General features: G+C 44.5%; 13 protein-coding genes, 2 long non-coding RNA genes, 1 other non-coding gene and 2 pseudogenes across 42 annotated transcripts; 9 read left to right on the top strand and 9 right to left on the bottom strand.

The window, feature by feature from the left end:
• Positions 1 to 4,587: 4,587 nt before the first annotated feature.
• On the bottom strand, positions 4,588 to 70,799 carry KNTC1 (kinetochore associated 1). Its single transcript, XM_060121113.1, has 63 exons — positions 70,671 to 70,799; positions 65,674 to 65,794; positions 63,827 to 63,942; positions 62,858 to 62,936; positions 62,192 to 62,269; positions 61,048 to 61,082; positions 60,693 to 60,803; positions 59,787 to 59,880; positions 59,381 to 59,433; positions 59,052 to 59,167; positions 58,647 to 58,701; positions 58,019 to 58,117; positions 56,237 to 56,280; positions 56,068 to 56,133; positions 55,588 to 55,663; positions 51,623 to 51,748; positions 51,443 to 51,532; positions 50,980 to 51,033; positions 49,514 to 49,575; positions 47,168 to 47,279; positions 45,935 to 46,082; positions 45,698 to 45,750; positions 45,503 to 45,604; positions 43,916 to 44,032; positions 43,680 to 43,823; positions 43,144 to 43,242; positions 42,420 to 42,523; positions 42,169 to 42,268; positions 41,587 to 41,721; positions 40,936 to 41,055; positions 39,251 to 39,323; positions 38,572 to 38,639; positions 35,691 to 35,971; positions 34,302 to 34,474; positions 33,759 to 33,856; positions 33,053 to 33,191; positions 32,522 to 32,578; positions 31,853 to 32,016; positions 30,335 to 30,439; positions 29,810 to 29,938; positions 29,063 to 29,179; positions 28,138 to 28,247; positions 25,844 to 26,051; positions 23,990 to 24,079; positions 22,778 to 22,949; positions 22,633 to 22,691; positions 22,281 to 22,497; positions 21,220 to 21,293; positions 19,986 to 20,196; positions 19,757 to 19,866; positions 17,332 to 17,378; positions 15,874 to 15,952; positions 14,543 to 14,661; positions 13,693 to 13,828; positions 12,939 to 13,034; positions 12,511 to 12,567; positions 9,564 to 9,618; positions 9,411 to 9,474; positions 8,712 to 8,841; positions 7,568 to 7,657; positions 6,957 to 7,102; positions 6,058 to 6,148; positions 4,588 to 4,783 (listed from the first exon to the last, which is right to left on the bottom strand). Exons 1-63 carry the CDS (start codon positions 70,797 to 70,799, stop codon positions 4,763 to 4,765), a joined length of 6,624 nt encoding a protein of 2,207 aa, XP_059977096.1. The 3' UTR covers positions 4,588 to 4,762.
• Positions 70,800 to 73,292: 2,493 nt separating this feature from the next.
• On the top strand, positions 73,293 to 91,790 carry RSRC2 (arginine and serine rich coiled-coil 2). 6 transcript variants are annotated; one of them, XM_060120848.1, is made up of 11 exons: positions 73,310 to 73,451; positions 76,921 to 77,025; positions 77,576 to 77,732; positions 79,292 to 79,335; positions 81,788 to 82,000; positions 82,563 to 82,766; positions 84,154 to 84,276; positions 86,585 to 86,664; positions 87,601 to 87,833; positions 88,226 to 88,315; positions 90,810 to 91,790. In XM_060120848.1, exons 3-11 carry the CDS (start codon positions 77,652 to 77,654, stop codon positions 90,987 to 90,989), a joined length of 1,248 nt encoding a protein of 415 aa, XP_059976831.1. In that variant the 5' UTR covers positions 73,310 to 73,451; positions 76,921 to 77,025; positions 77,576 to 77,651; the 3' UTR covers positions 90,990 to 91,790. The 6 variants fall into 6 exon arrangements, with proteins under 6 accessions (XP_059976829.1, XP_059976828.1, XP_059976832.1 ...); XM_060120846.1 differs by lacking the exon at positions 76,921 to 77,025 and having other exon boundaries at positions 73,293 to 73,451; positions 81,810 to 82,000; positions 87,604 to 87,833; XM_060120845.1 differs by lacking the exon at positions 76,921 to 77,025 and having other exon boundaries at positions 73,293 to 73,451; positions 81,810 to 82,000.
• A 3,159-nt stretch (positions 91,791 to 94,949) lies between these two features.
• On the top strand, positions 94,950 to 118,584 carry ZCCHC8 (zinc finger CCHC-type containing 8). Of its 5 annotated transcripts, none has more exons than XM_060170634.1 (14): positions 94,950 to 95,184; positions 96,364 to 96,404; positions 98,934 to 99,008; positions 100,576 to 100,681; positions 101,888 to 101,962; positions 104,246 to 104,349; positions 104,472 to 104,537; positions 105,102 to 105,162; positions 105,638 to 105,780; positions 106,070 to 106,212; positions 109,127 to 109,248; positions 110,577 to 110,663; positions 110,957 to 111,074; positions 116,351 to 118,584. In XM_060170634.1, exons 1-14 carry the CDS (start codon positions 94,984 to 94,986, stop codon positions 117,127 to 117,129), a joined length of 2,121 nt encoding a protein of 706 aa, XP_060026617.1. In that variant the 5' UTR covers positions 94,950 to 94,983; the 3' UTR covers positions 117,130 to 118,584. The 5 variants fall into 5 exon arrangements, with proteins under 5 accessions (XP_060026617.1, XP_060026618.1, XP_060026619.1 ...); XM_060170635.1 differs by having other exon boundaries at positions 94,969 to 95,182; positions 96,367 to 96,404; XM_060170636.1 differs by having other exon boundaries at positions 95,088 to 95,184; positions 98,980 to 99,008.
• LOC132504614 (small nucleolar RNA SNORA9) lies at positions 99,472 to 99,606 on the top strand. Its single transcript, XR_009534996.1, has one exon. It is a non-coding gene; the product is annotated as a small nucleolar RNA SNORA9 (small nucleolar RNA).
• Positions 118,585 to 144,766: 26,182 nt separating the features above from the next.
• CLIP1 (CAP-Gly domain containing linker protein 1) lies at positions 144,767 to 266,484 on the top strand. Its single transcript, XM_060170421.1, is given in 26 exon segments — positions 144,767 to 144,904; positions 178,456 to 178,650; positions 182,163 to 182,734; positions 197,510 to 197,634; positions 199,699 to 199,921; positions 203,560 to 203,757; positions 204,386 to 204,489; positions 206,577 to 206,637; positions 215,069 to 216,013; positions 217,567 to 217,683; positions 220,040 to 220,097; positions 220,621 to 220,704; positions 221,614 to 221,770; positions 223,647 to 223,812; positions 223,911 to 224,126; positions 226,577 to 228,635; positions 228,638 to 228,843; positions 229,963 to 230,079; positions 232,193 to 232,299; positions 236,913 to 237,033; positions 254,900 to 254,952; positions 260,862 to 260,979; positions 261,057 to 261,207; positions 261,747 to 261,796; positions 263,891 to 264,015; positions 264,806 to 266,484. Coding segments are annotated over 25 exon segments (6,444 nt in total). The 5' UTR covers positions 144,767 to 144,904; positions 178,456 to 178,565; the 3' UTR covers positions 265,032 to 266,484.
• A 1,911-nt stretch (positions 266,485 to 268,395) lies between these two features.
• VPS33A (VPS33A core subunit of CORVET and HOPS complexes) lies at positions 268,396 to 297,162 on the top strand. 6 transcript variants are annotated; one of them, XM_060170774.1, is made up of 14 exons: positions 268,396 to 268,568; positions 271,036 to 271,101; positions 271,715 to 271,842; positions 272,721 to 272,907; positions 279,649 to 279,765; positions 280,694 to 280,868; positions 284,459 to 284,652; positions 286,084 to 286,210; positions 287,126 to 287,193; positions 288,514 to 288,651; positions 291,294 to 291,431; positions 293,308 to 293,476; positions 293,871 to 293,972; positions 294,053 to 297,162. In XM_060170774.1, exons 1-14 carry the CDS (start codon positions 268,467 to 268,469, stop codon positions 294,076 to 294,078), a joined length of 1,737 nt encoding a protein of 578 aa, XP_060026757.1. In that variant the 5' UTR covers positions 268,396 to 268,466; the 3' UTR covers positions 294,079 to 297,162. The 6 variants fall into 6 exon arrangements, with proteins under 6 accessions (XP_060026757.1, XP_060026756.1, XP_060026758.1 ...); XM_060170773.1 differs by having other exon boundaries at positions 293,871 to 297,162; XM_060170775.1 differs by lacking the exon at positions 271,036 to 271,101 and having other exon boundaries at positions 293,871 to 297,162.
• Positions 297,163 to 298,918: 1,756 nt separating this feature from the next.
• LOC132504252 (uncharacterized) lies at positions 298,919 to 299,053 on the top strand. Its single transcript, XM_060121450.1, has one exon. It carries the CDS (start codon positions 298,919 to 298,921, stop codon positions 299,051 to 299,053), a length of 135 nt encoding a protein of 44 aa, XP_059977433.1.
• Positions 299,054 to 299,453: 400 nt separating this feature from the next.
• On the top strand, positions 299,454 to 315,236 carry DIABLO (diablo IAP-binding mitochondrial protein). 2 transcript variants are annotated; one of them, XM_060121226.1, is made up of 6 exons: positions 299,454 to 299,549; positions 300,399 to 300,525; positions 303,559 to 303,690; positions 305,456 to 305,566; positions 305,751 to 305,847; positions 314,625 to 315,236. In XM_060121226.1, exons 1-6 carry the CDS (start codon positions 299,500 to 299,502, stop codon positions 314,819 to 314,821), a joined length of 714 nt encoding a protein of 237 aa, XP_059977209.1. In that variant the 5' UTR covers positions 299,454 to 299,499; the 3' UTR covers positions 314,822 to 315,236. The 2 variants fall into 2 exon arrangements, with proteins under 2 accessions (XP_059977209.1, XP_059977210.1); XM_060121227.1 differs by having other exon boundaries at positions 299,500 to 299,549; positions 305,522 to 305,566.
• On the top strand, positions 305,863 to 307,519 carry LOC132504141 (uncharacterized). The gene is made up of 2 exons (XR_009534753.1): positions 305,863 to 306,306; positions 307,286 to 307,519. It is a non-coding gene; the product is annotated as an uncharacterized LOC132504141 (long non-coding RNA).
• A 429-nt stretch (positions 315,237 to 315,665) lies between the features above and the next one.
• B3GNT4 (UDP-GlcNAc:betaGal beta-1,3-N-acetylglucosaminyltransferase 4) lies at positions 315,666 to 319,551 on the bottom strand. Of its 3 annotated transcripts, none has more exons than XM_060121014.1 (2): positions 318,068 to 319,551; positions 315,666 to 316,876 (listed from the first exon to the last, which is right to left on the bottom strand). In XM_060121014.1, the coding sequence occupies exon 2, from the start codon at positions 316,866 to 316,868 to the stop codon at positions 315,795 to 315,797; it is 1,074 nt and encodes a 357-aa protein (XP_059976997.1). In that variant the 5' UTR covers positions 316,869 to 316,876; positions 318,068 to 319,551; the 3' UTR covers positions 315,666 to 315,794. The 3 variants fall into 3 exon arrangements, with proteins under 3 accessions (XP_059976997.1, XP_059976998.1, XP_059976996.1); XM_060121015.1 differs by having other exon boundaries at positions 319,386 to 319,551; XM_060121013.1 differs by lacking the exon at positions 318,068 to 319,551 and adding an exon at positions 317,388 to 317,426.
• Positions 319,552 to 319,912: 361 nt separating this feature from the next.
• LRRC43 (leucine rich repeat containing 43) lies at positions 319,913 to 335,435 on the bottom strand. Of its 3 annotated transcripts, none has more exons than XM_060121011.1 (13): positions 335,323 to 335,435; positions 334,020 to 334,280; positions 333,294 to 333,404; positions 329,579 to 329,718; positions 327,299 to 327,537; positions 326,420 to 326,607; positions 325,481 to 325,704; positions 325,127 to 325,268; positions 324,794 to 324,961; positions 324,523 to 324,708; positions 324,185 to 324,221; positions 324,017 to 324,064; positions 319,913 to 320,220 (listed from the first exon to the last, which is right to left on the bottom strand). In XM_060121011.1, the coding sequence occupies exons 1-13, from the start codon at positions 335,413 to 335,415 to the stop codon at positions 320,138 to 320,140; spliced, it is 1,920 nt and encodes a 639-aa protein (XP_059976994.1). In that variant the 5' UTR covers positions 335,416 to 335,435; the 3' UTR covers positions 319,913 to 320,137. The 3 variants fall into 3 exon arrangements, with proteins under 3 accessions (XP_059976994.1, XP_059976993.1, XP_059976995.1); XM_060121010.1 differs by having other exon boundaries at positions 319,913 to 320,043; XM_060121012.1 differs by lacking the exon at positions 324,794 to 324,961 and having other exon boundaries at positions 319,925 to 320,043.
• Positions 335,436 to 351,809: 16,374 nt separating this feature from the next.
• On the bottom strand, positions 351,810 to 357,908 carry LOC132504117 (uncharacterized). 2 transcript variants are annotated; one of them, XR_009534742.1, is made up of 5 exons: positions 357,759 to 357,908; positions 357,170 to 357,260; positions 355,558 to 355,616; positions 353,204 to 353,286; positions 351,810 to 351,997 (listed from the first exon to the last, which is right to left on the bottom strand). It is a non-coding gene; the product is annotated as an uncharacterized LOC132504117 (long non-coding RNA). The 2 variants fall into 2 exon arrangements; XR_009534743.1 differs by lacking the exon at positions 353,204 to 353,286.
• Positions 357,909 to 358,994: 1,086 nt separating this feature from the next.
• MLXIP (MLX interacting protein) lies at positions 358,995 to 419,302 on the bottom strand. 4 transcript variants are annotated; one of them, XR_009534934.1, is made up of 18 exons: positions 418,816 to 419,302; positions 376,579 to 376,685; positions 375,832 to 375,917; positions 373,973 to 374,062; positions 373,505 to 373,546; positions 372,982 to 373,153; positions 372,233 to 372,322; positions 371,568 to 371,659; positions 369,917 to 370,571; positions 369,366 to 369,487; positions 369,048 to 369,264; positions 367,036 to 367,163; positions 366,366 to 366,467; positions 366,144 to 366,271; positions 365,824 to 365,947; positions 364,302 to 364,431; positions 363,445 to 363,714; positions 358,995 to 363,124 (listed from the first exon to the last, which is right to left on the bottom strand). XR_009534934.1 is itself a non-coding variant. In XM_060122077.1 (17 exons), exons 1-17 carry the CDS (start codon positions 419,226 to 419,228, stop codon positions 363,593 to 363,595), a joined length of 2,820 nt encoding a protein of 939 aa, XP_059978060.1. In that variant the 5' UTR covers positions 419,229 to 419,302; the 3' UTR covers positions 358,995 to 363,592. The 4 variants fall into 4 exon arrangements, 3 of the variants coding, with proteins under 3 accessions (XP_059978060.1, XP_059978062.1, XP_059978061.1); XM_060122077.1 differs by having other exon boundaries at positions 358,995 to 363,714; XM_060122079.1 differs by having other exon boundaries at positions 358,995 to 363,714; positions 369,084 to 369,264.
• A 13,619-nt stretch (positions 419,303 to 432,921) lies between these two features.
• BCL7A (BAF chromatin remodeling complex subunit BCL7A) lies at positions 432,922 to 461,701 on the bottom strand. Of its 2 annotated transcripts, none has more exons than XM_060121515.1 (6): positions 461,610 to 461,701; positions 454,607 to 454,688; positions 451,044 to 451,140; positions 446,392 to 446,559; positions 439,092 to 439,276; positions 432,922 to 435,807 (listed from the first exon to the last, which is right to left on the bottom strand). In XM_060121515.1, the coding sequence occupies exons 1-6, from the start codon at positions 461,699 to 461,701 to the stop codon at positions 435,736 to 435,738; spliced, it is 696 nt and encodes a 231-aa protein (XP_059977498.1). In that variant the 3' UTR covers positions 432,922 to 435,735. The 2 variants fall into 2 exon arrangements, with proteins under 2 accessions (XP_059977498.1, XP_059977499.1); XM_060121516.1 differs by having other exon boundaries at positions 439,155 to 439,276.
• On the bottom strand, positions 448,102 to 448,304 carry LOC132504592 (U2 spliceosomal RNA; annotated as a pseudogene).
• Positions 461,702 to 465,365: 3,664 nt separating the features above from the next.
• Positions 465,366 to 545,773, bottom strand: CFAP251 (cilia and flagella associated protein 251). 2 transcript variants are annotated; one of them, XM_060121514.1, is made up of 24 exons: positions 545,646 to 545,773; positions 542,521 to 542,921; positions 541,458 to 541,868; positions 535,874 to 536,014; positions 533,388 to 533,497; positions 528,228 to 528,339; positions 527,828 to 527,908; positions 519,404 to 519,481; positions 518,069 to 518,119; positions 514,926 to 515,140; positions 511,990 to 512,184; positions 511,015 to 511,265; positions 510,528 to 510,679; positions 509,288 to 509,461; positions 508,091 to 508,275; positions 500,548 to 500,662; positions 499,755 to 499,918; positions 493,929 to 494,019; positions 493,575 to 493,718; positions 478,599 to 478,827; positions 477,393 to 477,494; positions 476,094 to 476,203; positions 471,906 to 472,056; positions 465,366 to 465,850 (listed from the first exon to the last, which is right to left on the bottom strand). In XM_060121514.1, exons 2-24 carry the CDS (start codon positions 542,899 to 542,901, stop codon positions 465,807 to 465,809), a joined length of 3,687 nt encoding a protein of 1,228 aa, XP_059977497.1. In that variant the 5' UTR covers positions 542,902 to 542,921; positions 545,646 to 545,773; the 3' UTR covers positions 465,366 to 465,806. The 2 variants fall into 2 exon arrangements, with proteins under 2 accessions (XP_059977497.1, XP_059977496.1); XM_060121513.1 differs by lacking the exon at positions 545,646 to 545,773 and adding an exon at positions 545,271 to 545,405.
• On the bottom strand, positions 545,555 to 568,159 carry PSMD9 (proteasome 26S subunit, non-ATPase 9). 2 transcript variants are annotated; one of them, XM_060121517.1, is made up of 6 exons: positions 567,960 to 568,159; positions 564,020 to 564,122; positions 559,931 to 560,142; positions 557,762 to 557,863; positions 546,255 to 546,343; positions 545,555 to 545,934 (listed from the first exon to the last, which is right to left on the bottom strand). In XM_060121517.1, exons 1-6 carry the CDS (start codon positions 568,095 to 568,097, stop codon positions 545,907 to 545,909), a joined length of 672 nt encoding a protein of 223 aa, XP_059977500.1. In that variant the 5' UTR covers positions 568,098 to 568,159; the 3' UTR covers positions 545,555 to 545,906. The 2 variants fall into 2 exon arrangements, with proteins under 2 accessions (XP_059977500.1, XP_059977501.1); XM_060121518.1 differs by having other exon boundaries at positions 564,020 to 564,119; positions 567,960 to 568,157.
• Positions 554,179 to 555,033, top strand: LOC132503903 (large ribosomal subunit protein eL6-like; annotated as a pseudogene).
• Positions 568,160 to 574,300: the final 6,141 nt, after the last annotated feature.

Raw genomic sequence — 574,300 nt, 5'->3', positions numbered from 1 at the left:
CGGACCAGGGCTCGAACCCATGTCCCCTGCATTGGAAGGCAGATTCTTAACCACTGTGCCACAAGGGAGGCCCTGGTAATCTTTTTTTTTTTTTTTTTTGCAGTACGCGGGCCTCTCACTGCCGTGGCCTCTCCCGTCGAGGAGCACAGGCTCCAGACGCGCAGGCTCAGCGGCCATGGCTCATGGGCCCAGCCACTCCACGGCATGTGGGATCCTCCCAGACCGGGGCACGAACCCGTGTCCCCTGCATCGGCAGGCGGACTGTCAACCACTGTGCCACCAGGGAAGCCCGGTAATCATTAATTTTATCTGAGGTCCAGTCACACATTTGGTAATGCAAGAAACAATAATCTTGTAAAATAGGCAGAATACAAGAAATATAGCTAGGGCTTCCCTGGTGGCGCAGTGGTTAAGAATCCGCCTGCCAATGCAGGGGACACAGGTTCGAGCCCTGGTCTGGGAAGATCCCACATGCCACGGAGCAACTAAGCCCGTGTGCCACAACTACTGAGCCTGCGCTCTAGAGTCCGTGAGCCACAACTACTGAGCCCACGTGCTGCAACTACTGTGCCCACGTGCCGCAACTACTGAAGCCCGTGCACCTAGAGCCCGTGCTCCGCAACGAGAAGCCACCGCAGTGAAAAGCCCATGCATCGCAATGAAGAGTAGCCCCCGCTCGCCACAACTAGAGAAAGCCGTGTGCAGCAATGAAGACCCAGCACAGCCAATAAATAAATAAATAAGTAAATAAAAGATTAAGGGAAAAAAAGAGAAAGAAATATAGCTAGTAACATTAGTAATCATAAGTATTTTAGCTAAGAACTTTCATTACGTGCAGCCCAGTATCTCCCCAGGTTGTCTGACCAGTCTGTTCTGCACCAACCTTCTTTTTTCTTTTTAAAAAATATTTATTTATTTGGCCGCAACGGGTCTTAGTTGCAGCACAAGGGATCTCTAGTTGCAGCACACAAGCCCTGAGGCATGTGGAATTTTAGTTCCCCTACCAGGGATTGAACCTGCGTCCCCTGCATCGGAAGGCAGATTGTTAACTGGACCACCAGGGAAGTCCCTGCACCAATCTTTATACGGGAACCAATATATTGGTAAGGCGAGTGGTAGCTCATTGTGACCTGTTATAGAATTGCGAAAGGAATGGCATCTTCTAAGGCAGTGGTCCTCAACCTTTGTGACACCAAGGACTGGTTTTGTGGAAGACAATTTTTCTACGGATGGGAGGGGATGGTTCAGGAGGTAATGTGAGCGATGGGGAGAGGAAGATGAAGCTTCACTCGCTCGTCTGCCACTCACCTCCTGCCATGCAGCCCTGTTCCTAACAGGCTGTGGGCCGCTATCGGTCCACGGCCCAGGGCTTGGGGACCCCTGTTAAGGAGTTTCATGGCTGGTGCTAGAAGAAGAGAAATTGAGCTTTATGGTTGTGCAGGTATTTCTACCACAGGGGAGGTCTGGTTGTGCATAATGCAGACGCACAATGCACACTAAAGAGGCCAAAACAAGCAGAGAAAAAGTTTTAAGTTTTTCTAGTCTTAAAATGCAAAATTTTCTTTTTTTTGGCCATGCCGCGCTGCATGCGGGATCTTAGTTCCCCGACCAGGAATCGAACCTGCGCCCCATGAAGTGGAAGCGCGGAGTCTTAAGCACTGGACTGCCAGGGAAGTCCTATAATGTGAACTTTTATTTCATCAAGATCTTTGTTTCTAATTTGAGCAAAGGTGCCAGTGTGCCTCAGTTGGCGACTTGGATTTTATGTTAAGTGACAATGGTGAGCCGGTAAAAGTGTGAAGCAGGACAAGATGAGATCGGGCTTATGTTTTAAGAATATACTTAGGGAAGGGGACGGAGAATGGCTGTATGGAGACAAGAGTGGAAAGATAAAAACGATCATGGCTAATAAAAATATAATAAATATAACAACAAAAAGTATCCTGGCTAATTATGTATCTGAACTTAAATTCAAATATATTTATATTCCATAAAGCTACTTCTTTGGCATATCAAAAGCTAACCCGTTACCTATCAGAACTGTGCATGTCTGTTAATCTTCCATCAATTTATTTGATAAATTTTCCTAATCTAGAATTATTTTATTTTGAGGGATAATTGACATATAACATTAGTTTCAGGTGTACAACATAATGAGTCAATATTTGTATATACAATGAAATGGTCACCACAATAAATCTAGTTAACATCCAGAGCTTTATTCTGAACAATGAAACCAGTTAAGACTGGGAAAGAACTCCTTTTTTAGCGCAGCTTGAGTCCATGAAGCCGGAACGTTCATTTCCATTTGTTACGTTCTAGTGCCACCACTTGACCCTTTCATTCCTTGCACATTTATGCCCAAGAATACCATCACAGGCTCTACTCGTGATCTCAGGCTTATAATTACAGTTTTCTTAAGGTTCAATCACATAGATATTAAATACAAATGTAAATACTGAGACACTATTTTCACCTATCAAATTAGCAAAAAGTTTTAAAAAGTATGATTGCCAGGATTTCCCTGGTGATGCAGTGGTTAAGAAGAATCCACCTGCCAATGCAGGGGACACGGGTTCGATCCCTGGTCCGGGAAGACCCCACATGCCGCAGAGCAACTAAGCCCATGTGCCACAACTGCTGAAGCCCATGCGCCTAGAGCCTGTGCTCTGCAAGAAGGGAAATCACCACAGTGAGAAGCCCATGCACTGCAACGAAGAGTAGACCCTGCTCGCCGCAACTAGAGAAAGCCTGTGTGCAGCAACGAAGACCCAACGCAGCCAAAAGTAAATAAATGAAAAAAAAAAAAAAAAAAAGAGTATGATCACCCAACGTTGGGGAGGATACAGTAAAGCAGACATTCATGTTTCTGGTAGGAATAGGCTTTTGTGAATAAGACCTTTTGAAATGCATGCAGTTTGGCAATTTGCATCTAGTCTTTAAAATGTCCTTCTGAGAGTTCCCTGGCAGTCCAGTGGTTAGGGCTCTGAGCTTCCACTGCAAGGGGCACGGGTTCAATCACAGGTTAGGGAACTAAGAGCCCGCAAGCCACTCGGCATGGTCAAAAAAAAAAAAAATCCTTTATTCCCTTTGATCTGGTGAATCTGTTCCTGGGAATGTATCTTAAGGAAATAACTCCAAATAAGGAAGAAGGTTTGTGGAAAATATTGATGTAAATTTCCAGAAGAGAGCAAGTGGATGACCATCTAAACCTACTGCAAGTAGCAGGTTTACAAACGAGGCGATTAAGGCTTTGAGACGTTATATAACTTGTCCAGGATCACACAGCTAGTAGGTGATAGAGCCAGAGGTCAAACCCAGACTTGTTTTTTATCCAAAACCCATGTTTTTAGTCATATCACGTTGTTTCCTGTACAGAAATAATATTTTTCTCAACAGGCAAAGGCAAACAAATTCTAGTATTATCAAATTCAGTTTATTCACAAGTAGAGCAAAAGACTACACAGGCAGGATAGAGGTGTGAGTGACGTTTCTGTGTGCTGGGTCCCCGCTGCAGGCTCTCAACTCCATGCCGCCCTTGCAGGCCAGCTTCCATCCTGCCCTGTCCTGCCGGGGGCTTACAGCCTGCAGACTGCGTCTCCCAGACCCCTTGCCAGATGGCTTCTGTTCATTCCTGCTATTTCTTGGCACTGGCACGAGAATCAGGAGGCTGGAGAAAGCAAAACCCTGCCTCTTTTCCCTTCTGGAGGCGGCAGCACTATAGCCAAGGGTGACCAAGCACTGCGTGGGCAGCAGTGCCGGCGGGAGGAGGCTCAGCCTCCGGAACAGCAGCGCCTGAGCTCCGAGGCAAAGCAGCTTCCTTTTCTCTTTTTTTAATTAATTAATTGTTTATTTAATTTAATTTTTATTTTTGGCCGCGTCGGGTCTTAGTTGCGGCACACAGGATCTTCGTTGAGGCGTGCAGGAACTTTTCGTTGCGGTGCGCTGGCTCTTTGCTGCAGCTCGCGGGCTTCTAATTGTGGCGTGCGGGTTTTCTCTTCTCTAGTTTTGGCACACAGGCTCCAGAGCACATGGGCTCTGTAGTTGTGGCACTCAGGCTCTGTAGTTGCGGCACACAGCCTTAGTTGCCCTGCGGCATGTGGGATCTTAGTCCCCTGACCAGGGATTGAACCTGCATCCCCTGCATTGGAAGACGGATTCTTTACCACTGGACCACCAGGGAAGTCTCAAAGCAGCTTCTGATGTTAGGCGAACAGCCCCTTCCCTTTAGTTTCTCCAGCACCCCCTCTTCATCTCCCTTTTGCCTTTCAGTCCTCTTGACAGCTTTGTAACCAATTCCTGACACTCAGTCCTTCTCTGCTTCAACTAGCTAGAGTGGTTTCTGTATTTCTGGCTGGCCACTGACGGACACGCTCTGCAGCAAAGATTATATACATATTTACTAGAATGACGTTAAAAAGACTGACATTCTTATTTATATAGATGGAAGAAACAGAATATAAGTAGTTGCTTTTCTTATGGGGGGAGCAAAAAACTTTCCTTCATATAGAGTGCAAAAAACTAGTAGTCTTTACAAGTTATACACGTAACTGGCAAAGAAAATATTTATTAATTTGTGACATGAGTTCTTTACGAGACAGTTATGCTATTATTAAGCATCTTAGTTATTACTTCTCGAGGAACATCTGACAATAGCTACTGTACACAGATTGCGCAATTTAAAAACTGTAATAAATAGGGTCATTTGATAACAGATTCCAAACTTCCTCTTATTCTTCTTGAAAAAAGTTTTGATGATCTACTATGATCCATTAAGAAACACCTAAATGGGAAGAAACACAGAAGCATTTTTATGAGTGTCACTTAGTTTTTTAAATAGAAAATGGTTTGATAAACTATAGAACTTAAGCCCTTGACTATATTGCTAAAAATCTACGTATGAGATTATTTTGCATTTTAGACAGATATGATTGGAGAAAAACAGATACATTTTAAGGGCCTGTCTCCTGAATCAATATTCTCCCTTTTTGAAAAAAGTAATCTTATGTCATTGAGCACAACAGACTGGAAGTGGAGAAGGGAAGTTATTAATGGATGTTAACAAAATGCAGGCTTATTTTAATGTGATTGATCTGGACCAAGGGAAGAAAAAAACCGCTAATAACTTAATTATGTCCATAAAACTACCAAAACATGATCAAAATTAAAATTTTTACCTTATATTTAAGTTCAGAACAGGAATAAAAGTGATTTACGTGCATATTTTATACACAAAAACATTTGGAAGCACATACACCAAATTGTTAACAATGATCTTATCTCTGGTTTCTGAGATTTCAAGTTATCAGTTTTCTTGTTATTATTATTTTTGCTCTTCCAGATTTCTTTTTTTAAAAAAACTATCTATCTATCTAACTATTTATTTATTTGACTGCATTGGGCCTTAGTTGTGGCATGCAGGATCTTTCGTCATGGCGCACAGGCTTCTCTGTAGTTGTGGCACACGAGCTGCAGAGCGCACAGGCTCCATAGCTGTGGTGTGGCCTTAGTTGCCCCGTGGTATGTGGGATCTTAGTTCCCCAACCAGGGATCCAACTGGCATCCCCTGCATTGGAAGGCGGATTCTCAACCGCTGGACCACCAGGGAAGTTCCGCTCTTCCAGATTTCCTTGTTTTTCTATAGTGAATGTATATGTCTTAGCTAATTAAAGAAGAAGTAATAAAAGCAATGGATACTCCAGCACAACATTAATCAATGCCCTTTAAAATTTAGTTTGTCGGGGAGTTCCCTGGCAGTCCAGTGGTTAGGACTCTGCCCTTTCACTGCCGTGGGCCAGGGTTCAATCCCTGGTTGGGGAACTAAGATCCCTCAAGCCGCACGGTGCGGCCAAAAAATTAAATAAATAAACCCGAGAGTGGAACCTAGGCCTCTTGATTCCCGGTCTGGGACTCTCTCATACAAAAAGTGAAATATAAAAATACATGCAGTCACGCATAAAAAATCCATTTATCTCCAGAACAGGTTGGCTCAATTTTAAGACCCTAGAAATAAAAATCGTGTCAGGTTAGAACCCAGTAACTCTGGGCCAGATTTACCTTCAGAGTTTCACAGGGAGTGGCTCCTGGTGGCACAGGTTTCCCACAGTGCTTGTAATATTCAGTTATAAAGATGGAAGCTTCATCTAAACTATGGAATCAACAAGAAGAGGGGCATGAGGAAAATGTGGGAGTGATAAATACGTTTGCCCTGTCCACTGTGGTGATGGCTTCACAGGTGTATACAAATATCAAAATTTATCAAGTGGCATACTTGAAGTATGTGCAGTTGATTATATATATCAATTTTACCTCAAAAAATACTACTTGTTCATAAATGACAACCTGTAATTATGGTTGGATCACAAGTGGTAAACAAGCAGAAAGAAATCCATGGCATGGCACTGAGAACGTGACACCTCCAGGGATCAGCACAGTTAGACCAAACGTAGGGATGGACCCAGAAACATTTCAATCCTGACTAAGCTTTCCCTTTCTTCTGTGCCAGCCCATTTCTCCCTTCTCTTTACTTTCCAAATCCCCTCCGAACCCTATGCCAAGAAGCTTACTATTTCTAAACTTGTGGGTGCTGGAAAATTAGATAACCAAGCTTAGCAAAAATTATGTTACATATAGCTACTGATTCTTTGGTCAAGTGTCTAAGGAGTAAAGTTGTCATGTAGGGTTTTAGAGCAGGACTATTTTGGGAGGTCAGGCAGCTTGATTAATTGTCTGATTCCAAGTTCATGTTCCAAGAGATTGGATTACAAGACAACTAACCTCTTAGTATGTGTTAGTAGCAAGGTAGGTGTAACGTAGTGATGCTACAGCTTAATTATTTGGAGCCTTTAATTACAATCAAATAGCTTTACGATTATTTGATATTTTCCTCCAAAATAAAGATAAATTTTAAGGAAATTCTACATTAAGTTGTTTTTTAAAAAATTTTATTAACTTACCTTAGCTCATTTGCCAAATAGTTTACTAGTTCAGTGACGTTGTTGGTATTCATCATGTGTGATTTCAACACTGGGAAGTATTTTGTCTTTGCCAAAATCCCAAACTCCTTCTTATCTATGATATTATTCAGGACCAGACTTCTAACCTGTAGAATGACAGGTATCATCACACGCAAAATGTGTTAGATGCCATGTCATCTTATTCAATACCAAAACATTTCTGACAATTAGGAGTTAAATTATCATCGTATCGTGACTAAGCCTCCTCTTTGAGGGTGGGCAGGGGGGACTGCTTTGGTCCATTTCAATATACAGTGAATAAATAAAAAGTTGTTGTTAAGCACTTTGGGACCTTTTGCAAGGAAAACTGTTCACAATGACAAATATTGAAGGCTACAGATTTTCCACTGAGTAGAGCACTAAATAAACAAGACAGCCAGGGTCCCTGCCTTTTAAAAATTTAATGAGGCTTTAATGAAAGCCAAATAATTGTATATATTAACAAACAGATCGAGATGGTAGGTTTTCAGCTTAATCTTGGTTTGGGGAAAATTTATTACCTTCTAATATCAAGTTTTTCATAACAAAAGGGAGAGGAAATTGCCTCTTACTTGATGTGAAAACCCTGCCAGCTGGCCAGTATTCATATGTTCCTCTAACTGCTGTAAAATGATCTGAGGGTCACAGGAGCCCAGAAAATTCTAGAGAAAAAAAATCAAAACATAATTAATGGAAAAGTATAATTACTACTAATTTCTGTCAAACCTGGAAGGTTTTCATTTTTAAATTTGAAATATCATAAAGCATATCTACTACAGGAAAAAAACCACCTCTATCAACAACAACAAAATTATTGAAATAAGGAAAAAAAGCATTTTACAAATAACTATTCCAACAGCAAAGAGTTGCTTAATAAGCATTTTGTCATTCTAAGTGCCAAAAGGAATCTATTTAAATACTAAAACTCTGAAAAGCATCAATGGATGAGTTTAAGAAGTCAAAAAGGAACAAAGTCAAAGACAGGCACAGATGGCTCTGAAGAAATGCAACGAATAGAGCAAGTGAGAAATAAAAATTATGCTCACTTATATAGATCTCTACGTACTGGCTTCTCTACCCGTGGGGAAATAATTGTAAAACGTTTCCAAATGCTTTGTTCTATTTATTCTATAGTATAAAGGGGATGGGAGTTATTTTTAAAAGTTCTATCCTCAGAATGCTCGTGGTGCCTTTGTTAGACACCCACACACAACCTGACTCTTCTCTCCTTTATCTCCCACATCTAATCACCAAGTAAAGCTGTATCTTTCCCACCTAGCTCATTTTCGTTGCCACCACCCTACTTTGGGTACTTATCCGCTCAGGCTTCCCCTGCCTAGCCACAAGATTGTTGGATAATTCCTATTCAAATGCAATGATTCCCGAGAGTTTCACTTCTCGCCCCCTCTCTCCTCTGATCAGGCCCACGTGGATTATTCCTTCAAAAATACTGCCTGATCATTTCACTTTATTCTGGCAGGAAAATTCACTGTTCCCCACTGATAAAGAATAAGGTGCAAACTCCTCTTCGGGCATCCGTCAGACAAACCTTCATCTGTCTCTCAGTCTTGCCTCCCACCAGACCCCCACACAAACCTTCCACCCCACTCATGCTTTACAGGTTTAGTGAAAAGAAAGTGGAACCTTTTGCAGGGGACATGCAGCATGAGACCTTCCACACCCTTGGCAGCCCCGGAGGAACATTTTGCAAAATACCTTTATTTCCTGGTGCCTTTTTTCCGAGTGGGGCATGAGCATTAGACAGGCTAATGCAAAAGCTGGAAGCTCTAATTGGACATACTGCCTGGCCACTCTGATCAGGTCAAGATCATCTGAAACTGGACATCTTCAAGAGAGCACGGTAATTAGTTAATAACCTGTCATATTCACTAGATTATACTGGCCTTCCTAGTTTTCCACAGTGGTTACCTGTTTACGGTTTCAGTAATTTTAAACATTAAAATGCTGGTGCATAACGTATGCCTAGTAATGAGTAGTTTGGGCCTTTTATGACATCCTTCGTGGAATAAAAGACTTGATCTACAGGAACACAGACTCCTGACTGCAGCTATAATTGTGGCTGAAAGTCTATACATGGCTAAAGACGAATACTTACAAGACTCAAAATCCATGAGACAACAACTGTATGATTTACGGTAGTCACAAAAGGTGCTCTATACTCACATTAAAACTGGGTACAAAGTTTAGGGAATGCAGGTTGAATATAAGTTCACTAGTTGCACTGCATGTGGAAAGTAGACATTGTAAAAATAATAGAGATATTTTATTTTCAAATCAAGTGGTATGCTTAACTTCCCCCCAAAAAGGAATTACTCACAGGAACGTTTATTAGAAAGGAATTTTATAGGCAACAAATCTGATTTTGGGGGGTAGGAAAACAAATATTTTACTTACTCTAGGACAGCGATGAGACTCTCACAACAATCTGACAGCTGACTGGGGCTTAAAGGACAAGAGGCTGAAAATTAAAAGCAACAATAATGTGTCTATATGCATAAGTATAAAAGGCTACTGTCAGTGTGTCGGGGAGAGGGGAGAGAAAGATACCTGAAAGTAGCGGTATCTGAACCACGCGCTGCCAGGCTCTGCTGAAGTAGGGAACCTGCGGAAACAAGTTTATTAAAGAATTCATGTCTGGGATCTTATGAACCTCTCTTTATTTTGCAGTCACAGAACTATATACACTTAGAGCTTATATTCTTGATGTTAAGACCAAAATTATAAGTTGATATCTCCCAGTTCTAGATCATTAAGATTCTAGGAGAATTTTCTTCATAACTGTATATTTCAGGATATTAACATATAATCCTGGCTGATTCATTATTATTAATTTTGCTCTGCAAAATACCTTATTTATTTATATTTGAAAAAACTGAAGTATAGTTGATTTACAATATTATATGCAAGTGATTCAGTATTTTCAGAGATTATACTCCACTAAAAGTTATTATAAGATAATGGCTATAATTCCTTGTGCTATATACTATATCCTTGTTGCTTATCTGTTTCAATATGTAGTAGTTTGTATCTCTTCATCCCATACCCCTAATTTGCCACTCCCCGCTTCCCTCTGGTAACCACTTGTTTGTTTTCTCTGAGTCTGTTTCTGTTTTACATACACACTCATTTGTATTATTTGTTTAGATTCCGCATATAAGTGATATCTTACAGTATTTGTCTTTCTCTATCTGATTTACTTCATTAAGCATGTTACTGCAAATTGTATTCTTTTTTTATGGCTGGGTAGTATTCCATTGTATCTATCTATCTACACCATAGCTTCTTTATCCACTCATCTGTTGATGGGCATTTAGATTGCTTCTGTATCTTTGCTACTGTAAACATATAGTGTTGCTATGAACATTGGGGTCCGTGTATCTTTCCACGATTCATTATTGTTGCATTTGGGAAAAAAGTGTCAGAACTCAATTCAGAAAACAAAATTTATACTAAGTCTATGTATGTGCCAGACATTGTGCTAGGACCATAGGAAAGGCGGAAGGAGAGAAAGAATTTCAAAAAATAAATAAGGCAACACATAAATTTCCATCAACAGGAGGAGTGGTTAAATAACTTATGATACACTTTATTCCACATTTTGGAGAACAATTAAGAGTTAAAAATCATGAAATAGGGCTTCCCTGGTGGCGCAGTGGTTGGGAGTCCGCCTGCCGATGCAGGGGACACGGGTTCATGCCCCGATCCGGGAAGATCCCACATGCTGTGGAGCGGCTGGGCCCGTGAGCCATGGCCGCTGAGCCTACGCATCCGGAGCCTGTGCTCCGCAACGGGAGAGGCCACAGCAGTGAGAGGCCCGCGTACCAAAAAAAAAAAAAAAAAAAAAAGAAATACCTCAAAAGATTAAACATAGTCATTGTAAGACCCAATAATTCCACTCCTAGGTACACACTCAAAAGAAACAAAAACATATGTTCACTTATACACAAATGTTCACAGAGTAGCATTATTCATAATAATCAAAAAGTGGAACCAACCCAAATATCCATCAACTGATGAATGGATAAATAAAATGTGGTCTATCCATATGATGAAACATTATTCAGCAATAAAAAGGAAAGATATGGGATTTCCTTGGTGGCTCAGTGGTTGAGAATCTGCCTGCCAATTCAGGGGACATGGGTTGGAGCCCTGGTCTGGGAAGATCCCACATGCCGCAGAGCACCTAAGCCTGTGCGCCACAATTACTGAGCCCGTGCTCTAGAGCCCGCGAGCCACAACTACTGAGCCAGTGTGCCACAACTACTAAAGCTCGTGTGCCTAGAGCCCGTACTCCGCAGCAAGAGAAGCCACTGCAATGAGAAGCCCACGCACCACAACAAAGAGTAGCCCCCGCTCGTTGCAACTAGAGAAAGCCCGTGTGAAGCAACAAAGACCCAATGAAGCCAAAAATAAATAAATTAATTAATTTTTTTTAAAAAAAGGTATGATACATGCGATTATGTAGCTGAACCTTGAAAACATTATGGTAAGTGAAAGAAGCACAAAGGCCACATATTGTATGACTCCATTGATATGAAATGCCCAGAAGAGATAAATCCATAGAGACAGTAAGTAGACTAGTGGTTACCAGCGGCTAGAGGGAGGGGGGAAGAAGGAATGAATGATCCGTGATGGATATGGGGTATATTTTCAGGGTGAAGAAAATGTTCTAGAATTAGATAGTGGTGTTGGTAACACACTTTGTGAATATACTAAAAGCCACCTAACTGTACACTTTAAAAGGGTAAATTTTATGTGTGAATTATATCAAAAAAAAAAAAAGATCTGTACGTGCTGATGTGAAACAATCTCCAAGATACATTGTTATGTGGAAAAAAACACTTTGTCTAGAATGTAATTGCATTTATATGTACCAAAATGAATACATACACACACAACACCCACACCCACACATATATGCGCCCACACCCCTGCTTATATATAATAGGAAAGCTCTAGAAGAAAACATACGAAATTGTCAACAGTAGTCACTTCGGGGGAGATAATTATGAAGGGAAATGGTAAAGAAAAATTTTCATGTTTTACTCAGCATATGTTCTAATTTATTAAACTAAGAATAAATTATATATTTCTATTATATATATATATATATATATATTATGTGTGTGAACAACACATGAAATTTAGAAAAGATGAATAAGACATGGTCTTTGACTTTAAGGGTCCTCAAAGTCCAAGAGGGGCAGTCGAATGTGTGATTTAAATAAATTATACCGTGACCGATGTTATAGTTGAGCCAAAGTGTTTTGAAGGCATAAATGAAGATGTGATTCCTGAGGCCTGAAGAACTGGGAGAAGTGATGTCGTGGATGAGACAATGTCCAAGCTGAGTTTTCTGGGTCCAGGCACCACTTTAATGGAACAGCATCCTGCAGCTTCACTGAGGAGCTGACTACTTAATCCAGGGTATCCAGCACTAGCCGGTGAGTATAAAGATTAAATTCTGTAAAATTTACTTTAGAAAACTACATACCTGCCATAAAGAATAGATGCTAGAAATGGCTGTTAAAACCTTCCTTAGATAAGGAATCTGAAAAAATAAAACACAAAAGTTCTGAAGACCACCCAAACAGAACATTCCAATGTGAAAATTAAACTTTCACAAGAATATCAGTAAAATTTATCTTCCATGAGGACCACCAGAGAAGGTCACTTACAAATTCACAAACATCAAAAGAGGCCAGGGAAACTTCCATTTGTTTCCAATGAAATTTATGTCAGTTTTGAGTTTGCACTTTCTCTGGCCTAACGCCAAGTTCTTTAAGTTGGGCATGAAGCCAGTGAGAGTGAATGTTTTCAGCATCCATCTGTTCAATAACAAGTATCAGTGCAAAATGTTTAGGAGATGCTGTGCAAAATCTTTAAAATATACTGCAGTCTAGGGCACTGAGTCTTACTTACCATTCTGAAGCCAAGAAGCTTTTGCAAGAGTCCATTCCAAAGCTGCAGGTCATAGATTTTGTATTCTAAACAAAGCTCAGTCACCAACCTTACGGCCTGAAGCAGACAAAAAAAAAAATTCATACTGTTTCAAGACACTAGTAAATCAAACCACCTTTGGAAAAGGTAGGGCAGCTAAAGACAAAACATGCTTATAGTCTAAGTGTGTCTATTGCCTAATTTCAGTGAAGGCCCTCATCTCTCTAGGGAAAGAAAAAAAAAATTATTCTTTTTCTTTCTTGCCGTTATGGACTCACAGCATCTCAGACTCCCCTTCCTCCCCGCTTTGTTTCATCTGTCCTAGAACAGTTTGCCTGTTGGCCTTATACCCTTCCTGCCCTGGGCTCCAACTGCCTCAGAGACTACATTCCCACCAGTAACTAGAAAGAAGAGAAACAATACTCCCTACACAGGGAAGTCTGTCTAGATGAGGACAGGCAGGACTTGGGGAGGGATTATAAAAGTGTTCCCTCGGGTAGGTGGGATGGCTTCAGGCCTTAGGCTTTCAGGGAGAGAGGTAAGGGGACTTCCAAGTTGCCTTGTCACCTGCCAGGATAGGAAAGTCAGGAAGCCCTCAGAGCAGTAGACCTGTTCAGGAACCAAGAGTTTCTCTGGTTCTGTCTTTCAGAACTCTGAGTGGTGGCAGGCAGCTGAGTGAACACAAGAGCATCTGAGAAGACGGAGGCCCCGCTGCCGGATGACTCTGTGTACATACCATGGATTCGTGGCTGTGGTTTTTCCATAGACCTTTAATCATTCCTTCTTTAGGACTGTTGCAAAATAATTCATATGTGATGGGGATATTCAGAGCCTCAAATGATGCCAGAAAAGTTATACATTTCAAATAAGATCTGGAAAACAGAGGCATGTATGGGAATCATCCTCACTGACCATATTTACATTTAAAATAATTTCCCTTGGAAATATCGGACAGTTTGTTGTTAAATGTCTATTTTAAGCTTCTAAATATAGTCATGGAATATTAGAAAGAAATCAATTTGAGGGGCTTCCCTGGCGGCGCAGTGGTTAAGAATCTGCCTGCCAATCCAGGGCACACAGGTTTGAGCCCTGATCCGGGAAGATTCCACATGCCGCGGAGCAACAAAACCTATGTGCCACAACTACTGAGCCTGTGAGCCATAACTACTGAAGTCCACGCACCTAGAGTCCATGCTCCACAATAAGAGAAGCCACTGCAATGAGAAGCCTGCACACTGCAACGAAGAGTAGCCTTCGCTCGCTGCAACTAGAGAAAGCCCGTGCACAGCAACAAAGACCCAACGCAGCCAAAAATAAATAAATAAAATAAATTTATATATATATAAAAAGAAATCAATCTGAGCAAGATGAAGAAAACACTCAGTTTCTAAATGTCTCAAAGACTCGAGGGAAACAAGATGTTCTTAAAGGCCTGTTTCCCCTTTGCCAGAACGTCAAGGACACCCGAGACAACAGAACCACGTTGACACGACCCCTCTAACGCGCTCTTCTGAACTATGGGGCTTAAAAGTTATGCTTCCAAAGAATCTGTTTTCTATTAATACGATTTTTAAACTTCCACTTACTTCACTTCTTCAATGGGTTTTTTGAAGAGAGATTCTACAGTTTCCTTGTCAGCCAAATAGAGGAGACACTGCAGGGCTCGCGTTCTGTGGGCGAAAGTGAGCTGGTGCACACCTAACGTCTGTAAGACCAAAAGAGGTTTGTAGAGCTGTGCCGCGTGTTGTAGTTGGATAACTGAGTTTCCATCTAGGTAACATGAGACGCATCAGTTTTTAAAACATTAAAGTCTATGTCTGCCCTTAGGGAGTCAGTGGTTCTTAAAGTGTGTTCCATGGACCCCTGCATGGGGGTTGGAGGGTTTCTTACACTCTTTGAGAAGGAAAATAGTTAGAACCATTTTTGTAATAATACTATAATGGTATACCTGCCTTTTACACTGTGTTAATATTTGCACTGATGGTGCAAAAGCACTGGTGGGTGAACGGTAGGAACACCCAACTGCTGTGGCAGCCACCACATTCTTCACATTTGCAGTATTGCAAACAAGAGACGTCCACTTAAGAAGGTTCTTGAAGCAATAAGAATTAATTTTATTAAACCTCAACTCCTGAATATAGTACTATGAGTTCACACTTGAATACGTGTTACTATTAATTAATCAAAACATTCATTAATGTTCTACATGACTGAACAGGAGGTACTCGTAAAGCACACCGCGAGGCCATGGGTTTTTTCAGGGAAAAGCCCTTGTATGACTGAGCTGTGAGCTGAACCAGGCACTTTTCATGGAACACCATTTTTACTTGAAAGAATGACTATCAGATAAACTAATATGCAAGAAGGGATTTTTCCCCCCTTGCGGTCAAAGACATACAATCAGCATCTCAGCCTTTTCCCCATTCTTCCTTCTATCTACACCTTTACTCTCCCTCTGCTCCAACTGCCCCAGAGAACATTTCTATATGTAAAAGCCTGAAGGCCAGAGATCGAGTTGCCTTTAGGGATAAGGGAAAGTTATCCCTAGAGTTTAGTGGGGAGGGGGTGTGACAGCTCAGGCAGGGCCTGGAGACCAGGGTGGAGACTTCTCTCAGGCTGGCTCGTTGGGGCCTCTGGTATTAGGGATGCAGCTGGACCAGGGCGTTAAAACAGTGAATGTGGATAACCCATGGGAATTGTCAACAGCTGCACCACTCAGTTTGCCAAGCAGGATGTTTCAGAAGCCAGCACTAAATGGAGCTCGGCAGATACTACAATCCTCATCTGTAGAGTAAGACGTACTTTGAGTAAGTACAGAAGTGAGCATTATCTTAATCATTTGTAAATGGTAAATATGCAGGAAAAAATGTTAAGCTTAGATGTAAAGATGAGCTTTGACTAAGTTCGTAGAGCTTACAGTTGTAGCTGATGTTGCAAAAATGAACAGCATTCTTGAACTATAATCAACCGGACGAGACAGAAGGAGATACAGGACTCTGAAAAAAAATTGTTAATTACATTTAGACTTTAACTTAGTGAGAGGTTATCAAAACAAGAGACCTGTTTTACTCTCCATAGAAAAAGTCATTAGACATCCCAAACACAGCCCTGAAGGGCTATCTCCTTTAAAGGGTGCTTAATTTTTTCTTGAGTTCCTTCACAGCTAAAGAAGATAATAAAGACAATAAATGTCAAGCGTCAGTCCGCTCATCTATGAAATGGCTAGTCAACCTCCCAAAACGTATATTCTTTCTAGTTAAGGAATTAATACAAATCATACTAACCATAGCTGCAAAGTACATTGAACACTACACATGGAAACTTCAGGTTTAGTTCACAGGACCTTGTTAGTGGCACGTTTTAACCTCTGGACTCAGGGCTGACTGGCCCCCTCCAGAGAAGGGCAAGACAATCAGGTGTACTGGAAGGGGAGGGGGATGGAGATTCCAGGGGGAAAAGGCAGGAAGTTATGAAATTGGCATGAAGTACCCTTTGGGATCTCCTTCTTGGGGTTCTCTCTCTCGCTCTCTCTCTCCCTGAACTGTTTCCCTCTAAGCCTGTCCAGGTGGCTGGTTCAGTCAGATGCTCCAGGAGCTACCTCTTGCTTAGACAAAGGTGTCCCTGCCCTTAAAGGACTAAGCAAGGACGAAGGGGTGACCAGAGGAAAGAAGGGCATGGAGGGGATACTAGGCCAGTTCTCCCCAAACCAGGAAAAATTCTTTTCCAGTGTTTATCTTTCCACATCCTCTCTCACCATCAGATCTCCAGGGCCAATGCAGGGTGTAGGGCTTCATGAGTGAGCTGAGCTACTTGGGTCCAGACCAGAATGGCAAAAAGCTGGGATGCATGCTACCACTCCCTTTCCCATGCCTATGCCAAGCATCATTAATAGATTACCACATTTTCTGATTTGAGCACAGATATATTCTTCTCAAGAGAGCAAGCCATGACTAGTCAGACTTAGCACAGAACGTAACACCAATGTGCCTTTCTAGGTCTCAGTCTTAGGTTAGAAGGGAAAAAGAAATCCTGGTTGCCTATATCTGAACCAGCCTAGCTCCCCAGGGAGAGAGAATACACAGGGGTCTGGGGCAGAGTCCTAGCTACAGAAGAGTTTTCCTTTGCTCAATGTACATTCTCTGCTAAAGGTGTGCTAGTAGGAACTCACTGAGGGTTCAGAAACTCTGGATCTTGGTTGTTTTTTATTTATTCCACTGGAGATACTTAACACACTCACAGCCATATATCAATGAACTGATTCTTCTCAGAGGTTCTGATCCGAGTTATACCAAGAAAGTCCAATGTCTAACACATTCATTGGTAAGATTCCTACTAGGCAACAGGATGTAGACAAACATAAGTACAGGAAGAATACCTTCGTAGTGCTTCATCTTCCTGAAGTTCAAATAATTCTGATGGTGTCTTTGAAAAAGTGAAAGAAAAAAAAGTTAAAAATTGAAGAAAGTTGGTTGACTGTATAAGCTTATGAAAGTCTATTAGATGAAAAAACCCAATATACAAAATTATATTTAGAGGAGGAGGTGTAGCTCAGTGGTAGAGTGCACGCTGAGCATACATGAGGCCCTGGGTTCAACTCCCAGCACCTCCATGTTTGATGACAGCAAAAAAAAAAAAAAAAAGATTTATAAAAAAATTTTTATTTACAGACAGGGAATTACAGTGTAATTCATTACTTTATGAGAAGATTCTTGCTTTAAAAAATGGAATTACTCACATTCATTCAGTCAACAAATATGTACTGAGCACTTACCATGCACCAGGCATTTGCCTGAGTGAATAAAACAAATATTCCTGTCCTCCTGGAGCTTACATTCATTGGATAATTTTTAAAAAGAAAGGACTCCATGAATTTTATGAGTTATCTCTTAATTCAGTATATATTTATGGGGACTTACAAAGAAATGTATTAGGTGCTATATGTATAAACACAGTTCCTGGTCTCAAGGGGCTTTCAGTTTAGTGCTCCAGGTTTATGCATAAGTTAAAACATGTGGGTTTGAGTCAAACACAGATTCTACGTGGCCTGGATATGCTTCTTAGTCCTCTGTTTCCACTGATACACAGTCCTTGCTCTTGGTAAATACTCAAAAAATACTTGTTAAAGTGAACGCCAAGTAATATAAAAACCACTAGTTGAAAATCTAATGTCATGTTAGTTATACTATTTGTTTAAAAATGGATTTTTTTCCCCAAGGATATCTGCCTAGGTGGATAGAGGAATTATAGAATCTCCCTCATTAAATTCTGCCTGAAAACTCAGAAGAAACAATTCCGAAGATTCTGCGTTTGGATTGCCGAATCCCATCATAAATTCAGATGTTAATATTATTTCTAAAAAACTGATGCTATGTATTCTCATATCTGAAGAGAACACACCCCCTATAGAGTACGCTGCTAAGACTCCATAACCTCAATCTAATCATGAGAAACATCAGTAAACCCAGAACGAGACATTTTATAAACCAAATGGCCTGCACCCTTCGAAAATGTCCAGGTCCCGCCACAGATAAAACAGATTCAGGTAAGAATCATCAGTAGAGTCTAAATCAAGGCACATGTGTGGTGCAGGGGGGAATCTGAAGCACAGAATATTTCACTGTCTCAAAACGTCTCCCCTAATAATTATAAAAGGAGACGTAGTAATTATGTGGTACAGAAATGGACAACAGCATTACCAAATTAGCTAAATTAACATCCCTATTAGGGCAAAGAGACATCGTGTGCCCCCAGATGTCAGACCCTGGGCAAGACACACAATCACTCAGGTAATACTCTATCCAAAATGCGTAACTCCAATCTTATCATGAGGACACAGACAAGCCCAAGTTGAGGGGCAAAATAACGGGCCTAAACTGTTCAAAAATGTCAGTGTCATGAAAGACAGAAAAGTTATGGAGCTGTTCTAGAGTAAAAGAGATTAGAGACATGACAAATAAATGCAACACATAATCCTGGATTAGATTCTGGTCCCAGAGGAGAAAACTGCTGTAAGGAACATTGTTGGCAAAACTGGTTAAATTAAAAAAAACAAAAACAAAAACAAAAAAACTGGTTAACCTGTAACATGGACCATAAATTCAGGTGTACATAATATATATATGTATTTTCCAATATTGTATCAATACTAAATTATCTGATTTTGATAATTATACTGTGGTTAAGAGAAAATCCTTGTTCTTCGAACTACAAACTTAATTCTTAAGGGGTAAAGGGGCATGACACATGTAATTTACTCTCAAATGGTTCAGAAAAATGTTATGTGTAAATATATTATAGGGAGAGTGATGAAGCAGATGTGGCAAAATGTTAAAAACTGATAGATCTGGGCGAAGGGTATACAGGGAATTCTTTTATACTATTCTTGCAACTTTTCTGTACCTTTAAAATTATTTCAAAATAAAAAAATAAAATAATCACATGAATCTGAGTCTAAGAATAGGCCACTTCTTTTATACAAGAATTCATCTGAAATTCATCTGAAATTAATTTAATTCATCAATTAAAAGGTAGAATGTATCAACTATACTTCAATTAAAAAAACATTGGCAAGTTAAAAAAAAAGGTAGAATAGCAGCAAAACAACATTTAAAGGAAAAGAAAATGTAAACAACCCCACTGAAACTCATCGGACAACAGAAGACATTAAAATGCTCGAATGCTCCTTCTAACATTCCGTGCTCCTAATTAGAAGTCGTATCATTGCAAGACAAATAATTAGCCTTTGAGAAGGAGCCATCAGCTCATACTCAACAACAGACATGCTCAGAACAAGCACTTACTTCACCAGGTTTCGCAGACGGGCACAGCCATTTTTCCAACAACATGTCCCAGACTTTCTCCAAATTAATTTCATTGACTTCAGCTATTTCTTTGGCAGCCGCGTGAATATCTAAGATATTAAAGGCAAAGAATTAAAGAAAGAAAACCTCAGGTTTTCAATGCAAGATACCTGGGAATCAAAAGGATAGGTCTCCTTGGACAAAAAGATAAAAAGGGTTTTGCCCTCACCAGGATAATCTTTGCCAGATGAATTCTGAATTCTTTGATTTATGCTGGGATGTTCGTACAGACTGACAATGAGATGTGCTGGTTTCCCGATCATTCGTAAGTACTCTGCAGTGTTCAGCTTGTGGGCTATGAGCACAGCTTCCGTGCCTGATCGCCGGTACTGAATATGAAGCTTCTTCAACAGAGCTTCAGCTTTTTCACGTGTTTCATCCTTTTAAAAAAATTCCAAGCAAAAAGAAACTCTTGTTTTCTAAATCGCAAGTGAGCCTAAGAATCCAGCTTTATCAGTCAAGGTCCCTCTCTGCCTTAGTTGCACCTCTAAGTGTCTACACCAAGCCTCATCTTCTTTTTCCAGTTTAGGCATCCAACCCTTGAAAACACCTATCACCGGGGCAGGATGAGAAGGGATGCTAGGGGAGCACAATTTAAATTAAAAAGAGGGCTTCCCTGGTGGCGCAGTGGTTCAGAGTTCGTCTGCCTATGCAGGGGACGTGGGTTCATGGCCCGGTCTGGGAAGATCCCACACGCCACGGAGCGGCTGGGCCCGTGAGCCATGGCCGCTGAGCCTGCGCTCCGCAACGGGAGAGGCCACAATAGTGAGAGGCCCGCGTACTGCAAAAAAAAAAAAAAAAAAAAAAAAAAGAAAGCAGAGCCTGTACCCCAAGGTTCATAGCTGCACTTACAGTAGCCAAGATATGGAAGCAACTTAAGTGTTCATTGACAGATGAATGGAAAAAGAAGATACGGTATATACATATATATAAAGGAATATTACTCAGTCATGAGAAAGAATGAAATTTGCAACAACATGGATAGACCTGTAGGGTATGTATTATGCTTAGTGAAATAAGTCAGACAGAGAAAGACAAACACTGTATGTTACCACTTACATGTGGAATCTAAAAAATAAAACAAACAGATGCATATAACAAAACAGACTCACAGATAGAGAAGAAACTAGTGGTTACCAGTGGGGAGAGGGAAGGCGAGAGGGGCAATATAGGGATAGGGGAATAAGTACAAACTACTATGTATAAAATAAACAAGCTGCAAGGATATATTTTACAGCACACGGAGTATAGCCAATATTTTATAATAACTATAAATGAAGTATAACCTATAAATATTTTGAATCACTATGTTGTACACCTGAAACTAATATAATATTGTAAATCAGCTACCCTTTCATTTAAAAAAAAAAAGAGGCGCCTTCAATCTTACAGTTCAGACACACCTGAGATGGGATATTCTGAAGCCACCTCTCAGCTAAATACAGGCAGAATTTCAAACTGGACATCTTGAAGGAACCTAGAGAGATAAAAGATTTATAAGCAAATCGTAGTCCTTTCAAGACAATGTATTTCAGTCAAATTAGCCAGTTTTTTAAAACAATGACAGGAAGCATACTCATAGTAAAAAACAATTTAAACAGGCCAGAGGATACAAAGTAGGAAGTGCAAGTCCACAGAGGCCTTCAGTTTCTATTCCTATCCCCTAGATCCTTACATTCCTCCAGAAGTTTTCTGTGTATGTTTGTGTATGCACGCACATGTGCTCAAGCACGTTAAAATGGGATAAGATCATACATGTAGTACAGTTTGCTGTTCTCACTTAATATATATCTTGGATATATTTCCAAATCAACCACATAGAATTCCATTCTATGAATACACTATTTTTTTAACCAGTTCCTGACAAACGAGCATTTAAAAAAATCAGTTATTTTCTTTTTTTTTTGCGATACGCGGTCCTCTCACTGTTGTGGCCTCTCCCGTTGCGGAGCACAGGTTCCGGATGCGCAGGCTCAGCGGCCATGGCTCTTGGGCGCAGCCGCTCTGCGGCATGTGGGATCTTCCCGGACCGGGGCACGAACCCGTGTCCCCTGCATTGGCAGGCGGACTCTCAACCACTGTGCCACCAGGGAAGCCCAGTTATTTTCAACTTTTGTTACAACCAAAAACATGGCAATAAGTGCCTGTGTTTGTGTATTTTTTTGATCATGCAACAATGTCTAAGGATTCATTACTGGAAGTATGTATGATTGGATATGAGGAAGTATTAATCTATATTCAAGCTGAGCAATGCCTATGTCTCTGCGGCCTGGGCAAGCAGCATGGTGTCTTGCTTGGTTCCTCTCTAATGTACAGCAGTGCCGCAAGTGAGGAGAGGGGGCACATACATTTCTAAGCTATCATACTGTTTCTCCTTAAAGATGAGAAAGGAGTACATTTTTTTACGAGTTCCAAAAACAACACAGCCGACCATTTTAAGCCCAATTAAAGGAAGAATCCATACCTTCTGGGACATCCTGGGCTAGACTGATGGCAATGGCTACAGCCCACTCCGGGTTAACGATAGATAACAAGTAGGATTCGATGGTTTGAGTGATCTTAGTTATCTCCTTGTTAATCAGTGTCGAGGATTTAGCTTGTGTTAACTGCAGGAGCTTAGGCTTCAGTTTTTTTTCAAAAACGTGTTTGGCCGTAGACACGTACAGAGTGTCCAAAGAGAACTTCAAAGACAGGAAAAATTAAGGCTGACTTACATGCTCCCCTTTAAATGCTGAAAACAGCATAAAATCTTTCTACACAGGGTCTGAATGAATTACAGAATAAAGATAAGACTTTTATGAGTTTTAACCCATTACCTTCATTAACTTAGAAATTAAGAGCAATGTTGGGAAGGATTCTTCACTGAGTTCCGTAGCTAGAAAGGAAACAAAGATAGTATGATTTACCTAAGAAAAGGGTTTTGGCTATTCGGTACAATTCATAAGAAGTTAATGAACATACAGAGAATTTTCCAGAAGCTCTGTGCTGTGCCGAAGAATATTAGGTGAAAAGGCAGTCTAGTTTGGGCAGCTGATGGCAAAGTTATTACGTGCTCCAACATATACTGATATTCTAGGTCCACTGGAGGAGAAATTCTTCTGTATGACTTCAAATGTTTCAGAAGACTCAATGCCTACATTAAATTAAAAAAGTATTTTCCTGTGAGGTTAAACCCATCATTAAGTGTTTTAAAATCATCTAATTCTATACTATCATAGGGTTCCATTCCTGGGACAGTCTCATATTCATAAAGATGATCAAAACCTTTCATAGTTTTACCTTCAAAACTATTATGCTATTCTTCTAAACCATAACTTTTGTGATCATTAAAGAAATTATACTAGGAGAAACCGGCGGAACCCTGTTGTTGGTGGGATGTTTTATAAACCAGAGTTTGGAAGTTCTCTACTCTCTTCAAATAGTTTTAGATATACCTCAAAAATACTTGATTTCACTTTAAATACATAGGCAGTAGATCTAAAATTAATCCTCTATATTCTCTCTTAAGTTTACATCTTATATTCTGGGGGCTTGTACAACTTTTTTTTTTTTGGCCGTGCCACACGACTTGCATGTGGGCAATCTTAATTCCCTGATCAGGGATTGAACCCAGGCCCTCGGCAATGAAATAGACACATCCTAACCACTGGACCGCCAGGGAAGTCCCTGGGGCTTATATAACTTTTTGAATCAACCCATTTTCTTTTAATTTTTAAAATCCAATTTTAAAATATATGTAAGCTCCTATGACCATATTTGTAAAACACTAGAAGTTACTGAGTACTAAAATAGAATTTAGTCCAGGACCTACCTACTAATATAGAAAGCTAAATTTGACTCCGGGTCTTACATGCTTTGATTTTTTTTTTTTTTTTTTTTTGCCAGATGACAAATATTTTTGCCTTAATTCTTCTAAATCAGTCTTTTCGTGACTTTGTACTCTTGGCCAGATTTAAATTGCCTCAGTAGGGCAAAAACTGGATTAAGATAAAACATGGAGAGCACAAAAACTCTTTCTACTTCTGTATCCCTTTTAAAGAAAAGGAAATAGAGTAAAAACTACAGTTTAAAGGGAGCTCAGAGGACAGTCCAGAAAGACACTAGATAACAGTAATTTTTTTAAATGGTCCAAATAAAAACATAATTTTAAAATCTATAATATATTTGTTATACCTGATTAATATTAATGTTGGTTATCTTTTCATCAGCTCTTTCTATGACTTTCAGGACGACTTCAATCATCTCATAGTCATAGGGATCCAACTGTATAAAAACAAAAATATGTCAAAACTGGAGAAGACGTTGCCAGGCTCGTTGATGGTTTTATGCAGTTATGTTCATCAGCAGAGATTACAAATATAACAGCTCAGTGCACTACAATATTAAGTTAGATTATTCTTTAAAAAATGAACATTTTCTCATCTCTAAAATTAACTATTAGAATAAACATACATCTTTAGAATGTCTCAAAAGCTGTTTTTTAAGAAACCTGTATGAGGCAATGTCATTTCAATACAGAGAAATGTTCTTAAGGTACTAAAAACCTAGAAAGATAAACATATTAAAATTTTATAAGACTTAAAAAAAATTTATTTATTTATTTATTTTTGGCTGTGTTGGGTCTTCATTGCCGTGCACGGGCTTTCTCTAATTGTGGTGAGCAGGGGCTACTCTTTGTTGCGGTGCGGGGGCTTCTCATCGTGGTGGTTTCGCTTGTTGCAGAGCATGGGCTCTAGGTGTGCAGGCTTCAGTAGTTGTGGCACATGGGCTCAGAAGTTGTGGCTCGTGGGCTCTAGAGCACAGACTCAGTAGTTGTGGTGCACGGGCTTAGCTGCTCTGCGGCATGTGGGATCTTCCCAGACCAGGGCTCGAACCTGTGTCTCCAGCATTGGCAGGCAGATTCTTAACCACTGCGCCACCAGGGAAGTCCGAATAATTTTATAAGGTTTTTAAATTAAAATTCTTTCTTCCATTTATGATGGGAAAATTAGAACAGGAGAAATTTGACCTTTTCTTGGAAATGACATAACTAAAAGTGTGGGCCTCCAAGCAAAACCTTTTCAAAGGATTTCATTCCAGCTATAACCATATATTAAGATACAAGAAATAGCTGGGTGGCATCTATATATGTTTATAAAAAGAAAGGAAATATTCTCTTTGTTCTGTTTCTGCCCACATACCATTACTTTAAAAAAAAAATTTTAAATGCCAACTAAATTCACGTGAATAATAACATCGAACAAAGTGGGAAGATGATCTCTTTAGTACCTAGAAATTTTGAGCAAGTCTATTATAATTTTTGGCTGAATTACAAGCAAAACATAAAACTGAAGTATTATAATTTTAGTCTTATAAGTTTATTTCCCCTTCTATCCACCTTCACTCCCCCATCAAACTACCCCTTGACCTAAAAGTTCCAATTCTCAGAAGATCTCCTAAAAAATAATCAAAGAGGGCAAATGTGTGTTTGAAGATATTCATTTTAACAACTTATAATAATGAAATTTACAAAAAATTTAAATGTCCTTTCATAAAGGCCTGGTTAAATACAGGATGTTTCATCCACATAGTGGAATAATAAATATGTATCTGTCAAAAATGAGAGAGACGTCTATGCATTGACATGTAACGACAATATGTTAAATGAAAAAAGAGAGTGACAGGATAGTATATTTAGTCTAAGATATTTACCAAATTATTAACATTTTCATCTGTGGGAGTGGGGTTGTAGGGAAATTTCACTTTTTGATTTATACCTTTCTCTCTAGTTTGATCTTTTTCAAAGAATGTGTGCTATTTTTAAAAATCTGGGGAAAAGGGCTATTTTTATTTTGGAGGAAAAAAAGACAGGAAACGTGCCGTATTAAAGTATAATAAAAATACAGAAATCTAAAATTTTTTGAAAATTAATAGTTTACAAAAAATATAGGACTTACATTTTCAATTTGTTACTATAGATATCTGATTAATTAAGGGTAGGAGGGATGCTTGAAACGACCCAATGCATTCATTTCACCATTCATCTACCTTATGCAGTATTCCACTAAGACTGATGACCAAATCTTTTGTGCTTGTCAGTAAAGGAACCATTTCGATGGCTTTGGCCAGGAGTTTGGAACGCTGCTCCTTTGTGGATTCCGTGCTTGTGTCTCCCTGGCTCTGGCTGGCATTAGTGTTGTGGAGGAGTGTTTCAATGAACAGCTGAAGAGCTGCATCCGAGTCCAACTGAAATGTGCTGAAATAAATATTCAATTACACATGAATGTCCCAAAATGCATGCATTTCTACAGAAATTTCTCACAGAAATTTCTCACAGAAGTTTCTCACAGAAAACTTAGGTATGAGCTCCCACCACTGAAATCTAACCCTTCCATTGTCAAGTGTCATAGCCAGACCATCTACTTGTTTTCAAAGTTAATTCTTGCTTTTAAAAATATCAGATATTCTTGGTGGGCATATAAACAGGCACAATCTTGGAGGGAAATTTGTAATAAAGTTGAAAATATATATTTATGTCCTTTAATAGAGAAATTCCACTTTCATACACTTCACAAAAGTAGCAAAGATACACATATAGGATGTCCTGTAACAACTGCTTGTAATATTTAAAAATTGGAAACAAATACTCATCAATAGGAGGCTGGTTAAATAACTTATTCAAAGGAATACCATAGGATTCAACAGATATGAGGAAGAGCTATATGTCCTAATCTGAGAAGACATTATTTTGTTAAGTGAAGGATACATGCTATAAGATAATGTACAATTCTATTTTTCATAAACTTTTAAAAATGCATGTTAGTAAATGCATACGGAAAAAAAAAAAAAAGAACAATATAGGCCAAACTCTTAACAGTGATTATCCCTGATGGATGGAATTATGTGGGACTTTGATTTTAATATGTTCCACCTGAATTGGAAAAAGTAGTACATTTAAAAATTAAGAATCAGGTTAGTATAGACAAATCGACAACTGAAATGCCTTCTAAGCCCTATTAATAAGATAGGGATAGTTTAATCTGTTATACAGAATAACTGAAATCTCAAGAAGAGCTTTACATACAATAATTTTAAAGTCATTCCCTGAAATTGTAAAGGTCACCTAAATTTATTCAGTGGGACTGCCTGAGGCAAGACGGTCACTATCACACAAGTAAAAATCAACAATGCCATATGTAAGCACAACGATTGTGAAATGAGCCTGACATAATTATAGCTATTTCAATTTCAGAAAAGGGGTCACGCCATAAAACAACAGACAAAAATCTACCAGGAGTTCAAATTAATAAAGAAGACGGAGTGTGCGTACCTCATTCTGGATTTGTAGCACTCCAAACTGAAGAATGGCATAGTTTTGTTATATCAGAGTGCAGGTAGGTCACAGCTAGTTAGAGCTACGAGCAGCCTATGGTCCCTGACTTGCAGGTTCAGGATGGTGACAGCCAGGGACATTACTCCCCACCATCCACAAGGACAAAGAACTAGATCCCTGTCTGGTGAGGAAATGCACTAAGCAGCCTCATTATCGAGAACTGAGATTCCACCCATCTGTCACAAACTGCATAAGGATTACAGCACCCTTGGTATTTTAGGAGCAGTACTTATTATCTGACCTTGAGCAGGGCACCTAATATGGGTTTGTTTTCTCATACATAAATTGGTTATAATATACAATAAAAAGTAAACGTGATGATGTGTGGGAAACCACTTTGAAACTAATAATGGGCCAGCAAATTTAATATCTAAATTTATCAGATAAAAACAACTGAGATATAAATTATAAATCATTTGATCCTCCTCATCACAGTAAGCTGTATCTATAAATAACATTTGGTCTCAGTTTTTTAAAGTTATTAAAAAAAAATTCTCCCTAAATCATACTTTTCACCAATTTTTAATTTAAGATCAACTTGCCCCTAACTTGACCTGATTTAGAAGTTTACTTGCTCAGAATATTCCCAAACTTCCCTTATCATGTGAATCGTCTGGAGATTCTATTAAGACCAGTTTCCTGGGCCTCAGCCCAGACCTGCCGAGTCAGAACCAATATAGAGGGACCCAGGAATCTGTATTTTTAATCAAGTGCCCCACGTGATGCTTATCATGAGGCAAGTTGAGGAAACACCAAAGAGTGAATTAAAAAGGTGATATCATAAGAGAATTTAATCTGGTTTGGACTTATTCAGTTTGAGGTTGAGCAAAAGAAAACATCAGAGGTCACGGGCCACATGTAATAATCACTGTTATCACTGTGTTCTCACATTAGCATTACCGGTTTGTTAAGCTAACAGCAAAAATACCAATGAAATTTAAAGAATTACCTGCAATATTCCAGAATGAGGCTTGTATCCATATCTATATTCTCCACAAGAGCTTTAATGAGGTCTTTCTTGGTGAGAAAATGTTGCCTAAAAACTGGCTGGAAAGAAATCTAGAAATAAAAAGAGCAAAACAAAAACCCTGCTAAACTGAAATGTATCAGACTAAGGGCACTGTTGTGACCTGCCCTTTTACTATCCATTTTTTTAGAGAAGCATTTTTCTATAGCTTCTTCAACTTTTATTTTTATCATACTACCCAACTCGACCATCACTCTGAAATTTCAGGTATATTTGGCTAGAGGTCCAAAATCTCTCTTAGTCACACTAACCCCTGGCTCTTCAGTAAAGTTTGGTAGTTAGCAACAAACAGTCCCATTACTGCATAGGAACGAGGCGTCAAAACATATACCATTTCTACAATGGTTACATTCCTGATATGTCAACTATTTGCAAATAAAATAAAATGTTTTACATTCATGGTAAAGAAAACAGGATTTTGTTGGTTTGTTTTTGCAAAGTGAAAAATAAGGGCCACTTACTTCTCCCTGGTAGGAGTTGCTGAAGCTTAGTACAATGTATATACATTTTAATATTATCTTTAAACAAATAGCACACAAAAAAGTATGAGGCTAAAGGGTAGGCCTGGAATACCTTAAATGTTAATTAGTACTAGATACATTCCTATAATGAGAAGGCTAAGCAGATGAAATGTCAAGCCTCTTCTAATTTCTTTAAAAATATAGCAAAAAGAAAATGAGGCAAAAGGTCCTTATTTCTTTGAAAGCACCAATGCGTGTAATAACTAACTAAAACTTATAAGTCAGTTTATATATAGCCTCTCCAAAAGTAAAGGATAATGAGTTCTTTGTTTTAAATTTTCCAACTGGAAATAGATGAAACTTCATGGCACTTGAAGAATACTCACACCAAGTTTACTAAGACGAATGCCCCACCGGGAATCAGTACTGAGTTCACAGAACTTAAGCTCCATTTCTATTTCCTGATAGAGACTGGCCAGCTGAGAGCCCACCAGAGATATTGCCTAAAAAATTAAAATAGAATTAAAATTGAATTGCAAATAGAAAATGTTCTAATACCCTTTATACGAAACCCAACAATAAAAACCATAATCTTTCTTTATGATAACAGCTGGAATGTTACATGTTGCTTCATACACCGTCATTACTTGTATTAATAATAATACTTAGGTAATTCGGCTTTTAGTGTGATGCCATAAATTTAGTCTGGATTTCTTTCATAAGAAAAGGTCAAATTTGAGCTATCCTGCACATAAAATGCCCACAAAGGGCAAATTTTGAAACAAACAATATCAAAGACAAGTTTTGCATCCGTTAAACTTGTCCTACAAAGAAGAACTGGCTCATGGGTCTAAGATTTCCAGTACACTAGAGTAAGCATAAGCAGTGAGGTTCTCTGGCTGAATACAGATTTAAGAAATAAAAAATGTAATCCTCTGGGTTGAGCAATGCTTAGGACCTGCATATACATTCCCTGGTGTGTTGCCAGTTAAGGAAAAGCTGGTAGAAACCATGTGTGTTAGCTTGACGTTTCTTTTGCTAAATCTTTAAGATCTGGTGGCAAAGCCAATTTTACTTCTTCCCTTAAATCTTCAATATTTCAAGAACTGAAGGTGTGCTTCCTTAGGTCATACCAATATTTTGTCGTAATTCTGCCATGCTTTATCTATGAGCTTCCATATATTTTCAAAGACTTCTTTTTGTGGTAAGAGAGTGCAGTACCCCAATGCCAAGTTGAGGTCCACCAGGCGACAATTAAATACCTGTGGGAAGAAAGCATCCAGAGAAGCAAATTCCTCACAGTCAAAACAGAATTCAGTCTCTAAAGGCTGATTTGTCACTAAATTTAGTTTTAGGTCCTACGAAAGAACAAGCATTTCATGAAAAGTTATTTATAGTAAAATAGTTCCAACTTGTTTGCTTAGTTTTAATGTCTTTTATCACTATTATAAATTTAAGGAAAGAAACTCTAACAAGTTCTATATGACACAGAACCCTTATCTTCTCTGTATTACTTCTTTTCAAGTCCCCAACATCCCCTCCCCCTCCTCACTCTTATCCTTACTGAAAAATCAGAAGCAGAAGAGAGGGGAGAGAGAGAGAGAGAGAGAGAGAGGGAGAGAGAGAGAGAGAAGAGCTTACCACAAACTAATACTCACTTTGTACAAAAGTGTTGCGGCGTTTCCCCTGATAAACATAATGGCTTTCTCTTTCAATTCCATAACAACATGCTTGGATTTAACTAATGTGGCCTCTCCACACAACTTTTAGAAAAGAACAAAAGAATTCTCAGGTCCACGTCTGTGCATAGTTTTGAAAACTTTTCTTAAATATTAAGGAACTTTGAAAATTCATCATTATATGCAAAAAGTATTGTCATTTAATCTATAATGACAGAAAGCTGGGGCTTGCAGGGGAATTGACTGGGAAAGGGCAAAAAGGAACCTTATAAAATACCCTGTACCTTGATTATGGTGTTGGTGACAAGGTGAATACATTGGTTGATATACTTAAAATACGTGCATTTTAATTTTGAAAGCTATACTTCAATAAAGCTGATTTTTAAAAATATTGGCATTTAGTAAATATGAGTAGAGTAGTAGTAATGAATACAAGACCAGCTTCATCAGCAAGTTATCAACAGATAGTTTGTCTTCTAGAATCTTTTTAATGACGCCGTCGGGTAATAATTATAATTTGGGCCACAGTAAAACAAATAGCAGATCGATAGCAGATTGAACCAATGTGGTCACTGGGCTTGGAGTAAGAGGACTTAACACTGCAACCAAAAGCCTCAGATTATTTACTTTACCTCCCTGAATCTGAGTTTCTTCCTTTGCAAAGTGGAGTCTCTCAGGTTTGTCGTAAAGATTAGGTATGAAAATGTGTGCAAGGGCTTCCCTGGTGGCACAGTGGTTAAGAATCCGCCTGCCAATGCAGGGGACACAGGTTCGAGCCCTGGTCCGGAAAGATCCCACATGCCACGGAGCAACTAAGCCCGTGCACCACAACTACTGAGCCTGCACTCTAGAGCTCGCGTGCCACAACTACTGAGCCCGCGTGCCACAACTACTGAAGACCGCACACCCAGAGCCTATGTTCCACAACAAGAGAAGCCACCACAATGAGAAGCCCACGCACCGCAACAAAGAGTAGCCCCCTGTCACCGCAACCAGAGAAAGCCCACACACAGCAACGAAGACCCAACGCAGCCAAAAATAAAGAAATACAATAAAATAAAATAAAATAAAAAAATAATTTTTTTAAAAAAAGAAAATGTGTGCAAGCACCTTGAACTATACCTGACTTTGTAGATGTTCAACAGACGTTTCCTAAATCTGACAAATTACCAATTTCCTTACAACAAAGCCAAATAGGAAAATGTGGGTTCCAAATTCCTTTGTTTGGCAGTGCTTTTTTTTTTTGCGGTACGCGGGCCTCTCACTGCTGTGGCCTCTTCCGTTGCGGAGCACAGGCTCCGGACGCGCAGGCTCAGCGGTCATGGCTCACAGGCCCAGCCGCTCTGCGGCATGTGGGATCTTCCCAGACCAGGGCACGAACCCGTGTCTCCTGCATCGGCAGGCGGACTCTCAACCACTGCATCACCAGGGAAGCCCTGGCAGTGCTTTTGTATCTGTATTTGCGCAAAGTGAAAGTAGTTGTTCTCGAAACTGTACCTTGTCACTCAAACTGGCATTCATGAAGTTTGACACAGAGTGCTGAAGACAGGTACCAAATGAACCAACTACAAATTTTAGGGCCAGCTCCCATTGGCTAGATTCCTGAAGGTTCTGAAGCAAGGCAGAGATGGAATTGATAATACGTAACATAAGGCTGTCTCCTGTGAAATGATAAAAGTATTTTACTCGAGTACAAGTATTTTAATATTTAGATTTTTTTTAAACAAAGAAATACCATATTTGGAAATTGTTTTCAGGGACGGTCTACTTCTTCAATGCAGGTAATGGTCATAGAATTTATTCTCAAAGTTAGTAAATAAAAGAGTTAACATGAGGCTTGATCTAAACCAGAAAATAGCTAGGTACGTGGATACTGAGGTACTTTGATTGTAACTTGCCTATTTTGAGATGCTTAAATCATTAGCTGAAGAAAACCATTTCTCTACTTGGAAGACCAAATTTATGAACAGATTCATAAAAGTTAACACTATAAGCCAAATGACCCATTTTCCTGACAGTTTGGAAGAGTAACAATGTAACAGTAATAATTAAGAAACTATATTAAGGACATTACATCAGATTCATATTCAGGATTTCAAGGAATTTCTATGTTGGCCTATTTACAAAATCGTAATTCAATGGTTATACGTTTCTGATGTCAAATACCTTCACTGATGGAGCAGTATGGTAAACTTGTAGAATCGAAGGGATATCTCTTGCTTTCTACAAAAGAGAATAAATTCAATAACAATAAGTAAAATAACTCTCTTTTAGAGCACATAGTCCCAGAGATACTTTAATATTGTGCTCGTATCAAATAATGTTCTAAAGCAACCTGTTACTTAAAAAAAAACAAAACCTTTACAGGTCTGGATGTATAGATAAGTGTACATCCAGACCAAGACGCAGAACACTACTAGCATCCAGAAACCGTCCCCTTGCCCACTTCCAGTCTACCCTCCAAGGGTAAACACTACCTTGACTTCCAATAGCATGGCCTCCTTATAGTCCGTCCTTGTACTTTACATAAATGAAATCATACAATACATATTCTTTTGTTCCTCACTTCATTTGTTCAGCATTATGCCTACAAGATTCATCCACGTTACTATGTGTAGTTTCAGTTCCAAACCTCTACCATTTAAACTTGCATGAAGCAGAAGTACACAGAAAAAAGATGACACAAATGAGATTTACCAGCCAGAGGCACAAGTGATGAAATCAATTCATAGATGGCAGGGAGCACCATCTGGGACTCGAGAACTATCCCATCTTCACTGAAGAAGTCACAGTAAGACCACTCCTCATATGGATCTTTATGAGTTCCAAAGGAAGTCTAAATATCAAGTCATACAGAAAAGACACAGATAAGGACACTCCAGGACACAGATTCCTTCTTCACCAAGCAGAATCCAGAATCAGATCTATCAGAGCCAAACACAATGTTGATGGTCAAATACAACCATGTAGTCTGTTTCTTCTGGTCTATGGCTTAAAATAATGCTGCTTTAAGTTAAATTGTTACTCAGGGAACTCCCCGGTGGTCCACTGGTTAGGACTTGGCACTTTCACTGCGGGGGCCAGGTTTGATCCCTGGCAGGGGAAGATCCTGCAAGCCACATGGCCAAAAAACAAAAAAAAAAAACCAAACTGTTACTCTGGACAATGTCCAGAGATGCCTTGTTTGAGGCCCAATGTTTCAAAAGATACTGCAAATTAAAGCCAATAAATATTACTAGAAAAGAGAAGTGGTCTCATGCCCTTAAGTAGTTCTCTGGTCTAGAGTAAGAAAATATGAGAGGTACATTCAGTATTTTTATAAACTATGCAAGTGATTTAAAAGTGGTGTGTAATGGATTGGGTAGGGGTTTTGTTTAAGGAAAAGAAATTCAAAGCAATTTACTTTCATGAGAATTCCGCAGTCATCCATTTGGCACTGTCTGGAAAGCTCTACTGCCATTAAAGTATATTTACAGAGTTCTAAGGCATCTAGCAAAAAATCTGAAAGAAAATGGAGAAAAAAATCATTAAACTAGTATTTCATGTGTTTAGAACAACATAAACAACCTTTAAATAATTACCATTCAAAATTCTAAGGTAGGCCACAAAGCAGAGAGAAAGGTTTCCACATAGCTTTGACTACCCTAAATAATACAGGTCAACATTCTTTTTAAGCTTGACTTGAAAGTAAGATCAGATATGGGGAGGCAAGGAATTTCACAATCTTCTGAAAGCGAATATTGTCAATAGTCAGAAATGACATTGTTAATTTTGGAAATACTTTAAAATAGTAACCCCCATAGAGATTCAATTATAAGTGTCCCCTTTGTGAAAGAAGGATAATGATCGCTTCTCTACCTCAGTGTCCAACTGTAAGGAGACAGCATTAGACAAGTACGAAATGAAGCAGAGAATATAAAACCACGTAGATTATAAATCTTGTCACCTGGACTGCAGATGGTGGCAGCCTGGCATGCTAGATCATGTATCTCAGAAGGAAGATTTAGTCCCTCAGGGATTGCCATTGGAAAGCCATTAGCCAACATCTGACAAAGCTTCTGACACGTCAGGAACAGCAATTTTCCAGTGTTGGTGTTGCAGTGATACTTAAACAAGTCTCTTTGGAAGAAAGGAAGTGTCAGAAGTTAGAGCACTCATATGGAAAGCAGATGGATTTGCCTTTCTTGGATTAATATATAACCACTGGAGCTTCCCTGGTGGCGCAGTAGTTGAGAGTCCACCTGTCGATGCAGGGGACACGGGTTCGTACCCCGGTTCGGGAAGATCCCACATGCCACGGAGTGGCTGGGCCGGTGAGCCATGGCCGCTGAGCCTGCGCGTCCGGAGCCTGTGCTCCGCAACAGGAGAGGCCACAATTGTGAGAGGCCCGCGTACCGCAAAAAAAAAAAAAAAAAAAAAAGTATATATATATATATATATATATATATATATATATAACCACTAACAACATTTACAATGCCTTTAAATGTTTTCAGTGTGCTTCGTTTTTTAACTTGCTTGGGATACCACTAACTATTGCACTGCAAGGTGACCTAAACTCAATGGTTTGGTTACCTAACTACACACGGTTAGTCACACCTCTTGTATGCCATCACTTTCTTTCTTTAAATAAATTTATTTATTTTATTTATTTATTTTTGGCTGTGTTGGGTCTTCGTTGCTGCGTGCGGGCTTTCTCTAGTTGCAGCGTGTGGGGGCTCCTCTTTGTTGCGGTGCACGAGCTTCTCATCACGGTGGCTTCTCTTGTTGTCAAGCACGGGCTCTAGGTGCGCAGGCTTCAGTAGTCGTGGCACGTGGGCTCTAGAGCACAGGCTCAGTAGTCGTGGCGCACGGGCTTAGTCACTCCATGGCATGTGGGATCCTCCCAGACCAGGGCTTGAACCTGTGTCCCCTACGTTGGCAGGCAGATTCTTAACCACAAGTCCCTACGCCACCACTTTCTGACCCAGGCATCCAAAACAGGCTCTCAGGGCGAGAAACCAAGAATCACGTCTGTGGAAGTGAAAGGGTCACCATCCCTATCCTCGTCACCGAAGAAGTAAATGAAGGGCTTCCCTGGTGGCACAGTGGTTGAGAGTCTGCTTGCCAATGCAGGGGACACAGGTTCGTGTCCCGGTCCGGGAAGATCCCACATGCCGCGGAGCGGCTGGGCCCGTGAGCCATGGCTGCTGAGCCTGCATGTCCGGAGCCTGTGCTCCGCAACAGGACAGGCCACAGCAGTGAGAGGCCCACGTACAGCAAAAAAAAAAAAAGAGGTAAATGAAACCAGGGTTCCTTTCTGATGAGCTGCGTGATTTGGGGACCCGGAACTCACCTGCATTTTCTCAGTGCCCCTTCCACGTTCCAGTCGTTCAAGGCCCTCAAGATCATCTTGGCCTCCAGCTCTTGCTGGGACACCTGCAGGGCCAGCACCTGTCGGTGCAGCTTGGACTCGGCGCTCAGCCTGTCCTCCTCGGCAGCCGCAGGCTCTGCTGGCCTCCAGGGTTTGTGTTTAGCCTGTGCGACTTGCTGAGCTTTAATGTGCTGTTCCCGGAGCTCTGCTACCAGGGAACTACTGCTGTAATCTTCAAATGAAAGAAAGACCTCGAAGTTCTCCTATAGCAAGGCAAGCAAGACAAAGCTCCACGTCTGTCCAGTTCATCTGCGGTTGAAAACCATTGGAGTGTCTCGAAACTCTATTTTACCTCTCTCTCTCTCCCTTGTAAATCAAGAATTTAAGACTCTATATTTCAAAAGTAACTTATTATATAAAGGTTGGAAAAGGGGAAAATATCACTTAACCCAGGGCTTTCTCAACTTTGGCACTGCTGACGTCTTTGGGTCTGGTAATTCTGTTGTGGTAATTCTGCCCTAATCCTAACCCTAACCCTAACCCTAACCCTAACCCTAACCCTGAACAGAAGGAGGGAGGGATTAAGTATTAGGTTTGTGCGATTCTACCCTGGTGGCTTGAAGAAGCTAGTTTTGCTCTTTTCTGTAATAACTTCTGGTTAGCTGCTAACACCAGACCTAGAATTAATTTTTCCAACCCAATAAAAGGATCCTGCTGAAGCCCAGGGAAGGACACCAAGAGGTAGTGGGAGTGAGTGAGACCTTCTTCTTTGACGCCACACTTCAGAACAGGGTTTCTCAATCTGCCAGATGATTCTGTGCCGCAGGGGCTGCCTTTGCACAGGAGGATGTTTAGCAGCATCCCTGGCCTCTCCCACTAGACCTGGCACAAGGATTGTTCCATAAATGGTAGCACCATAACTAAACATGACTTTGCTTAGATCTAAACCATTGCTTTAAAGTACCTGTAATTTTCAAATTTAAGAAGACCGCGGAGAAGTTAACTTATGCTGACTCCTGGGTGCTTCACACGAAGACATCTATTGTTTAACACAGAAGATCGCAAACTTTTGGGGTGCAGCACCTCTTTACACTCTTAAAAATTATAGAGGACACCAAAAAACTTTTTAAGGAGATATCTATCAATATTTACCATATCAGAAATTAAACAGAAAAGTTTAAAATACAAGAGCATATAAAAGTGCACATACCATCAGCCTTTAGAGCGATGATGTTACCACATCATGAAGCCTCTGAAAACCCAGTATACTCTCATGCGAGAATATGGATGGAAAGAACAATTTCTTATTTTTGCTATAAATAGAGTTTTAATCTCATGGACTCCCTGAAAGGGTCTCAAGAGACCCTTGGGAGTCCATGGGCCATACTTTGAGAAACAGCAGTACAATAAACTGTGATAAATTATTTCTTCTTTACACACTTTGAGATAATACAGTTGCGAGTTAAATCTGCCGGTGTGTTAATTTCAAGTTTTCACAAAGAGATCCTCACATCTACCCAATATCCTATTTGATGAAACTTATCAGTTAGCCCTGACAGCCCTTCTATTTATAAAATCTTTTCACGTTAGGAAGGCCCTAGAGCCAAAATAAAATAATTAATTTCAAATTTCAAATCTGAAGACAATCAGTTCAAAGTTAACAGCAATTAATTTTCAAGAAAAAGTGAACTGCCTAGAATGAAACTATATAGAAAAAAAAATTAAGACATTAAGAAGTAGACAGTAATCTTCTGGGCCAGTTTCTATAGACAATTTGCTGTCTTTTGCAATATTTTGAGACACTGTGGTGCCTCAGTTTCCTCATCTGTAAAGGAGAATTATAACAGTACCCTCCCTGTGAGGGATCTACTGTGACAAATAACACATGCAAAGCCCCATGTCTAGTACATAGTAAGTACTGAGTAAATGACAGCTACTGTTAGCCATCATTCCGGGCCACCAGAGTTAAATAAATAATCTATAAAGATACCGTAAACCAAAATGGTTTTTTAAAAAGGCATAAACTAGAATACAATTAAAAAACAGAGAACAGTTCCTTAAAAAGTTAAACATAGAATTACCATATGACTCAGCAATTCCTCTCCTGGGTATATACCCAAAGGAATTGAAAGCAGGAAGTTAACAGATATTTGTACATCCATGTTCAATGCAGCATTATTCACAGTAGCCCCAAAGTGGAAACAACCCAAGTGTCCATCAAGAGATAAATAAACAAAAATGTGGTAGAGCCATACAGTGGAATATTATTCAGCCAGAGACAGGAAGGAAGTGCTATACATCCTACAACATGGATGAACATTATACTAAGTAAAAAAAGCTAGACACAAAAGGACAAATGTTTTTATGATTCCACTTTATATGAAATAGGAAAATTCATAGAGATAAAAAGTAGATTTAGAGGTTACGAGTGGCTGCGGGGAGAGAGGAATGGGGAGTTATTGCTTAACAGGTGCCAAGTTTCTGCCTGAAGGGATGAAAAGTAGATACTGGTGATGGTGATGGTTGTACTGCACTGTGAATGGAGTCAATACCACTGAATTGTAAATAGAAAAATGGTTAAAATGGCAAATTCTACATTGTATGTACTTTACCACGATTTAAACAATCAATAATGCAATACACCCAAAACCATTGAATTATACACTTCAAATAGATGAAATGTATGGTATGTGAATTTTATTACATTAAAGCTGCTTTAAAAAAGAGAGACAGAAAGAGGAAAAACCAGTATATCTGAAGTCTCTGAAGGCTAGTGCAGAAGGTTTTAAGAAGGAGGAACTGATCTATGTCAAATGCACTGATGAGTCAAGTAATAATGTTCAACATGGCTTAACATCTTTACCTGTAAGCTAGCAACAGTTTTAAATTGTTTCAAGGTTTCTTCCCATTCATCCTTCTTCTGCAGATTGTCTGTAATTAAATTTTTAAAAGTTATAGCATACATCCAAATTCTGATATCAGAATTTTTAAAAGCTAAAATTTTAATTCGCTTTGTTTTTCCCAAGTCTTCAGTAGTTCTTTTCAGATTCTGATAGAAGACAATTTAAGTACAAAAAGAAATCTAATTATTCTTTCTGAAGGTAGAAAAGAGAAGTTTGTTGGTTACAAAACAAATGGCAATTTTTGTGAAATAAATTCCAGATTTTTTTTTCCCCAAGAGAATTACTTTGTTAATTGTTTTAAATTCAAGGTTAAATGGGTTTTTTCCCAATCATAACCAAGTGGTAAGTGAGCAATGTGAGTAAAAAGTGCAAGGCACCAAAGAAATCTAGTCCAGCATTAAACAGTCACTGAAGCATAGGCACAAATGATGAGTTGATCTTACATGCTTCTGCTCTTACACTACTAATCAAAAGAATAAGGCAAGAAAGCCTTTTCATGAAGTAAAGTGTGCGAGATCAAAAAAGACAATCAGAGGCAGGAAAACTGTGGGTCAGGATGGGAGATGTCACTGATGTCCTCTTCTGAAAAGGATCAGCTTTAGAACTAAACCAAGAGGAGCGAACAGAGATGGAAACTACCTTTCTGAATGTCACACAGTAATTTAAGAATGTCTACTGATGTCTTCGCTACAGACAGTCTCCAGGCCTTGTCCTAAAAAGAAAAATGCAAAATGAAGTCCCTTTCTTGTATTTGCCATTGTATATGTAGTGCATATATAGACAAATAAATAAAAAGCACAGAATCAGAATAAACAATAGATATGGCTTAAGAGTTGAGAGGTCTGTGTTACAGGGAGTTGGGCAGCCAAAGAATGATCATAATTGAATAATATATAATCTAAACATGAAAAATACCCATACGGACTCTTGGATATATGATTTAGAAATACTATAGAATATGCAAATCTCCCAAATCACCTTTCAGATACACCATAATTAACAGGCATTTGGGTTTTGTTTTTTTTAACAGCTTTTACTTATTATTTGAGAAAAAATCTGGAAAGGATCTCTGGAAAAGTTAAAGAGAACTGAACTTGTTTAGTATAGAAATCAGAAGTCTAAGAAAGAATCATCCTTAAGACTAAAAAAAAAAAAAAAATCTTTTTTTTTTTTTTAAAGATAAGAAAAACCAAAGAGGGAAAAGCTTTAATTGAAAGACATGGTATGTGTAAAATGCTTAGCAAGGGCCGGGTCCGTACAAAGTACTCAAACATTTTGACTACGGGCTGCAGTTGAAGCTGGTGGTTGAGAACACAGACAGTTTGAAATGAGACTCTGCCACTTTCCAAATACCCTTGGGAAAGCCACTAATTTTAAAATTTTAGTTTCTAAACTCAATCAAAAGGAGCTAACAATAGGGTCTCCTTCACAATTTTGTTCACAGTTTTATTGTGAGGAAGAAATGGACAATCTATGTGAAGTATTTAACCTAATGCCTAGTGGACAATAAGAGGATAATAAATTTTAGGTGTTAAAAAAAAATCATTTCCCTAAAGGTAAAAAATGATTGAAGTGCACCACTGAGAGAGGCTGGGAGGTAAGTATCTTCAAAGGTTTAAAAAACTCAACTACCCTGGATAAACTAGGTTTTCGGTCCCTTATCTCTCTACCGTGAATTGGCTCTCTGGAAACCGTTTCTAAGTTTCAACGTTCTGTTCTCAGATTAGATTTACTTTGGTTCTGTGGCTGACATTACTCGAGAGTAATGACTATGTCCCATACAATGCAAAACACTGTATATACTTTAAGGCATTACGGAAAATTCTTTATGTATAACAGATACTTCAGTTAATCCTTTTGATCTGCAGATCCTAGATTATTCAGTGTGGGCTCAAAGCCACTGCTCCAAAGCAGCTGTATTTGTTTGTTTTTCTATATGATAAATTTTCTATATAGTAAATGGGAATTTTAATATTAGGCCATTCTATGGGCTTCCCTGGTGGTGCAGTGGTTGAGAGTCCGCCTGCAGATGCAGGGGACACGGGTTCGTGCCCCGGTTTGGGAAGATCCCACATGCCGCGGAGCGGCTGGGCCAGTGAGCCATGGCCGCTGAGCCTGCCCGTCCAGAGCCTGTGCTCCGCAACGGGAGAGGCCACAACAGTGAGAGGCCCATGTACAGAAAAATAAAAAAAATAAAAAAAAATTAGGCCATTCTAGCAGTGAGAAGAGCAAATACTCATATTTGTAATTCTGTCTTTTCTATCCTGTTGATAAATATCCATAAAAATTGCATTTATCTGCATTTTATTTAGTGAAAATCTCACCTCATTAGAATTATCTGGTTCTTCCTGTAATGCCAGTCGTGCCCATATGATTACTCTTCCTGCAGTTTTCTGAGCTTCAGCAGGAGGCAAAGACCTCAACAGAAGGATACAGTCTTCACCCTGTAAACAGAGTTTGAAAGGAAGAAAAAACAGCTGCTACCTGCAAAGGATGATTTGGCTTTACCTCTTACTTTTCTATTTAAAGATGAAAAGACATCATTTTGAAAAAGACATTATGGTTCCATGGTTTAAAAATCTGAAAATTCTGTTTTGGATGACAGCAAACAGAAAAAGTAAATTAAAATACTACCCTTTGTATTTTGTAATTCTTAGGTACGCCTGTAGTTTTAGAATTATATAAAAATAAAGACACTTAAAAACACAAAAAGAAAACCCACCTCCTATTCTGGAAACAAAGGGTCCTACACATATGTAAAACATGAGTCTGAGTTTTGTTAACTACCAAAGACTATGAAAGCTCATTAGGTATTCACAAAATACTTAAAACAAAACTATACATATAGGCCAATCTAACGTCTAATGTTGGTATAACTTTATTTTGTGCTTGTCTGTTTGGATAATTTGATAGTTAAATCTTTAAAAACTCAAAACAAACCAACCATATAAAAGTACGATATAAAACTTTCACACCTTTTCTCTATCAATCAGGTCAATAATCCTTAGACTGTAGATTTCGTCTTTAGGCAACATATATGCTTCGGCCACCTTTAAAGCATCTTCTAAAGAAGATGGGACATCTTGTTTGAGAATGTGTCTTACCACCCTCTGAAATAGAGACAATACACATTTCTTTGTTACGAAATCTCACAGAGAGCCCAGAAATCATTTGTTCATATAATTAAAACAATGCAGCAAACTCTAAACTGTATGAAAAATTAAAACATGATTTGCATTCTGAATTTAATGACAGTCCTTTCACCCTTCTTTTTTTCCCCTTAGCTTTACTGAGGTTTAATTGACAAATAAAAATTACATATATTTAAGGCGTACAACATGATGGTATAATATATTCCTTCAGCTTCTTAATTTACTGTCTGTTGTCTTTACTACTCTAACAACCAATCAAACACTCTCTTAACATTCTATCTAACAAAACGGAAGCGGTGAAGAACCTAGCTCTATTAATCTTAAAGAATATAAAATCTGGTTAAATTTCCCGTGTTGCTCTGGAAGTGGAGCAAAGGCGTTAAAAGATTCAATTATTGTACTTACCATTATTTCCTTGCTTAAGAGATTCACCTCCCTTATTCCATAGCCTCGTAAAAGTTTCTTCATCTCCATTAGTTTGTAACTTTCCTGTAATAACTTGACTCTAAAAGTAAATTTATTGATATTAACAGACTGTCTTTTTTTTATGAAATACTAAGGGACACAGTAAAGGATAGAAAAACATATATGAATTTCAACTCAAACATGAAGTCTATCCAACAGCAAAAAAGCTGTTTGGGACACTGTAATCTTACTTGGGATGGTCCATCTCCAAGTGCTGTTTCACCAGCTGCTCCACAGCTGCACTCCAGGGGACCACTGCTGCATACATTATCTTGAGCACAGCATCAAATATGAGCTATAAAGACACACACGCTGACAGTGAAGAGCCCTCGGATTTACTTTTCATGCAAATTAATGACACAGCCTGATCTACAGCAGGGATCTTGCATCTATTGGATAGAAGCTTGAGAATATTTCATCTTCTGACTGCAAAAGCATATGTCTTCCAATATTCACACATAAAGGGCAATGTTATTATTTAGAAAAATTCAGAAGAGTATTTTCTCTGCTGAAAGTTAAATCATATAGCTCTATTAACTTTCTATAGACTCTGTGTTTAAAAATATTCTCCATGGTTTTATTCACATTTTACAATGGTGACTAATAACAGTGTGAAGTCAAAATAAAGGCATATGATAAACATATTTTAAAATGTCTCTATGTTTGTAAGACCATAGAAATGCCTGAAAATATATGCATCCAACTGTCCATGTGGGTTTTTCTGGGGGTGGGAATGAGAAGACTTTTTATTTTCATAAGAAAAAAGGATTGAGTGGTTTTTATTTTCTTTTTATTCTTTTTCCTATTACAAAAATTCTCCCTAACAAATATATATTGCTTTTGTGACCAGACGAAAAGTTTTAAGAAAGGATGCACTGCTCAAAAGGAAAATCTATATGATCACTATTTACTTACATCTGTGTCAGATAAACATCCTATTACTGCTATAGCTTTTGCTTCCCATGCTGTATCAAAGAGTGAGGTGAACTTTGAGCTACATCTCTTCAATAAATCCTAAAATGGGATAAACATTTTTTTAAGTTTAAAACTCTCACTAAAACATCCCCACACACATATATAAACATAGATAAATAGCTTTTATGGATGCGTAAAAAACCAAAAACTTCTACTTAGCCATGAATGCTGAACAATGGTCAACAAGTGCAAAATTGCCAAAACCTTGGCCTTCAGTTTTATTTACATGGTACAGAAAACTTTGTTCACGCTCCTATTATTTCACAACAACCATTTGGAGAAAGTCCTAACATTATCTCACTGTGCTCAAGGCGACCAGTCAGTTAGTAGCAGAGTTAACCCACATTCTTAACCAATACAATATGCTGCGTCAATCCTGATGGTAAAGCATGACATTCCGTAAAGAGTTAAACATTTAATACAATGATGCACTGCACAGATCCAGAAAAAAAGACTAGAGCTAAAGAAGAAGTTACCTCTATGTACAGAAGGAGAAGTTCCTCCTCCTGTAAGTCATGTTCCCTCACGTAAACTCTTATAAACTTCTCGAAGACGGAAGGGATAAGCTCGGGGGCCAGTACTTTATCAAACATTCGGAATACAATGGTGGTTGTATCCTCCTGGATGTTGAAATAAAGATGGCATAAATGCAAACTCTAGCTGTGCTGGCTATGATAAAATAGTAATCATTCTGATAAATCTAGACTTCTACCTTCTCAAAATCAGAGAGGGCCAATTTGCAGTTGTATTTCCTATGCAGTGTGATTAACTCTCGTAGGTTATTTACCAAAGTCCTTAACTGACAAACTTCCTCCGTGTTTTGATGATCCTTATAAAACGAAAGTGTTGAAGTTGTTAAGGATATGAAATAAAAGTGTGAGAGGGAAATACAAATAAGAGGAAACTGCAACTTATGCCTTTAAGTTTTGTAGACGTTTAAGCAAAATTAACTAGTACAAATTAACAGATCAGAATCCAATAGAAATCTAAAAGAAATTTTCTTTCTTAAAAAAATAGAAAAAACTATTAATATTAGTGTAATATTTTTTCAGAACCCCAATATACTTAGGTACACAAACATCATTTAGATAATCCTCAGTGTTCCATCCATATAGATCATGACCAGATACAAAGTGATGACATTTCCTAAAGTTATATACAAGGAACAGAATTTTCAATTGATAAAAGGCAATTAGGGAAAAGACAAAGTAGTGTTTTATAGCAAGAGGAAAAGCTCTTCTGTGGAAAAACATATAAAATGATCAATATACATTCTACATTATAACATGTATTGATTATATAACATCAATATACTGCTTGAAACTTACAGAAAAAATTCCCATCTTATTCTTAGCAGCACATAATCAGTAAGTATAATTAATAACAAGAATCTGCTATATCAGAAAGTAGGAGGAAATTTATTATTTATTTTTGGGCTCCAGAAACTTAAGGAATAAATGTAATTTCATAATGTATGTATGATGTTACAAAAGGTCATACCTTCCAGTCCTTAAGTACTTTAAACTTCAGAGTTGAGGTTATACTGAGATGTCTCAACATGTTAGTTTATAAACTAAATTATGGTACCCCAACAAACTTTTTCAAAATATAAGAATGCATTTTTTTCCAATATAATGAATGCTTTCTGGTTTTAGAAATATGAAGGGAAAAATAAATGAACTTAAGAAATTTAGAAGCCAAATAATAAATTCAGTTCATTAACCTCAAATTAATGTCATATGTAACATCAATATTCCTGATCTTAGTTCTCTTTCTAGCATTGCTATTTTATTCAGTCAGTCAGAAAGTCCCAGATTTTTTTCAATTTGATCTTTTAAAAAATTCTTTGGTACTTAAGCCATTATGACTATTGGAATGCCAAAGAAATGCAATCAAAACTAGAAGTAGTTTACTACTTTAAATAAAAGAAGTAAACCTGATTGATACAGCCTTTGAAAACTAATTTTAATATGTTATTAAGTTTTGCCCTTTTAAAGGACTGTGAAATGTTACTAATGCATAAAATCCCAATTAGACTACTTAGGAGTATGTTTATATATTGTTTCCCTTTTGGTTGGCTCAATAGAGAAAAACAGTGCATTAAGACAGGTTCAAGTTGTAACAGAAACGTAAGGAAGAAAAAAACCTAATTTTCCTTTTTGTGGATTTTAAAAGTACACAACAGAAGAACATACAAAAAGAATATTTAAGAAGTGAATATGTGTCTAAATACACATAGACAAACCCTTCAATATAAATTAAATGTTTTATTACTAAACATTTGTTTTTCATATCATACCAAGGAACTCCAATGCCAAGAGGACGCCAATCCTAACTCATCTGGTTTTTCTGCTGTAAAAAATACCTCTGCCAGTTGAAGCCCATTTTCTGGCCAGTTTGCCTTTAAAAAAATATTAGAGACCATTAAAAATAATGTTTTATGCCACGGGGAGTACTGGAAATGCCTTTTCAGTGCTAATTATACTGGTATTACCTTATCAGTTAGTTCAAGGTTCCTGGCTGCTTGTTCCAACCATTTTGCAAGAACTTTCTGAAATAGATATATCATAAAATGTATTGATATGAATAAATAATCACTGAAATAATTTAAAACCTCCATCGTAGTCTTTCAAGAGACACTAAAATGAACTAACTGGTGTTAGCACGACTTAATCTTCAACGATATAATGTAAAAAATAGAATCATCAAGAGTGAAAACACTGAAGGCAACTTACCTGTCCTTCAGGTACAGTCCTTCTCACAAATGGGATCACATCATTTTTAAGCCATGGACAAAGCTTTTGCAAAGAGACTGGTGTAGAAACTGAGTTGAGCAAGTTCTCAAGCATTTTCACATCAAATCTGCTTTCAAAGTTTGCCTAAATCGTACAGAGTGAGAAACTAAGATTTATCCAACAAATTTAAACCGATAGCCTCCCAAGAGGTAAAGACCTATTAGAAAGTCATTTCAAGAAATATTTTACTGTGTTTCCCTGGTGGTGCAGTGGTTAAGAATCCGCCTGCCAATGCAGGAGACAGGGGTTCGAGCCCTGGTCCGGGAAGATCCCACGTGCCTTGGAGCAACTAAGCCCGTGTGCCACAACTACTGAGCCTGCACTCTAGAGCCCACGAACCACAACTACTGAGCCTACGCACCACATCTACTGAAGCCCGTGCGCTCCAGAGCCCGTGCTCTGCAACAAGAGAAGCCCGTGCACCGCGACGAAGAGTAGCCCCGGCTCGCCGCAACTAGAGAAAGCCTGTGCGCAGTGACGAAGACCCAACATAGCCAAAAATAATAAATAAATAAAAATAAAATAAATTTATTAAAAAAAAATTTTACTGATGTAACGACCCTTAAAGGTGATTTACTCTGTGCAAATGATTCAAGTTGGTAGCCACAAATTCCGTGAAACCTCATGGCAGTGAGTACTAGCTAATAAATTAGAGGCAGAGGAACAGGCAGAGATGGCATTCTAAGGAAAACTTAACTGGAGGTGATAGTACAAACCCTAACAAGCATGTGTCTTTAATAGCATCACACCCAGATACTGAGCTTTGGACCTAATGTTCTATATCAACATTAAGGAGATCCGGAGCAGCAATTATAATGGCAATCCTTTTCCACAATCTGAGCTGCAACAGGACTACCCTCTCCACCATTCCTACCTAAGAAAGCCCATCAATAAACCACTTAATAAAATGTTACCTCTTGACCTAAGTTTAGGAGCTAACTAGACTCTGAATGATGAGATAACATAAGTTTATATTTTATGTATAATATTTCTTCTAAGTTAACATCATCAGAGGATAGTTTTCTCTGGGACAGGTCATATTTTATCAAACTGTCTGAAAACACACCATTGCCCAGTCACTCCTGCCACCCTATTAGTTTCCAACACTGATTCAATCACCTCTCACAGGAGCTATAAAGCCATTAAGAAAAAAATGCAAAACAAATTACCCGATGTCTCAGCCAAAGGTACTGTGCACAAACAAGGTTTCCTTCTCTTAGCTGTAAAAAAATATCCTTAAGGTCATCTTCATTATTCAGAAATTCAATCCAAGAACTACCCCTGCAAAGTCAAAGAGAGGAAATAAGTTAGTAGTCAAAAAATATATATTAAGGTTATATGTTACAAGTAGATATCATTATGCATTTTAATTAGGTTTTTTTCCCCTCAGAGTTAAAAAAAGAATCAAAAGATTATACAGTGAAAAGTTTCCTTCTTATCCCAGACCTATAGAACTCCTGTATCTTCCCCAGAAGTTATAGCTCTCCTTGTAGGTCCTTCCTGAGATAATCATTACATATACAAGCAACCATTTTTAACTTTAAAATGAATGAGAATTTTTTATGTATACTATTTGTACTTAAAAAAATTCATTTTATATTATCTTGGCAGCTTGTACCAACGAGCACATATAGATATTATTCTTTTTAAGGACTACATATTATTCCATGGCATGGATTTACTATAATTTTTTTTTTTTTTTTTTTTTTTTTGCGGTACGCGGGCCTCTCACTGTTGTGGCCTCTCCCGTTGCGGAGCACAGGCTCCGGACACGCAGGCTCAGCGGCCATGGCTCGCGGGCCCAGCCGCTCCGCGGCATGTGGGATCTTCCCGGACTGGGGCACGAACCCATGTCCCCTGCATCAGCAGGTGGACTCTCAACCACTGCGCCACCAGGGAAGCCCGGATTTACTATAATTTAACTGGACACCCACAGTTGAACATTAGGGTTACTTCCAGTCTTTTGCTATAACCAACAAAGCTATAGTGACTACCCAGTCCTAGTTAAAGCTCAGAAATAGATGATGAATACTTCCTTAAAATGATAAAAAGACAAAACCCTATAAGCCTGTATCATGCTTAAATGATAAAATAAGCATTTTCACTAATATCAGGAACAAGAGAAAGATGTCTATTTACCACCATTATTTAATAATGTTCTACATGGGACTTCCCTGGCGGTCCAGTGGTTAAGACTTCACCTTCCAATGCATGGGGTGTGGGTTCGATCCCTGGTTTGGGAGCTAAGATCCCACATGCCTCATGGGCAGAAAACCAAAACATAAAACAGAAGCAATATTGTAACAAATTCAATAAAGACTTAAAAAAAAAAGGTCTACATCAAAAAAAAACAAAACAAAAATGTTCTACAAGTACCAGTCAATGAAATTAGGCAAGGAAAAAAAATGAGGAAAAAAATGAAGCAAAATTATAATTATTTGCATATATAATTATATACTTGGAAAAAACAAGACCAATTGAAATATTACTACAAGTGAAAAAGGAATTCAATAAGGTAGCTGGTTTAAAAGTAATTTAAAAAAATCAATAGCTTCTATATCCTTTTGAAAATACAACGGAGAAAAGTCCCATTTATAAAAGTAGCAAGAAAGACAAAATTAACAAAAAAATGTAAAAAATCTATATGAAGACAACTGAGTAGATACCACTCAGGAATATAAAAAAAAGGATAGAATGAGTAGGAAGACACATACTGCCCTTAAATAGTGATATGAAGACTTGATATTGTAAAGATACTGATTCTCCCCAAACTGATTTTAGGTTCAGCACATTCCCAATAAAAATAAATAATAAAAAATCCAATATAAATAAGATTTTTAAAAAAACTGGATAAGCTGATTCTGACTCCAAGTGTCATACAGAAAAGAGTAGCTGCCCAAATTCTGAAAAATAAGAAAAGTACAGTAGAACTAGTCTACCAGTTAATAGGACACTTTAAAGCTACATTAATTAAAACTATTTGATACTGGTGAATGAACAGAGAGATGAGATCAAGCGAATACAATTATATTGCAGAAACTTAAATACACGTGAGAATTTTAACATGTGATTAAGGTAACATTTCAATGAGCAGTGAAAAGATAGAATGTTTAATGATAGTATCAGGATAACTGAATAGCTATAAGGAGAAAAAATAAAGCTTCCTTCATTGTTAGTTTATCATGATAAATAAATTTGTCTTAGCTTTAAGGTAACTAGATCTCATATTTGTCAATAACAATATTCTTGGTGCACATGTTAGTATATCTAACAGGATTAATTTCCAGAAGTGGATTGTTAGGGCAAAAGGTATGTTTATTTAAATCTGCCTTCCAAATGTATCAGTTCCAATGGATGATGTAGGAAGTGCCTAAAGCTTAGCAGGAAAGATAACATTGTCTATCACTGAAGCCCCCAGAAACACAAATTCACTCAAAGCAATGCTATATCTTTTATAACATTCCAAACTTAAATCTAATTCATAATCCAGAATTCAAAATGGGGAATGCACATACCTGAATTTTTCTGGTCCAAATGCTCCATAAAAAGTAGTCAACTTTGCATGAGCCCTTAGTACCTAAAAAGAAATAACTTGACAGTCTGAATGTTGTGTGCAATAACATTAAAATAAAAAACACCAAAAATTAGGCTTTCTGTTTCAGAAGTCTTGTACATATTCTCATTTTATCCCATACGACAAGTCAATTCCCATAAATATGACTGCCTTTACTTAGCACAAAACAAAAAAACTTGAAATAACGGAAATATTTCCAATCACACTCAATGCAATAAACCTGCAAAGAAGAGGAAGGTATTTGTACATTAATTGTAGGTGCCTTTCGAAATCAATTAGTTTTCCCACTGATTTATAAATATGCCCTTATGGTAAAACCTAGCTGGATTATACTAAACATTTACTTTGAGATAAGAGTTAAAAAATATATAGATGGTCCCTGACATGCAACGGTTCAACTTAAGATTTTTCGACTTTATGATGGTGGAAAGGCAAAACGCATTCAGTAGAAACCATACTTAGAATTTTGATCTTTTCCTGGGTTAGCAATAATATATAGGATGATTCTCCCTCGTGATACTGGCGGCAGCAAGGAGCCGCAGCTCCCAGTCAGCTACATAATCACAAACAACCGATATACTTACAACCATTTTGTTTTTTCACTTTCAGTACAGTATTCAATACATTACATGAGCTATTTGACAGTTTATTATAAAACAGGCTTTGAGTCAGATGACTTTGCCCAACTCTAGGCTAATATAAGTGCTCTGAGCACATTTAAAGTAGGTGAGGCCAAGCTATCATGTTCAGTAGGTTAGGTGTATTAAGTGCATTTTTCTTTTTAAAACATTTTTTATTGATGTATAGTTGATGTACAATATAGTGATTCAGCAATTTTTAGAGGTTATACTCCAATTATGGTTACTATAAGATATTGGCTATATTCCCTGTGTTGTACAATATATCCTTGTAGCTTATTTTTTTATTTTATTTTTTAAATTTATTTTTTATACAGCAGGTTCTTATTAGTTATCTAGTTTATACATATTAGTGTATACATGTCAATCCCAGTCTCCCAATTCATCCCACCACCACCACCCCACCTTGAGTGAATTTTTGACTTGCGGTATTTTCAACTTAACAATGGGTTGGTCAGGATGTAACCCCATCATAAGCTGAGGAAGATCTGTATGTACATGTGCACACACATATATCTTTGGCACCATCATAGCTATCATCAGTTTACAATTATTTGAAATAGCAGGCACTATGCAAAATGATTTATAGGAAATATTTCATTTGACCTCAAAATAACCCATAAGTACTACTATTATTCCCATTTTGCAATAAGGAAAAAATGTATTAAAATAATTTGCTCTTGAAAAAATACAGACCTATCTTGAATTCAAAAGTATATTGTAACAGTATATTCACTCCCAAATTGACCTATAAACCCAATGTAATTACCTCTTTTAAGCCATCAGAATAGATAGGAACAGCTTTATCTTCTTTCTTCAAAAGCTAAGATGAATAAGAAACACGGTTAGAATATCAGCTATACTAGGTTTTTCATGAAAGATGGATTTCCTGTGAATTAAAGGAAAAAATCATCTTTAAAAATTAAATTGCACTCAACTCTGAGATGAACAATGAACAATAAAGAAGTTACATATCTTAAAAATAATGCATTTTATGAAAACAGCTCACATTTTGCCCATCTGTTACACCTTGATTTTAAGGAATATAACTAGCAATGGTATTCATTTACAGGTGAGTGAGGGGAACAACCTATAGCAAAAATGGCATCATTTGGAAGAGCAAAAAAAAAATGCACTTTAAAAAAGGTCTATGGGAAAAATCATTCAGTTTTTTGCAAAATACTTCTTTTGCATAAGACAAACTAACATGCACAAAGGTCAGAAACACTTACCCTGGTTTTGGCATAATTTAGCATTTCCTGGGTTGTTTCATAGGTTATCCATTGAGCCTCCAAGCAGTAATTCACCACAAATTCATCGTCCTGTTTCATAAATGCCAGACATGGTAAGGCAACATAATACTGATCAATCCATTGACCTGGATATTCTAGTATACAACAGGGAAAACATACCTGGATTTTATGCAGATTTTCCTTAGCTTCATCTACAAGTTTTTGCCATTCAGTCTGCTCACTGGTGTTCAGAGAACTCAAAGCTAGTTTCTCCAATATATCATTTGATTTTACTTTGTAAACAAGCTGTAATATAAACATGCAACATCAAGAAACTTGAAGCAAAATAATGCCTGTGGATGAAATCTTACACTGTATGCTAAATAAAAAATGTGAATATTCATGTGGTTCAAGAATAAGCATAAAAGAAGGTAACACTTAGATAACAGAAAGGTAACCCAGATTACAAAGTGTTATGGAAACCATTTCTACCGAGTCCTCCCTAAATGTGACCAGCAGTGTACTAAGAGCTTTATGTGAATTATCTCAGTTAACTCTCATAAAAACCTAAGTAAGCATTTGCACCTCCTCAAAACCCTATGGGGTAAATACTAAGATTCCTATTTTACAATCAAGAAAACTGAAGCTCAAGAGAGGGTAAGTAATGTGTCTGAAATTTTGCTGTTCAGAAGTGAATGGAGGGCTTCCCTGGTGGCGCAGTGGTTAAGAATCCGCTTGCCAATGCAGGGGACATGGATTTGATCCCTGGCCGGGGAAGATCCCACATGCCGCAGAGCAACGAAGTCCATGCGCCACAACTACTGAGCCTGCGCTCTACAGCCCATGAGCCACAACTACTGAGCCTGCGTGCCACAACTACTGAAGCCCGTGCGCCTAGAGCCCGTGCTCCGCAACAAGAGAAGCCACCGCAATGAGAAGCCCACGCACCGCATCGAAGAGTAGCCCCCGCTCACCGCAACTAGAGAAAGCCCGTGCGCAGCAACGAAGACCCAATGCAGCCAAAAATAAAAATAAATAAATAAATTTTTTAAAAAAACAGGAAATTAATACTGATATATTAAAAAAAAGTGAATGGAGCTGGTTTTTAGAATACCACACAATTATGTTCCACGTCTACTTTTCTAAGTTTATCAAAGGTTCTTTTTTCTAAATTTTATTTAATTAATTATTTTATTCAAGGTTCTCACTACTTCTTTGCTAAGTGATTTGCTAAATTGATATAGTTTAACTCAGGTTAGTGAGGCATACCATTTTATTTTATTTTTATTTATTTATTTATTAAACATCTTTATTGGAGTATAATTGCTCCACGATGGTGTGTTTCTGCTTTATAACAAAGTGAATCAGCCATACATATACATATATCCCCATATCCCCTCCCTCTTGCGTCTCCCTCCCACCCTCCCTTATCCCACCCCTCCAAGTGGTCACAAAGCACCGAGCTGATCTCCCTGAGGCACACAGATTCTTAACCACTGTGCCACCAGGGAATTCCCAGTCTATCAAAGGTTCTTTAGCAGCTGGAAACAGCTTGAGTTAGACAAAGTCAAAATTTCAGGTTCCTTTTTTATAAACAAAATACCAACTTTAACATGGGTTCTCTGGCTCCGAAAGCTAAAAGTGATACGAAAGAGCAGTTTCTCTAGTTCTGTGTCTCCACTCCCTGAAAACATCTTTCACTGGTTTTGATTTTTTTGCTTCATTTGCTCTGTTTAAAAATTAGTTATTATGAAACTTTCAGATATTCAAAAAGGTAATAATATAACAAATACTCATGTACTTATCACCTAAATTAAAATTTTTTAATAATATAGTTTATATTAATATCTATAATAAATAATTTTATATTATATAAATTTATAATATTTAATAACATAATAATTTACATATTTAATGTAAATATAATTTATAATATTTATATTATAGTTTAATATTACTTTCTCTTCTTCCAAATAAATCATTCTCCTTCCCTGAATCAGAAGTATCCATTATGCTGATTTTGGTGCTTGTTATGCCATTAATTCATATACTGCTTTACTCATATACACTTCTAAATATACAAAATTGTTTTGCATGTTTTAAAATGCTACTTTCTTTAAACTTTTTATTTTATATTGGAGTATAGTTGATTAACAATGCTGTGTTACCTTCAGGTGTATAGCAAAGTGATTCAGTTATGCATATACAGGTACCTATTCTCTTTCAAATTCTTTTCCCATTTAGATTGTTACATAATATAAAATGCTACCTTTTTAAAGCAACAAACACATGGGTACCCACCACCCACTTAGCAAATGTTAGTTCTTCACTACCATCAGGCTTCATCCTTCATTACTTCCCAGGACGTTTCAAGGGATATCAATGAATTCCTAATCACCAAATCCAACAGACAACTTTCAGTTTTTATACCTGATTTTATTGGTAGTATTTGCAACTGCTGATCACTCCCCACTAAACTGTTTGTTTGTTTTTTGGTCACACCTCACGCCTTGTGGGATCTTAGTTCCCCAACCAGGGATTGAACCCGTGCCCTCAGCAGTGAAAGCAAGGAGTCCTAACCACTGGACTGCCAGGGAAGTCTCCCTTGGCTTCTTTAATCATACATTTGTGTGGTTTTCTTCCCAAATATGTTTATAGCCCTTCTTTCTCTATCCCCCGTGTGCTGGTGCCCCTGTAGCTCATCCTCAGATCTCTTCTTACTCCACACATTCTCCTTGAGTGGTCTGAGCCATTCCTCCGGTGTTACCTATGTCTAGATTCAGCTCAGATCACTCTCCAACTTCCTATCAGACAGCCTCATTTTATAAGATCCCTTACATGCAATTTTTATAAAGCAGAATCCTTCATATTTTACCCCTAATCTGTTCTTCCACACATATTCCTCATTTTAAGTAATGCCATCACATTCCAACTACAGTAAGTCCCCTACATACGAATCTTCAAGTTGCGAACTTTCCAACACGTGAACGTGCGTTCACATGTCCAATCACGTAAGTTAGTTCACGTGTCTGGTGTACATTGTCACATGCGTGCATCCTCTACAAGTGGTTGTGCTTTTGTGTACTTTACTGTACAGTACTGTATAGAGTACAGTAGTACAGTACCTTTATTTCAAGCCCAGGATGTCCAGAAGCAAGCGTAAAAGCAGCGGTGATGTACCTGGTACTGCTAAGAAGCACCAGCTCTTGTACTGTACTGCTGTATTTTTCAAGGTACGGTACTGTAAGATTAAAAATGTTTTATTTCTTGTGCATGTTTGTTTTTTATGTATTATTTGTGTGAAAAGTATTATAAACCTATTACAGTAGAGTACTATGTAGCTGACTGTGTTAGTTGGGTACCTAGGCTAACTTTGTTGGACTTCTGAACAAACTGGATTTATGAATGTGCTCTTGGAATGGAACTCGTTTATATGTAAGGGACTTACTTGCAGTACGCTGAGCCAGAGTCCTGCTAGTCTGCTCCTGACATTTGTACCCCCCACTATGTTTGATCGCTGAGCCCCACTGCTTCTACCTCCTATACACCTCTCTCCCTCCTGTGTGTTTCCACCTCACTGCATTGGGTCAGTTTTTCAACTGGTCTTTGCATCTCTAGATTTACCCTTTTCCAAACAATTTCCCATGTTTACAAAATGACAACCTAATCAAGACATTCTCCAGCTTAAAAATCTCAGTAGCTCCCCATCACCTGCAGAATAAGATCTAAATCCTTTGCAGTACATACAAAGCCCTCCAGGCTCTGACCCTCTCATTTCCCACCATCTCCTTTCCCTTCTATGTACATATAACCTACAACCTAGTCCTATCTAATTACTAGGAGTTCCCGGAAGCACCATAAGCCTCCCTCACTTTCTTCATGTGTCTTAACACCTAGAATTCCCTTCCTCTCCCAGGACTATCTGGAACATTTTCAAGATCTGACATAAAATCACCTCCTCCACGAAGTCTTCCCACCCTACTTTAAGGGTCACTATCTCCTTTGAATCCCTACTTTACTTTGGTCGTATCTTAATTATAGGCCTGATCACACTAAATTCCCATTATGTCTTACATATTTGTCTCCACAGCCTCTAGCACACGAAGAAATGCTTTCAATGAATGAATGAATACATGAATAATTACCTCAACATCTAGTCCAAACTGAATGGCAAAGCTCTCGGCTTCAGCAAATCTGTGTTTGTGAAGTAACCGACTCAATCTGATAAATTGAAAGAAATTTCAGTAAGATTTTTATTAATCAGGGAATTCAAGCTTTTCATCAAGGAGTAAGGCTTAGAAGAACACAAGAGGGCTTCCCTCGTGGCACAGTGGTCAAGAATCCGCCTGCCAATGCAGGGGACACAGGTTCGAGCCCTGGTCCAGGAAGATCCCACATGCCACAGAGCAACTAAGCCCGTGCGCCACAACTACTGAGCCTGCGCTCTACAGCCTGTGCTCCACAATAAGAGAAGCCACCGCAGTGAGAAGCCCGCACACCTCAGTGAAGAGTAGCCCCCGCTCTCCGCAACTAGAGAAAGCCCGCGCACAGCAACGAAAACCCAGTACAGCCAAAAATAGATAAATAAATTATAAAAAAAAAACAAAAACAACACAAGTAGTTACCTGTTTTCTGGCAAAGCTTCTGTAAGACATCTGAGTACTAAAACAGAAACTGAGTCTTCAGATAGTCTGAGAAAAGTTTTAATATTGACATTTGTCATTTAACATCAGTAAGTAAATTTTAACTTTGCTATTATTTAACAACTTATCTGATAAACAAAACAGGACTTACTTTGGATCATTTTTGCAAATTCCTTCCAGAAGGTATATGGTATCCTACAATAGCAAAAAACATGTTTAAAATTGAAATACAGAATTAATTCACTTTATAGAGTAACAACTGGTTTAGGCAGAAATTATCCATCAATGGATTCTAAAATTACTGGGAAAAACTGGTGAGGAAAAGGATATTCCCATAGTCTCAAAATAACACCACGGAAATTACTTACTAATTATACAGGGGAAAATGTACCTTTACAATGGAGAAATATGGCAGAACTGCTTTAACTAAGTGATCAAATTTAACAGCACCAATAACAGGACAAGTGGACATAAGTCCTTTAATGTGATGCAGTTAGGACACAGTATCACTTATGCAGGATGCTTGCCAAAAATCTTAGCACGAATCTAATCATGACGAGACACAGATCCAAATAGAGGGACATTCTACCACACAACCGGCTAGGACTCGAAAAATGTCAATGTCCGAAAAGACAAAAACAGACTAGGGAAGTTTTAGAGATTAAAGTAGACTACCATGTGACCACGACAACAAAATTCAATTCATGATGTTTGATTGAATCCTGGGTCAGGAACAAAAAAAGTTCTCAAGTAATTGGCACAATTGGTAAAATTTGAATTTGGATGGCATATTTCATAATAGTATTGCATTAATGTTAAATTTTGTGGGCCTCATTCTTAGGAGATACCCGCTGAAATTAGGAGTGAGAGGTCATGATGTCTGCAAGTAATTTCCAAATGGTTTGGAAAAATACAATGTGTGTATATAAAAAGAGATAAAACAGGGGCTTCCCTGGTGGTGCAGTGGTTGAGAATCCACCTACAAATGCAGGGGACACGGGTTCAAGCCCTGGTCCAGGAAGATCCCACATGCTGCGGAGCAACTAAGCCTGTGTGCCACAACTACTGAGCCTGCGCTCTAGAGCCCGTGCGCCACAACTACTGAAGCCCACGCGCCTAGAGCCCGAGCTCTAAACAAGAGAAGCCACCGCAAGGAGAAGTCCATGCATCGCAGCAAGGAGTAGCCCCCGCTCACCACAAATGGAGAAAGTCCGCGCGCAGCAACGAAGACCCAATGCAGCCGAAAATAAATTAAAAAAAAAAAAAAATCCGCCTGCCAATGCAGGGGACAGGGGTTCGATACCTAGTCTGGAAAGATCCTACATGCCGCGAAGCAACTTAGCCTGTGCGCCACAACTATTGAGCCTGTGCTCTAGAGCCCACGAGCCACAACTACTGAAGCCTGTGTGCCCTAGAGCCCACACTGCAACTACTGAAGCCTGAGCGCTCTAGGGCCTGTGTGCTGCAACTACTGAGCCTGAGTGCTGCAACTACCGAAGCCCATGTGTCTAGAGCCTGTGCTCTGCGACAAGAGAAGCCACCGCAACGAGAATCCCGCGCACTGCAACGAAGAGTAGCCCCCTCTTGCAGCAACTAGAGAAAGCCCGCGCGCAGCAACGAAGACCCAAAGCGGCCAAAAAAAACCCAAAAAAGCAAGGAATAACCTCCCCCAAATTAACAATCATCTGTATTTCCTGTAGAGACAAGAAAATTGAATGTGCAGTTGACTGATGTTTTATTTGATTAATTTCCTTCTTTTTAAATGAAGACTGACCTCCTGTAAATATATTCGAGGACCTCTGATAACAATAAATATGGTTTACCTGAGATCTATCCAGGTATTCCACTAGGCTCCACTCATGCTTAGCTTAGTTATTCTTTTTTTTTTTCAATTATAAAAAAATACATTAGTTCAAAATACACATCAACTTACTGAGCTAATTCCTGTTTGGACCAGAGAAGAAACACCAGATACTTCCAAAGAATATAGTATTTCCATCATAGGTAATGAATAGACCATGAGGTTTCTCATCTAAGAAAAACAGGACAGCAATTAATGTCTTAGGTCAATATAAACCTATGAGCACAAGACAGCACTTCACAATCCAGGGCATAGATTAAAACACCTGATACGAAGTTAAGTGCAAAAAATAAGTAAATCTGTTACTGTATTATTTAAATGTTACATAGAAAATTATGTTCTATCCTACCTTTTAAATCTGTTAAATGAAAATCCACGTACCTGGAGTCCATTCTACAATTTGTTTTTAAGGCAAATGTAATTCCTCAGTGCCAGAACTACATTAAGTATCACTATAATAAACATTTTCTTATAGACATTTTTATTCCTGAAATGCTCCAATTACAATGTGGAGCTGAGATTTATACCTTTTTTTTTTTTAATGAGAAAAAAGGGCTCTGCAGGGTTATTTCTGATCTGTCAAGTACCTGTGTGAACTAAGAGCTAATACACTGTGAGTACTACTTAACAACTAGTACTCCTATGTTAATGCTATTTCTAACACATAATATGGACGAATGTGATATAAATTTTCCAATACCTTCTTATTAGTAGCAGTTGTCAGAGCTACTAACTTGAGATTTGTAATCCCTTGCCTGAAAGAGAAAAGAAGGTTTAAGTGAATCAAAGAAGCCAACTGCTAGACATAAGCTAAGTCAAAGTGATATCCTTGTATAAAAGTTAAAATTAATTCACACAGAAGATACTGAACTTGACTTCTGAATGTTTATGGCCCAGACTCACACTCTTTCTAACACATTCACATGGAGGTTTTTGTGTTGCCTATTTGTTCTCAATGAATTTGGCTAACAATGAAATGGTCTTTACCCTGTCAGTCTGTTCACAGTGTTATCTAGAATGTAACACATAAGAAATGATCTGAACAGAACCAGGCAAGAAACCTGGTTCTAACAGAAGGGAAATCAATATGAGCGTCATAATGTACCACGTGACTGATGAAGGTGAATCTGCTTCTGTGGTGAGAAGAAAGTCTTCTATGTGAAGGGAGGGCCAGTTCCATATGGGAGTTAGGGTGTAAATATCCCATAAGCTCAGCACGTTCTGCAAAAGAGACATTTCATTGATACGTCCTCTTAACGACTAAAAATTTACATTTTGGAATCTATCTTTTGATACGTAACTGAAATAAAGCACATTACACAAGGTAGTAATCTACCCTGGCTAAAGTCCTTGTCTTTGTTAAGTTCGACAAAATTTCTGTTGTTAAACTTAACACCAAGTGAAAATACTTAAGGGGAAGTATCAGAAACATACATTGGTATCAAGAACAAAAAGTAGATTGTCTATCAGCTGGAACTTCTTTGCACCTACAAAAGAGAAAACAAGGTGTGTAAGGACTATGTTTCTGGGTTACATATAGCCATATTTAAAATAGTAAACTAACATATTTATAGAAAGGCAGAACTACCCTTAAAAAAGAAGTTCCCATTCCCATTTATTCCTGTTTCTCTACTTTTTTGTAGGATCACTAAAACGTAAAACCTCCCAAAATGAAGGGTAACAATTGCAACACGTTAAGAAGCCAAATACACGGACAATCATCAGACTAAGCTGGCTTGTTTCCAAGGTTTGGTAAAACGGCTCATATGCCAGACTTAGTGTACTGGCATGAAAACGACAACTCACAAGTACCAAAAGTAGTTTCATTAACTGATTTTACCTTCAATAATCTCTGCATCAATAACACTCTTAACGGTCATCCCTTTCCTAGAAGAATCTGGTTCCCATTTTGAGAATGCACAATTACCAGTTCCCTACAGAAGTGAAAATAGTATGTCAATTACAAACTTGGGTCTAGATCTGAATTCTCCTCCAAGTAGAAACATCTAAGTTGTACATGTGACTAATTTCAAAATATATTTATATATTCAAGCCCAGCTAGCTCTTATCATCTAGTTCCTCTCTTAGTTTGTTTTCAACAGAACAGAATGGAAAAAACAGCAAAGTCCTGCTGTACACTGTTACCACATGAACATTTAATAAGGAGGAGGCATATTCAGCAACTCACTCTAGAGACATCAGGTAAGCTTCAAGACCTCCTCCAGCATTACAAGATAAAGATAACCTTTGATGAAGTATTTTCATGAAAATAACTACTAATATTTGAAAACAATTCATAAGTATTCGTTTCAAATTATTTGAAACCCTCATGAAATACTGAACTAGATACACAAAACGGGGAAAAGTGACTGCTTCTTAACATATTATATAAATTTGGCAAGTAAAAATGTTGTAAATGCTGTAATAATATAATTCAATATAGAATTTCTGCCTACTCCTTGAATATAATATTAGATGTTTTGTTTGCTGCTGTTGTTTTTGCCTACACTCATAATTGAAAGACATGCTAAATGTCAGGTAGAGATTAGTGAAAATAAAGATGCAATATTTTTTCCAACACAGAGACTTAGTTATACTTGTTGAGTTAATTTTATGACCTTCATTTTATAATTTCCCTGTTTCTGTTATACAGTACAAATTAATACGTAACTTTACCAAAACTATGTTTTAATGAAGAAACATTTCAGAAAAAAAGCCCAAAATTTTATTAAAAAAAGAGAATTACCCCAATTATCACAGGGATTTCGCTTGCTAAATCACCAGCCACAAGATTGAGACAACCAAGGGTATGACAATTTTCAGTAGAAATAAAACTGGACTTGATTTGTCCTTGTAACTGCAAGATTTAAAAAATAAGAATGTTATATATATGCTCCATAGTCCAAATTCCTTGGAAAGACTGATAAAAAATCAGTTTAAATCAACAGCTATAAATGTATTTTTTAAAATAGGAATGTTATTAAAATGCTTTATCATGCTAATTCCCAAAATATCAACCATTAGACAATTATGCAGAAACACTTCCCTAAACTGACATTAAATCTAAGTTTCAAGAAGACAATGTGGTTTTGTCTTCTTACCTTTTTTGCCGTATGGAAGTCTACCTTTTCAATCGCTGCATGAAAAAGAGAAAGTAGGCTAAATTTACACTATAACCTATAAAATACGTATGAATCTTCCCTTTTGTGTCAAGGTTAAATTACATATAATCTAGTAAGAGGAATACTGGTCAGAAATTCATAAGGTGCTGGTGACTTTTCAGTTTTGCCCTTGACCAATGAAATAAACTGTGATGACATGTCATACTCAGGGCACCAGACAGGCTGCCTTACGGTCCCTACAGTGTCTGTCCACACCTTCCCTTAAAAGGTTCTTCCTACTAAGATGGTCTTCTCCCTGCTCCAACTCTCCTATTCAAGCTCTGAAGTCCTACCTGTGAAGTCTTCATCACTTTGCACTCCCTTTTGTAAGAGCTGTTTCACTTGTCTGGCTCCTTCATTAAACTACAGAGAACCTTGTATCTTAAATCTCATTGTATCCCCAGAACTTGGCACATTCTTAGCACAGAGTAGATCTTTAAAAAGTATTTGTTGGGGCTTCCCTGGTGGCACAGTGGTTCAGAGTCCACCTGCCGATGCAGGGGACACGGGTTCGTGCCCCGGTCCGGGAAGATCCCACTTGCCGCGGAGCGGCTGGGCCTGTGAGCCATGGCCGCTGAGCCTGCGCATCTGGAGCCTGTGCTCCGCAACAGGAGAGGCCACAACAGCGAGAGGCCCGCGTATCGCAAAAAAAAAAAAAAAATTTGTTGAATACGTGCCCGGAATCAATTCCTCAATCTCTGCCGGCTCAGAGGGATGTATGGTCCACACCACTCACTTAGTACACACTCTAGATTATTGCCTTGTATTGTTAACACTTACAAAATCATTTCAGTTTCCAGGTTCATTCATTCCATCAAAAAGTATTTATTACTATGCTAGCGTAACTCCTGTCTCCCCAACTAAGTTGTAAAGTCCTTGAAGACTATAAATAAATATGTCTTCAGATTCTGTTGTAGCCCTAACTGTGGAGAATAAGTATATTATGAATACTTTAAAGTATACCCAATATCATAGAATGTAGTTAAACTAAAATATTCTTAAAGAGTCTATTTTAAAATTTACCTGGAAAACTAATAAGAAATATTGCTGCAAATCAGTAATAAGAAAATAATACATTACTTACCTTGTTGAATTTTTACAAGCTGAAGGTTTGTAATACAAAAAAATCCATTGTTTGTAAGAAGCAGCATATAATAGGTACCTATTAAAATAAAATCAAGCCAGCTTCTTTAAAAGGCACATGATATAAAATTTAAACCAGGGTCCGGATCTAGCTTAAAAGTATGTCCATTTGCTCATTTAAAGTCTAATAATAAAATAACACAGTAACAATACAAAGCTTATTTACAAAGAATTGGTAAGTTATTTGCAAAAACAATGTTAACTTCTTTGAAACTTCTATAAACCAAATTTCATTTGCCAGAAAAAAAGAAACTCAGATATATGAAAATAAATTAAGGACCAGTTAACATTTGTTAAAAAGAAATATGATAAATACACTGAAACCCATAAGAACATATTAAAAGAATATTAGGTCTCCCTGATAATCTATAGAACTCTCAAAACTGTAAAAAGTTTAGGATATTATACTTAAGAAGAGTACATTTAAGCCTCTGAAAAGAGCTAAAATCGAAAACTTGTTTTTTAAAATAATATTAATTGCATCCCTGGAAAGTTTAACATTTTGTAGGTAACACCAATTAATTTACATAATATATTAACTATAAATCTGATTTTTTGACTGGGTATTAATAAGAAGACATTAAAAAAAGAAATTAAAATCACTTACCTTCATTTGAACTATCTTTCTCAATAACAAGATTCCGGTAAGTACACTGATTTTCATCATTAGCTTTCTGAACAAAAGCCTAATTGCAAATTAATTTCAAATGATAAGATTAAACCCAGAAAATTACAGTCAAGGATTATATTCTTTAAACTCTAGGGATATCAATTATCATTAGCAATAATTCTGCCTATATTCCAAACATTTTAGTTTTCAAATGGAAAACTATTTACAAGCTTCCTGCAAAAATGTTTATTTTCAATACAAAACTGTTTTGGGCAAGTATACTATCTTCAAATCATACTTTTTCAATTTTGCATTTATTTCATATGTTTTGTGGATGAAAAATGTTGCCTGCCATATTAGCAAACAAAGGATGCTGCGACCATCAAGCCAAGAGGGAACTCAGGATGGAGATAAACAGGCTGCCCACTGTCAAGCCATCAGCCATTGCAGCAACTCCCAACTGTGCATCCTGAGGGGACTCAGGATGGAAAAGCACAGGATACTGGCCCTAAGACAGCAAAGGTGTATATCAAAGGAATAATTTCAATGAGCCCAGACTCTTGCATCTTCCATACATAGAAAACGCTAAATTTATTAACCCGATATACCTGCTTTTCTTTAACAGTAATCTTTTGATGTTCTGACTACCTGGTCTCCCTTGCAAAACTCCTATGTATCCTGGCTCCTCCCTCACCTCTTCAGAGCTGTCCCTCAGAGCATCTGAGAGGCTGCCTCCTGGGCTTGAAGTTCTCAGAAAGTCTGCCCAATAAAACATAATTCTCAACTTTTAGGTTGTGCACTTTTTTTTCAGACAGTTTCTAAGGTATGATTCTTAAATTCAATGTAAAGAAACATTATTATTTTAATTTAGGCCACAAATCAAGTAATGCTTTGCTAGAGCTTTAGCTTTCTAAAAGATAATTTAGAATTTAGATAATGAAGATGAAAAACATAACAGGGTCTTACATTGGTGAGTAATGTTTGCTTTGATGTTACATGAATAAGATGTAAGTTGCCACTTCTCTCCCCAACCAGAAGAAACTTTCCTTCTTGACATAGGCCAACCACATCCACTTCAGTATCTGAAAATTTCAAGTCAAAGTTACAAGCTTCCTCTGAAAATGTTCATTTTCAACACAAAATATTGCAAGTTTTGTTATTAAAAGTCAACTCTTTTAAGCTTCTTTTAAATATTTCATGAAAGTAGTGACTAATGTAAAAATGAATGCTACTGACTCTTTGTCAACAAATATTTGCTGAGCACTTAGTATACGCTAAGCACTGTTCTAGGTCTTTGGCATATATCTGAGAATAATAACAAGAGTCCCACCTTCATAGAGCTCAAATTCTAAGGCAGAAATAGATGATAAACAGTCAGCATAGTAATCAAATTGTATGACATACACAAAGGTGATACATTCTCTGGAAAAAAGAAAAAGTAGAGCAGCGAAAGAGAACTCAGAAGAGCCATGCAGTATCAGGTGGAGTGCTCAGGAGAACCCCCTTTGATAAGGTGAGATTTGAACAAAGACTTGAAGGAGGTAAGGAAGTTATTGCTTGCACACAGCAAGAAGGCCAGGGGGAATGACATGGAGATCGGGAGGGAAAGACTAAGAGATAAAAGCAGTAACATGTAAATTGCTTATAACTAAAATTATTCAGCAGCAATATCTTTATACAAAAGTATTATATGTAGGGACTTCCCTGGTGGCACAGTAGTTAAGAATCCGCCTGCCAATGCAGGGGACAACAGGTTTGATCCCTGCTCTGGGAAGATCCCACATGCCGTGAAGTAACTAAGCCCATGCGCCACAACTACTGAGCCTGTGCTCTACAGCGCATGAGCCACAACTACTGAAGCCCACGTGCTGCAACTACTGAAGCCCACGTGCCTAGAGCCCATGCTCCGCAACAAGAGAAGCCACTGCAATGAGAAGCCTGCGCACCGCAACGAAGAGTAGCCCCCGCTTGCTGCAACAACAGAAAGCCCATGCACAGCAACAAAGACCCAACGCAGCCAAAAATAAATAAACAAACAAATTTATTTTAAAAAAAGTATTATATGTAAAACACAGCCTCACTTTTAATTGGTGAAATTGGTGAAACTGTGAATCTTGGGGACCCATCAGGGTAGATGCGTTAAGATTCCACAAAATATCGGTTTCTCTCCTGCAAACTGTGATCAAGATTTTGTTCTTATGTGCATACCTTCTAATTCCTTTTCATCTACGTTCTTTTTAAAAATAATTAATTAATTTTCAGCTGTTCTTACGCAAACACTTCAATAACCATCTGTCTCTCAAAATTTCAGAAAAAAATTCATAATACTATCACCTATTTTCCAGCATAATCACTGACTGTCTGTCCCTTAATTTACTCTGAAGCCCATACTTGCATATACACACTTAAAGCCCTTTAACTCAATAAAGAATTAATTCATGAGTACTTTTAAAAAACTTTTTATAGTGCTAAAAGTATTCAAATTATCTGTTGATGGTATTGAAATTATGTACAAGATTCAGGAACTTAAACATAATTGGGCTCAGCTGTTTTCTACAGTATTCTAACACAAAAACCACGCAAATAAATTGCTGCTTTCCATGTATGTTTTCCCTTAGATTTATTGAGAGAAGGGATCATCTCAGTACCCGTTCCGTCTGGTACTCAGCACAAGGCACTCAAGATTAATTTCTTGAAATTAGTGTAATTTTGAATCTTATAAATAATGGAGTAAAGAAAAGGCAATACTGTAGAAATTGGTAGCAAGATATAGATGACTTCCAATTTACTTTACTGAATTACATTAGACTTACCAAATATAAGATGCAATTGAAGCAATCTACAAATACTGTCCAACAGTATCACTGATTGGTCCGCTACAATAATAAACCCATCACTTAAGCTGCATGCTTGTAGTTTTGGATTTAATGAGGCCTGTGGGAGGGAAAAGCAGGACTAAAATAAAACATTTTTATACATGTTTAACAATACCTATCAATAGTATCACCACAGTCACAATCACCCAAGTTTAAAACTTCACCTAGGGCTTCCCTGGTGGTGCGGTGGTTGAGAGTCCGCCTGCCAATGCAGGGGACACGGGTTCATGCCCTGGTCTGGGAGGATCCCACATGCCGCGGAGCGGCTGGGCCCGTGAGCCATGGCCGCTGAGCCTGCGCGTCCGGAGCCTGTGCTCGGCAACGGGAGAGGCCACGGCGGTGAGAGGCCCGCGTACCGCAAAAAAAAAAAAAACAAAAAAACTTCACCTAATAGGCCTTCTTTCTTTAGCCCATATATCTAATTAGTCAAGCTTTTCTTTGTATGATATATATATCTAATTAGTCAAGCTTTTCTTTGTATGATATATCCTGAATCCATTCAGAGCCAAGAACAGGGAAATAGTCCAGGGTTGCTAGAACAGGGCAAAGGATTCGAAAGTACAAGTCTTTGTTTCCTAAGGGCCGAGCTTATGCCCGGAGAAGCCAGCAGGCATTAACGTAAATGAATGAACCAATACTGGCATAAAGTCTCAGGGTCTGGGAAACAACAGGGAGCAGGACTGTGAACTGGAGGGCACGAGGCCCCACATAAACTAAAGAGAGCAGAGTCAGCCAGATGAATGCCCTGTGGAAATGCGATCCTGGCATGGCCACAGCTTCCAATTTACCAAGAAAATCTGGATCTTTATGTGAAATATTCTAATTTTTAAATATTGGCAACTAAGTCAACATTTTAAAAAACACAATGCAAGCCAAATATGAGTCTCCTGTTTGTAGCTTCTATTGATTAGAACTTCCCACATATAATCTTTTTTTAAATTAATTAATTAATTTTTAGTTGCACTGTGTCTTTGTTGCTGTGTACGGGCTTTCTCTAGTTGTGGTGAGTGGCGGCTGCTCTTTGTTGCGGTGCAAGGGCTTCTCATTGCAGTCTTCTCTTGTGAAGCACAGGCTCTAGGTACATGGGCTTCAGTAGTCGTGGCACACGGGCTCATTAGCTGCAGCTCGCAGGCTCCAGAGCACAGGTTCAGCAGTTGTGGTGCACAGGCTTACTTGATCCATGACATGTGGGATCTTCCTGGACCAGGGCTTGAACCCGTGTCCCCTGCATTGGCAGGTGGGTGCTTAACCACTGCGCCACCAGGGAAGCCCTCCACACATAATCTTGAAGCCGTCAGATAGCTCAGTAGTTGAGAAGGCTGTCACTTACTAGCTGAGTAATCTCAAGCAAATGCCTCAACTGACTCTCTGGTAAAGCTGGAATAATAATAATAATAATAATGCCTACAACGCTGGCTGGTATGGAGATTCAATGAATTAATTCATGTAAAGGGCTTAGAAGGGAACCTTGCCTGTAGCATATGCTGGGATAAATGTTAATTACTCTTAATCTTCTCTGACAAACTAAGCCAATCAACTCATTTTATACCTGTTTCAATGGTCACCTTCTGCAGGTGTAACTTTTGAAAACTACATTCTGATCCCTCTTATATATATATTTTTTAATAAATTTTATTTATTTATTTATTTGTTTATGGCTACATTGGGTCTTCGTTGCTGCATGCAGGCTTTCTCTAGTTGCGGCAAGCAGGGGCTACTCTTTGTTGTGGTGCACAGGCTTCTCATTGAGGTGACTTCTCTTGTTGCAGAGCACGGGCTCTAGGTGTGCGGGCTTCCATAGTTGTGGCATGCAGCCTCAGCAGTTATGGCTTGCGGGCTCTAGAGCGCAGGCTCAGTAGTTGTGGCACACAAGCTTAGTTGCTCTGCAGCACGTGGGATCTTCCCAGATCCGGGCTCGAACCCGTATCTCCTGCATTGGCAGGCGGATTCTTAACCACTGCGCCACCAGGGAAGCCCCTGATCCCACTTATACTCTTAACTTGCTTCTTCAACTAGTGAAAAGTTACACCAAAGTGTCGCAAAGAAGAAACTGTGCCACATGTCCTAGGGGTCTATCCAGGCTGTATTCTTTGCCTGGACTGCTCTTCCCCCTCTTCTTTTTAAGACTTTTTTTGGCCGTGCCGGGAGGCTTGTGGGATTTTAATTTCCCAACTGAGGATTGAACCCGGTCCCTTGGCAGTGAGAGTGCAGAGTCCTCACCACTGGACCACCAGGCAATTCCCAAGACTTTAATTTTTAAGAGCAGTTTTACGTTCATAGCAAAATTGAAGGGGAACTATAGAGATGTCCCACATAGCCCTGTGTTCCACACATGCATAGCCTCCCACATTGTCAATGTTCCTCGCAATTGATGAACCTACATTGACACATTATAATCACCCAAAGTCCACGGTTTACATTACAGTTCACTCTTGGTGTTGTACATTCTGTGGTACACACATCTAGCATTATGGTCTCATACAGAATATTTTCTCTACCCGAAAATCCTCTGGGCTCTGCCTAGTCAACCTTCCCTCCAACCCCCAAACCCTGGCAACCGCTGATCTTTTTTTCACTGTCTTTTCATTTTCCAGAATGTTATAGAGTTGGAATCAAACAGTATTGTTTGATCAAACAGGTTGTTTACTCCTTGTGTGAGTTTTAGCAGATTGTGTTTTTCAAGGACTTGGTCCAGTTCATTAGGCTATCAAATTTGTGGGCATTGAGATGTTCATAATATTCCTTGATTATCCTTTTAATGTCCACAGAATCTGTGGTGATGCCCCCTCTTTTATTCCTGATATTAGTAATTTATGTCTTCCCTCTTTTTTCTTAGTTATCCTGGCTGGTGGCTTATAGATTTTATTCATGTTTTCAAAGAACCAGCTTTTGGTTTCATTGATTTTCTCCATTGATTTCTTATTTTCAATTTCATTAATTTTTGCTCTCTTGTTATTTCTTTCTTTCTTTTAAAAAAGATTTTATTTATTTATTTATTTGGCTGCAGTGGGTCTTAGTTGCGGCATGTTGGATCTAGTTCCCTGACCAGGGATCGAACCCGTGCCCCCTGAATTGGAAGCATGGAGTCTTAACCACTGGACCACCAGGGAAAGTCCATCTTCTTTTTCAGGTTTCCTAACTTGAAACTTAGATTATTGATTTTAGATTTTTCTTTTTTTCTAATATATGCATTCAATTTCCCTCTAAGCACTTTTGCTGCATTCCACATATTTTGGTAAGCTGTGCTTTCATTTTCCCTGTTTTTTCTTAAGGCCCAAGTCAGGTGCTAGTTTATGAAATGCTCCTTAAATTGTCCCAACCCACAGTGAGCTCTCCATCCTCTGAATTCCTACTGCATTTACTGTCTGTACCATTCATTTGGTAGTTCTCATATACTGACTTGCACATCTAGATAGATATCTTTTATTGCTTGTGTCCTGTCTGCCTAACTTTAAGGAAAGATCCTAAAGAGAAGAGATAATGTTACCTTACCAAGGGCCTAGCATGGGTTGTGAACATAGCATTTGCTACAAGTAATGCCCCAAGCTAATAACAAATGGAATTTTAGTTGTTAACTGAATTCAAAGCTCAATACACACTATTACTTTTCAACAGTAGCCCTCAGAGATCAAGTGGCCTGGGCCACTTCCATCTTTTAAGGCTGCTGGTAATATTAAAAAAATAAAGAAATACCACTTTCTCATTACAGAACTTATGGTATTCTTTACCCTTTTGCCTTAACAAATAAACAATTTAATGCCAAAGAACATAATTTATCTGTATTACTCATAAAAATTATAAATCCTGTGACTTTTAAATGCCACAAAGCAGTAAAGGCTGACAACAGGATACAAGCTGAATAAAGAATGATTTTTTTAAAAATCCCTATTGGCCAGTGTCTCTGAATGCTCATTTGAAGAAAAGTCAAAAGCCTACACTTGAGGCCATTTGTGAATAAGGTTCCCCAGAGGAGGCCCTGCCTTTCTAGCCCTAGAAAATACAAATCTTGTCTGGTCTCTTCTCCTTTCTTTTACACTTTTTTTTCTTAATTAGAGAACTAAACATTACGTTAACTTACTATGGGAAGTAGAGGAATCCTGGGCTATAATACTGTGACAGAAGATCATTTGCACTTTCTCTAAAAGAAACTTTTGTTTATCACGACCATCAAAATTTTAACAAAAGCAAATTACTAAGAAAGCAAATCAAAGATAAAAAACTAAGAGCAGGGCTTCCCTGGTGGCCCAGTGGTTGAGAGTCTGCCTTCCGATGCAGGGGACACGGGTTCGTGCCCCGGTCCGGGAAGATCCCACAAGCCGCAGAGTGGCTGGGCGCGTGAGCCAAGGCTGCTGAGCCTGCACGTCCGGAGCCTGTGCTCCGCGACGGGAGAGGCCACAACAGTGAGAGGCCCGCGTACCAGCAAAAAAACAAAAACTAAGAGCAATATTTTCTGTAAAAGGCAGAGAATACGGTTTCAAGCCTGGTGTGAGAATGGTGGAATAGTTATTAAAAGAAGAAAGTTAAAATATAGAAAGAAATTCATGGAAAGGATAATCTCAACCTCAGTAGAGTGCTTAACTCAGGGGTGGAGTATGAGAAGAGCCCGGGATCAGGAACGGCCTCCAGGGCTTGCTTCGATTCTATTGGTAATGTTTTACTTCCTAAGCTGGTGGTGGATATTCTTTGTATCATTTTATATACATCTGTATGTCTAAAATGTCAAGAGGAGCTATGAAAAATTCAGGTTTGGAATACTGACCATAAGGTGATGCAGGGGGAATTCAGATGGAAATTTCCAGTGATCTGATACTGAACTTTGATTCCCTGAGAAAGGACTATACTCATTTATAAAACATTTACCACGTGGCTACTAGTCTTACTAAACACTCAGTAAAAATTTTGTGAATGAAAACAGTCCGCGTCATAACCATTACCTTTTCGGAGGAGATCTTCACTAGTAAATCTACTTGATATAAAGCAGTTCCATGTTCTTTTCTTGAACCAACACTTAGGTACCCACTTCCTGTATCATCATTTGTTAGCAGCTCAATATCATTCCACATATTTCTGAAATTGTTTTCCTGAGACAGGAACCACTGCCTTCCCTGTGACAACATGTAAAATTAGGCCAAATTTTATTGTTGCATAGACTCCAGTTCCTTGGGAAATGAAAATGCTTTATCCCCCCCCTCAAATATACATATGCACACACACATCAATAAGTAAAGACTTCTCTGTCTTTGTGTTATTTCTGTGGTCACTAGACACTTTGGATCAATAAGATACATGGAACTAGTGCTATGGTTATCTCTAGAGAAGAACATATTTGTTTAGGGACACAAGGAAACAATTCCAATCTTACCAATCTGTCCTAGAGCTTCTAGTGTTTTGTGTGCCTAGCTGAAATTATAACAAGTTTTCATTTGGAAAAAACCTTTAACCAATATAGCAATAAATAGTGAAGGCTCTGAAGTCAGACTGTCTGGGATATCTTAGAATGGTAAGGTTCCAGATGAACTTAAAAAAAAAAATGACCATTCATGTTTCCAGTATTGTTATTCAATAAATGAAAATGTTAAGGAGAGGAAGAAAAAATTGCACTAGGCTTCTGACTGGACCAAAGAGTATATTTGTAACCTTTCGAGTCACTTAACTATCTCATCAGCAAGGACTTATATAACTCATTTCATTGGATATGGGTAGGCATAGAATACGAAAATGAAAAACAATCCTTGGATCAAGACTAGTGGGGAACAATAACCAAATAATTACAGTTGCTTTGGTAAGTGCTCGCAGAAATATGTTTTTAAATCTTTGGAAGGTACAGTACAGGGAAGAAATGATTTTTGACTTGGTGTTCTTTCACATTTACTAAGCTGCTTGTACGTAGCTGGAAAGGTCACTATGAGTTTCAAACATTCACAAAACAATGCTTCATTCATGGCAAGCACTCAATTTAAGTGTTATCTAATTCACTACTGTTATTCGTGGAAGCAGGTAACATTTTGGTGAGAAACTTAAGGTCACAGGAGCTTTTTTTTTTTAACTTTTTTTTTTCCCCCCACAGGAGCTTTTTAAATATAGGAAAAGAGTTCTTACTAGGAGTGTAAGCAAGGGCACAAAAACAAAGTATGTTAGAATACACGATTTTAGTGGCTGTGTTTGGGTGGGAGTTGGGAGAAGATTAAGACAGGTTGGAGTGAATACTTTTATGGGGCTCAGAGTCCCATATCTGTAAAAATAGAGAAATATCATCAGCCTCCCAGGTCTGTCACACTCACTCATTTGACAAACGTTTATTGAATGCCTACTACGTGTCAGGCACTGTTCTAGGAGCTGGGAATACAGCTGTGAAGAAGACAGAAAAGGTCTTTGTCATTATGAAATTTATATTCTCGTACGAAGGATAGAGAAAAATAAAATAAAGACGGTATTGAGTAGGCAAGATAGTTTGAATGCATCACTCATTTAATCTGCACAACAACCCATTTTACAGCTGAGAAACATGAGTCAGGGACTAAGTAAACGGCCAAGGTCACCTCAAGCGAGTTAATGATGTAGCTAGACAAGACTCAAATTCAGGCCAGTTATTAACTGTTATACTGCCTCCCTACGAAAAACTAAGTAAACGCAGAATTACAAATAGTGCTCAAATGAATGGGGGGGGAGGGGCGCATAAGAAAGACCTGTTTGGTAAGTGAAAGAGATGACATCTGAGCTGAGACCCGAATATCAAGAAGCCGACTATGTAAAGCTCGTGGGGACAAAGATGCAGGCCGAGTACCAAAGGCTCAGAGGGTAGAATGAGTTTGGGGCTGCTGCCCGGACACAGCAAGAATGGAAAAGTGCAGGCGTTAAACGAACAGGTGGAGCCAATGAATCCTTGATTACAAGACTGAGTTTCATCCTCAGTGCTAGGGAGGGAAAGATACTAAGCAGACCAGTGACATGATGTGATTAACGATTTGAGATTCCTCTGGGTGCCGGGTGAACAGATTAACGAATTAAACGAAATGAAACAGTTTCAGTTAGGCCTCCACGCGTAAATGCTCTCAGCTGGACACCGGGGCCAGCAAGAACCGACTCCAACCTCTCTCCTGCCAGCGTCTTGAGGGGAAAACACATCGAACTGAGCTGAGGCCTCTGCTCCTTCGACCTGAATCCACCCCCAGCTCCCTACAGCAGCGCGGCTCACCCTCCTCACCTGTAATTGAAGAAACTAAAGAGGAGCACTCAAGTGTATCGTCCCCCCCACCTTCCGAGCTCCAACAGACGTTCCCAGTCTCTTTAGGGTCTATGCCACAAATTTAAATTGGCGGGAGAACACCAAGCCCAACCCCTTTTACGGCGGCCAGCGGAGGCCAAGTTTGCTTTAGAATCGAAATAGGAAGTCGCCCCACCCTAAATTCCACCCATTCCGATATCCAGGCTGCGCATTCTAGGGTGTGTTCTGGGCCCCGCCCCCCTCCCCGACCTCACAACCCCCCTTCCAAAGAACAACCAATCACCGTCGAACCGCGTTGCTACAGAAACTCTTATCACCACCCCTTTTCCTCCCAGCAAGCTGTGCGACGCGCCGGGTCTTAGCCCTTTTGTGCCATCCGGGTCTCTCGCGGGAGCGATTTCAGTCTGTTGCGAAGCGTTTAGGCGGCCGGTACTGTGGAGAGCGGCAAGTGGAGGTGCCGCCGTAGCGGCCAGGACTCTGGACTATGGCGGTAGGTGCCGAATCTGAGTTTAAAGTCAGGCATATTTTTTTGCTGCTCTGCAAAGAAGGGATGAACGGCTCCCAGAGCTGTTGTCGGGGCTAGTGTGTGGACAAGATGGCGCCGCGGCCTTCTTCTGCGCCCGCCATCATGGCTGGCTGCCGTAGGGAGGGGGAAAGAAGGCGGTGTCGATGGGGGTGGGGAGCCGCAGGGAGTGTCTTTTCTTCCAGAACTTTCGTCGTGTCTTTCCCAGTTTTATGTTCCTTTTGTCCCACAGAACTGACTCCAGTTTTGCTTACTCACTCTGGTTGGTGATTAATATTGAGTTTCGTTAGGGCTTGGGCATTTATGTTCGCGGTGGGAAAGGGCTGGGGAAGAGAGAAAAGGGATCAGGGGTCGTCTCTGAAAAGTATGGGGTCAAAAAGGAGGTGCCTGTAAGAGGTAGAACGTGAGAAGAGAGCAAGCGGTCTTGTAGCGATTATTTTGCCTACGCTCAGTGAGATGATTCTAGCTGCATAATTTCGGTTAGGGTGAACGTCCGTGTAAACCTTAGTTTATTCCTTAGTAAGCATCTAGGGAACGTGTTTCTCGAAGGGAGTAAAAATTCGACTTAATGAAGAGAAGTCTTTGGAGCTACGAATTCTGACAGATGCTCCGTTTCCGAAGTGCCTCCTGATGTAATCATTTTGAAGGTTTCGAGAAACATAATCAAAGCCCTAACATTGGCATTATTACTTTAAATTTAAGAGTCCTTCATAGGCCCGTTTAATTTTAAGTGAAAGCTACAGTTCTTAAATTACGTTTTCTGAGAAATTAACCCTGCTTTGGTTATAAGATGCCCAATCCTGATGGATCGCATTATTGTGTGATTACTTCATTTTACTTATCCGGTTACAAGAAAAATGCAAACATTTTGCATTCTTTTCCATTGACTAAAAAGTTGTGTTTTCTCGTGTTCGAAGATAAATAGGACTAAAATAAATAGGATTGTTAAGAATAACGAAAAACTCGTACTCATCCGATCATTGGGGGTATCTGGAAGTAGAAATCGTCTGCCTCTCCCCCCCGCGCCCCCATACCTAATTGATTTGATTTAGAACCGGGTTTTTGATAACCAATTTAGAATCGTTGTTCAAACAGTTGGGCACATAATCCATTTAAATATTTTTTTGTTTAACTAGTGTTTTGGACCTCTTAATCTACTTGAAAGAACAGTATTATTTTACTTGGGCTCAAATATTCAAAAAAAAATTCAGAAATTCGTTTCTGCAGCGCCTTGTTCAATAAAAAGACACGATCCCCTTGAGATGTGGCCTAGTATTAAGTCCAATGTGCCGTCTTTGCACTAGAAAAAATTCTTACACTATGTCTTGAGTGCCATTGGGGTTTTAAAGAAGATGTGAATTTTAAGAAACTGTGGTGTTTTTCTAATAGAGCAAATGGTAGAGTGAAGGGAATTTTTGCAGTTAGCATTTAAGATTTACACATAGGTCTGTACTAAATTGAAATCTTAGATATTTTCAGAGAAGTTTTAATACTTGATTTTATTTGGACATTTTTGTTATTCTACTATAATATATTCTCAAGGAAATAAAAGCTTCGGGTGAGCTAAGTGGCCCCCTATTATTCACATCTGTTTAGTGATACGATGGTTTTTGTTTTTGTCCTGTAGTGTGTTTTACAGATGAAAATGGCTGTTCGGTGTGAGCTATTAGCCCGTTTTACAGAGTGCCTTCCCTTAAGGGCATTTTACTAAGTGTAAGTTTACCAACACAGCACATCACAGACCTGTCAGAAATAATCCTTAAGAATAGTGATGAGGGGATTGACATACATACACTAAGATGTATAAAATGGATAACTAATAATCTGCTGTATAAAAAAATAAAATTAAAATTAAAAAAAAAGAATAGTGATGAGGACTTCCCTGGTGGTCCAGTGGTTAAGACTCCACGCTTCCATTGCAGGGGGCACGGGCTACATCCATGGTCGGGGAACTAAGATCCACGTGCCGCACGGTGAGACCCCAAAAGAAAAAAGAATAGTGATGAGAACAAGAGTAAAAGAAAATGACCAATGTTAGTTGTGAAAATCAGAATCATCTTTAGTTGTGTGATATAGTGTCATGTATTAATATTAGACAGCAAAGAGAGTACCATCTTAAGTGAGTCAGCTAATGTTGCTGGATCTCATCTGTGAAATGAGAAAGTTGAGCTTGATTCTAAGAGATGAGAGCCTTTCTGCACAAAAATTTTATGATTCCAGAAATCACCCATACATAGAGAAGCAAGTGTGCTGGAATGGGCCTCCCCAGTAATTAGGTGTTTCATCCTATTTGTTACTGGGTTTTTTGGTAACATTGTTAGAGGCGTAACACATAATATGTCTTTCATCCTAACTAACCTGTAAATCCTTCCCTTTTAATTTATTATTTTATTCCTGAAGTCTAACATCGAGTTAGGTGCATTTTTGACCATCAGAAAATAGTTGTTAAAATAATGTGATATCTCACACTTCATTTGTTAAAGTACTCCCCATTTAGTTTACTTGGTGTTTGTTTTCTGGACTAATCTTCCTAAAGGAAGAAGTTCATTATCATGTGATTATTTCTCCTGCTGAAAATGTATAGTATATTCACTATTTACCCAATCCAGATCTTTTTTCTGTAAAGAGCAAGTTAGTAGATATTTTAGGCATTGTGGACCACGTGCAACATACAGTCTCTGTCACATTCCTTGCTTGCTTGTTTTAACAACCCTTTTAAAAATGTAAAAGTCATTCTTAGCTCAAGGGCGATATTTTGCTAACTCATGTGGTAAGTAATCAACTCCCTGGGCTTATTGACTATTTTCGTATTTCCTCTCTGGTTAGATGGGTCACCAACGTCCACCTTCCATATTACGGAAACTGTTTTCCCTGCCTTTTATCAGAATCTCACTCAGGAGAACATTTAGGTTCTAGTTTCTCCTTGAAGCTTTTTTTCTATGACTCTTTTTTTTTTTAATAAACTTATTATTGATTGATTGATGCTTCGGGTCTTTGGTGCTGCGCAAGGGCTTTCTCTAGTTGCGGAGAGTGGGGGCTACTCTTCGTTGCAGTGCGCAGGCTTCTCATTGCGGTGGGTTCTCTTGTTCCGGAGCACCGGATTTAGGCCCGCGGGCTCAGTAGTTGTGACTCACGGGCTGTAGAGCACAGGCTTAGTAGTTGTGGTGCATGGGCTTAGTTGTTCGTTGCATGTTTGATCTTCCTGAACCAGGGCTCGAACCCATGTCCCTGCATTGGCAGGCAGATTCTTAACCACTGCGCCACCAGGTAAGTCCCTCTGACTCATTTAAATCAATTTAATGAAGGAACCTACTCTCCTAGGTAAATCAGGTCTTTGGGAAAGAGTGTGTACTCTTGACTATTTTAATTTTCTTTAATTTATATTGTGATAACTTATAAAATGCTTTAAAGCAGAAACACCTTAATGTTTCCATAGCCCAGAGCATATGTGAGGAGAGGCAGACCATATTTTGCAGCAGCACTGTGCCAAGGGGCTTTCATTAAAGAGGGTTAATGAAATTAAGATTGGGTTCTCAGATAGGTAAGTTAATTTTCTGTTTTTTTTTTAATAATATTCTAGAAGCATTCTCTTTGCTTTTTAAGATTTTACAGTCTTCGGTCTTTTTAACCTTTAACAGCTCATTTTTAAATGCCTCTTTATGCTAATTTAAAATACAAGTATTGGTAAAGTCAACTAAATGAATTCATAGATCTAAAATGGACTCTATTTTCTCTGCTTGAATACTTAATGGAGATACTTGGAGCCCTATTTTCCCCTTCCCCCAGTGTTTTGAAAGTTATACAACTAATGATTTAAAAAAATAAAGATATATCCATTCAGTTACATGTGTCTCTGGTATTGGGTTAGTCAGTTTATTTATTGTTATTTCAATTTATTCAGGCCTACTTAGCAAGTACAAAGCATATTTAGCTACTTGAAAATCAGTTCTTCTGATTTCTTGATTTTCTTTATTTTTTAATTTTGTAAAACTCAAGGATAACTATCTTTCCTCCCTTCTCACTCTTTTAAGTTATTGGAAACATTTTAAATGCAGTTAAGAATTTATAACCATTTTTCTTTAAACTTTTAGGCTAGTGATACAGAACGAGATGGACTAGCCCCAGAAAAGACATCCCCAGATAGAGATAAGAAAAAAGAGCAGTCCGATGTATCTGTTTCTCCCAGAGCCTCAAAACATCATTATTCAAGATCACGATCAAGGTCAAGAGAAAGAAAACGAAAGTCAGGTATGTGTAAGACATAAGTTTACTGATGTAATTAATATGTGTTCTTCCCATTGAGAAATGAATAGTGAAAAGTGCGTTGGGAATTTCCTGGAGAATTTTTCAATTATGAGGAATACAAATGTCCTAATACAGGAATTTTATAACTTGTCAAAGACAAAATGTATGCTTAAATTTGTGTCACAATAACTTATCCCTCAGATGTTCAAATTTTATCCTTTCAACATAGGCAAAACAATATTTTGAAAGATGTAGTCTGGGCAGTGGTATATTCTGAACTTATTTAACATCTTTGACGTAAGTTACAAGAACTTTTTTTTTTTTTTTTTTTTTTGCACCAGTGGGCCTCTCACTGTTGTGGCCTCTCCCGTTGCGGAGCATAGGCTCCGGACGCGCAGGCTCAGCGGCCATGGCTCACGGGCCCAGCCGCTCCGCGGCATGTGGGATCTTCCCGGACCGGGGCACGAACCCGTGTCCCCCGCATGGGCAGGCGGACTCTCAACCACTGCGCCACCAGGGAAGCCCACAAGAACATTTTTAACCTTGGTTTTCTTTTTAACTTAATGTTAAAATATTTCTGAAAGCAAGAGTTTTTAGTGTTTTGAAATGCTCCTTATTTGGAGCATTTTTTTAACTAGACTGATGTGGTATAGAAAGCATGATGTATTGTTAATGAATCAATACTTAAGTAGTTAAAAGAGAGAGAGAATAGAAATGAGTTTAAAAGTTTCAAGACCTGGGCTCTGGTTATTTATCCTTTGCACCCGCAGATAGTCCATCTACAAAATGGTTCAAGTGTAATTTTTATGTATATGTTTGAAACTGTACAGTATCATAACTACTTTTTAATGGGAATTTTTCTAAATTGTAACATCTTTTTGACTATTTAAAAGACACCAAATATAATTCAACCTGTTTGTTTTCTCTTGCATTCTTTGTTCCTTTTGTTCTTAATTGTTTTCCTCTAGTAAGACCCTTTATAAGTTAGCTATGTAATAGGAAGCAAGATGAACTGGACAGAATGTTTTGTGAAATATAGAAAATCTGTGATAGGGGCTTCCCTGGTGGCGCAGTGGTTGAGAGTCTGCCTGCTGATGCAGGGGACACAGGTTCATGCCCTGGTCTGGGAGGATCCCTCGTGCCGTGGAGCGGCTAGGCCCGTGAGCCATGGCCGCTGAGCCTGTGCGTCTGGAGCCTGTGCTCCGCAACGGGAGAGGCCACAACAGTGAGAGGCCCGCGTACCGCAAAAAAAAAGAATCTGTGACCACCTGAAAGACAAACTCTGTTTGTTATGTGTCATGGAACATGGACTTGTGGGACTTTTTTGCTTACTTACTTGATTATATTCTGGTTTGCTCAGATTGCTTGATTTATTTCAGATACGTGAAGTATTACTGTAGTAGAATAATCCCACCCCTGCCATAAAAAAATAGTCTTTAGAGTATGACTAGTAAATAGATTAGTTAGGTAAGTGGCCAGAAATGTTCTTTGTATTAGTTTTGGAATTTGTGTTTGAGGTGTTTCTGTACCATTATTTATGGTGAATTTTTGTGTGTTCACAGATAATGAAGGAAGAAAACACAGGAGCCGGAGCAGAAGCAAAGAGGTAATTAACACTTTGTAGTGAATAGGCACTTTAGAATACTTGTAAAGTATCTGGTAGAAATGTTTGTGTGAATATATGATATTGTCAAGGTAAGTACCAAAACTTGAAATTTAAAAGGTTTAATTCAGTTATAAAATAAGCATGATTTGGATTCATCATTTTTCAAGAAGATAGATGTTTATATGAAAAGTTCATTCAAAAACTATTAATGTTATGTTGTGAAAATATTCACAATAAAAATTTCATATGAAGAATATAACTGGTTTTTTAGGCCTGTCACACAGAGCTTCCATTAATCTGAGGTCCCGAGTCTCTTTATGCCTGACAACTGCTCAGGACTTTTAAATAGCAATCATCTTTAAGTAGCAATACTTTTAGATATCTACGGGCTTTTTCTTTATGGAAGATAATGAGAGTCCTTTTCATTAGTAAACTAGTTTGATTCCCTAAGAATAGTATTGAATTTTGAAATAAAAGTGTCAGTGAGGGACTGCTGGAAAGATGGCGGTGACACAAAACTTGAGGATAAAGAAAGACAGCAGCTGTATTGCAGAGGAGTTAACTTGCCCACCTGAGAAGACAAGGAATGAGCCAACAAAGGAAGAGCAGAAGTAGAAGCCAAAAAGGGAGGAGAAGAGTCTCATGGGGGCTGGGCAAGGGACTCCTTAAACAACTGTGGGCAGGGACTTCACCTCTTCCCCTAATGGAAGCTCTGTTAAATTTTAATTTAGGAGAGTTTTTGTGAAAATGACTATTTTGTTTAGCTCACATGATAACATTTCTATAATAAATCATACTCAGCGTGCTAATGCGCGAAGAGACTGAACTGAAGACGCTGCAGACTCAGATAGCAAAATAATAAGCCTACTTCATGATAAGGTAACTATTAGTCATTCAAACTCCTATTTCCCTTAAGTATATCTTAAATCAGTTAAGGGTTTTAATGGTTTTTTTAAAAAATAATAATAGTAATGTTATGTTTGGAAAACTGGTTTGAAATAAACTGAAACTTTTGCAAGCTTAATAACCACTTAAAGATTTTCCAGTTTGCCACCATATGGCAAAATCAAGGAAATAGTCTTTTTTATAAGCTCATATGGAGAACTGGCATTGAAACTAAAATTTAGCTGTGTCTCCAGGTCTCTTATTTTTCTGCAAAATAATAAATTACAGACTATGATCCTTTTCTGATGTATCACCATGCATGTTCTAAAATGTTTGACTAAGTTTTTTGTTTTTAAGAAAAGTTAATCTTGAGCGGAAGGAAATATGTGCTAAGGTCTATTCTGGGAAGCATGAGTTAAGTGTCCTGTTGTGGTGGAAAACGGTGCCCTGGGTGTCAGAAGAATATGGGGTCTGGGTTCAACTCTCCTAATATGTAGCTTTGTGACTTTAGATCTTAATTTAGTCATATATAAAGTAAGGGGAATTAGAAGATCTGAGTTTCCTTCCAGCTTTAAAATTGTGATTCTGAAATGTCCAGGATTTTAAGCTTTAGCTACAAGATGGATTTGACAAATCTTAATGGGGGGAAATCGAATGTTTAGCACTTCCTAATTCAGTATGTGAGTGTAGGATGGAGACTTGATCATGCAATTAATTTAGCTCAGTCTCTGAATGCATATGTTGTGAAAGCAAAAGCCTTGGTTTTTATAATCTTTCAGAATATGGGGGAAGTATGTATTATATAATGGTAGAGGGATTAATTGTGTTACACCTAGTTTGATTTCATAAAAATTAAAACAGATATGGTTGCCATTTTCTACCCTAGGTACATGAAGTGTAATAGAACTCCAAGCCTGTTGGGATATTGCAAGATGAAAAGTGATTGCTTCACAGTTTAGGATTGGGAGAAAAATCAAGAGCCGTCTTTAAGAAAGGATGTGGCAGTATAGCTATAAAAAGGACACTTAACTTTGCGTAAAGTAATTTGAAGTTGCTAGAAGATATTAATAGGTTAATTTTACTTAGTTACCTAATTGGAAGTGCATTTTTCTGGTGCATTTCTTTGTGTCCTTATCTTCGTTATTGTTAACTTTTAAAACTTAATACTGTGTACTCTGGATTTAGAAGTTGTTGTATATACATGTCTGTTTCTCTAAAAGGTTTGTTGGAAAATTGAAAAAACTTTGATACATGTGTACTTCCCTCTTAGATAAAAGAAACATCAGGGATTCCTCTTTTTCTGAAATAGTGGTTTTTCGATATTATTGACATTGAAAGTTATTGTTTTGATTGTGGTATTGAAAGTATTTGGGGGTGGAAACTGCATTTGGGGGGGTTTATAAAGAAAAAGTAAAATTAGTAATATACATCTGCAACATTTGGGTGATGTGAAACTAGATCTTTTTTTAAATTTGCCACACACTCCTAAGGTTACTAATGTTGCATCACAACATTTTTGCTACTGATACCCATACTAACTTTCTTTGTTGCACTATTTTCCTGAAAGAACCAACTTCTTCTTAAAACAGGCAAGAAGACATGAATCCAAAGATAAATCCTCTAAGAAACACAAGTCTGAGGAACATAATGACAAAGAGCATTCTTCTGATAAAGGAAGAGAGCGGCTAAATTCATCTGAAAATGGTGAGGACAGACACAAACGCAAAGAAAGAAAGTCATCAAGAGGCAGAAGTCATTCAAGGTCTAGGTCTCGTGAAAGGTAAGTAGTTTCTCCTAAGTTAATGCCTTCTAAAGAACTCCTAAATTACATAAAGGTTTGCATTAATGGAGCAACACCCCAAAAAATCTTAGCTAGAAAATTGGTATTTTTAACTTTCTGAGTTGTCTGTCACAGTGAAAAAATTTTTGCTGAACTATTTTTATATAGTTTGCCAATATCATAATCCTTTTACATTGCTGGTGCAGGATTCATTTGCTGCTGAACTCTAATCTGGGTTTTATTTAGGTATGGGTTAAAAGATTTTTAAGAAACTGGGTCATGGTTCAAATTTTTGTGGCTTTTTTGTTGTGTTTTAAGAAACCAGTGTCCGCAACATATTTTGTGGATTTCTATGGGGAATATGTGTGTGGTATCAGATTTGGTCAAAATTTTTCAGTAGTAGAATAACTTGATTGTTACTCTTAGAAATAGTTTGGTTCAGAAGTAGACTTCAAGCTATTAAACAGAATCTTAAATTGGGGTAGGAAACATTGCTTTTTTGACATTATCAGTTTATTGTGTTCCCTGTAAGTAACTACAAATTTATGTACTTGAATTTCAGGCGTCATCGTAGTAGGAGCAGAGAGCGGAAGAAGTCAAGATCCAGGAGTAGGGAGCGGAAAAAGTCAAGATCCAGAAGCAGAGAGAGGAAGAAATCACGATCCAGAAGCAGGGAGAGAAAACGTCGGATCCGATCTCGTTCCCGCTCAAGATCAAGACACAGACATAGGAGTAGAAGCAGGAGTAGGACAAGGAGTAGAAGTCGGTAGGTATTCATCATCTTGAATAAAATCAAACAGGCCCCTCACAGGGTCTGTTCAGTCAGGCTTAGAAAGGTTAAGTAACTTGCTCAAGAAGCCCAATATCATACAGTTCTTAAATGGTAAAGCTGGGACCTGGTCCCAAATGCATCTGAAAGCAAAGTCAGTATGTGTGCTTAATCCACCGTACTGGTTATACTCTCTCAGATACTCAGAAGGATGAGCTTATAAATTCACACTTGTCTTGATTGGAAGGAAATTTTAATTTGTTTAGGCAGGAAATACAATAAAGAGCATTTAATTATAAATATTCAGAGAATATGTTTATTCTCTACTAATATTAGTTACTAATAGTGTGATATATCTGTATTTACAGATACTGGTAATAAAGTTAATGTGAAAGCTTCTTTGTTAATTTATTGTTCATTAAGTCAAATAGTCTAAAAGAATGAAATATGGATAAAAGTGTACTTTGGCTTGTAATAACTTGGTTTGTCACTTGTTTGATCATTTTTTCAGTTTTTAATCAGTGGTTTTAGTATGTAATAGTTGCCTAAATTGAACTTTACCAGTTAGGAGATATAGTCAATCTAAAGTGGTAATTTCACCATTAATTACCATTGTTTTTTTGTTTTTGTTTTTTGGGGTTTTTTGCGGTACGCGGGCCTCTCAGTGTTGTGGCCTCTCCCGTTGCGGAGCACAGGCTTCGGACACACAGGCTCAGCGGCCATGGCTCACGGGCCCAGCCGCTCCACGGCATGTGGGATCTTCCTGGACCGGGGCACGAACCCCGTGTCTCCTGCATCTGCAGGCGGACTATCAACCACTGCGCCACCAGGGAAGCCCTGTTTTTGTTTTTTTTAAATCACCATTTGGGCAATTCAGGTCATTATTTATGGCATTTCTAGTTTTAACCACTGATACCTTTTATTCTAATCAATGACTATTTTTAATTCTAATTTTGTTTTAGTGATTTATATTTTTGAAAACATTTACAAGTTAATTCATTGTACATTAGAATACTAGGACCATTTAACTTATCAATCCCACCTAGTAGGAATTTATCCTACCTATTGACCTACACAAGTGTAAAATGACTAACGTACAAGTCTAGCCTTTGCAACATTGGGTGTAATAGCAAAAGATTGGAAACAACCTAAATGTCCATCTGAAACAGGGATGGTTAAGTGAATTTATAGAAACTAGTCTTACACACAAGGAACTTGGTGTGCCTATGGAAGGTGTACAACAGAGGTGGAAAGGAAGGGGTTCAAAATATATTTCCTAGACCAGTTTAATTTTTATTGAACTATGTAACTATAATTTATTTTGATTCAATAAGATAATTATTACTTGGCCATACTGAGACATGTAAAATATGATTTATTAAAGAGATAGAAAGAAGAGAATTGAAAAACCGAGAAGATTTAGCAGAAGTTTAAGCCGAACTCCTAGCCCACCTCCCTTCCGAGGCAGAAACACAGCAATGGATGCACAAGAAGCTTTAGCTAGGAGGTGCGTGTATTTTTTATTCAATACATTTTTTTCTCCTTTTCATCTTGAGGTAGATATTCAATTGTGTGGACCAAATGAATGCTTTCAGAGGATAATTCAAATAATTAAATCTAGCCATGACTACTGTGGCAGTTTTGTGATACAGAATTGTATTAAGTGGTTTGTTAATTCTCATCTTTAATTTGCTTATTTGCACAACTGGAAAGAGTATTTCTTCAACAGTTTCTCTTTTTTCTTCATGATTAACTAATTCATTTTTCTCAAGTCTAGACTCAAATATTTTCAGTTGGCCATTGGAACTTTTTAAAAAATCTTAAATGTGATCTAATAACTGTTAATTTTGCATCTAAAACTGCTTTGTTTTTACCTTCTTTGTTCTTCCTTAAGAAAAGTCTCTGAAACAATAAGTAGAATTCTGTCAGTAGTTTTCCTATTTTGAAGGTGGTGAATAATAAGCCAGTTCATTTGATCTTAAAGTTTTTACTGCTGTGATAGCATAGGAAGATCACTGTATTTTTAAATTTTCTAATGTTTCAAAGATGGGTGCTGCAAAACCATTGAAAGAACTGCCTCATAGAGGCAAGAAGTAAAGTAAAATCCAAGCCCTTGTTTGCAGGTTTTCCCATATTCTAAAAAACTAAAATCTTTTGATTTTGATTTTTTTTTTCTTTATGAAATTGAGTTTGTATTTTTTTTTTCATTACAAAAATACAGTTATCACAATGTAACCTGATGGGCTGCTGCCCTGTGAACCCAGCCTGGCAGAAACTCCAGCTGAACAGCAGCAGCAGCAAAGGTGTGAGCTCACCCCTTCTTCATTCCATTCACCTTAGTGAATGGTATTGATTCCAGACCTGCAGTGGCCACTTAAAATATACAGCCAGTAGCTGTCAGTTACTTTCTTACTGAAACTAAAATCAACAGAATTAGGAAATAATTTTCTACAATATCTGAACTAATTTATAAAGAATGGTCCATTAACTTTGATCATGAATTTTTTTAAGCCCTAAAGTTTGTTCTTGTTTACTCTTAAGTTTCTTGTATTTAAAATTTTGGATTATACTAAAGTTGAATCTATAACTAGCATCTAAAACTTTAATTTAGTCTACTTAGTGATTTTCAGATGACAATTTTTAAAACTGCTTTGGAAATACTTTTATTTATGAACCTATGTTTTAACATTAATCCTAATCAGAATTCTTTCTGATTAGGACAAATTCAAGGCTGTACTACTTGTCTTTCTTTCATGTGTGCTCAACAGAAGGGAACAAAATTACAGATTGTTATCCTTTTATGTGAATTATGGCAATTGTTAAAGCAAATGTCAATTTTCTACTACTGTATTTTACCTGTAGTGCCCACTGCTCCCCTCCCCCAAGAAACTTTTTCCCCAATCCTTGCCCCTTTATACTATAAAGGAGGGAGAGGGTGGTGTTTAACTTATGATTGGTAAATCAAGGAATCTTTGGAAGAAAAGGGCTTTCTCTTTCAGGAACTCTCTGTGAAGAGAAGACTTACCATTTGTGATATACCAGATAGATACCTACTTGACAGCACATTTTGTTTAGTGTGTGTATTCAGTGGTGAATTTAGTGTGAATCAGAATTCGTTTTTGTTTGGGGATGAATTTGTGTTTCACGTTTTCAGTTCCTTTGCTAATAATTTCTTTACCTCCTAAAAGTAATTTTCTAATATTTAGGTTTTTTCCCCCGTTTTATTAGATTATAGAGAATGGCAGGGTTTGCTTGCCCTTTTTTAAATTTTATTTTTGGCTTTTTAATTTTCACTGATTTAGAGACTAATAAAGTCTGTTTATATAAAAATCATTTGCATGCTTTGATTGGCCTTAATCCTGTATCAGCCTCCCTTAAGAAGCATTTAGGTAATTCTATAAATTATTGCATGTACCCTAAGATTTACTCAGCTTTCAATATGTTTTCTCAATGTCTCAATTTGCAAGATTTAATTTTATCCTTCTCCTGTAACCAGCACTGATGAAGATTGAATAACTTTTATCTCATAACCATTTTAATGACTCTGTGGGAATTGTATATAAAAGCTACTAGAGTTGTTGGCTATTCAGTGAAATTAAAAATGTTTAAAACCAGTAGTGAAATATTATTTAATTGTGATTGATACCATCTTAAGAATGATTGCTTTTTTTCCCACATGCAGATATCAATTTGGGGAAGGTATTAAATTTATTTAAAATTCTATATAAAGTGTTTTATGCCTACATATGTATACATAAAGAGGTAAATGTTGGCTTTATATTGATATTTTTATTTATTTAAATTGTCTTTGACAGGTTGGAAAGGGCAAAGAAATTACAGGAACAGCGAGAAAAGGAAATGGTTGAAAAACAAAAACAACAGGAAATAGCTGCAGGTAATTTTTGTTTTCTTTATTATGGAAGTATGGCAGTATTTGTAGAACATTTGAAAAGTTCAGGAAAACTAATAGGAAGAGAATCACGTGTGATCCCTTCTACCCGTCAGTATGCTGTAGATCAGTATGCTGTAAATTACTAATTGAATTGGGAACATGTTATTTTTAGTGTTACTTTTGTACCTCATAAAACTTTTTTTGCACTGTATTTCTGATTTGGTCAATGTAGATAATTTTGAAAAGTGAATAGTGACTATTCTTGTTCATGCAGCAGTTTAGCCATCACTGCATATGTCTTTTAGTTATGATTTTGGAAATGCAGTTTATTAAAGGTGATGAACTGAACTGGAGTATGTATTATGTCTTACTATTAAAAATCAAGTTTTTAGACAGACACACTGCCTGTGGATGATTTAAAGGTGATCAGAGAGAGCCTCTATGAAATGTAATCTGGAAGGTAGAAGTAACAGACTGGCACTTAACTTTTATAGGACTTGGGCTTAGTATGTTAAGTGTGTATAATACCTGTTTAGTAGTTTTAAATGTTTCTTGTGAGTTTCAAATTAGATGTTGTGAGATTGTTTTGTGAGCTATAAAGAACCATACAAAGAAAAGTCAATTTATTAAAAGTTTAGCGACAGTCACTAGTTCATTTCCATTGAAATCATACACCTTTATCCTATTTGTAGGATTCTCTTTATCCTCAGAAGTAAGTGAAGTTTAAGTATATATAAGGGATCATATACAGAAATGTCTAGCGATGAATACATTAATGTTTGCTAAAATGTTATTGCTTTATAAGCTTAACACAGTTATTTTCTATTTGGTGAAAATATTCTGCCTTTTTGCAGATTAGTAGCTCTTATATATAAATAATGTATTACTGTAAATTAGGAGGTTTGTTCTGGTTAAAATCCGTACTTATTTCCTCTTCAGCAGCTGCAGCTACCGGAGGTTCTGTTCTCAATGTTGCTGCCCTATTGGCATCAGGAACACAAGTAACTCCTCAGATAGCTATGGCAGCTCAGATGGCAGCCTTGCAGGCTAAAGCTTTGGCAGAGACCGGAATAGCTGTACCTAGCTATTACAACCCAGCAGCTGTGAATCCAATGAAATTTGCTGAACAAGAGAAAAAAAGGAAAATGCTTTGGCAAGGCAAGAAAGAAGGAGTAAGTTCTCTTATTCTCCTTTTTTGTCATTGATTCCTCAGCTTAGAAAAACAAACTTGGATTGGAAAAGATTAGTTTGGGTTTATCTTTCTTCTGAGAGCCTGACTGGAATAATTTAATTTGCTACAATTATTAATTCTGGGGGGGAAAATGCACGATCTAAGTCAGGCTTTCAAAGAAAACCAATATTGCCCTACATTTATTAAGGGGAAAGAGTTGGTTCCTTAGCTTAGATTTTTTTTTCATATTATTAAGGTGATTATAAATTCCATTGGTGGAATGCCATAAATGCTATTGTTTTTCTACTAAGACTATATTATGGAAAGATCTAGTATCATAATACAAGGTATTTAAATTTTACATATGTTAAAAATTCATTGTTTTTTTAACAGGACAAATCCCAGTCTGCTGAAATATGGGAGAAATTGAATTTCGGAAACAAGGACCAAAATGTCAAATTTAGGAAATTAATGGGTATTAAGGTGAGTTATACACTTTGTAATAAAGTTCATGTTATTTTATATTTTTAGGGTAACATTGGTTCTCAGCTTAAACATTATTTCAGTGATGTGTCATCTCTGGGTACTTTCTAGTGCTCTTTCATTTGTGTTCTCCAGATTAACTTCCCAGAATTAACCAATAAATTATCATCACTAGTCAACAATACAAATTGTTAAAAAAAATTTTTTTTTTAAGAAGATGTTGGGGGTAGGAGTTTATTTATTTATTTGTTTTTGCTGTGTTGGGTCTTCATTTCTGTGCGAGGGCTTTCTCTAGTTGTGGCAAGCGGGGGCGACTCTTCATCACAGTGCGCGGGGCCTCTCACTGTTGCGGCCTCTCATTGCAGAGCACAGGCTCCAGACGCGCAGTCTCAGTAGTTGTGGCTCACGGGCCTAGTTGCTCCGCAGCATGTGGGATCCTCCCAGACCAGGGCTCGAACCCGTGTTCCCTGCATTAGGCAGATTCTCAACCACTGCGCCACCAGGGAAGCCCCAAATTGTTAAATTTGATTAAAACATTTGTTGAGGGACTTCCCTGAAGGTCCAGTGGTTAAGACTCCACACTTCCATTGCAGGGATGTGGGTTCAATCCCTGGTCGGGGAACAAGGATCCCACATGCTGTGTGGCATGGCCAAAACAAAAGAAATAAAACAGTTGTTGATTGTTACTGCATGTTTATGCCTTAAGCAAACCTTGTTCAAAATCATAAGCTTTTCTTAGTAAATTTAAAAAAAAATTGTAAAAAGGAATTAATTTGCTTTTAAAAATACCCGTTTAGGGCTTCCCTGGTAGCACAATGGATAAGAATCTGCCTGCCAATGCAGGGGACGGGTTCAATCCCTGGTCCAGGAAGATCCCACATGCCGCAGAGCAACTAAGCCCGTGCGCCACAACTACTGAAGCCCATGCACTGTGCTCCACAACAAGAGAAGCCTGCGCACCACAAGGAAGAGTAGCCCCCGCTCACTGCAACTAGAGAAAGCCTGCATGCAGTAACAGCGACCCAACACGCCCCCCCAAAAAATTAATTAATTAAATTGCCCATTTAAATGGAATATTAGCCATAAAAGGGAATGAAACAGTTATTTGTAGTGAGGTGGATGGAACTAGAGTCTGTCATACAGAGTGAAGTAAGTCAGAAAAAGAAAAACAAATACCATATGCTAACGCATATATATGAAATCTAAAAATTGGTACTGATGAACCTAGTGGTAGGGCAGGAATAAAGATGTAGACACTGCGAACGGACTTGAGGACACGGGGTGGGTGGGGGAGGGGAGGCTGGGACATAGTGAGAGAGTGGCATTAACATACATACACTACCAAATGTAAAATGGATGGCTAGTGAGAAGCTGCTGCAAAGCACAGGGAGATAAGTTTGGTGCTTTGTGATGCCCTAGAGGAGTGGGATAGGGAGGGTGGGAGGGAGGCTCAGGAAGGAGGGAATATGGGGATATATATATGCATATGGATGATTCACTTTGTTATACAGCAGAAACTAACACAACATCGTAAAGCAGTTATACTCCAATAAAGATGTATAAAAAGAAAAAATGCCCATTTAAGGTTAACTATACTTGGTGTGGGGTTGGACTTTCTTAATTTTTTTCAAGGAAGTTTTTTGTTTGAGTTTTTTTGTGGGTTTTTTTTTTCAATAATTAGTTAATTTGGCTGTGCCAGGTCTTAGTTGCAGCAGGCGGGATCTTTTAGTTGCGGCATGCGAACTCTTAGTTGCAGCATGTGGGATTTAGTTCCCTGACCAGGGGCTGAACCCAGGTCCCCTGCATTGGGAGCACAGAGTCTTAGCCACTGGACTACCAGGGAAGTCCCAAGGAAGGTTTTAGGTTTTACACAACAACCTGGTATGGTTGACAAATGTTCAGATATTGGTTATTACTAAGGGAGTTGGTTTTTCCTTGAAGGGATATTTGGTTTAAACTCCACCCCCATTTTCTCCTTCACTTTTCCCTAGATGCTTTATTTATTTTTGGCTGCGTTGGGTCTTCATTGCTGCGCGCGGGCTTTCTCTAGTTGCAACGAGTGGGGGCTACTCTTCGTAGCGGTATGCAGGCTTCTCATTGCAGTGGCTTCTCGTTGTGGAGCGCGGGCTTCAGTAGTCGTGTCGCACGGGCTCAGTTGCTCCATGGCACGTGGGATCTTCCCGGATCAGGGCTTGAACCCGTGTCCCCTGCATTGGCACGTGGATTCTTAACCACTGCACCACCAGGGAAGTCCCTGGCCTGTTCTACATGTTCTTCCTTGGGCCCACTGAATGATTTTTGTTATGTCCTGCTCTATCCCAGTACCTAGAATGAACATTGCCTTGAATTCCATAGGTGCTGAATGAATGAATGGAAGCTAAGTGAGGTCAAATATGTACTGCAAAAATGTGATCTAGTAGTACTTAAGGGAGAGAAGCACTTTTTATTCCTGGGTGAATTCATTTTAATAGTATATTTTGTATCTGTTATTTAGAGTGAAGATGAAGCTGGATGTAGCTCCGTTGATGAAGAAAGTTACAAGACATTGAAACAGCAGGAAGAAGTATTCAGAAATCTAGACGCTCAGTATGAAATGGCAAGATCACAAACCCACACACAAAGAGGAATGGGATTGGGTTTTACATCATCGATGCGAGGAATGGACACAGTTTGAAGAAAATCACACTTTATACTTGGGACTTTTATAGACTTCTGGTTCTGATGTCAGGTCCTTGTTCACCAAACAGCTGGCATTCTAGCTTGCATGGGTGTTGCATTGACTTTAATTTATTGAAAAATATGATTTTTTGTAAATATCAGATCAGTGATACTGGTGTTAGTGTTGTAATCAGGTTAAACCCGCTTCCATTAAACTTGACAGGACTATAGAAGGACAATATTTTTTAGTTAATGAATTCTACTTTTCAAATATATAAAAGCTGCAGATGGGATAAAATCTCATACATGGATTTTTGGTGTCCACTGTCTTGTGTACTTTTGTACTTAACCTTGTACAGTTATTTTCATCTCTTGAAACATGAAAGAAATGTTATGTAGATGTTCTTTAGAAGATCTGGCCATTTGGTACATAATCCAGCACAAATAGGCTGGGTGGTGATGATAATAAAAATGGTTTTCTCAAAACTCGTGTTAATTTAAGTTACCTGGAATTCTTATTTGAATTTGTCTTATGGTTTCTGTAGCATTTTGCAATTTCTAGTGGAAGACACTGGCTAGAAATTCCTTTTTTTTTTTTTTAAAGAATTATGCTATAGGCAATACCATGGTGGGCAAAAATGTAAAAGGAAGTTGGGAGGAGTGAAAAAACTTACTAAAATAATACTGTTTTCCTACTATTATAAGGGACAGAACTGGTGTACAGTATTTGTTAAATATTCCATATGTTATTCAGGAAATAGATTAATACATTAAAGGGATGTAAGCACTTTTATTTTAATAAAGTGCCTTATAACAAGTTCTTTGTATGCCCTTTCCTCATTATCCCTTTTGAATTGTCTAACCTGAAGTACTAAAACAGAAAACAATTTTGTCACTAAATTGATTAAATTTAGGGCATAGTTCTGGTGGAAGGAGGGGACTACAGAACTTGTACTTCATTTGCTTTCATTACAACAAATTCATAATTTTTAGCTTTCACTGGAAAAATCCTTTGAAAAACATCTCCACAATGTAGTAGCACAAGGGAAGACTGCTTAATGTGTTTTGGTAAATGTTTGGTTTTCCCAGAGCACAATTATTTTGGAGAGAGATGGCTCTTCATGCTTCAGTGACAAAGTCAAGTTTCTGGGGAAATAACACCATGGTTTTTCACTTTGGAGTGATCCCAAATTCACATTTTCCTGGTGAGCTGTACCTTCTGAAATCTGTTTCATTAAGAGTGTCTGTGGGGGGAAAAAAAGAATGATTGGGGGCCTGTAATGCAGTGTGGATATGAAAAGCACACATTGAACTGCTTCTGTGTTTTTCTATGGTATTTTAGGAGCTGGCCATACACGATGAATGATATGGTCCATCCTGTACTCATTTAGTAATTTAAAGAATTTTTATAGCTAATTTTAAACAGGAAACTAATTTTGATTCATTTAGTATGGATTCATTTAGTATGTCTAAAATAATTGAGTTAGGTAATCAGTATTCTTAGTAGAGATTTTACATTCTTACTTGCATGCTTGTTTTTGAAATCCAGGGGGTATTTTACATTTTAACATCCCAATTGGGACCAGTCATATTTAAAGTTATTAATAGCTACATACAGCCAGGGGAAACCATCCTGGACAATGCAGATTTAGAGGGAGGCATATAGGTAATTGCAATTTGCATAATTAAATTTTACGAAGCAATTATTGGAATCCTGGGGGTGGGGGACAGTTAACTGCTTGGCTCAATTTGAAATGAGTTTGTAGGGAAGCGTTTATATGCTTAAACTTTTTTTCCCCTTTTCTCTGGCTGTTACTGTGCTTTCCGTGTCCAAAGCCTGGTACTCCACGATGGATGTTTTGGGCTTTACTCTTGTATGCGACGGGAACATAAGTTGCTGTCCAGGAGATTCTTTCAAGACATGGTAGTAAGACAAGAAGACCACACTATTTGAGGCAAGGTTTTGATGAGCTTTGTGAGAGCAACTGGCTTGGAGGATAAGAAAATTCAAAGGTGATGTTTCCAATTTGGGTGATCATTGATTGTGATTAAATTAGAAAACTTAAATACTATAGTAGGTTGGTAGAAGGAGATAGAAGCAGAAATTAAGTTGTATTATATATCATTCCAAGTTAATTTCATGGCCAAAAGATGATTTAAGTATATACTTAAATATAATTTCTTGGGGGTCCTCTCCTAGTTCTCCCACTGCCTGTGCATCAGTTTCTGTAGTTGTCTCTTCCTAAATCCCAGCCCTCTAGGGCTCAGTCCTAGACTTCCTTCCCACTCTGTTCTTCACTATGCAGTCTCATTCTCTATCATCTTTGTATTTACTTTCCATAAAAATTTGAACCAGCCAAATGCTAATCTTTAGTTCAATCCTCTTCGGAGCTTAGCCAAATATCTGTGTAATATACACCTCCACTGAGCCCGAAAATTTTACCTTCAATATACTAGTGCTTCAAAAATTTCTTCCACTAGTCTAGTTACTTACCTAACTAGAGTTATATAAGGATAAAATTGTTTATAAGGATAAAATTGCCTCAAGGTACCACATAGCCAAAATGGAACTCGCCCTTTACTCCCAAACCTGGTCAACATCAAATGATTTTTTTCTCTATCTCAAATGATCACTTATTTAACCAGTTTCTTAAGTCAGAATCCTGGCAAATAATTCACCACCCTTTTCTCTCATTCCCTATATACAACCCTTCAGTTATCGCTGTTGCTTTAATTTTATCTTTTAAATATTCTCTATTAAATATCAACTCTTCAGCACTATTGCCTCTACCCTAATCCAAGCTAACATTTGTTGATCTTATTACAAAAATCAGTCTACTAGATTTGGAATTCTACGTTTGCTCCATCGCCAGTCCTTTTCCTATCATGCCATCAGGACCATCTTACCAAAATGAAAATTTGTGGGTCATAGACCCACCACTTGTTTAAAATGTTGAAATGACTTGCCAATTTGGGGGTGGAGACAATGTCCCTAATGTGGTGAGTACTTGCCTAATGTTCCAGCCTCATATTTCTCCACTCTGCCTTTTCGTTCTACACGCCATTTCTTCAGACTAGGACCCTTAATTCCACCCCCCATACTCACCACCAACTTTGCCCTCCTAACACTTCATAATTCAGTTCAAACCTCAGTTCTTCGATCCACTGACTCCCACAGAAATGTCAAATTTTTTACATATCCATTCCTGTTTTTATTTCACATATCTATTAATATGATGAATACCCATCAACATCCACTTTGACCCAAGAGCGGGAACATGTATGTTTATTTTTTGTTTTTTCTTTTGCTAGCCTGTACCCTCTATGAAAGCAGGAACTTCTCTAGTTTGCTCACTCTTATACCCTCAGCTCCTATGACAGTGCCTGGCACATAGAACTCGGTAAATAAATGTTATTGAATGAGTGATTGAAGGAGAGAAATCACCAAAAGCTGCAACAGACAAGTCTAAAGTAATCTAAGGTCAAGCTAGTTCTTCATGACAAAGTGAAACAAGCCCAGTAAACTGAAGTAGCTTCTCCAAGATGACAACGGTAGTCAGTGGCAAAACTGGAGTTCCTTATTCACCAGGATCTGTGATAAGCCGTACATCGTGCTCTGATTTTTTGCAGCCTTAAATGCGTAAGAGACAACTCATATTGTTGTAACACGTTCTGATGTAGTTTGGCTTTCTTCACGTTAAAAAGGACCAATCCCAGTATGCAATGCAAACAATGAGTTAACAGTCGATTAGAAACCCATATCCAGCATGCCTTGCTCCCGAGCAACCTCAGAAGTGGGTATGAGAGACACCACTGCATTCTGGGAGTTGTAGTCTCACAGGACTGGCCCGCCTATTATGCAGCTTCAGCGGCCTACGTTTGGAGGAAACCGTACTGGGTGGCTTAGGGCGGCCGGAGCCCTAGAGAGCGGTGCCGCCCAACAACCTTTGCCTTCGACCGGTGGGGGGGGGCCAGCTCCGCCTCTTCTCGTATCTTTCCCATAGCCCAAAATGGCGGCGGAGGTGGATTTTGGCGACCTAGAGCTGTTCGAGGCGTTTGACCACCTAGAGGAGTCGACTCCGAAACCAGTTCACACTCTCTTCAAGGACGACGACGGAGACGAGGAGGACGAGAATGGGGTCGGCGACGCAGAGCTGCGGGAGCGGCTTCGGCAGTACGAGGAAACCATCGAGCAGCTCCGCGCCGAGAATATCCTTCCCGCTCGCTGGGCCCTGTCACTGGGGAGTGTGGTGTGTGCCGTCCCCGGGAGGGTGCGGGCGGAAATTCCACGAGGCTGAGAATCGCGGGTTCGGGTTGCATAAGCCGTCCCCGAGGCCTCGGCGCGGACATCTCCCCTTCTGGGATCCGTATCCTGGACTTTATTCACTCCTCCCGCCCCCCAGTCTGGGGCAGGTTTTTAGCGTTATTCCGGACTCTTTCAACTGTTCAGTTGTAGACTCTTCACTTCTCTTCCCCTATTCGGAGTCACTATCCGATCTCCTTTTTTGGAGCCAAGCTAAAGTTATTGCAGTCACGCTGTAGTTATGTTAGGAGATACCGGATGCTTAGACCTAGGCGCAGATGTGTCTTTAGGGCGGTGCAAAAGTTAGTGGTGCTAGGATGGGCAGTTGGGGGCGTTAAGGAGTCGAGGCATGCAGAGAGAAATGGTTAATTGCTTGATGAACTTCGGGGATTCATTTTAAAGTTCTTCCACTTTGAAGTAGCTTCCGTGGTTAAGGGCCATTGCAAACCCCTAGGGAAAACGCTCAAATAAGTTTCCGTTTGCCTTTAGTTACATGTTTACAACCTTTCTAGCAAGAAGTGTTACTATGTTTATTTCCATTCTTAGAGAATTTTTGGTATTTTTTTGTTTGTAATATACATGCAAGTAATTTTGGCTCAGGTAGTTTTTCTAGTGTAAAAACCCCTGAAAGTGGTTGGTAAATCATCTTTTAAGGTTTTCGAAGTCATTTTTTCATAATGCCGTTTTCCTCGACATTTTATTATGAAAAATTGCAAAATACAGAAAAGTTGAAAGGATTTTACAGTGAACATTCATAGATTCCATCCTAGATTCTTCAGGTCTTAACAGTCTGTTACGCTGCATAACATTTTTGGTTTAGTCTGTTAGTCTCTTTGAACTACGTGCCCCTGCCTTAGAAATACCGTGTTGGAAGGGATGAAAACTCTATTTTAGTTTTTAGATCCACATACCTAGCCCTGCAACAAAACAGGAGGTCAGTAAGTGTGTCATCCTCAAAATATTTGTCTTTTAACGTATATAACATATGTTTATAACAGTGACACCAAAAGTGAGGTTAGTAGTTGAATTTTATGATCTTTGTATTTCTATTTAATGAGGGCTTATACTCCTTAACAAGTAATAACATCAAGAACTTAAAAGAAAATTGAACATTCTGACTCGACCAAGGTATGAGATCTTGAATTTGCACCATAATGTCCTTTATTTTTTATCCTGACATTAATGTTTAATCACAGGTGTGGTTTTTTTTTGCAAAAAGGGTGTTTAGGATTTTTGTACCATTTTGTACTCAAGAAATCATAGTAATGATCCTTTATTTTTAATTTGTGAGGGTAAAATTTGAATTCTCACAACTGTATTAAACTTTGAAAACTGACTTATTGGGTGAAAATACGTGTGAAAGACAATTCAGAAGTTTTTGACTTAATGTTCAGAACAGGCAAGTTATCAACCTAGCTGTTGCTATTCAGCGAACATTTCTGGTAAGTTAGAATTCAGATTACGGTATTAATCTAGCTGAAGATTTATTTATACAATTAAAATGTGTTCATAAATAGAAATAATGCAAGATGCAGCATTTTAGAAGAAGAGATGGTAGTTGCTTTTGAAAAAAGTACAGTGAGTAAATTTGCATTCAGGCATCTGATTTTAATAGAAGATTAAATGTTGATATTTTGTAATTAAATTTACTCAGTAGTCACTAAATTAAAATATTTCCTAAAGTACAAATTTATTACACGGAATGGTATGTTAAGGCTTTCAGAATATGGGGTACACTGATGCAGTTTCACGTGGAATTTTTTGTCCCTGGTACCAGCTGAATTAACTGGCTACACTGGTGACTAAAACTTTAAAATTTTAGAATTTAACATATTTAGAATTTAGACATATTTCAGAATATGTAAGAATAACTTCTCTATGCCCTACTTTCCTTCCTCTATGTGAGCACACTTTGTAGATCTACACTTATTTTTTGGTTAGGTAGTAAACATATTGAATGTAACTAGGATTCTTAAAAAAAATCACAATTTTTATATATGTAAAAATATTTAGACAAGCATATGCTTTGTAATAGAGTTGTTCATTTAAACATTAAATATTTATTTATAAGGGGGTTATAATCACCTGAATTCAAATGATTACAGCATCATAGGCTTTGCCAGTTTATAAGAAGCATTAGTATCCTGAAAAAGGAAAATATATATATATTTTTTTTTTTAATTGGTGCCCTCCACATTGTCAGACTGACAAAGTTTTCTACAGAACACCAAGGAAGAAAAAAATAAAATTATTTAGATAAAACTGTACCCTACATCTCTTGATTTAACCCTTATTTTTGGAACTTTCATGATCAGAAGTGTCTCTTCTTTTTATCCAGTAAACATTGTGGGGCGTTTTTTTTTTTTTCTGTTTTTTCTTTATATGATGAAATTTTTCAAACGTACAGAAAGTGGAAAGAATAGTACAGTTAATACCCATATTTTCATCACTTAGATTTAACAATATTTTGCCATATTTCCTTCTTCTAATTCCATATACATATTTTACCCCAGATATTTCAGCATGTATTTTTTTTTCTAAAGACTTTCATGTTACCACAACACCATGATCACGCCTAATAACTGTCACGATTTCCTTAATAACATTCCCAACCAGATTCAGATTTCCCCAATTGAATGTCTTTATTGCTGATTTCTCAAACTGAACTCCAGTCAAGGGTCATGCAATTGCATGTAGTTTTTAGAAACATGATGTATTTTTTAAAACTGAAGTTTGTGCCAATTGAAGCAAGTTTCTGGGTGTCTTCATATTTAATTTTATTTCTCTACTTGATGTGGGCAATTCCACATACAGATTGATTTGTTTCACGTGCTGTACAGGTAGAAGGATTTGAGGCAGGTGTGGAGGAATCAGATTCAGCTGCTCCCAGGTTACCAAAGGGATATATAGCAGATTTCCAGGCTGCAGTCTAGTTCTGTTTTTTGCAGTATTTGAAAGTCAAATTCAGGAATGAGATACTTTTTACATCTCTACTTTAAAATTTTGGATTTGAGCTACTTAGTGCAGTGTGCTCTGCCCTCCAGAAAGGGTCTACCCATTTATTTATAGTGTTTCAATTTCCCATATATTTCCAAGCCAAATTCACTGATTCTTTCAGAAATATATTCTTGTAACCTGCTTTATTCAATTCCTCCCTCTCCTCAATTTGTAAACAAACAGCCATTGGGTAAAGAAGGTTTTCGGTTGAAAGATTAACTGTAGCTTTTAATTTTTTTTTGCGGTACGTGGGCCTCTGACCGCTGCGGCCTCTCCCATTGCGGAGCAACAGGCTCCGGACGCGCAGGCTCAGCGGCCATGGCTCATGGGCGCAGCCGCTCCGCGGCATGTGGGATCTTCCCGGACCGGGGCACGAACCCGTGTCCCCTGCATCGGCAGGCGGACTCTCAACCACTGCGCCACCAGGGAAGCCCAGTTTTTAATTTTTTTATGAAATATTTTTAAAAATATGTAATGTAAAAGATACCCCTAAAAACTGTTAAAGTGGGTAAAACTGGAGTTCTTTGTGGTTCTTGATCTTATTTGTAAAATATTCTATGATCTTTGGTACTTAAGAATTATAAAGAGTCAGTGTTTATATATACATATGCAAGTTTTACTTTAATGTCTTCTAAGAATATGTTTTAACTTCTGTTTTAGTGGAATATTGGTGAACAATACTAAATTAGATGGACCTTTATTTCAGATTCTATTTATGAACAATGTTATTTCAAAGTAAGTAATTTTCCCTTTCCTAAATATTATGAGCTGATGTATTTATGATACAATGTCTTCTATAAATACGCTGTTCTCATTTTTACTTTATATACCATCTTTATTCTTTTACTTGAAATTTATGGAATCATGATAAAAGTGAGGACATTAGAGTCATATAAACCTGAATTTGAAGCTGGACTCCTCTACGTTCTATATCTGTGAACCTGAACAGGTCACTGACCCTCTCTGCATATCAGTTTCATCACTGGAAAACAGGACACTAATAGTAACTACCTCTTAAGTAGCTAAATGAGCACCTGTAAGAGCCCAATAAATAGCCTCAAATAAAAGTCACCGCTACCACCATAAATAATCTTAACCATTTCTCTGCCACAGTCAGGGAACTAAGTTTTCCCTGTTGGCTATCTTCAAAGCTTACCCACGTGATTTTTTTTTTCTTTTTAATAGCAAAACTAGACCTTTGCAAGCCTTCCAGCATGCTTGGGTCTAGGATGACTCAGTGCATTCCTGCAGTGCTTGCTAGAATGTTCTGACATGGTTTGAGGCCTTGACCTGTCCCTTCCTCAGAGCATGGTCATAGACATTTCAGACACCTGCTTGCCCCCTTCGGTGTCACTTAATCATATTGTTATCTTAGGTGCCGGGCAAGGGAAAGGGACCGTACATAGGGTGTTACCTGTGTGGCAGGTCCGTTGGCTACTTCAGCTCAGCAGAAGCAGAACCTGAGGCTCTGGGAGGGTGGAGCAGCCTGTGGTGAGCACAGGAGCAGCACGGTGCTGGGCACGCGGGGCTCCAGCGCCGCTGTCAGCGTCCGAATCGGCCTCTAGCTCAAGCCCTTGGCAGTCTTAATGTCTGCACTGCTCACCTGGTGTTGTGCCTGCAGAAATCTTACAATGTCAGAGCTAATGGGACCTGATGGATCAAGTCTGTAAAGAGGAGGTTGGCTCTTTTGGCCCCTCCTGAACCGAGCACTGAAGAATATTTGATGAACGTAGTTCTTGACCTGGAAAGCTGGGGAAAATAGACCTCAGTCGTTTTTCTTGCATTGCATTTTGGTCTTTTTTTCTCCAGTGTAATATTTACATAGGTGTTTCCTTATATGTGCAGAGAGGGTGTCTGGGACGAGGATGTGGGATAGCTGAATGCACTGATTATCTCTGTGTTGCAGAAATAAGGGGCTGAGAGACAGGGTAGGAAGGGAGCTTTTCATTATGTAACTCACCCTTTTAGTTCTTTTGAATTTTGAACTATTTACTATATATTCAAAAATTAAGTATGTAAAATTTATAAATAAAATCCATTTAGTGTTTGCATAAGTATTTGCCAGCTGTTACAGCCTAGGCACTGTGTTAGGTTATTGTAATCATTTTATTAACTTGACAACAATGTATATATTTTTCCTAAGGAATAGATTCCTGAGTGTTACAAAGAGTCAGCGATTTGATAAACTCTGAAAAACAAAATAACAAAATTTACACATGACATCTTCTAAAAATGCATAAAACTCAATCAAGTCAATGTTTTACTCTGTCTGGGTTCTGACCATTTTGTCCTCTTTATGCAGGCAATATCATCAAGAAATAGAGGAATTTGTATCAAATTTAGTAAAAAGATTTGAGGAACAGCAGAAAAATGATGTGGAAAAGACTTCCTTTAATCTTTTGCCCCAGGTATTTCAAACTTAAGAGACTTTAAGATTAGTAGGTTATGCTTTTCACTGCCAGTTGTTAGGCTCCAGGGATCCTCTTGAATCAAAACCAGAATGACTGTTGAGATTGACTCTTCACCTCCCATCCTGCAGCCAGGCTTCCTTCTCCACAGTCTGACCAGCGCAGCCACAGGGTTTTCTTTTGGATCACGGGTGCTTTTCTCGGAGTCATATTCACTCCTGGCTGCACTCAAAACTGAAGCCTTTTTATTTTCCATTCCCTGACTTGGACACGTGGTTTGGGGCAGAAATTTAATTTTAGGTCAGAAAAAAAAATCTCTGTTTCTGGGGTTTATAAAAGATGGATTCTTTTTATCTAAAATGAACAGGTTCATATGCCATCCTTTCTTTCCCTTCTACTTGTTTTAAAAATCAACAGCATGCCCAAAGAAATCTGAGAGATTCCACTCTGAATATTAGGGCATGAGTTTACCTTAAGAAAATCAGAATTATGATTTCTGGGCTTTTTTTTTTTTAATTAAAAATTAAGGTAAGTAGGTCTCTCAAATAAGGATCTTCAGCTGTTTATCCTCAGAGGTTGGAGAATGGAGTATTCTAATTAATTAAATTTTTTGTTTATCACCTTTAGTTTTCACCTATCAGATATAATTTTTAAAGATTCACGGAACAAAATACATTTAACAATAAAAACCATACTAAAAAAAACCCAAAACATATTGAATATTATTTAATATTTGATTCAGGAAACACTTCAGAATTTTGTAGTGGCTTGAGGTCTGTAAGGGTTGTAATACAGTATTGACCAGTAATATCAAATTATATATTATTTTAATCTTTGATTATCTGATTTCAAGGTAAAGTCTGTCTTGTCAGTTTAAGTGTTGAAAGTTCCATAATTAATATTTGTTAACACAAAAGTCATAGTGTAAAAATAATTTTAAAAAAGTCATAGTGTATGTTAATGTTCCAGAAGATACTATCTTTTATATATCTTTTTAACTTTCCCACTTGGGAGATTTCTTTCATAAACATTCCTACCTAGCTTAACTTCTCAACTCACCCTAATTATGACAACAATGAATTCAACATTTTATATACCTTAATGGTATGTATTAGAAAATAAAGTGTGTTCAGATGGCTAATACTTGAAATTGAAAGTTGTTAAAAATTGGTTACCTTTTGTAACATGTGTTTCTCTTTGTGTTAGCCTTCCAGTGTTATGCTAGAAGAGGACCATAAAGTAGAAGAATCCAGTGCTGTTAACAATAAGGAAGCTTTTAGTGTAAGTTTGGACATTTAAGTTTTGAATTCTGCAGATGTGTTTCCTATCCTATGTCCATTGGGTGACATTTAAATGATAAAGTGGTATAGGCATATGTCGTCAGACGATCACACATTCTTTCATTAAATTTGTTGTAAACAATAATGTAGGCTTCAGCCTCTAAATACCATAGTTTGCTTCTTAATAACTATTTCATTGTGGCCTGGGGGCACAATATATATACTTTGGAGGACTTTATTTTTCTCTTGACTATCCTCTCTGTTCATCTTCTTTCCTTTCTTTCTTTTTCTTTTTTTAATAGATTGGGTTTTTTTAGAGCAGTTTTATGTTCACTGAAAAATGGAGTGGAAGGTACAGAGATTTGCCATGTATCCTCTGCCCCCAGACATTCATAGCCTCCCCCACTATCCACAGCCCCTACCAGGTGGTACATTTGTTACAATTGATGAACCTACATTGGCCCATCATTATCACCCAGAGTCCATGGTTTACATTAAGGCTCATTCTTGGTGGTGTACATTCTGTGAATTCGCACAAATTTATAATGATATGCATCTACCATGAGACTGTCATACAGAGTAGTTTCACTGCCCTAAAAATTCTCTTTATTCCACCTATTCATCCCTCTCTCCCACCTCTACTCATTTTTAAGAACTTGGATGAAGATATAGAAAGCATGCTTATGGAACTTCGAGATGGGTGAAGCTGAGAGGGATATATAGCTAATATAACAGGTGGCAGATAGGAAGTGTTAAATGTGGACAGACTACAATAGTGGGTGAAAAACAGAAGACGATTTACAGGGATGAACCTACATTTAGCCCTTTCAGTACCTATGCAAAATTCAGCAGTGTCAGTGCAGTGTAGTGGTGTGATTTTGCAACTTAAAAATTTTTAAAGAAGATGATGTAATCCTGGATTCCATTAAAGGAAGACTAGTTTTCATGTTCATGGAGTATTGTGTCCCATTGATGTACCACAATTTAGACTAAATTAATAAGTGCAGAATCCCCCATTTCCAGGCAGGTGCCACTTTAAATCCCAGAACCTTAGAGTTTAAAAGGGAAATGAAGTTATCTAATTCAAATTCAGGAATCTTTCTTTAAAGTGCCCTTAGAGCATTTTGCTCTTTTTTTGAGTCTTTCCAGTAACTTGGAATTCACTTTTTTAAAAAATGAGACAAACCACTTCATTCTTCACACCTGTGATAGATTTTTCCACTCTCTAAAAGTTGGGCTGAAATGTGCTTCTTGTACTCAATCCAATCACTGGTCCTAGTTCTTCCACTTGACATTTATAGGGTGATCTAAAACGATACCTTTGCAAATATCAGCCTTTATCACATTTGTAGAGATGTGTACATACCTTGTAAATCTTTTCAGTAAGATCTGTGGGCTCTTCATCATCCCAGCACCCCCATGTCTTTAAAATTGTGGAAAACTGAAAATAGATTGGATATAGATGATTTTAAGGTGTTAGTAATTTTCTTAAGCATGACAGTGGTATTGTGATTTGTAGAATGTTCTTATTCTTAGAAGGCTCATACTGAAGTATTTAGGGGTGCAGTGTCATGAATAGAGTCTGTAGCTGGTTATGTGTGGAAGCTAGAACCTGGGAAGGAAGTTATCGTATTAATCTCGAGCTGGAGAAAATAGTGACTTAGACTAAGATGATAGTGGTGTCGACTTACTTTTTAAAAATGGCTCAGTAAAAAGTGTGTGTGTGTGTGTGTGTGTGTGTGTGTGTGTGTGTGTGTGTGTAGAGATGTGCACACAAAAATGTCAGTTAACAATTGTTGAATCTAGTTGGAGGGTACATGGGTGTTCCTTGTACCATTTTTTTCAACTTTTCTGTAGGAAATTGTTCGCAAAAATTGGAAGGAAAGGAAAAGAGTGATTGGGAGGAAAGGAAGTGGAAACAATGACTATATAGATATAGACAACTGTCTGAGAATCTTGCTGCAAAAGGAAGCAAAGAAATGGGAAATTGGAGGGAATATAAGAGTTGTTGAAAAGTTTTTGTTTTTTAAGTCTGGAGAAAGTGCAACTGATAGTAGTGATCCAACAGGAAAAATTCAGTGATCTAGGCAACAGAGGGGAATTCAGTGATGGAGATCTTACTTACACATCAGAATGTGGCTCCTTTAACTAGGGAGTTGATTATTATATCTAATAATTTCATCCAGAAATAAATTGTTAAAACAATTAATCATAGTCTTACATTATTTAATGTCTTTTTTTTTTTCTGCTTAAATAGCAATATTTTTTGACTTGTTTTCTGCAGGTTGTAGGAAGTGTCCTGTATTTTACTAATTTTTGCCTTGATAAATTGGGGCAACCGCTACTAAATGAAAACCCTCAGCTTACGGAAGGATGGGAAATACCCAAGTATCCTACATAGTGAATGAAGATCTTTATGCATCTTGCCATTAAGTTCACCTTTTAAAAAAAAAAAAAAAAACCAAATTTTGCAGACTATGATAACTATTCCTTAATAAAACTCACTAAAGGTACCAGCAAGTCTTCAGCCACATTGTTTCTCTAGAAGGGCAAGAAATACAAGTAAAGGCAAAAAGGTTTGTGTGGGGAGTTGCTTTTGTTTTCTTCTTCTTTTTTAACCAAAACCATGAACTCTTTTAGCTTGAAAAGTTAATATTCTTTATTGCTGGCTTATGATAAATAAACAGATTAAACTAGAATTTCAATATATAGACATGTTAAATGTTTAAGTCAGTTATATATTCATTGGTTCACTCCTGATGTGCCTGGGTGGGTGGAAAGGTATATTACTGCTGTCAGTTTGATTGCTGTCTTATAACCATCTACCCCTTTCCAAGTTACCTAAAGGAAAATATGATAATCTGTTTGCCTTGGTTCTTCTATTATTAGCCACTGACAAAACTCAGAGGTAACAGATCAGTCGGGAACACAAGGGTTCTTGGTTAAAAGACTTGGTCAAAAGTACTGTTTGTTTAAATCACTAAGCACAAGAAGTGAAAGTGTACTCATTTTTGCAGATAATAATTGGCGATCTACATGCTTTCTTGTCTCTGATACACGTTGCTGTCATACAGAATTTTGTTGATTTGCTTTTATATTTCTATTTACATTATGAAAATCTTTGTTTTTTGACCAAATAGGCCAAAGCCTCACTGTTTCAATTGTGGTTCTGAAGAGCATCAAATGAAAGATTGCCCAATGGTAAATTTTTCTCATATAAAAAAAAATCTTTGAACCAGAGCTTTCTAATGTTTTCAATACATCTGTGGCATTGTGTGATGTGAAGAAACTTCCTGTCTTTCCCATAGTCCTTGATTTTGAAATCTTTCCAAATTTATACATAAGTTTTAAAGATATTAGATTTAAAAAAATAATAATTTATTACAGTACTCTGTATTTGAGATGAATAAAACATTATGAGGGTTCATTTTTAGACACCTTATTTTCAGAACTTTATTTTATGTTATGATAGTACCAAGGTAATACGAAATTAAGGGACTGCTTCTCTTCTTTGCTTATTTTCCTAAAGTATCCACTCTCTTTTATACCTGTCCCTTATGCATTAAAACTGAAATAATCTGTGTGCTTGACCTAGAAAAAGTGCTTATATTTATTCAATTTCTGAAGTATTTCTAAACTGCTCGATACCATTCTTTCCAAACACATTACGATTTAGCCTCGGAATGCTGCTCGAATAAGTGAGAAGAGAAAAGAGTATATGGATGCCTGTGGTGAGACAAGCAGTCAGAATTTTCAGCAGCGATACCATGCAGAAGAAGTAGAAGAAAGATTTGGAAGATTCAAGCCAGGAGTTATCAGGTACCTCTGTCATTTTACCATAGAATGTCATTTCTGCTTCCCCGCTGTTTGGAACGTTCTGTGGATCTTCAGGGTAATAATCAAGATATAAGTGTTCTCTAGCAAGGCTCTCTATAATGTACATCAATTAATCCAAAAAGATGTATTGGAATTTTAACTATGTGTTTGATAGGCACCGTGCCACAGGCGTGTAATATAAGACACAGAAGAGTTTTAAAATATCAGACCAGTATGTATTTTCATCCAAACAAGAATTCAGTATTTTTCTTCCTCTTTTATTTTTACTCAGTGAGGAACTTCAGGATGCGCTGGGTGTGACGGACAAGAGTCTTCCACCTTTTATATATCGAATGCGCCAGCTAGGATACCCACCAGGCTGGCTCAAAGAGGCCGAACTAGAGACCTCAGGGCTTGCACTCTATGATGGAAAAGGTATAGTATGTTCAGTTAGATAAGTCAGCTTAAGTGTTGTATCTTTTTCTTTTTTAATTAAAGAATCACAGTAAAATAGGGTGGGAATGGCTGGCTTATTTAGTGTGTGCTGAGTTAACTAAAAAATATCTTGATGGTGTTTCCCTTGTTTTACAAAGAAGGAGCTAAAACTTCAGTGAGAGTTATCAGATGGTTATCTGGACTTGCCCAGTGACTACCTAGCAAGGTATTGGTTCTCCAGCTAGACCTCATAAGCTCTTGCCTTTCTCAGTAATGGCAACAGAAATATATCCATCTCTGCCAGGAGACCTATAAAAATTAGAGTAAATAAACCCTCCTATGATCTAGAACTTCTCTTAGGTACCTCCTCTAGAAAAATATTCACACGTGCGCACAAGGAAATGTATGTATATAAAGATACTTTTTAACATTGACTATGATAGTGAAAAATTAAAAACAACATTAAGGCCCTAAAGGAGAATGGCTATGTAAACCGTGGTAGATCTGGGGGGTGGAATCCCTGCGGTATTTTTAAAAATGGAGTAAATCCATGGAGCTAACGTGGCCAAATCCCTATGCAATCCTGAGTTTAAAAGGCAAGTTTCTGGATGACTTATATTATGATACCATTGATCTTAAATTAAAAAAAAAAACCCACACGGATGAAACAATGCTCTATATTTTCTATGAGGAGTTATGTTTGTAAAAGATATTTTTGAAAGATCTTAACCAAGAACCACCTAGATTTCAGGGTTTGGACTCATAGAGGCCTTCCCTGACCACTTTATTTAAAGGTATCTCTCCCGGGCTTCCCTGGCGGCGCAGTGGTTGAGAGTCCGCCTGCCGATGCAGGGGACACGGGTTCGTGCCCCAGTCCGGAAAGATCCCACATGCCACGGAGCGGCTGGGCCCGTGAGCCATGGCCGCTGAGCCTGCGTGGCCGGAACCTGTGCTCCGCAACAGGAGAGGCCACAACAGTGAGAGGCCCGCGTACCACAAAAATAAATAAATAAATAAATAAATAAATAGATGTGTCTCTCCCATGTTTACCCACCTGTTCTGCCAGTCTTTATCACTTCACCCTGTTTGTTTTCTTCATGCCCTGTCACAATTTGTATCTATTTATTTATCATGTAGCACAGTGCCTGGCATCTGGTGGATAGTAAATAACTTTTTATATAAAAATTTATAAAGTCCTAACCAATATACAGCAAACTCAACAGTGGTTATCCCTGAGAACGAAAACAGGATTGGGCTTAAGATTTTAGTATTATCTCTAATGCTGTACATTTTTAAAAAATGAGAGTGTTTCTAGATATTACTTAGGTAATTAAAAATAAAAAATTTAGGGACTTCCCCGGCAGTCCAGTGGTTACGACTCTGCACTTCCACTGCAGTGGGTGCAGATTCGATCCCTGGTCAGGGAACTAAGATCCCACATGCCACGTAGCACAGCCAAAATAAATAAATTAATTAATTAAATAAAAGCTAAATAAAAAATTTACCAACCCCCCCCCACCTCAAGTGGTACCAAAGAATATTTAGCACAGCCTTTTTTAAAAATTTTTTATTTAAATTTTATTTTTTTATTTTTGGCTGCGTTGGGTCTTTGTTGCTGTGTGCGGGCTTTCTCTAGTTGTGGCGAGTGGGGGCTACTCTTCGTTGCGGTGCGCGGGCTTCTCATTGCAATGGCTTCTCTTGTTGCGGAGCACAGGCTCTAGGCACACAGGCTTCAGTAGTTGTGGCTCGCGGTCTCAGCAGTTGTGGCTCGCGGACTCTAGAACACAGGCTCAGTAGTTGTGGTACACGGGCTTAGTTGCTCTGCGGCATGTGGGATCTTCCCGGACCAGGGCTCAAACCCTTGTCCCCTGCATTGGCAGGTGGATTCTTAACCACTGTGCCACCAGGGAAGCCCCAGCACAGCCTTTTAATATATCCCCAGGTCATGCTGACATTCAAATTATCATTGCTCCTGCCACTCTGTAGGTGCTTGCATTTGTTTTCTCTCTCTCTCTCTCTTTCTCTTTCTCTCATTATTTGTTTGAATAGAGATTCTTTGGACAAAAGATTGTAGATCATTGAGAGCCTCTTAAATCTCTTTTAATCTGTAAGTTCCCTTTCTTGTTTTTAACAAAACTCTGTATTTTGTCCTTTTGAGTTTTCGAGATTTTGCTGGTGCATCCCCATGGTGTTATTTTATCATGTTTCTCTGTCCCTCTGTTTCCTGTGAATTGTAGTGGAATCAGTCATTGGTGATCATTGCCTATATCTATCTGTTAATGATGGGTGACATACTGGTTATATTCTCATTCTTTCATTACTTGGCTTCTTATCCTGAAAACTTATATAAAGAGAAACTTCTCATCAACTATTTGTTTTCCTTAGGTATATAGACAAGGCAAAATAAAATGTTCGATTTATTTAGTACTTTTCAAAATAATGAAGTGGTTCCTAAGTATCCTTCAAAAACTATTCTCATCTGTAAAGTGGTTTTAATAGTATGTACCTCTTAGTGTTGTTATGAAGATTAAGCAAATGAATACTTGTAAACTGTTTAAAGCACTATCTGAAAAGAAAATACTAGCTTATACACAGTGACCATTATATAAATGTTTATTAAATAAAGAATTGGAATAGAGGATTAGGCAAATCAAAGACCAGTGCAAAACAGACTTTTCAAATAACTCATGGAAGAACTAAAGTTTCCAAGATTTTAAATGTTTATTTTTATCAAAATAATATGTCCATGTTGTTTAAAAATTCTAATCTAATGGTTCAGACAAATTATAATTAAAGCTATTCTCGGAATAATTCTGTGGTCATGAATCTAAGCACTTTCCAGGTCTGCTTTTGGTCTGGAGAGGGATTTATATGGGCATCTAGCAATATTAAGCTTTTTGATGGTCTGTAATAGATGGTGCTGATGGAGAAACAGAAGCTGGAGAAGTACAACAAAATAAAAGTGTCACTTACGATCTCTCGAAATTGGTAAACTATCCAGGTTTTAATATATCTACTCCCAGAGGAATTCCAGATGTAAGTGTGCTGTTTTTTTATTCTTCTGGGATGTGACATTATTTATGTAGATTGTTCAAAATGTTAGCTTATGTAGCAATTACTGTTCCATAAAGAAGTAAATGTGTTACTTTTGTGTTTAATTTTTTAATTTCCTTTATGTTGATTAGAATATTAAGTGAAATCTTGAATTCATCAAAAAGAAAACCCACAGTTTTTTCCAATTTTATGCCCTAAGAAAAGGAGCTAAAATAGAATGGTGAGATTCTATAAATCTAAAACTATTCTAAAATTAAAAGATTCTTTTTTTAAAATATGGGATGGTTTGAAGCAGTGTTAAAAGTTTTACAGAATTAATTGGGAAGTAAATTTCTGCCTTTAATAAATCTAAGTATTACTATAACTTTTTCCTACTCTTCCCTCTTCACCCACTCCCCAAAGTAAAATTTCTCCTATACAAGAAAGGTTTGCTACACTTAATCTTTTCCAACTTTCATCTTAGGTTTCAGGCTTTAACAACTAACTATAGTAGTGGTGATGGTGGTGGTGGTATTTTAATAAAAATGCATTCTAGGTGTTCTTAGGGACTGGGCTTCAGAGAAACAGCCAAAGGTCTGAACTTACACTCTAGTGAACAGATACGAAGACGTGTGTAATTAATCAAGGGCTGAGTTGCATGTACAGACCATCAGTCCCTCTGGAAGTGGGTCCAAGTACCAGCCCACATCAGAATCTCCTTGGGGTGTGCATTAGAAATGTACATTCTTGAGCACCGCCCCTGCCCCCCCTTAGACTTAACTTAGTCCCGGAATCTATAGGTTTCACAAGAGCCCAAAGTGATTTCTATTGAGAACCACTGTTGAATGTGTTACTGGCCATAAGAGAGAAACGAGTGATGTTGAACCTTAAAGATTATTGCTCAGTTTGGAAAGGGAAAGAACAGAAGATAGAAAAATCAGCATGAGTGAGCGAGTTAGGAAAAGGGAACAGTTAACAGTCCTGTGAACAGCGCTGGTGCGTCAGGAGCGGGGCGGGAGCCAGCCAGGCCGAATGAGAGTCTGTGTCATTAATGCCTGTAACTTCTTCTTGTAGTAGGTAGAACCTTTTTGGGCCAAGCGATTTTGTCAAGTAGTCTTTTAGTGTTCGGTCCTGATCATTTTGCAGGCAGAGTTGGGTTTTTTTTCCCCTTCAATGCTCCATTATTTTCATTAATTTCCCCAAAAAGGAAAAGTCACATATGAAGCAGAAATGTAATTTGAGACCTCCACCTTACCTCCTGTCAGCAGACTATTCAAAGCATGACATTTTCCAAATACATACTTATTTTTCTCTTCTCTTTTCATCATTAGGAATGGAGGATGTTTGGTTCCATACCAATGCAGGCATGTCAGCAGAAAGACGTGTTTGCCAATTACCTAACTTCTAACTTCCAAGCGGTAAATAGATTTTCAGAGTGTGGTTTATAAACATGTATCGAAAAAAAAAAAAAAAACATGTATCGCGTCTATCTGAGGAATTTTGTAACTCATTAGGCATCTTATTGCCTTTTCTCGCTTTGGATATAAAGCACTCTGTGTTTTCTGATGAATCCAAAGGAAAAAGGTAACTGCCTTCACCAGTTACCTGGACTTAGCTCCAGATTGGTTTTCTACATCATATTTAAGTGAAGGGATGGGGTTCAATTCTTTGTGGACCCGCCTAACTTGTGTTCAGTTTGGTTCTCCGTTAGCCGAGCGTGAGGTCCAGCAGCAAGAGGTCTTCGTCTCTGCCCAGGCCTAGTAGCCCAAAGAAGCAGAAGAAGGAAGGCAGCTTGGCAGCCTCGCCCGCTGACATGGAGCTTGACTCGGGTAGGTTTCATCCCGTGGTTTTGATTTCTTTAGAAAGTAGGGTGAATTTGTACGCTCCTGAGTTCCATAAGAAAGAGGAAGCTCTTTATGAGCACTAACTTTTCTTTTATCCTCGGATATCAGAGCATCTCCACTCTTGCTGATCAAAGCTTGGTGTGAGAGCCAGCTGGGCAGCCGACTGGGTACCTGAGCTAGACAGACCTACCCACCCAGTCCCAGTGGTTCTGGACCTGGACCGGCCCCTCTGGTGGGCAGTGCTTTGAGACAAGCAGTGGAACATGCTCCCCTTTGGCAACTCCCGAGAGGAAGAAGGGCAGAGCTAAGTCAAGCTTTCTCAGATACTCTTCCCAAGTGTGTAAATCCACTAAGTCCCTCCTCCCTCCAGGAAAGAGAAACCAGGAGGAAAGTCCGTCCTCTCAGAAACCCAGGAGGGAACAAAGGCCTTGCCCTCTGATACTCCCCCAGCCTTTTGTTCTCTGAACCCTCTGGGTTTACCGTGGAACCTGTGGTCAAGCAGGGTTGTGACGGTCCTTTTCAGCAGATCAGTAGTTACCAGGACAGTCATGCTCCCACCTTTCTGAGTCCCCGCTTACCCCACTACCAACCACCACTCCTTTGGGTTTCCCCTTGGGACTACTGATGAGTAGTTTAGATTTTGCCCCCAGAAGGCTCTGGAATGGATCAGAATGTTGTGTTAATTGAATAAACTCCAAGTCCACTCTGAACCTAAGATGAAAACTCACCCCTTGTTCTGTTGCCCGTCACAAACCACGCCCCTCTACTCTGGTCCCATGTAGCATGTCGGATGTTCTGAAAGTGAAATGAAATGGCAACATTGGGGTAAAATGCATACAGATGCTCTAGTAATAAGAGGCCAGCAATGTAAATTGCCTCAAATTTGAATGGAGACCTCCCCACCCCGAGTACCCATTTTCAGATTCCCGGGGAGATTTTATTTTACTTTATTTTTTTGGCCATGCCACACGGCACGTGGGATCTTAGTTCCCCGACCAGAGGTTGAACATGTGCCCCCTGCAGTGGAAGCACGGAGTCCTAACCACTGGACTGCCGGGAAGCCGCACCCAGGGAGAATTTAAAGGTTGCAGATAAATTACCTTAAATCCCCAAATTGAATGATTTTGCACTAGCAACTTCAAAGTCCAAAATTAAAGCCTCCAAACCATTTTCCCCAATTTTTTATTCTGCTTGTTCTCACCATAGGAGTCTTGATACCTGAGTAAAGTTCACAACCTGGACGTTTAGCACCTACAGCCCTACTTCAATATCTAGTCTCACTTTTAACAAGGCCAAAGAGTTCATAGGAAACAGAATTACAGCCTTTGCCACATACCTATGAAATTTTGAAAGCAAGCAATTCCCCAAAATCCATAAGCAGTTGTCCCAGACAATTACATTTCCAGAGCCCAGCACTTCCCAGTGTTATCAAAGGCCACAGCCAAGATTTCTGAGTAAGGGCAAAAATCTTGGTTTCTCTCTCTCTCTTAGTGCCAGTCATCTGACTCCACCACCTGGGAACTTAGGTTGGAAGAAATTTCCCCATAAGAAGAATTTTGGTTTTAGGCACTTAGAGTACCTCTGAGGAAAAGACACCGAGCTTGGTATTTTGAACCCTTTGGGATGTAGTTGCTTTCTCTCGAGGTTTGGGAATTTGCGGTGGTGGCAGGTCCGTAACTAGGTCCACACACTACATGCAGGCACTTTCAGCCCTGTGCTGGGAGCTGCTGCTTCTGTTTCTTGTGAGGGAATTTCTGAGGCCTAGGAAACCTTCCTCTTAAGGGAAGTTTCTCTCTGTTTGTCTGTCTGTCTCTTTCTTTCTCTTTCATATATAATTAACCAATCAAGAGCCAGCCTGAGCCCATGTGATGAAGTGAGACTCAAGAATACAAGTTTAGGGGCTTCCCTGGTGGTGCAGTGGTTGAGAGTCCACCTGCCGATGCAGGGGACACAGGTTTGTGCCCCGGTGCGGGAGGATCCCACATACCGCGGAGCGGCTGGGCCCGTGAGCCATGGCCGCTGAGCCTGCACGTCCGGAGCCTGTGCTCCGCAACGGGAGAGGTCGCAACAGTGAGAGGCCCGCGTACCGCAAAAAAAAAGAAAAAAAAAAAAAAAAAGAATCCAAGTTTAGTGCCTCCACATTTCTTCCGTGGCTCTCAGTCCACAGTGGAATTTGGGGCAGAAGATCTAGTGCTAGTTTTTGCCTAACTCACCCTGGGATAAACAGTTTAATTAGAACCTCTTTAGTTCTCTGTAAGACAGACAGAACCTTTGCAGAACAAAGATTATTTACCCTGGGTGCCTAAAAGACCTGAAATGCCTTCTTTCCACACTATGTATCTGGTCTCTGCCTCGGCCACACTTCCTGAGGACTCAGCTGGGCCCCTACCCCAAAGCCTGTGCCTTAGTTCGCTAGATCCCCCTTGCCCTGCAGTCTGTAAGTGAATTATTTCGTCAGTTGTGCCTGCTTCCAAGCCTCTGCTGCCATCTGCTGAGGCTTCTGCCTGCCCGCACACATTTGTTAAATGTAGTTCAAGGTCCCAGACCACCTGCTAAAGGCTCCTCTGGTCGCAGCCATCAGCAGAGGCAACTGGTTTTGTTTACAAGCGCCTGCCTCTGTGCAGAAGCTTAAGTAAGCCTCTGCCTTTTTAGAAACAGCAGCACCTCTAAAAGAAGCCACCATAACGTGCACTCACCTGCTGAGGACAAAGAACCCCGTGACAAGAGCTTTCTTGCCCAAGCCACAGACTTAAAAGATGGGCCAGTGCCAGGATCAGAACACTCTGACCACGTGTAAAGCTCAAGGCCTCGAGCCACATGTCTTGACCTCCATGTGTCTTCCCACCCCCAGTCCATCCTTCTGTTTGTTAAAACATGTTGTTTTCCATGTTCCCTCTCAGCACAATGAATGTCAGGGTCTTTGAGGGGGTGAATAGCAACCCCCTTCCCTACCCTCGTTCTGAACAACTTAAGTGATCATTCAGTGAGTAGTAACAGATCAAATTATCGAGGCCAGTTATAGGGCTGCTTCGTGAAAGGGCCGAGAGGGTCTGCTAACTGAACTGGGTTGGTTTATGGACACCCTGGTAAATGGTCCTAAAGGCAGGCCCTTCCCACCCCAGAACCACCGCAAATCCCCCTGTCACCAGCTTCTTCCTGCCCTGCAGGGGCGGAACTCTGTAAGGCGTAGTAATTCGAGTGACTTTTGTCGGCAGTTCATTCCCAAGAAGAAACAGTGAGTCAGTCTAATTGCCATTTTCCTGTGGAAAATTTTATTAGCAAATCATGTGTTAAAAGTGAAATGGATTCCATATTGCAAACCTGTGGGTAGAGTGATTCAGCTGGGAACTGTGAAGTATAACTACCTGAACGTCCTGTTCCCATTTAGCATTCTTATGTTAATAGTGTTTATTGTGATATTTTGTGCAAAATGAAACTTGGGTTAAACTGTTTAGTTATGTTTTATTCTTAAAAGCACAAAATACATACGTTTTCAAGTAGTTCACTAGCTTTGCCATCCCTTCTCCCTGCCAGCTGCTCCTCTGTGCTCTCTGCTGTAGCCGGCAGCACCCGTGCTCTCGCAGCTCCTGAGACTGAGAGATGCCATTCGTCTGCAGCCGCATCCACCCGTAATCGTGGCTTTCCGTTTCTAGCCAGTTACCGAAATCTAAACACTGTCTCAGAAATTGCCTCTTCGTTCAGGCTTTTTTCTCTCACCTGATTGCTCTTGACGCCCTTATAACTGATTTTTTTTTTAATCCTTCCTTTCAGCTTTTTTATCCATTCTTTGCTCTTCTGATTGAGTTAACGTCTTAAACTCTGAGTGACAGTGTATTACCCTCCTCACAGATCTTATTGCCTGTACAATAAAGTTCAGGCTGGTTTTGCATAGGCTTTAGGATTCTGTGTTATGCAGTTGACTTTTCCAAAGTTTTTAAACACATAGTGTGTTTCAGACTCCTCTGCTAGACCCCGAGGCCAGGAAGATTAATAAGACACAACTGCTACCCTTAGTTACGGCTCTCTGTCGCCTAGGATTGCAGATGTGTAAACATCATTTTAAAATAAATGTGGTGGCCTGTAGTGATACATACAGAGGTTAGTATCACAGAGCTGGTCACCAACTGTAATAGTGGCACCAAGGAAAAACTGAGCAGCCGTGCTGGATAAAGTCATAGCCTCTTCCCAAGAATGCCTTCGAGCTGCATCTTGAGGGATGGATTCAGAGATTTACCAGGGCCATGAGAAGGGTTAGGACATTTGAGACAGTGAGAAATGCAAATACAGAAGCACGAAGCATTGGTCCAACAACAGTGTGACAGCTGGAGTCTTGTAAACCAGGCAGTAGGAAATGACATGGTGGAAATAGGCAAATTCTTGGTTGTGAGAGCCTCTAAGGCCCAGAGGAGATCGGACGTCTTCCTGTAGGTGATGGGAAGGCACTAAAGAGTTTCTCATGAGATGGAAGTGTTATTAGGACCAGATTTGTGTTTTAGAAAGACTGATAGTTTGGAGGATGAATATAAGGAAGAAGAGTCCAGAGGCAAGAAGGACTCATATTCCTGACAAATGGTAGTGGCCTCAAATAACGCAGCACCTATGACAGGCTGCAGGAAAGGGTGGGCCCCAGAGAGCCAAGGACCTGGCGTGGGCAGAAGGAAAGGGGGAGGACTGTCTGATGACGAGCAGGTTTCAGTTTTGGAGACTTCAGCAAGATGCCACCGGTGGTGCTATTAGCGAGCTTAGCAAATAGGGGAAGAGTGTGACTTTTAGGGAAAGATCCTCTGTTTTGGACAGGTCAGATCTGTTGTGTCTGTGGGACGTACAGGTAGTGAAGGCCAGTGACCAGTTGGCTGCATGAACGCACAGTTCAGGCGAGCAGACTAGACTGAGGGTACAGAATTGGGAGATAAGCCAGGGACCTTCCCACCCTGCCAGCTCCACTTCGTATCCTTCTGCCTCCACCCACTCTGGAGTGTAGGCAGCTGAAGTGCCAGCCCAGTTTCCTGCTGTGTTCAAGTTTTCCCTCCGTTAAAGTTCCCGGCGCCAGAGACCCCGACCTTTCCCCTGCAGATGTTCTTTTCAGGTGGATTGAGGACATTAAGTGATGGTCATGGTATCTGAGGATCCAGTTTGCCCCTCTTAAGCCAGTAATTTTGGCCAGTGAACCTCTGGATTCACCTGAGTTCAAATAATAAGTGTTCGTAAAACCAAATAAATGCTATATGACAACTCAAAGTTTCTCAACGTCCTCATTTCAGATGCAGAGGTCCCGCACGGGTCCCCGAGCAGTGAAACTTTTCAGTTTCAGCCCCCGCTGCCCCCTGGCACTCCTCCGCTCCCCCAGAGCACCCCTCCACCCATCTTCACGCCTCCGCTGCCCAAGGGCACCCCGCCACTCACTCCCAGTGACTCACCCCAGACCAGAACGGCATCTGTGACTATGGACGAGGACGCACTGACTCTGGAGGAACTTGAAGAACAGCAGAGGCGGATCTGGGCGGCCCTCGAGCAGGCCGAGAGCGTAAACAGTGATTCTGATATTCCTGTTGACACACCTTTAACCGGGAATTCGGTTGCCTCTTCACCTTGCCCGAATGAGCCTGACCTCCCTGTCCCAGAGGGAAAAACATCTGAAAAGCAGATGTCAGATGAGGCTGAGGTACCAGACACCAGTACAGAGAAGTCGGAAGTTGAACAAACCTCGAGTCCAGATTCTGAGGCTGCCTTGCCTGGCCAGAAAGAAGAGGAAGAGCCAGCTCAGGTAGACTCTAAAGGTGCTCTTGACAGCGGCAGGGTCGAGTCAGACTGTGAGGTCAAGAATGGAGGCAGCAGCCCGAAGCTCCTTCAGGCGGATGCCAGTCCTGGAACAGCCACTAAAATCCATAGCCCTGTCCCTGACATGAGCAAGTTTGCAACCGGAATAACGCCATTTGAATTCGAGAACATGGCGGAATCTACTGGAATGTACCTCAGGATAAGAAACTTGTTAAAGAACTCGCCCCGAAACCAGCAAAAAAACAAGAAGGCTTCTGAATAAACTGCTTTTGACATAGCACCAAGAGCTATTTAATTATAACTGTGCATTCTGGTAATTAGTACTAAGTGGACAGGTAAAATTATTTTCCTGTTTGTCCCTCCCATGTTAAAAGAAGTCTATCTAGGGCTTCCCTGGTGGCACAGCGGTTGAGAGTCCGCCTGCCGATGCAGGGGACGTGGGTTCGTGTCCCGGTCCGGGAAGATCCCACATGCCGCGGAGCGGCTGGGCCCGTGAGCCTTGGCCGCTGAGCCTGCGCGTCCAGAGCCTGTGCTCCGCAGCGGGAGAGGCCGCAACAGTGAGAGAGGCCCGCATACCGCAAAAAAAAAAAAAAAAAAAAAAAAAAGTCTATCTAAGGCTTAATTGTGGTCTGAAGTCAGGCCTCTTTTAAAGAACAGAAAGACTGAGCTTGCTGGTTTACTATATTTTATTCTTGCTGATAAAACCGTGGGGGGTGGGACGTAGGTAGGAGCTGGTTTAGAGATAGTCTGTTAAGGTTTATACTATTTTTGGATTGTGTCTGTCAAGAGTGATGGTTTTTATCTGTCTTTTGTACATTGTTTTCCCTTTCTACATTTTGCTAATTATCCTGTATGTAAGTTTAATATATCACTTTTTAAAAGAAAAAATTCTAACCATTTAAAGTTCCTATTTCAACTGTGTGAACCAAACGAGAAAATCAGGGATGAGCAGCTTTATCCCATTTCGGGTACTTTTGTAAGTGATTTACATGCATCAGTTTTAATAACACTTTTACTTTTTTGTAACTTCATTCTTCATATAAGCTTGCTATACAGGTATGTTCATCTTTGTGTACAAAGGTTTAATAAATTAGCTTTCATATACATAATCTGAGACTTTGAATACAAAAAAATGATTCACAGTTAAATAAGTATATACAACCTTGTAAGTTTGGAAGTAAATTTTGTGGTTGCAAAAATTAGTGGCAGCAAAGGAAATAAAGAAATTACAAGTTTGGGTATTTTCGGTGGATTTCAGCCTTAAATATAGAAACAGCAGGACCTTTTAAAGTAATCATTTTGAAAAAGATAAATGGAGGGCAGCTAGCCTTTGTACAAAAATAATTTTCTAGATTTGAATCCTATGATAATTGTTAAAAACAAAAAGTAGACGTAAAAAATTGTGTTTAATTGTCAGATATATCAGATAGAGCTGAAACTATGTTTTTTGTCTTTATGTGGAATGCCATTACATCTTTATACTCAAGTCCATGAAAATAAACATTTAGATGATCTTGAATGATTCCTGTTAGGTAGTGTTATTCTCCTCACAGGCCAGCAGAGGGAGCAAAATATAACCATTTCAGATTCGGTTTTCATTTTGGGAACTTGAGAAACCAAATTAACTGGGAAGAAAAATTATATGAAAGAGAGAAATTTATTTTCAAGGCCCTCACAGAATGTGCTAGAAATTGAATAAAATGTTTAATACTTTTGGCTTTTTTCTCTGAGTCGAAGTCCATAATAACACTGATCTTTTTCAATAGTTTACGTAGTGCTTTTACGTACATTATCTCACTCAACGTTTCTGTCAGGTAAATGTCTTACCACCACATTATGTACATAACCTAAGGAAACTTCAGCGGCATAGAGAGGTCAAAAGGACTTGTCAGCAATTAAGAAGTGGTTATTGGGATTTCCCTGGCGGTCCAGTGGGTTAGATCCCTGGTCGGGGAACTAATATCCTACGTGTCACATGACACGGCCAAAAAAAAAAAAAAAAGTGGTTGTTGAGAGGCCAGTCCAACTAAAGACTTGACTGTTCCCTAAATCACAGAAGTAGTTGTTTCAGTGCCCCTTAAACACCACATTGTGCAGTCTCCTATGACACCAGAGATAATCTAACAGTTATCTCTCTAGCATGTCCCACAGACAATCATGTTGAGGTTCTTCGTGCTTTATTACCCCATGGTCACAATCGCCATATTAGGTAGGGATCATTAACTTCATTTTTAGAGGAAATGCCTGAGACACACAGTGGCTGAGTAACCTGGTGAACCTAAATCCAGATCACTCTGACCCCCATATCCATGCTCTTAACCATTAAACTGCCTCTCTGTCAAAAGCTCTATAAATCACTAGTTTCTCAAAAAATTGTCTCCTATTTCTCTGTTTATCCAGTTACTTATTGAGGGCCCACTTGAGTTGTTCTATGTGCTTTGGGGCGTTAAAAGAAGAAAATGATAGAATCTGTTTTAAGAGGAGCTTGGCTACTAGCAGGAGAAAATGGATGGTTTCCTCTTAGGAGATTGATCATGTGGCCATGTGAAGCGAGCAAGGTACCTGGGCTATTTTGGGGTGGTGGGAGAGGCACCTAGGAAGGACTTTCTTTAAATTCACAGGGCCAGGGGTTTCAGTATTCGATTGGAGGGTATCTGAAGACTTCTGAAAAGAGAACCTTTGAGCTAATCCTTTAAAAAGGTAGGTAGAACTACAGATTTCCGTAGACAAAATGAGCGTTGAAATACACAAGAAATGGCATGAGTAAAACCAAGCAGGATCACTCAAGAAATGTAGGATGGTAGGAAAAAAAAAGACCTAAAAGTATTGTTTATTCATTGATGCTAAGAACTCTTGATTGCTTTGCTATGGGGTTTGAATTTTATTAAGACAAAGGATTTGCTAAAGATCTTGCAATGTGAAATGACCTCATCCAAGTGGTATTTTAGGAAGTGAAATCCTAAAGCAGAATTCAGAATAATTTGAGAGGAGATATTTTATAGAATTGAACCCAGAAAAATGGAAAGTGGTTGCCTTAAGAAGGTGCCCCCATTTTTTAAATGCATTCTGTTTGGTGTATTTGAATATTAGGAAGAGAGTGTTGGGTGGAGGAGTGAGTTGTTGTTTGGACTTGGCCATGCTGTGACAGGTCTCCAGGTGTAGAGAGGTGAGGTCATAACCAAACACTTGCACTTCAGGATGGACTGGTGGGAGCCGGGTGGGGACCTGTTTCTATCTTTGCCTTCGTGAAAAGGAATGTGAATTGTCATACAGCCTGCTAAAACGAGGCCAGCTCTTTGTCATCTCCTTGAGCATGTAAGTGGAAAGAAGTCACCGTCCTTACTAAAATACTGAAGAACTGATTTCTTTTTTCAAACGTGGCATGTCCTTACATGGTCAAAATACAGTCTACTTTGTGCCAATAAGAGGCTTCCTCCTAGTTGGTTCTGTTCTTCAGCGTCTGATGGAATCATTTTGCCCTTCTGTCTCATACTTTGTAGGTTATCATTAGCACATAAAACCAGCAAAGGTATTGTAACAATCGTGAATTTGTAAGGTAGGACTCAGTTCCCAAGAACTCGTGTCTACACAGGCTGTGTTTTTCTTTAGCATTTAAGAAAATTATTTTTTCTTCAACTTAATATATTCGTTTGATTTACTGGTATAAACTCACTTTTAAATGTTTAGGATTAAATTATTTGGTTAAAGGGTTTCTAAATAGTTCTTAATTACAGAGCCGTTTCTATAGTCTTAATAATGTGGAAGTCTCTGAACCAAGCATGTTTTGAAAATCAGAAATCTAGCTAGAATATTTATATTGAAATATTGGAGTGGAGGGGTAAAAGTGAAAGCTGTCTTAAAGGAAATATCTTTTTTTGTCTCCTAAAGAAATAGCTGCATTGGAGAGGAACCAAGATGGCGGAGTAGAAGGACGTGCTCTCGCTCCCTCTTGCGAGAACACCAGAATCACAACTAGCTGCTGGACAATCATCGACAGGAAGACACTGGAACTTACCAAAAAAGATACCCCACATCCTAAGACAAAGGAGAAGCCACAATGAGACGGTAGGAGGGGCGCAATCACAGTAAAATCAAATCCCATAACTGGTGGGTGGGTGACTCACAGACTGGAGAACACTTATACCACAGAAGTCCACCCACTGGAGTGAAGGTTCTGAGCCCCAGGTCAGGCTTCCCAACCTGGGGGTCCGGCAATGGGAGGAGGAATTCCTAGAGAATTAGACTTTGAAGCCTAGTGGGAATTGATTGCAGGACTTCAACAGGAATAGGGGAAACAGAGGCTCCACTCTTGGAGGGCACACACAAAGTAGTGTGCGCATTGGGACCCAGGGGAAGGAGCAGTGACCCCAGGGGAGACTGAACCAGACCTACCTGCTAGTGTTTGAGTGTCTCCTGCAGAGGCGGGGTGGGGGTGGCTGTGGCTGTGGCTCACCGTGGGGACAAGGACACTGGCAGCAGAAGTTCTGGGAAGTAATCCTTGGCATGAGCCCTCCCAGAGTCTGTCATTAGCCCCACCAAAGAGCTGAGGTAGGCTCCAGTGTTGGGTTGCCTCAGGCCAAACAACCAACAGGGAGGGAACCCAGCCCCACCCATCAACAGTCAAGTGGATTAAAGTTTTCCTGAGCTCTGCCCACCAGAGCAACAGTCAGCTCTACCCACCACAGTCCCTCCCATCAAGCCTCTTAGATAGCCTCATCCACCAGAGGGCAGACAGCAGAAGCAAGAAGAACTACAATCCTGCAGCCTGTGGAACAAAAACCACATTCACAGAAAGATAGACAAGATGAAAAGGCAGAGGGCTGGCTATGTACCAGATGAAGGAACAAGATAAAACCCCAGAAAAACAACTAAATGAAGTGGAGATAGGCAACCTTCCAGAAAAAGAATTCAGAATGATAGTGAAGATGATCCAGGACCTCGGAAAAAGAATGGAGGCAAAGATCGAGAAGATGCGAGAAATGTTTAACAAAGACCTAGAAGAATTAAAGAACAAACAAACAGATGAACAAACGATACAATAACTGAAATGAAAACTACACTAGAAGGAATCAATAGCAGAATAACTGAGGCAGAAGAATGGATATGTGACCTGGAAGACAGTATGGTGGAATTCACTGCTGCAGAACAGAATAAAGAAAAAAGAATGAAAAGAAATGAAGACAGCCTAAGAGACCTCTGGGACAACATTAAACGCCACAACATTCGCATTATAGGGGTCCCAGAAGGAGGAGAAAGAGAGAAAGGACCAGAGAAAATATTTGAAGAGATTATAGTTGAAAACTTCCCTAACATGGGAAAGGAAATAGCCACCCAAGTCCAGGAAGTGCAGCGAGTCCCATACAGGATAAACCCAAGGAGAAACAGGCTGACACACATAGTAATCAAATTGGCAAAAATTAAAGACAGAGAAAAAGTATTGAAAGCAGCAAGGGAAAAATGACAGATAACATACAAGGGAACTCCTATAAGGTTAACAGCTGATTTCTCAGCAGAAACTCTACAAGCCAGAAGGGAGTGGCGTGATATACTTAAAGTGATGAAAGGGAAGCACCTACAACCAAGATTACTCTACCCGGCAAGGATCTCATTCAGATTCGATGGAGAACTCAAAAGCTTTACAGACAAGCAAAAGCTAAGAGAATTCAGCACCACCAAACCAGCTCTACAACAAATGCTAAAGGGACTTCTCTAAGTGGGAAACACAAGAGAAGAAAAGGACCTACAAAAACAAACCCAAAACAATTAAGAAAACGGTCATAGGAACATACATATCGATAATTACCTTAAATGTGAATGGATTAAATGCTCCAACCAAAAGACACGGCTTGCTGAATGGATACAAAAACAAGACCCATATATATGCTGTCTACAAGCGACCCACTTCAGACCTAGGGACATATACAGACTGAAAGTGAGGGGATGGAAAAAGATATTCCATGCAAATGGAAATCTAAAGAAAGCTGGAGTAGCAATACTCACATCAGATGAAATAGACTCTAAAATAAAGAGTGTTACAAGAGACAAGGAAGGACACTACATAATGATCAAGGGATCAATCCAAGAAGAAGATATAACAATTATAAATATATATGCACCCAACATAGGAGCACCTCAATACATAAGGCAACTGCTAACAGCTATAAAAGTGGAAATCGACAGTAACACAGTAATAGTGGGGGACTTTATTTTTTATTTTATTGTATTTTTAAATTTTATTTATTTATTTATTAATGACTGTGTTGGGTCTGTGTGTTGCTGCACACGGGCTTTCTCTAGTTGCGGCGAGCAGGGGCCACTCTTCATTGTGGTGCATGGGTTTCTCATTGCAGTGGCTTCTCTCATTGTGAAGCACGGGCTCTAGGCGCGCGGGCTTCAGTAGTTGCGGCACGTGGGCTCAGTAGTTGTGACTCACAGTCTCTAGAGCACAGGCTCAGTAGTTGTGGCACACGAGCTTAGTTGCTCCACGGCATGTGGGATCTTCCCGAGCCAGGGATCGAACCCATATCCCCTGCATCGGCAGGCGGATTCTCAACCACTGTGCCACCGGGGAAGCCCTACTGGGGGACTTTAACACCTTACTTACACCAATGGACAGATCATCCAAAATGAAAATAAATAAGGAAACAGAAGCTTTAAATGACACAATAGACCAGATAGATTTAACTGATATTTATAGGACATTCCATCCAAAAACAGCAGATTACACTTTCTTCTCAAGTGTGCACGGAACATTCTCCAGGATAGATCACATCTTGGGTCACAAATCAAGCCTCAGTAAATTTAAGAAAATTGAAATCATATCAAGCATCTTTTCTGACCGCAACGCTATGAGATTAGAAATGAATTACAGGGAAAAAAATGTAAAAAACACAAACACATGGAGGCTAAACAATACGTTACTAAATAACCAAGAGATCACTGAAGAAATCAAAGAGGAAATCAACAAATGCCTAGAGACAAATGACAATGAAAACACGACCATCCAAAACCTATGGGATGCAGCAAAAGCAGTTCTAAGAGGGTAGTTTATAGCTATACAAGCTTACCTCAAGAAACAAGAAAAATCTCAAGTAAACAATCTAACCTTACACCTAAAGGAACTAGAGAAAGAAGAACAAACAAAACCCAAAGTTAGCAGAAGGAAAGAAATCATAAAGATCAGAGCAGAAATAAATGAAATAGAAACAAACAAAACAATAACAAAGATCAAAAAAACTGAAAGCTGGTTCTTTGAGAAGATAAACAAAATTGATAAACCATTAACCAGACTCATCAAGAAAAAGAGGGAGAGGACTCAAATCAATAAAATTAGAAATGAAAAAGGAGAAGTTACAACAGACACTGCAGAAATACAAAGCATCCTAAGAGACTACCTCAAGCAACTCTATGCCAATAAAATGGACAACCTGGAAGAAATGGACAAATTCTTAGAAAGGTATGACCTTCCAAGACTGAACCAGGAAGAAACAGAAAATATGAACAGACCAATCACAAGTAATGGAATTGAAACTGTGATTAAAAATCTTCCAACAAACAAAAGTCCAGGACCAGATGGCTTCACAGGTGAATTCTATCAGACATTTAGAGAAGAGCTAACACCCATCCTTCTCAAACTCTTCCAAAAAATTGCAGAGGAAGGAACACTCCCAAACTCATTCTATGTGGCCACCATCACCCTGATACCAAAACCAGAGAAAGATACTACAAAAAATGAAAATTACAGACCAATATCACTGATGAATATAGATGCAAAAATCCTCAACAAAATACTAGCAAACAGAATCCAACAACACATTAAAAGGATCATACACCATGATCAAGTGGGATTTATCCCAGGGATGCAAGGATTCTTCAATATACACAAATCAATCCATGTGGTACATCATATTAACAAATTGAAGAATAAAAACCATATGATCATCTCAATAGATGCAGAAAAAGCTTTTGACAAAATTCAACACCCATTTATGATAAAAGCTCTCCAGAAAGTGGGCATAGAGGGAACCTACCTCAACATAATAAAGGCCATATATGACAAACCCACAGCAAACATCATTCTCAATGGTGAAAAACTGAAAGCATTTCCTCTAAGATCAGGACAAGACAAGGATGTCCACTCTCACCACTATTATTCAGCATAGTTTTGGAAGTCCTAGCCACAGCAATCAGAGAAGAAAAAGAAATAAAAGGAATACAAATTGGAAAAGAAGTAAAACTGTCACTGTTTGCAGATGACATGGTACTATACATAGAGAATCCTAAAAATGCCACCAGAAAACTACTAGAGCTAATCAGTGAATTTGGTAAAGTTGTAGGATACAAAATTAATGCACAGAAATCTCTTGCATTCCTATGCACTAATGATGAAAAATCTGAAAGAGAAATTATGGAAACACTCCCATTTACCATTGCAACAAAAAGAATAAAATACCTAGGAATAAACCTACTTAGGGAAACAAAAGACCTGTATGCAGAAAACGATAAGACACTGATGAAAGAAATTAAAGATGATACCAACAGATGGAGAGATATACCATGTTCTTGGATTGGAAGAATCAATATTGTGAAAATGACTATACTACCCAAAGCAATCTACAGATTCAATGCAATCCCATCAAATTACCAATGGCATTTTTTACAGAACTAGAGCTAATCATCTTAAAATTTGTATGGAGATACAAAAGACCCCAAATAGCCAAAGCAGTCTTGAGGGAAAAAACGGAGCTGGAGGAATCAGACTCCTTGACTTCAGACTATACTACAAAGCTACAGTAATCAAGACAATATGGTACTGGCACAAAAACAGAAATATAGATCAATGGAACAAGATAGAAAGCCCAGAGATAAACCCATGCACCTATGGTCAACTAATCTATGACAAAGGAGGCAAAGATATACAATGGAGAAAAGACAGTCTCTTCAGTAAGTGGTGCTGGGAAAACTGGACAGCTACATGTAAAAGAATGAAATTAGAACACTCTGTAACACCATACACAAAAATAAACTCAAAATGGATTTGAGACCTAAATGTAAGACTGGACACTATAAAACTCTTAGAGGAAAACATAGGAAGAACACTCTTTGACATAAATCACAGCAAGATCTTTTTTGATCCACCTCCTAGAGTAATGGAAATAAAAACAAAAATAAACAAATGGGACCTAATGAAACTTAAAAGCTTTTGCACAGCAAAGGAAACCATAAACAAGACCAAAAGACAACCCTCAGAATGGGAGAAAATATTCGCAAAGGAATCAATGGACAAAGGATTAATCTCCAAAATATATAAACAGCTCATGCAGTTCAATATTAAAGAAACAAAAAACCCAATCCAAAAATGGGCAGAAGACCTAAATAGACATTTCTCCAAAGAAGACATACAGATGGCCAAGAAGCACATGAAAAGCGACTCAACATCACTCATTATTAGAGAAATGCAAATCAAAACTACAATGAGGTATCATCTCACACCAGTTAGAATGGGCATCATCAGAAAATCTACAAATGACAAATGCTGGAGAGGGTGTGGAGAAAAGGGAACCCTCTTGCACTGTTGGTGGGAATGTAAATTGATACAGCCACTATGGAGAACAGTATGGAGGTTCCTTAAAAAACTAAAAATAGAATTACCATATGATCCAGCAATCCCACTACTGGGCATATACCCAGAGAAAACCATAATTCAAAAAGACACATGCACCCCAGTGTTCATTGCAGCACTATTTACAATAGCCAGGTCATGGAAGCAACCTAAATGCCCATCGACAGACGAATGGATTAAGAAGATGTGGTACATATGTAAAATGGAATATTACTCAGCCATAAAAAGGAGCGAAATTGAGTCATTTTTTGAGACATGGATGGATCTAGAGACTGTCATACAGAGTGAAGCCAGAAAGAGAAAAACAAATATCGTATATTAACGCATGTATGTGGAACCTAGAAAAATGGTACAGATGAACCAGTTTGCAGGGCAGAAGTTGAGACACAGATGTGGAGAACAAATGTATGGACACCAAGGGGGAAAAACCGTGGTGGGGTGGGGATGGTGGTGTGATGAATTGGGCGGTTGGGATTGACATGTATACAGTGATGTGTATAAAAGTGATGACTAATAAGAACCTGCAGTATAAACAAACAAACAAACAAAAAAAACCAACTAATACTAAGGTTTCTTTGGGTTATTTGTATGGAAATATGTTAATATAAATGTTTCAGACATTACATGAAATTTCTAAAAATCTTATATGTTCTGGTGTAATGTTATAAGTCATAATTCTAGTTATTACTTTAAAATGTATATCTCAGAAATAACTAAATTTCCTTGTCAATTGCATTATTATGAACTTTCATCAAATCTTTATCTGTGGTCATTTTTAAGTCTTTTGTCATTTACAGACAGTTCTGGGTGTACTCTGATGCTTTCGCAAAAATGTTCCTATAAAAGGGTTTCATCTTCAAGGAATTCATGGAAAAGACTCTGACAAGTACAGGTTTCTGGTAACTGACTATACTGCTGAACTGAATGAATAAGCATTTTCAGAACTCGAATGGAAAACTGATGAATTCATAAAAGTGCTAACAAAAGATCAAGATGAAAAAAATTAATTACATGGGACTGAGTGAACTGATGAAGATGATTATAATTTTTGTGACTTTCTGTTTGAATAAAAAAAAAATCCCACAAGGACTCAGAGGCAAAAAATATGCAAATCGGGGCTTCCCTGGTGGCACAGTGGTTGAGAGTCCGCCTGCCGATGCAGGGGACACGGGTTCGTGCCCCGGTCCTGGAGGATCCCACATGCCGTGGAGTGGCTGGGCCCGTGAGCCATGGCCGCTGAATCTGCGCGTCCGGAGCCTGTGCTCCTCGATGGGAGAGGCCACAGCAGTGAGAGGCCCACGTACTGCCAAAAAATATGTATACACAAATCAACTTTCACTGCAGAGTAAAGGAGCTGTTACAGTGGAGGATCACTGGACTGAATGTCAATATTATGACATGTATGAGTGTGTTTCGTGTTTGGTAATTGCAATCATTGTTGCTTTCGTTGTGGTCATCCATTTACAATGCTTGGTGTCAGTTTATTTATCTCTTGTAAAAATAAAATACAGTGTGTGTGAAAAAAAATTACATTTATTGTGGGAAAATACGTCACATAAAATTTACATCTTAACCATTAAAAAAAAAAAGAAATAACTGCATTTTGTGGGAGGGAGCTGGCGGAAATGGAGTGAGGCCGTAAAATGAGATTTAGCTAAAAGTTCTCCCTCTTATCGATGAAAAAAGTAATCAGTAGTCAATCTAAGAAAGAAATGGAATGTTTTATCCAAGCCAACCTGAGGACTGTAACCTGGGAGACAGTCTTTCAGAAAAGCTCTGAGGACTGTTCTAAAGAGGTAAGGGGAGAGGTCAGAATGCATGTGATTTTGGTGAAGGGGTATGTGCACACATCTTAGTAGAAGTTTCCTGCTATTCGAAAGGCACAGATACCTTAGTTAATGGTTTTAGTGCTTTTCTAAGTATGGGAAGATGCAAGAAACTGGGTTCATAAAATTTTCTCCTGAAAATCCCTATCCAAGAGCCAGTTCGGCCAGTTTTCCCAGAGCACAAAGTGTCTCATCCTGATCTTTGCCCTGAATTCCTTTCAGGGTATATTGTAGCTCGGTGACTGCAGTGGCCAATGACTTGGTCCTTGTAGAACTGAATGGTGGGCAACATTCTTTATTTTACAATCCCCTCCCTTTTGGTCTTAATTTTGACTAAGGTTTTGGGGGGCATTTTTTGACCACTTTGTCCCATGGCACTAGGAATGCTCATTTCCAAGTCAGGTGAGGTATTCGTTGATAAGCCACTCAATGTGCTATTGCTGACCTAGGCCCCTGTTAACAGTGACCAAAGGCCTCTGGACCACCTGTCTTACTGGTCTGTTATGGTCCAAGAAATGGTTCCTTCCTGTTGCTTCTTCCTGTATCTAGAGCTACACTATTACAGTCTGATCTTATCAAACTATATATTTGATTAATCGTTTCAAGTCACCTAGTCATTATTTTTATCAGGGGCTCAGTCACACATTTGGTAAGGCAAGAAACAATAATCTTATAAAATAGGCAGAATATAAATAATACAGCTAATAACATTAATAAGGTCTTCAATAAGTAAAGTGATCTAAGGAGTTACATGTTTGGAGCCAGAAGAAGAAAAACTGATCTTTGTAGTCGAGCAGGTATTTTTTGTCATTGTGAAGGCCTGGTTAATACACAATACGGATACACAATACACACGAGAGGGGAGGGAGGAGACCCAAACCAGCAGAGAAAAATTTTATGTTTAAATTTTTCTTGTCTTGCCTTAAAATATGAATTTTATTTCATCACTCCCTATTCATACTCTGGCTGAGCATGTCTTTGTCATCCACCCTTGGAATTAGAATTTGTAGATTTTATAATTTAGAAAACAGCCTCTCTGTAAAATTCACCTCCCATACCCTTCTATTAGCTGGCCTTCAGTGTCTGTGCATTAGATCCAACTTCTAAGACATTTTTACTTGCAATTAAATTAGATCCTTTCATACCCAGTTAAAGAATAAAATAAAATACTTGATTTCTCTGTTTAAAATGTTTACTTTTGGAAATTCCGTGGCAGTCCAGTGGTTAAGACTCCACGCTTCCACTGCAGGGGGCATGGGTTCGATCCCTGGTCGGGGAATAAGATCCCACATGCCATGCAGCAGGGCCAAAAAAACAGTTTACTTTTAGAATGGTAAGCAGAAGGAATAATAAAGCCATAAATTTGAAGGAAAATAACCCGTAGAGAAAGCATACAACATTTTTTCTTCATACTGCATAGTAATGTATCTTCTCACCAGATAATTTTCTAAACCCCCCAGTTTTTTTCTTTCCCAAAATGGAAATTCTTGATTTTGTTGTGGATTATAAATATAATACATATTTGTTTTATAAATTCAAACAAAACAGGATATTATAAAGTGAAAGTCCTTTATAATCACCACTTTCAGAGAAAACTGTGTTCAGAGTTTGGTATATCTTCTTCCTGAGCAAATACATGTAACTAAGAATTTTTTATTAATGTGTTGTATATATAAATGTGTGTTTTAACAAAAGTGAGATTATACTATACTTTCCTTGTCAGTATTTAAAATCTAAATTTTTATTATTAATGGATGTGTAGTAGTATACCATATTTTATTAAATACTGTTTACAATATTAACAATGCTGCAGTGAACACTTTTAGAGGTAAATCTTTGAATATTTATGGAAATATATGCATAGGATGCATTATTTCTAGATTATAAATCTGATTTATTCTCAGTTTTTATTTCTTCTGTGAAATGTCTATATCTTTTATTCATCGTTCTTTTTTTTTTTTTTTTGTTAGTGTTGGGTCTTCATTGCTGCACACAGGCTTTCTCTAGTTGCGGTGTGCGGGGGCTACTCTTTGTTGCGGTGCGCGGGCTTCTCATTGCAGTGGCTTCTCTTGTTGCAGAGCACGGGCTCTAGGCACGCGGACTTCAGTAGTTGTGGCTCGCAGGCTCTAGAGCGCAGGCTCAATAGTTGTGGCGCACGGGCTTAGTTGCTCTGGGGCATGTGGGATCTTCCCAGACTAGGGATCGAACCCGTGTCCCCTGTATTGGCAGGTGGATTCTTAACCACTGCATCACCAGGGAAGTCCCGTGATTTTTTTTTTTTTTTTTTTTTGCGGTACGCGGGCCTCTCACCGCTGCGGCCGCTCCCGTCGCGGAGCACAGGCTCCGGACGCGCAGGCCCAGCGGCCATGGCTAACGGGCCCAGCCGCTCCGCGGCACGCGGGATCCTCCCGGACCGGGGCGCAAACCCGTGTCGCCTGCATGAGCAGGCGGACTCTCAACCACTGCGCCACCAGGGAAGCTCCCGTGATTTTTATAATATAAGGAATTACTGAAAAAGCAAGGGTTTAACCCTGACTCAGGTTTCTATCACTGTGGACAGCTGAGATTGCTCCTCCAGAGTGGTGACATCATGCTAGAGTGAGTCCTTAAAGTTTTTGGTGGAGGCTAGTTCATGAGTCATAAGTGAGAATGACAAATGAAACTGGATTACGACAGGTTGTGAGATTAGACCTGGGGCAAATTTCTCACAGGCTTCTAACAAGTGTACTTTGGTTCCTACCTCGAGCCTTTTATGCCTGTCCTGATCTTTGACTTTCTGCACCAAGTACAATTCTGTTTCTTGTACTGGTTCAGTTTACTTTAATGTTTTTTGTTTTGGTGGGGAGTGCACCGTGTGGCTTGCGGGATCTTAGTTCCCTGAGGAGGGATCCAACCCATGCCCCCTGCAGTGAAAGCATAGAGTCTTTTTTTATTATTATTATTTTGAATAAACTTTACTAAGGTATAATTTACATGCAGTAAAACACAGCCATTTTGAGTATACCACTCTGTGAGTTTTGACAAATGTATACACTGGTGTAATCAAGACATGGGACATTTTCAACTCCCAAAAGTTTCCTCATGCCTTTCTGCAGCTGCTCCAGCCCCTGCCCCAGGCAATCGCTGACCAGCTTTCTGTCACCACAGATTAATTTTGACTGTTCTAGAATTTCCAACATAAAGCATAGAGTCTTAAACACTGTACAGCCAGGGAAGTCCCTCTGTTGATTTTTTATTTTATTTTTTGAAGTATAGTTGATTTACAATGTTGTGTTAATTTCTGTGGTACAGCAAAGTGACTCAGTTATACATATGTATATATTTTTTTCATATTCTTTTCCATTATGGTTTATCACAGGATATTGAATATAGTTCCCTGTCCTATACAGTAAGACCTTGTTGTTTATCCTCCTTTAATGTTTTTATATGAGAACATACGGCACAATCCTGAGGCCCTACTATGTTAGGGTGGTTGAAACGTAACGTGCTTTCATGACTTAGAGAATCAAAGATCAGGACAGGCACAGCAGGCACTGGTAGGAGCAGAAAGTGTTGCCAGCATTCATAATCGAAAGAAATGTTAAGTTTCCCTGAATTCTATCCAACAGGTGTGCAGACTCACAGTTAAGAACCTCACGTTAGAGCAATCAGAGGAGAGGTGTCTCAGGCCTGCCTTAGGGAATTTGTTCTGGCTGTTTCCTCTGCCTGGAGTGCTTTTCCCCTGAAATGCAATTGGCTACGTTCCTCAGCTCCTTCAAGTCTGTGCTTAAATTTCACCTTCTCAGTGAGGCCACCCTGACCACCGATTTAAAAGTCTACACCCACTCACACACACACCACCCAACTGTTCCCAATTTCCCTTGATTTACTCTCTTCTCTGTAAGCATTTTTCACTTTCTAACGTATTATACAATTACTTTGGTTATTGTTTACTTTTTATACATTTATTTATTTTATTTATTTATTTTTGGCTGCGTTGGGTCTTTATTGCTGCGCACAGGCTTTCTCTAGTTGTGGTGAGAGGGGGCTACTCTTCATTGAGGTGCGCGGGCTTCTCATTTCGGTGGCTTCTCTTGTTGTGGAGAACAGGCTCCAGGCACACAGGCTTCAGTAGTTGTGGCTCATGGGCTCTATAGCTCAGGCTCGGTAGTTGTGGCACATGGGCTTAGGGCTCGAACCTGTGTTCCCTGCATTGGCAGGGGGATTCTTAAGCACTGCGCCACCAGGGAAGCCCTTGGTTATTGTTTATTGACTTCCATCTCCTATTAGAATTTAAGTTCCACAGGCGCAGGGATCTTTTTTCCACTGATATGTCCCAAGTGCCTAGAACATTGCCTGGCACATTAGTAAATGCTCAATAAATTCTTGTTGGTTAAGTGACTAGATTTGGAAGTTGAAATATCCTACCTGTTTATTACCTTTTAGAGATTGGCTGGCATCTTGGCAGAGAAGTGGATTCATGCACAAGGTAAGAGTTTAAACTCTGATCTCTAAGGTCCCTTCCGACTCGTGAATGTCTGTGTTTTGTCCTCACTTAGGCTTCCTTCACCATGAACTGCGTTTCATTTTTGAGGAACCAAAGCAATCTCCTAAGCTCATTCTTTATTTAGAGCAAAATTACACTCATGTTTAATATGCTTTGTGTGAATGATTCACTCTCAGTTGTATGTAGGGTGTGTAGGCAAAGATAGACCTTATTGTGCTTTGAAGAAGTTGCAACCAAGTGTATTTTACAAAGGAATACGTGAAAAACTGCAGGCACAAAACAAATGATCTACTGAAAATTCATCAGTTATGGTGGGATGGGTTATGTTGATTTCCTTGTTCGTTGAATATTTTCTCATGAAGCAGTATTGAATTTTGTCAGATACCTTTTCTGCATTGAGATTGTGTGGGGTTTTGTCCTTTATTCTATTGATACAGTGTATTCCATTAACTGATTTTCAGATGTTAAACCAACTTTGCATTCTTGGGATAAATCCCACCTGAACGTGATGTATAATCCTTTCAGTGTATTGATAGATTCAATTTGCTAGTATTTTGTTGAGAATTTTACATCTATATTTATAAAAATATTGGGATGTAGCTTTCTCTTTTTGTTGTACTGATTTTTAAAGTACAGTGAAGATTAATGAGTCTGTGGGTAGTAATCCAATCGTCTAAGAACTTGCATCCTTGAATTATTATTATTTTTTTTAATGTCTGAAACATTTATATTAACATATTTCCATACAAATAACCCAAAGAAAGTTTAGTATTAGTTGTTTTTTTGGTTTGTTTGTTTTTTTATGCAGCAGGTTCTTATTAGTCATCAATTTTATACACATCAGTCTATACATGTCAATCCCAATCGCCCAGTTCATCACACCACCACTCCCACCCCCCGTGGCTTTCCCCCCTTGGTGTCCATACGTTTGTTCTCTATATCTGTCTCAAATTGAATAATTTTTTTTTTTTTTTTTGCGGTATGCGGGCCTCTCACTGTTGTGGCCTCTTCCGTTGCGGAGCACAGGCTCCGGACACACAGGCCCAGCGGCCATGGCTCACGGGCCCAGCCGCTCCTCGGCATGTGGGATCTTCCCGGACCGGGACACGAACCCGTGTCCCCTGCATCGGCAGGCGGACTCTCAACCACTGCGCGACCAGGGAAGCCCCCAACTTTGTTCTTTTTCAAGATTGTTTTGGCTATTCAGAGTCCTTTGCAATTCCATATGAATTTTAGGAACAGTTTTTTCATTTCTGAAAAAAATCCAGTTTGGATTTTGACAGGAACTGTGTTGAATCTGGGGAAATTTGGAGAGTTTTGCCATCTTAACAATATTGTCTTCTGATGCATGAATATGGAACATCTTTTCACTTATTAGGTCTTCTTTAATTTCTTTTAACAATGTTTTGTAGTTATTTAGTGTATAAAAGTCCCCCTTCCTTTTTTTTTTTGGCCAAGTCATGTGGCATGTGGGATCTTAGTTTCCCGACCAGGGATCACCCCCTGCATTGGAAACATGGAGTCTTAACCACTGGACCACCAAGGAAGTCCTCCCTCTTGTTTCTTTTTTTAAAATGCCATTGACTAGTTGAAAAAACTGGGCCAGTTGTCCTATAGAATGTTCCACCTTCTGAATTTGTTATTTAACTTTTCCTCTATCTCCTAGATTTCTTGGAAACTAGAAGATAGCCCTAAAGGCCAGATTAGATCCAGGTTCAATTATTTGGGCGAGACTACTTCATAGATGGTGCTGTGTGCTTTGTGTTGCATCACATTTAGATACACATAAAGGCTTGTTGTCCCATGGAAAAGTTTTAAGTAAGAGTTATATTGACTTTGCCTTAGAAAAAGACCTCTCTGGGGTCTTCTCTTGTGGTCCAGTAATTAGGACTCTGAACTTCCAATGCAGGGGTTGTGGGTTCGATCCCTGGCCGGGGAACTAAGATCCCACATGCCGTGCAGCGTGGCAAAAAAACACAAAAAACAAAAAGCAAAAAACCTCTGTGATAACAAGGCAGGGATGGGATTGCAGAGCAGTAACACAGAATCAGGAAGACCAATAATCATATGTATTATTTTATCCAGAGGAAAGGGCATCATTTTTTGTGTTGCAACAATCCGAAATTGATGGTGGTTTAGACTAGAGTGGCAGTAAGTATAGAGAAGGCTAGATGGATTTACAACAAATTTGATAGAATTGGCAGAACTTGGTGACTAACTGCATGGAGACAAGAGATAAGGAAATAAGGAACCTAGAGGAGGAATTAGCAGTTCAGTATTGAGTACATGCAGTTCGTACCCATGACACAAGCAATAAATAATTATTGAATAAATTGAAGTGGAGATGTCTAATATTCATTTGTATATACTAATTTGAAAGTCAAGAATTCTGGGCTGGAGATGTAGATTTGGGAATTATTTGTATATAGGTAGTAACTGAAGACTAGTGAACTGGTGAGATTATCCCAAGGAAAATGATGGGTGAGAAGAAAAGAGGGAACTCAAACAGATCCCTAAGGAACATCAATATTAAGGGGTAGATAGAGAAAGGCCTGCCAACGAGATTGAGAAGCAACAGCCAGAGAGGAAGGACTGAGAAGCAACAGCCAGAGAGGAAGGAGGAGCGTAAGAAAAGTGTGATGTTATAGAAAAGAAAGGATGAGAAGGGGATATGGAAAGAGGATGTACCAGTTAGCTGTTGCTGAGTAACAAACCACCCCAAAACTTAGTGGATTAAAACTTCAGCCATTTATTTAGCTCATAATTCTGTAGACTTAGACTGTGCTTAGTTATGTAGCTCTTCTTGTCTCAACTGGCTCCCTGATGAGTCTGAAATCAGTTGCAGGTTATTTAGGTAGCTCTTCTAATCGAGTTTGGCATGAGTAATTGTAGCCACTTTTTGCAATATACCACAGAGGGAATAGACAACAGTGAAAATGCTAAAATGTTGAGTAGGTCAAATTCTTGCTTCCACTGCTCAGTTGAAATGACTGTTGCCAAAGTCATCCATGAGAGCCATTTCACTAAGTTCACTAAATGACATGGCTGTCATGGATGATGTTGGCAGTAACAGTTTCCCAGATCGAAGTGGGAAAACAGAGACCTCGGGCATAGAGAACTTGTTCAAAAGCTTGGCTGGGAAAGTGAAGATGTGTAAAGGGAGTCCTGCTGCTCTGGGTCTTCGCTGCAGCGTGCAGGCTCCAGAGCACGCGGGTTCAGTAGTTGCAGCCTGCGGGTTTAGTTGCCCTGCCGCATGTGGGATCTTAGTTCCTATATCAGGGATAGAACCTGCGTCCCCTGCATTGGAAGGTGGATTCTTAACCACTGGACCACAAGGGAAGTCCCTGTTTCATTTTGTTTTTAAGAGAAGCTTGAACATATTTACATGATAATGAGGAACTGGTAGAGAGAGACAGGTTGAAGATGCTGAGGAAAAAAGTGGATAATTGGTGGGGGAGGGCAATATGAGGGGAGAGTGAGAGGTACAAACTATTGGGTGTAAGATAGGCTCAAGGATGCATTGTACAACATGGGGAATATAGCCAATATTTTGTAATAACTGTAAATGGAAAGTAACCTTTAGAAATTGTATAAAAATTGGGGAATTCCCTGGCCGTCCAGTGGTTAGGACTCTGCACGTCCACTGCCAGGGACCTGGATTTGACCCCTGGTCAGGTAACTAAGATCCCACAAGCTGTGTGGCATGGCCAAAAAAACCACCGTATAAAAATTAAAAAATTGGGCTTCCCTGATGGCGCAGTGGTTGAGAGTCCACCTGCCGATGCAGGGGACACGGGTTCGTGCCCCGGTCCAGGAAGATCCCACATGCCGCGGAGCGGCTGGGCCCGTGAGCCATGGCCGCTGAGCCTGTGCGTCCGGAGCCTGTGCTCCGCAACAGGAGAGGCCACAACAGTGAGAGTCCTGCGTACCGCAAGATATAAATAAATAAATAATAAAAAAAATAAATTATTTTAAAATGGATAATTCATGGACTTCCCTGGTGGCGCAATCGTTAGGAATCCGCCTCCCAATGCAGGGGACATGGGTTCAATCCCTGGTCTAGAAAGATCCCACATGCCGCGGAGCAACTAAGCCTGTGTGCCACAACTACTGAGCCTGCACTCTAGAGCCTGCGAGCCACAACTACTGAGCCTGCATGCCACAACTACTGAAGCCTGTGTGCCTAGAGCCCATGCTCCGCAACAGAAGACACCGCAGTGAGAAGCCCACGCACCGCAATGAAGAGCAACTCCTGCTCACTGCAACTAGAGAAAGCTCGTGCACAGCAGCAAAGACCCAACACAGCCATAAATAAATAAATAAATAAATAAATAAAAATGGATAATTCATACACTTGGCATCAGTGTTCAACCTGAGATCTACCTAGGTATGCAGAAAGTTAAATAAAAATATGGTAAACTACCTTATCTGGCAAAGTCCAGACTAATGAGAGGATTTATATGTGAAAATACTATTTGTGCTTGTATCCATATATGGATGATATACATTACAGACCATGCAAGTGTCATCTGAGGACTCTTCACTGAGGAAAAACTCCTATACGTAAATTTTGGTTTCCCCTGAACCCACGTCTACATTGGAGAACGACTCAGGACTACATGGCTTTTCCCTAAAAGCAAATTCAAACTCATAGAGACATACATTTTCTTAAAAAATTGGAGTAATACACAGCTACACACAACATATAGTAAGACAATAAAAATCCTCAGTAGCCATTTCTGTTTTCTTCACAAAGTTCCTTTTCAACAAGTCTGTTAGCCCTCAAGTATTTATTTTATCATTCTAAGCAGTTCTATTTTTTTTTTTTTTTTTTTTTTGCGGTACACGGGCCTCTCACTGTTGTGGCCTCTCCCCTTGCGGAGCACAGGCTCCGGACGCGCAGGCTCAGTGGCCAAGGCTCACGGGCCTAGACTCTCCGTGGCATGTGTGATCTTCCCGGACTGGGGCACTAACCTGTGTCCCCTGCATCGGCAGGCGGACTTTCAACCACTGCGCCACCAGGGAAGCCCGAAGAAGCTCTATTTTTGTTCTTATCAAATATTTGCCCCAGATAAACAGTTCTTTTTCTAGGAGAGGAATTCTGTTCTTTCAGTCTTTCTTCTCTGTCACCTTGGCCTGTTGGTTTTTGTCTCCATGTTCACTACCTCGGCATGACAACATAGCTGCTTTGGCTCCAGACAGTACATCTGTGTCTGTCTCCATTTATCAGAGAAGCAAAAGCTTTCCCAGAACCACCTCTAGCCGAATTTCCTAGGAAAAGCCTGAGTAAGTGAACATAAATTGTTGGGCACATTGTCATGTCAAGTATAACTGGGGTTTGTTAAGTCAAAGGAAGGGAGAGGATCTCAGGGTGGTAATCAGCAATGTCAGACACAGCTGAGTCCTTTGAAGGCAGCCGTCCTGATTCGGTGTCTCAGTGTTTGTTTGGAGTCTGTCCCTAACGCATGCTCTTTCTTGGCTCAGGGCCTCCTCCTGCTGACTCAGCCTTCCCTCCTCTTTCTGACACAGCTGGCACCTCTGAGTCTCCGCCATGATGCTGCCACAGTGGGTCCCAGAGCAGGTGCACAAAACTCCCAACCAGCCGTTCATGTCTAAGGGAGGCTCAGAAGTGCAAACTAGATCTTACCTATGCCTGACCTTGCCACCCATCTTCCTAACAACGTTGGCATAGAACCACCACCCTGGCTAAGGGTTTTCTTCCAGACTCTAAATGTGGAGTAGGGACAAAGAGTCTAGTTCTGGGGGCCACCCCCCTTCCCTGCCCCAGATCTCAACCTGTAGATCTGCCTTCCTTATCTGCTCTCTTTTTTTTTTTTTTTTCTTGCGGTACGCGGGCCTCTCACTGTTGTGGCCTCTCCCGTTGCGGAGCACAGGCTCCGGACGCGCAGGCTCAGCGGCCATGGCTCACGGGCCCAGCCGCTCCACGGCATGTGGGATCTTCCCGGACCGGGGCACGAACCTGTGTCCCCTGCATCGGCAGGCGGACGCTCAACCACTGCGCCACTGGGGAAGCACCACTTACCTGCTCTCTTGATCTTTTCCCTCCATCAACTGCCAGGCCTGGAAGTACAGCATTTTCTCTTATTTCTTTGATGCCATCTTTCTTCCCATGTCCAGCCTCCTAAGTCTTAATGTTGGACAGGAGTTTCTTCTGTACCTCATAGCAGAAACTCTGGTCTTCCAGGACCTTGGTCTGACAAATGGGAGCTAAACAAATTTTTAATAATCCTTTCTTGCTTGACAATGTTGGAATACCAAGCCATTTTTTTTTCTCTACAAAATTCTATTTTAGGTTGCATGACATTGTGAATGCAACTAATGCCACTGAATTGTACACTTAAAAATGGTTAGAGTGGCAAATTTTGTTATATATTTTTTACTACAATTTTAAAAAGTTAGTCATGTAACATACCAAAAACCATTGATTTGTACACTTTAATGAGTATGTGAATTTTCAAGACATCTCAACAAAGCTATTAAAAAGATCTTATTTTTTAAAAAATATTTATTTATATATTTATTTATTTGGTTGCATCGGGTCTTAGTTGTGGCATGCAAGCAAAGATCCTATTTTGAACATCAAAACCTGCATATAAACTTCTTTTCCTTTTCTCTTCTTGGGCAACAACCCAACCTCACTTTCTCTCCCGCCTCCCAGTCATGGCAAGTGGATGCCTTGCGCTGTTTAGGGTCAAGGTCAGGTGTGAGGAACATGACAAGAAATGTGCCTTAATATTTTATTTAAAATGAATACTTCCAGAGACTTCTCTGGTGGGCCAGTGGTTGAGACTCTGCACTTCCAATGCAGGGGGCGTGGGTTGGATCCCTGGTCGGGGAACTAAGATCCCGCATGCCAGCGCGGCCAAAAAAAAAAAAAAAGACAACTTCTATTAAACAAGTATGTATGTATCTCTCCCTTGCTTATTTAAGGAAAAAACATAGCATATTATGCACACTGTTTTGTACCTTCCTTTTTTTATAATGATAAAATATTAATTTATATTAATATTAATATATTTTCCACAGGAAATCCTGAGTCTCATTGACAACCATTAAACCCAAGTGTATCCAATCGACCTCTTCACATGTAATAAATGTATACTCAGAAAGACATACACACATACCCACACAGACTGTGAGGCATGAAATCAATTATGTTAATTTAGTACTAATGAGTTAAACTAGTTAATCTAGTATTAATTTTTTATTTGTTTTTTAAAAATTAATTAGTTTATTTTTGGCTGTGCTGGATCTTCATTGCTGCTTCTCTAGTTGCAGCGAGCGGGGGCTACTCTTCATTGCAGTGCGCGGGCTTCTCATTGTGGTGGCTTCTCTTGTTGCGGAGCACGTGGTCTAGGCGCACGGGCTTCAGTAGTTGTGGCACGTGGGCTCAGTAGTTGTGGTGCACGGGCTTAGCTGCTCCGCAGCATGAGAGGGACCAGGGCTTGAATCCGTGTCCCCTTCATTGGCAGGCGGATTCTTCACCACTGCGCCACAAGGGAAGTCCCTTAATTTTTTATTTGAAATCAATTAAAAACTATTTATTATTTCCATGATGTAAGATTGAGGATAGTATTAAATCTGCCTATTTAGTTTGAGCCTTTCGTTCTAGAAGGTGTCTAAATGAGATGTAGTCATTTTATTTGAATACAAGCCCTGGCAGAAGCTGACAATTTCCTGTACACATTTCCTTAATTTATAGTTCAAATTTAATTTTTATCTCTTTTGTACAGTTAGACTTTTTAGAGCTAATATGGTTGTGATTAAACACTAAGGAAGAGCTCAGTCTGTGAAATAATAGACTCTTAGAGTTGGGAAGGACTTTAGTCCAAACAGCCTCCCAATTAAAAAATCTCTTTTCCAAAATCTCCCACCTACCTGGTTATCATCCATTCTCTACTTGCCTTTTTTTTTTTTGAGTGTTTATTACTTTCATTTATTTATGTATTTATTTTTATTGAGATAATATTCACATAATATAAAATTAATCATTTTAAAGTACACAATTCAGTAGCATTTAGTATGCCACAACTGCCTCTATCTAGTTCCAAACTTTTTTTTTTTTTTTTTTTTTCCGGTACGCGGGCCTCTCACTGTTGTGGCCTCTCCCGTTGAGGAGCACAGGCTCCGGATGCGCAGGCTCAGCGGCCATGGCTCACGGGCCCAGCTGCTCCGTGGCATGTGGGATCTTCCCGGACTGGGGCACGAACCCGTGTCCCCTGCATCGGCAGGCGGACTCTCAACCACTGCGCCACCAGGGAAGCCCCAGTTCCAAACATTTTTTCACCCCAAAAGGAGACCTGTTGATTCCAACTTCCCTCTCATTAAACTGTTGATTCCAACTTCCCTCTCCCCCGTGTCACTGGCAACCACTATCTATGTTCTGTTGCTATGGCTTTAGATATCTCTGGCTAGCTCATATAAATATCCTTTCTGGATATTTCGTATAAGTGGAATCAGACAATACATGACCTCTTGTGTCTGGCTTCTTTCACTCAGCATAACATTTTCGATGTTCATCCAGGTTGTAGCAGGTAGCAGTACTTCATTTTTTTTTTGACTAATATTGCATTGTATGTATATACCATTATTTGTTTATCCATTCATCTATTCTTGGGAATTTGGCTTGCTTCCACCTTTTGGCTGTGAATAGTGCTGCTGTGAACATGTATATACGTGTATTTGTTTGAGTCTGCTTGATTTTTTGCTGAAGGTAGAATCAACTTTTCATGCACTCAACAAATATTTGTTGCATTAGATTAAAACTGCTGCAACAACCACTGATTTCACAAATGTTTTGCTTCACCGGATAAAAGTCACAGAATCTTAAAAATGTTTGTGGTAGGAACTTCATAAGTCATCTTGTTCAACCCCCTCATCATGAAAGTACACGCACTCAAAGCAGTAGTGTATTTAGAAGTCCTTAAATACAGTTTACATCATGATGTGTGGTGCCCTACTGATATTGTTCTTTGTTAACTGAATGTGTACAATACGGCTTTTGTTGTCATAAGATGGTTCTCCTTGAGAAGTGATCTATGCATTTAAATTTAGTAGCTTGTCATTCTTTCATTGTTTTGCTTCTTGAAAGATTCCACAAAACCACCACCGTCAGCATTGTTTTTATAAAGTAGATATGGCAGACAGTCTTAATTGGTTTCAGTGATAAAATTAATTTTTGGTCCAAAATAGTCTGAATGCTTCATCCTGTGTTGTGGGATTTATTTTTGGGTTTCCTTTCTTTGCATTTTAAGACACTGTCTTGCTCTGGGTTAGTCACTTGTTGATTAAATGAACCAGCACTAGCTCCTTACCTTTGTAAGGAAATGTTAGTATCTCCTTAAACACCAGAGTTAACTTAAAACATTTTTCTTGTATCTGACTTTATAAATCTCTCTCTCAATTTTTAGCAGAGTTGAATGAAATTGACAAGGAGTATGGTCTGGTGCATTATATCCACCGTGGGCATAAAACCAGTGGAATTCACAGAACAGTGATTATCCCACCTTGATTTAGTAAAGCACATAGCAGTAAAAGTCAAGGTTGGAGGATAAGTACTTGATCTCCACTGCGTGCTCTCTTAATACCTGGAACAGTGCCTGGGACACAGCAGGGGGCCAGTAAATATTTGATGGATGAGTGAATGAAATTAATTTGACTCTAGTTTCTGAAACAATGCTAATAAAAGTAGATGTAATTTAAAAAATAACAGTGAAAATGAATTCCTATGTCTTCTTTATAAAGATTATTTTAATTATGGACTATCTCTTAGGAGTTACATTAAACATTTTTATTGAGGTATAATTGACATATAACATTATATTAGTTTCAAGTGTGAAACATGATTCAATATTTGTTTGTTTGTTTGTTTGTTTTTTGCCGTATGCGGGCCTCTCACTGTTGTGGCCGCTCCCATTGCAGAGCACAGGCTCCGGATGCGCAGGACGCGCAGGCTCAGCAGCCATGGCTCATGGGCCCAGCTGCTCTGCGGCATGCGAGATCTTCCCCGCCCAGGGCACGAACCCGTGTCCCCTGCAACGGCATGCGGACTCTCAACCACTGGGCCACCAGGGAAGCCCCAGTAAACCTTTTTTTTCTAGCAAAAAAAAAAAAGTATTTAATGACTTCCCCACTTTGTAAAATGAAGATTTGGAACCTCTACTGGCTTTCAATTTCTGTCACTTCCCTCCGTCTTCCAAAGTTTTCTCCATTGAGCTGTTCCAATACTTTTACAGCAGATATACATTTTAAAAAGCTCAGTGGCTCAGCTCTAAAAACGGAATGTGAATGCTTATTTTGAAATAGGACTGAGCAACTTCTTTAGTCCTAACACCAGCCACACCGTGGGACTGAACACAGTCAATGCCCTGGTTGTAGGACAGGGACTAGGCCTTGGTCACAAAATTTAAGTGGGCGCTAAAAACTCAGTAGTCAAGAAGAATACTATTTTAATATAATATTCTAAAAATCAAAAATAATGCAAAAAAGTCCATAAGGAACAAAATATAATTTAGAAATAAAAATAGGCTCGGCAGAATCAGTAGAAAAGAGAAAATCGGAAGTGTTTATATTTGCACCACACGTTTAACAGTGGTCTTTGCCTCTTTCTACGGCATCTGTGATTACACAGGTTGTGTACGAGAGCTGAAAAGTGTTTCAGATGAGAGGGTGAGGTGTGCCTTTCAGATTAGGAATATCGATACTGGATGTCCGGGTGCCACCACACTTTGACCTCGCAACTTGCAAGCTAAAGCGATGTTGAATTAGGAAACAGAATTTTTGTGACTTAAAAGGTGAATCGAGGGGAGGGGCCGGCAGATAACGTTACTTATTTGTTCAGAATTCCATGCATTTTCAATGTCGTTTGCTCCCCCTGCTCTGTGCACGCCTGTTGGTCCGGGCAGCACGGTGCTTTGAATAAAGGTCAGCAAAGGGGTCACCCTCCTGATTATTCCCTTCTACCGGAGAGGAGGAGGAAGCCCTGGGCCCCTTATCCACCCCTGAGTCGCTGCAAAATCCTGGGCATCCCTGACAGCTGCAAATTCCTCCCAGGAGCTGCCAAGCTTCTGGGGTTGCCATGGTCCATGGGAGTGAAATGCTGGCCGCCCTCGCTGCACCAGCCCGGAGCAGGCTGTTGCTGCCTTCCCTTCAGTCCCTTTCAAAAGCTTTTAAAGGAGATCCCTGGGGGGAGGTGGGAGGACGGGACATCAACCAGGGCTTCCGTCCAAGCGGCTGGGGCGAATAAAAGAGGCTTTTCTCAAACTAACGGTGCAAGTGCTGGGCTTGTTTCACGGGATTTTTAACCCTCGTTCTTTCCCTGGTGGGAAAGGGAGAGCAGAGATGGTTCTTCCCAAGCTTCACTTGCTGTAGGCAGCGCCTTTCAGCGTTTCCCCCAGGGATTCCTCACTCTGGAGGGCGAGGAGGGCAGAGAGGATGCTCCCTAAACTTAACCAGCTGTGAGTAGCTCCTCCTAGCTTGTTTCAAAGGGTTTCTCACCCTGGGGATTTGCGGGGGGGGAATCGGCTCCAAACTAACAGGCTGTGTGGTCAAGACTGAATGGAGCTATCGGGTGTGACTTGCAAATTTGGGGAACACTTTCAGAAAATGGGGAACTAACCGTGATGATGAGAAGCCCCTTAGTCCAGGCCTCTCGGGTTTCCCTAGCACCTTCCTCCCCATCCCGGTCCTCGTTAGGGTCTGAGGGCCGGACGGCGGGCGTGCCGGCGGTCTGGGGTTCGCCTCCTCCGAGCCGCGGCGGGTGCAGACAAAGAGGCGGCGGTGCGGGGCTCGGGCCCGACGCCGGCCGCGGGGTGCGGGCCGCGAGGTTCGGGGCGCGGGGCCGACCGGGTTGGGCGCGGCGGCCGAGCGCACGGGGAGGAGCCGCCGCGGCGTCTTCTCCAGGCGGCGCGTGCCCGCCCGGCCCCGCGGCGGCGCGTCACGCTCTCCCCCGCCCGGAGCCGACGAGCCGGGAGGCGGGAGGCGGTGGCCGCGCGGCTGCTGTTACTGCTACTGCTGCTGCTGCTGCTGCTGCAGTGGGGCAGGTGGCGGTGACTGGCGGCGACCGAGGCGGCGGCGGCGAGCGGTGAGCGGGGCGCGGCGCGGGCCCTCTCCCCTTCCTCGTCCCTCCTCACCTTTCCCCTCCCGCTCCGCCCGGCCAGCTCCTGCCCGCCCGGCTCGGGGCCGGGGGCCGGGCCCGGCGTCCGAGAGGGGGACCGAGTCCCGCGCGCCGGGGCGACCCCGAGGGGCCGCAGGGAACCCCAGGGCGATGGCCGTGGAGGCCGGCGGTCCCTGGGGTGCTCCGCCCGGAGCCGGAAAAGTGGCCGGCCCTGTCAGCGCCGAGCCCGGCCTTCCCTTCCTCCGCCCGCCTCAAGATGGAGCTTGGACTCCTTGCCCCTGCGCCGCCCCAGGCGCCGCTCCCTCCCCGGCACCCTTCTCCGCTCTCCTCGGCCCCGGAAGGGGGTTGTGGGGGGCGGACGCCCGGGGGGCCGAGGCCCGGCGGGACCTGTTGCCCCGGCGGGCACCTGAGTGTGCCTCGGGCCCTTGGCCGCGGTGCCCGCGAGCCGGAATGGAGGGCAACCTGGCCGTGGCCTCCGTGGCGGGCGCCGGCCGGCGGGCTGGCCTTGCTGGCCTGGGGCCTGGGCGGCCGTGGCTTTTGTCCCCCAGCCCCACCCCCCCCTCCGAGTGGGACTGTGATTCTTGGAGAAGGTGGATGACAAGAGGTGACAGGGATTTCTGAAATAACACCGCTGCCCCGTAACCCGAACCTTCTGCCTCGGCGGGGCATTGGCTCGGAAGACAGATGACACTTGTTCAGAGGTTATTTTAAAAGCAGAGCCTTCTGATTCCCCTCCTTTGGAGGTCCTGTGCTTCAGAAATCTGATTTTGATCTGGGGAGAAACCTTGAACTCGGCTGTTTCTCCACTTCATGTGGCTTTTCCATCTGGCAGGAGCCGAGCACCACTCCCTCCCTCCTCCCTTCCCAGCCCCACCTCTTTGATGTGAAGAAATTGCACGTTAAGTCTGTAATCTTCAGTTACCTGCTTTTAGCAAAACCTGGGCGCCAATGACCGTTTTTAAGAAGGAGGGTGGAGAAAATGCTGCTTTTTGTTGTTATTTTTGTTGGATTCAGCGGCCTTGCCTTCTTCCTGTTTCAGGTTAGGACAGTGCCTGGCCAGTAAGAGCTCAGCATTAGTGTTACTGCTGCTGCTCTTATGGTTCTGGTTCTGGTGGGTGTTACTGGTTTTTATTTTATTTTATTTATTTAATTACTACCGTTACCTATAGTATGCACAAGTCCGGAGACCAAATGTGGTAGAATTTTGGGTTTAATGATAATCTTTTGCAAGAATCCTCAGGTATGTGGCTCCTCAGCTTTGGGGCATTTTTCTCTGGAAATATTAACATTTATTGAGGGCTTCCTGTGCTCATGCCCTGGGCAAGTCTCTTATATGTTTTATCTCATTAATTAACCTAATCCAGTGATGGTGCTGTTATTATCCCCATTTTACAGAGGAGGCATAGAAAGGTCAGGAACCTTGCTCAGGGTCACACAGCTGATAAGTGGTGGTGTCAGGATTTGAGCTCAGGTATTCTGACTCCAGGTGCTGAGTAATTAAATTAGTATAGTGCCTCTCTGGCAAGGAGCAAGGCTGGCCCTTTTTATAGGGTCTTTTTAAAAAAAACTTGCATATTTTTGGTTGCCTTGGGTCTTCATTGCTGCGCGGTGTGCGGGCTTCTCACTGCGGTGGCTTCTAGTTGTGGCATGCGGGCTCAGTAGTTGTGGCGCACAGGCTTAGTTGCTCCGCGGCATGTGGGATCTTCCCGGACCAGGGCTCGAACCCGTGTCTCCTATGTTGGCAGGGGGATTCTTAACCACTGCGCCACCAGGGAAGCCCAAGGCTGGCCCTTTTAATTTTTATTTATTTATTTACTTTTTTGCGGTACGCGGGCCTCTCACGGCTGTGGCCTCTCCCGTTGCGGAGCACGGGCTCCGGATGCACAGGCTCGATGGCCATGGCTCACGGGCCCAGCCGCTCCTCGGCATGTGGGATCTTCCCGGACCAGGGCACGAACCCGTGTCCCCTGCATCGGCAGGCGGACTCTCAACCACTGCGCCACCAGGGAAGCCTGTGGCTGGCCCTTTTTAAAGCAAAGAAAGTGGGTGATTGCTTGGCCAAGAGCTTATCCTAGGTTTTTGAGGTTCAGAGAAAGTGGTAAAGTACAGCTTAGGCTTCCCACTAGGCATTGTTTAAAAGGGTAAAAAATGGAACTGGGTGGACCTTGCAAAGGTATTTTGTCTAAAGATAAAGATCGGCCCTTCCCTCTTTTTTTCAGCAATTGCTTAAGCTCCTAATTGTGCTTCAGTATGACGTAGGCAGATCTGGTTTCTGTTCTTTAGGAGTTTAGAATTTGGTGCTTCTCTTACTTACTTTAAATTTTTTTTTTTTTAGCCTAGTGTCTAACGTTGAGTCTGTCGCGTGCTATGTGACTCATTAAGTCAGTCATGTTTGACTCTTGCTTTTACGTGCTGTCTCTTTTGGGATTCCAAACCCAACTCATGGTGTGTAAGAGATGACTTGGGTCTCTTATACTCCATACAAAGGTAGGCACATTTGAATTTGTCACATGTTGGCTGCCAGATGTTCTTCATTGTTTTTTACAGATGTATTTTCTGTTCTTCCCAATGTGTGTGTGTGTGTGTGTGTGTGTGTGTATATCTCAATGATATGTGTGTGTATATCTATCTATCTATCAAGGACCTTGTATTTCACTTTATAGCACCCTCTACAGAATTCTGCAGAGTCCCATGTACTCAGTAAATATTTATTATTTAGTTAATTGAAAATATGAGGTCCATAAGTTTCAGGACTGGCTTTATAGAAGTTAAAGCTAAAGAAAAAAACTGAAAGTAGTGTAGTAAAGTCACAGGAAGATGGCTTAATATTCGTTAACATTAAAAGAAAACTTCGTGCAGTGTTAACTAAAGTGAGACTTTTCACCTCATATAATTTTCCACTTTATCTGAATTATCAGCTTCTTTCCCTCTCTTCCTTGTACAAATGAGGTGAGAGGTTGAGTGTTTTTCTCTGATATAAAGAATGGACACTGTTGTTTACTAATCATTGCAAACCAGTAGTTCTTTTCAGTAATTTTGAAATCTGTGGGAGTCTTCCCAAAGGGAGCTTGTGGGGCTATGGTGTACTTATATGTGGGCAGTACTTAGGGTCTCATTTGGTATTCACTCAACAAATATTTATTGAGTACCTACTGTGTGCCGGGTGCTGGTGATACAACAGTAAATAAAACAGACAGAAATCCCTGCTCTCTTGAAACTCCTCTTCAAGTAGGGGAGGCAGACAATAACCATATTAAAAATGTTGGAGAGTGGTACATGGTAAGGAAAAATAAATCAGGAAAGGGGGAATATGAAGTTTGGGGGACAAGAGTTAGGGTAATGGAAATTTTAGATAGGGTGATAAGAAGAGACCTAGCTGAGAAAATGACTTTTAAATAAAGATCTAGAATAAGTGAGGGAATGTAGATCCCAGAGGGAAGAGCATGCTAAGAAGGGGTAACAGCAAGGACAAGGGTCCTGAGGTGGGAGCTTGGGAGGAGACAGATAATTTAAGGCCATGCAGGTTGTAGCCCTTAAAATATGTATTAAAATATTTTAAAATAGTGAAAGATAAAGAATTTTGTGCCATGTTATTAGTGATTTTGATGAAGAAAAAGTTAAAGATGGGGGAAGTAAGGCTTAAAGAATTTCACTAACTTCCCTAAAAGGCCGCACAGCCAGTGAATACAGAGCTAGAAATTGAACATAGTTTATATTATTTTAAGCAATGCACAGAATATGTTGGCAGTGGAACCTTGAGTAAGTGGCTGGCAGAAAGGCCAGACCAGTACTTGATGTTCAGACTTGCTGTTAAGTGTATACTTTCCTGTTTGTGTGCAGGATTTTTGCTCAACCCTGGGAGGCCTTGTAACTGACATTTGCAAATATAGCTTTTTCCTGGAATTGTGCTCCTGGCAGTAAAGCCTTCCTTTTTAGTCTTAAAAGCTTCATGGTTCAAAATCTGTGTTTAATATAAACTTTTATTTAAGTCTCTTCAGTCTTAATTGGAAGGCAGTGACAGTATTACTCTGAATATGAATTTTTTAGAGAACTGTTTAGGCAGGCTTTAAACTAATATAGCATCTTATATATTTTTAATATGCATAGTATATGTTTCCCATGTAGATGGAACTCAAGGAATCCATATGCTTTAAGTCAGCATTTGAATTACAATGCACTTTTAAGGGAAAACATATTGATGGTGCTGTACAAGAATTTCAAGAGTGACTTCTTCAGATTTCAAATCAGGGGAACAGAGGAGTTGTTTTTTTTTTTTTTTTTTGGGGTGGGTTGGCAGACTGTAATTAACCAACCTTGAATTTGGCTAGGACATCTGGGTTAATATCCTGGCCCTGGCACCAAGTACCAAGGAATCTTGGCCACAATTAGTAAAGAGCTTTTTTTTTTTTTAATCTCCATCTGGCACTTCCAGAAGGACAGATTCCACTAGCACTAACTCAGTGGGTGAGTCTGTTTTTTAATTGTCTGTCTTATGGTGGTTCAGCAACAAAATCTTAAAAGTGTTCTTTGCAAAATCTTAGAAAAGAAGTACTCCTATTACAGAATCCCTGTTGGGAACCCTTTCTGCTATCTCTTTCCTCGGGGAGTTGTATTCTCATTTGCCTCTTAGGAATTCCAGTGAGACTACAGACAGACATTTTGCTGCCCTAATGTTTTATATAAGCATAAGGTCTAATATATTATTCTTCTAACTTGAATTAAGTAGTTTGATATTTGTATTCTCCTTTGCTTACTTATGTCTAAGTATAGCTTGGGTTAGATCCCAGTTTTAACTCTGCCCATTTTTTACTCTTAAAATTGCCAAGTCCTTGATTTACTGTATCTTCTCTGAAGTTAAAGGCCTGAAGATCCGGATGTTCAGGAGGTGCAAATCATCCAAAATTTGTGCTTGTTGTAAAAGGGAAGACAACTTTAATGAGATTTTTTTTTTCCTGATTCTACAGATCCCTGGTCAAGTAGTGCGCTGAAATATTTGGCATAATTTTTCCCTGTCTTCTCAGGAAAAATAAGAGATATTAGGGAAATTTCCCTAAAAATCTTTCAATGAAATCATTTTATCTCCTGCCTTCTCTCTTTATCTGGTTTCCTCAATAGAATGATTTCTTACTGGAGACATTGCCTTCTAATATCGTAAGGCAGGAAGTAACCTATTTAGACTTCTCTTTTCCACACTATAGAAAAATAAACTTTATAGGCAGGGTAATTTTTTTTTCTTTTACAGCTTAAGTGAAAGAAAACTTTTATCACTAAGTTTCTTTCACACATGGGTGACTGGAAAAAAGTATTGCTAATTTCTGTTGTAAGGCACACGTGGCTTGCTTCGGTTGTGACACTGAGAATCTAGTATCAGAGTCAGATTCAGATTTTAGAAAATTTTTTCTAGTGAAGTTGTTACTTTTTTAGGTTCTCAGGTTTATTTTCCCCTTATGTACCAGTTTTACAAGGGCTCTTACATTTTAATAACATATATTGGTTATCCTATAATATGTGGTTTCAATGTGTAAGATATAAAGCACACATATTAAAAAACACAGAAAAAAGCAAATTATCCATAATCCTACTGCTCAGAGAAGATTATTTCAGTGTTCTAGAGTATGTCCTTCTAATCTTTTTTTCTTTATACTTAAAAAAATATATTTATGGCTGGATCTATATTTCTATTTTGAAGTAATTAAAAGTGTAATATTTTCACTGGAAATATTCTGGGTAAACCAACATGGGGAATCAGAACTACTGTTAAGAAGTTTGAGGGACTTCCCTGGCGGTCCAGTGGTAAAGACTCCACGATTCCAATGCAGGGGGGCCATCCCTGGTCCGGGAACTGAGATTCCGCATGCCACGCAGCTCGGCCAAAAGAGAAAAAAAAAGAGAAGTTTGAGGTCCTGGATTTGCTTCAGCCTCAACTCCATGAGTCATGTGAAGTTGGGCAAGTTGCTTGACCTCTCTCAGTCTGCTTCTCACTCTGTCAAGTGGGGTAACACCTGCCCTGTCCACCTGCTGGGGTTACTCTGTTAATGTAGGGATTCGTTGACAGTCATAGTGCTAAGGGAGTCGGCGCTTTCAAATACCAAAGAGACCGAGGAGACAGAGGAAAGACTAGTCCAGGATCACTAGTTGCCTGTGAGTCACCTGGCTTATTTTGCGAATGGTTACATTTTTAGTAAAGCTTTTCAGATGAATGTGACCAATAGAGAGTGTCCCGTGGGGTGGGCGAAAACCCCAGAAATACCGATTTATCAAACATTTGTTGAGTGCTGCAAAGACTCTGTCTCACTAGGTGAGACAGCTAACTGTGGGCGAGGTGGAGGCTAAGGCGGAGACGTGCTGGGACCCTGGAAGAGGGTCCGTTCTCTTGGCATGGGTGTGTGTGTATGAGAGGGGATTAAGGAAGCTTCCGAAGTGGGAATTAGCTCTTGTGTTTGGCATTGATGGAGACGGAGGGTGTCTAGGCAGGGGTGGGTTAGAGAAGACATTCTAGGCCGGATTGGGCAAAGGCATAAAGGTAGTGTGTTGAGATGATAGCAGACAGTCTACCGCTCTGAAGTTTGAGGGCAGGTAACAGGAAATAGAGCTAAGATGTCTGGGTTTATATCAGGCAAAGGCTTCCCTGTCCTGAGAAGGAGTCCCTCTTACTGGTCTCTAGCACTTTATAATCATTAAGTTTTTTGGCAAGTTTTTTTTTTATGTTTGGTCAAAAATATCTGGTTGTAGGTGGTAAATAGGAAAACTTCTGGGTATACCAATTATCTTTTTTTCCCCCAGTTATCTTTTTTGCATAGAGTTGTGCAGCCATCACCACACTCAGTTTTAGAATATTTTCTTCACACCAAAAAGGAGCCCTGTACCCACTAATAGTCACTCCTCATTTCCTCTTACTCTCCCAACCCCTACTCTCTATCTCTAGAGATTTGCCTATTCGGGACATTTCATATAAATGGAATCATACAGTGTGACTGACTTCACTTAGCAAAATGTTTTCAAGCTTCATCCATGTTTTAGCATATATCAATGCTGCTTCATTCCTTTTTATGGTTGAATCACATTCCACTGTGTGGATATACCACATTTTGTTTGTTCATCAGCTGATAGACATTTGGGTTGTCTCTACTTTTTCCTGTTACGAATAATGCAGCTGTGAACATGTGTGTATTAGTTTTTGTGTGGACATATGTTTTCATTCATCTTAGGTACACACCTAGGAATAGAATTGCTGGATCATGTGGGAACCCTACCTTTTGAGGAACTGAAAAACTGTTTTCCAAAGTGGTTGTACTGCCAGCAGTGAGCGAGATTCCAGTTTTCCCACATCGTCATCAACACTTGTTATTATCTTTTTGATTACAGGCGTCCTAGTGAGGATGAAGTGTGATATCTCATTGTGATGTGATTTGCATTTACCTGATGGCTAGTGATGTTGAGTACCTTTTCATGTGCTTAGTTGTCATTGTACGGCTTCTTTGGAAAATATCCCAGTTATCATTTTTTTTTCCCTTTAAAATATTAAGTATAAAAGCAAACTGCAGAAAAATAGTATGTTACCATTTAGGATAAAAAGGGCATACAAAGGCATACCGGTTATCTTTTTTTTTTTTAATTTATTTATTTTTCGGCTGCGTTGGGTCTTCGTTGCTGTGCGCGAGCTTTCTTTAGTTGCAGTGAGCGGGGCCTACTCTTCGCTGTGGTGTGTGGGCTTCTCATTGTGGTGGTTTCTCTTATTGTGGAGCATGGGCTCCAGGCATGCAGGCTTCAGTAGTTGTGGTCCATGGGCTTAGTTGCTCTGCGGCATGTGGGATCTTCCCGGACCAGGACTTGAACCCATGTCCCCTGCATTGGCAGGTGGATTCTTAACCACTGAGCCACCAGGGAAGTCCCCAGTTATTTTCTTTAAAATTGTTTTTATTGTGGTAAAACATACATAACATAAAATTTACCATCTTAACCATTTTTAAGTGTACCGTTCAGTGGCATTAAGGACATTCACGTTGTTGTGCAGCCATCACCACCCTCCATCTCCAGAATTCTTTTTATCTTACAAAACTGAAGTTCTTTACCCATAAAACAGTAACTCCTCATTCCTCCCTCCTTCAGCCCCTGGCAGCCACCATTCTACTTTCTGTCTCTATGATTTTGACTACTCTTAAATACCTGATATAAATGGAATCATACGGTATTTGGCTTTTTGTAACTGGCTTATTTCACTTAACATAATGTCGTCAAGGTTCATCCTTGTTGTAGCATGTGTCAGAATTTCCTTCCTTTTTAAGGCTGCATAATACTCCATTTGTATGGTTACACCACATCTTGCTTATCCATTCATCTCTCAGTGGACACTTGGGTTGCTTCCACATGTTAGCTATTGTGAATAGTGACGCTGTGAACATGAGTGTATAACTATTGCTTCGAGACCCTGGTTTCAGTTCTTTTGGGTATATACCCAGAAGTGGAATTACTGGATCATATGGTAATTCATAATTTTTTGAAGAACCACTAGAGTGTTTTCCACAGAGGCTGTACCATTTTATATTCCTATCAACAGTGTACAAGGGTTCCAGTTTCTCCATATCATTGCCAACACTTTTTCTTTTCTTTTTTATAGTAGCCATCTTAATGGGTGTGAGGTCTTATTTCAGTGTAGTTTTTTTTTTTTTTTTTTCCGGTATGCGGGCCTCTCACTGCTGTGGCCTCTCCTGTTGCGGAGCACAGGCTCCGGACGCGCAGGCTCAGCGGCCACGGCTCACGGGCTCAGCCACTCCGCGGCATGTGGGATCTTCCCGGACTGGGGCACGAACCCGTGTCCCCTGCATTGGCAGGCGGATTCTCAACCACTGCGCCACCAGGGAAGCCCTGAAGGGCACATTTTTAATGAACAGCTTTCCCTGAAGAACTTGAATTTATGAGGAGCTAAATATCCAGCATGGAAAAGGAACTCTCGCTCCCCATGTCAGAACTTGTACCTTGCTAAACCCCAGGCCCTTCGGTATATTTGTCAGTTTTATTTCCCACAGTTTAATTAAAAGGGGTTTCTTTCTTTCTAAGGTCTGATAGAACTAGCTGTGTGTCTGTGTAGAAGATTACCTAACAGGTAAAAAATAACCAACAATGAAGTTGGGTGTTAAGATCCAAATGAAACAATTCCTAGTTTCCTTTGACAGCATCTAGGGTGGTTGTACGGAAAACTGTCGTAGGGACTTATGAATAAATTCGAAGTAGCCGAGTATCCTTCAGTATTGTGAAAACAGAAATGTGGTTATTTTTTCCATTTGCTCTAAAGACCTGCAACTATTTTATTTTTCTTTTTTGGCCACACTATGTGGCTTGTGGGGTGTTAGTCCCCTAACCAGGGATTGAACTCAGGCCCTGGCATTGAGAGGGCCGAGCCCTAGTCACTGGATCGCCAGGGAATTCCCGACCTGCAACTATTAAACTTGCTCATTTGCAAAGTAAAAGCAAGAAAATTTTTATAAAGAGGCAAAAAAACCCAGTAAGGAAGTCATTGATTCTTCTTTGTGTTGTCTTTGTGCCCTCCCCCCCCCCCCATCAGAACAAACAGTTGCGAAGTGTTTGCTTTTGGTATGGGCAATGTGTGGCTGTTTCAGGGCAAGCGAAAATATGCTTACTTTTATTCCTTTGTGAAGACTGGAAAGGGAAACGAGTTTTAACTTGCCTTGAGATTGACTCATCTCACTGCTGTTTATAACAGATCAGAAACTTTTATTCATCAGTATTGTTTAGGGTCAGGAGTCTTTAAACTGGGGACTGGGGTTTAAGTCCTAGACTCTTAAGTAACTGACCTTAACAAGTGATTTCACTTTTTAGAATCAGTTTCCTCAGTGGTAAAATGAGGAAGTTGAACTAGATTGCAGGTCTCTTCTGATTCTAAAATTTTATGATGCTATATTAAGCACATTTGCTCCTTTTTACATATTAGTATAATTGACTGCTGCTGACCTATTAAGTTCTTCTGGGAGATACTAACCAGGCCTAGTGATTTCAGTTCCTTTCAAGATCCCGTCTCTAAGCTGGTGGTATTAGAGTTACACAGTCACAGGAATTTTGTCAAAACTTGTGTAAATGAGCAGAATAGCTCAGCTTGACATTCCCCTCCTTTTTTTTTTTTTTTTTTTTTTGCGGTACGCGGGCCTCTCACTGTTGTGGCCTCTCCCGGTGCGGAGCACAGGCTCCGGACGCGCAGGCTCAGCGGCCATGGCTCACGGGCCCGGCCGCTCCGCGGCATGTGGGATCATCCCGGACCGGGGCACGAACCCGTTTCCCCTGCATCGGCAGGCGGACTCTCAACTACTGCGCCACCAGCGAAGCCCTCTCACATTGATCCTTTTAAACAAACGGTGACTACATTATTTATTTTCATCTTATGTACTTTATCCTTGCTAGAGATATGTAGTTTGTGTTTTTAATCTTTGTGTTAATTTTAAAGCTATTTGAGCCTGGCCTGTTTAAAAAGTTGTATATTGTGTGTGAAATATATAAATACTTATGTAGATAAGTATCAGTGAAAACAGATCTTAGTGGTCCTCTAGTACAATAAGGTGACAAAAGGCTAAAGAAGACCCAGAATTATGCCTTCTGGACTCTTTCTAAACACCAGTATTTCCTCAAAGCTTTCCAACCCCTGAGTAACCCGTCAAGAGCTCTTTGACATTTGGGTTGTCCTGTTGCTGTCATCAGTCTGGGTAGCAAGGGCTACTCAGGGGTCGGAAATCTTTGAGGAAATACTGGTGTTTAGCAATATTGTTGACAATGGAATTTTTTTAAAAAGGACATGGCTTTAATATTGGATAAATATTTGTTAAGGAATCTACCATATGAAAGGCACATTGATCCAATGTCAACAAGGAATAGTTCCTTGTTGCAAGTGAAGACAGTGAGGACTATGGTTTTGAAGGATAAATGCTAGTACTCTTACTCTGACATGTGTCTCTTGGGAGTTAGTATAAGTAAATCCTGTAAACAAGGTAGTAAATTTGGTACATGTGGGCCTGAATGGAAGTACTGACAAGTGGCACCACAGTTAAGTTGGTGTTTTTACATTTTAATTTTACTTGTGTCTCCATGTCTCCTTTTCCCTCCCTTTAACTTACGTTATTGTTTTGTGTCATGCTTTTTTTTTCTTTTTTTTCCGGTACGCGGGCCTCTCACTGTCATGGCCGCTCCCACAGGCTCCGGACGCGCAGGCTCAGCGGCCATGGCTCACGGGCCCAGCCGCTCCGCGGTATGTGGGATCCTCCCGGACCGGGGCACAAACCCGGGTCCCCTGCATTGGCAGGCAGACTCTCAACCACTGCGCCACCAGGGAAGCCCTTGTGTCATGCTTTGTAATGATTTCTGAAAAGTATAAACTTAGCACTCCACGAATATCAATTATTGCTAGCTCTGTCTTCAGCTTGTGGATTAACTGTAAATTTATCAAAAGCAGTACCAAAATAACGTGAATGAGTTGTGAGAGAGATATCAGGCAACTTTCAGTCGTTAGAAGGTTCTGTTTCTTTAGGCAGGTGATTGTTGGAGAATGCTAGTAATCTTTAGGCTAGACTGAGATGCTGCTTTTTCCAGTGTATACAAGAAATTAAGTAATGAACAGTGGTTTTCTTAATTTCATTTTTCACCTTGTATAGGGCTTCTTAGTTTGTCTTAGTCTTCCGCTGCTATGGATACATTTAGATGTTTTAGACTTTGTACTGTATCTCAGTATTTCATGGTATTCTCTTAAGAACACCACTGTTTCCAGATGCCCTGGCCTCCTGAACAAATTTGAGACACTGGCCCACCCTTTTAGGCATAGCACGCGGAAGGACAGTCACCTCTCTGGAAGATGGAGTCTCTCATTTTCTCCCTTTCACTTCTTGTGTATGTTTATTTCTGAGAGGGCTGTATGACCTTTTCCCCTGGCTAATCTCTCCGTTATTCCTGAGTATTGGAATGCTCTGCTGAAGATGGTGGAATAAAGAAACAGAGGGGCCGTCTGGATTTTCCCTCTCTGTCATCAGCCAGCCTCAGCAGACTTACCTCTCGCTTTACCCTTTAAGCCAACCACTTAGTTGCTGCTAAAACCAAATGGCTCCAATTCCCTGCTCACTCTTCACTTTAGTTTATCTCACTTGCTATCACACTAACGTGAAGCAGTGGCTCTTTGGTGGCCTGTGCCCTAAACTGTGTTTGTGACATCACACACATTTTCTGTGTTCAAGGGGCAAGCTTCTGGGAGGCCGGGACCTTAGGCTGACCTTAGGTGGCTTCATGTCACTCATCATCGTTCCCTCACATTAAGCCCTCGCCCTGGAGGAGATGCTCCCCTCTTCATCCCCCAAGGAGTGTTCTGTGTCTCCATTAAGTAGACTGACATGTATCCCAGATGTTCAAACTTGGGACATTGCTTTTCTTCCCTGGGTCTTATATTTTAAACTCTAGCCATTAGACTGTTTCTAAGTCAAAGCCAATTTACTAAAGTTTGGGGGGAAAAAATAACAGATTAGTAAGAAATGAATAACTGACAGTGCGGTTTCATCCTGAGCCCCTCCTTCTCTCCTATAGTTTTCCCCCCAGTCTCCAGGCCTGTCTTTCCACATGTTCTTATTTCCACCCTTCCTTGACTCTATGTTGGTTTTCTGCAATCAGAAAGCCAGAAGTAGCTGAGCGTGATGCCACTGCAGTAGAACGATGCTTTCATGCCCCTCTTCGTGCTTGAAACGCTGCCTCCTGCTACATCGCCCTTAAATCTGCCAGTCACTACCTCTCAGGTTCCTTTCTTGTGTCTTGAGACACACTTATTAAATTTTCATCTGTAATTTAATCTCTGTACTTTGCTTTGAGTTTTGTGTGGGTGTGTTTTCAAACTGTTTGCATTGAGCTATCAGTTTTACTGGGCAGTGCCTTGTGCTATAAGCAGGGCTTCTTTGTACATCATGTATCCCTGTCAAATAGATATTTTAAAGGTCCTCTTACAAAAAAAAAAAATTAAAAAAAAAACAGGTCCTCTTACTAGAAATGTTATTTTTTCTTTATCTTAAGAACAATTAAATTATTCAGTTTTACATTCAAGAGTTTACACATTTTGGGCTTCCCTGGTGGCGCAGTGGTTGAGAGTCTGCCTGCCGATGCAGGGGACACGGGCTCGTGCCCCGGTCCGGGAAGATCCCACATGCCGCGGAGCGGCTAGGCCCGTGAGCCATGGCTGCGGAGCATGTGCTCCGCAACGGGAGAGGCCACAACAGTGAGAGGCCCACGTACCGGAAAAAAAAAAAAAAAAAAAAAAAGAGTTTACACATTTGTTCCTTTCCCTCACATGTGTGTTGTAATGAGATAGGAAAGACGAATGTTGCATACCCACGGGGACTTGGGGTATCTGATTGGCAAGTTCATTATCGATGTCAAGAGGAGAGCTACCTTATAATCTACCTTAAGCGTATGTTCTAGAGCTGCACTGTCCAGTACAGTAGCCATAAGCCACATATGGCTGTTGGCAAGTCCAAGTTGAGATCTGAGTATAAAATACACAATTGCATTTCAAAAACCTGATAGGAAAAAAAATGTAAAAATAGCTTATTAATAATTTTATATTGATTACATTTGAAGTAACATTTTGCATATATCAATATTTGGTTAACAAAAATAGTTTATTAATTTCACCTGGTTTTAAAAAATTTTTAAATATGGTTATTAGAAAATTCAAAATTACACATTTGCCTCGCATTGTATTTCTGTTGGACAGAGCAAGTATCTCTGTGTCAACAAAGGTAATCTAATTTTAGAGACTTACAGCTCTTACATAGCATTCACTGGAGGTGGTAATTGAACAGTTTGCCCATAGCCTCATTGGCCTACTTTTTAAAGGAGGTTCCAGGGTTGGGAAACCTTATAATACTGTCATCTTCACCAAATGCGTAGAAGATGATGCTTTAGTTTGGAAATTGCATCATTTTGGGGGTTCTTGTTTTGTTGAGTCAGTTCAGGACTTTTTTGAACTCTTGCTGAGTATCAGATACTTTTTTTACGCCCGTTGGATTCAGAGGCAAATTTCATCCCCGACCAGGAGAAACTTAGTCATAGGGTGATGTGCAAACCAAACAGGAGTGAGTATGATTCATCATTCAATTATAGCCGACTGCACGGTGTCTAGAGCAGTCCTGAGGAGGAGATAGGGCAGGAAGCGCGGTCAGAAAAGACCTCTGAGGAGGCAATGTGTCTGCTTGTATTCTAGAGTCATTCATTTCCTGTGTCCCCCAGAAGCCCTTACACGTGGGGGGGGGGTGCCGCGTGGAGCAGTGGAATGTGGGCTTTGGGTGTATAAATAGGCATGACTGTACAGTTCCCACACGAGGACTGTCAGCTCTGTTCACCTAGGAGATGAGTTATGTTTAACTTGGCCCCAGGCAAGCCTGCCAGCTTATTGATTGTGCTTTGCTATCCTGTGAAGTTGAAATACTTGACCTTCCTTGTTTTACTCAGAAATTGAAGAAAATACGAAAATGATCTTCAACTTTGTGTTTTACGTGTGTACAGAAATATCAATGTGAATGAAACTTGAAAGATGGGAAAAAATGGAATAACTTGGCTTTCCTTAGTAAAAGTACAAGTCGGTTTGGAAAGCGACCAGGGTGTTGTGTAAGTGTTTTCAGTGACTGAAGCAGAGGAGCTCAGGTTACAAGGCGTCTCCTGGATTGGGGGTGGGGGACAGCAAGTGACACAGCAGGCAACAGACACTTATGTAACCGTGACTTCAGGGGAGGGGATTAAGCTGTGAATGAACTTCCCAAATTCAGGAACATGATATTAGAACACAGCCTTTGAGTTTTTCTCTCTAGCTTGACTCGAAAATCAGCTTCAGAAATATCTTTCTCTCAACTAGACTTTCCATTAAACCAGAACTTCTTTCCCCCTTCCTTTCTATTATAAAGTGCGTGGACTTTTAACATTTTAGAAATAGACAGGAGCTCAGAAGTCTCAGAGTGCAGCTGTCTACAGGTAAGTCACTTAACCTGTCTGATGCCCTGTCTCCTCGCGGGCACCCAGCAGGGTCGAGCAGAAACCTGAGCATCCAGGTAGGTGCTCACTCTGCAGTCGGGGGCAGCTTGTTTTTGGAGGCTCACTGTTAAACTCCCTCTCCTGGCAGATTAAATTCATTGCAAATTCTTCAACTCTCCTTTGCCTCCAGATAGAATTTCCAGATTTAGTAAATAGAGGAGTATTTTCATTTAGCTGATGGGGCAAAATGGACTGTGAAGGGACTGAGGGGGAATGTGGAGATGTGATTTGCCTCGGAAGATGCGGTCCCGAGCTGGAGAGCAGCAGGAAACTCTGCGCTTGTTAGAGGCCGATCTTATCAGGTGTGGTTCTTCCTTCCCTCATGGCAGAGTACTCTTACTTTGGCAAAGTTTGAGCCACAAGTCCTTTCACTTGTGAATCCTTGCCCTTTCACTTAGGGAGTTTGGATTTGAAATCTGAAACAGTGGAACTACGAAAGGACGGAGTTAGAAACCGATCTTATGTAATGAGTATCCTTAGGTTATATAGATGAGAGTGCCGAGTTCCAGGAAGGGGTTAAATACTAGTTTAAGGTCATCCGGCTGAGACAGAATCCAAGTGTTTCATTTCCTAATCTAACCCTCTTCCTACTTTTTAAAAAAACCACATTTTTTATAACAGTAAACAAAACCCACAAAACAACCAAAGTAAACAAAACCTTAGGAAATCAGAGAAGAATTATGAAGACTATTATTTCTTTTCATTTGGATGTAATTTATACCATGCTTGTTGTGGGGAACTGCTTATTTTGAGGAACCTCTCATTTCTGTAAACTGCTTAAGCTTTTTTTAGGTTACAAGGGGTGAGGAAGAAGGTGGAGTTTGGATTTTACTAAAATATCTTCTATAATAGAAACTTTTTATTATGGGAAATTTCAGACATTTACATAAGTAAAGTGAGTAGTACCATCACCTAACTCTTGAACACTTATCAACTCATCATCAGTCTTATCTTACATACAGTCAGACTTATGTGATGTTTAAACATATTTTGCTCTTGCCAGTAAAATGTCTAGGTTTTTTTTGGCCGCACCACGCGGCAGGTAGGATCTTAGCTCCCCGACCAGGGATCGAACCCTCGCCCCCTGCAGTGGAAGCACGGAGTCTGAACTGCTGGACCTCTAGGGAAGTCCCAGTAAAATGTCTTTTTGCTTTAAAAAAAAAATACAGTACATTTATTTATTTATTTTTAATAAATTTATTTATTTATTTATTTTTGGCTGTGTTGGGTCTGCATTGCTGTGCGCAGGCTTTCTCTAGTTGTGGTGAGCAGGGGCTACTCTTCCTCGCAGTGCGTGGGCTTCTCATTGTGGTGGCTTCTCTTGTTGCAGAGCACAGGCTCTAGGCACGTAGGCTTCAGTAGTTGTGGCACACGGGCTTAGTTGCTCCGTGGCATATGGGATCTCACCAGACCAGGGCTTGAACCCGTGTCCCCTGTATTGGCAGGTGGATTCTTTTTTTTTTTTTTTTTTTGCTGTATGCGGGCCTCTCACTGTTGTGGCCTCTCCCGTTGCGGAGCACAGGCTCCGGACGCGCAGGCTCAGCGGCCATGGCTCACGGGCCCAGCCGCTCTGCGGCATGTGGGATCTTCCCGGACCGGGGCACGAACCCGTGTCCCCTGCATTAGCAGGCGGACTCTCAACCACTGTGCCACCAGGGAAGCCCGGCAGGTGGATTCTTAACCACTGCGTTTATTTATCTTTCATATAATTATGCTTTTTGTGATGTGAAGCATTTCTGTCTCAGGTGCTTATCCTAAAATATTCTTTGAGTTTACTTAGCTGAGATGATTCCAAAGCTCTTAGCAAGAGTTTTTATCTCATTGCCACTGTATTAGGTAAGAAAAGCTAGCTGCTGTAGCAAACTCCATTAATTTTAATGACTTAAATGGATGAAAGTTTATTTTCAGTTATGGAAAAGTCCAGGGTAGGTATTTTCTGATGGGGGAATGAAGAGAAGTGATACAGGGATTCAAGCTTCTTCCGAGTTGTGATCACATTGTCTTCCATCCATGCTTTTGAGGTTGCCCTGCTCATCTCCATCAAGCCACCGGAAGGGCCAAGAATAGGAAGATATTATGGGGGAGGCCTAGAAGTGCACACAGCCCAGGCACTGCTCTCATTCCATTGGCTAGGACTCAAGTCACGTGGTCACCCTGAACTGCAAAGGGAGCTGGGAAACGAGGTCTGTGACTCCTGGAAGAGAAAGAAGTCGGCTTGGTGAACACCTAGCCTCTCCCCATGGGTACCCACTTCTCACTGCTGACACTGGCCTGTTGGTTTCATGTTCCTGTGCACATAGCACAGTAGAGTCTGCTTCCTCACTCCCTGGTTGCAGCCCATTTTACTGTGGCTCCAAAAAAGTCATTAAAATTTTTTTTCCTGCTTCAGAAACAAAGATTAAAAGCTGCCAGTAATCCCATCACCTAGAGATAATTACTGTTAATCCTTTATTACATTTCCTTCCAATTTAAGAATGTTTAACCTCTTAGAAGTAATAATAAAATGTCACTAATTCTTACTGTGTGCTGGCTTGAAAATTCCAGAACTCATGGGGGTGGGGGGAGGGAACCACAGCAATGACAACAATCTGGCGATTTTGACTTTCTTAGCAAAGATACACTATTGTGGAGCTGTGGTGAGGCTTTGTACTTGTGGCTTTGTACTTTGTACTTGTGTACTTGTGAACCTCTAGCTTACACATTATAATCCTTATTCCTCTTAGTCAGTAAATGTTGGGATCGGTGAAGTTAGCGATGTGGTAGAGTGGCAAGACCAAGGTGATATCTTAAGTTTATGATTTACATCCTACTCAGTTTTCAGAATTCTTAAATATAGCTTAATTTTCCAGGACAGAATACTAAGGAAAGGTGTTTGAAACTGAACTGAAATAAAAACTTGCAAACTTGAAGTATATAAAAAATACCTTCCTGGTGGTGAACTGGATACTTAACTTTAGGTGGATGAGCTTTTCTCTGCTCACCTGCATTGCCTGTGCTGGTCAGTAGTGGAGAATGATGCTGCTTAATTTTACATGGGAGGATACTTCCTTGGGAGAAGGTGCATGTTTGGGGTCATCAGCTCCAGGTTCAGGATTATGGAACCTTCTGGTTTTTCTTTAACGTGGTGAGGTTGCATCCTAGAGGCGGACAGGCATCAGAATCGCTGTTTGTGATGCCGGCATTGTGACCTCACAGCCAGGATTGCTCACAGCGTTTGCCCAACTTCTGCCCGGATATGAGGTGAGGGCTGGCAGACAGTCTGCAATTCTGCAGACGCCACGAGGTACCGGTTTGTTCCATTTTGCTAGATTTGTGTCGACTTTTCTGCAACTTCACTAGATAAAAAGTAAAGATATGGACATTGGGCTCTCTGTAATTTATTGAAAAATAATGTATAATGATAAGAATATCACTGTTTTAAAGTATCCTCTGGCAGGAGATTTGAAAATAGAAAACTCAGCAGTAGAGCAGAAGTATTTTGCTGTGTGAATAGGTATGTAGATAACCAGTGGCTCAATCAGCTATGAAATTTGCTGTCAATTTTCCCGTTCCCTGCAAATAAACATAATATTTTTGCTCTGTGAAAATGTATATATAGCACTAGACAAGTAACAATTTGGAATGATTAGACTTGGTTTGTCAGTGGTATAAATTAATCACCCAGAGGCCTAAATTCTGATATATCATAATTGAGAGGTTGTCACCATTTGGTTTTGAATATATTGTTTTGCTCTTTTTTTTTTTAACTTTTAATTTTTATTTATTTATTTATGTTTGGCTGTGTTCGGTCTTCGTTTCTGTGCGAGGGCTTTCTCTAGTTGCGGCAAGCAGGGGCCACTCTTCGTCGCGGTGCGCAGGCCTCTCACTGTTGTGGCCTCTCGTTGTGGAGCACAGGCTCCAGACGCGCAGGCTCGGTAGTTGTGGCTCACGGGCCTAGTTGCTCCACGGCATATGGGATCTTCCCAGACCAGGGCTCAAACCCATGTCCCCTGCATTGGCAGGCAGATTCTCAACCACTGCGCCACCACAGAAGCCCCTGCTTTGCTCTTTGTACTTGTTTTAGTGGAAGTTGGAAGAAGAGGTGTTGGTTCACACAGATATACAGAAATCTAGTCTCTGAGGGTTAATACATAATATAATTTTCTTAAGGATTGTCCTCCTTTAAACAAATTTCAAGGACCTCTGTGTTCCTGTGTGCTGGGTGCAAGCACTTGATAAATTATTCCCTCCTTTTTTTTTTTTTTTTTGGCTGCACGACATGTGGGAATCTTAGCTCTCCGACTAGGGATTGAACCCGTGCACCCTGCATTAGAAGCATGGAGTCTTTAACCACTGGACCGCCAGGGAGGGCCCCCTCCTAGTTTTTTATTTAAGTAGATATTGGACCCTTTTCCTAAGTTTGATTCCCATGAGTTGAGAGATGAAGTGGGCAAAATCTTTTTGTTGTTGTTACTGCTTTTTTCCCCGAAAAGCATGTCAGTATTCGAGAGACTCAACATCCCAGTTTCTGAAGTAGACCTCTTTTTTAAAGCATTGTCCTATGTATTCCCTATTTTTTCCCCTCTGTAACAGTCACATGTTCCTATTTTCCTAAACACACATGACCTAGAGTCTTAAAACATTTACTTTCTTTGAGACTAGGAGGCTTTTTTAGATTTGCTTGGTGTGTTCCCTTCCAGATGTGTCGGATAAGTCTCTTTCAATTGGCTTTTCAGAAATGAGTCGTCCTGTACACGTAGGTCATAGACACTCAAAATTGCCAATTTAAAGTCAGTTTTATCTATGGGGACAATATTTAACTGCTTTAGATCAGTTTTCAATATTGAAAGCATTTCTGTGCTTTCAGCATATTTTTTAAAAATAAATTTATATATTTTTGGCTGCATTGGGTCTTCGTTGCTGTGCGCGGCTTTCTCTAGTTGCGGCGAGCGGGGCTACTCTTCGTTGCGGCACGTGGGCTTCTCATTGCGGTGGCTTCTCTTGCTGTGGAGCACGGGCTCTAGGTGTGTGGGCTTCAGTAACTGTGGCATGTGGGCTCAGTAGTTGTGGCTCGCGGGCTCTAGAGTGCAGGCTCAGTAGTTGTGGCGCACGGGCTTAGTTGCTCTGCGGCACGTGGGATCTTCCCGGACCAGGGCTCGAACCCGTGTCCCCTGCATTGGCAGGCAGATTCTTAACCGCTGTGCCACCAGGGAAGCCTTCAGCATATATTCTTATGCAGGGAGAATAGAACTGAATCTTTAACCTTTGAATTTTCATTCACTTTGCAAGACCTCTTCATGGAAGGGTTATCAGGATGGGGTCTGAATGGTGGTGGGTGTTAGCAGACGGGGAGTGATCCCAGAGGCATCTTGAAATGACACTGTGGCAGTTTCCTGAGGTGGCTGGAGCAGTACCTGCTCTCTGTGTCTTGCATAAAGTGTTAGGTGGCAGTAGCGTCACCTCCAAACTGGGGCTTCATTAGTAGGGTCTTTTCTCCCTACTAACTAACTAACATCCTAACTAACTAACATCCAGTTAAACTAACAAGCAGATAAAGTAAAATTTTTCTTTATCTGGATGTTTTCAATGTTCTTACCTTTATGAGGCAGATGATAGGTGATTGCTTATTAAACTGCTTATTAAAAGGGATAACCGCAGTAAGCATATATTCTGTGTTTTGAGAAGGTTATAGTCTTGAACAGTATCTTTGACCTCTGAAAATTTGTTTGTTTAGAATGGGAGAGTGATTTGTATGTAATTTCCTGTCCAGTGATGTGTCGTGAGAGAGGTTCTTTCTGAGAGGAAAGTGGGGTGCTTGGACTCAGAAATAGTAATAGCTAGTATCTGTGGCGTTTTCTGTGTCGCGGCATTGTTTTAATCTCATGAAACCTCCCCAGATGCCTGTATTTTCTAACACACTAGACAAATGTGTACCTGTCCTTGACTTCATAGAGGGTAGAAGAGGTTTTTTTTGGCCACACCCCTTGTGACCTGCGGGATCTTAGTTCCCGGACTAGGGATCAAACCCGTGTCCCCTGCAGTGGAAGCTCAGAGTCCTAACCACTGGACCGCCAGGGAAGTCCCAGAAGACAATTTGTTTGTTGGGTGGAAGAATAGTCCTACTTCCTGAAATCCCAACTGTGAGTAAAGCTGACATTCTCAAGAAATACAACGCACATTTCTTTTTAAGAAATACCAAAGAGGATAGGTCTTTTAAGGTTATTTGCTTCCCTGAAATAAATATCTTGCCCTTTTATATTTGTTACTTAGATCAGATCTCTGAGTTAAATCACAAACAGAGGCTGTTAATCTAGTTCAAAATTTTTGCTTATTCCAGGCTTGGCTTTATTGTCTTCTTAAAATAAACCTGTAAGTTACACAGAAACAAACAAACAAACAAAACTGTTCCTCTGGTGTTGATGTTTGGCAACAAAGCTTCCTGTTTTTAGGTGGAAATGTAACCCTTTCACTGAGAGGGGAGGGAGGCAGAAGGGACTGTGTAGCTGAGCTGCCAGTGGCCTGGGGCTCTTCTCCCTGCTACATAGTTGGCTCTTGGAAGTAGGTCTCTCTCTGTCTCCCATTTGAGAATGTACAGAGCAAAACAGTAGCTATTGTTGACTATTCAGAAATGAGTTGTTAAGTTCTAGAGATGAACATTTTACAAACGGTTTTTGGCTTGAAAAATATTAGAACTATGGCATCAGTCAGTGGTGTAGATAAAGGATTCTGGGGGTTCGTGTGTGTGGTATATGTTGCAATCTTATAGTTTGGAAGGTGGGATAATAAAGTGCTGTGACTGACTTAAAAATAGAAGAAAAAAATACACCAGAACTTAGTTTTTTCATTTAGGGAGGTGTTGTTCATTAATTATAGTGATAAGCCATTCATGAATCCTTTTTCGAACTGTTGGAATTGGCCCGTATGCCTTGGATGAATTTTTGCTGTGTTCAGTAGCTGCACATCATTATATTTTTGAGGTTTTTGGATTCAAGTTTTGGAAACAGCTAGTAGTGTTTTAAGAGCCAAGTCCAAAGAAGAGTATTGAGATGGTCACTGTCGCCTTGGTTCACTAATAAAGTGAAACTTATAAACTGTCTCTGAAGTTATTTCTAAAAGAAGAGTTAAGGGGGCTTCCTTGGTGGTGCAGTGGTTAAGAATCCGCCTGCCAATGCAGGGGACACGGGTTCGAGCCCTGGTCTGGGAAGATCCCACGTTGCCGCGGAGCAACTAAGCCCGTGCACCACAACTACTGAGACTGCGCTCTAGAGCCCGCGAGCCACAACTACTGAAGCCCGCGAGCCTAGAGCCCATGCTCCGCAACGAGAGAAGCCACTGCAGTGAGAAACCCGTGCACCACAACAGAGTAGCCCCCACTCGCCGCAACTAGAGAAAGCCCGCCCGCAGGAACAAAGACCCAATGCAGCCAAAAATAAATAAAATTAATTTTTAAAAAATTAAAAAATAAAAAAAATAAAAGAAGAGTTAAAAATATTTTGACCAAAGCAGTATTATTCAAATAAACTTACCATTTCCTCAGGTGGTCACTTTGAAGGACACTGTTCATTTGGCAGTAGAGGGTTCCTGGAGGTTCTAGCACAGTGCTATCCATTAGAACTTTCTGTGATGGTGGAAATTATTCTATACGTTGCATTGTGGCTCTTGAGCACTTGAAGTGTGGCTGGTGTGACTGAGGAACTGAATTTTTAACTTGATTACATTTTAAAAGAATTTAAAGTGGCTAGTGGCTCCCATATTGGAGAGTGCAGACCTAGAATATTTAGCTTTCAGCCTGACTTGTAAACTGGGGTGAGCAGCTTATGCTAAGATACCAAAAGTTATCGAGGCAAAGTAGGCTGTGGAATATCTGATCCCCCTCCCCTCCCGCAGTGCGAAGAGTAGTAGAGAAGTCTGCAATTTGTCATTTGTGTTCAGTGGTATCCAATCTTTACAGCCTCTCCAAGTTTATCCTTGCTAAGGTGTTATCCGAAGGGTTTTAGATGAGAACCTTTCTTTGTATTTGCAATTTAATTATCGTCTTCTGATGCTCATGGTTCTTCCCTGAAATTTAAGACCTACCCCCGCAGCCAGCCCCCGGCCGTTACAAACAGCCATGGTTGGAGTGAATAAAGACTCGGCATGCCACTGGAAAAGGGGCTGCCAACCTTAGGTTTAAATCTTTGCTTGGTAATGGTGGTTAGGTTAAGATAACTGAAATGGACAAATGGAATACATATAGGGCCTAAAGGGAAACTGTAGACATCTTTTATCTTGTACCAGTGGAGTCTTAAAGGTTTGTTTTGGTTTTTTTTTGGCTACACCTCGTGGCTTGTGGGATCTTATTCCCCAACCAGGGATTGAACCCCGGCAACGGCAGTGAAATCTCAGAGTCCTAGCCAGTGGACTGCCAGGGAATTCCCTCTAAGGCTCTTTATTTATTTATTTTATTGGAGTATACTTGCTTTACAACGTCGTGTGCATAGTGAAGCAACCCAGCCATATGCATACACACATCCGCTCCCTCCCCACCCCCCCAACCCACCCGACTAGACCATCACCCTCTAAGGCTCTTTAAAGTCTCCTTTTCATTTAACTTTCTAAATTGATTTCTTACAAGAATCTAATGTTAGCCATGCTGAGCGTCTCATTGTCTTATTCACATGCTTTATACCTTTCCTCTCCCTTCCTCGGTCTTTTCTGAAATTTTTCTCTCTGCCTTTTAAAAATTCCTGACTGCCAACAGCTGTTGCTTTCCTTTGACACAAAAGTTGCATTGTGTTCTTAGTTATTTTTCATATATGTGGGTCTTTTCTCTCCAACTGCATCATAAATTCTTGAGCTTATGCCTGTGTCATATATTTTTCTGTCACCTGTAGCAAGCACCAAGAATAACTTTTTAAAATATTGGGGAAGACATATGGGAACATATGTATATGTATAACTGATTCACTTTGTTATAAAGCAGAAACTAACACACCATTGTAAAGCAATTATACCCCAATAAAGATGTTAAAAATATATATATATATATTGGGTATATCCCAACTGGTTTGTAAACTCATTTAAACAATTGAGACTATTTTTCTCATTTTTTTTGTAGTGAGCATAGTTTATAAAGTGTCATGAGGGATATAATGACTAAAATACAGTTTCTCCCCCGAGGGCATTTGTAACCTGTAGAATCGATAGGCCGTGTACAGCCAGCTCAATGTGCTAGGTGATAGGAAAGAGATACAGACTCAGCTCTATGGGAAATTGAAGGAGGAACACATTTTCATTGGAGAAGGTTTTGTGGGCTGGCTGTATCCCTGAATTTGCCCTTGAGTAAAGTTTCAGCAGATGAAAATAACTAGGCTTGGAAAGGGCATTCAAGGCTGAGTGAAAAACCTGAAACAAAAGCATAGAGTGAAAGCACCAGGGCTTCTGTAGGGGTATTTGCCAAATCGATCATGTGGGTGATTCATGTGCATGTAATTGAGAAAATGAACCTCTGATCTTATCAGTTGTTCAGCAGTGTTTCTCCAACGTTAGCCTCAGAATTACCAGAAGGGCTTAAAATGCAGATAGCTGGCCCCCCCTCCAGAGTTCGTTTCAGTAGGTTTGGGGAGGGTCCCCAATTATTTGCATTTTTAGTAAGTTCCCAGGTGACACTGCTGCACATTTTGAAAAGTGCTGATTCAGAGCTCCGGTCCATCTGATATCTGCCTTAGAGAAATGTCTGTCTTACGTATGCAAATACCCCAGTGTCAGTGCATCATCGTGTTCATGTTGCTTATGTACACACATCTGGTCTTCCTGTAGATTGTAAGTTCAGGCTCCTTACATCACTTAACCCCTAGCACAGTGCTGTATCAGTGGTAATACAGTAGTAAATCCTGTGCTTGCTAACTTGGCATCCAGATCTAAAATTATCCGAACAAGAAGCACATGCTTTTGGGAGGCCTTATAAACTGGGAAGCCCTTTGTGACTCAAAATGTAAAGCAAAAATGCCTATAGCAGCAGTTCTCAAACTTTTTTCCTTAGGACCCCTTTACATCCTTAAAAATTATTGAGGTCTCCAAAGAGTTTTTATTTGTAGGTTTTATCTATTGATATTTACCATACTAGGAAGTAAAACTGAAAATATTTTAAAATATTTATTAATTCATTAGACATAAACCCATACATGTTACATTTCTTTAATGAAGAATAACTATTTTCTAAAGTAAAAAATTTAATGAGAAGATGGCATTGTTTTACATTTTTGCAAATCTCTCTAAATGTCTGGCTTTAACAGAAGAAAAGCTTAATAGAAGTGAACTCCTGCATTTAATCTATAGTGATACTTTTTTTAAAAAATAAATTTATTTATTTATTTTTGGCTGTGTTGGGTCTTTGTTGCTGCACGCAGGCTTTCTCTAGTTGAGGCGAGCAGGGGCTACTCTTCCTTGTGGTGGGCGGACTTCTCATTGAGGTGGCTTCTCTTGTTGTGGAGCACGGTCTCTAGGTGCGTGGGCTTCAGTAGTTGTGGCGCACGGGTTTAGTTGCTCCGCAGCATGTGGGATCTTCCCGGACCAGGGCTCGAACCCGTTTTCCCTGCATTGGTAGGCCGATTCTTAACCACTGTGCCACCAGGGAAGTCCCTATACATTGTTTTTGTTTTTTAATATATTTTTTTAATATATTTTTTTTATACATTGTTTTGATTGAAGTACATGAAGAAAATTGGCCTCACAGATTTATAGGAAAGGAAGAGCATTTTCAGATAATTATGGATTTTCTTCTTTAATACTACTCCAGGGCTTCCCTGGTGGCACAGTGGTTAAGAATCCGCCTGCCAATGCAGGGGACACAGGTGGGATCTTCCTGGAACAGGAAGATCCCACATGCTGCAGAGCAACTAAGCCCGTGCGCCACAAGTACTGAGGCCCACATGCCACAACTACTGAAGCCAGCACACCTAGAGCCTGTTGTCTGCAACAAGAGAAGCCACCGCAATGAAGAGTAGCCCCTGCTCGCGGCAACTAGAGAAAAGCCTGTGCCCAACAACGAAGACCCAACACACCAAAAATAAATAAATGAAATAAACTTATGTATAAAAAAATACTACTCCAAAAACTTGATAGTCTGTAGTTTCTTAAAGGTGGCATCTCAAACTATATGAATGAACTTTTATTGTTACGTAAAAATCCATTGGTCTAATTTGTGCTTTGAATGAACCCTTAACCCATATGGAATTTTGTAACATTATACATTTCTGGTTGGAAAATATTGATTTACTGAGTTATGAGATCTTCCAAACATTGGCACATTAAAAATTATGTTTATTAACACCATCGATCTCATCAGAAAAATCTGTAGTATTGCGAAGCTCTCAAGCTCACAGCAGAGGATAGGTTTTCAAAAATTCTTTCTCTTGAAAGCTTAAATTTTATCATTGTCAACAAATAGTTGTTTTCCTTGAAGTGACAGGCTCACATAGTTCATTTTCAAGAAAATGTCTGCTGGAGATACCGAGTCTGAGTAACCACAGCTTGTCAGGGATTCTTTCAGGTGGAAATGGTGTTCCGTGAACAGAGTGGCTGTTGAGCTTGCCCCTCAGTTGCACGTGTGCTTTTTATTGAGACGATCATTGTGCAGGGGTGTGCAGCAGAAGGGGTTCACGTGGACTTCCCATTTTGTTACTCAGAATATTAAAAAGGCACATATTCAAGGTTGAAATTTAATAAAATTATTCATTTTTATGCTTTATCAAGTGCTTTATCACATTCTTAAGTGAAAGTAGTTTTTTTTTTTTCCTGGAAGCACTGAATACAGAAAAGAATAGTACAGTGTGCCTCTACTGCCTTGCTTATGGCATCTACACTTTTTACCCACTATTGCTTCTGTAAATGTCAACATTGCAGGAGAAGGCAAGTCACGTCTTAGCAATATTATGAAAATAGTTTTGACTCCCTGAACGGGTCGCTGGGTGCCCTAGGCATGCAGGGCTCACACTTAGAGAACTGCTGCGTTAAAGTAACAAAAATCAGGGTTGGCAGGACCGCCTGTCTCTGTGTCACTCCTGTCTTAGAGATCTTACCCTCCACTTTGTAAGCTCAGAAACTCTTTTTTTTAAATCCATATACTCAGAGATTAGACTCATACTAACAAATTCAGAGATTGAAGTTTATAAAATATAACTTTGTGTATTTATAATGAGTGAAATGCCAAAAGGCACAATTCCCTTTGGTCGCTCTTAGAAACCCAACCCACACGTGAGCAGAGGATTTTGGAGCACTGTCTCAAATGTCCTTCAATGCTGATTTTCACCCAGCTTTTCCAAGTCTGCTCCATAGACGCCCTATGTTTATTTTCCAGAGAACCTTTTCCCAGGGTGAGTAAAATACACATTTTCTTTTTAACTCTTTCTCTAGACTTCTTGGGCCGTGCCTCTTTTTAATTTGGCAATGCACAGTCACCTTTATTCCTCCTTCTGGTGTATTTCACGTTATGTTCAATTACTCAACATGAAGTGTATGTGTATACGTATATAAGAATCTGCAGTTCAGCAAGATCCCCAGGAGATCTGTGTGCACATAATGAACAATGGAGTGAATACCCATGTACACCCCACCCAGTCTAAGACATTGAACATTACCATTATGTTGACTTTCGATGTTGTTTTTATAACTGATTATTAGAAAACATAGCATCATTTTTTTGTTAAATTTTAGGTTCATCATGTTTAGGTTGCTTTCTTCACAAATCCACTTTTTTTTTTTTTTAAGTACACTGCCTCTTAACTACAATGTAAGACAGATAATTTTATACTTAACTATTCATCTCTGTACTGCTGGGTTCATCTGCTAATTGAGCCCAATTCCAAACTCTTTAACTTGGCCTTCTATAGGTCATGTTTGTGATTATCAGTCTTCTCTCTCTGTCACCAGCCTCTTCTCTGAACAGTCTCTTTCGCTCCTTGCCTTGTGTAGAACTTGGCTGGTCTCTGAAGACGTTGTTTCCCCTGCAGCCCTCTCAAGGGCCTACCTCAGACTTGACCGTGTTGTTTGATGCTGTAAATGGCTGCTTCTCAGGCCTTCAAAAACCGCAGCCCCTTCGAGGCTCTACCATGCTGATATCCACTGGCCTCCGCCTCTTCCCTTCACGCCTTATAGCTTCTGCCTCCTTGCTATCCACATCTCCTCCTCCAGTCCCTGTATTTTAGACTCCCACAGTCCTACCAGTAATCCCTTCAGCGCTCAGGCCTCTGAGTTCCATCCCCACGGTCAGAGCCTTCAAGCTTCTCACTCTAAACACCACCTCTGATCCACTGACCCCTTGCTACTCAAAGGGGAGGGGGTGTCCTCAAAATGGCAGGATTAATATCCTCTGGGAGTGTTGGAAAGCAGAATCTGAGGCCCCGCCCCAGAGTTACCAAGTCAGAATCTGCAGTTTAACAAGATCCCCAGGAATTCCCTGGTGGTGCAGTGATTCAGAATCCGCCTGCCAACGCAGGGGACATGGGTTTGAGCCCTGGTCCGGGAAGATCCCACATGCCGCGGAGCAGCTAAGCCCGTGCGCCACAACTACTGAGCCTGCACACCTGGAGCCTGTGCTCCGCAACAAGAGATGCCACCGCAATGAGAAGCCCGAGCACTGCAACGAAGAGTAGCTCCCGCTTGCCACAACTAGAGAAAGCCCTCGCGCAGCAGTGAAGACCCAACGCAGCCAAAAATAAATAAAATAAATACATTAAAAGAAAAAAAAAAGATCCCCAGATTTGTATGCACATTTGAGTATCCAGTGTCTTCATTGTGACAATCCTTCATCCTCTCTGAGACCTCTGATCCAATTTTTCACTCTGACCCCACGCTGTCTTCACTTCCCTTTTTACTCATCTCAGATTCCCAGTGCCATTTTAATCACTCCTATAAAACACTCCTTTAAAATCACCATCACCTCCCTTGCTTTTCCCTTCTAATTTAACTGGCAGAATTTTGATTGTAGTTGAACTTAGCTATCTATCTTCCTCATATCTGTGCCTGAGCAGAAGCTTGTTATTAGAGAAAAAATAACGGGAGACTGGTTTCACTTTAAATTCATGACCACGAGCCTCACGTGTACTTGGGCTGCTTGGCGTTCCTTCTACATTTCCCTAGTAAGCTCCTGTTTCTCTGCTCAAAGACAAATATTTTTGTGTGTTCAGCACTCTCTCTGAGCCTCCCAGTGGTTTCTCCTTTCCTGCTTACCCCACCGGCCAGTGAGAAAATGGAAGAGTACCTTTTACATTGTAGTTTCTCAGGAAATATTTGTTGAATGAATGGATGACCATCTTGTGGGAAGATTTCCTTCAGAGAGTGAATCTGTTCAGCAAAGTACCAGGTCCCAAAAGCGCCAGCACTAATTTGATTGACCTTGGGAAAGTCACTTACCTTCTCAGACCTTAATTCTCTTTGTCTGTGAATGGGCATAAAGATATTTGTTCACCTACCTTCGCAGCTATTTTGAGACACAAATAAGGCAGGGTTTTTTTTTTTTTTTTTTTTTTGCAGTACGCGGGCCTCTTACTGCTGTGGCCTCTCCCGTTCCGGAGCACAGGCTCCGGACGCACAGGCTCAGCGGCCATGGCTCACGGGCCCAGCCGCTCTGCGGCATGTGGGATCCTCCTGCACCGGGGCACGAACCCGTGTCCCCTGCATCGGCAGGCGGACTCTCAACCACTGCGCCACCAGGGAAGCTCCAGTGAATTGATTTTTTAAAGCAAGCCTGACTTGGCATTCATTAATAATGCATGAAGAAGAAACTTAAATTGGAAGATTTAAAAACCAACATTGTTGGGTTTTAGTTTTATTTATTTTTTAAATGAAGAATTTTTATTCATCAAAAAACCATGAGGAGAAAGAAAAATAATCAGAGGAGAGGATATTTACAACAGATGTAACTCAATAATGATTAGTACCAAGAATATATACAAATCAATGAGTAAAAGACAGCTGGCATGAACACAACAGAGACAAGTTTTGAATGGGCACTTTTCAAAAGAAGAATTGCAGTGACCAATGAACGCAGGCACATGCTCAAATTTGTTCCTAATTAGAGAAATGCAAAATAAACCCACAGTGAATGTCTCAGCATCACACTGGCCAAAGTTAAAGTCTGGCAATATCAAGTGTTGGTGAACTGGAACTCATACACAGCAGGGGAAAAGGAGAGGGATATTAAATGTTAAAGATGTGCCTACCTCATAATCCAGCAGTTAAACTCCTAGGTAAATGCCCTACAGAAATGTGTTTATGTGCACAAAGATGCTCGTTGCAGCATTGCTTACAGTAGCCAAAAACTGAAATCACTGTAGAAGTATCCGTCGCAGTAAAATAAAGTGGTACTAAGGAAATGGCACATCATACAGTAATGAAAATGAATAAATCACACCAACACGCAAATTGTATAAGCAATGTTGAGTGAAAGATACCAGACACAACGTACAGTGTGATTCCATTTTTATACGTCAAAAGTAGGCAGAACAAACTAATCATATTGTTGCACAGCGGTAAAACTATTTTCTAAAAGGGGAGTATTGCCATAAAGTCAGAATAGTAGTTACCTCTGGGAGACAAAGGTGAGGCTGGAGGGGACACACAGGGAGATTTTGGAGTGCTGGCAGTGGCTTTTCTGCATCTGGTTTGTGATTACATAGCTGTTTGCTTCACCCATTAAACTGCGTATCTGTTTTATGTACATATCTGTTTTATGTACTTTTCTGTATATTTTACAAAATTTAAAAGAATGAGAGAGAACTTGTACTATGAAATATTAACAGTGATTAGAGCCATAATTATTAAAATAGTGTGGAAAACTAGAAGGCCCAGAAATAGGTCCAAGACACAAAAAACACAGAGTGTTTTTTTAAATTGCTCCTAATTCTCTTATTGAGACAGACCAGATTTTTCTCCTTCATTAGATCTTGGTCACAGTTCCCTGCTTTGGGATTCAAGTGGCTCAGATGGACCAAGAGCTAGAGGCATGAAGATTAGACGACAGAAGACATAAGACTTTGGGTTTATGACCGTTCTTGGGTTCCTGATAGCCACACACGCCTCTGTTTCTTAGGCCGAGGCTTTAGGTTGGCCAGTGTTTTGTGAGCTTAGCATGTTGAGCTGCAAGGTTTGAAACTGGCTGAGGCTGGCCTAGTCGCTAGTGGCAGTTTTCAGAATTTCTCTTTAGGGAGGCGTGCTTGACCTGAGCCCAAGAATTCACTGTTTAGCCCGAGTGAAATATTTTAAGGAGTACTTCATCCTCTCTTCTCACCGCTGTAGTAGCTTTTCCAGGACGATCGTGCTTCCTTTGTTCTGTCCTTAACTACCTGATCCTTGTCACTTTATGATATTGGACCAGGGTGAAGAGTAGCCAACACGCAAGACCCCATGGTAATCTCTGCACTTAGCTTGTCCCCAGCCTCCTCAGATAGTTTTGCACGAGTAAATAGCCTAGAGGAGACTCAGTGAAACCCTCCACCTGTCTAAGGCAGTAGCAGGAGCGGGTAGCTCTGCTTGCGGCTTACACACTGTATAGTGAGGGTCTGGCAGTAAGGCATGTGGTTTCAAATCCGACTCTGAGTTAGAACCACCCGGCCTGGCACACAGACTCCCAGCACACTGCCACCATCCTGGCAGTGAGGGTGATGGTGGTGACAGGAGCCCGGGAATTTTGTATTAATACCCAGGATCGGCAACCCCTGTCTTCAGGCACACAGCAGTGCTTTCTCTGTTAATCCCAGTCTTCCCCCAAGCCACACGACTTACCTTTGACTTTGTAAAAAACACTTTATGCTGTTTTGGACCCTCCTGAGAACCATGGGGAGTCTTCAGAGTGAGCCTCATGGGGCTACTGTCGTGGTTTGATTTCCGTTCAGTCTGATTATCTTTGGGTTTTTTTTTGTTTGTTTGTTTGTTTGAAGATATTTTGATGTGGACCATTTGTAAAATCTTTATTGAGTTTGTTACAGTATTGCTTCTGTTTTTATGTTTTGGTTTTTTGGTTTTTTGGCCTCGAGGCATGTGGGAATCTTAGCTCCCTGACCAGGGATCGAACCTGTACCCCGCTATTGGAAGGCAAAGTCTTAACCACTGGACCACCAGGGAAGTCCCAGTCTGATTATCTTTGAATAGAAAAACTTAGATGGCTATATTAGTTTCCTGGGGCCGCCATAACAAGTGACCACCACAAACCAGGTGGCTTAGGACAACAGATTTGTTCTCTTACAGATCTGGAGGCCATAAGTCAGAGATCAAAGTATCACCAGGGTTGGTTCCTTCTGGAGGCTCTGAGGGAGAATCCGTCTCATGCTTCTGTCTTAGCTTCTGGTGGCTGCTGGCCATCCTTGGCTTGTAGTCACATGGCTGCAATCTCTGCCTGGGTCTTCACCTGGCTGTCTCCTCTGTGATCTCCTCTTCTAATTAGGACACTTGTCATCAGATTTAGGGCCCAGGCAGGTGATCCAGGACGAGCTAGCTCATCTCAAGATACGTAACTGAATTAACGTCTGCAAAGACTTTTCTTTCAAATAAGGTCACATGCATAGGTTCCAGATGGACATAGCTTTTGGGGAGGCCACCATTCACCTCACTACAGGGACCATAGCAGCTCCTCTGTTAGCCTTGGCCAGATTGTTTACTGATGCTTGGCATTGCTTGTAAGAGAGCCAGAGAGTGAGGTCTGTGCGTCATCATCCAAGCTCGACTACCAGAAAAAAATGCAAAATGCAGCCGTTTGAGAGAGTCAGTAAATAGCATTTTTCTCTTTGAATTTTGTTTTATTGGGTATTATGTCTAGAAATATTTTTCTGTATTCCAAAATCCCAAGGTCTTCCTCCTCTCTTAAAGAGCAAATGGCAAGGTACTGTTTTGCCTGAGCCAGAAGTTGTAGATTCATACTTGGTCTTGAGTAAATCAGAAGTTCATTGTGTTTCTGTAGATAAAACAAAGATAACTTCCTTTTAGTACTTTCCAGATACGGCTTTTTCTTACAGAGTTTGATTTGAACCTTTCTCTTGTTTAACGTATACTTGGCTTTATACTGAGTTATTGTATAATTCTGTGGATTAAACAGTATATACAGTTAATACGGGCTTGTGGTCATAAAACTTAAGCAACATAGAAGTCAATGAAGTGAAAACTCCCTTCTCTTTGCCCCATTTAGTTTGGTGCACATTTTTCTGAACCCTCTTCTATGGATTGTGTGGTTTTTAGGCACTGTACTGATCTGGTATTATTAGATACTATAAAGAAAAGTGAATATATTGCCAGCATTAGCTACTTGTCTTTAGGATAGTAAATTGCTTTTAAATCTATTTCAGCAGCATCTTCATATTTTGATATTTGGAGTTTTCTAGGTTCCTAGGTTCATTGTGGAGATGGTTATCATAAGGAAAAGTTTAGGCTGTGAAAGCTACTTTCGTTAACTCTTTCTACTTTGTTTCTCCTATAGATTCTAAACTCTTTTTATATTTTTCTCTTTGCAGATTTAACCCAGAGACTGACTCCACTATAGAAACACCCACAGTTCTATCAATGACTGGGGAAAGATAGTGGCAACAGGCAAAGGAAAAACAGCTCTGATATACTAAGGACAATGAGTATGCTAAAACCAAGCGGGCTTAAGGCCCCTACGAAAATCCTTAAGCCTGGAAGCACAGCCTTGAAGACACCTGCTTCTGGTAATGCTTTATGTTTCTCATTAACAGCAAGTTTTTCATCATATGTGAAGACTTCTATTTGAAAAATTTAAAAAGACAATCTTATAAAACTTCATATTGTTGAAAATACTTGAAAAGTTTCAATTAAAAGACATAGAATTTTATATTTAGTAGTCTTAATCAGTGAAGAGTCTATTTCGTTGATTCAGTGTAAGGTTCTGAAATAGTTGTCAAGTTAATTTCAGTGTTTGATCCTTACAGTGTTAAAGTGTTTCTTCAGTTTTTCTGCCCATGTGTCTTCCTGAACTCATCAGAACCTTTCTCTTGGGGTTTAGGGATATATAGAGAAAACAAAGACTAATCTGACTTAAAAGATATGATGACAGTCACTGACCTGAAATTGGCCATCATCATCAAGGGAGCAGGTAGTACAGTAGCTCAAGTCTGGCTCATGAGGGAAAACCTTCCCCATTTTATAGATGAACTTGTGTCTTTTATTATCGTTAACAACCTGTTCCTCATCTGTTCTCCATCTCCTCCTTCAGCATTTCCATTTCCATCCCGTAACGATCACCTAAGGTCTTTAGTAAGAGAGGCAGGAGAGAAGCATCTGATGCTTGCTTTTACCATCTTTTTATGTGATTTGTATACTATTAGATCTTATGTTTTCAGCCTTTCCAGACAGGTGCCCACCATAATCTATTAAGTACAACATTGTTTCCTCAAGTTCTTCCATAAAGACATTCATAGGTCTTCCTTGAGGGAAGGCATCTCTGGGTTTGCTTTTTTTCCCTTTTTTTTTCACTGCTGTATTCCATCCACACACCTAGAAAATTGCCTGGCACGAAACAGGAGCTCAGTAAATATGTGTTGACTCATTGGAGATCCTGAGTTATTTACATTTTATGTATCAGGATAAAACCTTTTCAGAGAGGCCATAAAACATCGTAATAGGGAAGAACCTTTTGTATTCTATTACAAGTTACTCACTAAAGGGATGTTGCCTATAAGTTTAAATTATACATAATGGCCCATCTCTTGGAACCCTGCTTCCCAGGTAATGAGCATTAAGCTAAAATACCTTTGTGTTCAGCTCACGGGAAACATCCTGACCAGGCCCACCTGTGAATGACTGCAGGGAGGAAGAAATTAACCCATGCCCTCTGGAGGCTGATGGGAACCAGGAAGTGTTTGAATTTACCCCCCCTCCCCTTTTAGTATAAAAGGAGCCCGAATTCTAACTCAGGCAGGATGGTTCTTTGGGGTCCGAGCCCGTCATCTTGTCGGTCTGCTGGCTTTCCGAATAAAGTCGTTATTCTTTGCCCCAACAGTTCGTCTCTTGGTTATCTGCCTGTTGTGTGGTGAGTAGTACGAGCTTAGACTTGGTAACAACATCTTAGAGGAAAGCTTTACTGATAAAGCAAAGGACTGTGAAGAAATGGGTTTATTTAGCCTTGGGGAAGTCAGTCAAAATTGGCATCCCCTTCTCCTCAAAATCCTTCCTCTTTTAAGACCCCTCCAAATGCCAACCCTTCTATAAGGCCTTCCACTGTTATATTTACCCCTGTTAGAATTGTCTTTTTCACTTTTAGTATTTTTCGTGCTTACCTTTTAGCACTTGAAGTCCTTGAGTCCAGGGATCATGAGTAATTCAACTTGGTTTCTCCAGTATTACTCGGCACACGTTAGGTTTTTTTAAATTAAGATTAAAGCAGCTTATTAATACTAAAACTTACACGCTTAAAAGGAAGTGATTGCCAAGGAATTCAAGACACTTTTATGAACATTGTTTTTCAGAAATTCATGCTTGCAGCACTCTGGGAAGAGTAACTGTTGATGTGCAAAGCCAGAACTGATGCTAAAAAAAAAACTGGCCCCTGTTTTTGGCAGATTATCTGTTCTATCTGAGAGCATCCACTGTCTTCGAAACAAACAAACAAGCAAAAAAACCCTCCACAAATGGAAACTCCACAGTCCCCCTTTCTATGTAGGGTAAAGAGATGTTCAGCACGCACTCTCGCTCCACTGGGCCACTCTGCTCCCCAGTCTGTGTGAGTCACTCCTGTCAGTCAGGCCTCAGACTAGATATCACCTCCTCCAGGAGGCCTTCCCTGACTGCTCTGCCCAGAGGCACTGTCTCCTTCACAGCACTTAGACCACCTGAAGTTACCTGGTGTGTGCCTTGACTGTCTGCTTTTCCACCGCTAGACTCTGAGCTCTATGAAGGCATGGACTGTGCTGTCTTGCTTTGTCCCTGGTGAAGAACGATGCCTGGGACTAGTTCCGGAGTGGTAGGAACTCAAGAAAGATGCGTAACTTGGATAAATACATTATTTCATTTAATCCTCATTCAAAGAAAAAAATCCCTCAAGATAGATATTACTACTTTCCCCTTTTACAGATGAAAAAACTAAACTAAGAGAGGTCATGGAACATCCTGAGATCACGATATGCCCAGTAAATGGCAGACATTAAGAATTCAGGCTCTCTTTGCCAGTTCACGCTAAATATTTAATAAACGCTTGCTGGGTGAATGCGTGAGTGTATTTCCAGTGTAAATATCACATTCCTGGCAGAATTTAACTCTGTCTTTACCGTAGGGTAGAGTTTGCCAAGTCGTCTTGCCTTTACAGGGAGTCAGGCCATATGCTCTCTTTTCTTCCCTGCTGTGATTTCCATTTCTGCTAGCAAAGGAATAGTCTTGGAATAATGATGGTAGGGACTGTGGCGCTGAATCCCCTCCTGCATCAAGTTAATTGCGAATGTGTGTGGTTAAATGGGCCTAGTCCTGTCAGCTTTAACTGACCACTCAAATGGGGGAATAGAGCCCGTCTCAGTGGGTCTGAATGGGCATTTGCTCATCATGTGCAGGATACAGAGTGAAGAATGAAATCGGACCTATATTATGAATTCTGGGAAAAGGACTCCTTTTTTCCCCAGTTTTGACTTCTTCCAATCTTAATTGCAGATAAGGACTAAGTCTTATCAGCTCATTGAGTTTTGACAGCATTGAAAATGGTAGTGATGCGGGACTTCCCTGGTGCTACAGTGGTTAAGGATCTGCCTGTCAATGCAGGGGACACGGGTTCGAGCCCTGGTCCAGGAAGATCCCACATGCCACGGAGCAACTAAGCCTGTGCACCGCAAGTACTGAAGCCGGCGTGCCTAGAGTTCATACTCTGCAACAACAGAAGCCACCGCAATGAGAAGCCTGCACACTGCAATGAAGAGTAGCCCCTGCTTGCCGCAACTAGAGAAAGCCCGCGTGCAGCAATGAAGACCCAACGCAGCCAAAATAAATAAATAAATAAGTTTATTTAAAAAAAAAGAAAATGGTAGTGATGGGTCAAGTACTTTTTGCCTCCTTGCTAAAAAAAAAAGAAAAAGAAAAAAGATAAACAGAGTACCTCTTGAAGAGTTGTGGCTACTTCTGCTGCTTTTGGCCCTTTCTCTAGTTTATTTTCCTTTTAACTTAGGGGTTGTCTGCTTAAATATGAAATTGAATCTTTTCTGATCCTTTCTTCTGTTTTCAGTTGCAGCTCCAATAGAAAAAACAGTATCCAGTGAAAAAGCATCAAGCGCTCCGTCTGCTGAGACACAAGAGGAGTTTGTGGATGATTTTCGAGTTGGGGAGCGAGTTTGGGTGAATGGGAATAAGCCTGGATTTATCCAGTTCCTGGGAGAAACCCAGTTTGCACCAGGCCAATGGGCCGGGATCGTTTTAGATGAACCCATAGGCAAGAATGATGGTTCAGTGGCAGGAATTCGGTATTTCCAGTGTGAGCCTTTAAAAGGCATATTCACCCGACCTTCAAAGTTGACGAGGAAGGTGCAGGCAGAAGATGAAGCCGACGGCCTGCAGACAACTCATGCTTCCAGAACGACTTCGCCTCTGTCCGCTTCGACAGCCAGCATGGTGTCCTCTTCCCCAGCCACCCCCTCAAATATTCCCCATAAATCGCCCCAGCCAACCGCAAAGGAACCTTCAGCTACGTCTCAGATCAGCAACCTTACAAAAACCACCAGTGAATCTATTTCCAACCTTTCGGAGGCCGGCTCAGTCAAGAAAGGAGAAAGAGAGCTCAAAATCGGAGACCGAGTATTGGTGAGTCCATGAACCTTCCAAGGTCGTTATGTTGACCTGAGTGACGGGTTGAACTACACACATGCGGGCTCAGAATCTGTTCTGTAGGGATGACCATTCATTTATAGAGTAAGTAATCAGCTTTTCTGGTTCCTTTTATGTGTAAATATACAACAGATTAGAAACTGGCTACGCAGTTTGTGCGTAGTATAGGCGTAGGTTTGCAGGGATCGACTCTAGTTTTATCTTCGTTTAGTCAAAAGAATATTGAGTTTTTAGCTTGTAAATATTAAGGTAACTTTACTTGACAAAACAAGCTGAGAGGTGGACTTAGATATTTTTAACAAAGGGTTTTTTTTCTTTCTGGTTTTTAATTTTTGCTTTAAGGATAGTGTGTGGGTAAATATGAGATCCTGTTTCTTTGAGTGTCTTGGAAAACTCAGAGATCACAGGATGTTATTTCAGAATTTCTTTGCCTTTTAAATGATCAGGTTTAGGTCTAGGAAAAGAAAGGAGGGACTTCCCTGGTGGTCCAGTGGTTAAGAATCCACCTTCCAATGCAGGAGATGTGGGTTTGATCCCTGGTCCGGGAACTGAGGTCCTACGTGCCGAGGGGCAACCAAGTCCGTGCGCTCTGGAACCTGTGCGCCACAACTAGAGAGAAGAGTGTGTGGCAGCTAAGACCCGATGCAGCCAAATAAATAAATAAATAAAAAGAAAAAAGAAATGTACTGTAGTTTCTTTTTTTTTTGGCTAATAAGCAGGAAACAATGTATAAGGTCTACATGCTGTACATTCTAGAACCCCTGAATGACAGTGACCGATTTATTTTTTGTTTGTTTGTGTTAAACGAGAGGCAGTGTAGCAGTGCTAAAAACACAAGCTGAGTCCAGCTCTGCCATTGTGACCGTAGCAAGTTATTTAACTTCTTAGTTTTCTCATCTATGAAAATGAGGTTGAATAATAGTGCTAACATCTAGCATTGTTGTGAGGATTAAATTAGCTGATGCATATGACATTCTTAGCAGTGCCTGGTATCCAGTCAACACTCAAGACATGGTAGCTTTTTTTTTTTTTAAACAGCAGAACCTTATTTATTTATTTATTTATTGGCCACACCATGTGGCTTGTGGAATCTTAGTTCCCTGACCAGGGATTAAACCTAGGCCCTCGGTAGTGAAAGCACCGAGTCCTAACCACTGGACTGCCAGAGAATTCCCAAGAAATGGTAGCTGTTTTTCTCATTGATGAAAATTTAAAGCTATTTTCTGACTTTTTCAACACTTTAGTCAGTTCAGTTCAAGGTATGACGTTTGTCTGAAGTCTTTGACCCTGTGCTCTTCAGTTTCCTTTGTATCCGTAAAAATTCCATCAGTCTTGGAGGCTTACAGTAATATAATGGGAAGAAAAGAATGGCTGTTAGCCTTTAGAATGTCCCGTGCATCTCGTTGAATGTGTCAGCAGTATATGGAGTAGCCCCCATAGAATTGGTGAGGAAACTGAGGTCCTAAGAAGTACAATCACTTGCCCAAGGTCATATAACCTGAAGAGTGGTGCTTCTGCAATTAAAATTTAGGTATTTTTACTCCAGAACCTGTCATGGAGAGCTGATGATTGATAGTATAATTTTGAAATTGGAAGTTTTTGTGACTTTTTTGTCCTACAGACAAGAAAACTTAAGCCCCGAAAAAGGCAGTGACTCCCTGTAGTCATATAGTACGTTCACTATAGGTTTTAGATTTAGAACTTGGGACTTCTGTCTCCCAGTCCTGTAGCATCATGAATCTAGAAGGCCCCATGCACCTGTGGGAACCCTTTAATACCTGTTACCTTCAACGGGGTCCTTCTGGATCTTAGTTTCAAGGTCAGTAGGTTCCTTCTTCTGGTTATAATAGTCATGAGTTTTAGCAGTTGATGCTTCAGAACTTAGAGCATCATTTCAGTACGTCAGTGCTCTGCGGCTCAATCTGTAACTCGTTTGTTTAGCTCATACTCACTTGCTATACCAATTTTATTTTATTTTTATTTTATTTTTTAACCACGCTGAGCGGCTTGTGGGATTTTAGTTCCACCACCAAGGATTGAACCCGGGCCCTCGGCAGTGAGAGCATGTATCCTAACCACTGTTGCAGTGAAGGTTTTTTTTTTTTTTTTTTTGCGGTACGCGGGCCTCTCACTGTCGTGGCCTCTCCCGTTGCGGAGCACGGGCTCCGGATGCGCAGGCTCAGTGGCCATGGCTTACGGGCCCAGCCGCTCCACGGCATGTGGGATCTTCCCGGACCGGGACACGAACCTGTGTCCCCTGCATCGGCAGGCGGACTCTCACCCACTGCGCCACCAGGGAAGTCCAACAGTGAAGGTTTTCTGATGCTTGCTCTTCTTTTCATTTTTACTGATGTTTACTTCCCCTCCCCTCTCCTCCACTTTTTTTTTTGTTGTTGTTCCTCCACTTTTTACTGTATAGATATTGCTGCCATGAATGCCATTTAAAATTTTTTGTGTGTATCTCTCTTACTTTCCTAGGATAAATTTATAGTGGTGGAATTACTAGGTCAAAGGGCCTAAAAATATTTAAGACTTATGGTACCTATTTATCTAGTAAGCTTTGGTTAAATCAGAAGCCTGTTACCTTAGCACAGGACAGCTTTGTAGGTTAGACTGCAGGTTGTATGCAATTCCATTCTAAGTGCTTAGCTGTAAATGAAATGGGGTAGCGTATGGCACACTTTCAAAACAATTAACTCTCCTGTTCCACCAGAGTAAGAAACAGTTGATTAAATTTCTAGTCAAGTATTGTGCTGCTTGGCTGATAAAACAGACAAAATGATAAGGTCCGGATGGTTTAGCTTACAACAAAAGGCTTCCATGAGGATGTAAGGATTAAAGTGGACCTGAAGGAGAGTAGGAATTGGCCAGGCAGAGGAATGGTAGTGGCAAGAGGGACCATTCTAGCAGAGGGATTGGCAAACTCCCCAGATGGGAGGGAGTTGGCACGTTTGGGGAAGTGGCCAGTGTCATTCCGCACAGGCGGAGGAGCCCCTAGGGGTAGGAGATGAGACTCATTCACTAGGTGGTGTCTGCGGGGACTGGTGACATAGGGCCTGTAAGTTTAGGCCGTGTTAAGGATTTTGATTTTGACCTTAAGAGCAACAAGAGTGATAAGTGATGTGATTAGATTTGTAGTTCGGAAAGATCGCTCCAGCTGCTTCGTAAAGAATAGATCAGAGGTGGTTGAAAGTGGATTTGGGGTGACCGTTCTTTGAAGAAGTTGGATGTTGAAGGAGAGTAGAGTTGTCAGGCTGATGCTGGAGGAGTATTGGATCTGGGGAAGATGTTTTCTAAAGACGGCAGAGTCCGGGGTGTTTACATCCTGACTAAACTGATCTGGATTAGAGGAACAGGGTGCAGATACAGTGGTGGTGGTGGGGAATCAGTGTTGGGATGAGGTTCCTGGGAAGAGGTGGCACCCTGAGCACACACGGGGATTGCTTTGCCTTCGATTGAGACGGACGGAGATTTCCTCCATTTTTATAGTAAGGAAGGAGAATCTGCAGATGCAGGTTGGTTTGTAGAGGCTTGAATGGTGTATTTGTAGGAAAATTTTAATTACATGTTCAAACCTAGCATACTTGGAACAGAATTTGAATCTCTAAGAGTCTTAAGTCTAATGAGAGTGTTGTTAGAGGCAGTAAAATTATTTACTGTTTTGGTTAGTATTTCTAGGAGAAATTAAAGGAGTACCTTAGAATCACAGTATTTTAGATCTGGAAAGGCTCTTTTGAGATCAACAAATGCCTCTTTTTGCTTAGAATACTGAAGCCCAGAGAAGAAATGCAGCTGGCCTCAGGTCATGTGTGATGTACGTGTATACGTATCATTATGGCCTCTTGTTCCCAGTTAATATGTTTTTTCTACTTTTTTTTTTTTTTTTGCGGTACGCGGGCCTCTCACTGTTGTGGCCTCTCCCATTGCGGTGCACAGGCTTCGGACGCGCAGGCTCAGCGGTCATGGTGCACGGGCCCGGCCGCTCCGCGGCATGTGGGATCTTCCCGGACTGGGGCACGAACCCGCGTCCCCTGCATCGGCAGGCGGACTCTCAACCACTGCACCACCAGGGAAGCCCTGTTTTTTCTACTTTAATGTGCTGCCTTGTTTAATAGAAATCTTTGATTTAGGAATGTAAAACATTTTTACTTCAAAATTCATGTATAAAGGGAATTAGATTTAGAAATCTGAAATATTTGATTGGAATTCCCCTAATTAAAGAAAACTTCTGTTGGCAACCTAAATGTACATCAGTGGATCAGTGGATAAAGATGTGGTATATATATATACAATGGAATATTACTCAGCCATAAAAAAGAATGAAATCTTGCCAGTGGCAACAACATGGATGGACCTAGAGGGTATTATGCTAAGTGAAATAAGTCAGAGGAAAGACAGATATCATATGATTTTCCTTGTATATGTGGAATCTAAAAAAATGAAACAAACCAATACACATAATGAAACAGAAACACTCATTCATGGATACAGTGAACAAACTGGTTCTGCCAGAGGGGGTTGGGGGGGGAGTGGGCGAATTAGGTGAAGGGGGTTAAGAGGTACAAGCCTCCAGTCATAAAATAAGTAAATCACAGGGATGTCATGTACAGCCTAGGGAAGGTAGTCAGTAATATTGTAATAACTTTGTATGGTGATAGACAGTTACTAGAATTTTCCTGGTGATCATTTCGTAACATATGAGAGTATCAGGTCCCCACGTTGCACTCCTGAACTAATGTGACATTGTAAGTCAGTTATGCTTCAGTAAAAAAAATTCCAATAGAACTAAGTTCGTTAGGTCACTGTTACGTGAGGAGCGGTATAGAATATTCCCAGTCCCGCCCCCAGTGCCCTCGTGGAGCCTTCCACTTGGAACGAGCGCAGAGAGGGCAGGAGTGGAGGCTGCCTTCTCCACGCAGCTCTCTCCAGTTCTTGCTCTCATCGCGGGAAGAGCAGGAAGGGGGATTTCTGCATCAGGTGTGAGGTTTAGCCCAATGACCTCTTGAAGATCCAGGTGGGAGCTCCTGAGCTATGACTGTATTGGGCACTCCCATCTTGGGGGAGGCAGTCCGGGCCTGGGGAAGCCTGTCCTTGCCCCCCTCCACGCTGGTGGGCCTCAGTGGGGTAGATGAGCTGGGTCAAGGAGGGTCAGTTGGAGCTGCTTGTAACAAACCCATCTGCCTCCTTCCCATCTCCCTCTGGCCCCTCTGTTTTCCCATTTGTCCTCACGAATATTCCACAGATCTCCTTAGTTGAAGATGGCTTTCATCTGTCTTGTGGCATGAGCTGCTTTGGGCTGATGCTGCGGTCCAGCTGACTCTCAGACTCACCTCTTTCCAGACTGGGAATCCCTGGGATGACCAATTACTCGGAATATTTTGGAGATGGTCTTGCTGCATTTTCGGGTGTAGGCACTATTTCAGGGATGTGATGTCAGGTTCTCGAGAACTTGACTGACTTCCAGCCGTTCTGTTTCAGGATGGTTGTCTCCATGTCCGGTACTGTATGTTCTATGCTGAATTCTTAGCTTATGACCAAGTATGAGAAGGAGACTTTTTACGCTTTTGTTTTTAAAGTGACAAGCTTTATCTTTCTACGAGCTGCTCGCAGGGCTCTTAAACTTATATAAGAATCCTATAGTGTAAATCTGTAGGTCTTTTGGATACTGTGAAAGGGAAAAACATCTTCCTGAGATTAAAAAAAAATCTTATTTATAAGTTATTTTGCTTGTGTTTGAGCCTAAATAACTACAGTTCATTTAGTATGTACTTTTCTGTGTGTCTTCATTTGTTCAGCATTATTTGTGAGACTTATAACATGTAAATTTAAAACACACATATAGTGGGGTCATATTATATACACACCATTTTACAGTATACTTTGATAGATTTGGGGCATTTCTATGCTAGTAAATAAATACAACTCTTCATTTAAAATAATAAGCTGCTGTTTGATATCACACTGTTTGGGGCACCTAATTTAATCATAGACATTTAGATTGCTCCCCGCCTTTTTTCCCTAGAAATGAAATTTCTGAGTCAAAAAATACATAAATATTTTAAATCATAATAAATATTGCCAAAGTACAGTCCAAAAAGCCGTTAGCATTTTATGTTCCCACAAAGTGTGTACAAGTGTGCCCTTTGTAATAATTTGATTTCTTCTGTTTTTCTCAGTCTTCTTACCAGTGACTTATAACCCCCAAATCTACAAGTCTCGTTGTGATATTGCACTTATATTGGGCGTTTGTTCATCATCTACCTGGGGGGTTCTTGGGCTCTTTTTGGGTGGGGCGTTTGAGCTCTAGGGAAGCTGTTCTTTACACAGTGACCTCTCCTTCCCTTGATTGCTGATAGAGTAGTTGTTAGTAGAAGGATCTGCTATTTTGTATGGCCCAAGGTTGAGAAGACTCCAGATGTTCACATTATGTTAACTCTTTCTGGACACCTTGGCTGAATGTTGAGATCTTTTCCAGCACCACAGTCTTAGCCTAATTCCTTTGCAGTGAGGATTGCTGCAGATTTGAATCATTTTTTCTGATTTTAGTTTTCCTTTTTTTTTTTTTTCTCCATTTTCAATTTCCATAAGCCTTAAATCTTAGTCAGCACAGCCTTGTAGGGTTGTCTGGGAAGGAGCGCAGAGAATCACACTGTTGATGAGAAGCTAGATCCGGCAGCTTCCTCCTCTCTGTGCACAGCCGGGCGCAGGAGAGCCGCTTCTTAGTTCATAGTTGATAGCGGGGCTCCTCTCCCTGCTCGTTGCTTTCAGCTGTGAGAGGGTAGGATTCGTGTGCTTTTGCCATTTTCACTTTTGAGGCTTGGGAATGCATAAACTCATCCACCTGCCCGCTGGATTTCATGTCTTTGGTTTTACTATCCGTTCTCCTCTCTGCAGCCCCATTGTCCTGCGCTGCCTTGCATTAAGCCATCATCCTCTTCACCTGGACCCCCAGACGGCTGTCCATGCTGCTAGCCCCGTCTCTCCTCGGTTCTGGTCTTCACACAATTACGGAGTGATGAGCCTGACGCGTGGATCTCATCACGCTGTTCTCCTGCGCGGTGGCGCCCTGTCTGCCTACACCAGTGCTGTTTTCACAGTGCTGGGGGTTTTCTGCGGGGCTCAGTACCTGGGCACTGGCTGGTCGGTGTGAAATTAGGTTCTCTTTGCAAACCTAAGCCGGTATCTTTACGCCAAACATGTCAAAGCTGGTACCTCTGCCTTGAGGACTCTGTGTAGGCTCTTGGGGCTTGGGAGTTTCTGGGTTGAGGAGGCACCTTATGCTGTCTAGCTTTGGGACTTGAAGAGAGGAAAGTTGGACCACTGCCCGGGCCAGAGTCTAATGTTGAAATGCCTGTTGCTAGATCACATCTTCTAACTTTTAATACTGCTTCTGTGAATTCTTTAAGCATACTTACAAAAATATCTTGAGGCTGAGCCTCTTTGTAGCTTCTGACACATATAGATTAGAAAAGGAAACTTGGCTAATACCGTTGTGGTCAAGTGGGGTACTTTTTGATCTCAGTGCTTTAAGAGAGTGTGACTGGCAACTAAATATTCTGCTCTTTTATAAGCCTCAGGGATAGTAGGGGTTTTTTTTTTTTTGGTTCCTATTAAATGTTTAAACAGTTACAAATGGATTCTTTTAAAGATTCATTTATTATTTATTTTTCTTTTATGGCTGTGTCAGGTCTTTTGTTTTAATAGCAATAGTTTAATTAATTAATTGTTGGCTGTGTTGGCTCTTCATTGCTGCGAGCGGGGGCTACTCTTTGTTGCGGTGCGTGGGCTTCTCATGTGGTGGCTTCTCTTGTTGCAGAGCACGGGCTCTAGGCACACAGGCTTCAGTAGATGTGGTGTACAGGCTCAGTAGTTGTGGCTTGCGGGCTTAGTTGCTCCACAGCATGTGGGATCTTCCCGGACTAGGGCTCAAATCTGTGTCCAGGTTCTTAACCACTTAACATTCTTAACCACTGCGCCACCAGGGAAGTCCCCCTCTATGTATTTAAAATGATCTTTTCATTTATTTATTTGTTCATTGCCCATCTCCCTCTGACCAGAATTTAGGCTCCATGAGAGTCTGGAAACTTTCTGTCTCATTCACTGTCCTTTCCCAAGCACTTAGAACAGTGCCTGGCACACAGTAGGTGTTCATAAAATATTGTCAAAAGAATCAAAGGGTTTTAAATACTGTTGTCACATTATACCCTTAAAGGGGAGGAGTAACATTGTAAAGTATGACAAGAGATGCAATTAGGACCAGTGGATAAAAACCGGGCCAGGCGAATCTTACCTTTCTTGCAGGAGTTGCCCAGTGGAGCTGCCCTAAGCTGGATTGCTCTCTAGTTGAGGTAATATGAAATATGGACGTCATCATCTCACAGGTGATTAAGTTTTAAGTCAGGGCTAAATCTGTATGGGTAAATACCAATTAGCCATAGTTACCTTTTTAAATTAAGCTGCTTAACCTACAATATGGCAGATAAGAAGCCACCTCACGAAATTCAGTTGCTCACGAAATCCCAGTGGAACAGTCCCTCATTACCACCCACTGGACATTTTATAGCTTTATAAATTGAGGCACGGTGAGGTTAAATGGCTTGTTTGAGATTTGATGAATAGATGGGAGAGTTGAGAGAGGATGAAAGGTTTCCTGTTTCCTGTTTGTGGACCCATTCATCAGCCCAGCAGAATGTTTTCTTTTTAAATATTTATTTATTTATCTATTTGGCTGCGCCAGGTCTTAGTTGCAGCACACAGGATCTTTTTTAGTTGTAGCACAGGGAGTCCTTAGTTGTGGCACACGGGCTCTTAGTTGTGACATGTGGGATCCAGTTCCCTGACCAGGGATGGAACCCGGGCCCCCTGCATTGGGAGCATGAAGCCTTAGCCATTGGACCACCAGGGAAGTCCCCAGCAGAATTTATCAGTGTTCTTATTTTTCAAAAGAGTTTACAAGAAGGGTGTTTGTCTCTGTTCCCACAGCATTTTGTAGAAACCTCTTAAAGTGCTTATCACTTTTCACTAGAAATATTTGCTTGAATTTTTCTGTCAGTGACCAACACTGTATTCTGTTTATATTTGTATCCTCAGGGCCCAAGCACTCAGGAAATATATATTGAATGAATGAATGAGAGCTGAAAAACCTGAGATTTGCTAAAGCCTGACCACAGCTAGGTTTTCCTTTAGCTGAGTTTCTAATTTAAATTAATTTGGTCTCCAGCAAGTGACTTCTAATTTTGACTTAGGTTGACCACAGTGTTATGAGTTATACGTATATATTCTGAAAGTAAAGAGAATGAATGGTAGTTACTGGTGTTTGCCGTAGGGATCCACTTTTTTGTTTTTTGTTTCAATGTTGTAAAATTTATCTTTAATAATCTTGATATCTGGGACTTCCCTGGTGGTGTAGTGGTTAAGACTCCGTGCTCCCAATGCAGGGGGCCTGGGTTCGATCCCTGGTCAGGGAACTAGATCCCATATGCATGCCGCTACTAAGAGTTCCCATGCCACAGCTAAGGAGCCAGCGAGCTGCAACCAAGGAGCCCACCTGCCACAACTAAGGAGCCCGCCTGCCACAACTAAGACCCAGTGCAACCAAATGAATAATAAATAAATAAATATTTTTAAAAAATCCTGTTATCTACTCCTAAAACATAGATTTGAAAATTATGGCTTATACTTAATGTAAGTGCACATGCTATAATACTCTGGGTTCTCTGGAACACATGAGAAGTAAAACTTAACTTTATAAAACCGTGTTTAAATGCTTAGAAAAAAATTTGACTGTAAAATGATTAAGTAGAAAAGTGAGTGATTTTGGATGTGCCTTTCTGTCTGTGTTAAAGATATTTTGAATAATTACTAAGGATCTTTCACAGGGGAAAGGAAAGCATATTATGTTATATGAGTCAAGAATTTCAAGTTAGGTGAGAGAAAAAGTATAAGAAAACTGCCCATTCTAGGAACTAGTAGTCATCCATTTGAAACAAACTTTATGGCTTTTTTTTTGGCGGGGGGTAGATGTATGTTCTGTTACCTGCATTTAGAGAAAAAGTCGCTGATCTGTTTGTGGTAATTTGTTATAAAGCTTCTGATCTGAGTGAAGCCACGGTTTGTTTGGAGAATTTACTGCCCACAGCCTGTTAGACGCCTCTTGGAAAAACAGTTGTCATGACAGTAACTTAGACTCACCCCCAAAGAATTCAACAGATTATCTGGAAAGATTGCATCATCTTTAGCTAATGTGCTGTGTTCTGCTCATGTGATGCTGGTTAGTCTGCTGCTCTGAAAGGTGTGTAAGAGGACAGAGAAAACAGAGGCCAATTTTATATAGGTTACTATTCATACATTCCATGGTTACCAATAAGAGTGCTAAAAAGTCCCATTTGCCAGATCTAGAACTAGTACTTTCCTTAGCATGGACACACTGGCTGCTAACATAGCAGACTCTCACACTATCTGTCAGACACTGACTAAACAGTTCTATGTGGATTATTTTATTTAATCTTCACAGCAGTCCTGTAATTATCACCATTTTACTTATGAGGAAGCTAAGATTGATTGATTTATTTATGGCTGCATTGGATCTTAGCTGCAGCACGTAGGCTCTTTGTTGTGGCGCAAGGGCTTCTTTCTAGTTGTGGCACGCAGGTTTAGTTGCCCTGCGTCATGTGGGATCTTAATTCCCCAACCAGGGATCGAACCTGTGTCCCCTGCATTGAAAGGCAGATTCTTAACCGCTGGATCACCAGGGAAGTTCCGAAACTAAGATTTAGAAACTAAGCAACTTGACTAATTCCTAGACAGAGCTGGCATTTGAATTTGTTCAACTTGGAGCCCATGCTTACTTAGTCTGTGTTAGCATATTTCTTCCTTTGCTCTCTTCTGAGCCATCAAATTCAGCCTCAGCCTGAATATCCAGCCTCAACTGGATATCTTTTTCCTTTTGTTGGTTTACATGGAAAAGTGGCCTTTTCTGTGTAGTTCCCTACGGAGAAGGTCACCTTTCATTTCTTCAGCAACTGTTTGTTGAGTGTCTCCTGCTGTGCACTGTGGATTGCGGTGCTGGACACAACGGTTCCTGCGTGGAGTTTTCTCCAGCCTCCAACTCCATCTTTCCTCAGTGACACCTGTCATGACACCAGGATGTTTCTGAACTGTCTGGGGACTGCCTGCCCTCTGTCACCCTTCACATGCTCTCCTGCCTAGAGTACCTTAAACTGTAACTGCTTTGGTTCCTTAAATCAGTTTCACAAAGAGTTTGTCTTTCAGAGAAAAAGTATATAGCTTTGAGACTTTAACATTTTCCATTTTCAACAAAGCTTAAATAGAGGGGCTTCCCTGGTGGTGCAGTGGTTGAGAGTCCGCCTGCCGATGCAGGGGACACAGGTTTGTGCCCCGGTCCGGGAAGATCCCACATGCCACGGAGTGGCTGGGCCCGTGAGCCATGGCTACTGAGCCTGCGTGTCTGGAGCCTGTGCTCCACAACGGGAGAGGCCACAACAGTGAGAGGCCCGCGTACTGCAAAAAAAAAAAAAAAAAAAAGCTTAAATACAGCTGGAAAAAAATGTGTATCATCCCAAACTCATAGAAAACTATATTCAGAGAAAAATTAGAACAAAATAGCTTTGGTATTAAAAAGCAAATTAGTATTGGTCTTAAGAAGTTAGGAAGGAAAGAGTAATAAACAACAAGGAAGTGGGAAAAAAGGAAATAGTGAGATAAAAAGTGAATTAAATAAAATAGAGAGCATTAAAAACAAAAAGGAAAAACTTAAAAGCTGGTTCCTTGTGAAGATCGATAAAATAAGTTACCTTCCCAAGGTAAGTCTACATTTAACACAATCCCATTGGACTTTTTTTTTAAATTAACCAAAATGATTTTTAAATTTATTAAATCAGTAAACCTACATAACCTAAATGTCTCCCAGTGGGGGCTGATTTAATAAACTGGAGTGAATCCGTATAGTGGAATGACGTGCGATTGTAAACACAAGGAGGACGTTCTCTGTCTTGATGTGGAATAAAGCGAGGTGCAGGACAGCTCATGTAGTACAGGTGCAAGACAGCTCATCTTTTGTATGTGAAAATGAAAGGGAGGAGTAAAAACATGAATTAACTTTTCCTTTTTAAAAAGAAATTATTTATTTTTGGCTGTGTTGGGTCTTTGTTGCTGCACGTGGACTTCCTCTAGTTGCGGCGAGCGGGGGCTACTCTTCATTGCAATGTGCGGGCTTCTCATTGCGGTGGCTTCTCTTGTTGCGGAGCACGGGCTCTAGGTGCGCGGGCTCAGTAGTTGTGGCACGTGGGCTCAGTAGTTGTGGCTCATGGGCTCTAGAGTGCAGGCACAGTAGTTGTGGCACACGGGCTCAGTAGTTGTGGCTCGCAGGCTCTAGAGTGCAGGCTCAGTAGTTGTGGCGCACAGGCTTAGTTGCTCCACGGCACGTGGGATCTTCCCAGACCAGGGCTCGAACCCGTGTCCCCTGAATTGGCAGGCGGATTCTTAACCACTGCACCACCAGGGAAGCCCCAACATTTGCTTTTATATGCACAAAGAAATGCTGGGAGGAGGATACACTCTACATCAATAGCGGTAGCTACCTGTGATGGGGAGGGTGGGATAGTTAGGGACAGGAGTTTAGTAAGAGAGGCTTTTCCCTGGATACATATATTTAAAAGTTTTTGAACCATGAGAATGCATTGGCTATTCAAGAATTAATTCATGGGCTTCCCTGGTGGCGCAGTGGTTGAGAGTCCGCCTGCCGATGCAGGGGACGTGGGTTCGTGCCCTGGTCTGGGAAGATCCCACATGCCGCGGAGCGACTGGGCCTGTGAGCCATGGCCGCTGAGCCTGCGCATCTGGAGCCTGTGCTCCGCAACGGGAGAGGCCACAACAGTGAGAGGCCCGCGTACCGCAAAAAAAAAAAGAAAAGAATTCATTATAAAGAGTTACCTTTTTAATCAGTAAGAAAAAGGTGAACATCCCAAATGAAAAATGAGTAAAGTACATATTGTGATACATCTGTACTGTGGATACTAAACAGCTGCCATAAAAGAGCAGGGAAAATGGACCAAAATGTCAGCAGTGAGTGTCCCTGGGTGTTGAGATTACAGGAATAACATTTATTTTTTGTTCATAATGTTCTTAATTGCCTGCGGTGACTCGCCTCTTGTATAATTGGGGAATTTTTTTTAATTAAGGAAAGAGAGGGAATTCCCTGGTGGTCCAGTGGTTAGGACTCTGTGCTTTCACTGCTGGGGCCCAGGTTCGAGCCCTGGTTGGGGAACTAAGACCCCGCGAGCCCTGAGGCTCAGCCAAAAAATTTTAAAAAAAGAAAAAAGAAGCTTAGCTAAAAGTAAGAAAATCAGTATTCTGAAGAATAATAGTAATAAGGGAAAGCCAGCCCCAGGAAATATCATGCAGGTTGTGAAGTAGTAGTAATCAAAATGCCATGGCAGTAGCACAGATACTGAACTTTTGAAACTGTAAAAAGACTCAGATCTGTTCTTATGTGCATGTGAGAGAGAATATGATAAAATGAGTATTTGAAATAGAAAAATAATGGCAAAGGAAGAAATAATAAATGCTGATGGGATAATTTTGGAAATAATTAATGTTTGCATGTTATGTCAAACAACAGCTGGGACAAAGAGACATTTAAAAAGATTCACAGCTTTGAACAGTTCACGGAAAATGTGAAGAACAGTCATTTTAATAGTTGTGAAGAAATGGAGAGCCTCACAGTGGAAAATATCAATATTTAAAATATTTTAAAGGGGACTTCCCTGGTGGCGCAGTGGTTGGGAGTCCGCCTGCCGATGCAGGGGACGCGGGTTCGTGCCCCGGTCCGGGAGGATCCCACATGCCGCGGAGCGGCTGGGCCCGTGAGCCGTGGCCGCTGAGCCTGCGCGTCCGTAGTCTGTGCTCCGCAGCGGGAGAGGCCACAACAGTGAGAGACCCGCATACCGCAAAAAAAAAAAAAAAAAAAAAATATATATATATATATATATATATATATTTTAAAGAATTTACATTTCATGTGTGTGGATGTGTGAATATTTGTCTTTAACATGTACATGTTATTGCTTTACCTGGATAATGATGTAAAGGACATTTGGGAACATAAACACAGCAATTGTTACAGTGGATTATGCATGAATTTTGTTTTTTTTAAGGACGTAGGGGTTTTATTTTTGTAGCAAATATTTATTTTGAAGCAGAAACCTCCCTCTGGAGTAATAAGGTATTTTTTTAATTGGACTAAATGTTGATGACTGCGCATCACCTAGGCGATTTCATTATTGGACTATATCAGGTATCGGATCACTCTGGCGACTGAAGTCACCCAGGTGAACTTTGCTAACCTTTGGAGAGAACTCTTTGAAGAGTTGGAGAGGAGGTTAAGAGAAGAGCTGCTTGGGGCTTCCCTGGTGGCGCAGTGGTTGAGAGTCCACCTGCCGATGCAGGGGACACGGGTTCGTGCCCCGGTCTGGGAAGATCCCACATGCCGCGGAGCGGCCGGGCCCGTGAGCCATGGCCGCTGAGCCTGCGCGTCTGGAGCCTGTGCTCCGCACCGGGAGAGGCCACAACAGTGAGAGAGGCCCGCGTACCGCAAAAAAAAAAAAAAAAAAAAAAAAAGAGAAGAGCTGCTTGGAGAAATGATGGAACACAGTATTGGCTGCAGCTGCAAAGGATTAAGCTGTGAAATTGTAATTATGTTCATCTCTTCCTTTTAACGTTCTCTTCCTCCAGGTTGGTGGCACGAAGGCTGGCGTCGTCCGGTTTCTTGGGGAGACAGACTTCGCCAAGGGGGAGTGGTGTGGTGTGGAGTTGGATGAGCCTCTTGGGAAGAATGATGGGGCTGTCGCTGGAACAAGGTTTGTTTGCAGTTGGAATCTCGTCTCCCTCTTGCATGTAAAGGTGCTCAAGCCGATCCCACCAACCGTGTATGATAAAATGGACGTGAGTGTTTTGAAGAGCTGCACTTTTATTTCCTAAGACTCATGTACAGGTTTTTCCCCCCAGTAGAATCAGAGTCTTTCGACTGTCTGTTTTAGTAATATGTGCAGTGCGTCTGAGTAGATTCTGAGCAAGTATTTGGTTTATTTATCTATTTATTTTATTTAAAAACTTTATTAACTTTATTTATTTTTGGCTGTGTTAGGTCTTCGTTGCTGTGCGTGGGCTGTCCTAGTGGATCCTTAGCCACTGCACCACCAGGGAAGCCCTATCTATTTATTTTTAAGGCTTTTTTTTTTTAGAGCAGTTTTAGGTTCACAGCAGAATTGAGAGAAAGGTACAGAGATATCCCTCCTCTACCCCCTGCCCCACACATGCACAGCCTCCCCCATTATCAACATCCTGCACCCAAGTGGTCCATTTATGACAGCTGGTGAACCTATATTGACACATCATTATCCCCCAAAGTCTGTAGTTTATATTACAGTTTATTCTTGGTATACATTCTATGGATTTAGACAAATGTGTAATGACATGTTTCTACAATTATAGTATCATCTATAGTGTTTTCATTTCATTTTTCAAAATAGAAAGGAAATACTATGTCATCCTTTTGGCTGCTCTCCCTTTGATAGCAGTCAACGTCTGAAAGAGTTTCTGGGCGTTGGAGGGTAGGGGGAGTGAGGAGAAGGAAGCTGCTTTTGTTAGGACGAGAACGCAAAATGTGTCTTTATATCTGGTGACAAGGATTCCATCCTGTGGCAAGAGGACTGACGGCAAGCACACCTATTCCACTGTGAGGATAACCCCACTCTCACCTCACAGGGATAGGGTGGGAGTTGAGTCATGCAGACGAATGCAAGAGGCGTTTCCCACATTTCAGATGCTTTGAAGGCCTTGGGCACAGTTGTGGTCTCTGATGCATTATTGTTAGTAGTATAAAGTGTTGTAGTTAACATTTTACTTATAAAATGTTTACAGACTGATTATAAGCATATAGGTCTTACGTACCAAATACAATAATAATGCCTCGAGGAGATTAAAAAAATCTCTTGGTGCTGCAACGATTATGAAGCCATATCATTGATATCCTTCATATTAAGTTGTTATAATTCGCTAGAGTCGTGAGATCTCCAAGTGTCAGTACTACTCCACCTTTACTTGAGTGAATCTGCCAGAATTAGGTGCTTGTTTGATTTCTCTTGCCCTTTGTTTGGCAAGGTTTTATTAAGTGGGATCACTCCTCTGCTGTGTGTTTATCAGATAGTAGAAATACCTTCCCTTTGCGTAAAATCTTAGTAACAGATGAGTGATTCCATCTCTGTGTATCATACTGTTATTTCCTAGTGTGTTTTCTAAAACATTATTGTGGGGCTTTCCTGGTGGTGCAGTGGTTAAGAATTCGCCTGCCAATGCAGGGGACACAGGTTCAAGCCCTGGTCTGGGAAGATCCCACATGCTGCGGAGCAACTAAGCCCGTGAGCCACAGCTAGTGAGCCTGCGCTCTAGAGCCCGTGAGCCACAACTACTGAGCCCACACGCCACAGCTACTGAGCCTGCACTCTAGAGCCTGTGAGCCACAACTACTGAGCCCGTGTGCCGCAACTACTGAAGCCCACGTGCCTAGAGCCCTTGCTGTGCAACAAGCGAAGACACCACAATGAGAAGCCCGCGCACTGCAATGAAAAGTAGTCCCTGGTCACCGCAACTAGAGAAAGCCTGCGTGCAGCAACGAAGACCCACTGCAGCCAAAAATAAATAAATAATTTTTAAAAATAATAAATTAAAAAAAAACTATTATTATGGTTATTTATCAGCTTGCACACCAGTGAGTGCCACGGGCTGGTGCACCACCCCAGCTGGTTGGTAAAATTCACAGCAAACCAGTCACGAGTTATGAGTCAGGAGAGCTTTTTGGTTATAGTTGTATTTCTTGTAATTAACTTGCTTCTTGTTACTATTCCTGTTGTTGTCCCCTAAAGGTATTTTCAGTGTCAACCCAAATATGGCCTGTTTGCTCCTGTCCACAAAGTGACCAAGATTGGCTTCCCTTCCACCACACCAGCCAAAGCCAAGGCCGCTGCCGTGAGGCGGGTGATGGCGACCACACCCGCCAGCCTGACGCGCAGCCCTTCTGCCTCTTCTCTCAGCTCCATGAGCTCTGTGGCCTCCTCTGTAAGCAGCAAGCCCAGTCGGACAGGATTGGTAAGCCTCCTGCTGCGTGTTTCTGCGTCCCAGGCACTGTAAATGCCCCCCAACCCCACCCCGTCAGTGTGCCTGCTTTGCTTTAGGAGATGTTAAGTCTTCTCTTGCCCTTGTACTAAATGTTCTCTGTAGCTTGTGAATGTCCTTACAAATTTTGCAACAAAACAAAAACCTCTAGCAAGAATACAAGTTTGAAATAAAGAATTTTTTAACAGCCCTTTTCAGGTTCCTTAGACTTTAAGATATAACAGTTCTTGGTGAATCTATAGTAACTACTACTTAGTCTAACATATGGGATGATTGAGTATTCTGAAATTATTTTGGCATCAGAAGGACAGGAGAATTGGAGGGATCCTTTTCCTCAAGGACCTGGGTCTCTTTCTCTTTGACATCAAACAATTTTAGGAACTACAGTCGTTTGAGAAAAGGCATGTTCTTAGAATTTTAGTGTTATGTTCATAGTCTAACCCACTGAAAGCAGTTGGTGTGTGGAGCGTTCCTGACTCAGGCCAGAGGATGCAGAGGGGAACTTAGGGAACTTGAAAGGAGGCTAGGAAAAGCCATGTTTTGTTTTGTCTCCATCTCCTCCTTCCCCCACTCCCTCTTACTTTCTCCCTCTCTTTCCCATTTAGATCAGCAAGAGAAAATCATCAGAATCAAAATAGGCAGCATCTCATTCTGTTTGTTAATGTCATGCTTTTTTTTTTTAGCGTCAAAGCAATGACTTTTTGGCTTTGCTCCCTCCCACCCCCCACCCTTTAGTTTATTCACTGGAAGTGAGGCAAATACTGTTTAAATTTGAAGTGGCAGTATGAGGTTGTACCCCAGACTGAATTCAGGATCTTGCTTTATGACAATGAACGACAGACAGGAGTTAGAACGTGAAGTGTCATGATCGGGCAGTAAGGCTGCTGGCCCTTGATCTCGTTTTGCCTTCTCTCCATTGACCTTGGGCAGGGAAGGCAACAGTGGAAGCGTCTTTCTTTAAAGTAGGGGTTATGCTTCTCAGGACTTTGTTCCTCTTATGTTCAAGTAAAATAAATACCTGTTTGGACTATGTCATTTTGCATATAAAAGTCTGCATCTTCAACAGAAAAATTACAAATGGACTTATGAGAAAAGCTTGTCAAGAACTTTTTGAATGTTTGAGTGAAATGGATGAAGAAAACCCTCTGTTTGGATGAAGGCTTGTTCAGAGTGGGTCAGCAAACTCTAAAGTGGAAATCGAGTTTACTAATCCAGGAACAATTCCGTGAAAGTACCTACCCTGGATTAGGAATTATTTCTTGTGTAATTTTTACTACGTTGTAATTAAGTGTCCGTTTCTTTGGAGATGCCCAAGCGCCCCCGCTGCTCCCCCAACCAGTCCTCTTACTTTTTAGAACAGTTCTGATTCCTCTTAGTTCACCTCATTTTCTTTTGAAGAAAACTAGCAAAAGAGAAATGAGTCTCCTTGCCTTGTAAAACAGCTTGTTTTTGTACCTCTTTATTTAGAGTGGCTATAGTTTCTAAACCAAAAATCACCATAAAAGAATATACCAAAAATACAGAGTAATTGAAAGCGTGACTTCTTAAAAAAAGTGGGGACATTCCTTAATGCACAGCGATCTTCTGAAAGAATTGAGTACAGAGGTGCCCAGCCTTTCTGGTTCCACAGAACCTTTAGTCTCAGTTATTTTTTCACAGTGCCCGTAGGCCTAAAGAAATAGCTAACAGTTCTGTTTATTAAGTAGTTAGGTCCAAACAACTTAATATTTATGTCCTAACAATTCAATAGCTCTTCAAAAAAAAAAAAAGGTTCACATTAATTGAAAGGAAAAAGAATATTTTTAATTCATTCTTGAATAACCACAGTGAACTAGTATTAGTTTGCATGCTCTTCTTGGGCACTGCATATCCTGTCAGACCTTGGACTCTTCCTGGACACTGCCACCCTCACTTCCTGTGCCACATTGGTTTTTGCACAGTACTTGCTTTTGGTCTGGCAGTAGCCAAAACCCGGCTTCGGAAAGACATGACGTTATGGAAAGGAATGTAGTACAATCCAAGGTTGAAACTGAATCCCCTCCAGCTCGTAGTTTGCATGGTATCCAACGGGTGTCGCTCTGTTTCCTTGTGTTTCCCTGTGAGTTTGCTGCAGTACCCTGGGGTGTACCTCTGCGCGGGGTTTGGGAACCTCAGATTTAGTGTATTCAGGAAGAAACGTTAGTACGAGAAAGTATAACCACATAGTAAAATTGGAAGATCAAGGTCAGATGGTTAAAAGAGAGACTAGGAATTCCCTGCCCCCCCATATACTTAAGTAATTCAAGAAATCTCACTAAATAGAAATAGCGAAGGACAGTTTGGGTGTACTTTACTCTCATAGCTGTCAAACTGCCTAACTCTGAACTGACGGCAGATCCTCACTGTCAGGCTGCGTCCTGGCCGGGGGCTCAGCTAGACGGAGGACGAGGAGAGCCTTCAAGCAGCAAGCGAGGCTTTGACTGCAGAGGGTGAAGTCGAGCGGCGTCGACCCGGAGCCAGTGATTGCCAAGTAAATGGCCGTGGACAGACGCTCGCCAAGGGATGTGGCCTCTTCTGGACTACCTCCCAGCCCCCGGAGCCCAGCTTGGAAGAGTGTTACTCAGCTTGCTCACATTACCTATGCACATTTAATGGAAGGTTACGTCCTCTGTGTTTTTACATGACGATTAGCCATCTTGAGGAGGTATCGGGTGTGTGAAGCAGCAAAGATGAACGGATGACAGCGCTGAAACGTTTTCTCCACGCCTCAGCCCACCACTCTTCCCCCCTCCCCTCTTGTTCCCCCCCCTTCCCTCTCCAGTCCCCATTTTTTCCCCTCCTTCCTTCCCCTGCTTCTCTTTCTCCACAGGTTTATCTCCCCGCCTATCCTCTCCCCTATGCCCTTTTTCCTCCTTTCTCTTACGTGTACTTGCACTCTCATTCACCCACTCACACATGCTTTGGAAGGCACGTACAGGTTTCCTTTTAATCTTGTGTCTTTATAAGTCTTTCTGGTGACTGGGATTCAGGTCCTCATGGCTGGATTCCTGGGTGAAATCACCTCTGCCTTTCATCTTGAAAGAAAGATGAAGAAAATCCTGACAGAGATCCAGCTACGTAATCAATTGAAAGAAGGTTTGTGACTCCAAGCGTGACCTCTTGGTCACGTAATGGTATTTAGAAGCTTGAGAAGTTGAAAAACAGGTCTAATCCCGAACTCTAAGGATCAAAAGATTGGCCAGACTGTCATAACAAGAAGATAACTATTCATGAAGCTCAGGCCGAAACGGAGTCTAGAGAAGCTTGGTACCTGGGTTCTGAGGAATTTTTTAGATTCCTACCCGGCCCCGTCAGCCGAGCTCAGGGCACCTTTGCTTTTGAGCCACTTCTTCTAAGCATCTTCCCGGTTGTTCCATGGCTTCTTTACATTGCTGGGTTCTTTGTGAAATTGGCAGACAGGAGGCACACGCTGTCTTGTTTCCTCGATGAAAAGCCTTTCCTAAGCCTCGGCAAGCCTGCGAGCTGGGGCGGTGCTTTTGCTTTGCTGAGGAGACACCTGCCTGCATGCATCGCTCCCTCCTTGCATCCCTGATAGCATCATCGCCCTTCACTTCTTTAACTTTCCTTTGCAGTTGACCGAAACCTCCTCCCGTTACGCCAGGAAGATCTCCGGCACCACTGCCCTCCAGGAGGCCCTGAAGGAGAAGCAGCAGCACATTGAGCAGCTGCTGGCTGAACGGGATCTAGAGAGGGCGGAGGTGGCCAAGGCCACGAGCCACGTGGGGGAGATAGAGCAGGAGCTAGCTCTGGCCCGGGACGGACACGACCAGGTGAAGTCTGACACTGACCTTGTTGCAGAGATGGTGACAGGTTCTAAGCTGATCTTGTTGCAGAGACTGTGATGGTTTCTAAATTGAGGGAGGAGGTTGAACAGTGTACTTGGTGCTTGGAGCCGGGGAGCTGGTCTCGAGCGCACTGGAAAGGAGCATAGATGTCTTTGCTGGGCTTGTTTGAAAGCTGTGCCCTGGGGTACCAGTTTGCATCATCATAAAGATGAAGTTCTGTTCTTCTCGAGTCTGTTGCACTCTTTTGGTCTTTACGTCCAGGTCTCTTGGCCTGTCTGTGTCAGGTGAGCGTGTGTACTAGGACCTTACCAGTGGCGACGGCTCCTGTTTTGTACATTATGCTTTGTACGAGTTTCAGCTCAAAAAAGATGAGCGTTGTTTTAACATTGCCCCCTTATTTCTTTAATGGTGTGGTTTTTCATCATTTAGCTCCCAGGAGTGCTGCCGAGAATAACCTATCATAAGAGATCATAGAAAGCATTTTAATGCGAAAAGGTTTTTTGAGTAATGCCGACCCACAGTGGTACCATTTAGCCGTAGCTCTTTGGAGGCATCCCTGGGCATGCATCTGGGTCAGAAGGAGGCCACTCACCGACACCCTTGCCTTCCCCAGCATGTCCTGGAATTGGAGGCCAAGATGGACCAGCTGCGAGCAATGGTGGAAGCTGCTGACAGGGAGAAGGTGGAGCTTCTCAACCAACTTGAAGAGGAGAGAAGGTGATCCTGAACTGTTCTCCTTTTAAACAGCCTTCGGGAGAACCCCCCCATCAACAGCCTTGTTGGTGTCAAACCCTTAGAACCAAAGGACTCTCTCTGTGTTCAGTGGAGATTGAACTCCTCGTGCTGTGTGAGGAGGGTTTGCTTTGATTTGACTTTTTTGAGAAGTTTGGAACCAGCTAAATGTGCCCTGGTTAATTTAACAACTATTTATTGAGCACCTACTGTGTGCCAAACATCCTCTAGAGGATGGCCTGAGTCAGTTAATTCAAACCCAGCTTCTACCTAGAGCCACTCCTGGAAAAAGGATTTTCTAGGCCCAGTTACCTGGTATTTATGAAACGCCTTCTGCATATCTAATGAAATCGTATTGTGTCTGGGGGGTGACAGAGGGGCCCTGACCTCAGGAAACTCATTACCTTTATAGGAAAACAAAACTCTCAATTAGAGAATTATCCAGGTCAGGATGAAATCAGGTGCTAAACTGCGTGAGACAGAGAAAGCAAGTTTGATTCTTATAAAAGGTCTTTTGAGACCATTAGTGAACAAGATCTCTGGGAAAAGTGTCTGCGTGGAAACGATTTGACTTGTCTCTGGGCTATGGGACGTTGCTTGTCCTCGGTTGCACTTAATGCCATCTCCTGTCATTTCTGATCGCAGCGATGTAATGCAGGGCTCTTTAGGATGGTCACGAGCACTACTGTGCTGGGGGATACAGGGGGATAGTAACAGTGCCTTACTAGGGAAATGGCTGTCCCACTGGAGAGAGAAGCACTATACACAGGAAGTTCTCCTTGCATCCTAAAAATGGCTACGAGTGAACGAGACATAGTGACAGGCCCTTCTGAAGGCCAAGGCATCTGTACCACTTGCTTCTGTTTTTTTTTTTTTTTTTTTTGCGGTACGCGGGCCTCTCACTGTTGTGGTCTCTCCCGTTGCGGAGCACAGGCTCCGGACACGCAGGCTCAGCGGCCATGGCTCACGGGCCCAGCCGCTCCGCGGCATGTGGGATCTTCCCGGACCGGGGCACGAACCCATGTCCCCTGCATCGGCAGGCGGACTCTCAACCGCTGCACCACCAGGGAAGCCCTTCTTCTGTTTTTAAACCGGCTGTTGCTCTGCTGACTTCTGGGCAGTAGAAATGTCCCCCAGCTCTCCAGTAAGCTTGAGGGCTTTAACCTATGATTGTATTTCTGACTTAACCAAGTAGAATTTTTTTATTCTTAATTTTGTTAGAAATGCTAGTGAATTTGAAAGATTTTTTTTTTTTTGCATGTAGATTTGTCCTCCTTTTCTTCCTTCTCTTACATCCAATTTTGTAAAGATTCACAATGTGGGTGTTACCCAGATTTTGTAGATCTTCCTACTATCATATTTCATTGACTTTGTGATGGCATTAATTGAAACCCACGTGCCATATCAGAGATTTTTAAATGTGAAAAAGAAATGTGCATTTTAGAAGCAGAGAAATAGGATCCTTGATTGCCTCTCTCCCAAACTATTCACAGCCTTATTCTCCCGCTCTTGGAACAGGCACTCGTGTTGTCCTGGGGATCTCTGCATGGGTAGCATCTCTGCTAACCTCACGCTAGAATGCCTGATGTGGGGTGGTATAAAGAGAGATTTGTTTTCTGTACCATTTTCCCCTATGTTCTGTTATTGGAAAGTAGAAATTATAGACTTCCATTCTCAAACCGGTTTCTGTGGTAATCAAACCTTTTCCTTTCAGGCTGATCTTGTCTTTTTTTGTTTTTTTTCTTTTTTCTGGGAGGAGGGGGTGGAGGAGGAGAAGAGATCTTGCCTTGATTAGATCCATTTCTGGCGGCTGTGACCTGGGGAACCAGTTGCTTTATCTCAACTCTACCTCATCCCTTCTGGAATCCATACCTGGATAAAACTTTAGAGTTTCCCTATAAACTAGAGGCTTAAAGATGCATTTCTTTATTTCCTATGTCTCTAAGGCATTTCTTTCCATCATCATCTGCTACATTCATCAGGACATTGATTATATATATATAATTTTGGGATAAGGCAGAGGTGTTTCTTAGTTACTTTCTTACGTGTTTTGTTTTGATTTTATTCCACAGGAAGGTTGAGGACCTTCAGTTCCGGGTTGAAGAAGAATCAATTACTAAGGGCGATCTTGAGGTAAAACCCCACCAGCTCTCTAAAGCCTTTATGGGTACAGTATTCAGAAATGCGGATAAAATCGTTGTGGTCAGAACAGGCAGCAGAGGGGGGCGGCAGGAACCCCGGCCTCTGGCCTCTGGGCTGTGGCTGCCCTCGAGCCTGTCACTGTGCCGTCCCAACTCCAGTGGCCGAGTAAAATTTTTACTACCCTTTTCTCATGCTTCAGAATTCAAAACCTTGAATTGGAGTTAATCAAGTCATAAATCTGGCAGTGTGTCCTATGTGAGACTCTACACCTTCCTCCGACGATCAGAAATGGCATTTTAAAGAACATTTTTTATTTCATCATGATAGTTCAGAACAATCTCAGCTTTGCTTTTCAGTTGAGCGGGATAAATCCTTTATAACCCTATAGACAATAAATGTATGTTCTAGTAATCGATTTTTTTTTTTTTTTTTTTTCTGTACGCGGGCCTCTCACTGTTGTGGCCTCTCCCGTTGCGGAGCACAGGCTCCGGACGCGCAGGCTCAGCCGCCATGGCTCACGAGCGCAGCCGCTCCGCGGCATGTGGGATCTTCCCGGACCAGGGCACGAACCCGTGTCCCCTGCATCGGCAGGCGGACTCTCAACCACTGCGCCACCAGGGAAGCCCTGATTTTTTTTTTCTAGTCATTACCAGAAAAAGAACAATTTTATTTCAACTTCTTTATTCCATGGCGTATTTTAAATTCACAGAGATTTTCCTTTAGCATCAAGTTTCTCTCTCTTAACAGTCATTCGTATTAGTTTTTTAATAAGACACCAGAATTAAATGGTTCTGATGCTTTTCAAACCACTACTAGATGTATGACAAATATAAAGTTAAAATTTTTCAAATTTGCAGATTTTTGGTACTTTAAGCTGTAATATTTTAGTAGAAGTTTCACTTGTCTGTGCAGTTCTCAGAATACACATTTTTGCTACTGTTGCAATTTTAGTCTATTGATTGCCCACACCATGCTTCAATTTCAAGAGCCCTTCCAAATAAGACTGATTTCTTTGGGAATAAATGTATCTTTACAGTCAATGAAGAATAAGGGAAACATATTCTGAGTTCTAGCTTTATAAGGCCCAGAATTTATTGGATTATTAGTAATTTGATGGGTATCTTCCTCCCTCATTTCATGTAGAGTCGCAGTCCTTTAGCTGACTTTTGTGTTGTTCTCATCCATTTAAAAACACCCCAAAATCTCATTAGAAGTTTCATATCATCATCTAATTCATGTCAAATACAGCCTATGATGTTTTGAGGAGGGGCAGTTAAAATATTTACATCAGCACTAGGCTAGGATAGTCTGTCTGGTAAACTTGTAATTTATCAGTTATTTTGAAACCCTAACACATATTGAAACTTTAGTTGAATCTCTCTTTTGTTGTTAATTATTTTATTTTTTTACTGATAGCAAAAGAGCCAGATTTCTGAAGATCCTGAGAATGTAAGAGGGCACTTAACTGTGTGGATATTTCCCTTGTTAACACAGATTGATTACAGATTAAAATGCTTATTGATATACTCAAATACTAACTGCATAATCTGATCTTGAGACATTGTCCTTAATATTTCTGTGCATGTGGGCTTTCAAAGCAGTTACATTTGAATCCTGAAGAAATTGTATGTAATGACTAAGTTCTGTAAACCCATTTGTTTAACACACAGGCACACGTTTCTTTAAAGAATTTCGGCAAAAAGAAAGAAAAGAATTTTGTATGGGGCCCGGCCTTCTTCCCTGAATTCATAATGCCTTCTAGTTTTAATAGAATTATTACAAAATAGATGATACCTGACTGAAACATAAAACATATTAGATGAAGTTGTTACAGAAATTTTGGGGGAAAGTTTCCCCAAGTTTAATTTATTCCCATAAAAATAAAGGAATGGAGTCCCAGACTGATTGCCTTTTGTGTGAGCTCCCACTGCTGGCCAATGGCTGCCAGTGCAGCTGACGAGAAATTCAAACTTCAGTTTGTTGGGGCCGTGTTTTCCCTAGTTTGAGGCTAGAGGCAGGCATTCTTCAGTGAAGACGTTGTGTGTTTTAAATTTATTATTCTCGAAGAGAGATTTTTCCAGTAGCAGTGCCACTAGGCACGGAGGTGTATTTTTTTTCCTTCCCCCCTCTGTTTAGGATCAAACACCCAATTCAGATCGTACCAGAGTGGCCCCCAAAGCACGGCTTCTCGGCGTATCCTGCCAGCTGAGATGCCAGTTGAAAAAAACCTAAAAACTTCTTCCTTTGAGGTACCACCACAAGAAAACAAGATTAAAACAATTTTTCTTCCCACCACCTCCCGGCAGCTGAACTAGACAACTCGAGACTGAACTTTTTAAAAAGCCTCCGTTCTGAAGGTCTCCTTTTTGTGAAAGCTCCTTCAGTGATCTGGGTCTCTTCTCTGCTTCCAAAACAGGCTCCTGCTACCTCCGGAGCCAGTCTGCATGGGACTCCCTCCCGCCTCTCCTGTGCGCTTCTCGCGGAGCCTTGGCTTTCTCTCTCAATCCCCTGCCCCAGGGCTCTCCTCTTGGGATACTCTGTCCTATTCTAAGAAAGGAATAATTTTAATGGGAGGGTTGTCCTGTTCAGCATAACGTTTTTACCACATACCGTGGAAGGGAAGCGGATCACTAGCTTCCTTGCTGGTAGTTGACCAAGTACAGCTGTGGAGCCCAGATCATTCGTGTGCACTCTCACCAGTCAGGAGGCACCTGGAGGATCTCGGAATGGGGAGAAGATCACATTCAGTGGGTATTTGCTTTTTATCTGGAAGTAGTGACCTTTCACCCAGAGGACACTGAACTCAGTGTCAAGGGAAGAAAGGTTCTGTTGCCTTTGGTTTCTTCCTGTTAATTTTGGATTTCTGTTCTTGAGGCTGTGACCCCAACTGTGCAGATCTGGATTAGATTCTTTTCTTGTAAAAGCAGGTAACTTGAACAACCTCTGTCTAAGGTACATATGGACGAAGGGGACTACCCAGACAATTAGGTTTTGAATTTTATTTCATTATTTTTCTTGAATGTAAAGAGCTGAAGCAGGTGAAGAATTTTTACAAAAAAAAATTTTATTTACTTTTTAAATATTCTATGATGGTTTTTTATACCTGGTTCACAAGCAAACTGACCTCTCGAATGCACTGAAATCCCCAGAGTACCACTGGAGTGAGCAAAGATATTTATAATGTAAAACATTCCACCTTAAGCTTTGCACTCCTTTCTGTCACTTTAGAGTTTGTTGTCATTTCCTTGTTGCCCTTAATTGTCCAGACTGATAGATCCTACGGGTTGGAACCACAAAATAACTAGAAGCTGCTGGGAGCAGCTCTGTCAACAGGTTTTATCAGTTGATTATGTTGATAACCTCTTGGATGGGAGAGGTGAGCGGGGGGAAAGAGGTCCGTTCAGACTGATCTAGGTTATTTCAAATTGATTAAGATTCTGATGCACTTAAGCCCGTTAGAAAGAGGTCGCCCTCTGGCTCCTCCATCAGCTTCCATGTAAGTAAGTGATGATGGGCAGTCTGAGGTTTTGAAACATGTGAAGACCTTACTGGCTCCTTTTGCATGGAGTTGAAACTCATGCCTTTCTGTTGAGTCACCGTTTCTTACCTCTGAACTGAGAAGAATGAGTTGTCTTAGGATCAAGATTATGAGCCCCTTACCAGTTGCAGTTCAACTTTGCTCCTGCTTTGAACCTCAGGGATGGAGGCCCTCAAGCATAATTATTACTGAATTTTCTCTTTTAAATCTGATCCCCCGCCCCCCCCCCCCCCGCTTTGTTTTCTGGCAACAGTCTTTGGAAAGTCCACCCTTGGAAGGAAATGAGAGCTTTAGTGACTCCTCACCTGCCATATACGGGAATGTTGCTGAGAATCTCAGACCCTTCTCACTCATCTCAGCAAAAAGGCCACTGGTGTGATTTCCTTAGCTCTAGGTCCTAGATTTCCTTCGTTAGGTTTAATACTTGACCCTCGCTCACGTCAAATTGTACGCCAAAGTGCAAAGATCTGCTCTAGGGACTAACTGAACACTTAGAGACTTACGACATTATCTTTTCCATATTTGGGTGATAATGATCATTTTGAGGGTCAATTCACTTTTTAAGTCACCGAGTCAGTTACATACACATTAATGTCAAGTAGCTGTTGTGGGGAGGAGGGAAAATGATAGATTAGGGGAATATTAACTATTCTAATTTGTGCTGATAAACTTCACTTATCAATATAACATATTTGGCTGCATGCATCTGACACCTTTCACCTTGCCTCATGTGTTTTCCATTTTTTCTTTCTCAGTAGACTAGCCCATGTCCCCTGCCCACCTCATCCTCTTGTCCATAGTGTTCATCCTCACCCCCAGCCTCTTCATCTCGGTCCACCCTCATCCCTCCTCCATCACCCTTTCTGTTCATCCTCTGGCGGAAGGTACTGCCGGCTCAGCCTGCATGCCGCGCCCTCTCCTCCTGTGCTGGCATGTCACGGTGGCACTGTTGTGTTTCTTCCTCTTCCTTTTTACTGACAGACGCAGACCAAACTGGAGCATGCCCGCATTAAGGAGCTTGAACAGAGCCTGCTCTTTGAAAAGACCAAAGCTGACAAACTCCAGAGGGAGTTAGAAGACACTAGGGTAATGGTTTTCACTATTTAATGAAGCAGACCCATGTTTGCGAACGGTGGACACCGCGGGTGACGGGCCCTGCAGTTGGCCTAAGCCTTGACCCAGTGGTTCGACTTGAGTTTGGCCTTGGCACCGCCCAGGTGCTCGTGAGTGTAGGCTGATGGGTGGGCACAGGTGTTTTATGTGGAACCTTTGGTCCAAGGTGAAGATTCATTCCTTTGGTTGACTCAACCAAGATCAAGATCCAAAACTCAGCGACTGTGTAGACTGCGTGGACGTCCACAGATGCATTTGAGGTTCTTTGTATTAATACCGGGAAATACCTTTCTCCAGTTTGCACCAGCAGTCAGTGGTCCTCTTGTTCTCATATTCCTAGTGGGTTTTCTAAATAATTTTTTGTTGTTTCACTTTAGCTCTCTTTTCCTGCCTTCTTCCCTGGCCTCTTAGGCAAAGGGAATTGAAACGTTGGCTCTTTTTTAATGAGAGTTAGGGACTTTCACCCCAGCTATCTTTTTTTCTTCGCACCTGATCTCTTTGAATTTCTGTTACCCAGTAGGTTAGAATCTCAGTGGTCAGGAGGAAAAAGTGTGTTGGGAACAGAATGGCTTCTTACAACCCCCAGCTCACTGCGTTTGGCTCTCGGAGCCAGTGCCTTAGTCATGTTCTCACTTACTTATGTATTTAAGCACCCATATAGTGCTTACTTTATGCCAGGCACTATTCCAAGCACTTTACAAGTATTAACTTATTCAGTCTTACCACAACCCCAGGGGAGAGGTAGTAGTATTGTCCCCATTTTACAGGTGAGGAAACCGAGGCATGGAGAGGTTAAATAATATGTCCAAGGTCACACAGCTGATAGAGATAGGGGGGCCAGGATTTCTATTTGGGCCATTTGACCCCAGAGTCTGTGCTCTTAACCACTACAGGATGGAGTCTGTCTATTATGGAAGTAGTTTTGTGGTAAAAGATTTAAGAGCTAATCTGAGTCACATATAAGAAAACATGTATGTATTATATACCTCTTAAATCACGAATTTGACTGTTAACAGCTAAATCAGACAGATCCTTAATTTTAAAATTTCAGAAATGATTCTGTCTCTGATCAAATTTGGTATCCTGATTTTTTTCCTTTTGAATTATTAGTATTTGTAGATATTTCTCTTCTTGAGAAATCATTGATCTAAAAAATCTAGAAAATCGAGTAATATTTCTTCCTCTAAGTCATGAGTTCTTATTTTTTAAGAGAAAGAAAATGTTCTCAGTCGGCCTCAAAACTAAAGATATCGTCTGTGTGTTTGGTAAGAAAAAAAAAATCCTGGTAGTTTGGTGCCGTTTCTTTGTTACCCGAGAGCCAAAGACTTGATCTGGGAAATACAAGGGACTCATAGTAAGACTGAGCTCCCGTGGTGTGGCTGGCTATTGAAGTAAGGATGTATTTTTTTACTTCTGAACAAATCTCCGTTACAGCTTTGTCAGCAAACAGTGTTGATTTGTTTTTGTTTTTGTTTTGTTTTCTGTGGAAAAGAAGGCATCCATTGACAGCATGGTTTATTTAAGTATTTCAGATTCAAGCAAGCTGTCATCTTCCTGTAACAAGCCTTGTCTCCTGTTGATCCTCGTTCTTGGTTTGCCAAGTGTGAAACTAACCACTGACCCATCTAAGTTTCCCATCACCTACATTCCTTTTTGGGAAGTGCTTCAGAATTCCTCTAAGCCAGTAAGCCCAGTTTATAAACAGTGTGCTTGGCGCTGTAGAAACATTAGCAAGAATAAGAAATGATACCTGACTTTTATGGTGGGAAAGGCAGACACATAGATAGTTTTGCCTGAGGGCAGATTTTGGGAAATAAAATTAAAAAATGGAACTGCTGTGAAAATGCTGCATAACCACACTATTATTTTCCCTTATTTTTTACTTGGTATTTCCTCAGTTTGATGGTTTTGTTGTGACTGATTAAGAATTAGTGCCCTGTTGGATTAAATTTATTTACGTTATGGACCTTGTAGCAATGGGGTTTAATAATGCACCTTATCTGTGGACTCCCCACCTCCCCACCTCCCCCCCAGAAAAAAAGTATGTAAATGAATTAACATCTTGGAAGCACCTATAGCCCTGAAACAACAATTATAGCCAGCTCTGAAATACTTAATGATTTGATCATGCAGTTTGGGAGCCCCAAGTGCTTTATTTTCTTGTTCTTCGTGGACACTTCAGTCCTTATCCATCTCACAGCCTGTAGGTGGACAGAGGGGCTGAAGGAAAAACATACCCATTACCTTCTGTCCCGATAAAGGCAGTGAGGGAGGAGAGCCTTCACTCCGGAGGACTTTTGATCCATGAAATTTGGGATTCACTGATGTCTTTAAATCATTCAAGTTCCCTTCTATTTCCCAGGTTAGTCCAATAATTAGTTTTTATGCCCAAAGCTACCATTTCCCACATATTTTGTGTACTAAACTTACTGCGTAACAGCAGAGGGAAATAACTTCCTAAGAACAAAAGGACGCAGGTTAGGAAAGTGTTTTTCCTCGTCCTGGGGGTATGAGTTTAAATAGCAGCGTATTCCCGGGTTCTGTCCCAGAGCTCAGGTAGAATCAGCACACGTGGGAGGAACTGGGCCTGCACTGTAGACACACGTCCCAGGCAACTCACACGCACACTAAGGTCGGAGAACCACTGGGTTAGGGGAGCGAGACATGTACGTCAAGATGGTGAAGGAATTACAAAATCTAAAAGCGGGGAGGGACTCTGTATAAGATTCTTAGGTATCATTGCAGGTAAGTAATCATTCTTTCTTTGTCCTTTTTTAAAAAAGGTTAGTAAATTAGTCCTTTATCCACTTGAGGCTTTTATTCTACAGTTGTCGTGGTATTCACTGAAACATTTCATAGATATTTTTACACCTTTAACACCAGTGCTATCCAACAGAATTATGACATGAGCCACATATATATAATTAAAAATTTTCTGGTACCCACAGTAACATACTTTTTTAATACGTAAAAAGGAGCAGGTGAAATTAATTTAGTCATATATTTTATTTATTTAAACCAATATATCCAAACTATTATCACTTCATCATGTAATCAGTATAAGAAATTATTGGGAATTCCCTGGCGGTCCAGTGGTTAGGACTCTGCACTCTCACTGCTAAGGGCCCAGGTTTGACCCCTGGTCAGGAAACTAAAATCCCATAAGGCACGTGGTGTGGCCAAAAAAAAAAAAGAGAAAGAAATTATTAACAAGATGTGTTCTGTTTTTCCCGAGTCTTCATTATTTGATGTATATTTGATACTTGGAGCCACGTTTCAAGTGCCGAGTAGCCATGTGTGGTTAATGGCTGCTGTACGGGACAGCACGCTTCCGTAAAGTCACTTCCATCAGATAGACAAACGTTCATACACCTTGGTTGAAGTAGGGAACATAAGGATTCTTCTTCCAAAAGGCAGATGTAGGGGAACCTTGAAAGGTACTGTTTCTATTAACTTACTACAGTTAGTGGGTACTTTCCTGATTAAGGTTCTTTAAAGGGAAAAGAAATATTTTGGGGGTGAGTCAAACTCAATATCAATTTTATTTTCCTTTAGCATCTCAAAATGGTGAAAAGTTTGCCAAGGACTCTAAATTTGATTTGGGGCTCCCGGAACTGGGCTTAAGCCATTATCACAACTAGATTCACACATAGAAATTCTTGGTGGCTTGACTGCTCCCTGAGCTGGGGTAGTTACTGAAGATCTTCAAGGTTAAAGAAAATCATCAGTGATTTGTTATTTAAATGATCTCTCTCTCTCTGCTGATACTAGGTGGCCACAGTGTCAGAAAAGTCCCGCATAATGGAACTAGAAAAAGACCTAGCGTTCAGAATACAGGAAGTAGCTGAGCTGCGAAGGAGGCTGGAGTCCAGTAAGCCTGCTGGGGATGTTGACATGTCACTCTCCCTTTTACAAGAGATAAGCGCTTTGCAAGAAAAGTTAGAAGCCACCCATACTGACCATCAGAAAGAAATCACTTCTCTGAAGGAGCATTTTGGAGCCCGGGAAGAAACGCATCAGAAGGAGATAAAGGCTCTTCAGGCCACCACAGAGAAGCTTTCCAAAGAGAACGAGTCATTGAAAAGCAAGCTTGATCACGCCAACAAGGAGAATTCGGACGTGATAGCTCTGTGGAAATCCAAGCTGGAGACCGCCATCGCATCCCACCAGCAGGCGATGGAGGGGCTGAAGGTGTCCTTCAGCAAGGGGGTCGGCGCGGAGACGGCAGAATTTGCCGAGCTAAAAACGCAAATAGAGAAAATGAGACTAGATTACCAGCGCGAAATAGAAAATTTGCAGAATAAACAAGACTTGGAAAGGTCTGCTCACACTAAAGAGCTCGAAGCCCTAAGGGCTAAACTGATGAAAGTCATTAAAGAGAAAGAGAACAGTCTGGAAGCCGTCAAGTCGAAGCTGGACAAAGCGGAAGACCAGCATCTGGTAGAAATGGAGGACACCTTAAACAAATTGCAGGACGCTGAGCTAAAGGTAAAGGAGCTAGAGGTACTACAAGCCAAATGCAATGAACAAACCAAGGTTATTGATAATTTTACATCACAGCTCAAGGCTGCCGAAGAAAAGCTCTTGGATCTTGATGCTCTTCAGAAAGCCAGTTCCGAAGGTAAATCGGAAATCGGGAACCTTAGACAGCAGCTTGAGGCAGCTGAGAAACAGATTAAAAATTTAGAGCTCGAAAAGAATGCTGAAAGTGGCAAGGTTTGTATCAACATCCTCCATCTTTTTCTTTTCCATTTCTTGTTCTTATTTTGCATTGTATCTTATTTTTCAGTTGAGGTAGTTCACCCTCCAGATTCTTGACTTAGTTAAAACTGGTGCTGACGAATTTCCCAGTTGAGTGTAGTATCTTCTGAGTATTTTGAGTATGGTTTCATCTGAGGAGATTAGAGAAAATAATGGCTCAACTATGTGGCTTGATCCTGGTTTCCTAGTATCTGATTACTTTAACTCTGGGCTTGCTGTGATCTCCTGTTTAAGCTTGGTTCCAGTCTATAAACTTTTTAAAATAGAGAACTCCCCAAAAATGATGGCATTGAGGTGAATGAATTGAAAGAATAAGATAGAAACTTGTAAGATCCTCTCCTCCTTTCCCACCTACATGACTGCCTTGTCCGTAAGGTTACATGTAAAACAGAATGTGAACTCCGAGAGCACTTGACTCGTGCGAATTAACATGCTATGATAAATGACGTTCACAGCAAAATGAAGGTGAAGAGCCTGGAGCCCTTTGCGTTGCTACTTATGTCTCATTGGAGTTTTTTCTGTGTTGCAATGAGAACGTGATCTAGTCCCTGTTTTTTTGAGGAAAGACTGGACAAGTGTGCTTTTGATCAAGGCATAGGAAATGATGTGAGACATTGGCTGGCTACCTTTCTTACTAACTAGCCTTGCTAAATGTCATCTTCATGTTTAAGGATTGTTCAAGGAAGGAGCCCTTTTTCCCAGTCCTCCTGACACTAATGGAGGTGCTGGTATTGATGCTGAATGTTCTGAGCTTTTGGCGGGAGAAGCTGCTTTATTGGCAAAGAAGGAAGGGTTGTGATGGTTAAATGGGGAGAGGTGAAGACAGACAAACGGCAAAAATTGCTAAGTAACATTAGTTGAAGATGACAGTCATAGGAGATTTTTCTCAGATCTCCTCACTTGGTTCTGAAAAACCAATCAAAACACAAAAATTAAATTAATATGGGATATGCAGCTAATGTGTTGGTCTACTTTTTTTACATTAAGATTTAATGAAAGCCAATTTCTGACGACTGTTGTGTAGTACATTTTTAAAATTTTATTTTTTATTTTAAATGTTGAAATACTTTAAGCGTGTACAAAAATACAGAAAATGAAACACAGTCCACATGAATCCACCATTCCTGTCTTAAGGTTTTCCAAAGTCCAGAAGATGAAATTGCTCAACTGTCTCATTTAGAAAGTAAGCATCTGTACTTTCTGCTTTAGAGCATGCTGACAGTCCAAATTCAGGTATAGAAAAATACTCTTTTGATTATTTAAAATTAGCCATTGGACAATCTTATCTAGAACTGATTGTATGAAAAGTCATTGGCTTCTTAGAATTAAAGACAAAAAACCAAAAAAACACCAAAACGACTTTTTACCCATGCCTTTATTCCTTTCAGTTTTGTTTGGTTATGTTTGTATCTCATACATTTTTTTATATTTGTTTTATGTTTTCTTTCTCATTCTTTTTTGTTTCCTTTTGTTCACTGGTTTCTGTACCATGTAACTCTGTATGGTAGGCTAGTAACATCACCAAAGAGCTGCAGGGAAAAGAGCTAATGCTTAATAAACTTCAGGAAAACCTGAGTGAAGTCAGTCAAGTCAAAGAGGCTTTGGAAAAAGAACTTCAGATTTTGGTAAGTACCTGTTGGGAATCTGAATCTCAGGGTCTCTGGCCATTCAAAAATTGTTCCTGTTTAAAAAACAAAAACTTCTATAAAGAAAGACGTATTGCACCTATTTCCTTTCTCTTGCAAAGTATTGATTGGTTGATGAATAACTTGAGAGGAACTGGATCAAACCCAAACTAGCAATAAAGGTAAGTATTACTTTTTTTTTTTTTTTAATCTGTCCTTTGCCTTTGGTAATGCATTGCTTTGGCACGTTATTGACTATTTAGTTTCACCAAACACAGGAACCTTCCAAGTTATATACCCAGCACATTAGGTTTCATATATAGTGAGGTCTTGCCCTATGCCTTGTCCTACCTGCCCTGTGACAGCAAGCCAGCAAGCTCTCCTGGACCATCAGCACCCTCTGTTAGCAAGGCAGGGTGCTGTCTAATTAACAAGTTCACAGAATTCCCTCTTACATCTCAGTTTATTCCTCCTCAGGAAATTACTTTTCCTTTCATATATATCCTCTTTGCTTAATCCCAGGTTGTAGGACATTTTTTGTCTTTTTCTCAACTGTTCTCCCTTCTGCCTTGCCTCCTACATCAAAAACACAAGCTTAGTCAAGGCTGATGACCACGGGCAGGTGCCGGTGATGCCCACATGTCATGGGAAAGGAGAGGCATAGGCTCATGGAGAAAACTTGATAAGAGAAACATTAGCTATGAAGGGTCAGTTGTCTTGGGCCTTACATGCACCTTCCTGTTCTCCACGTTTTACACTTCTCTGCTAATACCAGTGGTGAATAAAACTGTTTGATTTTTGGACTTCCCTGCTGGTCCAGTAGTTGAGACTCCGTGCTTCTAATTTGGGGACATGGGTTTGATCCCTGGTTGTGGAGCTAGGATCCCACATGACACACAGCCAAAAAAAAAAAAAAAGTGTTTGATTTTTTTTTTCTTATTTAAATGCCAATATTACATATTTCTATTTTTTAAAATGTTAACTATATAGCCGCACTCTTCATTATGGTAGCTACTGTCTATATATATGGCTCTATAAATTTAAATTAATTAAAATTAAATAAAATACAAAATTCAGTTCCTCAGTTGCACTAGCCGCGTTTTAAATGCTTATAGGCCCCACGTGGCCGGTGGCTGCCAATTGAACAGCACAGTTTCATCGTAGAGAGTTTTATCAGACAGTTATGATACAGCATATTTCAGCTACATATTGAGAAAAGTTGACCTGGAAATTACCATTTTTCACTATGGTGTCCTTTAAGAAAATGTGTTTTGAGTTTCATGTCGTTTCTCTACCCTCCTCCCCAAACTTTCAGGATGCCTTACTTTTTTTTTCTAAGTTAGAGCATTCCTCTACGTCCTCTGAAAACATGCTGCCTGAGGTCTGGCTTTGGGAGTAACACAGGTGGACAGCTTGTGGGCTTTGATGGACTTGTGGCTTGTGAGCCCATTTTTAAACTAAAATATTAATTAATTAGAAAGACTCATTTAAAAATTTACTTGGTGTATCTACCTCAAAGTTCGTCGCAGGAAAATCAGGAGAGTGGTTTTATCGTGCCCTCCTGTCATGTTTAGAAAAGATAGTGAGTGAGCGATGGACTTTTTGGTTTAAGGTAGTTGACACAGATCCGGTTTTAAGATACTAGGTTCTGACTATTCTTAGATGTAAAACATTTCAGAACTCAGACCCACAGACATAGAAAACAAACTATGGTTACCAAAGGGGGAAGGCTGGGGGGAGGGATAAATTAGGAGTTTGGGATTAACGTGTACACAGTGCTATGTACAAAATAGATAACCAACAGGGGCCTACTGTGTAGCACAGGGAACTATACTCAATATTTTGTAATAACTTATTAGGGAAAAGAAGCTGAAAAAATATATATGTATAACTGAATTACTTTGCTGTACACCTGAAACTAACCCAACGTTGTAAACCAATTATACTTCAATGAGAAAAAGAAATATTAAAAAACAAATTTCGGAACTCTGTTCACTGTCTCAGGCAGATTTCTGAAGAGAGGTTCTGCTACTTGAGGGCAGCAACATGAAAAAAAAGCATACATGTGGCACCACATGTGTATCCACACATGCATATACTGACATAAGTGTGCACATCCACACGTGTACAGACATACGTGCACACCCACGCATGCAGCACACATGCAAACCTCACTCGTGTGTACACGTGCACAGTATGCATATGGTTGTAATTGATGCCTACATGTTTTAAGCGTAAGTTAGCTTTAATGAAACAAAGCTAGCAACAAAAAATAGATAATGTTGTAGTCATAGAAACTTTTTATTTTTGTAATCTGAAATCTTTCTATTCTGAATGTCCACTTCTTTTTCTTTAGAAAGAAAATTTTGCTGATGCTTCAGAGCAGGCAGTCTCTGTTCAGAGAAGTATGCAAGGTATGTCTTAGCAGAACATGAGCAGCTCACTTGTTCTCAAGCTGGAGCTGGCCTTGGGTGCATAACAATAGATGCTGCCTGTAGCCTGATTTCACCACCCTGGAAGTTCCTGCAGCGCACAGTAATACTGGGTTCCCTTGGCTTCCTGAGGCCTCAAGCTCCCATTCTTTCTTCTTTTTGACTTAAAGCTTGTTCCGTATTAAAATGTAGGTGTACTTGGGAAAAGTATTGTCTTACTGAAGCTTCAGTCATTGATAGCTCTATTGAGTTTTAAGTGGAAGGAGGATGCCTGGAAAAGGGATGCCCGGTGCCTGCCAAATTTACAGATTTGGGGAGACAAGAAAGAGTTGCTTGCTTGTTTCTTTAGGTTCGTTATTCAGTGGTTTGATTTGTAATGGGACTCTTGAGTATTCCCGTGATCCCACATCGCAAGCTTTTGATTCGATTTGGTTTTGAGACAGTCAGGCTTTAGATGGCTTATTAACTATGAAATGTATTAAACTTTTAACTTCATCCCAAATAGAAACTGTAAATAAATTACACCAAAAAGAGGAACAGTTTAATGTGCTGTCTTCTGAATTGGAGAAGTTGAGAGAAAATTTAACAGGTAAGAAGACGTCTCTACACGTTAAATGTAGTAGGCTTCCTAAGATTTGAGATAATTTTAGTGTGTTGTCACAGCATATCTACTATTCAGGCATAAATTCTTCACTCGTGTTATATTGTGATAAAATACTTGTTTGAGGTCTGTAAACCTTAGCGAATTCTCTCTGCCTCGTTTTCAAACGAGTCAGAATCCACCCCATCTCACTACTCCCCCTGCTATCCTTGATCCGAGTCAACCAGCATCTTTAATCGAAGCTGTAGTAACAGCTGGTCACCTGGGCTGCCTGCTTCTGCTCTTGACCCCTGCAGTCTGTTCTCAGCCCAGCAGCCAGGGGGATCCCTTCAACATCAAGTCAGATCAGGTCGCTTCTCTGCTCAGAACGGCCCAGTGGCTCGCGTCTCGCTCACATTAAAAGCTGTGGCCCTTACTGTCATCAGGTCCTCTTATCTCTGCTCTCGTCCTGTACTATTCTTCCCCTTGTTCCTTCCACTGCGACCATATTGGCCTCCTTGGTGATACTTGATTGTCAAGCATGTTCCTGCCCTGGGGCCTTTGCACTTGCTTTCCCCTCTGCCTGCATTCCTCTTCCCTCACTTCCCTCAGGGTTTTACGTAAATGTCACCATCTCAGAGAGGCTCTGTCTAAGGTTTTAACCTCCCCGACTCCTTCCTGACTCCTTTCTCCGCTTGTATTTTTTTCCCTCTTGGCACTTACCACTATCTATTGTACCATTTATTCTCTTTATTTATCTTGTTTATTGTCTGTCTTCTTTGCTAGAATGTAATTTTCATGAGGGCAGGGATTGCTCTATGCAAATATTCCCAGAGCAAGGCTTGGCATACAGGGTGTAGTTAATACATTTTTGTTGATTATAACACAACAGTGCTATTTTTTTCTATATATATTCAGATATGGAGGCAAAATTCAGAGAGAGAGACGAAAGGGAAGAGCAGTTGATAAAGGCGAAGGAAAAGCTGGAAAACGACATTGCAGTAATAATGAAAATGTCAGGAGACAGTTCTTCTCAGCTGACAAAAATGAATGGTGAATTACGTCTGAAAGAAAGGTACGTATGAGTATTAATAAGAGCGCCTGCTTTGGGTTAGGCCCTCGAGCAAGGTCTGGGTGGGAGGGGAGCCTAAATCTTCGGGACTGTTAGGTTTTAAAGTTGCCTGAATCTCATTCTTTCTCTGTTATCGCAGTGTATTGCAGACTGTCTGGTGACTTGTAAAGAAAAGGTAGTAGTTTACCAATGGCAATAACATCTTTTACAGGCAGTTAAAAATATTTTTAACCTATTTCAGTGTAATGATAGATAACACGTGTGAAGGGCTGACCACGTGTCACACACTATGCTGACATCTTTGTGTAGAGTATATTTTCTGGTTCTCCTAATAATCCTCTCAGGTGAGTGTATCATTGTTCCTATTTTGTTTTTTTAATTTATTTTTACTTATTTATTTTTGGCTGCGTTGGATCTTCGTTGCGGTGGGCGGGCTTCTCACTGCAGTGGCCTCTCGTTGTGGAGCACGGGCTCTAGGCGTGCAGGCTTCAGTAGTTGTGGCACACAGGCTCAGTAGCTGTGGCACACAGGCTCAGTAGCTGTGGCGCATGGGCTTAGTTGCTCCGCGGCATGTGGGATCTTCCTGGACCAGGGCTGGACCCCGTGTCCCCTGCATTGACAGGAGGATTCTTAACCACTGCATCACCAGGAAAGCCCCTATTGTTCCTATTTTAAAGAAAAGGAAATTGAGGCTTAATGAGGTTAAGGAACTTTCCTGAGGTTTCAGATCTAAGTGGTCTGGTCCCAGAGTCCTTGCTGCTCTTCATCACTACACCCTGCTTCCTCAGCGCTAAAGCTTCTGTTACCGTAATCTCTCTTCTCGTCTTTATCCTGAGGCTCTCGTTGCTTTGATTTCTTTTTTCTTTTAATGGCTGCCATATAAAAATCAAATGTTTATTTTATAAGGCAAAAACTTTTAGAAGACATATTAGCCCCGGTAGACTTCTGATTCTGAAAGCATTAATACTTGGCAGAGGGCTTCCCTGGTGGCGCAGTGGTTGAGAGTCCGCCTGCCGATGCAGGGGACACGGGTTCGTGCGCCTGTTTGGGAAGATCCCACATGCCGCGGAGCGGCTGGGCCCGTGAGCCATGGCTGCTGAGCCTGCGCGTCCGGAGCCTGTGCTCCGCAACGGGAGAGGCCACAACAGTGAGAGGCCCGCGTACTGCAAAAAAAAAAAAAAAGAATACTTGGCAGAGTTAGTTTACGTCCAGCCGTGCACTCACGCACGGCCCAGCGTTGGTGGGTGATGGGCAGATGGGCCTTGGTTGGCCGACTGTGGCAGTCCTGCTGTGAGGTGGGCACAGCTGCCCAGGCGGTTGTGGCACAGAGCCTTGGAGAAGTTCCATTTCTATCGCTGCTTATCCAGAGGCACCGTCCAAGTTTCCTTCCTGTTCTCCGGTCCATGAGCCAGCCTTTTCTCCAGGTTGATGGCCCTCTTACATCTTTGTGGGACCACGTGGTTCTCCTTGAGCTAGAACATCACATTACTGTTATTTTCGTATCTTCTGTTCTCAAGCGACCCCAAAATGAGTCTTTGATAATCTAGTCTGCTAAAATTTGGAAACCTCGAAATACTTACCTCCTCTAATGTGCTTACTTTTCACTCATTTTTCCTTATTGATCTTCTGACATAAAATAATAAATGTTCACAGTTAGAGGAGTAGTTACTCTAAGGTATTTGTAACCATCACAATTGTTAAAATTATTCTTCAGGACAAGTCAGTTTTTGTTTTTGTTTTTTGCTTATTTCAGATGTTATTAATTGCTCATAACATTTATAATCATTAAGACAATTATTATTAATATTTTAAAGTACAACTCTAGAATTTAAAGTACTCTTTTGAAAAATCTGACGCCTTGTATTGAAACTTGTTCTAGAAATGTAGAAGAATTACAGCTTAAACTCACCAAGGCTAATGAAAATGCAAGTCTTCTGCAGAAAAGTATTGGGGAAGTAACTCTCAAAGCTGAACAGAGCCAGCAAGAAGCAGCTAAAAAGCATGAGGAAGAAAAGAAAGAACTGCTGACAAAATTGTCAGACCTGGTAAGGAGAGAATCAGTGGGACTGTTGGCTGGCAGGGGAGGTTGAGGGGCAGAACGGACATGACCAAATGACTCACTCCTGACTCGGGGTGTCTGCAGGAAAAGAAGATGCAAATGAGCCACAACGAGTGTCAAGAGCTGAAAGCCAGGTATGAAGAAGCCAGTTCTGAGACACAGGCCAAGCATGAAGAAGTTCTGCAGAACCTCCAGAAGATGCTGTTGGACGCAGGGGAGCGGCTGAAGGCCGCACAAAAGGAGAACAGCGACTTGCTGCAGGAGACGGAGGAGCTGAGAAGGCAAGCCGACAAAGCCAGAGTACGTGGTGGGGAGAATCGTGTTGTCGAATTACGGTTTGCTTGCGTTCCGCGTCAGGGCTGCAAGGGGGCTTGGAAAGCAGCAGCACGTGGTATGGGTTCAGTGGCCGTTACCAGTGTCGGCCCTCAGGGTGCGTGGCAGGAGGGCGAATTACATTTCCTGTATCTTTAAATGCTTTGTACCAGCCGCTGTTCCTTCTCAGGGAGGGTGATGGCTACAGGTCTTTCCCCCGAATGTACTGTGTGGCCACCGCCCCCTGCACTGCTTGCTCCCCAGCTGTCACGAAGAGTCTGCTGTTGCCTGACCTCTGTCTGCCTGCCTGTAGTAGACTCTTTGTTGCGGGAAGGCATGTTCCTCTAATCTTGGCCATCTTGCTGCCACCTTGCACGAGGGTTAGGAGAGACATGTTGCAGAAAAGCAAGAGGCAGAGGCCACATGAGGCAGGTGGGCAGGGAATGGAGCCTGCTTGGAGGAACAGAGCTCTTAGAGGATAGAGTAGAAGGGAGAGCTCTAGAGAGGGCTCTCGCATGTCCCCAGGAAGGCACTACGAGCTCATTAACAAGGAAGCTGGATTTAAGCGCTGTGAGAAAACATCCTACTGCTAAGTAGAGTAGAACTTGATACACTGAATTTCATTTTATGGTGTCAGGATCGTATCAGTGACCCAATATGTTTTTTTGACTCTGGTAACGTAATGAAGTTCAACCCTCCTACTCCCATCTAAATTGCTCAAAGAACAGCAAATACTTGTCTTTAATTGTTTTAATGTGTCAGAGAAATGTTTATTTTTATATATATATATATATATATGTATGAGTTTAGTAGAAAGAAAATAGAAAAGAGCATACATAGGACTTGAAACAGAGCCCATTTAAAACTTATAAATTGTGTAGCATGACATGTAATATATGTCATGTATAAGATGCCTAAATTTTCTTTCTTCTACATGCTGTCCATCAAAGCTTTCTCTTTTCCCTGTGATGTGTCTCCAGGTTTATGAACCATTTAACAACTGGATATAATTTCCAGAGTTTTTGTCTTTGTGGTTCCCTTTATCTGGACAGACTCTAGTTTTTTAGTGTTTCCCTTAAAATGTTGCAGCCTGACCAAACCACAGCATTCTAGTGGTTTGTGTAAAGGCTCATTAATTTTGTTTGTTGTTGTTGTTGTTTTTATAAGGATCATTTGGTTAAAATGCCGGGATCGTTCCCCCTCCAAAGTTGTCTGGATATCCGATTTCTGTGAATCTCAATGTTGTCAACAGCAGGGGCTCAACAGACTCTTTTGAGAATCTGATGAAACCTTAAGATATTTTCCCCAGGAAAGCTGATATATACACTCAACAAGTTTTAGATGAAATCTCAGGAGATTCATGGAGCCCACAATGCTCCCATGTTCCCTAGTTTAAGAGCCAATGAACTATAGCTGTGCCGTCCAGTACAGTAGCCACTAGCTACGTGTGGCCATTTAAATCTAAATTAGTTCAAGTTATAAATTCATCCTCTCAGTCGCAAGCACCGCACGTGTGGTTAGTGGCTACCACAATGGACAGCGCAGATAAAGTCCATTTGTATCTTGCAGAAAGTTCTGGACAGCGCTGGTAGAGACATTGTGGTCAATTTACTTTATAAACCAATACACTTTTTTTTTTTTTTTTTTTTTTTTTTGTACGCGGGCCTCTCACTGTTGTGGCCTCGGAGCACAGGCTCCGGACGCGCAGGCTCAGCGGCCATGGCTCACGGGCCCAGCCGCTCCACGGCAGGTGGGATCTTCCTGGACCGGGGTACGAACCCGTGTCCCCTGCATCGGCAGGCGGACTCTCAACCACTGTATCACCAGGGAAGCCCCCAATACACTTTTTTAAAGCCCATTTATTTGGTCACCAAAGACTAGCAAATTAGTCTGTATTTTTACTAAGTTATATGTAATATTGAAGCTAAATCAGTCTCAGGCCAGGTCCTTTAGTAAGTAAGGTTCTGCATTTAGTTTGAAAAGCAACAGTTTATAATACCTTGCCCTTCCTCCTCTTTTTTGGTTAAAGTATACTCACTTTTTGTAGTTCTTTGGATTGTGTTTTAAAAAATTCTATGAATCCCTTCTACAATAGAAACAATTGGATAATTGGAATGGCAGGAAAGAATTTCATGCCCTGACGTCAAAGTCAAACTACTGTTTGTATCTTCTAGGTGTCTATCAGGAATACTTCAAAAGTTTTTTCAAAGAGAAGCCAGTAGATACATCAGCACTTTGCGAAGCTAAACTTGCTTTGCATTATCCTTTTATGGGCTCTGTTCATCGAGTTTCTTCCCCCTGTTATCCAGATAGTTTCTATGACAGTTATTGTAAAATTTTTTAACTTTTATGGTTTAGGTTACATTAAGTTATTCGGGCTTGCATTTGTCTGCTTGATTTCATTTTGTTTCCATTCTTTCCGTCTTTTGTTTCTGTAGTCGCTAACTTACTTATTAACATCAGCCAAAAAAGAAATTGAACTAATGTCAGAAGAGCTGAGGGGTCTGAAATCAGAGAAGCAGCTTCTTGCACAGGAGGGAAATGCCTTAAAGTTAGAAAAAGGTTCACTTTTGTCAGAGCTTGTAGAGGTGGAGGCCAAACTAACTTTACTTCAGGAAGACCAACAGAAGCTATGGTCAGTAAACGAAACTCTTAATTTAGCAAAGGAGAAAGTCTTAGAGGAAAAGCAAGATGCTGAAAAGCTTTATCAGCAGGAACAGCTCAATAAAGCAGCTTTGGCTGTTGAGAGAGAGAAATTACTTAAAGAAATCAATAACGCACAGGAAGAACTCTTGAAGATGAATATGGAAAATGAGTCTTTGCAGGTTTCCAAAGCAAGCTTGCAGGCACTCACAGTGGAACTCCAGTTCAGCCAAGATATTCTGATGGCTGAGTCTAAGAAGAATCTGGAAGAAAAAGGTCACCTGGAGGATCATATCAAGAAGCTTGTAACTGAAAACCTTGCGTTGGCTGAAGATAAAGATGAAATTATTCAGAAGCTTCAGAACGCCTATGAGGAGCTAGTGAAAGATCAGAAAAGCTTGGTGCAGGAGATGGAAAATCTCACAACTGAGAAAAAGTCAGCTTTGGAGAAACAGTCAGGTCTTGATAACATGTGCATAGCCTTAAAGGTCGAAAGAGACCATCTCCTCCAAAACGGCAGAGATCTGCAGTTTGAGAAGGACATGCTGCTTCAAGATCAGGAAAAGCTGAATGCCAGCCTGGAGGCTGCCCTCCAGGTCAAACATCTGCTCAGCACGGAAGCCAGTGGGCTCCGCGCGCAGCTGCAGGAGGCCAGCAAAGCTCTGAGGGAGGCCGAGCTGGAGACTCTGCAACTTCAGGCCACAAACACAAGCCTTACCAAGCTGCTGGAAGAAATTAAGACCAGTCGGGAGATCACAGACTCCGAGTGCATCCAGCTTCTGCATGGAAAAGAAACCTTGGCCTCGTCTGAGAGAAGGCTCTTGGCCAAAAAAGAAGAACCTGTAAATGAAAATAGGCTCATCACTGAAAAACTCAACAAATGCTCAGAAGAGGCTGCCCACATCGAGATGAACCTGAACGAGAAGATCACTTACCTAACTTCTGAGAAGGAGATGGTTTGTCAGAAAATCACTAAGCTCAAAAAGCAGCAGGATCGTCTCTTGAAAGAAAAATCTGTACTGGAAACGCAAAATACAGATTTACTTGCAGAAAGAGAGAATTCCATCAAAGCCATAGAAGACCTTAAAAAGAAATACGATCAAGAATCTGCAAACAGAAGAATCATTGTGCACGAGAAGATGAAACTGCTCCGTAATCTTGATGCTCTGAAGAAAGAGCTTCAAGAGAGAAAAAACGAAAACCAAGAACTCGCAGCCACCAAGTGTGATCTCGCTTTGATGCTGAAAGAGGCTCAAAATGCCAAAAAGACTCTAGAAAAAGAACACGCTAGCATACTGCAAGCAAAGGAGAGTCTGAACGCTGAACTCAAGGCTTGCTGTTGCGAAAAGAACATCTTGCTGAAGGATGGGTTGAACCTGCAAGAAGAGTGTCAGAAGTTAAATGAGAAGATCCACATGATGCAGCAGTCCCTAATCCTGGAGAAAGAAGCCAGGACCCAGGACAAAGAGTCATCCTTGTATGAAAACAACAGACTCCACGGGAGAGTGGCGCTCCTGGAGCAGGAGTTGGAGGCTCTGAGAGTGCGCACCAAGGAGCTCCAGTCCGAGAACTCTGTGCTAATCCAAGACAAGACCAACTCAGAGCAGAAAGTGGCGGAGATTGTTAAGGAGAAGGAACTCTTGAGTGCAGAGACGGCTCAACTGGCCACCAACATAGAGACTCTGAAGAACGATTTTGCTGCCTTATCCAAATCCAAGCTGGAACTGCAGGAGCTGCGCAGCTACCTCACCAAAATGCTGGATGACCTGCGGCTGAACCACGAGGTGACCCTGGCCGAGCAGGCCAGGGTGATGCAGGACAACAAGAACCTCCTGGCTGAGAAAAGAGAGATGATGCTGAAAAAGACGAGCTCCTGAAGGAGAAGGAGAAGCTGGCCGAAAGCTACTTCATCCTTCAGAAAGAGATCAGCCAGTTGGCCAAAACCAACAGCCATATCTCAGTCAACCTCCTAGAATCTCAAAATGAAAACCGTATTTTGAGGAAAGACAAGAGCAAGCTCGCTCTTAAAATTAGAGAGCTCGAGACTCTGCAGTCCTTTACGGTAAACTGGGAGGTTCAAGTGTTGCGCACCTGGCCTAACCCTGTGCACTAACCCTGCAGTGGCTGAGGGATTTGTCTTCATTTCTGCAGAAGGAAACCCACCCCATTTAATCATTGGCTTAGATATCTCAAGCTCTTTGTCACCACCTGAAAGGGCAACTCTTTCCTAAATGTCTAATTGCAGTTGTCCCTCTCCATTAGAAAAAATTCCAAACTGTGAATAAAAAGGATAGATTTTTTTTAATGTAGGGAGAACTTTTTGTGAAAAAGGCAACTGTGATTCTTAAAGGCTTAAGAACAATAGTAAAATGGGCACATGTTAAAACAAAGTATCTTCTATGTGACTTTTAATTGTTTCATTGTGTCTATTCCTTCCGAATTGGAAGATTCCAGGGAAACCTCCACAGTTGGTAACAGGGAAGGTATAAAGGCAGAATTCCCATAAACTTTATTAGACCACATGAAATTGTAAGCAAGTGCCTAAAAAGATTTTAATTCACTTAGGTGATTTTCTTCAGTATCTTATCAGCTAAGGCTTTGTTTCCATATGCATGTTATCTTTTTTATTCACAGCCATGCTTCTGTTCATTACCTACAGTTTCTCATCGACTTTGTCATTCAGTACTTCTCATTTTTGAGAAGTTCCCAACCTAAATTCCAAGTGATCTCAAAAGCCCCAAATTTGAGATAGCAAGAATAGTATTTTAAATTTTTAACAATAAATATGATGAAGAGGAAAATTCGGCCACATAAGGATGTTACTCTTTATTATTGCTAAGCATTTCTCTCCAACATGAGTCAGAATAGTGAGCACTGTTGTTAGTGGAACTTGGAACTTAGAAAATGTAGGTTTAGAGGGGTCTGAAAATACACAAATTGCATATTACAGTTGGCCTGTTGAAAACATGGCACAAAAAGGGTCTATAACTTTGTTCTGCTTCAGAGTAAAGACCTTTGATGTCTTGGTCTGTCTGCTTCGGCATGGGATCAGTGACTGGCTCACCGTCTCTGTGTGATTCCCTTCACCACACAGACCCTGAGCTCTATGGCCTGAGTGTTAGTCACCTCCCCAGGTTGGTGAGGGGTGCCCTCATTTCTCACAGTGCTTTCTCGTATTTAGGCTGCTCAAACAGCAGAAGATGCCATGCAGATAATGGAACAGATGACCAAAGAGAAGACGGAAACTCTGGCCTCCTTGGAGGATTCCAAGCAAACAAATGAAAAACTGCAGAACGAAGTAATCAGATTTAAATGGCTTTTTGTACAAAGGACAGCTTATCGACTTCATGGAGTGTTTGATCACTAACTCAGGATTGTTTATTTTTTGAAGTGTGGCCTTACACAGATTTGATCTATGTTAGTGGAGTCGAACGTACACCCGGATGATAATATTAAATACAGTGTATTACTTCATTACTTATTTAGTAGGATCAACCTTTAAAAAAGGAGGGGAAAACCCTAACAGTGTGGCTTTCTGTGATAACTGTTCAGTGATAGAACTAATGAGAGGAGGTACCGATAACATTCTCTAGCTTTTGTATTTTTTATCTTAAATCACATATGCTTTTTTCCTCAACTGTCTCCCAACTTTGAGCCACTGAATTCCATCCCGCAGCCCTGAGTTTGACATAGGCCTTTTTCTTGGCCTAATTCAGTACTGGTTCCCTTTTGTCTCATTTTGAATCAGTCACCTCTGGGTCTTGGATAGATTTGCGGCCTCAAGATAATTTTGATTCTGTCCAGAAGTAGCACTTCTTATTCTTGCACCTTCCTTTGATTCCCAGTACCCCCACCCCCAGCTCATACCAACCCTTTCTTTCTTTGGAAAGCTGTTACATAAATCTCAAGCAGATTGCTTCGCCGAAATAGTTATGTGAAGTTCTGTAGAACTTGAAATGCTTTTTAAAGCGAGAGTCAGGTAAGAGGTTAAGAAATTAAAGCCAGGGAAAATCCGGATAGCCGCATTGAATAGCTACTGTAAAGATCAGGCCTTCTCACGATGGAAGGTCAATGATTGAAATCCATAAAGACATGAACATTTTGAGATAATTATAGGGTAAATACGACTTGACATAGAAAAGGGTATGTTTATAAACTTGATGACTAATAAGAACCTGCTGTATAAAAAAAAAATCTAAAAAAATTAAAAAAAAAATTTTAAAGAAGAGTACGTTTAGGAATTGACAGTCCTAATAGAAGAGGACTTAAGCTGAAAATATAAAAGCATCAAAAATAATAGATGATAACCAAAATTAGAAGCTAAAATAAATGAGAAGATTTTAGGGAATGTCTCTAACCTTTGAAGATAGATTCAGGGAGAATTGTGTGCTTCTAAACCATACCCCTTGTTACAGCCAGAATACAGACTGGAGGAATCAGTTTTTGGACCCACTGAACATTCCATGAATCTGGAATGTTAGGGAGCATTAAAAGGGAGATGGTGGTGTTAAAACTAGCAAGACACTTTCTAGGGCTCCTGACTGGTAGCAGGTGACAGGACAGAAGTACCTTTGGCTGTAGGAGATAACTATACAAGTCCTAGAAAGCCAGCGCGGTGCCAGAAGCACACCCTGTGTAATGGATTGCCTGTGACGAGCTCCCTATCCTTGGGGGATGCACACCTCGAACTCCAGCCACCTGCCAGAGCCTGTGGTTGGACATCCCCGCTCATTCTAGTAATGTGTCTGGCTTTCCCACCAGGGCCCAGGACCTAGGCTGGCTGTGTCCCCCATGGGCAGGTGATAGGGCTGAATGTGAGTGAGTGGTTTTCAGTCTCACTACGTGGCCTTTTCCTTTTTAGATTGAAGTTGAGATGAATAACTAAATCTTTTCCCATCTAAAAATATCCCAATAATTTTTATAATGAGGACCATAGAAGTTTGGTACTGACATTGAAAAATATCTTATCCTAAATGGCTAGTCTTTGGGGAAGAAAGGGGTTTATTTTCATTACAGAGAATTAATCCTTGCTGATGGCATGCCTTTGCAATTTCCTTTTGTTTTTTTTTAAGATGGATTATACATGAATAGCAAGTTCAATGATAAATTTTGAGAATTGTATACAAGGTGAAAGAAAACTTTTGCTTTAATTTATGTAGCAATTTAGTTTGACGTTTTGGCCAGGTGTACAGGACATGTCTGACTAACGTAAGGGGGAGGTTGCAGTTTATAATAGACTTGATGATTTATAATCTCTTCACCCAGGTAATCTTTTTGTTTGTTTGTTTGTTTGTTTTGCAAATGACTAATTTCACCTTTCTAATGCACCTTTTCATGAATGATTTGTCTGTCCAGTCATGTGATTGGAAAATGAAATAATTTCATCAAGTTTTTTTCTCTTGGTGTTTAAGTTGGATACACTTAAAGAAAACAACTTGAAAAATATGGAGGAGCTGAACAAATCAAAAGAACTTCTGACTGTAGAGAACCAAAAAATGGAAGAATTCAAGAAAGAAATGTAAGTTCACCTCCTCTAAGGGAAATTACGGCACTTACTTAAAATTGCAAAAGGGAAAACAATGCTAATTATTTTTAGAATACTTGACAAGTACGTAGTCAAAAGCAATGGTCTCCCTCCTGCCCCCCAAACGCTGTTGCAAACCCTAGAAGTCACCCCTGTAACGTTACACTGTGAAGTCAGAACTATAGCTAAGTTACAGGATCAAAATGAAATGTGTGCTGGCTGATGAGTTAGGGCAGCTGGAATTCAAATGTGACTTGGTAAAGCCTTATGAAAATCCAAGGGGAATCAGAGCTTTTTAAAGTAGTATGCTTACATGGTAGCTAATCTCAACACTAGGAAACATCAGACCCTTTATTAATCAATCCCTCAAAACTCTTTCTATAGGGGAAAAAAAAAGCATGCACTTTTGAGATGATCAGTAGTCTTGATTTTAAGAGTAATCTAATCTTCTGGCGTGGAAATTAAAAGAGCAGAATTTTGGGAGGCTCTTTCCAATCAAGGTTTACCCATCAGTCTGCTGCCTAGATTTCAGGCAGACAGGCTGCCCATGTTTCCTTTGTCAATACCACCTTTTGAGTTTGGTTCTTATAATCATTGCAGGTGGTTATTTATCTGGCATTGTAAGTGACAGTTACAGAGTAGATTTCATTTTGCTTATCTGTTCTGAGAACTACACTGTATCAGCCATGTGAACCTAAAATTTAAAGCCAACAATCTGGTGAACATTTGAGTATGTCCTTTGTTCTAGGTACAGTTAAGCTAGGAAGGATACAAAGGTGAATTGTTTGTGGACCCTGCCCTCCAAGGGTTTGTATTATTTATTTCCAGTTTTGATCAAACGAATAGATGAGATTCAAACACAAACAAAAGCACCAGTTCCAAACTGCTGTTCCCAAGTCACCATCCTCAGTACTATGTGTTGATTAAATCAGTATACTATGTCTAGTTCTTCTGAGAGTTCTTAAAATCCTCCTAGAAATGATCTCATCTGAGCTGCTCATCTGAGGGGATGGACAGCTCATGACGCTGGTGATGGATCCTTTTGTCAGTCTTAGTTTTAGTGATGTTTCTCTAGGTGGTGTTTAAACAGCTCCCAACAGTTCCTTTTGCACGGATGTGTACATGCACAGTTGTGGTGATTGGCCACCAGGAGAGGCTTGAATCTCCTGGTCTGCCAAAGGCAAAGAGCACAAATAGAAACGGTCACTGTGATAGGAAAAACGAATTCAAATCAGTTCAGAGAGGGTGGGTTCAGCTACAGTTCAGGGTCACCCCCCCCTACCGTGACAAAGTAGCTCTGCTCACCTGAGTGTCTGGAGCCCATCATCTGCATCACAAAGGCAGCTGTTGAGGGAGGATCTGAGCGTAGGGAGAAGATACCCTCACCACGCCCCCCGTCTGCCATCACCCGCCTCTGAGCTCTCTGGGCCGTGCTGGGTAGTGGAGGGGCGGAGCCAGAGGGGACCCAGCCGAGGGTGGAATTCCTGTTTCCTGCAGGGCTGAGAGTCTCCCGTAAGGGTCGTCGCACTGGTCTAGCGTTAAGTGTCACCCTCCTCAGTCTCTCTGTCATGTCCCCCATCCCCTCTCAGTGTGCGGTGATCTCACCTCTGCCAAGAGGGAAACTCTTTCTGCGTGCCCTTTGAACGACCCCATTGAATAAGGAAAGCTCAGCCTTGTGCCCGCGGCCGCAAGGGAGCTGGAGCAAAAGCCTGTGGGCTGCGCTGCCGTCCACGTCGCCTGCACCTTCCTCCCCGGGCCCAGTTCCCGGGTCTCTGATCCCTGAGGGAGGAGTTCGGGCCAGGGGGAGCCAGACCACAGGGCAGACAGTGCCTGTGCTGGTTCTGATTGTCCTGGCCCAGCAGGGCTGCGAGAATTGTGCCTTGTGCCAGTAACTTGGCCGGTCAAGGCCGGGACTCTTAGCAGGACGGAGGGGCAGTGGGAGACACAGCAGTGACGTACGTGGGAGGCTGCTGGAGGGAGGTGTGAGGAGTGGGTTGAAAGCGCCCCCCACCCCCAGTGACTCATTGTTCCCTGCCTGAGACTTGGCCGCATTTCAAGGACCAGCTGATATAAATGTACTGTGTCATGAGAACAGTGCTTCTTAAAAAGAAAAAAGCAGTCATTTTACTGTTCCTTAGTCTGTTCCCCAGTGCTCCGAGCTAGGGAAGGAGCAGCTGTTTGTTTTTCGAGGTTTAGCACATACTTGGGGTCTTCATGGCCTCTAGAGCTTTTCAGGTGTTTCTCTTCACCTGCCAGGACACCGATGCAGACCCAGGAGTTCTAACGAGAACCACTTCCTACAGAAACTTGCCCTCGGCCCTGAAATCCCAGCATTTGCAGCTAAATGTTCCTTTTCCTCTATGTCACTTACTCAGCTGGTTTTAGGAAAACTTGATTTTGGTGAGCCAGCTCCTATTTTTAGTTGGAGAGAGAGAATAAAATGGTTTCTCTCTGGTGTGTAATTTTTGACTCTCAGGGAAAACGATATAAGCCATCTAATTTTTGCCTTTAATTACTCACCGGGCACAGTAATAAATCTAGAATATATTTAGCATGGTAATTAATAGGTTTATGATAGATTCCTAAGTAGAATGTCTGCAAGTCAATATTAGCAATGTTTGCCTCTCAGTTTTAAAACTGTGACAGTCTCCTTTTCTGTTGCAAGATATCTATCTTATAATGTAGAAAGAAAAGCATCTTTAAAAATTGGGAGAATTATATTTGTAGGTATTTTTAGAATTATTCCTTAGAGTATGTCCAGAAGCTAGGCTGTTAGAGCCTCCTTCTTCTATGGAATGTACATATCCCCTCTGGTCTGAAGAAAACTTGAAAGAAGTGTTTCTATATTCAAATCACAACTGAGGTCTGTCTGCCAGTTTTAACTCCAGTTCTCTTGGTTCTACAGCTTACTTGATTTGGGGCAAATCTTTTCACTTACCTGAGCTTCCATTTTGTCATCTTTAAAATATAAATAATAACATTAACTTCCTTGGGCTTTGAGGATTAAATGTACATGAAATCGTTTTGCAGGTTTTAAAACATTGAACCAATATCATTTTTATAAATCTTAGGGCATCTTGATATTTCTTTGACTCCTTGTTTTAATTTTCTTTACTGTGGGCTCTTAACAGAAACCAAGGATTTAAAAAATTTTAAAGCATGAAAATCTTTAAAAGAGAACAGGACCTTGAACTTATCACTGACAGGCCACACAAATGCTGAAACCAAATAGCCCCTAATGAAGGTGGTGACCACTTGGGAATAAAAGGTTTGGCTTATGATGATTTCATCATAAGTAAAATCTTCTGATTTGTCAAGAGCTGATGGATTTTGGCCAGAAGATGAACTTTAGCTGCAGTGCGCGTGTGTTTTGATCCATAATTAAAATCAGGCCTCCCAGCTTTTGAATGACTAATTACCTGAGGCTAAAATTCCTTCTCAGTTTTTCTTCACTTGCTAAATAAACATCTCTGTAAAATGCCAAATTTAATGTGCTAAGAGGATTTTTGTGTAGACATCTTCCCCTGTATCTTCATGAGGTCAGCCCCATAGGTATGTTATAGGTACATGGAGAATTAAAAATCAAGAAAACTGAAGATGCCAAGCACTGCCACCCATTAGACAACTGAAGTTAAAAATAGATGTGTTCATGCATCAGCAGATGGATTCATACCCAGATGACTTGATTCAGAATTCAGCCACGTATGATAGCTCCCTAAATGGAATGTAGCCAGCACAGACTTAAAATTCATAATTGCATCAGAACCTTCTATGGTATAAAAGTAAAATCCAACAATCAAATAAACTATTTTCAATGTCCACGTATAAAGGATAATTTAGGATGTATATTTGCAATTAAACTTAATAATGGGAAGATGTTTAATAAATACATTTACCCTGTTCACATTTTATATGCTGATATTCATGGTATAATATGGTTAGCAAGCTGTATTTTTATTTGCTTCTTTTAATTTCAAGTTAGCAGTATGGAAAGAATACAATCAAAATAAAACACTTGTTATGTAATTAGAAAACTGCATTTCCTTTGGGCATTTCACCTCTAATTGTCCTGAAAATATACCCAGATTCCCGCCAGCACTTGATTCTGACAGATACTGGCAAATGGAACCATCAGATGTGCCTTTCTGCCAGAAAAAAAAAACAAAAACAGATTACAGATTTGTACAGTTAGAACAGTGCCGTGGCAGCAAAGTAAATCACTTTATCAACATGATAGGTTTAAGTATAATTTTCTAATGGAAGTAAGGGGAATAATGACCATTTCATCTGTCATTTATTTTAGAGTGACCCTGCTTTTTTGTATGGGGAGTATTTAGAAGTGGGGTAAGTGTGGGTGATGAGAGAGTGGATGTAGTGTTTATCAGGTTTGAAAAAAAATGGAACACATGCGAGCAGCAGTCCTCCTCCTGAGAGGTTAAAGCCACTTGGCCCCTCCTGCACGTAGAGAATGCTGCCTTCTGTTGTTATAGAGCCTATCAGGCACGTGACCCAGATATATTTTCCTTGGTGCTGTGAAGCTGGTCGTCTCCCACAGTTTCCTTGCCTGTCTTGTTTCTATGGTAACCCTGCACTCACTGTCCTTGCAGAGAAACCCTAAAGCAGGCAGCAGCTCAGAAGTCCCAGCAGCTTTCAGCCCTGCAAGAAGAGAACGTGAAACTTGCCGAGGAGCTGGGGAGAAGCAGGGACGAAGTCACAAGTCATCAAAAGGTCAGTGGGCGTTGGGTGGGCATTCCCAGCCCGGCCACGCTGGTGTCTGCTGCTGTGGGCAGGGCGCTCGGAGGCTCCTCAGAGAACGTGCTCCATGTGGTGGGGTGGTGCAAATGGGATTTCAAGTCACCTGTGTTCTGTGTCTCCTGGTTTTCAAGCGTGCTGCTGTAGGACTTGGGTAGGAGTGAGTTGACAGGTCCTTTAAAAACAAAACCAAAAAAAGCGCTGGGAACTTGCAGGCAAGTAGAAAATAAGATCTTTATCAGATGATCTTATGGCAAAAATGTATTTAAATGGATAGGGACAGTATCTCTTCCCTACTGCTTGGGTTTCAAAATTTTTTTTTCTCGAAGGTTTTTTTTTTCTTTCATCAAAATTGATTTTAAGAAAAAGGTTTCAAGAAGACAGATTTGGTGTGAGGGTTGGCAGCTGTTTTTAAATAGGACTCTGCTTTTCTTTAAATTAAAAAAAATGTTTAAGCATCTCCTAATGGAACTGTGTCTACATGTGCACTTGTGTGCATTGGTGTACGGGACGTGTGTTACACCTGGAATGAACGATAAGCTAACCACAACCCACTTGTTTCCGTATTTAAATTACAAAGGCTTCTGACAAGTTTATTAAACAGTGAAGCAAAACTGATTTTAAAGAATGCTGTATTCTGCTTTTTATTCTTGAATCAAAACGCTAGACTGTTAGTCACGTCTGACCTCAGAGCAGAAGTTCCCAAAAATGACATTTTTAAGAGAATTCTACTGTGTGGTCATTATTTCTTGCTTTGCGCGTCAAGGGGACAAGAATTTTTTCTTCCCAAGCATACTTTGCAAATACTGATTCTCATTTGGATGGAGTAGGTTGAGTGTCCATTGACGTGGTGCCATTTGTAGTGAAAGCGCTCTTCAGAGAGTTGATTTCATACTTGAAAGTCTTCGTTAGAGCTTTCCACAGCTGCCTCACTTCACTGGAGAAATGGCCCGTGTCTGCAGACTCCAGGCCAACAACGACGCTCCTGGTGGTGGCAGCTCACATGCAGTGGCTCTTATTTTACTGTGTGACAGGCACGAATACACGGTAGCTGTCCTCTCAGTCCTCACAGTAGTTCCATGAGATGGCACTGTCCTTACCCCCACGTGTAAAAGAGGAAACGGAAGCCCAAAGAAGGTAGCAATGTGCTCAACCTCGTTCAGCCAATAGCATCGGGAGACGTGTGTCATTTTCTGATTTGGGTCAGGAAAAGGATCAAAGGGGGTTGACGTAAATAGGGTTGCTGCACTCTGCTTTGGTCACTGTGTGAGAAAGCGGGGTTCATGGAAAACAGAAGCCCTTTGACCAGATGAGGTTCTTTTTTTCCTGGCACAAACCAGAGCGTCTGAAACTCTGTGGGTACCTCTGACATCAGGGTGTCTGTAAGGACTTGCAAGGGAAGGATCTCGGCCAAGTGCTGAGTCTGTTCGTCTCCTTTTATCTCATCTCACTGAACGTCTTGGACGGACAGCGTGGAATCCACCAATGGGAAGAACACACAGAGGTCAGCCTCCTGTCTCACGTTTTGACCTTAACCGGACTGTTGATTACATTTCTTGTTTCCGTCACTCAGAACCGGAAAGACTAAACGGGAAGCATCACGATTCCTTGGGCAGAGGTTTTCAAGGTTCCTCTCCATCCACCAGCCCTTTCTCTTTTGCCTTGGTATTTGAATTACCTTCTTTTTGAAAAGGTCTTAGGACTAAACATTTGAAGCTCAGTGACTCTGAAGAATGTTAGAAAACAGCACCTGCAAGAAACAACCAGGGCAGTGACTTCCCTTAAAAGCAGGGGTTGTTTGGCCCTTTGTAGGGCCCTGTGTTTACTCTGGAGAGAGAAGCAAGTGGCTGTGAACTAAACCATGATAGGCTGCGACACTAGAGATTGTGAACAGTGACGGTGGACACCAAGGAAGACTGCAGATACTGCTTCCCTTGACGTGTACACGTTTCAAAAGAGTGGAGAGAATTCCCCCACTTAAAATAACTTAGAAGCAGCCTTAGGCTAAAGAAGACTGATTAATTCATTGGCTTTTATTACTCTTCCTACATAATCTCCAAGAGTCTAGGGTGCTGCTTACTTATGTAAGATCACGAATTTCCACTTTGTTACTTGCTGCAGTTGAGCCGAACTATTGATCAACTTTGTTCAGAAATATACTACAGAGTTTGGCAGAAACCCGATTTAAAAAAAAAAAAAAGAATTTTAATTGTAGTACTATAGACATAGTCAGTGTTTCATTTCTAAAGTGAAGACAGTGGAGGACTGTGGTCCAGTGGGTGAGACTCCGCGCTCCCAACGCAGGGGGCCCGGGTTTGATCCCTGGTTGGAGAACTAGATCCCGCGTGCTGCAGCTGAGACTTGGCGCAGCCAAAATAAGTAAATAAATAAATATTTAAAAAAATAATAAAGTGAAGACAGTAGAGACTAGATTGACGTGGGACAGACCCGGGACCCGAGTTCCATCCCGGTCCCTTTGCTCAGCACCACATTCGCTGACCGTGTACTGAGCGGATTGCTCTGCCGCTGTTTCACAGAATCGTCACCACATACCTGAGACAGTAAGGTTATCTTGTAAGACGAAAGGAAGCTGAGGCTGAAAACTGAAGCAGTTCACCAAGGACACAGAGCTAGGCAGGGGAGGAGCGGAGATCAGAACTCGTGTCTGACTAACTCGTAAGCCTGTTTGCCTGCTCCTGTCCCTTACTGAGAATAAAACTTATTTCTATGTACTTCGTAATTATTGTTAAAATTAAAAGAAAAAAACCTTCTGAGCTAGGAGTGGGGTAGGTGGGGTCAAACAGTACTATAAAAATATACTTTCAGTTCTACTGTTACTTTTTTCTGCCTCAAATATTTATTTTGCTTAGAAAACCCACGAGATTCCAGAATCTGTTCTGCATCTTTTTTTTTTTTTTTTTGGCCTCGCCGCGTGGCATGTGGGATCCTAGTTCCCCGACCAGGGATCGAACCCACGCCCCCTGCAGTGGAAGCACAGAGTCTTAACCACTAGAGTGCAAGGGACATCCTATCCTGCATCTTAAGACTCTCACTGGGAATATGGGCTAAGGATTTTGATTTCCTTGAGAAGCCATCTTCATGAAGAGGGCTATTTCATTTCCTGTATGTCATTTGGAAGTCAGATTATTTGTTGAAATAAAAGAATCCCTGCTCCCCTGTGACAGTGGTTTTGTAGAGCATTCTCTCTATCACCTTAAAAGGTGATGAAGGAGTCCCGAAATTAAGAGGGCTAACAGTGAGCAGGACAGGTTGGTCAAAGGCGTGGAGAGTGATGATAGCTTCTGTGCTTTCTTAGAAACCCTCGTCTGCCTTGATTGGCAAGCGGGTGCCATGTCCCCCGGGAGGAAGTGTTTGAACAGTTGTGGGGCTTACCTGCTCGCTGGCAGCCCTCCAGGGTGGAGCTGGCTAAGCCAGAAGCAGAGCCCCGTGTGCACACTCCTCGTTGCCTGCCCCATCAGACCCTCTCCTTTCCTCTCTAAGTCCCCTTTACCCAGGAGGGTTTTTCATTTTAAGAGGGGAGGGGAGTGACAACCAGGGTCAGTTAGGGTTGTGAGAAGCAGAAGTGTTGGAGTTAATCTGGCATCGCCTGTGACAGAAATCTTCATAAAATGTCGCGTAGGGTGTCTCGTCTTTTGAAAGAGTCTGTATGAGACTGAACGTATGAAGTAGCTGTTGTTCTGCAGTTTCATATGGTTCAACCTAATAGCTCACGTAATTTAGCCTTTCTTATGACTGGTGGTTTTGAAGATTGTCATTATAATTGCTGTTGACGGTTTGCTCTCACACTGTTTCCTTCCTGATGTCCTGACTGGTTTCATGCTGCTTTGGGTTGGTTTTGGGGATGTGTGTGTGTGTGTGTGTGCATGCACGCGGTGTGTGTGTGTGTGTTCAAATACACGTAACATAAAATGTACTGTCTTACTCATTTTACAGTGTACAATTCAGTGGCACTTAGTCCATTCACAGTGTTGTGCGACCATCACCTCTGTCTAGTTGCGGAACATCTTCATCACCCCAAAAGGAAACTCCACTTAAGCAGCCACTCCCCATCCCTCCCTCCTCCCAGCCCTTGGCAACACTAATCTGTTTTTTTTGCGCCTGTGGATTTGCTCATTCTGGGTATTTCACGTAAATGACATCGTACAGCACGTGTCCATCTGCATCTGGCTTCCTTCACTGAGGATAATGTTTTCGAGGCTCGTCCACATTGCAGCCTGTGTCAGAACTTCATCTTTTCGTGGCCGAGTCGCATTTTATTGAAGGGATCGACCACGTTTCATGTATCCGTTTGCTTCAGGTGTCTCAGTCTCTTTCTCCACTCAGACTGCCCCCCGTCCCTCCTGAAGCCTCCACCCCTGCCTGGAGCCGCTGCGTCTCATTGCACCTTCCGGTCTTCCGCTGGGTTGGGAGATCCTCCTCATTTCTGCATCTCGCCACACCCTTCACGCTTGCAGCCCTATCTTCTCAGCTTATCTTTACTTCCAAACTTTTTAAGTTTGTTTTCTGCCTTATTTCTCACTCCCCTTTCCTTCCCCGTCCCTTGCAGTCGGCTTCCTGCCTCCCCAGTGCACGCCGGCAAGGACTCTGGCTTGAGCGGTCGCTTCCCTGCGGCTGCGCGCGCATGGCTCCTTGCACGCTCTGTAGACGGTGCGCACCACCATCCACGCTCCGACGCTCCTCCCCTGGCTTCCTCCACACCTCACGTGTCTCCTGCATCTCCCACCGCACCCCGTCCCTGGCCGTTTGCGTGTCTGCTTGTCCGTCTCTCCCCCTCCCCCCGACTCGTGCCCTGTCCCTCACCGCTGGAGGCCCGTGCCGCGTCGTCACCTCTCGTCTGCAGGTGGCTGCTTCCTTCCCCGGTCCGGGTCGCAGTCTCCTCGGCTCTCTGCGCGTGACCCTCGGAGCCGGGTGTGTGGTCCACTCAGGCTCTCTCCCCTCACAGCTCGGGCCTCCTAGAGCAGGACATGCAGGTTTAACGAATGAGTGAGTGAACGGGTGATGAAATGACTATCTCATCTTTAGCCAGGCCCTCAGGTCCCGTTTTACAGCGTAAGATATGGAGACTGTGTGACTGCTCTTTCTGCTTTCTTCCAGTCCACTTACTTCCAGTTTCCTGGCTCCATTGCAGAGCTGTGGTTGCTAAAAGCCAGTCACCACAGGAGCAGGACATTTGCTCTATGTGTGGATGGTGGACTGTACAGTGAATTCGGGCAGGGTCACGTGGTGTCAAGATTAATGGAAACCGTGCAGAGCATTACTTTTTCTCATAGAGAATACTAAAAATAATCAGAATGATGTGAGTTCTTCTATAGAAACAGTCACCTTGGGGAGTCAGTTTTGAAATGTCTGATGTATCATTCCCAAACCTCACATGTATTCTCCTCTGTGAGGTTGCAGATACACTGAAGTATCACTATGGGAATAGTGCTGGTTTTTCCCCTGGTTATTTGCAAAATGAGGTCATAGTTGGCTTATGGAAACTGGACAGATATGAGATGACTCAGTAACTGTATTTCATCAACACCTCTTCCTAACAGAGGTTATAACAGATACAGTATACAAAAAACTGGGGTTATCATCTAAATTGATCCATGAATCACTGCCTGCCTTTTAAGTAAACCTGCATTCCCAGACCTGAATGTTTAGAAAGGAAACGCTGTTTTTAGCTTGTCATGTTTTGTTTTGGAAAAGTAGTGTCGTGGGCCATCAGATTTTAATCTGGAGTTGAGGTGGGGCGGCCTCCGGGCGAGCAGGGCCGAGTGAAGCTGGGCCACAGAATCCCTCCCGCTGCCACACCTCGTGAAGTGAACACACTTCTTCACCTGTTAAAAACACCGTCAGGAAAATCCAGCAGAGCCAATCAGGTTCACGCTGTAAACGTGGAAACTGACAACCAAGAAAAGAAACAAAATTGTCCTGTGACTCTGTTTGAAACTGTTCACAGTGGTGAGGGAAAGGAAAACCAATAGCAGAATCCCCAGAAATTTCCCTCTGATTCTCCCCATCCCCTTGCCCAACCCAGTTTGGAGGAAATTAGGCTGAAGAAGTGAGTAGGCAGTCAGGGAAAAATCTTTGAGGCCAGCGCTGCTTCTGTCACCCAGCCCTCTACCAGAGCAGGACAAACGGCTAGTTGTCATTTTCCATAGCCCGTCTAGCCGACAGGGTGGCTTAAGTAAACAGGGGTGGGTGGGAATGGGTGGGTTTTTGCTCAAATGATGATAAGTTCACAGGTAGGTAGTCCCCGTGGGTCCAGCCACTCAAGAATGTCCTCAGGGAACCCTGCCCCCGCTCTCTGCTCTCCTCAGCAGATAGTTTTCATCCTCTCGGTCTCAGTGGCTCTTACACCCCCAGGCACTGCAAAACTTTCCGGGAGGAAGCAGGCGGAAGGACAAGTGGGGAAAGGCAGAGGGCTCCTCTTCACCTGGTTTATCTTTTCACTTGGAGAGGACAGTCCAGATCTCTGTAATAGTGTCACCTCCAACCACGAGTGAGGCTGGATTCCTCCAGGAAGGGAAGGAAACAGAGGAGGTGAGAGTAGACGTTGAAAGAGCCAACTTGTAATATCTGCCTGGAGCTGAAGCTGAGCACACACTCCTTCAGGCATAGAGTTGCCTCTTTTCTGATGCAGTAACTGAGATGCAGGACACTAAAGGGAAAAGCTCAGAGAGACACCTCCAGCAGATCATATAGTCACCCAGACAGCACTCTCCCCACCCTTGCCCCAGGGCCCTCTGGCTACAGAAATATATAGACTGCAATGCCCGATTTTTCAGTTGTAGCTTGGAGGTCTCAGATAAAGTAGGAGGGGCATAAAGGAAAATTCATTTACATTACATGTGAGCAAATAGAAGGTCTAGGTAGAGCAGCTCAGGGTAAGATGAACAAGTGACTCCATACTGTACCAAAAGAGGAAAGAAGAAAAGAAAAGAACCTAGGAATCCAAAGAGAGATGAGGGATTCAGGTCATGAGAAAACATTACCCAGAGTAAAATATTGCTTTGTGTTATATAAAAGCTTAAGTGATGTAAATAAAACAACTGTTCAGAGAGAAGATGGTAAAATGACACAAGCTGAACAGAGAGAGGAAAGAGTTAAGGAAACAAATTGAAGACCCAAACCACACCATATCAGAACTGGTAAATACATCAGAAACAGGGACCTAATGAACGTTTCTGAAAATATACAGAGAATTCTTCAGGTCCCCAGGCAGAAAAAGCAGATTCCTTATAAAAAGGAGAAAAAATAGCCCACTGCAGCCGCATTCAAGGCCAGAAAACAAAAAACAAAAAAACCCATAGTGCACTGTTTCCAGAGTCCTAAGGGACAGAAAATATGATCAGGAACATCATATCCAAGCGATTATTATTCAGGTAAGAAGACAGGTGCTTCCAAACTTGAAAGAACTTAGAAGCTATAGCATCTATGAGTCCTTCTGGAAAGTAGCTGCTACTTGCTGGTCAAATTTGGCCAAGCAGGACATGACTCAATATACAGGACTTACTAGCTCAGGAGAAGCCTGGCAAAGGGACTGGAGGTGAGCACTAAATCCAGGTTAATAGACAGCTAAGCTAGCAGTTTAGGGAATCACAGATGAGGAACAGAGTTGTGATTTTAACTTTTTGTTTGGAAATCATTTCAAGCTTTGCAAAAAGTTGTAAAAATAAAACACAGAATGCTCATGTAGGCTAAGGATTTGTTTTTACCTAACCACAGTGCAGCTGTCAAATTCAGGAAGTTGAACACTATTATCTAATGTATGGGTCCTATTCCTGTGTAGGCAGTTGTCGGTGATATCCTTTGTATCGATAGTTTTTGTGGGGGTTTTTTTCCCCCCAATTCAGGATCTAGTCCAGGATCATGCGTTCCATTCATTGACTCGGGTCTCTTTAGTTGTCTTTATCTGGAATGGTTCTTCTGCCTTTGTCTTTTATGACTTGACTTTTTTGAAAACAGGCCAGTTATGTTGTATAAAATCCTTCATTTTGGGTTTGTCAGGTGTTTCCTCATGATGGTATTTAGGTTATCCATCTTTAGCAGGAAGACTATATAAGTGATTACCATTTCCTGGCCAGAGGCAGGTGATGTTGCTTTATCCTATTATTGGTGATGTCAATTTTGATCATTTAGTGAAGGTAAGCTTAAAGCATTTGCAAGACAAAAAGAAAACAAATCAAAGACAAAGGAGAAAAAAGAAAAATATACAGAGAGAATATAACTAACAAAATTTGAGGTGACAGAGTTAAAAGAACGTGGAAGTATGCAAGCCTTCTCATTTTTATATCAGGGTGATGTTTGATATTATTTAAAATTAACTTATATCTAAGAAAATGATACTAACATCTATGTTTTTAAAAAAATATATTCTACTTAAAAATTTTACAAAATAAATGTATAAGCCTAGTGGGAGTTCTTAGAAAGGAATATATCTTCGTGGTAAAGAACATTTTTCTGCCCTCAGCCATTTTCTTTTATTTACTTTGATTTTTCTTTCTCCTGTTAAATTCAAGTCAAATTAAATTTGCTTCTTTCTCCCCTCTCTGTCCTTCTTGCTCTGTGTACATGAGAAGTGTGTCTGGGTGTGCGAGGCAAGACAGCTAACGTTCATTGTTTCTTCTCTGAAAGGGCTTGTCCACAGAATTGACCAAATCCTCCTCTCCTCCCTCCCCGTTACCTTCGCCACTTCCAAGAGCAGGAGTCTGTGTGGGAGGCGAGACTAGAAATCCGCAGACACGGGATGGGGATGTGTCTTGTGCTGTCAAGGTAGCGCCGCTATTTTGGACCTCAGAACACTTGCTCAGAGAAGAGGCTGAAGTCGCCCACACATGAACCACTTCCCTGGGGAAGTCGGCGAGAAAAGCAGCAGCTGAGTGCCAGCTCGCTCAGACTGGCCGAGCAGAGAGTTCCTCCTGTGAGAACCCTGGTTCCTCGGTGTCACTGCCAACCCACACCCGAGGAGAGCACCAGCTTACCGGCTCTCTGACCCAGTCGTTTACGCGACACGTGGTTACTGAGTGCCTACTGTGTGCCTGCCCGTGCTCCAGAAATGGAGGAGACAGTGGTGAACAAAACAGAAAACTGCCCGTCCTCCCTCCGTCGAGTGGTCTGACTGTGTAATGGTTCCGAACTTCAGCACATCCTTCACTTCACACAAGCTAGTATTTTTCTTAAGTGATAGATTGAAAACAAATTACCCACCATGTTTATTGTATTATAAAACAGTTTTGTGGCTAGATCAGCTGTTTGAGATTTTCTGGTCCTGTGTTCCCCAAATCACGGTCACTTGTATACTGTCTTCACCGTAATGTTATCTTCTTAATATTTTTCTGTAAAATAACCCTCGCTTTTCTTCAGCCTTTTATTACAGAAAGTTTCAAACACGCACAGAAGCAGAGTGAGCAGAACAGTGAATCCCCATGTACCCCACTCCAAAGGCAGTCGACTCTTGGTCACTCTTGTTTCTTTCTGGTTTTTTTTGTTTTCTTGGCCGCGCAGCCTGAGGGATCTTAGTTCCCAGACCAGGGATTGAACCCGCACCCCCTGCTGTGGAAGCGAGGAGTCTTAACCACTGGGGCGCCAGGGAAGTCCCAGTCACTCTTGCTTCAATTCTACTCTCACTCACCCGCCACCCCATCATAGATTAATTTGAAGCAAATCCTAGAATACTGTCATTTTATCTGTAAATATCTTTGTACCTCTAAAAAATAAAACTCGCCCCCCCCATTTTTTTTTTTTTTTTGGCCATGCTGCGTGGTTTGCGGGATCTTTGTTCCCAACAAGGGATTGAACCCGGGGCCCACGGCAGTGAAAGCGCCGAGTCCTAACCACTGGACCGCCAGGGAATTCCCTATTCCTTTTAAATTGTAATGTTATTTTATAGTGTTTGTTTATTTTTACTTGTTGACAGTTTGCTTTATTTATTTACTTATGGCTGAGTTGGGTCTTTGTTTCTGTGCGAGGGCTTTCTCTAGTTGTGGCAAGCGGGGGCCACCCTTCATCGCGGTGCGCGGGCCTCTCACCATCACGGCCTCTCTTGTTGCGGAGCACGGGCTCCAGACGCGCAGGCTCAGTAATTGTGGCTCACGGGCCCAGTTGCTCCGCGGCACGTGGGATCCTCCCAGACCAGCGCTCGAACCCGTGTCCCCTGCATTGGCAGGCAGATTCTCAACCACTGCGCCACCAGGGAAGCCCTGTAATGTTATTTTAAAATTAAAAATAATCGTACGTGTTTGTAACATGAAACAATACAAATACATACCATTTCAAAGTTATTACTCCTCCCATTGTTGTTTCATGGAGGCAACATTATAAATGGTTGGGTGTACCTTTCCATACTTCTCTTAATGTGTGTAACAGCATATACATATAGTTTGTTTTTTACAAAAGCAATATTGTATACACTACTCAAACTCGCCTTTTCCCCTGAAGTTATATTTATTAAGGTATAATTTATGGGCCTCCCTGGTGGTGCAGTGGTTAAGAATCCGCCAGCCAATGCAGGGGACACGGGTTCGAGTCCTGGTCCGGGAAGATCCCACATGCCGTGGAGCAACTAAGCCTGTGCGCCACAACTACTGAGCCTGCACTCTAGAGCCCAGGAGCCACAACTACTGAAGCCCGCGTGCCACAACTACTGAAGCCCGCGTGCCTAGAGCCTGTGCTCTGCAACAAGAGAAGCCACCGCAATGAGAAGCCCGCACACTGCAGCAAAGAGTAGCCCCCGCTCGCTGCAAGTAGAGAAAGCCTGCGCACAGCAACAAAGACCCAACGCTGCCAAAACATAAATAATAAATTTATAAAAAAGAAAAAGGTATTAAAAAAAGGTATAGTTTACATAAAATTCACCCTTCATAGGTATATGGTGTGATGAGTTTTGACATATATGTATATAGTCATATAATTTACCCCAAAATCAAGATTTCCTTCACCCGCAGAATTTCTCTCATGCTCCTTTTATAGTCAATCACTTCCCAATCCCTGAAAACCATTTCTCTCTTTTATGGTGCTATAGTTTTGCCTTTTCTAGTAGGTAACGTAAGTGGAATCAAAATAGTATGTAACAACAAAATATTAGCAAATTAAACCCAACAATGTTTAAAAGGAGGAATGATAGATTTAAAACAAATTGCTAGCTTGTGTGAAGAAAAATACTAGCTTGTGTGAAGTGAAGGATGTGCTGATGTTTGGAACCGTTACACATACTCCTGCTTTTGTAGGCTCAGTCAGACCACTTGACTGAGGGAGGAGCAGCAGTTTTCTGTTTTGTTCACCGCTGTCTCCTCCATTTCTGGAGCACAGTATACAATTCCACGACCAAGTAGGATTTATCCCAGAGATGCAAGGCTGGGTTCAGCACTTGAAAATCAAATAATGTAATCTATCACATCAACAGACTGAGGAAGAGAAGCCACAAGATCATATCAGTAGATACAGAAGAAGCATTTGAAAAAGCTAACACCCATTGTGATAAAATCTGTCGGCCAACTAGGAATAGAGGGGAACTTCATCAACCTCATAAATAATACCTACAAAAACTACTGCTGACATCGTACTTAATGGTGAGAAGCTCAAAGCTTTCTTTCTAAGATAAGAAACAAAGCAAGGATGTCCCCTCTCACCACTGCTTTTCAACATTGTACTCCTAGTCCTTGCCAATGCAGTAAGAAAAGGAAATAAAAGGTATACATATTGGGGAGGAAAAAGTAAAACTCTTTGTTTACAGATCACGTGACATAGAAAATCCAAAAGAATGACAGACTCCTGGAACTAGTAAGTGATTATAGCAAGGCTGCAGGATACAAGGTTCAGTGTACAAGAGTCAGTCATTTTCTTATGTCAAAGCAATGAACAAGTGAAATTTGAAATTGAAAACATAATACCATTTACGTAAGCAGCCCCCAAAATGAAATACGTAGGTAAAAATCTCACAAAGTATGTACCAGGTCCATCTGAGGAAAACTACAAAACTTTAATGAACAAAAGCAAAGAGCTAAATAAATGGAGAGATATTCCATGTTCACAGATAGACTCAATATTGTCAAGGTGTTGGTTCTTACCAACACGATCTGTAGATTTAACACAATCCCAATCAAAATCCCAGCAAGTTATTTTATGGATATCGACAAACTGATTCTAAAGTTTGTATGGAGAGGCAAAAAGACCCCAAATAACTCAGTATTAAAGAAGAGCGAAGTTGAAGGATTGACACTACCCAACCTCCAGACGTAGTATAAAGCTGCGATAATCAAGTACAGCAAGAGGGTAGACAAGTGGATCAGTGGAACAGAATCGAGCGCTCAGAACTAGACCCACATAAATATAGACAGTTGATCTTTGACAAAGGAGGAAGGGAAATACAGTGGAGCAAAGATCACCTTTTCAGCAAATGGTGCTGGAGCAGGTGGATACCCACATCCCAAAAGACACAGGTGTTATGCCCTTTATAAAAATTAAGTCAAGATGGATCATAGACCTAAATGTTAAGTGAATAACTATAAAACTCTTAGAAAATAACGGGAAAACCTAGATGGCCTTGAGTATGGAGGCGACTTTTTAGATACAACCCCAAAGACATGATCGTGAAAGAAAGAATTGATAAACTGAACTTTCTTAAAATTAAAAACTTCTACTCTGTGAAAAACAACGTGAAAAGAATGAGAAGACAAGCTGCTGACCGGGAGAAAATTTTTACAAAAGACACATGTAATGAAGGACGGTCGGCCAAAATATACAAAGAACTTGTAAGACTAAAGAACAAGAAAATGAAGAGCGCAATTAAAAAATGGACAAAAGACCTTGACAGACACCTCACCAGATAAGACATGTAGATGGCAAGTAAGCATATGAAAAGGTGCTCAGTATCAGATGTCATTAGGGAATTATCAGTAAACAGTGAGATCATACTACACACCTGTTAGAATGGCCAGAATCCAAAACTCTGGTAACACCAAATGCTGATGAAGACGTGGCGCAACAGAAATTCTCATCCCCGGCTGGGAATGCAGAACGGTGCAGCTGCTTTGGAAGACAGCTCAGCAGTTTCTTACAACACTAAACATACTCTAACCATATGATCCAGTAATTGGGCTCCTTGGTATTTACCCAAATGAACTGAAAATCTATGTCCACACAAAATCCTGTGCATGGATGTTTACAGCAGAGTTAATCACAATTGCCAAAAACTTGGAAGCAACCAAGATGTCCTTCAATAGGTGAGTGGATAAATAAACTGAAGTACATCCAGATGATGGAATATTACTCAGCACCAAAATGAAATGACCTATCAAGCCATGAAAATAGATGGAGGAACTTTAAATGCATATTACAGAGTGAAAGAAGCCAATTTGTAAAGGCAACATACTGTATGGTTCCAAAGATATGGCATTCTGGAAAAGACAAAACTATGGGGACAAAAATATAGTGGTTGTGAGGGGCAAAAGGGGGAGGGAGTGATGAATAGGCAGAGTACCAAGGGTCTTTAGGGCAGTGAAACTATTCTGTACAATACTACAATGGTGGATACATGTCTTTCTCCATTTGTCAAAACTCGTAGGATATACAACACCAAGAGTGAACCTAATGTAAACTATGGAAATTTGGGTGGTAATGATGTGTCACTGATTGTAACATGCACCGCTGTCCTGTGGGATGTTGATAGTGGAGAAGGTTGTACATGTGTGCGGACACGGAGTTATGGGAAATCTCTGTACCTTTTGTTTGATTTTGCTGTGAACCTGAAACTTCTTTAAAAAAATAAACTATTAATTGAAAAAAAAAGTATGTAACCTTATGCATAATAACATTAAATGTAAGTGAGTTAAACACTGATTAAAATGCAGACATCGGCAGAATTAATTTTTAAAAAGCATCATCGGGGCTTCCCTGGTGGCGCAGTGGTTGAGAGTCCGCCTGCCGATGCAGGGGACACGGGTTCGTGTCCCGGTCTGGGAAGATCCCACATGCCACGGAGCTGCTAGGCCCATGAGCTGTCGCCGCTGAGCCTGCGCGTCCGGAGCCTGTGCTCCGCAACGGGAGAGGCCGCAACAGAGAGAGGCCCGCGTACCGAAAAAAAAAAAATTGTTACTAGAAACAGAGGAAGAAATTTTATAATGGTAAAAAGATCAATCCCTCAAGAATATACAATTACAAATATATATGCAACTAATGGCAGAGCCCTAAAATACAGAAAGCAAAAACTGACAGAATTAAAGGATGAAATAGATAATTCAGCAATAATAGTTGGAGATTTCAGTATTCTATTTGAGTAATGGATAGAACAACTAGACAGAAGATCCACAAGGAAGTAGAAGACTTGAACATCAGCTAAGCCTAACAGTCATCTTTAGATCACTCCATTCAACAATAGTAGAAGACACATTCTCCTCAAGTGCACGTGTAACGTTCTCCAGGGTAGACCATATGCTAGGCCATAAAACAAGTCTCATCATATCCTGCAAAGTACGTTCTCTGACCACAATGACATGAAACTAGAAGTGATAACCCAAGTATCTCAGGTGTAGTTTTAATTTGCGTTTCCTTGATGGCTAATGATTTTGAGCTGCTTCTTTGGTCAAGTGTCTGTTCAGATCTTTTGCCCATTTTAAGGTTTGGTTTGTAGTCTGTGTATTATTAAGTTGTAAGAGCTCTTAATATGTTCTGGATACAAGTCCTTGATCAGATTGAGTTTTGCAGGTGTTTTCTCTCAGTCTGTATTCTCATTACACTTTCTTAACAGTGTCTTTTGAAGAGCAGAAGTTTCAAATTTTGGTCAAGTCCACTGACAGGGCTTAGAAGTAGTAACACTCCAATATCAATGAGCATACCTAACTACCTAGATTTTGGTTTCTAAATACTCTTCCCTACTAAAAGGTCCTCAGAGAAATGGCTGATTCCAGGGCTGAGACAGAAAGACTACAAGATGAGCCTGGAATATCTTGTGTACCAAGAAGCAAGGAAGTGCTTAAAGAACTGGGGATTAGTCAGAAACCTATCAGAACCATGTTGGAGGGGCTTCCTCTGGCCAAATCTGAGATAATTTGAGCATCAAAAGAAATAATGAATGAAAAAAAAGAAATAATGATAGTAATGGATTATAGCCTATTGAATAAAATAAGAAACCATGATATATAAATATGCCATGGAAACAGATATAAATAAGTAAATGAGGGAAAAATGAAAGCCCTTCCTGGGACTTCTCTGGTGGTGCAGTAATTAAGAATCCGCCTGCCAGTGCAGAGAACACGGTTCAATCCCTGGTCTGGGAAGGTCCCACATGCCGCGGAGCAGGTAAGCCAATGCGCCACAACTACTGAGGCTGCGCTCTAGAGCCCGCGAGCCACAACTACTGAAGCCCGTGCGCCTAGAGCCCGTGCTGCACAACAAGAGAAGCCACTGCAATGAGAAGCCCACGCACCACAACGAAGAGTAGCCTCTGCTCGCCGCAACTAGAGAAAGCCCGTGGGCAGCAACGAATACCCGACACAGCCATAAATAGATAGATAGATAGACAGAAAGATAGATAGATAGGAATGCCTTTCTAAAAAAAAAAAGGAAAGCTCTTCCTTATGGTAAAATGCCAACTGGTAAGAATGTGAAATGATGGAATTAGAAAATCACTGTTTGGTATCCATCGTGGTAATTATTTCGGCAAGAGTCATCAGTTGGTGCTAAAACCAGTGGGTGAAATTTTGTTAAGGAACAGAATGTTTACATAGTTTCAGAGTATCTCTCCACAAAATAGTAGTATTTTTACAGTGGAGAAACATGGAAGATTCTTCTTTAGCCAAGTGATTGAAGTTATCCTCACCGAAAATCGACATTGTGTGCCTCTTAATATCACACACTGAGAAGGACATGGGATCACTTCTGTGGTGTTTCTGCCAAAAAGTGCACAGTCTGACTCTACTCACGTGGGAATATCAGGTGAATCCAAATTGACGGACATTCTACTCGCCTCTGTGCTCTTCAAAAATGTCAAGGTCAAAAAAAACTATCAAGGTCAGGGAATTCCCTGGCGGTCCAGTGGTTAGGACTCCGAGCTCTCATTGCTGAAGGCCCTTGTTTAATCCCTGGTCAGGGAACTAAAATCCCACAAGCTGCAGCCGAAAAAAAAAAAAAAAAAAAGTCAAGGTCACAAAAGACAAGGAAAGAATGAGGAACTAGACAGGCTAAAGAAATTTGACTACTAAATGAAGCTTGTTATCCTGGATTGGATCCTGGACCAGAAACAGAAAAAAACATTATTTCCTATGAAGAATCAGTACAATAAGTATCCTAAACATCTGTTCTGTGGAAATTCAGGAACAAGAAATTCAGCCTCCAAGAAATGGGGAGCATCTCTGCATACTTATTCTTTGCAGTGTTGAATGATTTTCCAAGTGTTTATTAATTATTTGTATTTTCCCTGTTGTGAATTATCTGCCATGTCATTTATCCATTTATATCTTTTTTTTTTTTTTTTTTTTTTGCGGTACGCGGGCCTCTCACTGTTGTGGCCTCTCCCGTTGCGGAGCACAGGCTCCGGACGCGCAGGCTCAGCGGCCATGGCTCACGGGCCCAGCCGCTCCGCGGCATGTGGGATCTTCCCGGACCGGGGCACGAACCTGCGTTCCCTGCATCGGCGGGCGGACGCTCAACCGCTGCGCCACCAGGGAAGCCCCATTTATATCTTCATTGTAGTCATTTCCCAGTCTTGTTTATTTCTTTTAAAATTTTTTTAACTATAAAAGTTAAACAGCTTCCTTGTTTAAAAAATAAATATAAACCATATAAAAGGGTACAAAAGAAAAAAATGAGAGCCCCTCTCGTCTCCACATCCCACTCTCCAGATGTTCTCCCTCTTGTTTCATTCCTTTAAAGTTTGCCTCCCACTGTTTTTCCTTCCTTTTACTCTTTACAAATTTCTAAATATATCTGTGAATTACTCATGCAGCAAAAGCATTTATCTTAATGGACTAGGAAAGGAGAGAGTCTACAGTGGAAAAAAACTGTGTGTTAACCTCTATAGATTTCTTGATAAACTTATGTTCAAAACATACATGTTTATATTTAAGAACTTTTAAAGTATAAAAGACCTTTATAGCGAAGCATGTACATAACTGACACATAATCAGAAACGAGACCACGACTACTTATTGTGAATTAGTGACTTAAATTCTGCCACTCCCAAATGGTTGGAAACCATTACGTAGTCTTTGGTGTTATCCTTTGATTCCAAAAAACCATGTAAGAGCTTTTGTCACCTCTTTGTTTTATTAACAGTGTGAGTTAAAATTGGTACTGTATGTGGCTAAACTGTATGTGGTACAGATTGTGGGTAGAGGTGAATCTTTTCTCACAAGATTGACTAGCTGAATCTCTTGTTTTTTATCCTTAATAGAATAACAGAATTTTAGAACTAAAGGGCCACTGGAAATTCTTCTGTAACTTTCTTATTTTATAGGTGAGAAAGAAATGCCTGGATATAGCAGGCATAAGATAAGGCCCGTGTAGAATAAATTACCTGTTCCTAGCCCTACACAAGTTAGTGACCTTTGACTCCTTTTGTTTCAGTAAAGGAACCAGAATGTTAATAGTGAAGTTTTCACTCATTCGTCTAACAAATGAAGGAAACATTTATTGAATGTCTAAGATATGGCATGTACATGGTATTGTTTAATAGTTTAACTCTCAGGTCCCTGATGTACACTTGGTCCTTTTTCACTGCCTCTGAGGAAAGCCCTTTGCTTTAGCGGTCCTGGAGCATGGGAATGTGACCTGGGGGATGAGAAACTGGCCTGTCTGTTATGAACTGACCTTTTTGTTGTGTGTGTGTTTTTTTTCCCAGCTGGAAGAAGAGAGATCTGTGCTCAATAATCAGTTGTTAGAAATGAAAAAGAGGTAGGCTCTCTTTTCTTATATATTGTTTTGTGTGTGTGTGTGTGTGTGTGTGTGTGTTTAATAAGGAAAATGTTAGAACACGCTGTGTACAGTGACTTGTAGAAAACATACGACCTTCTTATATTCAGAAAATTGCATCGTGATCGTTTGGTACTCATAATTGACAAATTTGTAAGAGTTTCAGTATGAATTACTGAAAGAATAGTTCGATTTTTAAGCCACGTTCAGTTGCGTTTGTCCAGAAATGTTCTAAATTAGGTTGTCTCGTATTACACTGTTTGCCTCCTAGTTTCAGTAACTAAAGTGCTATAATGTTACCTAATCTGCAAATAAATTCAGTTATATAAAACTTTCATTTTCTCAGTAATAATGGGAAACATTTTAAATGTTTCTACTAACTTTCTTAAAAAGAGCTTTGTTATTTGTTATTCTTTGATGATGATCGAATGCTGTTCACATGGAAGCTTCCAGTACTTTGGAGTAAGGATAAACGGGCCCCCAGGAGTCATCACGTAGAAGCCTGGTGCTTATGCTTTCTGACGGTCTCTGTCTGCTTTTATAAAATGTGTAGTTTGTGTCTAGAGAAATTCTCTGCTTTACTCTGCATGCCAAGTAGGCATAGTGTATACTGTTGCTAAGAGCCACAGCCTGTACCGTGGTTTGCTGTAGAGTACATCCCAACAGTGACAGGCGTTTTTTGTCTTATTAATTACAAAAAGAAAAATAAACCTTTAGGAATAGTATAATCAAGAATTCTTCTATACCTCAATTAAAAAATAATAAGAAAATGAAATAGAAAAGAAAAAGAATTCCTTCATGGTCTTGCAGAGCATTTTATTCTTACTTGTCAGAGCAGAGGAAGTCTCCCTTACTGACCACTGACGCATGCGTTTATGCTGACATTTGTCCCTCCTGCCAGCATGGCGGCTGCTTCAGAGTCGAGGGCTTTATTTAGCCCACAAAGATATTTGGGTTCCATAAGCTACCTTCTAAAGGAAATTAGGCCTCAGTTCAGGGGTGCCTTCCTCCTTTCTGTTTTTAAGACATCCTTAGACTCATTGTTCTTTAAAGTTTCACATCAGAATGCATGTGTGTTTCATGACTGCCACATCCCCGGTCCAGCCAGGTGTTCGCCCAGTGCCTATGAGCTGCGGTGACTGGCCTGCCGTGCCTTAACCTGGGGCCCAGGTACAAGCACAGCTCCCCCCCCCGCCCCCCATGGGGGCCTTGGGATATTTAATTTTCCATGAATAAGGCTTTGTTTCTTTAAAAAGAACCCCATGTATGCAGTTGTCAAGGGTGTGTGAACAAATTGATAGCACTTATTCCTGAGGCATTCTGACAAGGGAATGAATAGAAACAGGCTGGTGTGAGTACTGATGTAATCCCTTTGCATTTATGTAGCCCTTGAAATTCACAAATTTCTCATATCTCTAAACAAACCACTGAAATATATGGTGGGGCTTGCATTGAAAAATGATGAAACTAAAACCCCCCAAGTTAGGCAACTTGGCCAAGAGCTCAGATGCAGACACAGGCCCAGGACTTCAGATGTTTACAAGGGCTCTTTTCTCACTGTACATCTATTTATGTTTACTTCTTAATCTCTTTTAAAAATAAAGATGCTATTGCTTTGTCAGTCCTTTTCATGTGACTTTGACTAAATTACATGCCTCTCAAAATGTGATTAGACATGTGACTTTTTTCACGGCTTAAAAAGATAGAACAAATTTGGGTACTTGTCCATTCCTCTCTTCTTATCTCACCCTGCTCCCATTTTAGGTCCTGGATAATTATTACTCTTAATCAATAAACGCAGATAAAGATGATAATTTTTCTGGGAGTGAAAAATGTTAAAACTTAGTTTCTTATATTTAGAACTGTTTTTTAATCAAATTGTTAATTAATCCTCATGGAAAGTTATGTCTCTTTCAGAACTCTGAATGTAAAGATATTTTAGCTAATATTTTGGGGGCCTTAAATAGCTTCTGAAGGTCAGTTTGGTAAAGGATTCGTATGTAGGTCTATGTGTGTAATAGTTAAGTACCTGTAGCATAGAGTACTAAAAAGAATTGGATACTTTCTTAATTTAAGAATCTGGAAAGTACTTAAATCATGAAGATATTTGAAATGTAGTGGTTCATGCAAGAACCGAGATCTTAGCCAACAGTTTAATTTAGAGGTGAGAACTGAACATACACAGTCAACATAGTATATGATTGCTTCATTCAAACTGTTGTTCATTCTGTTGAAGTGCAGTACTTACTCCTGATGTAGGGTGAAACTACTTATCGTTAAGAAATTAGTATCACCCTTTTGTACTTTGTCTTTTTGCTATCTAGCATCGAATTGCAAGCAACACGTAGTATAAATTTTTCTCTTAGCTTAAAAATGTAATTATTTCTTTGGGAAAGTGGTCTCCAAGTTAGGGAAACCTCTTTCAGAACAGGTTCCAACACGTCTGGTAGATAAAGCAGAGCCAACCTTGACCGCTGTAATGGATGGAAGTAGAGACGTGTGTCCCTCTGGCCAGAGAGCCTACAGCAGATTTGGGAACCTGTTTGGCTCCCCTCCCTTCTCTAGGCTTTTTGATGTCCTAGAAGGAACTCCAGAGCCATCATCTTAGCTGTGGACTTGTAGAGTCAGGATTAATTCTGTGTGTGTCAAGGCAAGATTCCTGTCAGGAAGGAAAACTGGCCGATGGTCCCTGTCCACCAGTCCTGAAGAGGTCACTGCCACTCCAGCTCATTCAGCTCACTGTGGGTTGCTAACTGTCTGACTGTCTCCAAGCTTGCGCTACTGATCGATGCTCATTTCACCCCTCTCTTTTCCCTTTCCTACTCTTGCTTCCTTTGCTATATCTGTGTGTCTTTAATGGTAAGACTAAAGAAAGTCTATCCACGTTATAATAAATAAATTTCATATATTTTTAGTAAACAAAATTGTTGTATATATTTTTTGGCTGCCTTTGTCCCTCTGTGTCTTGCTTTTGTTTTGTAAAATATTCTCAGCAGTATATACATACACACACACGCACACATATCTTTTTTATATCTATATACAGCACAGAACTTCAGTGCAAATTGAGTTCTCCTTAACTGCATTTGCAGTTCTCTTCATGTTCCTAATATTTGGTTCTTGTTATCTTGCATTTTTAAAGCTTGCCCAGTAACACTTTAAGGTATTTGCTTCATTACTGGAATTTCTTTCTTATGTAAGTAGTAAGGAAAGAATCTGGGTAATATGTTCCCTTGGGGGAAAGATTTCTGGCCCCTATAACCCTTCTTTCATGTTACGTTTATCTTCCCTTCTTGATACTTTTAGTAACGCCAAGTCACTGGGGCCAGCATGGCTTTAAAGTAACACAGGCCTTACTGTCAATGCGATGTGTGACTCAGGTGTCAGTGATGCTGGCATAAATGGTTTAATTTAGCCCCTCTTGGTTTGCACGGTGGGATTTGGGCTTAGAAATCACCTAAGATGCTAACATTGAAGACCTGTCACAAAGATGAGCTGCCAGGGTCTATTTGTCCCTTCAGTTGGTGTACACATCACAAGTCAGATCCCTTTTTTAACCACGCATCTTTTGACAACTTTTGTATGAGAAACATCTGCTTGCCATCTTCTTAGAAAGCAGCCTCACTTAGAGGGTGGACGTGTGTGGCGATAAGCAAAGATACCTGCTCCTTTTTCCTTCTGCCGGCTGATGACGGCCTCATCCCTCCCTAACACGAAGAACCTGTGAGAGCTTGACTAACTAGAGTCCTGATTACAGAAGAATCTAAATCCGTTAACCCCCAAATCCTGGTATTTCTCAGTAAAAGCATTTAAAATCGCATCTTTCAAATTTGAGTTGGATTTACAGTGAATCTCTTGAAATGGTTTTTATAATAGAGTGAACTACCAAATAAGTTTAATAGAAACGTAAAGAGCCCAAGAGTTATTGAATCTTTGGATAAAATCAGATATTTACTTCCCAGGTGGAAAAAATGCCTGTGTACATTCCTTTCACTTAAATCTTTGGGGTTTTGTTTGTTTGTTGTTGTTGTTGTTTTTACTTAAACAGGATCCTATTTCCTAGCGAGGTGTTATGCAGTTAGTAATTTAACAGCACCAAGTGTTCATATAATGCTTGGGTGTTGAATTCAAGACATTTTCTGTAAGTCTCAGATTCTTTTCTTACTACTTATTCTGGGGTGGAAGTGTAAGCCACACAATGAGATAAATACAACACTTATATTTTTCATCTTTGTGTAGAATAGAATTTCAGTTTACCATAAACCATGAGAATTCTGTAATTCGTGTGCCGGATATCTTGGGTCTCACTAACCAGACAGACATTCTGCCATTTCTAACCTGGGCCTCAGTTTCCAATCCCTCCAGTTGGTTCGAAGACATACTGAACCACTACATGCTCTGCATTCACCCAGTTACTTCTAATAGAACCGGGAGTAATTTGGTTTGTTGTGGTTTAAGCCATGAACTCTCACTGATGATTATCTACGTGGATGCAAATGAGTAGGTTGTATGGCCTGAGGGCTGGCCAGGAAATTTTTCTCCAGCTGTGTTTTCCCCAAATATTTTTGTGATACAAGGTCTTTTTTCCTCTTGTTTCACACTGCATGTCATTTTTTAAAAACTTATTATTTCAAAATCTGAGGTTTCCAGAAGAGCTGCAAAGGTCGTACCTGGAGGTCCCACATTCCCTTCACCCAGCTTCCCCTCACGGGCACATCTTACATCCCCTGGTCCTTTGATCCAAACTAAGAGAATAACATTGGTCCAGTACTCTTAGCCAGCCTCTAGACGTTGTTCATATTTCCCCAATTTTTCCATTCATGTCTTTTTTTCTCTCCCAGGATCCAGTCTAGGGGACCACAGTGCATTTAGTTGTCCCATCTGTGACAGCTCCTCAGTCTTTCCTTGGCTTTCGTGACCTTGGCACGTTTGAATTTTCACCACAAAAATTTAAATACACTCACACATTTATAAACACATAGTAGCCTGCCCTCTGGGGTTGTCTCCATTGTGTCTTGCCCTCTTCCCCTGTCTTCCCTTCATCTTTCCCTTTCTTTTCCCACTCCCCTGACTCCAAGATAAATGTTCTCGTCTCCTGGAAAGCCCGGTCCCCATCCCTGTGCTGATAACCAAATGCTGGGTCGGCCTGAGAACATACATCCCGTGTGCTGACCTTCTCCCTCCAGATGCCCCTTGGCTTCCATTCTACACCTGGAAATCCATCTTCACATTTCCGTTCTAGCCTTTATGTCATTACCTTTGATTTCTATGAGCAACTTAATGTCTGTCCTCTTCAGAGTCTATGGACGAAAAGTAATAATCCTTCCGTTTGAATAGTGGTAATAATCTCTGCTACTGTTTTGGCCCAGAAGATCTCCAAAACACACTCTTGGAACTTGCTGAAAGTTACTGAAATTAGTGAGAACCAATCGATACTTCCAGCATAAAACTGCTCTGCATGACATCTGTATAATCGCTTTGCATGTGTGTATTTTAATTGTTGGTATTGCTTGGTAATGATTTATTCAAGAAGTAACAGAATTCATCTGGGGGGGTTAGATTTTTAAAGTAATTCTTTGGGGGTGCAACAGTCTTGTTTTTTAATTCTGCGTCTTCCAAAGTTATTAACTTGTTTCTTTAAATTCATACGGATACAATGATATGCAGATTCTGGCATGTCTCTGCATAGGTAAACTTTTTCTCCCCTCACAGTAAGTAAAATTTCAAGTAACATTCTGCAAGCGTAATAGCCTTAACCCCCTGTAAAACTTCCCCGTGATACTTTATCCCTGTAAATTAGCTAAAGTTAATTGCGCGTTTGTTCTAGGACAGTTGTCCACTGACCGCTCTCTCGGTTGATTTCTGGAATTTTTAACTCTTTGGTCTTTTAGAGAATCCAAGCTAATAAAAGACGCAGATGAAGAAAAGGCTTCCTTGCAGAAATCCATCAGTATTACTAGTGCCTTACTCACAGAAAAGGATGCAGAGCTGGAAAAGCTGAGGAATGAGGTAGAGTACCACCTCGGGGACCCTGGCGGTACCCGTCCGTGTTCCGACCGGAAGCTAAGCCAAGCCGTGTGTTGCAGGTCACAGCGCTCAGGGGAGAGAACGCCTCCGCCAAGTCCTTGCGCGCAGTCGTTCAGTCTCTAGAGTCCGACAAGGCGAAGCTTGAGCTCAAGGTAAAGAACTTGGAGCTTCAACTCAAAGAACACAAGAGGCAGCTCAGCAGCTCGTCAGGTAAAATGGCCACGTGCTTCCTCCCGACACCGCTGCTTCCCGCAGACGCGGGGTTCGTGGCGGGCGCACCCTTTGTAGGCGGCTGCTGCGCCGCGCCGACGGGGCCGCTCTGTGCCGGGCCCGCCCGCCTGTAGTCGGATGAGGCCCCACGCAGAGGGGCGCGCCTGCCGGTCCCCACTTCCGGACCTTCCCGTGGTCCTGAGCATCGGCAGAAGTTTGTATAAGACAGTGGGTGATAACTGCCACTCCAGCAGCAGCCGCGGCTTCTGCAGGTGCCCTGCCGGGGAGGAGGAAATGACGGCCGTGACCGTGACCGGCGTTCCTCCCCGCAGCGGGCCGGCCTGAGAGAGGACGACCGTGTCCGAGGGGTCCAGAGAGGAGACAGGAACTTCAAACGTGTTCTCAGAGAGGCGCATGTGCGGATTCCACATGAGAATGTGTTTCTAACACTGGCCCTTTCAATGCAGTAACAAGGAAATAAGATTGCAATTTTTAAAAAATCCCCCCTCCACTTTTTTTTTCTTTTTTTTAAATATAAGGTAATACTGATACTCAGGCAGAAGAGGATGAAAGAGCCCAGGAGAGCCAGGTAATATTCCTTCCTTTTGCTTTGCTTACTTGCTATTTTTAAAATATAATTTAATCTTTTGAATAGGTAATGTATTCATATGTTCTAAACATTAAACAACGTTAAAAATACGTACAGTAAAAATAAAAAAAAAATCTCCCTCCAAACACCATCTCCTGCTCAGTTCCCAGCCCCCCAAACAGGTAATCAGGGTTATTAATGTCTTTTTTATTTTTTCAGAGATTTTTAAAATGTACATACAAGCCAAGATTAATAGTCTTTCCACCTCCTTTTTTTTACACATATGGGGGCATATTACATAAACTGATCTGCACTTCGCTTTTTATAGCTGTATAGTATTCCGTTATGTGGGTGTACCGTAATTTAATCAGGCCTTATTGGTTGACATGACATTTGGGATGTTTTCTGATCTTTTAGGTGTATTATAAACAATGCTATAATGAACTGTCTTGAACACCTATCATTTTACAGATATACTAATATTTCTTTAGGATAAATTCATAGAAGTAGAATTGCTCCATAAAAGGTTCCTTCCTCATCTTTACCTTAAAAAGACAGGGCTCTTGAAAACTGTTTCCTAAAGCCAAAATTATCAAAACAGCCTTAGTTTTAAAAATGGTATTATATGGAGGCAAACTATTCTGTTTTTGGAAATGCATAGCCCACAAGCAACAAACATCTATTTTCAATTTTTATTATATATTTTGGACATACTTGTCTCATTCAAAATTCAAAGGTACAAAAGCCTTCTTTCACTTGTAAATAAAAGAGAAACTCAGTGCATTAGTGATTTGTTTTAGTTATGACATCTCCTTTGAAAGGCATGTAAGGATTCAACGCACAGCCTAATTTACCCTGAATAGCATTGTCTCTGCTTAGTTTGTATGTCTGATGAGCACAAACTTAATTCACAATGTTTTCTCTTTCCCCCTTCCTTTCCGCTTCCGTTTGTTTCATCTGCCATTGCCAACGCTTTTCTTCCAATCAGCAAATGGTTTGTTTTATGTTTCCTAATTTGTGAGCACGTGTGTGTGTGTGTGGTTTCCCACTGTACTTACATCCATTTTGTGGCTTTTTCCCCCCTTTCTGATATGTATCTGCTAACAGGGTAAAGTCTTTAGAAAATACAGTTTGAGAAGTGAGATGAGATTCAGTGGGTCTTGCCTTCAATGGCAGAAGGGAGATTCTGCAGAGAATCACAAAGCTAGTGATTTCTAGCTTTGTTTCATAACTGCCCCAGCAGGAGAAAAAGGCCAGACATTTCCTTAAAATGTGGATGTGTATGTATGAGTATATACACACACACAGATGTATTTTTTAATACTGTAAAATGGGATTTTTTTCCCCAATGGACATTTAGAGAAATGAGACCTTTGTATCTGTGGAAGAAGGAAGAAACTTACTGATTTTTTTCTTTTCTTGGCTGCACCATGCGGCATGTGGGATCTAGTTCCCTGACTGGGGATCGAACCCTCGCTCCTTGCCTTGGAAGCACAGAGTCTTAACCGCTGGACCGTCAGGGAAGTCCCGAAACTTACTGATTTTAAATTAAAGTGCCCTTGCTTTGCCAGGTTAGGACAAGAGCGTTTCCTCCTGGTGGGCAGTCATCTCGTTATCCCACTGCCCCAATTCTGGGCCCAGGTGGCCTGAATGCTGCCCCTTCAGTGTGTGGCCACACCTCCTCAGGTGAAAGAGAGCTTAAGCCTTCTCTTTAAAACGCCTTCCTTTTTCTCTGAAGACCCATGTACCATCCCACCATGACTAATAAGTGAGTGTTAAATTGTAGTTGGAGGAGAACTTCCATGAGCTTTTTGAAATCTACAGAACATGAAAGTCCTGGCTTAGTTGTAGTTTAGTGTAATAAGTAACGGGTTACGCTTTCTGTGCAGTGTGTGTGTGTGTGTGTGTGTGTGTGTGTGTGTGTGTGTGAACATAATCTAAAACACGGCTGCGTCGCGGCTGCTGTGGGGCCCTGCGACTCCAGCATATACTCTGCAGCCACAGCCTGAGAGTGTACTTGTAGCTGCTTGATGCTCCAGCGGACACATTTCAGACATTTTACACGTCTGCTTTTGTTTTTTCCTAAAAAATCAGATTGATTTCCTAAATTCAGTAATAGTGGACCTTCAGAGGAAGAATCAGGATCTCAAGATGAAGGTGGAGATGATGTCGGAAGCAGCCCTGAATGGGAACGGTGACGACATGAACAATTATGACAGGTATTTCACGTCCAGCGATACTGAGCAGAACCTTAGTTCCATCTAAATAAATGTGTGTTTTTAAAGTTAGGTTCTCCAGACAGAGGACAAATATCGCATGATATCGCTTCTAGGTGGAATCTAAAAAAATGGTACAAACAGAAACAGAGTTACAGATGTAGAAAACAAACTTACAGTTACCAGGGGGTAAAGCGGGGGGAGGGATAAATTGGGAGATTGGGATTGACATATACACAGTACTGTATTTAAAATAGATAACTAATAAGGACCTACAGTATAGCACAGGGAACTCTACTCAATACTCTGTGGTGACCTATATGGGAAAAGAATCTAAAAAAGAGTGGAATTATATACATGTATGGCTGATTCACTTTGTGTACAGCAGAAGGTAACACAACATTGTAAATCAACTATACTCCAATACAAAATTTTTAAAAAGAATATATATATGTATAACTGAGTCACTCTGCTATACAGCAGAAATTAACAAAACGTTGTAAATCAACTATACGTCATCAGTAAAATTAAAAAAAAAAAAAGGCTCTCCAGTGGATTGGAGAAACAGTTGCTTTGTGGTCATTTGGCCATAAATTGACTTCCACAAATCTGGCAGGAGAGTGAAAATGGTTTGATGTGAAAATTTAAAACGTGGACCGTAGTACTTAAACACTTGAGGCTCCCAGACTTGGCCGTAATTCTTGCTTATTTTTTGTTCATTACAAGTGATAACTGTCTCTTGAATTTCTTCTGATGGAGATGAGTTTCTGATTATGCACATTAACATTTGTAGTGATGACCAGGAGAAACAGTCCAAGAAGAAACCTCGCCTCTTCTGTGACATATGTGACTGCTTTGATCTCCACGACACAGAGGATTGTCCTACCCAGGCACAGATGTCTGAGGACCCCCCCCATTCCACACACCACGGCAGTCGGAGCGAGGAACGCCCCTACTGTGAAATCTGTGAGATGTTCGGGCACTGGGCAACCAACTGCAATGACGACGAGACTTTCTGATGAAGCCTCACATCCAGAACTGGGCTTTCTCAGATGCACTAGCTTAGGCAACTGACCACCAGCATTGTGTGTGCAGACTTCAGGAGAACTCATGTTCTTTTTGACCCCCCATCAACAAATCTAAGAAAATAATTTGATCTTCAACAAATCTCCCTTTTAGTCTCCCCTTATAAGTTTATCAGTTAGAATAATCAATAGGTGAGTTTTCACCTCTGATTTTGTCTTCTTGAATTTAAAAAGTATTAACAAGACATTGCACCAGATGCCATTACATTAATTGTCCCTAGGGAGACCTCAGAGAACGACTCCTACCCTCACAATACCTTATTTAAGTAACTTTAAATTATGCTGTTACTTTTCATATTTGCACTAAAATATTTCCAGGCTGCGTTTGTATATTTAGATGTTTTGGTTAAACTTTGACACTGGAATGAGTTGAGAAAATGTGCCACTTTGCATATTCATCTACTCATTTAAAATATTTTATACTTAAAGAAATATCTGAGCTCTTTGCACTACCTGATATCAGTAGTGCCTTTATTTCAGGCTTGATGATACTTAGGTGTGATTATAAAATCATGAAACAGGTAAAGGGAGGGGGAAGCCCCCAGACTGCTGTGGGGACATTTTATAATCTCTATGCTGCACCCACTTACTCTTCTATGGTGTTTTTTGTTTATTGGTTTTGCATAATTTCAGCTTCTATATATTATATGTATATATTTTTGTAAAATCTCTATTTTGGGAAAAAACATATACAATGTGTCTTTCTTTTCAGATTTTTACCTTTATGAAAAAGAAAACACTTAAAATGTTCATCAGGACCTAACGGACTAGGCCAGAAATAGCATCATGTGGCTTTGCAGCTCCTTGTTCTTTGTGTTTTCATTCTATTTCTTTATCAGATATAAATAACTGGGAGAATTCTCTCCAGATTTTTTTTCCTTCTCCAGCAGATAGCCCCAGCAGTCAGTTAATTAGATAATAAGCCACTATAAAACACCTAAATTAACCAATCTACAATCTTTACACGTTTTTTTTTTACTGTGTTTTTAGATGAATGTACGATGAGAAATTCAACATTAATAATTTTGGATTTTCTTATCACAAAAAATAAACTGAAGGACCTCAACCACAAGAAGTTTATCAACCAGTTTGAATCTATTTATCTTCATTTGAATGTCTCCTAGAATGTGTAAAAAGTAATAAATAAATGTATCTTCCATGAGACATGTATAATAAGAACTTCTATAATTGTATATATGCCTTTGATGTATTTTCCTCTCAAGATTATCAACTATGTGTTTGACAAGTGAAAAATCTGTAGTCAGTTGAAATTTGGGGTTATAAACATATTAGGAACTGTTTCACAAACACAATATGTAAAGCAATATTAAAATCTGAGCAAACAAGTGTTCTGTATCTACTTTAATAAATGGTTATTCTTTTTGGCCAGTGTAGTAAACTGGTATTATTCTCAGGTTTATTTGTCATAATGGTTTTTCTTTAAGTGAGCGAGCACTAGAGACCCAAATAGCAATTTCTACTGCAGTCTGTTGATAAACTGCTTTTAAGAAATTATCTCAAAGCATTCTATGACCCATTCAGCATAAGATCAATACCCAAGGTGGTTACCCGTTGCTATGTCTCACTACGTTACCTGACAGAAATGTAAGTGGCACCAGGTAGTACCCACTACCTATTACAGCATGAAGTTTTGGAAGGAAACTCTGTGAAAGCTGTTGTGGTATTTTCCAAAATGATAACTGAACCAAGCAATCTGTTTTATGAGCTCTGACCCCCCCACACACACACAGGTAGATATTTCCAAAGCAGAGTTACCAGCTGAACATTATTTTGACCTAAAAATAACCCCAACAGTGGTCCTTGACTTCAGCTTTGACCGAATTGATGAAAAGACTCAAAACTATGAACTACATTTGTTGTGGTGACCATTTCACAACATATACGTATATCAAATCATTATGTTGTACACCTAAAATTAATATTAAATATCCATTATATCAATTAAAATACATTTTAAAAGGAAAAAAACTCGCACACTAAACAAGTCTGTGATATTTATAGGGCAACTGCGGTAGTACTGCAGTATCACCAGTTGGGTCTTTACACAAATAAAACACCTCTGTTGATCGTTTAGAATCCTGGTCCTGTTTGCAGAGGATCGTTTATCATCCGAGTCTTGCTCGTTTGCACCCACGCATGCCTGAGAGTTCGCTAACCGTGGGCACCTTTACCTCTTACGTGGGTGTGCCCTCATTTACCAGTTCAGGACATGGCCTGCTGAGCTCAACATTTATTCTCCCAGATGGTGCTAAAATAATACATGTTCTCAGTTGAGCAAAAAGCCTGCGCACGTGAGAAGAGTTTGTGATACAGGTTGAGAAGAATCCCTGTGAACTAGGGCATGGAACAGTCTACACGTGTGGAAACATGTTATTTTAAAATTAAATGTCTTTGAAAGAGTCAAGAAGTTGAGAGTGGAAGTATGTAAATATGTATAGTTGATTACTGTATCATCCCCAAATTCCACTCTTTGCTTATTCATACTCCATGGTAATTGCTTAGCGAGTCCTTTCTTAGTAACAGTGTATAAAGGGTTGAAGGGAGCCAGGCAAGACCAGACATTTTCAAGCCCCTTTCAGCAGATCCCAAATAGCCAATTTTACACCTCAAAGTACTGAAACGGATATATCTTCCAAATAAGTTATTTATTTAGCCATTATTAAATAACAGGCACCCTGCTAAGCCTTTTACATTAAATCACACGATGTAAATTACATCCTGTTTCACCCTCGCAACTCACGAGGTAACATGCAAATTTTACCTAGATTCCACATCGAAAAGTATTTGTGTGAAATACCATGTCCCGTGAATGTCTACTAGGAAGAGCTGAACAGACAAGTCACTCAAGGTTCCCTCAGCCCTTAGCCATCTTTGTAGATTTTAGCCGACAAACCAAAAGGGCAAAGCGCAGGACCTTTTTGATTGCTATAATTTAAAAGATTTCCATTCAAGTTTAGCTTCGTTACCACCTTACAGCGAGTATGCTTGCTGCTAAGATGAAAGTCTCGATTTTTAAACGGGACGAGTAGGATCCGGTCTCTGCCCTTAAACCCAATTCTCAGCGCCCAACTGAGGTGCCCTGGACTGAGGCGGGGTCTGGACGGGTCTGTCGCTCACGGGGAGCCTCGGAACCCACGCAGCGGAAGGAAGAGGCGGGCGCTAGGGCCTGGGGAGAGAGCAGCAGACACCCGCCGATTCCGGTTTCCGGGTTTGGCTTGCTGTCAGCGGCCCTCGTCACGTGAACATGCCGTCACGTGAACATGCCGTCACGTGACAGCGTCTGTGGGCCTCGCGTCGGGGTAAAGCCGATCCGGTTGGATTGCAGGGAAAAGAGAGCGGTGGGGCAAGATGGCGGCGCACCTGTCCTACGGGCGAGTGAACCTGAACGTGCTGCGCGAGGCGGTGCGTCGCGAGCTGCGCGAGTTCCTGGACAAGTGCGCGGGAAGCAAGGTGAGGGACAGTGCGCGGCGACACCGTCCTCCGGCGCCGTCCGGCCTGGCCTGATCAGGTCCCTGACCGCCTGGGCTTCAGGTGTACGAAGTTTCCTAGGGCTTCCAGGAGGAGAGCTGGCGGGAATGCTAAGTCGGGGAGAGGGGCCCGCTGCAGGGGCCTGGGGCGTCCAGCCCGCAGTCCGCGTGGCATCGTGATTGTTTCATGGCAGCAGAATAAGCCACCGTGCTGTCTCAGCCTCTAGTGAACCAGCTTGTGGTCAGGTCGAGGGGCGGATCTGGTGTCCCCGAGCTCCCACCCCAGACACGGGAACTGGTGATGCGGACCCGGCCCAGGGACGTAGCTGGTCCGGTGTCCATTCATTACAAAGATCATATGTGTCGTTACAAATCATACCCTCAAAAGTATGAAGCACCAGCACCTTACAATCTGCTGCTCCCTCGGATTATGAGAAGTTGTAGCTATTTGAGGTTTTAACGTCGGCTTCCTTAAATAGTATTGTTCCTCCTGTTAGACGTTTATTAGCACCCAGCTCACAATGGAATCAGAAACCGTAGATTAGAGACTTCATAGGATTTCTTTTAAGTGGTATTACCTCTCCTCTCTCCCCTTAGGATTTATCAGTCCCTCTAAGTAACTGGCAATACAACTCTGAAGAGAAAAGGAAAATTGGGGAAACTCAGGAATCAGTATTAGAAAAAAATAGGACCTCAAGAGGTAGAGTGGATGCTAGAAACAATTGAAAGAAAACAAAAGCAGGCTAAGTCCTACGTGCCCAGTTCAAGCTCAGGAAATAAATGTGAAATCTGAATGAGATCATGGATTGTATCAATGTAATATCCTGGTTGTAATACTTATTGTACTATAGTTTTGCAAAATGTTTCCACTGGGGGAAACTGGGCAAAGTGTACTAGGGGGTCTCTGTGTTGTTTCTTACAACTGAATATTAATCTACAGTTATCTCAATAAAAATTTCAATTAAAAATGAAAGAAAAAGAAATCACACTGGAGTTTAGCAGTGGTAGGGCCCCAGAGCACTACCCTGTGGGGTCATTAAGTCCTAGGTTGGAGTCCTGACTCCCTTATACTGTGTACGTCCAAGTTCCCTATATGGCCTTGGACGTTACTTAAACTTTCTGAGCCTTTAAAAATTTCCTCTTCTGGGACTTCCCTGGTGGCGCAGTGGTTAAGAATCCTCCTGCCAATGTAGGGGACACGGGTTTGAGCCCTGGTCCGGGAAGATCCCACGTGCTGTGGAGCAACTAAGCCCATGCACCACAACTACTGAGCCCACGTGCCACATCTACTGAAGCCGGTGCGCCTAGAGCCCGTGCTCCACAACAAGAGAAGCAGCCACAATGAGAAGCCCCCGCACTGCAACGAAGAGTAGCCCCTGCTCGCCGCAACTAGAGAAAGCCCGCATGCAACAAGACCCAAAACAGCCAAAAATAAAACTTAGTTTAAAAAATAAAGTATACAATTCAATTTTAAAAAATTTCCTCTTCTGTCAAAATAAGATTTGTAATACCTATATCAGAGGTTTTAATTTTTATAATTCGATTATATGATACTTATATATAAAATACAAGTTGAGGACTTCCCTGGTAGTGCCATGGTTAGGAATCCGCCTGCCAATGCAGGGGACACGGGTTCGAGCCCTGGTTCATGCCGCAGAGCAACTAAGCCCTTGTGCCACAACTACCGAGCCTGCGCTCTAGAGCCCGTGAGCCACAACTACTGAGCCCGAGTGCCACAACTCCTGAAGCCTGTGCACCTAGAGCCTGTGCTCCGCAACAAGAGAAGCCACCGCGATGAGAAGCTGTAGCCCCCGCTCGGGAGAAAAAGCCTGCGTGCAGCAAGAAAGACCCAATGCAGCCGAAAATAAATAAATTAATTAATTAAAAAATAAGATAGGGCTTCCCTGGTGGCGCAGTGGTTGAGAGTCCGCCTGCCGATGCAGGGGACACGGGTTCATGCCCCGGTCCGGGAAGATCCCACATGCTGTGGAGCGGCTGGGCCCGTGAGCCATGGCCGCTGAGCCTGCGCGTCCGGAGCCTGTGCTCCGCAACGGGAGAGGCCACAACAGTGAGAGGCCCGTGTACCACAAAATAAATAAATAAATAAATAAAAAATAAAATAAAAGTTGAGTTGTTGCAATTGGCAGTTTCCATATGGTTCAGTCTAATAATAATACCATGACACAGATACACAGCAAAGTACCGTCCTTGTTTCCTTTGAGGACAGTGACTAGGTCTTAACTTTCCCATTTATCACCAGTAACATCACTTACCCTGATGCTATTTTTTTAAGACCTGTAGGATATGAATGTGGCCAGAGCCAGTTATAATCTTTGTTAATTCAGACTTTGAGACCAATAGTCCTACTACGTATGACTGCTATTTTCTGTTGGTATTGTTGAAATTCCTGATATTAACTGTAATGAGAGAATGTTTCTCCCCTCTTATAGGCAATAGTTTGGGATGAGTACCTCACAGGACCATTTGGCCTGATTGCACAGTATTCACTACTGAAGGTAAATGAGCTATTTGGGTTTTGTTCAGGGATTGATAATTCTGTACTTTAGGGACCTCCTTGGCAGTCCAGCTATTAAGACTCTGCGCTTCCACTGCAGGGGGGGCGAGGCTTCGATCCCTGATCTGGGAACTAAGATCCCGAATGCCGCGAGTTGCGGCCATAAATTTAAAAATTAAATTTAATTTAATTTTAAAAAAATAATAATTCTGTACTTTAGTAATAATAATAAGTTTACATTTCCTCCTGAGTAGGTGGCTTGCAAGGCTGTTTGGTTTTTATAAACACCGATACCAATGCCTGGCTAACATTTTGTATACAGCAGTCCTTCAGCTGATGATTCTATACTGATCCTAATTACTAGCATTGTATTATGTGACTGTTACCTGGTGTCTTTGATAGTGCATCACGTGAGAGTCATTTAAATTCAGATACAGTAGCAGTGACTTCGTCCTGAAACCTTGTCCTTTACACAGCTGGCTTTGGGAAATCTAAATTTTGATAACAAAGTATTGATGTACATTTGACTGGGAGTGTTTATGATGTCTGAGTCTGGATACCATACGTAAATTTCAGGGGTTTTGTTAACCTTTTGTGTGTGTGTGTTTTCCTAGGAACATGAAGTGGAAAAAATGTTCACGCTTAAAGGAAGTCGTTTGCCAGCAGCTGATGTCAAGAATATTATTTTTGTTGTCAGACCCAGGCTAGAATTGATGGATATAATCGCTGAAAATGTGCTCAGGTATCTCTCAGAGCTCTTGTTTGGGCCAAAAGAAGTTAATCCTTCTCGTGGTTTTAATGTCCTGAGCTTTTCATTGTGAACCCCTTCTCTTGCCAGTACCTTGGAAAGTGGTCTTTTGGAAAAACTGGGACAGGCACGGAAGAATACAATGAAGAAAAGTGGGAAACTTGTGACATTGTTCAAACAGTTTGAGAGGGCGGTTATCATAAATCCCCATTCTTTCAGGACAGCTAAAAGTTTGGACGTGTATCAGTAGAAAGGACACTGATTTGAAAAACAAAAAACAAACAAAACACCTCTAATGGTTATACTGAATATAAGGTGCTTGAATTTCATAAGCAAAGTTAGAGCTGATTAAAATTTTATTTAGCGTCCAGTCTAGAGAGAGGAAGTTCTCTCAGCCCAGTCTGTACTCTGTGGTATAATCGATTGATGTGGCCCCTAAAATCTTAAAAGCATATGGGCTATTTTGAGAAGTCCAGTGTCGAGGAGAGATAGGAGTCAAGAGTGATGTTTCGTTTTAATATGAGACGCTGTGGCTGCATTGGTTTGGTTAAAGAACAATTTGTTTTCAACAAGACACAGATATCCTGCTTCAATAAACCTGAGAGCTTTAATGCCCCCATAAATAGTTTAAGAGAAAGCTAGAAAATGCAAATACCGGCTATGAATCAACGCTTTCCTGTCAGGGAAAAAAAGAGAGAGAGAGAGCGAGAAAGCGACTGTTAACAGTTTGGGTCTGAAAGTCAATGTTCATTTGTTTATCTAGCCAGCATTTATTTAGTGCCTCCTGTGTGCCCGGCAGTTTGAATAAAGTAAGTGAAAGAGTCTGTGACTCTAAAGAGCTTGTAAGCTAACAAATGTTCCTTCTTTTGCAGTGAAGACAGACGTGGCCCAGCAAGAGATTTCCACATTTTGTTTGTGCCACGACGTAGCTTATTGTGCGAACAGCGGTTGAAGGATCTGGGTGTTTTGGGATCCTTTATTCATAGGGAGGAGTACAGCCTAGATCTCATTCCATTTGATGGGGATCTCTTATCCATGGAATCAGAGGGTGCTTTCAAAGTAAGTTTGGCCTTTTCTTTTTTAACGTCAGGCTTTAATTTTTGCCAAATTTGTGAACATGATGGTCATGTTAATCTCAGGTGTACAAGCAGAGTGATTCAGTATTTTTTGCAGATTATATTCCATTATAGGTTATTACAAGATATTAGGTGTAATTCCCTGTGCTATACAGTAAATCCTTGTTGCTTATCTATTTTATGTATTCTAGTTTGTATCTGTTGATCCCATACCCCTAATTTGTCCCTCCCCCCTTCCACTCCCCACCGGTAACCGCTAGTTTGTTTTCTATGTTTCTGTGCGTCGGTCTCTGTTTTGTGTATACATTCATTTGTATTATTTTTTTAGATTCCACATATGAGTGATGTTATGTAGTATTTGTCTTACTTCACTAAGCATAATATTCTCTAGGTCCATCCATGTTGCTGCAAATGGCAATATTTCATTCTTTTTAGTTTTTTAAGGAACCTCCATACTGTTTTCCAGTGGCTGCACCAATTTACATTCCCACCAACAGTGTAGGAGGGTTCCCTTTTCTCCACACCCTCTCCAGCATTTATTATTTGTAGACTATTTTTTTAAATTAATTTTTATTGGAGTATAGTTGCTTTACAATGTTGTGTTAGTTTCTGTTGTGTAGCAAGGTGAATCAGCTATACGTATACATATATCCCCTCTTTTTGGGATTTCCTTGTAGGTTCTCATTAGCTATCTATTTTATACATAGTGGTGTATATATGTCAGTCCCAATCTCCTAATTCATCCCACCCTCCCTCCCCCTGCCTTGGTATCCATATGTTTGTTCTCTACATCTGTGTCTCTGTTTCTGCTTTGCAAATAACTGATGGCCATTCTGACCAGTGTGAGGTGATACCTCATTGCAGTTTTGATTTGCATTTCTCTAATAATTAACGATGTTGAGCATCTTTTCATGCGCCTATTGGCCATCTGTGTGTCTTCTTTGGAGAAATGTCTATTTAGACCTTCTGCCTATTTTTTGATTGAGTTGTTTAGTTTTTTGTTATGGAGTTGTAGGAGCTGTCTGTATATTTTGGGAATTAAGCCCACGTCGGTCACATCATTTGCAAATATTTTCTCCCAGTCCATAGGTTGTCTTTTCATTTTGTTTATGGTTTCCTTTGTTGTGCAAAAGCTTATAAGTTTGATTAGGTCCAATTTGTTTATTTTTGCTTTTATTTCTATTGCCTTGGGAGACCGACCTAAGAAAACATTGGTATAATTTATGTCAGAGAATGTCTTGCCTATGTTCTCTTCTAGGAGTTTTATGGTATCATATATTATATTTAAGTCTTTAAGCATGGCACGTTTTTAGAACTGGGCATTTATCTTTTCGTTATAAGAGTTTTAAGAATTCTTAATATATTCTGGATGCAAGTCTCTTACCAGATATTTGATTTGCAAATATTTTCTCCCATTCTGTGGGTTCTTTTCACTTTTTGGTGAAAGGGATATCTCAATGCACCAAAGATTTTAACTCTGATGAAGTTCGATTTATCTTTTTTTCTCTTGTTGCTTATGCTTTTGGTGTCGTATCTGATCTAAGGTCACGAATTTACTCCTATGTTTTCTTCAAAGAATTTTATGATTTTGGTCCTACATCTAGGTCTTTGATGGGTTTTGAGTTTATTTTTATCTGATGTGAGGTCGGGGTCCAACTTCCTTCTGCATGTGCAGATATGCATGTGGATATCCATGTGTTCCAGCACCATTTGCTGAAAGAGTATATTTTCCTCAGTTAATTGTCTTGGTACCCTTGTCGAAAATCAGTTGTCCCTAAATGTGTTTATTTCTGGTGTCTCAGCTCTACCCCATTGATCAGTATGTCTGTCCTTAATGCCAGTAACAAACTGTCTTGATAAATGTAACTTTGTAGTAAGCTGTGAAATTTGGAGGTATGAGCCCTTCAAAGTAGTATATCACTTTTTTTCTTTCAGTTTGTGTTGTTTTAGTCTTAATAAATCCTTCTCTACCTGAAGACATAGAAAATCTTGTATTTTCCTTTAAAAGTTTTAAAGTTTTGCTTTTCACGTTCAGGTCTTTAATTCAGCTTGAACCATGTGTTTGGAGTGTGTGGTGTGAAGTAGGGACTAATTTATTTTTATCTGTATTTTTCTATATGAGGCTTATTTATTTTTTCCATATAGTGCCAGTTGTTCCAGCGCAGTTTTTCCCCACTGATTATGTTCGACGCATGTTTGTTAGCGAATATGCATATCTTTGTTCCCCAGTTCTGGATGGTTTTTCCAAATGTAATTTTATATATTGGTTTTGTTTACAACTTTATTTCAAAGAATGCTTTCTCTCATAAGAATATTACTTTATGTTGAAAAAAGTAATTTGAAAATCTTTCATAAACATAATCTGTGTACATGAAAATTTCTTTGAGTAAGAAAGGGTACAGAATGGAAAGTAAGCCACTCTCCACCCAATTCTCAAAATGCCATACCTCCCAGAAGCAATCACTATTACTCGTTCTTTTTTAATTTGTCTTTGGAAGTGCTTTAGGCAGCTACAGCTCATAGTATATATGAGCTTTTATTCAAATGGTAGCATATCCTATGTAACTTCGGTAACTTACGTTATTCTCTTAATAATATATCTTGGAGTCATTTTCTACCATCTATGAAAATACTTTTTTATTCTTAGCTGAAGCTGCATACTGTTCCATTGTTTGGATGTACAATGATTTAAGTCAGTCCCCTTTTGAAGGACATTTTGTTGTTTCTCATCTTATGCTTTTAGAGGCAGTGCTACAGTGAATTACCTCATGCACAGATCACTGTACACGTGTAGGCTCTTTTTTTTTTTTTTTTTTTTGCGGTACGCGGGCCTCTCATTGTTGTGGCCTCTCCTGTTGCGGAGCACAGGCTCCGGACGCGCAGGCTTAGCGGCCATGGCTCACAGGCCCAGCTGCTCCGTGGCATGTGGGATCTTCCTCGGCAGGAGGACTCTCAACCACTGCGCCACCAGGGAAGCCCTGTATCTGTAGGCTCTTTACCTGCCTTTGACATTTGTCTATTGACTTAGCTTATGGTAGTTTTTGCTATGCGTACTTTCTTAGTGTAATCATATTTATCTGTATTTCCTTCTTTGAGTTATGCGTATGTGACGTTGATGCTGCTGGTCTGGAGACTAGAACTTTTGAGAACCACTGGTGTTGTGCAAAAAATTATTTGAAACTCTTTCTTCCCTAGTATGTTGTTACAGTGACCACTGCTTTCAAAGAGTGAACCTGAGGAAAAGCTCAGTGGCACCACTGATGAATTTTATAACCAGGAGAGTTTCATGGCTCTTCTTTTCAGCCATGTTCCCCACTGATTTGCTTACAGTAAATCTCTTCCAATGATGGTACAGATTTCCTGTCCCCCAACATTTTATATGAAAATTTTCAAATATACAGAAAAGTTGAAAGAATGGTACAGCGAACACCCGTATGCTCATCACCTAGGTTCTGAAATTAACATTTTGCTATATTTGCTTTGTCAGGTAGCTATAATGGTATACCCTCATGTAATTAATTCACATCCGTGTAATTAATGTGAATTGGTAGCAGCTGAGGAAAACCAGTCCTGGCATGACAAAACCTGTACAGAGGAGAGATTTCCTGTTTATTTAACCGCTGGTTTGCAAAAAAGAACAGAATTCTTTTCTGCTGAGAATTTCAAGCCCTTGGCTTATATATGTTCACTTAAGATTCTATTTTAGAAGTCAGAGATTTCGCCTGGATAATAAAGCTGAGAGTTCTACCTAATGTTAAATTCAAGCCCGATTTCTGATAGAGTTGAGGTCATTTTACTTATTTATGTGATTTTAAACAGTGAGCATAATTTAGCTTTTCGTGGCATCAGGAGGCACGTGTAGATCTCTCTGTGCTTTGGGGCTGTGATAATGACCGTATTGCACTGCACAAAACGTGGGAATTAGAGTTCAGCTCATTGAGCTCTAATGCTCAGTCACAGGGCTTAAACTGTTGGGGCCTTCATATGTATATATAGAAATCAGTATACATAAAATCTACCTACCTCCTTTGTAAAAACTGCAAGGTAGGGCTTCCCTGGTGGCTCAGTGGTTGAGAGTCCACCTGCCGATGCAGGGGACACGGGTTCGTACCCCGGTCCGGGAAGATCCCACATGCCACGGAGCGGCTGGGCCCGTGAGCCATGGCCGCTGAGTCTGCGCGTCCGGAGCATGCGCTCCGCAACGGGAGAGGCCAGAACAGTGAGAGGCCTGCGTACCGCAACAAAAACAAAAACAAAAACAAAAAAACTGCAAGGTAGCGGACGGTAGTGGCCTCCCTTCTGAGGCGGCGGTGCGGGCGCTACCCGCTGGGGCTCTGCTCCCCCGCACGAGCCCGCGCATCCTTCCCGTCGAGGTCCCCGCGTGGCGCGACCAGGCCCGGTGGCACGGATGTTTCCATGCAGGCGATTTTGACAGCAGTCATCATACCAAGCTATTATGAAATGTGATGTCGGTCTGGAGGACGGATAATATATAAGCCAGTTCTTGACACGCTGTCTACACGGAAACATCTGAGACCATCAGTCCACTTCACTTTGCCATTGAACATGATCCCTATAAGCATATAATACATAATTGTTGAAATGTAACTAAAATGTGAAAAACATGTATATCTTCTTCTGGCTCAAGGAATATTATTATAAAAGAGTTAAAAACTGTGGCCTTTCATTTATACAAATGGAAAATTGTATTGACTTCTCTCAAGTAGTAAGGTAAGGGAAGAAAAATAAAGTTTTCTCCAGCCCGTGCCCTAGTCACAGTACCATATTTTTTTCTCCTTAAGACTTTCAAAGCAAAGTTTAAAGGACCTGCATGATTGAATGAGTTTATGTTGTCCTTTTAATAATTTTAGAATGTCAAGTTTTCCTTGAAAGGTCTTACTTCTTATATGGTGTGCTAGACTGGCTGGTGTTACGTGAGTGAAGCGCTATAATTTTAGTTAAAATCAAAACCGCCTACCCTTTTTTTCCCCAACCTGAAGTAAGAATTGCCTACAATTAAGTCACGAAAACAAACACATTCCAAGTAGTTACAAGTACACCTGTTTAAAATTCATTTTCATTGGTTTGATAAACATAGAAAAACGAAACAACCAACAAACAAAAAAACTGCCAGGTATTCTATCGTGTAGGCATGTGGGACTTTGGGGTCAAAAAATATGTGAATTTGAATGTTAATGGGTATTAGCATTTGTCCCTCCAAAAATGTCCTCATGGCTTGAAATACCAGGTGATTCCACAAGCACAGAATACAGGGATATTAGTACAAATAATCATCCCACCACCAATTATAATAGAGCAAAAAATTCAAGATTAATATGTCATCAACTTTTAAATTTTTTTAAAAAGAATTACAAAAAGAATGTCTATAGTAATACAACTTTTTAAGTTTAAAAAAATGAATACGATTTTGAGAGATATTCCCTAATTTTTTTTTCTTGAATTTTTAGTTTAACTCTGCTCTGATAGGGAGTTTTAGGTAATTTTTCAAGAAAGTATGTCTTCAGACATTCTTGAGTTGGACATGTCATATGCAGTGAAATGTTAAAACCATCAGACTCGGAAGAGCCCCCAAGCACTCTCCCCAGGCTCTTTCCAGGCACAGCCCTCCTTCCTCCCTGGGTGGAGCACATGAGTCCCACCCCCTTGTGCTTAATGCCTCCAGTGTCCCCTCCCTCCTGGCTTTGGAAGCTGGAAGCACGTTGGGAGGGTCGGTGAGGGGTGTCTGGTACCGTGTTCCATTTTGACTTATGAGTGGATGATGATTGTAAAAAAAAAAATAATAATCCAAACAATTTCTAATAATAAAAGCTAACATTTGTTAAGGACTTACTATATGTTTCAGGTACTGGGATGAAATGTTTTACATGCAATTACCTCATTTAATCCATATACTATGTTGAATATACTCCCTTCTGCAGACAATAAATAAGGCACAGAGAGGTTACCTAAGTGGCCGAGGGCACCAGTTGGGAAGTGACACAGCCAAGGTTCAGATCAAGACAACCAGAGTCAAGAACCTGTGCTCTTACCCATGTCAGAACTGCTAGAGTCTCTCTTCTCACTTCCTAGCTGGTTTTGTGTATATTTTTTTGGTCCCTTTTTCTATGCAGAAAAGTATAATTTTGTCTACTTTACAAAATATACCCTGTATATTTTATAAGGTAAAATATATTTTCTGAAAATGAGATCACTCTCTAAAGATTCTTCAGCTACCTCTTTCTCATTTCTCAAGATGTTATGGCCTTCATTTGCTGTCAGTACATATGAAATTGGAGTCATGTTTGTAAAAACTGCCAGGTATTCTGTTGTGAGGTCATCTGGGACTTTGGGGGGGTCAAAGAATATGTGCGCTTATGTGGCCCTCCCACGGTGTCCTCCTAGCCTTTACACTCACAACGGTGAATGAGAAAGCCCAGTCCCTGTGTCAGTCTTTCTTAATCAGTAGCTTATTCAAGAGCTGATAAACTAAGAGGAGTGCCTTCCAGAAGGCTCTGCCACGGGAGAATTGCTGCCATAGCTGCCCCCGACGGCAGAGCTGTTGGCCTCATGGCCTGGGCTGGACCCGAGTCTGCAGCTTCCTGGCAAAGTGGGGAATTAGTGGAAACGGTCTTACCCAGTGGCTGTGTAGTCCCAGCGCCAGACAGAGGTGGGTGCCTCATGCACCCAGATGACCATGACCGTAACTGGCCCTTCCCCCCCGCAGGAGTGCTACCTGGAGAGCGACCAGACCAGCCTGTACCACGCAGCCAAGGGGCTCATGACCCTGCAAGCTCTGTACGGGACGATTCCCCAGATCTTTGGGAAAGGAGAGTGCGCCCGGGTGAGAAACGGCAGGTGCTTCTGGTGGTGGAGGAAGGGTCCCCTGGTCCCCAGGAAGGGAAGGAGTGGGAATCTGTTTACAAATACAGTCAATCCTTTTTATTTGGCAATTCACCTATTTACTGAAATTTATTTGTAGCCCCCAAATCAGTATTCACAGTGTTTTGTGGACATGCTCAGAGCGGCAGTAATTTGAGTTGTCCAGTATGCATGTTCCCAGCTGAGGTCACTCAGAGCAGCCCTGTGCCTTCAGCTCATACCATAAACAAGTGTCCTTTTTGCCGCTATATAATGCCATGCGCTGCTCAGTGCCACTTTTTTTTTTTTTTGCATTTTTGTGCTCTTTTTGATGGTGATTTTGCTGTTTAAAATGGCCCCCAAAGGTGGTGCAGAAGCACTGTCTAGTGCTCAGAGCGCAGGGAGGCTGTGATGGGCCTTAGGGAGAAATCTCGTGTTAGATGAGCTGCGTTCAGGCCTGAGTGATGGCGTTAGAGAATCAACGTCATATATTTAATGTGTCTTTAAACAGAAACACACATAAGACAAGGTTATAATTGATCAGATGACAAAAATGTTATAACCAGAGGTTCGCGGCACCCTAACCCTGATTGCCCCTCGGGGCAGTGGTTCGGTATTTGCTGGTTCAGTATTCACAGCAACTTTATAGAACAGAGCTACTGTGAATAACAGAAATAGACTCTCTGAACTAGGCCCCATTGAGAAATAGCTGCTGCCACTGGCTAAAGTGTAAGTGTTGGGACAGGCAGCCAACAGCGAATGCTTTTCTGTAGCTGCTTATTTCTTATCCATCTCACTCTTCCACCGTTTTTCTCCTTTTTTCACTTTTTTGATTCTTTCCATTTTTAGCCAAATTTTTTAATCTGCTTATTCCCAGGAGGGTCCCACCTGATCCCATGTTTTGTTTCCAGCAAGTGGCCAATATGATGATCAGGATGAAGAGAGAGTTTACAGGGAGCCAGAACTCAATATTCCCTGTTTTTGATAATCTCTTGTTGCTCGATCGGAATGTGGATTTGTTAACGCCTCTTGCCACTCAGCTTACGTATGAAGGACTCATTGATGAAATTTATGGCATTCAGAACAGTGAGTAAAGTAACACCTACTTTTACTAATAGGTAATCTGATAAAAATATCCAGAAGGCTGTTTTTTTAGAAGGTGCTTCCTTTTCAAGTAAATCAGAGAATATTTGAAAAAAATAAAAATGCTGACTTTAGACCTGCAGACGCTAGGATTAAACAACATCTGAGGGACTTCCCCAGCAGTCCAGTGGTTAAGACTTCACTCTTCCAATGCAGGGGGCATGGGTTCAATCCCTGGTCAGGAAACTAAGATCTTGCATGCCACACGGTGTGGCTAAAAAAAAAAAAAAAAATTAAACGACATCTGAGCAAACTACCATTGTCCGTCACACAAGGGCTGGCTGATGTTTACTGCACAGGACTGTGCTTGCCCGCTGTGAGCAGAGGCCAAGGGCTAAATAAACAGATGGCTCTGCAGTTGGAGAACATAGATGCCGTGGCAGGCAGTTGTTCAGGAAAGCTTCTGGAAGAGATGGCCTTGGTACTGGGTTTGGAAAAAGGGGTAGAGTTTAGGGGGGTTGCTGGCGAGGGGCAGGTGGCATAATACCTGCAGGGAACCATGGGACGACCAGCTTGCTGAGGCAGAGAGCACAGCTGGGACATTCTGGGGAAAAGGCTGATACGGGAGGTTGGGACACTCGACGAAAGATTTGAAGGCCTGCTAGAGTTTAGGCCTGACAAACTGTTGGGGTCAGAGGTCACAAATGTTTTATTTGGTTTTGGTCCACATGATGTTTGTCTGTTTGTTTCTGTCAGCATTTAAAATTGGAGAGAATTTTTAATAATAATCCTGATGGATGCCATGTCTTTTTTTGTTTGTTTTGTTTTTGTTTTTGTGTTTGCGGTACACGGGCCCCTCACTGTTGTGGCCTCTCCCGTTGTGGAGCACAGGCTCCGGACGCGCAGGCTCAGCGGCCATGGCTCACGGGCCCAGCCGCTCCGCAGCATGTGGGATCTTCCTGGACCGGGGCACGAACCCATGTCCCCTGCATCGGCAGGCAGACTCTCAACCACTGCGCCACCAGGGAAGCCCTGCCATGTCTTTTTTTAAATTTATTTTTATTTTTTTGGCCATGCCACATGGCTTGCAGGATCTTAGCTGCAGGGATCAAACCCAGGCCCTCAGAAATGAAAGCACAGAGCCCTAACCACTGGACCGCCAGGAAATTCCCATATATGCCATGTCTTTAAAAACATCTGAAGCTCTGGCGACCCCGAGGTCACATTCCCACATTGCAGCTGGTGCCCAGCGGAGATCCCGCTTTAGACATGCCCCTGTCTCCGGTTTACGACAGGTCCCACCACTCCCGCTGTCCCATCCAGGCCCCCTTCTCTGGTTTCCATCACCCCTGACCTCTATTGCCATCCTGAATTACATCACAGGGAGCCAAGGAACAGCCTAGAAGGAGAAAACACAGAGACAGAAAACAGAGTAGTGGTGGCCAGGACTCGAAGAGGTTGGGGAATGACTGCTTATTGCGTGTGGGGTTTCCTTTTGGGATAAAAAGGTTCTGGAACTAGGTACTAGCTGTGGTTGTACAAAGTTGTGTATGTACTAAATGCTACTGCACTGTTCACTGTAAAATGGTTAAAATGGTAAATTTTATGTTATGCGTATTTTAACCATAAGGATGGATAGATAGCCGAGGGAATGGGTGAAGACACAGCCATGAAGAGGGGTTTCCACAAAACAAAGAGTCTTTAGTGCTAAAGTTATAAAAAGTCTTATTTTTAAATTATTTGTTCCAAAAGATGACATCTTAAATACTTTTTAAAACTCCATTTCATTGACAGAGGAGTTCTGTGCTGGATAGTAGGTGGGAGTCAAAGAAATGAGGTAGCAGGGCTGTTGGGAAAAAAAAAAAAACCAGAAGGAAACAAGGGTGCCTCTCCTCTCATGGTCCCAGAGAGTGAAACACCCAGGAGACCATTAAAGGGAGCTAGAGTTTAGAGCAGGGAGATGACCTGTGAGGCAGCCTCAGGGGGCTCTGTCTAAGACAGGTGAGAGGTAGGAGGGGATTCTCCAAGAAGAGAAGGAATATGTATAAATTCCCAGTTTCTCTGCAGCAAGTTTTTTCCATAATATGAGTCAAATATCAGTTAAGGGAAAATTGGAAAAATAAAGAAGGAAAACATAGATCTCCCATTATCCCTGAAGCCCTACCCCCCAAACCTTGGGACAGCCAATGTTAATATTTTGGTGTATTTCCTTACAGTCTTTTTCTATGCAGAGTTTATTTTAGTTAACAAAAAATAAATAGCATCAGCTTGTCCAAATTATTCTGAACCTCTTTTTTTGTCGTTTTTTTTTCACCTCGCGGCTTGCGGGGTTCCCCAACCAGGGATTGAACCCTGGCCCTCGGCAGTGAAAGCATGGAGTCCTAACCACTGGACCGCCAGGGAATTCCCTGAATCTCTTTTTTGATTTGGTATAATATGAGCATTTTCTCAGCATATGCATAATTTTAACAGCTTAATTAAAATCCATAATATATATTATACCATGATTTGCATAATCCTTCCCCTAATGTTGGGCATTTTAGGTTGTTTGGGGGTTTTTTATGGTTATAAAAACATCTGTATACAAAAATTTTTTTCATATAGCATGTTACTTTCTTTCGCTACATTCTCTGATGCGGGATTTTGGGGTCAAAGGTGTTAACGTTATAAGGCCCTTGATTCATATTGCCAAGCTTCTTAGAGTTAAACCGGTTTATAGGCAACTCATAAGGGCGTGTGGGGTGTTCTCGGAAATGGTGACTAAGTTGGTTTGGGAGGAACAGAGACGGGAGAAGAGGGTTAAGGCTACTTAGTGGAGGGACTGGATGCTGTGCTGAGGAATTTGGGAGCTTGTTCTAGAGCGGGGTGGACAACTTCTGTAAGGAGCCAGATAGCAAATATTTTAGGTCATGCAGTGCCTCTGTGGAATCTCACTTCTCCTTTATAATGTGAAAGCAGCCCCAAATGAGACATAATGAAAAGGCATGGCTTTGTGCCAATAAAACTTTATTTATAAAAACAGGAAGTGGGCTTTCAAACTATTTTCGACAACAACCTATAGTAAGAAATATATTTTATATCATGACCTAGTACATGCACACATATGTGTGTGTGAAACTGAAGTAACATTTTATTTAAAAGAAAAACCACCCTACTTCATGTGATGCACTATGGTATTTAATGTTTTGTTTGTTTATAATGCTAACTGCAACCCACCAACTTGATTTCATGATCTACTAATAGGACATGACTTACAGTTTGAAAAATGTCGGAAGATAATGGGGAGAGCCTTGTAATTTTTTTTAAGTGAAAAAGTAACCTGATCCCTGAATAAGTTCAGGAACTGGTCATTGCTGCAATGCTTCAGATAGGTGCCCCCAAAGAAAAGTGGAACCATGATATGAGTATTAAAGAGTCACTACATTCTGTACTTTGATCGTGGAAAAATCAAAACCTCAGTGCTATACTCCAGTTTTTTCTAAAGCCGGCTTCCATCCTCTCCTAAGTTGGAAGATTCTGTTTTGTGCCTGAGCACTTGACTGGTTCTTCCATTAAATGCACGCAGAGCCTTGTTCCCTTCCACTGTTGTTCAGGTTACGTGAAATTACCTCCGGAGAAATTTGCACCTAAGAAACAGGGCGATGGTGGTAAGGACCTTCCCACGGAAGCAAAGAAGCTTCAGCTGAATTCTGCGGAGGAGCTGTATGCTGAGATCCGAGATAAAAACTTCAATGCAGTGGGCTCCGTGCTTAGCAAGAAAGCAAAGGTGATCTCTGCAGCGTTTGAGGTGAGACGGTTTGGTTGTCATCCTGATTCTGGCTAGACTGCCCACCCCACGAAGGAAGGAAGAGCTGCCAGAAGTGCAGCCGCTAAGCAGAGCTGCAGTTCTCATCCTAAGAAACTGCGGACTCAGCCATTGGAGGACCCAAGATTTTCTTTTTAAACTTCTTCCCAGATCCATGAGAAAAGGTGTTAAGTTTTTCTTCTCCTTTTGGGGGAGAAAAGGGTAGTGTTTGCAGTTTACAAGCTTTCACCATAAATATTTGTTTTACCTTCCTTTTAATTATTTCCTATCTCACTTAAGAGGAAGGCAGCTGTAAAAAAAAAAAAAAAAAAGAGGAAGCCAGCTGTACTCTAAATAAAATATCCTCTATAATAGAACTTGCAATTTGGGCCAAAAGCTCCCAGTTTAGCCAACATGCAGGGGAACCCTGCAGATAAGATAGGTGATAATAAGAGTGAAATCCCAGCAGCCCAGAGCTTTTAAATTGGTGGCTTCATTATCACCTTGCTGCCTCCTCTTGTCCCACCACTGATTTATTCTTGGTTAAAGCTCATTTTTGAAACATGCGAATTCAGTAAGATGCTGAACTCTGTGTATTTAATCTTTGGAAACATAAATTGGGAGAATTTTTGAAGGCTGATTTTTTTTTACTGAGTGTGTATTCCAGGTTTCATCTTTCTTAGGAATTGTGTTTGCTAATTGATTTTCTTCAAATTTCTGAAGTTACTTTTGGCTTAAATTACTAAACTTTGCAAAAAAAAAATTTTTCTCATCACCCAGGAAAGTTCTCTTTATTCATGGACAGTATTCAAGATTGAGTTCAGCAGTAAGAATGGATTTTTTTCTATTATGGAGGAAATGTTTTGCCATTTATGTTCCCCTGTTAACATGTCTTTGTTTTAATTTTTTTACTCAGAAATGTTTGTGGACAACCTAGTACTGTCCCCCACAAATACTAATCACAATATGATCTGATGCCTGGAAAGAAAAAACATTAGACATTTGCTCCCTTAAAAAGTACTAATGCGGGCTTTCCTGGTGGCACAGTGGTTGAGAGTCCGCCTGCTGATGCAGGGGACACGGGTTCGTGCCCCGGTCCAAGAAGATCCCACATGCCGCGGAGCGGCTGGGCCTGTGAGCCATGGCCGCTGAGCCTGCGCGTCCAGAGCCTGTGCTCCGCAACAGGAGAAGCCACGACAGTGAGAGGCCCGCGTACCGCAAAAAAAAAAAAAAAAAAGTACTAATGCAGTGAATGCGAACAACGAGCCTATCTTTTCTGTTTTTCTGGGTCATGCTGGAGGTGGGTTTGGCCTGATTTATTTGTATTCTGTTCTTTCTCATTAGTATAAACTAAATGTCCTCTAAGCAATACAAAGAACAGAGCACTTAAAATATTTTCCCCGCTCAACGGTTCTGCTGTTTTCCGTGTTTCAGGAGAGGCACAACGCCAAGACCGTTGGGGAGATCAAGCAGTTCGTTTCGCAACTGCCCCACATGCAGGCAGCAAGGGCCTCCCTCGCAAACCACACCTCGATTGCAGAGCTAATCAAAGATGTAACTAGTGAGTATCCTTGGGAATGATCGTGCTCACCTGGGGCTGACTTGCACGCACTATGACTGACACCGTGATCATTGGCACCACAGTACTCCCTTGGGAAGGTCAGCTCTGTTTTAACACTGTATGTTATTCTCAGTGTTAAGTATTCGAATGTTTATAGTCAAAAATGTTCCCTTTGTGGTTAACTCAATTTTTTTCATTATTAAAATCACGTAATCATATGATAAAATATTTGGAATGTCAAAAAGAGAAAAAAATTCTTCCCGTAACATGAGGCGGTTAATTTTTTCAGTCTGGTTTTTTTCCTGTTGTTAAGGATTACTTAATTAGAGCAGCATCATGTTTCTGTTTTAGTTCTTGTTTTTCTCTTGAAGACTCTCTGTAGAATTGGTAGAGAGCATATGTTAAGTATTTTGAAAGAGCTTGGAAGATGTGTTTACTCATTAAAACACAGGCTGTAAAAGCTGAGCTGGAGATTGTTCCATGCCCTGTTTTATAAAGTATACTTTGAATCTTATATAAAAGTGTTGGAAAATCAGTCCATTGTTTTCATATTAATAGAAGTGGAAATCAAGTGAGACTGGGTTGGATCTGATGATGCAAGTAAAATGCTCTTTCAAAATTAGCTTTCATTGATACTGAGAAAAAATTCTTGAGTCCTTATTAGCATCCTAAGGATAGCAAAGGGGTGCAGTGGTCGACTGTTTCTAGATGTCATTTAGGAGCTCAGGGTTGAAGGGGTTTCCATGTTTCTTAGAAGATTCTTTTCAGGTGACGATTTGAACTTTTTGCTTTCTTTTGTGTGTGTCTTGTTTCTTTTTTGTGTGTGTGTGTGTGTGTCTTGTTTCTTAATCATGCTCTGTGTATAAAAGGGTTAACATTAATTTCTTAGTTACAAATTTGCTAATTCCATTTTAGCTTCTGAAGACTTCTTTGATAAATTAACAGTGGAGCAGGAGTTTATGTCTGGAATAGACACTGATAAGGTATGTGTACAATAAAACTGTTCTCACATAATTGATACCTTATCAAACGTAAGATTATAGCTAGAAAAGCAATTGCTTTGATTCCCATGCCTTGTCTACATTTTTTTTTTTTTTTAAGATGTTGGGGGGCGTTTCCCTGGTGGCGCAGTGGTCGAGAACCTGCCTGCCAATGCAGGGGACATGGCATGAGCTACTGAGCCTGCGCGTCTGGAGCCTGTGCTCCACAACAAGAGAGGCCGCGATAGTGAGAGGCCCATGCACTGCGGTGAAGAGTGCCCCCCGCTCGCCACAACTAGAGAAAGCCCTCGCATAGAAATGAAGACCCAACCCAGCCAAAAATAGATAAATAAATAAATTTGTAAGATGTTGGGGGTAGGAGTTTATTAATTAATTAATTTATTTTGGTTCACGGGCCTAGTTGCTCCACGGCATGTGGGATCCTCCCAGACCAGGGCTCGAACCCGTGTCCCCTGCATTAGCAGGCAGATTCTCGACCACTGCGCCACCAGGGAAGCCCCTTGTCTACTTATTTTGAAGAGCAAATGCAAAATGTGAAAACAGAGATTTTATCAAGTATCATATATTTAACATTATCCTATGCAAGGCACTTTCTGCAGTGCACGGAGAGGTGAGACCCAACCCCTAAAATCAAAGACCTTTAAGGACTATAATAGATAAATGAATAGATTTGCTTTCTGAGAGGATTGATCATATAATTTCCCTTAAATATTCACTTCTATTACTAAATTTAAAATTATTCGATTTATGAAAATTCCCATCTTCTAAAAAGATTCCTGTCACTTTATGCTGATAAATTGCTGCTGTTATGGTCACACACTCGGGACATGCAGCAGCCTCTCCCGAGGTTGTCCATGGAGACAGGTGAGTCCAGACAGGCCGCTGGATTGCCTGCGTGTGCCCTCACTGCCCTGCACTCCCCATCGCTGGTGTGTCTCCATGGTGACGGGGATGCGTGTAGCAGGGGCAGAGGAGCTACTTCGGAGGGGGCTTAGGGACAGTGAACAAAAGAATGAACCGTTCTCCCGCTCATCTCCGTTTTTTTTTTTTTCATTTTTTATTTTATGTTGGAGTATAGTTGATTAACAATGTTGTGTTAGCTTCAGGTGCACAGCAAAGTGATTCAGATATGTATATACATACATATACACACACATATATAGGAATAGATTATGGTATCTTTTCAAATTCTCTTCCCATCCAGGTCACCACACAATATTTGACTTTGAAAAATAATAGTAAATATCAAGTTCTTTAGGTCCCCAAACCAGATGCTGGTACCGGTATATATTTTGTTTCCAGGTCAACAGTTACATTGAGGATTGTATTGCCCAAAAGCATCCGCTGATCAAGGTGTTAAGACTAGTTTGCCTCCAATCCGTGTGCAATAGTGGACTCAAACAAAAAGTTTTGGATTATTACAAAAGAGAAATCCTGCAGGTCAGTATAGTTTTAAATTACTAATTTGCCAGGGGAGAAAACATCTTTTTAAAAAAATACTTCCCAAAGCTGCTATTTTGGTATAGTGTTTCCACTGTCTTTTAAATTTTTTAATATATGGAGGGATTGTCCTTGGTATTCATTGTTTACTGTGTTTGCATAATAATAACAATAGTTAATGTTTAGTGAGCTTTCACTATGTGCCAGGCTCAATTGGAAGAGCTTTATGTGTATTCATTTGTTTAATCCTTACAACAGCGCTGAGTTGTATACTCTTAACCATCCCCATTTTATGGATGAGAAAACTAAGGCACAGAGCAGTGCTATAACTTGCCCAAGGTCACCAGCTAGTATGTGGCAGAGCCAGGGATAAAACCCAGGTAGCCAGGGTCTAGTGCTCTTGTTGTTAACCCAACTATTCGATGGAGGAAGGGAACTTTTTGCACATTTCTGATGATGATTTTTTTTTTTTTTTTTTTGCGGTATGTGGGCCTCTCACTGTTGTGGCCTCTCCCATTGCGGAGCACAGGCTCCGGACATGCAGGCTCAGTGGCCATGGCTCATGGGCCCAGCCACTCCGCGGCATGTGGGATCTTCCTGGACTGGGGCACGAACCCGCATCCCCTGCATTAGCAGGCAGACTCTCAACCACTGCGCCACCAGGGAAGCCCCCTGATGATGATTCTTTAGCCAACTTACTTAAATCAAGCCTGTTACTTTATAATAAGGAAAAGCCCACCATTGTTTTTAAAATTCTCCCTTCTGTTTAAAAATGTCTCAGGCACTGTTTATTTGCTATTACTAGTCACAGTTAAGTATGTTAGTGTTAAAACTAAATACTCATTCAGGTTGGGTTTTGGGGGGTTTTTGTTTGTTTGTTTTTTGCCTTTTAAAAAGTTACACAAATGGCACGTGCATTCTCATCATATAACGTTCAAACAAAGCAGAAGTACATGGTGCAAACCATGACCCTCCCCCGCCTCCCCCCATTTCCCTCCCTGGAAGGGACCAATGTCAGCAGTTTGGTTTGTGTACTTCCAGATTCCTGTCTTTGCATCTGTGTACAAAGAATGTTTACATACACAGACCATGGGGCGAGACCAGCTGGATCCACGTCCCAGCTCTGTCACTCATTAGCTGTGTGACCTTGGGCAAGTTATTTAAACTTCTCTATAAAATGGAGATAATAGTGGCTACCTCATGGGGTTATAATAAGAATGACTGAGTTAACATATGTAAAGCACTTAGAACACACCAGTGCCCCCCGCCATAGAAAGTATTATATAAGTGTTAGCTATTATTATTACTTACTATATCTTTTTTGACAAAAATAAAATCCTACTATACGTAATAGTCTTCTTATATTTTTTTGTCCTTAAGAATAAATCCAGAAGGTCTTTCTTATCAGGATGTATAGATCTGCCTCTTTCTTTTTTTAATAGCTAATTATATCCCATATAAAAATATACTATAACTTATTTGATGCTCACTTAAGTTGGGTCCATAAATTGTGACTTTAAAGTAAAAAAATTTACATCATTCTTTGAGTGATCCAGTGAGCTGGATTTGCTGTAATGGCAAGCAGTTTTGGGGCAGGCTTCATCCCTGCCCTGCACCTGTGCCCATGGATGGTCATTGCCCGGACTTCAGTAACATGCCCCAGAGTACAAACCAGTGGATTTGTTGCAAGTGCTCTTTTTTTTTTAATTGAAGTAGAGTTGATTTACAATGTCATACCAATCTCTGCTGTACAGCACAGTGACTCAGTTATACACATAGAGACATTCTTTTTTTTCATATTCTTTTCCATTATGGTTTATCACAGGATATTGACTATAGTTCCCTGTGCTCTACAGTAGGGCCTTGTTGTTTATCCATCCTATATATAATAGTTTACATCTGCTAACCCCAAACTCCCAGTCCTTCCCTCCTCACCCCCCTTTCCCCTTGGCAACCACAAGTCTGTTCTCTATGTCTGTGACTCTGTTTCTGTTTTGTAGATGGGTTCATCTGTGCCATATTTTAGATTCCACATGTATGTGATATCACATGGTATTTGTCTTTCTGACTTCACTTGGTATGATAATCTCTAGTTGCATCCATGTTGCTGCAAATGGCATTATTTCATTCTTTCTTATGGCTGAGTAATATTCCATTGTATATATGTACCAGATCTTCTTTATCCTTTCATCTGTCGATGGACATTTAGGTTGTTTCCATGTCTTGGCTATTGTAAATAGAGCTGCTATGAACATAGGGATGCATGTATTTTTCGAATTATAGTTTTGTCTGGATATATGCCCAGAAGTGGGATTGCTGGATCATATGGCAACTCTATTTTTAGTTTTCTGAGGAACCTCCATACAGATTTCCATAGTGGCTGCACCAACTTACATTCCCACCAACCGTGTAGGAGGGTTCCCTTTTCTCCACACCTCCTCCAGCATTTGTTATTTGTAGACTTTTTAATGATGGCCATTCTGACCCGTGTGAGGTGGTACCTCGTTGTGGTTTTGACTTGCATTTCTCTAATAATTAGTGATGTTGAGCAGCTTTTCATGTGCCTACTGGCCATGTGTACGTGGAAGTGCTCTTTTTTGAAAGTCGCAGAAACCGTTTTCCTGATTCGACTTCTCTTGCAGACATATGGCTATGAGCACATATTGACCTTATACAACCTAGAGAAGGCTGGCCTGCTGAAACCACAGACAGGGGGCAGAAATACTTACCCAACCGTCCGGAAAACGTTACGCCTCTGGATGGATGATGTAAACGAGCAAGTAAGACGCTCCTGCTCCTCACCTCATTTGAGTTCCCAGTTAACAGGTTATTGCAGCGACATACGCTACTTGATCTCCGCATCCACCTTGTTTTCTAACGACAGTTTTCTAATGCTTTGGAGAAAGTCGTGCATTCGTGTGGATCCCAGCAGGAAGCACAGGGTGCTCTGGTACTGGGTAGTTTGAGGGAGTTTCATAAAGACGGGGTGGACCAGAGAGAGGCAATGCAGTGGGGAACCCTCCCCAGCTGAGGCCTGAGGGCAGGGGAAGGGGGCTGTTCCAGAACTGGGAGAGAAGAGCTGTGTGGCCAGGCCGTCTGACAAGCCGAGGGACACAGCCAACCTCTGGCAGCACCACAGTGGGGAAGTCAGGGCAACAACTCACGCTGCCGTCCTCTCTCCAGTTTCCAGCTGGTGCAGAGCCCACGGGGCCGCCTCTGGGGCACAGAGCACCAGGGAGAAATGCGGGAGGGTCAGGCAAAGATCCAGTACAGGGAAAGCAAACAGTGAGAAGCAAGGCTCCTCCCACTTCCAACCTCAGTTTCCTCTCAGAGGCGAGCACTGTAACCAGTTTGTAATCTATCCTTCCAGAAAGATTCTGTGTACAGACAAACATTTTTACATAAATGGTGCATATTCTATACCACTGGTCTCCAAAGTAGGGTGCGCTTTGCTTTATGTTTATTGTTTACTCCAATCTTTCTAAGTTTCATTTTTCTTATTTTCTTTTTTGGTTTTTCATAAGGGACTTTATTAGGCTGTGTCTTGCTGCAAAAGCTAACAGCCTCCTGCCTCAGTAGCAAAATTGGATTGTTTTTGTCCAGTGGGAATATAGATAATCTTAATTCCTGTGTTGTACAACATAAGTCATAGATTAGTTCAGCTCTTCACAACGCTGACCTCTTTCCCCACCCCACCCACCACTTAACACTGTATCTTGAAGAGCCTTCTGTGATCTCCTCATTCTTTTAAGTTCTTTTTAATTGCTACATAGGGACTTCCCTGGCGGTCCAGTGGTTAGGACTCTGAGCTTCCACTGCACGGGGCCTGGGTTCGATCCCTGGTCGGGGAACTAAGATCCCTCAGGCTGAGTGCCAAGGCCAAGAATAAAATAATTTTTTTTTTTTTTTTTGCGGTACGCGGGCCTCTCACTGTTGTGGACTCTCCCATTGCGGAGCACAGGCTCTGGACGCACAGGCTCAGCGGCCATGGCTCACGGGCCCAGCCGCTCCGCGGTATGTGGGATCTTCCCGGACCGGGGCACGAACCGGCGTTCTCTGCATCGGCAGGCGGACTCTCAACCACTGCACCACCAGGGAAGCCCTAAAATAATTTTTTTAATTAATTGCTACCTAGTGGTTTTTCAGATACATCTTATTTTATGATTTATCAGATTTCTACTGATAGAAATTCATGTCGTTTGCAGTCCTTTGCTAGTTCGCACAGTGTTGCAGTTAATATCTTTGTGCTTTGGTCTTTTGTCCTCTAGAGTACAAGTCCCTCTGTGGGATAAGTGTCTGAAAGTGGAATTGCCGTGTTCAAGGGTTATATTCTCGCCTAGGGAGTTCCACTTTACCGTCCAAGAAGTTTCTTGGCAAACCAAGTAACAATTTTTCATCTTCAGTACCTATAGATGCTTTGAGTGGCTGTTGAAGATTTGAGTCAAAAGTGAACCTTTGGCTGCTAAGAACAGAGCCCAGCAGGGGTGGATTGGAACAGGATATTTCAATATTGGAGCAGGCTATTTCGGGGGTTTGTGTTTCTGCCTTCAAAGCCAAATCAAATAATTTTGGGTTACCCCACAAGCCACAGTTAGGCGGCTATATGTCTCTCTCTCGCCCTCTCTACAGGCCTTTTTTCCTTTAATTATTTAACAGAATCCCACGGACATATCGTATGTGTACAGTGGTTATGCCCCTCTCAGTGTGCGCCTGGCCCAGCTGCTTTCCCGGCCCGGCTGGCGGAGTATTGAGGAAGTTCTGCGCATCCTCCCAGGGCCCCACTTTGAGGAACGGCAGCCGTTGCCCACAGGGCTACAAAAGAAACGTAAGTCCACGGCCCGTATCCACAGATGATTATGTAGTGTTAGTGTGCTTTTCACATATTATGCAATTGCTTTGTAAAATACATTTGTAAAGTACTTAGGAGTCAGAGTCCGATATATATACCTCTTTTGTTAGTTGTGAATTATATTGTAAGCGTTAGAACCCATTACTCCCTCAGGAGAAGCCGCTTTCAACCTCTGAACTGAGGATCTCAGAAGTTAGAAAAAACATAGAGATCAAAATCATGGTCCTGAGTTTCAAATGAATTGTCTGTACCAAGACATATATGACTACTTTTCCTTAGGAATGGTGTAATTTTTTTAAGAGGTGGGGAGAGGAGCATCAATAATAATTCTGTAAACATCAATAAACATTCTGAAATGTTTATATCTTAGGTCAACCAGGAGAAAACCGCGTCACTCTGATATTTTTCCTCGGGGGTGTAACCTTTGCTGAAATTGCTGCCCTGCGATTTCTTTCCCAGCTGGAAGATGGAGGTACAGAATATGTCATCGCCACCACTAAGCTAATAAACGGGGCCAGCTGGATAGAGTCGCTAATGGAAAAACCTTTCTAGGGCGTTCAAAGGAGACTTACCGGTGAACTGCAGAATAAACGGCTCCTTTGAAGAAGTTGCTGGAAGGAAGTACAACCCCATGGAGGAATAATATGAGAATACAGAATTTACTTTGGGGTCAGCTTCTTAAATTATGCTGTTTTCTCCTTTCTGCTTGTCTTTTGTGTTCCTAATTTCTTAAAGAAAGAAGAATGGAAGAGAATCAGCCAGGGTAAAAGACATAACAGTTTTTAATGTTCTGAGCTCAGGATCTTCATTAGAGACCTCTGGAAATATATTAAGGATGGTGGGATGGATAATCTATACAGCCACACAGATGGGTCCAGTTCTTAAGAAAGCAGGGACCAAGCAGGTAAAAATTAAAATAAAAGTGGAAGGTCCGACCCCTAATAAATAGTGCTGAATTTCTTAAAGGTGCATCATGCCTAGGGCAGTGGCTGAGTGTTGGGGGCCTAGGGCTAGTATTATCACTGAGTTGAGATTTCTTTTTCCTGCAGAACATGGCACGTTACATTCAGTGTCACCAGTCTCTACCTTATCCGGTCAGTAAGGCAAGTTGTGTTCCTTCTGTTTTTGATTCCTCTGCTTCTAAAAAGCAAGAGGTTTGGAAGAGCTTCTTTCCCCAGAACAGCTTTATGATCTGCCTGATCAACTAAGTCAACTAAGTCGGTATGGGTCCCATACTTATCAAGGGCTTTTTACATTGAGTAACATAATAATTAGGGAGCAGCTTCCTGAGAATGTAACCATTCAAAGACGCGTTCTTAGTGCACATGTTATTAACTCTAAGACAATTTCAATGGTAGATGCCTCCAATTTTCTTCCCTGCCCACCGTGGGCTGCACCATCCATCCAGTCCCACTGTGAGCGGTGGCAGCTTGGCTTCTCCAGCATCTGGCAGCTCCCCCTCCCTGGTAAGTGCCACACGTGCTTTCCCAGCAGCCTGCGGACACACCTATTCGGCCTCGGGCATTTATTTTGCTAGAAAACACCCAGCCCCGTTTCAGTCCGTGGTCCGGTGACTTCATCCTCCTCTGGTGCAGCTTGTCAATGATCTTGGAGTCCAGCTGCTACCCTTCCTACAGGAGACTGCTAGACTGCAGGACAGAGGAGCTTGGGTGCTGGTGGTGAAGTTGGAAATCTCCCTCCTGCTCTATCCCAGCGTCTGGAGGAGTTAAGGCCAAGAGGGGGACCAAATTGACGGTTTCACAGCCCTTGCCTGAGTCTCCAGCCAAATTAGCTGATCCCCGTCTTTGCTGGGGGCCAAAGTCAGTGTCCTTCCCCAGCTGTCATTTCTACTGTTAATTAGTACCCGTACATGTTTTCCTCACTTTCTTTCGCTAGTGGACGTCTCTTAGCACACTGCATGTTATGAGTGAAGGAGAAATTCTGTACTTTTAAAAAATCTCCTTAATGTAAGAATGAGGGGTAGAAGAGGGAATATTAAAAAGATTAGCTACTTGAGGATTTAACTTGGCTTTGACATTCAGTATTTGGAAAGGTCTTAAAATGATTCCTGTTTTAGGAATCCTTTTTCAGCTACTTGTTATCCCAGGGAGATTAGTTTATACCTTCCAGCCCCAGCGGTTGTGAGTCTCAGCTGCTTTAGAGAATGAAATCCACCTTGTCTGTAAGTGTTTTCGGCTCATGGGATTCAATTTAAGTCCAGTCAAGTTTCCTTGGCTGGGGCTTTGTCCTGTGAACAGGTACTCAGTTGTGTCTCGTGTGTCTGCATTCACTGGTGACTCTATACTTGCTTGCTCCGAGCATAGTTAGGTCAGCTCCTAAAAATGCATTCAGCAGAAGACTTCACAACATCAATTGCTTCATTTGTATGCAAATAGAAAGTGGTGGATAATTATATATTATACGCCTTTGTGTAAGTTCATTTAATACTTGAAGCAGTCTTTGTCTCCAAGGAGTGTGCCCTTACTGAGAAAAAGGGTGTGTGAATGGTACGTTTATTCTTGGAGAGGGTGGATTGTTTGCATCATGTCTGGACCTTTGTCTAGTTGGGTAGACGGTTCTACACCAGCAGTCCCACCAAAAAGAAGTCTACATAGACAAAGAAGTCTACATAGACACTATTTTGTGTCATACTGTACACTTTTGAATTTTAGCCAACAGAGAAATAAGTATTTGAACTGTAGCTTAACGGTGGAGCAAGAGACTAATGGTTAAAAGAAGGAGGATTAAAAACAGCACATTTAATTCTTGAAGAGAACTGGGAAGGGGGGATCTCCATGCGATAGGCCACTGCAGCTCTGCCCTCACGGCAAGGATTATGATTAATCCGGCATGGAGTCTGTCTCTTGTTCTCAGTCGTATGTTAAAGACTGGCCTGTCACCAGGAGGCAGTGTTTGTATTCAGCAGAGCTGAACTCAAGAAGAAATACTTCTTTAAGAAAAACAACACCAGAACAAACAGAGTATCTAAAAGCAGCCAGGAAGAGGGGCTGTAATCGAGATGGCAAGGCAGAGAAATACCGACATCACATAGACTATGAATTATGAACAGACTGTGAATTATACTCTAGAGCCTGGTGTATTATATTCAATCATATGGTTTAACGATGACATACTGTAGAAAATAGAGGATGCCGTTTTGTCATCCAACAGTCAAAGGCAGTAATGTAAAATTTCTCAGATTCTCTTCGAAATGAATGCATATGAACTTCAAGCTACATGATGTTTCTCAGCTCCAGTTACTCCGTTGCTGTAAAATACCCCCAAACTGGGTGGTGACTAGAGTCTGCAAAGGCTGGAACACATAACTGACTTGAGATATCCATTTGAAGGTTGTGAGAGTTAAAGGGGAACAGAATCAGGCCTATTTTAATAGCCTTTTTCATGTTACTTTGGTGTGGGATGAGGGTATAAATCTCAGCTGTACTTTCTTTCCTGTGACTCGGCAGGACACAGAGCCCTCCAGATGACCAGCTCTCTGGGGTTGCAATTACTACGCACTGGCTTCCTGCGCAGCTTGATAATGTTCTGCTCCTGTTTCAGCCCGGCTGCGGCGGGGCAATGATTTGATAATAAGAGATCCTGATCAAATTAGAGAGCCATTTGCTTCTGGACGAGGATGTTAATAAAAGGGTTGATGTCCACACTGCCTGCTTTTTTTTAAAGGTCAAAACATATTCTTACTACAAACTACTACAAAAAGCAGAAGAATCAGAAGCAGCATAAAGTTTGTGCTTTCTTTTCCCTTCATTGTTACATCTGGGAAAGGGTCTATTCTTTATTGGCTGAAATCCTGACTGGTTCTTTTTGCCTTACATTTGGAGGAGTTGAAATTGGAAGTGGGCACATTGGGAAGGTGACTGTATAATGAGTCTCTAACCTGCTAAACTCTGTGAATTAGAATCAAGCACTTGGGAGCTCTTGATTCTCTGAGCTGGTTCTCACACACACACACACACAAATGCTCGAACTTGCATATGTTTTAAGACAACAGCTTTTGCTTTAGTTGGGCAGTCATGAGTGTTGTATGTACAGTGGTTCTTCTTGTCTGAGACTCAAGAGTAGGATGGGACTGCTCTCGGTGGGAGTTTGTTAGGATTTGGACTGTATCCCACCTGCAGTGTTTAGAAAAGCCAGACAAGAGGGCCATGAAATCCCCCCTAGTGTACCACTTGCCCAGCCCATCTAAGTCAGGAGCTTTGCAGGCAAGTTCAGAGCTCTGTGGGCCGTGGTGGTGACATAGGCAGAGGATGGGCAGAGTTGCCAGCGCCCCGCCTGGTCTGGGATCGCCTGTGCGCAGCTCCGTGAGAGCTCAGGGACCACGTGAAGATTGTGATTGGTCTCTAGACCACACCTAGTTGGTGAGTGCAGCTGCTGCCTGAAAATCCCTCAGCTCTGCTGATATCGCTGGAGTGCACGCAAGCCTACCTTTGGACACCAGACCAGAGAGGGACCGTGGAGCTGCTGCGGTGGACGAGTCGTGGAAACTTTCCTGAGTGAGTGAAATGGGGAGAAAGGGAAGCTGGTGGTTGGCACTGAGGGGCGTTGCTGGGCAGGGCAGCAGTGGAGGTAAAGAACTGGTTTGTGATTGTTACCATATGATTCCATCTGTGGTGGAAGGTAGAGTGCTGGAGCAGATGCCAAGAGCACGATGGGGAAGGAGATTAGTCCAGAATCGAATTCATACCCACCTCTTGGCACTCCTGCTATCCTGGCTGGCCAGAAGGGCAAGCATGCCTGGCCACAAAGCAGGGATCCTCAAACTCTTGTGTACTAATAAGCCTTGGGGCCAGAGGAATTGCAGAGGGGCTGCAGTGAGGGTCTGCTGCTTTCCCCCTACTCAAAAGGCTTTCTTCTCTTCCCCTCCCAAGTAGCGCTGACAGCCAGGGCTGCAGCTTGAATGATGGCAAAAGAAAGCTTTACTTCACCAGCCCATTAGCAGCACTCACAACATTAAAAATGAATGAGGTGGATGGGAGGAGAGGGCTGGGGGTGAAGACCAGTGCCGCAGCTGTGGGTGAAGACCAGTGCAGCAGCGGGGTCTGGGAACCGCAGGCTTCTCTCTTCTCTGAGCCCAGATCCAGATCGGGAGCCTAAGAATGAGGGGAACTTTCGGTTTAAAAGAATTCTGTAGTGTCAGTGCAGAGTGTCCAGGTGGTTGTTAATGGAGAAAATCATCACTTTGGGCTTCCTTAGCCTTAGGAAAGTATGTTCACTCTGTAGAGGGCCGGGACCTAGTCTAGACCCCTGTGTCCACGCTGCCTATAACAGTGCCTGGCTCAGCAGCGCTTGCTTAGGGTCCAGCGGAGGTTGGTCAAGGGGGGAGAACCGTCCTCTTTGCGTGCTCAGGGTCTCCCGGGTGCCCTGCCCCGCAGGTCCTCGGGCCTCCCGCGCAGGGCGATGCCGGCCTCGACCACTATCCACGTGCTGCAGCTGCTGCGGGAGCTGCTGGCCTTCGTGCTCCTCAGCTACACGGTGCTCATCGGGGCGCTGCTGCTGGCCGGCTGGACCACCTATTTCCTGGTGCTGAAGTGACAGCGCCCCTGGCCCGGCTCCCGCCCCTCCCGCCTCCCGCCCCGACCCCCGCCCCAGCAGCAGCCTGCCCAGCAGATCGCTACTCCGCCTCCGACTTCTGTCCTGACGGACCTGCACTGCCAGCTAACGAGAGAACTCTCCCGAGGTGAAGGGCCCCAGTCCAACCACCCTCCACGACAGCCGACTTGGCTCCGCCCGCTCCCCGTCCTCACACGACCCGCCCCGCCCCACGCGGAAGCTCCGGCAGTTGTGTGTCCGGCCAGGCTGTTATAGCCGTTACCTTCAGCCCCGCCCCCTCTCTCCCCGTCTGTCCAATCCCGGCTGCGCTCTCGGGCAGGGGGCGTGGTCATGCGAAGAGGCCCTCTCATGTGGGGGCCGTGCCCCGCCCCCCGCTCACGAAGTGGCGTCACTTCCGGCGTTTGCGTGTGGGGGCCGTCAGACGCGGAATGGCGGCTCTACGGAGTTGGCTGTCGCGGAGCGTAGCCTTCTTCTACAGGTAGGGCTTCAGGTCGTGTAGGTCAGGGTCGGACAGAGGGAGGGGACGCTGAGAGCGCTGCACTCGGGCCGCAGCCCCGGCCTTGCGGGCGCGCGCTTCCCTTCTCGGCCGAGAGGGTCACGGCGTCCCGCCCCTCTCGGAGGTCTGAGGACGTCCCGCCTCTGCCTCTGGCCAGAGGCCTCCCGCCTCCTCGGCCAAGCCCGGGCTTCGTGTCTCACTGACGGCTTTTCCGTTTTCCCACCTACCGAAAGCGCGTTCCCTCACCGTCGGGCTGTCTTTTGGGGGGCGCTCGGCCTGCCCGCGAAGTGACTCTCGTTGGTCCATTGAAGTCACTGGGGAGAGTAGGGGAAGAGGCCCGGGCAGGCGGCGGGTTCCCGGAGGAGGTTTTCCGTGAGGGCGGAGGAGCCCCAGGAACTTGCCTGTCTCCCCGCGGGCCCTGCTCCCTCGGCCTCTTGACGCCTGCGGGCTCCAGGGGACCATCAGAGCCCTTGCAGCCTAGGCCAGAGGGCCAGCGCTAAATCCTGCCTGCAGAAGCGTTTTATTTTGGCCTGAGTTTTTAAAAAGCTTTGAGACCACCTCTTAAACGTCCACACCTGGTAACTCTTAAACTGCGGCACCATCGGCCCGCATTCCCGCGCGGGGAGCCAAGTAGCCGTTTCTTCGAGCCCGGGCCTTTCCAGTCCACGCAGCTCCCCACAGAGCCCTGTCGTGTGCAAGGCCACCCTACGTCGTCATTTGGGTTCCAGCGTGGCCCGAGTTTGAGTCTCCAGCCCCTGCAAATATCAGTAAATTGAAGAGGCTTTTACAGGTTGGTGGTCGTGCCTTACTAAATTTGACTTCTGTTTCTAGGTACAAACGGTGCGTGGCAGTCGCGGCTGACTGTGAGAAGCGCCGTTTCTCGGGATTGATAAGGCCATGGCACAAAAGTGTGGCTGCTGGATTTGGGGTAACCCTGTGTGCAGTTCCTATTGCCCAGGTGAAGTACTGTCCTGTCACTCCGTGTTGTTTGTCTTTGTGTACTGTGTCCTCTTGAAGTCCCAGGTGGGCAGTGAAGCATCTGACAAGCTCTCATGGTTTTACCCCGCGCCCCTCCTCACCCGCATGTGATGGTATACTTTCTAGTGTATCGGCATCTTTTCAGAGCTGAGCAAATATAGTAATGTTTCCATTTTAATAGTGTTATTTGGTAGGAACACTATGTCAGGTTGGTCAGATTGTATAAAGAGGGAGGAAAGAAAACATATTACAGTATCAACACAATAGTCTTTCATTCAATAAAAATTTATTGGGCAACTTTTATGTGCCATACACACTGAGACCGTACGAGCAAATCAAACGAAGTTTCTGCTTTCATAAAGTTTACATTCTGGAGATACGGAAGAGGAGAAAGTGGAATGAGAGGGGGAGAGAGAGAGAGAAATAGATGAACTCAGCTCACACAGTTAGCTCAGGACCAGAATGTGCTTCTGTACTTTGTGGGCCATTGTAGAGCTTTGGATTTTATTATGGAAAAGAAGCCACAGAGGATTTTAACATAAGATTATTATGATCTGACATAAGTTTTTAAAGGTTGCTGTGTGGAACTAAAAAGACCAGCAGGGGTCCAGGCATGAGATGATCACCGGCTTGGCTCGGGTGGGGGAGCGGGCTGAATGCCATCAGCAGGAGTTGCCGATGGGTTAGGTGTGAAGTATATAACTTCGCTTCCAGTGCTTTAAAAAGGCCTAAGCAACGGAGAGAATGGTGTTGCCGTATACTGGGATGGAGAGGAATGGGTTTTGGGAGGAAGAAACCAAGAGTTCAGTTTTGGAAATGACATCTAGGTGGAGTTGTCAAGTAGACAGTGATATGAAAGTGGTACCTTATTAAAAAACCGTTGGTTACATGCTTTATCAGGAAGAGCTAAATAAGAAATCGGCAAACCCCATTTTGGCAAAACGTTCCTGATACTTACATGTGTGTTTATCACAGCAACAAGATTAATTCCATCTATCACAAGTATTTTCAGCATCTTCTGAGGCTCACTCATGAGCCTTTCCCTTTTTGTGCCTCACTTCAGCCCTCATCTCTGTGTACTAATGACCCTTTAACCCTAAAATCCTTACTTGAACACCAAGCCATTTTCAGTCATTGTTGGGACAGCCTTTTCTTTCTTCCTCCAAAAGATTTTTTGTGTTTGTCCTTTATATATTTTTTAATGTTTACCTATTTTATTTATTTGTTTGGTTGCGCTGGGTCTTAGTTGTGGCTCCCCAGCTCCTTAGTTGCGGCACGCATGTGGGATCTAGTTCCCTGACCAGAGACAGAACCCGGGCCCACTGCATTGGGAGCGCAGAGTCTTAACCCCTGTGCCACCAGCGAAGTCCCCTGTGTTTGTCCTTTCTAGTTCGTATACTATTCTTAAGCCCTAGTTACCTCAGTTCTAGGCCACATGCCAGGAGCCTCTGGTTGACAGGAGCCTCTGGTTGACAGGAGCCTCTAGTCATTCTCCTGCAGGAACAGCAATGCCACTTCCGTTCTTCAGAGCCTGCAGTGGCTCCCCGTAATGTGTTACAGAACTAAAATCCAGCGAACTCTCCTCGCACTCCAGTGCCCTAGCCAGTCTCATCTCCCTTGTGCCATCCACTCCAACCAGGCTAGATTCCCGACAGCCCCTGCATACATCATATGTATTCTTTTCCTCATTGTTTCTTCTAACCCAGGACGCATGTCCATTCTAATCCTAGTTGTCTTGAGACCCAAATCCCACCTCTTTTTAAAGCCTTTCCTAGTTCCTGGCCAACAATGATTTCCCTCTCTGACCACTTATATTGTCTATTTTGATATTTGATGATAATCTGTTTGACTCCCGAGTCAGCAGAGCATAATGGAAACTTTGGAGTGAGAAGATTTGGTTTGAGGTCTACATGTGTACTTTTGAGGAGAGTTACATAACTATTCTGAGCTTCCGTTTCCTCATTAAAAGAGAAGTGCTAATACCTAGACTGTTGTGAGGAACAAGTAAACGTGCATTGTAAAATGGAGAGCATTATGAAGACACAAACTATCAGAATAGGTCAAAATTAGCTTCTCATGAGCAGAGATGATATTCTTTCCTTTCTAGCCCCTCAGTGCGAGGTACATAATGAATACTTACTTAGTTGATTGAATGAAATATAAATATGATAAAATTCATGATTTGTTCGTGTATCAGAGATATTTCTTGATTGCTACTTTCAACAGGCAGTGATTCAGGGTGCTTATACTTTAAATAGCAAAAAGACAACAGATGATAGAGGGATTGGTTTGTTAGTTCTGATACAATAAATCCTCTGCTATGGGAGAAAAAGGGAGAGTTAGGGATGACTTGTCATCATAGTTGCCAATATTTAATCAGGGTGGCCACCACATTCCCTTAACTCGTGAGATAGTTATACTGCCCTTTTTTTTTTTTTTAAACATAACAGCTGAGGTCAGAGGGAGGCGTCTCCTCTCCCCTGCATCAAGACTGTACAGCTCATTCTGCAGATTTGCCCTCTCCACCATTTACTTTCTTAGACTCAACTTAATCCTTATTACCTCTCTGAAGCCTTTTCTAAGTTATTCTCATTCGATGTAGAAGTGATTGCTGTCTTACGTGTGCCCCTCCAGACTTCTTCCACAGCTCCCATGGTACTTGATTGCATTAATTTTCTAGTTTATCTTTATATCCCAAGCATCTAGCACTGTGGTAATGAATGAATCATAACTTCATGAAATTTGTTGATTATAAATACTAGCCTTTTATTTGATAAAAAGAAATACTTTGCTTTTTGGAGCAGAGAATAAGCAACAAAAGTAGGTAGAAAGCATATTCTAGAATTATTTTCATATGTTGTCTTAAATAGCGAAAATAAAGCTTAAAAAGAAAAAGTTAACAGAAGCATCATAGTGCAGTTGCAGTGTGAGAATTACATTTTTCACTTGGCTGTATATGATCTCAGCTGGAGCTTTAGGTTCGAAATTGACTAAAAATGTTTGTGTGTTTCAGAAACCGGAGCCTCATTCTCTTAGTAATGATGCATTAACGAGGAGGGCTGTGTCTTTGGTAACAGATAGCACCTCTACCTTTCTCTCTCAGACCACATATGCATTGATTGAAGCAATCACTGAATATACTAAGGTAAGTGTCCTCTTGTTAAGTCTTGGTCATCTAAGTCAGTGGTTAGCAAACTATGGCTCACAGATCAAATCGGGTCTGATGCCTGCGTTTGTAGTTTGATTGGTACACGGTCAGGCTCGTTTTTTTGTGTATTCTCTATGACTGCTTTCGTGAGTTGAATAGTTGCAAACAGAGACTGTAGGGCCACTCTCTGGCCCTTTACAAAAAAAAGTTGGTTGAGTCCTGACCTAAATTACTGGTTTTTAGACTTTCTCCACGAACCCTTTTTATTATTTTATTTTATTTAAAAATTTTTTTTTACTGAAGTATAGTTGATTTACAATGTTGTGTTAATTTCTACTGTACAGCAAAGTGATTCAGTTACACATATATTCTTCTTCATATTCTTTTCCATTATGATCACAGGATATTGAATATACTTCCCTGTGCTATACAGTAGGACCTTGTTGTTTATCCATTCTCTGTATAATAGTTTGCATCTGCTAATCCCAAACTCCCAATCCATCTTTCCCTCACCTCCTTATTTATTTATTTATTTTTGGCTGAGTTGGGTCTTTGTTGCTGCGCATGGGCTTTCTCTAGTTGTGGCAAGCGGGGGCTACTCTTCATTGCGGTGTGTGGGCTTCTCCTTGTGGTGACTTCTCTTGTTGCAGAGCACGGGCTCTAAGCGTGCAAGCTTCAGTAGTTGCGGCTCGCAGGCTCTAGGGCAGACTCAGTAGTTGTGGCGCACGGGCTTAGTTGCTCCGCAGCATGTGGGATCTTCCCAGACCAGGGCTTGAACCTGTGTCCCCTGTGTTGGCAGGCAGATTCTTGTGCCACCAGGGAAGCCACTGTGCCACCAGGGAAGCACCTGTTCCATTCTTTTTTATGGCTGAGTAATATTCCACTGTATATATGTACCACATCTTCTTTACCCATTCATCTGTCAGTGGACATTTAGGTTGCTTCCATATCTTGGCTACTGTAAATAGTGCTGCTATGAACATAGGGGTGTGTGTATCTTTTTGAACTAGAGTTTTGCTTCATCCTCATTTAATGTAGGGCCCCTGCAGGTGGGACACTCACCCTCTGGGAAGGGGCTGTGGTTGGCCTCACTGTCCAGGAACCCTTTTTAAAAGAAAAATCTTAAATATAGTAGCCCAGTATATAAGACAGGGGGACCATGCTGATCTGGTTCAGTTGGGGGTACCAGGGGCTTCTGTGTGAGGACAGTTTAAAAACCACTGATCTAATAGAGAGTATATGGATAATCAGAATCATTTTTAAGAGTCTCATATGTTTCTTTACCTTCATTTTCCAGCAGCTTTATTCCCAGTTTTCTGAGTTTTCCATCTGCATTATGTTCTTTTTGTATGTCTAAATTGCTAAAAAGTGTTGTTTTTTTTTCGCGGTACGTGGGCCTCTCACTGTTGTGGCCTCTCCCGTTGCGGAGCACAGGCTCCGGACGTGCAGGCTCAGCAGCCCTGGCTCATGGACCCGGCCGCTCTGCAGCATGTGGGATATTCCTGGACCGGGGCACGAACCCGCGTCCCCTGCATCAGCAGGCGGACTCTCAACCACTGTGCCACCAGGGAAGCCCGCTAAAGTTGACAAGTGGAGATACTGATGTCCTAGGATAATGCCTCTACTTCATACAATAGTGCAGGTTCAGTGAAGCAGAAGGACTGAAGAGTCAGTTTGCTGCAGTGTGACTTAACCTTGAGGTGTAAGTCTCACTAACCCTAATATGCCTCACTTATTTTACTCATTTATTCTATATTTGTAGGCTGTTTATACCTTAAGTTCTCTGTATCGACAATACACAAGTTTACTTGGGAAAATGAATTCACAGGAGGAAGACGCAGTGTGGCAGGTGATCATAGGAGCCAGAGTTGAGGTGAGCAAAGTTACTTGGCGTTTCTGTATTAGTGCTCCTGCCTCATTGTGGTTATCTAAATGATTGAATGAAGGTGTTTTACCAGTAGCTGTTCTCTCAGTCTACTATTGAATAAGTCCATTTAAATGTGCTTAATGACGTAATGCAGAGTCATGTTGTCTGAAGTGCTTTGTTTAATTTATAGATGACTTCAAAACAGCAAGAGTACTTGAAGTTGGAAACCACCTGGATGACTGCAGTTAGTCTCTCAGAGATGGCAGCAGAAGCTGCATACCAAACCGGTAGGTTACATTTCTTACTATGGAGGTGCTCTTTGAGTTTTCATCTAGCTGAAAAGTGAGGGATATTGTGGCTATAACCTTGTGGGAAAATGTTCCCATTTCCAATATATTAACCAATATTTAATCTGCACAAAGGAAAAATTAATGCCCTTGTAGACCAGACCCATAGAAGCTAGTTAATATCTAGAAAATGAGAAATGATAAAACTACTGTCAGCTGGAAATTTTGATTGCTTCCAAATAGGTGTTTGTTTTTTTTTGCGGTACGCAGGCCTCTCACTGTTGTGGCCTCTCCCGCTGCGGAGCACAGGCTCCGACGCGCAGGCTCAGCGGCCATGGCTCACGGGCCCAGCCGCTATGCGGCATGTGGGATCTTCCCGGACCGGGGCACAAACCCGTGTCCCCTGCATCGGCAGGCGGACTCCCAACCACTGCACCACCAGGGGAGCCCTCCAAATAGGTTTTGAACATTTATTTTTTAATAACCTGGATAATTTATGAATAGTATCTATATTTCAGGCTTTGTGATAAACATTTTATAGACATTTAACCCCCCATAGTTCCTTTAAAGTAGGAGTTACTATCATCATTCCCACTTTATAGATGAAGAAACTGGCAGATAGAGGGGGTTAAGTAATTCACCCAGTGTGCTGTGGTACACAGTAAGTAAGCAGCCAAACTGGGATTCAGCAAAGTAGGTCAGATTCTAAAGCCTTTGCCCCTGGTAGCCAGGGCTTCATCCTCTGTGCCTTGGTGCCTGAGTATAGAAAATGCAGTTTTTTATTCACCAGATGTTTTTAAACCATCACTATCCATCCAGTGGGCTTGAGCTGAATGGTTTTCTAATTAAATGTATTTGAGGGAACCCCTCATTTGACATCTTACCTGGTTGGGCCCAAACTATGTCACCACGGAAGTTAGGAAACTGGTTTGTTAAAGTGCTATTGTTTTCTGAAATCTTAAAGATATAAAAGATTTTTTAAGTAAAACCAAAGAATTCTTAGTTAACTAATGCCCCGGGGAATAAGAGATTCTGAAAACAGGATTGGGATGAACAGCGAAACAAGTATAAAAGTAGCATTTTAGTAGTGGCACACCAAAGGTGGGAGCAGGGTTTCCAGGTGCAGTGAACAGGGAGGTTTGCTGAGGGTTCTACAGCAGGAACAGTCCCAGGCAGCCCTCACCACTCACTAGGCTTAGATCTAGCAGGAGAAAAGAGGGAGAGTAAATTATAAGCATTATCTGAAAAAAGACATTTTCCCAGAACTGATTGAAAGGGCTCACAAAGCTTCTGAACACAATTTAAAATATAAATATATCTCATATGGTAAAAAAAAAAGAAAACAAACTATACAAAGAAAAATCCTAAAAACTATAAGAAAAAAACAGTTACTTACAAAGGAAGTATAATCAAACATTAATCTTATCTGCAACCCTAGATGCAAGATGACAAAAAATAACCATCCAGATATCTTTAAAATGTGAGAATAAAAGATGTTTTCAGACATAAAGACTCAGCTTACCAACTGCTTATACTTTCTGGAAAAACTACTCTGTAAAGAAAAATTAGTTTAGAAAGAAGCAACTGAGATACTAAACTAATGAAGAAAATTTAGTAAAACTTGTCAAAAGCTCTGAGTGTTCATTTTTTTTTTAAATAAATTTATTTATTTATTTATTTTTGGCTGTGTTGGGTCTTCGTTGCTGTGCACGGGCTTTCTCTAGTTGTGGGGGGCTACTGTTTGTTGCAGTGCACAGGCTTCTCATTGCTGTGGCTTCTCTCATGGAGCATGGGCTGTAGGCATGCAGGCTTCAGTAGTTGTGGCGCACAGGCTTAGTTGCTCTGCAGCATGTGGAATCTTCTTGGGCCAGGGACTGAACTGTGTCCCCTGCATTGGCAGGCAGATTCTCAACCACTGTGCCACCAGGGAAGCCCCCTGAGTGTTAAACTTTTAAGAAATCAAATCAGTTTGGGGAAGAAGTGAAAGCATGCTAAGCTTTCTTGCTCAAGAAGAGAGACAATGGCTTAACATTAGACATTGTTAAACACTTCAAAAAGAATTGGGAGGGGAGGGGCTTCACTGGTGGCGCAGTGGTTGAGAGTCCACCTGCCGATGCAGGGGACACGGGTTCGTGCCCCGGTCCGGGAGGATCCCACGTGCTGCGGAGCGGCTGGGCCTGTGAGCTATGGCTGCTGGGCCTGCGTGTCTGGAGCCTGTGCTCCACAACGGGAGAGGCCACAACAGTGAGAGGCCTGCGTACCACAAAAAAAAAAGGGGGGGGGAGTTGATAAAATTCAGTTAAGGCAGGAAAGGTTTAAGAAATAAAGCCTGTTAATTAGAAAATGCAAAGTAAAATAGAACACATTCAAATATCAGTAATCACAATAAGAATAAATTTACATATTACTTTCTGAATGTATTAAAAAATAATTCTAGCTAAAACTGTTTACAGAGGCACATCTAAAACAGAAATGCATAGGAAGGTTTAGAATTTTAAGATAAACTGAACCATTACTAACAAAAAGAAATCTACCCCAAAAAAGGTGGCAGAGCAATGTCAGAATCAGAAGGGGGATTCAAGACAAAAAGCATTAAAAGGGACCGAACAATTCATCAAGACATCAATCATGAAGTGCGTGTCTAATGAGGCAAAAACTGATAGATTTACAAGGAGAAATGGAGCTTTATACACATCTCAGGCTCACAGGTCAAGACCAAAACAATCAAAACTATTAAGTGTTGGAACAGAATGATTTTTAAAAGCTTAACCAAATGCATATACTGAATACAAAATTTTGTCCTCCCCCCCAAAAAAAATTCTCTTCAAATTCAAATAGTATACAACATGTACAAAAATTGATTTTTATGCCAAGTGACAAAGACTCAGCAAATTACTAGATACCCCCCCTTCCTCACCAAAAATCAAAATGGAAATTTAACCCATACAACTCAATATCAAAAGAAACCCCTGATTTAAAAATGGAAGGATCTGAATAGACATTTTCCAAAGACAACGTACAGATGGCCAATGGGTGCATGAAAAGATGCTTGACATCGCTAATCATCAGAGAAATGCAAATCAAAACCACAATGAGATATATCACCTCACCTGTCAGAATGGCTATCATAAAAAGATCATAAATAACAAATGTCGGTGAGAATGTGGAGAAAAGGGAACCCTAGTACACTGTTAGTAGTAATGTAAAATAGTGTAGCCGCTGTGATAAACAGTATGGAGTTTCCTCAAAAAATAAAATAAACCCACACACCTATGGTCAACCAATCTATGACAATGGAGGCAAGAATATGCAATGGCGAAAAGACAGTCTCTTTTTTCAATAAGTGGTGCTGGGAAAACTGGACAGTTACATGTGAAAGAATGAAATTAGAACACACTCTAACACCATACACAAAAATAAACTCAAAATGGATTAAAGACCTAAATGTAAGGCCAGACACTATAAAACTCTTAGAGGAAAACAGGCAGAACACTGACATAAATCACAGCAATATCTTTTTTGATCCACCTCCTAGAGTAATGAAAATAAAAATAAACAAATAGATCCTAATTAAACTTAAAAGCAACCTATAGAATGGGAGAAAATATTTGCAAACAAAGTGCCCAACACGAAGTGCCCAACAAGGGATTAATCTCCAAAATATACAAACAGTTCATGCAGCCCAGTAACAGAAAAACAACCCAATCAAAATATGGGCAGAAGATCTAAATAAACATTTTGCCAAAGAAGACATACAGATGGCCAAGAAGCACATTAGAAGATGTCAATATCGCTAATTATTAGAGAAATGCAAATCAAAACTGCAATGAGGTGTCACCTCACACTGGTCAGAATGGCCATCATCAAAAAATCTACAAACAATAAATACTGGAAAGGGTATAGAGAAAAGGGAACCCTCCTACACTGTGGGTGGGAATGTAAATTGGTACAACCATTGTGGAGAACAGTATGGAGTTTCCTTAAAAAACTGAAAATAGAACTACCATATGATACAGCAATCCCGCTCCTGGGCATATATCCAAAGAAAGCCATAATTTGAAAAGATACATGCACCCCAGTGTTCACTACAGCACTGTTTACAGTAGCCAAGATTTGGAAGCAACCTAAATGTCCATCTACAGAAGAGTGGATAGAGAAGATGTGCTACATATATACAATGGAATATTACTCAGCCATAAAAAAGAACAAAATAATGCCATTTGCAGCAACATGGGTGGACCTAGAGATAGTCGTACTGAGTGAAGTAAGTCGGAGAAAGACAAATATGATATTGCTTATCTGTGGAACCAAAGAAAAAAAATGATACAAATGAACTTATTTACAAAACAGAAATAGAGTCACAGATGTAGAAAACAAACTTATGGTTATAGGGGGGAAAGGGTGGGGGGATGGATAAATTGAGAGATTGGGATTGACATATATACACTACTATGTATAAAATAGATAATTAATAAGGACCTACTGTATAGCACAGGGAACTCAATACTCTGTAATGGCCTATATGGGAAAAGAATCTAAAAAAGTGGATATACATATATATATAACTGATACACCTTACTGTACACCTAAAACAAATCAATTATACTCCAATAAAAAATTTTTTTAAAAGACGGTAAAAATAAACAAACTGAAAATAGTGGGAATTCCCTGGTGGTCCAGTGTTTAGGACTCTGCATTTTCATTGCCGAGGGCACGGGTTCAATCCCTGGTTGGGGAACTAAGATCCCACAAGCTGAGCAGCACAGCAAAAAAAAAAAAAAAAAAAAGAGAGAGGAAAAAAAAATAGAACCACCATATGATCCAGCAATTCCTTTCCACTCCTAGGTATATCTCTGAAGAAAATGAAACTGTGAATTCAAAAAGATATATGCACCCCAATGTTCATAGCAGCATTATTTACAATAGCCAAGATTTGGAAGCAACCTAAGTGTCCATCAACAGATGAATGGATACAGATGTGGTGTATATATACAGTGGAATATTACTCAGCCATAAAAGAATGAAATTTTGCCATTTGCAACAACATGGATGGACTTGCAAGGTTTAGTCTTAGTGAAATAAGTCAGACACAAAGACAAATACTGTATATCACTTATATGTGGAATCTAAAAAACAAACTAGTGAATATAACAAAACAGACTCACAGAGAACAAAGAACAAACTAGTGGTTACCAGTGGGGAGAGGATGAAGAGGTATAAACTACTATGTATTAAATAAATAAGCTGCAAGGATATACTGAACAGAAAATATAGCCAGTATTTTATAGTAACTATAAATGGATTAGAACCTTTAAAAATTGTGAATAACTATGTTGTACACCTAAAACTTATATACTATTGTAAATCAACTATACCTCAATAAAGAAAAATGGAAATTTAAAAGTATTTAGAACTGTCATAAGTCTTGTATATAGCAGACCCAGAGAGTTGTATACAAAGTAGCTCTTAAATAGAAATTGACCCTTATTTAAAGGCACATGTCATAAATAAAAAGAACAGCAGCCATAAGTGACAGGTAATGTTCACTGTACTAAGAAGAACTGAAAATAAATTAATTAAACTTTTAACCCAGTAAGTTAGAGAAAGCAAAATAAATTCAGACAATGTGGAATAAAAGAAAAGGTATAAGAAGACTAAAAAGAAATAGGGACTTCCCTGGTGGTGCAGTGGTTAAGAATCCACCTGCCAATGCAGGGGACACAGGTTTGAGCCCTGGTCTGGGAAGATGCCACATGCCGTGGAGCAACTAAGCCCGTGCTCCACAACTACTGAGCCTGTGCTCTAGAGCCCGCAAGCCACAACTGCTGAGCCTGCGTGCCACAGCTACTGAAGCCTGCATGCCTAGAGCCCGTGCACCGCAACAAGAGAAGCCACCGCAGTGAGAAGCCCACACACCACAATGAAGAGCAGCCCCCGCTTGCCACAATTAGAGAAAGCCTGTGTGCAGCAACGAAGACACAACGCAGCCAAAAATAAATAGTCAAAAAGGCAAACTCCGGTTCCTTGAAAAGAATTTAAAAATTAGGTTTGAAAAAAAAAAAATTAGGTTTGGCAAGTATAACTTTTTAGAGAGCAAAAGTAACATCAGAAGGAGCTATTATAGATATGGAGGGGTTTTTTAATCATACGAGAATATTATGATCTTTATGTAAATCCTGAGTTGGCCCAAGAAGTAAAGAATCCAAGTAAGATCACTAACCACAAAAGTTGAAATAGTATTCACAAAGAATCTGTTCCCCCAAAGTAAACACTAAGCCCAGGCAGTTTTGTGGGAGAGTTTTATTAAATCTTCAAGAAACACAATTCCTGTGTTACAGAAAGTGTACCAAAAAATGATGACAAGCCTCCCAACTATTATAATTGTCTAAAACCAGCATAGGCCTGATCCCAAACTGGACTTGCCCAGCACCAGAACAAAAAAACTATAGTTCAGTATCACTTATGAATATAGATATAAATCAAATATCACCATTTATCTTCAAAATAAAATGATAATTCAATATTAAAAAACCTATCAAGAGAACATAGACACAACATTCTCTGACATAAATCATAGCAATGTTTTCTTAGGTCAGTCTCCCAAGGCAATGGAAATAAAAACAAAAGTAAACAAATGGGACTTAATCAAATTTAAAATCTTTTGTACAGCAAAGGAAACCATAAACAAAACAAAAAGACAACCTACACAGTGGTAGAAAATATTTGCAAACAACGTGACTAACAAGGGCTTAATTTCCAAAATATGTAAACAGCTCCTACAACTCAACAACAAAAAAGTAAACAACCCAATCGAAAAATGGGCAGAACATTTAATCAGACATTTCTCCAAAGAAGAAATACATACAGCCAATAGACACATGAAAAGATGCTCAACATCGCTAATTATTAGAGAAATGTAAATCAAAACTACAATGAGGTACCACCCCACGGACCAGTCAGAATGGCCATCAATAAAAAGTCTACAAATAACAAATGCCGGAGAGGGTGTGGAGAAAAGGGAACTCTCCTACACTGTTGGTGGGAACGTAAGTTGGTGCAGCCACTGTGGAAAACTGTATGGAGGTTCCTCAGAAAGCTAAAAATAGAGTCACCATATGATCCAGCAATCCCACTCCTGGGCATGTATCTGGACAAAACTATAATTCAAAAAATACATGCACCCCTATGTTCACAGCAGCACTATTCACAATAGCCAAGACATGGAAACAACTTAAATCTCCATTGACAGATGAATGGATAAAGAAGATGTACATATATACAATGGAATACTACTCAGCCATAAAAAAGAACGAAATAATGCCATTTGCAGCAACATGGATGCGACTAGAGATTATCATACTAGGTGAAGTAAGTCAGAGAAAGACAAATACCGTATGATACCACTTATATGTGGAATCCAAAATATGACATAAATGAACTTATCTATGAAACAGAAACAAAATCAGGGACATAGAGAACAGACTGGTGGTTGCCGAGGGCATTAGGGGAGGGATGGAGTGGGAGGCTGGGGTTAGCAGATGTAAGCTTTTATATATAGGATGAATAAACAACAAGGTCCTACTGTATACCACAAGGAACTCTATTCAATATCTTATGATAAACCATAATGGAAAAGAATATTTAAAAAAATGCATATATATGTGTAACTGAATCACTTTGCTGTGCAGCAGTAACTAACACAACATTGTATATCAACTACATTTCAATAAAAATAAAATTTAAAAAAATCTACATATAGCAAAACAAAAACCCTATCAACATTTAATTCACTACTTGAGATTATCTACAGTAGATTATAGGAGAAAAGCCACTTGTGTAATCCTATCAGTGTATGCCCCAGAAGCCTTCAGTAAAATATAGTGCCCATTTCCGATTTAAATCTGAGTACAATTATAGAGAGAATGTTCTAAACATGATGGTTAAATAATCCTATTTCATAGTGAAATGTGAGAAGCATTTCCATCAACGTCAGAAATAAAAGGACACCTGCTATCCTCCACTGTCTTTCTACATTGTACTAAAGGTTCTCATTAATGCAATAACATAGAAAAGAACTGCTTGAATGTTCTGTAGATGAATTAATAAATACGGATATCTATATTATGAAATACACTAGCAGCAGGTAAAATGATAGTGCTCAAAAACAAAATTGCAAAATATGTTCAATAAATACTGTTTGTGCCATTATGTAGATTTATAGTCATAAAATTTTTTTCTGTGTATTCCATATGAATGTAGGAACTTTTTAAAAAAGATCTAATTGGCTTTATTCAACAGTTCATGAATTGGACAGCAGCCCATCTAGTAAATAGATGAAATGTTACTTTATAGTAACATTTTAAAGGATGAGGAAGGTGCCCTTTAAACTTCTAAAAGGTGTTATCTCTGAAGATTGGGTAGGGTGAGGAAAGATGTTTGACAATTTTATTAGTGATCTCATTTGTGAAAAAGAAATGTATTGTGCAGTTAAAAAAATTAAAATCTTAAAACGTCTATACTAAGAGCTGAGTAGCTATAAAGATGATTGTGGGAATTGCATTTGATAATTATAACAATGATGGCTGCTGATAGCTGGAGGAAAATGCCAGGGTTTTGACAATAAAGAGTAAAATGCAGACCTGGATGTGGAGGGTAGAGGGTTCTCTGCTTTGCAGGGAGGGCAGGGGAAGTGGCCCCAAGAAAGGCTCAGATGACAACCACAGAGCCCCCAGGCTCTCCTTGTGTCCACTCAGCATAAGTGGCCTATCTTTTGGCAGGAGCGGACCAGGCCTCTGTAACTGCCAGGAGTCATATCCAGCTGGTGAGATCGCAGGTGCAGGAGGTGCGCCAGCTTTCCCAGAAAGCAGAAACCAAGTTGGCAGAAGCACAGACAGAAGAACTCCGACAGAAAACACAGGAGGAAGGGGATGAGAGGGCTGAGCCGGAGCAGGAGGCCTACCTGCGTGAGGATTGAGGGCCTGAGCTGCTGCCCACGTCTGCCCACTCGGCCTGGGGAAAGCAAGGGCAGACACCATCCAGCCCCAGGTCAGCACAGCTTTCTCTGCGCACAGAGGCATGGCAGGCAGGTCCTGCCCTGGCCCATCAGACCAGAGGTCATTGTGAGCTGTGAGTGCCTGACCCCTATCTCCACAGTCTCAGGCTTCTACTGGACCTGGTTCTTAGCCCTGCAGGGCACACTGCACCCCGTTTAACATTTCACCCTGCTCAGCAGAGCTGCCCTCTCACCCATCGATCTTTTTACCTCCCACCCAGAGCATCTCACCAACCTGGCCAGAGAGAAGGGGCCTTCTCTGTCATGTCCACTAGTAGCTGTTAAATCTCGGTTTCCCATCTAACATTTTCAAATATGACTTAGTATTTGCTCCCTCCATAGGGATGAGTTTTTTGGGGCAAGGGGAGCCTGTGTGTTTGTAAGATTTCTTTTTGGTAAGTGTTTCTAATGCCTTCTGTGACCTGGCCCCATTGCCCTGTAAGGACAACTCAGGCCAAGGAGCCAAAAGCCCAAAAGCCCAGGGACTGGAGCAGAGTGTTTACCTGGTGCTCTTAACAGGACTTATTCCAACACACACTTCTCGTTTCCTTTTTTCCTTGGAGCTTCTCGTTGTATCTAAAGGAGAATAATTTTTTTTTGCATTTAAAAAAGATGTTTGTGTGTGTCTTTTGGAGCCCTAGGCAGCCTCCCTCCTTCACCACCCTCTCCAGACTGGAAGAGCCCCAAGGGGCTCCAGGAGTCCCCCCATGGAGTGATGGCAGCATTTGCCCATTTAACACATACTGGGACAAGTTAGCCAGGTTTCAGTGTTTTAATCAGTTAGCAAGGTTTGGGAGGAGGTTACAAAAACAAAGTCAGCATTTCTTGTAGACCCATCAAGGGCCAAGTTTCAGGGTTCGCGATTTCTCATGATTGCAAAATTAAGTCTACTCGCTCAACCCACCCCTCGAAGCTGGGACAAGGGGGCAGCTGCACACTTGAGCCCCTCATCCGTTACCAGTGCCCACATGGTCCACATCTGCAGGGGGCTGAGGCGGTGCACCAGAAGGAGCCCTCTGTACAGGCAGGGGTCCCGAGGGTCCAGGGGCCGCCTTATTCCAAATGTCTTGAAGCCAGCATGGTGCATGGGGCTCACCCCCAGCTTTTCCAGGCACATCCCCACAAAGACGTCATCAATGGGGAAGAGTTCAGCCTCTTCCACGGCTGCTTGGAGGTGCTGCACAGTGGCTCTGGACATGACATACCCTCCACCCCCAGCATAGGGTGGGTAGTGGTGGGCCCTGTACATGGAGGGTGGGATGAAATATTTGACCTTGGTGTTCCTGTTGGGCAGGGCCTGGCGGATGACATCTCCCACCAGTAGATCCTGGGCTGGGTCCCAGCCATCCAGGAACTCCAACACATTGGGGACATGGACAAAGACATCATCATCTCCCTTTAGCATGAAATGGGCCTGGGAGCAGACAGCTGCCACCCAGCGCTGCAAGTGCAGCTCCTTGAGTGTCAGGTTGAAAAAGTCCTCAGCAAAGTCCCACTGTAGGATATCATCAAACTCCCGACTCTCGTAGGCCAGCAGCTGGGCTGGGGGCACAGATCCCGCCACCCCCAGGAGGAACACCAGCTTCAGCTGCCGGCCCTTAGCCCAGCTTCCTGCGCGGCCCCACGTGCTGCGGATGGCCGCACGTCGCTCCACATGGCCAGGCTGTGACTTGATGGCCAGGAGCAGAAAGGTGTCCTCGGCACAGCCCGAAGGCTCCAGCAAGATGGAGAAGTTGCGGCAGTGACGATAGGTCAAGAAGAGGCGGTGACGGTTAGGCAGGAACAGGGAGGCATTGGCCACCGTGTGGTTGGGTGGACACTGGCTGCGCCGGGGCCCTGGGGGAGCCCAGAAGGGCTGTCGGGCCATGGGGCCCCCCGCTGGGTGGGCCTCCTTCTTCAGGAAGAACAAGCAGCTGAGCAGCAGCACAGCAAGGCTGTACAGGACCAGCCAGCCTACCCTGCGGAACATGGCAGGGCCTGCAAGGAGAGAGCCGGTGAGCGGACTGAGGCCGGCGCCGGCCTGGCCTCCACCTCCCCGGTCCCAAGAGCTACCCACGGCCCAGCAGCTAGGTCCTTTTATCTTCTTCAGCGTGTCCTCCGGCTCTTTCCAGAGTCCCTCTCCCAGAGGACAGACCAAACACACCTGCTATGCCAGCCCTCGCTTCCCTTCTGCTGTCATTAGGGGACTCTTGGGTCAACTTTTTCTCCAAAAGGACTTGCAGCCACTTTAAAACTGAGGCACCACAAGTGTTTTCAGCATTTCCCACGAAACTCAAGTACCTAATGAGCTTTAGTGAAAGTGGCACAGCTTATTCCCCCCCCCACAAAAAAAAAGTCTAGCGTGGTGGCAGGCCCTCCGTTTCATGTCTGAGAGATGATAGCCCCTGGCACTGCCCTTAGGGAGTTTGCTCCTCCAGGGAGAGGAAACCACTGCAGGGCGGCAGCAGGTGGCGGAAGCCACCACAGAACACACCCAGTTAACACATACTGGTACAAGGTTTGCCTGAAGTAGTTTGAGTTTCCTGGGGAGTCGTTTAAACGGAGCTTTAGGAAAAAAACAAAAAACAACACGCACGGGAAGAGCATGAAAGCAAATAGGAAAGCCATAGACTTGTACCAGGATGGCTCCCCTGCGGCCACCCCTCACCAGTTCTACCGCTTACTGAGTTCTGGTTTTCTCTCAGCAAGTCTCCCAGCAATACAAAGAGAAAGCTGAATGGTAACTTAGTACAGTAACCTGCCCAAGAGCCACAGTAGCCAGCCATCAGTCCCCTCCCCCTGCTGTGTCCTGGTCCAGCTGGCCATCACTTCCATCCGGTCTACCCGCATTAGCCTCATCCCGGTTGTCCCTGCCGCCACTGCCACAAAAGCATCTCTTCTAGCTGCCAGGGATGCAGTGGCAGGCAAGACAGACAGGTCCCAGCTCTCACAAAGAGACCGAGAAACCAGTACGAACTTCAGGGAGTGCGGAGAAGAAATTAAAGCAGTGTGATGGAATAGAGTGACCGGAGAGGCTCTTTGAGCGCACGGTAGTTTAGAAAGCCCTCCCTGAAAAAGAATACTTGAGCAAGACCTGAACAAGATAAGGGACCAAACCACATAAAGACCTGGTGGGGGCGGGGGGGGGGGCGCGGTGGGGAGAGTGGGCCGGGCAGAGGGAATAGTTACGTGCAGAGCTCCTGAAGCAGGACAGGAGGTGTGTAGCGTGGCTGGACCGGAAAGAACAAGGAGGAAAGTGCTAGGTGGTGAAGCGGGAGCAGTAGCCTGAGGAGGGTCACGTGCAAGATCCATGGGGAAAGTCTGGGGAAAGAGCCTGTGTTTTATTGTAAGCACCACGGAGGTACGTCGGAGGATTTAACAGAAGCAGTAATAAGAATTTACATTGTTTGGAAGGTCACTACTGCTGCTGCTTAGATGATGGATTGTGGAAGTGCAAAAGTGGTAACAGGAGACCAGCTAGCAAACTCTTGCATTAGTCAGTAACCAGCCGCAGCTGAGACTAGGGTGCGGGCCATGGAGCACGTGAAAACCAGATGGATTTCAGGCGTGGAAAATGGATTTCAGGTGTGGGAGCTACGCCTGCTGTGGGTGAGGGCACCCGGGGAGGGGAAAGAGTGGGGGGCGGGTTGGTGGTGACACTTACCGAGAAGGGCGCAAAGCCAGCTGTTTGGTTTTGACTTGTGCGTTTCAGAGGCCCAGGCTGAGATGCGCTGTGGACCTGATTTCCCCTTTGTCCTCAGCGCTCCCAATGCACCCAATCCCCCAGGCGCTTCACTGCGGGAACTAACCCGAAGCTCCCCACCGCAGTGGCGGCGGCCGTTCCTCTGCTCCCCACTCCACACACCTGCTTGTGAATCCCATTCAGTACCTGCTAAGCGTAAGCCTCCCTCCGCTCTGTGAGCCCCCAAGCCTGGTCCTTAACCGGCACGGGCTTCAGCGAGTGCACGCCCCCCTCCAAGTGGGTGCTGAGCCCTAAGGGTCTGAAATTGCTTCTGGGGTCCTCACAGGGCTCGGTGACCCATCACGCTTTGATGAGGGAAAGGGTCAAGGGCTGGTTCATTCTCTCCACACGACAGCCTCTAAAGGGCTCTTGTGGAGGCGCAAAGGCCCGTGGGGTCGCCAGAGCAAGAACCAGAGCCCCGCGGGGGGACACCCCTCCGGGCCTGAGCACAGCGAGCGGCGCTGCCCGTCGGGGACTCCGGAGCAAGCGCTCCAGGCTGCCCCGTCCACAACCCGCGGCTCCGGCCATTCTCGCCCCAGCGGGACGAACAGAAGCCGACAGGCAGCAGGAGGCCACCTGGCCCCGACGGTCCACCGCAGGCGGGAGGCCGCTCCCGCGGGGCAGTGCGACCGCGACCCCGCTGCTGCCAAGTCAGCTCCTCCCGCCGGGGGCTCGGCGTCCCTCCGCTCACAGTGGACAGCCCCCTCCCAGCAGCGGGGCTCCAGGCGCCCCAGGCCAAACACCGCCCGCCCCTCTCCTACCTACCTGAGCCAAGACGCCGAACGGACACAAGCGAGGAGCAAACGCAGCGCAGCCGCGTAAGCACAGCTCTCTCCGCTGGGCGCGGAAAGTGAGCAGGGCTCAGCGGCTACCCTTGATCGCTGGCCACGCCCCCGCGCGGCCCACCAACCCAGCGGCGAAGGCCGGGCTTGAGGGCGCGGTCTCTGGGGGCGGGCCCGGGGCCGCCGCGGGTCCCCGCCCACCTGGGTCTGCGCAGCTCCCCGCGCACCTGCCGGCTGAGAGGCCCGGCCCTGCGGAGCCCTCCCGGGGGAGGCCGACCCCGCTCTCCCCGGCCAGCTCCCCGCCTCCTCCGGCCAGCTTTCCTCTCCTCCCTGGCCAGCTCCACCCCCGCTCCCCACGGCCAGGCTCCCCGCTCGCCACGGCCATTCCCCCGCTCCTCCCCAGCCAGGCACTCCCGCCTCCTCCCGGCCAGGCCCCTCCCCGCTCCTCCCCACGGCCAGCACCCCGCTCCCCGGACGCGCGGCGGCGGCTGGACAGACGCGGAGCCGCGGTGTCAGAACAACCTTTAATCCCGCGCCCTACGGGACAAGCATCCGAAGCGCCTCCTCCGTCGAGTGGCCCTGGATCAGCTGGATCTGGATCTCCACAGTCAGGGGGTCGGGGCGGTAGTCGCTTTCGTACACTAAAACCAAAGATTTTCTTATTTCTGAAGAAATATGAAAGTGTGAATCCGGAGCGATGAGCGGGCTGGCAGTGCCGGGCCGTCCCGGGCCAGCTCACGACACGTCCCGGAAACGCAGATGTGACCTCCGCCGTCCCGAGGCGAGCACGGTTTCAGAATCAGATTCCGCCCTCGGGTCTTCACCGTAATAAGGAATAAAATTAAATCACATCTAACTAGATCATTTAACACGTCTCAGTTTGAATTACAAGATGAACTAGCTGCTTTTTCTTGGAACATCTTTTTCACTTGAAAGTACGCTGACAAAATATGGTTATTTCGACGTGAATATTTGTCAGATATTTTCTAAAAAAAGAATGAAGCCTGGCACTTCAGGGAAAACAACTGAAAGCATTTTGATAAATACATTTATAACATTTGAACTTTCAAGTAGAAACTAGAACTTTGTAACACTGTATCTGCCACCATGGACTTAACAGTTTTCCAATACTCAAAAGACTTTTCTGATGTTATGGTTGATGATAAAGAACGCGATTTTTGGATAATGGATAAAAAAAAAATGTGTCAACAGTTGGAAGATCTGCATAACTCAGTGAACCAGTACTTTACCAATAACAATTGCCAGATGTTAACAATTGTGCATGGGTAAGATAGCCATTCAAAATGCAATGTTAAAAACAAAAAAGGCAATGTAGACCAATGGATTAATTTAACATAACTGATTATGAAAAAATTCATCCATATAGATTCAGTTTTCACACTGTAACAACCTTTAAAAAACTACTAGTTGTCAAGTCTCATGCAAAGAGGAATATCCAGTTATTTAAAAGCCTATTAAAATATTTCCCTCTTTTCCAAGTAGATGTCCACGTGAGGTTAGATTTTCTTCATACACTTCAACTACAGCAACACATCACAGAGACTGACTGCAGAAGCAGTTATGCAAATATGGCTTCCTCAATTAAGCCAGACATTAAAGAAATTTGCAAAAATGTAAAAAAAAAAAAAGTTTTGTTTAAAACCATTTTAACCCAAGGATTCAATCACAAATCTCATGTCCATATTTGTCTGGGTCTTCAATTCCAGTAGTGTTAAGTCCTTTGTTCTTTTTCAAAGTTGGTTTGGCTGTTCTAGATCCTTTGAATTTCTATATGCACTTGAGAATCAGCTTGCTGATTTCTACCAAAAAAAATGAAAAAAAAAATCCCTCCAGGGTTATGATTGAGATTTTATTGACTGTAGATCAATCTGAGGAAAACCAACATCTTAACAATGTTGAATCTCCTGATTTATGTACCTAGTATATATCTCCACCGATTTAGGTCTGGTTTCTGTCAGTAACATTTTATAGTTTTCAACATATAGAACTTCTATTGATAATGCTATTGTAAATGGTATTATTTAAAATTTGTGATATCTGATTGTTCATTGCTCATATATGGAAACATTTTTTGAATACTGACCCTGTATTCTGCAACCCTGTTAAACTCACTTATTAGTTTTAGAAGCTTTTCTAATATACGCATTTAGTGCAATAAATTTCTCTCTAAATACTGCTTTGTTATATCCTACTAATTTTGGCATTTTGTATTTTTATTTCCATTCAGTTCAAAATACTTTCTAATTTCCCTTTTGATTTCTTCTTTGACCCATAGCTTACTTAGAAGTGTGTTATTTAGTTTCTAAAAATTGGGGGATTTTGCAAATATTTTTCTGTTTAATTCCACTGTAGTCATAGAGGATACTTTATATGACTTGAATTCTTTTAAACTTATTGAGACTTGCTTTATGGCCCAGGTTATAGAATATCTCAGTTCTGTGTGCACTTAAAGAATGTGTGTGTGTGTGTGTGTGTGTGTGTGTGATTGGATGGAGTGCTCTGTAGCTGTCAGTTAGCTCAAGTTAATTGGCAGAGTGTGATTCAAGTCTTCTACATGCTTATTGATTTTCTATTTGTTCTATCAATTACTTATTTGTGCTGAAATCTCTGAATATAATTTTGGATTTGTCTCTTTCTCCTTGTACTTCTATCAGCTTTTGTTTCATGTATTTTGAAACAATGATTAGGTGCATACACGCTAAGGACTGTTACATCCTCCCAATGAACTGACTCCTTTATTATGAAATGACCCTCTTTATCCCTGGTAATAGTCTTTGCTCTGAAATCTACTTTGTCTGATATTAATGCAGCTACTCCCATTTTCTTCTGATTAGTGTTAGCATGAATATCTTTTTCCATCCTTTTTATTTCTTATATTTTTGTATCTTTATATTTAAAGAGGGTTTCTGATAGGCGGATAGCTTGGTCTTACTTTTTTATCCAATCTGATCATCTCTGCCTTTTAACTGGGTGTTTAGACCATTTATATTTCATGTGACTCAATATAATTGGGTTTAAGTCTACCATCTTGCTGTTTTCTATTTATCCCATATGTTCTTTGTTTTTTCTGTTTCCACCTTCAGATTAACTGAATATTTTTATAATCCCTATTTTCTTTCCTTTGTTGGCTTATTAACTATAACCCTTTGTTGTGTTTGGTAATTGCAATCATTGTTGCTTTTGTTATAGTCATTCATTTACAATGCTTGGTGTCAGTTTATTTATCTCTTGTAAAAATAAAATACAGTGTGTGTGTGAAGAAAAAAAAAAGGTACAGTTCAGGGGCTTTTAGTATATTTACGATGTTGTGACCATCACGGCTCATTTCAGAGCATTTTCATCACCCCAAATGGAAAACCCGCACCCACTAAGCAGTCATGCCCCATTCCCTCCTTCCCCTGCCCCCAGGCAACCACTAATCTACTTTCTGTCTCTATGGATTTGACAATTCTCCACATTTCATATAAAATCATTATGTGGTCTTTTGTGTCTGGCTTCTTTCCCTTAGCATTGAGTTTTCAAGGTTTATCCATGGTTTAGGACATGTCAGTGCTTCATTCCTCTTTGTGACGGAATAATATCCCATTGTATGGATGGACCACATTTTGTTTATCCTTTCATCCGCTGATAGCCATTTGGGCTGTTTCCACTTTTTGGCTGTTCTGAATCGGGCTGCTGTGGTCTTGCTTTAGACTTTTGCAGCAGTCTCCCAGCTGAGTGACCTGTCTCCTACCTCTCCCTCCAAGCCAGACAGTTCTAAAAATTAAATCTAGGGACTTCCCTGGTGGTCCAGTGGTAAAGAATCCGCCTTACAATGCAGGGGACACGGGTTTGATCCCTGGTCAGGGAACTAAGATCCCACATGCCACGGGGCAACTAAGCCCACGCGCCACAACTACTGAGCTTGCGCGCCTCAACTAGAGAGCCTGCCTGCTGCAAACTACAATGCCCACGTGCCCTGGAGCCTGCACGCCACAACTAGAGAGAAGCTCATGCACCTCAACGAAGATCCCGCATGACTCAACTAAGACCCGATGCAGCCAAAAATAAATAAAATAATAAATAAATCTTAAAAAAAATTAAATCTAAAACTTACCTATTTCAATGCTGCCACTGCCCATACAACAAGTCCAGGCTCCTTATAAGGGAGGGCTACTGTCCTGCAGAAGCAGGACCACCGCTGAGCCAGAAGGACCCTGGACACTCCCAACCCTGGGCCTCCCTACTCATTCCATCCTGGCCCCTACCCCAGAATGCCTGTCCTGCCCATGTCATGACCGCAGCAGGGCTGCAGGGAAGACACAGGGTTTGTTCATCAGGGTAGACATGGTCCTCCCTCCCACCGGCTGGAAGATATGAGTCTCCATCCTTCCATTCCTTTGGTCCCCAATCAGGCTGATCCCTCAGCAAGTCCTGCTATATTTGTGCCCTTCCCCAAATTCATATGTTGAAATCCCAGCCCCCAAAGGTGATGATATTAGGAGGCGGGGCCTTTGGAAGGCGGTTACATCATGAGGGCAGAGGGAGACCGCTGGTCCCTTCCGCCACGTGAGGACCCAGGAAGAAGGCGCTAACCGGGAACGGGACTCTCACCTGACGCTGCTGACAACTTGGTCTTTGACTTCCTGGCCTCCAGAGCAGCTAGAAATAAATGTCTGTTGTTTACACGCCACCCACGCTGTGGAATTTCACAGCAACCTGAACGGACTAGGACTGGTTCTCAGTAAACACCCCCTGCCCTGTTACCATCATCGGTCTTACCATTTTTAGCTTTCTCACTCTTCTTCTTCTTTGAATCCTGAGAGGAAGAACCACAAAATAAGTTCCTTGCTGGAGTGGGGGGATGCTGGGGAAAGGGTGGGTGCTCTCACCCCCGCCAGGGCCTCTCCTGGTCTCCTGGGGAGCAGCTGCCCGACCTGCCCGCTTGCCTGGCCCCTCACACTCGAGAAGGCCGCCCACCATGCAGGTGACCCTTGCTGCGTCACCCCTCCAGCGCCCCCTCCTGTGGTTCTGGCCCCCCTCCCCCTCCCCGCCTCCCCCTCCCTCCCACAGCCTGGCCAGGCTTCTGTGGGCAGGGGAGGCCAGGGGCACTGCTGTACCCTGTAAAGCGTCAGCCTGTCGGTCTCCAAGGTACGGACCACCCCGAAGTTGCACACAGTGGACACGAATGGCTCCCCGGAGAGCAGGGGCTCCAGGTCCACCGGGCCACTGCCCAGCACCCGGAGGATGGGCGGGTCCTGGCGCAGATCCTTACGAAGCTCCTTCTTCTTGCTCCCCTTCTGCTCCTGTGGGGAGAGGCTGGGTGAGTGGAAGCGGGGAGCAGGGGACCGAGGGAGCAGCCCCGCCCCCGGCCACCCCACACAGAGGCACCTTGGCTGGTTCTTTCTCCCCTTTGCCTGCTTTGTCTTTCCCATCTTTTCCCTTCTTGTCTTTCTCTTCCTTGTCTTTCTCCTTCCCTTTCTTGTCCTTCTCTCCCTTTCCCTTCTTAGCAGCCGAGGGACTGTTGGGGGAAGGCGGCACCACAGGCCAGGAGAGAATCTAGGGGACAGAAGCTGGGTTGGAGTTAGCCAGGATCCTTCTGGAAAGGCACCGAGACCCTGCCAACAAGGGAGCAGGGCTACAGATGCCCGATAGAAGAGCGGAACAGAGGAGAAGTGGGGCAGAGAAGTCAAAGACCACCCCTGGAGAATTCCAGCCTCCCACCTTCTCCTCCACGATGGTGACGGTGGTCCCTGAGAGCAGGAAGGCCTTGAGCCGCACCAGGTCCTTGAGCACGTGCTGCATCTCGTAGTTGCAGGGGATGACGTCAGACCAGGGCTTGCGGACTGTGCTAAAGAGAACTGTCCTTGGGGAGGGGAGATGGAGACATGGGGGCCATCACCCAGGGGGCTGTGCTGGGGACCAGGGACAAGGCTGGGAGGGCACTTTGAGAAGATGTGCACACGTGGGCACGGCGTGAGGCTGCGGGGTCAGGGAGGGCAGGGGACAGAGTAGAATGCAGAACGATAAACGCAGGTGTGGTCTGGGCCCTGTTCCCAGCCCGGTGAGCATCCTTACCCTGGGGATGGCCAGAGCCGGGGATCCAGGCGCGGCCGCAGCTTGGCCAGCTCTTCCGCAGAGTCCATGGGCCGCGGCAAGGGCGCTGAGGCGCCGGACTCCTCCAGCTCCCTGGACTGGGACTGGGAGGCCAGCCCAGACCCTACAGAGTCTTCAGCCTCTTTGACGGGCTCTTTGGGAATGTCCTCACCCAGCTGTTCCGTGCTGGGCGGAGGCTTGACGATCTGCCACAGAAGACACGAAAACACGTCCAGGGCTGCTGGCCTCAGAGCTCTCACCTGACACTATGCGAACGTGGTGTAAATGGGCACCAGTGTCTGATGGATGTGAAGCAAAGCAAACACGTGGACTTAGGAGGCAGGAAGTTATAAAAAAAATTACCAGTCCTGTTTTTTCCTGAAAGTTCTGTTAACAGTAAAAATAGTAACAACTTCCACATGAGCTGGGGACCCTCGTGTATTTTTGGTTCTTTTGGCCACGCCCTGCGGTACATGGGACCTTAGTTCCCCGACCAGGGATCGAACCCGCGCCCCCTGCAATGGAAGCGCAGAGTCTTAACCATTGGCCCGCCAGGGAAGTCCTGGCCCCAGGCATTTCTCCTAGTGGGATGACACCGTTGGGTTTTCGTGTGACAGGAAGGGAGCCGGGAGGTGTAGGGGCAGCTGGAGAACGTGGTGGGGAAGCCAGCAGCCTAGTCGCGAAACTCTGGGCTGCTCCCTTGTTATGTCCTTTGCTCCCATTTCAGGGGGCATGGGAAGGGGTGAACACGGTTGAGAATTACTCCGGCTGCAAGAAACAGGCCGAGCGGAAGCCAGTTTCCTGCTCAGAGTAGGGTATGAATTGGAAAGATCCACGTTAAGGGTTTTCCTGGGTCCCCAAAGCCGTTGTGCATGCACAGGAGCCCCTGAGGACCCGAGAGCAGAGCCCCCACGGACACACCTCGGCCAGCACGCGGCCGTATTCATCTCCTTCGCCTTCCTCATCTTCCACAAACTCGTATGTTACATAATAGCTGTAAGTGATGAAAGGGCCTTGGGGCCCTGGTTCCGGGTCCAAGACCGAGGAGTCCAGAACCCCTCTGACATGTCCAACAGTCACCACTAACCGCGCCTCATGCGCCAGGAGATCTGCAGGGGGGAACGGGCAGGGGTGAGGGGAGCTGCGGGGAGGGACTGGGCAGGCAGACAGCAGGGGAGGGCAGGCGAGCTCAGCTCCTGCCTTCTTTCCTCCGAACAGGGCTGAGCCTCACTCTGCAGACTTGGGTTCGAATCCCAGCTCTACCAAGTTCAACACACCCGTGATTTGGGGTAAGTCGCTTTTGGGCAAGAGGCCACTCTTAAGCCTTGTTTTCCTGACGTGTAAAATGGGAATGGTAGTAGCCTCTTTGCAGGAGAGTTACAGATGGAGACTATGTTACCTTAGCCCGTGCTGGTACTCAGTAGGCGTAGCTATTTTTATCAATGTTTTGTCACCCTGACCTTGAGAAGGCTCTGGTGCAGCTTGTGCTGTGAGCCACAAGGGGGTGATCTCAAGCCACCACGGACGCCAAGAAACTAATTTAAAGAATGTTTCCCATTTGTCTAGGAAGGGAGGGGACTGTGATGGTCCCAGCCTCCCTACCATTTCTGTCACCAAATCTCAATCACGACGATCAAAATCTGGCAGAGAACTCTGACCAAGAAGGTGACCTACACCTGACCAGGGTCTGGGTCAGCCAGGGAGCTGGATGACAGACAGACACGTGCAGCCAGTAGGGTGATGGTCGGGCCAGCAGGTCCCCCTAGCCCCCCACCCTGCCCTGCACATCGGCTCCCTCACCCCCGCTGTGGCTGAGCCCACGGAACAGATGCTTCTCGCTGGGTGCCACGGTGATGTCGTCCAGCACGCAGAGGCCAGACAGGCTGTCGATGATGAAGCCCCGGTAGCAGGGCACCAGGGCCAGCGGGTTCCCCTGCAGCACGAGCAACCTCAGGCGCTGCAGCGTTCGGAGGCCGGACACCATGCCCTGCAGGTCCGTCAGGTCGTTGAAGCTCAGGTCCAGGGAGATGAGGTTGGGCCTGGAAGGTGAGTGGGACCGCCGGAAGTCAAGAGGCCAGGTAAGCAAAGGGGTGGGGACAGGTAGCTGTGATCTTGCCACGGCACCTGCAACCCCCAGCACCCTGAGTCCCTGATGGACAAGACCTGGGGCTGAGGACGGGATGGGAGGCTGTGCCCATGCTCGACTCTCAAGCCTTGTGCTGCCCTTGACCTGGGTTAGCCCCCCTGTTGGGAAGGGGTTCCTGGTTCTCCCAGTGGCCTCCCTCCTTACTGTGGCATAGAGGTGGCCGCCGCCACATCCCGCCTCTACCGGACTTCTACGTATACAGACCTCTTCTCAGTTAACCGTCTATCTCCCATAGAGCCTAATACGGGGTTGTGCATCTAGAAGGCTCTCAGCAGAGAGGGACAAACTGGCGAGGAAGGTGGAGGGGAGCCTCTGAGCGGAGGAGCAGCGGGTGGGGGTAGGAGAGGTCGGTAAATAGGGGGGCCTGGGAAGAGGGTGCACGAGGCTCGAGGGGTCTAAAGCTGGAGGACGCTCTCCAGAGTCAGACCAGCGCATGACCACAGGAAGCCATCTGGTTCATTTCCTGGGGGACGTGGGTGAAGAAGAACTGGCCGGTGAGGACAGAGGAGGTGCCCTGCACCCCGATCTGGAGGAGAGGGCCTTCCTGCTGCACAAAGCAGAAAGCAAATCAATTTCAGCCCTGAGAACAGAGGTGCAAAAACAAACAAACAGAACCCAAACCCACGAGGGGACTAAGCATCACACAATCCCGCCATCACGTGTGATGGCCTCCCAGCTGTGGAGTTCAGGAACTTCAACTCCCCTCCCTCCCCCCTCCCATCCTGCCCGCGACGTTGGCCAGCCAGTGACGAAAACACCCGAGAAGAACGTGTCATGCTGACCGGCACACAGATTTTACCCAATATCAGCCTCCTTAAAGAGAACTGGTGGAAACCTCAGCAAAATTGATTCGCAGGAAGTGAATCCTTTTAAATTCAAAACAGCAAAAGACGGAGGTTTCACACACGCATGTGTTGCTATGGAATCCATACTCAGCATGAAGCAGGTTATGCTCCCGGAAGTCTGTTTTCCAAATCAAAACCCAGAACACTTAGAACTCTGTCCATGGTACGAGCCTGAACTCAGCTGTCACACGAAGTCCAAAGTGTATGTTTCCTTCCTGTGCTACACACCCTGACGGCTGAGGTCAGTGGAGGGAAGGGATCCGGAATTGTACACGGCCAAGGCTGTGAAGAGGCAGCTTGGCCAAGAGTAGGGAAAGGGGAGGAAGGAGGAAATTAGGGTCAGAGAGACGGACCTTCCACGAGCACGTTCCCAGGAGGCCTGGGAAACAGGGCAGCGATGTTGCCCTGCGCCTCGTGCCCCTTCTGGGCTATGAAGAAAGGAACAGTCATGAACGTCAGCCCGGGGAAGTGCTGCCCAGGATGCTGAGCCCCAGGAATCCTCAGAGCTTCTCTGACAGGCCTCCCTGGCCCCGCTTCCTCTGATGGATTTTCACGGATGGTATCTGAGGCCCTGAGACTCCTCAGATCCAGCGTTTCAGTTTCCCACTGCTCACCCACCAAGAAGACAAGGTCTAACCGAGAGCTGTCTGTAAGGCAGCAGTTCTCAGCTGGGGGTGGTTCTGCCCCCCAGTGGACATGTGGTGCTGTCTGGAGACCTGCTGGCTGTCGCAGCTGGTGTGGGGTGGGTGCTACTGGCATCTGGTGGGTAGAGGCCGGGGGTTCTGCTCCACCTATGGCAGTGCCCAGGACGGCCCTCACAACCAAGAATTAGCTGGCCTGAGTGTCAACAGAAACCCTGAAGCAGAAGGTCCCACTCATTCCCACTACCTCTTGGTGTCCTTCCCTGGGCCTCAGGGGGTTTTTTGTTTATGGGGTCAGAGAAATAAATCCTAGGTCCAGACTTAGCAGTCAACCAGGAGTTATTATAGAAAAGAGCAAAGCTGAGTTCTCCAAGTCACCAGCATAGAATGGCCCAAATCTAATGCTCGACCCCTCCCTCCCTCTTTCCACGTGGGGCTCCCGAGTTACCAGTAATCACTGGTGACGTATAGACTCTCCAGGGGGCCCAGAAGCTTGTTGTGACCCAACCCCAAGTGCTGGAGCCTTGGGGGCGGGCGGGTGCACAGACACTCCATGCTGGTCATCTTGTTGCCGTAGAGCTCCAGCACCTGCGATGCGGGTGGAAAGACAGCCCATGAGCCCAGACAAAACGGAACCCACTCCCTGCTTCCACCCTGGGCAACTCAGGAGAGGAATTACGAAGTACTCATGCCTCGTCTCCCTGTGCCCACCTGGACCCCCTTCTAAGAATCCTGGAAGAAAATATTCCCACAGCAGGTGTCAGAAAGTTTCTTTTCCGATGAAAAGACAACCCTCAGAAAGGGAGAAAAATTTGCAAATGAAGCAACTGACGAAAGATGAATATCCAAAATATACAAACAGCTCATGCAGCTCAATATTAAAAAAAACCAATAACCCAATCAAAAAATGGGCGGGGCGGAAGACCTAAATAGACATTTCTCCAAAGTGAGCGTACAGATGGCTAAGAGGCACAAGAAAAGCTGCTCAACATCACTAATCATTAGAGAAATGCAAATCAAAACTACAGTGAGGTATCATCTCACACCCGTCAGAATGGCCATCATTTAAAAAAATCTACAAACAGGGCTTCCCTGGTGGCGCAGTGGTTAGAAATCCACCTGCCAATGCAGAGGACACAGGTTCGAGCCCTGGTCCTGGAAGATCCCACATGCCGTGGGGCAACTGGGCCTGTGCGCCACAGCTACTGGGCCTGCGCGCTAGAGCTCACGAGCCACAACTGCTGAGGCCCGTGCGCCTAGAGCCCGTGCTCCGCAACAAGAGAGGCCGCCGCAATGAGAGGCCTGCGCACCGCAATGAAGAGCAGCCCCCACTCTCCACAACTAGAGAAAAACCCGCACGCAGCAACGAAGACCCAACACAGCCAAAAATAAATAAATTAAAAAAAAGTCTACAAACAATAAATGCTGGAGAGGGTGGGGAGAAAAGGGAACCCTCTTGCACTGTTGGTGGGAATGTAAATTGATACAGCCACTATGGAGAACAGTATGGAGGTACCTTAAAAAACTAAAAATAGAATTACCATACAACCCAGCAATCCCAGTACTGGGCATATACCCTGAGAAAACCATAATTCAAAAAGACACGTGCACCCCAATGTTCATTGAAGCACTATTTACAGTAGCCTGGACATGGAAGGAACCTAAATGTCCATCAACAGAGGAATGCATAAAGAAGATGTGGTACATATATACAATGGAATATTACTCAACCATAAAAAGAACGAAACTCGGTCATTTACGGAGACGTGGATGGACCTAGAGAGTGTCATACAGAATGAAGTAAGTCAGAAAGAGAAAAACAAATATCATATATTAATGCATATATGTGGAATCTAGAAAGATGGTATAGATGATCTTATTTGCAAAGCAGAAATAGACACAGATGTAGAGAACAAATGTATGGCTACCAAGGGGGAAAGTGGGGGTGGTAGGAATTGGGAGATTGGGATTGACATATATACACTATCGATACTATGTATAAAATAGGTAACTACTGAGAACATACTGTAGAGCACAGGGAACTCTACTTAATGCACTGTGGTGACCTAAATGGGACCAAAATCCAAAAGAGAGGGGATATATGTATACGTATAACTGATTCATTTTGCTGTACAGTAGAAACTAACACAACACTGTAAAGCAACTATACTGCAATAAAAATTAATCTTAAAAATTAAAAAAAAAGTTTCTTTTCCTGTTGTGAAGGAAACTTTAAAATATGGAGTGGAGGTGATGTCGGAGAGAGTGGGAAAGGAAATGAGTTAACACTTTTTAAAAATTTATTTATTTTTATTTTTGGCTGTGTTGGGTCTTCATTGCTGCACGTGGGCTTTCTCTAGTTGTGGCGAGCGGAGGCCACTCTTCATTGCGGTGCGCGGGCTTCTCATTGTGGTGGCTTCTCTTGTCGTGGAGCATGGGCTCTAGGCGCACAGGCTCAGTAGTTGTGGTGCACAGGCTTAGTTGCTCCGCGGCACGTGGGATCTTCCCGGGCCAGGGCTTGAACCTGTGTCCCCTGCATTGACAGGCAGATTCATAACCACTGCGCCACCAGGGAAGCCCCGAGTTAACATTTTTGCAATTTCTCGACTCATGGCAGTTGTCTCTGACAAAGCCAAAGGGCCCCTGGCTGGAATAGGGAATAAACCCAAAGATAACAGAGTTCTTGTATTTCTCCTCCAAGGCCTTGCCCGCTTTCTTCTTGAGCCCAGTACTGAGCCATACTTCTGAGCCTCTTCTGCCACAAAATCTACTAGTCTCAGCATTTAATTTAAAATTGAGACTATTTTGATATGCTCAGCTGAAGACTCGTAATAAAGCCTGGCCTACCTCTTTTGGGGGCTTCCCTGGTGGCACAGTGGTTAAGAATCTGCCTGCCGGGCTTCCCTGGTGGCGCAGTGGTTGAGAGTCTGCCTGCCGATGCAGGGGATACGGGTTTGTGTCCCTGTCTGGGAGGATCCCACGTGCCGCAGAGCGGCTGGGCCCGTGAGCCATGGCCGCTGGGCCTGCGTGTCTGGAGCCTGTGCTCCACAACGGGAGAGGACGCAGCAGTGAGAGGCCCGCGTACTGCAAAAAAACAAACAAACAAAAAAATCTGCCTGCCAATGCAGGGGACATGGGTTCGAGCCCTGGTCTGGGAAGATCCCACATGCCGCGGAGCAACTAAGCCCGTGAGGCACAACTACTGAGCCTGTGCTCTAGAGGCCACGAGCCATAACTACTGAGCCAGCGTGCCACAACGACTGAAGCCCGTGCGCCTAGAGCCCGTGCTCCACAACAAGAGAAGCCACCACAATGAGAAGCCCACGCACTGCAACAAAGAGTAGCCCCCGCTCGCCACAACTAGAGAAAGCCCACGCGCAGCAGTGAAGACCCAACACAGCCAAAAATAAATAAATTTATTAAAAATAAAGTATTCTTAAAAAAAAAAAGCCTGGCCTACCTCTTTTTAAAACTTTTCTATTGTGGTAAAATGTATATAATTTGCCATTTCAACCCTTTTTAAGTGGACAATTCAGCAGCATTAAGTACATTCACTTAATGTACAACCATCATTACTATCCATTTCCAAAATTTTTCATTACTCAAACAGAAACTGTGTACCCATTAAGCTATAACTCCCCAATCCTTCCCCCTGGTAACCACTCATCTACTCTGTCTCTATGGATTTGCCTCTTCTAGATATTTCATGCAGTGCAATCATCTAATACGTGGCCTTTTGTGTCCGGCCTCCTTCACTCAGCATCATGTTTTCAAGGTCATCCATGTTGTACATATGTCATTCCTTTTTACGATGGTGTGGACAGACCACATTTTGCCGCTCCATTCATCTGCTGATAACAAGCGGGCTGTGTCCACCTGCTGGCTATTGTGAATAGCGCTGCTGTGAACACTGGCGTACAGGAATCTGTCTGATTCCTGCCTTGTATTCTTTGGGGTGTATACCTAGGAAGGGAATTGCTGGGTCACGTGGAAATTCTAGGTTTAACTTTTTGAGGGATCAGGCCTACCTCTCCAAAGCCTGAGGCTGGCCCTTAGCACAGTCACGATGGCCAAACCTTCTGTGGGGGGGGGGGGCAGAGGAGGGGCAGGGCCTCCGGGCGGCATTAGCTCCAAGACCTGGAATAGAACCTGGGCTCCTTTACCTTGAGAGTTGGGGGCAGGTTGGTGGTGTCAATCTCCTTGATTTGATTAGCACTCAGCACCAACTCTTCAAGCTTCACAAATTTCAGGAGGTCGTTGTCCACCAGGCTCACCTGGAAGGGAGGAAAGGGAGCACAGAGCTCCAGTGCGTGAGGCGGCACTGGAGTGAGGACGGCAATGGCACGTGCATCTGCAGAGAGTGACCGCCCCACACCCCAAACCCTTTCCTCTCTTGCACGCCTTTCCTGCCAGGATTCGAGTGCCTCGGCCGCCGCAGTGGCCTGTCACCTCTCAACCCTCACCCCTCCTCTGACTGTAGGTGTTGGACAACTTCCAGCTCATGTCCTGTGTCCCTTGTTGGACCGTCAGCTCCTGAAGCCAGGAATCCATCTTCTCCGCTGTCTACCCCAGAGCCACAGTGGATCCTATGGTCTTAAGGAATCATTCTAGTTTACACCCAGCAGCGTCAGACCAGAAGCTTCAGAGGTCTGTCTGTGAATCCTCAGTTGACTTTGGCTTCAAGGACATTAGGGGCCCTTCCCGGCTGGGCCTGCCTTCTCTGGGGTAACAGACTAGGCCAGCTCGCCAGGATTGTTGGCCCTGCTCTGTGGACAAGCTGGTGAGATTAATCAGGGGAGGGCAGAGCTAGGTCTTACCACCAAGGCCTGTAAGGGGAATGGCCCCCCCTAACACCAACCCTGTACCTGGTGTTCGCCCCCAGTGCTCACCTGCTTGTCCACCACCCGTAGCGACCTGAAGTAGGTGTAGAAGAAGCTGTCTTTGAGCATCAGGGGATTCTGGATGGCCAGCTCTCTCAGAAAACGGTCCTCAGCGCTTGAGCCCTCCAGCAGGGCCCAGGGTGAGTGGGGGCTGCAGACCAGGCCCAGCAGGGCATCCACCGTCTCCTCCCCGGGGCCCACAGCGTCCTCCTCTCGGGGGATCAGCTCCCGCCATGCTCGGTAAGTTTGAGGAAGAAAGCGCGACTTATTCTGCAGAGGTGGAGGCAGAGAATTTCTCTCGTTATGACTCAGCCCCTCTCAAGGACTCAAAACTCTCAAACTGGAATCGATTGTTAAACAGGACAATCAGGGAGAGTTTAGAAGCCAGGAGGTGCAAAAGGCAATCTGTGGGCTGTAACGAGCCAAGGAAAGCTTTTTGAAGAACAGGCGGCAAAGCCTGCAAAGGTAAATTCAGAACCTTTAGATGCCAGAAGTGGAGGATGAAAGACTTCGGTCCTGGAGTTTACTCTCTCCCACTCCTTCCTCTTGAGAGACGTCTATCTATGAAACCCGCAAGTTCAGCACAATGCCAGGCACACAGTAGGTGCCCAATCCATGTTTGTTGTTGAAACAAATAAATTAGTTCCTTGACTGGTATCTCAGTTTTCTCTTCTATGAAACTGGACACCAGCCGACAAGAGTAGGTGGGGCCCCAGCTTCCCACCAAGTCCCCGGGAACCCTTCAGGACTCAAGACTTCCGGGCACACCTGGGAAGCCCCGGGTTCTCAATGTCATGCTCCTTGTGCACTTAGGTGATGAGGATGGCCCCTGTGGCCACAGCACAGCAGGGTCCTAACTGCAAACCTTGCTCTCAGGATGAGCTTTTCACCCCAAAGGAGCCCGGTGTCTTTAAGACAGCCAGTCGCCTGCCCCAGATCCGCCTGATGCGCTCGGGATGGGGTCCTGCTCTGGTGGTGGTGGTGGGGGGGGTCCCTGCCCTCCACCCTACGTCAGCGCCCACAGGCCCCGGGGGGCCTATCCCGTCCACCCCTGCAGTGTCCCTGTTCCCACAATCCATCCCCATCCCCCCACCACCCCGGTCAGGACGCTCCCTAAACGCCCAGACGCAAACATCCTCTCAGGTTTCTCCAGACCAGCCAACTCCTGGGGGGGGTGGCCCGCTCAGCACCCGGGGCCAGCACCACCCCGACCCCGCTCTCCGCCCCTAGGCCCCGGCCTGGCCCCTGGTCAGTCCCCTCCGTCCCCCAGAGCCCCGAGCCCCTCCTCCAGCCGCCCCGCCAGCGCCCGCACCCAGCTGCCCGTGCCGCACGGGAACTCGTGCAGACACAACTTCCGCAGGTGCTCCCGGACCGCGGCGCTCACTGTCAGGGCAGGCGGCTCCATGATCGCGCGTTCTCCACGCCACCCGGTTGCTAGGCAACCGCCAGGACGCGCGCGTGCGCCAGGGCCGGGCGCGTGCTCCAGCAAGCGGGGGCGCGCGCCCGCGCCGGCCCTCGTGAAACCCACTTCCTCCCCTTGCGGGCGAAATTTTCCCCAGCCGGGAATCTGAGACCCCGACTCAGCCCCACGTTCGCTGGGTTAAAAATACACTTCCCCACCACAGCCTGGGGGTTATAACCTTGGGGGCCCCCAGCAGGTACTGAGCGCTTCCCAGTTGTTAATCTGTTTCTATTTCTACTCCGAACCCCCTCGGAATGAAGTGTTAATTCTCATCCCTGTTTGGCAGAACTGGAGAGGAGAAATGAGCCCAAGGCCAAATAATCTGAACACTCTCATCAGTGGATTCTAAAGTGGATTTCTTTAATCCCTGAGTTAGGGGTTTTAATCACTGCCCAACTATACAACCCGTTTAGCACCAAGGCCCCATTTCAGACCCGTCCAATCTCATTCATCTCTCCATCCTCCCAGCACCTAGCCCACTGCCCGACATTCTAGGGACTCCTGGGCACCGGTTCGTGAAATTAATGGGGTAAGATGATTCTGGTTCCTGTAATTTGGAAAGGCAACTTCTTGATTGAGATCTAATTTACATAACTAAAATTCACCCGTTTAAAGTGTACAATTCTGTTGTTTTTAGTATATTCACAGGGCCACTATATCCACAGTGCAGCTGTCACTGTAATCTAATTTTCAACGTTTTCCTCACCCCAAAAGGAAGCACCACCCATTAGCAGTCAAGCCCCACCCCCCCATTGGCCCAGTCCCTGTCAACCACCAATATGCTTCCTTTCTCTGTAATTGCATCTTCTAGATATTTCATGTAAGTGGAGTTATACAGTATTTGTCCTTCCATGACTGGCTTCTTTCACAGCATAATGGTTTCAAGGTTCATCTGTGTTGTAGCATGTGTCAGTACTGCATTCCTTCTTATGGCTGAATAATTTTCTATATATGGGTAGAAGGCATTTTGTTTATCCATTCATCAGTTGATGGACATTTGAGTTGTTTCCACTTTTTGACTCTTATGAACAATGCTGCTGTGAACATTTGTGTACAAGTTTGGTATAAACATATGTTTTCGTTTCTCTTAGGTAGATACCTAGGAATGAAATTGCTGGGTCATATGGTAACTCTATGTTTAACTTTTTTTTTTCTTTGGCTGCATTGGATCTTCGTTGCTGCGCACGGGCTTTCTCTAGATGCAAGCAGAGGCTACTCTTCGTCGCGGTGCTCAGGCTTCTCCGGTGGCTTCTCTTGTTGCGGAGCACAGGCTCTAGGCGCGCAGGCTTCCGTAGTTGTGTCACGCAGGCTCAATAGTTGTGGCTCGGGGGCTCTAGAGCGCAGGCTCAGTAGTTGTGGCACACGGGCTTAGTTGCTCCGCGGCATGTGGGATCTTCCCAGACCGGGGATGGAATCTGTGTCCCCTGCATTGGCGGGTGGATTCTGAACCACTGCGCCACCAGGGAAGTCCTATGTTTAACATTTTGAGGAACTGCCAAAGTGTTTTACACAGAAGCCGCACCATTTTACATTTCTACCAGCAATATACGGGGGTTCCAATTTTTTCATATCTTCACCAACACTGATTATTTTACGTTTACAAAAACTATAGCCATCTTAATAGGTGTGAAGTGGTGGCTCATTGTGGTTTTTATTTGCAGTTACCTGATGCCTGACTAATGATGTTGAACAGCTTTTCATGTGCTTATTGGCCACTTGTGTATCTTCTCTGGAGAAATGTCTATTCAAATACTTTGGTCATTTTTAAATTGGGTTGTCTTTGTACTGTTGAGTTTTTATATATTCTGGATACTAGCCCCCTGTCTTGTCCATGATTTTCTCCCATTCTGTGGCTTGTCTTTCACTTTCTTGGTAGTGTCCCTTGACAAACAAAAGTGTTTAACTTCGATGAGATGTAATTTATGTTTTTTCTTGGTTGCTTGTGCTTTTTGTGTCATTTTAAGAAACAACTGCCTAGGAACTTCCCCGGTGGTCCAGTGGCAAAGACTCTGCGCTCCCAATGCAGGGGGCCCGGGTTCGATCCCTGGTTGGGGAACTAGATCCCGCATGCTGCACTGAAGGTTGCACGCTGCAACTAAGACCCAGTGCAGCCAAATAAATAAATATTTTAAAAAATAGTAAGAAGAAACCACTGCCTAATCCATAAAATTGAGTTTTGAGCATCCTTTATACATTCTGCTCACAACTCCTTTGTCAGATTTGCGTTTGGTAAACATTTTCCTCCTAGTCTAGGCTTGTCTTTTCATCCTCTTAACAGGGTGTTTAGAAGAGAAAACATTTTTTTAATTTTGAGGAAGTTCAATTTGTTGATTGTGATCCTTCCAAAACCACCCACTCTTGTGGACATCTGTCATTCTTTTTGACTGTCCTATGTTAGAACACCTTTACTGCTATGAGAAAAAATTTCCAAAACTGGGAAATAAAGACAAAAAGGGATCCACACGTCATTTTAAAGAATAAAACCAATATCCAAGAATCTACAGTGATATAAACACATCAAAGAGATGAACCAGGGAGGACTCCTGGGGTTTTGGTAACACAACTGGGTGGTTTTAGTTTTTCCTCAGTTCCAAAATCACCACAGTATGGCTTCTGCCCCCCCAACAATTTATTCCAACTCCCCTAGCAAAGTTCCCAGTGACCTCATATTCTCAAACCTAGTGTATCTCTTCAGCCTTTATCTTATCTGACCTCTCCGCAGCTTTTGCTGGTGCCAATCGTTTCCTCCTTCTTGAAACCACTTCTCATCTTGTTCCATGACCACATGTTTTTCTAGTACATTTCTTTCCCTCTTGAGGATGTCTCCTCGGTGTTTTAGACTAAATCCTCTTCCTGTACCTGTTCCGTTAATGGAGGTGTGCCCCGGGGCTCCACACTTGACTTACACAACTCACACTGGTCCTCTCTTGTAGGCTTCTAGTTTTATCAACACAATATACAGGTGGCACTCAAATGGATGTCTCTGATTCCTTCCTTCAAGCTCCATATCCAGATGTCCAGTGGCCTGCTGTACATCTTCACCTGAGGGTTCCATAACACTTCCACCTCCCCATGTCAATAACTGAATTCTTCACAGCACCCGAGCCTTGTAATCCTCTCTCAGTTTTGAGCAACACCATCTATTTAGTTGCCCAAACAAGAGACCTGGAAGTCGTCCTCAATTCCTCCCTTTCCATTATCCCTAGATCCAACCAATCACCTCCTAAACACTGGATTCTACCTCTTACAGATTTCAGCAATCTGTCCACACATCTTCATCTCCACTCTCACTATTACCCTGGTTCAGATCCTGGTCTTTGGCTATGTCGAGTGTGAGGTCCAGGTGATATCCATGGGGCAGTTGGACATTTAGATCTGAAGGAGAGAGACATTGAAGTGTGAGGAACAGACCAAGCGTGGGGCCCCTGGAGGCATGTCCATTAAAGGGCCAAGCAGGAAGATGATTCAGCCTCAGAAGGCACTGTCTGAGGCTGATATCCAAAACATATCAGGAGGGGACCTCCCTGGTGGTACAGAGGTTAAGACTCCCTGCTCCCAATGCAGGGGGCCCAGGTTCGATCCCTGGTCAGGGAACTAGATCCCACATGCTGCAACTGAAAGATCCCGCATGCCACAACTAAATACCTGGTGTAGCCAAATAAATAAATAAACATTTAAAATATATATATATATATATATCAGGATAACGTCACGAAAGGAGAGGGGAAAAAAAGTTTTCAAGGAGGAAGTAGTTGGCATTATTGCATACCATGAAGGGATTAAGTCAAACAAAGGCTGAAAAGAACCCAGTAACATTGACAATATGAGGTCACTAGAGACTATACCGTTTCTCACAAATACCATAAATTTAGCAGTTTAAGACCACAAAGTTACTGTCCTACAGTTTCTGTAGGTCAGGAGTCCAGCAGGGTGTAACTAGATTCTATTCTCTCCTTGGGGTCTTACCAGGCTAACGTCAAGGTGTCAGCTGGGGCTGCAGTTCTCACCTGGGACCCAGGGACCTCTTCCAAACTCACGGGTTGTTGGCCAAATTCAGTTTCTTCCCCTGCTTTCCACCTGGCCCCCTCCATCTTCAAGCCAGCAATGGCAGTTGAGTCTTTCTCATGCTTTGAGTCTCTCTCACTTCTTCTTCCTTCCTCTTTGTTTTTAAGGCTCATGTGACAATATTGGACCTACCTGGTAGTCAACCTATCTTAAGGTCAACTGATTAGTAACCTGAGTTACATTTGCAAAGTCCCCTCTGCCGTGTAATGTAACATAATTGTGGGAGTAAACACCAGAGGGTGAAAGTCATGGGGCCAAAATTTTACCTACTGTGGACTTTTCTAGAGGGTTTTGAATTACTGGGATGAAAACCATACTGTGGCAGTTTGGGAAGTGAGGTAAAAATGAGTCTAGATCTCTCTGTCGAGAAGCTTGGATAAGAAGAGGACAGAGACGGCAATGATTAGAGGGGGACTGGGGTTAAGGGTGGAAGGGGGTTGCTGGCTGTCTCTTCCGTTGTGCACTGGGTTCTATGAACCACCCAGGTCCGACCTCATCTCTGAGCTCTTGACTTTTATCCAATGGCTGGCTTGACATTAAATAGATGCCCAGCGGGCATCTCGAACTCAACTCATTCCAAACAGGACTCTTGATTTCTCATCTCCAGACTTTTCCCCCATGGCACATTAACCACTCACCTGCTTTATCAAAATCCCAGGAGTCACCCTTGAGTCCTCTCTTCAGTTCATCTCCACACCAGTCCACCAGCCATTTCTTTAGACTCCATCTTCATCCACTCCACCCTAATCCAAGCCACCATCATCTCTCTCCTAGACTGCTTCATAACCTTCTAACTGGTTCCTTTGCTTCCATCTTGGATCACACAATCCATTCTCCGCTCAGCAGCCTACACCTTTCTCACCCTTTAAAGTACACCAGAGCCTATATTTTCCCAGCTACAGCCATGCAGTGGTGCCTTATCACACTTGGAAGTAAACCCAAGTTCTTTAAAGCCCTCTGTGACCTGGCCTCTGCCCAGCTCTCCACCACCCTCTCCTTCTCTCACTTCACTCCAGCTACCATGACCTGCTTCCCACTCTCAGACACATCAAGCTCATTTTTGCACTAGGGTCTCCCCTGCTTGGAACACTCTTTCCCCAGATCTTCCCACAGCAGGCTCCTTCTCATCTCTCAGGTCTCAGCTTCAATGGTATCTCATCTGAGAGACTTTTCCTGATCCCCTGACTTAGAGTACGTCACCCATCACGCGCTATCCCATCCCTTGTTTTATGTGTATGGCTCTTTTCATTACCTGTTACATTCTTGTTTATTAATGGTGTTTGTTGTCTGCTCCTTGTCCACTAGAACACCAGCTCCCTGAAGGCAAAGACCTTGTCTCACTTTTTGCCATCATTTCTGAGACCCGAGAAGAGTATCTGGTCAAAGTTGGCACTCAAACTACGAATAAGTGATTTCAACAAATAACTCTGGAGCATGGATTCTGGTTCTAGGCCTACAGTTGCAAAGACACCATGGAGAATCCAATGATGTTCAAGGCCAAGCAGAGTGGAGATGAAGGCTTTGACTAACCACATCCACGGTGGTTATCAGGGCCTTCCCCATGTTCTGGCATCGGCACGCTTCAGAACTTTCCAGAGATAATACATTTTACAAACTTCATGCCAGCTTTACGCCTGCACGTGCTCACCATGACCCTCCCCAGAAATTCCCTGTGGAGCACTGACCCTCAACTCGGTTAGTCACATGTTCCTTGGGGGCTGTGTCTGTCAACCCCGGGACTTCTAGTCAAATCAACAAACTCCTTCCAAGAAGAAATGGCGAAGACGTGTACGCCTTCCTGTGTGTGCCTGTGTGTATCTGTACTGAATCAGGCGTCTGCCCACCTTGAGGGTAACCTCAGCATCTCCTTCCAGCCCTGCTTTCACCCAGCCTTGGGTGGCAGACTTTTGAAAGTGTTTTCTGGGAAAAAGCTGAGTAATGATTTTGCCATGGGTGGGACAGTGATCTTCCTCGCCATTGGCCCTTTATATAGCTCCTGAAGACCACGGCGAGCACATCTGGCTCCAGGGGCTGTTGCTGAAGCAGCCTCGCTCTCTCCCGCCATGGTCTCCCACGCAGGTACCACGGGGTGCCGCGGCCGCGGGGCACAGTTGGATCTCACCAGACAGAGAGGAAGACTGGAGGGGCTCAGCCACTGCTCGACAACGGCTTGAGCGGTTGAAGCCGGTGGCGGGGGGGCTGGGGTGTGTGGCCTCTGCTCCTCCCGGCATCACCCTCTTTCTCCAGGATCTGCCAGGTTTGCCCTGTTCCTGCTGTGCCGTTCAGGAGCCTTGCTGTCCTCCCATACGGCACCCTATGTGCTAGGACCGGATAAACAACAAGCTATAATCAAGGAATTACGGTCCTCATTTGAGAAACTCTTGAATGACTACGTAAGTGCCCTCGAGATTTCTTTTCTAAGCCATTTCTTTAAAATGCCTTCCATTGCCCCCAGAAGAAGCCTACTCTTTTCAGACCAGAAGCTAGGGCTGTGGATACACCAGGAAGGATTGGGAACAACTAGACGGGCTAGGATGGAATTTGTATGAGGGTGTGAGGTCAGAGGCAGAGATTAGCCCGGACAGCCCCAGACGCAACAATTTCTCACGCACTGCGGCTTTAGTAGGCTGTTCATCCCTAACATATTCAGTCTGCAGTAATAGTAGATGATTTTCCCTCCCACAGCACATCCCTAGAGATGGGCCATCTCCCCCACCTATTCAGCAGCCCCCCAAGGAGCGGCCAACGCCAGCCTAAGCTGAAAACGATAGCCCACGAATGCAGGATGTTAAAATGCTTGTGTGGGTCACAAAGAGTGTCTCTTACAGCAGATCAGGGCTGTTCACAAACTAGGTGTCTTATGTGCGTGCTACTTTATCTAATTAGGACACAGTCGGCTTCTAGCAGAGGCTCTGCTGAGCCTGACCCACGGTTGGGAAAGTATGAGGCTGAATAAATATAAATGCTCTTTCAGTTTCTCAGGGTCGTGGTCAAGACCGAAGCTCTTAGGCAGCTTTGACTAGACAAACAGTTAACAACATGTGGAAACGTTTCGTGAAATTGGCCTCGCTCTTCCCTTCCATTCTGGCATTTAAAGCTTAGCCTTGGCTTCTACAGACACAAAGGCGGAGGTTGTTAGCTCAGGTGACCAGGCAGCTCAGGCTGATGAGGTGCTTCTAGTCCTTAGGAAGAGGGATGGGAGAGGGCGTGTTCTGGAGTCCATAGGGCGTTTGGATAAACTCTCCCTGGCATCTTGGAGGCCTTTCCAGAGAAGCATGAATCCCCCTCTGTGAGCGGGGGATATAATGACTTTAACACAGAGTCACAAAGAGCAACGAGCAGCATGGAAACCCAGGTGCTTTCCTCTTCCCCACCTCTCTGAGACTGCACACAAGGCTGTGCAGTCCTTGGCCAGATGGGGCAGAGGAGGTGGGTGGGGCAGAGGAGGTGGGTGGGGCAGAGGAGGTGGGTGGGGCAGAGGAGGTGGGTGGGGCAGAGGAGGTGGGTGGGGCAGAGGAGGTGGGTGGGGCAGAGGAGGTGGGTGGGGCAGCGGTTATTAGCACAGGCTTTGGAATTGCTGCCTAATGTGGGTTGGAGTCTTGCTGTGCCACCTGATCTTGCACCAGCTTCACAAACCAACCGAGCTTCAATTTCTTCTGGGGATGGGGAGAGTGACGGTCACAGCCTCGCAGGGTTGTAGCCCCGACTAGATGAGCTGGTGAGGGGAAAGCACTGCCCAGGCCCTTCACAGAGGAGGCATTCAGGCCTTAGTTGTCGGGATTTCTGGCTGTTTTGCAAAACTAATGCTCACCCACCTTCCCTCCTCCTTACACAGCAGCAGGAAGAGAGCGGAGTGCCGGAATCCAGCCAGTACCAGATGCCGTGTTTCGCTCTGAACCCCCAACTGCCATACAACATCGACAGCTCAGCCACCTTGCCTTATTGCAGAGCGATCAAACCACTTTTCGATAACAAAGCTCAAGTTGTTGCCCTCATAGACCATCTCAGTAAACTCGAGTTTCGACATGAACCAGAAACAAAAGTTTCTGTGCCTAGCTTTAAATGTAAAAGCTTCATCGTGTCTATTTTTTAAAAGTTTTCGGAGTGCCTGATCTGTTTACATCATTGAACACTGGAGCCCAGTAGGTCATTTAAAGCCATCTGGTTGAACCTGGTCCTTTTGGAATGGCAGAAATGCGTGAAGCCTTAAAAAAAAAAAAAAAAAAAAAGAGTGACAGCTAAGTGTGAGAATTCTGCTGTGAGTTATTAAGTAAATTATTCTAATTATAATCTCAATGAAGCCTCGAAATTGCCAGTCCTGGGAGGACTGAGATATAAATGTATGAGCTACCTTGAAAAAGATTTCAAGTTATGTCATTGTTATTTATAGAATGTTTTTCGTCTGAAGACTTAAATCTTATTACACTCTTGGGATGGCAGGAGGTGGCAGCTATGTTAATTTATTGATATTTATCATATTGAGATTGTTAATGGTCCTTGGAGGAGCCCTTGGAAACTATTTAATAAATGATATTGAATTTTTCTCATACTCTGTTTTGCATTTTGTGTGTGGGTGAAAACTGGTGACTGGGAATCCAGGCAGGTAGTGTTCGGCTGAGGGGGCTTGGGACGTGTTGTAGAAACAGCCACTCTCTGTCACTGCTATTTCTCCCCATTGGACAGGCTTAGTGCAAAGAATATTAATTCTAGCAGCAATAACCTTTCACTGGGCATTTTCTTGCCAGGGCTTGTAAGTTCCACTCTTGTCCTCTTTGTATAGGTGGGGAAACCGAGGCAAGAAGTCATTTCTGTCACTTGTCCAAGGCCACATGGCTGTTAAGTGGCGGCACCCAGATTCAAGCCTACTCTTCACCACTCTGCCAAACTCTGTCCCTCCCTGGGCAGCAACTAGGTCTTTGAGGCACTTAATACTATGCCTGGCACAGAGCAATCATTCATGTGTCTGGTACTGCCTGATACCCCACTGGATTTCCGGTGCCTCTGCTCCTGCAAAGGTCTGTTCCATCATTTCACCAGTAACTTCATAGCCAGGGCCAAGGACTGAATCATTTGAAGAGATGAGTCCACGACTGTTAACGGTTCTGAGAGATCATCTGGACCGACGGTTCTCCAAGTGTCCTCTCTGGGTCAACAGCATCACCAGGCAACACGTTAGAAATGCAAATCCTTGGGCCCCACCCCAGACCTACTGCATCCGACACTTTGGGGGTGCAGCCGGCAACCTGCGCTTGAACGAAACCGCCAGGTGATTCACACGCACGCTCCAGCCTGAGAACCACTGATCCTGAGTTGACCAGCACCTTCATCTTCACCTTAACTGGGAGGAAACTGAAGCCCAGAGAGACAGTATGATTTGCCCAAGTTCTTGTGTGAGGGGCACGGAGGTTAGGACTCCGAGATATGCAGTCCAGCCTTGGTTTCTTCTCATTCTTACTTTTGTGGGCATTTCTGTTTTCTTTTTCTTTTTCGGCCATGCCACACAGCTTGCAGGATCTTAGTACACTGACCAAGGACTGGACTCGGGCCACGGCAGTGAAAGCACCGAGTCCTAACTACCGGACCACCAGGGAAGCCCCTCTTGTGGGTATTTCTACTCCAGACCCACACCAGGCTTGTGAAGCCCCCGAATGTCCCAGCCCCCAGTGACACTGTTTTGGTCAATCCTTCCACAAACACCCACTGTGGTTGGCTGGACATCTATCGTTCTTTTTGACTGTCCTATATTGGAACACCTTTACTATTATTAGAAAAATTATCCCAAAGAGGGAAATGAGGCAGAAAGATGAGCATATGTCCTCCCAAAGAATAAAACTAACATCTACTACTCTGTAGTGATATAAATAAATAAATAGAGGAAAAGGAAAAAATGCTCCTTACAGAATTCTAGTTAATAAACATAGAAATGAGGAAAATCACCATGAAGCACCACAGCAGTAATTGCCGCAGACAAGACACACAGATGAAAGCCGAAATTAATGGGGGAAATGGAGGAGAAACAGGAAATTTGCATAGCCTCCCAACATTTACTAATTATTGGGGTGGTTTTACCTTGCGTCCACGAACTCTTTGCTATTCCCCGTCCAGGAGGTGCAGCTGGACACCACTCCCCTTGACAGTAGGCTGGACGGTGGCTTGCTTCTCAAGCACAGAGTAGGGAAGCAAAAGACAGCGACTCAGTGGCGGAGACACGGCTGACACCTCCCTGAGCAAGGGGGCAAGGTCAACACCACCTGTAGTGACATAAACACCTCCAGTCAGGGTGTCGGGTGCTCCCGATACATCATGATGGGAAGGGCACCCCTCACCTCTGTGGGACTCTTCCCCCAAATCCACAAGCCCAGCGTCCTCCTGAGAAGATATCAGACACACCCAAATTGTGGGATAATCTGCAGAAACCCTGACCAGTCCTCTTCAAAAGGGTCAGGGTCAGGAAGATCGAGGAAGACTGAGAAATGATCACAGAGTGGAGACCAAGGGGACATGATCATTGGATGCAATCTTGGAGGGGATTTGAAAAAGATATTAGTGAAAAAACTGGTGGAAAAACCCAAATTAAGCCTGTACTAGTGTTAATTTCTTAGTTTTGATAGATGTGGCTGGGTTATGTAAGACTTCACGTTTAGGAGAAACTGGAGAAGGGTGTATGGGAACTCTGTACTATCTATAACTTTGCTGTATTTCTAAATTTATTTCAAAATAAAACATTTAAAAAAAAAATCCAGGGGACTTCCCTGGTGGCGCAGTGGTTAAGAATCCACCTGCCAATGAAGTGGACAAGGGTTCAATCCCTGGTCCGGGAAGATCCCACACGCCGCGGAGCAACTAAGCCCGTGGGCCACAACTACTGAGCCTGTGCTCTAGAGCCTGCGAGACACAACTACTGAGCCTGCGCACTCTAGGGCCCAAGTGCCACAACTACTGAGCCTGCGTGCTGCAACTACTGAAGACCTCGCGCCTAGAGCCCGTGCTCCACAACAAGAGAAGCCACCGCAATGAGAAGCCCACACACCGCAACGAAGAGTAGCCCCCGCTCGCCGCAACTAGAGAAAGCCTGCGTGCAGCAATGAAGACTCAATGCAGCCAAAAATTTAAAAATTAAAAAAAAAAAAATCAAGTGCCGCTGACTCACAGAGAAGAGGAAAACAAGTAATCAAGGGTCACACAGAAGAAAACACGAATATGATAATAGGACTTACTTTTTTCAGGGGGAACTTTTTGAGACTGAGCTCAAACTTTAGAGCTAAAACTTGCTCAATTTATAAAGGAAGAGTCAGGAACATAAAGCTGTAAGAAAAACACTTTTAAGCAAGGTCATATTCTTATTCTGGAGATTTAAAACACGAGAGGAAAAATCAAAAGGAAATAGACAAGGCAACAGATAACGAGAGAGAGAAGAGAGGAGGAGGAGAGGGGAGAGGAGAAAGAAATGCTTCAATGTGAAAACAAGAAATCAAACAGCCCGTAAATGTGAAACTCGGCTGAACCTCACTGAGTAACCGAGAAAGGCAAATAAACAGAAGGCTCTCTTTCCCGCCCATCCAATCAGCAGAGGTTTTACAAGAGCTCGGGCTTGATGACGAGGCAGTGAAAGGCCTACTCACCCACTTCTGGAAACAGGTGCCCGTCTTATAAAAGGATGCTATCCCTCACTGGGGAACCCTCCCCGGGTATTCTCTGCTCACGGAATTTCCTAAGGAGATGATCGTAACTGGGACAGGATATACACACTGACGTGTTCATAACAGCATTAATGAGAAAACAAACAAGGAAACAAGAGTGGAAGCAACCTGTGTTAGTCGAGGCCATCCGAGGCGCAGATCCGGAGACGGGATTCGCCGCGAAGAAAGGTTTATCCGCAGACAAGCCCGTAAGGGGAAGTGGGGGAGGAAGAGGCAGGCCTGGCCTGCACTGAAGAGAAGAGAGAAGGCAGGAGGGCAGGAAGCAGCATCTCACCCTGAGGTGCTTTGCTGAGAGAGATCAGCAAGGCTGTCAGGAAATCCTCCAAGTCACTTGTCAGAGGGACCTCGTACCTCCCAGGAGTGAGGCAGCCTCGGTGTCCCTGCCGCCCTGTCACTGGCTGGGAGGGGCCTGTGGGGGACGAGGGCCCTGCGTGATGGGCCGCTGGGCTTCAGAGCACAGCAGCTGGGACCCCCAGTCCACTAGCTTTTCAAAGTAGGAGATCTGAGAGGCACATTTTCATGGCTGCCATGTGACCCAAATGACTAAAAATAAGGAAATGGCAAAAAAACAAAAAAAACCCTATTGTGTCTCTATAAGATGGTATTATGTGGCTATTCAAAATCATTTCCTCAAAGAATACTTAATGGTATGGTAAAATGCTCCAAATAGGATGTTTATAGAAGCAGGATACAAAACTGTATCTATCATCATTCTCATTGAGTTTAAAAACGTGTGTGTATACCTATATAGTATAGGGACAGAAAGCAAGACTGGAAAAAAGTATCTTTGGGGATGAGGATAATTTTCTTTATATTTTTATGGATTTTCCAAATTTTCTAAAATTAATATGTATTATTTTAGAAATCAGTAAAATAAACACATTTTAAATTTTGAAATAAATAGCTGTCAGAGAAGAGAGGATGAAAAATGGAGAGCTTTGAAGGGTTTTATACATACGGGTAAAGGTAAAATTCTTTGGCTGTCCCAAGGCTGTTCACCACAGTAGTGGGCTTGTAAAGTTTGTCATTTCTTCTCACTGATCTCTGAAATTAGAGTTCCCTGTTCACAGCTCTTCATCTGCTCTTCAGACTCCCAGCTGAAGGGCACAACCGAAGCAGAGCATCAGGGCGGATTAGTCCTTGCATAGTATAACCGATTTTTCAGTGTAGCCAATATTACTTCTCTCAGCCCTTCTATGGACTCTCCAAAACTATATTATTGTATAATGAGAAGGAATATTCAAAACGATACTTCTGAGGCTCTGTGACATCCCAACTCTGTCAATTTACTTATTCAAGGGCCCTGGAAACATTCTTCCCCCAACAGCATTGGTGTAGAAGCAGATATTCTTGGGTTCCAGTTTCTGGTCCTCTATTTAGGACCAGATGTAACTTACATAAACTACTTCATCTCTCTAAAGTAGGCAGTTTAGCTGTGTGTGTGTCTGTATGTAAGTATATTCACAGTAAGCAACCATCACCACAATCTGTTCCCAGAACATTTTCATCACCCCCAGAAGAAACCTTGTACCCTGTAGCAGTCACTTCCCATTCTCCCTTCAGCCCCTGGTGACCACTAACCTACTTTCTGTCTATGGATTTTCTTATTCTGGACACTTCATAGAAATGGAATAATACAATACGTGACCTTTTTAGTCTGGCTTATTTTACTGAGCATGTTTTCAAGGTTCATGCATGTTGTAGCCTGTGTCGGTACTTTATCCATTTTTATGGCTGAATAATATTCCACTCCATGGATATGCCACCTTTGGTTTATCCATTCATCACTTCAAGGGCACGTGGGTTGTTTCTGCATTTGGCTATTATGAATAGTGCTGCTATGAATATCTGCACACAGCTGTTTCTTTGGAACATGTGCTTAGGAATGGAATTGCTGAGCCACATAGTAACTCTGGAGTTAACTTCTGGAGGAACTACCAAACTCCCCCACAGAGCCCACACCATTTTAACATTCCAACCAGCTTTGTGCAAGGATTCCAATATCGCCCGCCGCATCCTTCACAACACTTCTTATTCTCCATTTGCATTGTTTTGTTTTGTTTTTATTATCACCATTTTGGTAGGTGTGAAGAGGCATCTCACAGTGTCCTTTCTTTTTTTTTTTTTTTTTTTTTTTGCCGTAAGCAGGCCTCTCACTGTTGTGGCCTCTCCCGTTGCAGAGCACAGGCTCCACACGCACAGGCTCAGCGGCCATGGCTCACGGGCCCAGCTGCTCCGCAGCATGTGGGATCCTCCTGGACCGGGTCACGAACCCGCGTCCCCTGCACTGGCAGGCAGACTCTCAACCACTGCGCCACCAGGGAAGCTCTCACAGTGTTCTTTTTTTTTATTTTTTAATTTTAAAATTAAAAAAATTTTTTTGGAATAGGCAATGATAAAAACTATCATTTATTGACTGCCTAGTGTTTTACACACATTATCACACTCAATCCTTGGAACAACTTTTGTATTGTCATCAACATTTTATACATGAGAAAATCATGATTCAGAGATTTAAGTAGTTCTTTAGCTGGTGGTGCTACTCCCTAAGCTTAAGAAGCAGCTAAGCTGAGACCAGAATCGAGGTTTCTCCCACTACAGAAACCAGAGAGCTGAAACATTTTGCTCTATTGCCGAAAAAGCTTCTGAGGCCCTTTGTCAGCAGTTCATGGGAGGCTCTGCTTTTTCTCTCTCATTTTTTTTTTTAATATTTATTTATTTGGTTGCTCTGGGTCTTAGTTGCGGCAGGCGGGCTCCTTAGTTGCGGCTCATGGGCTCCTTAGTTGCAGCACGTGGGCTCCTTAGTTGGGGCATTCGAACTTTTAGTCGCAGCATGCGTGTGGGATCTAGTTCCCTGACCAGGGATTGAAACTGGGCCCCCTGCACTGGAAGCTTGGAGTCTTAACCACTGCACCACCAGAGAAGGCCCGGGGGCTCTGCTTTAGAAGGACAGATCCAACTAGCATCCCACAGTGACTTGTGCCCTCTGTATTCAAGTTCACTCCATTTTCACCTCTCAACTCTATTTAGGAGAAGATTTTCTTTTCTCCCAAAACCACCTCTTTTTTTCCCCAAAAAATATATAGAAACAGACCCACAGACATAGAAAACAAACTTATAGTTACCAAAGGGGAAGGGGAGGGAAGGACAAATTAGGAGTTTGGGATTAAAATATACACACTGCTATATATAAAATAGTTAACCAACAAGAACCTATTGTATAGCACAGGGGACTATACTCAATACCTTGTAATAACCTATGATGGAAAAGAATCTAAAAAAAGAATAGATACATATATATGTGTTTAACTGAATCACTTTGCTGTACATCTGAAACTAACACATCATAAATCAACTATATTTCAATGAAAATTTCTTTAAAAACCCACAAAATATATATATTAACACATTCATATGAAGTGATCCTCCTGATTACTTCCACATCTTGTATCTCAACTTTCCGCCTCTGCGCCTCCACTTCTGAGGGATGCTACAGGCACGTGCTTGCTAGTCGTGGTTCTCCACGTCATCTCCAAATGGAGATAAGGTCAAGGACTCCTATCATTTGAAAAAGACTTTGATTGATTCTGACACTTCTCTCTGATCTCCCCAACTTGAGAATCATTGTTTTATCACTCATGTGTATCTATAAAGGGCTGTCTTTCCTCATTTTTAAAGTTTTTTAAAAAATAAATTTATTTATTTATTTATTTATTTATGGCTATGTTGGGTCTTCGTTGCTGCGCTTAGGCTTCCTCTAGTTGTGGCGAGCAGGGGCTACTCTTCGTTGCAGTGCGCGGGCTTCTCATTGCGGTGGCTCCTCTTCTTGCGGAGCACGGGTTCTAGGTGCACGGGCTTCAGTAGTTGTGGCACACGGGCTCAGTAGTTGTGGCTTGAGGGCTCTAGAGCGCAGGCTCAGTAGTTGTGGCGCACGGGCTCAGTTGCTCCGCGGCATGTGGGATCTTCCGGGACCAGGGCTTGAACCCATGTCCCCTGCATTGGCAGGCAGGTTTTTAACCACTGTGCCACCAGGGAAGCCCTCACAGTGGTTTTTAATATGCATCTCCGTAATGACTGACTAATGATGTTGAGCATCGTTTCTTGTGAAAGATGGCCACTTATTGGCCACTTGTATATTTTCTTTGGATAAAGATCCATTCAAATCCTTTGTCTGTTTTTAAATTGTCTTGTCTTTTTATTATTGAGTTGTAAGAGTTTTTCATATGTTCTGAGTACCAGCCCCTTGTCTTATATATGATTTTGCAAAGAGTTTTTCCCATTCTGTGGGTTGTCTTTTCACTTTCTTGATCGTGTCCTTTGACACACAAACATTTTTATTTTTGATGAAGTGTACTCTATTTTTCCTTTGGTTGCTTGTGCTTTTGATGTCATGTCTAAGAAACTGTTGCCCAGTCCAAGGTCATGAAGATTTAGACCGGTTTTCTTCTAAGTCCCAACATCATTTACTGAAAAGATTATTCTCTCCCCACAAGAGTCTTGGCATCTTGTGGGGCATCTCAAAAATCATGTGATAATAGATTTACAGGTGTATTTCTAGACTCTCGATAGACTAGAATCCCATTGATCTACATGTCTGTCTTAATGCCAGTATCACACTGTCTGGATTACTGCAGCTTGGTAGTAAGTTTCTGAATTGGGAAGTGTGAGCCCTCCAACTTTGTACTTCTTTTTCAAGATCGTTTTGGCTATTCTGGGTCCCTTGCATTTCCATATGAATTTTAGGATCAACTTGTTCATTTCTGCAAAAAAATATATATAGTTGTAATTCTGATAGGGATTGCACTGCACCTCGTAGGTCACTTTGGGGAGTATTACCATCTTGGCAATACTGTCTTCCAATCCATGAACACCGGATGTCTTTCCATTTATTTAGGTCTTCTTTAAATTTTTGTCAACATTAAAAAAAAATTGAGGTGAAATTTACATGAGATTAACCATCTTAAAGTGTACAATTCAGTGGCATTTCGTACACTCACAATGTCACGTGACCACCATGTATATTAAGTCCCAAGAACACTGTCATCCTCCCAAACGGAGACCCCGTACCCATTAAGTACGCTCCTGCTCTCCCTCCCCCGACCACATCCAATCTGCTTTCTGTCTCTGTGGATTTGCCCGTTCTGGATATTTCACTTATATGGGCTCATACAACGTGTGGCCTTTTGCGTCTGGCTCCTTTCACAGAGCACCATGTTTTTGAGGTTTATCCATGTAGTAGCCTGTGTCAGTACTTCATTCCTTTTCATGGCTGAATAATACTCGTCAACAATGCTTTACAATTTTCAGTGTAAAAGCCTTAGACTTCCCTGATTAAATTTATTCCTAAGTATTTTCTTCTCTCTGATGCTATTGTACATGGACTTGCTTCTTCATTTTTGGGTTGTTCATTGCTAGTGTCCAGAAATGCAGCTGATTTTTGTATATTGACCTTGTGTCCTAGGACCTTGCTGAACTCATTTACTAGCTCTTATGTGTATGTGTGTGTGTATCCTTTAGGGTTTTCTATATAAAGCATCGTGTCATCTGCACAGAGAGAGAGCTTTACTCCTTTTTTCCAGTCAGAATGCCTTGAGTTTCTATGTCTTGTCAATCTGCCCTGACTAGACCCTCTGGGACAGTGTTGTCCAGTCCTAGTGAGAGCAGGCATCCTTGTCTGCTTCCTCTCTTCGATGGAAAGTATTCAGTCTTTCACCATTAAATATGTTCACTGTGGGGTTTTCGTAGATGCCTTTATCAGGTTGAGGAACTGCCCTTCTACTGCCAGTCTGTTGAGTGCTCTTATCATAGAGGGTAAGCCTTCATTTTCTCCAGTGTAAAAAGAGGATAATTATCCCCACCATATGGGGTCTTTTGAGGATAACAACAGGTTATGTAAAGATGTCTAGCCTGGGGACTGGCAGGTGTCGGCTGTTACCATTTGCAGGAGGCGCTATAGTCAGACTCACCTGGGCCTGCAGCTCAGCTTCGCACTCCGTGATGTTGCCCTTGGGCAAGTTCTGTGACTCTCTCAGCCTCAACTTCCTTATCTCTACAGTGGGGATAATCACAGTACCTATTTCATAGGGCAGGTAGTAGTAGATATGACTTAGATCATAAGCTCAGGACACCAAAGCTTTGTGCTAGGGTAGATGACTGATAAAACGAGATGTGGTTCCTACCTTAGGAAGAGGTGATGTTATGAACGCAGTACTGACATTTATGGCACCAAGCAGAAAAAGGTAGCATGTGACGTAAGTGACAGAAATGGAGCACCGGTGGTAGTTCAGAGTCCAAAGTGGGGCGGACCAGGCCAGGGCAGGCTACGGAGAGGAGGAAGCACCCGGCCTTCCGGGGGGCGGGGGGAGTGCTCGCAAAGGAACGGAGGGAAGAAGTGCGGGGTGTGACTGCACAACCACAGGGAGTTCGTTTTGCCTGGAACCTGTAATGGCAGACAGTGTCGGTGCTGAGCTGAAGGCCAGGCTAAGGGCGGGGCTTTGTTCTAAAAGAGCGGTAAGTTCTCAAGGGCTGGGAGGGGGCAGATTTTTTGACAAAAGGATGGGTGTGGTGGGAAGCTCCATGCTATTTCCTGAACTTTTCAGGCCAGAGCTGGGAGGTTTCACTGGGGAGTAGCTCAACTCTGACCCGTACCAGCTGGGCCCGCGGCGAGGCCCGGGACCAGTCAGCGACGATGTTCTAGAGAAAGAATTCACAGCACAAGATCTGACAAATGAAAAGGGGGCGGACAGGATGCTGTGGGGAAGGAGAACTAGAATGAGTCCAGTGTCCTACAAAGGAGGATGGTCTTACACGACATCACTTATATGTGGAATCTAAAATATGGCACAAAGGACCCATCTACAACACAGAAACAGACTCACAGAGGACAGACTTGTGGTTGCCAAGGGGGAAGGGGGGAGGGAGAGGGATGGACTGGGAGCTTGGGGTTGGTAGATGCAAACTATTACATTTAGAATGGAGAAACAACAAGGTCCTAATGCATAGCACAGGGAACTCTATTCAATATCCTGTAATAAACCATAATGAAAAGAATATGAAAAAGAACGTCTACATGTGTATAACTGAGTCACTCGGCTGTACCGCGGAGATTGGCATGACATTGTAAATCAACTACACTTCAATAAAAAAGAAAGGGAGGATGGTCTTAGCAATGCCTTAATAAAAACGGGGAACTTTGGAAGAGGGGACGGGGGAGAAGGTGGGAGGGAAAGAAGAGTAAGAGGAGCTGACTCTGGAGATGCTGATTATAAAACAAGCACCCTGAACCCCTACAGTGATCCAGCGGGGCAGGCGGAATTACCGTGGGGATTTTTTTTTTTTTTTTTTTTGGCCGCGCCTTGAGGCAAGTGGGATCCTAGCTCCCCAGCCAGGGGTCGAACCCACGCCCCCTGCAGCGGAAGCACAGAGCCTTACCCACTGGACCGCCAGGGAAGTCCCCAGGCGTAATTATTGTCCACATCTTACAGATTTTTGGGGCCAGAAATGTTGTCACTCGCAAGGCAGTCGGGAGCTAAAGGGTGAGGAGTTTGGATGTTCCTCTAAATGCGGCAGGAAGCCTCTGGACCGTTAAGCAGGGGAAGGACGGTGTGTGGTAGGTGTCTTTAAAAGGATCGCTCTAGCTCTGGGGGGAACTGATGACAGAGGGCAGCGAGAGGAGGAACCTGGGAATGCACGCTGTCTGGACGGGTGGTGGCAGTGGGGGTGGGGAGAAACGGTTGGGTTCGAGCTGGTTTGCGGGACCACTGACAGGACCTCCTGGTAGATCAGAGGTGGGAAGCGAGGGAAAAGGAAGAACGAAGGTGACGTGTGAATCTCCGGCCTGAGCGACTGGGCAGATGGCAACGCCATGTAGGGAGATGTGGAGTATGTGGGAATGAATGCGTTCTAGTCCGGGGAGGGTGAAAGCTTAAGGAAGGCTGGTTATGAGGAGAGAGACTTGAGACGCTTCTCGGGGGAGAGGAAGGAGTCAACTGGAAAAAGAGAAAACTGCATGGGACGGAAGAGGCCACAGACGAGCAAAAGCCCCAGTGGAGAGGGAGGGAAGGTTCCATGCGAAGGCAGGTGTTGCGTCTGGTCAACGTTTCTTCCCATGAGACGTGCTCTTCCCTGCAGGTCTTGCCCCCTCTGCATGGCTGACCCTTGTCCTGCTGGGTCCTGGCTCGGGGGCCACCTTCCAGGGGCCGCTCCCTGACCCCCCCCCCAGCAGTCTCCCTGCCGCTCCTCTACGGCACTCCGGCACCCCGTGCTCCTCCCCACCTCTTGGTACCAAGACAGACTTTTGTCGTGTCTCCAATAAACTCACCGTGTGTCCCCTGAGCTGAGTACAAATTCATCCTTCAGCACATGTGTCTTGATCAAAGTCTGGAGGAAAGAGAGAAAGCTGGGGGAACTTGTGGCAGGTGTTCTGGCGGGGCACGGAACTGGAGGATCCTTTGTCTATGGCGGGTGGGGAGGGTGTTCAGTTATGCTGGGGACTCAGGAGACACCGACAGGTTGGAATCTGGGCTGCGGGACAGATAAGGGGACAGGTGGGAAGGCCCCATCCCCGCCACAAACCTGTAATGGTACCAACCAGCCCTATTCAGTCACATCCCCCAGGAGCGACAGTCAGTCAGACTAGATCAAGAGGTTAGACTGTTTGCTGTACAAACGCATATAAGGCATGAAAGTACACACTTAGAAAGCTTTTTCCCTTCTCTAAACAATAAGGGTTTTCTAGCTAATGATTCAGTGAAACAGAAAAGCTGATCAATCAGAACTCGCTACGCCCCAGGTTTCTCATCAACTGTGCCTTGGTAGTTTTTCACAAAGCCTTTGGGCGTTTTCAAACGACCAACGTTGCAGGCGTAGATGCAATTCTGGAAACAAAAGCACATTTACTATGCACAGATGAAATCTATATGGTGTCTGGGATTTGCTTCAAAATGATGGCAGTGGGGGTGAGGTATATAGCAAACAAAACTGGCCCTGAGTTGGTCATCGTTACAGTGGATGGTAGGTAGGTAGGGGTTCACTGTACTGTTCTACTTGTGTGTGTGCTGGAGATTTTCTGAAGTAAAAAGGTAAAACACGCATTGAGTGTAATCCCAGCAGCCTACACAAGGCTAAATTCAGAGCTTGACATACAAAACAGAGCTACTAAAGAAGGTAGACTGTGTTCTATAGAATCAAGTCCACATCCAAGATGAAACGCTCTCAGATGCCATTTGGAGACTATTCTAATCATATCTACAACCTGAATTACTGAAGTTGATGTATTAAGTATGTAATCGTAGGAGCCAACCTTAAACCCTGCAGGACACCCACTTGAGCTTGAGCTCTGCACCTGCTGCTTGCCTGCCCCCACCGCCCCGTCTCGTCAGGCTCCCCACACCCTCCGCCTGTCTGACATGGAGGTGCTGAAGGGGCCGCTGGGCTGGTGGAAGGGCCTGGGGCTGAGGACCACTGGGCAGGTGCCCTGAGCACCTGCTGTGCTGGCTCTGAGCTGGGCACAGCAGTGGCCATGGGCATCTTGTTCTGATGGGCCTCAGAACCTGGCGGGGAAGATAAATGATGATGACAAACATGACCAGCATCCGGAGGAAATACAGCTGCTCTGAGGTCTGACTTGGTGTGTGCACGTGTGTGCGCGTACGTGGGCGAGCGTGCATACACCTGTGTGTTGGTGGGAGGAACATTAGGGCTGCTTTCTGAAGAACTGACGTTTAAGGATTAAAATGGGAAGAAAGAATAGGAGCTATTCAGGAAAAGGGGTGGAGACGGGCAAAGGCTTGGGCAGAGGAAAGAGGCCTTGGGAAAACCTGAAGAGTGAAACAAAACAAAGCATGGAATGTTCAAGGAACTGAAAAGAGCAAAAATGAGCTTGGAAAGGCAAGGAGGGGCAGGATGGGCTCAACGGAGCGGGGTGGACTGACCTTTATCTGGAAACCCTTGAAGGGCTGCGTGGAGTCAGTGCTGTGGCCGGACTAGGACTTCCTCAAGCTCCCACTGACTATAAGGTCGAGGCTACAAGACAGAGAAGGGATGGACGACACCATCGTGTGAACTTGAGAAACGATGGCAACTCGGACTTGGGTGATGATGACTGTGGGGCTGGAGAAAAGTGGATGATGTGTTTGGAAGATATTTGGAGGACAAACTCGACAGGACTTGCTGCTGGAGGAGGGGAAGGGGAGGGGAAGGACGTCACGGATAACCCTCCGGATTCGGTGTATGGAGAGGCCCGTTACAGGATAAAAAATGAAACTTTAGCCTTCTGGCTCTGACCCATGCAGCCTCGCCACCTTGGAAACGACTTTGATTTCTTCCTCTATAAAATGGGAATAACCACACCACCCACTCGAGAACTGTCCAGAGTGGGGCATGTGGCCCAGTGCCCGACACTGAGGCAGGGAAGCTCCAGTGCCCTGGTCTGTCCCTCTAGACACTCCGCTCCTCCCTCCCCACTTCCAAACCCTCCCTTCTTCTCCTAATTACACCCCAACTATCTTTAAGATCCCATACCTAACATGGGGCTGGGCTCAAAAAATTAGAAGAACCGGGCTTCCCTGGTGGCGCAGTGGCTGGGAGTCCGCCTGCCGATGCAGGGGACGCGGGTTCGTGCCCCGGTCCAGGAAGATCCCACGTGCTGCGGAGCGGCTGAGCCCGTGAGCCATGGCCGCTGAGCCTGCGCGTCCGGAGCCTGTGCTCCGCAACGGGAGAGGCCACAACAGTGAGAGGCCCGCGTACCTCAAAAAAAAAAAAAAAAAAACTTAGAAGAACCAACTGGACACCCACTGATGAGGTCAATGGAAACTGAGTTCCTTCTAGTCTCAAGGAGTCCATGAGCCACTCACCTCTCTCAGGGGGCCCTGGTTCTCACGGCTCCAAATCTGGCTTTGTATCATGAAGACTTTTTTCCTCGGGGGAGGCGTGGGGGGTTGATCAAACAAGGGCCTGCATATGAACCCACTGCATCTTAGGAGATATGGATCCGGGCAGTTGCTCAGTGAAACAAGCCAGCAGCTCTGTAGAGGGGCCGGCAGCCTGAAAGGGGACAGCACGGCTCATCTTACAGTCACCCTGCCCAGCCCCAAGGAGCTGGGGGCACAGGAAGATGGTAGGACTAAAAGAAAGGCTTTTAGATTAAACAGAGATCATCAACATCTCAACACAACAAAGGGACATCTCTGCTGGTCAACTTCCCAGCATTTTCTGTCTACAGTGTCGGGTCAACAGTCAGCAGGGCCCCCCCCCCTCCCGGGGGCATCACCGCGACGCAGCCCCCCCCCCAACAGCTCTGTGCTGGGGCCAGTGCTGGCCACACTGGTGATAACCTGTGCTTTCTGGGCACCAGACGCTCGTGACTTCATGTGACCCTCGTGCCCACCCAGTAAAGAGGGCAAGGCGGCTGCTGCTTGCCCGAGTTCCACATGAGGAAACGGGTAGCTTTGTACAAGCACCCCTGGACTCTGTCCACCTGGGAAAAGCCTGGAGCACCTGGCCCTGGTGAGTTCACGGGCAGAATCTGTCCTGTCGGGCCTTTCGGCGGAGGCCTCTCTTTAGGACTGCAGTCTTCTAGGGCCACCTCCGGAGCCCCACTGCCTCAGGCCTGTCTCCTCACTCCCAGCCCCTCGGCTCCAGGCTGCACCCACTTCCCCCAAGGCTAGCACGAGTGAGTCAGGCGTGAGCATCACTGCTCTGATCTCACTAACACCTCTTCCACTGCTCAACAGGGTAGCAAAGACCACACAGCACAGGTTTTTCAAAAAAATACGGCTTTTTATTGTCTTGGATGCAAATATAGTTTTTGAACTGCATTGTAGTGTTGAATACAGCTGGTGGAAACTCGCTTTTCAACAGTGGAGCATGAAGGGCCGTCTCTGGATGGTGCAGGCCTGAGGGAGCCTCCGATTCACAAAACTCTCCTTGGGTTTTGTTTTTCTGCCCACAAGGGGTGACTGTCTCCTACCGGAGGCCTGACACAGTCACCAGAGCTCACAACAGAAAAAATGAACCATTTATACAATGAACTGAAACCCAAAAAAGGAAAAGAACGTGCTGTTTCAGCTGTGGCGTTACAAAACAAGCAAAACAAGCCGTGTGAACAGATTCAGATAAAGCAGCAGCAGGGCACCTCAGGCTGAGGCCGCGGTTCAGCTCCCTCGCAAAAAACATAGCCTGGGCTTCGTGTCACCCTGGTCGAGCCCTTCCTACCTTTTAACTGCAGGATGTAAACTCTACAGAAATGCATCAGACTTGTTTCCCCCAACCCTCTCCACAACCTCAACTCTTGACAGTGGCGCATCTCCGTTCAGAAACCCAGGAGAGAATTCTTCAAATTAGTGACGCCCAGGGTTGACTCTGGAACCAAAAGTTGGACTGGGAGATGGAGCTGAATTTTGCTACATAATTATAAAAGAATTTCACAAAAATAAAATTCCATTAAGTAAACACCCACAAACACACACACAGGCTTGTGCAAGCGCACACGCGCGCGCACACACACACACACGCATAAAGCCAACATTCAACAGGAAAAGTTCCCTTTTCTTTATCAAAGGCTTATTTTCACAAGCCTCGACAGGAAACAGCCCTGTGTGGTGAGCTGGGAAAGCCAAGGCGTCAGAAGGAAAAGAAAACAGGGCAGGTGATCTGTGTGGAGGCACCCGGGGGGTCCTGAGGCTTCTCTCTGCTCCTGGAGCCCCTCCGATCCCCACACCTGCCTGCTGAGCGGGTCAAGGATACGCGACCACTGAAATGTACGTGTTGAAGGTCCAAGCTCCTCCACCCTCCACCCTCGCTGTCCTGTCCTGTCATCTGTGCTCAGACGTGGTGACAATCCTCTTTCATGTACAAGGCACCAAGGGCATGGAGCCAAGGACCCCCGCCCACTGCTGCCCTTGAGCCCACACTGGGGCGCCCCAGCTCCCCTCCTCAGCAGGCCCACCACCAAGGAAGCCAAGCTGCTCTGACAAGCAGTGTTCCAAGCCTGCCTCCCTGCAGCCCAGGTGAGATAAAAGAACCGAAGTGGGGCAGGTTAGCCAGCGCGGGGCTGGGTCCACACTGAGCAAGTGTGCAGGCCGCGGGCAGACGGGCCCCCTGGACAGCCCCAGCTCCACCCTGATGAGACCTCGTTCAGCTGGACAGTGAGAACGTGTGATCTTGAAAACAACGACGAGCCTGCCGCTCGGACTCACTCATCCAGGTGGAGAGCCGGCTGTACAGGGAGGGGAGGCCCAGGCTGAGAGGAGGCCACCGCACCCCTTCACCTGGGGAGGGACGAGGGGTTCGGCCCCCACCCTGGGATCCATGTCCCCTAAGAATCGAAGTTTCTCTTTCTATCGGCCAGAGCAATAACAAGCTGGAGGGCTGAGCGCTATCTAGAAAGGGAGGCGGGACCAGGTCACAAGGACAGAGTAGAGGCAGCTGGGTGCACGGGGTCACCCGCAGCGCCCTGCCAGTCCCTCCCCAACGAGACCTGGTGCTCACATCGACACTGACTCCTGACGCCGGGGCTGCTTCTTCCCTTGTGCCCTGAAAACCCCAGCCAGGTTGGGGGCCTGGTGGGAGAGGGGTGACAGTTGGATGTCACCCACCTGAGACCGAGGGAGGGACGGGCCAGCCAACTGCGGAAAGCCCCACTCTCCCTGCATCTCCCACACGGTGTCCAACAGCAACCAGCAGCAGGAAGGGAGGTGGCGGCACAGAAAGGTTTCACAGAAACACTTTCAGAGATTACGTGCCAGACGGGCTTTTTTTTTTTCCTTTTCAGATTGATTTTCTTATTCTCCAAAGTGTCAGCATTTTTAAGTCTCTTTTACGGGAGGAGGGACAGGAGGGGTGAAAGTGAGTGTAAACAAACTACAGCATCCACTGGAGGCGGTCGGCAGGGGGTCCCGGGGTCCCTGCACCCCGGCCTGGGGCCCCAGGACAGAGGTCCAGGGTAGGCCCCCGTCTGGCCAGACTCATCAGGCAAGAATCCACAACAGGAAAACTGCCGGGGCAAGAAACAAACGTGTTTGTAGTAAGAGATACGGCTCTGCAGCCCTACAGCCATGACGGTGAGCACCAAGAGAAACGGATGTAAGGAAACAGCTCAAAACAAAACATGCATCTAGTTAAACGTCTGCTGGGACACACACACACACACGCACACGCACGCACGCGCGCACACACACACACACACACACACACACAGCCTTCAATGCCTCATACAACCTAACAGCCTTAAATATTTTAAAAAACAGAATCATGAACATTACATCAGCCAAAGGGAGGGAGAGGTAGGCCAGAGAAGGAAGAGGCCAATTTTATATCCCATGGAGCTAAAAAAAAAAAAAAAAAAAAGACTCCCAGCAAGGGGTGGGGAGAAAGCTAGTGATCTCGGAGAGGTCATGGCCAGGCCGAGCTCCGCGGCCACCACGCAGTTAACGAAGGCACAGGAACGGGGCGAGGCCGAGGGCAGGACCCTCCACGAGGCCTCATGGCTGGAACGTCTCTGGCTTTCCTTTTTCCCTATTGAGCCTCACGGAGTTCTTACCACGGTGCTCTTCCACTTTTGAGGGAGACCTCGTGTCCACTCCGGGGGAAGGCTGAGTTCCTGTCCCTCCTCCCAGTGGAAACGAAGGGCTGGCCCAGCCTCGCTGCGTGCTCGCGCCTCAGGAGAGCGATGCGAAGGCCTGTAAACACGGGTTCTGGGGAGGGGAAGGGGTGCCGCTGAGGCGCCCTTGACGGGGCTGGAGCACGGACGAGGAAGCAGGTGATCGGTCGTGACCCGTGGCAGGGGCAGTGGCACGGCCAGCGGCAAAGAGAGGACCCCGCCTCCGTCCTCCGACAGCCGAGGCTGAGGTGGGGCTGCCTGCACCCCCGAGCACCTTCCACAGGCCTCCGGGATCCAGCAGGAGCCTCCGAAATGATCCAAGCTTCAGAGGGTGGCCCGCAGCGGCCCCTCCTGGGGCCCCTGGGCTCCTGGTCTGCCCAGCGCTTGCCCAGTCTCCGTCTCGGGTCCGGAGGTCAGAGGTTGAACGGGAAGTCTGCTGGCCTCTGAACTTCACAGCAGGACGTGAAAAGCACATTCTTTCAATGAGGAGGTACCCCTGGCTGGGCTTCCTGAGTGTTAGAGAGCATCCTTCCATCTAGAGCTGCTCTTGCAGACACACCGAGAGGAGGACGGGCCCGGGACCGCCCCTCCTGCCGTGCCCTCCTCTGAACCCTTCCAAGTGCAATTCCCACATCCGGAAACAGCCTGCTGCCCCCTCCACCTGGACCAAATCTGAATACAACTCTCTACAGTCTGGTCTGGAGCCGCCTAGAGACAGCTCCGAGGCAGCCACCTCGGAGCCTGGTGTCAACATTCAACTTCTGCCTCCAAACACGAGACAGACGCTGGGTGTGGTGGCGTCTTTGGTCCAGGAACTGTTATGATCTGGGGCTCCCAGCTGGACAATCCAGACAAGGTGACCAGGCCGATGGCAGCACTGTGGAGCCTGGTCTTTCACACACTGCACCCGAAGGGCCAGCAGCAACCATCAAACACGGCCGCCCGCCCGGCTGCGGCTCGGAAGCAGGTGGAGAACGAGGAGGCAGGGCCCCAGCTAAGCCCCGCCACGTGATTCTCAGGCCGGTGTCACCACGGAGGTGCAACGCCAAGTGGAACCAGATCAGGACAGATCGAAGTCCCGCCCGAGCGGCCCTCCAAGCCAGCAGCAGCTCCGCATCGCTTGTGCTTCCGTTCCTGTCTGCGGGCACGCGCACCCACCACTTTGCACACGTGTGTTGCGGGGTTTCCCCAGCAGCCGGCCCTGCGAAGCCTGAGCAGACGTCCAATCTATCTACAAGGTCAGAGTCGGGGCAGGAAGGAGGATGCCTTCCAACTGCCCCACGGGCGCCTGAGAGGTGACAGGAGGCAGCGTGTGTAAGTCTCCAGACAGGAGCCGGGAAGGACCCTCACGTTTCCTAACTTGGGGGGGCGGGTGATGCCCCCTCTTGCCCTGTCTGCTCCCCGCACTGCCGCCGTGGCCCCGACATCCCACCAGCAGGACAGGACAGGACAGGACAGGGACAGGCAGCGTTCCCCTTTGTTCCCCTTCACCCGGGCTACCCCGAGGGAAGGGGAGGTCGGTGACAGAGGTCGCTGAGTCAGAGTTCACAGCAAGGGGTTCCCTAAGCTGGGCTACTGCTCTGGGCAGGACCCGAACCTGCTTCAGACCTGAGTGCGGCGTTCTGAGCGGGCTGGGCCGCAGTCGGAGGGAGGCCCGGAAGCTCCGCATCAGGAGAGGTGAGGGCCGCCGCCTCCTCTCCACAGGCGGGAAGGGTCTCCACGGCTTCTCACGCGGCCACGTGCCCGCTAAGCACTGCTAAGACTCCCCAGATCTCTGGCCCATTCTGGTGACGGCCTCCGCCGCCTGCTCTGGCAGCTGGGACGGGTCCGTCAGGATGGACGTGGTGGTGCTCAGGTGCCGGAGGGTGTTCAGCACGGCTGCAATACAGAGGGGGTAGCCTGCAGACACGGCCGGGGTGCGAGCTCCAAGCCCCCAGAGGACACAACACGCGGTTACGTGTGTACATCCCGCGTGGGGATTCTCAGGCCCCCAAAGCGGGAGAGGCACGGACACCAGGAGAGCCTCTCGCCTGAGGTCTGGACACTCACACCTCTGCCTTTAAGACGACTCCCCCAGTCCCATCTCCTACGCTGCGGGTGGGCGGGGAACGCTGACCTCTTCCTGCTTGTTCCCCTGTCTTAGCATCACACCTCTACAGCCTCTATACACGGCCACAGCTCTTTTCGTTATTACGAGAATTAAACACGAAAATGTATCTGAAAATCCCTGATACGTGGCTTGGTAAGTAGTAGGTGCTCACTAAATGCGAGCTAGATCTGATCAAAGGGGCACACGGAGGTGGCAGGAAGTTGAGGAGAGGCTCTGGGAGCCCGCGCCCCCCACCCTGCAGGGGCGCCTCTGGCTCGGCCTCGCCTCCCTGCCCCAGCTGTCTGCAGGTCACCTGCAGCAGAGCCTGGGTTTTCGGCAGCCCTGCCCGCGTCCAAGCCCACACGGCCCCACTCACTCGGCCTGAGAACCGGCAGAGAGCAGTGCTCGTCTAGCCAGCACAGCGCCGTCCGGTGCAGCTCCTCCAGGCTGCTGCTGGACACCACACCCTTGAAGGACTCAAACAGCGGCTTGATGATGACGCTGAACTGCACAGCACGCAGGTTAAAGAAAAGGGAAGCGAGCGTGGAGAGAACGAAGTCCAGTCACAGGCTTGCCCATGACCAACTCCCCTCAGGACTGGCAAGTAACTGTGCATAGTTGTGACGGGGCATGGGGTGGGGAGAGGGGGAAGGAGAGGGAGAGAGAGACAGAGAGAGAGAGAGGGAGGGAGAGACAGAGAGAGAGAGGGAAGGAGCGACAGAGAGACAGAGGGAGACAGAAGCACAGAGAGAGAGAGGGAGAGAGAGAGACAGAGAGAGAGAGGGAGGGAGAGACAAAGAGAGGGAGAGACAGAGAGAGAGGGAGAGAGACAGAGAGAGAGAGGGAGGGAGAGACAGAGAGAGACAGAGGGAGACGGGGGGGGGGGGGAGAAACAGAGAGGGAGAGACAGAGAGAGAGAGAGAGGGGAGAGAGAGCGAGGGAGAAACAGAGAGAGGTCCCTAACTGTTCCTGAGCCCAGGTGGCGACCACAGTCACCACACTCAGCCTGATGCCAAGGAACCTGCCACTGACCACAGAGGTTCTGACTCATGCCAGCTCCACTCAAGGACCAGGACCAGAGCAAAGTTGGGGGACTGGAGCTGGTGTCTGCCGTCTCTTCCTTTAAAACCCGCCCTTTAGTGCACACAGACACCACCCGCCCTGTCAGAGCTGAGGCTGGAGCATCCGTCCTCCCACGTGACCCCCTCCACAGCCCGTCAGACCCCAGGCCCAGGCACGGCGACCGACCCCACCCCTGTGCACGCTGTCCACTCAGAGGCACAGCGGTGGCTGGGTGGGGAGTGACAAGGGCAGAGCCTTCCCCCATAAGGGCCCTGCTGACATCTGGAAGGCCAAGTGCAGGGAGGCCTTGGCCCCAGAGACAGAGCCCAGCACTCAGGTATCCGAGCCTCGTTACAGCAGTCAAGGCCCTGCGGCACAAACGCAGAAAACAGCCTGGAGGGAACTGGCTTCAAATCCAGGCTCTGCCACTTAGTCGCTTTGTGAGCCCTGGTATCGGGTGGTACCACACTCCCCGCCGCTGCCAGGACGGAGCTGGTGCCAGGACGTGTTAGACCAGATCCCACCTCCTTCCCACCTTATTGCTTCTGCCAGTGGCTCCAGCCTTGTCTTTACTTCTCAAGGACTCAGAGCGCAGAGGGCGCCTGTTCCAGGTCCCCAGGGAGCCCCAAGCCTGGGCGGGCACCAAGGACAGCCTGCTCCACACCGTGGGCCCGGCCGGGCCCCTCCCTCTCAAGACAGAAACTAGCATTACCTGTCTTGACAAACTCAGTGACAACCGTTTAGAGCATCTTCTAAAGCAACTGACGGGTCAGTGTCTGCGGTTCTAGTGCACTGCGTGGGGGGATGGGGGATGAGCAAAGAAAACCCAAAGATACAATCCAGAACTTCCAATTCTGCAGAGTCCGGCTTTTCACATATTCGTCAAACATGTCTCGCATGTGATCAAACTGGCGCCGGGTGACGGGGACGCCCGTGGCAGGGAGCAGCTGCTGGCAGGAGCTGAAACGACAGGAAGAGTCCAAGGAAGCTCAGCGTGGCTGGGGGCCAAGTGGGCAGGCCCAGGCGGGGAGCCTGGGGAGAAGGAGGAGGGCAAGGGCTGCAGCGCTAAGCAGAGGCCTCCACCAGCGATGAGTGCCCCCCCTGTGCCGTGCCAGTGAGGACGGGGTGCCACCTGAGCCCCCAGGCCCAGCCTCACATGATGGTGGTGTTGAGCTCCTCGATTTCCTCTCGCAGCCGCCGGGCCTCCTCCTGCATCTGGCTGCGCTCCTGCTGCAACTTGGTGATGTACTCCACGGTCTTCTGCAGCGTGATGGCGTGGCTGGTCTGCAAGGGGCGGCCGGGTCAGGGCGGCGGCGGGCGCGGCGAGCCCGCCATGTCCGCCCATCCTGTCGGCCCTCCCCGCCCTCCGGCCACTCACCAGCTTGGTGTTATTAGAGATCAAGCTGTTGAGGGTGTCAAAGCCCATCTTGATGTTGAAGCGCCTTTTCTGCTCGGCTGAAATGTGCTTCATCTGCCGGTTCTGTTGGGAAATCGACCCGTCACTGTGACACAGGGACCCCTCCCCTCCCCATCCCACCCCCACCTGCTGCCCAGATTAGGGGCAGATTGGGACCCTGAGGCCTCTAGAGAGCTATGTGGAAGGAGGGGCGACAGGAAGCTAAAAGCCTCCAGCGGGAGCCAGGAGAGGGACAGGACGGGACTAGAAAACCATCCCTGCAGGAGAGAGCACAGCAAGGGCCCGAGGCTGCTGCTTCGGCCCCCCCCCAGCCACCCTCACACCTGGACCCAGTTCTGACAGCTGCCGCCTCCTCCCTCTGCTCCACAGGGCTCAACGCTGGCTCCTGGGCTGAGGGCCACTGTCGCCACGGGGCTGGGGGTAGGTGGGGGGTGGGAGGGGCCACCAGGCTCAAGGTTAAAGCAGCAAACCTCCCTCTTTCTGATGCCGCCCCAGCCTGGCGTGGGACACCCCTCAAGCCCACGGTTCTTTCCAGTGCGTCTCTAGTAAGGGCCGCAGTCATCCCCAAAGCCCTTGATGCGCTTCTCCTTGCCTCCCCATCCTTCCAAGGGAATCAAGACCCAACAGGTACCTTTAAAGCAGCCACATTTTTGGGGTCTGCAGAAGATTTCCCTGAGCAGTTGTTCTGGGGAGACTGAGGACTGGGGCTCTGTTCTGAAGCACACGGAGAGGCCTGCCCTGAGTTCGGGCAGTCTCGACCTGAGAAGAGCAGAGACTCCCCTTAGGGACCAGGCTGCACCAGCTGCACACGACACCCACCCTGAACCTCCATGGCAGCCCCAGAGCAGAAAAGGAGGTGGGTTCCGTTAGGCCTGACGGACGCCAGCTGGACGCTGCAGTCACAGGTCTGGGGGCTGAGAGGAGGCCTGCCTCCTGGGCCACCAGGGGCCCCTCTGCAAGGCCCCTCGGTGTCTGCAAGGCTGTAGTTCTCACCCTGGGTGGCGAGCATACGGCTACATGTTCTGTTTTTTTTTTTGTTCTTTAATTTCTACATATATGTTTTCTCACACCTTTTTCAATTGTACCCACCCCTGACATTTTTTAATTAAAAAAACCAAAGGAAGAAAAAAAAACCAAAGCGCTATTTTACCCACAAAGAACATGGTAGAAGAAACCTGTGGCCCAGGCTCCAGAGACACCCGCAGGAAGCCCCTCCCTGACCCTCCCGGTCAGTCCCGCTTCACAGCCCAGATGCCTCAGGCTCAGTCCCTCTGCTCGGCTCTTCTCCCTACCCTGCTCTCAAGGCTCTAACCTCCAGGGACCCGCCTCAGTGGACAAGGCGCCGTTTCCCTGAGCCGGAGCCCCATACAGTATTCCAGGGCCTGACTCATAGCCAGTCTGCGTCTGTATCTTCCCAGATGAGGGTCCTTATTCTTCAGAGCCTGTCCTGGGACAAGTCCCTGTCTGACCGCTGTAAGCAGAGAGCCTCCCCCCGTGTCCTGCACTCCACCTCGGGAAGACGCCTCTGCACAGGGTGCCGGCAGCAGCTGCCATGGTTTTACCTGAGACAGGAAGACACCTTGGTCTCCCTCCGACCTGGTGCCTGGCTTCTCCCCAACCCGCAGCAGCACAGCCTCGGGAAGATCATCTACCCTGACCTCTCAGCTCTTCCGACGTCACTGGGCAATATCAGTCCTACCCCGGCCACCTCACCGACGGAAGACCAAGCTGGGGAGGAAGGAAGGGGGCTCCCGAGGCGTGGTGCCGGCACACCGTGGGGGAGGGGAAGACCGGCCAGTGCCGGACAAGGCCGGGGGCTCCTGTGGCTACGGCAACACCAGGCTCATGCTTTCTGGAAACTGTCGACGCGGACCCCTCAATTCCTTTTTTATTTTTAATTTATTTAATTTATTTATTTATTTTTGGCTGTGTTGGGTCTTTGTTGCTGTGCATGGGCTTTCTCTAGTTGTGGTGAGCGGGGGCTACTCCTCGTTGCGGCGTGTGGGCTTCTCATTGCGGTGGCTTCTCTTGCTGCAGAGCACAGACTCTAGGCACATGGGCTTCAGTAGTTGTGGCTTGCAGCTCTAGAGCGCGGGCTCAGCAGTTGTGGAGCTCAGGCTCAGCTGCTCTGTGGCATGTGGGATCCTCCCGGACCAGGGCTCGAACCCGTGTTCCCTGCATTGGCAGGCGGATTCATAACCACTGCGCCACCAGGGAAGCCCCACTCAATCCCTTTTGTGGATCAGAACTGGCAGCTCAGAGCCAGGCCTTTCTTTTTTCTTTTTAAATTTTAAAAATCTTTTTTGGTCACTTCGCATGGCATATGGGATCTTAGTCCCTGACCAGGGAATGAACCTGCACCCCCTGCGTTGGCAGCACAGAGTCTCCACCACTGGACCCCCAGGGAAATCCCCATCAGAGCCGGGCCTTTCTGAAGGAGGCTGAGCGATGTCTCTGCGAGCACACGAACTGCCTGCACTGCAATGCGCCGGCTGCTTTCCCTGGTTTATTCTGCCCTTTGCCGAGCGTTTCCCTAGCCTGGGCCACTGGCAGCTTCTCACCACCCGGCCTGGAAACCCAGGCTCAATCCCGGGCACCATCGGCAGCCTCCCCAGTCCAGAGTGGGCCCGTCACTCCACTCACGCGGTCCCAACCGTTCCAACCAGACAGCAGACTCACTGGCACCTGTGGCAGGGACCTGGGCGATGCCCCCATGTGGTGGGACCTGCTCGCCCTTTACCAGGGAGTCCGGCACTGTGCTGGGAGAGAAGAGCCGGGAGATGGGAGCAGGCTGGCTGCCCGTGCCGTGGCCAAGGTCTGTCACCAGGATGCCGCTGTGGAACTCTGTGACCCCAGGAGCCTGAGGGGACACAGGGGAGAGAGGTCACCCCCAACCACAGTCATGCTGGGTGAGGGCCACCCAAGGTTATAGGATGCTCAGGGCCTGTCTGGGCCACTCACCCTGGCGATGGCAGCGGGCGTGATGACCATGTTGGACTGGGACACGGTGGAAGCCAACATCCCTTCTCTCTTCAGAGGGCCTGAGGTCATGATCACTGCTTGGGGCTGTCCTGAAAAGGCAGCTGCCAGAACAAGGGGGAGGTGAGAGTGGCGGCCCACCTGGGGGCCCCAGGGCTGACCAGGCTGCACAGGGAGGGGGGGGTGCCTAGGAGCAGCACACGACCCCTCTGCTGCCACTGAGACGTCACCTCCTTGCTGCAGGGCATGGAGACAAAGCTACTTTTTTGCAGCTTCTCCTTGGAGGAGACAGATTACAGACCCGGGAAAGAGATGACCAGGACCATGTTTTTTTCAAACTGGGTTGAGACTAACTAAAAGAACAACATAGAATAGAAAAAACAGGCTAGATCTACACATGTAGTCTTTCATAACCCTTCTGTCTCCTATCACAATGTGTGTGTCACGAGTTTGCAAGCCTGGGGATGGGAAACATCCCGGCAGGGGATGAGGGCAGGGGGAGATTCCCACTTGCTTCCCTCCACCTGACTCACCTGGGGCGAGGCAAGCATTCTTCAATACCAAGGACATGGGCTCTGGTTTGGGAGCAGGCACTATTTTGGGGGGCTGCTTGTGCCTTCCCCCAGGCAATGATACGGGCTTGGGGTGCACGAAAGTTAAACGAGGTTGAGGAGGCCCAACGGTTGGTGGCCGGCTGACCGGAGACAGCGCCAGGCCACAGGGGGACACGGAGGGGGTGGGATAGTGGGTCGTGATGATGAGGCCCTGGCTCTGGCTGAAGGTGGTGGCAGAGGCGTCGTGGGTGAGGGTGGCAGAGGCCGTGTGGGTGATGACAGGGGGCGACTTGCTGACTTCGGCAAACTTCTGTGGCTGCAGGAAGGCAGGGGGAGTCGGGGGGTTCAGGGCAGTGGCGGGAGGAGGGCCTAATGGCAAGACGGGGGAAGCAGGGGCAGGGGCTGGGCTGGGCGACAGCAAAGGCATGGTGAACACGGGCAAGAAGGGCTGCGGGACACTCAGTGGTGGTGCAGAGGGACCTAAATCTGCGGGCTGGAGAAAGGGGTCCCCCGGCTGGGAGGTGTGTTCACAGCCCTGCCCACTCGTGGGGTCCAGGGCCGTGGCTGCAGGGGGTGCAATGAAGCCGTCAGGGAGGCTCGGGGTGGGCAGAGCGGTGGTTGGCAGGATGCTCTCCTAAGGAAGGAAGGAAGAGAAGAAGTGAGGAACGAACGCTAGAGTCACACTGCTCGCTGTCACTCTCCAGCGGTCACACTGCTCGCTGTCACTCTCCAGCGCTGCACACCACAAGGTTCGACACAGTACCCGGCGCCTGGGACGATGACCCGGGCAGAAGGGACAGAGGCGACGTCTCCCAGCCCTGGGACTGCTAATCTGCAGGGGTTGGATCTGGGTCTCCCCAGGCATCTGCAGGGGTCTTGTTTCCATTAGGAACTCAGTGATAACATGGCTCAGACACAGCGACTGTCTGCACACACTTGGCTCTCGGCCTGGGGATATCTTGTTTCTAGAGTCCAGCGGGGTCCCCCCAAAGTCCCTGCCATCTTCTGTTACAGAGCAGGGGCAGCCTGGATCACAGCTGCTCACGAGGCTCCCCCAGGACAGTTTCACATGTCAACTTCTAGAGAGGTCACCTCTTCCTAAAAGGGAAACGCTACAAGGAATCAATTGTTCGGATCTCAGTCTCTATAGGAGAAACTCTTCACGGAGCCAGATGGAGGGAGAGAGGGTCAGGCCACGGGCGCCTAACTGGATATGGGCACCAGCCCGAGAGTCTCTTAATGGCAGAGAGCCATGCCTCACTCAGCTCAGCCGTCCCAGCAGCTGGTAACCAACTTGTGTTGAGTGCTGAGTAGAAAGTAAAAGAAATACACGGAACTTCCTTTTCTTAGCGATCTGCGTTTTTCTTTGCTGTCTCACTGGCCCAGTCTTAACTAGTCAAGACAGAGCCCGCTGCACACAAGGTTATCTGGGCCTTAGGCAGGAGCATACGTTTACTGATAGAGTCTCCCACCTCACGGACACCTAAGGATGCTTCCAAGGAGGGCTAGGATAACTTCTTTACACATTATATGTGAGTTCACTGCTGGATCTAGTCACCCCTAGCACTTTGCTTATGGCTGCAAAGGTCTGAGGACCAGTCCGGTGCCCCTTCCCCCAAGTTCTCTCTACCTGAGCAGGTGGGCTGTTGTGATCTGGTGCAGGCCCTGAGGCGGGTGCAGGCAGCATGGAGCTGAAAATGGAGCGGCTGGAAGAGAAGAGGTCTGAAAGACAACATCAGGGGCTTGTGAGCTCTGTGCCCATCACTCCACTGCATTAAGACCCAAACAAATCAGGCACTGAACCCCACCTTACCCAGAGGAATGCCATGGCTAGAGGGCATCTCCCCGCCCCCCCACCACGAGGTAACTCTGCAGAAGGAGGCCCTCTGCTTGGAGCTGCACAGGCTGGCAACCAGTGTGGCCTCTGAAACACTCCCAGGCCTGGGTGGCACCCGCTTTTACAGTGGCAGGAGCTCAAGGACCAGTTCTAACTGCAGGAAACGGCAAGGAGGTGGCTGTGTCGTCAGCGCACTCTGCTGCCTAGTGGGAGAACTGCTTACAGTCAAAGCCAAACCAGAGGCTCTGAGACGTGGAGGAGGAGACAGAACGACATCCCAGAAACACTTTCCAGGCCTTGCAGCTACTAGCAAAAAAAAAAAAAGTTCTGGAAAAATTCTAAGTCCTCTCCCTGGTCCATTCTAACAGTTGCCTCTATGACAGGGAAGCAACATCCACGTTGTCCTGGGTAAAGGAAGATGCAGGTAGCCGTGCTCTTTCTCTGCCCCAAGTCCTCACCCTGGAAAGGCTCAAAAGTGTCCATAAAGTCCAGGTTGGGCTGCAAAGGAATCAGCCCCGGTTGAATCATGTCTGCATTTCCCAGATGTGCTGTAAGAATCAGAAAGGAGACAGAGGAATCATTTTGCCTTCTCAGACCATGTGCTGTAGGAACATATTAAGGGCCTGGAATGCATCTTCCTGGCCCTGCTCGCATTCTAGATTCTTCCGAGGAGAAACGTAGGCCACTGGCTGGGATTTCTCATCAGTTCATGGGCATCGTCCGCCCTCAGAGGGCAGGAAAGAGAGTTTTCGTAGGAAAGGTAAACTGAGTATTTGGGAACAGACACCCCCCCAGAAGCCATGAGCAGCTATGCAGAGACCCCGGGTTCTAATTTCAGCCTGTGGGCTCTTCCCTGAGGGGTTAACTGGACAGCTGCACGCTGCCAGGTGAGAGGCCAGCCCAGGAGTGCGAATGATTTTCCTGAGAGTGAGTCACAGGCCCTGTCATGCGCCCCAGGCCCCTGTCCTCTGCTGAGGGACAGTATCAGAAATGTGAAACTGGTTCAGACCAAACCTCCACTGTTCCCTGGCGGTGGCACCACAGGCCTGACGGGGCCCCCACACAGCAAGGAGGCTGGTCAACCCTTCTTCTCACTGCTCACCCTAGACAAGCGACAGCAGCTCAGGGACGGCCCCGAGGCAGAGCCTGCCCTGGGGGCCCGGTGGAGAAGGCAACGTTTCCAGTCTAGAGTCTAGGGGCGGGTTACCTATTTCGCGCGGGTTGGGCCAGGCCACGGGCGGGTGCGAGGAAAGCGTGGAGAAGAGGGTGTCGCTGAATTCCGACATGAGCATGTCTGTGTTCAGCAGCGTGTCCTCCTCCATGGGGACTGGGGTCTTCCAGCCATCCCCGTGCTTGTGCCAATAAAGCATGTCATCGTCCTGCCACCGACGGGGGGGAGGACAAACCAAAGGGACAAGAGTGACTTGGGGGTTCCCAGCACATCACATCAGGGAAATACGCTGTACTGTTTCACAGAGCAGCCAGGGATCCCATATAAGAGATGAGGTGAGGGGGTGGGGAACTGCAGGGAGAATCCCCCTCCAGCCCCCAGCAGAGAACTGGCTTGTTTCCTTCACATCCTTCACGTGAGGTGGGGGGGGCCCTCCTCTAGCCCCAGGGTGCACAGGGGCTACCTGCTGCTGCAGTGCTGGGCCACCCAAGTCACTGCTGTTTCTTGTCAAAGGGGGAGGGGTCCCATGAGGGTCCTCATGGCCCCCAAGCTCACACACCTGGGCCAGGCTGGAGAGGTCCTCATCCTTGTGCTGCTGGAGCTGCGGAGAAAGGACAGAGAGGACCAAGGTGGTCACTCAGGGCCCAGGCAGGGGACGAGGCCCTCGGCCTCTCCTTCCTGGAAGGGGCTAACCTCCAGAAACATCTAGGCCTTCTCTCTCTGGGAGGCGGGCGGGGAGAGGGATCCTGCCCCTGCCATCCCCAGGCCAACGCTGGACACAGAGGAGATTCCCAGCCAGCGTTTGTGGAATAAAGAGCCCTGGCTCCTAGCTGGAGAAACTGAGAGCAAAGGGGTCACACGACCAAAGCAGGTCACCACTTGGGCTGGGCTAGAATGCTGGACCAAGGAGAGGGGTGGCCAGCTCCGGGCCACAGCCTTGGGGGCCAGTGTTCTGAATCCGGGCTCACTTCTTCCCTCCCCTACGGGGCTTCCTGAACGTGCTCTCTTTGGAGCCCGAGCCAGATACCCTTTTCTTGAAGTAGGTTCTCCACTTGTGATACTCCCGGATCACGATCTCAATGCGGCTTTTCCAGTACTTCCCTTCCGTGGTGATGGCCTGTGGGGAGACGCAGGGCAGAGTGAGCAGTGGCGCTGGAAGAGCCGCCCTGCCAAGAAGCAGGCGTCTGTCTCTGGAAGTCGGGTCCGGGCAGTCCAGCTCCGAGAAGCAGGCTGCCTGCCTGCGGCTTCGTCCACAGAGTGCGTCCCGCCTCTGCTGGGCCACGCCCGGCCTCTGAGTGAAGGGGAGCTTTCATTTCATGGCCCACGATAACCCAGGGGGCTTCGGGGGCCGAGGTCCTGGAGGCTGGACCGGAGCAGGGGTCAGACAGAGTGCCTGGCAGGGGAGAAGCACAGAGTTCCCGGCGCTGGAAGAACCTCCAGAGACCCAGGCTAGCTCTCAAATGCCCTTAGCCTCCGCCACGTTTCCAAAGGGTGAAAACAAACAGCCCGTCACAGAAGGTTCAGGTGGAAAGTGACCTCTAAGATGCAGTTCAGCCTCCCCACTGTGCAGGGCGGGGAGCCCCTTCCACAGCAGCCTTGAAGACCTCTGGTGACGAGCGAGGCGTTCACGACGGCCTCCGAGAGCCCACCTCACTTTCAGATTCCTTTATTTTTTTTAATGGCTAGAAAATATTAAAGCAAGTCCCAGATATCCTATCATAAATCCCACATAATTTCACCCAAGAATACTTCACTGTGTGTTTCTGACAGTGAAGGATGTTCACCGTGAATAATGCAATATTATTACCAGACCAAAAAAAGTGATATTCCTTAATACTAACACCAGATCATGTCCTATGGCTCCCAACTGTCTTTCATTAGGTTACTTTCCAAGTTTTCCCCTTTTCATGGTAACAGTGAGACATGCTTGGACAAAGCTAAAAAGATGCAGAAGAGTAAAAAGTGAAAGAAGAGTCTTTCCTCCTCCTCACTCTAATCCCACGAGGAAACAATTTCTGTATATCCTTCAAGACATTTCCTATGCATGTACAATCACACAGACACACGCTTTAAAAAATTAACCTGAAGATACTCCAATACTGTTGTGCAACTTGCTTTTATTCATTTACTATTTCTTCAACATCTTTCCCTCTCAGTATATAAAGATCTCGAGTTCATTCTTTAATAGTTAAAGATGTCTGCCTTGTAAGGAGTCAAGATCCCTCCCCGTGGGACATCCCTGGTGGCACAGTGGTTAAGAATCTGCCTGCCAACTCAGGGTCCATGGGTTCGAGCCCTGGTCCGGGAAGATCCCACATGCCGCGGAGCAACTAAGCCCGTGCGCCACAACTACTGAGCCTGTGCTCTAAAGCCCACGAGCCACAGCTACTGAGCCCGCGAGCCACAGCCACTGAAGCCCGCACACCTAGAGCCCGTGCTCCACAACAAGAGAAGCCACCGCAGTGAGAAGCCCGCGCACTACAACGAAAAGTAGCCCCCACTCGCCGCAACTAGAGAAAGCCCGTGCACAGCAACAAAGACCCAACGCAGCCAAAAATAAATAAAAATTTTAAAAAAGAAAAAAAGATTCCCTCCCCGTTGACTTCCAGAGAAATACTGACATTAAAAGAAAGTAGAGGGTAAGTCCCGGTTGAAGGACCCCCTCAGTCCCTGGGTCAGCCCGGTCTGAGAAGGCGGGAGCCTCTGTGGGGTGTCAGAGGCCACCTGCCCTCCGCATCGCCATCGCTTCTCAGGGTCAAAACAGCTGCCAGGACAGCACAGCCCCAGCACCCTGTCCTGCGTCCTCCCTCTGCGGGACCCAGAGCCCTCGGTCCCACCCTTGTGAGTCACCTCCTCCCGAGTGAGGGCCCATCACATGCCAAGTACCTCTGGCCGCCGGTGCTCGTCCACTTCCACAGAGCCGTCCAGCGGAGTGACAAAGTGGCACACGGGGTTCTTGCGCTTCTCCAAATCTGGGCGGGGAGAGGGTGAGACAGCGTCACTGCGGCAGAGACCCCCGCAGGAGCTCCGCCTCTTCTGTTCACACCCCGCCCCTCAGGGGGGACCCTTAAGGGTTCTTTCCTTCTCCTTCCCTTGGAAAATGAGATTTCAGGGAAATAAAGGGGTCCAGGTCCAAGGAAAAGAGTCTGGCAGTGATGTGTGGGCGAGAAAGGGAGTCTGGCTGATCAAGAGAAACACCGGCCTGAGCCTAGGGACCCCGAGCACGCCGATCTCCTGTAGAAGTCACCAGACCCACCTGTACCCAAGCCAGCTGGACACAGGACGCGGCCTGGGCCGGCATCGTCTCAGACCTGCTGAAAACAGGAACTGTTCCCCGACTCTCCAAATGTCACCTCTCGGCTGTACACCCGTCCCTCCTCCTCTGCCTTTACAACACTGAGCACACTAGGTTGGGAGCAATCGGCCTACACTTCTGCCTCCTGCAGACGCTTGGCTGGGCCCCCAGTGCCGATGGCAATAAGGGTCCAGTTCACTCGGATTTGGACGCACACGGCCCGAGAGAGACTTCTGTTTGACACACAATGTTACAAGAGCAGGCTCCGGGGCCCGAGGTGCAAAGGCCTCCTGGTGGCAGAACCTGGAAGGTCTCCGGCCCAGCCACGCGGCACTTACACTGCATGTACCATGCCCGCCAGATGGCATTGTTGAGCCGGATCTTGTCTCTCCACTGGAGCTTCAGGCCCTTGAAATTCTTCCACTTCGGAGACACCAACTTCCCACTGAAAGGTACAATGAAGAGGGGAAACTCAGTGGTTTCTCTGAAAATGGAATGAAATCACAAAGTGCCTCCCAATCCTTCCAGGCCTCAAAACTCTGGATTAACTCATGCAAGCCACAGGCTAGGCTTGATAGGATACACAAGGCACTTTAGGATTTCTTCAAAGTGATACGGATGGGGTACAGGGGGCAATGGTGTTGGTATGGAGGAATCAGGATCGGCCATGGGTTGGTAACTGCTGGAGTGAGGTGATGCTACACGGGGTTCACTAATCTATTCTGTCTACTTTCTAATATCTTTAAAATTTTCCATAATTAAAAGTTAAAAATCTGCTGATTTTGCCTCATACGTGTATCAAATCATCACGTTGTACACCTTAAACTTAAACAACGTTATATGTCAATTTTATCTCAGTAAAGTTGGGGGAAGGAAAAAAGAAATCTGCTGACCACCGAACGAAAGCCAGCCCGCTTGAACCTGGTCTCGGCCACCTCCTTTGCCACCAGTCCCCCTGAGGCACTTACAGTCCAGGCACACCAACGTCCCACTGGCCTCAGAACCTGTGGGGCCCTCTCCTGCCTCCAGGCCCCTGTGCTTGCGTTCCTCACTCTGCACAGACCTCCCTCCGCCCCTGGCCACCCACTCATCCTTCCAAATGATGCTCAAACATCATCCCCTCCCAGCCAGCGCCGGCCTCTCCCAGGCTGCCGCCAATCCCTTCAGGACCCCTGAGCACTGTTCACACCTCAAAGACAGCACTCATCCACTCCCCGTGTAGCAATGTGTCCCCACACCTCCTGCCACTAGACTGCAGCTTCTCGAGGGGAGGGCCCTTCCGGCATCCTCATCTGAAGCACCCAGTACAGAACTTGGCACAAGGCAGGGGCTCGTGTAATAATTCTTCACTGAATGACTTAAACGGCCCTTGCAAACAAAGCTAACGGCAGGCAAGGAATGCTGCCTGGTGGCACAGGCTTCTCAATAGTTTAGTTTTTCAAGGGCTGTGCCAGGAGCCACCTTTGAGCAGCTGGCATAGGGCTTCCCCTCTCCAGATGGCTTGAGATGGGCAAGGCACGGTCACTGGTCCACACAAAGGGGGTTCTGTGGGTTCTACATCACTGCAGGCCACAGCCCTGCCCCTTCTCCAAACCCACCCAGAAATTCCATGTGACAAGCCGTCACAACATCTGGGGTCTTCAAAGACGCACTGCCTGAGCGATAAACACTCCCTGAACCCAAACACCTGGTTTATCAAGCAGAAGCCCCTGGCGGTGCACCTGGCAAACCTCACGCCCCGCCCCGCAACTCAACCCAGCACTGGCCCAGGCTTTGGAGGAAGGCTGTGACCCACCCCCAGAGGAAACGTCACAGCAAGTCCTTTGAGAATCTGAGGGACAGACAGACAGAAGCCACCTCAGCTCAAAGGGTCAGGGGTTTCGAGCCCGTCACACGCCTTCCTCCTCCCACCTCTCCCCGGTCCAAAGGCACTTCCACCCCAGCTGTCACCTACGTTTAACAGCCAGCAGCCCAGTGTTTCTGAGCCTCTGTGGCACGACTGCATACTGGCTGTGAACTTTCACAGTCACTTAATTTCTCTAACACACCAGTTTCCTGGGTAAAATTACAATAACACCATTGCCTCCAGAGTGTTTTAATAAGGATTAAATGTACACACACACACACACACGCACACGCACACGCACACGCACACGCACATGTTCTTAGACACACAGGACAGGTAAACCCTAAGGTAAAATGTAAAGGTAAGCTATTAATAACCACCTCAGTGATCTGGATTTAAGTTATTTTCCGAAGGCCTGGCTTTTAACACCTCCTGACTTGAAAAGTCCTCTCTTTCGTGTTTGCCACCACTGTCGTGGGGTGCCTCCTCCCCACAGGAAGAAAAGGTGACACCCACGGGACCCCTCTCGACACCAGCGAGCAGAGACCAGGGCAAAGGTCAGCCTTGACCCCCGCACAGCTGCAGAGCCACTCGCTTCCTCAGGGCCCGGAAGGCAGGCCTGGGTCCATCTACTCACTCAACAAGCGTTGAGGACCTACTGTGTGTCATGCACACGCTAGGAGGGGAGGAAAAGGATGGGTGAGGCGGATGAGGTCCCGGCCCTCATGGAGCACATGAGCTGCTGAGGCATGAGTCCTGCCTACGTGCTGCGTGCCTCGAACAAGAGCAAAGGGCTGTGGGAACACAGTCGGCATAACTAACCCTGTCTGAGCAGTCACAAGAGGCGTTCTGGAGAAGGTAACATCTCAGCTGAGGCCCAGAGGATGAGAAAACTTCAGCTAAACCAAGGAGAGGCAGAAAGGCCCGTGCTGGTCCTTCTGCCTGGCTTGACGGCCCTCAGGACAGCAACACAGGTCCGGTCAAGGCCGTAGAAAACACCCAGAATGGCAGGAGCTGGGGGGAGGGGGAGGCGGGGGGATGCTTCTAGGCCAGTCTGGAGGGCAGAGTATACACCAGAGTATATTGGTCCCGCCTCTGGGCAAACCAACCCTCTTTCCCTTCCGCTGAAAGATCTTCCAGCAACCCGCTGTCTAGCCAGGCAGGGTGTTCCTGCCTGTTCCAGAAGAAAACAAAACAAAACAGAAAACCCTCCCTACTTTTTTATTTCCTTAAGGGAAAACAAAACTTCTCTATAATTGACAGCTTCCTTATGTTGAAGGCCAGGATTCAAACACCACTTTCTCTGTGTGTCTAGCAGGACCAGAATCCTGACCCGGCATCTGCCACCTGCAGACAGCTGCCGAGGACAGAAGCAGGAGAAGAGATGGGATGGAAAACGAGGACTCCTGTGGGGAGAAACTCTGGAGTCCTGCAACGTTCCGTTACTGTGGTTTTTTTTTTTTTTTTTGGCCGCACCGCACGGCATGTGGGATCTTAGTTCCCTGACCAGGGATCGAACCCGTGCCCCCTGCAGTGGAAGCGCGGAGTCCTAACCTCTGGACCGCCAGGGAAGTCCCCTGCAACATTCTGTTAAGGACTGACCACCGGGCTTAATATAAACCCACCCTTACTCCTGCTTTGTTATTTAAGACAAAGTGGCTGATGTGAGCATAGAGCATCTTCTCAGAGAAGTCAGACAACGGCAACAGCTTCAATTACTTACCACGAAGGGGGTGGGAAGATTCAGAGAGAGATCAAACCCTGGAGGCTAGAAACCAAATCTGATTGGGTATAGTTTGGGCTTCTCATCTTCTTCCTCCTCAACTGCTGGGATGTTTCCCTCTTCCTTGATGTTTATTTCCATCTGCTATCACCCATCAACTGAGGCTTCTGTAATATCTCAACAGCCAACAGGCGGCGCTCAACCAACGCAAAGAAGTAAGTCTGCAACCAAAGCCAAAACCTAAAGTGCCCGCAGAAGTGGAGAGACGATTCCTTACTGATGGGCTCCCTGGAGCCTTTGATGTGCTGATGTCACTGTCAATCTTCAACGGGGTGAGGAGACATTCCCTATACAGACATCCGAAGACAAGGACTGGGACCCTTTCTATGGAGGTACCCCAAGTCTAGTTTCCCACGGAACATACAGGAAAGGCTGCTCCAAAGAGTTCTAAAAGGGACCGTGCGGCTCCTTGGTGGAGCTCCCTTGAGCAGGACGCCCACAAAGCAGCCATGATCGGATTCCTGCTCCCCTCAGCCCCGTCCCAGCTTCACTCGGCTTCCAGACACAGCTGATTGGGATACTTCTTAGTCTAACTCAGGGTTCTGCCATATTCCTTCTTTAAAGTGTTACCATTGGGACTTTCCTGGTGGTCCAGTGTTAGGACTTTGCCTTCCAATGCAGGGGGTGAGGGTTCAACCCCTGGTTGGGGAGCTAAGATCCCACATGGCTTGGGGCCAAAAAACCAAAACATAAAACAGAAGCAGTATTGTAACAAATTCAATAAAGACTTGAAAAATGGTCCACATCAAAAAAATCTTTAAAGTAAAATAAAGTGTTACCAGAAACACATTATCAAAATTTCTAAGACCACTGGCAAGATCTCCTCCAGCCTTGCCTCCCAACCCCACCTCCTTAAACGCCTGGGAACCCCCACACACACACCAGCTTCCTGATCAGAACAATGACCCTGATTCACCCCCCACTCTCCCAGTCTTACTCTGGGAAGGCCAGGGTCTGGGTCTGACTCATCCCAGCACAGTGCCTGGCACGTGGGAGGTGCGATTAAATATGGAATTACTGAGTACTAAACTTTTCCATAAAGAAAAACCTTCATCCCCACCCTGCCACGGCAGCCCTTCCTAGAAGACAGGTTCATGACACGGGCAGGAAGTCTACAGCACAACAAAAGTCTCTCTCAAAACTGCCATTGGGTGGAACGAGCAAACTGAATTTTTCAGAGGTCTGGCAAGAGACTGCTTTGGAATGAAAATTAAAATGCAAGCCTTGCACAGAGAGGAGCTGGAATTAAGAAGAACGGGGGAGAGTGAGACTGGGGCGGGAATTTGGGGTTCCGTTGGTCCCAGGTAGGATTAGGTCCCAGGTCCTAATTCCTGGCCAGACCATCTCTCCAAAAGAAAGCAGGCAACGGTTCTGGGGTCTACCGGTGTGGGGCCCAGACAGTGGTGGAGTCCTTTCATTTGGTCATGCAACCACATTTGCTTGTGAGGCAATACTTCTTCACCATTCCTGATGCTTCCTGGAAACCCACGGGCAAAACGTTCCAAGGCCTATACTACCCAAAGCACTATACATATTTAATGCAATACCTATCAAAATATCCATGACATTTTTCACAGAACTAGAACAAACAATCCTAAAATTTATATGGAACCATAAAAGACCCAGAATTGCCAAAGCAATCCTGAGGAAAAAGAACAAAGGAAGCATAACCGTCCCTGACTTCAGACAATACTACAAAGCTACAGTAATCAAAACAGCGTGGTATTGGCATAAAAACAGACACATGGATCAATGGAACAGAACAGAGTGCCCAGAAATAACCCATACACCTATGGACAATTAATCTTTGACAAAGGAGGCAAGAATATACAATGGGGAAAAGACAGTCTCTTCAGCAAGTGCTGTTGGGAAAGTTGTACAGCCTCATGTAAATCAATGAAGCTAGAACACACCTTCACACCATACACAAAAATAAACTCACAATGCCTTAAAGACTTAAATATAAGACAAGACACCATAAAACTGCTAGAAGAGAGCACAGGCAAAACATTCTCTGACATAAATCATACCAGTGTTTTCCTAGGCCAGTCTCCCAAGGCAATAGAAATAAAAACAAAAATAAACAAATGGGATCTAATCAAACTTATAAGCTTTTGCACCACAAAGAAAACCATAAACAAAACAAAAAGACATCCTACAGGGCTTCCCTGGTGGTGCAGTGGTTGAGAGTCTGCCTGCCAATGAAGAGATACGGGTTCGTGCCCCGGGAAGATCCCACATGCCACGGAACACCTGGTCCCGTGAGCCATGGCCGCTGAGCCTGGGCGTCCGAAGCCTGTGCTCCACAACGGGAGAGGCCACAACAGTGAGAGGCCCGCGTACCGAAAAAAAAAAAAAAAAAAGACATCCTACAGACTGAGAGAAAATATTTGCAAATGATGTGACTGACAAGGGCTTAATTTCTAAAATATATAAACAGCTCCTACAATTCAATAACAAAAAAACAAACAACCCAATCGAAAAATGGACAGAAGACCTAAACAGACATTTCTCCAAAGAAGACATACAGATGGCCAACAGGCACATGAAAAGATGCTCATCGTCGTTAATTATTAGAGAAATGCAAATCAAAACTACAATGAGGTACGACCTCACACCAGTCAGAATGGTCATCATTAAAAAGTTTACAAATAATAAATGCTGGAGAGGGTGTGGAGAAAAGGGAACCCTCCTACACTGTTGGTGGGAATGTAAATTGGTGCAGCCACTATGTAAAACAGTATGGAGGTTCCTCAAAAAACTAAGAGTAGAACTACCATATGATCCTGCAATCCCACTCCTGGGCATACACTCAGACAAAACTATAATTCGAATAGATACTTACTGGACTTCCCTGGTGGTGCAGTGGTTAAGAATCCACCTGCCAATGCAGGGGACACGGGTTTGAGCCCTGGTCCAGGAAGATCCCACATGCCGCAGAGCAACTGAGCCCACGTGCCACAACTACTGAGCCTGCGCTCTAGAGCCCACAAGCTACAACTGCTGAGCCCACGTGCCACAACTATTGAAGCCCGTGTGCCTAGAGCCCGTGCACCGCAACAAGAGAAGCCACCGCAATGAGAAGCCCACGCACCGCAACGAAGAGTAGCCCCTGCTCGCCGCAACTAGAGAAAGCCCACAGGCAGCAATGAAGACCCAATGGAGCCAAAAATAAAATAAATAAATTTTTAAAATAATAATAAAATAAAACAAACAAACAAAAACATTCCTAGGCCTGTCTCCCCCTTACTCCCTCCCAGCTAGGTGGAGTGGGTGAACTATGGAGTGTGGAAAGCAGCACTGACATGGGGGGCCAGGCCCTTCTCCTTTCCTCTTGTGGGAAAGCTGCCCACTGAGGGCCCAGGCCCCTCCTGTTCTGCTCCTACAGAGAGAGCCTGGGGTCAGGGAGGCCTCTCTTAGTCCCGGGCTGCCTGGAAAGATAGTCTGGGGTTCCCTTATAAGCCACATCCTCAGCTTGATCAACAATACGGAGAATAATTTAGCCAGCATCTGCTGAATCTTTTTTGTTGTGTAAAATACATGTAACATAAAAGTTACTATTTCGACCATTTAAAAATGTACAATTCAGTACGTTCACAATGCTGTGCAGCCATAGCTGCTACCTCGTTTCAGTGCTGTTTTCATCACCCCCAAAGGAAGCCCTGTACCTACTAGCGGTCATTCCCCACTACTTTCCCCCTGGCCTCTGGCAACTACTAATCTACTTTCTGTTTCTATGGATTTCTTTCTTCTGGACGTTTCACATAAACAGAATGATAAAATATGTGGCCTTTTATGTCTGGCTTCTTTAACGTAGCACAATAGTTTCAAGGGTCATCCACATTGTAGCATGTATCAGTACTTCCTTTTTATGGCTGCATCATATTCCACTGGATGGCGAGACCACATTTTATTTATTCTTTCATCTGCTGATGGACACTTGGGTTGTGTGACGTTTTGGCCACTGTGAAGAGTGCTGGTGTGAACTGACTCCAGTTTTATTTCCCAATCGGCTCAAAATTCTGGTTAAGGGAGAGAGGTCTGATCATTACATTGGCACTGGGGACATGATGATGGGCAAAAACAACTGTGACCTTTGTTGGAGGGCAAGCGGGCAACTGTCTATCAACATTTCAAAGCCACATCCCTCTGACTCACGATTCCACTGTTAGGAGTTGAGTCTGTAGACGCATTTGCACGTGGGCACAACGTCATAAATAGAAGACATTAAACTGCAGTAGTGTTTGTGGGAGCAGAAAGCTGGGAACAACACACATTTATATGTGCTGATGTACAGGCAAGATCTGCAAGATGTATTCAGTGAGAAAGAAAAGCAAGGTGCAAGATATACAGAATGGCCACCATTTGTATTTGCAGCAGGGAGATATGCACACAGACACACACACACACAGGAAGGGAGGGAGAAGGAGGGAGGAAGACAACCAGTCACTCTCAGGAAAGATACACAAGAAACAGGTAACAGTGAAGCAGTGATTTCCGTTGGAGAGCTGAATCGCAGAATTAAGGGGGCTCAGTCAGAGAGTTAGTTTTCAGTGTTTACCATTTTTTTAGTGTTTAAATATAACACAGGAATGTATTATTTTTTCAAAATAAACAAGGGAAAAAGACCAGGTATAGTCCAAGACTTTATAGGGCTTCTAGTTAACTGGGGAAGGAAATTAATCACATGAGCAGATATGAAACTTGTATACAAGTCAGTTTTGTGCACCAGATCCAAATATGAGGATAATAGCTAATAAGTGGTTTCTTTAATGAGTGACTGGATGAATAATGCTCAGACTGGTCTCTCTATTCCAGGACTCCGATTCTTTTTCTTCAAAAGAGCGGTCTCTATTGGCTTTCCCTGGGATCTGGGCCTGGTTCCACAGGCTGCTAGGAGCCAAAACTAACAGGCTCCAGACAGACAAAGGTTCATTGAGGAGCCACGGCGTGGGGAGCGGCCCTGCGAGCGGCCTGGCAGGAGGAGGGCACCGTGTTCAATGGAACCGCCCTGGAGCCACGGGCCCTCCGCCCTGGGCCACCTGCCCAAGCAGAGTCTCCACCCGGAGAAAGCCTGTGAGGTTTTCAGGCCCTGCTCCCACGCCCAGGCGTGGGTCCTCTCTCCTGCACCCCAAATTCATCCTCCTCCTGGGTCACTTGGCATCTTGTTTTCTTTTTTAACATTCAAAGAAAGTCGTATTGGAGAAGCAGGATCAGAGGGCGCTGGCAGCAAGGCAGGAATGTGGGCTCCCAAGGTCCTCATTCCAGGTCTGTCCTGCTGACAAGGGGTGTGTGCGTGTGGTTTGTGTGTGGGGCATGCATGTATGTGTGTGTGGGTATGTGGGTACAGTGTGGTGTGTGTGTGTGGTATGTATGGTGCGTGCGTGAGAGAGTGCGTGTGTGGGTACGCTAGTGTGTCTAGGTGTGTGTCTGCTCACATGTGTGAGCATGTTTGTGAGGACTGTGATTGTCTGTTTTGTGTAAAAAGCAGGGAGTAATCACTTATATGACCATCAAAAATTAGAGCACCATGACGGAGTTGAAAGAGGCAAAATCAGGCTAGCCGCAGCGGTGACCCCCTTTGCCCTGACTGTGAAGGACAGTGACATGTGTCCCTGCTGGGAGTGCTCCCTCCCGTGTCCCAGCCTCCCACCTGGGGACAGACACCGCCATGCTTACACCATTCCCAAGCAAATGAGGAAAGAGAGTGGTGGTGGGAAAGAGTGGCGCTGGGCTGGTGACAACGGGAGCTGTCAGAGCCCCGCCTTTGGTAAAAAGGGTGCCGATGTCCCCTCCCCAACAGGAGAGCTGGGGACCACAGGAGGCGTGAAAGGACTGGGCCTGGTGCAGAATAAGTGCTGACCAAATCTGGGGCATGTTGCTGAACACTGAAGTTGAGTCTTGGGCATGTTCCTGAGTGTTAAAGCCTGGAGTTTCCTGTCCGATTCGAGCCACCACTGGCCTTTCAGGCAGGAGCAGGGATGCTGGGCAGGGCACCAGTTAAAGCCATAACCATATGTCTATTTGCCAGGAGAGTAAACTTGAATCCAGAACCCAGGGTGTTCCCGACTCCTCTAGACTGAGGATGGGACCAGGCCTACAACGGGAAAAAGTGGTGTCTCACTTCAACTGCATCACTTGTTAATAAAATACTTTAAAAAATCTGCATATTAGCTATGTGTCTCTTTTACTTTATGAGCTGTTTGTGCCCTCTGTCTTCTAAAAAACTTTTTATTTAGAAATAATTATACACTCACAGGAAGTAAAAAAAAAATAGTACAAAGCGTCCCATGGACCCTTTGCCCAGCCTTCCCCAGTGGTGGCACCTTCTCTAGATGTAGCACAACCTCAAAACCAGGAAACCAGCTTTGGGAACGTTGTTACTTAGACGACAGATCTTATTCAGTTTTCACCATCCGTTGAAGTGTCAGTTGGTTTTTTCTTGCTATTTTATATTGGTAATACTATAATATTAATGATATTAATGCTTTGTGATATTTCTGCCAATGTTTCCCCTAGGTTTTGGTTTTTACTTCTTTTTATAGCATGTCTTTGAATAAGTAGGTTATATTTTTGTGTAGTCGTATCTACTGGTCTTTAGAATTTCTTTTATTGCTTCCCTGCCTGCCCACCCACCCAATCCAGAGATTTACTTTTCATTTTAATCTCTTTTTAGCCTTTTTAGTCTTATCTGATTTTTAAATAAATTATATACTCACATTGAAAGAAAATTCAAACAACACAGAACAGTACAAAGAACAAAAGCAAAGTCACCTGCAATTCCACCACCTAGAGATCACTATTGTTTAAATTTTGGTGATAACATTGTGTAGTGAAGAAATAACCTTATTCAAAGAGAAGTCTAGCCCTTGCCCTCATCTCCTGAGGGGTAACCTCTAGGCCGCTGGAATGTCCTGCCCAACAGGAGTATCTGCGTTTGCCTGGGGCTTTGGCCACAGGACAACCTCACTATGTAATTACAATGGGGGCTCTGGAGCAGGGGGTGTCAGTTCCAATCTCCAGAGGAACCCATGACTAAAGGTATCAGCCATCTCTGGAGGGTCTGGAGACTAGAGGCCAGCCACACAGACAGTGATCCGGCCCCCACAGAAACTCTGAAGACCAAAGACTCAGGTGAGCTTCCCTGGTTGACAGCATCACACATCGTGGCCGGAGGGAGGTAACGCCGTCCACTGGGAGAGGACAACCAGATGCACCACATTTGGACCCCTCTTGGACTCTGCCCTACGCATGGCTTCCCTTGGCTGATTTAATCTGAATCTTGTCCCTGAGATAAACTAAGCATAAGCATAACAGTGTTCAGTGAGTTCTGTGAGCCCTTCTAGCAATTACAGAACCTGAGGATGGTTTTGGGAACTGCAATTGGTGTTAGAAGTGAGGGAAGTCTTGGGAAATTCCCTGGCAGTCCAGTGGTTAGGACTCCACGCTTTCATGCCATGGGCCCAGGTACAATCCCAGGTCGGGGAACTAAGATCCCACGAGCTGCGACACATGGCCAAAAAAAAAAAAGGGAGTCTTGTGGACTACTCTCTGCCACTTTGTAGTTGGCCCTAAATCCTTACAATATATATTTATTAGATTATGTATATATGTGTGTATTTATTCAGATTAAAACATATGAAAACATATATTTAAATATATGGAATTGTTTTGCTTTATAATTCACTTGCGGTCATGGACATCTTATTATAGTTGTATACAGCTTTTATTGGTTACAAAATATTCCATTATATACATTTATCACAATCTACTTAACCACTTTTCAATAAATAGGATTCATTTATATTAATGGACATACATTGTTTCTGTTTTTCACTATTATAAACATACTGCTTCGATGACCATACTGCTACTTACATTTTTGTGCAACTGCACGACTGTTTCTGTGAGATAAATTCCTAGAAATTGGAAAGCTGAATCAGAGGGTATTTGTACATTTATAATTTTGTAATAGTCAAAGAATCTTTCAAGGTTTATACTAATTTTACACTCCTAATAGCAGTGAATAGTACCTACTTCCCCAAACAATTACTCAAATTAGTTATTTAAAGATTTTTTTTTTTGATGTGGACCATTTTTAAAGTCTTTATTGAATTTGTTACAACATTGCTTCTGTTTTATGTTTTGGTTTTTTGGTCCTGAGGCATGTGGGATCTCAGCTCCCTGACCAGAGATCCAACCCGTACCCCTTGCATTGGAAGGCGAAGTCTCAACCACTGAACCACCAGGGAAGTCCCAGTGTCTGCTAATCTTACAAACAAAAATTTAGATCACTAATTTTTAGTTCCCACTTATTAGTATTTTTTATGTTTATTGGCCATTGGATTTTTTAATGTTAACTGTCTGCATGTCTTCTGCTCTATTTCTGTTGTTTGAAGGCTCTTAATTTGGTGGAAATGTCTGCCACACACATGGCAGAGTTAATGTGTCCGTCTTGACTATTTATCTTTGCCTCAACTATTTCTGATGTGCTTTGTTTCGCTTTTTTACTCTACTTAGCTTTTTAATGTATGGTGAGTTTTTGTTGTTATTGTTTTAGTTGACATTGTTCATTAATGCAATCAAAATTTTAAAGTCCTTTCTTTTATGTTTCTATCTTTTGTGTCATAATTAAAAGGGCTTTTCCATCCCAAGACTGTGAAAACACTTATCTATGTTTTCTTCTAGTTCTTTCATAGCTTCACCTTTTACATCCTTTGCTCCATCTGAAAGTTGTTTTGGTTTCATGAAGATACTGGGATCCTGCTTCAGTCAATGGTTCCCACCTATTTATTCACTCAGTAATTCATCCTTCCCCTGTTAGACTAAAAAACCATCGCCATCATACACCACATTCTCATATATAATACCTGGGACCACTTCTGAGCACCCCAGTTCTTTTGGTGTTTTGTGCCTATGTTTTAAATGGTTTTACTTTTAACATTTAACTCTGACTCATCTGGGGGAAAAATCAATTTAGTTCTTTATACAGCTCACCAAAATAAATTCCGAAAGGCTACCTGATTATCTCATCTTCCCTCGCTAATATTGACACTTCCATTAACATATATTAAATTATAATATACACTAGGGTCTGTTCTGAGGCCTCATATCACTGATTCGTGTCGAATCCTGTCTCAGTATTACAGTGATTTAATAACTATAAATCTGTGATACACTTTATTACCTAGGTAGCGTTAGTCCCCAGCATTTAAAAAAAAATTTTTATTCATTTATTTTGGCTGCCCTGGCTCTTAGTTGCAGCATGCAGACTTCTTAGTTGAGGCATGAGGACTTCTTAGTTGTGGCAGTGTGGACTCCTTAGCTGTGGCATGTGAACTCTTAGTTGTGGCATGCATGTGGGATCTAGTTCCCTGACCAGGGATCGAACCCAGGCCCCCTGCACTGGGAGCGTGGAGTCTTACCCACTGGGCCACCAGGGAAGTCCCTGGCCCCATCATTTTTTAAAACAAATTTTAGAATCTTTGCCTATTTATTCCTCCATGTTCCAACTTTACAATCACGTTGTCAAATCTCAAAAGAAAACTATTCTGGCATTTTGATTGGAGTTGCACTTAACAAATACACTACACAGTGTGTGTCCACCACTGACCATTCCAGCTGGGTCATCTCCATCCTAGACTGGCCTATGTTTCTCTACTTATTCGAACAACTTAACCTATTTAAAAATAGTTTTTTTTAAAAACCTGAAGCTGTCTTCTGTAATTTTCTTCATAAACATCCTTCGCATTTCTAATCATAATACGCAGAATAATGTCAAAAGAAAGTTTAAAAAGTGAAGCCAGCAAAACAAAACAAAATCACATAGTTACACACCCAAACACAAGCACTATTCACACTTTATTGTATTCAGCACAGCACGCGCAGCTGATATGGTAACTGCCACCCTCACCCGGATCAAAGTGGCCAACCCACAGATATAAGTGAGAGGTTTCTATTATATTCAGTACCAGGAATAACCAACTACCTGCAAAGAATACAGCCTTTCCCTAGCACTTTCATCCACGTACAGGAAAAGGTAATTAATAGGTACAAGTATTCACCAAGGTTAAGATTTTTATGTAAAGAGTGGAAGAACTCCACCCCATCTCAGACACCTGGTGTAAAGAGGAAGTAAATTAACAGAGGTCTCTGGCCAGAGTACACACCTGGAGTCAAGAAACTGGCTGCCAGAGATATAACAGAAATAGATCACGCTTGCAAATGTTTCTGAGTTCCTAGGAAGACTGGCAAGAAACAACTTTGTTAGTATCACCATTATTAGCCATTTTTGAGGCACCGCCAGCTACATAACCTACTTAAAAGGCAGAGAAATCTGAAGCTGTCTGATGCATTTCAAAGGATAAGGTAACATCCTACGGGTAGCCAAGACCTATAAATAGGCTTTAAAAAGCACTGGGTCCTTTTTTAAAAGTCAACGTTGGCTATTAAAAAAAACCATGGAATCTGTTCTTTATTGAATTTGAAACTTCAAACCTTTGACAATAACTTCGACAACGTAACTAGGATCACAGTGACATTACGGGTAAATTAACTGAAGTTGCTCTGGGTATACCTAACAAATTCTAACCTTTCTGGGGCCAGAAGCTGAAGCCAATCGTTAATTCTCTGTAGTACCTACCATAATGCCCTGTGTAAAACAGTGCTTAACACCAGAAACGGGTTGATGATAAGAACTAGAACGTTTTCAGGCTGCACATGGGCTATACACAGCATGAATACTGTAGCCAGATTAATCTGGCTCAAATACCACTTTCTTCGTGACACTACCCTGATTCATCCACCCAAATCTGTTATCTAGGACTGTCCTAGGTGCAGAGCAGTGAACAAAACCAAGTCCCTAGCCTCGTGGAGCTTATATGCTCCGGAGAATGACAGACAGGCAGGCGACCACAGGCCTGCGGTGTCCGGAGGTTCTCAGTGGTGTGGGGCAAAAGCTAGGGGTGGGGGAGCCGGGAGGCAGGGTGTACACGGGTCCCCGCCAAACTCCGCCAGGCTTCCTCTTTGGGCTCCTCCCCTCCTGCCTCCCCCCCCCCGCCCCACCCACCCAGGAGGCCAGAATGACCTGGACAACCCGTATCTGTTCATCTCTCTCCCCCACTGAGACTCCTTCAGGGGTTGCCCTGCTTGTTAGAGAGAAGAGAATCCCTGCGTATTCATCCCGGTAGAGCCCCGAAGCTGCACGTGTCTGGGTTAAACAAGAACCTCATTCACCTTCCCTGTCTCCCTCCTGGATGGTTCTCAAGGTAAATGAGTTAGTTGGCTACGACCTCTCACAACACCCTGTACCTACCACAATCTGCGACTGCCTGTGTGTGTGTCTGCTGACGGTGTGTCTCCACAACCGACTGCATTTTCCATGGGGGGGGGTAACAACTCCGTCTGTTTTGCTCACCAGTACCTCCCCCCCGAGCCCAGCAAAACGCCACCGCACAGTCGGTGCTGAGGGAACTCCACAGCGAAAACCCTCTTCCCTCGGGCCCCGCCCCCCCAGCCCCACTCCAGCCCCTGGCCCGGCCCACACCTCCCAACCCTTCCAGGACCCTTCCAGCGGCCCTCCCCCGTCAGCCCCTGCCCCTGCCAGCCCCGCCCCGTCAGCTCCTCCCCTGTGTGTACCTGCCCCGGCACTCCCTCCCATTTGTCCCTGCCCCGTCAGTCCCTCCCCCCGTCAGCCCCTGCCCCTGACAGCCCCTCCCCGTCAGCCCCTCCCCTGTGTGTCCCTGCCCCAGCACTCCCTCCCATTTGTCCCTGCCCCGTCAGTCCTCCCCCACCCCCGACAGTCCCTCCCCCCGTCAGTACCGCCCCCTGACAGTCCCTTCCCCTCTCAGCCCCGCCCCCCGTCATGCACACTGAAATTCCCCTTGGCCTGAACTCCAGACTCTCACATGGATGTGTTATTGTCCGTTTGTTCTCGGTTTATCTTCCCCCACATTCCACCTCCCTTCTCTTCCCCCCAACATTCAAAATCAGACCACAGGGCTTTGTAAATTAACTGATTGTTACTTTTTCCAGGCTTGCTTCATTTTAGAGAAGACACCTAGATGAAAATGAAGGGTCTTAATAGAAACTGAACAAGACAAAACCAGGTGGCAGGCCCCAGCGCTGCAGCCCCAGTTCTGACGCTGAATAGCAATGTGACGCCATCTCTGCTCCACAAGTCATTTCTTCGCCCTGGCCTCACTTTCCCTTTTTTAGATGAAAGAGAACTGAATTAGCTTACTCCAACTTCCTTTCCAGTTCATAGGGTCTAGAACTGTACCCCTCCCCAGAAAGGGAGAGGCTGGCCCTAAAGGATACACTTGAGAGGCACCCATAGTAGAGGGGTGTTAGGGTAACACCAGCTACCATTAAGCAGAAGAGGGACTAGAAAGGTCTGCAACACCCCACCACAACCACAGACTTCTGGCTTATCTCTGAGGAGGGGGACTTTAAAAAGCAATACAAACAAATAAACTCTGCACAGCCCTCTTTCCCTAAGAGACGTTCCAAAATAAAATCTGTTCTACCTCTGCCAGCTAAAGAGAATTTCCCTTCCGTCCGCTGCTGAGAATCAGTTGTCACCCTAAATCTCTCCCTCTTCTCATCCTTCTCCCATGCCTGCTTTTTAATCAACCTGCTAACCTTCCAACCATGCCTGCTTTTTAATCAACCTGCTAACCTTCCAACCTTTGGGGATGAGCAGGAGAGCTGGAGACAAACCCACTAAATCGAAGGCAAGCTAGATGATCTCATCAGACTGGTCTCTGCTTCAGTAACGCTGTATATCTCCACACCGACCCAGCTGAGACGAACATCCCTCTGCTGACACTGTCTCCTGAGACATACGTAAATATTACGTCTTTATCACATTCAAAATACCTACAGTTTTCCTTTTTGATATACTTATTTTCACTATGCCCTTTCTGTCAGAAGCAACAACTTGTTACTCATAAAACCAAACTTAAAAACAGCGGTGAAAGATAAAAAGAAGTTTTGACTTATTATCATATCCCAATTTTAACCTCAGACCTTTATATGTTATGAACCCAGCCGCATAGTTATTTCCCATCTTAACTGCTGTTGCAAATGCTTAAAAAGAAAAGAAAAGAAAAGAAAAGTGTGTTTTTTATGGCTCCATGAGAGGATAGACACACCTTTAGTTACTACAGTGCTATAAAAATCAAGGTCAGAGTAACTTATCTCTCTCATTTCCCTGTTTCAAGGCCTCCTGGGAAAACAGACAAAAATAAAATGAGAATATTTAAGGCAAAATAATTCAACAAACTACAGAGCAGGGGAAAAAGTCAACTCAAAAAGTGATGAACATTTTATTTTCTCAAAATTGAAGTCCCTGATATGCTGAGTTATTCCCTCCACATTCACACACAAAATCAACAAATGAGCCAGGTGGGAGCTTGTGCGATAACGACAGACTGAACCAAATGGCAAAGAGATTTTGTGCTTCTTATTCCACAGATCTTTGGGGACCAGTGTACATTTTGGTAGAGGAGGAGTAGGGGGAGAGGTACTTGTGAACGAAACCTAAAGCCAACCATTTACGAGGATTTTTAACTGTAAAGTTGCAGAGTCTTCATATTATTGCAAGGGGCAGCTACACTTTCTTGGCATAAGGAAGAAGGATAACATCTGATTCATCTGATGTCAAAATTCCAGATTTTACTGAGGAAATCTGATCCTGTCCACTGTGCTGTCCTGATGTAATAAAAATTCATCTATCAACAGAATCTCAGGCCAGGCCACCTTCACGGGTGGAAACACCACGTGCCTCCCGATTAGGGCTGACTCTGAAGTACAGTAGAAGCTTTTTACTCAGAAGGACGCTTTCCTAACCACCCTGTGACCTGCCCACCTGCCAGCCATGCCGCCTCGCACAGACATCTGGCCTTTCTGAACTTCACTTTCTTTGGGGAAAAGAAAAACAACCTATTTCACAGAGCTGTGGTAAGAATTAAACAAAGAAGGTATTTAGAATGGACTAACAGGGTCTGGAACACAGGAGGTTCTCAATAAAATGGACTAATGCATCCAGCTGACATTCCCCATGATGTTCGGAACTGTTCTGACCCTGGGCTGTGATAAAGCACAATTAAAGGCCTCTAGGCCACAGCAGCCAAGCCTCCCTCCCAGCAACTCGACTCAGGGGACAAAGAAAGAATGACTGTTAGGGGTGGGTGATGAGCAAAGGTCCTTGAGAGCCAGAGAGAACTACCATTTAGAGATTAGATACGCGGTTCTTCAATGAAAACGCAATCGAATCCCACCAGTATCGGCGGCACAGATACAACTGTCTCTCTTTTTTTATTAGCACTATTTCACTCTCCACCACAGACGAGTATCTACGTAGTAGAAAAGGCTAACAGCTCTTGAACAGGAACTGAAGCCTCCCATTCTCTGCACTCCCAGCCTCCTGAGCAAGAAAAAACACCACCGGGAACTGATCACTCACCCCTAACCGCGGCTCTCAGGCCCCCTTCACAGCAATGTCCCTTATCAAGCACCACTCAGGCAGACCAGCGAGGGGAAACCTGGGAGAGGGCTGGAGGGAGAGAGGAAAAACCCGAGAAGGAATGCTGAGGATGCAGTTCTAAACCCTGCAGGTGCTCCAGGAGAAAGTGGACAGGTCTGTGGGTTTATATTTTAGGTTGTGTTGCTGAAGGGTAAGCCTCTTTCAGTTCAAAGCCCATAATTCTATGACTCTAGAAGAATAAAGAATAATGAAAGGTACCAAGTGAGAAACGATTACCCTAGAATGATGAGAAGGCAGCTAGAAGGCAGCTGGAACATTTAAAAAGGGAAAGGCCAGAGTTTTCATTCCTCAGCTCTTTATAAGGTACAGAGAAATACATCTCTCAAAAAAAGCCTGCAGGGCTTCCCTGGTGGTGCAGTGGTTGAGAGTCCGCCTGCCGATGCAGGGGACGAGGGTTCGTGCCCCGGTCCAGGAGGATCCCACATGCCGCGGAGCGGCTGGGCCCGTGAGCCATGGCCGCTGAGCCTGCGTGTCCGGAGCCTGTGCTTTGCAACGGGAGAGGCCACAACAGTGAGGCCCGCGTACCGGAAAAAAAAAAAAAAAGCCTGCAACGCCACTTGCTTTCACACCCAGGAAGCAAATGCATCCATAACTGTACGGGAGAAATCATCTGCAGGCCAGGAAGTGAAACCTCCCAGCAACATTTGTCAAGAGGCTGCGATGTGTCAGGCTCTGTGTGGAGGACTCGGCAACAAAGCTAGTCCCGGGCTCTTAATCCTCGGACCTTACAAGCTAATGGGAAAGACAGAAATGTCATCCTTCGAGGGAGCGAAGGCATGTGTGCAGTGTATGGAAACACAGGGCAGGGTACTCGATGGCGGGTCCAGGACAGCTTCCTCAAGAATGATGCCTGAGCCGAGTCTCCAGGATGGGCAGGAGTTAACCAGGGAAAGGGAATGGAGAGAAAAGGCGTTTCAAGCAGGAGGAATAAAGAGGGTTTTTCTCAAAGTATCAGCAGTTTTGACTTCTGGTCCCCTCCCTCCTCCATCCTTAGCTTTGATGAGAGGAGCTAAGATAAGAGCATGGGTTGTTTGGAGCTTTAAGGACCAAAGTCTCAATCTCACTGTTGCCTCCCCTTTGCCAGAGGGCTGTGATCAGTTACAGCAGTTAAGTTCTTGGAAAAATAAGAGACAGCTATGGAAAGTCAGTGCGTCCATACCTCACATTTGGGTTAAGTGCAATTTTCTGAATCTGTAGTCCAAAAAGATGATAGACAAGGAGGAAGAGCTAGCTTCTCATACCAGTTATTTAAATAAAGCAGAACGAGAAAGTGTGGGGGAGAGAGAGAGAGGAAGGAAAAACGGGGAGAGTAGGGTTTAGGAAAGGGACGTTTGGAAAGAAATCTCTTGTACTATTGGGCGTTTAAATATATAAAAGTGAAAAATCTCTCCTAAATCAAAAAAATCAAGAAGCAAAGTTAGAAGATCAGTGCCAAACTGAGACAAAGACTGTGAAAAACAATTACTGCATAAGGAGTTCTACGCAATCAGTTAAGCTCCCCAAATTCCTAGTAATTGCATGGAGAAAAACATACCTTTACAATGAAGAGATCTGGCAGTTACCTGCAACCAAATGATCAGATTTGGTATCACTAATAGTGGGACACCCTGACACTGTGTACCTTCAACGTGACTATCTGTGAAGCACACTCATCAAAAATGTTGAACCTAAATGTAATCAAGGCTTCGGGGCCTACCATGTGGTTTACAGGAAATACAGGACCCAGAGGAACACGTCAAACAAAACAAAAAACAAATACGGAATGTAGGACGTTTTTCAAGACAACTGGACTGGTCACTTCCAAAAGTCGATGCCAACAGGGAAAAGGTAGAATGATTTTTCTATGTTAAAAGAGACTAAAGAGATGAAAACCAAATGCATAGTATAAGCCTTGACTGAATCCTGATTCAGAAAAACCAGTTACAAAAGACATTTTGACTGGAGAAATTTTAATATAGACTGCATGTTATATAAACTAATATTTTTTGGCATGATATGACATAATGGTTATGAAATGAGGAATAAAATGTCATGATGTCTCCAACTTCTTCTCCTGAGCCATTTGAAAGTAAGAAGACGTATAGATAGAGCAAGTACAGCAAAAGCTAGCAAATGCGGGCTGCGTAGGTGGTGGTTAGAAAGGTGACGGCTGCGCCTTTATTTCAACTTTTCTGTTATAATCTTTTTCTAATAAAAAGTTGAAAAAAAATGGAAAAGGGAAGACCCACATCCCAACTAAAAAAAGAGCAAATTGGAAGAACTAAAAGGAAATTCACAAATATAAAATAAATGGTCAAATTCAGGGAACAAAAAACACACTAGCGATCAAAGAAACGCAAATTAAAACACCAGAGAAAGGGCTTCTCTGGTGGCGCAGTGGTTGAGAGTCCGCCTGCCGATGCAGGGGACACAGGTTCGTGCCCCGGTCCGCGAAGATCCCACATGCCGCGGAGCGGCTGCACCCGTGAGCCGTGGCCGCTGAGCCTGCGCGTCTGGAGCCTGTGCTCCGCAACGGGAGAGGCCATAACAGTGAGAGGCCCGCGTACCACAATTTGGCCTATCTGATTAACAGAGTTTTGAACGCACAGTAATAATGGTACACAAAATTTTTGTAAAGGTACAGCTATTTTGAAAAAGGATTTTTTAAAATTAATTTATTTACTTATTTTTGGCTGCATTGGGTCTTTGTTGCTGCGCGTGGGCTTTCTCTAGTTGCGGTGAGCAGGGGCTTCTCGTTGCAGAGCACAGGCTCTAGGCGCCCGGGCTTCAGTAGCTGTGACTCGTGGGCTGTAGGGCGCAGGCTCAGTAGTTGTGGCGCACGGGCTTAGCTGCTCCGTGGCATGTGGGATCTTCCCAGACCGGGGATCAAACCCATGTCCCCCGCATTGGCAGGCGGATTCTTAACCACTGCACCACCAGGGAAGCCCCAAGGTACAGCCATTTTGGAAAACAGTTTGGCAGTTTCCTATGAAGTTAAACATACACTTACATATGACCCAGCATTTACCCAAGAGAAATAAAAATATACGTCCACACCAAGGCTGGTACAGAAACATTCAAATCCATGCAATAATACTGATACAAGTAGCATCACAGATGAGTCTTAAAAATATGCTGAACAAAAGAAGTCAGGCAAAAAGTGTATATACTGTATGATTCCATTTACACAAAACACAGGACAAATCAAATCTATAGTGAGAGACAGATGGGGAGGAATACCTGGAAAGGGTCTGGGGGAACCTTCTGGGGGATGGAAATGTCCTGTATCTGGACTGCAGTGATTACACATGTGAATACATTTGTCAAAATTATATAACAGTGCATTTAAAAGGGTGAATTTTATTGTTTACATATTAAACCTCAATAGAGCTGATTTAAAATTTAAAATTACAGCAATGACAACCCAGAGCTGGGGAGAATGTGGGGGAATGGGCTCTTGTACACTGCTAGTGGGAATATTAGTTGGTAAACCTTTTCTTTTTAGGGAGTAACAGCTTTATTGGGACATAATTCACAAACAATTCACTCATTTAAAGCATACAATTCAACGGTTTTTAGTGTACTCACAGAGTTGTGCAACTATCACCACAATCAAATTTAGAACATCTTCACCACCTCAAAAAAATATGCTATACCCCTTAGTCATCAGCTCCCAAACCTAAGCAACTACTAATCCACTTGCTTTTTTTTTTTTTTTAAGTATTTACTTATTTTATTTAGCTTTTTGGCTGCATTGGGTCTTCGTTGCGGCGCGCAGGCTTCTCTCTAGTTGTGGCGTGAGGGCTCCAGGGCATATGGGGTCTGTAGTTTGCCGCACGCGGACTCTAGTTGTGGCGCGCGAGCTGAGTAGTTGCTTAGCTGCCCTGCGGCATGTGGGATCTTAGTTCCCCAACCAGGGATCGAACCCGCATCCCCTGCATTGGAAGGTGGATTCTTTACCACTGGACCGCCAGGGAAGTCCCCCACTTCCTGTTTCTCTATATGTGCCCATTCTGCACAGTTCATATAACTGGAATCATATAATGTGTGGTTTTTTGTGACTGGCTTCTTCCACTTAGCATGTTTTCAAGGTTCATCCATGTTAGAGCAAGTGCTTCATTCCATTTCATGGCTAATATTCCACTGTATGGATATATCACATTCTGTTGATTTATTCATTAGCTGGTGGGCATTTTAACCGTTTCCACCTTTCGGTTACGACGAATAATGCTACTAAGAACATTCGTGTACAAGTTTTTACATGGACATATGCTGTCATTTCTCTCAGGTACATACCTAGGAGTGAAACTGCTGGGGCAAATGGCACCTCTATGTTCAATTTTTTTTTTAAATTTTTGGCCACAGGGCATGTGGGATCTTAGTCCCCCAACCAGGGACTGAACCCACACCCCCTGCAGTGGAAGCGCGAAGTCCTAACCACTGGACCGCCAGGGAAGTCCCTATGTTCAATTCTTTAGGAACTGCTAGTGTGTTTTCCACAGAGGCTGCACTATTTTACATTCCCACCAGCAGTGTAGGAAGATTCCAATCTCTCCACACCCTTGCCAACATTTATCACAACCTAGTGGGTGTAAAGCAGTATCTCAGTGTGTGTGTGGGGAGGTTTTTTTGTAAAGATTTTTTTTGATGTGGACCATTTTTTAAAGTCTTTATTGAATTTGTTACAATACTGTTTCTGCTTTATGTTTTGGTGTTTTGGCCGCAAGGCATATGGGATCCTAGCTCCCCGACCAGGGATTGAACCTGCATTCCCTGCATTGGAAGGCGAAGTCTTAACCACTGGACTGCCAGGGTTCTCTGATGATTAACAGTGTTGAACATCTTTTCATGTGTTTATTGGTCCTCTGTATATCTTTGGAGAAATATCTATTCAAGTTCTTTGCCTGCTTTTAATTGGGCTGTTTTGTCTTTTTATTTATAAGTTGTAGCGTTCTTTTTTTTTTTTTTTGCGGTACGTGGGCCTCTCACTGTGTGGCCTCTCCCGTTGCGGAGCACAGTCTCCAGACGCGCAGGCCCAGCGGCCATGGCTCACAGGCCCAGCCGCTCCGCGGCATGTGGGATCTTCCCGGACCGGGGCACGAACCCGTGTCCCCTGCATCGGCAGGCAGACTCTCAACCACTGCGACACCAGGGAAGCCCTGTAGCGTTCTTTATATACTCTAGATACACATCCCTTATTAGATGTATGATTTGCAAATACTTTCTCCCATTCTGGAGGTTTTCTTTTCCAATTGGTACAATTTCTGAAAACCAGTCTGGCAACATATATCAAAGATTTCAGTGTGAATGCTCTCTGATCTTACAGTTTTACTTTTAAGACTTTATCTTAAGAAAATAGTTAAAGAAGTAGAATGAGAAAAGCTATAAACAAGAACATTCATCAAAGTACTTCTTAAACTGAATCTCAACCCTTACCTCACACCATATTCAAAAATTAACTCAAAATGGAGCATAGTCCTAAATGTAAGAGCTAAAACTATAAAACTTCTTGAAGAAAACATAGGAAAAAATCTTAGAGGCCCTGCGTTTGGCAAGGTTTATTAAATAGGACACAAAAAGCATGAACCATTTAAAAAAACATGCATTGGACTTCATCAAAATTAAAAACTTTTGCTCTTCAAAAAACAACTGAAAATGATGGTACAGGTCTATTTTTACCTATACAGGCACAGAAAAAAGTAAAAAGGGCACAGTGACAAAATAAAGTAAATAAATCCAAGAAGAACGTTTCAGAGGATGCTGCTCTTTTCTATCTTTCTGAAATGTCTGAATTCTCCATCTGACAATGAGTATGCATTTCTATATAATAAGGAGAAGAGCTGGAGAGGACCCTCCATAAAACTATTTCCATTTTGAAAAGGGGAAAAAGTGATTTTCCTTCTGATAAGTAATAGAAAGTAATATTTAATTAGCCAGGGGACATAGTTTACCATTGTGATTTGGAGTTAACGTTTCAGAAATAAGAATAAACTGTAATTTTCTTAAGAGCTTAATATTCTTAAGATTTGCAGATAATTTCTTTCATACAAACAAGTTAGCCTGGTCAACAAATTTCAGTGATGTAACTGGATAATAATGGCTTAAAATTACACTGTAAAAGAAGTTTATATGTATAGCATTATCTCGCAACTATCTGGAGCTTAATTTAGTTATACCAAAGTAAGTAAAAATAATTCAAGATAGATAGTAAAGGTCTGTGCAATTGACTCAGAGTCTCTAAACTCTCACTAAGTTAATTACTTTCATTTTACACTCAATTTAACAAGTTATGCAAACCAATAGAAAATGAGAGGCACGAGACAAAAAGGGAGAGTAAATGGCAAACTCATTGCAGAACAAGTGGCAGCCAACAGCCTGGAGGAGACGATCATTAAAGATTTGAAAACTCAACTCACAAGAGAGGCTGTGATGGTTGAGTAGAGAAGTAAACATACCTGATCAGTGCAACTTCATCAAGAAGTCACTATGGTACTAATACTACAATAAGTAACATTCAGAAATAGATTCCTAAATAATCAAATGTTATATTAGACTCAGTATGTTCAAGAAAGCAGTGAAGATTATTACGTATTTGAGAGGGATTTCCATTTCCCATTAAGAATGGTTAATTTTATAAAAGAGATGATTAATGAAATAAACAACAGTGATCTGGAAAACTGGCTTCTATCAAAGGAAGCTCTAGTCCTTAAGAGAAGGGCAAATAAATGAGTCATTTTTGCAAACATATTTTAATAGCTATCCACCCAACTTTAATACCACAAAACTCAAAGGACTGAACTAAAGAAGCAATTTAGCTCCACTGATAGATTCTTCTGTGCTCCCCAAAGTACACCATGTAGGTGGTTTCCAATCTCTGAGGAAGAACTAACGCTGTGGACAAGGTCATTTTACATCACCCCCTCCCGTCCGTCTGGCTCTGTCCTCGTAGAATCTCCTTGCCTTTGCATCTCCGTCTCTGAGAAAAATCACTTTAACTTGCCAGTCTGGGGCCAGGGTCATTAAAAAAATGGTTTCTCATACTCTGCATTTCTCCTAAGTTCTTCAAATGTCATATTGCGACCACACTGCATTTGGAGAGCTATCAATTCAGATGCAGGAAAATGAAGTTCCTGACTCTGGAAGCAAATGGAGGAGGCTCAGTCTTTCCTATGTGAGCTCCTCCACTGCAATGCAAGTTCCTGTTGTCCTCACCCGAGAGGCTGGAATTTCCACAAACACAGCTGGATCTGACTAATCTGACCACACAAACACGAAACTGAACGAGGGGCAGAGGTAAGACAACGCAACCTAATCAGCATCAGAAAGAACCAAAACACTGAGTGTCTGTCCCAGGCTCAAGCGACTGTGTCTGGGAGTCCAGCCAGAGGAATGATTCGCTCTTTGGATTAACTCCGCAGCTTGAGCTATCATACATGACAGAGACAGACGGCAGGCTAACAGGTCGGCAGGGAGGTCAGCTGGGCAGCAGCGCAGCAGGCAGGGAGCCTGGCCAGGACAGGTGAGCGCCAAGGGAGGTTGAGGCCATAAGCAGGCAGCCTGATTCCTAAAAGCTCCACTCCTCCAAGAGGCCACGATGGCTGCGACCCAGCCGGGGTCCAGGAGTGGCCTGGGATGTCCGCTGACCAGGAGAAGACTGTCTGCTCTGGATGGTTAACAGATCTGCTGCTGAGCACAGAGGGCAAAGGAGAGCAGTTTCTCCCCTCTGGATCGGGCAGTCCTCCTTCCACCTCCCCCCAGGAACGCTGCTGAGGTGGAAGAATAACAGCCGTTTCAGAGCACTGAAGCGATGGAGCCATTCAAACCGAACCAACTGGTACTTCATTCCAAACAATGATGGTTTTGTCAGAAGACTGCAACAGCCCACCAAATCCTGCACTCCTCTCCTCACTTCTACCCCTGACTTTGAGACACGATGCTAAAAAGAGGGAAAAAAGTTACACACATAAACTTATCAACAGCGGCCAATGCGTGTGACTCAACACGGGCAGGCCAGCTGCCATTCAGTGATGACACATCACCGGAGCTGACTGCTGTGCAGCCGTGGAGCTCCTACTCCAGGGACATATTTGAGTCTCACATACTGAAGCATTTCCAGCAATCCCAGACAACAAAGAACACAGGGCTGAAATGTCAAGTTTTTCTACAGTGCTGCTGGATCACTGTTCCCGTCGATCAGGGACGGCAGCACACCCAAGACCTCAATTGGAGCTACTGAGCCGAGGTGGCTGCTCCCAGCTTCACAGGAGCCTGAAAGCTGTTACCCTCTAGGACAGGAAGCAGAAGAAATTTTCTCTGCAGGGAAGAACTGAGGGATGAGAGGGACCAGAAGATTACAGTATTTCTCATACCACACCCTTCCCTGCTCACTTCATCCATACTTTACCAATCAGTGGCAATCACCTCACACCCTACCACAAACACACCCATCACTCCAAGGAGCCAGCAATCGGCATAAAAACAGAGATAAGCAAACAAAGCTATGGGGCAAAAAGCAGCTGTCTACATACAGGCTGAGCCAGCTCAACTGTGATCAGCAGGTCCTCCGGTAGGCTGCTCTACCAGAGAAGCATCTGCAGGAGGCCGTGCCCACCACCGGTAAGTTTCCCCAGCACCACCTGCCTGCTGGCTCTCAGTTACTGTGCAAGGACATCACCAAGGACAAGCCAGGGGCCAAGCTCATAAGTGGGTTCCTTGCTTTTCTGAGAAGGCTTTTTTCCCATGGAACAAAGTCTTCTGCCAAGGTTTCTCGTGGGGGAAAAAAAATCATGAATTTCAAAGCCAGAAGGAAATAAGACTGGTCCAATAAATAGGGAACCAGCCTGGGAGAGCGCTAGGAGGCTGGGGCCAGGCTCTGCTGGGGTAGGAGGTGGAGGCCACAGCAAGGGGCTCTGGGCCAGGATGTAGCCGGCGGACCCGGACGCTACAGGGGCAGCCTAACCTTGCCACTGGGCTGAGGGAGGCATAATGACCTGATCCAGTGTTTAAAACGTCACCGAAGGCCTCTTGTCTTGGCTCGGCCCCCTGCCACCACTCTGTCACCAGTGTGGGTGGTCGGATAGACGGAACCACAGAAGCCCCACCAGTGATCACGCTGACAAGTAAGGCTGCCGAAAAGCCAGAAATCAGCATCTCTGGACTCGATGCGACAGACAGTATTTAAATTGTTTTCCAGAGCGTTGAGTCAGCTTTCCCTTCCACATACCAAGTCACACCAGCGTCTGGTTTGTGACTCGCAGGAACACGCATCCACTCGACTCCCCATCTCAGGTGAGCTCGCCACAGCTGGGCAGACTCACAGCTGGAATCACTACCTTTCGTGAAGCTCAACGCTCTCCCTGCCTCTGGAAACACAAAAAGCCAAGGATGGCATCCACCTGCTGGCGTGAGTGAGGGAGCCCTGGCCTCGGGGCGTGAACATGCAAGCTCAGCCCGGGTCCGGGCATGCTGCTGAGGGGTGCGTCAGACTCCTTCCGCCGCGTCCCCTGCCCTTCTGCAGGCTGAGAATGCAGCCAGCCTTTCTCTCTGCAGCCTGAGGCACAGACAAAGGCTGCTGCTGAGCTGCATACCTGTCACCACCACCTCCACACACACCTTATCCATGCGGGCAGGAGGGTGGGACAGGCCAGGCCAGGTGCCTTTTTTCCAAAGGTTCTCAGGTAAATGGTTCTTTCTGTCAGGAAGAAGAGGCAGAGGGACATTTTCAGAGAAAGTAGGGATATGATAAGGTAAATAGAACAGGGGCTCAGAAACACAAAAATATCATGAAATGTTCTCAATGACCACCCGAGAGGGTTCCAATAAGTAACAGTACATTTCACTGTGTGGACAATGAAATACTATTCAGCCACTAAAAAATACTGCAGATGAGTATTTGGGGACTTGGAAAGGTGTTCACAGTCTGTTAAACAGAAAAACAAAATACACTTACCCTGCCAAAAAAACAAAAACCCCACAAGGTCTGGAAGGATAAACACCAGGGAATTGACAATAGTTATCTGTGGGTGTTGGGATTTTTTTTTTTTCTTCCCCTGGAAGGAGACCCAGAAATACAGTCAAATTCCAAAAAGTAAGGTGCTAAATAAGCTTTGAAGATTACTTCCCCAATTTCTCAGTGAGCGTGCTTAGCTGCACCCTTGAGAAGTACAAATTCTATTTCAATCTGGCTTAGAAGCAAAGTCATGGCCTTTAAGAACCATAAAGCTATTTGCCAACACCTTTATAGATCAGATCAAATATAGACAGAAAATCCAAGAGCTGGAAAGGCTTAGAACGTGTGCAGGGTGGCTGCATGGGAAGGTGTGTGAGTGTGTGTTGGGGGGAGAGTTCAAAGCAAGCATGTCTATTCCTTTCTTAACCACCTGAAGTACACGTACACACACACGCACGCACACACACAAATGCACACGCACACACACACACTTAACTGGGGAAGCACACACAAGTGCACACGCTCACATACACACTTAACTGGGGAAGCACACACACAAGTGCACACGCGCACATACACACTTAACTGGGGAAGCAAAGCCAGAGGCATGCAACGCAACATCAAAAGCGTAGGTTAGAAACTTTAAACAAGAGCCAAGTGAGAGGCCTCCTCAGGCTAACGTCAAGTTATAATTTTGTTTCAACTACAACCAAACCAACTGTCTGGAGTTAAGTCAAGTGATTATCCCTTTCCTCCACCCCAGAATCACCTTATGAAAACAGCCCCACCCCAGGCAGGTACGGTGGTGAAGTTAAGGGGTAACAGTCAGAAATGGAATGTAAAGCTATGAGTAACCTACCGTCCAATAACTTCACAAAATGGAGAGTCAACCCTCCACCTCCAAGTCAGGATTATTTAAAATAATCGCCCTAGTTCCTCATAACTCAGAGTAACTGTCGACCAGGAGCACGTATACCTCTGGGGTTTACCAGGAGGAGAGTCTTAGGTTTTGTATTCAGAAGATGATGATCCTGTGATCGCATCAACTTCAACACAGCATGAAGGGACACTAAGAGTAAGAACACCTAACAGGACTTTCCTCGTGCCAGGGCTGACCTGCGGCAAACAGCACCACACACCCCTTCATCTCTTAGGCCAAGACTCACTTCTAAACTAGATGCAACCGAGATTAATCTCATTTCCCCAGAATTCCTAATACCTGAACTCAGACATTAGGTAGAAACTGAAATGTAGAGTTCACATACAAATTCAGATTTCTTCCAATTTTCAAATATGCCAGACCATGTAACACTGAGCTCACATTCCCAAATAGCAAAAGTCGCCTGGAGCTGAGTGATGGCTGCCCCCTTTAGACCAGGCATGTACCCTCCAGTTCACGACAGACCCCTCCACTCCCTGTTGCCCTTCCATCAGGGAGGCCCAATCAACTGCAGTTTATACTTGCATGATTTTCATAATAAAGAAATGTTTCTCTGTAACCATGACGATATCAAAAGCCAGAAAATAAAAGACAGCAAATGTCCTCTCTGCCTTACCGATGACCACTTTATTTCCTGGTCCTTGTGGGCATTTGACTTTGTGACCCCTGACCCAGACAATGTTAAAAGAAAAAAAGGTCTTATCAGGATAACCTTAGGGTGATTTGCCAAGCTATGAGGTAACTTGGAGAGCCGAATTCCTGAGTCGATTTTAATCTAGGGGAAATGCCCAGGACAGGTCACCTTCCCAAACAGTCTCTCATTTACTGTACACAGAAGAGATGGAAGATAGAGAGTCATGGAATTTCTACACACTGACATATTTAGGATCTTCAAGATCATATCGTCCAGTGCTTCCCAAGTAAGCCTCCCTGAAGATAATGCTGAAAACCTAAACTGTTTGGATTTTTTTTTAAGTAACAGCTTTACTGAGACATAATTTACACACCATTTTAAAAGACATAATTTACACACCATTTTAAAAGAAATTCACCTTTTAAAAGTGTTCACTGGTTTCTAGTATATTCACAATGTTGTGTAACCATCACCGTTCCCTAATTTTAGAACATTTTCATCACTCCTTCAAAATACCCCATACTTGGGCTTCCCTGGTGACGCAGTGGTTAAGAATCCGCCTGCCAATGCAGGGGACATAGGTTCGAGCCCTGGTCCGGGAAGATCCCACATGCCGCGGAGCAACTAAACCCGTGTACACAACTACTGAAGCCCGTGCGCCTAGAGCCCGTGCTCCGCAACAAGAGAAGCCAGTGCAATGAGAAGCCCAGGCACAGCAACGAAGAGTAGCCCTCACTCGCCACAACTAGAGAAAGCCCGCGCACAGCAACGAAGGCCCAACAAACACAGCCAAAAATAAATTAATTAATTAATTTTTTAAAAAAACCCATACCCATTAGCAGTGACCATCCACCCTTCCCTCCCACAGCAACCACTGCTCCACTTTCTGCTTTATGGGTTTGCCTAATCTGGACATTTCATACAAATGGAATCACAGCACGTGGTCCATTGTGACTAGTTTCTTTCATTCAGCAAAATGTTTCCAAGGTTCATCCATGTTGTAGCATGTGTCAGTACTTCATTCCAAAAGTTGTTTTCAATATTTTCAAACATATTTATTTGTCCATGATAAAGCCAGGTGGCCACTGTTTAAATGTGATTTTCTCATTTTTCTAACATTATGAACATTTTCAAACATACAGAAAAACTGAAAGAATCAGATGGTGAACGCCCATGCACCCACCACCTGAATGCTACGATTACCGCTTTGATGTGTTTACTTTATCAAAATTCATCTACCCACCCAACAACCCATCTTATTTTGCTTAAGCAGTGGTTCTCAAAGTGTGATTTGGAGACCCCTGAGGGCCCCTGAGACCCCTTCTGGGTCCAGGATATCAAAACTATTTTCAAAATAATACTAAGAGGTTATTTTCCTTTTTCACTCTTATTCTCTCAAGAATGGTGAGGTTTTCCAGACATTCGATATTGCAGCAGACGAATGCAAAAGCAGATATGAGGATCCCGCTGTCTTCGAACTAAGCATTAACTAAGAGATTTGCAAATGGGTAAAACAATGTCATTCTTCTCATTATTTTTTTTGAAGATAGTTGTTCTATATAAAGATATGTTATTTATGTAAACATGGTAAATGGGGTTTATTATTTTTTAAAGTACTTTAACAAATATTTTTACTTTTTCTCAATTTTCATTTCTAATATAGTAAACATCGATATAATCCACAAACAAAAGCTCTTTGGGGTTCTCAATATTTAAGAGCACAAAGAGGTCCTGAGACCAAAAGGTTTGAGAGCCACTATTTTAAAGCATTTCAAAGATAAGATGCTGACATCAGTACACTTCGTCCCTGAGTTCAACATTTGTCAATGGTTCTTTTTGTTTTGGGTGAGATTTACACATAATAAAATGCACAAATCTTGAGTGTACCATTCATTCAGAGAGTTCTGACAAATGTATACACAACCCCTTCATGATATAAAATGTGCCCATCATTCTAAAAGGTTCTCCCCTGCTTCTCACCAGCCAGTTCCCTCTTCAACCTCCCTCACAGGCAGGGACTGGTCTGATTTCTTTTCACCGTAGATTAGCTTCGCCTATTCTAGAACTTCATATAAATGGAATCAGTATATAATCTTTTAGGTAAGGCTTGTGTCACTTGACGTAATGTTTCTGAGATTCATCTGTGTTGCTGCACATACCAGTAGTTTGTTCCTTTTAATTGTTGAGTACAATTTGTTTCTAAGGCTTTATCTCTCAAAAACATGAGGTCCGTGGAAGAAAAATAAGATTGGTAACCATGATTCTAGTCTAACCCCTCCCTTCCCCTCTCACTTTTTTTCTTTCTTTACGGTTAAAGACACCCAGACTTGTGAGGCTAAGGGATATGCTGCCAACCAGTGGCACCACTATCCAGTGGTGTTGAATCCATCATCTTTCCACCATATTCACTGCCATTTCCTGTTCTCACCTTGTAAGGAAGTTCCTAGCTGAATCTGCAAGAGACCTTTACTACAGGAAATGGAAAGTCAACATCCAAATAATGAAGCTACTAGGCTTCCCTCAAAAACTTGCCTGTCAATGAATGGATAAACAAAATGTAGTATATTGACACAATGGAATACTGTCCAGGAATAAAAAGGAACAAAATATGGGTATGTGTTATAAACATGGATGAACCTTGCACACATTACACCAAGTGAAAAAAGCCAGACACAAAAGACCACATACAGTATGATTCCATTTATATGAAATGTCCAGAAAAGGCACAGACAAGCAGATTATAGACACAGAAAGCAGATTAATGGTTGTCTGGGGCTAAAGTGGGAACCGGGATTAAATGTAAAAGTTAGTGGGGTGATGGAATATTCTAAAACTGGATTGTGATAATGACCGCACAACAAAAAAATAAATCAATGAACTGCACACTTACAATGACTGCATCTTATGGTACATGAATATATCTTGATAAAGCTGTTAACAACAACAACAACAAAAACTTGTCTGTACAAGTGGAAGAAAGAGTCTTGCTCCAAGGCAGAGAATGATCCGTTTAATAATTTTAAAGAACAAAGGAGGCAATGTAAAAGACCCCGCTACTCAACTGGAAAATAGTTGTTTAAAACAGCAAGCTAATATAATCATATACTGTTTTAAGAATTCGCTGAAAGTGTTTCATTTTATAAATTTATTTATTTATTTTTGGCTGTGTTGGGACTTTGTTGCTGCGCGCGGGCTTTCCTCTAGTTGTGGCGAGCGGGGGCTACTCTTCGTTGTGGTGCGCAGGCTTCTCATTGTGGTGGCTTCTCTTGTTGCAGAGCACCGGCTTGGCACGTGGGCTTCAGTAGTTGTGACACTTGGGCTCAGTAGCTGTGGCACTCGGGCTTAGCGGCTCCGCGGCATGTGGGATCTTCATGGACCAGGGCTCGAACCCATGTCCCCTGCACTGGCAGGCGGATTCTTAACTACTGCACCACCAGGGAAGTCCGAAAGTGTTTCATTTTAATAAATAAGAGGAATTTATAAATTCACTTCCTCTAGAAAGCATAGTATCCAGCTATCTGGGCAGGTCCCATAAGATGAGGTAGTCCATTTGCAAATGGGTCAGTTACCACCTGAGCATATGAAGGGGTTCTTTAGGTTGTTTTTTGTTGTTGTTTTGTTTTTCAATAAATTTATTTATTTTATTTATTTATTTTTGGCTGCACTGGGTCTTCGTTGCTATGCGCGGGCTTCTCATGTGGTGGCTTCTCTTGTTGCGGAGCACAGGCTCTAGGCGCACTGGCTTCAGTAGTTGTGGTGCGTGGGCTCAGTAGTTGTGGCGCGTGGGCTCTAGAGCGCATGCTCAGTAGTTGTGGCGCACAGGCTTAGTTGCTCCGCGGCATGTGGCATCTTCCCAGACCAGGGCTCGAACCCATGTCCCCTGCATTGGTAGGTGGATTCCTAACCACTGAGCTACCAAGGAAGCCCTTGGTTGTTTTTTAAAAAGCCAGAATATTGGGTAAATATCTAGAAACTAGGTTAATTCTCCTACTTTCTACATAAGAAGCTATTTTTTGTTTTGATGACTGTTTGTTCCATGGTGACAGAGCAAAAGAGGCTGCCTTCTTCCCTATGCCCACAAGCCACAGAGGGAAGAAGTGGTAACTAGCTTTCAAAATAGACCCTCCTATGCACAGAATATTCCTCAACAGTGTAACTGTGCTAACACAATCCCCACGGGGTCCCCTCTGCACTGCTGTTCCTACCAGCAGCCTGCTTCTCCCTGCTGTCCCTTTATGAGCTCTTTACTCCCTGGCCTCGCTCTTCACTGTTCCTCAATCGGATTCTTTATGTTCACTTCTGAGACTCAAAAGCTATTGACAAGGAATTCAGTTTCTGGAATTATTTTTCCAGATCTTGTACGTCCTTCTGGAGCTACCAAATAACCTCTTCTACACTGCCTCCTCCTAGAAGGTTTGTCTGATGGTGCAGTTTGACCCCAAACACATTAGGAATGCTAGATCTGGAGAAGTTTCCTTGTAGGGCATTCAAGACCAGGCGGTACTCCTCTACCACAACCAGACCCAAGTGAATGCAAAATATCATTCGGGATATGATAGTATACATTTCACAGGAAAAAACAACAACAACAAAACCTGCCATCCCAAATACAATCTCAAAACGCCAAAACCTCCCACGGCCAACCGGCCCCTCATGAGGCACAACAGGGGTTAGGGAGGCAAGACAGAGCAGCTGGGACATAAGAAAGAAGCCCGGCGCCTGGACTGGTCTAGACTGGTCGGGGCTAAGTGGAGAACTGCTCTGGAGACAGTGAGGACCTCCCTGGACACCAGGGTATCCCCCGACGCTGACAGCCCCTCGCAGCCCCTTCCCGGGGAGCTGCTCCGCCCACGGCCCACGTGGCCAAGTTTAGTGAACAGCGCAACACAGCAGGGTCCTCAGCACCACTCACACCAGCCACGCGGCTGACAGGGCTCCCTCGGCTTCCTCTTTTCACCCACGGCTCAGGCCAAAAGCCTCAGGGTCCCTGCTGATTCTTTCCTTACATCCCCTAGGTCCGATCCACCGGCAAGCCCAAAGCCGCCCTGCATCCACGCACTTCTCACCACCTCCGAGGCTGCCCCCACTCTGGGACCCACGTGCGCTCCCCTTGCCTTCCATCCCCTAGTCCCCACTGAGCAGCCTCAACAAGCCAACTCCCCAGAGCAATGAGCAAATATCCTGACCTCTTACCACCCACCAAGGCCCCTTCCCTCCTCTTCTCCTACCACTCACCCTGCCCTCAATGTTCTAGCCACGCTGGCCTTCTTCCTAGCCCCGGAATGTGCCAAATTCATTCCACCTTGGGCCTCTGCCTCGGGCTCTTCCACCACCTGGAATGACTACCCACGTCTGGTTCCCACTCGCCACTCAGGTTTCAGTTCAACCTGAAATGTCACCTCGTCAGAACACTTCTCCGACCCGCGGAGATACGGTGTCCCCCACCCTGCCCACCCCCATCACTTTCCATCTCCCAGCGTGTTTTATGTTCTTTATTGCAGTAACGATATAAACCTGATTTGCACACTGAATCCCCCAACTGACAACAAACTCCATGATTTTACAATACCTGTAAGTCAGGTCATTGTGCCGTACACCATAAATGTGTACAGGGCTGTATGTCACCTATATCTCAATAAAACTGAAAGGAAAAAAAGAATATAAATGCCATGAAGGCAGATGACTAATCGGTCCTGTTTACTACTGTACCCTGAAGGGCTAGAACAGTGCCTGGCACACAAGAGAGGCCTGATTAATACTTCTGGAAGGAAAGGGCATCCTGTCCAAAGGCCATGGCTCGACTCATGCTCTGGGGTCCCTGAGGTGCTGCTCAGAGAGGGAGGGCGCTGCTGGTCTCTTTCTCAAGTACCTGAATTGGAGACGATGGACTAATTTAATTAGACAATTGGCAAAGAGCACTGACAGTAATGGGAAGCTTTAAGCAGGCCTGTGTGCGAAACACAGGCCACGGGCGAGCTCCAGTTAGGCAGACGCAGAAGCTCCCAGAAGCAAGAGCTTGGAAGCAGAGAAGAGCAGGACAGCAGGTGAGAGCGCCAGCTGGAAGCAGAAGATCCCAAAGAAAAGCAGAGCCTGAGAGAGGAGCTGAGTCACTTGATGGGGGTGAACCTTAAGGGAAGGGCAAGCTCCCCCTGCCAAGGGCCCACAGTGCCCTGGGACCCAACTCCATTGTGCACTGAAGCCCGGCAGTCCTGGTAACCCTGGAGGCTCACGGGAGTACCAGCACCCTTCCTGACCCCTTTACTAAACCCCCATCACATGCGCTAGCACCAGAGGGTCCCTGATCCACGCGGCCAAAAGGGCTCTGCCTAAAACTCAAGCCCTGTGGCCTGGAATTCTAACCACAGACAGAATTCCAACAAGATAGAAAATACCTAAGATATTTGCTGTCTGAACTGCACATTTTATACCCAAGAAGTAACTCAATTCTGGGGAACAGGAGCTCACACTCTGAATTTTTCATCAGCCATATAAGAATCCTTAAAGATAAGTACTATTAACTTTCTACAATACCCTACTCTAGAAACTGTGCTAGGGAACCATGATAAGACCACTTTACAGACTTTCTTTTATATCGAGGGCCCTCCTATCACTAGATCCCCTGAAGTGGTGCCTAATACAGTCAGCACAGCTTGACATAACTGCAGGGTGGGCTGCTATGCTCTCCTGTGGGGGAAGAAGCCTTAAGAAAGACTTTTATACTTGTGTCATGTGCTTAAAAACATCATCTCAAGAAACTTTGAGACCAGTCTGTATTAGTTTCCTATTGCTGCTGTAACAAATGACCACAAAATGAGTGGCTTAGAACAACACAAATTTACTGTCTTACAGTTCTGGAGGTCAGAAGTCTGAAACGGGTCTCTGGGGCTAAAATCAAGATGTCAGCAGCGCTGGGTCCCGTCTGAGGACTCCAGGGGAGAATCTGTTTCCTTGCCTTTTCAAGCTTCTAAAGGTTGCCCATATTCCTTAGCTCATGGCCCCTTCCTCCATCTTCCAAGTCAGCAACATCAGGCCAAGTCCTTCTCCCGCTGCTCCCTCTCTGGTTCTCTTCTGCTTTCCTTGTCTACTTTTAAGGACGCTTGTGATTGGTTACACTGGGCCCACCCACATAATCCAAAATAATCTCCCCACTTTGAAGGCAGCTGATCAGCAACCCTAGTTCCTCTTTGCCATGTAACCTAACATATTCACAGGCCCTGGGGATTAGGACGTGGACGTCTTGAGGGGCCACTCATCTGCCTACAGCCCCAGTCCGTGTGGGTCACAACACAAACACTACCCAGCAAAACGACACCTCGTTGTCCCACTCCACACCAACACCCCTAAAGCACTGTTCCACAGAGGGTGTATTTGTCTTTGCAGAGCTGAAGATAAACAAGGTTCACCAGAGGCAAGTTTCTGACGTTGGCCGCTTAGGCCCCGGAGCTTCCCTTTTCAATTCCATATATAGTTCTTAGCCACCCAGTACGTGCCAGACAACTGTTAGGCTCCGTGGGAAAGTCAAAGGTGAAGAGAGCAGGAATCTTGGGAAGTCAGGTCTATGGAAGAATACCACACAGAACCAATAAGGTTGTGGATTTGCAGAGGACTGTGGCATTCACTCCCTTCGAGAAAGACGGCAGGGCCACAGTCTCGAAGGAAGGGCAGGATTTTACCAGTGGGGAAGGGCAGCCCGAGGAAGGGCATGGAGCTGCCTAGGGGCATTTGTTTTCCCCATCTTGGCTTCTCCCGCCTTACATTCCTAGAGGAACTGGCACTTTCACCTCCTCTCTTACAGAACTGCAGGCTTCTGTGAGCAGATGAGGGAGGTGACTTTTCAACTCCTTTTCAGCTCCCAGAGACACCGCCTTGGACAAACTGCCTCACCTCCCAGCAACAGGGCAAATTAACTTCTGTGCTCAGGTTTTCTTTCCTTTTTTTTTTTTTTTGGTAAGTCTTAAAAATAGGAATTCCATCATCACCTGCCTGAGAGGGTTATTGTGACTTAGGACAACGCAGAGACTCCAGGAGGGCGGTAGTTGCTCAGCTGGTGCGAATTTTCTTCCCTCCTCCCACCCTAGCAGATGAACTCCCTCCACCCTCCCCTCCAACCCCTTTCCCCGGGCTCTTCCCAATTTGATCACCCTTCTTCACCCTTCCATCAGGACGGCAATCAGCCATTCAACCTCTACAGAAAAAGGAAATTTGGTCCTGGACTACCAACAAGGAGAAGATAGGCAAAAGGAACTCTGGGGCTTCCTGCATGATTTTTGACAGTTAACATGGGGAAGGGGAGATAGGTATGAAACCCCAATGTCAGGGGAAACTGTCCACACTGATCCCAATTATGGAAACGCACACACACACACACACACACACACACACACACACACACACACACACTGGCTTCGGCACCCTGCTTGGTGCTCCCATTGGACCTGGTTCACGTTGTTTATCATAGCCCTTGCTAACTGTTTTACAACTGTCTGTTTATCTGTCCCTCACCCCAGGTTTGTTGAGTTCCTGGAGGACAGAGACGGCCTTTTCTCATCTCTGCAGCCCGCACTCCCATCTCAGTGCGGCCCTTTAATGGACACCATATTAGGATTAAAGACCAAAGAAAGCGCAAGAGAAGAGAAACTGCTTCTCTTCAGCATGGTTGCAGAAGAATAAAACTAATTTAGTCATTTGTGTAAATGGTTCCCACTTACAGCTAGTTATCGCACCTAGGATTAGAAAGTTCCTCTATGGAAAACTTAAAACTTGAAGGACGAGATGCTCTAAACCTTTAATACTTGGGGATCAGGAACAGAGGGTTACTATACATACGTATACAGGGTTACATTCTAGAAACTTGTATCCCAAGGCTATCTTACAGGTCCAAATTAAAAGGTCTCCTCAAATATCCACTGGAGCAGAAATCCACTGTCCAGAAAGCTACAGCTTATCTTTAAATACATAAAAGGACTGTCTCTCCCCCCGCCCCCCAGACATTCACACCAAGGCTCCCTAACAAAGAGTTACATAAAAAGAGAAGCGATGGGCTTCCCTCGTGGTGCAGTGGTTGGGAGTCCACCTGACATTGCAAGGGACATGGGTTCGAGCCCTGATCCGGGAGGATCCCACATGCCGCAGAATAACTGGGCCCGTGAGCCACAACTACTGAGCCTGCTCTCTAGAGCCCATGGGCCACAACTGCTGAGCCAACACTCTAGAGCCCGCGAGCCACAACTACTGAAGCCCGTGCGCCACAACTACTGAAGTCCACACGCCTAGAGCCCGTGCTCCGCAGCAGGAGAGGCCACCGCAATGAGAGGCCCGCGCACCACAATGAAGAGTGGGCCCCTCTGGCCGCAACTAGAGAAAGCCTGTGCGCAGCAACGAACACCCAACGCAGCCAAAAATAACGTACATTTAAAAAAAGAGAGAGAGAGAGAAGCGAAACCAAAACCAACCACAAAAAGCTATCTACTAGATGTGTTCAGAATCCACGAGGGTGATTTACATGTGTGACATTCCTCACAGTGTTAAGAGGGCAAGGACCATGAACTATGTTCTAGAGTGCACAGCTCCTTCGTGGGGCCTTAGAAAGTATGGACAAACCAAGAATGCATCCATTTAGCATTTGTCAGGCAGGCATTTGAAAGCCACACTAAAGACCCCAGTCAGACACGTTATTTCCCTCAGTTTACAGATGAGAAACTTGGGCTCCTAATAAATGTCAGCTGAATGAGGACGCAGAATGGATTCAGCCCATTAAACCTCCTCTTGCCTCTTATTTGTCAGGTACTAGACACATCCACAGACATTATCTCAGTTAATCCTCACTTCCACCCTGCAGCGGAGCTTTATCCTCCCCATTTTACAGTGGCAGACAGGAAGCCTTAGAGAAGGTAAGCCATGAACTTCTAAGCTCTGCCTTGGGGAGAGGCGACTTCTTCCCCTCCCAAACGTCCCAGTAATTGAACACACACTGTGGGACCAGGGCGAGATGTTTCACTACAGGGCTTCTTAGCATCACAGTGTGGGAAGGACAGGGATGCCAGCTGCATGAAGCTGGAATCCATCCGCACTGTCACCTGCCCAGGTGGACCACGGGGCACATTCACAACCTAGTCCCAACTCCTCAAAGACTCTATTCCCCCACCTGAAGTCAGTCTTGCCAAAGATCCTTCAGGAGTGCATGTTCAGGAACAGATCATATTCAGAGTCCCTAGGCCACTTCACACGACTGGGGAAAAAACAACCACAACTTCCCCTGCACTTAGTTCCTCCCCCAAAGAGCTGTTGAGCCTCATCTGGAAACAGCTGGGAGGCAGCAGTTAACAGGAAACCAACCAAAAAAAAAGCACAGAGTGTACCAGGGAGAGTTAGGCGGCTAGAACGAAGAGGCCAGGGGACAGACAGGAAGTTGAAGTTAGAAAGAGCCTAGGCCACAAACAGTCAGACAGAAGAGGAGGCCCAGCTGGCCTTCCTCTCAGACCCAGGAGCAGAAAACCTGGAAACCAGTGGTGAAGGCTCACACCGCACTGAAAGGGAAGTCAGGCCACCTCTGGGGTTGACTCTTCTCTCCTCCCTGCCCCCCATATCTCAACCCCCCTTCTCTGAAAGCCAGCTAGTGGTCGTGCAGGACAGCTGAGGTCAGAAACTCACATCTGTTCTCATGCTGCTTTCTGGGCCAGAGGCTACAGCCCAGACAACTGGTTTCAAGTCACTCCTCTGTCAATCTGTACCCGGGTTCCACACTGCCAACTAAACTCTGGGGCCATCCAAACGAGCCCCAGGCGGACACACAAAGAGCATCTTCATGAGCAATTACTAGGTGGACACATATCAGGGAGCTGCAGTGGCAGGACTCTACATGGGGAATGACAGCAAAGCAGGAGAGCCAAAGGGGCTGGCGGTCTCGAAGAACCAGGTAAGCCTCAAACCAAACTAAGGGTGCATTTTGAAACCAAGAAAGTTAAATGAGCAATGGACAGCTGCCAAAATATTCTTGAAAGAAGTGAAAAAAAAATACCATTACTAAAATTCTTTGGTGTTATTTAATAATAAGCCTTTAGGTTATCCAAACGGAGGGCAAAGCGGGGAGACTGGTTTATTTTTCCTTTAGCAGAGCTTAGGTGAGTGCTTTCGAGCCCATGCCTCCTGCTACGCAAGCAACTATTCTCTCTTTGTACGTGGAGAAGTTTATATTAAAATAAAGAAGAGGATTAAGTTCGCTTAATAAAGCACATTCCTGTCTTTCATCTCCAATTTTGTTTGAAAGGGCTCTCTCACACTGTAGCATATGCTACAATCTAGTTGCGTTTGATTCCAATGAAGTGCTCAAAATTTGAGACTGGGTAAGCAAGGCTAAACAACGGCAGAGGGCTGCAATCTCAATGCCGTTTGGTTTTTTTTAAAAAAAAAAAACAGAACATCTTCACAGGCTCAGTGCCAGCTCAAACTGGCAAGACCAGAGAATCAGAGCAGAGCCTAACCAATGTGCCATGCAAGGGGGGTTGGAGGAGAGCTCTGGGTAATGTAATGCAGCCATGTGGCAAACAACCCATCAGGGAAGCCTTCAAGAGAGGAAATGGGGGCGGGAAGAGTGGGGTACGTTTCAGGAACATAACAAAGGAACAAGTTGACTAATCATTTATTCCAGAGGGGAAAATGCCACCCAGAGCCATGTATATCTAGTGTTTCAACGTCAGGTAAATGTGTACCTTGGATATATTTGGGGTTCCCTACTCTTCAAAAATAGGGGGGAGAGGGAGGGTAATGTTCCTACTCTTCTTTACATTGCTTCTGGAGTCTCCAAGGAAACTTTCCCTGCGCTGCCTACAGACTAGACCTGAGACAACCCCAGCCAGTCCAGTTACTACTGCAGTAACCTCCACTCTGCGGAGATCCTATCATGAGCTTTGGGCAGGGCTGGGCTGCTCTGTACTGCAGCTAGTCCACAGAAGTTCTGTTGCTGAGGCAGAAATTATCGGAAGCAAATACCTAACAAACACACCGAGAAAGGGAGAGTGGAAGGCCACGTTAACCCATGAGGACCACGCATTTCTGTGACTTAGAAAAAAGGGATCTCCGCCTAGAGCCGGAGCCACAGGTCAGGATGGTGCCTGGGATGCCTGCCCTAAACACTGACATGTCCATATAACGTTTCAGAGCCAGCCAAAGAACCCTCCAACTTGCCAGGAGGACAGCCTGCACCTCCAAGAGCTGTGGCTCCAAGTCTTCCTAGGAGGCAGCCAGGGCCCCTCCGAAGTTGGGGGAAGGCTTCCCAATAAAGGGGATGTGAGAGGACCCAGCCTCCCTCTGCTGGGGCAATAAGAAAAGGAGCTCACACTCTTCTGGAGCAACTAATTATGTGCCAGGTACTGGAATAAGCACTTTACCTGCTGTCCCATCCCCACAGCAGCCAATGGAGGCAGACACTACTGTCATCCCCTCTTTATAACGGAGGAAACAGGCTCAGAAATTTGACTCAACCATTAAATACTGGAACCAGCGACTTTAAGCCACCCTGGACAGGTGGTCCTAACCACTACTGGCAATTGCTGGAAACACACAAAGCTTTTGGGAGAAGGGTGGATAAAGTCGGGTAACACAAGGTACAGCCTGTATTTACACCTTTTTCTTACCCGAAATCGGTGGCCTCGTAATTGGAGGTGAGGGCCTGCATGGGGAACGTGAAGCCGGAAGAACCCAAGCCCTGCTGACAGGGAAGAGGCCAGGAACCCCCGCCCCTCTCGCTTCCACTAGGGACCCCAGACCCATAAACCCTCCCGAAGAGGGAAGACCCAAAGGGAATGCCTGAAGCCAAGAGATCCCCAGGCGGCCCAGCCCTCCACGCTTGTTTTGTCAAAGGGAGCTCCGCTCGAGAGGTGGGGCCGGCCGGGTCCTACCTGTAGGCCAGGGTCATGCACTCGAAGAGCTTGGTGAGCGAGGCGTCGATGGACAGGTGGCAGGAGCTGGTCTTGCCGAAGCTGTAGGTCTGGCACGTCTGCTTGTTGACCGTGTCGAAATCGTAGCCCTTCTTGGGCGGGTGCTCGCGGTGCGGCGACGACACCATGAAGTGGCCGCTGTGGATGATCTGCTGGCGGCGCGGAGGCTCTTCGCTGCCCGACCCGGCCTTGGGCGGCAGTGGCGCGGCGCTCGCGTGGTCCCGGGCCGGGGTGGCCGCGCCGGAGGCGGGCGGCGGAGACGGCTCATCCGTGTCCGAGTCGTCGTCGTCCTCGGGCACCTGGGGCTTGAGCAGCACCGCGCGGCCCCGGCTGCGGGGCCGGCGCGGGGAGCACATGAAGACGTCGGCGGCCATGGGGGGGCCCGGCCGGGGGCATCCCCCGGAGCCCGGGGCGACGCGAGCGAGGAAACGTGACGGGGCGCCGGCCCGGCCCGGCCCGCGCGCCGACTGTCCGCGAGCGCGCGGCGGGGCGGGAGGGGGAGGGCACGGGCCGTCAGGGCCGCCTCGGCGCCGGCCCCGGCGTGACGTCACCGGCGCGTCTCGGCCAATCGGGCGCCCGCTTCGGCCTCTTAAAGGCGCAGGGGAACCTTTCCGTGTCTGGGCGGACAAAAACGGGGGGCAGGGGTAGGCGGAGGCCACGCCTCCAGGTCCCGCCCCTCGCCACCCCCTTCCCTCCGGGGTGCTGCGGGACTTGGTAAGCGGGCGGTGCCACTCTCCAGTGTCTTGGCCTAGGAGAGGCGTTGGCCGAGCGGGCCGTGCCGATCCCGCCCCACGCTCCGGGGAATCGTTCTGCTGCCTCGCCGCAGGCCGGGCGGGCGCTCCACGTGGTGGGTGGGGGTGGCGCTCCTTCCGTCTCCCAGGCCCTGCAGGGCCCGGAACTGTGGCTCTTCACAGATGTTGCTGGGCGCTGTGGGTTTTGTCCCCATTTTACTGATAAAACTGAGCCGCTGAATACCAAAGGGGTTTTTCTAACGCGAAATCAAGCTTCACTGGACTTCCCTGGTGGCGCAGTGGTTAAGAACCCGCCTGCCAATGCAGGGGACACGGGTTCGAGCCCTGGTCTGGGAAGATATCGTGTGACGCGAAGCAACCAAGCCCGCGAGCCACAACTACTGAGCCCACGTGCCACAACTACTGAAGCCTGGACGCCTAGAGCCTGTGCTCTGCAGCAAGAAAAGCCGCTGCTTGCCGCAACTAGAGAAAGCCCGCGCTCAGCAACGAAGACCCAACGAGCAACCAAAAATTAATTAATTAAAAAAGAAAGAAAGATCACTAACGCTTCTCACCTCCACAAAGGTGGAACCTGCCTTTTTAGTCAACCTTACTTAAGGCACTTTCCCAGGGCATCGCAACTAGTACGTGACAGAGCCACTAAAACTCAAAATACTGTCATTATTGCTAAGATATTAAATTTGGAGGGCGAACCAGCCCCTAAACAATTCCAATTCTGAGCCACAGTTGTCTTCTCTGACAAGTGGGGAATGATTCCTATGTCTCAGAAAGTTGTGACAGTTAAAAAATGACTATAAAGTACTTAACACAGTGCCTAGCAAAGAATGAGCACTGTGTATTAAGTGGACTACAGACTGAAGAGACTGAAGCAGCCAGACCAGAGGCACCTAGAAATTGCCAATACTCAACCACTTTTGACTATAGAAACAGCAATTTCATATGGTCCAACCTAAGAGTTGACATTTATAGAAAGCTGTCAAGGGGCTCAATGCCAGCCTGGGGTGGGGGCCACGTAGGGACAGTAGGGGATGACAGGGCAGCAAGAGGGCCAGTGACGTCCCTGGGGCAGGAGCTCCCACTCTAGTCTCAGCAGGGCCTCCGGTGTCCTCTGCCGCTGCTCCTGTGCTCTGCTTTGAAGCCAGTTTCACTTCCAGATTCGGGTGGAGGCTGAGCTCCCTCCCCCGCCTTCCTCCTGACAAGGGCCTCCTAAAGGGGAGCATGTTGGGACAAATGTCTCTTACCAAAGTGGCTGCACTAACTCCTTCCCTGGATGTCTCCAAGGAGGGATAGGCCAGATGGACTGGCAGCTGGTGTGAGTTTGAGGGTCTCCCCACTTGCCCAAACCACTGCTCCCAACTCTGGCTGCAAACGTCTGAAAGTCCACCCTTTGAGTTGCCTTCCTTTATTCGAAGACTTTTCTCCTTGGTAAACGCTTAAATGCCCAGCCACATTTGATACAGCGATTCCACCTCTATGATTTTATCCTAAGGCTGTGGGTACAAGGATGGTGAATACAGCATCATTTGTAAAGAGTGGGCATTAGAAACAACATAATGTCTAACAAGAGGGAATTCATTGAATATATTAGTCCCCAATATAACAAAACACTGCATTTTAAATTATGCAAATGTATATTTATTGACATGGACAGATGTCCATAATATGTTGTTGGGTGGAAAAAGAACTTTTAAAAAGTTAGCCGTAGGGATTCTCTGGCAGTCCAGTGGTTAGGACTCCGCACTTCCACCACAGGGGGCACGGGTTGGATCCCTGGTTGGGAAACTAGGATCCTGCAAGCCACACAGCACAGCCAAAAAAAAAAAAAAAAAAAGTTATCAGTAGCTTGATATAAATTTTTTAAAGATATTTATTTATTTGGCTGAGCCAGGTCTTAGTTGCGGCACGTGGGATATTCGTTGTGGCACAGGGGATCTTTAGTTGTGCATGCGGGATCTAGTTCCCTGACCGGAGATCGAACCCGGGCCCCCCGCATTGGGAGTGCGGAGCCTTAGCCACTGCACCTCCAGGGAAGTCCCCAGTTTTTTAAAATTCATATATTTATGTGTGTATGTCAGAAGTGCACCATAATGTTAACACTGGTTATCTCTGGGGGTGGGGGGGGGTGACTATTTTCTAATTCCCAAAAGAGACAATTATTACTTGTATACCCTTTTTCTTTGCAGGGCACTCTTCATTTCTCTTTGGTTTCTTAACACAAAAGGCATCTATGTGGAAGGATACATACTTTTATTTTAAAAAAAATTTTTTTAAGGCCACACTGATCGGCATGTGGGATCTTAGTTCCCTGACCAGGGATCGAACCCGCGCCCCCTGCGGTGGAAGCGTGGAGTCTTAACCACTGGATCACCAGGGAAGTCGCAAGGATATATATTAATACTTTAAAAATATATATAAATAAATATCAATTTCCTGGGAGGAGATAAACTCTTAAGGCTGAAGTTGCAAACTGGCAACGTATAGGCCATATTCCGTGCACACACATGCTTTGTTTAATCCTCACCATAAATTCCTAAAGATTGTATTAGAAGAGAAGCAAGACTTGAGGAAAAGCAGTTAAAAATTCAGTTAAAAGCAGAGGACCACCAAGAGTGAGACCTGGAGGTTGCTCCAGGCTCACAAATCAATGGCTAGAAAGAGGTCTCAAGGGCAGTTTTCTGGAAAATATAGAAGAGTTTGCAGATGACTGCCCGCCCCCACTGAGTAGTGGGCAGCAACAGCAAGTGCCCAGGGGGACACGCAGGGCAGTGCCACACGGGAGCCAACAACTCCCATGAAGGACAAAGAGCTTCCATACCCGACAAACCATAATAACAGAGAATCTCATAGGACAACCATCTTCTCCCCCAAAATCAGAAGCAGCACTCCATGGTAATCAAACCAGCAAACAGGCAAATAAGAATTCCCAAATACAGGGAATTCCCTGACGGTCCAGCGGTTAGGACTCTGCACTTTCACTGTCAAGGAGGCAGGTTCAACCCCTGGTCGGGGAACCAAGATCTCGCAAGCTTCACGGTGCAGGGGGAAAAAAAAAAGTCCCCAATACAAAGTATTACAGACCAGCAAAAGTCAGCAAACAATTAAGGAAAGCCAACACTCTGGAAGAAAGCTACCTGAGAACTAACAAGTGAAAGGATAAAGTTAACAGAACAAACAGAAGACTTTATAATAATTAATAGCCCTAGAAAGAATGTAGAAGATTCTGCACACATTAAGCAACAACCCATTATGAAAAAGAAGCAAATGGAGGTCCTGGAAAACGATGAATACAAAATTATGATTTTTAAAAAATGCCAGGTTGACTAGCAAAATGAATAAGTCTGGAAAACACAGTCATAAACTGAAAGATTAATCTGAGAATTTCTCCCAGAAAACTGCCAAAAGGACAAAGGGAAGTTAAGTGACGTGGAGGATTCTTCCAACAGAAGTTCCAGCAGCTGCCTGATAGTTCCAGAAAGGAAGAAGTAAAAATGAGAGGAAAAATTGGAGAAAGGAAATAATTAAAGCAGCAATAAAAGAAAATTTCCCAGTGCTAAAAAAGCAAACCTTCTGCATGGGTCAGCATAGGCTGATTGTGCTCTGATAAGAAACCACACCCAAATCTCAAAGGCTTAAAACCACTAAGGCGTGCTTCTGATTTAAGCTACCTGTCTATTGGCTACATGTCCATCACAGGGTGGCAGTGCGCTCTGCTGGTCAGTCACTCCCAGACTCTGTTGCCCATCACTGTGGCACGGCGAGAGAGAGCTCAATGGGGTCAACTAAATGGTCTGAGCCAGAAGTGATGCGTACTCGCAACTCACCAGCCAGAACTGATCACATGGCCCCACCCAAGCAGATAGTACAACCTCATCATAAGACCAGAAAACAGATAGCCAGAAATATCTGGTGAACAGCACTGATGACCGATGATGACTATACTTTTGGATTTCAAACGTTTCCATAAATACAATACTCTAGATGACTCTCAAAAGCATTATGCCAAGTAGAAGAAGCCAGACCTAAAAAGCCATATGTTGTTTGACTTGATTTATATGACATCTGGAAAAGGCAAAATGATAGGAACAGAAACCAGATTATTGCCTGCCAGGAGCTGGAGGGGTAGGAACTAACTACAAAGAAGAACAAGGGAACTATTTGGGGTGATGAAAATAGCTCTTGATTATGGTGGTGGTTACATGACTGTGTAAGTTTCTCAAAATCCATGGAAGTTTATGCCTGAAAAGGGTGAAGTTTACTTATGTAAATTATACCTCAATAAATCTTGGAGGATACAGGTTCAATCGCCTTTTCATGTGTAGTCCATGTTTGAAAGAATTACTGGAGGTTGTTCTCCAGCAAAACAAAAATTCAAGTAAGAGAAAGATATGGGACACAAGAAACAGCTCAGAGCAAAAAAATAAACTTAAAACTGAATTTTTAAAATTATGATTTTTAAAGATTTTTTTAAATAAAATAACGTTTAAAAATTTAAATCATGTTAGATGGTTTATTAAAAAACTCCCTGCAGGGCTTCCCTGGTGGCGCAGTGGTTGAGAGTCCACCTGCCGATGCAGGGGACCTGGGTTTGTTCCTCGGTCTGGGAAGATCCTGCATGCCGCGGAGCGGCTGGGCCCGTGAGCCATGGCCGCTGAGCCTGCGCGCCCGGAGCCTGTGCTCCGCAATGGGAGAGGCCACAACAGTGAGAGGCCCGAGTACCGCAAAAAAAACCACAAAAAAACAAAAAACAACTCCCTGCACGCCTCTGTGCCTACTGCCTCTGATTCTGGAGCTTCTCTGATTTAATTTCTCCAGATGCTAAACCTCCTGTCTACAGCAGAAGGGAGAGAGGGGCAGTCAGCAGAGACTGTGCAAGATGGGGGTGTGTGCAGGTTGCAGAGGGTTCGGGGGTGGAGGTCTGACTATCTCACATACAGACTTTCAGCCAAACCCCATTTTCAGTCCCTTGCTTTCTGCAGTCCTGGGGCTTTCTGGGATTCTCGGCAAGGACTGGCCTGCTTCTCTTTGAGATCTACTTCTGCAGCACTTGGGTCTGGTCTTCCTCCACCTCGCAAAGTTCATTTCCATTCCTCCACCCTCCTGTCCACTTTTGTATATGGTGGTTTGGGGCTCCAGATGTTGCCTTGTTTCACTAACTATGGATTTTCTGCTTCTGTATCTGGGTTTCTTGTACTTTGTGGGTGATTTTGGAGGAAAAGAAAGGGATGAACATGCCTTTACAAGAGTAAAAACTAATATCCAAACAAGTTTTTTATTTGCTAACATTTAAAAAATCATGGGACTTCCCTGGTGGTCCAGTGGATAAGACTCTGCGCTCCCAATGCAGGGGACGCAGGTTTGATCCCTGATTAGGGAACTAAGATGCCACATGCCGCATGCCACATGACGCGGACAAAAAAAAAAAATCATGACACTTCATATAAATGTGAGGGTGTTAGGATTTTCTTGAACTATCAGAAGATCTGACAACACTGGGCTCTTACTGTTTCCACATGGTAGAAACTGGAGCTAAGGAGGGACAATTCCCTTTAGACACAGCATAGCTCTCCAGTTTTCCACAGTCCCCACCACTCCCTGTCATCCCAGTGAGTTTTGCTATTTACATTACCTGCCTGGTTCCAGTAGGCATTTGAGTTTGAAATCTCTGCTAAACCTTATTATTAGCTCTGTGCCCCTCAGTGGAAAAAAGTTAAGTGGAAACCTTTCCTGCTGTGTCTGTGGGAGAGAGAAGACAGCCACAGGAGAAGGTGAAGGTTACAGAAGGGAGAGGGCACTAGGGATCAGACCGAAGGCAAGGAAATTAAGAAGGTGAGACAGCTCTGGGGACAAAACTTTCACAATCTGGGACTAATTAATACCTACTTCTCCGGGTTATCGTGAGGATTGAGTGAGTTAATATACGTATATGTAAAGAGCTTCAAGAGTGCCCGGCACACAGTAGGCGGTGCTATGTTGGCTATTATTATTCTTGTCTTGTTTTGTTGGGGTATAATTTACACAAATTTCTCTCTTTTTTTTGGTACAGTTCCACAAATTTTGACAAACATATACCATCGTGTAATCAGCACGACAATCAAGATGTGGAATAAAAATAAAAATAATAATAATAATAATGATGGGACTTCCCTGGCACAAGTTCGATCCCTGGTCAGGGAACTAAGATCCTGAATGCCATGTGGTGTGACCAAAAAAAAAAAAAAAAAAAAAAGTGGAATATTTCCCAACACTGTCTCACACACAAATTCCGTCTCACCCCTTTGCGGTCAACCCCTCTCCCCACCCCAGCCCCTGGCTACCACTGCTCTGCTTCTTGTCCCTATTGTTTTGCCCTTTCCAGAATGTCATATAAATGGAATCATTCAGTAAGCAGCCTTGAGTCTGGTTTCTTTCACTTAGCATAACGCATCTGAGATGCTTTACTGTTGCCAAGGGTGTCTGTAGTTTATTCCTTTTGGTTGTTGAGTCTACCTTATGACTGTATCACAATTTATTTATCCACTCACCAGTGGAAGGCCAATTTAGTTGTCTCCAGTTTTTGGTGATTACGAAAACAGGCTTTTGTACATTTTAATTTCTCTTAGGTAAGTACCTAGGAGTTGGATGGCCAGGTTGTAGGGTAAGTTTAGGCTTAACTTTATAAGGATCTGCCAAATGATATTCCAGATAGCTGTACCTTTACCATCCCAGCAGCAGTGGAGGAGAGTTCTCATTGCTCTGCATCGTCACCAGCACTTGGTATTCTGGTCTTTTCAGCTATTCTAGTGGGAGTATAATGGTATCTTGCTGTGGTTTTAATTTGCATTTCCCTAATAATTAATGATGTTCAGCATCTTTCATGTGCTCATTTGCCTTCCGTATATATATATTTTTTAATTTAATTTTATTTATGTTTGGTTGCGTTGGGTCTTCGTTGCAGCACGCGGGTTTTCTCTAGTTGCGGCAAGCGGGGGCCGCTCTTCCTTGCAGTGCACATGCTTCTCATGACAGTGGCTTCTCTTGTTGCAGAGCACAGGCTCTAGGTGCACGGGCTTCAGTAGTTGTGGCGTGTGGGCTCAGTAGTTGTGGCTTGCCGGCTTTAGAACTCAGGCTCAGTAGTCGTCGTGCACGGGCTTAGTTGCTCTGTGGCATGTGGGATCTTCCTGGACTAGGGATTGAACCCACGTCCCCTGCACTGGCAGGCAGATTCTTAACCACTGCGCCATCAGGGAAGTCCCCGTATATTTTCTGTGATGAAATGTCTATGCAAATATTTTGCTAGTTTTTGGGGGGCAGGGGTGAGAGCAGGGGGTTTGCTATTTTATTACTGAGTTTTGAGAGTTCTTCATATATTCTAGATACAAGTCCTTTATCAGATAAGCGTTTTGCAAAGATTATCTGCCAGTCCGTGTTTTTTCTTTTTCATTCTCTTAACAATGTCCTTAGCAGAGCGTAAGTTTTATATTTTGATGAAATCCAATTTATCAATTCTTTCTTTTATAGTTAGTCCTTTGATGTCATGTCTAAAAAAGCTTTGCCTAACCCAAGGTCACAAAGATCCTCTCATGTGTTTTCCTCTAGAATTTTTAGAGTGACATTTTGGTCTATGAGCCTTTTGGAGTGAATTTTGCAATAAGATGTAAGGAATGGGCTGAGAGTCACTCCTTTTGCACATGCACGTCCAACTCTTCCAGTGTCCATTGTTGAATATTTGCAGTGATTTCTTTTTTCTTCTTTTCTTTTCTTTCTTTTTTTCTTTTTCTTTTTATGGCTGTGCAGCATGTGGGATCTTAGTTCCCCAACCAAGGATGGAACCCGTGCCCCTGCAGTGGAAGTGTGGAGCCCTAACCACTGGACCACCGGGAATTCCTTGCAATGATTATTAACACTATCAGGATTCCTGTTCTGGGGGCAACAAGGGAGCACTCTGACCCCACACAACCCTCAAACCTATCAGCTGGGGCCTGCTGCCGTTCTCTGCCGGCAGAATAATTGGTCTCAGGTCACTTTACCTCCTCTCTTTCTTCCTGAAATCTCTTGCATAAAACAAACCATGAAAGGGCAGGGGGGGCCTAGCGGTCTGGCAACGTCCCTTTGAAAATAAACAAGTGCAGAAACTGAAAGGCAGCGGCCATCTCTGGGGACTACTTGGAGAAACAGTTTGGGGCCGGTGCATCCGCTGCGCGTGGCTCTCTGACCCCCGCCGGGCGCAGGTCGGATATAGCAAAGCCAAACAGGATCCCCACTGCTTCAGATGAAACCTCTGCGAGGGAGACCCCCGTGCCTTTGCAGGGAGAGGCCAGACTGGTGGGGAGTGACAAGAGTTCCACGGCTCAACAGCTCTGGACAGTTTGCACAGCCATTCTCACACCTCTAGGGAAAATCCAGGCACGGGGGTGAGTGCGGGGGGGTGAAGAAATAGATGCCTGTGGGTTTGGGATTTTTTCTTTTTTGAGCTTTATTGAGGTGTAATTTACATCCCATAAACTTCACCAATTTTAAGTGTACAATTCAACGAGCTTTAATAAGTTGATACAGTTGTGTAATTATTCTCACAATTCAGTTGCCCCAAATCATTCCCTCCTGCCTCTTTGTGGTCAGTCTTTTGCTCCCAACCCCAAACAACTCAGCCTCTACCTTCTGTTTCCATAGTTTTGCTTTTTCTAGAAATTTCTTATAAATGGGATCTAACAGTTTGTAGTCACAGCGGGATTCCAAGCCAGAACCTAACGAGGAAGGCAGAGAGCCAGGACGGCAGGGACTCCTGTGCCGAGGGCTTTTCCTACCTGCTGTGTCACCTCACGGGCACCATGGTCTCTAACGTCAGTCTTCACATCTGCACAATGAGGCTAATTGGTCCCCCTCTCATGTTGAAGCCGGGGTGAAATGAGGTCCAATATCTTGCATATTCATAATACTCCATGGAGACTGGAAACAGGCCAAATGCCCATCAGCAGGAGTGTCATGACTCCAATGACATGCAACAATATGGATGAATCTCACAAACACCTTGTTGAGTGGAAGAAGCCAGACACAAAAGAGCACATTCTGGGGCTTCCCTGGTGGCGCAGTGGTTGAGAGTCCGCCTGCCGATGCAGAGGACATGGGTTCGTGCCCCGGTCCCGGAGGATCCCACACGCCGCGGAGCGGCTGAACCCGTGACCCATGGCCGCTGAGCCTGCGCGTCCGGAGCCTGTGCTGTGCTCTGCAATGGGAGAGGCCGCAGGGGTGAGAGGCCCGCGTACCGCGAAGAAAAAAAAAAAAAAAAAAAAAAAAAAAAAGCACATTCTGTACGATTCCATGAATAGAAAGTTCAGAAAATGTTAAAGTTTAGAAAACATCTGTGAAGAGAGACGTCGGGGTAGTGATTACCCTTCAAGGGGTAGTGACTAGAAGCGGTAGGAGGGGCCATCCAGGGGGTTAGTAATATTGTTTCTTGATCCAGGTGCTGGTTTTGCAGGTGTACTCAGTGAAAATTCATTGAGCTATGCCCTTTCATATCAATAAAAAATTCAGGAAAGTCTTGCTTGGTGCCTGGCACATAGTAGGTAATTATTAGTTATTATCATTAATATCATTATTATTATCATATTCTTTCAGCCACACAGTGTTTCAACAGGAAACTGTGGTCAAGTGCAGGGGTTGGCAGACTTTTTCTGCAAAGGGCCAGGTGGTAAATAGTTTCGACTCTGCAAGCCAGTCTCTGTAGCAACTACTCAATTCTGCTGTTGTATCATGAAAGCAGTTGGGGACAATATGTAAGTGAATGAGCATGGCTGTGTGCCAATAAAACTTTATTTACAAAAACAGCTGGCAGGCCGGATCTGCTGACCCCTGGTCTAGTGGAAGACAGGCTGGGTTCCAAAGCCTTCTTTACTGAGTCCCTGCAGGACCTTTGTTCAGTCACTTCCCTGGCCTCAGTTTTCTTATCTGTATAATGGGGAGGCTGATCCCTGCTCTAAACTACTATCCAGGGTGACAAGGAGGTCAAATGAGCTCATGACTGAGAGAGCCCTGAGGGAGAAAAGCGGGATTTAAGAGTCTCTTGAGATTCTTTGATGCAAAGCAGATTGTTATCTCTGGCCAAGTCTAAAGAGATCAAGCCACTGACTCCAAGTCATCCAGTGCATCCACGGGCACCAGTGTACCCAGGGGTACCCCAGAGGGAGACAGGATCCACAGGCCTGGCCCCACATTCTGGTTCTTGCCTCCCAGAGGCCTTTCCCCCCCAGAGCCTGTGGAGGGAGAGCAATGGTAAAGGAGAGAGGCTGGAAAAATGAGTCCCCAGTGAGCTGTTCCTCTGAGACCCGGGCCTGAAGCTCCCAGCTTGGGCGTGTCTTACAGAGCAGCCAGTGCCTGCAGCGGGGATGTGTTGTCAAATCTCCAGCCCTTTGCTCAAGCCCTTCCCTCGACCAGGAATGTCTTCCCTTCTGCCTGTTTCCTGGTGGGCTTCTAGTCATCCCACAAGGCACCACTCAGGCTCTGGATCACATGGGGCGAGCTTGGTGGATAACTCCAGTGTCAATCATTTGGGGGAGAGGTGAGTCTTCAGGGAGCAAAGTGTAACTCAGAGCGCAAGCCCAAAGCAGCTGGGAGTGGGCGATTATGCCTGTCCCTGCGCTTCATTTTCTAGCAGCTGGGTTTCTGGAGTCTAGATGTGCCTGAGGATAATAACTACAACGGTAATAACAACAGCAGCTAACACTGAGATTTACCATGTGCCAGGGCTTGTCCCGAGCACTTTACATGTACTTATTAATTTACATGTATTAATCCTCACAGCAACCTGAGCAGGAACAATTATTCTTTCCATTTTACAGATGAGGAAGCTGGGGCCCAGATAGGTTAAGATACTTACCTGAGGTCACACAGCTCTGAAGTGCTGGAGTTCTGAGGATTCTAGAAGGGGCTGCTTCAGAAGTCCAAAACAGGTCCATGTTAGTCTCTGCTTATTTCCTTGTTTGTCATCAGCTGTGAAACTTCCGAGTTCTTCTCATATGGGAGCATTGAAAGGGCAAAGTTTGGAGGAAAGAGACACTCCCTCCAAGAAAATGACACCCAGTCAGGAGTCAGAGCTACCATCTTAGCAACCATCCCTCTTTCTGGATTTGTCCAGGAGACTCTCCAAGCCCTTGGGTGGAGGGGTGGGGGCTCAGGTGGGGAAAGGCCCAGTGAAAACTGACCTAAACTATCATGGGCATTTATTGGCTCACAAAATAGAAAAGCGCAGGAGGAGGGCTGGCTTCAGGGCTGGCTGGGTCCCAGGGCTCAAATGCTGCTCTCAGGAGGCTCACACTCACCATCTTTCAACACTCTCCTGTGTTGGCTTCATTCTCAGGCAGGCTTCTCCCCACCTTGGAGCGAAGGTGGCCCCAGTGGCTCCACTTAACAACTCCAGCCAACACTCTAGCAGAACTCTTTCCCAACAGTTCCCACAAAAATCCCAGGGCTGACTCTCATTGGGCCACTTTAGGTCATGTGATCATCCTTGACCCAATTGCTGTTGCCAGGGGGAGGGGCCTGGGTCACTTGGCCAGACTTGGGACTGAGAGTGGGTGAGGGGGACCCCTACTGGAAGAAGGGAATGCAACTGGCAAAGACAACCAGTGTCTACTATGAGCCTCTGGAGGAAAATATGCATTCCTCACCAGACAGGTGGGGGGGGGTAGACTTGGTCTTTAGGGATTACAATCCCTCCTCAGCCCAACCATGGACTTCTATGACACTTATCTTGGTCCAGTCTTGGACCTGGACTAGAGCTTTCTCTGCCTGCCTCCTCCCCAACCTGTCCCCACCCTACCTGGCTGCAGTGCTGACTGCCTTCACATCCCCTGTGGGCACACGGGCCCTCTTGCCAACTCCTGACCTCCTGCTTGACCTACTGTCCAGTTCCATAGCTGCCCTGCCCCCATCTCCAGCCTGGCTTTTTCCAATCCATGCCATTCACTAGCAACACTGCCCCCAGTCCAGCAGAGCCCTGGCTCAGAAACCTCCAACCACTCCTTAGCGTCCACAAGGAAAAATGAGCTTCTTAGCTCCATGCCTGGATTTCCTCACCATCCCAGGAGCCTCCCTGATCCCTGCCATCAAAATGCACCTCCCCCCCAATTCCAAACTGTGCTGGGCATCCTAATGCACCAGCTTAACTGCCTAGAGAGAAAGGGTCAAGTTTGAGGCACTGCTGCCCAGGGCCCAGTACACAGATGGCGCTCAACGAAGGCCTGTAAAGCCTAAATTTCCCGCCCTTGGGCACAACTGCTCCTTGAGGGAGATGAGAAGTCAGACACCTCCACAGAGACAGACAGGGAGCTGAGACAGAGAAGGTAAAGCAGAATGCCTGAGACAGAGACCCACGGGGGTAGAGACAAGAGTGGCAGAGCGAAGGGGGGAGATCCAGAGAGACAAGTCTGGAAGGAAGGGACCTTCATCCAGAGACCGAGACCCAGGGAACAGAGCACAGGAGCACCGGAGAGAGTAAAAGTGTGCCCGCTAAGGCACTTTTTTTTGTTGTTAAGCAAACAAGGCCCCTATAATTTGTGTTTTGTCAGGCTGAACTTTCTGTATCAGTTTATTTTGCTGAGCAACCAATCCCGGTAAAAACACTGGAACATGTTAAAAAGGAATGGGGTGGGGAAGAGAGTCAGACAGAACAAAAAGGAGAGAACACTTGCCTGCAGGTCGGTCAACGGTCAACATGGGTGACTTAGCACAGGCCTCCACTAGAACAATCGTCCCACCCCCAGGGCCCGGTTTCAGGTGCGAGAGTTGGAAGAGGAGAGACTGCACAGAGAAGAAAGGAAACAGTCCACTGGGGGAGGGAGTCTGAGCTGAGTGGGAGAAAGGGCCTGAGTTGCTGGGGGTGGGCGGTGGGGTGCGGGAGAAGGGCCCTGGGGCAGCTCTGCCTCCAGCCTGACCACGAGTTAAGACAAGTCAAGACAAAGCTGCTTGTGAACTGACACCTCAGAGTCCCTGCCATGGGCCAGAGCCTCCCAAAGTCAGGGACGCAGCAAACTTGTGTCCTGGGCCAGGATCCAGGCTGGGGGGCCAAGCGTGGCTGTAATTTACACCGGGGCGCTGACTCGGCAAGAGGCTGTCTGCATAAGATGGCAAACAACACCCGCCCACAGCATCCAGCTGGTGCTTAATGATGGCAGCTATCACGACCGACCACAGGAGGCGGAGGCCACAGTGCCTGCGTGCAAGTCGTGTACAAAGTCAGGGCCACGTGGCCGTGCAGGAGACGCCAGCCGGTGGGGGACCTTCTCACCATCCACTGGATTTTATTTACTCTGTATCATGATGCTACAAAAATCGCATCGTGTTCATGATTTGAGTTTTTATTTTCTGAAATGGAACCATTGTACATTGTACAAACCATATCTACTGATGGAATAAATAAGTGAAAAATTATACTGCTGTACAACACACCAAAAAAAAAAATCTTAAGGAAAAAAAAATTAGGTAACAGTGAAAAAAGGTCTTTATACCTCTAAGCAGGTCCTTGGCTGATAATGAACATTCCAAACCATGACATCGTTGGTAATGGGAGGTCACCACCCTTTGAGTCGGTCTACCGCCTTCGGGTTATGGGGCTAAGTGCCAGCACTTTGTGGAATGTGTAGCTGCAGCATCCCCAACTTCAAGTTTTTCGGGGAGTAAGTTTGCCCCGGGAGCCCTTTAGGCCGCGGGGCCTGGTGTCCGCGGAAGGCATTCGCTTAGGACCCCCGCCTCTGGCTCGCCGGCTGAAAGGTCTTAGATTCTGTGGTGGGACTGGGGGCGAGGGGTGGGGAACGGCGGCTGAGGAGCGAGCCGCGTCGGGGAAGGAAGCACGTCTGGATTTTTGCAGTCTCATCATCCCGCGTGGAAGGCCTTCCCGGCCGGCGTGGATGGAGTGCAGGGCCGCTGGCGCTCTGCCTGGCATGGCCGTGGAGGGGCCCCGTCGGTCCCGACCCCCGGCCCATTCCTACCTTCAGGCACTTCAGAGAAAAACTAATGACAGCCTCGTATCCTGGGTGTCCTCTTCGTTCATCCTTAACCGTGTCCACTCCCCTTGCCTGTCGAGAGGACCCTGCTGTTTCCACGGATGCGTGTGTGATTCTCCTTCAGCTGTCTTGCTTGTAACCTCTCGTTTCCCAAAAAAGAAGAGGAAATAAATATCCGAATTCATCTTTCATCCAAATGGAGTTTTGCTGCAAAGGAAAAAGTTAACTCTAACTCTATAGGGTCTGGAGGTAAAGCCGCCTTGAGATACGCTGAGAGGTAACGCAGGACACAGTTCTCCACAGAACTGCCTGCCTGAGGGGCAAAATTGATAAGGATTTTTTTTTTTTAAGACAGAAACCTTTCGGCATCGCTAACTTCAACATTAAGATTTTCAAAGTTCGTTTTTTTTTTTTTTCTTCCCTTGTTTCAGGAGACATTTTTGCATGAGGTATTTGAAATTCAGGAACATTTTGATTCTTCTTGAAGTGCAGGAAATAGATTGGCTCCCTTAAAAAACAAACAAGAGCCTCACCCTCAGACACTCTTAGAAATGGAATCTGGCAGACACTCTCCACGGTGGTCAGGAGAGAGATCCACATGGGAACAAGGTGGTACCTGAATATGCACCAATTAGCCAAAACAAAAACAAACAAACAGAAAAAAAGAATAAAACCACCAACAAACCCCCAACCCTCCCTCCCCGCCATACAACTCAAAGGGAGTTGGAACTCCAGTGCAGTAAAGAAAGCTCAGGGAAAGGGTTAAGGTCTGAGGAGTCCGTGTAGGAATTAAGAGCAAACCAGGCCTCAGAACCCAACAATTAGGCAGTTTGTCCAAGGGGGGGGGGGGCATCTCCATTTTAGTGAGATGAAGCTGTCCCAGTGCAGGCAGGGGATGGAGGCGGGGGAGGGACCCGGCTGCCCCTTTCTGGAGGAGCGCAAAGCTCTCCAGGTCCTCCGTGCCTCGTTTCTGGCCTTCGAGGTCCAACCCTCAAGGCCCGCTCCCCCGTGGCAGCGTCTGGGAGCGTCGGCGCATCCGGGAATGAGACACGATCCAACTGTTGGCTCTGGGAGTCGGAACGGTATGTAGAAGCAAGCGGATTTTGCATTTTGGCCGACTGCAACCTCGCCTCCTCTGCAGGTGGGGACGGGTGGAGCTGGGGGGGAGGGCGGCGAGCAGAGGGCAGCAGGTGACTGTGGATTTGAAATCCAAGCAACGTCCTATGAGAGAAAGTTCAGCACCAGCTATTCCTCCCGTCTGCTCCCAGCCTCCTCCGCCCCTTTATCGTCTTAAGGAGACAACCCTGCAGTCAGCGGCAGAAGCCAGTCCGTCCTCGGAGGTGCGGGAGGACGCGGTGTGGTGGCGGCAGAGGGGGAGGTGCCAGGACAATCGAAGGGCTCTGCGGAAGCCCTTAGGGACGGTGCCCAGACATCGGAGACTCCTCGGACCCTGGAGGCTGGCGCTGTCCCCCACTGGGGCTCAGGGTGTGTCCCTCAGCCCCCTGGACCGGGAAGTCAGGCTGCCGGGGAGGTCCTGCTCTTCTGCAGCCTCGGGCTCTCCTTGTCCCTGCCTGGTCCGCTCCAGCTGAAGTCCTGGGGCAGGGAGGAGAGAGATGTGAGGACCGGGGCAATGGCTGCCTGAACTGAACCAAGAGGGCACTTGCAAGGGGAGATGCAAAACAACCAGGAAAACATGCCAGAGGTCACCTCAAGGGCACAAGGCACAAAAAAAGAAAGTGGAAGGAATCAGTTGAACAGTGAAAAGCCCCGATGAAAAAGCGAATTCCTGATCGGTACCACCCTCAGATAGCTTACATCCTTAAATAGAGAAATGGAAAAAAAAAAAAAAATACAGCAGCAACACAAATGTAATCTTGGCTTCAGAGACAGTGTGCAGACGCTCCTGAGCTGTCGACCCCGCCTTCCCCAGGACAGTCACTTCAAGATTCGAGTGTTTTGCTTCACAGCAAGAAGTTCTTCAGTGTCTGAGAAGTTACGCCATTCTAGGTTTTCTTGGATTTGCACTTGGTAAACTTGAAAAGTTAGTAGTTCCCTTCGCACCCAACAGGGATCCGCTCGGGTGAGGTTGTTCTAGAATTAGGCCTGCTGATGCATCTCCCGTGAGAAGTGGATCAGAGGACTGAACTCGGTGTCTACATCTCCTCGGAGTTTTGTTGCGACGCCTCCAGTTTCATCTTTTTGGAGGGTGGCACTCCTTCCAGGTCCTTGGGGGCAGAAGAAGAAAAGAGAAACACAGGTTGAGACCCCAGGAAAGCGACTCAGGTCAGCCGGGAGGTTGCAGATCAGCCCAGGAAGGACCCAAGGGCGGGTGTCCGCGGTTCTGACCCTGTGACCCTTTCGTGGACTTAAAAAGGTTCGTGGACCCACGGGGAGCCTCACACCCAAGCTGCTCCTGTGTCCACCAAGCCCATGTCACTCATGTCTTCCAATCTCTCATTAGCTGCAGGGTAATTATATCCGCAGTTTCAGGTTTACCTCTGCAAGCTCGAAGGCTAGACCAATCTGGCCTTGTTAACAACTGCTCATCCAGGGCTCAGCACAGGTGCCCGGCCCGGGGCAGACACTCAGCACTGTGGAATGTACACAAGTCTGTTATTCTGGGGGAAGGGTCCATCGTTGCCACCAAATTCCCAAGAAGTCCCGGGACTCAAAAAACAGAAAGTTCAGGGCTTCCCTGGTGGCGCAGTGGTTGAGAGTCCGCCTGCCGATGCAGGGGACGTGGGTTCATGCCCCGGTCCCGGAGGATCCCACATGCCACGGAGCGGCTGGGCCCGTGAGCCATGGCCGCTGAGCCTGCGCGTCCGGAGCCTGTGCTCCGCAACGGGAGAGGCCACAACAGTGAGAGGCCCGTGTACCGCAAAAAAAAAAAAAAAAAGTTCAACGCTCACTCGTCTGCCTCTCCCTCGACCTTCTCACGCCACCATCCCAGGCAGCTCCAACCTGACCCACCACCCGAATCCAGCTCCTGACTTTGCCCGTCCTAACCGGTGCTCCCACAGCTGGCGACAGCACCACTGTCTGCCTGGGATACAGTGGACCCTGGAGCCCTCCCTCCTCTCCATGCCCGCATGCCCAACTCCAACTCCAGAGACCCTCGGCCCACCCCCTCTGCCCTCTGCCTGCCACCCTGTCCACACATGAGCCTCCAACCCTCATCTGGCTGGTGCAGCAGCCGCTCCACGGCCGCCCTACCCGGCCTTGAGCAGAGCCCAAGAGAGCTTCTCAAAGTAGGGATTCTACATAGACTGCTGTCCCACTGGCCTCAGAACAGAAGCCCAGCTCCTCGCCAGGCAGAGGCGGCCTCCCACTCTCCCCTCCGTCCCGCCCTCCTCATCCAGCCTCCCCTTCCGCTCCTCAGGACGGCTCCTGTCTCCGGGCCTGTGCACCCTCGGTCCCCTCTGCCTAGAAAGCCTGCCCTCGCCTCCCTAACTTCTCAGCCCTCCACTGCCCCCCGCTTACGCCATCCAGGAGGGCACTCTGCTCCTATTAAGCATCTCCTCACTGACCCACTCCCGTCCTCCTGCGGCATGAACCGTGGCCCACCTGTGTCTGCTGTCTCCCAGCTGTGTCTCGCCCCCCCCACACCCGCCAACCCCATCGTGAGCCCCACGAGGGCTGGGAGACCATGTCTGCTGGCTCACCCGGGCTACCTCGTACCCAGCTTACTGCCCGACACACAGTGGGTACCCAATAAATGTGAAACAGAGAGCCCTGGGCCTTGATGTAGGATGTGTATGAGTTTCTTGAGGAAAACCCTGAGAGCAGGTACAGCAGGGAGGCACCCCTCCCTTTTCCTTATGAAAGTGCTAAAAGCTCTTGCCTTCCGGGGAAGGTGGATCCCGTTCGGGTGAAGTGTCTGCAGAGCACTTGCATGGGGGGCGCGGTGGGGGACAGTATGTGAGTTTGGGAGTGGACCCTGGAGACAAGACAACTGTCCTGCGTAAGGGAGAGGGCAGGAGGGAGGGGCTGAGAAAGGGGACGGGGAGGCTTTGTTCTTTTTTAAACAGGAATGGCTGCACACCAATGCCAAGCTGTCTGCTTTAGTGCGGCGCACCCTTCGCCTTGCTCACAAACCTCGCAGCTCTGGAGACAGGTGGCATGTCTATGTGAGCATGAAAACGGCAGAAGAGATCCCATTTCAGGTCTGGGTCCCCGGAAATGGGAGTGGGGGAGGCGTGTTAGAATGCAAGACCCCTGGACTTTTCAGATGTCAGTGGAGAGCATTACATGCCCCCAGGGTGTGGATCAAGGTTTCAAGCTATCTTTCCTCCACTGAGTTCAAGAGGCCAGGAGACCCCAGCTGCTTCTTGGTTTTACAAGAAGCTCTATCTACACGAGGCTTTGACTTGTATCGTAGTTTTAATCAAATGGGCTCGTGCTATGCTCGAGGCTCTGCCTTGTGTCTTTCATTTCACATTGTGAGAATATTTCTTTGTTCTCTATCTGTACCTGGGTCAACACACTCTTTTTAACAGCTGCATAGCAGGCTGTTTTATCCATGACCCCAGATTTATTTAATCCTTCCAATACACTTAGGTTGTGGCCGATTTTCTGCCACTGCAAAGACATCTTTCATCGACACCACCTCTGGGTCTTTGGGCCTTTGGAAGGGTGTTCTATAGGCTGAAAGGGGACTGCAGATCCAAGGGTTGGAGATGTGAAAATCTGAGAGGCACTTTCCTTTGCGGAAGGCCTGCTTGAAGGCTCCCCAGAGTACAGACAGACAGAAGTATAGACTTCTCTCTGCTACTTGTCAATTTCTCCCCAGGTATGAAAATACTCAGCAAAGTGGAAACAGTTTTATTAGTTGAAGTTTTGATACCTGAGTCCTCAGACCTCTTAGATAAGCACAGAGGGATGACGGTAAAAAAATCACCACGGAGGCCGAGGCAACACGGGTGCATCCCGTGCGCGCAGCTCTGTGTTAAGTGTGTTAGCCACATTCTCTCCTCTCGCCCGCACCCTGGCCCCAAGACAGTTCCATGATCCCATTTTAGCAGCCGGAGATACTGAGGCTCATGTGTGCCAAGTGAAGGCTCTGGGATTCGAACCCGGGACATTTCCTCCTGTCCACAAAGCCACCTGAGTCTGCACTGTCTGATTCAGACCAGATTGTGGCAAACAGTGATGACCCAGAAAGGGGTCCGAGCAGGGGGAGTGTTGTCGGCTGCGAAATTCCAAAGGATGATTCATCAGGCATTTAGGATTTTGAAGTCTTATCTTCCCAGCTCTAAGGGAAGTTGACTTTGGGTCACTGCGACCGGGCAGTGCTTTTGTGGACCCGAATAAACAAAGTGGTGAGGCTGAGGCTGGGATAAAGGACCCACCCCAAGGGCCAGACCCGTGTGTCTCCTCCTTCTCCATGGGCCCCAGTGACCAGCTCCGACACAGAAGGATGCTCACACATCCTGCTCAATGAGTACCAGACAGTTCCAATCGTCCAAAGAGCAAACAACGCAACAGAACAGCAAAACGCCTTTTGACGTACCCCCGACACCCCTGCGGGCTCCTGGCCGATCTGGCTGCCCCTCTGAGACCTCGACCGAGGTACCTGAGAGATTGTGGATGTCTCTGCGGCCAGACCCACATCTCCAGATGGCTGCCGTTCTACTTGCTCTGAACTGTTCATCGAGTTTTCCATTGAAGACTGTGAATTCTGCTCGTCAGAAGCATCTGAGGGAAAAAGCAAGACGACAGAAGCTGTTTTCAGACACGGGAGATGCGGAGCCAGATGGACCAACTACTAAAAATACCTGGAATTGGGTAGTTTTGTGGCCAGGCGGTCTGTCAGGACGGCAAGGAGGCTGGGGGGCTTGGGAAGTGCCTTGCTTATTCTTAGGGATCTCATTTTAAGCAGCCAGGCCCCACTCTAGCCCTGCGGCCTCTGACCCTTCCCCTTGCACACCTATTACCTACCAAGTGCCCTGAGAGGCCACCTAAAGGATGCTACAGGATGCTTTGTGCTGCGTGCACCTGGCGCCCTCTGGTGGACACAGCACGCTCCAACCATCATGGCTGCTGACTCCTCCCTCTTCCTTTAGGGAGCCTGCCTTCTCCAGCTGGGGAATCCACAGAGGTAACTTGCCCCTTTGTAAACATTTCTCTTAACAATATGGATATTTTTCTGATTGTCATTGCAAGAAACAGAAAATACAGAAAAAAATTAAATCACCAACTATCTTGCCATCCACAGCTACCACACCACTAACATTTTAGAGGATTTAGAGGATCCATCTTTCCAGATGTTTTCTCCCTACATGCCTACAGTTCTACACTCTCCCCAACTAGGGACCTCATAGTATTTTGGAAGACTTTCTCCAAAATACATGTCCTCAAAAACTCTGTAAATACAAGAGCCTCCAAGATGGCCGCACAGCATTCTATCAAGCAATCGCTTATTTAATGAGTCCCGTTTTGCCAGTCATTTGAGCTGTTTCTCATGCATCGGTCTCCCTGCTCCCCCCACCATGTTCCTTCAGCAGAAGGAAGGTGCAGGCCCTAGCGGGTTGTGTGAGGTGATGCGGCTTTGGAAGAAGGGGGAACGGCCGTCGTACCTGAAGCTTATTTTGGGCACAGAGCGCAGGGAGGGAGCAGCCACATCACGCCCAGGGCTCAGCTCTGCTTGCATTCGAGACACCAACAACATATGTCACCCTAATGTGTAAAGAGTGCACTAAAATACTCAAGAACGCCTTACTTTCTGGGGTTTCTGAGGCAGAGGCATAACAAAGGGGAAAAAAAATTCCAGGCTTAAGTTCTAAAGCAGGCAAGCAACATGGGGAAATGGGGGAAAGCAGGCAGCACTCCAGGGCTGGGGACAGGGCGGGAAGGAGCTGCAGCCCTCCTCCCAAGGAGGCTGACCCTCAGCCCATCCATCCCAGGGGAGCCCAGGGGAGCTTCGGTTAACACACGCTCTCACTTCCCCTAAACCAGCAGTCCTGATCGCTCAGGGCAGTGCCAGGAAACCCGACACCCCGCCAGGGTCTGAGCTGGGTTCTCCTGCCACCACGGGGAGGGTCAGGGGTCCACCTCACTGAGGCCCCTGGGCTACACCTACAAGCTGGTGTCTGGGGAGGGGGACACAGGGTCTAGAAACCGGCCTGGGTTCTAATACTGCCTCTGCCCCTTGTTCCTGGGTCTCAGATCCCTCACCCTCCGTCAAGTCAAGGTTGACAGTCGCCGCCCCGTTGAGCCGCTGTGAGGATTAAATGGAAAGACAGAAGAATCCAAGCAGCAAAATAATCCCAGGTGGGAGTAAATGAGGGATTATCTAGGGCAGAGAAACAAACTCCCCATAAACCTGCCATATCTTTGATATTTTTAGTTTTACCTTTAAAATCCATGTAACAGCAGTTCCTCAAAAATTTAAAAATAGAATTCCTGTACGACTCAGCAATTCCATTTGTAGGATAGACCCACAAGAACTGAAAACAGGTCCTCAAACTGACACCTGTACACAAATACAGCGACACTATTCACAACGGCCAAAAGGTGGAAACAGCCCAAATGTCAATTAACCGATGAACGGATAAACAAAATGTGGTCCATCCACACAATGGAATATTATTCAGCCATAAAAAGGAATGAAGCACTGACACAGGCTACAATGTGGACGAACCTTGAAAACATGATGCTGATTGAAAGAAGTCCGCCAAAAGTCACATATTCCATGACTCTCTTTATATATATGAAATGTCCAGATAATGTTTCTGTCTCTGTCCACAGAGACAGAAACCAGGCTGGTGGTTGCTAGGGACTGGGGGGAATGGGGAGTGACAGCCAAAAGATACAGGGTTTCCTTTTAGAGTGATGAGAACAGTTTGGAACTAGACAGAGGTGATGACTGCACAACATTATGAATGTGCTAAATGGTACTGAACTGCTCCCTTTAAAATGCTTCCTTTTATGCTATGGGAATTTCATCTCAATTTAAAAAAAAGAAAATATCCATGTTAACCTTATACTCTAGTTCATAATATATGTTTGCTTTAACAAACCTTTGCAGCTGTTATCGTCCTCCTTCTCTGTGACTACAGATCCTTTTCTGCCCTACCCGGTGGGCTTTGCAGAGTGGAGAGGAAGGTAAGGGCCCCGTTGCAGGCTTAGAAATCATGAAGGTGGCCGGTCACCCAGAAAGTCACACTAATCCCTTGACCGGCCCAAGAGCGCAGTGGGAACTGGCCTTAGAGCTGGCGGAGCGTTCCAGGCCTCGCTGCAGCGGCCTGATTCTCTTAACCCAACAGCACTGGAACCAGCTCAGGGGAAATTATTTTCCGAGGGCCTAAATTTAGTCCAGGGAGTTTGGACATTATGTCATTCCCTGAACTCACTCAGCAGTAAACAAGTTCAAAGCAAGGTCAACAGCTGGCGACCAACCCGCCCTGTCCCGCAGGCAGTAGGCCCCAACCTGGGAAGGCCCGAGGGTCCGCCTCTTGTCCTTCCCGCAGGAGCTCGGCAGCCCGGGGCTGTGGGCAGGCAGGCCTGGCCGCCAGCGCGGTCCCGCCTGGTCAAAGCTGGGCAACTGTGCCGGCCCAGAGGCCTGGCCCGGCCAGGAGGGACCCCGGTGTGGCTCCCACCTGGACCTGTGATGGGGCGTGGGGTTGTGGATGGTAGGGAGAGGTTATGGAAGCACCGACCCCAGACGTAATCCCGCTGCCGAGCTCTACTGGACCCTTTAGGGCAAAGCAGCCGCACACCCCAAACATGGGAGAAACGAGGCTATGGCCAGACAGTAAGAAGCCACTGGGACTTCCTGGCGGTCCAGTGGTTAAGACTCCCAATGCAAAAACAAACAAGCAAACAAACAAACACAGCAAGCAAGAAGCCAGGAGTGGTCCGCACCGGGCCCCGCAGGCCCCGCCCCCAGCTCCCCCAGGATCGCTCCGCCCTCCCGCTGCCCCACCCCCGCGAGCCCCGCCTCCTTTCCAGCCTCCTGAGGAGAGGCAACTTTTATTGGTCTCATCTTATGAACAAGGAAGCAGGAAGGCACGCAGGTGATGCCGCTGGCCTGAGGCCACTCGGCCAGCAAGGGTCGGCTCAGATGTGACGAGCTGTCCTGTGTCCACGGCCCCGTCCCAGCACCTCCCCCCGCCAGGCCTGGGCGAGGGGGCCCCATGGGAACGAGAGGGGATGCCCACGTGCTGTACACGGGAGAAGGCGGCGCCAAAGTCCCTGGGACAGAGTTCTCAACTGGGGACGATTCTGTCCCCTGCTCCCCCAGGGGACATTTGGCCCCATCTAGAAACATTTTTGGTGTCACGACTGGGGGTGGGGCATGCCACTGGCATCTAGTGACAGGGGTGCTTCTTAATACCCCGCCACGCACAGGACTCCCCACAGCAAAGACTCATCCGGCCTCACATGCCCACAGTGCCCAGGCTGAAAGGCCCTGCTCTGCCGTTCCGCCCACCGGCTCGCTGGAGGAAGACCCCGCAGGGCCTACAGAGGGCGTGCCCTTCGTCTCCACAGCCCCCTTCCAGGGCCGCGTCCTGCACACCCACTCACACCTGAGCAAAGAAGCAAAGAGGCGTGCACACAAGACTCCCTCCAGCACTGTCGGTGTAGGAAAAAGACAGAAACAACCCAAATGACCACCAACGCGGGGACTATTTAAATAAATCATGGCACATTCACGTCATTCAATGATAGGCTGGTAAAGAAAATAAGACAAACCCGTGTGTCCTAACGTGGAATTATCTCCATGGTGATGGCTAAGCGAAAGCGTTCTAAAGAGAAAGGTTATCATCTTATACAGATGCTTCTAGGTGCAGACTGTCTCTGGAAGGCTACAAAACAGACTCAGCAGTGGTCCGCCCTGAGGAAGGGGACGACCCTGGAGAGCTGGGGGCGCACTTCAATCTGCATCCTAATTCATGGTTGTTTCCCCTGTGTAGGGTTACCTGCACCCCCTTCACAGAGGTGCTCCTGGCACATGGGCATCTTCCCCCGCAGGTCCCCAGGCACTGCCCTGCAGTCCCTTCTGCCTGGGTTGCTCAGTTCCCTCCTCTCTCTGCTCATCCTTTAAGACTAAGTCAGACAGCACCTCCTCTGGGAAGCCTTCCAGGCTCCCTTTCCTTACTGCATCTCACTGTGAGCTCAAAAGCCCCCTTAGGGGCCAGGCAGTGCCATGAATGAGACAAATATTTAATTCCGACACAAATAAGCTTTCTAAAGAAAATCTAAAGGAATATTCTCTTCTTCCTCAAAGAAATGTGCATTCCCCCAGCCTCTCAGCCTTTTACTTTTCCACTCCTACTAGAGAAAAAGGTTCAAGAAACATATTAACTTTCCTTTTAAATCAACAATGAGAAAAACAGGGAATTCCCTGGCGGTCCAGTGGTTAGGACTCTGCGCTTTCTCTGCCAAGTGCCCGGGTTCAATCCCTGGCCAGGGAACTAAGATCCCACAAGCCACATAGCCAAAAAAACAAACAAACAAAAACAGAAAACAACAGTGATCTCACGGTGTAATACATGGCAACTGCCTTTGGCCTCAGCGTCAGGGAGACAATAGGGTGTGGTGGGGAGTGTGGTAACTGGTGAATGTAGGTCCTCTTGGCCCTCTCTGGAGAGGCAGACACATCTCTGCTCTAGTTGGTTGCTGCTCAATGGAAGTGCAGGTCCAGTATTGCCAGATCTTCCCACTTTTCAAGAGAGGCTGGAAATAGATCTTATTTTAAGTGAAATCGCTCAACTTTTCGATTTCGGCATCGACAACCTGCTGTAAAGCACAGGGAGCTCAGCTCAGTGCTCTGTGATGACCTAGATGGGGGGGAAGGAGGTCCAAGGAGGGGATACAGGTATACATATAGCTGACTCACTTCACTGTACAGCAGAAACTAACACAACATTGTAAAGCAATTTTACTCCAATAAAAAAAAAATTTCGGCATCGAGTTCCAATTAAAAATAAAAACACCACTGGGCTCCATGGTCACACCCGCACACCACATGCTCGATCTAGTCTGTCTGCGACCTCTGTAGACTGTAATTCTCAGCTTCAGTGCTTGTCTTGCCCATGAGTTCTTGGGAGTCAGGAGTGGGACTCAGCTGACTGTCACCCAGGACTGGCATGGAGTTTTGCATGGGGCTGACGTGGGTGAAGTGTGTGGAACAGAACGGAAGGGGATGTGAATGAACTCCGCAACACAGGACGTCCTTCTCCCAAGGAGATGCACGCCCTCCCCAAGCATCTGGAAGCCCGGACTCCAGGCCAGCTGCCTTGCCCCACCAGGTAAGAGCATATCAGCCCGGACCTCTCCCTGGAACCCCCAACTCTGCACTCGGGCATCTGCAGGCACTCCAGATGGCCCTGGCCCTGCCCCTCCACGCTCCACACCCCACTGGCCCAGCCCTTCCACCTCTCCCATCACAGGTGGGGGCAAGGCCGTCCCTCCAGGTGCCGAGAGTCACTCTCCAGTCCCCTCTCTCACAGCCCACACACCGCCCATCGAACACACTCTCACCTCTGCCCCCGAAACACACCTCGATATTAGACAATCAGGGACTACTGTTCAATTTCTTAGGTGCAATAATGGTCATCGTGACTACGTAAGAGAATGTCCTTATTTTTAAAAGATGCATGCTGAAGTGTTTAGAGACAAAACGTCATAAGGTCTACAACTCAATGTCAAATGGCCTCAGAAAAAAATACTTTTAAGCAAAGCAAAAAAACACAAAAAAACACAAAAAACCAAACCAAACCACAACCCCCCTCCAACAAAAACCAAAACCCCCAAAACATTAAACAGTTTGGCTGGGGGGTATACAGGAGAGTATTATACTATTCGTTCAATTTTTCTGTATACTGGAAAATTTTTCACTTAAAGAGAATCCAGAGGGACTTCCCCAGTGGTTCAGTGGCTAAGACTCTGCGCTCCCAACATACGGGTCCCGGGTTCGATCCCTGGTTGAGGAACTAGATCCCACGTGCCACGAATAAGAGTTTGCGCGCCGCAACCAAGACCCAGTGCAGCCAAATAAACAAACATTAAAATAAATAAATAAATAGAAGACTCAAGATTAAACAAATAAAGAAAGAGAAGCCAGAAGCCTCAAAATAAACCAAGCTATAAATACACATATACACGTATACACACGTCCTCCGCAATCAGACCCCTTCTTACCACCTCATCAGCCACCATCCTCTCCCATCTGGACAACTACAGTAGCCCCCTCGCTGGTCTCCCTGCCTCCGCCCCGGCCTCCCCATCGCCTGATCTCAATCACAGCAACCAAGGTGATCCTTCATATCACGGCATTCAAACTCCCAAGGGCTCCTGTCTCACTCAGCATAAAGACCCGGGTCTGTGAAGTGGCCTATGAGCCCCGACACTCGAGGTCCCGCCTCCTCTCTGACCTCATCTCGCTTGTTGAGACCCTCATGCCTTCTTCCCCAGCCACGCTGAGCACGCTCCTGCCACAGGGCCTTTGCACCGCCCCCAATGTTCTTCTCCCACCTGGCTTGCTCCCTCCCCTAACCTGAGCCTCGTTTGCTCTCATGTCAGCTTCTCAGTGAGGCCTTCCCTGACCATCCTATTTAAAATGCAACCCTAACCCACTGCCCTTTCTTACTTTATAATTCTCCAAAGCACTTATTTTCCAAATATTACATTGTATGATTCTTTTTAATTGCCCCTCAAGAATATGAGCTCCAGGCATTACCTTTCTTCTACCATCACCTTCTGGGGGCCGGCACTTGGCAGGACCTCCTTAAAGACCCTTCCAACTGCCTGGCTGAAGGCTGGCCGGAGAGAGGCCCCCTCTGAGCCCAGCCCCTGAGGGCACATACCTTCGGCCCCGGGGAGCTCCTTCCCGTCGGCCTGGGTCTCATCCGCCTTGGCATCGGTGCCGTCACCGGGCGCGGCCGAGGTGGGCTCAGGGGCGGGGCTGGAGTTGCTGCTGTTCTCCTGTTTGATGGGGGAGGCGTCTGCAATGGAGCTCTGGTTGCTGTTATCATCTGCACGGGGTGGGGTGGGGGGGACAGAACCACAGCATGAAACGCCGCGGCTGCTGACTCAAGGCGTGGGGGGGGGGGCTCAGTCCCCCCGGCCTTGCTGCCCGCAGCCCTACAGGACGCTCTCCTGGGGGAGGAGACACCTCTTCCTCCTGAGGCCGCTGAGCTGCCCACCCAGGGCCGCCCCACACGTCCTGCGCGGGGTGGAGGCTCATCTGAGCTCCCCCTCCCCGACTCACTGAGGGGACTCCTGTGTTAGCAGCAGCCAACTGCAGACGGTGGCCCGGCACATTGAAAATCTTTGGGCCAAAAAAAAAAAAAAAAAGGGGACTTCCCTGGCAGTCCAGTGGTTAAGAATGCGAGCTCCCACTGCAGGCAACATGGGTTCGGGTTTGATCCCTGGTCGGGGAACTAAGATCCTACATGCCACGCGGTGTGGCCAAAAATAAATAAATAAAACAAAATCTTTGGGGGTCACGTGAGGTCTCGTTCTGGGTGAAGAAACCAGACATCTTGTGGGCCTGGCTCTGAAGCACCGCAAAGGCCAAAGTGGTCCCACAAGGCAGCATTGTCAAACCGTTTCATCGGATCTGATCCAGCTGTGGACCAATTCCACTTGATACAAAATAAAAGGCAGAGAAAGGGCAACAAGTTCACCACAGAAAGTGGATATTCTACAGGACAACCGGCCCAGGCTTTCCAACAAGTCAACGCAACTAAAGAAAACAAAATAAAAGGAGAAGCAGAGAAGATTACTGTCGTATTACAGATTAAAGAAATTTAAGAGACCTCACAACTAGGCATGACATACGGAATTTATCTGTGCCCTGTTTTGAAGGTGCCAGCTCTGAGAGACATTTTGGGACAAAATGAATCTGAATACAGTCTGGAGTTTAAAAGTAAGGAAGCAATGTTTCTAGGAGTGATAATGGTACAGTGGGTAGATAGAAATGTCATTTATCAGTGATGCGTGCTGAAGTGTTTAGGTACAGACTTAAGTATCATGATGTGGGGAAATGTACTTTAAAATCTTCTAGCATGGGCTGCATACAATTGTCAGAATTCCCTGAATTTTACACTCGAGAGCTGTGCATTTTTTTACTTGTAAATTGTAGTTCAATTAAAAAACTTAACACATTCAAAACATAGATGAGGCAAATGTGGCATAATGTTATGAAAACCTAGGTGGGTAGGCACATGGGTTTCATCATTACTATTCTCTCTACTATTCTCTATTATGACATTTTTTCATAATAAAAAGGAAAAGGGGAAGAAAGTTAGCTGGGCAAGGGCATTAGGGGTTGAGCTGGGGGGCCAAGCTGGGGATCCTGGGGCACATCCCCCCCTTGCCCTGGACACCCTTTCTTGGGCACAAAGAGTCATTTTATTTTATTATTTTTTTGGCCGCACCGTGAGGCTTGTGGGATCTTAGTTCTCTGACCAGGGATCAAACCCAGGCCCTCAGCAGTGAAAGTGCTGAGTCCTAACCACTGGACCGCCAGGGAAGGCCCCACAGTTTGCCTTTTGATACTGAGTTATTCCCCAAGGGGGTGCACCATTCCTGGGGGTACTGCAATACCAGGTCGATGTGTGGAGGGGACACACATCCACACACAGCAAGCTCCTATTCCAACCGCCTGCTCCAAAAATCCATTCAATATATTGTCCTTGGATAGAGGACGTATCAGATATTAAACTGATAAGAACAGATACTACACTCGATCTTAGCCGAAAGGCCGAGAAACGAGCAAAGAGTCATTTTAAACTACAGATACCCATGTGGTGTTACCCTGCTTTCCTGGGCCATGCTGTGCACCTGTGATCAAGGCCATTTTTGTAAAAATGAGAGAGAGAGAAAGAAAGAAAGAAACAGACAGGGAAGGAAGGAGAGGAGAGAAAACGAGAAGCACATCGACACATCCAGGGCACCTACTACATGCCAGGCACCAGGCCAGGGCATTTACAGTCACCTCGTTTAATCTCAACAACCTCCCAGATGGGGAAACTGAGTCCCAGCAGCAGAGCCCCTGGGTCGGGCTGGTCTGCCCAGCCCCAAACCCCGAGTCTTTCCTCTACCTCAACCTGGTGAGGAAGCACCAGGCAGCCCTGCAGCCCTGACTTGGTAAATTGCATCTTATTTTAAGTGTACTCTGGGGCGCTCATTACACAAAAGCATGCTCTCGTGAATTCTGGGACTTAAAAAAAAAAAAGATATAAACTCCCTCGATTTACCTTTCGAGAAAATCTCAGCCTGCTTCCTATGCCAAGATACATGGCCGTGTGTGTTGGAAGCACGGAAGGCGGAGGCTCAGCCTCTGGGTCCCAGCGTTAGGCCGTGCTCATTAAGGACAGTAAGCGCTAATGTTTAACAAGTCAGCTGCCCTGAGCCTTGCCTGGTAACCTGGTAACGGCGTGACCCTGATGCTTGGGCTGACCTCAGGTGGATCCTGGAGACAGATGCCCTGTCCCTTCATGTCCTCCTGTGGCCATCCTCCCGCCTGTAGCCTTCCAGATAACTCTCACCAGGCCCATAGCTTTCCCTGAGCTTTCACTCCCTGCAGGCGGACTCGGTCTTTCTCGGCTGCACATGTACTAAAATGGAAGGTGAGCATGGTTCCTGAGTCAGGGACCTGGGTTGCTCAGTATTCTAGATTTTTCTGGGCTAGTGGCCGTGAACTTGAATTCTGCCTCCTCCAAAAGGACTGCAGATGCCAGCACTGGCCTTTATGAACTTCCTAACTCTGCACAAGTTACTTCGCCTCCTCGAGCCTTAGCTTCACCGTCTGTACAAAGGTGGCTCATCACCAGGATTAAATGAGGTAACGCCCAAAATGGGCTGAGCAAGATGCTTGGCACACTGCGACGGCTTCTTAAATGTTAGCTACTGGTACGCCAAGGCCTTTAAGGGATTATCTTATTCAATATTCATAACGACCTTGTGAAGTAGGCATTACCACCCCAAGGCTACGTGTTCAATACCTAGCCCAGGATCACGCCATGATGGGCAGATCCTAGGAGAGTCACATTAGAATCCAGGTGGGATCCTGCCCTCTGCTCGAAAAGGTTCTCACCTGTAATTCTATGAATTAACTGAAACTGAGCCAGGCCAGGGGCCTCCTCGGTCCCCAGAGAGTGGGGATGCTAACCAGTGACAGAGGGACAGGGTGCGTCCCAACTCAAATACCCATTTCTGAAAATGAAATGCATCCCGACTAAAATTATACGGCCAGTTGGACTCCTTGCCCTTGGAGCTTGTGACTGTTTTCCAGACTAGTCAGTTTGGGCAAATGGGGAAGTTTGCTGGCCTCCCTTCCCCCAGAGTAAGACAGCCCAGATCTGGAGGGTTACAAACTAGATCCAACCAATATTCCCTCTTGACTTACTTGTTTATTTATCTAACATCACCTTGTTGCGCAAAAAGGCTTGGGTGGTCAGGAGTACAAAGACACTGAAGCTGGGATCAAGACAGAGAAAGGCAAGTGCTGGGAGCTCCTAGACCGGCAGGGCCAGGCTGGGGACAGAACAGGAGGTGAGCCTGGTGGGCCTGGAGAGGCCACACTCTCCCCGCAGGGGCAGCTGCTCCTGTTGCAGCGGGCTGCGGCCTCGAGGAAGAACACGCCCAAGGGCTGGCAGATCTGATTTCTCAAAGGATGGGAGAAATGCAAATTTTCTGATTTATAAATATCAGAAACTCAATTTTTTAGAAACTTCTGGTTCAACTCTCTGAGGTTAGAAGTCAGGTAGTGGTTTTCCATGGTGGGTTGGGAAATGACCGGGAGGGGACAACACGGGGATTGCCGGGAACATTCTGTCCTGATTTGGGCTGGTGACAAAGGCGTGTGCAGTTTGTGACCATCTCATGGAGCCACACACTTACGATTTGTGCCTTTCCTCTCAGATAAAAAGGTAAAAAAAAAGCCAGCAGCAGCATCAAAACAACTGCAGACTGGCTAAAGCATGTCAACAGCCTGGATCTGATCAGTGGGACACTGGTTACAACTTTTGAAACAAGACAGCAAAGGAAGTTAAGCAGTCGATGTAGAAGGGAAGGTCCTAGGGTCCCAGACTGATTCACATGAAGTCAGAAATCCAGTTAGAGCTTCCCAGTAGCCCAAGCGAAATAGGAAATAAGAATCATTGATATGATATGTCAGGCCCAGGAGGGAAAAAGATAAGATTCCCCCCAAAAACTTCCTGGGCACATGGGGCTAACAGAACACGTCCTGTGACATTTGTGTCACTGGGTGAGAAGGAGGTCTTATTTAATGTCTCTGGCTCATTTTATGACTCTTGGCTTTGCTGCTCTGGGAAAAGCAGCTTCTTCTCCTCTGCTGAGCCTCCTCCTTGGCACAGAAGCCTCCCGGTCCTGCCCAGCCCTCCTACCCCTCGACTGGAATGTGAACAAACCTGCTGGTAAAACAAAAACACAACCAAGTGCTGCGGGCAGGAGAGGGGCCCGGCTGGCTGGCTGGCTGCGGGGAGCTCACCGTGCATGTCCATCATTCCCGGGGAGGAGCTGTTCTCCGGGGTGGTCACCTCTGAGCCACACTTCTCATCTTTGCCCTTTTTCTTGTTCTTGTTTTTCTGGAGGAGAAAAATGATGCAGAAACCGAGTCATCAAATTGTGTGTGTGTGTGTGTGTGCACGCGCGAGTGAGACCCTGGGGAGCGAGATGAATATTTTATTCCGCTGACTCATCCTGGAGCCCCCAGGGCTCTGGAGGGCTCCACTGGCCCGCATTTGAACACGTCCCAGGAGGAACCTCACCTGCTTTGGAATCAAGGAGCCCTGTGGAGGGGAGGCTTCCGGGGCTGCGCTGGGAGGCTGGGGGTAAGGCTGCCTTGCTTCTGGGGCCAGCCCCGCAGGTATGCAAACACGCTGGCTGGCGGGAATTTCCTCTGGGGAAAAGGTCATGGTCACCCTGCCCGAAGCAGGTACAGTACAGGGATGCCAGGTAAGGGATGGAAAAGACAGCTCACACATTTCCACCATCTTCAGGCCCCTGGGACTGCCTTCCTCAAAGACAGTCAGTTGACTTCCGGCCCGACACTGGGGACCAGGTGAGGAGGGAAAGCCCAGGGGAGGAGGGAAAGGTCAAGGGGATGCTTTTGTACATGGTTCCATTTTTTACGGATGGAATGGAATTGTGTGGAAACAACCTAACTGTGTCCATTGGTAAAAGACTTGTTAAACACATTACAGTACATTCACTCAACGCAGTGGGATGTGACAATCACAGAGTCCAAGTACAAGCTCTTCCTGTACTAATATGGAAGGATCCGCAGAAATATTCACATATTAAAATATTTCAGTATCTCCAAGATGTATTAAAGAAAGGCGCAGAACATGTGAACAGGATGCTGCCACTGGTGGTAAAGGAAGAGCATAAATGAGCGTGTGTTTGTATTTTTGCGTGCACGAGCTCTCTGGAAGGATAAACAAATACTGGTTGTCTCCAAGGAAAAGAGCTGGATGGGGTTGGACGTGTTCAGCCGGGATGGGAAGCAGATGTATAAAAAGATAAGACTGCAAAAAAAAAGTAACATTTGAAGAATATGCAAACCTATAGAAACAGAAAGTAGACTGGTGGTTTCCAGGATCTTGGGGAGGGTATGCGTTTTGTTTTCGGGGTAATGAAAATGTTCTGGAATTATAGCGGTGATGGTTGCACAACTGTAAATATACCAACACTGACTGGCACACTTTAAAAGAGTGAATTTTATGGCATGTGAATCATTTTAGTTTTACAAAAGAGTTTTAAAGTAACAATTGAATTTTGTAACGTGTTTTACCTATTTAAGAGAAGACAATTTTCAAGAGTTCTGAAGAAAAAAAAAAACGATGTAACCACATCATTACTGGGTGTTTGAAAACAAGAAGAGGGACTTCTGTTGGCGGTCAGGTAGTTAAGGCTCCACGCTCCCAATGCAGGGGACGTGGGTTTGATCCCTGGTCAGGGAACTAAGATCCCACATGCCGCGCGGCCAAAAATAAACCAACCAAAAACAAAAACATGGAAAGCTATCCCTTCCCACTGAAGATTACCGGCCACAACCATCAGAGATTCGGATCCAGCTATCCAGGGTGAGGCCCAGGAACCTGCATTTTGTTGAGACTCCCAGGGGATCTAAGGCTCAGCCAGGCGCGGGACCCACCACCCTAGAGGAAGGGGGGAGGAGTATTGTACATCTTGGCTCAGAGATGACAGCGAATTAGCATCCGAGCACTGTCTGCACAGCTGTGCTGAGCTAAATTCTTCCCATATGATATACTGCCTTTGCTCTGTTGCAGAAACCCCAGGAGCTGGATGTTACTGTTCTACAGCACAAAAGAGGGAACTAACCCAGCAAGGTGGGGTCACCCGTCTGGCATCACAGGTTAATTGGGGGTAGTCTGTCCAAATCCAAATCTTGAGGTCTTTGCCCAGCCCCAGGCTGCCCTGTCCTTCCTGACAGCCCATATATTACATTCTCTCCTTCGTCACAATCCACTTGGCACTTCCCTGATGTCTGTTTCATGCTATTCTATAATTATCTTCCCCCTACAAGATTATAAATTCCTTGAGAGCAGGGACCACATCTTCTCAAACGCAACCGGCGTTTATACAACACCTAATGATGTGCAAGGCGCAGACGTGGGCAAGAGCCAGGAGCTGCCTTCGAGGAGGCTGGCTGCACTCTGCTCTCCCTCCGGAACGGCCGGCACCAAAGGCCAGGACAGTCTATGTCGGTGCCTCTGGGGAAAGCAGCCCTGGTGGCTCCACGGACCAGCCCAGGCGAGGACCAGAGGGGATGACAAGCCCCCACGTTCTCAGCCCAGCACCGACCCACCCAGGGGCTGCATGTGATCAAAGGGTCAAGAATGGAGCCTCAGCCCTGCCAGGAGACCCACGACTCATGGGGCAGGTCACTGGAGACTGCGGAGGGAGGCTTTATCCCGCGGTTCTTTTTTTATTCTTGGCCACGCCACACGGCAGGCAGGATCTTAGTTCCCCGACCAGGGATTGAACCCGTGCCCTCCGCAGTGGTACTGTGGAATCTTAACCACTGGACCGCCAGGGAAGTCTCTGCCCCGCTTTATGGCCCCTAGAAACCTACCAACCATGCCCACTGTCACGACTGGAGGCATGTGGTCAGTGTGAGCTGAGCCATCCTTGCATAGTAGGGAAGGCACTCAGGCAGGACGAACAGCCCATGCAAAGGCCTGTCAGTGGGACCATTCTGGATTTTGACTGGAAATGAGAGCAGCTGACCTGTGGGTCTTTGAGGGTAACTGGCCTGGGACCCACCAAGCTGAAACACTATCCGTGAGGCGGGGCAGGTCTGTCATCAATGCCTCTGTCATCAATGAGAGCAAGCGCAGCCACGAGGCCTTCCTCTAGCGGTCGTAGTCGCCGCCCCTCCTGGAACCCTCCCCTGTCAATGGCCCCTGCTTCTCCGCACCAAACTTTCACGCTGGGGTCACCCTTCACCAGCAGCTCCAACCACCAGAAGGCTCTCCAAGAGTGGAGAGTATATGCTTTGGAGTCAAAAGACCTGACATGTGCTATGTGACTCTGGGGAAACGGCTTTGCCTCTCTGAGCCTGTGTCTTCCCTTGTCCAGAGTGGATAAAGAGCTCACTCCACAAAGTAGTGCCTGGCAGATGGTCAGGTGCCAGGAATGACACCACAACGATGGGGGAGGTACCCGTCTGCAGGTACCGCCAAGCCCACCCCAAAGCCATGGTGCCCAGGGCCTCAGGGAGAGGATAACTCTGCACTAAGCAGTGTGCCCACTGGCAAACCATGGGGCTGTCAGCCCTGAAGAGGTGACTTACAGGGGACATTCCCCACCTCTCTGAGGGCCAAACTCTGGGGCTGGATGATGGGGGGAGGGGTAGACACAGGTTCAGCAGCCTCTCCAGCCCTAAGCTGGGTCCTTCTGCTGCCCAAGTGGCCTTGGCCCCAGGGTCCCCGCATGGTGGGTGGCAGTGGACAGCCCCCTCTCCCTGTGATGGGAGGGAGTGTGGATGGACAGCCCCACCCCAGGGGACCGGCCCCACATACTCACATCGTCAACCTTTGGCTCCGTCACAGGGACCCACTTGTAGATTCGCAGGGATGTGTCACCCACAGTCACCCACTTCTTCTCCCTGCAGAGAATGAGGAAGAACCCATTACCAGGGGGCTTCGGGGGCAGGCCCTTGCTCACGCCGGCGGGGGGCACAGGCCGCACTCCCTTGGAGCAGCTGTGACGCGGTGACAGCTCCAGGCAGGGCTGAGAGGACATCTCCGGATCACACAGACGAGGGCTTGAATCCCAGCTCTGCCGCTCGCTGGCTGGGGGCCCCTGGGCAAGTCACTTCGCCAGCCTGAGCCTCAGTTTCCCCATCTGCTAGACCACATGGGGTCGTCAATCTCTCCAGGCTGCCGCGAGTGAGACAAAGCATGTCGCATGTCGACTGCTTCCTGTGCCTGGAAGAGTGCCTCGTGAGACCGGAGGGGAAGGCGGGGCTGCCACTGGGATGATTCCTCTGGATGGAGGGAATCAGCCCCGGTTCCTCCAGCCTTCACCCCCCAGAGCCGGCGAACTGGGCCACCCGAGACCCTCTGGGCAGCAGAGAGGGCTTCAGACCAACAGGGCATTTCCTCCGTGGGGGTGGGAGGGTCTTCCCCAAGGGCACCCAGGGGCTCACCCTGCCCCCCTCACCCTGCACCCTGCCTCCGAGGTCGTGGGAAGGGAAGCAGGAGCTGACAGCATGAGTAACCACCCCAGGCTCTTCCGGGCAAACGCCAGTTAGATCAGCCCCGGAGAATGGAGAGCAGGGGGGAACCTGGATGCCCAGTGGCCTCGGCCCCAAGGGCAGTCCCCAGATGCTGAAACCGAGGGGCTGCGACAGGGAAGCACAGCCCTGTCCGCGGGCAGCCACGGCCGGGAGGTTGCCTGCCCCGAGACCCTATACGTCGGTTCAGAGACAGGCTTCAGTTCCAGGGTCTCAGCTCCTAACGTCTGCACAGCTGCCCCCCATCCACCCCCAGCCGCATCCTAAACTCCTGGGGCACAGTGCCCAGGGGCCCCCAGCTGCCAAAGGCAGGTTGATGGTGAGAAGCAAATCACACGCCACGAGAAGGAAAGGGGGTGACTGCTTTCCACTAAGGGTAATGATGGTAATTACCACTCTCTCCTCCTACCTCTCTGCTTCGAGCATCGTCCTGCTCTAGCTATATCACCCCAGCCTCCCAACTTCGGTCCTCGACCTCTGGCAGCCTACGAGTCAGGTCCTGTCACCTCCTGCCCCTAACACTAGGAGTGACAGCCAGAGGCCGCGTGCCTGAGGACACCACGGCTAAGGGAGAGCCCCCCTCAGCAGGAAAGCGGGGGTTTCAACCAGGGAGCTGGGCTCTGGAGTCCACGATTTGATGGGACAGCCAGACGTACACCTGCTGTAGGTGGCATAGCGGCCGGGAGCCCTCAGCAATGCTAGCGACACGGGGTCCCCCAGAGCCGAGAATTACGTGTGGCTGTGGGCGCCTCGTCCAGCCTCCCCACCAAGACCTTGGCCTTGGGTCCTCTCCTCCATGGGCAAGTAGCCCTCCCAAGCTGGTGGGACACGTTACCGCCACCTGGCACCCCTTCACTACTGGGGGTTCTGGGTGCCCAAGCACACTCAAAACCAGCTGAGCCAAACCACGGACACTTCCCTACCCCAAACTGTGCCTGTGCGGGTCCCAAAGCCCCCGGCTGGCGGAAGCGAGGGCCTGGCTTTTCCTTATTCTACTGTGACCATTTCTAGTGCCTTCTGTGTGCTAAGCACTGTACACGCTCTAATCATCCCATAACCTCTCCTGGCAGTAACTGTCACCTTTCCTGTCTGACAGATAAAGAAACTGAGGCAGGGGGAGGTGGAGTCATTCTCCCCAGAGCCGGTGTTCAAAGCTCCGTGCCACACTGCTTTTGAAGCAACCTCCCCTGCCCCATCCCTGCCCCGTTTAGCCCTGAGAGAATTAAACAAAGTCAGGCATCTAAGTCACCACCCACCTGTCCCCAGCCTCTCAGAGGCAGGATGGACGATCCACAACCCCAAGTCTTTCCCCACCTTCATGCTGAATAATCAGCAGGTGCCTGGAAGGGACAGAGACGTTCCAAGAAACAACCTTGGTGACAAAGCAACAATCATAATGGCCACTGTGCGCTGAGGGCTTCCGTGCCAAGCACTTTACTTACACGCCCTCTCTCCCGACAATTGCCAACAGACCTGTGAGAGGGAGACTACTGTCACCCCACTTTATAGATGGGGAAATGGGAGGCCCAGAGAAGTTATACCAGTAGCTCACGGTCACACAGCTAGTCAATGGCAGAACCAGGACTGGACACGGGCTCTGACCCCTGCTATTCTGTCTCCCATGAAAAACTACTAAGAAATGACTCCACAGAGCACATCGGTGACAGAAGCTGGACAAATCGCCCAAATCCCATGCAAATGGCCAAAGGCACTCATTACTCACAAGCCCCTCAACTGGCTTCTTTGGCCCGGGCCCCAGTAGGTCAGCAAATCCAAGGCTTGATAGTAACTGACTTGCCATACACAGGACACCTCTCAGGGCAGCAGGTGTACCAGATCTGGGCTTCGCAGCCCACACCTGAGCCAAGAGGAATGTATCAGGTGGCAGGTAGCTTCCCAGAGAGGTTACAGGCCCTGCAGGTTCGGACCTGAACACAGCTAGGTTCTGGTGCCTCCCTCGGTCCGAGTTCCCAACTCACCCCAGGGATTAGAAACCGTTCTCCAGTTGCATTTCTAGGTGTGGGCATTGAGGGGCCATGGGACAGAGGGAAGAGCATTGAGAACCCGACCTCAGCCTGGTATCCGGCCAGCAGCCACCCAGGGAGACACAGGCCCCAGAGCTCAGGGGCGGGTCACTGAGTGAGTAGCCGGTACTTCGGAGACACATCCAGGGAGCGCCGGGTGTGTCATCAAGCCAGCGGCCTGGCAGCGCCTCGGGAAATGACACAGGGACTCCAGAGAGCAGCTGAGAGTTCCCACTACCACCTCCAAATCCATCACCCTAGAACACACAGCCCCCCAAGCCCAAAGGAAGGTATTAAGCTGTACTTAATTACATCTGCAGTGGCAAACAAGTAGCCAACGGGCGTGTTTTGTCTGGCCCGCACGGTACTTTTAAAAATTTGAATCAATTACCAGACTTAAAAAAAAAAAAAAAGAAGCCAGACCCCACATTAAGATGCAGATTCCTGGCCACTCTCAAAAACACGTCCTGGCCACGAGGGGCCCACATGCCCCGAGGAGCACTGACTCTCTCCAGATGGGGCCCTGGGGCTCCCTCGGATCCCCCAGGTCTCGCCACCTGCAGGCACTGGGCTCGGATTCACCACAACCACCAGGCCGCAGCCCAACGTTGCCACGAAGCTGCCCTGGGCACGGCCTGAGCCCTCCTGCCTTGCTGGCCCCTGGTAACCAGCCAGGCTTAAGTGCCTCTCTCTTCCCCACCAGGCTTGGGCTCCTGGACAAAAGAAGCAAATGAGGTCCCAGCTGTAGGAATAGAGCCCCAAACTCTCCTCCCCAGCACAGGCTCCTGTGTAAACTGTGCGCACCCTTCCCCCCAGATTCTCTAGGCCGAGGGCAATTTCTAATGTTCCCCCAAGGTCAGGTCCAAGGAAGGGCTAGCCAGCCAGGGTGACCTGACTCCCTCAAAGAGGGCTCCGAACCCCTCACTTCCGATCCACTTCTCAGGGCTAGTCCTTGATGCTGCAGGAGGCCTGGCTACAGCTGGCCTCATCCTAACTAGGCCCAGGCCCGCTTGGCCTGCCCTGTGCCTGGTAGAAGGGTGCCCCTGGAAGTACCAAGGTGAGGGTTTAGGTACAGTCAAACCTCCCCCCGCCCCCAGAGACAGGCGGGAAGTCTCGGGGAACAGGCCTCTCTGTCTTCACAAGCCACCGAGGGACCCTTCAGACCACGGATCCAGGGGTCCCAGGCCTAAGCCTACTTCGAGGCTCAAGGCTTTGCCTCCCGCCCAGAGACTCCCCCTGCCCTGCTTTTCTCCGCCCACACAGGGCCTCCTAACCCTGCCCCAGCTTCCCCAAAAGGAGCCCACCATTTCGTTCTTCCTTCTTGTTCTAGCTGCCTCTCACTCCACCAACCTTCCTTGCTGGGACACAGAAAGGAGAGGAGAAACGGCCGGCAGCTACCGACAGGGTGGCCACGGCTGGCTGCTGGCTTTTTCCAGGGCAGGGGAAGGGTAGGGCTGGCAGAAGGGGGAATTTTTAGGGGTCCCTGGGACTGAGGAGAAATACCACCCTAGGCTTACAGGCTAAGTGGTATGCCAGGCACCTCCATTCTGGATTTAAAAAAACAAAACAAAACAAAACAGAATGCAGAGTTAAACTGGAATTTCAGATAAATGACGAATAATTTTTTTAGTGTTAAGTATGTCTCAATGAGTGCATGGGACATACTTACACTAAAAAAAAAAAAGGAAGTATTTAAAAATATTATTTCGTTGTTTATCTGAAATTCAAATTTAACTGGGTGTCCCATAATTTTATTTGCTAAATCTGGCAACCCAGTGTCCCAGCCAGTGGTGAAATGCACGGTTGGTGGCCACACAGTTAATAAACAACCCCAAACCACAAGGGCTGACTGGAAGACGCATTCTGAAGGCACAGCGAGGGTGAGATTTGGCTTCTCGGGGCTGGGGAAACCCAGGAAACAAGGTGAAGGCTTTTTTTTACTTAGAATGGGCAGGAGAAAAAGAAAAAGAAAGAAAAAATATATCAGCAAAATGCAAGTTTCTACCCCACAGTAAGGACCGCATTTAACGACTGCTCCTGTGTGCAGGATAAGTGCTTTTCGAGACATGATGCTATTCCAGAAGGGGAGAAGGTAGCACAGGAACCTCTTGTCGTGGTTAGAGAAGTTATGTGCTTAGCCCAAGGTCACACTGGAAGCCCAGCCATGAGATACCAAAGCCTGAGGTCTTCTAGAGGACTTGACTCGTAGTTTCCCAAGACACAAAAAAGGAAGGGAGACACGTTCTCCTCTCGTCCCCCCAAACACAGGCCTCGCCGGCAGCGGGCTAAGCAACACTGAGGGCCACCAGGCCGGCTGCTCTGGGGCCGGCAGGGTGGAAAACCCCACACAGCTCCATCTGCCCTCCCAGCAGAGCAGCTGTCAGGGTGCAGGAGCCTCCGCCAGGCTGGGAACCTGGAGCGCAAGGCCCCGCCAAGCCTCCCGCAGCACGGAAAGGCAGCTGGCCCCCACCCCTTTCTCACCTCCAGGCTGCTGACAGAAGGGACTCAGGCCCAGACAACAGCTCTTTCTTTGCACAGGCGTTCAGGCAGGGGACCACTCCAGCCTTCCCTCTGGGAATCCCGCAGGAGAGGGGGTGGTGGGCTTGTTTTCCCGTGTGCGTTTTGGCCTGCAGCTGTTTCTGCCATTTTTAAATGGCTCCAGTCCGGGCACGGGGCGCCCTGCGCACCAGGGGAGCTCCCACGGCAGGGAAGACTTGGATCTCAACTTTGGAAGGCCTTCCCTTCTCACGGTTCTGAAAATTCTTTGTCCCACTAGAGCCAAACCCAGCCCTCGGCCGGGCATCCGGCCATCTGCAGACAGCCCTTTCCATAGGAGGCCCGGGAGCACGTGGACTTTATTGATTTTCCTCTTGCCTTTTTTGTTGGGTTTGACTCAGAAAGGACAGCTAACTTGTGACACGGCTAGACTAGAGGCTAGCCCCCCGTGGTTTTGAGGGACCGAGGCGAGGCGTTACTCAAGAAATGACACCCCTAAACATAAACAGAGCCCGCCACGGGGCCTGCGGGGGTTTGCAGGCTTTAAATAAAGGGTCAGGACGAGCCCGCGGGCGCTGACACTCGAACGGCGCTGCGGCTCCTCTCCCTCCCTGACCCTGGTGAGGCCGTGGGAAAAAAATAATAAAGTTGAAATCCGGGAGCTGGGAGTTTTCAACAAGTCCGCCCCAACCTGGCGATCGGCTGGCGCCTCGGGCCTGGCCCTCGGGCTGATTCCGAGACAGACCCGGACGAGGCCGGGGAAACGTTCAGTCGTATTAATTACAACCAGGCCACGCCGGACGGAATCTCACGTGAGCTGGAGAAACCGCACGGCCGACACCGAGTCCCCCTCGCCCCCCGCGCAGAGAACAAAAACAACGGCTGTCTCCGCAAAACAAACGCAAGCTGCCGGGTTCGGACAGGCAGACGCGGCCCAGGACCGGGGTCTGGCCCCCAACATTCGCTTGCCCAGACCCCCGCGCCCGGCTCCGGGCACAGCGGGGCGGGAGGGGGGAGCCCGGAGCCCCGGGCCCCGCGGCCGCCGCCGGCGTTTCCTCCTCGCGCTCGCCCCCATCTTTCTTCCTCGCCAAGAGCCCTCGCTCCAGGCAGCCCAAAGCGCTAAATTTAAACGGCTCGCGCTCTGCAAACTCCGCAGACTCGAGGGCGCCGGGCCTGGGAGGCGGGGAGCGAGCGAGCCAGCCAGCCAGCCGGCCGGGGAGGAGGGAGGGAGGGAGGGAGAGAGGGAGGCCCGGCGCGGGCAAGGGCGCGGGGGCCGGCGCTGCGCCGCCCGGGGCGCGCGGGTAGGAGACGGAGACGGCGGCGGCGGCCCGCTCGGTGCCTGCACAATGGAGCTCGCGCTCTCCCCTCTGCCGCCGGCATCGCGGCCCCGGCGCGCGGGAAGCCGCTTTCATGTGACTTGCACAAAACGAAATGGCTTCTGGGGCCGGCCCCGAGCCCCCCTCCCGGGAGCCGAGCGCCGCGCCGGGGACTGCCCGCCGCTCCACCGCCCGGCCCGGGGCGCCCGTCGCCTCCAGGCTGCCGCCGCCGCGCCAGGTGGGCGACTGGCGCGAGCGCACCTGGGCAGCGGCCGCGGCCCCCGCCGCGCGCAGGTGACCCGGCTCGCGCGCCGCCCGCCCTCTCCAACTCCTGGGCCCGCGGGCGGCCCGGGGCGCTGCGCCCCGCCGGCTTTTTGTATCTGGTCTCGGGGTTCGGGGCGGCCGCGGCGCGAGCCTGCAACCGAACGAGAGAACAAGCCGGCGCCTCCGCTTACCATTTGCGCACTTTCTCGATAGCCGCCATGACCCTCTTGATATCATCTTTGGCCCGGCTCCTGGTCTCGGCTCGAACCGACCTGCCCGACATGGTTCTGGCGGGGAGAGAGAGGCTGGGGGAGCGCGCCCGCCGGGTCCTGCTCGCGCTCCGCGGCGGCCACACTCGCGCCCGCCCGCCCGCTCACTCACACAGAGACACACACACACAGACACACACACACACAGACACACACACACTCGCACACATACACACACACACACACAAAGCCTAGTGCCGCCGCGCGCCCAGGGCCCAGTGCGCAAGCGCCGGGCGGCAGCTGCACCGAGCAGGGGGAGCAGCGCCGCCGCGGCCGCCGGTAGTGCGGCCTCCGGGCGCCGCTGCCGCCGCGGGGCAGCGCCGCGAGCCTCTCCGCCCACCCGGGGGAGGCGTCCGCGACCCCCCGCTCCCCGGGGAGGCGGCGAGGGGTACCCGGCGACCCCCGGCTCCGGGCACGCGGAGGGGAGGCGGGCCGGCGGACGTGCGCGCGGACACTTACTCGGAGGCCGCAGGTGCCGGGGGCTCCCCGGGAGAGGGCGGGCCGGCGGGGCGGCCGGCCGTGGAGGGAGCGCATTCCTGGGGAGCCAGCGCGGCAGCCCATCCGCTGCCCCGGGTGTGTGGCAGCGTCTGCAGTAATGGAAGTTTCCTGTGGGGCTCCCGACTTCTCCGAGTTGAAGGCGCCGATTCGGGACGCGAGGCGCTCTTGGAAAGAGTTGAGAAACGCGGACCTCTGCTGACCCTCTGCCCGGTTTAAATACGCGAGCTAGGACGTCGCTTCCCTATCCTTCGTCCTTTTGGAAAACGAGGGTGGGAGGAAAGGTGCCTGGGGGTGACCACTAGAGACATCCGACCTTGCTTATGAAAGAGCTTTCGGCGCAGTAAAAGCTCTATGATTATTTATCAGCATTTCAACAGGGGCTCTTAGATCTTTCCTCCTAGTGATAAGTTGCCCTCGCCATAAATAAGGTCAGGGAGCCCACGCTGGGGTTTCTGTTCGAGAACCACGAGTTGAGTTTAAGTCACTCCTGATGTAAGTCCCAGGCTCAGCCCAGGTGCTGCCACCTCACAAATGACCCTGGCAGGTAAAATGGACTGGCCAGCGACAAGGAGGACTTCTGGGCTGGTTTCTTCCCCGTGGTGCCTTACGACAGCTCCGCACGAATCTGCAATTACCAGGATAAGCCAGGGGCCTCAACCTTATGTTCAGCTGCAGCTAAATTATCTTGACCAGAGCCAATTCGTGCCCAGGTGGATGCTGGGGAAAAAGAATGACCCCGTTAGCAAGCCCAGTGCCTTGGAGATCAACTAACCCAACATCAGTCATTTTACATGGAGGGAAACTGAGTCCCAGGGAAGTTCAAGGACACAGCCATGAGCTAGATGTTTGTCTTCCGCTCATTCTAAAACCAAGCCCTTTCCCCTGAGGTTTTGGTTTGGGGGAGAAAAGCTTCTGGCGATACGGAGTGGAAGCTGTGCTGCAGGCCTTTTCCTGTGCATGTCCTTTTACCATCCCAAACCCCAAGTTCCTGATGTGAGGATTATATGGGAAAACATGTAACAGTGGGTCATAAGACAGCAGTCTCATACCATTGGCCCTCTGACTTACCTGGCCAGCAGATACATGCTTAAGGTTACACAGAACTTTTTAAAGCATATATTTGAATTAAAAATGGGAACATATATTTAAAACTCCAAGTACTGAATGATGAATGGACAAATGGGCATATCTATACAATAGAATATTATTCAGCCATTAAAAAGGAATAAAGTACTGATACACGCCACGGCATGGATGAACTTTGAAAACATCCTAAGTAAAAGAAGCCAGTCACAAAAAGACACATATTGTATGATTCCACTTATATGAGTTATCTAGACTAGGCAAATCCCTAGAGACAGAAAGCCAGACAGACGTACGATATCGATGACATTTTAATAGCCGCTCCCTGTGGGGAGGGGGGGAATGGGGAGTGACTTCAAATGGGTACAGGTTTTCCTTTTGGGGTGATAAAAAAGTTCTGAAAGTAGGTAGTGGTGATGGTTGCACAACATTGTGAATGTGCTTTCTGTCGCTGAATCGCACACTTTAAAATTGTTACCGTGGCCAGTTTTACATTATGTGTATTTTGCCACCATACAAAGAAATCCAAATATCCAGCTTCTCTAGAGATAGCAGAAGACCTGCAAACTGGGCCCCACGTGCCACACGGCAACAGTCAGCTGGAGCCGAGAAGCCCTGTGCCCCTCAGATAGAGCTCACTAGGTCACCAATGTGTCACCCAGTCACTGTACTCATTTGTGTTACCACATGGCCCCGAAGGTGTTTGTGTGTTTGATCTCCGATTAAACTATAAGGCTCTCTACAAATGTTCTTTATAAATGTAGTACGGCACTTTTTATAGTTTCCTGTCCCCTGTGGATAGTTTTACACTTCTTTCTTTCAACAAAGCACACTTGTTTTATAGTCTGTGTCTGATCATTCTGATATTTGAAGTATCTGAGAGTCTGTTTCTGCTGGTTCTTACTCATGGTGTCCTATTTCTTTGTGATCTGTCTGGTTCTCCTTGACCTTGCTGGACATTGTATTTTAAAATTTATTTATAGGGATAATCTGAGGCCTAGAGTGAAGTTACCTTCCTCTCGAGTTGCTTTACATTTGCTCTGCCGGACTCCTGAGGGCACTGCTAGTGCAGGATGACCAACATCCAAGTTCAGGGCTCGTGGGTCCCTGGACCCCCAGGTGATGCCAATATAGGTTGCCTAAGTGAGTGAGACTGATTTGCTTATTGTACCCAGGGTGGGGTCAGTGATGTGCTGCAGCTGACTGCCAAGCCTGCGCTTCCCAACTCTGTTCAGTGACCTCCTATCAATAGTTCTAAATCAGCCATGGCGGAACATTTACGCTATGGAAATTGGCAAATGCTATAATACATCAGGACCCTTTCCCAACCCCACCAAGGGCTGGTGATAAGCATTTACCAGCACACCACTGGGCAAGGTCTCATCTCCCACCCAGTGTGGACCCTGGACTTTGATTTCCGACCTCTTGCCTCAAGAAAACCATTCACACTGAAGTTCAAATATGCCAGACTTGGCAAATATCTACAGGGTTCGCGTGGCTTCCTTGCTGGATTAGCTGTCAGGGTTCTCTTTTTCCTTCAGTTTCACCTATTCCTTGCTATCTTGTCAGCATGTGGTGGCTTTTAGGATTTTTTAAAATATGTTTTCTAGCATATGTTCTAGCATTTTTAGTTGCTTTCAGCTTGAGCGTTGGTCTGAATAACTAGTTACCAGAGACTGGAAGTCAAGCTCTCTCTGAATGTTTGTGATAATCTTAGACACGTTAAAGGAGTGATCGTGGGGTTCCAGAGGTGAGTTACTTAGTCATGGCTTGTGTCTTGACCTAACTGTGCCTCATCTGTAAAATGGGGATGAAAATAAGACCTGCCTCACAGAGTTATGTGAATTAAAAACAGTATTTGTCAGGGAAAGTGGGGGGAGGGATACATTAGGAGTTTGGGATTAACATATACACACTACTATATATAAAATAGATAACCAACAAGTACCTACTGTATAGCACAAGGAACTATACTCAATATTTTGTAATAACCTATAAGGGAAAAGAATCTGAAAAAGAATACATATATATGTATAACTGAATCACTTTGCTGTACATCTGAAACTAACGCGACATTGTCAATCAACTATACTTCAATTAAAAACAACAACAACAGGGCTTCCCTGGTGGCGCAGTGGTTGAGAGTCCGCCTGCCGATGCAGGGGACACGGGTTCGTGCCCCGGTCCGGAAAGATCCCACCTGCCGCGGAGGGGCTGGGCCCGTGAGCCGTGGCCGCTGAGCCTGCGTGTCCGGAGCCTGTGCTCCGCAACGGGAGAAGCCACGACAGTGAGGGGCCCGCGTACCGAAAAAAAAAACCACCACCGACAACAACAATAACAAAAAACAAAACAGTATTTGTCAAGAATTTAGAACAGCACTTGGCACACAGTAACTGCTAGATACCAGAAAGCATTTGTTAAATAACAGACCTGGACGATCTTTGCATCAGTATGCCCCACACTGGGGTTTGAAGTCACACTACTCTTCCTAGGCTGGTAAATTCAACCCTTACGTCACTCCTCCTCCGGGATGAAGGCTCATTCACCATGGGGTGGGAGGTGTGGGGAGGGGAAGGATAACTCTGGAACAGAGATGGAGATGGGTGATTGTGAGGAAAATGCAGGCCCGGCCCTGGCGCTTCTGGGCACCTTGGTCCTTGCCTAGCAACTTGTGACCGAGCGCTGTTTTCATAAACAGAGGTGCTTTGGTGTTTGGGGAGCAGGTCGTTAGCAAGGCCCAGCCAAGAGGGAAAACTATGAAGGGAACACTCCAACCACAGAATGAAATACAGTCCCTTACTCGGAGACAGGAACAGAAGGGATGAGCTGTGGAGGCTGAAGCCTCCCTCCTTTCACAGAAAAGGATGCTCCTGGGACTTCCCTGGTGGCCCAGTGGGTAAGACTCTGTGCTCCCAATGCAGGGGGCCCAGGTTCGATCCTTGTTCAGGGAACTAGATCCCGCATGCGTGCCACAACTAAGAAGTCTGCACGCCGCAACAAAGATGCCACATGCCGCAACGAAGAACCACGTGCTGCAACTAAGACCCAGTGCAGCCTACATAAATAAATAAATAAATAAATAAATAAATAAATAAATAAATAAAATATTTTAAAAAAAAAAGGGACGCTACCATCCGGTCACACAGCCAGTTAGCAGAGTTCTGGCCAGAGCCCCGCTCTCCTGACTGTGTCTCTGGACCGGTGCTCCCCACTCCACAGTCATCAGGATGTGGAGAGTTGTAAATCAGCCCTGTGGGAGTGCTCTCAGGACCCTCCTGTCCCTCCCCCACCCAGAGAGGATGGGTAAATATATACCAGCACGCCACTGGTGGAGCCCAACGGGATCCCGAATTATCGTAGGGAACGTCTCCCCCACAATGTGGGCCTGATGATGAATTTCAGATAGACTGGGGAGCCATTAAAAAAATTTTCTTTGATAAATCAAATACTCCAATTTGCTTCTCTGCCTACTTTTTCTTGCCTGTAATTACAGCTCTAAAAATGGTCACCAGCTCAAATACTAATAGACTAGCAAGTTGTATATCCATGCATGCAGCCACTGGCTTGCCTAAAAGTTGGGCCACTTGAGGCCATATAGAAACAGAGATAGTAGATATAAAGTGCTTCAAGAGACAGATGTGTTCAGAGGTGAGACGGTGTAACGCAGGCTCTTCCAACAACGAATGATTAAACACAGAAGTCCGGTCATGACCCAGTGACCTGGAGCAGAGTTGGAATGCATCTACCAATGTGCTTGGTGAGCTCTTAGGTCAGAAATCCAGGAGGCTGCCCGAATGTCTTCTCTCGCTCCCACGTGTGCAGTCATTTTGGCCGCCCAGCATCTGAATACCCTTCCTAGTTCTGGGTGAGCCTTTGTGGATGGAGGCTGCCCCCCACTACAGAAGCTAGAGGTGGCTTGTCCCTCTTTTTCCCAGGGGGTCAGGTCCTGGGCATGGGTCCCAACCTTACCCAGGTGGATGGTCTAGTAGGTTGATTTTCTTTTTTATTGAGGTATAGTTGATTTACAATATAATATGTTTGAGGAATATAATATAGTGACTGGTTCCTTTTTCTCCGCATCTTCGCCAACATTTGTTATTTGTGGTCTTTTTGATGACAGCCATTCTGACAGATGTGAGGTGATGTCTCTTTGTGGTTTTGATTTGCATTTCCCTGATGATTAGCGATGTTGAGCATCTTTTCATGTGCCTGTTGGCCACCTGTACGTCTTCTTTAGAAAACGCCTATTCAGGTCTTCTGCCCATTTCTTTAATTGGGTTGCCAGTCGATTATTTTTAAATAATAGCTTTATTGAGATATAATTAACATACCATAAAATTCACCCTTTTTTTGGTTGTTTTTTTTTTTTTTGATGTGGACCATTTCTAATGTCTCCACTGAACCCGCCAGAATATTGCTTCTGTTTTATGTCTTGGCCTTTTTTTTTTGGCCCCAAGGTATGTGGGATCCCAGCTCCCCAACCAGGGACTGAACCCGCACTTCCTGCGTTGGAAGGCGAAGTCCCAACCACTGGACAGCCAGGTAAGTCCCAAAATTCACCCTTTTAAGGTGTTTGTGTGTGTGTGTGTGTGTGTGTGTGTGTGTGTGTTTTGTGGTACGCGGGCCTCTCGCTGTTGTGGCCTCTCCTGTTGCAGAGCACAGGCTCCGGACGCGCAGGCTCAGCGGCCATGGCTCACGGGCCCAGCCGCTCCGTGGCATGTGGGATCTTCCCGGACTGGGGCACGAACCCGTGTCCCCTGCATCGGCAGGCGGACTCTCAACCGCTGTGCCACCAGGGAAGCCCAAGGTGTTTTTTAGTATAGTCGCAGAGCTGTGAAACCATCACCACAATCAATGTTAGAACATTCTTGTCATCTGAAAAAGAAACCCTCTACCCATTTGCTGTCATTCTTTCTCCCCCCAGCCTTAGGCAACCAAGAGTCTATTTCCTGTTTCGATGAATTTGCCCATTCTGGACATTTTACATAAATGGAATCATACAATATGTGTCCTTTTGTGCCTAGCTTTTTTTTTTTTTTTTGGCGGTACGCAGGCCTCTCACTGCTGTGGCCCCTCCCGTTGCAGAGCACAGGCTCCGGACGCGCAGGCTCAGCGGCCACGGCTCACGGGCCCAGCCGCTCCGCGGCATGTGGGATCTTCCTGGACCGGGGCACGAACCCATGTCCCCTGCATCGGCAGGCAGACTTTCAACCACTGCGCCACCAGGGAAGCCCCCTAGCTTCTTTTATTTAGCATATTTTCAAGGTTCATCCCATGTATTAATACTTCATTCTTTTTATGGCTGAATGATATTCCATTACATGGATTTACCACATTTTGTTCATCCATTCATTCATTGATGGACATTGGGTTGTTTCCACTTTTTGGCTATTATGAATAACGTTGCTATGATGATAAGTATACAGGTTTTTGTGCAGATGTATATTTTCATTTCTCTTGGCTACATACCCAGCAGGGGAATTGCTGGGTCATATGGTAACTCTGTACTTAACATGTTGAAAAACTGCCAAACTGTTTTCCAAAGCAGCTGCACCATCTTACATTCCCACCAGCAACGTACAAGGGTTCCAGTTTCTCCACATCCTCACCCACACTTGTTATCGTCTGTCTTTTTCATATTAGTCTTGTGGCGGTGAAGCGGTATCTCATTGTGGTTTTGATTTTGACTTTGATGTCTGAGGGTGTGCAGGGGCAGCGGAGAAATGACTTCCAGCAGAAGTGGCCCTTGGAGAGCCTAAGTATCGGAGGCGCTGAGCTCCCAGTGGTGGCAGCGCCATTGGCATCCTGGCTGCCGTTGGTTCCTGGTCATTTTCAGAGCTTGCTTCTTCAGTCGCTCCATTGAGCCTATGAGTTACCTGATAGTCTTCACATAAGGTCCCTTTTCCCCTGAAGCTAACCAGAGCCAATTTCTATTGCTCCAAACCAAAGTTCATGGCTGATACCCTATTTAAGCTGCCTCTCAGTCTGTATACTTATTTATCCTTCCTGAATGTCTTTTCTCTTGTTGCAATCTTTCACTTCTCCCCAAACTACTATAACAATCCCCTCGCCGTGGGCCCTTTCCCCAGCCAATCCCTCTTGCCCATCACCCAGCCCTACGCCTCTGAGATCCAAGTTTGATCCACTTCTCCCCCTTCCGTTTCATACCAAGCCTAACCTCCCTGATTCAGCACACAAGGCCAGCTATAATGTGATCACTGACTTCTCTGGGCTGCTCTCCTGCCACTGCTCCCCGGCACTGCTCAGATGGGCTTAGAGCGCCTCATTTATGTAATGTCTCCTCCACCCGCCCTGATCGCCTCCTCCTTCCTGCCCCATCTGCTCTGGACGCCCCTATGTCATATCACAAAATACTGTATTATTATTGACAGGTCTGTTTCCCTCGCTACAATATAACCTTCTAAAGGGAAAGAAACATGCTTCGCGCCACATTTTATCTTAGGCCTTAGCACCAGGGCACACAGAGTTCAACTGAGGCCACTGTTAGAGGATCTGGCACAAGTTACTGCTATTCTCTCATCTATCCTCCTGAAAGGCAGAGGTGACGGACAGCACACTGAGGGAGGGGTACGTGGCCAGCTCTGGTGAAGCTTCGCTGTACACCTGGCTGCCTTTGGGATACCACCAGCGACTCAGGGGACTGTGTAGTTAAACATGGTTGTGCACAAAGGGACAACAAGATCACGGAGAAAATTGTGGTTACATCTTTTTAAAATGTCGAAATCCCTGGAAAACTAAGAAGGCTGTATTGATGCCGACTCAGGGTTTAAGGTTTACGGGGCTGAAACCCACTGGGAGCTTTCCCACCTTTGTCCAGTGTCACGTGAGCGAACACACCAGCTTCGGGGCTGGTTCCTCACAAGACTTATTTATGGTCTTTCCTGGGATCCTCTGAGCAGCAGCATACCCCATATCAAGACTCTTTGTTTTGTTTTGTTTTCAAAAGCTTCTCCAAGGTTTTGTAATTAAATTTTTTTAAATTTTATTTATGTATTTATTTTTGGCTGCATTGGGTCTTTGTTGCTGCATACGGGCTTTCTCTACTTGAGGCGAGCAGGGGCTACTCTTTGCTGTGGTGCGGGGCTTCTCACTGCGGTGGCCTCTCTTGTTGCAGAGCACGGGCTCTAGGCGCCCGAGCTTCAGGAGTTGTGGCGCACGGGCTAAGTTGCTCTGCGGCATGTGGGGGTCTTCCCGGACCGGGGCTTGAACCCGTGTCCCCTGCATTGGCAGGTGGATTCTTAACCACTGCACCACCAGGGAAGTCCTATATCAAGACTCTTTGAAAGTGAAGGAATGAGAAAGGCCAGATCATCTTCTTGAAGACTTGGCCTCCCTCCATTCCTCCTGCCCATCGCCCACGTGAAAACATTCCTGTTCGGACTCGAGAGGAAGCACCATGCAATGGCAGTGCTGAAGGAACGCCAGAGGTCGTTCTAGACTCCTGAGGACCCCACCTTGAGCCTGCGTCCCTCTCTAGGGTCTGACCACACAAACCTCTGGTTCACTGAATGCTCTGGCCTTGGTGGCACTGTCCCCTCGGTCTGGAAGGTTCTCCCCACTCTTTCCATGACTGTCTCTTAACTTACAAGCCTCACCTTTGGAGAGACCGGCCCTGATCACTTAACTAAAGCACATTTCCCTCATGATATTCTATCTCATAGGCCCCTGGCTCTTCCTCTATGACCGCAGTTTGCAACGGCATAGTTATGTGTTTGTTTAATCAGAGATCCCCGAAGACAAGGGCCATGCCCGTCTTGTCCACCCCTGTGCCCCCAGCCCTACCGCACTGCTGGCGCACACTCACTCTTTGCTGAATTCATGAACGAATGGATGGATGAAGTCCATCTCCGAAGCAATCAGATGCACACGGAGGAGAAGCTGGGTGGCGGCCAGCACTTTAGACAGCGCCTACACCTGATGCTCTCTCTCTGCATCAGACCCAGGGTCCACAATACCGCCCACTGCTCCCTCCGCCAGGACAGACACGCTGTGGGGACTACCCTTCACAGCACACGCTGTGTGTTGTCTGAAGTGCTGGCAAAGAGCTTGTAGTGGTTGTTGGAACTAAACTCGCCCCCGCCCAAAGGAAAAAAACCCACTTGCTTTAACGACTAAGATCTAAAAAAATAAATACCATGTTTACATTGAAGTGTTTTGTGACTTCCCATCAACAAATAAGGAGAGAACAAGACGCGGTGCAGGGCCGAACACAGTGGCTCGTTCCCTTCCATGGGGGCGACCTTGGTATTGAACTTCCCCACTCACAGCTGGTGATTTCAAACTATCGAGAAAAAGGCAGGGTTGCCAACAGTGGAGAGTGATTTTCGGGGCCTGATGCCTCTCACCTGGGCACTGATAAATACCCATGGTTATCGGCGGGGGCGAGAGGCCTGCCTCGGGCATCAGCAGCTCAGGAAACACGGTAAAGAACCCCGCGACGGGTTTACTGTCCCACGAGCTTGGGCCCTACACTCAGCATCACACTGCCCTGGAAGAATGTTGCATCAACTCAGGTTGTGTGCCTGTGTGTGTGTGTGTGTGTGTGTGTGTGTGATATTCCTTTAAGCTAAGCTAGCAGAGGATGTTATATGACATATGAATAGGGTGGCAACTTACTGTTGAGTCCCAGTGTCCTGTGTCTATTCATTATAGTCAGTTTTGAGCCACTGCCTGCAGGGGAACCTCTGTCATCCAGATCTCTGAAGAACATGGTCAGGCCAAAAACCCCAGAGTCTAGGGCAGCCATGGCTTTAGGACACAGATCTTTCTGGAAAAAAAAAAAAAAAAAAGCCCCTTTTTGTCTACACTGTCGCGAAGCACAGCGGGTTCACGGAGGACAGCTGGCATGTGAGGCAACCCACGAGCAGGGGCCCGGACTGGCTTCAAGAGCATTGGCTGAGAGCTGTGGGGCACAGGGCAGCTCGTGGAAACAACTCAGGGGTGGCTGAGGCAGAAAGGTGGTACGGGATTTTTTTTTTTTTTTTTTTTTTTTTTGGCCGCGCTGCGAGGCATGTGGGATCCTAGTTTCCTGACCAGGGATCGAATCCGGGCCCCGGCAGCGAAAGCACGGAGTCTTAACCACTGGACTGCCAGGGAATTCCCTCATTTTTTTTTTTTTTGCGGTACGCGGGCCTCTCACTGTTGTGGCCTCTCCTGTTGCGGAGCACAGGCTCCGGACGCGCAGGCTCAGCGGCCATGGCTCACGGGCCCAGCCGCTCCGCGGCCTGTGGGATCTTCCCGGACCGTGGCACGGACCCATGTCCCCTGCCTCGGCAGGCGGACTCTCAACCACTGCGCCACCAGGGAAGCCCCCCCTCATTTTTAAATATAGTTTTGATTTTGAAATATTTTAGATTTGCAAAGGTAGTATGGAGAGTTAACACAGACCCTTTGCCCAGCTTCCCTCGTGTGCACTTTTAGGCAACCAAGATACATTGATCGAAACTAAGAAATTAAGTTTGGCCCAATGCTATCAGTTGAACCACAGACTTCCTCTGGGTTTCACCGGGTTCTTCCTAGTGTCCTTTTTCCGTTCCAGAAACCCAGGATCCTGCTTCACATTTAGTCATCGTGTCGCCTTAGTCTCCTCCGACCTGGGACAGTTTCTCAGCCTTTTCTTGTTTGTCATGACCTGGGCTTTTTTGAAGAGTACTAGTCAGGTGTTTTACACATATGTCGTATTTGTAAAACTCCGTTGGAAAGAGTCATCCTGGCCTAGAAGGTGGAGCAAACTCCAACCCGCGGGACAGATCCGGGCTGCTGTGTCCGTGTGGTCCGCAAGCTAAGAATGGCTTTCACATTTTTGAGTGGTTGAAAAAAATCTCAGAAGAAGAAGATTTCACGGTATGTGGAAATTCTCATGAAATCCAAATTAGTTTCAGCGTCCACAAATTAAGTTTGATTGGAAGGGGGCCACGTTCGTTCTTTCCTGGACCAGAGTCTGTGTGGCTGCGTTTGTGCTCCAGCGGCCGAGGTGAGGCATCCACCAGCCCACTCGGCCCACAGATCCCCACTGTTTACCCTCTGGCCCTTTCCAGAGAGTCTGCTGACCCTGATGCAGATGGCCTGTGGGGGCCGGATTCACTTTGATTCAAAAGCTAAGTCAGCTATTAAAAGAGCACTGAAGCTTCACGTTCTTTCATTCAGTCGTTCCACAAATATTTATCAAGGGTCCTTTGTCAAAGCTTGCAGAGACCCCTATTTGAGCAAGTGTTAACAGATGCTAAAACCCTGGAGTCGGGAGAGATTAATTCTCATCAAACGTCTTCCCCAGTCTCAGGCACAGTTTCTGCCTGCAGTGATAATAGCTGCTGTCCTACTTTGAACACTACGTTATGCCAGGAACACTTTTATTTGCAATATCTCTTTTAATCCTCACCACCGCCCCAGGAGTTGTTCCAGGGGGAAACTGAGGTTTAAGAGATTAGCCACACCCAAGGGCACACAGGGTGCTACTAAATGGCAGAGGCAGGATGCAAGCCCAGGCCGGCCCGGCCCTTGGGCTGGTGCTGTGCAAACAAGACACTCATCCTGCCCAGGAGGGGCCTGGGGGTCTGGAGGAGAGAGTGGGGGGCGGGGGAAGCTTTGGGTGGTTCCTGGACGATCATGGCTTTTCCACGGGCTCCTGAACTCTGGAAGCAACAGGCCAGGATGCAGAGGTCGGTAGCCAGAGGCCCCATCTGAAACAGTATTATTTTTTCAAAAGAACATCACATGGTGCTTTTTGGGGTCCAGCGTCTCGCCCCTACGTCCGATGTACAAGCCCAGCGAGACCGTCCGTCTTGGGTCTCTGCTCCCTCCATTTCTGGTGTTGCTGCTCTGCTACCCACATGGCTGGGAGAGTCTGAGCTCTCTGCTCTCTGGGCAGGAAGGCAGCCCTCCTCTTCCTGCCCTGGACCCGGGTGCTGGGGCCCGGCCTCGCCACCACTTGCGTGGCCAGCAGGTGAAGACGCCTCGCCGGGGATGGAAGGTGCACATAAGCTGCTCTTCATCCTGGTCGGACAAGCTGAGAGCTCCCCCAAGAAAAGCACCAGCAGAAAGGGTGAGAAGGGGCGCCCGCGGCCTGGCTGGGCTGGGAGCAGGGTGGGAACGCCGCCGACATGGAGGCTGCGGTCCCCTGCTATTTGCGCCTTCCCGGATGGACGGCCACCCTGACCCTCACCCTTCCCCTATCGACTCAGCGCAGAGCGAGCGGCTCAGCCTGGGCCTGACGGCGGTTCCCGCTCACCAGCCCCGCCGCCGCGGGTCCAACTGCTCACGGGCCGGTTCTGCTCCAGACGATGACTCCAATATATGTCGTCAACAAGAACCAAAAAGAGGGCGCCGGACCTGATGAAAGAAGCCCCTGGTGGGTGTCCAGAGTGCATCCCATTCTGAGTTATTTTCTGAAGAGAACAAGTCACTTGAGAGTTTTCTGCTCCCTAACATGTCCCCGGGAACTTTTTAACTGGCTTGCTAGTCTGTCTCTCCTAAGCCCTCAGCAGCTGCAAAGCTGATTCACAAAGCTTGTTTTCCTTTTCGTGTTTTTCAAAAAGAACCAAATGTAAACCAGGTTGCAAAGCCCTGGAGGTATACAGTGTGACCAGCGGGCGCCGGCTGTCCCGAGGCGGTGGTGACACAGCCGCGGTGGGGGATACGGCTCTGTTCTGTGTTCCAGGCTGTCCCAAGGACCCACAGAGCCAGGTTTCCAAACAGCCGCCACGCAGGGGGCTCTGTGCCTGGAGGAGGGTGCTGCAGCCGTTCTGTTTCTCTCACACAGACCCCTGCTCCGGGGGTCAGAAACATCATCTCAAAGGCTGGTTTCTCCGGGGAAGGAGCTGGTACTGGCCGGCGGGTGTGTCGGACTAAGCACGTGTGGAGAATAACCTTTGGCCCATTTGCCTGAGTGAGACCTCATAACTGAGGACAAAACTCTTAAAATCAGACCATAACTTCCATCTGTTTATATGACGAGGGTACCCTATCTTCAAGGTCAGAATGCTGCTGAAGCCTGAGTCACGTTCCCTCAACACCCCGAGCCGCGCCGGGGAACTGCTTTCGCCAGCCCAGCGGAGTTCAAGGCTGCGAATCAACCACGCTGGCCTTGCGGCGCGTGCGCTGTGTGAGGGGGCGGCTCCCGTCTGCTGAGCTCTGCCCCGGGGAGGCCGGCCGGCTGTTTCTGGTCCAGCTGCGGTACACGCAGGGCTCCGGGGCTGCTGTTCTGCATTCTCTCTGGCAGGTGCCACCAGCGTTAAGCATGGCCGGGGATGCTCTTCATAACGGTCGCACACAACTGCTCAGGGGTTTTGCTCATAAGAAGCCACAAGCCGGGGCTCTCGGGAGCCCAGAGCACCCCACGCCCCTGCCCAATAGCAGGCTGGGATGACCCATATCAGGCTACATTAGGCTAAGGGTCCAGGTGCCACTTGAGGGGATAGAAATAAGGCCACACTTGCCACGAGGAAGGCCTGCTGCTGGCTGAGGCCCCTTCTGCCCCCGGGGACCACGCCACCTTCTCATCCTGTCCAAACCCCCTCCAGGCAGCACTGCCGTGGATTAGGCATGAGAATGGCGGCCGGGGTCTCCAGACACCCTTTCCATCCAGCTGCCATCGTTTTTCTTGCCTCCACCCACTTTTCTATTTCAGAAACAGTGGAATGTCCAACTTTGTGAATTCCATTGCTTAACAGAAATTTGCTTTTAATGTCTAAACGTTCTGAAGATTAGAGTAGGGGTAGGGAAATGCGGGAAAAGCAGTGCCTTGTGGAAAAAACACACACACACAAAGTCCTTTGTGCTTCAGGCACTCCTTTCAACTTCACTGACCGTAGGATCTTGTCCAGAATCTTGGGAAATGGTTAGGCCAAGAATTTGAGTCGTGAATATTTCTGCAGTGATTTCGTCTGGAAGTTCTTCTCCAAAGCAAATTTCTGAACCTAACCAAACAAGAAAAGAAAGCAAATGCCTTCACAACAATTAGGTTTCTAACTCAGAAGCATTTTCCAAAAATATGAGGAAATGATACTAAACAAAAGAGAGGAGAGGAGCTTTGTGCTGGGATTTGGCCCTGATTCCGTGAAAACCTTTGGGTGGAAACTGGTTAAAATCCCTCCTTTGTGGTTTGGGTTTGAAGCACTGTTACCCAAAACTCTGCACACTTCACTGGAAAGCCTCAACTACAAGGCATCATTGATTTTACTGTTTTGAGACACTTAGGAACACTGTATACATGTGTGTGTATATAAAACAATTGGGAAAGTTACATTCTGAGATCCCAGGTACACAAGGAATGGCATAGAGGAGCTTGCAGGTTGGAAATGACCAATCAGCTCCTGGAGTCTAGAACTATCTGTGTTAGGAACTCTGTTCAATTTGAAATTGGGAACAGACAACAGAAGGAGAGGGAGAAGGAAGCCTGGTGAGGAGTCTTTGCTCCCGACCCCATGGGGGCAGCAGGGCAGCACTCGGGGCTGTCCATGGACACGTTCCAGCACAAGGGCGTCAGTGAGCTAAAAGAAGGAGGTGGGAAATCCTCAGACAGGAAAGGAGAGGAGGATTTTTTTTTTTGGCCACACTGCACAGCATGCGGGATCTTAGTTCCCCGACCAGGGATCGAACCCACGCCCCCTGCAGTGGAAGCGCGGAGTCCTAACCACTGGACTGCCAGGGGAGTCCCAGGATGATCTTTAAAGATGTTCAAGCTCTGGCAGCTTGAAGTCGGGCTCGTGCCTGCCTGCCGAGTCCCTGCCCTCTCCTTATCCAAGGCTCTCATGACAATACCTCTTCTGAAAGAGCTTCCGAACTGTATCCTCTACTAGTGGCCAAGACTCGCCTACCCAAGCTGGAAAGATGAGGACTGAATCGGGGGAATAAAGGGAAGAAACAAGGCTGGGAGACATGAAGGAAGGACGGAGCACAAGAACAAAAGCCTTCATCTCTTAGACATGACCACCACTCCCTGGTCTTTTTATAACTTATTCATGTTGCGTTCCCAACAGACTTGCTTTGTTGTGTGCATGGTATGAAGGAGAGTGGCTTGCACCAGTTAGAAGACTTAAATGCACTTAAGTCGCCAACAGATTAGTGCAGCTCAGCTACGTGTCCAGACAGAGCCCACTGTAGTACCTTTGACAGAAGAGGCTGCGGGCTCGGATTTCCAGCCCTCAGGATTCAGTCCGAACAGTGTAGCGAAGCAGTCAGACATCTCCTCTTCCGTCATGTGCTCACCTGGGCATCACAAAGGGAAAAGGGGGCTGTTCAGCTCATGGGACTGAGCCTCACGTCAGAGTTTAGCATCATCATTCTGGGGTCTTCAAGAGAATGATTCCACTGTTTCCTTGAGACCCAAAAACATTCTAGGGAGTCCCATGTTACTGTCACATAGACTTCCTTATATGGTGCTAAAAATGGGACTCCAACCCAGGGGGCTGTGTTGGGGCTTGTGCAGAGAAAGAAGACAGCACTCTGATAAAGACTGTGCTTAGCTTCATTTCAAATTCCCTCACATTAGAAGCAGCAGTTTGGCTAAGATGAAATGATCGCCCAGAGAAAAGGGCTACTTGACTTCCTCACATAAAACGATGAGGAAGGACTTCCCTGGTGGCGCAGTGGCTAAGAATCCGCCTGCCAATGCAGGGGACATGGGTTTGAGCCCTGATCCGGGAAGATCCCACATGCTGCGGAGCAACTAAGCCTGTGCGCCACAACTACTGAGCCTGCGCTCTAGAGGCCATAAGCCACAATTACTGAGCCCGCGTGCCACAACTACAGAAGCCCACACGCCTAGAGCCCGTGCTCTGCAACGAGAAGCCACTGCGATGAGAAGCCCACGCACTGCAACGAAGAGAGAAGCCTGCGCACCACAACGAAGAGTAGCCCCCGCTTGCCGCAACTAGAGAAAGCCCGAGCGCAGCAACAAAGACCCAAAGCAGCCAAAAATAAATAAATAAATGTATTTTTTTAAAAAGTACGATGAGGAAAAGAATAGGTAAAAATGAAAAGTTTTACTTTGGTGTGGTTTTATTTCACAAATGCAACCCAGTCTCGTAGTAGCTCTGTGAGGTTGATGGCTGGCACTTGTATTCCTGCTTTACGAGTGAAGGCCCTGAATCTTGCAGCTCCAGGAAGTTGAAACATAAACTGCATCCTTCTGGTTCCCGGCATCCTTCCCTTTACCCCGTGTTTGCCAGCCATGTGGGCCAGTAAGCGGCATCCTTGCGGCTGAAGTCCAGTCAAACTAGAGATGCCGGAGGGCGTTCTGTCTCCCAGCTCAGTTCTCTCCAGTGGGAATGGCTCAAGGGTGTTACGAGATATAGCTATTTAGGTATTTACCTTTGGTTTGAAGCAGTTTCAGAAAATCCTCTCTTCGAATAGCTTTCTTTCCCTTTGAATTGGTAAAACCAAGAATGTCAAAGCTCCGCTGGATGCCACTCATGGTGTTACCGAAGGGTGGCCTGTGATTAAGGTAAACTTTGAAGAAATCCGGTAGGTTGATTTTGTCAATTAGTTTTCCAGTGTCCACATACTCACTAAATCTGATTTCATTAAACATATCTTCAATCTAGGAAAGAGGTTTAGGGGGAAAAAAAAAAAGACCATGGTAAGCAGAAAAGACACTTTGATAGCCTTCTAAGAATTGGAGAGTAACAGACAAATGTTCACCGTTAGCTTAGAACATGTATGTTATGAGTTGACTGTATCCCCCCTCCAAAGAAAGATAGGTTGAAGTCCTAACCCCCAGTCCCTCAGTCCCTCAGGGCAGATGTCATTAGTTAAGATGAGGTTGTACTGGAGGAGGGTGGGCCTTTCATACAACATGACCAGTATCCTCATAAAGAGAGGAAAGAGACATTCAGGGCCAAGATGGACATGTGATGGCCGAGGCAGTGGTTGGAGGGATACGGCTTAAGCCAAGGAACATCAAGGATTGATGGTAACTGCAGAAGATAGAAGAGGCAAGGACACACATTATCCTCTACATGTTTCATAGAGAGCATGACCCTGCTGACACCTTGATTTCAGACTTCCATGAGAGAATAAATTCCTGTTGTGTGAAGCCACCCACTTTGTGGTACTAAATTTTACAGCAGCTTTGATCCACTGTCCAACTGGTCAATACTATTAGCATTGGCATGAACAGTGTTTCATTTCTTCACTTTTCACCTAAGTATCTCACAGTGTATCTACTACATCCTTGCTTTGTGAAGAAGATATTAGTTTCATTTAAAAGATGGAATCCTGGGCTTCCCTGGTGGCGCAGTGGTTGAGAGTCCGCCTGCCCATGCAGGGGACACGGGTTTGTGCCCCAGTCCGGGAGGATCCCACATGCCGCGGAGCAGCTGGGCCCGTAAGCCATGGCCGCTGAGCCTGTGAGTCCAGAGCCTGTGCTCCGCAGCAGGAGAGGCCGCAACAGTGAGAGGCCCGCGTAACGCAAAAAAAAAAAGATGGAATCCTGAAGAATTTAGAAATTAGTTTAGATGAACAAGCAAATAATTCAGTGTGAAACTCAAATACAGGACCTAAGGCTGTGGTAAGTTTCTTAAGGCAACTAACTGCATCATGATTCTTTTTTCCTTTCTTTCTTTTCCATCTTTATCCTGCAATGTTTTATATACTCAAAAGATTCTATGTAACATACATACAACTTATGTGATATAATTTTTAAATTGAAGACCTAAGAAGCCATCATTCATTGAAAATATCAACACAGTTGGCAAGTCTAAAGCGAGACTAACCAAGAAAAAGAAGAGAAAAGACTCAAATTATTAAAATCAGGAATGAAAGAGGGAATACCAGTACCAATCTTACAGAGATTAAAGAGTATGAGCAATTATATGCCAACAAATCAGATAACTTAGGTGAAATGGACAAATTCCTAGGAAGATACAAATGACCAAAACTGACTCAAGAAGACAGAGAAAATCTAAACAGACCTATAACAAGTAAATAGATTGAATTAGTAACTTTACAGCTTCCGCAAAGAAAAACCAAGGACCAAATGGCTTCATTGGTGAATTCTACCAAATATTTAAAGAATACCAATCCCCCACAAACTCTCCCAAAAACATAAGAAAAGGGAACAATTCCCAACTCATTCTGTGAGGGCTGCTTTCTGATTTGGAAAGTCACTCTTTGCGTATTTTCCAAATTTCCTAGAATGAGCAGAGTGCTGACATGTCTGTGGATTCAAATGGAAATGTGGCGCCAGTTAATGCAGGTCTCCACACAGGGCTCCTTGCGTAACTGGCAAAATGCAAGGAGGCGAGAAATAGAACACAGAAACAAACGAAACCACTCCCCACTCCCATCAGCCTTCTCTGTGCAGTATTTTTGTACCACGCACACTGCAGCCGGCTAAAATTCAGAAACCTGAACAGTGCCTGACAAAGGGCTAGAAATGAGTCATTTATTTTAGTGTCTACATTTGAAACTAATATGTGTCCCTCCAAATTGCAGGGTTTTGAATTTTACAGAGAGAGAGAGAGAGAGAGAGAATAAGAGCCACAGAAAAGTGGGAAATAATTTTTTTCCCCCAGAACCTGAACTTCTTTGGTCTGTAGGAATGAATCAGGAAGAGAATCTATATTTGTACACAATATTTATCAATAGATAGCCAATTTCTCCCTGTCCACTAAATAAATGTAGAACAAAAATGGAAAGAGCACCAGTTTGAAGCAACGCCAAATATTAGCCTGTCTGGAACAGCCTAGTGTCTTGGTCTTGCCCCAAGTATCAAGAAGAAAATACAAACTTCTTGCAGTCCAGCCATCATTTCTGTGAAAGATCTGGGGTACCTTCCTTCCACTTTTTCCCATGCATATAAAACACATGTGTCTATTTTTTTTTTTGCAAAACTGGTATGTGTATATATCCTTTTTTGTATCCTGCTTTTGTATCCTGCTTTTCCCCCTTTTACACTGTATCTTAGTAATCACCTAATATTTTCAAAGAAGCCATATATCTTCAATGCAACATTCCAGGAATGGTCTTTAGATATAACATCATTGGTTATGGATACAAACGAACCATAATTGGTACTATGCAAGTAGCTCTAATTGGTAACATTTTCATATACAGCATTTGTTGAGTTTATATTATGTACAACTGCATGTTAAATTATGTACAATTTTGTGTATAAATAAAACTATCCAGTAGCATATATTATTTACAGATTCTACTATATGATTTTAATACTATTAGTATATGCATGTGCTACCACTTACTATGAGCCAAAGGAGAATGGGGCTAACACTATGATCTTTGATGGCAGACCTAGGTTCAAAACCTGGTTCTGCCATTTTCTATATGACTTTGGGTTAGTAACTTAACATTCCTTATCCTCAGTTTCCTGTCTTGAAAAAGGGAGTAATAGGGTAAACCATTTGCAGTGGGCTGCTCTGAGGCTTACCGTGACAATGTATCTAAAGTGCTGACACAGTGCCTAACACAGTCAGCACTCAACCGGCAGTGATTGTTCTTGTGATTCCTAAACTTCCTATGCCCTTGCTAATTACAATGCATGTAATTATAACATAAATTATAATTTATAAATACATAAATTATAACGTACATGACACGTGTACTTTACAAACGCGATACACGATTCAAACTCAATTGAGAAATAGGAGACTAACCCAAAGAGGACAAAGAAGGAATCCAAACGTGCCTGGAGTTACTCACACCCGGAGCGTTCCAAAGATCTCAGGGAACATTCTTGGCACAAACCACTCTGTAGGTGACTCACCTCTTACTCTCTTTCCCCAAATGACTGGCCGAAGATCACTGCTCAACAGGCAGAGAGCCGGCAGCTTCAGCATCATGACGTTTCTTTCCCGAGCCTACTCTGGGTTAGTTGAAGAGGCAGGTGCTGCTATGTGTCTAAACGAGGTTCGTGCTTGGGAGAGGAACCTCGGAGCCCGAATGGAATGCCCAGAGCCTTCCCAGGCCCCACGGTCGCCCAGAGCGCGCTGGCTGGCTCAGCCCGGCCTATTATTGGCATTCTCACGCCGGCCTGTCATCCACTAAGGCAGTGGTTCATTTGATTCACCCAGGGAGCTTTAAACATTCTAAGGCCTCGGCCCCATTCCCAGAGATCCTGATTTAATTGTTCTGGGGTGGAGTATAAGCAGTCATAGTTTTTAAAAGCTCCCCAGGGGATATGAATGTGTGGCCAAGGTTGAGAAGTATGGCTTTAAGGCATGGAATCTCAAACTTTATCAGGTATCAACATGAGCAGGAGGTTCCCTTAAAACACAGACTGCTGGGGCTTCCCTCGTGGCGCAGTGGTTGGGAGTCCGCCTGCCGATGCAGGGGACGCGGGTTCGTGCCCCGGTCCGGGAAGATCTCACATGCCACGGAGCGGCTGGGCCCGTGAGCCATGGCCGCTGAGCCTGCGCGTCCGGAGCCTGTGCTCTGCAACGGGAGAGGCCACAGCAGTGAGAGGCCCACGTAACGCAAAAAAAAAAAAAAGAAAAAACACAGACTGCTGGTCTGGGGGCCACAGCTTTGAGAACCAGCTCTTACACCACAGCGGCTAGCGGAGGTGATGCTCATGCCAAAAAGAATCAGCACCCGGCTTGTGATTTTCATCACAGAGCAATGGTGGGTGGCAGCTGTGAGGCATATTCTAATTCTTCAGGCCCACATCTGTCTCCTCCATTAAGCTGTAGCAATAGTGTTCATCTCTATTTCCACAGCAGCTTTGCTCAGAGTCCGGCACATCGTGGGGGCCCAGAGAAACGTTTACTGAATGAATGAAACACCGTGGGCACAATGAGGCCATGGAAGAAGTTCTCTTAAAACTCAAAAAAGGGGGGCTTCCCTGGTGGCGCAGTGGTTAGGAATCCTCCTGCCAAGGCAGGGGACACGGGTTCGAGCCCTGGTCCGGGAAGATCCCACATGCCGCGAAGCAGCTAAGCCTGGGCGCCACAACTACCGAGCCTGTGCTCTAGAGCCCGTGAGCCACAACTACTGAGCCCGCGAGCCACAACTACTGAAGCCCGTGAACGCATAGAGCCCGTGCTCTGCAACAAGAGAAGCCACCGCAGCGAGAAGCCCGTGAACCGCAACGAAGAGTAGCCCCCGCTCGCCACAACTAGAGAAAGCCTGTGCGCAACGAGACCCAACACAGCCAAAAATAAATTAATTAATTAAAATTTTTAAAAAAAGGTAGAACTGTCGAGGCCGAGTATCTATTCAACAGCTTGTCATTTGAGTTATAACTTTTTTTTTTTTGGCCGCACGCCATGCAACTTGTAGGATCCTAGGTCCCCAACCAGGGATTGAACCTGGGCCCTCGGCAGTGAAAGCGCAGAGCCCTAACCACTGGACCACCAGGGAATTCCTGATTTATAACTTTTAAACATTTACACAGTCGGCCCCTAGACCTCTGCTGGTACCATTGCCCAGGCCCCGAGACGTGAGGGTGGCCTGTCCTTGGAGGGCTGGGGTCCCCTGGCCCAGGACTGCTTTACTCCTGCCACTGTCATTCTCCCCATAGGCCTTTGGGTTTGCGATCCTGTTGTCAGCCACAGGAAGCCACTGATGGCCTTAGAATTGTGTCTTATAATTAAGTTTTATAACCTCCCCGTTAAAAGGAGAGGAACATGATACACTTGAACTGGCGCCATTCCTCGTCTTTATAAAGGGGCTCCTGGTGCGCGTCGGTTTCTTCTGTGATAGTTTCATAGACTAGCAGGCTGGAAGGACTCTCCCTCCTCCTTAGACATACCTAGTGCTCTCTAGACCGTCCCTGGCAAATGAGGAGACAGTCTTTCCTCACAGCATCCTCTTCGCCTCACACCCCCTCCGTGTGGCCCATCGCGGCGGCGTTTCGCACTGACCTGGGGCAGGGAAGGAGGGTCTGGGCAGCAGCTTCCAGGGCTGCAGATGCCTCTGCTGTTGGCGCATCACTCTGTCACTCACAACTGCCCCCCTCTCCAGTAACTATCTGCACAACAGCTGCCTCCCGTCAGGTCCTGCCCACTGGACACCGACCCAGGAGAAGGCCAGCCATTGGTGCTGGGCCACAGCGCTCTCTCCCTGCTGTCTGCCGGCTGGGGGGAGACTCAGAGATGACAACACCACCATTCCCAGCGCCTTTTATGGTGACCTCTGCCCAGCCCCTCATGGGGCCCAGGCTGCAAGCACTTCCGGGGATTCTTCCCCACCCCAGGTGAATGTTTTTAAAGGTTTTAAAATCTGAATGACAGAATTCCCTCGTGGTGCAGTGGTTAAGAAGCCGCCTGCCAATGCAGGGGACATGGGTTCGAGCCCTGGTCCAGGAAGATCCCACATGCCGCGGAACAGCTAAGCCCGTGTGCCACAACTACTGAGCCTGCGCTCTGGAGCCCGCAAGCCACAACTACTGAAGCCCATGCGCCTAGAGCCCGAGCTCCGCAACAAGAGAAGCCACCGCAGTGGTTTCTCTTTTCTTTACTCCTCTAGAAAAAGGAGTGAAGTACTGATTATGCTACAACATGGATGCACCTTGAAAACAGTGAAAGAAGACAGACACAAACGGTCGCACATCACATGATTCCATCTATATGAAATGTCCAGAAGAGGCAAATCCGGAGATGGGAAGTAGACTAGTGGATGCCAGGGGCTGAGGAGGGGGGATGGGAAGTGACGGCTAACGGGTACAGGGTTTCTTTTTAGGGTGATAAACATGTTCTAGGATTCGATAGTGGTGATGGTGGCACAACCCTGTGAACATACTAAAAGCCATTGACTCACTTTAAATAGGTAAATTGTATGATATGTGATATATCTCAATAAAGTTGATTAAAAGGAAAAAAAATAGGGAGTTCCCCGGTGGTCTAGTGGCTAGGATTCTGCGTTTTCACTGCCTTGGTCAGGGGAGATCCCGCAAGCCATGAGGCGTGGCCAAAAATAATAATAATAATAACAAAAGGAAGAAAAATAGGGACTTCCTTGGCAGTCCAGCGGTTAAGACTCCGCGCCTCCAATGCAGGGGGTGCAGGTTTGATCCTTGGTCGGGGAACTAAGATCCCACATGCTTCACGGTGAGGCCAAAAAAAAAAAAAAGAAATATAATACAGAGGTGAAGCAATGGCAAAGGCACGTAACAAAGCAAATGCCATCAGTTTTTAAAAATGTAATTTTCACCATGACTATGATCTATTCTTTTACCATCATAAAACCAGTAAAGATGAATATGTGCTTGTTATAAAAAATGCAAACACTGGAGATGTAAAGAATAGAAGTAAAGTGCTCTACCAGTCCCCATCCCTCAGCAATAGCCAGTGTTTGATGTCCTGACTTTTGTTTGCACTAAGACCAGCCAGCTGGGGTACAGACCGCGGCCCCGAGTGGCCATGCACGCTTCCTCATCCCCCTAAGCCTCACTGTCCTGGTTGGTAAGATGGAGATGATAAATGCATCTTCTTGCCGTGAGGACTAAACGCCAGGGGGGCTGGCACGGTCCTTGGCTCTCAGTGAGCGCTCAAGCGAGAAGGGCTGGTCTGCTGTTGCCGCTGTTGGTGTTATTGATATCATCAGCTGCATTCTTTTTTAGTGGCCGCGCAGCATTTTAGTATTTCTTGCTTTAGATGCTGTAAGTGTGACAACAGCAGTGCTCCCTGGAGTAGGGTTCTCAGTGGACCAGGAAGGCCTCCCGACAGCAGTGGGCCATTTCTCTCACTTTCAGGATGGAAACACCTCGTGATATTTATGCTTCAGAACAAATCCAACCCACTGAGGACCTTTCTTCAAAGTGCAAATTTCCCAATTCCCCTGGGGTCTTCATCAGAGCGGAAACTGTGCCCGTGACCGTTGGCTCAAATTTCTCCTCCTCCTACGGTGGGCGGCTGTGCCACCTGGCTACGCTCCCTCCATCCCAGCTGGGACTGCCGTTTAGCCACAAAGATTAGCACACAAGGCTTGGGGAGGATTTGTTCGTTTATCTTTCTGGGTTTTGTTCTGAATACAAAAGCAATACAAGCTACTGCTTGTAGTCAAGAAAAATTAAATTCTACAGAAATGCATGTATGAGCCTCCCCTCTCCCCGGCAATTTACAGCCACGACGGTCTTCTAAGGAGAGTGGATGCGACTAAATGGGAAGTTTTTCATTTGTAAACCCTAGAGATGGGCTTATACTGCAGATTTGGAAACAGAAGCTAAGAGCTGAACTGGCACGGCCAGCAGAGGGACGGGAGGGGGTGCTCTTCAGGGAAGGAAGAGGGGGAGCAGAGCTCGGTGGGGGGTCAAGACCAGCAAGGAAGCCCCCCTGGGGGTGGTCATCGGCACGGGGGGAGCAGGTCTAATGAGGAGTTTTAGGTAAGGTGCTGCGGAAGGCGGTTATGCGTGAACCCTTCTGGTGATTCCCAGTGTTCCAGGGAAGCTGTCTTGTGTGGGTGGGCTTTCTGTGTTTGTGGAAAAGGAGGAAGATGCTGAGCGTCATGTCTGGAATGACCTGGAGTGTGCACACGCACACGGGGGAGCCCCGAGGCCCGGAGAGCGCGAGTCCCCAGGGCAGCCCCGAGCTCAGACTATGGGTGGGAGCCAGGGCTGGGTTCTAGCTGGTACCAGAGGCCCCAGCTGACGGGGGTGATATGTAGAGAGTAGAAGCTCTCACGGATCCCGTGCCTCAGAGGTCAGTGTCGTTAAAGGTTTGGAAGAAGTTCTTTCAGTTTTGCTAGGCATATATGAGATCTATATATTATTGTTAATGAAATGAGGTCATGCTTTACATACTGTTTTGCAACTTTCCTCTTGTCCTTTAACAACAAAACCAGCACATTCTTTCTGAGTCAAGAATCATAGGTCAGGGACTTCCCTGGTGGTCCAGTGGTTAAGAGTCCGCCTTCCAATACGGGGGACGTGGATGCGATCCCTGGTCGGGGAACTAAGATCCCACATGCTACGGGACAGCTAAGTCCATGCGCCGCAACTACTGAGCCCACGCGCTCTGGAGCCCGCGTGCCACAGCTAGAGAGAAGCCCGCGCACGGCAACAAAGAGCCCGTGCGCTGCAGCTAAGACCCGAGGCAGCCAAATAAATAAAAAAATTTAAAAATAAAAAAGAGAACAGAAAAAAAAGAATCATAGGTCAATTTCACTGTTTAATAACTACTGAGTGTAGGTGTGCCTTACTTGATTCACCCCATCTCCTATCAACGGACCTTAAGGTCGTTTTAATTTTTCACTATTACAAACTATCCCGCAGTACATCACTGTTACACTTGCCTGAGTTTTCCTGCAGGATATACTCCTAAAAGCAGAATTGCTGGGTCCAAAGGTAAGCACGTTTAAAAAGTTAAGTGATTATTTCCTCTCCAAACCCTCCTAAACGAGGCTACAGCTGCTGAGTATACCAACTAGTTAGGGCTACTATTCATTACTCTGAGATCAAACAATAATGTCAGGGATTCCGTCTTCCTTATTGTTTCTGCAGTCAAACATGACTGGCGAGCATATCGTTCATTCGTGTACTCGTCCGACCAAGATCTGCTGAGCCTCCACGATGTGAGCTCTTGCTGGGCACACACCTCTCTGCCAGGATTGGCCTCAATTTATAGAACTAAGTGGTCGAACTGCTGTTAATTCATTGCAAAAACCTATCAAGAATCTATAACGCTCTGCAAGCTAAATAGAAACATAGCCACAAGTGACCAGGGGACACACGTGACGCACAGGCCCCAACACGATATTCCAAAGTCCCGGGGAGGAAAATATATCTGTAGAGCTGGAAGATGACACTTAATCATATGTGAAATCAGCTATACAAACTGTGAAGAGCCCTAACTTAGGAACCCAAACTTAGGGTTTATAACATTATAAACATTGCAGATCTTTCTTTTTAAAAAAAAATGAAGATTTGTAAGAGCAGCCCACCTCACCTCTTTGGCTGTGTTCTGCAGAAGATGGGAATGGTTAGGGATTCTTTGGGGAGGGTTACATTCTTGTATAATTTGGCTTCAATCTACCACACTGACTAGATTCAAATCCCCAAGGCAGTTAAAATGACGTAAGAAAAAATATAAATAATGTAGAGCCTTGGGGGGCTGGCTTGAGTCTGTGTTTCTAAGTCTTTCAAGTAACCAAGTGTGAAAATACTCTTATCAGCGGCACATACTTCTTCATGCCACTTCTCGGGGGAGGGGGAACAGCTGCATCTTAAGAGGAAATGTTTCATTAACCATGACGAAGCCTGGGTTTAAAAGTTTCAAAGCCCCGAAAACATTTTTATTAAAATCGCTATAAATCTGATGGAAACTAGAGATCAAAAAGTTCTCCCCTCGGAGCTTCAGATATAAACTAATTCATCAGCGAACAGTGTTTGCACTCAGATGTGGCCACATCTGGATCGGGGGCCTTCAGAAAACATCTCCAAAGAGTAAATTTATTTTTTAAGTGGATTAAAAACCCTGGACTCCAGGGGACTTATGAAGACACTGAGTGGGGCACTGAAACCCCTTTTTAGCAGCTGGTGTGGGGGGGACACAACAGTCAGTGACACAACAGTCAGTGACAACCTTGCAATGACCATTTTAATGTGGGTAAAATAATATTCCATGTCACTTTATAACATTTGTTGCAGACTAACCTTTTTTTCTGGGTACTTTTTTTTTTTTTTTTTTTTTGCCACGCTGCATGGCTTGTGGGATCTTAGTTCCCCAACCAGGGATTGAAGCGGGGCCCTTGGCAGTGAAAGCAGCGAGACCTAACCACTGGACCACCAGGGAAGTCCCTCTGGGTACTTTTTACTCATCAGCAAGATTTCAATAGGTTGTTAAGCTTTATTATTTTTGGCCAATGATAGGACAACGGAGTGAGCATTTGGTAATTACACTTCTTACTTCTAGAGGAAGCAGAAAAACCACAGCCACTCTGTGCCACCCTCCTCCTTCAGCGATTCGTGTGGCAGGTGGGTGACAGTCACAAAGGATAAACACCCAGAATTCCCTTATCGACAAAGCAGGACTGCAGAGGACACATTTACACGGGCCCAGGGTTTAAAATCAAGAATCCTGAGTGAGAAGGCTGCCGTCAGCTTGACGACTTTCGGCCATTTACATAAAGTCTCTTTACCAGACAAATCAAGAAAATAAAAAACTGATTTTAGAGAGGGTATTGCAAACAAAGATCCACAGGGTCAGAGACCTTCATCTAAAGGCCTTTTATAATCACACATGCAGAGACGAGGATAGGATGGATGGTGGAGGTAATAACACTGGATGGTGTTTTTTCAAACATTTAACATGTGCCCTGTACTGTACTAATCAGATACTCATTTAATCGTCACAATAATTCCAGGGGCTGGGTACTACTATTAGCCCCATTCTACAGATGAGGAAACTGAGGCTTAGAGAGGTTCAGAAACTTGACCAAGTCTCACAGCTGGCGAGTGGTTATAGTCAGGAGTCAAACCCAGAGCCACCTGACCCAGGAGCCTGTGCTCCCAGACGCTACCCAGTGCTGCTTCCCTAGTAGGAAGGCTTGGATCTGCAGCCATCAGAGAGAGGCTCCTGAGTGCTTACAGGAAATGTGAGACATATGGCTCATGATGGTTTTTTTTTTTTTTTTGCGGTACGCAGGCCTCTCACTGTTGTGGCCTCTCCCGTTGCGGAGCACAGGCTCCGGACGCGCAGGCTCAGCGGCCATGGCTCATGGGCCCAGCCGCTCCACGGCACGTGGGATCTTCCCGGACCGGGGCACAAACCCGTGTCCCCTGCATTGGCAGGCGGACTCTCAACCACTGCGCCACCAGGGAAGCCCCCATGATGGCATTTTGGTGAGTTTCATATGAATATGATCCTTAGACACTGAAGGTAGCAACTGAGTCTGTGCGGCACTGTGGAGGAGGGCCTCTTCCCGGCTGGACTACCAGGTAAGGGGCAAAGTGGAAAATGCAGACTCCCAGGCCCCATGCACTGAGATTCTGATTGGCTAGATCTGGGATGGGGCCCAGGAATCTGATTTTTTAATAAATGCTCCAGGTAATTCTGTTGCAGGTTGCCAGTTTGGGAAACAATGTTCTAAGGAACATGCTTTAGAAACACAGCTCTACGGAACACTTTTATGTGGGTTGCACAAACTTTACGGGTAGTTGCTTCTGTTTCTGACCATATACTTTTACAAAATGAACACTGGTCAAAAGACCTTTTGAGGAGCTTAAAGAATCCCTGACTTTTTTTTTTTTTGGCTGTGTTGCGTCTTTGCTGCTGCACGCAGGCTTTCTCTAGTTGCAGCGAGCGGGGGTTACTCTTCGTTGTGGTGCGCGGGCTTCTCATTGCTGTGGCTTCTCTTGTTGCAGAGCACGGGCTCTAGAGCCCATGGCCTTCAGTAGTTGTGGTACGGGGGCTCAGCAGTTTTGGCTTGTGGGCTGTAGAGCACAGGCTCAGTAGTTGTGGTGCACGGGCTTAGTTGCTCTGCAGCATGTGGGATCTTCCCGGACCAGGGCTTGAACCCGTGTTCCCTGCACTGGCAGGTGGCCTCTTAACCACTGCGCCACCAGGGAAGTCCCCCTGATGTTTTTAAGGTACTCATTCAAGACCCAGCTGGGTTTATGGGCTCTGAAAACTCATTTCTCCAGATGCTACTTGGAGAATAAAAGTCACCTTCCAGTCATACTTGGAGCACCCAAAACAAGGTGATTCTGGGTAGGCCACTGAAGCCAAGGGAAATGACTGGGACCACAGCTCACATCACTAAAATGTGCTCGGACACCTAATGTGAACATTGAGTCTTAGCTGGGTTTCAGGAGTTATGTATGTTTGATGGTGAGCTGCAAAATGCTACATTTCTGGAAAACTATTTGGCAATGGGCCTTAAAGTTCATATTCTCTGACCCAGTAATTCTATTTCTAGGACTCTGACCCAGGAAAATAATCAGAGAAGTATGCAAAAACCATACACAGAGATGTGCATCACAGCCATGTCTCTGACAGCCAAAATACTTCAGACAACCTATGTGTCTGTCAACTGGGGAATGGATCAACTGAGTATACAGCCTTTCGAAAGCATGTTGTCTATAGCAAACCAAAAAGCTTCTGCACAGGGCTTCCCTGGTGGCGCAGTGGTTGAGAGTCCGCCTGCCGATGCAGGGGACGCGGGTTCGTGCCCCGGTCTGGGAGGATCCCACATGCCGTGGAGCGGCTGGGCCCGTGGGCCATGGCCGCTGAGCCTGTGCATCCGGGGTCTGTGCTCCGCAACGGGAGAGGCCGCAGCAGTGAGAGGCCTGCGTACCGCAAAAAAAAAAAAAAGCTTCTGCACAGCAAAAGAAACAATCGACAAAATGAAAAAGCAACCTACAGAATGGGAGGAAATATTTGCAAACCACACATATCTGATAAGGGGTTGATATCTAAAATACATAAGGGACTCACAACCAATAGCAAAAAGCCAAATAACCCACTTAAAAAATGGGCAGAAGACCTGAATAGACATTTTTCTAAAGAAGATATTCAAATGATCAATAAGTACATGAAAAGGTGCTCACATCACTAACCATAAGGGAAATGCAAGTCAAAACCACAATGAGCTATCACCTCACACCTGTCAGAATGGCTTTTATCAAGAAAACAAGAGGGCTTCCCTGGTGGCGCAGTGGTTGAGAGTCTGCCTGCCGATGCAGGGGACACGGGTTTGTGCCCCGGTCCAGGAAGATCCCACATGCCGCGGAGCGGCTGGGCCCGTGAGCCGTGGCCACTAAGCCTGCGCGTCTGGAGCCTATGCTCCGCAATGGGAGAGGCCACAACAGTGAGAGGCCTGCGTACTGCAAACAAAAACAAAAACAAAAACAAACAAACTCACAGAAACAGAAACAGATTGGTGGTTGCCAGGGGCAGGGGGTGGGGAGTGGGAGAAATGGGTGAAAAGTGGTCAAAGGGTACAAACTCCCAATTATAAGATACACATGTCCTGGGGATGTAAGGTACAGCATGGGGGCTCTAGTTAACAATACAGTACAGTATATTTGAAAGTTGCAAACGTAGTAGATTTTTAAAGTTCTCATCACACACAAAAAATTGTAACTATGCAAGGGGATGGATGTGTTAACTAACCACACAGTGGTAATAATTTTTTAATTTATACGTATATAAAATCACTATATTGAATATCTTAAATGCACACAATGTTATATGTCAATTATATCTTAATAAAGCCAGAGGTAAAAAGCATATTATCGAGGAATTTTCACCACATGCTCACAAAACAACAGTTACTGAGAATGTTGCTATACACGTATACATATACATACACACGTACTCTGCAAAATGTTGACATATATACCTATATACACCATATAATGACAATTCTTTGTTTATCTATATCTAAACATAAAACAATAGAGGAAGTCCACCAGAATGTTAATAATGATTACCTCTGAGGCATTTCTATTTTCTTCTTTACAGGTCTATTTTCTAAATCAGACAAAGTTTTAAAATTAAGCTATATCCTTTATAAATCAAGTTTTCAGAGAATTGTTAATGAAATGGGAAATGCGTATTACATAATTTCAAGTGAAAATATAGGATAAAAATATATATTCAATATGGTACCCATTAGTTTTTTTAAAATTATGTGTATATATATATATATATATATATATATATATATATATATACACACACATTATATATAAATCAATCCAGGAAGATACCAATAACTGTTGTCTCTGTGTACTGGGATTATAGGTAATTATTTTCTTCATTCCACTTGTGTATCTTTTCCAAACTTTCTACGATGAGAATGTGTTAGCATTTCCAGTAAGAGAACCCAATCAGTTGCATTTTAAGCCACAGTTTCCACGAGGACCATTTCCTCGGGTCCCTGTTGGGAGCCCCTTACAGATGGGGTGTGCTACGAGGCTCTGAGGAGCGGCTGCATCTCCTGAGCTCCATCTGCAGCCCGGGATGAGCACCCACCTCACAGGAGCAGCCCATTCACACAGGCCAGGTGAATGGCAACTACAGGGAAAGGATCACAACAGCGAGCATTTAGTGAGCTCTTCCTACGTAGCCTACTCTGTGCCAAGTGCTGTGCGGGCATCAACTCTTTGAACTGGATAAGGCTGGGCCTCATGCAGCTAGGGGCCTTCTGTCTAATCCCAAAGCCCATGCTCTTACCAACATCAAACTCTGGTAAGGAATCCGCCTTACAAGAATATCTTTATGGCAAGTCTGTTTCTAAGCAGTGCATCTGCTATGCCCAGGACCTCCTTTCTGATCCATTTACGTAAGAATAGTGTTAAATTTTTACTTTGACCTATAATGATTGCTCCCTGAGGTCGTTTTTATAAATAACACATCGCACGGCTGTTCTTGTTTTCATTCTACCTACCTTCTCTTCCGATGGGTAAAAGCCAATTGCTCTCATGACAAAAGGAAGCTCCGACAGGCAGATGTGTTCCGACACCTTTCTGGTCTCCATTGTATCAATACCTTGACTACGGAGCTGAGAATAGTAAAAATAGTCTTCCAGCTCCTATGTGGAAATGAAGTGGAAACACAACATGCATTTTTGGCTTAAGTCTGAAGCAGCCATTTAGACTTCAAGGACATTTTCTAAAAAGTACATTTTAAGCTCAGTGGGGAAAACAGCTTTGGCAAAAAGCAAGAAGGTTAACCCCGGGCACATCTGTTTTACAGACTTAACTAGATGTTACCAGGAAGTGTTTACTCTGAGGATAGTTACCCTGTAGAATTTTCCTTCCCTGCCACCAGACACCAGACCATAGAATGGGGTCAGGTCTTCGCCCCCAAGAGAAACTGCTGCCTCCAGGGCACTAGAACAATGAGAGAAACATCGTTATTAGCCAGCAGTCAGTCAGGAACACAATGCACCGCAAGGCTGCCCAGCTGCGGACCTCCGGAGGGTATTACAGCGAGGATACGATTAGGGTCTCTGTAAACTTGTTAAGTAAATTCCCTCCAAAATGAAGCTGCAAATGGAAAATTCAATTTCAAATGTGGAACCCGGTGGTACAGGGCACCCGCCTTAATGACGATGATATTCTCTCGTGGATGACAGGGCAGATGCCTGGCAATTTGTCTGAAATCTCTGGGGGGGGGGAGGGAGGGAGGGTGGTGAGTCCACAGTCTCCCCAGTGGCCCTCCTGTAACTTTAGATCTGCATGTGACCAGAGCCAGAAGAATGGGACGTGGCACAGGTGGATGGCCGTCGCTAATTGCTTCCATAAAAACTCTGGAGGCCGCAAGGGACCCAAGCCAGTCAGATAAAAATAGCCCTCTGCTCTCTAACACAGGGTCAGATTTTTCCAAAAATAGGCCCTTTAAGTGGTAAGAAAACCTACTTTTTGTATGAGGCTGACTTTACCTCATACAAAATGCTAATAATAATATGAAATCATCTTAATAATCCACTAACTGGATTTTTGCTAATCAGACCATTAGCCGCTTTGTAGGGTTATTAAGACACACTTTGTGCAGACCATGGCGGGGAAGTGGTTATGTATACAGAAGCTGGAGTCAAAGGGACATGCCTGTGAGCCCTGGCTCTGCCACTTGCAAGCAGGGTGATCATGGGCAAGTGACTTAACCACTCAGGGCCTCAGCTTCCTATTCTGTAAAATGGAAATAATTACAGGGTCTGCCTCAGGGGATTGTTGTGAGAATTAAAGTGAGCGCACAGAAAGGATTCCACGTGAAGCCCTTTATTTTTCTCCTGTGATGAATCTTTGTTGAGGTGTGGGGTTGATGCGAATCCCAGCCCCAGCACATTACTCCATAGCTTGGGCAGATCACTGAACCCCTTGGAGCTAGTTTCCAGATCTGTACAACAGGGATACCAACAGTGCCTACGTCACAGGATGGCTGTGGGGACACATCAGACAGTACATGGAAAGCCCAGGGCCTGGCTCAGGACTATGATTACTGTTGAACTGGGTGTTGAGGTGCACCTACAGCTCTCCTGCAAGAGTCAGCCACAGAACAGTCCTCGGTCCTCTTGTCACAGCCCCGCACAAGCCCCACCCAAGCAGGCTGCGTGAGGTCCATGGAGCTGGTGTACTCTCCAGGTGGGCCTGGGGTCCAGGCGGGCCTGAGGACCGTCTCCAGTAGGGCTCAGTCTTCACCTGGCTCTTGGCTCTGATATTACCCATCGAGGCAGGTGTCCAGCTGAGAGGGCTCCCGCTCTGTGGCCTCCAGGCCAGGCCCAGGCCCAATCCCAACAGGCTCTGAGGGCAGTGAGGCCACTATTGGCCATTTGATTCTGAAGCAGGGCCAGGTAAAGGCCCAAGTGACATGGAGGAGACTGTCACCACCTGGAAGGCCCCAGGGGACAGGCTCACAGAGCTCTGGATTCTCTGGGAACGGCCCTCCAGCAGTCAGGACTACACCATGTCCCCTGCTTCCTGGCCACTGTCAGCTCAGCTGACCTGAGAGCCAGAGGGACAGGGCTGGGCTTGTCCCACCAGAGCTGGGGCAAGAGACTCCCTCTCTCTGGTGTGAAATCTGGGGACTGTCAGTGGCCGAGTTCCCACTGAGTGACGAAATTCAGCTCTGCAGAGAGTGACAGCAACAGCAGAGGCGAGCTGAGAGCAAACGCTGAGGGCGGGCTGGCCTGCTCTCCCCGCAGTACGGTGACCCGAGACCCCAGGACCCGCTCGTAACTTCCCCTTTCTGCCTAAGTTGGGTTCTAATGCTTGCCACAAAAAAAGAGGTCATTGAGGCACAAGATGGAGGTACATTTATTGAAAACCTACTGTGTGTGTGCCCAGAAATACACTCAGTGCTGTGGGGAATGAGCTAAAGCCCAAGAAACAGTGAGCACAGCAACCAGCATATAGCAAGAGCCCAGTAAACGCTCCCTAGGGGGGGAGGGGGAGGGGGAGGAGGGAAAGCAGGGGGAGGAGAAAGGGCACCTAACCCCAAGATCTGGCCCTTCACTTCCCTGTGAGCTCAAACCAACAGATGGTCCTTACTTGCCAAATGTGTTAGAGTTGCACCTCCTACTCCTGGGCCTTACACACCATCTGTCGGGGCTTCAGACCAGGGTAATGAGCAGAACTGAAAGTCTTCCGGATTCACGACAAAAAAATTTATAAATAGACTTTACTGTTTAAGAATACATCAGTTTTATGTTTTTCACAGTTGTTACTGTAAATACCTTGTGCCTGTTCATGGATTATTTTATTCTAAAATATTTTGTCAAATGTGTATCAACCAAATTAAAAACAAAGGCTTTCATGTTAGCAACAACAACAACAAAAAAAAAAGCGGGGGGGGGGGGGGCTTCCCTGGTGGCGCAGTGGTTGAGAGTCCACCTGCCGATGCAGGGGACACGGGTTCATGCCCCGGTCCCGGAAGATCCCACGTGCCGCGGAGCGGCTGGGCCCGTGAGCCGTGGCCGCTGAGCCTGCGCGTCCGGAGCCTGTGCTCCGCAATGGGAGAGGCCACAACAGTCAGAGGCCCACATACCGCAAAAAAAAAGGGGGGGAGGGGGAGGGGAGGGGGGAGGGGAGGGGAGGAGGGGGGAGGGAGGGAGAGGGGAGGGGGAGGGAGGGGAGGGGAGGAGGGGAGGGAGGGGGAGGGGAGGGGGAGGGGAGGGGAGGGGAGGGGAGGAGGGGGAGGGGAGGGGAGGGGAGGAGGGGGAGGGGAGGGGAGGAGGGGGAGGGGAGGGGAGGGGAGGAGGGGGGAGGGGAGGGGAGGAGGGGGAGGGGAGGGGAGGGGGGGGAGGGGAGGGGAGGGGAGGAGGGGGAGGGGAGGGGAGGGGGGGAGGGGAGGAGGGGGAGGGGAGGGGAGGGGAGGGGAGGGGAGGGGAGGGGAGGGGAGGGGGAGGAGGGGGAGGGGAGGGGAGGGGAGGGGAGGGGAGGGGAGGGGAGGGGGAGGAGGGGGAGGGGAGGGGAGGGGAGGGGGAGGGGAGGGGGAGGAGGGGAGGAGGGGGAGGGGAGGGGAGGGGAGGAGGGGGAGGGGGAGGGGAGGGGGAGGAGGGGAGGAGGGGGAGGGGGAGGAGGGGAGGAGGGGGAGGGGAGGGGGAGGGGAGGAGGGGGAGGGGGAGGGGGAGGGGGAGGGGAGGAGGGGGAGGGGGAGGGGAGGGGGAGGAGGGGAGGAGGGGGAGGGGGAGGAGGGGAGGAGGGGGAGGGGGAGGGGGAGGAGAGGAGATGGGGAGGGGGAGGAGAGGAGATGGGGAGGGGGAGGAGGGGAGGGGAGGGGGAGGGGAGGGGGAGGGGAGGGGGAGGAGGGGAGGGGAGGGGGAGGGGAGGGGGAGGGGAGGGGGAGGGGAGGGGGAGGGGGAGGGGGAGGGGGAGGGGAGGGGGAGGAGGGGAGGGGGAGGGGGAGGGGAGGAGGGGGAGGGGGAGGGGGAGGAGGGGAGGAGGGGGAGGGGGAGGGGGAGGAGGGGAGGAGGGGGAGGAGGGGGAGGAGGGGAGATGGGGAGGGGGAGGAGGGGGAGGGGGAGGGGAGGGGAGGGGAGGGGACGGGGGGAGGGAGGGAGGGGAGGAGGGGAGGGGGAGGGGAGGGGAGGGGACGGGGGGAGGGAGGGAGGAGGGGGAATAGCAATGGTAGAAATCACCACCCTCAAAACAGCTCTGAACATGGTGATAATATCCCCATTTAACAGAGAAACTGAGACTCAGGGAAGGGAAGGGACTTGCCTCAGGTCACACAGCAAGTAGTAGGGGAGGTGGGATTTGAATCCAGGTCTTTCTGCTCTTGTCTGAGCAAGGCAGCAGGATTACAGGGGGGTGTGAGGTTGAGCACAAAAATGGGGGATTTTAAAACAGATGCCAGACAAGGAGAGAAAGAGGGTGGCCTGCCAGACAAGACAGGGGGAAAGATGAGGGAAGGGGTCTCCCAGGGGAAGTTTGAGATGCTGCAATGATAGTTTGGGGGCCTAGGAGTGCACTGGTTAAAATAATGTGAACGTGAGAGGACTTATCATCTTCATTTCACCCTACGACTCACCATCAGTAGATCTGGTAGGGAATTTTGTTTGTTTACTTGTTTAGGGTTTTTATATTTCTTCCCATTAGTGAAGCACTGAACATATTAAAACACCAGAAGCAGCAATGAAGTGCTAATTAGTTTATAATGATCTTTTGTCCCTGAAACAGATTAAACTGAAGTTCTCAGAAGCCTGGACTCTGGCCATGCACAGGAAAGCTACTGGAAAGTGGGTGCTTTTTTTTTTTTTTTTAAATCTCTACTAGTGCAGATCCCAAGATGATTGAGAAGAGGACAAAAACGAAAAAAGGAAGACTCTGTTCTCTCACCAGGGTGTTGCTTGCCCCATCAGTCCAGGTAACAGGCTAGTGTCCAAGAATTAAGCAGCTCATTCTGGGGATGTGATCAGGAGGTTCTTTTCAAGGGGAGAGCTCACCTCCAGCTTCTAAATTCCCAAGATCTGCCCTCTTAGGTGAAGGCAGAGGTGAAGGTCAGAGCTGCAAATGCAAACTGAAACCCCCGCGGTTCCAAAGCGGATTAACCTGGCTGTTCTTGCTCCTATTCAGGTTAAGGGGCGAAGCTTCGATGTCTGCACAGAAGAAAGATGTGCACGTGGCAGACAGTAAGGGGCATGCTTTTACTGGGAGCCATGAATCAGGTTCGTTCTTTTAGGAAGCTTGGTGTCTCCGAGCTGCTTTTACCCAGCTCCTCAATGGGACCCTGGCTGAGAGGCAGGGGCTTGGAGAAGGTGGTCAGGCAAGGAACTGGCTCTACCCTGGGGCTGCTCGCTGAATTTGGGGAGATGAGAGGATCACCACAGTGGGTGCCCCCTTTTTTAGTAACAAAGATCCTGAGCTCATAAGCAAATGCCTTGATAAGGAAGAAGAGACAAAAGGAAATGATTAATTTGCTGAGTCCTTATCTCTGTGCTGTGTGCTTTACATATACCAGCCTACCTGATCCTTACAAGGATCCTGTAAAAGTCCCTATTTTTACCCCCATGTACCCTCATTTCACAGACAAGGAATCCAAAGATCAGAGCTGCTAAGAAACCTGCCCTCGGGCCCACAGCTAGCAGAGAGTAGGCTTCAGATTTGAACCCTTGTCTCTTTGACTTCAAAGTCCGTGTCTCTCTGATGCTCAACCATGCAATTCTCCAGCCTCGCCCTAGGCAGAGATTCTCAGCTCAGGGCAGGGGGGTGAGAAGAGTAGACTGAAAATACACATTTCAAACGATACTCTTACTATTTCTGTAACACACTCTTTGGAGATTCAGGCTAGATCTCTCTAACTGGTGTGAATTTGCAGGCGGCGACAGGGTGAGAAGTAACTCATGGGGCCCGGGTGAGCGAGGTGGAATCACATGGCCTCACCTGCAAATACCATGGGTCCCTGGGACAGAACAGTAACCTTTTGTCTGCACATTAATATGAGCGGGTGTTGCAGGGAGCACGCCAAAGGCAATGCCTGAGTCTTGGCTGTCTTTGTACCCGCAGGCCTAGCACAGTGCCTGGCATGTTGTAGGGGTTTAATACCTGCCTGCTGTTCCTGAGTGAAAAGAAGGGGTCTCCACTTGACACCCTTCTTATGGGGCCAAGCTTCTCGCCGCATCACGTACCTTAAATTGATTTCCCACTGCACCACCGACCGGTCCTGCCCTCCTGCTGTGAAGGTGTAGCGGCCGTCATAGGAAACGTCCATTCCAGCCGCCCCGCTGGGGTGGCATATAAGAGCAGATGTCTTATGTGGGTTGCCATCAACTGGTAAGATCTGAAGTCCAACCTAGAAAGGAAGATGTAACTAGATATTCAGACTCAGATAACCGGGCCCCAGGCCAGGCCTGGCAGGGTCACCTGTAACCTCCAGATCTGTTTAAGGGAAGGACCTGTGTATCTAGAACCAGACATCTCAGTGTGTGAGAGCTGCATTTCACATGGCTGGGGCTTCGCATACACTGTGCCCTGCACGGTGGTCCCTTGGGAGAAGAGACGCAGGTTCCACCAGGGACACAGAAAGGAAGCTTCCCTCCTATCTTCATGGTCACATGTCCAGGCTTTTCCAGGACAATTCTGGCATCTTATGATTTTACGCCTTCCCATATAGATTAGTCATCAAATATACAACTAAGTGTAACTAACTTGTATGTCTTTATAAGATTTTTCCTTGTAAAGAAATCAGAAAAGAAAAACCCCTTGGTGGACCATGTGTCTTGTACTTTTGGGAGTAGAGAAAATGAGGTGACTCTTCTGAGAGTCATTCCCGCTCATTCATGGCCATTTTCACTGTGAAGCAGGATGGGAGTCGCGGGCTTGGCTGTGAAAGCCGTTGTTCTTGAGTCTTGCAATACCTGAGACTGCCTCCGGCTCCAAGTACACGGTCACCTTACGGGGCAGAGAGCAAAGGGCTGGTACCTTGTCCCTGTTAATAAACACCATGTAGCGCTTCTGAAGTTCCAGAGGGGTTTTCACTGGGAGGATTTGTATCTGCTCAATGGGAGATCCGTAAACTGGCCCGAGGAGTGTCTTTCTGCAAGAGAAAAAAGGAACGCTTTCTAAATTCCACAGATCCCAACACAGGTTTTATGACTCACTCCCTTTCACGTTGCCCTATACTTTTTAAATTCTGAATTTCCTGTCTTGCTGCTAAGCTCATTGTAAGAACCTCTCCCTCAACTGCTAACAGCGGCCGTAAATAAGGGGCAACAGCTCCAAACGGCAAACTCTCTGGGGAAACTCTGCTTGTGAAGGATGCTCTTCACAGCCACGGCTCTGACTTTCCTCCTTGACAGCTGAGTGAAGGGAACATTATGCCTCGAGAACGTGCATGCGAACAAGGGATGGGAAAAATGCTGCAAGGACGGGAGGAACGTCAGCAGGGTGCGAGGAAACACCCCCATCCCCACAGCGGGGCCAAGACCTCAGCCTGGTGTCCAGAGAGCTGACAGCAGGTCTACAGGCAATGCGCGGATCCCCAAAAATCCATCTGCGCATCAAACTGTAATGAATCGCACCCTCACAGCAGTCCGACTTCTGAATTCAGACACTCTTACGCTAATTAGGAATCTGATCTCAGGGGAGGCTCCCGGACAGGACCTCAAGCCCAGAGGTGGATTTTCCCTGAAGCTGGCCAGACTTGAGCATCTTCCTTGCACACATACCTCCTGAGGCCTGGGAGGGGCACTAGCCACTTTTTATTCTTTTTTTTTTTAATATATATTTTTTACAGTATATCCTTGTAGCTTATTTTAATTTATTTATTTATTTATTTATTTTGGCTGTGTTGGGTCTTTGCTGCCACATGCGTTCTTTCTCTAGTTGCCGCGAGCGGGGGCTACTCTTCGCTGCGGTGCATGGGCTTCTCACTGCAGTGGCTTCTCTTGTTGCAGAGCACAGGCTCTAGGCGTGCGGGCTTCAGTAGCTGTGGCCTGTGGGCTCAGCAGTTGTGGCTCGCGGCTCTAGAGCGCAGGCTTAGTAGTTGTGGCACACGGGCTTAATTGCTCCACGGCATGTGGGATCTTCCCGGACCAGGGATCAAACCCTTGTCCCCTGTATTGGCAGGTGGATTCTTAACCACTGTGCCACCAGGGAAGTCCCCACTTTTTATTCTTAATTATATATTTTTTTTTTTAAAAAGAGGACCCACAAAGCCAAATACACTTCACACCCCACAAAACTTGGGTCTGCCCCAGGGTAAGGACGGTAGCTATTTCATCTTATTATATTTTAAGCCCCTCATCGTTTGGATGTGTTTTCTCCCCGTGTCCCCTGCACCCAGCCCGTGTCTGGTGGGAAGAGGAGACGCTCCTTGTATGTCTCTCCTGAGCACCTCTCTGTGCCAGGCACCGTGACGGGAGGTCGGGACTCAGAAATGAGTGAGATTTTGTTGCTAACCTCACAGCCTGGCAGGAACAACAGACATGGAAGCACCATGAGGGGAGAAGTGAGATGACAGGCAAATTCCCGGCACAGAGCCTGCACTGAGGAAGGAGTGATGGGACATCTATGAGGAGACATCTGAGCTGAGTTTGGGAAGGTGAATTGGAAAGGCAGAGAAAATACGGAGGTAACGGAAAAACAGGCAGTGGGCACAGGAGGTCAAAGGTATGGGACGTGGACTATTGCTTGAAAACTGCAGAAACCGTAAAGGAAAAAGAAGGCTGGTGGAGGGAGGTAAAACCGAAGAGGTGAGCAGAGGTGAACTCTGAAGGCGGACTTGACCGTGACCACTGGGCTGCAGGACGCAGGAGAGTATCAGGCTGGATGACCCAGCATCAGGTTTACGTGCACAGAGGATTAGGTGAAATGGTAAAAACACTAAAACGACCAGCTGGTAGACAAGGCATCGGCTAATTATAGGTCACCCTTCTCTAGTTGTTTGAGTAGAAATGTTTAAGGACTTTCCTCCAATATCATTGAGTGGGTAGAGGCAGGGAAGAGGATGGTTAAGAGCACAGGCTCTGGTTTGAATCCCAGCTCTGACCCTTAAAAATTAGGGGCAAGTTGTGGAGAAACTGGAACCTTCATATATTGCTGGCAGGAATGTAAAGTGGTGCAGCTACTTTGGAAAACAGTCTGGCAGTTCCTCAAATGGTTAAATATAGTTACCATATGATCCAGCAATTCTACCTCTAGGTCTACATCCAAGAGGAATGAAACAGATGTCTACACAGAAACTGATACACAAATGTTCATAATAGCCAAAAAGTAGAGACAACCCAACTGACAACTGATGGATGAATAGACAAAATGTGGTCTGTGGATACAATGGAATACTATTCAGCCATTAAAAGGAATGAAGAACTGACACAGGCTACACCATGGATGAACCTTGAAAACATGATGCTAAGACACAAGACACCAAAAGTCACGTATTATATGATTCCATTTACATGAAATGTCCAGAACAGACAAATCCATACAGACAGAAAGTAGACTGGTATTGCCAGGGGTGGAGCAGTGGGGGATCAGTGGGGAAAGGACGTGAATGGGGAGTGACTGCTAATGGGTTTGGGGTATCTTTTGGGGGGTAATGAAAATGTTCTTGAATTAAATAGTGATGATGGTTACACAACTTTGTGAATATAGTAAAAAACCACTGAAAATGGTAAATGTTATGGTATATGAATTATACCTTAATTTAAATTATACATAAGCAAAAGAAAAAAAAAGTCAAGCTAGTCAACCCCTCTGGGCCTCAGGTCCCTCACTGGTAAAATAGGGATAATGACAGTATTTACCCCATAAGACTGTAGTGAGCACTAAATAAGTTAATATATATAAAGCACTCAGAACGGTTCCTGGCACATAGTAGGAGCTATATAACTGCTACCTAGTGCTGTCAAATTTTCTAACAATTTCATAAAATTAGTATCTTTTTCTTCTGATTGAAAACATTTTACATATTCATTGTGAAAATTTTCAAGTACTGAGACATGAAGTAGAAAATCTACCCATAACTCTACATGGCTGCCCCTTTATCCCAAGATAATCATGGGTAATAGTTTGGTGTATGCGACTCGAGGATTTCTTTTATATATATTCTAGCCCATATAATTATAATTTCAGATGAAAATATATAAGTCACATAAATATAATTTTAGATGAAAATATATTCATGCATATTTGGCAATTTGCTGTATCTCATATCATGCCTTGGAGATATTTCCGTGTTACTATGCAGAGAGCTATCATCTCTTTTTTCTTTTTCCTTTTCTAAAAGCAGCATCATGTTTCAGTGTACTGACGAGCCATCATTTAACTAATTCCCTATTAATGGACATTTGGATTGTTTCCATTTTTAAAAATATTTTCAAACAAGACATCCTTTTACTTATGTCTTGGCATCCTGTGTGAGTACTTCTGTGGGCTACATTCCTAGAAGTCAGAAGACAGGCTATAATTTAATAGAGGGTAACAAACTGCTGTCCCCACACCCCCCAACCCCGTCCGCCAACAGCCGGTTGGTTCCCTTACACCCTTGCCAACGCCGGGCGCCATCCATCATTTTTATCTTTGCTAATCTGATTTGTGAAAAATGATGTCTTGTTTTCATTTGCATCTTTGATGTACTGGTGAGCATCTGCTCATAGGTTTTATTGGCCTTTGTCTGTGAACTGCCTCTTCACGTTCTTCCAAATGCTTTTAAATGCATTTTTTAATCATTTTGGATGTATCATCAAAAGGCAATTCCTTCCCAATTAAGTTGTGGTTACAGGGCTTTATTGTTCCTACAACTTAAAAGATGCTTTATGCAAAGGTGTTTTTACTTTGGAACTATGAGAATGTTTAACTAGATAGAGGTGGTAGTTGCACAACATTGTGAATGGACTAAATACCAGTGATTTGTCCACTTTAAAATGGTTGGTTTTATGTTATGTGAATTTCACCTCAATAAACTATTTTTTTAAGAAAGATGCTTTATACTAATTTCCAATTGATCTTCAACGGCAGAAACTCCTAACTTCATGGCTCTAAATGGAAGCACTAATTCGAAAAGATGTACACATCCCTAGGTTCATTGCAGCTTTACTTACAATAGCTAATATATGGAAGAAACCTACATGTCCATCAAAAGATGAATGGATAAAGAAGATACACAATGGAATAAAAATCCTGTCATTTGTGACAGCATGGATGGACCTAGAGGGTATTATGCTAAGTGAAATAAGTCAGACAGAGAAAGACAAATACTGTATGATTTCACTTATATGTGGAAACTAAAAAACAAAACGAATGAACAAATGTAACAAAATAGAAACAGAATTACAGATACAGAGAACAAACTGGTGGCTGCCTGAGGGGAGGAGGCATGGGGGGAGGAAAGAAATAGGTAAGGGAGATTAAGTGGTACAAACTTTCAGTTACAAAATAAATGAGTCGCAGGTATGAAATGTACAGCGTGGAGAATATAGTCAATAACTATGTAATATCTTTGTACAGTGACATATTGTAGTGATCACGTTGAAATGAATGGAAGTATGCATAAATATACAGAATCACTATGTTGTGTAACGAGAACTAATATAGTGTCATAGGTCAATTATACTTCAGAAACAAAGAAACTCATAGAAAAAGAGATCAGATTTGTGGTTACCAGAAGGGAGGGGTTGGGGGAAGGGGGAACCGGATGAAGGCAGGCAAAAGGCACAAACTTCCAGTTACAGGATAAATAAGTCCTAGGGATGTGATGTACCACATGGTAAATAGAGGGAACCCTGCTCTGTGTCACACATGAAAACTGTTAAGAGAGTAAATCCTAAGAGTTCTCATCTCACAGAAAAAAATGTTTCTCTAGGGACCTCCCCGGTGGTCCAGTGGTTGAGAACCCATCTTGCAAGGCAAGGGACGCGGGTTCAAGCCCTGGTCGGGGGACTAACATCTCACATGCCGCACAGGGCAACTAAAACCACGCACCAGAACTAGAGAGGAGCCCGCGTGCCGCAACTAAGACCCGACGCAGCCAAAAATTAAGATAAATAAATAATAAATTTTTAAAAACAGAACTGTTATAAAAAGTTATACAAAAAAATGTTTTTCTATTTCTTTAATTTTGTACCCATAGGAGCTGGTGGATGTTCACTAAACGTACTGTGATATCACTTCACAATGTATGTAAGTCAAATCATTATGCTGTATACCTTCAACTTATATAGTGCTGTATTTCAATTATATCTCAATAAAACTGGAAGAAAAAAATAATAGCAACAAAAAATGCAATGGATGGAAACATTTAAACAAAAAAAAAAAAAGGAGGCTTCCCTGGTGGCGCAGTGGTTGAGAGTCCGCCTGCCGATGCAGGGGACACGGGTTCGTGCCCCGGTCCAGGAAGATCCCACATGCCGTGGAGTGGCTGGGCCCGTGAGCCATGGCCGCTGAGCCTGCGTGTCCGGAGCCTGTGCTCCGCAACGGGAGAGGCCACATCAGTGAGAGGCCCGCGTACCGCAAAAAAAAAAAAAAAGGAAAGAAATTTGCTTTATGCTAATTTCCCCTTGATCTTCAGTGGCAGAAGCTCCTCACCGCTTGGCTCTGTGGCTGTTACTAACTGTTAGCAGCAACTCCAAGCCTGGGCCGCTCCATCCCGCATCCCCCAGACACCTGCTCAGCCAACGCAGAGGTTCTCAGAACTGGGCACATCTGTGGGATATTCTTTGTCCAAAAAGTTTGTGTCCGTTAAAGATGATGTACAAAGACTCTGAAATGTTCCTAAAACTCCTTTTTACATATTTCTTTCAAATGTCTCCTTCCCAGTGTTTTAATAGTTAAAAAAAAAATTGTGCTGGATTTCTCTCCTGTCCCTGCCACATGAAACGGCATTTTTCAGTCATTTTTCCTTGGGCCCTTCTAAGAAGGGTTATTGGCGGTGGGGTGGGGGGGGAAGATCCTGGCCTTTTGAGGACCTATCTTATCTGAGATACATTTCCAAAAAAAGGTCCTCCTCAAGCATGGGGCCAGCTGCTGGTGGTGTTTTTCGACTTCCGCCTCCTCGGTGGGGTCACTAAAGCATTCTCACCTCCAGTTTCTCCTGACTCTGCTCTTCCCAGCCATATCCATGAGGCAGCCAAACCACAGGCAGAAAGAGGCTGCCTGCCAGGGCTGACTAGCTGGGATTCCAAAGCCAGGGCTGCAGCAGGGCCCAGTGATGCCCAGGAGACGACAAAGTCACAGCTTGGTTCAAGGGTCAAGTCCTGCCCTGACCAGCAGCTTGACCTGAGGCAAGTTTTATCACCTCTCTGATCCCCAGTGACACAATCCTTTGCAGGGTTATTGCAGATGAAACGGGATGACAAATGCAGGGCCCCGACACAGGGATCGTGCACCATAATCAGTGCTGATCACGAGAGGCAAAGCCTGGACCCACAGGCCTAGCAGCACAAGAGGCCAGCCATAGATGCAGACCTACTTTGGGATGGAGGAACCACTGCTCTAGGATGCTAAGCTTTGGATGCCCTGGGCTTGGTCCTTTGACCGCTTCTCCATCTACCGTTCCCCTCTGGAATCTTCTCTCATCTCATGGCTTTAAACCACCAGGTGTGCTGACCTCAAACATGGGTCTCCAGCCCAGCTTCTAACATGAACTCCACTTCCCCAATAAAATGCAAATTTCATGGTGACAGAAACATTGTTTTGTTTTCATCTCCATCTTCAGCACCTAGAACAGCACCTGGCTCAGGTAGGGGCCCAGTAAATAGTTGCTGAGAGAACAAAGAATGCTATTAGTTGAACTTAAAACTCCTTTAAGAACGAAGAATAAGAAAAATTAAACAACTGGTAGTATTCAGGTGAAACTATCTTGTCGTTTTTTAACATCTTTATTGAAGTATAATTGCTTTACAATGGTGTGTTAGTTTCTGCTCTATAACAAAGTGAATCAGCTATACGCATACATACTGTCCCCATATCTCCTTCCTCTTGTGTCTCCCTCCCACCCTCCCTACCCCACCCCTCTAGGTGTTCGCAAAACACCAAGCTGATCTCCCTGTGCTATGCGGCTGCTTCCCACTAGCTATCTATTTTACATTTGGTAGTGTATATATGTCCACTTTGTCCCAGCTCACCCTTCCCCCTCCCCATGTCCTCAAGTCCATTCTGAAACTATCTGTTTTTATCCACGAGGGAAGAACAGAAGATTTTATCACACATCAGCAACTTCTCCGGAGCCTCGGGGTCCAGTTCCTTCCCTGAGCCTCCGGCACTGAGCTCTGGGTACCTTAACCCTGTGCAGTGCTGGGCTCAGAAACAAGGGCTCTGGGTTTGAATCCTGACTCTGGCACTTCCTAACCATGTGACCTTTGGTGAGAACTTCCCCCCTTATCTGTGCCTCAGTTTCCTCCTCTGCAAAGGGAGGAGGGTTGTGATGGTAGCCAAGCTGCTTGCAGGTCCTTAAGGTGCGACTTGAAATAAGCCAGGCGCTGAGAAACTGATTTACATGCCATTAGCGGGAAGCTCCCGTGCTTACCTGCACATTTTTGTGGTTGAATTGAAAAGCTTCACTTTGTAGCCACTGTTGCAAATGAGCAGGAAGAGCTCCTTGGTAAGTGGTGGGTACCAGACCATACAGGTGGGGTAGCTGCCCTGGTCGGTTCGCTGAATGTCCAGGACTTCCAGGTGGTCTTTGTAGCTCTTGAGTAGATTATACTCGATCTACAGAGAAGCCCAGATGAATACGCATGAGGACTGAGGTGAACGAAGTCAGTCAACAGTCCTTTTCTGCGGAGAGACAGCATCAGGCCTTCTAGGAGAAGACTTGCCCAAACTTCTAATAAGCTACCAATACGGAGTATCCATTAGGAGCAAGATGATGCCATTTAATACTCACGACTCCCCAGCAAAGCAGTACTGTTGTGCCCATTTTGCAGATGAGAAAACAGATGTTCAGAGAGGTTCAGTGGTTTCCCCAAGGTCACACAGCTAAGAAGTGGGAGGATGAGAATTCAAATCTAGGTCCAACTAACTCCAAAACCTGAACTCTTACAGTTATGTTGTACTGCTTCACTTATCATTATCTTGGGAACTTTTTGAGGGTAGGAACTAATTCATATCTAAATCTCAGCACTTGACAGTCATAAATTAGCAGCCTGCTGAATTTCACACATATGTAGGCTTTGGTGGCCAGACCAGCATGGATGGACAGAAGGAAGGATGGATAGAATAAAGGAAGTAACGGGGGGAGGGAAGGAAGGAAGCTAAGATGGATGCACAGATAGATCGATTGATTTTGAATCTTTTGGCTCAATCATGTAATATTGCATTTGCCGCTGTCTCTACCTTTCCCTCTGATATTCTCTGAGTTGTCACATTGAGGTAAGAGCCTGGCCCTGTCCCCTAGACACACAGAAAGTGTAAGTGTTGGCTTCGAAACATACACTGAGAGGCGAGGGTGGCTGAGCTGTCGGTGCTGTGGGGAGTACCCCCACCCCGCCGTCAACGTGCCACTTCCCAGGAGCCTCCTTACTGAGGACACAGGTCCCTGTGTGGTGTCAGAGCCGTGTGAAGGCCAAGTGCCAACTCAGAAAGGTTTTCGCTACTTTGTCATACATTCATTTTCTCAAACAAACACAAGTACTGTGGGTCTGGTTCTGTGCCAGAAGCCAGGGAGGTAACGAGAACGAGACATGTTCCTGGTGACCAGGCAAAGGAAAAGGAAACAGCTCACCAAGAGTCTGTCTCTCCCGAGGCTCAGCAGTCTCGGCTCGTTGCTGTCCAGATGAACCCCGAACAGGACACTTCGAATGCTCTTGCGATGAGAACGAAGTCTTGCCAAATACTCCCAGACCCTTCGTCCATTTTTGACTCTCACCACGTAAACGGCCACGGTGAAACTTACATCCTGAGTATGAGCAAAAGAGCAGAAGTTGCTCCTTTTTAGATTTTGTTAACTTAAGAATCATCACTATGTTTTTCATACTAACTTTGCTTTTAGAAATTTTATGCAGAAGGAAAACCTTTGTCTATTGGAGCAAGTAGTAAAATAATGCCCCTTTTGCAGATGAGAAAATCAAGGTTCAAAGTAGGTAGGTGGGGGCAGGGAGAGACGGTATTTGTCTGACACTATGGTCTTACTCTCCTTGCTGGTCCCCACCTCATTCTCTGTTGGAAACTGAAACCCTGACTCTTTCGGCCTCTGTCCTCCCTTCTCTTTATCTGGCTACACAAAATTTTAAAAGGTACGATTAAAAAATATATACATGATGGCTGAGAGTGACAGGGGTCGGGGAGAGGGCGGGAGCAGCCTGAAGGGACCTGGGGCGCCTGAGTCAGTGTGCTGCTGGGAAGCGTGTAAGGGACAGAGGTTCAAGTGAAGCCGGCTGCTTCCCCGCACCTCACCCCATCCCCCAAGAGAACTGGCATGAAGGGAGAGGTTGGGGGGGTCCCAGAAAAATCTTTACTGAGATTAAGAGCCCTATTCACAGAGGGAAGGACCAGAATCCGAAATGCTCGGTGGAAGACTCCGCTTAAATAAGAATGTCATCTCGTCAAAAATCAAAGGGAAAGATAAAACCCTGGATGCAGAGAAAGGGTTCCGAAAAACTAACAAACCAAAATGAGCTGTCAGAGTAGCAGAATCCAAGTCTGGAAGTTCTGAGGCCCTGGTCTTGTTTTCAGGCAGAAGTCCCCCCACTTCCCCCACCCCTTTCTCCTTTTATAACAGCTTTATTGAGATATAATTCACCTCCCACACAATTCACCCACTGGAAGTGTACAGTTCAATGGGCTTTAGTATATTCACAGAGCTGTGCATCCATCATCACAGTTTTAGAACACTTTCATCACCTCCAAAAGAAACCTGTACCCTCTAGCAGCTACTCCCCATCCCCCTAACTCCCAGCCCCTCCCCCTTGTGGCTTTAAATAAGGTTGCTGAGCCCCTGGACGGCACTCAGTGAAAATACTCACAGCGGTCGCCATATACTGGGAGTCATGGGAGAAGCTGACGTGAGTCACACTGGTTCTGGAATATTTGAAAGGCTCTGGGGTTTCACTTTCTAAGGACATTGCATCAAGAATGTAAACGGTCCCTTCTGTGAAGCCAGCTCCGAGGAGAGCTCCTGAAATCACAAGCCAGAGAACAATGGTCGAAAAGGACTTCATTCACTCAAGAAACATTGACTCCACGCCAGACCTTGTTCTACGTGCCAAGGAGACAGCAACGAACACGACAGACAAGGTCCTGAGAAGGAGAAGTAAACTGGAAAGCATGGCATCATGGGATGAGACCAGGCGGTACGGAGCTCTGCAGCGTCCAGGGGGAGAAGGCGTCCCATCTGGCCTGGTGCGGGGAGAGGGTCAAAGTAACCTTCCTGGAGCTGTGACAGCCAAGGGATTAGCCATTTGGATCTGTTTTCAGTTTAAAACCTAAGACAGGCTGACAAAATGAAAATACCTTCAGGGTTGTAGGTCAGACTCTGGACTCCAAGCCCCTTCTCAAAGATCCTGCTGAAGAGGTATTTTTTCTGTTCATAATCCCACACTTTGATCATCCCACAGAAACTCCCGATGGCAATGAGGGGTTGGTACGGGTGGCAGGAGATGGCACAAATGGCATCCTTGGGCTCTACAAATAACTTCTCAAGTTTGGTCCCATCTGCTGTTAAGTGGTACACTGACGCATCCGACGTTCCAATGATAAAATTCCTGTTTGCCAAGGAGAGACCCAACAGCATCAGTGTTTGCAGGGAATGGGGCACGCCAGCTATTCTGCTGCTAATTGCACATGAAACGCCTCTGTCGTCTGTAATTTAGTGACATTATTAACCCAACATCTCCAAAAATATACCACCAATACCCAACAGCCTCCATTTGCAAGTGAAAAAGCCCACATTTCTACATGTAAATTGAGTCATTAAGTATGCAGATGGACAGTCAGTTGTACAATTAGCTAATCTGCACATGCAAATATTCATTTGTGTATGCAAATATGGAGTTTGGTGCACACATACAGATGTGCCTGCAAATACCACAAGGGTAATTAAGCAGACTCACAGATAATTCTGTCTTGAAATGTTATGGCTATTAACTATCAAATCCCTTTAACTGTAGTGCTAGGACAAACTCAGCTTCGAGAAAGGAGACCAACCTACAGCGAAGGACTCCAGAGGCAACAGAGATTAGAGCCCTTTCCAGCTTCCCACCACTAGACATTCTTAACAGGAGAATGATGTTTCACTTAAAAAATCAATTAAATAGTGATTGTGACCAGCCAAGGAGATCCGTCTGCAAGGCAGGTAAAGGACTGACTAGGGAGGCCAGTACCCTCGAGTTCACATCCCAGGAATAGGAAGAAGATCCCGCTGTACACAAACTAAAAGGAGACATCACTTTTTGACCATGCAAATGATGAGGTTCATTAACAACTCACCTTACAATAAAAAGGTCACCTTTTAAAGTGTAGTCTGGAGGATAGTTTGTATTTTCAGTCGGAGGAGTTGCTGGGGTCTTTGAGAAGGACAGGCTTCTTATGGAGCTCAGGTTGAAGTGGCTGTACCAGTTCACAATGGACAGGGTGTGATCGTAGAACTTGATGTTACCCCGAATGTCACCTGTGACAACATAGCTGAAATGGAGAATAACGTCGGTTTGTTAAATAATGGTAATGAGTACCATCTATTGAACACCTAATTATATGTCAGCCCCTGGACTCCGGGCATTGTAAAAACTTTCACTTAATACTGCCCTGGGCTTCCCTGGTGGTGCAGTGGTTAAGAATCCACCTGCCAACGCAGGGGACACGGGTTCAAGCCCTGGTCCGGGAAGATCCCACATGCTGCTGAGAAACTAAGCCCATGCGCCACAACTACTGAACCTGCGCTCTAGAGAGGCCGCAAGCCACAACTACTGAAGCCCGCGTGCCTGGAGCCTGTGCTCCACAACAAGAGAAGCCGCTGCAGTGAGAGGTCCGCACACCACAATGAAGAGTAGCCCCCACTTGCCGCAGCTAAAGAAAGCCCGCACGCAGCAGCGAAGACCCAACACAGCCAAAAATAAAAACAAATAAATAAATTTATTAAAAAAAAATATTGCCCTATGTGGCTGATTTTACTGTCATCCCAGTTCACATCTAGGAAACTTAAGGCTCAAGGCCTCAGATTGCCAGATTTAGCAAATAAAAATGCAGGATACCCAGTTAAATTTGAATTTCAGATGAACAATGAGTAAATTTTTAGAATAAGTATGTCCCATATATTGCATGATCCCAAATGCAGTTGCCCCATGCAACATTTGGGACGTACATAAACCTGGCAACCCTATCAGGGCCACGTGGCTAGGCTATGCAGGGATCCAGGTGTATCTTATGCAAAGTCCATGCTCTCTGCTCTCCTCTTCCCTGCCCCGCAAGATCAGCCCCATGCAATGGCAGTGGGCAATGATTTACATCCTCTGCCGTAAGACTACAGATGACAACAGAGTCCATCAACCATTCCTCTGAAATCACGCAGGCTGGCAACGAGATACAGGAGGACACTGCTGTGAGAGCAATCGATTGTAAAACCCTGTCCAGTCACCACAGCCAAAGGCAGTGCTGCGTGACAAAACAGCTTTTATTTCCAGTCCTCAGAGCCATCCCAAATGAGCTTGTTTTTTTTAAAGCCTCTGACATAATTCTAATCATGGGGGGTGGGGGGAGGTGTGGGATGCATTTTCTCTTATATACACAAAGTGATTAAATGAGGTTTCTGATTAATAAGCAAGGCAGGTGGGCTGAGTAATTGGCGAGAATGTCATTCACAGCCCTCTGCTGGACAGAAATGGCAAAACAAGCCAAGTGTTTTCTGAGACCTTTTCCAGCAAGGGCTCTGGGGTCCTGGCTGGGTTTTATTTAACATGGAGAAAAGGAAACCCAGGCCTGGTCTTCCCTGGGTCCTAACCCCCAACAATTAAAAGTTGATTGCATCATCAACTGCAATTCTACTACTGTCTTTTCTCATCAAGTGAGTGAAGATGACGATTTGCATTTGTCTTTGTAAAGCCACGCCAGGACCTCACTGTTCCTCTGTATTAAAAGAAAGGGTCAAGAAAGCAATGGGCTTCTGGGAAGCAGATGGCACAGTGACTCCAACCATGTGGGCAGGGTTCTTGTCACGAGGCAATCGTCTCCAGCACACTGATAATGGCTGTTTTACCTAGAGCTCCCCTGTACCAGATGACATGCTAAGAGTTTTAAAAGGCTTGGGAATTCCCTGGCGGTCCAGTGGTTAGGACTCAGAGCTTTCACTGCCAGGGCCAGGGTTCAATCCCTGGTCAGGGAACTAAGATTCCGCAAGCCATCCTCACAAAGTCACTCTGGAGGGACAGTATTGTTATGCCTACTTTACAGATGGAAGACTGGAGGCTCAGCACATTTAAGTCCCTTGTCCAAGGTCACTTGGCAAGGAAGGGATGCATCTGGCAATGTGAACCCCTTTACGTCTGAGGCTAAGGCATAAGGCTTAGATCATCTATGTGCTCCCGCAGCCTCTCAAAATCAAAGAGTTAGGGAACTTTATAAAGTTATGTTGTGGTTCATCTTTTCATGATGAGTAAATGTTATTCTGTAATCAGAAAGAAATATATAGCTATTTATGTCCTTTTCTTAAATTTAAAGTATGGGCAAAATAAGTCTAATTAGGGCAGAAGAAAAAAAATGTTACTTTTTGTTTCACCAACACAAAAGGACTGTTAAAAGTAATACATGCCTGGGACTTCCCTGGTGGTGCAGCAGTTAAGAAGCCACCTGCCAGTACAGGGGACACGGGTTCGAGCCCTGGTCCGGGAAGATCCCACATGCCGCAGAGCAACTAAGCCCGTGCACCACAACTACTGAGCCTGCGCTCTACAGCTCACGAGCCACAACTACTGAAGCTCGCGTGCCACGACTACTGAAGGCCGTGTGCTTTAGAGCCCATGCTCTGTAACAAGAGAAGCCACCGCAATGAGAAGCCTGTGCACCGCAATGAAGAGTAGCCCCCGCTTGCTGCAACTAGAGAAAGCCTGCGTGCAGCAGCAAAGACCCAACGCAGCCAAAAATAAAATAAATAAATAAAATATTAAATTACTATAAAAAAAAGTAATACATGCCCATTACTTTTTTTAAAAAAAAGCAAACCAATCAGTACAAATGAGACTATAAAAAGAAGTAAATCCACCCCCATCCTTGATCCTAGCTCTCAGTTCTTTTCCTCAGAGGCAGCCAGTGTTTCCAGTTAATTGGCTCTCCCCAGAAACAATCTATGCATGTACAACATACGTGTATACCTCCAAAAGGGTTTTTAAATAATTTTATAATCATCTATAGCTACTTTTTAATTAATTAAGTACCTGTCAACTGTAGTAAGCACAGTGATACCCTCCTTCTGCAAATGAACCAGTTTACAAGGTGTGATGTGGGGAAAGCCCAAAGAGGTGGAGGCAGACGGTGGTGGGCGGTAAATGTCCCAGACAACCAGCTTCCCTTCCATTGTCGCCGACAGTATTTGGGTTAAATTCAAATGAAAGACTGACTGGCTAAATTTTCCCACGAGCTTGTTGAATGTCTGCATTTCAAGAGACAGGTTATGAGTTACCTTTGGTAGTAAATATAAAACAAAACATTTATCAACACGACGTTTTATAATGTTTTACCTAAATATAGTTGGAAAAAAATAAAGTAAAAAAGAAAAAATCATTTAAAAAAACCTCCCCCATGGATTGCCATGATCAGGCAGTTCTGAACCTCTGAAGGTTTGCTAAGAGCAAGTGAAGGGTTATATACGGGCTTAAATGAAGGAGTGATTAATCATCATTTATATCTGTTCAACTTCTCTTACTGAGGTTTCAGAAACTGATAAAGAAACTAATGTTTGTCGTGGACAAAGCATGCTCCAGCTGTAAAACATTATAAAACAATTCTCTCAGTTTATTTTTGATCATAAATTATTTTCCCATCAGTGGAAATTTAAGTGCTGTATATAGAAATGCCCCAAGACTTCTTATTAAATGTGTGCTACGTAGGATAAGGCACTAGGCCATCTTCCTTAGACAGTGTCTTAGAGATGAAGTATAGAAGGAACCCAGAGCAGTGAGTGAACCCTCACTGAATGTTTACTGAATGAATACATGAAGGAAACTCGGCGATCTGTCATATGATACAGTAAGTCTGCTGCCTGACTCTCTACTTAGGCAGAGAAGATCCTAAGGTGGACCTCTTTGACTTGAACACAAGAGGGTCAGTAGAAGCACAATTGGTCAAGCAAGGACATCACATTCTTTCTAAGAACAGCCCTGTTTCAACACGAGGCATTTTTATCATTTCAAACTGCAGCCGATCCTCATTCTTTGTGGATTCGGTATTTGTGAATTTACTTACTTTCTGATATTTATTTGTAGCCCCCAAGTCAATCCTCATGGCACTTTCACAATCATTTGCAGATGTGTGCATGTGCCGAGTGGTGAAAAACGTGACATTCCCAGCTGAGGTCAAACAAGGCAACTCTGTGCCTTCTTGTTTCAGCTCTCAAACGAGAGACAAGTGTCCTTTTCCTAGCCTGTTTAATGTGATGTTCTAAATTTTTTTGGTGCTTTTTTTTTTTTTTTTTTGTGGTACACGGGCCTCTCACTGTTGCAGCCTCTCCCGCTGTGGAGCACAGGCTCAGGACGCGCAGGCTCAGTGGCCATGGCTCACGTGCCCAGCCGGCATGTGGGATCTTCCCGGACCGGGGCACGAACCCGTGTCCCCTGTATCGGCAGGCGGACTACCAACTACTGCGCCACCAGGGAAGCCCTTTTTGGTGCTTTTTGTTGGTGATTTTGGTATTTAAATTGGCTCCTGACTATGGTACTGAAATGCTGTCTAGTGCTCCTAAGCCCAAGAAGGCTGTGACGTGCCTTACAGAGAATACACCTGTGTTAGATAAGCCTCATTCAGACAGGAGTTCTATCTAGTGAGTCCAACATTAAGGAACCAACATTATATATTAAATATGGTGTCTTTAAACAGAAACATACATAAAACAAGGTCATGTATCTGTCAGTCAGTGAAAGTACTGTGACCCTAGGCTGGCAGGAGCCTATTCCTGTATCTCTCCTAGGAGCAATGATTCAGCATCCGCTAATTCAGGTCTACAGAGACCTTACAGAACATAACTGCTGCAAATAATGAGAACTGACTGTATTTTTTTTTTGATACTTTGATGTATGAAAAGCAAAGTTTGCAGACAGGATAATCTTGCCTTGTGTCCATCGTCTTTTGGCATGCCCTCTTGAAAAATAAAGTTTTATTGGTCAAACCAAAGATGAAGAAGGGAAGCAGAAAAATCATTGTCAGCTGCACAGTGAGAGCAGGTTATGTGAGTATCAAAAGCAGAAACTGCTGCAGGAGACAGGACTCGAGGTCCACCTCAGGTGCAATCACTCAAGGAAAGCAGGAACGATAAAACGTTCCCCCCAACACCTGGCTCACCACCTTTCTACTGGCTCTGAAACATCTAAATACCCAACATCATCTTTTAAAAATGGTCCTATCGGGCTTCCCTGGTGGCGCAGTGGTTGAGAGTCCGCCTGCCGATGCAGGGGACACGGGTTCATGCCCCGGTCCGGGAGGATCCCACATGCCGCAGAGCTGCTGGGCCCGTGAGCCATGGCCGCTGGGCCTGCGTGTCCAGAGCCTGTGCTCCGCAACGGGGGAGGCCCCCACGGTGAGAGGCCCACGTACCGCAAAAAAAAAAAAAAAAAAAAGGTCCTATCTATCTACCCATCCATTGACTTATTTTTGGCCCTGCGTCTTTCAGGATCTTACTTCCCCCACCAGGGTTGGAACCCATGCTGCCTGCATTGGGAGCACCGAGTCTTAACCACTGGACCGCCAGGGAAGTGCACCCAGTATCATTTTTATTGCTCTGAAAACTGAGCAGCTTAAAGGGATTCACTCATGTTCAACTACTTTACTTATTTCACCCCAAATTAACTTTCATCTTTTGTCATGTGCACACATACATTATAAAAATCATCACTTTCTTGGGTATATTCTCATGGTAGTAAACTTTCTTTGCCATTTATTTATTTATTTATTTATTTATCTATTTTTAAAATATTTATTTGGCTGTGCTGGTTTTTAGTTGCGGCCCGAGGGATCTTTGCTGCCGCGTGTAGGATCTTCAACTGCGGCATGCAAACTCAGTTGCAGCATGCAGGCTCTAGTTCCCTGACCAGGGATCGAACCCAGGTCCCCTGAATTGGGAGTGCAGAGTCTTAGCCACTGGACCACCAGGGAAGTCCCTGCCATTTATTTTTATCCATATTATTTTGAACAATCCGTCCATTATTTTTAACTGGCCATTCAGTATGGTAAAGGACCTAAGTAAAAATTTCAAATTATTTTGCAATATAAAGATACATACAAAGAGAAGCCCAAAATGACTAAGCTGACACACACATATTTATTCTCCACAGTCAGACGTAAAAAAAAGCACAACAGGCATACTCACTTTTTCTGTTAAAAGTGGGGCACTGTGAACAAGTATATCTCCCTCTTCATACTGATAAGCACAGAAAAAAAAAATCACTACTAAAAAAAGACTTGGTTTCCAAAAGAAGAGCTACATAACAGCAAAAATCAAAACAAATGCATCTGAACAGCATCAGAGCTTTGCAATTTCTACAGGTAGGATAACCTGCTGTCTCTAGGGACATCTAGAAACATTCTGAAAAAAAAGTAAATACATAAAAACGCCACAAATGATTGTGATTAAGTGGTAGTTAATGCAAATCTGAATTCTACATTTATAAGGCTTTGAAGCTATAATTAATACCTGAAGGAATGAATATCACTGAAAATCAGCAATTCAAAGCGTTTTTGTTTAGCATTTTTTTTATTGAGGAAAATTCACTTAATATAAAATTAACCATTAACCCTTTTAAAGTGTAAAATTTAGTGCCATTTAGTACATTAACAATACTGTGCAACCATCATTCCCTCTAGTTCCAGGACACTTTCGTCAGCCCAAAAGGAGGGCCTCTATCCATTAAGCAGTCACCTCCCATCCCCCCCAGCCCCTGACAACCACCATTCTGATTTCTGTCTCTATGAATTTACCTATTCTGGACAGTTCATATCAACAGAATTATAGAGTATGTGGCTTTTTGTGTCTGGCTTCTCTCGTTCAGCATAATGTTCTAAAGGTTCATCCACGGTGTGGCAGGCGTTTGTACTTCATTGCTTTTAATGGCTCAATAATATTCCATATATGGATAGACCACATTTGGTTTATCCATTCATTAGTTGATGGGCATTTGATTTGTTTCTACCTTTTGATTATTGTGAATAATGCTGCTGCTATGAACATTTGTGCATAAGTATTTGTTTGAACACCTGTTTTCAATTCTTTGGGGTATATACCTAGAAACTGGTGGGTCATATGGTAATTTTATGTTTAACTTTTGATATTTTTTTAATCTCATGATTTTTCCCTGTGTCAGTATACATATGACCAATCTGTTAATTCCTTTTTGAAAGGGAATAAAGTCCAAGATCTTGAAAAATCCTTGATCTTGAATATATTTTAGACCTTAAATATATTCACATAAATATTTGCCACATTACTTTAAAAACTTAAATGAAATTTAAATTATCTGCTTCTGATTTAATATGCTAATTTCCAATGGGACTAAAATAAATGCTATAATTAAATCAAAACATTTTAATATATGTTTATTGCTTTCTAAGTAGATACTATATTGTTACATTACCAAAAGATCTGTACTTAAAGAATAAATACATACTTGTTTATACATTTAAAACAAATGAAAATATTTGTACTTACCCACATATAATATATTGCTTGTGTTTTACTATTGCTCACCAATTCTTTATTATTTGTTGGATTAAAAGTAAGGTAGCTCTGAAATATAAAGTATGAAAATATGTTACATTATAATACATTTTCTGTTTCTCTCTGGTTAAGCTGAATGTTAAAGTTAAATTATTTTATTTTATTTTATTTTTTTTGCAGTACGAGGGCCTCTCACTGTTGTGGCCTCTCCTGTTGCGGAGCACAGGCTCCAGACGCGCAGGCTCAGTGGCCATGGCTCACGGGCCCAGCCACTCTGCGGCACGTGGGATCTTCCCAGACCGGGGCACGAACCCATGTCCCCTGCATCGACAGGCGGACTCTCAACCACTGCGCCACCAGGGAAGCCCTAAATAATATCTTTAATTAAATAACTGAGTAGGAATATAAAACAGAAAAGACATGGGGGATTTCCCTGGTGGTCCAGTGGTTAAGACTCCACACTTCCACTGCAGGGAGCACAGGTTCAGTCCCTGGTCAGGGAACTAAGATCCGACATGCCTCGTGGCATGGTCAAAATAACAAAAACAAACAAACAAAACAAAAAAACAAGAAAAAAAAAAGACATGGCATTTTGTAAGCAATAGGAATATAATTTAAATACTGAGTGTTAAAATTAATGGTCTCAAACGTGTTTCCTTTCTTATTTAGTCTTATTTATTATAATTCATCATCTATAAATTGGAGCAAGCAAAAGTAAACTAGTATATTCACCAATAACCTTTATTCTGTGTCCTTTTGGACAAAGACTGCTGTGTATTCATTTCTAAATTTAACAGGGCCACAAGGGAACTTGGAATGAATGCAAAATATTGGAAGGGGGTTCTGATTCCTGCCAAGATGGTGTGTAGCATGGGTTGCCTGGCTCCCTCCCCAAAAATCAACCCTGCAGACACTATAGAAGTGAAGGAAACCTGAAATGCAGAAACTAAGTAACAAGTGAGAAATCCCTGGGGAGACAAGGCATAAGTCTTGAAATGATATATGCATGGGAGGCGGGCAGCTGCAGCCTGACATGGAGGGCTGCAGGAGACAGATGAGAGATGGGTTGGAGAAATGCTTCGTTTGTTTTTTAAAGATTTTTTTGGATGTGGACCATTTTTAAAGTCTTTATTGAATTTCTTACAATATTGCTTCTGTTTTACATTCTGGTTTGCTGGCACTGAGGCATGTGGGATCTTAGCTCCCCAACCAGGTACCAAACCCGCCCTCCCTGCATTGGAAGGTGAAGTCTTAACCACTGGACTGCCAGGGAAGTCCCAAGAAATATTTTTTTTTCTTTGATTTTTTTTTCATCTTTATTGGAGTATAATTGCTTTACAATGTTCTGTTAGTTTCTGCTGTATAACAAAGTGAATCAACGATATGCATACATATATCCCCATATCCCCTCCCTCTTGCGTCTCCCTCCCACCCTCCCTATCCCACCCCTCTAGGTGGTCACAAAGCACCAAGCCGATCTCCCTGTGCGATGCAGCTACTTCCCACTAGCTATCTATTTTACATTTGGTAGTGTATATATGTCCATGACACTCTCTCACTTCGTCCCAGCTTACCCTTCCCCCTCCCCGTGTCCTCAAGTCCATTCTCTACATCTGCGTCTTTATTCCTGTCCTGCCCCTAGGTTCTTCAGAATCATTTTTTTTTAATCCATATATATATGTTAGCATATGGTATTTGCTTTCCGAGAAATGCTTTTTAAGTTCCATTCCTGCCTCTCCCACCCCATGTCCTATTCCTTGCCTGTTGACTGCTGCCTCATTTCAGGAATGTAAACTACCAATGCCAATGTCAGATGATCAATTTCAGGACAACACAAAGGCCTGGGTGGGGTGAAGAACTTGTGAAAGCAAGTGCATGGATGAGGCCTCACAAAGGCTGAAAATCAGCCTCAAATCACCTCAATCTCTGATTAGATCAAGGCGACCACTTTGCCAAAGCCCTCTAAGAAGCGAAAGTAAGTCTTCCTTCGAGTAAGTTATTATCAACCTGAGCCTCAAATTATTCCTATGCTTTTTAAAGCACAACATCTAGCATTCAATGAAAAACAACCAGGCATAGGCAAGAGACATGTCCAAATGACTGAAAAACAAGGGAGAAAAGTAATCTACAGAAATAGACCCCCAGGAGATCCAGGTATTTTTTATGGCTGAGTAGTATTCCATTATATATATGTACCACATCTTCTTTATCCATTCATCTGTTGATGGACACTTAGGTTGCTTCCATATCTTGGTAATTGTAAATAATGCTGCTACGAACACTGGGGTGTATGTATCTTTTTGAATTAGTGTTTTTGTTTTTTTTCAAATATATATCCAGGGGTGGAATTGCTAGGTCATATGGAAGTTCTATTTTTAGTTTTTTGGGAAACCTCCATATTGTTTTCCACAGTGGCTGCACCAATTTACATTCCCACCAACAGTGCACGAGGGTTCCCTTTTCTCCACATCCTCTCCAATATTTGTTATATTGTGGTCATTCTGATAGGTGTGAGGTGATATCTCACTGGGGTTTTAATTTGCCTTTCCCTGATGATCAGAAATCAGATAACTCTATTTTTTTTAAAAATCAAGTGGAACTTCTAGATCTGAAAAAAAAATGGTTTAAAAAACACAAAATGGAAATTGAGTTATTTTTAGTGAGGTGGATGGACCTAGAGTCTGTCATACAGAGTGAAGTAAGTTAGAAAGAGAAAAACAAATACCGTATGCTAACGCATATATATGGAATCTAGAAAAATGGTACTGATGGACCTAGTGGCAGGGCAGGAATAAAGATGTAGATGTACACAATGGACTTGACAACACAGAGGGGGAAGGGGAAGCTGGGACGTAGTGAGAGAGTAGCATCGGCATATATACACTACCAAATGTAAAATAGATAGCTAGTGGGAAGCAGCTGCACAGCACAGGGAGATCAGCTCAGTGCTTTGCGACGACCTAGAGGGGTGGGATAGGGAGGGTGGGAGGGAGGCTCAACAGGGAGGGGATGGGGGATACTAACAGAACATTGTAAAGCAATTATACTCCAATAAAGATGTATTTAAAAAAGTGAATAAAGCGTAGGGTGGGAGGAAAATAAAGAATAAAAAACAAAGGACTTCCCTGGTGGCACAGTGGTTAAGAATCCGCCTGCCAATGCAGGGGACACGGGTTCAAGTCCTGGTCTGGGAAGATCCCACATGCCGTGAAGCAATTAAGCCCGTGCGCCACAACTACTGAGCCTGTGCTCTAGGGCCCACGAGCCACAGCTACTGAGCCCGCATGCCACAACTACTGAAGCCCGCGCGCCTAGAGCCCATGCTCTGCAACAAGAGAAGCCACTGAGATGAGAAGCCCATGCACCACAATGCAGAGTAGCCCCCGCTCGCCACAACTAGAGAAAGCCCACGCACAGCAATGAAGACCCAATGCAGCCAAAAATAAAATAAAAATAAAAAATAAATAAATTTATTTAAAAAGAAAAGAATCCGCCTGCTAGTGCAGGTTCGAGCCCTGGTCCAGGAAGATCACACATGCCGTGGAGCAACTAAGCGTGTGCGCCACAACTACTGAGCCTGCACTCTAGAGCCCACAAGACACAACTACTGAGCCCACGTGCCACAACTACTGAAGCCTGTGCACCTAGAGCCTGTACTCCGCAACAAGAGAAGCCACCGCAATGAGAAGCCCGCGCACCGCAACAAAGACTAGCACCCACTCGCTGCAACTAGAGAAAGCCCGCACGCAGCAACGAAGACCCACGGCAGCCCAAAAATAATAATAAAAATAAATAAATAGGGCTTCCCTGGTGGCGCAGTGGTTAAGGATTGCCTGCCAATGCAGGGGACACAGGTTCGAGCCTTGGTCCGGGAAGATCCCACATACCGCAGAGCAACTAAGCCCGTGCGCCACAACTCCTGAGACTTCACTCTAGAGTCCGTGAACCACAACTACTGAAGCCCGCGTACCTAGAGCCCGTGCTCCACAACAAGAGAAGCCACCGCAATGAGAAGGCCATGCACTGCAACGAAGAGTGGCCCCCGCTCTCCTCAACTAGAGAAAGCCCATGCACAGCAACAAAGACCTAATGCAGCCAAAAATAAAAATAAATAAAAATTTTAAAAATAAATAATACATCTTTAAAAGAAAATTATGTTGGGTGAAAGAAGCCAGAGCCCTCCACAAAGAGTCTATTTCATAAAATTCATTAAAATATGCAAAGTAACATTAATAAACAGGAGAGTCGATGTTGGGAGATGGATAGAGGGAAGAGATCATACCTTGAAGGCCATAGGGAGGAGTCTGGGTTTTATTCTAAGGACAAGGGAAGGTATTGAAGGATTCTGAGTCAGGGAGTGATATGATATAATCCGTTTTGCTTATTTAAAAAATATCACTCTGGGGCTTCCCTGGTGGCGCAGTGGTTGAGAGTCCGCCTGCTGATGCAGGGGACACAGGTTCGTGCCCCAGTCTGAGAAGATCCCACATGCCGCGGAGCGGCTGGGCCCGTGAGCCATGACTGCTGAGCCTGCGCGTCCGGAGCCTGTGCTCCGCAACGGGAGAGGCCACAACAGTGAGAGGCCCGCATACCGCAAAAAAAAAAAAAAAAAAAAAAATATCACTCTGACTGCTGTGGGGAGATTGGCAAGGGTGCAGCAGGGTGCAGCAGAGATCAGCTGGGAGGATGCGGAGGTCATGCAGGCAGAGGTGACTGTGGTCTGGACTAGATGGTGGCAGTGCAGACAGGGAGGAGAGGAAGGAGTCCAGCATCGACCTTGGAAATAAATGGTACTTACAGCCATTGGGATGAGATACCCAAGAAGCAAGCATGTCAAGAAGAGGAAGAGGCAGAAGAAGAGCTCCCAGAACCAAACCCTGAGGAATGCCAAGATTTAGAAGGTGTAAAATGAAAGAAGAAGCCACAAAGGAACCTGAGAAAGAACGGCCGGGGAGACAGCAGGAGAAGCGTCTTGTGACCCTACTGGGAAGGGTGGGATGAGGGTACAACAATGTCCGTTTGATTTGGGAACACCAGTGACCGTGATAAGCATAGTTCTGGTAGAGCTGTGGGTGGGTGGAGGACAGATGAAAAGAACAGAAATGTCCACCAACAGAGGATGGATAAATAAGTTGTGTGACACTCAAAGAACAAAAAACTGTACAGCAGTGAAAGTGAATAGGAATTACAGCTCAAGAATCGACATCAGTGAATCTCAGAAACAATGCTGAGCAGATGAAGCAATTAGTCTGATTCCAAACATAGAAAGGTCAAGAACAGGTAAAATGAAAGAAGACAGTATTGAAGGATACATACATCACTGGGGAAAAGTATAAAGAAAAGCACAGGCAGGTATAACACAAAATTTGGGATAATGGTTAACTCGGGAGCAAAGCTTGGGATGAGATCGGGGAGGGGAACACAGGGGTTTCTAGGGTTTCGGTAACATTCTATTTCATGATCCAGTGGTGAGCACACAGGTACATTTTATTTTCTTCCTTAAAATGTACACATTTTGCATGTATGCCTTATTTAGCAATAAAGTGTAAAGAAGTCAACTATTTCTTGCAAAAAAAAAAAGTAAATGAGACAAGGAAGTAGAGAAAGCAAGTGTGGACAGTGCTTCTGAGAAGTTTCCCTGGGAAGAGGGGCAGAGGGCGTAGCTGGAAGGAGACGTGGGGTCGGAGGAGTTCTCTCAGGACCGGTGGTCCTGAAGCGTGTTTATTCTCAGTAGAGGGAGAGTTGACAGCTGCAGGAGAAGGGCCCTGAGGCAGCCAGCGGTGGGGGGGGGAATCTAGTGCGCCGGCCCTTCGCCGCAGTCAGAGGGGAAAAGAGAAGATGGCGGGGTTGAAGGTGTGTTGCAGGCTGGGGAGGGAGAACAGGCCCGTGTTTGTATCTGATGGCTTCCATTTTCTCAATGCAACACGGGGTTGGGGGCGGTCACCCGCTGAGCATGGGAAGCAGGGAGTGGGGAGGTGGGACGAGCAGGTGTGAAACTGTCGTCTCTGGAAATGAAAAGTGTCACAGCCGACCAGAGCGGCCAAGCCAGGCCCAGAGCCGTCTTGAAATTCGTGACTGAATTGCAAGTAGGATGAATCCGCTGGGTTGGGTGCTTCTCCCCAGCTGCATTCAGCCCACTGGGGTCCAGGTCCAGAGGAGGCTGAGGGTGGGGCTCACCCAGAGCTGGGGGGGCTTGTGTGGTGCTGTCCGGCAGCACTTCCCGTTGGGGTGGAGGTGTTCTAACACCTGTGCTGCCAACAATGTAGCCACCAGCTGCATGTGGATAATGAGTGGCTGAAATGTGGCTAGTGAAGCCGAGGAAATGAATTTGTACTTTAACTTTAATCAATTTCCATTTTTGTTTGTTTGGGTCACGCCACGCGGCTTGTGGGGATCTTAGTTCCCCAACCAGGGATTGAACCTGAGCTCCCTGCAGTGTAAATGCGGAGTCCCAACCACTGGACCGCCAGGGAATTCCCGAAATTTCAATAGCCATGTGTATTTAGCAAAGTTGCAGTATAGAAATCAGTTGAAGTTCTATACACTAACAATGAACATTCTGAGAAGAAAATTAAAAAAACAATTCCACTTAATAATAGCATCAAAAAAAATACTTAGGAATACATTTAGCCGAGGAGGTGAAAGATTTGTACGCTGAAAACTACAAAATGCTGCTGCTGCTGAAAGAAATTAAAGAAGACGTAAATAAACAGAAAGACAGGGGCTTCCCTGGTGGCGCAGTTGTCAAGAATCCACCTGCCGGGAGATCAGCTCGGTGCTTTGTGACCGCCTGGAGGGGTGGGATAGGGAGGGTGGGAGGGAGGGAGACGCAAGAGGGAAGAGATATGGGAACATATGTATATGTATAACTGATTCACTTTGATATAAAGCAGAAACTAACACACCATTGTAAAGCAATTATACTCCAATAAAGATGTAAAAAAAAAAACAAAGAATCCGCCTGCCAATGCAGGGGACACGGGTTCAAGCCCTGGCCCGGGAAGACCCCACATGCCACGGAGCAACTAAGCCCGTGCGCCACACCTACTGAAGCCCGTGCGCCTGGAGCCTGTGCTCCGCAACAAGAGAAGCCACCACAATGAGAAGCCCGTGCACCGCAACAAAGAGTAGCCCCTGCTTGCCACAACTAGAGAAAGCCCGCATGCAGCAACAAAGACCCAACACAGCCATAAATAAATAAATAAGTAAAATAAATCTATTAAAAAAGAAACAAATAAAATAAACAGAAAGACATCCATGCTCGTGGACTGGAAGACAATGTTGTTAAGATGACAAGACTACCCAAAGCAATCTATAGATTCAATGCAATCTCTATCAAAATCCCCAACGCATTTTTGGTAGCAATAGAAAAACCCATCCTAAATACCCAGGTATGGCTGGTAGCTTTGAGAAGTAAGGAAATTGTGGGGGGCACTTCCCTGGCGGTTCAGTGGTTAGGACTCCGCGCTTTCACTGCCAAGGGTGCAGGTTTGATCCCTGGTCGGGGAACTAAGGTCCCACAAGCCATGCGGTGTGGCCAAAAAAAAAAAAAAACAAGGAAGGAAATTTTTTTGAGGGAGCAGAAGGAATGTTGGCGGAGGGAGAGCAGGAGAGACATAAAGCTGATAATGATGTGTGCCTTGCTGAGTCCAGTCACCCAGACCCCCTGCTTGGGTTCTGGTTCACACAAGCCATGTACATCCTTACCACAGTGTCTGGTACACAGTAGGTACTCAATAAATGCAGGTGAATGACGGCTGCGAGCATGAATGAGACGATGCAGAGCAGCACAGTCAATGCTCTGGGTGCCCTCGGCAGGTCACCTCATGCAAATCGAGAATAATAACTCCCCTATATGAAGAGCAGTTCAGAACATGCTTCTAGAATAAGAAAGGCTGCTAGCTGGGTGAATTTAGACCAGTTATTTGATAGTTAATCGTAGTAATATGAATCCCACAGTAACATCTTCTCAGCATGTTTGCACGGATTACATGAGATACTGTATGCAAAGAACTTAGCACAATCTGGCACATAAGAGGTGATCAAAAAAATTAGCGAGGCTTCCCTGGTGGCACAGTGGTTGGGAGTCCGCCTGCCGATGCAGGGGACACGGGTTCGTGCCCCGGTCTGGGAAGATCCCACATGCCGCGGAGCGGCTGGGCCCGTGAGCCATGGCCGCTGAGCCTGCGCGTCCGGAGCCTGTGCTCCGCAACGGGAGAGGCCACAACAGTGAGAGGCCCGTGTACCGAAAAAAAAAAAATTAGCTATTATCATCAAAAATAAAATGAGATCATGGACAGGAGTTTTTTAAAAGCTCTTGGACACCGTAACAAAGCTCCAGTAAAACAAAAAGTAGTTTTGAACTGCCTTCAGTGTACCTTTAGGTGGATCTTCACAGGCTCGAAATGAACTCACCTGAAAACCATACTCTTTGGGAAGGTTAAGAGTGCAGGCCGGTGTTTCCACCGCTAAAGTCCACCTCCAGATGCAAACTTTCTGTAAGTGATGGCAGACAGAGGAGAGTGAGAAGATTCCTGAAGTGTACTGGAGGAACCTACACCTCTTGTGGTAAGCCAGTGACCTCCGCTAACTAAGCAAAGCACGGTGAGCTAAGCCGCAGGCAGGGAGCCCCTGACCGGTCACCCCCCCTCCACCCAGAGAACCACAGAAGCCACATGGCCTGAGCAGGAGCCCCTGACCGGTCACCCCCCTCCACCCAGAGAACCACAGACGCCACACAGCCTGAGCACAGCTGCTTGCGGGGACACTTGTGACGGCGGGCCAGCCGCTGAAGCTGCCGTGACAAGCCCTGTACCTGGATCTCAGCGTCTGAGATGGTCGCCAGGTACTTGGCATCGTGGGTGATGGCCATGGCCCTGATGCCGCCACCTTCTGGGCAGCTGTCGAATATCGTGTGCACAGGAATGCTGCAAGACAGGACGGGGGACACCCAGGTCAGGAACAGAACAGCTACGGAGAAACAAACGTGGTCCACCCACATGATGGAAAGTTGCTCTGCCATAAAAAAGGAGTGAAGCACTGACACAGGCGACAACACGGATGAACCTTGAAACCATGGTGCTGAGTGAAAGAAGCCAGACACCAAAGGCTACAGATTGTATGAGTCCATTTATATCAAACCTCCAAGATAGGCAAATCCATAGAGGCGGAAAGCAGGTGCGTGTTTTCCAGAGGGTAGGGGAGCGGGATGTGAAGGCTGATGGTTTCAGGGTTTCCTTCTGCGGTGAAGAAAATGTTCTGCAACCAGATAAGAGGCGGTGGTTGCACCACACTGTGCATATACTAAATGCCACTGAGTTGTTCACTTTAAAATGGTTACTTTTATGTTATGTGAATTTTACCTCAAATTTAAAACAAAAACTAACTCAGGGCAGCACGTAAACATGCTATTTGTTCTCTCCTGGAGCTCTAGTCTCTCCTTCATTATCGAGCGCTGATTCTGTGCCAGGCGTGAAGGATGAGAACATGAAACAAGACGTCTAGGACACCATCCTAGCTCTCAGGAAAGCCGGCGTCCTCCTCCAGAAGGGGGAGTGTAAACAAGCACAGGCTTTCTCGACAGCACCTTCCCTGCATCTGTCAAAATCCTCAATGCACAGACCCTAAGACTCGCCAATTCCACTTCTACAACTTTTTTTTTCTAGAGAAATAATAGCAAAAGTAAACAGAGATAAATGCCAGTTCATGTTTATCGTGGCACTGCTTTAATAGCAAAAATCTGGAAACATAAATATCCATTAATATGGGATTTGTTTAAAAAATATCATGGTAAACCATACAATGAAAAAGCATGCCACCTTCAAAACGAATGAGGTAGATTTGGGAAAGTGACCAAAGTTTTGTGGAAAAAAGCAAATAGCAAAACAGTAGACGTAGCATCATCCTGAGAGAGAGAGAGGAAAGAGAGAGAGAGAGAGAGAGAGAGAGAGAGAGAGAGAGAGTGTGTGTGTGTGTGTGTGTGTGTGTGTGTGTGTGTGTGTGTGTAGAAAAAAGTCTAGAGGAATGAACTCCAAACTACATGGTGACTCTGGATATAGGTTTGGGTGAAGGGGGACTTACTTTTTTTTTTTCTTACACGTCTGTATTGTGTCACTGGCAAGACTTTAGAACTGTAAGATGCAGACAAAGCCTTAACACATGCAGAATTTAATTAGATGATATCTGAATACCTGAGAGAGCCAAAGAAATGCAAGAAACAGCTGAAGCAATGATGGAAGTAAGCTGTGATGTGGTGGGGGTCCCCGACTCCCACTGGAAGAGTGGGTGGTAGGAAGACTTAATCCCGGAACGCAGGCTATGCAGACCCCCCGTTGGTTTTTCATTATGGAGACCTTGTTACAGCGAATATACACAGGCCTCAGTATGTCACACAGGCCTCAGTATGTCACATCAGTGTCCCAATTGGCTGGAACCAAGTCTGTGCCCTAGCTGAGGACCTGTCTGGTTCTCTGTCACTTGAGATATTTTATCCCACTGAGACGTGGCCCCAAAAATTGCCTTGGGAAGGGAGTCCTAAAGTTGTTGGGAATGACATAATGACGTTCTTCGTGGGAAGGTGTATCTCATCCCCAGGGATATTTAGAATTAAATGCAGAGAAGATAAGTCAGTTGGACCTGTACTCTTAACATATTTGTGAAAAGAGAATTTGTTCCTTTTTTTAAGAATGGGTCATGTTTAAGAGAATTTAACATATTAGAGTCTCTAACAGATTAATTTGTGATTCTAATTGAAAGTCTGTAGTTGATTTAGACTTGTGATTTTAAATTCAAATTGTATTAGGTTTATAAACAATACTTGAACACTTAAGAGAACTTAGGACTTGCCATATTTATGTCTAATTTATTAGATTTACAAAAATTACTTAAGTACTGGTGAAGGATTTATTTATCAGACTACTAAAGAACTTAAAGATGAAACTGAATATATTCAATTTCTAAATGCAGTTTAAAATGTTTAAAAGGAGTTAATAAAATTTGTGAGACCAAACATTAATCAAAGCCCCCTTATAGGCAATTGCAAAAATACGCTAGATTTACGGAGTAAGATTTAAGTTGAACTAATATCTCAAGGAAGAAGTACCGTTTATCACTTTAATAAGGTGGATATTAATTCTAAAACCAGAGAATCCTTTCTGGGTTCCCAGAGTCATCATTTGCAATATCATAAAACTCATATGGACATATCATTTTAATTGTTAACCACAGATACACTTCACTTTGTAATTTTAAAAAATGACTGCCAGAGTCACCTCCGGTCTAGTGGGGGAGACAGCTCTATAAACAAGAAAAAAAGCAAAGGATAAACACTGTTTGAATGGAGGCCAGCTCTGCCTGGGGCAGGGGAGCTGTCAGCAAAGGCTTGAGAGAAGAGAGGCACCAGAGGGGCCCATCCTTCCTGCCTCAGGACTTCCTGATGCAGGAGATGACTTTCCCTCGTGTGTGTCAGGTGGATGTGCCATTTCTTGCAGCTGAAAAGCATGTAATCGCTAGAGATGACCGCTAGGCAAGCAGACGGGAATTTGATTTTGTGGGGGAAGTGTTCGCATGGCTAGGATGTGAGCGTGTACTCCCTGTAACAAGGGCTGAGCTGACAACGGGCAGCAGGGGAGCCCGTTAGGATTTTGCCCATGGGAAAAGACCACGCTCAAAATGTTGTAGAGAAAAACCATATGATGATATATGATGATGGCCATACATGTGTATTTTTTTTTTGGCCTCGAGGCAGGCAGGATCTTAGTTCCCTGACCAGGGATCGAACCCTTGGCCCCTGCAGTGGAAGCACGGAGTCTTAACTACTGGACCACCAGGGAAGTCCCCTTACACATGTGCATTTAAAACAACATCAGGGGGCTTCCCTGGTGGCGCAGTGGTTGGGAGTCCGCCTGCCAATGCAGGGGATGCGGGTTCGTGCCCCGGTCCGTGAAGATCCCGCGTGCCGCGGAGCGGCTGGGCCCATGAGCCATGGCCGCTGAGCCTGCACGTCCGGAGCCTGTGCTCCGCAACGGGAGAGGCCACAACAGTGAGAGGCCCGCGTACCGCAAAAAAAAAAAAAAAAATCAACAGATGAATGGATAAACAAAATGTGTTATATCCATGCAATGGAATCTTAAACAGCTAAAAAAAGGAATGGAGTACTGATTCATGCTACAACATGGAAGAATTTTGAAAATATTATAAGTAAAAGAAGCCAGACACAAAAGCCACATATTGTATGATTCCACGGACATGAGATGTCCAGAATAGGCAAATCTTTACAGCTAGAAAGTAGATTAGAGGTTGAGGGGAGGGGAGAATGAGGAATTTATTAGTTCAGATTTTCTGGTTGGGTGCTGTGAGTGTTCTGGAAATAGTGGTGATGGCTGCACAACACTGTGAATGTAATTAATGCCAGTGAATTGTATATACATTTAAAAGTGGTTCAGTGTCACGGAGGCTGGGTTGAAGAGCGAAACTGCAGTGGGGGAGATCGGTCAGGAGGCTACTGCAATGGCCCAAGCAGGAGAGGGTGGGCAGAGGCAGTGGATGTGGGTTCAGAAGTTATTTGGAGGTGGAGGCGCAGGACTTTTGGACATTTTAGCAGGAGATGCCCACGGGACATGCAGGTGGACTGTCCTCCAGCAGCTTCCCCATCAGCAGACAGGAAACACTGAGACGGCTGTTGAGAGTAAGATGGCGCAGTTTCAAACCCTGGCTCTGCTCCTGCCTGGCTGGAGAACATCACCAACAGCATCCTCACGCCCTGAGGCCACAGCTAAGGAATGGCCAGAGGAGGATGAGGCTGAAAAGAGTCTGAGAGGGAACAGACAGCAAGCAGGATGAGGACCAGGGGACATGGTGTCAGAGGGGCCAGGGGAAATGATTAGGTAATATGGCCCTATGGAGGCCACCGGTCACCTGGGAGAGAGCAGTTCCTGTGTCACAGAACATTCAACATAACTTCTTCCTAAACTTCTTCTCCACCTGGACTCATCCACCCCCCACCTCACCCCATCCCACCCCCCTACACACCCAACCAAGGCCTTATAATCTTGTCAGTGAATCTAGCACTACTCTCTGCCTCTAGAACCAGGAATTACGAAAGGACACACATCTGTGAGCATCTATCCTGGGCCAGGTGCTGTGCTCTGATCTTCCTAACAATCCGGTAGGGTAAGTAAAGTAGATCAAATAGCGCCCCCTCGAAATTCATTCCACCCAGAACCTCAGAAGCGAGCTTATACAGAAAGAGAGTCTCTGCGGATGTAATTAGTTAAGATGAGGTCATACTGGTTAGGGTGGACCCTAAACCCAATGACTGGAGTCCTTATAAAAGAGAAGACCTTACAGAGAGACACAGAGGGGGAAACGCCACATGAAGATGGAAGCAGAGGCTGGAGTGACGTGTCTACAGGTCAAGGACCACCAAGGATGCCAGCAACCACCCAAAGGAGGAGGGGAGCATGGGACAGATTCTCTCTCAGGGCCCCAGGAGCTCCCTGCAGACTCCCCAATTTCAGACATTTGGCCTCATGAACAGTGAGAAAATAAATTTCTGTGATTTTAAGCCACCCAGATTGGGGTAATTTCTTACAGAGCCCAGGGAAATGAAGACAGTAAGTACGATTAGTCTTTTTTTTTTTTTTTGGGGCAGATGGTGAAAGTCACATAATTTCTCCGGGTCTCCCAGCTGGGTGAGTGTGAGTTAGCCTCTCTCAACCCTGTCTGCCTGGGGGCCACCGACAAACCAAGTTTCTGGGCTTAGAGAGCCAAGAATCACCCATGGGAAATTCACCAAAGTAATGTCATCCCAACAGGCCTTGAGGCAGTAAGACAACCTCCCCTGAGAACCTCGCCCCTCGCCCTGCCTCCCAGCACCAGCTTCTGTATCCCTGGACCGGCATGACTCCTTTTTTTGCGGGTCACGGTGGCAGACGCTGTACAAAAACGCGGGGGGAAGTGGCTACGACATGCCTACCCCGTGAAGCAGTCCCATATGATTATCAGGCATTCGGGCCCTTTGTCAGCCGTGGCGACCCAGCGCCTGTCTTCACTGATGCAGAGGCAGGAGATGACGTTGGGGTGGCCCTGCAGACGTGGAGAGAAGTCGCTCTGAGACAGGGGTTGGGGGGGCCCAGCCCTGGCACCAGCAGGAAAGGCGGGGCCCCGGAGGCACACCTGAGCTCCCTTTCCAGATGCCGCTGGCTGAAAATCCTACTCCCACCCGCCTTCCCTGGTGTTTCTCTACAGCCAGAGGTTTTCAAACTTCCCCTCAAAACACTCTCAGGGTAAGCTGCACTCCCTGCAAGAACAGTGGCTTCCTAGGGGTCGAGGCGTATACCCGACTCTGAGCCCACGTTGAGAATACATGTCCAGGTCCCCCCACCTCCAGCCCCCTCGAACCTCCCTACCAGCCTCATCTCCCCCAAAACTGCTCACTCAGGTCACTGAGCAGCTCTGGAACCAAAGCCTCCTCACGGGCCTCTGCTTTCACTCGTATCCTCCTACGATCTTCCCCACACAACAGAGGAATCTTCTGGAAACACAAACAAGATGGCAGCCGGGAAACAACCCCTGTTTCCCTCCTTCCGTGTCACCCCTCGCTCACTCTGGCCTCTGTCTGGGCCTCATGCACGAGGCCTGAAAACTCGGAGCTCTGTCTGTCTGGGACGCTGTTCCCCGGCAAAACGGCCCCGGGCTAGCTCATGCTCAGCCTTCAGGTCTTGGCACAAACAGCACTTTTTTATTCCCTGCCCACCCAATCCAGAGGAATCTCCTCTCACCCTGATGCTTCCCTCTTAGAGCATTTTCACGTTTCCTTTCGAGCAACTGTTAAAATCTTTAGGTATATGCTTCTGTGTTCACTTGTTTAACGACTGTCTCTCCATGAGGGGGGACTAGATCTATGTTGTTCATGACTACAGACCCATCACCTGAAACATAGTGGTTATGATAAATACACGTGGGATGAATGAACGAACGAACAAATGGCCAAGGCCACTCCCAGCCATCCAACTCTGCGGAGGCTGGACGCCTTCCTACTTCTCAGCCCCTCTGCCCCGCCCGCCCTCCTGACTCTGAGCCTGCCCACCACACTGTGCTTTCTCCCCCTGCCGCTACCTCTGTGCTCAGTGCTACACATTCAACTAAGCTCTGAGAAGGGCTGCTTGCTGACTGTGTGTGTATTTCAGGACTTCTAGAAAGCAAATTCCTTAAGTTACACCCACGTGTCTTGGATCCCTGGCACGATGCTGAATACTGGCCGAGCTCTTGGAAAATACTTTGTGAAGTTTCTGATCTAGGCATTGACTAAGGAAGGTCCTTATATGTCAACTGAAAGGGTAACATGGAACTGTTTACCGGGTTAACTAGTGGAAAGTCGGACACCAGGAAAACGTGACATTTGGACAAGTAAATGATGAAAAAGGGGTCAAAAACATCCGGAACAGAGGAGGCAGAGCACTGAGGGGAAGGCAGGCATGTGGGGCATTCGGGGAGGCACAGAGCAGGGTGTAAATAAAGCCAGGTGCTGGAGGGAGGAGACAGGAGGAAAGACTGACCCACTTAATGCTTTGAAGTCAGGAGACCTGGATGTAAGACCTGGCTTCAGCATCTGCTAGCACAGCCTTGGGCAAGTCAGCTAAATCCCTCTGAGCCTCAGTTTCCTCTCCTGTGAAATGGGAATATTAACACTCACTTCTCAGCAGGAGTAGGAGGATCAAAGCCCTTTGAGCCCTGGAAAGGAGTCTGAGTGTTAATTAGGTCCGAATCCCTGCCCTTTGCATCTCACCATAGTCCTGTGGAGACAACATGGTCTCTCCTGACCATGTTTTTACAGAAATGTAAAAAATACAGATGCTTTAGATTCTAGTTACTATAAAATTAAAGTCAACTGCTATTCTGATTAGAATCAGAGAGAAAACGAACAATAAAATGTGTTCCTAAAAAAAAATTTGCTATGGTTCAGAAGAGAAGAGGGAAAATGTGTATGAGATGGAATGAAGTTGACCCCTGAAATAAAAACCAAAGTGTTGGACTTCCCTGGTGACACAGTGGTTAAGAATCCACCTGCCAATGCAGGGGACACTGGCTCGAGCCCTGGTCCGGGAAGATCCCACATGCCGCGGAGCAACTAAGCCCGTGCGCCACAACTGCTGAGCCTGCGCTCTAGAGCCCACGAGCCACAACTACTGAGCCCACATGCCACAACTACTGAAGCCCGCGCAACTAGAGCCCATGCTCCACAACAAGAGAAGCCACCGCAATGAGAAGCCTGCGCACCACAACAAAAAGTAGCCCCTGCTCGCTGTAACTAGAGAAAGCCTGAACACAGCAACAAAGACCCAACGCAGCCAAAAATTAATTAATTAATTAATTAATTAAAAAGCAACAACAATAACAACCAAAGTGCTGTATTCAGGTTAAAAACAACCTCTTTCACTTGAAGTAAGAAAACCTGCAAACCTGAAGATGGTGCTGGTTATTCTTGAAGACATTGTAGATGACCGCAGTGTGAGCACTGGCATACAGAAGAACTCTCTGGTTTTCATCTTGAATGTAGTAAACAGGAAGGGAACTGTTCCATCCGAACGACCAGGTCATGGCCTGGAAGACAAAGGTAAAACCGGGAAGACGCTACGGTGCACGAACCCAGAGCTGTGATGCCGGGTACTCCCGGCCTGAGTCCTGGAGGAGAAGGATTCACATCATCAGCCAATGAAGAGACATCACCTTGAGAAGTCCTCAAGAGCACGCTACACCGTGGATGACGCCTGAAAACGTGATGCTACGTGAAAGGAGCCAGATGCAAAGGACCACACACTGTGTGACTCCATCTACATAAAATGTCCAGAATAGGCAGATCCGTAGAGACAGAAAGCAGATGAGTGGTTGCCAGGGGGTGAGGGGAGGGGGAATGGGGAGCGACTGCTTACTGCGTATGGGTTTCTTTCTGGGGCAACGAAAATGTTCTGAGAACAGGCTACAAACCAATCAACTGTATACTGGAAAAGGGAAATTTTCAGACATAGAAAACAAACTTATGGTTACAAAAGGGGGAAGGGGGGGTGGGAGGGATAAATTAGGAGTTGGGGATTAACAGATACACACTACTATGTATAAAATAGATAACCAACAAGGACCTACTGTATAGCACAGGGAACTATACTCAATATCTTGTAATAACCTATAAGGGAAAAGAATCTGAAAAAGAATATATATATATATATATATATATATATATACGTATACATATGAATCACTTTGCTGTACCCCTGAAACTAACACAACATTGTAAATCAACTATATTTCAACAAAAATAAATTTTAAAAACTTTTTTTTAATTTTAAAGGGTAAACTTTACAAGGATGTGGAGAAACTGGGACCCTTGTGCGTTACTGGTGGGAGTGTGAAATGGTGCAGCTGCTGTGGAAAACAGTATGGAGGTTCCTCAAAAAACTGAAAATACAATTACCATATACTCCAGCAATTACACTTCTGGGTATCTACCCCAAAGAACAGGAAACAGGGTCTCAAAGAGATATGTGTACACCCGCGTCCATAGCAGCATATTTCACAGTAACCAAAAGGTGGAAAAGAAGCCAGTGTCCATCAACAGATGAATGGATAAACAAAAGGTGAGTATTATTCAGCCTCCAAAGGGATGGAGATTCTGACACATGCTCCGACATGGACGAACCTTGAGGATATTATATAAGTAAAATACACCAGTCACAAAAAGACAAATATGAACTGAATGGTTCCACTTATATGAGGTCCCTAGAGTAGTCAAATTCATAGAGACAGAAAGTAGAAGGGCAGTTAGCCAGGGACCGGGGTGGGGTTGGGGAGCTGGTGTTTGTGGGTACAGTGTGTGTTTCACAAGATGAAGAGGGTTATGGGGACGGGTGATGATGGTGGCTGCACAACCATGTGAATGTGTTTAATACCATTGAGCTTTTACACATAAAAATGGTTAAGGTGGTAAATTTTATGTTATGTGCCTTTTACCACAATCTTTTAAGAAAAAGTTAAGAGGGTGGATTTTATGGATGGGAATTCTACCTCGATTTGAAAAGAAAAGCTACGTGGTGCTTACACAGGCGTGTTTGCTGTGTAAGAATTCAATGAGTTCTACACTTGCGTGTGTTCTTTCTGTTTATACGTTATATTGCAATAAAGACGTTTCCTTTAAAAAAAGAAAGTCTTCAACAGTAAATAGAAACAACTTCCTATTCATCTTCTCCCCAGGACCTAGACCCAGCTCAGTACCAGACACACAGTGAGCACTTAATGTCGTGAAATTCAATTTACTGAACGAGAGTACGTAGACTGGACAAGTTATAATAAAGTCACTAAGTAACTTCGTAAGAAAGGCAATTATTCAGCCTGGGTATTTGTTCCTTATACACGATTTTCCCTGGAAGGATAAAGTATAAAAGAGACAAAATTCCCTCAGGAGGATTAAAAATTCCACACTGCCAGGAACAAGTCCAAAATAAAAATTTCATGAAATGAAAAATAATAGGTACTATAAATCCAACTACTGCTTCCAATTCAATGGTAGTTTGTTTATGTATATTTTTGTATTCAACGTCTCTTACAAAAATTACGGATAAACTGTGGTACATTCATACAATGGAATATTATTCAGCAATAAAAAGAAATGAGGTTGCAGGCCATGAAAAGATGTGGAGGAACCTTAAATGCATGTTGCTAAGTGAAAGAAGCCAGCCTGAAAAGGCCACAAACTGTATGATTCCAACTACATGACACTGTGGAAAAGGCAAAACTATGGAGACAATAAAAATCAATGGTTGTCAGGGGCTTGTGGGGGGGGGATAAGGGGGAGGGAGAGATGAACAGGTAGGGCACAGGACATTTTTAGGGCAGTGAAACTACTCTGTATCAAACAACAATGGTAGATACATGTCATTATGCATTTGTCAAAGCCCAGAGAATGTACATCACAGAGTGAACCCTAAGGTATAAACTATGGACTTTAGGTAATTCTAATTCATCCATATTGGCTCATCAATTGCGACAAATGTACTGCACTAATGCAAGATGGTAATAATAGAGGAGACGAGGGGGGAAGGAGGCACAAGGGAGTATGTGGGAATTCTCTGTGTTTTTCATTCCATTTTTCTATAAACCTAAAACTGCCCCCAAATAATAAAGTCTATTTAAAAAATTAACCAAGGCTGATGTGGTAGAGTATTTAAAGTGATGGCTAAGTGATTAGTTACCAAAAATCAGTGGGTTACATTGGAGCATAGAAATGAAATCTGGTGATGAGATTTCCCTGGCGGTCCAATGGTTAAGACGCCGAGCTGCCACTGCAGGGGGCGCGGGTTCCATCCCTGGTCGGGGAACTAAGATCCTGCATGCCTCACGGCCGAAAGAAAAAAAAATAAAGAAATGAAATCTGGTGAGTTTCCTTTCTGATCTTTGAATGATACTTAAGGTTAAATTGATGTACCGTATATTTCTCCCAAGACAGAGTGGGCAATGTGGCCGATTTCTCTCTCCTACACCCTTCATTCCCCATTCTCTCCTGATTCCATCTGCTCATTCGCTGTAATTTATATTTATATTTAGGTCTTTTATTGTGTGGGTGTGAGTGGTAGAATCACGGAATCATAATTGCCTCAAGCTGCAACTTCTAGGAACGGAACTATTTCATATCTGGCTGGTTCTTAAGAGCCAATTTCTTCAAGTGAGATGGTTCTTTTGGAAACCTGCTAATTCTAAAAGACCTTATAGTCGTCCTGGAAATTTATTTTGAGATTTAACAGATTAGTTATAAAAAGAAAACACTCTTAACTAGACTCCTGTCTCCAGGTAAACCTCTTTCAAGGTCAAAACTAGGCTGACCTCACTCAGGAGTAACAGAACTTCCTTGCTTGAGCAGCCCTCACGTTAACCGAAATCACACAGTACTAATACTCATCGCAGTTTGCACTAGTTTTAACACTCATGGCGAATGATGATGGAGACAGCCACCTCTTACATCAATCTTCTTCTAAAACATGGTCATCTGGAAAACAAAACTTTATTGTCAAAATCAGATTTCACTGTATTTGATAGTTATATGATTCCTTCTCATAAACACATGATACCTTGTTACTTGGCTGGAGGTGGTATTCACGGTTAGGTCTATTTACCATGAGCACTGCGAGTTATTACAGGCCTTTGGGATAAGCTGGGGGAGCCCAAAGGAAAAGGAGGATGCTGCGAGCACAGAGATGGAGAGGCACACACTCACTGAAGCACCTTTGGTGAGAGCAAGAAATTAGAAACAGCATGAATGGCCATCAATAAGGAAACAGCCGAATTTAAAATGAGGAAGTGGATATACACGCACTGATACAAAAAATCCTCTAAGACATGTTAAGTGCAAAAACATTTATGCACAAATGCAGAATATCTCACTGCAAAAACGAACAACTAAAAACACAAATCGTGTGCGTGTGTGCGCACAGATACATGTTTATATATGTACCAACAAAGGTCTGGAGAGATACAGTTATACCTAACTGCAACAGTAGTCACCTCAGGAAAATGGGATTGGGATGGGAGTGTGTTTGAGAAGAGGAATCTTTGCCTTTGTATGTATTTTTTATAAAGAGCACTAATTCATTTTAACAAAAAGAAGAAACAATAAAGGCGAAAGGAAAGGAAAAAGAAAGACGGCGCACCCAAAGAGCTAAGCAAACCTGCAAAGAGAGAAGGCCTAGGAAAGTTTGGTTCTGCGGTGAGTCCAAGGCTAACGGGGGCCCAGACCTGTGCAGTGGCTTTTGTCAAGTCCAGGTAGCTGCGGCCTGGATAAAAAGATCGCTTGCTCTAATTAGTGACGTTACCTGATTTCTGGTTAGTTGGCTAAACAAGACAAATGTCTTCATGGGCTCTAAAACTCAATTATTCTTGGTACTTCCCTGGCAGTCCAGTGATTAGGACTCTGAGCTTCCACTGCAGAGGGCAAGGGTTCAATTTCTGATTGGGGAACTAAGATCCAACATGCCGCTCAGTGTGGCCAAATAAATAAATAAACTCAATTATTCTTTCTTTCAGACTGAGCAACTGCAAGCTTGAACCTTTAACTCCATTGCTCAAAGCCAGCCAAATCTACAGAAAGGAGGCTGTCAGTTCTCTGCACTTCCCCCTCGGCATCCTTCCGTCACCACCAGCAGCACAACCGTCACCACCATCACCTAGTTGTTAACACTTGTCAAGTGCTCACTCTGTGTTAGGAACTGCATTAAGTACACACAGTCCATCACTTACAAATCTTCCAAAGGCATGAATCTACGGTGGGGGGAGAAAAAAAGATGAATCCTAGGAAACAATTTTCAGAAAGTAGCAGATGGAGGAAGAAAGAAGGAGAAGGGAAAAAAAAAACCCTCCTCTTCCTTCTCTTGGCAAATGATAATATTTTTACCCTCGCAGATGGCGCCTCCCTGGAACACTGTCAGCGGCAGCAAAGGCAGACTCCTTTGGACCGCCTGGTGCTTTTCCCGGTGGCTTTCACTTTTTCCAGACCTTCGACTTACTGATCTATCTTGGGATGGATAGTTTTAGGAACCTGTGGTGGTTTTAGGAGCTGGTAAAGGGATCAAGCCAGTTACAGCAGAAGAGGCAAGGAGAGGAGGGAAAGGCAAGGAATTGGTGGTATAGAGGAGGAGTATCATGATGTGGGAGAGAGAGAGGGAAAGGGAGGGAGAGAGACAGACGGAGCGAGAAGAGAGGGGAAAGGGGAGAGGTCGATTCTGAGTCTCCCCCAAGAAAACAGCGTCCTATACAACGGACAAACCACGTGTGGAATTTCCTGCCTGCAGAGCAACGCTGCTGAACCCAGATGCAGCGTTCCTGTCCACATACTGTCACACATGTCCAGCCACAGCTCCAAACTGAACTTTACAAAGACACGGGTCTGTGATTAGCTTAAAAAGAAGCTTTCTGGTGGTATTTTTTTCCATATGCATAAAATTCCCCTATTTCACAATACTCTCAAAACACTGGGGGAAATTTAAAAGCGTGTTGCACTTACCAAGGGATACACGTTGGCACCGTCATCCTTTTGGAACAAAATGTCCTCGGTGGCAGTGGAGACCAGTGACCCCTTAGGGATCCTTGCTTTGGGCTGGAATTCTTTTTCTTTTTTCTCATTTACGTGTAATACTCTTGTTTCTTTTCTCCCTTCTCTCTTTTCTGGCTCCAAGTCTCCCCTTTCTGGTTCCAAGTGTCTCCTTTCTTGTCCCAATTCATCTTGGGGCCTCTGGTCGGTTCTCTCTGCAAGCTCGCCCGAAGGCTGCTTTTCAGGGGAACTAAGCTGTTGTCCCGCAGAAGTGGTTAGATCCAAATCAAGAAACTCTAATTGCGAGGCCATGCTTGGAAGTTCGAATGTTTCCAAAAGCTCTGATTGTAATGAATGCTTTGACTCTCTACCACTATAGGTTTTCTTAAAAAAGAAATAGAAAGGAGATTGTGATTCCAAATACAGTACACGCTGCTACATGCCCTCATTTAGTTTCCTGTCTCTTCCTAATCAGCCAGTCTTAGTGTTAGCCTCACATCGGAATTATGAAGCACTTTTTAAAAAGAGCCTGGGACATTCTGTACTCAAATAACATGAATCGTGGGTGTGTCAGGTTTATCCTTGGCCTACTAGCAGACCCACAACAGCAGAATTATTCTTCTAAGTGGCACTGGTGGCCTCCAAAAGCACCACAGAGCCACAGAGAGTCACTTCTCCTTGGACCAGAGGTGATTTCTACAGGCTGTTTAGACAAGCACACTCCAGCTAACCCCTGTCCTTTAAGTCAGCCCTGGTACACACCTCCTCCAGGAAGCTTTCCCTGATCATCCTCCAAGCTGGGTCAAGTGGCCTTTATATAGATACATATCTCCTAGGTACCTCTCAATCACTGCACTTAGTTTTATAATGTTTGCCTCCCTACATACCCTAGAGCTCCTTAAGAGAATGGATTGTGTCTTACTTGGTTTTATATCCACAGAGCCTGGCAGGTAAGTGGGTAACAAGCATTCAATTAATGATTAGGAATGAATGAATGAACAAACGAATGATTGAATGAATGAAAATTCCTACTTACTGGGAGTGTTCCTGACAAGATTGATTGGGAATCAGTTGGTGTAAGTCTCTCCAAACTGATCATGGACTTGGTGATTTCTTGGGGCTTCACTGTGGTTTCTTCCTGTGCTCCTGCTGCCTCCTCCTTCCCAAATTCTTCCCCCTCTTCTTTCCCCTCCGCTCCCTCTCCCTCCGCTTCCCCCTCCTCCTGAGACCCTCTCCACGCTAATGTGTTATCTTCTTTTAATCCCTGTTGCATATTTTCTAGCCCTTCATCATTTGGATATTTTTCTTCTTCTTCTTCTTCTTCTTCTTCTTCTTCTTCTTCTTCTTCTCCTTCTTCCATTTCTATTTCTCCATATTCTTCTGTTTCTTCCAGTGGGTTTTCCTCTGCATCTGACATTCTTCTCTTTGGAGATGTCTCTAGAGAAATTTTGAGCATAAAAGTCAGCAGGGCCCTCTGTTTTCCATTTTGATTTCCTGGTCCACAAACCCATCAATGAAATGTGCAATACCAGCTCTGTTCCTTTCCATGGGAATAAAAAGAATGCCATACTCCTGGGAAAGCCTGTCTCAAATCTTTAAAAATATTGATCCCGGGCCTCATCTTTCTGAGGATAATTTTAGAGCCCTCTAACTCAGTGTATATATATTCATATTCCCACAGGCAGCAAAATGATAACCCAGGCATTAGCAACAGTTCTAATAATACGAATAGGGGAAGAAGCAGGTACCTTAGCGGTTAAAAGTGTTGGCTTTCCAGTCAGCCTCTCCTGGCATTGAATCCCAGTTCCACCACTCAGGTGCTGTGTGACCTTGGGCAAGTCACTTTACCCCTCGGAGTCTAAATCTGCTCACAGGCAAAATTAAAATGATAACCCTAAATTCTGGGGGTGTTGTGAAGATTAGATGAAATGACATATGTAAAATGCTCCAGTTGCAGCACAGACTGCTTGAGAAATGGTAGCAGTCTAGAAAGTTAAAAAGCCTAGCATGTTCTCTCGTTTATTTCTTACAGCAAACTTAAGAGTCTGAAGCTCTGAGAGGTGAAGTGACTTATTCAAGATCATACAGCGAGTAAGAAGCAGACCTCTCAATGTTCAGTTCCGCCATCTGAAAAATTGCTAAGATTTCAAGTCTAGGGCCCTTAGTACAGAGCCTCTTCCGACTGCCAAACTTTGCCAAATTCCTCATGGGGGGTGCGGGGAGCAGGTGTGTGCGTCCGTGGGGGCACAAAGCCCAGGCGTGGCCCCTTCCTCCAGCTCAGGTCTGCCTGGAGCTGCCCCAGGCCGAGCCCAGGTGGGGTGAGCGCCCCCCAAGAGGCACCAGGCCCCTCCTTGCCGGGGCCCCCGCCCCTGACTCACAGAGCGCGCCCACCCTGGTCCTCAAAGGCCGGGGTCTTCCCGCCGCGTGAACCCCTCGTCCACCTCCCGGCCTCCAGCTGCCGCCGCTTTCTCCTCCAAGGGCTCCCTAGTTACGGTCGCCACCCAAGCCCCGTCTCCATGGTAATCGCTGCCGCCTGCAGGCGACGGGCCGTAAAGCACGAAGGCTGGACAGCGGTCACGTGCCCAGAAAGCGGCGGGAGCGGGAGCGGGGAGCTGGTCGAGCTCGCCCCCTGCCGCCGCGACTTGGGAGGTAAAATTGGCTTTCCTCTCACCTCTCTCCTCCCCTCCCACTCTCCCCCATGTTTTCCCTTGGTGCCATCCCATGAGAAGCTGCAGCGGCCAATCCTAGCAACTCTGACTTTCTGAAGACTTGACAAAGTTATGTGAAGAAGTACGAACGGTTTGATAAAATTCTCTTTGTCAAAAGCAAACTAAATTTCCCGGTCTCATTGGTGCAGCACACAGCTGTCCTCCCCACCTCCTCGCCCGGGCACTAGATGTTGTACAGAAAATTTTAGCCAGCTGGGATTAAATGTTTCATAGGTTACGTTATCTTATCACATAACGTTTCTGCAAAACCAGTTTGTTAAATCTATTAGGATGATTCCACCTCCAAGTGTCTCTCCACTAGAACCTCACAAAAGACAGCCCACCTGCGTGGCCATCCTGAGGTTTCTGAAGCGGGGGGGGGCTTGCAGGAAACCAGCCAAAGGCACTGATGCAGAAGACTCTCTGCTGCTATCATTTGAGGAGGATGTGACTGAGTCTCTCCATCCCCACCCCACCCTCATACCCCAATGCTGGTTGCTGCATTTGCATACATCTCAAAAAAATAAAAGGGATTCCTGGATGGGGCAAGCTGTGTTTATTATAGTCTAGGGCTTATAAAAGATTGGAAAACACGTGGAATTAGAAAAACAATTTAAACACTGGTAAACACAGCACGTCTGTGGCTACAAGGGGGGAAATCCACGTGGACATTCGGCTAGAGTACATGGTGTTTGGGGGCAGACGCTCAACAGGAAGGCTTTCCAGCCAAGCACGAGCACCCATGGCTGGAAGCACACCCAGTACTGACTCCCGTCAGGGCGAGCTGATATCTGCATCTAAGCCAAGCAAATCCAGGCCTGAAGAACCCAAGCATGCCTCAGTAGAATGTGCCAGATGCCCTCTGAAACAGAAAGTGGTCTGCAAGAACTGTGGAAATAAAACACTGTGATACGGTGAAGAGAGAAAAAAAGTAAAGCACGGAGGCACTAGGAATCACTGAAACTCACTTTGCCATGTTAAAGAGAGAAAATAAAAGGAAGGAAGGAAGGAGGAATCAGCATTTGCAAGAAGACAGCGCTGCACACACTGCTGGTTCCCATCAGCAATGTCAACACACCTTAGCAGTCTACGAAAGTGCTGATCCGAGGGCAGGCCCAGGAGACTCAATTATCCTGTATCCAGAGCAGCAGTGCCGCAGTGCAAACGCAGGTGCAGCCTGAGCGTCTGGAACCCCCATTCACTAAAGGATGACGTCCCAGAGATGTTGCTGGTCAAATCTTGACTTCGGTACAATTGTTAGTTTGTTCTGCCCAACTTTCCTGAGGCTGATCTAACTCCCACCTGAGCTTTGGTTTGAGAAGTTCATAGGAAATTCAGCTGGGGTGATAACATGCTCATATCAACACTGTAAAACTGTTTATTTGGGGGAAAAAAACAAAATTTCTAGAAGCATAAAGTCACATCAGCACCTACCAGAATAACTCCCACCCACCTGCTCACAATCCAGAGGATTCCCATGTAGGGCCGTGGCCTAATTTGCAGAAGATGCTAAACACAAATCTAGTTTTTAACAATGCGTTAATCCCAAGAGATCACACTGGGAGGCCACAGCGTTTCCACCACCTAGAAGTTCAGGCTCCCAGCCTCTTCCAGATCCTTGAGCTTCAGGAAGAGAAGAGAAGGAGGAAATGCCCACTAGACCCAAGTCTGGGGCAAGGGAATATGCTTTCCTGTTTCTGTTCCCCAGGGACAATCATCTTTGCAAAGGAATAATGTTGCAGCTGGAAGGAAAAAAAAGGAACAGTGTAAGTTTGTGGCTCCATTCAGGAAGATCAGAAGTGAGCCGTCCTGAGCTTTTCACCTACATGCTTTCATTCTTTCAAAGCAAACGTCCAGTTAATAAAAGAACCAGAGCGACCAGGGCTCCCTCCACCTCCATACCTGGAATCTCATTCCCGCCACAAGGACTTATCATGAGTTGCTACAGGCAGTCTGGAAATTCCCTTCATTTCCCAACGACCCCACCTCCCGCCCGCAGCTTTGTGTCTAGCAAGCATGCAGTGCACGCTGCAGTGTGAATGAACGGACACGGATACTTTACCCCAGCAGTCCTTTTCCCGCCCAGCGTGTCGGCACGAGTCTAAGCTGGTATTTCTCCCCTCTGCGGATCACTGTCACATTCAGGGGCTTCTGAAAGGAAAATGAGCTCATTTTATGTTCAACCTCCTTAGTACTCAAAGAGATTCAGACTAGAATGCTGAGATACTGTCTTTTTTTTTTTTTTTTTTTGGCCGCGCAGCATGTGGGATCTTAGTTGCCCCACCAGGGATCAAACCCACACCCCCTGCAGTGCCGTGGAGTCTCTTAACCACTGGACCTCCAGGGAAGTCCCACCCACCAGACTGGTAGTAAGGATGCTTATTTTAGGCATAATTCCTACAACTGGTGAGAATGTGGAGGATGTGGCACTCTGGGGGCAGGCAGTGGGGCTACAGATTTGGTACCTTCTTCCTGGAAGAACACAACTGCCCCCAGCAACAACAAAGCATCTTTAAAAGGTGCATATAAGATATATTCTGCAAAAGTACAAGATGATATATGAACAAAGCATTTATCCCAGGACTGTTTATAAATTTCAAAAACTGAAAACACCCAAAATATCCCTCAATAAGCTATTGGTCAAATACAGTATAGTGAATAGCAGTTTGTTTAGTAAAAACAAAACAAAACCAGCAAAGTATGAATCCATTTGAATATATGTCCTAAAAGGTCATATGTGTTGTGAATCAAGTATACTTCAATTTAAAAATAATAATTTAAAAATAAATAATAAAAATAATAATAAAAGCTCTAAAAATTCAATAAATAAATAAATAGACATAGAACTTCCCTGGTGGCGCAGTGGTTAAGAATCCTCCTGCCAATGCAGGGGACATGGGTTTGAGCCCTGGTCCGGAAACATCCCACATGCCGCGGAGCTACTCAGCCTGTGTGCTAAAACTACTGAAGCCCGCACACCTAGAGCCCATGCTCTGCAACAAAAGAAGCCAACGCAATGGGAAGCCCGCGCACCGCAACAAAGAGTAGCCCCCATTCGCCGCAACTAGAGGAAGCCGGCGCGAAGCAACAAAGACCCAATGCAGCCAAAAATAATATTAATTAATTAATTAATCTAAATAAATAAATAGACATATGTGTTGCTTGGTGCATACAAAGTTTTCTGGAAGATAAACTGTTAACAGTGGTTACTTCCAGAAAGAAGCACTAGCAGTTTGGAGTAAGAGAAGAAGACATTTACTTTTTTATCTTTCTGTACCATTATTTCTTCTTTACTATGCATACGTATTACCTTAACAAAAAAATTAAAGTAGGTACAATATATACCAAAGAAAATTACAAGTTAAAACAAGATTCATCAAATTTTAAAACTTCTGTACATCAAAGGACACTGTCAACATAGTGAAAAAGCAACCCACAGAATGGGAGAAAATATCTGCAAATCATATATCTGATAAGGGATTAATATCCAGAATATATAAAGAATTCAACAGCAACAACAAACAACCCAATTAAAAAATGAGCAAAGAAGTTAAACATTTCTCCAAAAAAGATATACAAATGGCCAATAAGCACATGAATAGATGGCCTACATCACTCATCATTAGAGAAATGCAAATTAAAACCACAATGAGGTATCACCTTATACCCATTAGGATGGCTATTATCAAAAAAAACAAAGGGGGGCTTCCCTGGTGGCGCAGTGGTTGAGAGTCCACCTGCCGATGCAGGGGACACGGGTTCGTGCCCCGGTCCGGGAAGATCCCACATGCTGCGGAGCAGCTGGGCCTGTGAGCCATGGCCACTGAGCCTGCGCATCCGGAGCCTGTACTCCGCAACGGGAGAGGCCACAGCAGTGAGAGGCCCACGTACTGCAAAAAAAAAAAAAAAAAGAAGAAAAAAAGAAAATAATAGGAGTCAGTGAGGATGTAGAGAAATCGTAACCTTTATACACCGCTGGTGGGAGTGTAAAATGGTGCAGCCACTATGGAAAACAGCATGACTATTCCTTAAAAAACTGAAAATAGGGCTTCCCTGGTGGCGCAGTGGTTAAGAATCTGCCTGCCAATGCAGGGCACACGAGTTCGAGCCCTGGTCCAGGAAGATCCCACATGCCACAGAGCAACTAAGACCACGCGCCACAACTACTGAGCCTGTGCTCTAGAGCCTGCGAGCCACAACTACTGAAGCCCGCGAGCCTAGAGCCCGCGCTCTGCAACAGAAGCCACCGCAATGAGAAGGCCGCACGCTGCAATGAAGAGTAGCCCCCGCTCGCTGCAACTAGAGAAAGCCCGTGCACAGCAACAAAGACCCACCACAGCCAAAATAAATAAATAAATAAATCTTTTAAGAGATTGAAGATAGAATAACCATATCAACCTGCAATTAAACATATGGGTATATAACCAAAGAACTGAAAGCAGGGACTTGAACACATAATTTGTATACCCATTTCATAGCAGCATTATTCACCAAAATGGTGAATAGCATTATAGCCAAAAGGTAGAAGCAACCCAAGTGGCCATCAATGGATTACAGGATAAACAAAATGTAGTATATACACACAGCAGAATATTATTCAGCCTTTTTTTTTAATATAAATTTATTTATTTTTGGTTGCATTGGGTCTTCGCTGCTGCATGCGGGCTTTCTCCAGTTGTGGTGAGCGGGGGCTACTCCTTGTTGCAGTGCGCAGGCTTCTCATTGGGTTGGCTTCTCTTGTTGCGAAGCACGGGCTCTAGGTGTGCGGGCTTCAGTAGTTGTAGCACGCAGGCTCAGTAGCTCTGCGGCATGTGGGATCTTCCCGGACCAGGGCTCAAACCCATGTCCCCTGCATTGGCAGGCGGATGCCCAACCACTGCGCCACCAGGGAAGTCCCTATTATTCAGCCTTAAAAAGGAAATTCTGACACATGTAACAACCTGGATGGACCATGAAGACGTTATGCTAAGTGAAACATGAGTCACAAAAGGACAAATATAGTGTGATTCCACTTAGAGGGCTGTATATAGAGCAGTCACATTCATAGAGACAGAAAGTAGATTAGTGGTTGCCAGAACCTTGGGGAGATGGGAATGACTAGTTAGTGTTTAATGGGTAGAGTTTCAGTTTGGGAAGATGAAAAAGTTCTAGGGACAGTGGTGGAGATGGCTGCCGAACAATGTGAATGTACTTAATGCCACTTAAAAATGGTAAATTCTATGTTGTGTACATTTTACCGTAATTTTAAAAAATTAAGGCAGATCTATCAATGGGATCTCTGAATCAGAAAAAATAAAGCATGATGAAAAACAAAAAAAGACACCATTTTCCACCTCGATTGTCACAGGATAAAAGACTGACAATAACACAGTTGGGGAGGGTCAAGAAATAAGCACTCACATACACTACTGGAGAGAACATGAACTAACGCAAGCTTCTGGGAGGACACCTTGACGACACCTATCAAATCGGTAAATGTGCACTGCCTTTAACCCAGTAATTCCACTTCTAGAAATCTGACAGAAACCCTCACACAAGATAAGAATATTCACGACACCACTATTTGTGGTGGCCAAATATTGGCAATGGCTTAAATGTCCAGGTTGGGGGTCTGGTTAAACGAACGATGAGAAACCAAGCCAGGGAACATGGTACATTGTGTACCGATACACATGCACCAACATGGAAATCCCTTCAAAGGGAGAAACATCGAGAACGGTACATAGAGTAGGTCTTCTTTGTGACTTCTTTTTCAAAAAGCAATCACTGTAGACATACACATCCACACCCAGAAAATGTGTGAGAGCTTCACTGATGTGTTTCCAGTTCTGGAAATGATGGCCCTGGGAGAGCTAGAAATCCAGAGGGTTTCTACCTATGGCACGTCCTAGATGTCTTTCTGATTTGCCCACTTGCACCTCCAGCCCATTCGTCAAAGACACCATCATCTCCTGACCTGGCTGCTAAAACTCTGTCAGCCCTCCAATCAGCTCTCTACCTGGCCTCTGGAGAAATCTTTTCAAGGCACGAAGCTGCTTACAGCTGTTATTCTCCAGCTTGGAAGAAGCTCTCTACTGCTGCTCGGGAACATTGAAGAAGGGCCCTGCCTCCTCCCCTCTCCCCCTCTTCCTTGCTCTGGGTTCCAATCAGCCTTCTCTGATCCTCTCACCTCAGGGCCTTGACCCTGCTGGTGGGCTCCTCTCCCTGCCAGTCTTGATAAACTTCAATACACTTAGAGGCCACGTCTTCAGGAACACTCTCCTTCAACCCCAAACTACATCAGAACCCCACTATTTGCTCTCCTAGCCCCCTTGAACTGTCCCTTCATAGCACTCACTGGAGTGTACAATTACACATCTGTGATTATTTGATTAATGCTCATCTCCCCCACTAAAATGTTCCCACGGACCCTTGGTTGACCTGTTTTGTTCCCTGTTGTAGCGCCTGCACCTTGCCCAGGACTCAGAGCAGGGAAGGTACTACAAGGGAGGGAGAAATCCAGGACTTTTATTCTTACTTGAAATACGTTCGCATTGTGTGAGTTTTTTTCACAATAAAAACACATTATTTTTATTATTGAAATATAATTCATATACAATAAATTCACCATTTTAAAGTATATATTCAGAGACTTGTCCAACCATCACCACTAACTAATTTCAGAGCATATTTCCATCACCCAAAAAGAAACCCCATACCCATTAGCAATCACTCCCCATTCCCTCCTCCCCCAGCCCCTGGCAACCACCAGTCTGCTTTCTGTCTCTGCTTTCTGTGCATTTGCCTATTCTGGACATTTCGGAATTCTAAAATATGTGGCCCTTTCTGGGACTTCCCTGGTGGCACAGTGGTTAAGAATCCGCCTGCCAATGCAGGGGACACAGGTTCAATCCCTGGTCAGTGAAGATCCCACATGCCGCGGAGCAACTAAGCCCGTGCGCCACAACTACTGAGCCTGCGCTCTAGACCCCGTGAGCCACAACTACTGAGCCCACATGCCACATTACTGAAGCCCACACGTGCTCCACAATGAGAAGCCACCGCAACGAGAAGCCTGTGCACCACAGCGAAGAGTAGCCCCTGCTCGCCACAACTAGAGAAAGCCCGCGTGTAGCAATGAAGACCCAACGCAGCCAAAAATAAATAAATTAAATAAATAAATTTAAATAAATTAATTAATTAAATATGTGGCCCTTTCTGTTCGGCTTCTTTCACTTACCAGAAGTCCTTTGAAGGTTCGTTAATGTTATAGCATATCGGTACACCAATCCTTTTTATGGCTGAATGAAATACACATTATTTTTATAATAAAGAAAAATTATTTTAATTTAAGGGTTTTTTCCTTTGAAAGTATATGCATTCCAGAAACTCACCTTTAGAAAATTATCTAAGGAAACAGAGCTTTGTCTACAAGAGTGTTAATTTTCAGGTTCCCATAAAATTGGAAAGTACCTAAAAGTCTAACAATAGAATGCTGTGGGGTTTTAAAAAACTTTTTTTAATTCATAGAGCAGAGACCATAAAAACCCAGACCCCTTATTCTCAAGCTGGGCTCTGGTTCCAGGAGCACCCCGGGCCCTGAGGGCGTGAGGTCCCCCCACCCCCTCTAGCTTATCCCAGCAGCTCAGCTTTTATCTGTTTGATATTTTGGAATTCCCCAGGAAATTTCACTTGAAGAAAAGGTTCTGTTGTTAGAAAACATTCAAAAAAAAAAGAAAACGTTCAATGACTACTTTTGTAAAGAAGGCCTTATACAGTGTTATTAACTATAGTCACCACACTGTGCGTTCTGGTATACGGTAATACTCTATGCATATCTGACAGCGGCTAGAGAATAAATCTTCAAAGTCTTCATCACAAGAAAAAAATGTGTAACTATGTATGGTGACAGATGTTAACTAGCCTTACTGTGGCAATCATTTCCCAATATATGCAAATATTGAATTACTATGTTGTACACCTGAAACTAATATCATGTTATTTGTCAGTTATACCTCAGTTTTTTTTAAAAAAAAAGGATCTGTAGGCCTATAAAGAGCCTAAGAATATATTTAACTGGAAAAGACAAATTAAAAACCAGTGGCTATTATGAGTAATCACCAAAAACTGGAAAACAACCTAAATGCCCCACACTGGGAAATGGATGAAGAGTCTGGGGCTCATTACACAGTGGAGCACTACTCAGCAGTGAAAAGGGATGAACTACAGATGCACGTGACCATGTGGAAGAACGGCAGATTCATGACACTGGGTGAAAGTAGCCAGACTTAAAGGGCTTTATACTCTGCAGTTTCACTTATATGACATTCTGGAAAAGGTAAAGCTACAGGGATGGAGCACAGATCAGTGATTTCCGGGCGATGGGGGTGCAGAGAGGGCTTAGCTACAAAAGCATGAGATCATTTCGGGCTGTAGAACTGCTCTGTATCTTCATGTGGTGACATTTACATAACTACATACAGTTGACAAAATTCACAGTACTGGACACTGAACAGGGGGAATGTTGCTGTGGGTCAATTAGACCTTAATGAAAGCAACCAGTAGCTCTGTGTGCTGATGTATGAAGGACACACAGTTGGAAAGTGGCTGCCTTTGGAGGACAGGAAATGCACCTGGAGGAGAGGGAGGTTTTTCATTCCATGTTCTTCGGTTCTGTTTTTACCATGTGTTTGTATTACCTCTACCAGGAAAAAAAAAAAAAGACGTATTTACAAAGCAAACCACTAACAATGAGCCCAGACAACTACAAAGTTTAAAAGTATGTGCAGCAAGGTACCCAAGAGACGTGAGTAAACTATGACACACTAGCAAGCTGGGGGTGGGGTGGGGAGGAAGGACAGAAAAACTGAGACTTTGGGTAAACATAACAGAATGAACCTACATCTGCATCATCTCTAGAAATCTCACTAAAATGATGACTGGACAGTAAAGAGGTAACAAAGGTACCATGCCACAAGGATAAACTCTTTGAAATTCCTTCCTTCCAAAGCTAAAGCCTAATTCCTCTCCCTTTGAGTGGTGGCTGGACTTCGTCGCTTCTAACGAATAAAGTGGAAGTGAGAGTGTGAATCTTCAGAGACTGAGTCAGAGCAGGTGCTGCTGACTCCTCTCTGCTCTCACTTGGACCGCCCATTCTTGGGGAGGTCAGCCACCACGCTGTGGGGCATTCAAGCAGCACTGTGGAGAGGCCCTTGTGATGAGGAACTGAAGCCTCCTGCCAACAGCCATGTGAGTGAGGGATCTTGGAAACAGATTCTCTAACCTCAGTCAAGCCCTCAGATGACTATGGCCTCCGCTTATATCCTGACCACAACCTCATGAGAGACCCTGAGCCCAAACCACCCAGCTACATGGCTCCTGGACGCTGCCTGACCGCCCAAACTGTATAAGATAATAAATGCTTGATGCTTCGAGCTGTTAAAGCTCTGGGGTGATTTCTCACTCACCACTAGACAAATAATACACCCTTTATAGCCAGGGGTTAAAGGGAAGCAGAGCAGGAACAAATGGATTTGTTCCAGGGAACCCAGAAAGGCTCCAAACAAACAGATCAAAGAAACAGAATAAAGAATTGCACACATAAGAATTATAGAACAGAGGTGGCAATATAAATGAGTGGGTAAAGTACTAACTTTTCAATAAATGGTGTTGGGACAACTACTGTCCATTTGGGGAAAAAAATTAAGTTTGGTGCCCTGCCTCACACCATTCAGAAAAACTAATTTCAGATAAGCTATAAACCCAAGAGAAATGAAAACATATGACCACACACAAACTTACACAGAATGTTCACAGAAGTATGACCCTATAACAATAGCGAAAAAGTGGCAACAACCTAAATATTCATCAACTGATGAATGGATAAATAAAATATGGTCTATCCATACAACGGGATATTATTCGGTCATAAAAAAGAACGAAGCCCTGGGATCCCCTGGTGGCGCAGCGATTAAGAATCCGCCTGCCCTTTTTTCCCATCTTGCAAGATGGTGGGTGAAAAGGCTGAGAAGCCAGATACTAAGGAGAAAAAACCTGAAGCCAAGAAGGCTGATGCTGGTGGCAAGGTTAAAAAGGTGAAGCAGGGGAAGCAGGGGAAGCCCCACTGCAGCCGAAACCCTGTCCTGGTCAGAGGAATTGGCAGATATTCCCTATCGGCTATGTATTCCAGAAAGGCCTCGTACAAGAGGAAGTATTCAGCAGCTAAATCCAAGGTTGAAAAGAAAAAGAAGGTGAAGCTTCTTGCTACTGTCACAAAACCAGTTGGTGGTGACAAGAATGGTGGTACCCGGGTGGTTAAACTTCGCAAAATGCCTAGGTATTATCCTACTGAAGATGTGCCTCGAAAGCTGTTGAGTCACGGCAAAAAACCCTTCAGTAAGCACGTGAGGAAACCGCGCGCTAGCATCACTCCTGGAACCATTCTCGTTATCCTCACTGGGCGCCACAAAGGCAAGAGGGTCATTTTCCTGAAGCAGCTGAGCAGTGGCTTGCTACTTGTGACTGGGCCTCTGTCCTTCAATCGAGTTCCTCTGCGGAGAACACACCAGAAATTTGTCATTGCCACTTCCACCAAAATTGAAATCAGTGGTGTGAAAATCCCAGAACATCTCACTGATGCTTACTTCAAGAAGAAGAAACTGCATAAGTCCAGGCACCAGGAAGGTGAGATCTTCGACACAGAGAGAGAGAAATACGAGATTACAGAGCAGCGGAAGGTTGATCAGAAAGCTGTGGACTCACAAATTCTGCAAAGAATCAAAGCTGTTCCTCAACTCCAGGGCTACCTCCGCTCTGTGTTCGCTCTTACAAACAGAATTTATCCTCACAAAGTAGTGTTCTAAACTTCTTACAAAGAACCTAATTAAATAATTCGGTCCATTAAAAAAAAAAAAAAGAATCCGCCTTCCAATGCAGGGGACACGGGATGGAGCCCTGGTCCAGGAAGATCACACATGCCGCGGAGCAACTAAGCCTGTGTGCCCCAACTACTGAGCCTGCGTTCTAGAGCCCGCGAGCCACAACTACTGAGCCCGTGTTCTAGAGCCCGCAAGCCACAACTACTGAGCCCGCATGCCACAACTACTTTAGCCTTCATGCCTAGAGCCCATGGTCTGCAACAAGAGAAGCCACCGCAATGAGAAGCCCGCACACCGCAACGAAGAGCAGCCCTCGCTCGCCGCAACTAGAGAAAGCCTGCGCGCAGCAAGGAAGACACAAACCCAAAAATAAATACATAAGTAAATAAATTTATTTTTTAAAAAAAGGAATGAGTTCCTGACACATGCTACAACATGGATGAACCCTGAAAACACTATGCTAAGTGAAAGTAGTCATAAAATATCACATATTGTATGATCCCATTTATATGAAATGTCCAGAATAAGCAAGTCCATAGAGGCAGAAAGTAGTTTAGTGGTTGCCAGGGGCTGGTATATATGGGGGGAATAGGGAGTGACTGCTAACAGGTACAAGGCTTTTTGAGGTGATGAAAATGTTCTAAAATTGATTGTGGTGATGGGTGCACAACTCCATGAATAGACTAAAAACGACTGGATTATGCACTTTAAATGGATGACCTATAAGGTATGCGAATTGTACGTCAATTAAACTGTTATAAAAAACAATAATAGGGAATTCCCTGGCAGTCCAGTTGTTAGGACTCCAAGCTTCCACTGTAGGGGGCCCAGGCTTGATCCCTGGTCAGGGAACTAAGATCCTGCAAGCTGCACGGTGTGGCCAAAAAAATAATAATAAAAATAAAAGATACATTCCAGACGGATTAAAGAAAAGCTAAAGACAAAAGTACTAGAAGAATTTCTTTAAGAAGACACAAAATGCCAAAGCCGTAAAGCAAAAAACTGATGAATTTGACAAAATCAAAATTCTAAACTTCCACATAAGTACAGACTTGATGAAGGTGTCAGTCAGTGCAGAAATGAGGGCCTGACCTCTAGCAGGGCGCCAACACTGGCCAACTGTTTCTTGGCCCGATGCCTGCCTTCTGATGAGTTACGCATGGATGAGCAGTGTGGCCAAGTAGGGGCTGTGTGGGTGCAAGACAAACCAAGAATTGTCGGTTGAACTGAAGATTTCATTTGGGAACCAAAAACTTTAGTAATTTCTCTGTACTTTGAGCCCCATATTTCTCCTGCAAAGTATGGATCTTTGCCAAAAAAAGGTTTGGTTGGGGTTACATTACTGAGAAACAAGATGAGATGGTTACGTGGAAGTGTTTTTTAATGGCATATTCTGCCAGAAACTAGAAGGCTGCAGCCTATTTTGAATTTCAACTTTTATTATATCTTTAAGGAATGAAATTATCAAAAGGCACACAAATCAAGTTCTAATATACTACTGTTTGAACAGCACTACACTATTATGCACTGTACTGTATTTCTTTATTTTAATCCTCAGGGATGGTTTTGGCAGCAAAGAGCCCTATAATATTAATAAATTTAACAAAATGGATATCTAAGTGAATTAAAAAAAGAAACTTTCAAGTAATCAAAGTTACCATAAAGAAAGTTAAAAGAAAAGGAGCTAATCAGGAGAGACATGTGCAATGTATAAACAGGCAAAGATTTAATATATAGAATATAGAAAGAGTTCCTACAAATCAATTTTTAAAAAGGACAAATAACCCAATAGAAAATAAGTGGGGAAAAAAGACTAACAGACAATTCATAGAAATGGTACTCAATCTCACTGGTAGTCCGGAAAATACAAATTAAAACAAGATGGCATTTTGGCAAAGTTATTAAAAGATCAATAATAGAGTACTGCTGATGATATGATACACAGTTGACCCTTGAACAACATGGGTCTGAACTGCTTAGTTTTGCTTACATGTGAATTTTTTTCAATAAATACAGTACTGCACAATCCGTGGATACGGAGGGCCAACCACGGGACTTGAGCATCTACAGACTCTGGTATCTGCACTGGTCCTGAAACCAATCCCCCGTGGATACTGAGGGACGACTGGACTCACATACTGTTGGTCAGGGTACAAATTCATAAAACTTTTTCAAATTACCTATTAAAATCTTAAGTGTGCATTTGCTGAGAGCTTGTAATTCTACTTCCAGGTGTGCACAGTTGTGAACAAGTATGCACGACTATTCACACTGGCATAAAACTGGAAATGAACAAGACGTCCACTGATAAGACAGCGGGTGGACAAACTTCTATCCATTCATACCATGGAGTGCTATGCAGCAGTGAAAAAGAGCGAGGTGTGTGCCCAGATGAAAAGATGTCTAAGAAACCTTGTTAAATGAAAACGGGGATAGGAAGCAGGAGAGGGGTATTTTAGACAGGGTGGCTGGAAAGGCCTCACTGAGAAGGTGGCATTTGTACAAGAGGAGGGAGGGAAGGAAGGAAGGTGAGGGGGTAAGGGAAGAAGATTAGCATTCTAGGCAGAGGGAACAGCAAATGCGAAAGCCCCGAGCAGGGACTGTGCCTGAGAAACGGCACTCTGAGGGCAGCTGTCAGAGGCCCCGGCCACGTTTCCTGGCCCCAGCAATTCCAGGGTTACTGGTCAGATGCCACGTAATACCTCCAACTCACCCCCTCACTGTGCTGGACCACAGTGCCAATGTTCTGCAGCGACTGGAAGTTTTGGGTGTTCACAGAGCCAAACTCCACTATCTTGTCATCCACTTGCAGACCCTAAAGAGAGAAGGGAAAACAGAAAATCAGGCTAGAGCTTAAATGTTCTTCTGGTGTTCTTTACCCTCCCATACGTTCCCAATTTAATAAGCGTGTTTTCTACAGGGGAGAACGGCAGGCACGATGCAAAGAGGCTGGGATTTAGATACCTCGGGCAGGGAGGGATGGTGGATAACTGGGCCACCTCCTCCGGGGGTTCCTCCAGGGGCAGATCTAATAAAAGGTGGCCAGGTCTACCCAGTGTCTGAGAAAAGCTGGCAGTTGTATAGGCCTGGAGGAAAATGGGGAAAAGCTCTCTGGGGTCTGACCCAGGTTTGGGGGCAAGTAGAGGCAGGCCCATCTGGCCTATTTTGTTCAGGGGTCAGAATTTAGATGCATTGGCCCTAAAAGCCCCCAGGCAAGCAGCCACGGGCACAACACTGACCCAGGACTAGAGTGATCCTGTCACTCTAAGAGCACGGATCACAATTCACCCATCCCTTCAACAAATACTCGTCGCAGGCTGACGACAGCTCTGTGCCAGATGCTGTGCACACAGTGGTGAATAAAACAGAGCTTGTGTGTAACCTGCAGTCTTGTGATCACTAAAGACGACTGGCAGGACCCAGGTCCACCTTCTAGAAACTATGCGTCCTGGCACAAGGTACTTCAGGTCTTTGAGGCTTTTCCTCATGGGTGAAATGGGGTAGATTAGTACCTACCCCAGAGAACGGCTGTGGGATTAAATATTACATGCAGGCCCACATACACCAAGGGGGGAAAGTGGTGGGGGATGGTGCGATGAATTGGGAGATTGGGATTGACATGTATCCACTAATAAGTATAAAATGGATAACTAAGAAGAACCTGCTGTATAAATAATAAATAAACAAAATAAAATTCAAAAAAAGACTAGACTAAGGCTGAACAACAACAACAAAATGCAGGTACACATAAAAATTTGTACATCATGTTCACGGTAGCATTCTTCATAATGGCCAAAAAATGGAAACTGAGGAATGGATAAACAAAGCGTGGTCTATCCAGACAGCACATTAAACTCAGCAGTAAAAAGGAATGAACATGAGGGAGGGATAAATTGGGACATTGGGACTGACACATACACACTACTATATATAAAATAGATAACTAATAATAAACTTCTATATAGCACAGGGAACTGTACTCAATACTCTGTAATGGCCTACATGGGGAAAGAATCTTAAAAAAAAGAAAAAAAGAGTGGATACATGTACGTGTGTATATGTATAACTGATTCACTTTGCTGTACACCTGAAACTAACACAACACTGTAAATCAACTATACTCCAATAAAAAAAATTTTTTAAATAAAAAGTAAAAATTTTAAAAAAAATTAAAAAAGGAATGAAGTTGAGATACATGCTCCAACATGGCTGGACCTTGAGAACATGATACTAAAAGGAAGAAGCCAGTCATAGAGGACCACATATTATATGATTCCATTTACACATATATGACATGTCCAAAATAAGCAAGTTCAGAGAGACAGAAAGCAGACCGGTGGTTGCCAGGGGCTCAGGGGATGGGGTGGTTGAGGCGTAATGGCAAATTGACACTGGGCTTCTTTTTGGGATAATGAAAATATTCTAAAATTGACTGTTAATACACTAAAAGCTACTGAATCATATATGTACCTTAAAAGGGTTAAAGTTATGGTATGTGAATTATATCCCAATAAAGCTGTTAAAACTTCTCTAAAGACACCAGGGAAGCTATAACTCACTTGGCAGGATACGTGGTGCTAAGCAAGGGCTCAGCAAGTGGCAGCTACTGTTGTCATTCTCGTGTCCATTACTCAACGCCCAGCTAAAATCGGCCCTGAGAAGAGAGCCTCTTTCCCTCTCCGGGGTCACCCTGTGTCCCAGGGTCTCTCTGCAGCTAGTTGAGTGGGCAGCAGGGGCTGACTCCTGCTGGGCTGCAGCGGGCCTTCATCGGCGTCTGCTGCACTGGTGACAGCGTGGGTCTGTCTGTCCATAGCCTCCCACCCCCACCCCCGCCCCAAGGCACCCTTGGGGTGTGGATTTACGGGGCCAGGCCCTGGCTTACTGCGATGCTGGCAGGGGAGCCGGGGCTGATGCTGTTCACTATGGCGAAGGCCTGAGCCGGGCTGAGGTCCTGGCTCTGGCCCAGGCCATGGCTCATGGCCTCCCTGTGGGCCTCGGCCAGGTCCCGGGCCTGCTTCTCCTTGTCGCGAGCATGCAGCTGGTGCAGGGCCTCCTCCACCTGCTTCATCACCGCCTTGTGATCGTTCTGCAAGCCTGGAGGAGAGCACCGTGTCAGGGGCCGAGAAGATAGCTGAGGACACAAGACCCACACGTTCATTCACTGACTATTCAACGAGCACTTATTATATGCCAGACGTTGTGCTAGAAGCTGAGGACCTATCTGTGAACACGACAGAGGGGCTGCCCTCATGAAGCTTACAGTCCTGCAAGGAGAGCAGCTGTGGGACAAGTGATTGCAATGACACCTGATGACTTCAATGACTAGGAGATCAGGGAAGGCTCCCCAAAGGCAGCACCGTTTCAGCTGAGACCTGAAAGGTGAGCAGAAGGAGGGAACTGACCAGGTGAATCCATGGCCACAAACTCAAACGCTCACAAGGGGCAAACACGAGTAAAGCAGGCTGGGCTAAGAAGGCTTTCGCTTTTCTCGTAATGCCTCTAGAAGAAAAAATGATGCCAAGTCTACCAACACGTGACTGGTGATATTCAGTCTGGGAGAGGCAACAGGGAGCAAAGCTGGAAATTAGGAGTTTGGGGATGAAACCTTCGGATTTTTTTCAGTACTGACGGTCAACTCAGGATGTTGGGAAGGACTGTGTGGGCCAAGCAAGTCATCTCTGCAGGCCGGGCTACCAGAGTGGCTGGGAGCTAGGTTAACTTGTTTTTTAACCTAAAGACAACTTCCTCTACGGCTCTGGATTCGGCACCTCATTCAAGCCAGTTCCCTAGGACATCCCTGGTGGTCCAGTGGTTAAGACTTCACCTTCCAACGCAGGGGGTGCAAGTCTGATCCCTGCTCAGGGAGTTAAGATCCCACATGCCTCGTGGCCAAAAAACCAAAACATAAAACAAGCAATATTGTAACAAATTAAATAAAGACTTTAAAAAATGGTCCACATCAAAAATAAAAAAAAACCTTAAAAGAAAAAAAAGCCAGTTCCCTGTGAAGAGTTCCAGAGGCCTGAACAAACCAGCACTGCCCGCCAATCCACATCTAGCATCCATAGGCCACAGACTTTCAGACTTTCCAGGCACCTTGGACTGTAGGCACGCAAGGCTACCTGACCTTGTTCCTCTGCTCCTGTCACTTTGGAGAACAGGTAAGGCCCTCAGGCATTACGAGCCTCTAGCACTCAACCCACTGGTGCAGACACGAGAAAGAGCCCAGACTTGAATAAATGAAGACATAAACCTGGGCAGGAAGACTTAAAATGGTGTCAGTGTATAATACACGGTCACTCTGACTAGAAAAGGTCCCCCAGGTGATAAGCTCCACGAGGACCCCAGAGCCTTCAGAGAGGCCTGGCACACAGTAAGTCTCAAGCTACTGCTGCTGGGTAAAGGAATGAATGACTTCATACACCATATACTGCAATTCTAATCAGAATTAAAAAAAATTTTTTCCTTGAACAAAATGTTTCCAAAGTACATTTCAAAAAACAAACTTGCAATTATAACAAATGCAACATATTAAGGGAAGATGCTAGTAATGGGGAAAACTAGGTACAGAGTATACCGGACCTCTCTGTGTTATTTTCCCTATTTTTCTGTAAATCTAAAACTGTTCTAAAAAATAAAGTTTATTTTTTAGGGCTTCCCTGGTGGCACAGCGTTTAAAGAATCCACCTGCCAATGCAGGGGACAGGGATTCGAGCCCTGGTCTGGGAAGATCCCACATGCTGTGGAGCAACTAAGCCTGTGTACCACAACTACTGAGCCTGAGCTCTGGAGCCCGAGAGCCACAACTACTGTAGCCCGCATGCCTAGAGCCCAAGCTCCGCAACAAGAGAAGCCACCGCAATGGGAAGCCCGCGCACCACAACGAAGAGTAGGCCCTGCTCACCACAACTAGAGAAAGCCACACGCAGCAACAAAGACCCAATGCAGCCAAAAATAAATAATAATTTTTTTTAAAAAAGTCTATTTTTTAAATAAAATAAACTTGTGAGAACAGTTTTTCAAAAGAAGACCAATAAGGAATCGCTCAAACAGACTCTTACGTATATTAAAGTCATTAAGATGGCATGATGTTAGCACCCAAAAAGAGAGATCAACGGAACAGAGCAAAAAGCCCAGAAAGAGACATAAGCACGTCTAAAGATTTAATACGCAATATTGTTAGTGTTTCAAATTAACGGAGAAAGAACAGACTAAATGGTGTTGTAACATCAGGCCAACCATTTGGAAAAAAATAAGTCGGTGCCCACCCTCACACTGTGGGCTAGGGCTTCTCAAATTTCTCCCAGAATCCTCCTAACTGGGGAGCAAGTGGACTGCTTCCCTGGGGCGTCCAAGGGTTTAGCCAAAAGCCCCAAATTTCCCTCCAGTCTGACTGTCTTAACACGGTTTTTCCCTACTCTGTATCTTCCTATTTGTTTTAATATTAAAATGGCATGCTTCTTTTCCCAACATCTTCAAGGAAAAGTGACGCTCTAAGAAGTCCTACGATCATAGTGTGACTTTGAGGAAACTTTGGCATCTTCAGCTGTGTCTCACCCCAGGGCTACCTGTACTCTCACTGAGAAACCTGGCCTTAGACCAAAGCACGCTGTATATAGAGTCAAGATTCACAGGTAAAACAGAAGTCATTAAGGGAGAAAGGTGGATGATAAATTCCCTTCTAATATGACTTTGTGGTAGAGACTGCTGGTTGCCTACCTGTGGCAGCGTGAAAAGTGGCCCCAAAGAGGTTCCCATCCAAGTCCCCAGAACCTGTGAATTTGCTACTTTACATGGCAAAGGGGGCTTTGCAGGTGTGATTAAGTTAAGGGCCCTGAGATGGGGAGATTATCCAGGTGGTGGGCCCAACGTAATCACAACTGTCTTTATAAGTGAAAGAGGGAGGCAGGAGAGGGAGAGAAAGAGATGTGATGCCAAACCCAGAAGCTGGAGAGATGTGACTGCTGGCTTTGAAGATGGAAGGGGCTGCAGGTCAAGGAGTGTGGGCAGCTTCTAGAAGCTGGAAAAGACAAGGAAATGGATTCTCCCTAGAGCCTCCAGAAGGAACACAGCCCTGCTTGACACCTTGATTTTAGTCCAGTGAGACCCACTTGGATGTCTCATTTCCAGAACTATAATAAATTCGTGACGTTTTAAACCACCAAGTCTGTGATGATCTGTTACAGCAGAAACAGAAGACTAATAAACTACCCAATCTCTACTCTCTCTGTTCCTTGACAATAAATACATACGTATATACATACATACAATACATATACACACACATAAATAAGAGAGTTTATTTAGGATAGCAACATGCCCATTGTGGGGTACATTTCTTGCAGGCAGAGGAGCCTATGAGAGGAAAGCAGAAATTGATGCAGGGGGTGGGAGTGGGACTTGCAGGACAGATCCTTTACAGGAGGGGTGGCAGCTGGCATAGGAGCTTGTGCCCTTCCTGCCTTCTTCCTTCCCTTTCTTCCTGCCTGGAACATGGACATGGTGACCCTGAAGATGGATGAATTGCCTAAGGATGGCAGAGCCTGAGTTTCTGATGACCAGCCCTGCGCTGCCTACCTCCAAATGTCTTTACTGAGGAACTGAGCTGTTTTCTGTTTGAGTGACCATAGTTAGGTCACTATCATTAATAGCTAAACGTAGTTCCTAAGACGTAATTGATTTGATTGGGATCGTAAGCAATATCTGACTTGGGTTTCTGTTGTTATTGCAATAAAAGTTTCCGCAATGAAGCAAAGGCCCTAAAAACAAAATGAAAAATGAAACCATAAAGACAGACCCCTAGAGTCTAACCTGCCCCCTTAGTTCTCAGTCCCTCGATGGGGACAGTGAGATGATCCCATCAAGGCAGAAGCCAAGGAAGCAGACAATATGGAACACTGGCGATTCCTCTGTGTGCCTTAAACATCCCCTGCTGCAAGGTGGGGGAACATCCCCAGAGAGGGTCACTCACAGACGATGTTGTGCCTTGCGGTTCGGACCTGGTACAGGTCCACGTCTGCCCGGGGGTAGCCCTCGCAGTCCACCAGTGGCTCGTTCATCCCGATGCCTTTCTGCTGGAGGGGAGAAATGAGGTCAAAAAGATTTCACAGGTATGAAGTCCTCGGGCCTCTTTCCCCAGACTCCCGTCCTCTGCAGTCATAATAAAGGTGACAGTAACGAGAGAGGCCATATATTGATCACTTGGCACAGACCAGGTCCTTTCCCACATCCTCTCATGACTGCTCTCTGTGGTGGGCACCATTTTTTAACCGACTTTTAATAACACCAGTAATGCACGAATCCATTCTCCTTTTTTGAAGTTAGAGCAGTGCAGATAAAACTAAAGACTCCTTTGAGCATCACCCCCAAGGCCAGCCTCTTCCTCCACTCCTCCAAACCCTCCTTCCTATGGGCAGCTGACACCTGGCTGGTGGCCTTGGAAGCTGGAGGGGAGTAAAAACCTCAAAGAGCACCCAGCTGAGGCAGGACTTTGGTTCTTCTGAAAATAAAAAGAGATGTAAAGGGGACTTCAAACAGGCTTTTCATCCCTGGAAGGAACACTGAACTGGAACCCCAGTTGCCATCTGGGGAGAGGAACGGGGAGGCTAAGGGACAGCAGAGGGAGAGAGACTTTCTATTATGTATCCTTTTGTAGATTTTGAATTTTGACCGCGGCAATGTATTCCCTATGGAAAACAATACATTTGTTTTAATGTTTGTTTGTTTGTTGTTTCGGCTGTGCCGCACAGCTTGTGGAATCTTAGTTCCCTGATCAGAGATTGAACCTGGGCCCTTGGCAGTGAAAGCGCAGAGTCCTAACCACTGGACCGCCAGGGAATTCCCTTGTTTTAATGTTTTAAAGTCTTTTCCTACATAAGTCAGAGCATGGTGCACAAAAGCAATGAAACATGTTATATGACATGTTTCAGGGATTTTCAGTCAGACTTTTATTTCAAGCTCAATTCTGCCACATACAATCTGGGTGACCTTGGTTAAGAGGTTCACCTCTCTGGGCCTCAGCTTCTTCAATTATAAAATGGGAATAACGGCACTTACCTCCCTTCCCACCTGCTCTGAGAATTAACGAGCTGACCTATGTAGGGTGCTTAGCCCAGTGCCAGGCACATTCACAGAGTGGTGAACAGCGGCCCCCAAAAGATATGTCCAAGTCCTAAACCCCAGAACCTGTGAATGTGACCTTATTTGGAAAAAGGATCTTTGCAGATATAATTAAGTGAAGGATCAGCAAGAAGAGATCATCCTAGATTTAAGGTTGCCCCTAAGTCCAATGACGGGTATCCTGATAAAAGAAAGGAGGGGGAGATTTGGGACACAGAGACGCAGAGAGAAGGCCACGTGAAGACAGAGGCAGGGACTGCAGTGATGCAGCTACAAACCAAGGATGGCCAGCAGCCACCAGAATCTAGGAGAGAGGCATGGAACGGATTCTCCCTCAGAGCGCCCAGAAAAACTCAAACCTGCCAACACCTTGATGTCACACTTCTGGACTCCACAACTGTGAGAGAATAAATTTCTGTTGTTTTAAGCCACCAAGCTGTGGTAATTCGTTATGATGGCCCTAGGAAATTAATATACATAGAAAGTAATAGGTGATGGCTGTAATTATCAGCACAGAGACCAGCTGCCTAGTGTACACATGTGCTAGCGGGAGGGATTCCATTCGTGTCTGTACCTTTCTCTCTGAAAGTGTACACGGGGGAAGGATTCCATTCATGTCTGTCCCTTTCTCTCTGAAAGCCTCTGGGTTACACCTACTGTTTCCTGTTCGCGGGGAAGGGGGTCTCGTATACTCTCTTAGCGCAGGACTCTCTATAGATACAGCATAAATGTGCCAGGGGCTAAATATCTGTATCTGCCTCATGCCTGCCCATGATGACTAAGAGTTGACTGGCCTCTCCAAGTCAATACCACATCAGACACTGCTTTCCAAAGTTGGGACTCACACCACTGGCAACTCACACATGGGGCATTAAATAACCCATTCCCTTTCTAATTATCTTCAACCCTTCAATAATCAGGGAGAAAGTCTCCATTTGGTGCTGGTCTTTATATCACCTCCAGATCACTTGTTATCTCTGGCCCTCTCCATTTTGTTTTTAACAGCTTTATCAAGATATAATTCACACACCATACAACCCACTCATTTAAAGTGTACAATTCAATGGTTTTTAGAATATTCACAGAGTTATGAAACCATCACCACAATCAATTTTAGAACATTTCCATCACCCTCCAAAAAGAAACCCAAGACCCACTAGCAGTCACTCCCATTCCCCCCTCCCCTCAGCCCCTGGCAACTACTAATCTATCTTCTGTCTATGGATTTACCTATTCTGGATATTTTATATAAATGGAATTATAAAATGTGTGGTTTTTTGTGATGCACTTCTTTCACTTAGCATAACGTTTTCAAGATTCATGCACTTACGCAGCCATGTGCCAGCACTTCATTCCTTTTTACTGGCTAATATCCCGTTGTATGGATAGACCACATTTCAGCTATCCATTTATCAGGTGACAGAGAGTTGGATGGATCACCTTGATATACACTTTTATATTTAAGGAAAGAGAGTCTCATTTTTTCATATGCTGTGAAGTTATAAGATTTCCTTTAAAAATAAAACTATCTAAGTAAAAAAGTGAGGCAACTTAAAGAAAAATATCAAGGGAGTAACAGTACAGGACGTATACAGATAGAGCATATCCTGCCTGCAGTAGCAAAGTAACTAAGGTGTGAGAAGTTGCTGGCACAACACTTGAAAGCACAGATTCTGGGTTCAACAGGCATAAGATCTGAATCCCACTTTGTGACTCTGAACAAGTGACTTCCCCTTTCTGAACCTCAGGGTAACAAACCAACTTCACAGAGTAGTTGAGAGGATTCCACGATATAACACATACATAAACCGGCCCCCTTCAGGCACATAGTCAGCGCCCAGTAAAATGGTACCCTGACCTCCATATGATACTTCATCTTACTCCCATCACCTAAAATGCATTCCATCCGCCCTACATAGAATGTAATTCATTTACTCTTCCCCAGCAAATTGATCTGTGGTTTTATACTAGGTGGCTTAAAAAAAACTGTATCCGTTTTGGAGCCAGTGGGGTGTGGCTAGCTAAGAACTAGCCCCACCACTGCCACTTCCAACCTACCTGACCCTAGGCAAGGATTTTCCCCACTCTGGGCCTCAGTTTCCTCCTTATACAATAAGGATAACGAGCCTTTCCTGTCATTCAAAGCTGGGTTCTTAGACCAGTGCCATCAGCATCGCTGGGAATTTGCTAGAAATGCAGTAGCTGCTCCCACACATCTGTCCGCCAACAGAATCTGAATTTTAACAAGCTCTCCAGGTGATTCGAATACACACTAAAGCTTAAGAAGCTCTGAGGTAAAGTGGTTAGTAAAGCACAGGACATCTGGTAACCGTTCAACAAGGACTGATGATAGAGGTGATTATCACCCTGCCTCTGCAAACTTATTGGCCCTGTGACTTGAGGCAGGTTTAAGTAATGCCTCTGTTGCCTCATCCCTAAAATGGGGGAAATGACAGAACTCACCTCAAAATGTTGTTGGGAGGATTAAACGAGTTAACCAATGTCAAGCGCTTAACAACTGCGCCCAGCACCCAACAAGAATTCCACAAATACCTGCTAGAACATCAATTCTAACTGTTCCTAGTTATTCACGTTATTTGCCTCACTGTCTGCTGCCCACAGAGGCCACAACTGCTGCGCCTTGGGCCTCCCAGGGAGGGAGAGACCCACAGCTGAGAGCTCAAGCGGAGGCCGCCCTGGTCTCTCAGTCCCCGCCCCGGGTCTGGGGGCCGGGTTGGGGAGGCCTCCGGGCGCCTCCCACGCCCGCCCGGAAGCCCCGTGCCCACACTCACGCTCTCCAGCACGTCATAATTGGCTTTGATTTGCGCCTCGATCTCCTCCTTGCGCCGTATCAGTTCCTGTATGTAGCTGGCAGTCACCCCGCTGGCCTCCGGGGAGCCTCCGCTCTCCCTCGTTTCCTTCTCCGACATCGTGAACCTCGGCCCGGGAGCCCTGACTGCGGGTTTCCCGACCGCGGACGCCCGAGGAGACTGTGCCTACGGCTCCGCCCGCGGGCCAAAACACCGCGGCCTTTCGCGGGAGCCTGGAAAAGCGAGGGGCGTGGTTTGTCGGCGGGGCGTGGTCACCGGAAGCCCCACAATGAGGGAACACGCGGTCCTGTGGTGACTCGTGGAGGGGAGGTATAAAGACGGAAGGATTCCCTGTCGCACCCAAGCACTGGCCGCGACCAGGACATGATGAACTCTTCCTAGTTAATTCATTTTCTTTCCTCATTCATTCAGCTATGTATTGAGCGCCTACTGCATGTATGTACCTGAGCACTGTGCATGGTGCTCCATTGCAGCTCCGCATCTACACAGCGCTTGAGGGTTTACAAAATAGATTCCTCATGCCCTGTTTCACAAAGCCTACAAGCTTGGGTTCAAATCTGGGCTCTTGCCTCTTACTACCAGTAGTGACCTAGGTAAACTACTTCACTCCTCTGAGCCTCAGTTTCCTCATCTGTGAGTTGGCTGGGTATTGATAGCAATCTATCTCATAATGCTGACATTTTGCCAACAAATATTTATTGAATGCCTCCTTTGTACCATACACTGTCCTAGGTACTGGAGGGGTAAAGTATTGAGCACTGGACTCAGTGCCTGTCTCATATTAAGGTCTCTATAAATTTTAGTACAAATAGTATTGATGATGACAGTAATAGTAATACTAATAATTTATCAAATACTTACAGTGCATCACACTGTTCTAAGGGCCCTATGTGTATGAATTCAACAACCTCATAAACGAGGATTATTATTACCCTCATTTGACAGCTGAGAAAACCATCTCAATAATCCACTTGCCCAACTAGAAAAATAAACAGCCCAAATTTGAACCCAGCTTAACCAAATGGTGCAACTTAACATCTTAACATGTCCCCCCTAAGATTTTGCACTGAAAAGGATACACCATCACCTATGTCGTAGTCAAACATGTTTGCCCTGAATCCGGTCATGAAAAACAAGCAGACAAACCCAAATTGAGGGACATTCTTCAAAACAACTGTCCTGAACCCTTCAAAAAGGTCATTATTGTGAAATATCCACACAGAAACTAGGCAATCACTTAGATTAAGGACTAAAGAGACACAACAATTAAATGCAATATGTGATCCTTGATTGGATCCTGGTTCCCTTAAAAAAAAAGAAACAAAAAAAAAACACTATACAGAACATCCTTGGGACAACTGGGGAAATTTGAATATAGTACCAATGTTAAATTCCCTGATTTTGATACTCCTATTGGGTTATTTTAGACAATGTCCTTAGAAAATGCACCCTGTAGTATTTAGAGGCAAGAGAAACAACTTACTTTCAAATGGTCCAGAAAAAAATCTCTCTATATATGTAGATAGATTTGTAGACAAGAGAATGAAAAGGTAAATGTGACAAAGTGTAAATCATTGGTGACTCCGGGTGAAACATATAGTAACATTCTTTGTACTATCACTGCAACTTTTATGTAACTTTGAAATTATTTCAAAATAAAAAGTTGCTAAAATAACCTTTACACAGAAAAAAGTAGAACTGATTACATTAGCCCTCCTACATTTTGTTCAATTATCTCTTTTTTTTTTTTTTTTTCAGCCACACCATGGCTTGCGGGATCTCAGTTCCCCAGCCAGGGACTGAACCCCAGCCACTGCAGTGAAAGCGCCAAGTCCTAACCACTGGACCGCCAGAACACCAGGGAACTCCTGCCTCAATTATCTCTTAAGTAAACATTTCTAACATTGATGCAAGAAAAGAAAAAAGAGACACAATAACTAGCTGCAACACACAATCTTTGAATTTTAAAAATAAAACACTGGGCTTCCCTGGTGGCGCAGTGGTTGGGAGTCCGCCTGCCGATGCAGGGGACGCAGGTTCGTGCCCCGGTCCGGGAGGATCCCACATGCCACAGAGCGGCTGGGCCCATGAGCCATGGCCGCTGAGCCTGCGCGTCTGGAGCCTGTACTCCGCAACGGGAGAGGCCACAACAGCGAGAGGCCCGCGTACCGCAAAAAAACAAAAACAAAAAAAACAGCAGCTTTAAAAGACATTATTAGGGGACTTCCCTGGTGGTCCAGTGGCTAAGACTCCACGCTCCCAGTTCAGGGGGCCCAGGTTCCATCCCTGGTCGGGGAACTAGATCCCACATGCATGCCACAACTAAGAAATCCGGCATGCCGTAACTAAGACCTGGTGCAGCCAAATAAATTAAAAAAAAAAAAAAAAAAGACAATTGGTGAAATTTGAATATGGACTTCATATTATAGTGTATGGTTATTAAATTTCCTTAGTAAGATAATGGTATTGTGATTATATTAGAAAATCTTATTCAAAGGAAATGAATGCTGAAGTGTTTAGAGGTTCAGTGTCAATGATTTCTGAAACAAATTTGCAAGTTGCTCAGGAAAAAAAGCTATACACACATATGTATGTATGTATGTATAAAATGAGAGAGCGAGAAAAAGAGGCAAAATGTAACAATAGGTAAATCTCAGTGAGGGTTTGAAATTTATTTTTCCAAAAAAAAATTGTTTTCCTATACAGTCGGAAACCAGAGCTATTGTTTAAGTCACTTTTTAAGTCACTATTAAGTTGTTATTATTATAATGGACCTAGATCCTGTCCCTTCATATGCTTTCATAGCTCTCAAAACCTTTCCATCACCTCCACCTCTGCTCTCATCTCACCACCCCAGATTTCCGAGGCCCCTCAACCTGTCTCAGCTGCCAGCTGCCGCTTCCATCCGTTCTCCACACAGCAGGCAGAATAACCTACCCAAGGAATAATGGTCCCTCCGCTGCTTAAAAGCTTTCAATGGCTTTCCAGCACCTTTTCTTATCCCTCAAGACCTTTCTGATCCCTGCTTGACTTTTGACCCCTACGCCCACCCCCAACACACACACACACACACACACACACACACACACACACACACATCCAGCCACACTGACTTGCCAGCAGTTTCTGGCATATTTATTGCTCAGTCTCTCTCAGCACTGGGTCTTAGCACCTGCTCATCCCTTCTCTAGGACATCATCTCAGGTCAGGCTGGTTTCAGCTCCTCCTTTAAGATCCATCCAGCTCTGGACTTCCCTGCTGGCACAGTGGCCAAGACTCCATGCTCCCAATACAGGGGGTCCGGGTTCAATCCCGGGTCAGGGAACTATATTCCAAATGCCGCGACTAAAGATCCCACATGCTGCACCTAAGACCCAGAGCAGCCAAATAAATAAATATTTTTAAAAAAACATCTGGCAGAGGGGGCTCCCCCACCCCCCATCTCCCCACTGCCAGTCTCCTCCCGTCTCCTCTCATCTGCTGGAGCCTCTGATTGCCGGAGAGCAAAGGGGCTTAGGGCGTAGAGTAAGACAGAGAGCGAAGAGCCTTGGAGGGGCACACAGAATATCCAGCACAAATGCCAATACTTAAACATTGGGGAAAGTAAGGTGCAGAGAGCCACATAGTGCATGATACTGTTTTCATACAACAGAGTCATTTCCCCCTTATATGTGCCCGTAATATGCTTGTATATGATTGCCTAAGCATGAAGCAAGGTAGGGGATTATACATGTGAGATCGTTAATATTTAGTAGCTGGGCAGAGTAGAAAGGGCAGGAGAGAAAGCAATTTAGAAAATAGGATATTTGCTAATATTAATTCAGAGTAATTTAACACAGGAATAATTGTTTAAGAGCACAAAACTGTAACTTCAAGTGAGATAGATCATTGTAGATGCTGTTTCTAATGGCAAGATTTTGGCAACAACCTAAACATTTGGTTCTAGAGTTGGTTAAAATAATCACGACACAGCCTTTCAAAGAAACACACCCACACTTATGATCAACACAGGTATTTATTACCATGAACAGTGTTTACAAAATATACACAAAATGTCACAGAAAAGTATCATATGTTTATACATTTTTAGAAAGTGGTCTGGGTGGATATGCCCGAATTGTCCATGGTGGTTTTCTGTGGTTGAAGGATTATGAATGGGTTAGTTTTCTTTACTTTCTTTTTCCTTTTTTCTTTTTTTTTCACTTTTAATTATGTGTATTTTTTTCTATATCAACTTGCATTAATTCTGTTACAAAAAACAAAATAAAATATATATCTGAGCTGGTTAAATAGGTGTGGTCAGTTTGTGAAAATTCAGAAAGCCATATACTTTTTGCATTTTTCTGTATTATTAATCTTTGATAAAAATACTTTCTATCAGTATCAAAAAACACACTCATAAAAAATGTTAGGGGCTTGCCTGGTGGCGCAGTGGTTGAGAGTCCGCCTGCCGATGCAGGGGACACGGGTTCGTGCCCCGGTCCGGGAAGATCCCACATGCCGCGGAGCGGCTGGGCCTGTGAGCCATGGCCGCTGAGCCTGCGCGTCTGGAGCCTGTGCTCCGCAACGGGAAAGGCCACAGCAGTGAGAGGCCCGCGTACCGCAAAAAAAAAAAGAAAAAAGAAAAGAAAGAAAAATGTTAGAATACAATTTTTTTTTATTGAGATGAAAGCCACATGACATAAAATTAACCATTTTAAGTGAACATTTCGTACATTCACAACGTCGTGTAACCACCCCCTCTATCTAGTTCCAAGACATTCTCATCACCCCAAAAGGAAAACCCCATACCCATTAGAAGTGACTCCCCAGTCCTCCCTCCCCCCAGCCCCTGGCACCCACCAATCTGCATTCTGTCTCTATGGATTTCCCTATTCTGGGTATTTCCTATTAATGGAATTAAAACAATTTTTCGGGGGGGGGGCACACCGCGAGGCTTGTGGGATCTTAGTTCCCCAACCAAGGACTGAACCCAGGCCCTTGGTAGTGAGAGTGCGGTGTCCTAACCACTGGACAGCCAGGGAATTCCCCAAAACAGAACAATTTTTAAATCAATGGATTTCACATAAAAATTCAAATTTCCAGCTTCTCTTGAACAAAATCTGGCCAAACTAGCCCACATCCCCACAGGGGATAACTGGCTGTAGCTGAGTAATCATCACTCTTGTCGACAAGGCGTGAGCCTACGACTCCACAGTTCCACCCAGCTCTTCTCTCTTCTACGTCACTCTCCTGGCTTCTGGGGCATTTGGGTTTCAAGACCCAGGACTAATGACTACTCAGAACCCCCCGCCTTTTTTAAAAAAATATATTTATTTATTTTTGGCTGCATTGGTTCTTCGTTGCTGTGCGTGGGCTTTTAATTTTATTTTATTTTTTATACAGCACGTTCTTATCAGTTATCTATTTTATACATATTCATGTACATATGTCAATGCCAATCTCCCAATTCATCCCACCACCACCACCACCGCTGCTTTCCCCCCTTGGTGTCCATACGTTTGTTCTCTACATCTGTGTCTCCATTTCTGCCCTGCAAACCGGTTCACCTGTACCATTTTCCTAGGTTCCACATATATGCATTAATATACGATATTTGTTTTTCTCTTTCTGACTTACTTCACTCTGTATGAGTCTCTAGATCCATCCACGTTTCTACAAATGACCCAATTTCATTCCTTTTTATGGCTGAGTAATATTCCATTGTATATATGTACCATATCTTCTTTACCCATTTGTCTGTTGATGGGCATTTAGGCTGTTTGCGGGCTTTCTTTAGTTGTCGTGAGCAGGGGCTACTCTTTGTTGCAGTGCGTGGGCTTCTCATTGCAGTGGCTTCTCTTGTTCTGGAGCATGGGGGCTTCAGTAGTTGTGGCAGGCAGGCTCTAGAGCGCAGGCTCAGTAGTTGTGGCGCATGGGCTTAGTTGCTCCGCGGCATGTGGGATCTTCCCGGACCAGGGCTTAAACCCGTGTCCCCTGCATTGGGGGGCAGATTCTTAACCACCGTGCCACCACGGAAGCCCTCAGACCCCTTTCATCTGTAAAAATCTTGAAGATCTCCAGATGCAGGGAGACACACCAGAAAAAAATGAGAAACTTGGACTGGGAGTAGAGGGAATGAATCCCAACTCTACCACTTATAGTATGAGCCACTTAGCTTCTCCAAGCCTCAGTTTCCTTAACTGTAAAATGGGTATAATAATAACACCTACTTCATAGGGCTGTTATATTAAATGCAAAACATTGGACACATGGTCACTTCTATTCCTGTAGGTACCAAAGACTCATAAGAGCGCTCCCTA

The sequence above is a fragment of the Lagenorhynchus albirostris genome, chromosome 14 (genome assembly GCF_949774975.1).
Source record: "Lagenorhynchus albirostris chromosome 14, mLagAlb1.1, whole genome shotgun sequence".
NCBI lineage: Eukaryota > Metazoa > Chordata > Mammalia > Artiodactyla > Delphinidae > Lagenorhynchus > Lagenorhynchus albirostris.
Note: the sequence above shows the minus strand (reverse complement) of the source record. Positions and strands in the feature narration are given on the sequence as shown.

What these genes read in the sequence shown, in the direction of transcription:
- VPS33A (XM_060170773.1), top strand. Translation starts at nt 268,467, where the DNA reads ATGGCGGCGCACCTGTCCTACGGGCGAGTGAACCTGAACGTGCTGCGC. An exon ending in TGATCTCTGCAGCGTTTGAG is followed by an intron (nt 284,653 to 286,083) that starts GTGAGACGGTTT and finishes TCCGTGTTTCAG; the next exon opens with GAGAGGCACAACGCCAAGAC. An exon ending in TGGATGATGTAAACGAGCAA is followed by an intron (nt 291,432 to 293,307) that starts GTAAGACGCTCC and finishes ATTATTTAACAG; the next exon opens with AATCCCACGGACATATCGTA.
- RSRC2 (XM_060120845.1), top strand. An exon ending in GCCGGAGCAGAAGCAAAGAG is followed by an intron (nt 79,336 to 81,809) that starts GTAATTAACACT and finishes TTCTTAAAACAG; the next exon opens with GCAAGAAGACATGAATCCAA. An exon ending in GGCAAGGCAAGAAAGAAGGA is followed by an intron (nt 87,834 to 88,225) that starts GTAAGTTCTCTT and finishes TTTTTTTAACAG; the next exon opens with GACAAATCCCAGTCTGCTGA.
- LOC132504252 (XM_060121450.1), top strand. Translation starts at nt 298,919, where the DNA reads ATGCCGGCCTCGACCACTATCCACGTGCTGCAGCTGCTGCGGGAGCTG.
- ZCCHC8 (XM_060170634.1), top strand. Translation starts at nt 94,984, where the DNA reads ATGGCGGCGGAGGTGGATTTTGGCGACCTAGAGCTGTTCGAGGCGTTT. An exon ending in ATGAACAATGTTATTTCAAA is followed by an intron (nt 99,009 to 100,575) that starts GTAAGTAATTTT and finishes CTCTTTATGCAG; the next exon opens with GCAATATCATCAAGAAATAG. An exon ending in GAAGGATGGGAAATACCCAA is followed by an intron (nt 104,350 to 104,471) that starts GTATCCTACATA and finishes AACTCACTAAAG; the next exon opens with GTACCAGCAAGTCTTCAGCC.
- MLXIP (XM_060122077.1), bottom strand. Translation starts at nt 419,228, where the DNA reads ATGGCCGCCGACGTCTTCATGTGCTCCCCGCGCCGGCCCCGCAGCCGG. An exon ending in GAACCTACTTCAAGAAAAGG is followed by an intron (nt 373,547 to 373,972) that starts GTATCTGGCTCG and finishes CTTTCTCCGCAG; the next exon opens with CTCCAGCAGCACAAGGATGA. An exon ending in GAGCTCAACACCACCATCAT is followed by an intron (nt 365,948 to 366,143) that starts GTGAGGCTGGGC and finishes CTGTCGTTTCAG; the next exon opens with CTCCTGCCAGCAGCTGCTCC.
- LRRC43 (XM_060121010.1), bottom strand. Translation starts at nt 335,415, where the DNA reads ATGGAGCCGCCTGCCCTGACAGTGAGCGCCGCGGTCCGGGAGCACCTG. An exon ending in TGGGCTCAGCCACAGCGGGG is followed by an intron (nt 326,608 to 327,298) that starts GTGAGGGAGCCG and finishes TCCCCCCTGCAG; the next exon opens with ATCTCCTGGCGCATGAGGCG. An exon ending in CAAGTTGTCAGCAGCGTCAG is followed by an intron (nt 320,044 to 324,016) that starts GTGAGAGTCCCG and finishes CTTTGGTTTTAG; the next exon opens with TGTACGAAAGCGACTACCGC.
- BCL7A (XM_060121515.1), bottom strand. Translation starts at nt 461,701, where the DNA reads ATGTCGGGCAGGTCGGTTCGAGCCGAGACCAGGAGCCGGGCCAAAGAT. An exon ending in GGGAATGATGGACATGCACG is followed by an intron (nt 446,560 to 451,043) that starts GTGAGCTCCCCG and finishes CACCCCGTGCAG; the next exon opens with ATGATAACAGCAACCAGAGC. An exon ending in AGCCCGCAGGGGTGTCGGGG is followed by an intron (nt 435,808 to 439,091) that starts GTACGTCAAAAG and finishes TCTGCCCCCAAG; the next exon opens with GACCTGGAAGGAGTGCCACC.
- PSMD9 (XM_060121517.1), bottom strand. Translation starts at nt 568,097, where the DNA reads ATGTCGGAGAAGGAAACGAGGGAGAGCGGAGGCTCCCCGGAGGCCAGC. An exon ending in ATTATGACGTGCTGGAGAGC is followed by an intron (nt 564,123 to 567,959) that starts GTGAGTGTGGGC and finishes TCTCCCCTCCAG; the next exon opens with CAGAAAGGCATCGGGATGAA. An exon ending in TGGTCCAGCACAGTGAGGGG is followed by an intron (nt 546,344 to 557,761) that starts GTGAGTTGGAGG and finishes TTTTCCTTTCAG; the next exon opens with AAGCCCCTGAATGTGACAGT.
- DIABLO (XM_060121226.1), top strand. Translation starts at nt 299,500, where the DNA reads ATGGCGGCTCTACGGAGTTGGCTGTCGCGGAGCGTAGCCTTCTTCTAC. An exon ending in AGCGTAGCCTTCTTCTACAG is followed by an intron (nt 299,550 to 300,398) that starts GTAGGGCTTCAG and finishes TTCTGTTTCTAG; the next exon opens with GTACAAACGGTGCGTGGCAG. An exon ending in TCATAGGAGCCAGAGTTGAG is followed by an intron (nt 305,567 to 305,750) that starts GTGAGCAAAGTT and finishes TTTAATTTATAG; the next exon opens with ATGACTTCAAAACAGCAAGA.
- B3GNT4 (XM_060121014.1), bottom strand. Translation starts at nt 316,868, where the DNA reads ATGTTCCGCAGGGTAGGCTGGCTGGTCCTGTACAGCCTTGCTGTGCTG.
- KNTC1 (XM_060121113.1), bottom strand. Translation starts at nt 70,799, where the DNA reads ATGTGGAATGATATTGAGCTGCTAACAAATGATGATACAGGAAGTGGG. An exon ending in ATACTGCTCCATCAGTGAAG is followed by an intron (nt 32,017 to 32,521) that starts GTATTTGACATC and finishes ATCATTTCACAG; the next exon opens with GAGACAGCCTTATGTTACGT. An exon ending in GAAGATGAAGCACTACGAAG is followed by an intron (nt 15,953 to 17,331) that starts GTATTCTTCCTG and finishes ATTTTTTTTCAG; the next exon opens with AGTCCTGTATCTCCTTCTGT.
- CFAP251 (XM_060121514.1), bottom strand. Translation starts at nt 542,901, where the DNA reads ATGTCAGATGCAGAGGAAAACCCACTGGAAGAAACAGAAGAATATGGA. An exon ending in TCTCAGACGCTGAGATCCAG is followed by an intron (nt 527,909 to 528,227) that starts GTACAGGGCTTG and finishes CATCACTTACAG; the next exon opens with AAAGTTTGCATCTGGAGGTG. An exon ending in CAGGACACTGGGACTCAACA is followed by an intron (nt 465,851 to 471,905) that starts GTAAGTTGCCAC and finishes TCTCTGTTCCAG; the next exon opens with AGTTATCCTTCCCCTCCCCA.